At 47.5% G+C, this 429,701-nt stretch overlaps 1 protein-coding gene and 1 pseudogene across 3 annotated transcripts; one reads left to right on the top strand and one right to left on the bottom strand.

Annotated features, from left to right (window-relative positions):
• Positions 1–64,185: 64,185 nt before the first annotated feature.
• Positions 64,186–66,509, top strand: LOC114107193 (RNA-binding motif protein, X chromosome-like; annotated as a pseudogene).
• Positions 66,510–73,847: 7,338 nt separating this feature from the next.
• Positions 73,848–403,763, bottom strand: Prickle2 (prickle planar cell polarity protein 2). Of its 3 annotated transcripts, XM_027954550.2 has the most exons (9): positions 403,692–403,763; positions 402,892–402,977; positions 156,389–156,572; positions 126,238–126,351; positions 123,473–123,610; positions 121,833–122,036; positions 117,384–117,570; positions 109,356–110,246; positions 73,848–74,734 (listed from the first exon to the last, which is right to left on the bottom strand). In XM_027954550.2, the coding sequence occupies exons 1-9, from the start codon at positions 403,731–403,733 to the stop codon at positions 73,854–73,856; spliced, it is 2,727 nt and encodes a 908-aa protein (XP_027810351.1). In that variant the 5' UTR covers positions 403,734–403,763; the 3' UTR covers positions 73,848–73,853. The 3 variants fall into 3 exon arrangements, with proteins under 3 accessions (XP_027810351.1, XP_071465301.1, XP_071465304.1); XM_071609200.1 differs by lacking the exons at positions 402,892–402,977; positions 403,692–403,763 and adding an exon at positions 227,895–228,030; XM_071609203.1 differs by lacking the exons at positions 156,389–156,572; positions 403,692–403,763 and having other exon boundaries at positions 402,892–402,957.
• Positions 403,764–429,701: the final 25,938 nt, after the last annotated feature.

Genomic DNA, 429,701 nt, shown 5'->3' with positions numbered 1-429,701 from the left:
GTGGGCATGTGATCCACTAGGTCATGCAATAGCTTTGTAGCTTGGGCTACATAAAAACCCCTACCTAAGTCCTGCGCATTGGTGCGACCTGTAACCCCAGAGGCTCCGGAGGCCCAGGCAGGAGGATCGCGAGTTCAAAGCCAGCCTCAGCAACTCAGAGAGGTATATGTTGCATAAATTTCCATTCAGGAATAATAGACAAAGAAATAGTGATTTTTGAATCTTTACCATCAAATTATTTTCCAAAAGAGTTGAACCAGCCACTGAAATGACACATTCTCATAAGTAGTAGGTCTTGTACCTACTTCTATAAAAATGAAATAGGCTCTCTTCACCCCCCCCCGCCCTTTTTTTTTTTTTTTTTTTTTTTGTACCAGGGATTGAACCCACAGGCCCTTAACCCCTGAGCCACATCCCCAGCCCTATTTTGCATTTTATTTAGAGACAGGATCTCACTGAGTTGCTTAGGGCCTCACTAAGTCATTGAGGCTGGCTTTGAACTCATGATTCTCCTGCCTCGGCCTCCCAAAGGCCAGGATTACAGGTGTGTGTGCCACAACGCCCAGCAAAAAAAAAAAAAAAAAAAAGGCATTTTTAAGACAAAACGAATGGCAGAGAAAGTAGAACAGCAAAGCAAAAAAAAAAAAAAAAAAAACTACCAGCACTCAGCCACTGGTGAAGAGCTTTCTAAACATCTTTCACTTACTCATCCATCAAACATGATGGCAAAGTACCAGGCTGTGTTGTAGGAACCAGGGATACAGCAGTGAAAAGAACAAAGCCCCCCAGGATCGTTACACACATGCACTTTAAGAATTGTTCTGTTCATCCCACCATGTGCTGAGGCTGTCTTGCTGCATCAATAACTACAGACTGACCTATAGGAGCCTGTGATATTATGGGTCAACTTGTCCCCCATTAGTCCTTAGCTGATATCAGTTTGGGTCATTTCCATCTCTCCACCCTTGTAAACATGGATGGAGGTGGGGATTATGTGTGGACAGTATGCTTTGCATTACTTGTGTGATTATTTCTTAATCTAAACCCCTAGAAGTTTATTGCTACATAAAAGAGTGTGTACATTACACATCTGGATACATTCTGTAGGGATTATATCATTTATTTTTCCATTTACATTCCCAATACTGAACAGAAGCCCTGTGGGAGGAGAAAAAGTAATACCCTTCCCTTCCCCACAGCCAGCTTCATGACTGAGACACATGCCTGTCATCCCAGTGGCTCAGGAGGCTGAGGCAGGAGGATCGCGAGTTCAAAGCCAGCCTCAGCAACAGGGAAGCCCTAAGTTACTCAGTGAGACCCTGTCTCTAAGTAAAATACAAAATAGGGCTGGGGATGGGGCTCAGTGGTCGAGTGCCCCTGAATTCAATCCCGGGTACAAAAAAAAAAAAAAAAAAAGATTAACAGCCCAAAGCATGCAGATTTACTTAATGTAAGTTCTATGGGACAAGAGAACCTTCAGAAATGAAGACCCAAAGAAACAGGGAGCACGCGTGGTTCTGTGCTGAGCTGGATGAAGAGAGGACTCAGGTGCAAAGCATCCTGGGACCCAGGAGCTGTGGTCCTGCAGCAAAGAACTAGGCAAAGGAAGAGGCCCAGCTCAGACTCCTCTTGGTGTCACTGTTCAGAAGTGAGGACGTTTCTTTCTGTCAAGAACAGAGAGGGCATCAGAAAGGACCTGCTTTGAAAGAAGGACATAGATTTTGCTTATGGCCTGATTCAGGGGAGAAGGTGGGAGAAGATACAGTGATCTTTATTCTACTGTTTCCTCAGATCACAAGGTGCCCTATTTGGGGTATCAGGCCTCTCTTCCCTCTTTACCAATTTCTTTTTTCTTTCTTATTTATTTATTTGGTACCAGGGATTGAGCCTAGGGGCACTCGACCATTGAGCCCCATCCCCAGCCCTATTTTGTATTTTATTTAGAGACAGGGTCTCCTGAGTTGCTTAGGGCCTCACTAAGTTGCTGAGGCTGGGTTTGAACTCAGGATCCTCCTGCCTCAGCCTCCAGAGCCTTTGGGATTCCAGGTGCGCAAAAGCCTTTCCCCCATAAGCTCTGCTCACAACCACGACTTCCTTTCCTTGGCCTTTCTTTTATGGAGGTGAGGTTCTTCCCCATTTGTACTGACTGGGTGTCATTCCTGATCATGAGTCCCAGTGCTCTGGGGGACCTCTGTCCTCGGGTCCTGAGCAAGCCTCCTGCGTCTAGACTGTGATCTATGAGGTTTGCAGTTTCCCCTTGTCTATCTTTATGCCTTTCATGTTTTTTAAGCAATGTGACTTCACAATGTTCATATAGCTAAATCAATCACTCTCTTGGGATATGTGACCCAAATCCCCTGCGTGATCATAAACTCCTTTTTATGTGAATATCTCCATTAAGTCACCAGGAAGTTCCAGTGATCTGTAACTGGTTTGTTCTGGTTTCCAGTATGTCCTCGGGTTGATTCATAATCAAATGAAAGCTGCCACTGCCAGAGGACCTCATTGGTAGGCTTCTGTGACCTGTTCCAGGTACAGGTGACCTGGCAGGCAGGCGCCGGGGAAGGCAGGCTCGGGCGGGGCTGTCTCTCTTTGCTCTTTAGCATCTTTGCCATTAATGGCTGAGAGATCAATCGCACTCTGAACTGTTGCTGTGATTTGGTGGCTTGATTGATCAGAGCAGCTCCAGGCCCCGGATCGACAACTCATTATTGAACAGCAAATCACCTCTTCTTTGTAGCCATTAACTCGATTTGACTAGATTAACTCGTTTTACAAAGACCTCTCTTTAAGCTTGAAGTCTGGGGTCTTTGTGGTCACAGGGTGAAAATAAATAGGTAATTTTCTTTCTTCTTTCTTTTTTTTTTTTTTTGGTACCAGGGATTGAACCCAGGGGTGCTTAACCATTGAGCCCCATCCCCAGCCCTTTTTATTTATTTATTTATTTATTTTTGAAATAGGGTCTAGCTAAGTTGCTCAGGGCCTTGCCAAGTTGCTGAGGCCGGCCTCGAACGTGCAATCCTCCTGCCTCAGCCTCCTGAGCCCCTGGGTTTACATGCATGCACCACCGTGCCAGCCCCGTAGGGCCTATTTTTGAATCACTTGGTATTGAAGTCACAAAGCCTGATGGGCCTCTGGGGACTTGATTTCATTTAGAGCGACTCCCAAGCAGGGCCCCTCCTCCCTTCCAGCCTTTCTTCTTTCCCTTTATGTTAGGTCATTTGGCTCTGAAAGGACTCAGAGCGCAGCCAGCTCTGTACCAGCCCATGGGCTGCTGACTGCAATGACTGCCGTCCCTGCTGCATTAAAAAAAAGAAAGAAATGAGAAATGCTCCTCTGAGTGTGTAATTAACTTTATCTGCTTGCTCTGGCGAGGCTCCCTCTTAATTACATGCACTTTCTGTTTTTTTCTTTGAATTTCAAAGATGACAGCTTCTCTGCACGGGCCCAAGACAGTTTGTGCTGACAGTTGTCTCTGCTCCTAGGGCCTTCTTCCTAGAAGCAGGTTTTTTCTTCTTTTGGTACCAGGGATTGAACCTAGGGGCACTTGGCCACTGAGCCCCATCCCCAGCCCTTTTTTGTATTTTATTTAGAGACAGGGTCTCGCTGAGTTGCTTAGGGCCTCACTAAGTTGTTGAGGCTGGCTTTGAACTCACAATCCTCCTGCCTCAGCCTCCCGAGCCGCTGGGATGACAGATGTGCGCCACCGTGCACAGTTTGGAAGAATTATTGATGACACCGCATAGCTTGGGGACATGATGGGGAGCATCTGCTTGGATTGTACCAACGAGGAGCAGTACAGAGGCCCCGGAACCACCCAGCAGCACTCAGTGCTCCTCCTTGCCACCTCGTGGGGTCAGGAGTGAGGGGAGGTCAGGAGTGAGGGGAGGTCAGGAAGTTCTGCTGCTCTGGGGAGACCCTCCAGCTCAGGGGGTGCATGAAATCAACATGGGTTGGCTTTCTGTGCCACTAGAAGCCACCTGCACTGACCTCAGACCACCCCACTGCTGGCAGAGATCTATGATGTGCCAGACCTGCTCTTGGTGACATGGACACAGGACAAAGCAATGGTCACAAAATCCATGGTGTCAGACCAGAAAACGTCACAGCCGCAGGGAACATGATTCAGACGGTGGTGAGGAGGGGAGGACGTGCCAGCCCCATGGGACCGAGAGGGCAAAGAAAGGTTCTTTGATGAGGTGACATTTGGGACAGATGGACACAGCAGGTTTGGGTTAGGGCTGCCTCTAAAGGACGCACCTTGGGCCGGGTTTCTTCCTTCTGTTCGTATGGGTTTTTTTAATAGCTTGTTTTCTTCTTCATGATTAAAAACTTACACACACGATCATCTACATGGGCAGAAGGAATGATCCTGAGAAGGTGATCGGAAAAATTAAGATCCTGTCGGGTGCCACGGCCCACGCCTGTCATCCCAGCAGCTGGGGAGGCTGAGGCAGGAGGATCGTGAGTTGAAAGCCAGCCTCAGCAACTTAGTGAGGCCCTAAGCAACTCAGAGAGACCCTGTCTCTAAATAAAATACAAAATAGGGCTGGGGATGGGGCTCAGTGGTTGATGGACCCTGGATTCAATTCCCTGTACCAAAAAACAAAACAAAACAACACCAAAAACCTGAACCTGTGTCACCACTGAGAGGGGGTGGGACTCTATTTCCAGTAAATGGCCTAAGTCATACTTAAAAACCATACTATCATTGAGCCCCACCCACAGCCCCTCTGCAGGGGCCACCCTAGGGACACCCCTGATTCCCAGGGAAGCCATCTGAATGGCAGTTGAGCATCTCCCTGTGGCCTACAAGGGACTCTGTCCCAGATGGAGGTGTGGGCCTCACACATGGACTCCTGAGAATCTGAATCAGAAACCGTGATGAGCATCCTGGGCCAGAAGTGGGCACAGAGAGCAGGAGATCTGAACAGACAGGAGGCCGTGTGGGGAGGGGCCCTGGGGAGGGGCCAGAAGCCAGGAAGCCAATGGCAGGCTGCGACCACAGGCAGGAGGGGCCACCCCTTACCAAGCAAAGGAGCCAGGTGGGAGTCACCAAAACAGCCAGCACACAAATCATCCAGGAAACAGGCAGCCATAGGTGTTGGTGAGGATGTGAAGAAAAGGTAAGGCGCACTCAGACATTGCTGGTGGGACTGCAAATTAGTGCAACCACTATGGGAAGCAGTTTGGAGATTCCTCAGAAAACTGGGAATGGAACCACCATTTAACCCAGCTATCCCACTCCTTGGTTTACACCCAATGGACTTAAAATCAGCACACTGTAATGTCACAGCCACATCAGTGTCTATTGCAGCACAATTCACAATAGCTAAACTGTGGAACCAACCTAGATGCCCTTCAACAGATGAATGGAAAAAGAAAATGTGATCTATATACACAATGGAGTATTACTAAGCCATAAAGGAGAATGAAATGAGGGCATTTGCCAGTGAATGGATGGAATTGGAGACTCTCCTGCTGAGTGAAATAAGCCAATCCCCAAAAAACCAAAGGCTGGATGTTTTCTCTGATGTGTGGATGCTGATTCACAATAATGGCAGGGGGAGAATAGAGGTACTTTGGACCAGGCAGAGGGGAGTGAAGGAGGGGAGGGGTAGGGGGTAGGAAGGACAGTAGACTGAATCAGACATTATGACCCTATATGCATATATGACTACACAACAGGTGTGATTCTACATCAAGTACAACTGAAGAATGAGAAGTTATTCTCCATCTATGTATGATAGGACAAGATGCACTCTCCTGTCATGTATAACTAATTAGAACAAATTATATATACATATATATATATATATATATATATATATATATATATATATATATATCTCACAGGCCTGACTACCGGTCAACCTATGTAGCAGAGGGACTGGGTCAGCCTTAGATCCCGTGCCAGCCGTCACCCACCATCCCTCCAACCACCCAGTTCAGGCTCTCCTCGCTCAACATCACCCTAGATTCTTTTGCTTCCACATTTTTTAATTGGTGCATTGGGGTCGTACATAATGGGACCTCCCTATATTCTCGAGTAATCGTGAGGCATGACCCTGCAGCTAATATTCTGGGCTTCCGGTTGGTTAGAATCCCCATCTTATTCTCCTCACCATAAATATAAGGCACAATCTCGGAGTGAGTCTCTGCTCCTGGGAATAACAATTTGGTACAATTGAATGAAAATTCCTGAGCAATTGGCTCATCATTGGCCCAGCAATCGCACTTCTGGCAACTTGAACATAAACCTTCAGATCCCACAAAAGTGAACATGCACAAGGTTATTCCTTGCAGCACCGTTTCGAATTGCAAAACGTTGGAAGTAACATAAAGACTCAGACATAGGAAAGTGGGTGAATAAAGTATGTACCTAGTGTGGAGTGGAGTAGTATACAACTGTGGAAAAATAAGAGAGGAAATCTTTATGAGCGGATGTGTGGGGCAGTTTCCAGACATCAAAGGCTACCATTTCACCATTAAAATAGTAAAGGGGCCTGGACGCAGTGTCACATGCCTGTACTCTCAGTGGCTTGGGAGGATAAGACAGGAGAATCACAAGTTCAAAGCCAGCCTCAGCAACTTAGCCAGGCCCTAAGCAACTCAGTGAGGCCCTCTCTAAGTAAAATGCAAAATAGGGCTGGGGATGTGGCTCAGTGATTGAGCACCCCTGAGTTCCACCCCTGGTACCAAAAAAAAAAAAAAAAAAAGTATTTTGGTCACATTGATCTACCAGTCTGCTTGAACAGAAAGCACATAAATTGCAATTAAATTTTAAAAAGATCGTCCTGAAGAAAATCTCTGAAATCGCACTGCATCGACCAGCAGCGGATTCAGCCATCCGAGACCAGAGGAGGCGAAGGCACTGAGCAATTAGACACCTGCTGTAGGCCAGGGGCAGGTCGGAACCAGGTGGACTGCCTCATCCATGCCATTTAGACCCGTTTCATTTCGAATGTTCGCCGGCAGGGCTCGCGGAGGGCTGGTGGCGGCTGGGTTGGAGGCTTAGGGTGGCAGCCGTTCCGAACCCCGCTGGGACTTGGCCTGTCCACCCGCTGCTCCTTCTCTGCAAAGGCCACAGCGGGGTGGGTGCAGTACCGAGTCATGGCCAGCAGAGGGCAGCAGCGCCGCTGGGACCAGGATCCTGCTCCCAGGCTGGCCTGGCGACAGGGACTTGCAGGCAGGGTGGGCATGGCCGCGGGCAAAGGATGCGAGGCGCACTCCGGAGGGATGCACATGGAATTAAACAGCCATTCTGAGTGTTTTCTAAATATCTCAGGAGAAAAAAGATAGGAAGGAGTCAAATACAAAATCACACACCATCCCCACCTCCCGCCTCCCACCGTTATTCTAGTTCCAAGTGAAGCAAAAGATCTTAATTTTAGACCCTGATGTTCATGACTGTTATGGTGTGGATACAAGGTGTCCCCAAAACCTCCTGGGTGGGACCATGCGGGAATGGTCAGAAGTGGAATGGTCAGTTTAGGGTTAGCTTAATTTGAATGGATTGATAATGAGTGGCACCTGTGGGCAGGTAGAGCTGGCTGCAGGGTTAGGTCACTGGGGCTGCCCTTGGGGACAGTAGTTCACCCTCCTCTAAGTTGTTCTCCTTTTGGTCACATCCATGAAACCCTAACACAAGGACCACCTCCCCAAACACACAAATCACTGCTTCCTTCCATAGATGAGTCAACCACATATTGATTAAGGCCTAGTGTGTGTTCAAATCCATAAGTCCTGGGCAAAAAAAAAGTTGGAGATGTGGACCTTGGCCATCAAGACAAACAAATCTAAAACTTCCTTAGAGAAATTCCACGTCAATGAATTCTTAAAAGTTAGGATGATACCAATTAGGTGGGATTAGTCGAGGTTTTTTTTTGGGGGGGGTGGGGGAGAGAAAATCTTTTTTTTTTTTTTTTGTAAATGGACACAACACAATGCCTTTATTTTTATGTGGTGCTTAGAATCGAACCTGGGTCGCGCCCGTGCTAGGTGAGCGCTCTACTGATGAGCCACAATCCCAGCCCCAAGTCAAGGTTTTGTTTGCTTGGGTTTTGGTACCAGGGATTGAACCCAGGGGTACTTAACCACTGAGCCCCATCCCCAGCCCTATTTTGTATTTTATTCAGAGACAGGGTCTCACTGAGTTGCTTAGGGCCTCACTAATTTGCTGAGGCTGGCCTAGAACTTGCAATCTTCCTGTATCAGCCTCTCAAGTCATTGGGATTATAGGCATGTGTCACAGTGCCTGGCCCAGTTAGTTATTTTGAAGATAACACTTCTCATTAGTTTAAGCAATAAGCCAGTATTCTTGATTCAAGTCGAAACACAGAAAACACACATTTGAACCACGGCTACCTCTAAGACTTTGGGACTTCCTCATTTCTGATTTCCTTGCTCCAGCTTGCAGGAAAACCTTTCTTTTGCTTTATTTCTTAAACTAGCCTAAGAATAATGATAATGGCATCAAACTTGTGTATAGTACTAAGCATGTACCAGGTACTTGTTAAGAGTCCCAGGCCTAGGAAGCCATTTATTCCATATGACAAACCTATGAGAGAGATACTTTGTTTAGACTATTTTTATGTTGCTATAACAAAATACCACAGACTGGGAGATTTATAAAGAAGAAAAATCTCTTTCTCACATTTCTGCAGGCTGGGAAGTCTAGTATCAAGGTGCCTGCCTCTGGGGAGGACCCTCTGCCACATCATAAGATGGCAAATGGCATCGTCACATGGTGAGAGGGTACATATGCTTAGCTCTCCTGTCCTCCTTTATGAAACCACAAATGCCATCAGGGGACACCATACTTCTGACTGCATCTAACACTAATTATCTCTCCAAGGCCCCACCTCCAGACAGCATCAATTTATGAATTTGGGGATGAAGTTTCCCACAGATGAAATTTCACAGGACACAGTTAAACCACAGGACTGTAATTGTTAGAAGTTCAGCTTTGCTATTTGACTTGGGTCTTTTTCCCTCTCCCTAAGTTGCTGACTCACTTAGGACCCTGTTAAGTTGCTGACGCTGGCTTTGAGCTTGAGAGAGGTTAAGTATCCACCAAGGCCACACAGCTCATATGCAAAACAGTAGGATTTGAATTCAAAACGTCTGGATCCAGACTCCATGTTGCTAGTCATATCTCACTAATATCAAACATGGACAACACACTCGGCCACACAAAAATAAACATCCAGCTGGGCGTAGTGGTGCACGCCTGTCATCCCAATGGCTAGGGAGGCTGAGGCAGGAGGATGGTGAGTTCAAAGCCAGCCTCAGCAACTTAGCGAGGCCCTAAGCAACTCAGGGAGACCCTGTCTCTAAATAAAATAAAAAAAGGGCTGGGGATGGGGCTCAGTGGTTAAGTGCCCCTGAGTTCCATCCCTGGTACCAATAAACAAACAAACTTCCAGGTAGGATCAATTCACCCCCCTGCACCCCAAACTTCCGTCCCTCTCCGTGGATGGATGGCTGCCGCAGGCTTGGCTTCCTCTTTCCCTTTCTAAGAAAATGCCACCTCACCGTCACACCAACGAGACATCCAGCAGCCCTGTGAATCGCTTTGCCTTTTGACTTGGGTTCCCCCCCAAAAGAACATCCTTCCCATCCTGACCTTTCCCTTCTGTACTCTGTCAATGAAACACCACCTTCTGCTACTTTTTATAGAAACCCAGTTTAGAAATGCGGTTTAAAAATCGATCACCCAGCTCACCCAGACGGCCAACATCTGTCATCGCCCTCCCGTTATCCCCCAGGTGGTTCTGCCAGGACAGGTGACAGCCCCCTCCCTCCCCGGTCCCTACAGCATCTCCTGAATCTCTGACTCCATTTCTGTGGCAGCCCCAAGGCTGTGTGGCCCCCCGGCCTGCGGGTCTGCAGACCCCGACGGGTCCCCCCAATCACTGCCAGAGGCATGGCTGGGAGCCTGGCTCTGATGGCTGGCTCTCGGGCTCTTGCTGGCGGGGGATGCAGGCCTGGCGGGCCAGCCGCCGGTCAGCAGACTCCAGCTCCAGGTTACTCCCTGGTCCCCAGGGGTCCTTCATCCTGTAGGCAAATGGGAAGGACAGAAAATAGAACAGGGTGCCCAGGGGCCAGGGTCGGGGAGCGAGGGCTTGGCGCTTTGTGGGCACAGAGCTCCTGATGAGAGCAATGGCATCTTTTGGAAATAGATGGAAGGGAGGGTTGCCCGACATGGTGAGTGCGATCAAGGCCACTGAATGGCACTTAAAAACATTTCACCAGGCGTGGTGGCACATGCCTGCTGTCCCGGCTCCTTGGGAGGCTGAAGTAGGGGAGGTTGCATCAGCCTAGGAGTTTGGGACCAGCTGCAGAGCCAAACCCTATTTTCAAGGAAAACAAAAAGACCTTAAAGTATGAAATCGTTGAGTGTGGCTGGCCCACCCTGTCATCCCAGCGGCTCTGGAGGCTGAGGCAGGAGGATCGCGAGTTCAAGGCCAGCCTCAGCAATTCAGTGAGAGCCTGTCTCTAAATAGAATATAAAAAGGGGCTGGGGATGTGGCTCAGTGGTCAAGCACCCCTGTGCTCAATCCCTGGTACCAAAATAAATAAAGTGCCAAAATTTTGTTATGCATATTTTGATATGATAAAAAAGGTTCAAAAAAGTCTCCTTCATGTAAGTGCAACTGCACATATTGTTCTTTTCTCTCTGACTTATTTCTTCCTTTTTTTTTTTTTTAGCTTTTATAAAAGGAAGAAAAAATTGTTTTCTCCTTATTGCTGACAACTACTTTTTTAAAAAAAATATTTATTCTCAAGTTTTAGGTGGACACAATATCCTTATTTTACATTTATGTGGTGCTGAGGCTGGAACCCCGTGCCTGGTGCGTGCTAGGCGAGCCTCTACCTCTGAGCCACAACCCCGGCCCCAAACAACTACTTCTTGAACCTTGCAAAATTTCCTGCTTCTTCCTCCTCGTTGGTGAAGTACTAGAATAAAACATGTCCTAATGTCTCTGGTGGCTTTTATTGCTTTCCTGCCACAAGTCATAAACACCTTGTGTTTCTTCTCAGTGAGCATAGATAGGCCTTTTGAAACACACAGAAATAGCCAGACAAGTCCAGGCAAGTTTATTTATTTATTTAGTTTTTGGTACCAGGAATTGAACCCAGGGGTGCTTAACCCCTGAGCCATGTCCCCGGCCCTTTTTACACTTCATTTAGAGACAGGGTCTTGTTGAGTCACTTAGGGCCTCGCTAAGTTGCTGAGGCTGGCTTTGAACTTGGGATCCTCCTGCCTCAGCCTCCTGAGCTGCTGGGATGACAGGAGTGTACAAGTGTGCTCAGCCAAGACCTATAATTTTTTCATAATTTTCAAACAATAGCATATATATTTTAGAGACATTACAGACATTTGAAGATGCAGTATATAGTAAATAATACTTGGGAATTATTACTAACTTTCTTTGTTGTGACAGTGTTATGGGCCAGGCTATCTGGGCAATGACTAAATATTTTACCCTGAGACTCCATATCACCTAAGAAATGCTTCTCCCAAGGGAAAGCCCTGCCTCTGTACCCATTAATAGTTCCCTGGCATAACATACTTGGCAACACTAAATAGCAATTCTTATACAACGTAAAATTGTTCTCTTTGGTTTCCATTTTTCCTGGGCGATGTACCTTGTCAGAGATGGATTGTCCAGACCTTAGTAACCATTCTCTAATCTGTACTCAACTAGGGTCATTTTGACCCCCTTCCCTCTGCTTGCTTGCTCTATGCCAACCTAGAAAGTCCCCTGGGCAATACCAATGTACCCATCGCATCGTCTCGCTAGCTGCCCAGTCCAGCTTCTGCACCTGCTGGCTTGCAGCTACGTCAACCCAGATGTGGTTTTTGCCTTTAAGTATCCTCAAAGGCTCAGGCTCGGGGCTGTTTCTTGCAGAGACCACTTGGTCCTGTAGTGAGCAGTCCCGGCCCGCTGGCTAAATAGACTCTTCAATTTGGACAAATCTGGGACTTGGTGTGTTTTCTGAGCCACCTGCCCCACAACAACAGTATGATAAGACCTTTATTCTTCAAACTTTCATACTAGAAAATTTAGGGGTGGGATAGGATGGGTACGACTTTATACACTTACCTCTCCATATGACATTATTGTTGTAAAACTACCGTGATCAACACAGGCTGGTGTTGGTGTAGCGACAGACCCACTGGTTAATGGAGCTGGCTACAGAGTCCAGAAATCGGCTTTGAACAAAGGCAGAAATGATGCTGGACCCTGGCTTCAATCCCAGCACTGTTAAAAAAAAAAAAAAAAAAAGTAAAAATAAGGGCTGAGGTTATGGCTCAGTGGCAGAGCACTTGCCTAGCACGTGTGAGGCACTGGGTTCCATCCTCAGCACCACATAAAAATACATAGATAAAATAAAGGTATTGTGTCCATATCTAAAATAATAAATAAAATTAAAAATGGTCATGCAATTGGATCTCCATATGCAGGAAAAGAAGCAAATCTGTATCCCCATCTCTCATCCCACTAAAATATAACATGATAAACATCCTAGAAGAAAACAGAGAGGAAATTCGCAGGACCTTAGCAAAGATTTATCAGCTACAACACTGCAAAAGAATGGATTTATGTATTGAACTGCCTTTCCAATCCACATATTTTAAATTTGTACAGCGACCTACCTATGAAGGGATGTGTGGTTCAAACTTCATCAACAACAGCCGGGTGCATTCCCCAAGAGTGGCCCTGCAGGCCTGTTCTACAGTCATTGCAGTAACAGGGACGCTACGGTTGGAAGCCACAGAAATGGACTTGGGCCAAGTGAAGCAAAATGAAACCAGATTCAAGGAAGAGGTGGCCCAGCACAGGAAGCAAGTGAACCCACACAGGGATCTGTGAGGGACTTCCGCAATCTGGCCAACTGCTTCAGGAAGCCAAAACGGGATGAGGGAATTCTAGAATTGGTCCTTTTTTTGGTTTGTTCTTTTTAGTTATACATGATGGTAGAATGTGTGTGGGCAAGTTAGACATACATAGAGTCTAACTTATTCTATTTAGGGTCCCACTCTCGTGATTGCGCTTGATGTGAGTTTCCCTGGTCATGCATTCAATAAAGGAAAGGAAAGTCATGAGCAATTAGTTCTACTCTTTCCTGTTCCCACCTCCCTGACTTCCTTTTGTTTCACATTGTCTAATCCAAAGGATTTCTATTAGTCTCGTCCCCCACCTCCCTTGTTTTGTGTTAGCATCCACAAATCAAAGAGAACATTCAGCATTTGGTTGTTTTGGGATTGACTTATGTCACTTAGCATGAGAGTCTCCAGGTCCATCCATTTACAGGCAAATGCCATAATCTCATTCTTCTTTATGGCTGAGCAATATTCCACTGTGTATATAGACCACATTTTCTTTTTCCATTCATCTGTTGAAGGGCACCTAGGTTGGTTCCATAGTTTAGCTATTGTGAATTGAGCTGCTATAAACATTGACGTGGCTGCATCACTGTAGTATGCTGATTTTAAGTCTTTTGGGTATATACTGAGGAGTGGGCTAACTGGGTTAAATGGTGGTTCCATTCCAAGTTTTCTGAGGAATCTCCACACTGCTTTCCATATTGGCTGCACCAATTTGCAGTCCCACCAGCAATGTATGAGTGAACCTTTTCCCCACATCCTTGCCAACACATATTGTTTCTTATATTCTTGATAGCTGCCATTCTGACAGGAGTGAGATGGAATCTCAGTGTAGTATTTATTTGCATTTTTCTAATTGCTCAAGATATTGAACATTTTTTCATATATATTTTGACCATAGAATCAGTCTTTTTATCACAATACTGAAGAGTGGGAGAGAGAATCCATGTGGAGCACTTGGCAAGGTGCCCCCCCCCCCATTTCCCCAGGACCATGTACACTGAGGGGCAAAGGTATTCTTCATAGTCAGGGTGTGTCTATCACCAGGGAAAGAAGGGGTGATACTGGACAGGGCTGTGGTCACTGCCTGCAGTGCTGTGCCCAGGGCCTTTCCACGGTATGATTAGTGTGTTCACTTCAGGCCCAGGTGCCATTCTGTTCTGGCGGGTGTTAAAATGGTATCATCACTTTGAGAATTAATAGCAACAGTCAAACTGTAAAATAGCTCTCTTTGGCCAGTGCAGTGGCCCACACCTGTGATCCCAGCGGCTCAGGAGGCTGAGGCAGGAGGATCGTGAGTTCAAAGCCAGCCTCAGCAACTTAGTGAGGCCCTCAGTGACTCAGGGAGACCCTGTCTCTAAATAAAATACAAAATAGGGCTGGGGATGGGGCTCAGTGGCTGAGTGTCCCTGAGTTCAACCCCCAGCACCCCTCAAGAAATCTGCTTTTGAATCTTGACCTCAGTGGTCTGGGGGCTTCCCCTGTCACTAGGGGCATGCAGTCAGCAGGTCTCCTGTGGGGGATCAGCCTCCCAGCCCCTCTGGTCTTGCAGAATCTTCTCCACTCTCTTTTGCACTTCTGACTTCCTCCCCCATAAGAGACTCAACTTCTTTCCCTCTAACATAATTCCTTCAACAAACCTAAGCTTTTTTAGGGGAAAACCCAGGGAAAGAGGCTGTTTACAGGTGGTGTCTACTCAAGGTTTCAAGTATGAACCTCTTTGGTCAACGTGTTTGAGATAGTTCCAGGGGCCAGAGCAAAGCCCCGGGCAGTAGGCATCATAAGAATTTATTTTCCCACAACTCTGGAGACGGAGTCCAAGATTAAAGTCTCCGTAGTGTTAAGTCGGAGGCCTCTCTCCTTGGCTTCTAGAAGGTTCCCATGGTCTTCTGAATGTGTCTGTGTTCTAATCTCCTCTTATGTAGACGCCAATTGGATTGGATTAAGGTCCAACCCTATGACCTCACTTCACCTTAAATTAATCTTTAAAGGTCCTCTCTAGCTGGGCACCGACCATGGTGCCCGCGTGTAATCCCAGTGACTCAGGAGGCTGAGGCAGGAGGACTACAAGTTTGATGCCAACCTCAGTAACTTAGGGAGACCCTTAGCAATTTAGTGAGATCCTGTCTCAAAATAAAAAGGACAGGGGATATAGCTCAGTGGTAAAGCATCCTGGGCTCGATCCTCAGCACCAAAAAAAAAAAAAAAAAAAAAAAAAAAAGAATAAATAAAATAAAGGTCCTATCCACAAATACAGTCCCATTCTGAGGTACTGGGGGTTCGGGCTTCAACAAATGAACTGGGGAGGCTCAACAGATGTGATGATTTGAGATTCTGAGATGCTCTGTCATTGGGGGTTTTAATGGAATTGTTGATAATTACGTTCATGATTATGTTCTTGAATTCAAGAATTCAGAGGATGGGCTTGCACTTCAGGGTGGGGAACTTGGCCTGATTCTGGAAACTTCTCCAGGGGTGGCTGCATGGTATAGCACTTGCTTGGTCATGACAGCTGTTGGTCTTTGCATTTCTGTTGTTACCAAAATTTTCATGGAGATTCAGTAACAGGTGTCAAGGCTAAAATTAGAGGTAGTAGGCATGGTAAGGAGTACAGTGTAATTAGTCTTTTTTGATTAGAGGGGATGGTTTGAAAGTATTATTTGATTATGGAAAATGGATTTGGGGGCTGTTTTTTTTTCTACTCAAATTAGGTCTCCGAGTGGATGTGAGTACTGACTTACAGGGGGTTTGCGTGTGGGGGTGGGGTGGATAATTGTCGGGGAGGATTCTAGGAGATTTGGAAATTTAGAGGCAATAAGGGTAGCATTTGGTTCTGAGGTTAAAGGTCAGCAGGCTGAGTTCTGTGACAATGGCAAAAACTCAGGAGGGATGTTTTGGAGATAACGAAACCGGCAAAAATTCTGCCAATTGTGAGGCATTCAATTGAGTTAATTAATAAAGGGTTATTTTCATTACTACCGACGAATGCTAAAAAACGTGATTTTCTTATAGGGCAAAAAAAGTGACGCGTATACTGCAAACAGCTATAAGAGGAGTGCGATGAGTGTAATTAATGGGGCTCAGGAGTTGGTATTTGTTGATGTGATGATTAAGTCTTTGGAGCAGAAGCCTGATTAAAACCACCCTGAGATTCCATCTCACTCCAGCCAGAATGGCAATCGTCAAGAATATAGGCAACAATAAGTGTTGGTGAGGATGTGGGGAAAAGGTATGCTCCCACGTTCCTGGTGGGACTGCAAATTGGTGCAACCACTCTGGAAAGCAGTATGGAGATTCCTTGGAAAACTTGGAATGGAACCACTCTTTGACCCAGCTATCCCACTCCTTGGTCTATACCCAAAGGACTTAAAATAAGCATACTACAGTGACACAACCACATCAATGTTCATAGCAGCTCAATTCACAATTGCTAGACTATGGAACCAACTTAGGTGCCCTTCAACAGATGAGTGGAAAAGAAAATGTGATCCATATACACAATGGAGTATTACTCAGCCACAAAAAAATGAAATTATAGCATATTTCAGTAAATGGACAGAACTGGAGACTATCATGTTAAGTGAAATAAGCCAGTCCCAAAAAACCAAATGCCGAAGGTTCTCTCTGATATGTGGATGCTAACACACAATAAGGAGGGGAGGGAAAGAATAGAAGTTCACTGGATGAGACAAAGGGGAATGAAGGGAAGGGAGGGGGATGGGAAAGGGAAAGACAGTGGAGTGAATGGGACAGAACTTTCCTGTGTTCATATATGAACACACGACCAGGGAAACTCCACATCATGTCCAACCACAAGAATGGGGAGTTAGACTCCATGTGTGTGAGATATGTCAAAGTGCACTTTACTGCCATGGATATCTAAAAAGAACAAACTTTAAAAATTAAAAAAAAAGAAAAACTGAAAAGGCCCTGCTGCACGCTCAGCTGCCCATAGGTGCACAACAGTACACAGGGAAGACTCAGGGCAGAGCACAGATGTGGATGTGACTCCATGGGCAGCTCGGGCTCCTGCTGTCACTGTGGCACTGGCTGCCTGCACCCCCAGGTTTTTAACTCCACTCTGTCTCTGGGCTCTTCTGCATTATTAGCCAAGCCAGAGGACTCCCAATGGCCTCACGTGGTCAACCCGGGCAGGCTGTGACCTCAGAGGAAGGGAGGGTGGGCAGGTGAGCCGGGTGGTATCACTAACCAAGACAACCTTCCTGTCAGAAAGGCTGCCGAAGACAAGCTGCCGGTGTGTTCTGGACCTTGTTCAGTTATTTCTACCCAGAGGGATCACACCTTCGCTGCCACCACCCATGGTTCCCCTTCATGGAGCAACATAGCAAGGTGTTAAGAACACAGTCTCACAGGGCGTAATGGCGCACACCTGTAATCCCAGTGGCTCGGGAGGCTGAGGCAGGAGGATCGCGAGTTCAGAGCCAGCCTCAGCAAAAGTGAGGCCCCAAGCAACTCAGTGAGACCCTGTCTCTAAATAAAATACAAAATAGGGCTGGGGATATGGCTTTGGGGTCGGGTGCCCCTTGATTCAATCCCTGGTACCTCCCCTCCCCAAAACAAAAAACAGAGAGAAGAACAGTCTCTGGGGTCAGATGGTTCATGATTGCACCCCAGCCCTACTGCTTTTGGCCACTGTGTGGCCTTGGGAACATTGTCTCTGTGCCTCTGATTTCCTGTCTATGAAATGGGCACTGCCCAGTGCATGGGCTTCTGTGCCAGGATCAGGTGCCTTACTCCAAGTGCTCAGAATAGAACCTGACAAATACCAAGTGCCCGGTACACATCAGCTATTACTTTATTATGCAGAGATAAGAAAAACCCCATCTCCACGCTTCAGAACCACTGGATGGGAAGAGGAACTGCAGACCCCACACTTGCTATTCTAAATAGCAACCAGAACCTTCCCCGCTTTCCACGTGGGGGTCTCTGAAGACCTAACCCATCTGGCCAGAGCCCTGTGCCTCACAAGGTCCGACCCCCTTGGGCCACCCTGTGAGCCTTTGGACCCCTGCTGGACATAGGTTTCTAGCATCCTCGCTGCTCAGGGCTTCCAGAAGCAGGCACGGGGACAGTCCTGAACCGACAGCTCACAGCCTGTCTGTCACCAGGGAAGAAAATTAAAGAGCAGAGCGAACGGTCTGCCCCCCCACCCCCAGTAACTCCCAAGGGCTTCCCGCCAGGCACCGTGATTGATGTCCTTGAAGATGACCTTCAGACCTGCTCTGCTCCCCAAGGCCTCTCCATCCACTCTGCAGCTCAACCTCAGAACAGCACCTCCCAGAGCCACCGCCGCCCCGTCTCCTCTTGCCCCTGATTTCAGTCACCAAGTCCTGCAGCTCATCCCAAACACACCTGCAGGTTCTGGGGCTCGGGGCCTGAACCCTGGCATGCACTGCCCGACACACTGTTGTGACCAGCTTTTTTTTTTTTTTGCTGAACAATTGTGCAAGGGACACTTAGCTCATCTGCCTGCCTCCAGTCTCCTGGTGACCAGGAGGTCAGGGCCAGCAGGGCTGGGGCTGCAGTGGGGACACACAGGAAGGGTCGCTGAGCCTGGGGTTCAAGGTCACCATGGTTCTCCTGTTGACATGACTGTGACAGTTGCAACGGGAAGCATTAAAGTCGCTCTTGTCTTTTAGAAAATAAGGCTGAATATATACGTTCAGAGTCCAGGAAAGAAGGCGAGGTCATCAGCTCACTGACTCAGGTCCCAGGTCTCCCTTTGGTCCCTGCTCAGCCCTTCCTCCCTCCCCTGCAGGGATAATGGAGGGAACCCTAAGGGGCTGGGTTTCATGGGAAGTATCTCTGCATCGACGAACCTTGGATTGAGCAAGGTTTGGTCCTCTTTTTCTGATTCTGCGTCTCACTTTATTCTTCTGTTTCTAGGGCATCCTGAATCTGATTCACTTTGCTTCAGGTTTTGTTTTTCACACGTGGCTATCAAACAGCAAAAACAAACAAAAGAAACAACAACAACAAAAAAAAAAAAAAAACAGGAAAAGGCCAGGCGCACTGTCTCATGCCTGTCATCCCAGTGGCTCAGGAGGCTGAGGCAGGAGAATCGCAAGTTCAAAGCCAGCCTCAGCAACTTAGCGAGGCCCTAAGCAACTCAGTGAGACCCTGTCTCTAAATACAATACAAAATAAGGCTGGGGATGGGGCTCCGTGGTCAGGTGATCCTGGGTTCGTTCAATCTCCAGTACAAAAAAAAAAAAATGCCCCACTTCTGGTTTGCAACTCCCCGGGGCTCTAGGCAGGGCTGTGGCGGGCACCTCGCAGGTGGCTGGTTTGCCCAGGAGAGAAAGCTGCCATTCTCTGGGTCCCTGTGCAGCAGGATGCAATGTCCACGTCCAGACCCGGGGTTACTCTTTCTCCACTCACTTTATCCGAGGCTGAACTCCAGGAGGGCCATTAACACAGGGTGGGAAGGAACTTCAGATGCCGATCTTGAGAGAATTCTCCTTTTTTCCATTCCCTCCTAACTCTGAGCTGAATGTAAATGGGCCTCGCGTCTTTAATGCAGGCATGGCTAATAATCAGCGTCCTCACGATCATTAGGTTGATAAAATGTTTTCCAATTAGGAACCTTAAATGAAGCATTTTGCCTGCGCAGAAGCAATTTGCCATTTAGCAGGGAAACCTTTTAGGGAGGATATTAGTGGATGCATTAGGTGTGTTCTGCGGAGCACCCTTTATTAACAACTGCCAATCACGGGCAGATCTATGGCTGGCCACATGCACATCGACTCCACTGCCCTAGTTTTCCCTTGTCATCTGAACGCCCCATGTCATTTCCCCCATTCTTGCTCAGAATCTCCCTGACGTCTGGCGCACCAGGTCCTTAGATCAATAAACCCAGCGTTTGTGTTCTGACAAATCCCTCAACCACCAAGCAGCACCTCGGACCGCATGTTGCCTGGCCCCAGACAGACTGCCCTTCTGCGGTGACATTTTCCCTGAGATGTGTCACAGCATTGAGGCGTTTGTCACGGAATGTCACACAGCCAAGCCAGAGCACCACATCTCTGCCACAGAGATGCCGGGGATGGGCACAGACTCACAGACAATTCACGCAACCAAGCAGGGGAGATGTTTGTTCTTAGTATCTATTCACCCGCCGCCCACCCACCGCCTTCCTTGACGTCCTAACAAAACACTGTTTGAAAATTCAACATTATTCTGTTTTAGTTTAATGTATGATGGGCTCACATTCTGAGCAAGAGACAGAGCTTGTTTTTTTTTTTTGTTGTTGTTGTTGTTTTTGTTGTTTCAATACTTTATACCAATTCTATATTTATACAGAGTACGAATTAGTGTAAATAAAATACTTTAGTTTTTTTGAGGGGGGCGGGGTAGCAGGGATTGAACTCAGGAACACTGGACCACTGAGCCACACCCCCAGCCCTATTTTGTATTTTATTTAGAGACAGGGTCTCCCTGAGTTGCTTAGCGCCTCCCTTTGGCTGAGGCTGGCTTTGAACTCATGATCCTCCTGCCTCAGCCTCCCCAGCCACAGGGATTACAGGGTATCACCATGCGTGTCTAGTTTTTAAAATTTTGTTCTTTTTAGATACAGTTGACATAGAGGGATAAAATACATTTGTATGGAATTGTCAGGGGGAAAAAAATCTTTTTTTTAACTTGTGGTTTTAACCTAAATTGGTCAAGTAACCACACAGGCCCAGCTTAAGTCACCTTCAAACTTTTCAGAGACACTTACATAACCATTCTTTGTAGCTCTTCACGTATAATTTCTTTTTATCCTTGTCTTCTCTCTTTGTGTTGACTTTTCTCTGATCCTTTTATAAACATTCTAGAACACACATATAGCAGTGCCAGAAAAATAGGGCCTCCACCCCCTCTGAGAGCCTGGGGCCATGAAGAAAACTGTCTCTTCTTGTTCTTTATCAAAGAAAGTGTGTAAAAATAATATTTAATTTTGTTCTCATTAGATTTCTTGCCATTTCCCCCAGAGAAGGAATTAAAACAGTCTGTAATCCTACCTCTCAGAGACCATCGCTCTTAACCTAGTGGACAGCGAGTTAGACTCCTCAAAACAGGGAGAAGGTGGTAAGTGGCTTTGCAAATTTTATAAGTTGAATCTAATGGTAAAATGCAGTCAAGATTTGCTAGCAAGTATAAATTGCTCCAATGGTCAAATAATAAATTAAGTCAAAATGAACTCGGTCATCTGAGATAATCCAAAATACATAATTCCCAACTTCTAACTATAATGGTGATACTGTCTGTGTTCACTAATGGAAAGCTCAACCTCAAAAAAGAAATAAGCTTAGAGACCTGAAAAAAAGATAGGACTTTGCTGTGTACAGTGGGTGGTGCACAACTGTATCCCAGCAGCTTGGGAGGCTGAGGCAGGAGGATTGTAAGTTCAAAGCCAGCCTCAGCAAAATTGAGGCCCTAAGCAATTCAGGGAGACCCTGTCTCTAAATAAAAAATAAACAGGGCTGGGGATGGGGGCTCAGTGGTTAAGTGCCCCTGGGTTCAATCTCCAGTTCAAAAAAAAAAAAAAAAACAGGAAGAAAAAAAAAAGAACTGGATTTCTGTATCGGATGCAGAAATTGGTGTCCTCTAAGAAATGCTCAACCAGGGGATTTCTTTTTTTTTTTTCCTGATGCTGGGGATTGAACTTGGAGCCTCATGTGCCAGGTGCTACCACTGAGTCACAGCGCCAGCCCCTAAGGGCGATTATTATTAAGAATCCTTCCATATGATACCATAAAGCACTTTCTTCCCTATTTTCTGCTTCTGCTGACCTTAAATATAATCAGGGCTCCCACTGGGAGGGTGTATCCATCACCTTTCCTTTGAACAAGGGCACAAGGTCAGCTTCCCTTTCTCTGTACAATTAAGACAGCAGATCCAGCACATAGCCAAAATTCAATAAGGGAGCTCATCAGGTTACATGTGGGGGGACAGAGCGTGGTCCATATTCCTTTGTGATGAGGTTGGGCAGAGATTTCAGCAGAGCTTGGCTGACAGGAGATCTCACTCACCTGGGTATCTTCTTGGTAGGACTCCGTAACGCCCCCTGCAGCCAGATGCTGGCATTGCACACAGATTCTGTATCCCAGATAACATTCCCATCTTGTTTTATAGTGGGAAAAAGAATAGAGGGGGAAGAATGGCAAGCCATAGAATCCAAGTAGAGATGGGCTTGGGGACTGGCTTTATTGGGGAAGTGCTTTAGTCAGGCTTTTTAATTTTATTTTTTATTTTTTATTTTGTCACTGTGACTAAAAGACCTGACAAAAATAACTTAGAGGAGGAAAAGTTCATTTTGGCTCATGGTTCCAGAGGTTCAGTCCTTGGTTGGTTGACTCCATAGCTCTGGGCCGAGAGTGAGGCAGAACATCATGGCGGAAGGGCCTGGAGGAGGAAAAGGAAGAGGGACAGGGAGGGAGAGGAAGAGGGACAGGGAGGGGGAGGGAGAGGAAGAGGGAGGGGGAGGGGGAGGGGGAGGGGGAGAGGGAGGGGAGGGGGATGGGGAGGGGATGGGGAGGGGGAGGGGGAGAGGGAGAGGGCTCTCTGCTCACAAGGGACAAAATATAAACCCCAAAGTCACACTCCCAGTGAGCTACCTCCTCCAGCCACACCCTGCCTGCCCCAGTTACCACCCAGCTAATCCATGTCGGTAGATTAATCCACTGATTAGGCTGTAACTCTCACTACCCAGCCATTTCACCCCTGAGCACTCCTGCATTGTCTCACACAGGAGTTTGGGGGACACTCCCCCTAAAACAGTCTGCATTTGAACTCAGAGCACAGGCTAAGAGGCCTGCGGGTCACACTGAACTGCATCCAAACTTGCAGCTCACATCTAAACCCAGAACAGAGGAACATGAAACTTATCTTTGAACATTTGAAGGGTACACTCATGGAAGGCAGAGGAGACTTGGTCTGAGTCGTGTCTGGGATGTGAGAGGGGATAAATAGGCAGGAAGCCAACAAGCCAAACTTATTCCATCTGAAGAAGAAATTTCTCATACAGAGAGCAACCTGTGATAACAACAGCAAGTGTCTGTGCCACTTACTAAATTCCAAGCATTCATCGTTCCACGTGATACATGGGCTGAGTATCCGTTATCCTAAATGCTTGGGATCAGAAGTGTTTTAGGGATTTCTTTTTCAGATTTTGGAATGTTTGCAAAATAAGATGTTGAACATCAAATTCATGCATGTTTCCTGCACAACTTATACGCATAGCCTGAAGGTGACAGCATGCAGTATTTTTAGTGTGACTGTTTTTGGCTTCAACCTGTCCCATGAGGTCAGGTGTGGAATCTTCCACTTGCAACATCATGTCCCTGCTACAAAAGTTTTGGATTTTGGAGCATTTATGGATCTGAGGTTTTTGAGTCTGATGCTCAACTGTATATCTAAGGATATACGGTTGAGTTCTATAGCATATATAGAGAGAGACATATAGCATATGTATATAGATATAGCATAGATGCTCAACTCATATATAATTCATGAATAAATCAATATGCATGTGCATATATAATTTTTGCATAGAATTACATATTATCTATAAAGTAATTTTATGTGTATGTCTACATAAATATATATACAATGAAATCCCCTCACAACCTTGACTATTATTATCACCAAATTATAGGTATAGAAATGTAGGCCCAGAGATGTTAGGGGACATCTCCAACGTGCTGCAGTCAATCCCTGGTGGCCCTGCAGACTGGCTTTAGTATTTGTGTCCTTACCTATCCTTCTAATCTGCAGTGGGCCAGCACATCCCCTAGTAATGTTTCCAGGTAAAGTCAGGTGATCCTTCCTACGAGGGTCCCAAATGGGCTTTCTGCACTGAACTGAAGGCTGAGCCTTGTCCCTTGAACCTGAGAGGCTAGTCATTTTTCCAAAATTTCCCTTCTAGTTTCATAACTTGTGACTCATAACCACCCTTCTTCAAGTCTCCCTTTCTCTTTAAGAGCCCCAAACTTCACCAAACTAGCAAACTCGCTCAGTGCTAGCTGCTTGGTCTAACCTCCACACCTGTTCTTGCTGTTTCCTAAATCTCGGTCATATGCATCGATTTCAGCCTTCCTGCAAAAATCTCTCCACCTTCCCTCCCTGCCTCTCGGCTTCCTGCATTTGTATTCTCTCCCTGCCTCCCCCCACCTTCCTGCACCGCCCAGGTCTAGACTTAGTCTGGCAAAGACAGGATGGACCTCCAGGAATGCAGGGGAGAAACAGCGGGTCATGCACTAATTGGTCAGAGTCCCTTCTCTGTCTAACCCTTCGTGGTCGCTATTCTTCAACTAGAAACTCCTTGGGCTTCGAGAACAGAGGAAGTCTACAGAGAATGAGCCCTGCCTACCAGGCTCGCCCACTCAGGCCAAAGGATTTTTGCTGAGGGGGTCCCTCAGCCTTGGACATGGTGCGGGGATTTCTCCATCTCTGCAGGACTGGGAGATGCCAGACAGTTCTGTTTGTTTGATGAACAGCTGGGGTGACTTCTCCTTGAATCTAATTAAGCATCCTCCTGGCTGGAAACACTCCCAATTCTATTTTGAAGATTAAGAATGTTTGCCCCAACTGTATCTCTGAGAAGACTGGCTTTTGATATTTCATCCCCAATATGCCATTTCTGGTGCAGGCTAAATCTTGTTACAGAAATGACTCTAACCTGAAGCTTGGCCCGATCAATAATATTGATTGATGAACCCAGGATGTCAACTGTCTGAACAGAGTGCTTCAGACCTGACCTTGTTCTTTAACCTTGTCATATTTGTGGCTAATGCCCCTTCCCCAGCCAGTCCCTCCCTAATAAATAAATGTCAGGGAAAATGGAAACCGATGGCATTTGCTTCAGTCAAATGAAGCAAGGTGAAGCTGCGTCTCACTTTGGAGCCTGTGCTGACATCGATCCTGTCACTGGAACTTGGGTGGGCTTGGTTTTCACTTTCGACCTCTCCTGTGCAAACACTTCTAGGACCGCTCCATGTGTCCCTTCAGCCAAGACCTGCAGCAGGAATATCTTTGAGACAAAAGAGATGTGCAGATAACAAGATGTCCCATTTGGCAAATAGAAGTCAGAGTGACAGACAGCTACTGTGACGTAAACTCCAGGGCTCCTTTGGAATATGTCTTTAGATCATAAATGTGTGCATGGCTCCTTGAATCAGTGATAGGGGTGTGTCCTCATAAACCCACTGTAAATTGAACATATCCTAAGTCAAAATTGCACTTAAGACACTGTTATGGTTTGGATTGGAATGTTTCCCAAAGGCACGTGGGTTGAAGACCTTTTTGCCCAGAGTTCAGAGGCTGAGCTTTTGGAAATTGATTGGATCACAAGGGCTATGACGTCTTCAGTGGATTAATCCATTGATCAATTCTTGATTATTGAGAGGTGGTAGAAATGATGAGATGGATCTAATTAGAGGAAGTGAGTTGTGAGGAGCATGCCCTTGGGGACTATATCTTGTCCCTGGCTCCTCCTTTTCCTCTCTCTCTCTCTCTCTCTCTCTCTCTCTCTCTCCCCCCTACTTCCTGACTACCATGAGCTGAGTCACTTTTCTCTACCCCACCCTTCTGCCATGATGTTCAGGCCAAGAGCAATGGAGCTGGTCAACCAAGAACGGAAATATCTGAAACTATGAGCCCAAATCAATTTTTCCTCCTCAAAGTCGATTTTCTCAGGTATTTTGTTCCAGTGATGAAAAATTAACCCATACACCCGACCCACAGAACCTCCTACTTTTTAAAATTTGTTTTAATTAGTCATACAAGACAGCAGAATGCGTTTTGTTTCATTGTATACAAATGGGGCACAACTTTTCATTTCTCTGGTTGAACACCATGTAGAGTTGCACCCTTTCGCAATCATACATATACCTAGGGTAATGATGTCTTTCTCTTTCCACTATCTTTTCTACACCCCCGTAATCCTCCCCCTCCCCCCTCCCCTCTGCCAATCCAAAGTACCTTCATTATGGATCAGCATTCATTATTAGAGAGAACATTCAGCCTTTGGTTTTATGGGATTGGCTTAGTTCCCTTAGTATAATGTTCTCCACCTCCATCCATTTACCTGCAAATGCCATAATTTCATTATTCTTTAATGCTGAGTAATATTCTGTTATGTATATAGACCATGGTTTCTTTATCCATTCATCCATTGAAGGGCACCTAGGTTGGTTCCACAGTTTAGCTATTGTGAATTGAGCTGCTATGAACATTGACATGGCTGCATCACTGTAGGATGCTGATTTTTAATTCCTTTGGGTATAGACAGAGGAGTGGGATAGCTGGGTCAAATGGTGGTTCCATTCCAAGTTTTCTGAGGAACCTCCACACTGCTTTCCAGAGTGGTTGCACCAGTTTGCAGTCCCACCAGCAATGTAAGAGTGAGCCTTTTCCCCACATCCTCGCCGACACTTATTGTTGTTTGTGTTGCGTTCTTAATAGCTGCCATTCTGACTGGAGTGAGATGAAATCTTAGAGTAGTTTTGATTTGCATTTCTCTAGTTACTACAGATATTGAATGTTTTTTCATATATTTGTTGATTGATTGTATGTCATCTTCTGAGAAGTGTCTGTTCAGGTCCTTGGCCCATATGTTGATTGGGTTATTTGATTTTTTGGTGTTTTTGAGTTCTTTATATATCCTGGAGATCAGTGCTCTATCTGGTGTGCGTGTGGTAAAGATGCAGAACCTACCAATTTAGCCACCCTCATGGAGCACTATAGAGAACTGGTTTTCCCCTCACGGAGGTGTGGCTGACTGGGAGCTGTGGCTCGCTGTCACTCCCAGCACTGAGAGAGGACTGGCTCCAACATCTCTAGCCCAGGAAAAGGCCACAACTCTGACCACAAGTCTGAAGCCTGGTTTCTACTGAGTATCACTTTTACACCATTGTCAAGTCCAAAAATTATAGGTCCTATAACCATGGTAGTTTGGGGACCATCTGTCTCTGTAACTCAACTGGTCCTTCTAGAACTCTGCCTGAGCTCCCTGCTCTCTGTGCCACCGTCACTACAGGGTGTGATCAGGAGAGTGACCTCTGTAAAGGGAGCAGAACCACAAACCAGAGAGACTGTGCCTACCAATCTCTCTCTCCATTTTTAATCTTAAAAAAAAAAAAAGCACAAAGTAAAAGAGTAAAGCAAGGGCTATAAAGTAAAATATGTTTTTTTCTGACTAAATAAAAAGAGAAAAGAAGTTTTCCTCACTTCTGGGTGGAAGACTGCTCTCAAAGGGCCTCAGAATCATCCAAACAGAGGAGGCTGGGGTGAGAGGTCAGGGGTCAGGGGTCAGGGGTGGGCCCAGGGGAGAGAGGCACCACAGACATAGTAGAGAAGCAGCCCCAGGGCACAGAGCCCCCCTATAAAAGAGGGGAGGAAATCATAAAAGAACCTGAAAGGCTTCTTCAAGATTCCTTCCCAGCTGAATGGAGCAGGGTTTCCCGTGGTTACACTTTCATGGGGCTGGAGTGGTTATTAAGGGGGCTTCTCTTTGGAAAAGGGAAGGGGGTCTTGGGCTGTCTCTGGGTTCTGTCCCACGGGGTGACGATCTCTCTAGACCTCACTGGAGATCCCACTGTGACCCAGGCAGGCCGGCCTCGGGATACAGGGTTTAGATCCCTGCCAAGGCCCTTGACATTGGCAAAGGCTTCACGGGATCCTGGCTGTCCCCAAACCAGAAAGGCTCCAACGCCGTGCCAAGCCGTCCACCTCCAGTGGACACAGTGACGCGGCCTTCACGTCCCTCTTTTCCAAGTTTCTGTGCTTGCCTGTGAAAAGGGGCAGCCTTCCCCTGTAGAAGAAAGAACGGGAAACCGAGAAGAGCCCTGTCCAAGGCTAATGGACACAGACTCAGGAACAGGAGAGGACCGAGCCCAGAGGAGCCAAAGCAGGAGACCTTCCGCAAGGCCCAGAAGAGAGCAAGAAATACAGACATCCCTGGGAAACACGGCAGCCACCGAGAACCAAGGAAAGAGCAATCAGAGGGGAAAAGGGGTTTGGGATGTGGGAGAATCATTCCTGATATCCTGGAACTGATGATCTTGAAATCATGGCCAGCAGGCTTACACTCATATTTCCCTGTTTCCTCACAGGGGCATGGAAATCCCACACAGACCCTCTGACTACAAACCTGGGCATCAGCCTCCCTTCCTGCCAAGGAGGGGCACCCCTACTCAACACAGGCTCTCGGCCTCCCTTCCTCCTACTCCTCCTGTCGCTTGGCCAACTCTCTGCGCCCCTCTGTGGCCCCGCCTGGTACTGCATGTTCCCTCCTCTGGGAAACTGTGAGGGATAAAGTCTTCTGTCAAAGGAGTTGTCTCTGGGTCATCTCACCCTCCCTGATTAAATAAACCCCAAGTGCGTTTTAAAACAGCTATAAAGTTTCATTCTGGATCTTCAATGGTGCAGGCACTCCTAAACTGGGTTTTTATAAGTCAGATTCATAAGGCAGATTTTTTTTTCTCATAGCCTATGTGATTTTTTTTCTCATTTTAATTTGTTCTTTTTAGATAGACGTGATGTAGAGTGCATCTTGACATATTATACAGACAAAGAGTCCAACTTCCCATGCTTGTGGCTGTCCATGATGTGGAGTTTCACTGGTCGTGTGTTCATATATGAACAGAGGAATGTTATGTCAAATTCGTTCCACTGTCTTTCCTATTCCCATCCCCCTCCCTTCCCTGCATTCCCCTTTGTCTAATGCAGTGAACTTCTGTTCTTCCCTAGCTGCCTGCCTCCCATTGTGTGTTAGCATTCACATATTAGAGAGAACATTTGGCCTTTGTTTTTTTGGGATTGGCTTATTTCACTTAGCATGGTATCTCCCGTTCCATCCATTTACTGACAAATGCCATAATTTCACTCTTCTTTATGGCTGAGTAATATTCCATTATGTATATATGTATGCCTATGCAACTTTGAAAGTACGATTCACAAATTAATGATCAATGACTAATGTGGTTTGATTACATGCAAACAATGAGTGCTTAACCTGATCCAACTCGTTTTATCCTCACCCCAGCTCTATGTGGCAGTTCCGAACTGTCATTATTCCCTTTGAGAGGGGCTCAAAGAGGGTGAAGAAGGAGCTTGAAGTGACACAGCTGATCGGCAACAGCGCTCGAGGCAGCGTGGCTGTGGAGTAATATCATATCTAACACTGTAACTCATTCTTACTCCAAACCCACTGCTGTCTTTCCTCACTGTGATGTGTCACGTGGTTTCCAACATCAAGGACATTCACTAAGTGCCTCATTACTTTAGGGACCAAGGATCCTTGACTATCAAAAACATGCCCCCAATTACCTAAGGACCTCCCATGCCCCATCTCCTTTAAGGGCTACACTAAAGAACGAAGCCATCAATCTGGGTACCTTTGGTAACACATATTCAAACCGTGGCACAGGTATTACAAGAAACAGCAGGAAAACCACCGTTGAAGATCTTGCTCTCTGTCTGTACTTTAAGTCTCACCAGATGTATTTTGAAAGCTGGCATAGAGTGGATTTTGTTTTAGATGGGGAGGGGTACGGGGGACTGAACTCGGGGGCACTCAACCACTGAGCCACATCCCCAGCCCTGTTTTGTACTTTATTCAGAGTCAGGGTCTCCCTGAGTTGCTCAGGGCCTCGCCATGGCTGAGGCTGGCTTTGAACTCACGATCCTCCTGCCTCAGCCTGGATCACAGGTGTGCAGCACCACATCCAGCTTACAGTGGATTTTTGATAGCTTAGATTAGGAAGTCTCCACTTAGTATTACGCTTCTCAGAAAAGCATTTGCTTCAGGAAATTTTCTTTCAATGTTTATGTTCTTAGATTTAAAAACGAAATCATGAAAGAAAAGGGACTGTTTAGGTGTTGAAAAGGAATATTCTAAATCACACACAATCCTACAAGCTGCACATACTGACAGCACTCATTTGTATGAAGTAACCTTCTAGACTTTAGAAACGTTGTGTATACACGTGTGTGCGTAGATGCCCGTTTTATAAAGAATTGATCATAATTGTAAATTTTATAAATAATCATAATTGTGCATGCTGATCTGCCCTCACTCACTCACCAGCCTACCATTCCTTTATTTCTATGCCAATAATTTCATACAGTGTACTTGCATGTGTAAAAAATTTTTTTGGCGCACCAGTTCTATGACTGTGCCATAATTCGCATATTTACTTGCTTTCTTTGTTATGCATGACGCACAACATAATAATAAACGTCATTAGACGTATTTCTATTTAATTTTTTTTTTTAGTTGTAGGTGGACACAATATATTTATTTGTTTATTTTTATGCGGTGCTGAGGATGGAACCCAGTGCCTCACATGGGCTAGGCAAGTGCTGTGCCACTGAGCCCCAGCCCAATCCCTATTAGACATATTTCTAAGTACTTGTCTGATTGTTCAGGTGATTATCAAAAATAGATGAAAACAATTTTTTTTTCTCAGATTATTTTTTCTCCTTTGTTGGAGGAAAGAAAAAAAGACTTCCTCTGTATCTCTAAACATCTGTTAGCCATGATTTTTTTTCTCTCTGGCCCATTTCCCTTCACGTTGTCTCCCTTGAACAGTAACTACACAAATCTCTCATGACGAAGAATTCCAACTAATTTATGTAGACACTGTCTTCAGGAGGGGGACCATAAATCCTTATCCCCTAAATGTGGGCTAGGCAGAGTGACTTCCTTGCAAGGAGGAGAAGAGGAATGTGGTGGTGGAGACCTGTGGCCCTCTCACACCAGCCAGGTGAGGAAGGCCCCTCTCAGAGACCAGAAGACATCAGAAGTCATGTACCCTTGATAAGATGGGATCAAACCAGCATTCCACCTCCCCAGCCCTGAAATGCTGGCCTCATCACCAGAATTACATCAGACAGTTACATCAACAGTGAGGGACCCCACAAAACTCCTCATCAGCCTTGTTCTCAATAGAGCAGGCTATAGAAACAGGGACAGTCTGAGAAACTGTCATAGCTAAGAGGGTTCATCCTAGACAGGGCTCATAGAACACAAAAGGGACATAAGGCTAAAAACTCAGCAATCCAAGCCCAGTGAGGTGGCGCACGCCTGTGATCCCAGAGGCTGGGGAGGCTGGGGCAGGAGGATCTCGAGTTCAAAGCCAGCCTCAGCAAAAGCAAAGTACTAAGCAACTCAGGGAGACCCTGTCTCTAAATAGAATACAAAATAGGGCTGGGGATGGGGCTCAGTGGTGGAGTGCCCCTGAGTTCAGTCCCTGGTATCCCCCCTCCCAAAAAAACCCTCAGCAATTTAAATAAAGTATGTACTTAAACTAATATTCATGCATCAATATTGGTTTATTAGGTGGGTGCGGTGGTGCACACCTGAAATCCCAGCGATTTGGGAGGCTGAGGCAGGAGGATCGTGAGTTCAAAGCCAGCCTTAGCAATTTTCCTCTGGTTTCAATCCCTGGTACAAAAAAGGTGTGTGGAGGGGTCATTAATTACAACAAATGTACTATCATAGTGCTTGATGTTAGTAACTGGGAAATTTGCCACTAAGTATTCTGGAAACCCCTTGTCCCTGCTCCCTCCCATCTGCTATATCTTCCTGTAAATCTTAAACTGTTCTAAAAATAATGTCTGTTAACAAGTTATAAGAGCAAGGTGCACGTGGTTAGAGACCTCCCCCTCTACTCCCAGAATATTGGGGACCCAGGGGGTTGGCCTCCTCCCTACTGTGGGCGGAGTCTGGGCCTCCCCGAGGGAGGGAGGGTGGACAGTCTGGCCAGAGGGAGAGCTCAGAGGGTCAGGTTCTCCTCTCTCCCACTACAATCCGGCCCTTACCCTTTCCTGTGTTGAGGTTTCTTTAAAGGCAGGGGTTGAACTTCTCAGATGCTAATAATAAGCTGCACAGAGACTCTGCACGGTCATACCCACCACCCCTGGTCCTTGACTTGTAAAACAAGCAGGTCCACGAATCGTCTTCCTTCTCTGGCCCTTTTTGAAACTGTGACTGTGCCTGAGTATGTGTCCCCCTCTGAGGGACTGCACGTTCTCTCATTCCAGTAACACAGACCACAATAAAAAGGAGAATTCTCAACGTGGTGGTGCACGCCTATAATCCCCGGGGGCTTGGGAGGCTAAGGCAGGAGGATGGCAAGTTTACCCCAGCCTCAGCAACTTACCAAGGCCCTGTCTCAAAATAAAAGTAAAAGGGGCTGGGGATGTGGCTCAGTGGTTAAGAGCCCCTGGGGGGTTCGACCCTCAGTTAAAAAAAAAAAAGTGAATTCTCAAAAAAATGATACCACCACCAACAATGAGAGAAGCCACCCCAAAGCAGCAGGCTCTGGGCATTCACATAACTTGTGCCCTGACATCTGAAGCCTCCCGAGGGTAGAGGTCACAATTCCCCCAAGAAAGCCTTGGACCTGGTCCCTGTCCACACTTACAAAAGTGGAATGAGGCAACTGACTGCTACCATCCGTTCACACTCTCCAACAAGAGCAAATAACAGCAATTATGCTATTCCTATTCTTAATTGGCTCATGCTATAAAACGCACCAATAAAAGAATGTCTCAACTGCAGGCAATTTGATTTTTTAAAATATAGGCTATTTGGACTATTTCTCATAGAAAAAAAAATGGCTAGTGTTTACTGAGCTCCTCCTTTGTGCCAGATTCTGATTTAAGCACTAAATATATACTAATTTAATCATCATAACAACTGTATGAGGTTGTTACTAGTGTTCTTCCTATTTTACAGATAGAGAAACTGAGAGGCAGAGAGATCAGACAGGGGGCAGAATTCACATGAAAGTTTGATTACAGGACCCATACCCTCAACCTCTATACCCCATATGACATATGGATCCTGATATCCTGAGTGTGTACATATTTACATACACACGTATGTGCATTTATGAATACACATACATCTTTTTAAAAAATATTTTTAGTGGTAGATGGACACAATATCTTTATTTTATTCATTTATTTATTTTTTTTTTGTGGTGCCAAGGATTGAACCCAGGGCCTCACATGTGCTAGGCAAGCGCTCTGCCGCTGGGCCCCAGCCCCAGCCCTACACATACATCTTGATCATAAAACATTCTCAAATGATTTATGTAGACACTGTCTTCAGGAGGGGGACCATAAATCCTTATTCCTTAATATCATCCTGATGTCAAGTTCTATTTTAATTGAAACTCACAATAAAAGATCATTAACTTGTTTAAAGGTGCAGAACAACACTTGCCGATGGAACTGTGTGTAAATAATATAGGAAAAAGTAAGTTTGGTACTTAGAGAGGAATTCTGAAGTTAAATGACATTTTAGTATCAGGTTCAGCCGAGAGAAGCCTTTGAAGATTCTTGGAATGTCCTCGGGGAGAGAGGATTCTCTTAGGACAGTCATTACCAGAGATGCAATATTTAAGAACAATTGGAAAATCTGAAATCCCCAGGAGGTGGAGAGAAGTGGATTTCTCTAATGAAGGCTATTTCCAACTCTCCTAAGGAAAGTAATAAAGGCCAGATTGATTTTCTTTGGAAGAGACCGAGTAGGCATTTCTCGCACCTCACCCGCAGGTGGCTGCCCTCTGACATGGTATTTAGAGTCTGTCGGTCACAGAGAGTCATTTCCATGAATGCTTACATAAATAACCCAAGAAACCGACGCTGCTGGCCTTTGGAAACCTGGTTATCATTATTATTTTTAGAAAGATGGAGAATTTCAAATAACTTGAAGGTACAGGAGAATCCTTGGAGCTATTTCTGCAGCCCTGTCGCCCACGAAGGGGAAAGACCCCAGCCCAGGGACCAAAAGATGCCCGTGGACAAGTGTTTCTCATCAGCAATGACGGGGACGAGACATGGAGCTCCCTGGTCCTGGGGGATCGCTGATGGAAAGGCCGATAAAAGAAAATCAAGAAGCAGTGCACATCTGGGGGACCCAGGAGATAGTCCGAGCATCCTATGAGGTCATGGTTCACGTGGTGGCTAAAGTCCTCCCCAGGGGTGAGTGTGGCAAACCACAGGTTTTCCCTCTACAGGAGGGGGGGGGCTGCTTCTGCTCATGTTACCATGGCAACACAAGACCAGTTCAAGGGACCCTCTGACAACCTGTGGTTCCATGAGTGTGTATTCCTGATTGTACCTACTGCGGGGGTGACTCATGCACCAACTCGTGCGTGCTGAAGTCAAATCCAATTACTGACTCTTTTATTGGACTCGGGATTTGATGCCAGTATTTACTCCCGTTTAGATCTGACTCCTCCTAAGTGGGTCATCAGTGGGAGGTAGGAGGAGGTTCTGTTTCAGACATTGTCACTGTAGCTATGGGCGGCCCTGAGGCAAGGTTCCTCATTTTTTTTTTAAGACCAAAGGTGAAATATAGGGCAGAGAGAGACCACAGGTAAAATGGAAATATGCAGACTGGCTCAGGGGCTTGTTTTTTCTTTATGAAATCTATTGGAACTTTTGGGGCAAGTCAGAAGTATTTATGAATTCCTAAAATGAGATAGTGTGACGGGGTAACACAAATTTGTCCCTTTTTGGGAGGCAGGGACAAATTTGAATTGAACTCAGGGGCATTTGACCACTGAGCCACATTCCCAGCCCTATTTTGTATTTTATTTAGGGACAGGGTCTCACTGAGTTGCTTAGGGCCTCACTAATTTGCTGAGGCTGACTTTGAACTCATGATCCTCCTGCCTCAGCCTCCCAAGCCACTGGGATGACAGGCTTGTGCCACTGTGACCAGCCAAATTTATCCTCTCTTAATTTTAATTATTTCTAATTGGACCTGGTGGTCCAAGTCAAAGTCCTCAGTTACCCCCACCTAGGCATTTTTTCTCAAACTCTGGTGCAGTCTAAATCTGATGCAGTTCCTTCTCTCAGAGCCTCTTAAATCTTAAATAACTTAAATCTTAATAACTGGGAAATTTGCCACTGAGTATATTGGAAAGCTCCCCAGTCCCCGATGCCTCCCATCTGCTGTATCTTTCTGTAAATCTAAGACTCTTGCCATCCTCAAGGTTACAGGAGCCATTCAATCTCGCATCATCTTCACCAGGACCCCTGCAGTAGCCTCTTAACAAACTTCTCCTGTCTTGCTATTCCCTAAGCCATCACCCGCATGACCACCAGAAAAGCCTTTCTAAAACAGAATTGGTGGTATCACTGATTTAGTCCAAACCCCCTTGGAATAGCATTCAAGGCTATTCAAAATCACATTCCCAGGAATTGATCTCCAGCGGAAATTCAGAGGCCAACATGTCCCTTGAAATCTAAGCAAAATGAAGTTTGTGAACCTACCTTGGGTTCTAAGGAGGGTCTCACATTTTCCCCAAGATTTCTCTCTTTCTCTCTCTCTCTCTCTCTCTCTCTCTCTCTCTCGGTACCAGGCATTAAACCCAGGGTGCTTAACCACTGAGCCCCATTCCCAGCCCTTTTTATATTTTATTTAGAAACAGGGTCTCACTGAGTTGCTTAGGGCCTCACTAAGTCACTGAGGCTGGCTTTGAACCCGCGATCCTCCTGCCTCAGCCTCCTGAGCCACTGGGATGACAGGCCTGCACCACTGGAATTCTTTCAAATACTCTTACCTTTACTCCTGCCAACTCTATGCTCTTCTGGCCTTGTCTTGACCTTGGGAACCATGTCAAAGTGGTTTTCAGAGACTTTTTTCTTCCCAAGAGGAATTCTGGTCTTTTCTACAATGACTTTCTAAAACCCAGCCACATTTAAATTATTAACACCATCCATCCTAACCAGATCACTGGCATCTATGCCACTAACCATGGGTCCACCCTGGCCACTTGGTCGCATATGAGAATCCTCATAGTGGCTACTGCCTGACAAACCATATGTGACAGTTGCACATGTGGAATATGTAAGAATAACTAAATCTGTCTGGCAGTCGTTAAGGGAGGCAATGGTACATGAACCTGAAAACACACACATCTTCCTGGTAAATCGGAACCCAAGTCCAAGGTTTAAATTTGTCATCCATGTGCTCAAGAGGAAAGGTGCACGTATCACCATCGATCACTGTGCAACAAATGACCCCAAAACCAAGTAGTCAGATCACCAAGCATTTTGACATCACACAGTTTCTGACAGTCGGGAGCTTGAAGTGGGTCTACCTCAAGATCGGTCCTAAGGATGCAGTCGAGCTGCTGGCAGCCCTGCAGTCAGCTGAAGTCCTGACAGGGACCCGAGAGTGTGTGTCCAAGGCAGTTCACTTGTGTGGCTTGCTGGTTCTTGGCTCCTTGCCAGCCAGGATTCTGCACAAGACTGCTTGAGTGCTCTCCCAACATGGCGGCTGTCTTCCTGGAGACCGAGTGACCCAAGAGAGCAAAGAGGAAACCCCAAAGCATTTTACCACTTAGTTCTGGAAGTCTCCCGCTGTCACTTCTGCCATATTGTATTAGTGAGAAGTAAGACACTGATTTCAACCCACGCTGAAGAGAGTGGGGAATTAAGATCCATGTTCTAGAGGGAATGTCAGAGCATCTGGACATGTTTAAAACCATTGCTGCTCATACATCACTGGTGGGACTGCAAATGGGTGCAACCACTCTGGAAAGCAGTATAAAGATTCCTCAGAAAACTTGGAATGGAACCGCTTTTTGAGCCAGCTATCCCACGCCTCAGCATATACCTAAAGGACTTAAAAACAGCACACTACAGCGATGCAGCCACATCAATGTTATAGCAGCTCAATTCACAAGAGCTAAGCTATGGAATCAACCTAGATGCCCTTCAACAGATGAATGGATAAAGTAAATGTGATACACACACACACACACACACACACACACAGAGGAATATTACTCAGCCATAAAAAAAGATTGAAATGGGGGCTGGGGTTGTAGCTCAGTGGTACAGCACTTACCTAGCAGGTGTGAGGCCCTGGGTTCAATCCTCAGCACCACATAAAGAAAAATAAATAAAATATTGTATCCACCTATAACTACAAAAATATTTTTTAAAAATAAGATTGAAATGATGGCATGTGCAGGTAATTAGGTAGAACTGGAGACTCTCATGCTAAGTGAAATAAGCCAATCCCCAAAACCAAAGGCCGAATTGTCTCTCTGATATGCAGATGCTAACACATAATAACAGGGTGAGGATGCTTTTATTTTATTTTTTAGTTCTTTTTAGATATACATGACAGTAGAGTGTATTCTGAAATTCATGTACATTCTGTTCTTCCAGAATAGAAGAATAGAAGTTCACTGGATGAGACAAAGGGGAAGGGAGGGAAGGGAGGGGGTGGGAATGGGAAAGACAGTGGAATGAATGGGACAGAACTTTCCCATGTTCCTATATGAACACACGACCAGGGAAACTCCACATCATGTCCAACCACAAGAATGGGATCCTGATTAGAATAAGTTACACTCCATGTACATAAATTTCAGAATATACTCTACTGTCATGTAAATCTAAAAAGAATTAAAAAATAAAATAAAAGCATTGCTGCAGTAATACTTTGAATCTCAGAGCAGTTTTGAACTACAGGAGAAAATTAAATCGATCCTTTCCCAATTTAAGGAGGACACATGCTCTCCTTCTCTTTCTCCACAAATACCAGGGAAGTCCTGAGTCCATTCTACAGAGAAAGCCCTGCAGAGATGGATAGGGTCAGGGTGGAAGGGAAGACGTGGATGCAGGACAGGCCCACGTTGAATACTCTGTACCGTCCAGAATCATGTCAGGAGCAGAGTGAGATTAATTGGTGAGTTAACTCCCCTCTTTTCTGGGGCTACCCCCTTTCTCTCCCAAACTCTTCTCCTTCTCCAAGGGTGTTATCAAACAACACACAGAGTTCTTCCCTCCATTATTCTAGCGCTAAGGACCCATTAAGCAGCACCAATGTTTCCAAGGATCAAACAATCCATCATGTCTTTGAAACAGGCACAGAATGATCACACGTTTCTCTCTGCCTTTAAAGGCTACAGCTGGGGAGCTAGCGCACACAGGACAGAAATACCTTCCAAGTGATGCACGGCTATTATTAGAGCTGGTATTTACTTAAAGGGTCTGTGTCACATATTGTATTTACTGTATTGTGTCGGGGAAGGAATGTTTAGCTCCAGATTTCTGGTTTTGATCCCGCTAAGCTGCTCTGATTTACATCTGCAATCTCCAGTCTGTTTCTTCCTCTTAGAAAAAGGAGTCGTCTCCTTTTAAAATAAATAAATAAATAAACAAACAGTTTTCATTTAAAGCAAATCATTCCAGTTTGAAACCAAGACTAAAAATTCAGAAGGCTTTATAGAAGAAATCGATCTGGCACGAGAGGGTGAATTCATAGGTTTCCCAAAGAGCTTTACAGTGAGTACTTCCTGCAACAAGGCCCCACATTAGATGCATCTGGCCACAGGGATGTGCTCTTCCAGCAAGGACTGTGAGGGAGGTAAGCATCTGCCACGACTTCGGTGATAAACGGAGACGGCCCAGAGGGTGAAGGAGGGGACAGCCTTCATCAAGGTCTCTACCGGCACCTCCCACGTCTGTATTTGGTCCCCTTTGAAATGGAGCCTGGTGGAGCCTCGCCATGTCAGACCTTCATCGTATTGTCCCCGATGTGTCATCTCTTTAACGCTAATAGCAGCTGGCCCTGAAATGAGGCACTCCATCTCTGGGGCACATTATAGGAAAAGAGTAAAATGGACCCAAAGTGTGTCATGGTCACTGAGTCAGACCCACAGGGGATGGGTTTAGTCTCCTTTTTCATTGCTGTGACCAAATACCTGATAAAACAATGGAGAGGAGATAAAGGTTATGTCGGTTCACTCCATGGCCAGCCTACTGAAGTGCTCTGGGCCCAAGGTGAGGCAGACCATCATGGCCGGAGGGCGAGGCCAGACAGCTCAGGACAGGGCAACCAGGATGCGGGAGAGAGCTCTGCTCACCAGGGACAAAACATCACCCCCAAAGACACCCCCCCCACCCCAGTTACCTGTGTCCTCCAGTCATAGCTGACCTACAGAGAGTTACCACCGAGTTAATCCATATGGGTGGATTAATCCACTGATGAGGTTCAGGATGTCGTAATGGAATAATTTCTCCTGTCTGTTCTTGCATCATCTCACACAGGAGCTTTGGGGGGATACTTCATATCCAACCATAACAGGGTGGAAGGTGACTGGGGTCCTCCAAGGCAAGAAGGTCATCTGAGGAGGACCTTGTGCTCCAAAGAGCACCCAGCACAACGTCCCACACACTGGAGGGGTGCTTTAGATATTTTGTGAGTGAAATAACTTCTATCGGTTTTGGAGGAACTAGGGCATTTTAGGCCTTGGTTCTGAAAGATGCAGACATTTCTCCCTAAGGATCAATTGAGTCTTTAGGAGAAATCTCAGCTATTCTAGGAATCAGGGGAACGTCATTACCACAGGAATCTCAACAACATGTGGGAATTTTAATGGAATCTCCCCCCACCCCACGTTCCTCATCAATTTCAAGCCCTGGAAAAAACATGTTCATTACTTAAGTTTACAAATCCTCTATTGATGCTTCAGAAAACGTTTGCAAAATGCATAAAAATATACATTAAAAAAATCAAGCATAATGCTTTTTTTACCTAGGAAAAGACATTGGGTACAGTCTGGTTGATTTCTCCCCTGTAATTTTGTAGGGCTAGAGTAACAGTGCATCCTGCTTTTCACAACTGAAAACAATGACATTTTTTTCTGATTAAAAAGTGAATCCAAGCCAGCTGTGGTGGTGCACATATCTTTAATCTCAGGGGCTCAGGAGGCTGAGGCAGGAGGATCGCGAGTTCAAAACCAGCTTCAGCAACTAGTGAAGCCCTAAGCAACTCAGTGAGACCCTGTCTCTAAATAAAATATAAAGAGTTGGGATGTGGCTCAGTGGTTGAATGTCCTGAGTTCAATCCTTGGTATCAAAAAAAATTTTTAAAAGTAAATACATGTGCGTTGTGGAAAATCTAAAGAAAAAAATATCCCAGAAAGGTATGACACACACTTTTTTTTTTTCCCTGAAGCAAGAAATTAAAAAATCACTGGCAATCATTATTTCTCACAAGCATAGTGAATATTTTGATCCTCACCCCACAGTCATTAACAAAACTAGAGCCTTCCCTGGAGAGTTGATGTGTTAGAGTATGGCATGCAATTACCATTTAAGCCAGAATTTAAGTTAAAGATCCCTGGAAAAATCAAATTGTTTACTCCTTTGCTCTGTTGATTTTTTTGTTTTGTTTTGTTCTCTCTCTCTCTCTCTCTCTCTCTCTCTCTCTCTCTCTTTTTTTTTTTGTAGTTGTAGATGGACAGTATCCTGTAAGGTCAGGCGCCGGTGATCAAAAGGAGGCAGATTAAAAGCTGCTGAAGGAGGTTTATTGAGATTCGCTCCTGGCGAGACCCTCCAGTCCAACAGAGAAGTCCACAGGAATGGCACCCAGGCTCAGCCGGATTGGAATTTTATTGGGCTTGGGGCAGGAGAGGGAGGTTTTTAGGGTCCCTTGTCCTCCTGGGGTTGGTCGGGGATCTTGCTGAGCTCCATGCCCTCCAGGATGAGTCAGGAGACCCCGCTGATTGACAGGTGGTCATCACTGCTGGTCTGCAGGCGCCGGATCGTTTCTTTCCTGCGCACACGCAGGTCGCCTGGTGCTCGGTTCCCTTGTGCTTGGTTCCCTTAGCCACCTCAAACTGACCTAACGTGTGCCTTTATTTTGTTTGTTTCATTTTTAAGTGGAGTTGAGGATGGAACCCAGCACTTCACACATGCTACACAAGTGCTCCACTACTGAGCCCCAACCCAGTACCATCCCCCACGGTGTCCTTGTGAGGAGCTAAGTCACTAGGCGTCAAAGTGTTTTGCAAGCTGGGAAGCAAGACGGGGCACCATCTTGTACTCAGCTCTATCTGGAGAGGCACAGGGGAGAACCTAGCTCCCAGGAAGCAGCTAGGTTCAACTGTTTATCTATTAATATTGAAGGCCAATGCTCCGGCAAATTCAGTGATGAAAAATTCATCAGGACTTGCTCCACACCAGAGCTGCTTCCCTCGATAAGTTAGTTTGAGTCCATCTTACACTGACACAATTCCAGAGACTTCCATCCTCCTATTGCTTACCGTGGCCCATTGTTCCTTTAGGCAGAAGCCACTGGATACGGAGGGCTCGTCTCTAATCAGGAGGAAATGGCAGGAGGCTATCTCCCTCTCTGCCTCCTGAAGATAAAACGGAAATGGAGGTGGGGTCCCCTTCAGTGCCCTTCGGAGAGGTGGATTAGCTGTGTCTGGATGACTTCATAAGTGCTTCAGGCTGGTGAGCGGTGCAGACAAGATCCCTCAGGAGCGGTGACCCACAGGTCACATGAATAAGCCTGTCTGTCCCTCTCCTGCAGTACAGTGGGACTCACTTCTTATTAAGGTAAATCCACTCCATCCCCTTGACAGCAAGACAGGCCTGACCCCCCCCACACACCCCCTCAGGATGGCCAGCACCCCCGTGCCAGGTCATCAGCTCTTTTGCAAATGACACCAGCCGGTGCCATGTCAATGTTGCTTTCAACTTTCTCCTTGAAGCTAGGTGTGGTGGCACACACCTGTAATCCCAGCAGCTCTGGAGGCTGAGGCAGGAGGATTGTGAGTTCGAGGCCAGCCTCAGCAACTTACTGAGGCCCTAAAGCAACTTAGAGAGACCCTGACTTTTAATAAAATACAAAAACGGGCTGGGGATGTGGCTCAGTGGTTAAGTGCCCTTGGTTTCCATCCCCAGTAGAAACCAAAACTTTCTCTTTTGAATTTGTCATTTATAAAATGTCCTAGAAGCAAAATCAAAGCCTTTGAATTTTAGGGGGAAGAAAGGCACTGGGGTGGCTCTGTCACTAAGGAAAGACATCCCAGCAGTTCTGGGATGTCCCAAAAGGCTGTGGACTGAGACTGGGGCTGATACGGAGGCTTTGAGGACAGTGCAGAATCACCATCTCCATGACCCCCCCCTCAGGAGCCTCAAATGCAGGCCAAACCAAAGGCCAGGTTCAAGTTCACTTTGAGTTGAGCAGAAGGACTTGGTCATCAGAGACAAGGAGTGGTCACAATCTCCAGAGTTGTCCCCACAGTTCATTTAAGGATTTTTTAACTTCTTTGACTCTGCCCTGCATCATGAGTCTTATCACATAATTCACTAGCTTTTCATCAAGATACAGTCCATCATCCAAATGGCCCAGGCGATTTTTCCTAACCTGAAGTCCCTTTTCTCCTACGCTCTCTTTGACAGGTGTTAGATCTTCTTATGAGTTACTGACACGGGAGAAACACTTTGAAAATATACCTAAATGGGGATCAAAATGTGTGACCGTCCAGGGGGGCTGGGTGCATCGTCTGTGTTCAGCAAAGAACTGAAGCCCAGGACTCAGGCACAGCAAGCCAGCTGCAGGTTCATTGCAAAAGCAACAGGGATGCAGAGACAGACCCCTCCCCAGAGAAGGGGCCCAGGGCTGGGACTCCGGTGGGGGCGTTTGGGCCTGTTCTTTTTATGCATTCTAGAATGTTCTCCTTGGCTTATCAATTCCTCCCGTCCCTGCTCTCTCCTCGCTATTACTGACTGCTGCCCCCTCTGTCCACACATCTGTTTTAGTTTTTCTCTTGGGTCCCCTGCTTGGGAGCACGAGTACAGAGGTGTCTGTCTGATTGGGTCCCCGTGTGTGTCCAGGAGCACTTTGGTCAAGCAGGAGGCTGACCTCATCAGAAGCCGCTCCCCGTGCTCCTCTGTTCTGGTCCCGCCCCAACTTCCTCACTTACCATCTTGCCTTGGCCACCTAGTCCCTTCTACATCTCCCTCAAATGGATAAAAATAAGTCTTATGCACTTATGGATTTGTCAAAATGAACCCCACTCATGTGTATAAGTATAATGGATTACTTTTTTTTTTTTTTTTTGCTGGGCATGGTGGTGCACACCTATAATTCCAGCAGTTCGGGAGGCTGAGGCAGGAGGATCATGAGTTCAAAGCCAGCCTCAGCCAAAGCAAGGCCCTAAGCAACTCAGTGAGACCCTATCTCTAAATAAAATACCAAATAGGGCTGGGGATGGGGCTCAGTGGTGGAGTGCCCCTGAGTTCAATCCCTGGTTATCCCCCCAAAAATACACTAAAAAATATTTAAAAATAAAAATATATCTCTGTTTTCCACTGGGAAAACGCTTCTGTGAACAAAAACCAGATCTTTCCATTTTGTTAGAAGCAAAATCTCAGGGCCTAGCGTACCCCACTGTCATACGCCACTGTGAGCCAGAGCCTGGCTGCTCTCCACGTTTTAGTTTTTACAAACCAGGCAAGTTTCTCCTAAACCAGGAACTCTGCTCTTATCGCAAATTCCAAGACGCTCCTGCGCTTGTGTTCTCGGAAGCGACTTTCAGATCCATTGTTCAAGCTGCCAGGGAGTGAGGAAGACAAACCAGCCATCAAGTGCACAATAGTCTCCATCCAGAGGGAAAAGGCACATTGCCAACTTCAGTCTGCATGGTCCTCAGAGTGTCTGTGAAACTCTGTGCCCTGAGCAGTCTACGGTGAACCCCCCACAGGATGACCAGCAGACGCAGAGGAGCCGCGGACAGCAGAGCAAACTCATCAGTCATGAGACTGTCCCTCCACACCTGACCAGGCCCGGGTAAAGGCTGGGTCTCTAAGGAATGGAAAAGAAGGTGTCCTTTTGATTTAAATAAGGTGAGCAGGTCGTGTGGTGTGCGTATGGGAGAAAGAAGACATCTAGAGTCAGACTTGGGGTACAGCTGCCATTTCTCTGCTGTGAACTTACTTGCCAGTTCTCGGGAGATGGGTCAGTTTCTCAGGCTGCAGGTGGAGATGATATGAACACAGCCCTGGATCGAACTCATCCTGAAGCAGGGAGAAGCAATGAGATCTTCCATACACAACCAGGGCTCTACAAGTGTTTGCATTTCACAGGAGAACAGATGTCACCAGAAAGAGCAGGGGTGGCCATGACCTCACATCTCCAGAGAGGGATGAACAGAGACTTGGGGAAGGTCTGTCAGCCTTGGAGCTAACCAGGGCCCTGGAATGTCTCTCTCTTCTCACTCCCCTGATTGTTTCCAGGGGAAAATCAACTACATTCTATCTTTTTTTTTTTGGGGGGGGGGTAGGGAGGTGAGGGGTACCAGAGATGGAACTCAGGGGCACTTGACCCTTGAGCCACATCCCCAGCCCTATTTTGCATTTTATTTAGAGACAGGGTCTCACTGAGTTGCTTAGCACCTTGCTTTTGCTGAGGCTGGCTTTGAACTTGCAATCCTCCTGGCTCGGCCTCCTGAGCCGCTAGGATTACCGTTGTGCGTCCCTGCACCGGGTAAAACAAATATAATTTCATAAAAACTCTTCCCCTAAACACTCGGCCTCCAAAATGAAAATAAAATAAAACAAAACACACACACACACACACACACACACACACACACACACACACACCAAACCAACCCAGAAAAACAAAACCCCCAAAACAAAAAAGGACTTTTCAAAAGAGGACTCATGCAACTCTATGGAGGATGCAAACTGAAGATGAGCAGGATCCATCTGGGGATGTTCGCGGCCCGGGCAGCGGGAGGAGTCCCCGCTCTGGGTCCCCTCTGCACATGCGCGGTGCGTTCCCCGCTGTCTCTGAGGTATGCAGAGGAGGATGTTAGGATGCTCTCGCCGGTTGCAGGGCTGATGCTGATATTCTGCTCTCCGTTAGAGAGGGGCCTTGGGTTTAGGGTGCATCTTTTGTCCACATGAACTTTGGCTACCTGTTGGAGGATGGGAGGCGCAGTGGCCGTGCCCCCTCTGCAATGTCCACCCTGGGAAGGTTCCCTCGAGTGCAAGCTCACGCCTCTCGGCCTCCCTGGGAAACCTCGGGAGGCAGCATCTCTACGCCAGAGGCTAATCAGATTCTATCCAGATGCTGTATAAACAGGGCAGCGATTGAAAAGCCCTCCTCTGATTGGGACAAGATTGCATTTTCCAGTGCTGTAGGTAAAAATGCACAAGTAAAAATGCAACTCTGTGGTTGCCTAAATACACCCTGAGGGGCTTTATTTTTCTTTGGCACATGGAAAGCCCAGGTTGAACGAATATTGCGTACATTCCCAGGAAGTCTGCAGGAGAAAGCAGAGTGGACATGTGCTAAGTCCAGCGCCAGATCTGAACACTGTTCAGGTTCTAGTAAATTTCATTCATTTGTGCAGGTTGAGCTCCTGGTGTTCACAAGTACAACTTATTACATACTGAAGGATACCCCATTTTTTCCTAATCTGTGTGGGGCAGCACCATTGAAAAGTGGTGTGACCTTTGAGAGGCAGAGCCTCATGGGAGAAAGTCAACTCACTCCTTGAAGGGGACATGGGGACCCAGACTTTTCTTGTCTGTTTGCTTCCTGGCTGCAAGAGAGGAACAGGTCTCTTCCGCCATGACCTCCTGTCATGGTGTACTGTGCCACCCCAGAGGCAAATCAACAGTCAAGCAATCATAGACGGAAACCTCTCAAACTATGAGTCAAAATGAACCTTTCTTTTTTTTAAGGTGTCAACCTCAGGGATTTTATCACAGTGACGTAAAGATGACCATTATACACTGCCATCTGTTGAAGTCCTCCCTTATGCATTGGGCACTCAGAAAAATGTCAGGGAGCAATATGGTAGACAGCTGTGAGCTTTCCAGGAGCTTGGAGTGTCGGAGCGGAGACAGACAAGTAAACAGGAAATTATAACACACGTGGAAACACTCTACCAGAGGAAGCTTAAGATGCCGAGGGGGCAGAGGCAGCGCCCCAGATTTCTCCTGGCAACTGGGATGGCCTGAGAGAGCTGCCAGGAGGGAGGGACGGAGGGGAAGGGGCCACTGAGGCAGAGTAGAGGGAAGGGAACACTTAGGTTCCAGGAAGCACGCCATGCACCACGGTCAGTGGTTATAAACTACACGGATTCTGATCAGAAGATAAATAACTAAATTGTGTAAAAATATAATGGATTTTCCTAGAAAGCAGTAAGATGCATATGGAGGAGGGGGTGCAGAGTCCAGATGAACGTTCTGAGGAATCACAAAGGTAGACTCATCATCAGGTGTGAGGCTGGGTCGGTCCTTGGTTCTGAAGCCAGTCCCCACCCAGATCCTGAGCTAGAGCTTGGAACAGGTATTTGTTTAAAAGTCCCCTAGTGAGTCACAGGCAGATCACAACTGAGCAGAGGCTCCACTTCACTGCCTTGCGGGTGTGAGGCTAGAGTGTAAAAATGGAAAATAACAAGTGACCGCAGGTCAGCTTTTCGTCCCTGTGACCAAAGTACCTGACAAGAACAACTTAGAGGAGGAAAAGTTTACTTGGGGCTCATGGTTTCAGGGGTTTAATCCATGGTTGGCCAACTCCACTGCTCTAGGCCTGAGTGAGGCCGAGCATCATGGCGGAAGGGTGTGGTGGAGGGAGGAAGAGGGTCAGTTCCTGGCAGCCAGGAAGTAAAAAAAATAAAGGAGCCAGGAATCCGTATAGTTCAAGGGCACCCCCCTAGTGACCTACCTCCTCCAGCCATGCCCCACCACCTACAGTCACCACCCCGTAATCCATTCCGCCATCAATGGATTAATCCACTTTTGAGGTCAGAGCACTAATCATTGCCTCAAAAGCTCCGCCTCTGAATCTTGCTGCACTGGGGATCGTGCTTTCAAAACATGAGCTTTTGGGTGTATGGGGGACATTTCTAGATCCAAACCATAACAGTTGGGAAGGACTGGGAGAAATTGGAACTTCTGTGCATCACTGGTAGGAAAAGGAGAAGGTGCCGGTGCTGTGGAGACAGTGGTGTTTCCTCAAATGTATCCACAGAATTCCCACAGGACCCGGCAATTCTGCTTCTAGGAATATACCCAAGGCTGAAAGCAGGGATTCTAACATGTATTTGCATGCCCATGTTCAAAAAGCATCATTCACAGTGGCCGAAATGTGGAAGCCACCCGGATGTTTACCTAGAAATGGGTACAAAGGACATAGTTTATGACACAATGAAAAATATTCAGTCTCAAAAAGGAAGGAGATTCTAGCCGGGTGCGGTGGTGCACGTCTGTAACCCCAGGGCTCAGGAGGCTGAGGCAGGAGGTTCGCAAGTTCAAAGCCAGCCTCAGCAACTTAGTGAGGCCCTAAGCAACTCAGTGAGACCCTGTCTCTAAATAAAATATAAAACAGGTCGTGGGGACGTGGCTCAGTGGTTAAGTGCCCCTGGGTTCCATCCCCAGAACTACCTCCCCAAAAAGGAAGGAGATGCTCTCATACGCTACAACATGAATGAACCTTGAAACATTATGCTAAGTGGAGTGGAAGGTTACAAAAAGATAATAATGGCCTGATTCCACTTCCATGAGGGACCTCGACTGGGCAGAGGAGTAGGGCGGAGGCTTCCCGAGGTGAGGGCAGAGGGAACAATGGGAACTACTGACCAATGGTACAGTTTGTCTGGGGTAAATAAAAGGCTTGGAAATAGATCACAGTTATTCAACACTGAACGCACTTCATCTATTGAATCCCACACTTAAAAATGGGCCAGTGGTAAATTCCATGTTGTGTGTTTTGCCACAGTTTTAAAAGAATTTTTTTTTACTTGTAGATGGGCCCAAGATCTTTATTGATTGATTGATTGATTTTTATTTGGCCCTGACGATTGAACCCAGCACCCCACACATGGGAGGCAAAGCGCTCTACTACTGAGCTATAGCCCAGCCCGCGAGAGAATTTTTTTTTAAATATTTATTTTCTCAGTTTTCGGTGACACAGCATGTTTATTTTATTTTATGTGGTGCTGAGGATTGAACCCAGCGCCCCATGCATGCCAGGCGAGCGCACTACCACTTGAGCCACATCCCCAGCCCTTGTTTCTTTTTTTAAGGCAAAAACTCCCTCAATGATTTCGAACGAGTTGCACCAGAGTTTGGGGAACCTGTGAACCAGCTTACCCTGTGGCTATAGAAGTCCTAGAGCCTGAAGTCTTGTATGCCATCACCCGTGTGACTGCGGTGGGTATCACTGTCCCTCAAGAAGCCCCTGAGCTGGGGCACGGAGAGCTGTCCCTTCATATAGAACTCGGTGGACCTCTAGGACATAGCTACTTATGAGTACCCTAACTCCAAGCCCTCTGCTGTCCACCCGGGCCACACAGAGAATCCAAGGGCGTTGTCCCCCAGTGACATGGCAGAGGGGGCACTTGCATGAGTCACTGAGGAGTCACCTCAGTTCTTCCTGTCAGAGCTGTCCAGCAGAAGCCAGCCAGCGCCGCGTTCCCACCTGCAGACCCTCTGCAGACCCACTGGAATCTTTGGATTTGCATCCACTGCCCGGTAATGGGATTGCGGGATGGTGGTCCTGGCCAGTGTGTTAGCCTGTTTCCCAAAGCAGAGCCTGAGACAGAGGCGGGAGGGCAGGGAGGGTCATCTTGGAAGTTGTTAAGGTTTGGCTGTGAGGTGTCCCCCAAAAGCTCACGTGTGAGACGGTGCAGAAGGTCCAGAGGAGACATGACTGGGTGGTGAGAGCCTTAACCCAACCAGTGAATGGACCCCTGATGGGATTAACTGGGTGGTGGCTGGAGGCAGGTGGGTGTGGCTGGAGGAGGGGGCATTGGGGCGTGGCTTTGGGGTCTCTATTTGTCTCTGGAGAGTGGAGTCTCTCTCTGCTTCCTGATCACCATGTGAGCTGCTTCCCTCCACCACACTCTTCCTCCATGATGTCCTGCCTCCCCTCGAGCCCTGAGGGATGGAGCCTGCTGTCTATGGACTGGGACCTCGGAAACCCTGAGCCCTTAAGTAAACTCTTCCTCCTCTACAATTGTGCTGGTCGAGTCTTTTAGCTGCAGCAGTGATAAAGGGACTAAAACAGAAGTCATCCCAGGGAGCAAGAGTGAAGGAGGAGGGTGGAATAAACAGAGCAGGATCTAGACATGGAGTCTGAGCATCTCTGATAGGAAAATCTGGGAAGGCTCCGAGATGGGAAACTGTTTGAACACCCACATGATGTCATGAATGGGCAATTCTCCATTGGACCTCCTGTGATGGGATCACAGTCAAAACTGGCCCACACAGAATATTGTACAAAATCACCTTCAGGCGATGTATGTAAGATGTACATGAAATATAAATGAATTTTGTATATATAGCTGGGTCCCATATCCAGGATATCTCATGGTTCAGGTGGAAATAATCGAAACTTTGAAAGAAAAAGAAAACCCCACCCCAAATCTAAAATAACCCGAGCAACTCAGATAAGAGATACCCAACCTTTCCTAAGAGTTGTTACTTTGTTGGGCCTTTTATAGAATATTATAGCAAATCACGTCCTGAGAGGCCATAACTGTCCACTAGGAATTGAAGAGGGGGGTTTCGTCTCCTGTGGCCCATTCCCATGAGTCCCATGAGGATCCTTTATATAATTTCTTAGTGTCAAAGTTACCCAACAGGAGCCAGCAAGCTCCAGAAGTCTCAACACCCCACGTTTCATGCTGTGCACCCTGAATCTTTAATCTGCACTCATCTCCTCATCATGGAGAGGAGGAGTGGGCCGTTCTCTCTTGCCAACCGTGCTCTCCTGGGCATTAACACCTGCATTCCCCGCTCTGGGCTGGGTGTGTGAGGAGGAGTCCGAGGAGACCGAGGGCTGGAAGGGAGAGACAAGGGACCCGGAACAGAGACCCCAGGGGAAGGTGTCCACTTGTGCCTACAGGAGGCTGCGTGGAGCCGGAAATGACCTGGCATTGCAGGTGCAGGACGAGGCTGGGAAGAGGATGTAAAAGAGAAGTCGGTGGCGTAAGAAGTGATCCTGCTGTTCTCACCATGTCTGGGACTGCGCATGGAGCCTCCACGTCCCCAGGGGCCTCTGAAGGACCCACCAAGCACCAGTCCACAGACATGTCGCTGCTCAGGGGACACTGGTAGGCGTTCAGCTGGGAGAAGTGTCTACTTATACCAGGTGGGAATCTTCCCCAAAATTTGTTAGTTTCTAAAATGAAGGGAAGAATTGAAGGTTACTGGATGAGACAAAGGGGAATGAAGGGGAGAGGGGGATGGGAAAGGGAAAGACAGTGGAGTGAATGGGACAGAACTTTCCCATGTTCATATATGAACACACGACCAGGGAAACTCCACATCATGTCCAACCACAAGAATGGGCTTCCAATTAGAATAAGTTACACTCCATGTATGTATATCTTAAATGCACAAATTTTTTAAAAAATGAGAAGCTGGGTGTGGTGGCACATGCCTGTAATCCCAGCGGCTCAGGAGGCTGAGGCAGGAGGATCATGAGTCCAAAGCCAGCCTCAGCCACTTAGCAAAGTGCTAGGCAACAGTGAGACCCTGTCTCTAAATAAAATACAAAATAGGGCTGGGGATGGGGCTCAGTGGTTGAGTACCCCTGAGTTCAATCCCCAGTACCAAAAATAAAAAAAAATAAATAAATGAGAAGCACACCTAAGCTCCATGTTCTCAAAGTGTGGTCCCCAACTGGGTAGCATCAGCCACATGTAGGAACTTGCCAGAAATTCAGACCTCTATCCCAAACTTCCTGAATCAAAACTCTGGGTTGGGGCGGGGAGATACCAGGTTTAATGAGCACCCCCAGGTGATTCTGGTGCATGCTGAGAGGGAACTGTTGTCTGGAGACACTTAGTGAACATCACGTGCTCTGGACCTGAATCTCCCATCAGAAACAGCAGGTTGGGGGCTGGGGTTGGGGCTCCTTGGTGGAGCGCTTGCTTAGCAAGTGTGGGGCACTGGGTTCGATGATCAGCACCGCATATGAATAAATGAATAAAATAAAGGTCCATCAACGTCTGAAAAGAAAAATTAAAAATATAAAAAAGAAAGAGCAGGCTGACGTCAGGGATCAGTCTCCACTTTCACACCAGCAAACTATGCCCACATCCATATCCAAGGCTGCCATGACACATTACCCCAAAGCAGGTGGCTTCCAACCACAAACTTATTCTCTCACCATTTTGGAGGTCAGATATTTAAAACTGGGTGTCCATGGGCCACTGCTCCCTTCAAAGGCTCTAGGGGAGACTCCTTCCTGGGCTCTTCCAGCTCCTGGGGGTGTCTGGCCTTCCTTGGCTTGAGGTTCCAAAACCTGGTCTTCTCACAGCTTCCCCCTGGGTCTCCTCCACTCTCTCCTTTCTCTTATAATGCCAATCCCTGTCTTTAGGGCCGGCCTTAAATTCCAGAGGATCTCCATCTGCAGATTCTTAATGACGTGGGCAAAGAGAGGTGAAGACATGGGATGGATCTTTGATGGGGGATGTCAAAATCCAGCCCTTACAAAGTCCAACATGATGGAATCGTGTAAAATTCATCAGACTCTTCCACAGGTAGACAAACACAGAGGCCACAACTAGTTGACCGACTCCCCGCCCCCCCCCAGGCAGCAAGACAACGGAATCACGTGTCTCTGGGATGTTTCTTCATTAGCCTGATGTGCAGACATTAGCCCTCCCCAACACTGATGCTCCAAGGTGCCATTACTCATTATCCCTGACCACCCAGAGGGGCCCCTCTCCCTCCTTGATGCACCCCTAAGCTCTGTAGTTCTCAAAGTGTGGTCCCCAGCTGGTAGCACATCCCAAGTGGGATGTCCACTCCACATCCCAAGAAGACCATTAACCCATCGCTCCCAATGCTTGGTTGCTGATCTTGTGGCCCAGGGTTTGCTCCTGCGGTGGGCCCCAATATCCTGCAGTCAGCCTTCCCCCCCAGCATGGGGCAGGAGTAAGGTCTCTTTTCTACCCTGTCACCTAAGCATGGGCCACAGGCCCTCTCAAGCAGAAGCCCAAACCTGTTCGCCTACAGAGCTACTTCCTGTCTCTGCACTCATCTCCTCATCATGGGGAGGAGGAGTGGGCCGTTCCCTCTTGCCAACAGGGCTCTCGTGGGCATTAATGCCTGCATTCACCGCTCTGGGCTGGGTGTAAGAGAAGTCAGAGGAGACTCAGGACTACATAATGTATGATTCCAAATGGAACCGTTCACACTGGTTCCCTAAGAAAGGAGTCCCCGCGGCCCGTGCATGACCACAACCTGGACATGGCCTAGTCCACTCTTGAGACCACTCACCTGCAGCCTGTGAATGAAGTTCTCCCTTCCCCCAGGGGGGACTTAGGCCCATGTCCCTTGGCAATGGCACAACCCATTCCCTTTAGGAGAAGCTCCACACCAGTCACCTACCTTCAGGGATGGGGTCTAACACCGTGGCCCAGAAGATAATTCCCCCAAGCACGGACCTTCCAGCAGGTTCCAAAGGAAAGGCTAGTCCATCATACCCAGGCTATTTTATAAGTATGATAATAAGAGATGTTTGTGGGCATCCGACGCTACAGTGTTGAGAACAAATATAGTTCTTTTAAAAAAGGAAAGTAAACTTAACTCGGGCATTTGCCAAGTGTCAATCAAAAGGGGCCATCTGGAAGGGAGATAAATATGGCTTGGCCCCCAGCACTGGCTAACTTCGAATCTCCCTGGGGCTCACAGATGGGATGTCACATGGATCAGCTCCAAGGGCTTGATGATCCCGTCCCTTTCTAGGTGGTCCCTGTTGGAAGACAGTGAGGGGGAACAATATGGTGTTTTGCTGGAAAATAAATGGAGGCAGGTCCTGTCTGCAGTTCAACCAGCTGGTCAGAAATGCCTTCCTCTTCTCCCCCTGGCTGAGCCGGCCCCAGGCCTTGAAGTGGGGGGGGGGAATGAATGCCACCTGAAGGTAATGATCCATAATAGGAGGGAGGATGGGAGGAAGAACCGGAGCCAAACAAGCTGTTTGTCTTAGCTCTGCCTGCTTGGGCTTCCTTTGCACCCGCTCCACCTCTTCAGGAGTTTGTCTGTGCTTCTCACATGCTGGATCTTATGCTATCTGGGGCCCGGAGAGAGTGAGCACGGATCCAAGGCACACAGTTGGCAACCAGTGGAGCCAAGATATAAAATGTGAACCATCCGACTCTATGGCATAGTGCCCTTGAAAGTGATCCTGCGTCCCCAGAGGACCACAGCCACTGAAAGAAGCATCCAAACGGATGCCAGGAAAAATATTCCATCTTCTGGGTGGTTCCAGGTTGATCTGCTCGTCTTCATGAGCTCCGCCACACCCATCTTTCAGCTTGTGTTCCCACACGTTCTTCCAGACCTGTGCACCTCATTTGAGCATCCAGATTATTTCTCAGAAATAGTAGAGAAATTTTCATAAGACATCTTTGTAACAAGACCTGATATCAATCATATCTCGGGTGGACTTATTGCAGGACACTAAATCTATCTGCTTTGTTTGATTTATACAAGTCCTAAAAAAAAAAAGCAAAAACGTATCCCTATCAATTCGTAGTGTGTAGGCACACCCATACGTGTGGACAGGTTGTAGCACTGTTAGTGCATGCTAGTGCAGGCTCTCAGTCAAATTATAGTTCCAGGATCCAGGAGCTGCTGAACACAGACCCTCTATCCCACAAGGGTTACCCCCAACTCCACGGAAGCAGCCTCCACAGTCCCCCTACCACCAAAGAGACCTCCCAACCATGATCATAACATATAAGCTTCTCCTGCCTCCACAGGTCAGGAGAACATGTGTTTCTGGGGGGGTGTGTCTGGTGGGTGACACTGGGTCCCTGCACTCACTCAGAGGGCTGGGCTGGCTGCTGGGGAGCCCCCTCCATCCAGGGACCCCGCACCATGTAAGTTTCTCTCCTAGTCAAGAGACGTAACAAAGAATGTCAGCAAGATTGCTATAGAGAGCATTGTGGTTTAAAGCTGCTGCTGCTTCTTTTTTTTTTTTTTTGGTACCAGGGATTGAGCTCAGGGGCAATCGACCAATGAGCCCCATCCCCAGCCCTATTTTGTATTTTATTTAGAGACAGGGTCTCCCTGAGTTGCTTAGGGCCTTGCCATTGCTGAGGCTGGCTTTGAACTCACCATCCTCCTGCCTCAGCCTCCTAAGCCACTGAGATTACAGGCGATGGCCACCATGCCCAGCTGGTATGACTCATTCTTACCCCTGTTGTTAACCTGCAGGCCCAGCCAACAGCATGAAGAAGGTGTCGTTAGCTTTCACAGGTCACACACACACACACACACACACACACACACACACGGTCAAGGTTGGAGAGGAGACAGCGAGAAAGACCCCCTTGAAGATCCCTGATGTCCTCGCTTCCTGGGGAGTCCTCTCTTGCTGGGCTTTTCCTGTAGTTTGTCCTCTGCGGGCACTTGACTGCCTGCTCTCAGGGTTTATTTCGGCTGTCCTGCCCCAGACTGGAGGGGTTGTGTCCTGGGTTGGTGGGCCCCTTCCTGGACCCGGCCTTGTTCAGTCTTTCCAAATGGGATCCATCCGCAGGACAGTTTGCCTGGACCTGATTTGCAGAACAAAGAGCTGGAAGGAGGTTGGGGAGGTGGGGGGGCTGTCCTGTTGAGGTCTGTGTCATGGGCACACGTGTCTCTGGGGGTGTGCCTGGTGGGCGACGCTGGGTCTCTGCACTCCCTCAGAGGGCTGGGCTGGCTGCTGAGGAGTCCCCTTCACCCCAGCTCCTCCAGGGTGGCCAGCTTGTAGTCACAGCTGTTTGGTGACCCTGAGGGGGAGGGGCCGAGAGCCCTGGCAGGAGGGGGCATGAGCAGCTGTGCTTGTGCGTTTGTGCATGCCCTGGGAAACTGCTCTGTGTGGTCCCCAGCAGTCCTCTGAGGAAAGCAGGTGGGAGGAGACCGACTAGTTTAACATCGATTTCATTTAGGACTACTGGAAGCATTTCTGAGGAGATGCCATGATCCTTTAGAAAACACTTATTGTTCTGAGCTTCAGGCTGGGCGGAGGATGGTTAGCACAGGGTGGGACCGGCAAGCCGAGAGTTGACCAAAGGAAGTTTACCCAAGGAAGCACCCACCCTTTTTTCCTTCCTCCCTTCCTCCCTCCCTCCCTTCCTTCCTTCCTTCCTCCCTCCCTCCCTCCCTCCCTCCTTCCTTCCTTCCTTCCTTCTTTCCCAGGGATTAAACCCAGGCGCACTCAGTCACTGAGTCACATCCTCAGCCCTGGTTTTGCATCTTATTCAGGGTCTCACCAAGTTGCTGAGGCTGGTTTTGAACTCACAATCCTCCTGTCTCAGCCTCCGGAGCCTTTGAGATTGCAGGAGGACACCACCATACCTGGCTAGGAAGCACCTTTTCTGAATGAGGTTAGCAGCTCAGGAGGCTGGGGCAGGAGGATCACAAGTTGAAAGCCAGCCTCAGCAACTTAGTGAGGCCCTGTTTCTAAATACAATTTTTTTTTTTTTTAGAATTTCTTTTATATTTATTTATTTTTTTAGTTTTCGGCGGACACAACATCTTTGTTTGTATGTGGTGCTGAGGATCGAACCCGGGCTGCAAGCATGCCAGGTGAGCGCACTACGGCTTGAGCCACTTCCCCAGCCCTAAATACAATTTTTAAAATGTCTGGGGATGTAGTTCAATGCGGAAGCACCCCTGGGTTCAATCCCCAGTACCCTTCCCCCCCAAAAAAAAAAAAAAACAGAATGAGGTTAGGCTAGGGAAGAGGCTAGGAGCCAGATGTTCAGCTCAAACAAGAAATAGGGAGGTGGGAATCTCTAAGGAGACGTGGCAGAAGGGGAAATAGAGGCCTCCAAGAAGTGAAATTTGTTGGGTGCAAACATTACTGGGGCACTTGGACCTTCCCCAGGCCTCAATTTTTACACCAGCTAAGTAGATAACTGGAAAAAAACCTCTTGTTGTAAGCCAGACTCTGGATGGGAAAATAGACGTGAGAAAAGCTAAGCAGAGCTGCAGTAAGAGAGGACCTTTGTCTGACTCATTGTTTTATGGTGAAGGCGTTCCTTAGAATAGAGCGCTCAGGGGGTGCTCAACAATGTCAGAGAGATGAGCTGTGCTGTCCAGTGCATTCACCTCTGGGGTTTCCTTGCACCACCTGCTATTGCATCTCTAGGAAGTCGTCCCCTGTCCTTCACGAGGAGCAAGGGCTAGAGGGGCTAAGGACTCCACACAGTCTCCATAACCTCTGCAGGGGTCATTTAATCCCTTTATGAGTCCCTTATGCCTTTGATTCAGCAGATGTTTACTGAGCACTTACTCTGCGCGGGCACTGGACTTAGCCCACGTGACGACAGTGGCAAGCAACCCAGGTGTGCACCCTACTGCAGCCTGCAGTCCACAGGCTAGTGTCCTCCTTGGCCATTGTCATGGCTGCAGACTGGACTGAACCGATCATTTTAAACAAACCCAAGCAACCAACTGAATCAAGCAACAAAAACTCTACATCCAAAGCCTTGGTCCCCCTTGGCCCTTAGAACTTCTCGTGGTCATCCGATCACATACCTGACCAGATTCCAGAGTTTGGAGAGAACCATTGGAGCCTGGCCCCCATGCATTAGTCACAATAGCTTGGGTGATGTTGTGGTAAAAAATGAACCCTGACCTGTGGTCAGGTGAGCACAATGAAGGTCTGTCTTTTCCTTAAGGAAAGCCTATGGTGACTGGGCTCTTCCACACAGTGACTCAGGGATCTAACCTGTCTCTACCCAAGGGCTCCACACAGGGCATCCAGATCACCATGGCTTGGGATACGAGATTGCAGGCAGAGGCCACCTTATTCTCCCAGTCATCTGACCACACCCAACTGCAAAAGGGCTGGGAATCGGGTGAGAGCCCATGGGTATTGGGGAGCAGTGAACATCTTAGCCATGCCTGTTCCTTCCACACAGTTCTCCTGAATCACTGTTCTGTAGAATTGAGAAACCACCTTGAGAGTTGATGGATGAGATTTAGAGAACAGAATTTGCAGATAAGTGGGTCAATGTCTTTTCTGGGCTCTTTATCTGAGGCTCTCTTTGAAATGAGAGGAATATAGTTAGTTCCTCTTTATTCTAGGTCAGTGAAATTTACTACTAACTTGGGCGGATACCCATAGTTCTTTTCTCTCTTCCCTAGGACAGTCTTACAGGATTTGTTTTTCCACCTCGGCAAGGAGAGAAAAGAACGTTCTAGATTGCAGGACAAGTAGATAGATTTTTTTTTAAAAAAAATATATTTTAGCCGTCGATGGATGTTTCGTTTATTTATTGATATGCGATGCTGAGTATCGAACCCACGCTAGGCAAGCGCTCTACCACTGAGCCACGACCCCAGTCCCTAGGTTGATTTTAATAATCCAAAAATGTTATGGGCGGTAGCATCACTTGGTTTTCAAACGTTTGTCTTTGCAAACCTTTGTTTCCTGGATTCCTGTCCACAGTGAACGCTCAGCTGATTGAATCTGAACTATTAGAATAACATTCGCTTTCGCTAGAACTGCTTTTTTGTCACTGGATAGAAAGCATCACTCCTTTCCTTGTGTGAGTGTGTTTCCTTCCTGACATTGGGGTTTTCCTGAAATGAAGTGTGGTAGCACTCTATCTACTTCTAACTCAGAGCTGATTCCTATTACCCACCAAGGCTGCCCTGATTCTGTCCCTACTTGCCTAGGCACATTTTCCAATAAACAATGGCATTGCAATTAGCACTAGACCCATGAAAGAAGTATGTTGAAATATGATAATGTATTCCGTTTGTTAATGTGACGTTCATTGGTCGGGGCCTCTTCCCCATCCATGTGGATTTGGTTATTCTGAGTCTTCCCTTCCTAGCTGTGGTGCTTTCATTATATTATGAATCATCTGATTATAATTCGGTGGCAGGAACTCTTGACTTTTTTCTCTGTCTTTATAGTTGATAGTACTTGAAATGTTGGTAGCTTCATTAGGGAGTCCAAGGTCACGATGACTCTTTTAAATTGGAAAACACGGCTGCCTAGTTAGACTCTATTTTTTTAAGAAAACCAATTTGGGGGAAATTCAGCAATGCAAACCTGATCTCAGATGCAGCCATTAATGGGGAGCTCTGGGAAAATTTCACCTTGCAGCACCTTGGGATTCAGTGGAAAAAGGACCGCGGAACGTGGATCCTCTGGTTGTCAGATGGGGACGCACACTCACAGGTGTGGAAGGCTGAACCCATATTCCCTCCTCCGTTTTTTGTTGTTGTGGTGGTGGTGGTGCTGGGGATTGAACCCAGGGCTTTGTGCATGCAAGGCAAGCTCTCTCCCAACTGAGCTAGATCCCCAACTCCCATGTTCCTCCTTTGAGTTTGCTAAATGAAAAGTTTTTTATTTTATTGTTTTTATTTTTGGTACCAGGGATTGAACCGAGGGGTGCTTAACCTCTGGGGCACATCCCCAGCCCTTTTTTTGTATTTTACTTAGAGACAGGGTCTCACTGAGTTGATAAAGGCCTCGATAAGTTGCTGAGGCTGGCTTTGAACTCATGATCCTCCTGCCTCAGCCTCCGGAGTCCCTGGTATCACAGGCATGTGCCACCATGTCTGGTGAAAACTCACAATTGTAAAATAGTTATAGAGGAGGGGAGAAACTAAGTCCCACAGGAACCTGGGGCAGGGGTACCCATTTCCAACTTGCTGGGACTAGACTTCTGATCCTGGTGGAAGGGCATCTAAGCTGAGATGTGGAGAATAAGAACGAGTCAGCCAGGAAAAGAACAAATAGAAAGGGAAAGGTAGGAATGTCAGCATTTTAAGGGACTAGAACATTAAGTACTCTAAAGATCCAGGGACACGGTGGTGACCATGAGGAGGAGGAACTGGACAGTCCACCCGGATGGACTTTCCTGTTATTTATTTATCATTTGCACATCACACAATTCTTCCCAGCGGTTACAGTTTGTGTGAAAGGGTTGCAGAGGTGACAGGGAGAAGGTGTCAGACCTGAGTCGACCACAAAGGACACTAGTGGGCTTGGGGTCTTGGGCACAACAGTGGGCACAACCTTCCCATCGCTATAGTCTTACCTGTCATGTGGTCAGCAGCTGGGGGCGTTCACACAGGCTAGGAGTCAGGGGAGGAAGACCTGTTATGCTTTGGATCTGTGGTGTCCCCCCAAACGCAGGTTTTAGACCAGGAAAGGAAGTTTAGAGGTGAAATGGCCGGATTATGAGAGTTTTAACCTAATCAGTGCCGTGACCCCTAGATGGGTTAACTCAGGGGTAACCTAGGTAGGTAGTGTGGCTGGAGGAGGTGGCTCACCGGAGCTGTGGCTTTTTGTCCCTGGTGAGCAGAGCTCTCTCTGCCTTCCCTGTCCCGTGTGACCTGAGCTGCTTTCCTGGGTCAGGCCCTCCAGCCATGAGGTTCTGCCTCACCTGGGCCCAGAGTCACAGAGTCTAGTGGCCATAGACTGAGACCTCTGAAGCAGTGAGCCCCAGAAGAACTTTCTTTCCTTTAAAGTTGTTCTTGTCAGGTCTTTTGGTCCCAGAGGTTGGGAGGGAAGAAGCTCCTTCAGCATCTGAAACAAGAGAATCCTGAGGAAGTCTGGGGATGGAGCAGAGCAGAAGCCAAAGATAAAACAGGAGAGTGTTGAGCTTTATTTGCATAATAAAGAGCCGGGGACAAAAGAGTGACAGAAAAAGCCTGCGCTCTGGGAGTGAGAAACTGAGAGTAGGAGAGAGAGAGAGAGAGAGAGAGAGAGAGAGAGAGAGAGAGAGAGAGACTGGGGGTCAGGTTGGCATCCATATGCAGGACATTGATGGCAGCAGCAGCGGGGGAGACGTTGGAGACATCTGCTGTGTATGAAGAATGTACCTGCCAGGCAGGGTGGTGGCGCACACCTATTATCCCAGGGGCTCGGGAGGCTGAGGCAGGAGGATCGAGAGTTCAAAGCCAGCCTCAGCAACTTAGCAGGGCCCTAAGCAACTCAGTGAGACCCTGTCTCTAAATAAATACAAAATAGGGCTGGGGATGGGGCTCAGTGGTCGGGTGCCCCTGGTTTCAATCCCTGGTACCAAAAAAAAAAAAAAGAAAGAAAGAAAAAAAAGAAAGCACCTGCTCCCAGGGTGTAGTGGCACCACCTGTAATTTCTGCTCCTTGGGTAGCTGAGGCAGGAGGATTTCAAATTTGAAGCCAGCCTCAGCAACTTAGTGAGACCCTGTCTCAAAATAAAAAGAGAAAAAATAAATAAATAAAGGGCGTAGTTGTGTAGCTCAGAGGTAGAGTGTTCCTCCTAGAGTCCTTTCCCATTATCACATAAATAAACAAGTAAATAAATGAATAAAAGCTACCTGCTCCTTTGGGTTTTCCTTGATGGACAGTATAGATTGGAAATTCTAGATACTGACTGATACTTCTTGGTGGCTGAACTGTGTTTCTTTGAATGTCATCCATGTCGAGACGGAGCCACCTGCAGACTTAAAGTCTGGGAGATGATAGAAATTTTGCCATGTTCTTGTAGATTCAACTCAATTAAGCAGAGGGCAAACAGGTGTTTAGAAATACGCCCAATAGGGAAAAAAGTCTGTACCTCATGTTTGTATAAATATGTCAAAATATACTCTATTGTATGTATGACTAAAGAGAACAAATGAAAAAAAGAAAGAAAAGACTCTCCACCCTTCTCCTTGGATGGCCCTGGAATAGTTCTTACAGGGGATCCATGTGGGATGTCTGCCCAGCCCACAGCCGTGTCTGGACCCTGTTCCTCCACCAACAGGACTAGACCTCTGCCAGGCTGCCACTCTCCAGGACTCCATCCTAGCCTTCAAGTGTCCCTGGAATGAAGGCCTGATCCAAAGTGGGCCACTCAGAGTGTCTTTCAAGAATGTGACATTAGGCCAGGGTGTGGTGGCACCGCCTGTGACATTTCAAGAATGTGACATTAGGCATGGGCCTACAATCCCAGCAGCTCAGGAGGCTGAGGCAGGAGGATCATGAGTTCAAAGCCAGCCTCAGCAGCTTAGTAAGCCCTAAGCAACTCAGGGAGACCCTGTCTCTAAATAAAATACAACAAAAAGGACTGGGGATGGGGCTCAGTGGTCGAGTGCCCCTGCGTTCAATCCCTGGTGTGTGTGTGTGTGTGTATTAAAAAAAAGAATATGAGATTAAATAAAGGAGATGGTGAGAGCTGTGAAGAGTCATCCATGTCCATGGGCCGAAGCAGATTAACAGAAGGAGATGATTAAGGCAAAAGAGCTTGAAAAATTGGGGCTGAGACTTCTGTGTTCTTGGTGGCTTTCCTGTTTCAGGTCTCCACGAAGCCACTGCCTCGGGGTTCTTCCAGATGATAGTTTTTTCAGATAAACCACCCACCTTCCTTTTGTTTGTTTGTTTGGTTTTTTGCTCAAGTTAGAAGTAAGCTTTGGGGCTGGGGATGTGGGTCAAGCGGTAGTGCACTCGCCTGGCATGCGTGTGGCCCGGGTTCGATCCTCAGCACCATGTACAAACAAAGATGTTGTGTCCGCCGGAAACTAAAAAATAAATATTAAAAAATTCTCTAAAAAAAATTTAAAAAAAAGAAGTAAGCTTTGATTACTTAAAATCAAAAGAACCTGATCCAAGATGTGTTTCTTTTAAGATCCAAATTCCTCAGGTTATTGAGTTTACTTTCTAGTACTTTTGGTACTAGAAATCTGGACCAAATAATTGTTTGCTCAGGTTATGGTTTGGATGTGAGGTGTCTCCTAAAAGCTCACGTGTGAGACGGTGCAAGAAGGTCCAGAGGAGACATGACTGGGTTGTGAGAGCCTTAACCCAACCAGTGAATGGACCCCTGATGGGATTAACTGGGTGGTGGCTGGAGGCAGGTGGGTGTGGCTGGAGGAGGGGGCATTGGGGGCGTGGCTTTGGGGTCTCTATTTGTCTCTGGAGAGTGGAGTCTCTCTCTGCTTCCTGGTCACCATGTGAGCTGCTTCCCTCCACCACACTCTTCCTCCATGATGTCCTGCCTCCCCTAGAGCCCTGAGGAATGGAGCCTGCTGTCTATGGACTGAGACCTCTGAAACTGTGAGCCTCTGAATAAACTTTTCCTCCTCTACAGTTGTTCTGGTCAGGTCTTTTAATCACAGCAGCAAAAAAAGCTGACTAAATCAGATCACATGTATATTAAGGACACAAAGCTGTCCATCAACCCTGAAGATGTTTGATTCCAGAATCAGTCAGCCTTGCAGGGGGAACAAGCATCTTCTGGTATTTTTATTAAATCCTCTCATCCAATGCTGGGTGGGATGGTGTCATTTAGGAGCTTACCCACATCTGACTTCAGCCTGTGATTGCTTTTGATTATTTCTCTACACTATCTTCTGCTAAATTCTTCTTCTTGTGTGGACATCTGTCTCAGACAAAATCAACTGCATTCAGCAGTTATGCTGAGATGAATTTCCAAAAGTGTTGATGTTTCTTATTCCAGAGCAAACGTACTGATGTGTATTTTATGCATCAGGTAGTGAGGATCTGAGCTGCAGACCCTCCTTCCCAGACCTCTGTAGCACCATCTGGATACAGGGCTCACAGAAGATGCATGGTTTCCCCTGGTAACAGGCTCAGGGCAGGTTTTACTAAAAGATGGTCCCAGATTGCTGGATGCATATGAAAACTACAGTTTCCCAAGTCTTGTTCAGTTCCGCTGTCTAGGAATGGGGCCACGGACGTGGAATTTTAAATAACCTGCCCAGATAATTTTGATGTGTGAAAGCCTTTGACTATGAACAAGGAGTATCAATATTGAAACCCAAACATAATTGTAGACTATATTTCACAGTAAGCTCTTCTTCTTCTTCTCTTCCCCCTTCCCATCTGTACCAGGGATCGAACTCAGGGGAACTCAACCACTGAGCCACCTCCCCAGCTTATTTTGTATTTTATTTAGAGACAGGGTCTCACAGAGTTGCTTAGCACTTCACCTTTGCTGAGGCTGGCTTTGAACTTGTGATCCTCCTGCCTCAGCCTCCCGAGCCACTGGGTTTACAGGTGTGCGCCTCCACGCCCGACTCACCTTCTTCCTTAAGACAGTAGTGATATGTATCTATTAGGAAAATTATTTCAATCCCTTCTTGAAGACTGTCACTCCTGGGGAAAAGGGAACATATTCTACATCCTCCAAAGCTGGGTTATAAACCTCTGGTTTAGATCTCTCTGTCTAGATCCATGGGCCTTGTTACCAGACAGCTCTGAAGCCCATGGGACTGGAACTGAGTTTTTTGTTTGGTGTTTTATTTTTCCCAGAGACTTGAAACAAAACAAAAGTGAAGCTAGAACATCTTTACCTTATACCACCTAGGTCAGCGTGCCACGGAGGACCTTGATGACAGATTCTGGGACTCGAGTGAACGCGAGTTCACTGGCCAGAATCTCTGTGGGCAGGGCCACATTCTGCAGGCATTTCCTACACATTGTGAAGATCTCGGCCTTCTTTGGAAGTTTCTAATCCTACTTATTGCATAGACAAGAAGAAGGAATAACGAGCAATCTTAGGTATTTAGTTTCCACCGTCCTTTCTCATTGGGTAAAACCATCCTCATGTCAACAGCAGCAATAACTACAGTGCTGTGAGCTCTCACAGTGGCAGCCACAGCACTAAGAGCCTGATACACAGGACTCCAGGAAACCCACATGATCCCGATGAAGACTTCTCAGTGAAGGCCTGATGGGATAGATTGAAAACTGGGTCTGCTGAGTGTGGTGGTGCACACCAGTCATCCCAGAAACTTGGGAGGCTGAGGCAGGAGGATAGCAAGTTCAATGCCAGTCTCAAGGAGACCCTGTCTCTAAATAAAATATATTTACAAAAGGGCTGGAAATGTGGTTCAGTGATCAAGCCCCCTGGGTTCAATCCCTGGTACCCAAACAAGCAAACAACCCCTCCCCCTGTACAAAAGCACAGCAAGTATTTTGGGATCATCTGCTGGTTTCAGTTCTTAGTAATAACTGACAATTTACTGTCTGGCCTGGGTGGGGGCAGGGGGGATCTTTTTTGAGAATCTTCAGTGAGCAGTGATGCTAAAAGGCAAACCAAAATCCATTGGTTCTTACCTGGGATGGTTTTGCTCTCAGGGGATGTCGGCTAGTGGGTGGAAACTTTAAAAAAAAAAATTGGATTAAAATAGCCAGGCACAGTGGTGCTCACTTGTAATCCCAGCGCTTGGGAGGCTGAGGCAGGAGGATCCCAAGTTCAGAGCCAGCCTCAGCCACTTGGTGAGACCCTCAATGGTTAAGCATGCCTAGGGTTCAATCCCAGTATTAAAAAAAAAAAAAAGAAAGAAAAAAATTGGTAAAGACAAACATCATGTAACAATTTACCATCTTCACCATTTGAGCGTACAGTTCAGTAATAAGTTTGACATCACTCTGCAACTGTTCTCCAGAACTTTTTGTTTTGCAAAAACGGAAACTCACTCATTGCACAGCAGCCCCAGCAGCTTCTCTGTTCTGGTCCAGATCCGGCAGCTGCCATTCATGCTGAGCTGCTTGGAAGGCCCTCTCGGTGAGCTTGAGACTGTCACCTCCCCTCCGACACACCAGGGGGGAGAAACGGTGGGCGTAGATGGCCCCGGGAAGCTCTTCATTGGTGGGCTTAATATAGAAATAAATGAGAAAGCCCTTGAAGGAGTATGTGGCAAGTGTGGACGAACAGTGGAACCGCTCTTGATGAAAGACCGTGAAACCAACAAATCAAGAGGATTTGCCTTTGTCACCTTTGAAAGTCCAGCAGGTGTGGAGAGGGTGCAGCCAGAGACAGGAATGGAGAGTCCTTCCATGTAAGGGCCACCAAGGTGGAACAAGCCACCAAGCCATCATTTGAAAGGGGTAGAAGTGGCCCATCTCGGCCTCCAGGAAGCAGAGGCCCTCAGGGGTCTCAGAGGAGGAAGAAGAGGAAGCCAAGGACCTAGAGGACCCCTTCACGGGGAGGGCACAGGGACGATGGTGGTTATCCCATGCATTTTAACACGAGTCCTTCCAGGGGACCTCTTCCGGTAAAAAGAGGGCCACCACCAAGAAGTGGGGTCCTCCTTCTGGGAGGTCAGCCCCTTCAGGATCAGCTCACGGCCACAGGGGAAGGGGAGGAAGGGCTGCTGTACTATGTGGGAGAGAGGAATGGGGCCCACCTCCAAGGGACCCCCTGCCTCTCCTAGAGGTGTTTATTTGTCCCCGAGAGATGATGGATATCCCACTAAAGACAGTTGATCAGGCAGAGGTGACTCCAGTTCTCGTGACACAGGAGATTTTGCATCACCTCCAAGAGATCATACCCGCCCTGAGGATGGTCACCCCCGTTCACATGATGACCGTTCATCATGAGGCTGCAGTGATAGAGGTGGATGTGGTTGTGTGAGGATGGCCTTAGGCCTGAGCCTAAGCAACTCCATTTTAAAAACTCCAGTTTGAAACCTGCAGTCTCCCCAGGCAACACCCACAGAGCCCTCCAGTGTGGCCTCAAACAAGTCACTTCCCCTCACCCTGATAAACAGAGTGAAGCCCCTGGCAGGCTGTCCTCACCTGATTAGAGGGAAAGGCGAGAAGATCAGGGTGGAGACCACCAGACCAGATGTTTCTGACCCCAGGGTAAATGATGTCACAGAGAAATCCCGTGGTAGCTGTTAAGGATTGAAATGGGGGTCAAAAGACCCAAAATTTAGTGTAAATAATGGAACAAATGAACAGGGATTCAGCCAGCCAAAATAAGGATGCACTCGAGCTGGAGAGCCTGATGAGGACCTGACATCCCATCACTTGTCATCGTCACTTGTCATCGTTCCCAAGCCTCTGCATGATCCTCTTGGCTCTCAAACTCTACCGCCTCATCTGGACCCTGGTGAGAGCTACAACTCCTCCCTACGACCCTCTCCTCAAGGTCGTCCCCTCCACACCAGGAAAGGCCTGCCTTGGTTCCAGACCTGGTCACCGTGGTCTGAGTGAGTGTGCATCTGCTGGACATAAAGCCTAAGTCTTGAGACTTTGGAACTTAGGATGCAGAGGGAATGTCTGTCATTAGCCTGTCATGATTAAGTGTGTTTGCAGTGCTTAGAATTACTCTAGAATTGTTTGCTGTGAATTGATCATGTCTATTGCAGGGCCTAGCACTAAGGATCATCATTTTCTTGATTAAGAACCTACAGAGTAGGGCTGGGGATGTGGCTCAAGCGGTAGCGCGCTCGCCTGGCATGCGTGCGGCCCGGGTTTGATCCTCAGCACCACATATAAATAAAGATGTTGTGTCCGCTGAAAACTAAAAAAAATAAATAAATATTTTAAAAAAAAAGGAACCTACAGAGTAAAACTGTATTGAGTAACTTGAGTGAAGCATTAAAAGGGGCAGAGGCGCATGGACATTCTTTATTTTTCCCCTCGACTGCATACGACGCAATTTTGCCCCCTTGCAACAGTTTGGGATGGTATTATTCAGATCATCCAAGTGGAGGTTCCTCCAGAGAGTCATAAGAGAATCATGGGAACTCACGGACGGCCCACCTACAAGAGGCCCCGCCATCTTACCGTGGAAGCACTCACTATGGTGACGGCAGCAGCTAAGTGACAGATATGGTGGAAGTCAGGAGAGTTCCTCAAGCAGCCCGAGTGATCTCTACTCAAGTGGTCATGATCGAGTGGACAGACAAGAACGAGGGCTGCCCCCTTCTATGGGACGGGGTGCCCCCTCCACGTGATTCCTACAGCAGTTCAAGTCACCAGCACTTGAAGTCCCCAGGTGGTGGCCCTGGAGGAGCCGGTCGGATCGAGGGGGAGGCAGAGCAGAGCAGATCCTAGAAACAAACCAAACTTAGCACCAAAATTCTCCTTTCAAAGAAACAAACAAAAAGTGGAAACCATTCTGTCATATAACTACCCACAGATGACCAAAAGGAAAAAAAATGGTGTGACCTTTTGTACATTTCCTATTAAGTTCCCTTTGTAATTTTTTAAGTTCTTGGGGAAGAACCAAAGTCAAACATGTTTCATTTCATGTGATCTTGAGTTGCTTTTAACAAGCAAATGCCAAATGTCTAAGACTGGTTGTACTCGTGTTGTAATTTTACAAATAACAGTGTCCCTAAAGGCCACTTCCTATCCAGATCTTCCCAGTAAATGAGGCAAGCAATTCTAAGATCCCCCACAGACATCCAGCCATCTAGATGTCCACTGATCTCCACTGAGAGATGGATCCTTCCACCTACGCAAAGAAGCCAGCTCTGAGGGTGGCCGGGTGTGCGGCTCAGGACTGCAGGGTGTCTCCCGGCTGAAATCTCAGTTCTCAGTGTGCAAAACCCGGCATCAGATATCTGTGTAAGGAAAGTGGCATCCACCCAATCCCCCCCACAAAAAAACCCCCAAAACCCAATGGATAATACTGGCCATATTTTGCCTTTCTGACATTTCCTTGGGAATCTACAGGAACTTCCCCTTCCCCTCCCCCGATAAGACCTTTGAAGAGTGTGTTAAACCACAGAATCCGAAATAAAATGTTTGGCCCAAACCAAAACCAACCAACCAACCCAAACTGAAAACTCTTGCTCAATAAACAATAATTCTTCAGTGTTCTCTCCCCTCAGCCCTGATGATGGCTACCCTTTGACTTTTTGCCTCTATGACCGTAGCTCCAGATACCTCATTTTAGTGGGATCATACGGTATGTGTCTTTTGTGACTGGCTTGTCCCGCTAAGCATCATGTCCTCAAGGTACATCCTCATTGCAGCATGTGCCACAATTCCCTTCCTTCTCAAGGTTGGATAATATTCCACTGTGTGTATTCGCCCCACTGTGGTTTACCATTCATCCATTGGTATACATCTGGGCTGCTTCTACCTTTTTGCTATTATAAATAACACTTGTATGGACACAAATGCACAAATATCTCTGAGACTGATTTCAATTCTTTTGGGTATGTATCCAGAAGTAGAATTGCTGGGTCACACAGTCATTCTATCTTTAACTGGGGGTGAGGAAACTGCATACTGTTTTCCACAGTGGTGCGCCATCTTACATTCTTACCGACAGCACACATGGGTTCCATTTGCTCCATAGCTTCACCAACATCTCTTCTTTTTTTTTTTGGTACTGGGGATTGAACCCAGGGGCAATGGACCACTGAGCCCCATCCCCAGCCCTATTTTGTATTTTATTTAGAGACAGGGTCTCACTGAGTTGCTTAGGGCCTTGCCTTTGCTGAGGCTGGCTTTGAACTCATGATCCTCCTGCTTCCGTCTCCCAAGCTACTGGGATTAAAGGCATGTGCTACTCCACCCAGCTAAGATTTGTTATTTTCTTTTTCATTAATAGTAGCTGTCTTCGTGGGTGTGACATGTAGAGGAATTTTTACTTGGCATAACTTGGGTGGAGGGTGCTCCTGGCGTGTAGTGGGCAGAGGCCGATGATGTTAGCACTCTTCAATCTACGACACCCAGGACAAGCCTCTGCAACCAAGACTGAAGTGCCCCAAATGCAGATGGTGCCAAGACTGAGAAACTCGGATTTAAGCCAGGTGCTGTGGTGCTCGCCTATAATCCCAGCAACTTGGGAGGTTGAGATAGGAGGATCATGAGTTCAAAGCCAGCCTCAGCAAAAGCAAGGCCCTAAGCAACTCAGTGAGACCCTGTCTCTAAATAAAATATAAAATAGGGCTGGGGATGGAGCTCAGTGGTTGAACGCCCTGAGTTCAATCCCTGGTACCCCCCCACACACACCAAAGGAAAAAAAAAACCCTCAGATTTAAACAATCAGGTCCATCTTTCATAGTAAGTCTCCTGCTGACACATGTGGCCTTTCTCTTTTTATTGAGATGCTTGAAGGCCAAGACCACTTGAAAAATCTGCCAAGTGAGGAAGGATCGAGAAAGAGGGCAACACTTCTTTTATTCAAATTTTATTGGAAGTTTACAAATGTATTACAGACATCAGTAAAACATCATATCCATGGTACAGGGCACGGATCTCGAGCAAAGTGTTCAGAACAGTCTCTGGCAGAGCCCACACCCAAGGCCCGTGGTGGGCCTTCTTGACAAACAGCTGACGCTCAACACATAACAGACTCTGGCCTGCCTCACCTCCTCAGGCCCTTTGAGGTTGTTTACGCATGGGAAATTAAAGCAGGAGATGGGCAGAGCCATCCTGTGCAGGAAGAGATGAGTGTAGGCAAGGAAATCCTGACCAAGTCCTGATTTACTAGAGAAAATGGAGGATTCATGTTTTTGTTTGTTACTGGGGATTGAACCCAGGGGCACTTAACCACTGAGCCCCACCCACAGCCCCTTTTTTTATATTTTATTTAGAGACAGGGTCTCACTGAGTTGCTGAGGGCCTCGCTAAGTTCCTGAGGTTGGCTTTGAACTTGCGATCCTCCCGCCTCAGCCTCCCAACTTCAGAATGTTAAGTCAGGGTCCGTGAGAGAATCAGAATATTTAATGGGAAAATATGGAAATCAGGTTAGATAGGCTTGAGCACAGACTTTCTTGTAAGTAACAGAGTCTCTGAAAATTTTAGAAAAGCTTGATCAGCCTGTTGAACAGGAGTGGCCAAAGGTCTAGTCAGGTAAAGGGATGTCTCAGAAAACTCTCAGGATAGAGCAAGACAATTATTTTTCTCCCTTACCCAAGGGATTCATCATATCTAAATCACAGAAATGTCTCCTAACACGATGTGACTTTTCCCCCTGCTTTTTATTCTCTTAAAGAAAGCCAGTTTGGTCAGCAGGAAGTGAGCTTGTAAAATGGTCTATCTCCCAACGGTGTGTCACGATTTATGAGGGTTGTCAACGGGCTACTCGGTTGGAAGAAGGGGAAAAGAATCCCATCCTTTGGGGATTTTAACTTTGATGAGGACTTCCAGGTGGACACCTGGTCACTCTGGTGGCTGCTGAGGCCCCAGAGGATCCGACCCACTGGACATGAGGCCAAGGATCTTTCTACTTCCACTGCTCTTGTGCTTAAAGAAATGCACCTCAAATGTAGCTACCTGCAAATGCCATCAAAATCAGCAGGGGGGACTTAGGACACATGTCTGCAGGCTCCATCCTGAAGCCTTCCTGAAGGTGCCGGACAGTTGCTAGCAGCAACTGTTCTTGCATGAAATATCCAGATAACTGGCTCCACCTTCCACTTTCCTGGGCCATAGAAGGATCGCTCGAGCCCTCAGCATCTGGTTTCTGTTAGAAATACACAGAGAGAACACTTATCCTTGGAATTTAAATATTTGTTCTCTTTCTTGTCAGAAGGTGGGATCAGAAAAAAGAATAAGAAGGACTCTTACTGGACCCCTGAAAAATGAGCAGAAGGCTCTAATTGGTAAGGAACATGGGCCTGCAAAAGGAGGCCAGAGAGATCTGTCTTTGTTTGGCCTAAGAGGCCAGCTTCCTTTAGCCTCCACAATCTGGCGGACAGAGGAAATGCAATCTCCCGATTAGTTCTGACTGCTGCTTCTTTAATGTCAGGTATCCCATGGCAAGAGAGCCCAGGGCAGAAAGACAGATAAGAATCTGAGGTTGGTTTTGAACTTGCGATCCTTCTGCCTCAGCCTCCCAACTTCAGTTCATAAATATCTATTATCAAAGGACATCAGTCTTAATCAGTGGGTCCTCTGGCTGGTTGTTGAGGCTGTATCCACATTTCCTGGGAAAGCATAGAGTAACACATTGCTTACATCTGCTCAGGTTGCAGGGCAGGCAAAGCAGGTGTCGTGTGTGTGTGTGTGTGTGTGTGTGTGTGTGTGTGTGTATCACGGACTCAATGGCCAGCAGAACCCAAGAAGCAGACAGCAGGTGCAAGAAGAGAATCACAATCTTGCTACTGTACAGAAGATGGGAAAGGGCTCCCTCCTAGGCTCACACTGGGAAAACCCATCTGCTTCTTCCCTTAGCTGGCTGGACTAGGAAGGAAGGGTTAGAGAACAAAAGGGCAAGGTGGAGAGATGGCATCAATAACCAACCCCAGGAATTCTCCCTTGGATGTGTGCAAAATCAGGAAGCGTGGTCTGATTTCCCTAACGTCCTTCACCTTCATGCTTGGAAGAGATCCCAGAACTCTATGACAGAAGGAAGACTCCCGAATGCTATGCTCAAAGCCACCAGGTTGGCAAGAAGTCTTTTCACAGTTACAAAGGTCAGGTGTGCCCTGGCAGGACCGTGAAGGAACTGCAACTCAGTGACGTTCACTTCTTGGACCTGGAAAAAGAGCCAGTTCTGTGGCTGGATTTAGCAGCAGTAGGAAAGGGCTTGACCTCCAAAGTTGCAGTGTCCAAACGACAAGCCCAGAATTAGGAGAGGTAGTCGGGGGCAGGGGAAGAAAGCAACCAAGGCATCAGGGAGGAGAGCAAGCTGGGAAAAGCTTCCTCTTCTGAAAACCAGTCTATAGAAGATAAATGACCTTCTAAGAGGTGAGCACGGGCCCCACCCACCAGAGGAATGTGACCAGTAAGAGCTGATGGTTATGATGGCGGACTCAGAGGAGAACCCCGAATTCTTGCTCAGGGAAAGAATTCACAGAAGTTTGGGGAGTGAGATTCTGGGATGTTAACATGTAAGTTATCACTTATGGGTGGAAGTCCCAATGTGATGTCACCATCATGGTGAGGAACTGCTTCCTCCACTGACATTCCCTGACGGCGCCTGGCTGTGTTTAGCGTGGGAGGAAATCTGGAGTGGTGGAATTTATGGAGGTGATCTTGCTAGTAGACTTTGACCTTGACGCCTGAGTCTCATAATACATTAAGCTCTGGCCAGTGCGATCCCTAGATGAACTCGTGGTTCACCTCTCGGTGCCTTTGGGTACTGATTAGACATCAGTTTCTCGGCCACCTTCTTCTTTGTGCAGATGGTGGTTAAAGCCTTTTTTTGGGAAATGTAAGAGCTACCGCATTTACGGGAAGATTTCTTTCATGGGAATTGGGGCCACAGAGCACAGATATATTTTTGAACATTTGCTAAGTTATAAGTTAAGTGATCTGCTTTTCCTCTCTTCTTTTTATTTTCCCCCCAACAAATGCATTTTTATTCTGATCAATCAAGGAACTCCAAACTCCAAATGGGACTCACCCAATTTCTACCAGAAACCTACCACTTTAAGTAGTGTGGTATTGTACATTATTTCTTAATCAGTTTGCCAAGCAGTTTACAAACTTACTATACAAACGTTAATAGAGTTAATTCTCCAGAGGCTCGGATAATTAATGAAGCATTTAGATATGAAGATAGCATGCGGAAAAACAGCCACAACCAACATTTGCATTGCTCTTTTTTAAAAAAATCAGTGACAATGACAAATGTCTTATTAATACCTGAAAAGCAAATTATTTTTTAATCCATCCTGAATGGAGTGCCATGACCACGCCCTTTACAGCCTTCCTTCCCCCCCACCCCAGACCCACGTGGGATGGTGTCTGAGAAGCCACGGTGGTTCACATTCTCTCCATTAAAAATACTAGAAAATGTTAACTACGACAGCAAAGAGACCACCACGCTCACGTCACCATGGCAGATGGCCATGGAGACACACACACCAGGTACTAAATGGACAGTACGTCTCAGTAAAGGTGGGTCCTCCAATGGGTCACTTTGATGGCCACAATCCACTGAGTGGAGGAGAATGGACGAAAGAGCAAAAGTGCTTCATTTTTAACTGAAGCAAGGCAGGAAGTTTTATTTTACTATATAAACAGCACAACCGTGAAATGTCTTCTTGAAGCAAACTTACTTCTGAGCCCACTTTCTGTCTGACCCACAGCCCTCCAAGTTCAAAATGGGAATCTCTCTTTCAACAAAGTCTGTTTTTTTTTTTCCCCCCAAGTCATGACCCTGAAATCTCAGCAGCTGGACCTTCCTGGGGAACTCAGGTTACTACGCTTGGGAACCAGCTTCTCTCTGCAAGCACAAGGGGACTGTTCCTCCATTTCCTCTGCGGAAGTCCTTCTTTCATATACTTACTTCTTCTTCCCCTCCTACCTTAACCTTGACCTTGACCTTCCTGTCCTCAAACAGCTTTGTTCCTTCCTCCAGCATAACATCCAACACACCCTGGCTCCCAGAGCCCCTCAGAACCATCCCATCCCTCGAATCTAAACGCTTAAGTTTAAGTTCATTTGCTCTGAGGACAACCGGTTGTCAGGCGATGGCAGCAGCTCTGTCTGCCTTGGGAAAGGAAAGCAGATACAACGATCCAGGAAACAGGAGCACCAGAAAAATAATGCCACATTCAGAACAATGTCATGCTGACAGCACACAACGGCACCACCACTCACGGTCACTTTAATTTTTCCCGAGGGATAGATCAATATTAAGCAACTTCAATGTTCCCGGGTAAGGGATGACATTTCTCACGCAACTTGACTGACACTGGTTGATTAAATCGGCAAAAGTTACATTTGCAATTAAGAAAAAAAAATTACTATCACTTTGTAGAGAACAAATCCTACCAAGGTTGGGAGCGGGCTTACGGATGGCTCCTTAAGATGAAATGGAGCATAAAGTACTTTGGGTAAAATTTTTTTTTTCAGCCACAAAAAGCCAGATTGAATACACTCCTTTGAAAAAAGGTCTCACTGACATATAACAAATTTGTATAGGAAAAAAAAAAAAAAAGGGTGGTCCTGGGCCACCTTTTAATACTACTCAAAGACAAGGCCGGATGAGCATGCAAAGACCCCACGGAGTCCTACGATATAGAAATTCCTTTGATATTACAAAATACAAAAATATTTTATCAGAACTCTCATTTACAATGCATTTACAATGGACATGTAAATAACTTAGTCTTGGGTCTTGGCTAATAAACAAATTACTTACTGAAAAAGAAAAAAAGGCGGGGGGGGAGTCCTAAAAGTAAGAGTACCAGAGAGGAAATAAGCGAGCAGGAAAGGGTTTGTCACCTCGTAAGCAGCCACTGAACACATGACTGATGGGAAAGGGCCTCCATAGACTCTACTGTGTTTCCAACGTGAAATGGGCACATGATATTCAACATGCTAAGAACTGTGACTACCTATTGAGTCCATCTGTAACCTTGCCTCCAGCTGAGAACGCTCCCTTTTTCTCCCCCCACGAACCACCCCCACCCCCAAAGCGCTTTAAAATCGAAAACAGTGCAAGTTTCTGAATGTACATTCTTGGTTCCCATCGCCCCCCGTTCCCTCCGACCCCCATCCTATTACGAAATGATACAGTTTTTGCTCTTCTGTCTTTTCCTGCTATGCAGCTGTCCTCTGCCCCCCAACGTGGAGGAGGATTTGGGGACGCCGCCGTAGGAGCTGTATTTGTGCAGCAGCTCGTCACTGGTGACATACCGCAGGCGGGCTGGCTGGGGGATGGGTTCTCCTAGGAAGTAGCCCTCGTTGTCAGACTCGGAGGATGAGGAGCAGGTGGAACACCAGTCGTACTCGGTGAAGTAGGGTCCCCAGCGCTCCCCAAACGCATTCTGCAAAGCCAGGTCCGAGACAGTCCTCGGGCACTGGCCGTACAGGTCCCTCCGGGGCCCCTGCCCCAGGCTCTCCTGGAAGCTCCGCTGGCGCACGAACTGGTCGTAGTCCTCGCGGGCTCTCAGGGAGGGCCTTTCTTTCAATCGCGACATGGCCTCGCGGTCGCTGGCCAGGTGGAGGGCGTTGTCCGAGCGGGAGCGGCGGGATCGCCGGGAGCGGTGGGGACGGAAGCGCCGGTGGTCGTCGCGCGGGGTAGTCCTCCTGCGGGTGCGTTCGCTCAGGGGCTGCGCCCGCACCGCGTCCTGGCCCGCCAGCTTGCTGCCCGCGAGGCCGCCATCGAAGTCGAAGCTCTGGTGCATCCTCCCGTGGGACTGCAGGTCTCGGTACCCGATGGGGTTGCCGAGCTGGTGGAGGCTGCCCTCCATCTCCTGGTACTGCTGGGCGGACAGCAGGCTGCGCACCGACTCTGCGCTGCGGAACTGCATGGACGAGTTGAGCGTGCCCATGTTGCTCAGCTTCTCCGACACGTTCATGCCCGAGTCCTTGCTGAGGTCGGGCATGGAAAACCGGGACAGGTGCTCCTGGCGTTTGGCGCCACCTTCGGCAGAGAGGCCTGGCGGGGACAAAGCAGAGGACCTCGGGGTTAGTACAAGTGGGCGGCAATGGGGGCCGGCTGGCACTGTCACTGCCAGGGCACAGAGGACGCAGGGGGGATCTTGGGCCCTGGGCGCCTAGAGAGGATGCGCGCTTAAAACGCAAGACTAGTTGCTAATTATGTTGCTAATTCCTCCCCATCAGTTATTAAGAGCCCATTGTATATTGAACTCAGGGGGCACTTAACCACTGAGCTACATCCCCAACACCCCCACCCCATTTTTTTTTTTTTTTGGTATTTTATTAAGAGATAGGGTCTCACTAATTTGCTGAGGTTGGCTTTGAACTCACGATCCTCCTGCCTCAGCCTCCCCAGCAGCTGGGATGACAGGTGTGAGCCACTGGGCCTGGCCCACTGTGTATCTTATGTGTGATGTTTCCTGTTTCTAATTTCACTCTATAAAGCACTTCAATGAACTCCTCTAGTGATAGTTCCATAAGATATTTTGGATAAAGAAACTAAGCTATGGAAACCGGGCCAGACCCAAGTTGTTCTGGATAATGCCCAGCCTAGAATCCAGTTCCATGATACCGGACCAGTTCACTTCTTTCTTAGTGTGCCTGCTGTCCCTAAGTAGCAGGTAACCTCTGTCTCAAATGCACTGGACATTAAGTGACTCTGTAGTGTAGATAAAGAGATGTTTCCCCTCTTAGCCTGCTCAGTAAATTACTACTCCAGGGTGATAATGGGTCCCTAGGAGTCAGAAGATATGAATGGGACCCTGGGACATCTTTCTATCACTGGGGGGAGGCACTTTGCAGTGACAATAATCACTAAGAGCAGGTACTCCAAACAGTGGGCCTCTATATCCCAAGTGCTGTCACATGAGCTTCTGGCAGCCCTGAGATGAAGACCCGGGAATCACACCCAGAAGGACATGGCCCAGATGAACGTAGCTTCCTTTCAAACGGCACAGACATAAGTTGTGTGTGTGCACGTGTGCACTGGAACACAAAAGAACAAAGAAGTTATCTCAAGAAGGAGAGTATATTCTATCAAACGTTGTATTTTCTATCTTTTAAAAAATCTGTTATTCACTGGGATGTTGAACAAGAAGTTAACAGGTTAACAGGTGAAGTTAGGTAAAGAGTATAACATGGGCAGTGTTTGTTCTTTTTGCAACTCTTCAATGAATGTGAGGTTATTTCTTTAAAATTATAGTGTCTTCATTGGCCCCTCTATCCAACTTCTCAGCATATACCCAAAGGACTTAAAATCAATGCACTACAGTGACACAGCCACATCAATGTTGACGCAGTTCAGTTCACAATAGCTAAGCTATGGAACCAACCTAGGTGCCCTTCAACAGATGAATGGATAAAGAAAATGTGGTACATATACACTTTGGAATATTACTCAGCCTTACAGAAGTATGAATTTATGGCATTTGCTGGTAAATGGATGGAACCGGAGACTATCATGCTAAGTGAAATAAGCCAGTCCCAAAAAACCGAAGGCCCAATATTCTTTCTGATGTGTGGATGCTGACTCACAATAAAGGGGCGGGGGAGGGAAGAACAGAAGCTCACTGGATGAGACAAAGGGGAATGAAGGGAAGGGAGGGGGATGGGAAAAGGAAAGACAATGGAGTGAATGGGACAGAACTTTCCTCTGTTCATATATGAACACACGACCAGGGAAACTCCACATCATGGCCAGCCACAAGAATGGGAAGCTATCTATACTCCATGTGTACATAGTATTCAACGTACAGTTTACTGTCGTGTGTATCTAAAAGGAATAAATAAAAATAAATAAATCAAAAGGTAACAGTGTATCCATATGATGTAATTGTTTTAAATCTAGATAAAATTGGGAATTATCTGGAGAGACCTTGATATGATGGACTCCCACAGAACAATGAGAATGGGCTATTGCACCCAGCAACATGGATGCATTTCACAGAAAATGTAGAGGTCACAGGAAGAGTGCATGCTATGCTTCTCATCTATTAGAAGCTTAAGAACAAGTGAAAGCTGTCCATGGGGAAAGAAGTGAGGGAGAGGAGACACCAGGGAAGCTTCTAGAACACTAGAATTGTTCTAGAACTAGACCTGGAGGAAACAGAAGGATGGAAGTGTAAGACTACACTACACTAAGGTATAGTCTTGTTTGTCTGCTTCATTTTATGAAAGTTACACATCAACAAAATAGTATAAAAATAAAGCCATGTTTGTGAGAGTCGATTTTTCAATTTTGGATTTGCACCTGGAGAAACCTCAGTGGTCCCTCTGTATGCAGGATATCCTTGGATACCAAAGTTCCTTGTATAAAAGGAAATAGCATTTGCATATGACCTGTTATGGTTTGGATGTGAGGTGGACCCCAAAGGCTCATGTGTGAGACAGTGCAGGAAGGTCCAGAGGAGACATGACTGGGTTGTGACAGCCTTAACCCAACCAGTGAATGGACCCCTGATGGGATTAACTGGGTGGTGGCTGGAGGCAGGTGGGTGTGGCTGGAGGAGGGGGCATTGGGGGCGTGGCTTTGGGGTCTCTATTTGTCTCTGGAGAGTGGAGTCTCTCTGCTTCCTGGTCACCATGTGAGCTGCTTCCCTCCACCACACTCTTCCTCCATGATGTCCAGCCTCCCCTCGAGCCCTGAGGGATGCAGCCTGCTGTCTATGGACTGAGATCTAGGAAATAGTGAGTCCTGAAATAAACTTTTCCTCCCCTTCAATTGTTCTTTTTGTCACAGCAGTGAAAAAGCTGACTAAAACATAACCGGTGCTCGTCTCCCCACCTACATTATTTATAATTGTAAATGTCCTGTAAGTAATTGTCTTGTTGTGTTATGTAGAAAATAATGGCAAGAAAAAAGGGCATGCATTTTCCATACAGATACAAACAGTATAGGCCTGGCGACATTTTAAATCCAGGGCTAGTTGAACCCAAAAATATGAAACCTACACAGAAGGCTGACTGAATTCTACCAAAATGGTGTATTTTCTAGTAATTTCTATATTTTTGGTTTTTTGGTACCAGGATTCTTGAACCCATGGGTGCTTAACCACTGAGCCACATCCGCAGCCCTTTCTTACATTTTAGTTAGAGACAGGGTCTCACTGAATTCGGAGGCTGGCTGTGAACTCGCAATCTTCCTGACTGAGCCTCCCTAACCCCTAGGATTACAGGTGTGCACCATGGCTCCTGGTGATTTCTATTTTTTTTTTTTTAATTCATTATTCACTGGGTAATTGTCAGGGCAAGAGGAGTTAGGTCCTCCAGTCCTGCTTTCTTGCGGCTTATTTCTGACCTATAAATCCTAAGAGCTGATTTGCAACCACCTAATCACTTCCAGAGCCTCCCTGATCTGGAGGTGGAGAGGAGGGGGTGTCATGCTAAGACGATGAACAGTCCGAGCTGATGAACTCTAGTAAGGAAGGAAGAAAGCCAGGCATGGTGGTGCACACCTGTGATCCCAGCAGCTCGGGAGGCTGAGGCAGGAGGATCACCAAGTTCAAGGGCAGCCTCAGCAACTCAGCTAGACCCTAAGCAATTCACTGAGCCCTGTCTCTAAATAAATTATCAAAAGGGCTGGGGATGGGGCTCAGTAGTTAAGCACCCCTGGGTGCAATCCCTGCTACCAAAAAAAAAAAAGAAAAAATCTTCCAAATCACATTAAGAAACAAAAGCTATCCCGGTAGGCACCACGATCCCAGCAGGGATTTCTACCCAAGAGTAGAATTAGGGTTAGTCTCAACATCCTAGCAAATACTCTCAATTCCCAAACATGCTGTTTTCCTGAACCTGTCTTTTTTATGAGCCCTGCAGTGAAACCTGAGAACATTCTGCCTGTGAACAGATTCCTAAACCACACAGCAGCGGTAAACATGAAGAAGATCGGGTTCCATTCTGCTGGGGGTGGGGCAGTGATACACACTCTGATTATGCTCCTGCCTCCTGGAAACCCCTGGCCACCAGGGAAAAGGAAAGTATTCTGGCAAGAGCAAGAGGGCTCCTTGCTCCAATCCAGAATCTCCTACCAGTATTACCTAAACCTAAGCGATTCCCCTGGGGGACCTGTGGACGGGATCTCAATTGGGAGAGAAGTGTCTCCTCTGATTCATTCACTAACATGTTCCTCCAGGGGCTTCTGCAAGCAGGCACATGAACAGAAAGGCTAATCTTGCCCAAAGATGAGCAATATGTGTGTACTTGCCTCTGGAAAGGGTGGTTCTGTGGTTCGTTTCATTATTGGCAAGATGCGGAGTCTTTCTGCAGAACTCAAGACCCTACGTGACTTGGCTCCCTTAGGCTCAGCAAGGTCACCGGCTCAACACGCCCCCTTACTCTGCTTCAGCCCACAGTCCTCTCCCACCTCCTGCTGCAACACACCCACAGCACACTCCTCCCCCCTCCACCCCCGCCCCCCCCCCCCCCCCCCCCCGGAAAACTCTCCCCTCTGCATAGCTGACTTCCTTTTGTAAGTCCTCCCCATAAATGGCACCTTCTCAGTGATGCCCACCCTGATCACTCTTTGCAAAGTAGCACAGTCAGTTAGCCACCCACCCCACCAGCCGGCCACTATTGGGTACACTTGACTTTAAGGGATTTATGCCCCGCTGACTCATTAGGTGTATGTGTGTTTGAGGCTAAATGGATCCACGTGGAAGCCGGGGTCTTGTCCCCTGTTCTCTGCACTTTCACAGAACTAGCATATTTGTGGCATAAAGGCAAACAGATTCTCTTGCTGCCAACAGATTAGACAAAGACATCACTCTCTGACCTGGAGTGGGCCCGGGGTTGTAATTCAGATGAGCAGGAATCTAAACCTCAGGAACAATGATTGCACTTGCTAGTCTCATTGTCTCTGGCTGACCATTATATAGCTCACTTTGGGGGCTCTTCCAGTTCTAAAGTCAAAGAAAGTGTGATTTGGTGCTGGTGGGGGTACTAGGGATTGAACTCAGGGGCACTCAACCACTGATCCACATCCCCAGCCCTCTTTTGTATTTTATTTAGAGACAGGGTCTCACTGAGTTGTTTAGCGCCTTGCTTTTGCTGAGGTTGGCTTTGAACTCTTGATCCTCCTGCCTCAGCCTCCAGAGCCACTGATAATACAGGCATGTGCTACCCTGCCTGGCAAAGAAAGTGTGATTTACACTTATCCTCCTGAACTAAAAAAATGCTTTAACCTGATTAACCTCAACTCTGCAGATCAGTTTAAATTAGCAACTCTCATGTCCTCAAGATGATGTAGTACTAGCATAGCTTACCCTCCAACTTATGAAACACCCTCTCCTGAATTGTGCAAGAACTGGACAGCCACCTCCTGGCGGGTGACTTGTGGTCATTTTTAAACGCCTTGAGCTGTATCAATAAAGCAGGCATTGCTGAGCCTGGTAGTGCACACCTGTAATCCCAGCGGCTCAGGAAGCTGCAGCTGGAGGATCACAAATTCAAAGCCACCCTTACTCAGCAAAAACGAGTCCCTAAGCAACTCAGTGAGACCCCGTCTCTAAATAAATAAATAAATAAAAGGGCTGGGGATGTGGCTCAGTGATAAAGTGCCCCTGAGTTCAATTCCCAGCATCAATCAATCAATCAATCAATCAGGCACAGGAACAGTATCTGAGTATCACAGCTGGAAAGACTCTTCCTTTTTAAGATTCCTCACCACCGTAATGCATGTGTGATATTTTTGTTTCTTTTCTTTGGCTAGACATTTATTGCAAGAGGACAAATATGTGTTCCTATTTGCTAGCCCCATCTATCTGGTGTACAGGATGCAGGAAGAAAGTAGGCACTCCCTGAAAGTCCCCAATGAAAGAAAGTATGCCCCCAAAATCTGATACGCAGCTACTAGCCTTAAAGGCAAATAACTGTTGTCAAGTGCATGATTGATGAATGGATCCAAGAACAATGACCCACATAGAGTCCAGTGCATGGTAATAGTTTCTAGAATAAAAGCCACAGGTACAAATAATTTGTCTCTTCAAATTGCAGCTGGGGATTTCTTCCCTAGGCTGATGGAGTTCCATTCTCACTCTTCACTGTGTTTGTGCAGAAAGAGACTCCACATCAAAACATGGCCAATCAATACATTCCGACCCAATGGGGCTGCAAAATGTCCCTCTGCTGTCCTGCAAAGCTCTGCTTTTCTTGCTACCCAAGAATGGTGTGTGCACACAAGCACCCATGCACAAGCAGGCGTGTGTGTGTGTGTGTGTGTGAGAGAGAGAGAGAGAGAGAGACGGGGGTCCCTACCACATTCTGCAGAAAGCTCTGGCTGCAGCACACAGTCTGACCCCACATTTAAAACTGGCCTCATGGGGCTGGGGTTGTGGGTCTGTTGGTAGAGCGCTCATCTAGCATGCGTGAGGCACCGGGTTCAATCCTCAGCACCACATCAAAATAAAATAAAGGTGTTGTGTCCATCTACTATATATATATATATATATATATGCAAAACAAACAAACAAACAAACCTGGCCTCATGGGTGCGGAACACTGGCAGAGGAAGCCACCCAACCACCAGGAGACAAAGGTGCAGGCTCTCCCGTCTCCAGGGCAGCTGTGCTGTATTCACAGAGAGGGAATTCTCCTCTCCACGTAACGCAGCTCTGTGAGAGCGGCTCAGTGGTGACCAGGGAGCTAAGGGCCTTGATTTATCCTCGTCCCAAGGGTCAGTGTGGCGGGGAGGTACACAAATGTCCATGTACCACAGAGGCACGCTGTTTCCCTCAGGCCCCTTGGTCTTGCTGCATCAAGGAGAGGTCAGTATTGAATTTAACCTGCGGGTCCCCCTGGTTCAACTGTCAACACGACGGTGCAGCTGGGGGTGCTTTAAGTGACACCAGCATTTCTGCCTGAGCAGTGTCCCCCCTCTCTACAGATAGGAGTTCTCCTGGTTACTGGCAAAGGAGAGAAAAATCAATGGCCTTCAAAGAATGTTCTGGGTTGGAGGGAGGAGAAAGGCTAGTCTTGCCAGGCTCCCCTCCCCCACGGATGCTGGGAGCAGAAGGCAGGCGCTGGAGACAGCAGGGGAGGGAACGCAAACTGGAATTTAAAGGCAGCCCTATGGGCACGACTTTCTGTTCTTTATTTATTATCCTGTCTTGTCCTGCTCTTTGAGAAAAAAATAAGAATTGGTTTGGGAAGACAGGGAGCCGTGTTTCTGCCAACTTAAAAGATGTGTTCACATTTTGCATTTCTCTGCAGTAAAAGGCAGAATACCTGCTTCCTTTGCCCTCGGGCCATTTCCATCTGGCGCTGATGACGGAGCTGCCCTTTAAGGTTTCCCTGTGTGATTTTTTTTCCTCTGTGGAGGCAGGGACACGATGCAATAGTGATGATTTTAAAGAGAGATGGTGCACGAACACAGACACGAGGAGATGGAATGGTTCAGAACAGGGGGTTGGCCGACTTCCGCTCCCAGCTCCCAGGCCCATGCTTGCTGGTCGCTGCCCCATTTTACAAAAGAAGTTTCTCAGGTGCACGGCCACGCCCACTCATTTGCATATCTCCCACGACTGCTCTGAAGAGCTGAGTCATAGTGACAGAGATGATCTGCAAAGCCTATAAGGACTTTGTGGTACTGGACTGTCAGTGAGGGGCTTGGCACCCAGTGGAAAGCCTGAACATCCCCAAAGTCATGGGCTCCACATCGCTGGTCTCAGAGGAGGCCAGGGAGGTCCAAGGTGCAGGTCTGTCTGTTTGAAGCTGTTGGGGGAGACCGACTAGGTCCCTGGGGGTCTTTTATTCCAGTTAAGTCAGTTGATTTCATCAACACCCTGAACTTCAAATTGGCACCAGCTGGACAGAAACTAACCTGGGCAGTGGAGTTCAACTCCACGTTGCTTGGTGACAGGCAGGGAATGGCTCCAACCAAGACGACAGAGAAGGCTGGCGGGTGGGGGTGGACAGAGAGGGAGGGGCGAAGGTGCACAAAGAGGTTGCCCTGCCACTCAAGCAGGCCTGGGGACCAGCAGCCGTGGCAATGTCATGCGGGGAGCTGGCTGAAAGGGTGGGCTCCCAGGTAGGCACTGGACTTGCAGACTCTAAACCTGCACTTGAACAAGACCCCCTAGGGATGCCCATGCTCAGGAGAGTCACTATTCAGGGAAAACTGTCTTTGCAACTGAAGGTGATTCTGCTTCAGGACACTGGAACCTCTTGCCCTTGGAGATAGATTCCGGGTTTCTCGGCCCTGGTACCATGGACATCTTGGGTCCACCGATTCTTTGTCAGAGTGGCTGTGCTGTGCACTTTAGGATATCTGTCGATGTTCCTGGGCTCTACTGGCTACATGCCACTAGGCATCCCGGTTGTGAAACCCAAAATGTCTCTAGACATTGCCAAAGTCATTCTGAACTGTGAACCGGGGCTCTAAGGGAGCCTGGAGCTGCTATTGACCAGAGGTGAAGGGGACTCCGCTTCCAGATGCCCAAGAGGGGCAGTGGATAAGACAGATCCAATTGCAAACATGGTCCCGAGGACTCCAGGGTATCTGTCCTTACCCCCTACCGAAGGATTGGTATGTGCCACGAGGTTGGTGGTGGCATGTCACCTAAATCAGGGGGCGGCCTGGTTATTTTCTCTCTTAACTCCTCCCAACAAACCCACCTGACTCCTTCAGTGGGTTCAAGAATTCCCTGGGGTTGCTGGGTAGGTGATTCACATCTGTAATCCAGCGGCTCAGGAGGTTGAGGCAGGAGGATTGAGAGTTCAAAGCCAGCCTCAGCAACTTACCGAGGCCCTGAGCAACTTAGTGAGGCCCTAAGCAACTCAGGGAGACCCTGTCTCTAAAGAAAATATTTTTTAAAAAAAAGGGCTAGGATGGGGTTCAGTGGTTAAGTGCCCCTGGGTTCAATCCCCAGTACCAAAAAAAAAAAAAAAACCTCCCTGGAGTTAAGGCCTTCACTGTCTTATTTCTTGGGCCTGTTTGAAGCTTTTAAATCCTAAGTCCTTGATCACCAGCCTGTCTGGTGACTCCCCAGTGGCCAGAGATCCTAAATCAAGGGCAGTTATTCATGCACCATCTGCTCCTGAGGTCCAAGTGCTGGCAGACCATGGAGCACTTTCCTGTCAGCTGCTCCAGGGACAGCAGTAGGAGGTGGCTTCACAGCCTGTCCCTCCTCCAGCCTGTCCCCATCTCCCCCCATCTCCCCAAGGGCTGCTTCCTTGTCCCTGACTGCTCCAGAACACTAGCCCCAACTAAATAGCTTCTTGACAACCAGCTGGTGCCAGAGAGGGCCATAGGTTATTTCAGTTTTCCCAACAATCGGAGCTTTGTTTTTCTAGCAGCCTTCATTGGAGGGGTTTGCCTTGTACCAGCCCCCTGGGGAGGGACCAGCCTCCCAGTGGAACTAGAGATGCTGTGACGCTTCTGGTATAGACCCAGTATAGTTACAGGGACAAGCCTCGCTGGGCACAGTGGCTGCAAGTTTGAGGCCAGCCTCAGCAATTTAGAGAGACCCTGTCTAAAATACAAAAGGGCTGGGGACGTGACTCACTAATAAAGCCCTCTTGGGTTCAATCTCCAGTACCAACAGGACACCCTCACAACTTGGCCTTAAACCAGAGGTCTCCTCTTTCCTATCCCCCAGACTTATTCATTCCTTTATCACTTCCTGGTAAACCAGTTACTCCAATAAAGAGAGACTCAGCCAGGAAGGGTGGTGCACACCTGTAATCCCAGGTGCTCGGGAGGCTGAGGCAGGAGGATCTCAAGTTCAAAGCCAGCCTCAGCAACTTAGGAAGGCCCTGAGCAACTCAGTGAGACCCTGTCTCCAAGAAAATACAAAAAGGGCTGGGGATGGGGCTCAGTGGTCGAGTGTCCCTGAGTTCAATCCCTGGTACAAAAAACAAACAAATAAAGACAGACTCGGAAAAGTGAAGGTAGGGACCTCTTTTGGAAATATGTGGAGTCCATTTGAACTACATGGAGTTGATTTTAACTAGGACTGCTCAGCTCCTGGGGTGGAGGGATTCTGGCTGTGTTGTCACAGAGCCTATTGCTAATTGAAAGGATGCACAGGAAATTCAAAGCAGTTGAGGACCGTCTGACAGCGTTTGCTCTGGGCTCACACTGACCCATGCTGACTTCTAGAATCCATTAGCCCGAGTCAACAGGCACACGAGCACTGGAGTACTTGCTCAGGAGACACTTGACTACGTGGTGACAGAAGTAAATGGTCCCCCGGGGTAGAGAGCGGGGAGCCAAGGGCCCGAGACCATTCCGTTTCTTCAAAGACTGCTGAGGAAGCTGTGCTGTGGCCAGCCACCGGTGGACACAGCCCTTTGAGGTGACCCCTCACTGTGCAGGGAAGACGGCAGACTCAGCAGAGCACACCTCCCAGGCAGACAGAAGCCACCTGGAGGCCAACAGGAGCAAATCTATAGCACAGAACAGGCTGGATCTAGGCCCTAAGTTGTCTCTAAATAAAATACATACATAAAGGTCTGGGGATGTGGCTCAGTGGCCGACTGCCCCTGAGTTCAATCCCCAGGACCTGCCCCCCCCCCACACAAGTATCTATAAACTGTGGAATAAAAACTCTTAGGTAAGAATTAAGTTTCCAGGTAATCATTACTGCTTTTATTGTCCATTTGCATTTAGAGGGCTCTTCACACTTTCCCAGAATATAAAGCTCACTGCGCCTCCAGAAGCCTGGGGAGGCCAGCGGTGGTCCCTTCATCTGACAGAAGAAGAAATGAACACAGGACCAAGATGGGCCCTTTGCCCAGGGTGATGGGCGAGGCGGGGGTCAAATGACAGAGACAGGGACTGAATCCTGTCTCCAGGACTTTCTAAGCAGCCACTTTTCGACCTTCACTAGACATGCAAACCACCCAGGGATCTTCTTAAAACCCAGACTGGGGGCCCCTGAATCTAAGGGGGTCGCACCCAGGAGTGTGAATTTCTAATGAGCCCCCAGAAGGTGCTGAGACGGCTGTTGCATGCACCACTTTTGGAACTGCAAGAATTAGGGGGTGTTTTCCTTTATCTCGTGAGTTTGGAAGGAAAGTCTGGCACCCCTGGTTCCTCGCAGCACACTGAGAACGGTGTGTACCCTGTAGACCAGCCAGGGGTGGGGGGTGGGCTGTATCTGATCATGCAACAGTCCCCGCTTCTGCTCTGGAGCCAGAGAACCTAACATCCAGGGAGATGAGCTAGGCAGCTTGGTGGCACTGTGACCGAACACCCCACAGGAACAGCCTGGAGCAGGAAGGCTGGCTTTGGCTCACAGTTCAGAGGTTTATTCTGAGGTTGGCTACGTCCATTGCTCTGGGCCCAAGGTGAGGCAGGACATCATGGCGGAGGGAAGTGGGGGAAGAGGCCAGCCTCACTCATGGCAGCCAGGGAGCAGACAGAGGGAACCCAAGGGGCCACAGGAAGGTGCATTCCTCAGGGCACATCCCTGGTGACCCACCTCCCCCAGCCACCCCTGTGCCTGCAGTCACCACCCAGTCAGTCCATTCAAACTAGGATGGACCGGTTAGGTGAGCGCTCTCACCATCCAGTCACCTCACCTCTGAATGTTCCTGCATTGACACAGGAGCTCTGGGGACACCTCGCATGCAAACACTAACAGGAGACAAGGCCTGGCCAGGTTTCACCCTGTTTTTGTCTGTTCTCTTTCTCATCAGCAGAAGTGAAGCTGCCACCAACCGATCACCCTGCCTCTGCCAGGACACCAACAAGCCAGGACTGCGGAGTTCCCAGAAGGCAGGACATGTCGGACTGGGCCACAGAACTTCCTTTGCTGCTCTGAGTCTCCAGGGCCTGGCTGAGCCTGCCTTGCCCTTCCCCTGGCTTCCCAAGGCTGGCAGGTTTGGCTGGGCTCCCTCTCTTCCCAGATGGAGCAAGCAGCTGCTCACCCGCGGGGCGCTGCGCACCCAGAGTGTCCTGCAGACCTCTGCACTGACATGGTTAAGGGACTGACGCCTTTCCAAAGCATCTTCTCTGGAGTATGCAAAGAAGGATTGTGTAAGCAAGGAAGTCTGCAATTTCTGGAGAACTGCTCAGGAATCGGCTTAAATGGAGGAGGACTTTTCAGGAAGAAGACAGAAAATGGCTGGGTGCGGTGGCCCACGCCTATAATCCCAGTGGCTTGGGAGGCTGAGGTAGGAGAATCGTGAGTTGGAGGCCAGCCTCAGCAAAAGTGAGGCCCTAAGCAACTCAGGGAGACCCTGTCTCAAAATAAAATACAAAATAGGGCTGGGGATGTGGCTCAGGGGTCAAGTGCCCCTGGGTTCAATCACAGGTATGCCCCCTACCAAAAGAAAATGCACTGTTACTCATACTTTGAAAACAAGTATGAGTGAACCCCTCCCCGACCCAGCCCCACCCCAGAACTCTTAAAGATACATTTTGGGAAATAACTGGTTTACCAACACTATTTCCTGTGAAAATTCAAACATATCTGTTTAAAATTTGTGCCCCAATTTCTCTAAACAGTGCTATGCAGAGGCAAATTGGAGCCTAAACCTAAAAAAAAAAAAAAAAAAAAATCAGTAAAAGGCTCCTCATCTTTACTTGTGAATTGCATTATTTTGTTAATCATGGACTTTGCTTTATAGCATGAACTCTTTTTTGGTACCAGGAATAAAACCCAAGGGCACTTAACCATTGAGCCACATCCCCAGCCCTTATTCATATTTTACTTAGAGACAGGGTCTTGCTGAGTTGTTTAGGGCCTCCATAAGTTGCTGAGGCTGGCTTTGAACTCATGATCCTCCTGCCTCAGCCTCCCAAGCCACTGAGATGACAGGCATGCACCACGGCACCTGGCTTAGCACAGATTTGGCTTCTTAGCATATTTCCCTAAAATAGTCCTTGATTCCTGATTGATTTGTGCTCCTTTATTCTTTTGCTTGCTTATTCATTTACTAGGGATTGAACCCACGGGCACTCTGTCCCTGAGCTATATCCTTGGCTTTTTTTTTTTTAGACAGGCTCTCACTAAGTTGTCCAGGTTGGCTTCAAACTTGCCATCCTCCTGCCTCAGCTTCTCCACACCTGGGACTACAGGTATGCTATATACTTGCTTGAATGTCTTTAAATCATGTTGCTACAGGGGTGTCTGGGCGGCCTTCCCCTGGTCCTGCCTGGCCTGATGGGCCAGGGCTTTTTTCCTTGGTTGAGTTTTACATCCATTTGTGAAATTCCATGTGTCGTCTTATTCCCTTTCCATGGGGCTTACCAGGAAAGTGAAAAGGCACCTGGCCTGGAAAGCAGGTCATTCTGCTGCAAGGCACCAGGGAGTGGGGGGCCAAAAGCAGCCCTTTCCTCTCCCAGCTTCGCCTTCCTCCTCTTCTGGACTCTCACCAGCAAAGTCCCATAGCCTTTCAGCTGAGCTTGTGGTGTCCCATTTCCTGATGTTCTGGTTTGACTGCGAGATGATCCCAAAAGCTCACATGTGAGACGGTGCAGGAAGGTCCAGAGGAGACATGACTGGGTTGTGAGAGCCTTAACCCAACCAGTGAATGGACCCCTGATGGGATTAACTGGATGGTGGCTGGAGGCAGGTGGGTGTGGCTGGAGGAGGGGGCATTGGGGGCGTGGCTTTGGGGTCTCCATTTGTCTCTGGAGAGTGGAGTCTCTCTCTGCTTCCTGATCACCATGTGAGCTGCTTCCCTCCACCACACTCTTCCTCCATGATGTCCTGCCTCCCCTCGAGCCCCGAGGAATGGAGCCTGCTGTCTATGGACAGAGACCTCTGAAACCCTGAGCCCCCAGATAAACTCTTCCTCCTCTACAGTTGTTCTGATGGGGTCCTTTAGTCACAGCAGGGAAAAAGCTGACTAAGCATCTGCTCAAAGGCGTCCTCAGACCATGAGGATGACTTGCCAGGCATCTCTTCAGGGAATGGCCCAGGTAAGGCAGGTGGCAAAGTCAGGTCGGACAAACTTGAAGGGGGTGCAGGGAGAGAAAGGGGAGTTGGCAGGAAGTTGCCAGAGAGGTCAGAACCAGAAACACTGAGGAGGTTCCTGGACAGGAAACATGTTGAAGAGTTGTTGTGGACAGAAATAAAAGGAGAAAAAGAAGCCCAAATCCAAGATTCACCTACATCATTGTCTTTTATTACATGACCTGGACTCAAGAGCCTGCTAGCTGGCACTTGGCCTCCAGAAATTTCTGACTCAGTGGCCAAGGCTCAGTCTTGGCACCTTTTGGGTGCCAGAATCACTGGGCTGCTTGCTCCAGGGCAGGTTCCTTGGCTCCATCCTCAGACCCACGGAGTCAGAAGTTCTGGGCAAGGGGCTCAAGAATCTGGATTTTATCACTTCACAGTGGCCAAGCTATGGAACCAACCCAGGTGCCCTAACAGATGAATGGAAAAGGAAATGTGGGGCATATAGACAATGGAATATTACTCAGCCTTAAAGAAGAATGAAATGATGGCATTTGCCGGTAAATGGATGGAGCTGGAGACTCTCATGCTAAGTGAAATAAGCCAGTCCCCTAAAACCAGAGGCCAAATGTTCTCTCTGATATGCAGATGCTAACACACAATAAGGGAAATGAGAGGGAAGAATAGAAGTTCATTGGATGAGACAAAGGGGAAGGAAGGGAAGGGAGGGGATCGGGGAATGGGAAAGACAGTGGAGTGAATGGGACAGAACTTTCCTATGTTCATATATGAACACACGACCAGGGAAACTCCACATCATGTCCAACCACAAGAATGGGAATTTACACTCCATGTACCTATGATATGTCAAAATACACTCCACTGTCATATAAGCAAAAAGAACAAATTAAAAAAAAAATAAAGACTGCAATTTTAACAAGTTCTTCAGGAGATTTTGATCTCTTTGAAACTCTCCAAGTACTGCCTTGAAGTCACATGGGTATGAACACATAATCAGGTCCCTAGCACCAGGTCCTCTCCCTATGACGACCTTGGAATTCAGAGCCTGAAAAGCTCTCGGTTATGTCAATCTGCCGAGCTTGTGCCAAGCAAGGTGTGAGGATTCGGTGACCTGCCAAGGCCTGGGCCGCTGTCAGATGCAGGATTTCCAGGACGATTTGTGTTCCTCCTCCCAGCAGATCTTGGCTGGGGAAGACTGATGACTTAATTCCCAGGCTCCTGTCACTAAATGTGATGTCTGTGCCAACCTACACCAAGAGAGGTGAGACTTGTCCTCAGCCAGGGTGGACAGCAACCCAGCTCCCCCGGAGACTGTTCAGATGGCTGGCATTTGAGGAACCCAACGGGATGCAAGATCTTGAAGAGAGGGACTGGACTTGGTACGGCTCCAACTCTTGGGCCAACGAGCTCGCCTCTGTTCTGCGAATGCTTAAACCCCCCAAATATCAGAGCCTGTGGGTGACCACTCTGGGCAGGCTGTGGAGCCTTGTCCTCAGCAGGGCGTGGTTCTGACAACCGCACGACTCAGAGCTCCTACTACACTTGTGATCAGAATGCAGTTGATCCAGTCTGTAGGATTGACAGCTTCAGCAGCACCGACACCAATTCCCAACCTGTGGGCTCTCTGTTCGAGTGACCCCGAGTTGATGCTGTGGAAGCATGTGACCAAGCACTCTCACACAAGTAAAAAGCTGTCCACCAAAATGCAGGCTGTGATAGCCACAAATTGGGGAGAGGGACCGTTATGGCTTGCAACATGAAGTGTCCTCCAAAAGCTCATGTGTTGAAAGCACGATCCCCAGGATTCAGAAGGGGGGCTTTTAGGCCATGATTAGGGGTCTGACCCCATCAGTGCATTAATCCAGCAAATGGATTAATCCATGGACAGCTGAATGGACTACTGGGTGGTTTACTGTAGGTAGGTGGGGTGTGGCTCGAGGGAGGAGGTCACTGGGTGTAGCCTTACATTATTATAACTGTCCCTGGTCCCTCCCTCCCTCTCTGCTTTCCGGCTGCCAGGAGCTGACTTGCTTCTCTCCACCACGCCCTTCCGCCATGATGTTCTGCCTCATCTTGGGCCCAGAGCCATGGAGCTGGCCCACCATGAACGGAACCTCTGAAATCATGAGCCAAAATAAACTTTTCCTTCTCTGAGTTGTTCTTGTCACATATGTTGGTCACAATGACAAAAAAGTGACTAATAGTAGATGACTTGTAGCTTTACATTTCAACAGAGAATAATGAGCAAGGTACACTGTTAAGCAAAAGGCACTAAACAGTAAAAACAAAAACAAAAAAATTGTGACTTTTTTGGGGTACTAGGGATTGAACTGATTCCAGGGGTGCTTAACCATTGATCCACATCTCCTGCCCTTTTAAAATATTTTTTATTTAGAAACAGGGTCTCCTTAAGTCCTTAGGGTTTCACTGAGTGGCTGAGGCTGGCTTTGAACTGGCGATCCTCCTGCCTCAGCCTCCTGAGCCACTGGGATTACATGGGTGTGCCACCACACCCAGCATGACTTTTTGTTTTTGTTTTTAAAATATAATCGTTGGGGCTGGGGATGTGGCTCAAGCGGTAGCGCGTTCGCCTGGCATGTGTGCGGCGTTGTGTCCGCCGAAAACTAAAAAGAAATAAATATTTCAAATATAATGGTCAATAGATACCCACAGACAAAGGAAAAGATGATGGGGAGGGGGGGACAATTTTAATTTATATACATATATTTCTGCTGTTTTGCAATGTTTAGGAAATGACTTTTGTTTGTAATTAGAGAAAATAATAAATAATGGAAAAAGTTAGAGGTTCATTGTGTATACATTCCACATTTTCTTTATCCATTCTTTCACCATGTCTCCCTTGGCCTTCCCCAAGAGTGTTGGAAGCTGTCTCTTGGGCTGACACTGTGTCTGGGACAAGGATGTTTAGCACCAGGCCCATCACTTCTGGAGACCTTGAGGTGTGGCAAAGAAATAAAATTCATCACCAAGTCTCATGCTAAGTTATTCAGGGCAACGAGTTATTCTGTAATTTTGAACACCCGACACACGGGAGGTCGGGGAGGTCCAGAAGCCAGGGCAGGCGGCTGCAGATCTGGGAGGCATTTCAAATTATCCCATCTCTAACCACCCTTGACCTTGAAGCTCTGAACTCAAAGAAAGGACCTACTGCCCTTGAAGCCAGTTATAAGAAGACGATGCAAGGTGACTGCGATTGGCCAAGCAGAGCTGCAAAACAGGTCACTGTGGCCACCGGAGGCTCTGGAGCCCAGCCATCTCTCTCCTTAGCCATGTAATCTTGAGCAGATTTCTTATCTTCTCTGAGATTCATTTAAAAAAATTTGATCATTAGAGTGCATTTTGACATATCATATGTACATGGACTACAACTGAACTTCCCATTCTTGAGGTTGGACATGATGTGGAGTTTCCCTGGCTGTGTGTTCACATAGGAACACAGGAAAGTTCTGTCCCATTCACTCCACTGTCTTTCCTATTCCCATCCCCGTCTCTTCTCTTCATTCCCCTTTGTCTCATCCAGTTATAGTGGGTACTGTTACTTTTATATGTAATTAGAGGATTCTAGGTGTCTGCTCCAACATCCCAGTGGCTCAGAAGGAGGATTGCAAGCTCAAAGCCGGCTCAGCAACTCAGCGAGGCCCTAAGCAACTCAGTGGGACCCTGTCTCTAAATAAAATATTTTAAAAAGGGCTGGGGATAAGGCTTAGTGGTTAAGCACCCTTGGGTTCAATTCCCAGTACCAAAATAATAATGATAATATAAAAAGAGGATTCTGAGGGCCAGAGAGGCTGCAGAGCACCCAGATCACCCAGGGAACGTTCCAGTCCTGGTTGGCCCGACTGGAGGCCTAAGCCCTGAGCCAGAGCTTCTCTGCCTGCCCTCTGGCACCATTTCCTGCTGGGTGAGCCATGCCAGGCCACGGTGCTGATGGTGACTGCAAAGCCAACCCTGGAATCCTGATTTCTCTCCTGGTCCCATGTTGTGACTGTAGGTCTCCAAAACAGACTCCTAATAAGTGGCTGATCAGGAAGAGGGCAGCGTTATGACAGAACTGGAACTCTCCACAAGGGACAGGGGCTGAGGCAGGGGACATTAACAGAACGGCTGCCACCAAACGTCTGAACAGTTCCTCCAAAGAGCCCTGCCTCTTCCCTGTTCACAGCAGCTGGGCCACTCCCATGCAAAGAGCCCTCAGCCTTGTAGTGACGAGGTGGTTGGTGCTGGTGGTGGAGGAGGCTGGGCAGGACTGGGAGGAACACCATGCAGGCTGCAGGAAGGGCTGGCCTGGTCTCAGAGCACCCATGAAGGAGGAGCAGGACCAATGGCACCCACCTGCTTCATCCACCCCAGAGTGACTGGATTACTGCAGCTGGGACAGTGCAGAAACTGAACTTCTCCACGAGCCAAAGTCAACTTTTGAAGACAGACTCCACTTCTTCCACTAAGTGGATAAAGTCCAAAGCAGGGCTTCTCAAAGTGGGGAGTGGAATGGCCACGCTGTCCCCAATCAGAAGAACCGCAGAGGGAGGGAGGAATGCTTTAAAAAGTCTATTAAGCTGAGCTTTTTGGTGCACGCAGGTAATCCCAGTGGCTCAGGAGGCTGAGGCAGGAGGATTGTGAGCTCAAAGCCAGCCTCAGCAACTTAGCAAGGCCCCAAGCAACTCAGTGAGACCCTGTCTCTGGTACAAAAAAAAAAAAAAAAAAAAAAGAACCAGAAACTCAGGAGGGACAGAACCGGCAGAGTCTTGAGTGTGGCTTATTAAAAAGGATAGTGCACCTTGTTCATTCATTCATTTGTTCGTTCAATCATTCATTCATTCATAAAAAGGCTTCAGAAGCACTCAGCTGCTTCCTTGGGGTTGAAAGCAGAACTGTAGAGGCTCTTGCTCTTTAGACTTGGCCTCACACATGCCAGGCAGGAGGAAGAAGAGGGGAGACCCATCCAGCTGGGGACTCTAATCTTGCAATGGCAGCTGTGGAGGGAGCTGGGCTGAGCCTGGGCTGGTCCCTGGCTGCTGGGGTGCCCCAGGGCCTGGACAGCTGTGAGGAACAGAAGCCAACGTTGAAAGAAGCGTGCGCGCTCATTACTGCTTCCAGGCAGTTGGCAGACCTGGACCTTTTTAATTTTTTTTTTTTAATGATGTCTCTCTGGAGGACCTTCCCATCATAGAAAGGCTGGAGCTGTGTCAGCCCCCTCGATCAGCCAGTGTTGAAGGCTGTTGTCAACAAGAGCCTCCGCCTTGTAAAAGCTTTTCATTCACAGAGGGGAGTCAGGAGTAGAGGTTCAAGGTGGAGACTGACAAGACAGCCTTTCACCAGCTAGGTGACCTTGAACTCTCTGGTCCTCCCTTCCGTTCCCTATCTCCAAAATGAGGAGCATTGCTCTAACAGTGGTGGGTGCTCCCTTGACTTTTCCACTTCGGCCCTTGGCTACTGCAATGTCAAACAGACGGACAGACAGAACCAAACTGGGGCACTAGAAGCAAAATTACCCATCCATTATCCCAGGAGCTAGAAAAATGGACACCTGATGAGGAATATGCATTTGCATTCATTGGTGTTTCTCAGTCTTGTCCACCTGGTGGAATTATTCTTTTTTTGGGCAGGGGTGATGGTGGTGGTGGTGCTAATATGGTGCCTCACTTAGGCCAAATGCCAGACCAGCTAAACTGGAATCTTGGGGTATTGCTTTCTTTCTTTTTTAATCTTTAAATTGTCAGTGGATCTTTTACTATTTATTTTATGCAGTGCTGAGGATTAGACTTGGCCTCCTACATGCCAGGCAAGGCTCTACCACTGAGCCACAACCCCAGCCCACCTGGGGTGATTTCTCTTAAACTCCCCAGGTCATTCCATATGTGGCCACGTGTTTGAGCATTTATCTCACGTCTCTCCAGTGGCTGCCCCTCTCTTAGAAGAGGTGAAGAAGATCTGTCCACTCTAAAATCTAAAGTATTAAACGTTTATCCTGAACCCTGCCAGGCTGAGGGAAGAATTCTCAAAGGACACTGGCCCCCTTTGTCACCTTAAGCAGAACAAAACTGGGGCCTCAGACGTGTGATAGCTCTTCAAATCTGTAAGGCCCGGCACTGGCCGCTGGTCACTGGATCGGCCCTAAGTTATGAATTCCCTTGGTGTCCTGGTCTTTTCTACAACGTGAGGAGAGTCTTGGGTGACACATTACAGGAGGAACTTCCCCCCGAGTCACATGAAATCTTCCTGCTGGACGCTTGGACCTCAATCAAGAATTTGAAGAAGGACAGGAAGATCCAGATCTTTGAAAGATGGGGGAAAGCCTTTTGTAACCACGGCAACATCCACACAGGAAAAATGATAACTGCTCAATCTTTCTTCTTAAGGAGCAGCAGTTATATCCAGAGACCCTGGAGCTGGTCTGCCACAGCCAAACTGGCTGATTTGTGTAAGAAAAGAAGAAAAATAGGGGGATTTGTGAATCAGACCTTTGTTTAGCCATGTTCTTAAGGCTTACTCTCTCTTAAGGAAACGCTTTTGCTCTAATCAGATTTATATGTTAATTGCTTGGCTAAGCCACGGTGCCTGGAGTAAAATTCAAATAGACTATGTACATAAAATCCAGGATCTGAGCAGGGCAGAAATTAGCCCTGAAATTAAAAATAAGCTTTAGCAATAGAATCATCCGCAGAAGCTCACAGATATTGCTTCCCTCTTTCCATTTTAAGTGTGGGGTTCTCCACCCCCATTCTGCAGGACACATATCTCTGACCCACTGCTTCTCTGCAGTTCTGCATTTGCTTTCTCAGCCCCCCTCTGGAAGTCATCTGGCATTTTTCTACTTTAAGACACACCACTAAGAAAGGGGAGCAGGGCAGTGGTCTCACAGGGACACCAGGAGGCTGAGTTTGAGCCAGCAATCAAATGTGAGTGCTTCACTGTTCCAATTATAGTTCTCATCCCTTCTACAATGAGAATCTTATCACTTCAGCCTCTTTTTAAAGATGCTGGAACCAGACAGATTCTCCTTTGCCCCAGGGCCTTTGCATCTATTATTCCTGTTTTTATTTTTTTTTTGTACCAGGGATTGAACCCAGGGGCGCTTACCACTCAGCCACACCCCCAGCCCTTTTTCATATTTCATTTAGAGACAGGGTCTCGTTGAATTGCTGAAGGCCTCTCTGAGTTTCTTAAGGCCTTGCTAAGTGGCTGAGGTTGGCTTTGAACTCATGATCCTGCTGTCTTAGCCTCCTGACCGCTGGGATTCCTGGCATGTGCCACCGTGCCCAGTCGCATATGTTATTCTTAAGGCCAACAACCACCTTCTACCTCCCCTCACTTCCTTTGAAAAGTCCTTCTTATTCAAGTCTCACCTACAGGCCACTCTAGAGAGCTTCTCTGACCACACCTTTTATGTAGTTAGCCTTCAAGATTCCCTCTTTCCCTGGCTTCCTTTTTATCTTTCTTTGCACTTACCACGGTCTGCCCTTTGGTGTATTGGTACATCCCCAGCTAGAGAGTAAATCACTCTCCTCTCTTCTCTGCCCTGGAAGGAGCATCAATGGCTCCTCTGCCCTCTGGCTTCTAGTTGAGTTTGACCAGTGGGGGAAGCTCCAAGGTAACACAGATCAAGGTTTGATTGCTCTGGCTCAGCTTGACTGTGGCTCTCTTCCCAGCGCTGGGTTGCTATCCTCTCCGTCTTTGACCTTTCTGTAATTACCCCTTGAGTGCTAGATCTGTGTCCTGCTGGGGCCGTGACTCCCACAGGCACTGCATCTGATTTATTAACATATACTTGGTACCTAATAGAGTGCCTGGCACAAGGTAGGTGCTCAATAAATATCTGTTGCACAAAGTCATATGAAACTCAGAATCGAGATTTTTAAAAATATCTTTTTCTTCCCCATAACTTTCTGGTTCCAAAAATGATCTTGGATCCAACCGTGGTGGAGAAAACAGCTAAAACAGGGGCTGATGGGATTGTCGGTGGGTGGGGCAGACCCACCAGCACAGCCCCCTCTGGAAATGGCAACTCCAGAAACCCAACAGAACTGGAGACATATTTTTGGGGGGTGCTGTGTGGGAGGATGTGGCATTTTATGCAGTTTCTGCAAATGAGATACACAATATCAGAGGCTGGTGTGAGAGCAAATGGTATTTACAAATGGAGGCTCCCAGGAGGGGCTTTGGAGTTCAGCTGCTACAAGACTTGGGTAGATGGGTGGTGGGTGGGAGGGGGTGGTGCTCTAGGAACTCATTAAAAGTGTTAAAAATTCTTGTTTTGCAGTAGTCCTGGGGTTCAGTGGACAACAAGAATAAAATCTGTCCTCTGATCCGCTTCTTCCAACACTGCCAGATCAAAGGTACATGGGTGACACATGCCTGTAATCCCAGAGGCTCAGGAGGCTGAGGCAGGAGGATCTCGAGTTCAAAGCCAGCCTCAGCAACTTAGCAACTTCAAACCCAAAGCAACTCAGTGAATAAAATATTTAAAGGGCTGGGGATGGGGCTCAGTGGTTAAGCCCCCTGGGTTCAATCCTTAGTTAAAAAAAAAAAAAGTTCATCTCCTATTGTCCCCACAAATGCACCTACAATAAATAGCTTCAGAATATAAAAGTGACAGCAGAAAGCCTGGCCAGGTCCAGGGTCCCTGTGGGTCCTGGGTCCCTCTGAGGTGCTGGTGGGCTGCATCAAGGCAGCTGAGGAGAAGCTAAGGACAGTCGTTCCCTCTCCCTGCAGAGGGACAGAGCTGGAAAGAGATGCAACCAAGCAGAGGGTAGGGTTCATTCCTGGAGCTGAAACAATCTCGGTGGAAATGTCCATTGTTATGACTTCACCATTGTCTGTCTCTATCTGGCCCAAGGCTGGGCCTGTTTCTCATCCCAGACTCAAAGAACAAATTAATTCCTCTAAGCTGTGGCTAATGGGAATTTGCTGAGAAGTTAATTGATACTGGGGGAGGGAGGCTTGGCGCTGGAAAGCAGAGCTCTGTGAGGTGACAGTCCCCTCTCTCACCCGCTGAGGCTGGGTTCCATTAGCCTTAATAGGTGTTACACGGGCATAATTAGGCCACAGATTCCGATAGCCTTAATTAGCTCAGGCAAGATGGAGAATCAGATCCTGGGGGCCGGGGCTCGTCTTTCAGGTGGCGAGCATTCCCCAAAACCCCAAGCCACAGAGCTTCCTAGTTGTGTGGGGGTCAGCATGGGTCTGGGTCACTGACACTACCCAGATGGCCAAACCTCCCGCTCACCCGCTGATTCTTAACCCTTTTTATTATGATTCCTGAGCTCCATTCAATCTTCCTTCTCCCTGTTAAGTGAGCAATAGGCTGGGACAAAATTAAAGGACGGTGGCAGGAGGTCGGCACTCCAGGGTACCTAATAAGAGTAATAACAACTCCTACATCAAATGAGCAGGTGCCAGGAGGGGTGGGGGTGGGCTTCCTGCGTGATACCTCCCACTTCCCAGCAGCCCACACGCTGGTGTTACCTTTGCTCAGGAAGCTGAGGGCCTGGGAGAGTCAAGCCACGTGCTTGGGGTGGATTTCAACCAAGTCAGTTTGACTCTTCAACACTCAAGTGCTATAGCTGGGCTCAGATCAAGAAGCAAAAAGGGCTCTTTCTGGCTTAAAATCAGCATACTACAGTGACATAGCCACATCAATGTTACACCAGCTTAATTCACAATAGCTAAGCTATGGAAGCAACCTAGGTGCCCTTCAACAGATGAATGGATGAAGAAAATGTGGTCTATATACACAATGGAATATTATTGAGCCTTAAAGAAGAATGAAATGATGGCATTTCCAATGGATGGAACTGAAGACTATCATACTAAATGAAATAAGCCAGACTCAGGAAGGCAAAGTCCGAATGTTTTCTCTGATATGCAGATGCTAACACACAATAAGAGGAAAAGGGGAAAAATAGCAGTTCATTGGATGAGACAAAGGGGAATGAAGGGAAGGGAGAGGGATGGGAATGGGAAAGACAGTGGAATGAATAGGACAGAACTTTCCTATGTTCATTCCTATGAATTCATGACCATTGAAACTCCATGTCATGTTCAACCACAAGAATGAGATTCTAATTAGAATAAGTTATACTCCATGTATGTAGAATATGTTAAAATACATTCTACTATATATAACTAAAAAACCCAAAATTTTTAAGAAGGCTTCTTTCCACTGCAGAGTAATCTTCTGAGATGCTCAGTGGGGAGACCCCTTCCCATCATATCACATTCTCCTCTGATTTGGTCCAGAGTGACTTAGATGGGGACTAATGGTTTCCAAGGGGAATTCTCTGAGTCTAGGATGGGCTTCCTGTGTGGGCACTGCTGGCAATATAAGCCTACATAATTCTTTGTTGAGTGGGAAGGAGGACTGCTGATCTGTGCATTATAAGATGTTTAAGTCTAACTTCTCCTATGAGAAGCCAGTAGCACCTGCACCCACATGTTTTTGGGTACAAGGGATTGAACCCAGGGGTACTTAACCACTGAGCCACATCCCCAGCCCCCCTTTTTAATATATATTTTATTGACAGAATCTCCCTGAGTTGCTTAGGGTCTCCCTAAGTTGCTGAGTCTGGATTTGAACTCGTGATCTTCCTGTTGAGCTGCTGGGATTACAGGTGTGAGTTACCATGCCCAGCTGCATTCATAGTTTTGACACCCAAATATGTCTCCCAACTTCCCAATATCATCTGAGTGGCAAAACCCATCCCCTCTCACCATCCCTACCCCCTCTGATCCAGATTGCCCGGCTCCCACTGATCAGAGCTTGTGAAGCGTGTGGAGGAGATTCCCCCCTCCCTTGACTTTGTACCTGGAACTCATACTCAAATATAAAGAAATAAATAAAAAGGATGAATTATTCTAGTCTGTTCTCTTCTTTCACTTGCAGCTATGAGCTCATTCTGTGCCCAAGGAAAAGACACAAGTAAAGTCAGAACTGGACTTTTCTGTCTTCAAATTGGCTCTTCTGATTTTAAAAGGCACCGTGGAGGAGTCTGCTCCTGCCAGGACAAGAGATCTTGGCAAGGTAATGCCCACTCACCGCTAGGCAGTACAGAGTTAGTGCCAGGGACTTTCTCAGCAAAGAGCACAATGTCAAAATCCAGAAGCAAATCCCCACAGGTGTCTTGGGACCAATAACAGACAGGCAGGCATCTTGGATGGGGCTGGACAACTGACTCCAAAAAGTAAGGATCCCTTAGACTCAGCACAGCTGAGAAGCAAAGATTTGTCCCAAAGAAAGACCCAGAAAATGGAAAGGCACAGTCCCTGTTCCACTGGGCAAGAAGCAAAATGGACAAGTTTTTGTCTCCATTCCTCATACACAGGGGGGAAAAAAGAGAGAGAAGACCAGAGCTGGATAATCTGCAAACTGGATCAAGGAACCCTTGGCAGGGAGGAGTCGAGAAGGGCTATCTTCTGGAAACAAGGAAAGATGGCGGAACCATGTTAGCTTCGGCCAAGCGGGTGGGGATTCCGTGTGACACTTTAAGCTGTTGCACGTTTCTTTAGTAAAAGAAAAACACTAGGATTTTTCTTAATGACGTTGTAGTGGAAGACACAGACTTGGTCTTCTGAACGGTGTCCTATATGTTGGCTCGGCCCGATTTGTGCCAGCAGTCTCCCAAAAATGTGTCCGGGTGTGGTCTTGAGCTGGGGAGGGTAGGCTGTAAGGGACGCCTGGCTGAACGAGTTAGAAACACAGGAATACGCCTGGGCATATGTGCACCTATGCGCAGACGCAGCACATATGCACATGCGCACATACGCACTCGCACATGCGCACACAGCCGCCGGGATCCCAAGGGTGAGGCTGGTAGCAGGTTCAGGGTGAAAATTCCTTGTGGGTGAAACAAGCAACCCACCAACCCACCAACCTCACATTTCTGAGGCTTTGCTCTCACTGTCTTTTGATTTTCCTATTGAGCTGAAATCTGAAATACGAAATGTGCAGTTTGATTTCGCACTGAGCACTATGAGCATCCTGTTGTCCCCTGTCTCTCATGCAGTCATCAAAGGCATGATCTTGGCCACTGTTGTCATCTTATATATCTAATCCTTGCTGCATCCTTAAGGAAGATACCACCGCATGCATCAGAGAAGGTGCTCTTCACTAACTGAGATGCTGTGTGCTATGCTGAGGGCTAGCTGAGCCCAGGACAGCTCCAGAACTTTTGAGATGAAGCCTAATCTAATTTTTCTTTAGTCTCAACAGGAGGCTGGGCCCAGGGCTAAGAGAGGATGTAAAGGGGTAGGAGCACATAGATGCAAACTCTGTTTTTGGGGTTTTTTTTTTTTTTTTTTTTTTGGTTACTAGGGATTGAAACCAGGGACACTCAACTCCCGAGCCACATCCCCAGCCCTTTTAATATTTTATTTAGAGACAGGGTCTCACTGAGTTGCTTAGGACCTCACTAAGTTCCTGAGACTGGCTTTGAATTTGCAATCCTCCTGCCTCAGCCCGGGAGCTGCTGGGATTACAGGCGTGCTCCACCTTCCTGGCTAGACAAGTTCTAAGCATGGGTAAGCTGCTCAGTGGTGTTGACTGCCCTACAGGACACAAGGAATCTGGTTTCTGTGGCTCAGTGGTCTCAAAAGGGGCATTTGTTGAAAAGGCTGATTCCTTGGTACAAAATAGAAGACAACAGAGACAGTCATCTCATACTAGATAAAGGTTCCAAAAACATACAGTGGCGAAAAGAGGCCTCTTCAACAAATGGTGCTGGGAAAACTGGAAATCCATATGCAACAAAATGAAATTAAACCGCTATCTCTCAAAGCTCAACTCAAAGTGGATCAGGGACCTAGGAATTAGACCAGAGACCCTACACATAATAGAAGAAAAAGTAGGCCCATATCTTCATCATGTCAGGATTAGGTCCTGACTTCCTTAGCCAGACTCCTACGGTGCAAGAAATAAAATCAAGAATTAATAAATGGGATGGATTCAAACTAAAACACTTCTTCTTAGCAAAGGAAACAATCAATAATTTGAAGAGAGAGCCTACAGAATGGGAGAACATCTTTACTACATGCACATCAGAGATAGCACTAATCTCCAGGATATATAAAGAACTCAAAAAACTTAACACCCCAAAAATAAATAGCCCAATCAATAATTGGGCTAAGGAACTGAACGGACATTTGAGAAGAAGATATACAATCGATCAACAAATATATGAAAAAATGTTCAACTTCTCTAGAAATTAGAGAAATGCAAATCAAAGCTACTCTAAGATATCATCTCACTCCAGTCAGAATGGCAGTTATCAAGAACACAACAGATAATAAGTGTTGGCGAGGATGTGGGGAGAAAGACACACTCATACATTGCTGGTGGGACTGCAAATTGGTGTAGCCAATATGGAAAGCAGTGTGGAGATTCCTTAGAAAACTTGGAATGGAATCACTCAGCTATTCCCCTCCTTAGTCTATACCTAAAGGACTTAAAATCAGCATACTATATTGATGTAGTCAGGTCAATGTTCATAGCAGCTCAATTCCTCCTGCCTCAGCCTCCAGAGCCACTGGGATCACAGGTGTGCTCCACTGCGCCCAGCTTATATTTAATACGTTTACAACCCAGGTAGGAAAAAAAGAAGGCACCAGTTATGAAAGCCTAAAAAATGCACCAAAATATTAACACCAAACTATGTCTTAATTTTTCTCTTCTACTTTTCCTACTGTTCATATATTAAAAATAAATCATAAAAACCCGAATTTCAAAGCCATTTTCAAGTGGAAAAGAGCAATTTCTTTCACTTCCCTTTGTGAGCTTCCCAGATGCAAATGCTCCAAAAGAATTGTATGCATATTCTTGAAAAATTCCCTTCAGGCGCGATTTTTGCACCATTCCGAAGCGCAGTTGCCGCCTGGCTCCCCCCGTCAGCCCCACAGTCTGCATCCCCACACCCCGACCCCCCACCCTGAACCCCGGCCCTGCAGCCACTGTGGAATCAATTTTCTAGTGTTGCCTTTTCGTTATAAGATGAATAAAATCAGTCACCTCTTCTGCCCTGTCAGCAGCGCGGACGACTCTGGTCACAGGTGACTGCCCCTGTCCAGGAAGGTTAAAAATATACCTCCCCAAGAGCCAGCAAAAATCAGGACACTGGAAAAATTTCTATGGACCCAGAAAATGTCCATCAGACCAAGGCATGTGGCAGGAATGGGCCACTCCGGGGCAGGGCTCTGTCCCTCTGTCCCCTGCTGCCCTCCTCTGGCACCTACTGTGGGAATGTCCTCTGCTTCCCTCCCCCACCCAGGAAATCCACCCAGAGAGCCCAGTGAGAGGCTGCTTGGCCCATGGCTTTCACTCTGTGGGTTTCTATCCAGGCTCTGTTCTGTGGCCAGGAGTGGAATTCACAGCTTTTCTTTGGGGGTGGAGGGGGGTACTGGGGATTGAACTCAGGGGCACTCGACCACTGAGCCCCAGCCCCAGCCCTATTTTGTATTTATTTAGAGACAGGGTCTTGCTGAGTTGCTTAGGGCCTCACTTTTGCTGAGGCTGGCTTTGAACTCACGATCCTCCTGCCTCAGCCTCCCGAACTGCTGGGATGACAGATGTGCACCACCACGGCCGGCCTGGAGCTGGAATTTTGATCCTCGTAAACAGAAGAGTTGTGTGGTATCAAGGGATAAAGACAGTCTCTAACCCTTTCCCAAGCACATCCTAGGCTGGACCTGGAGCTGACTGATGGGTGAATTTCAAGGGCTTTCAAGCCTGCAATTCCAGGCTGAGCCCCACATCTTCCCCAGCAAAGGCAATGGACGGAAAGATCTGGACCCTGAAACTCATGAACATGTCTGAGGTGCTGTCACTCAAGTGATGGGCGCCGCTGGTTATGAGGCTTTACCCAACTATTCAGATAAAGCACATGGGTAAGGGGATGGCCACCCCAGCTCTGCAGAACAGAGGAATTTTCCTCCCCCAAACTAAATGCGGAGCTGTTTTGCATTATGAGGATTAAAAAGCATTTCAGACATTCTTGGTAGAGTGAGCTGTTCCAATCGTTGCTTCAGATCCTCACGTGGCCGTTTTGAAATTCTCCTCCACTTTGCCAAGGGTGCTGGAAAAACCACCCACCCACCCCAGCCACCCGTCCCCCTGGGTGCTGCTCAACTTGGCTTCCCTTCTGAGGCGCAGGGGTGATGCCGTTGGGGTTGTACCTCAGTAATGCTGATGGGGGTGGGGGGTCGATCTCTGTCCCTGCTGTGTCAACTCACACCCACGCCAACGACGCACAGGCCTTCAGCTGAAGCTGGCCAGGGTCAGAGGTCATAGGGCAGCAAGGCTTGACGTTTCTAGTATTTTCCGACTTGCCTTTCCTCTGACTCCTGGGACCTCCCCACACCAGGAGGGAACCCCGGCAACTTCTCCTCTCAGCTGCTGGCATCCTGCACCCTGCTCACACCTGGAAGATGTGACCTTCACCTCCTACCTGGGCTGCACCGTCCTGCTTCCTGGCCCTCTCTGCATTAGCACCTGCAGAGAGGTGTACCTCCCTCCCTTCTTGCCCTGACATTTTAAGAAGTCTCCTTGGCCCTTAGTAAGAAGGCCTAAGCCCTCGGGCCCTTAAACGGATTGGAACTCTCTTCCTTCCCAGAAGTCTTTTGACCCTCTGCACCATCCAGCCATGGATCTTCTCCCAGCTCCTCATACTTCCCATACAGTCCCACCACAGGACCTTTGCACAAGCTGCTCTTGCAGCCTAGAATGTCCCCTCCTTTATCTCTAAGTACCGCTTTTTCAGGATGCCCTCTCTGGCTTACCTGACTTAGCCAATATCCCCTTTGCCTCCCTTTCTAGCCCCATGCGTATCCCAGATGCAATTTTAGATCACACAACTGGTTGGTGACTGTCAACTCCCGTAGGCTAGGAGGGAGAAGAAGGAAAGACCCAGGTCCACTTTTCCTCAGCACTGCCCCCTCCACACCCGGCCTGGGCTGTCATGCCAACTGATCCAGATGACAGCTACTATTGGGGAACCCTGTTCTCAATTCTTTATGGGAATGAACTCATTTATTTCCCACAGCGTCCCCACAGGGCTGGGCACTGCTGTCACTCCATTCCAAAGATGAGGACACCGAGGCACCAGAAGAGATGTCAGCTGCCCAAAGTCACACAGCTGTTAAACTGCAAAGTCCAGATTCCAGTGTCTGTGGGTCATGGTCTCCAACTGCTGGAATCACCTGGCAGGCGCTCACGTCAGATTTGCTGAATGAGAGCATGAGTGGAAGTCACCGCTCCTCTTCTCTTACCCCATCCACAGCCAGACTTCCTTCCCATGTGCCCCAGACTTTGCTGGTCCTGTCACCCCTTGCAGAAAGGAACAGTCTCATAATCCTCCCCCAGAGTCCTTCACCAGGGACCAGCTCACAGTCTGCAGCTGTCCAGGGCTGTGGCCTCTGTCCCCAGACCCAACTCTTTTTTTGCGGCAAGGGGTACCAGGGGTTGAACTCAGGGGCACTCCACCACAGAGCCACATCCTCAGCTCTATTTTGCATTTTATTTAGAGACAGGGTCTCACTGAGTTGCTTAGCGCCTTGCTTTTGCTAAGGCTGGCTTTGAACTTAAGATCCTCCTGCCTCAGCCTCCCAAGCGGCTAGGATTATAGGCAAGCGCCACTGCAATGGGTTACTTTATTTTTAAGACCAGGATCATCCAGGTTCTGAGCTGCTTGAGACGCTCCTTCAGGGAACAGCAGGGTTAAAGAGCTTTTGCAAAGCCCCCAGGCGGAGGTGGAGGTGGGGTGAATGGGGGCTGAGCCTGCCTTCACGCTGGGCGAGCATAAGGGATGGCTGTGTTTTGGAAGAAGAAAGGACTGTATGCTCCCAGTTCTAAACAAACAGAGAGGGGCCAAGGCCCAGATGGGAGTCTGGCCAGCCACTGGAGTTATCTGCTTCTCCAGATATGTTCTAAGGAAAAAGGCTGCCCACAGAAAGGTCACGCTTCATGCCAGATTAAACACAACAGGCTGAGTAACAGTCACTGTCTATGGAAGGAAAAAAAAGAAAAAACGTCCATTATCCTGAAGCCTCAGTCAGAGGAAGGACGGAGGAGTTTGGCCTAAGCTTCTGGGGCACATACGGTTACTCACATTTTTGTGGTGTTGGGGATTAGAACCCAGGGCCTTATGTGTGCAAGGCAAGCACTCTACCAACTGTGCTATATCCTAGCCCCCCCTCCCAATTTTTTTAAAGATATTTCTTCAATTCTCTGCTTCTCATGTTCTTGTAGAGCTTGTTTAGGAGAAAGAGGAGCCTTTAGGAATATATATGTTGTAGATGGACACAATACCTTTATTTTATTTATATATTTTTACATGGTGCTGAGGATCGAACCCAGTGCCTCACACATGCTAGGTGAGCCCTTTACCACTGAGCTCCAGCCCCAGCCCTGCAGGACTATTTTAAATTCAAAATGAAAAACTGCACAGCTCTGGACACTGGGAGAATTCTGTAGCTAAAATCATGAGCAACATCTTTGGAAAGAGAAGGAATTAACAATGGAGAGAATCAGGTAGCCAGTACAGAAAGTCAGGTATGTCAAAGACTGGAGCAATAAAATTGAATGCATTTATGATTTAATTCCCACCAAGTCCCTTCAAAGGAAGCGTCATTAGTCACCAAATTGCAGGCACGAGGAAACAGGAGTCCTAGAGAACTTGGGCGACCTGTTTAAGGCCACACTATTCCCTATTGACAAAGGTAGAATGAACCTAGGGAGTGGCTCCAGGACTCACTTGAGAATGTCCCCAGAGACTGAAGATGGGATTAATATTGTGCCCACCCATCAGCTCAATTATGTCATGTGTGAGGTCCAAAAGGGCTGCCATTAACCCCCGGGGGCTCATTAAACTAATGACAATTAAGTGAAATTCGAATTTCAGCCCTTTGCTATTGAACACCTGAAATGTTGCTAGTATAATTGATGGCCTAAAACGTTCATTTCACTTAATTTTAATTTCAGTAGCCTCATGTTGCTAGTGGATCCCTACCTTGAAGTTAAGAATATTTTTTCTTTCTTTTCTTCTTTTTTTTTTTTTTTTTTTGTGGCACTGGGGATTGAACGCAGGGAGCTACACCCTCCTACACCCTCAGTCCCTTTTATTTTGACCCAGGGTCTCATTAAGTTGTTGAGGCTGTCCTCCAACTTGTGATCCTCCTGCCTTGGCCTCCCAAGTAGCTGGGATTACAGATGTGCACCACCACGCCTGACTTGTATCCTCAAGTTTTTTTCAGACATGATTCAGGGTTGTCCCAAAAATCTGAGGTGAAGAGGGGCTTTAGTTACTTTGCCCAAGCATCCACAGAAAATCATGAGGATAAGTAGTTCGTGATCTCAAGAGCTCAGAAGGACAGCCTGGACATTCTTTCTCACTTGGGTTTTCCAAGATTTCCCAACCTTGAACTCTCCTGGTTTCCTTCCTCACGAAGCCCAATGTGAGGCAATACCAGACAGACCTAGGCACAGCGGTCCTCAGAGGAGGGTGCACATTGGCACCAGCAGGGAGCTGGTTTGAATGCAGATTCCGGAGCCCACCTCTGAGTCCTGCTGCAGGGGCTCTCTGGGAGGCCAGGGAGGCCACGTTTTCACCCAGAAGCCTGATGGTTCTAACGCAGGTGGTTGAGCTCCGAGAAACTCAGACACTCTGCTTCAGAGCTGAAGGACATATTTATCTGCTGGCCTCTTAAATAATTATAGCACATAAATCTTTCGAGAATAACACAGGCGGGCTGGAAGCCAGGCAGTTATCACTCTGCATTGATGGCTGGCCTCTACGATGTCAGGGAGACCTGCCACCAGGGCCTCTTTTTTTTTTAATCTGAAACACAAGGGTAAAGAGATTTACTCTGTGTGTGTGTGTGTGTGTGTGTGTGTGTGTGTGTTTTGGTGCTGGGGATTGAACCCAGGGGCACTCAACCACTGAGCCCCTCCCTAGCCCTTTTTCTATTTTATTTGGAGACAGGGTCTCACTGAGTTGCTTAGGGCCTCGCTAAGTTGCTGAGGCTGGCTTTGAACTCGAGATCCTCCTGCCTCAGCCTCCTGAGCTGCTGGGATTACAAGTGTGTGCCACCGCACCTGGCGGATATCTGCTTTTTATCCTTGGGGACAGATGGGAACACAGATGTGAAAGCATCTGAGGGGAGATAAAAGGTAAACACACTGTATAGACATCCTATGACTCAGAAATAGGTTCTGTCTAGCAGAAGGTTTAAGTAGGTTACACATTTTTAAAAAATCCATGTTTTTAACCATGCTTAGAAAAACTGGAAGATCTGAGAAGATGTGGCTCATGTTAGGTTAGTGGCCTGAGGTGGCTAAGAGCTGGGCTCTCGAGTCTTATGTGCAGCCTTATCCGCTCCAGTACTGAAAAGCTGGGTGACTGGGCAAACCCCTTGACCTCTCTGTTTTTCAGTTTCTTCAACTTCAAAATGAGAATTGTAACACACTCCCCTTATAATGTAGTAACAATTTAATAAAAGGAACTAATATTTCTAGTGTGCCTAGAGTAATATTAGGCATGTAGTAAGAGTGATGTACATGTTCGCTAAATAAAAAAGATTCCTGCACTTGGAAACCGGCAGCAGGTGGAGCTAAGCAGTCACTATCCCCTTCAGATGCGGTTGACACACAAACTATCGCAATCACAGGCCGACACCTTTGCCTATGGGGTCCCTAGTGTAAGAAGTCCATGTGTGGCCCTGGTTCCCCACCCTTAAAGGGACAGACAGACTTAGTGCATCTTAGAACAGTTCCTGTCAAACTTTCGTGATGAGGGACCGGTTGGTTTTATTTTCCATCCACTGTGGACCAGTGCATGGCCCTGCCCATGGCAGATACACCGCCCTCCCCACCTGTGACTGGTGGTCTACTGCCTGCTGGAGAGGATGAGCCCTTGACCGTGAACTTGACTATGGCAGCAGTGGCGAGCTGAGCCTACTGTACAGCGATCGCTCCCATCTCACCCAACATCTAATCCGCAAGCCTGCTGGACGACCGTGCTGTGGGCAGCATGCAGGAGGGCCTCTCCCTCTCTCCACTTGGGCCATTCCCGCCCCCCAGCCTTTCCTCGTCTCTCTCTGAACACTGCTGCGTCTTTATCTGCAGTGGGACTCACGACAGCCTCAGCCTCTGTGCTGCGAGCCTTGAGGTCCCAAGCACCCCCAGGCTGGGACACTAGGTATTGCATACACTGCCATTGGCTTCCAGCAGCCCCTTCTCCTGAAATTTGTCTTTGGCCAGTGGGAGGTGCCTCGCCCAGGCCACGCCCATGGCCTTGCCTAAACCACGCCCACGGTCTCACCCAGGCCACGCCCACGGCCTCACCTAAACCTCGCCCACAGCCTCACCCAGGCCACACCCATGGCCTCACCTAAGCCACGCCCATGGCCTCGTCTCCCAGCCACTCCCCAGCAGCCCAAAGCCAAGGACCAACGGGCAGGGTGGCCCGAGATGTCAGCGCCTGAAATGACTCTCTGGTCCCATTCACCCTGCAGAGGAGGTGTCCACACTCACTCGGCTCCTCGTCTGGTCCTGTCCTGTTCCTAGAGTCCCTCCATCATCAGGCCACCTACAGGGAACCTCAGTAAGGACAGAAGCCACCTGGAACCCGGGCTGATGATCCTTGGGGCAGCAGGCAGGTGGCGGGAAAGACCCTGAGATCCCGAGGACCAGCGCCCAGCCACCCAGCGCTCAGCCCCCAGCGCTCCCCCGCTGTTTCGAGGCCGGGAACCTACCTGTGGCGTTGGACAGGGCTAGGGACTCCATGGAGCCGCGGGGGGTCTGCTCGGTGGGCGTCATGTCCTCCGTGTACTTCAGGGAGCTGATGGGATGGCGGGGCCGACACTGCTGCGCCGACAGGCCGCCGCCGCCCTCCTCCTCCTCCTCCTCCTCTTCCTCCTCCTCGTACTTGGGGACTTGGATGCTGCCTCGGGGCTCACTGAAGCTTTGACTGGACATGTCACTGTAGCTCTCCTGGGACCTGAGCCTCCCTGGGTAATAGTCCTCCCGGCAGTCCTTGATGAAGCTGCCGCCGTGTCCCTTCATGGCCATGGACGAGCTCCTCTTGGGGTTGTTGAAGTGCTTGGGCCACATGTCGGGCTGGGCGCCGGCCGCCTGTCCCCCCGGACTGTAGGAAGTCCTGATGTTGCACTGGCTCAGCAGCTGCAAGGGGCTCTGGGCCTGGTTCTGCTCCATCTTGTTCCCGTAATGGTAGGGCTCATCTCGGCTCCTCCAAATGGGGTCCCGGTTGAGGCTGGGCGTCTGGCTGGACAGGCTGAGCAGGTCCATCTGCAGCGACAGGGGGTCCACGTCGGCCGACAGCCGGTTGGAGCTCACCTGCAGCTGGCTGTGCTGGTTCAGCATGGCCTCCTCCGTCTTGCCCTTATTCTTGCCGATCTTGGCGCTGCGCCGGGACTCCTTCGCTCGGGCGTTCTGGAAGGCGGAATCCGACGAGTCGGAGCCGTTGGGGTCCTCCCCGGCGCTGCAGGCCCTGGAGCAGAAGATCTGGCCCTGCTTCGGGAGGAATGGCCGCCCCAGGAGGGACTTCTTGCAGTGAGCACAGCAGAAACAGGTCTCGGTGGCGTGCCAGTGCTGCCCGTCGTAGGTCATCTGACCTTGGTCGATCCCTGCAGAAGTAAGAGACAGGGAGGAGGCTGAGCGGCTTTGAGCATCGCATCACCACAGGATAAACGTCCCTGGGCTGCCTCAGGATGCAGAAGAATAATGTAGCAAAAAACAGCCGGCACGATGGCACAGACCTGTCATCCCAGCAGCTCGGGAGGCTGAGGCAAGAGGATAGCAAGTTCAAAGCCAGCCTCAGCAAAAGTGAGGTGCTAAGCAACTCAGTGAGACCCTGTCTCTAAATAAATACAAAATAGGGCTGGGGTTGTGGCTCAGTGGTTGAGTGCCCCTGAGTTCAATCACTGGTACTAGGGGAGGGGGGTGGAAATCAATGACCAGTCCCCATATTCTCTTAGAGTTTATCCTACTAGCTTCTCCTAACTTGTTTGCTCCCAACACAGAGACTCTAGATTAAGTGTTCCTGAATCCAATTCCCTGTACCAAAAAGAAAAAAAAAAAAAGCCCATCCATGCATTCTTCCTGGGATACATTTTCCCCAAACAAACAGTAATACAGGTTGCACATCTCTAATCCCCAAATCCAAAATCCAAACGCTCTAAAGCCAAAGCCTGAGACTTCCTGAGTGTCAACTTGGCACCACCATGGGCAGAAAACTCCATATAATGAAACTTGGCTTTGTGCACAAATAATTAAAAATAATATATAAAGTTATCTTCAGGCTACGTGTGTAAGGTGTATAGGAAACCCAAGTGAATTCTGTGGTTAGAATTGGGTCCCATCCCCCAAAGAATCTCATTATATATATGAACATTCCAAACTCTGAAAAATCTAAACTCTGAAACACTTCTGGGATCAAGAATTTCAGAGAAGGGGTCCTCAACCTGTAAAAATACTAATATGAAAAAGCAATGATTTAGGCATTTTGCTTTAGGCATTTTGTACGAATGTGTGTGTGTGTGTGTGTGTGTGTGTGTGCAAACTCATTTAATCATTAACTGTTTGGTAATTGTTTGATGTAGGTTTATAGTATTATTTATTATTATTATCATCATCATCATCATCATCATCAATATCATCATCATCATTTTGGTACTAGGGATTGAACCCAGGCATGCTCTACCTCTAAACTACACCCCCAGTCTTTTTTATTTCTATTTTGAGTTAGAGTCTAAGTTGTTGAGGGTCTCACTAAGCTGCAGAAGCTGGTCTCTAACTTGTGATCCTCCTGCATTGGCCTCCTGAGTTTCTGAGTATTACAGGCATGCACTGCTGTGCTGAGCAGATTTGTGTTACTTATCCCATTTTTCAGATGAGGAAAACAAAGGCACAGATGCCTAAAGTAATATAATGGAATCAGAGATGAGCTGTACCCAGAAGTCTTACTCCTAACCATGATAGGAATCCTGTTCCCTTCACTCAACTTAGGTGTCAGTTCAAATGCCAACTCCTTGGAGAGGTCTATGTGCCCGCCACAATAGCAGCTCTCCTCACTCTCCACCCTTCCCTGATGTCTTTTTCCTCATAGCATTAATACTGCCAGATGCATTATTGTAGGTCCGCATTGGTTTATTATTTCTCTTTGTCCCTAAAAGTGATGCTTTATGGAGACAGGGTCATTAAGTTTCCTGTGGTATCTCCAGGACTCAGAACATGGCCTGGTGCATGATAGGGTTCCTCCCATATTAAACGAATGGATGAACTGAACCCCATAACCAGTGTAAGTCATCCCAATGAGTAAGCCACAGGAGTAGCTATGGTCTAAATGTACATCTCCCCTCCAAATTCCTACGTTGAAACCCTAACCCCCCCAGGGGACTAGATTAGGAGGACTTTTGAGAGGGAATTAGGTCAGGAGAGTTCTGCCCTCATGAATGGGATTAGCGCCCTTATAAAAGAGGCCCAAAGGGATCTGCTTGTCTCTCCTGCTCTGTGAGGACACAGCAAGAAGGCATCATCTAAGAAGCAGAAATGGGCCCCTACCAGACACCAAATTTGCCAGTGCATTGACCTCAGACTTTCCCATCTCCAGAAACCTGAGAAATACACGTCTGTTGTATTACTTTGGAGGATGGGTGCTGAGGATTTGAACCATGTCCTATCTTACACTATTTCAGCACACCAAAGAGACCGAGGCAGTGTGTCATGGTTTGGATATGTAATGTCCCCCCCAAAGCTTATGTTAGGCAATGCAGGAATGTTCAGAGGTGAAATGATTAGGTCAGCCATGAATTAGCTGTGAATCCACTAATCAGTGGATTAATCCACTTGCTGGGTTAATTTGAAAGGACAACTGTATTGGGCAGTAACTTGGGTAGGTGGGTGTGACTGGAGGAAATGGGTCACTGGGGGCCTGTTTGGGGGATTGTATCTTGTTCCCTTGGCTCCATACTACCCCTCTCTGGCCATGTCCTGAACTGCTTTCCTTCACCACGCCCTTCCACCATGATGTTCTGCCACACTTGGGCCCACTGCAATAGATGTAGCCAACCATGAACTGAACCTCTGAAACTGTGAGCCCAAATAAATCTTTCTTCCTTTATGTTTTGCTTGTCGGCTATTTTGGTCAGTGACAAAATGCTGACTAATGAACAGTGGAATAGAAAAAAACTGTGGACTTTAATTCTTGGTAAGAAACATGCTGCTCCAGGTAAGGAAAACGTTGGGCCCAGTTTGTGAAAGACATGATCCTCCATGGGCATGCACACCCGTCCCTTAAGAACACCAGGAAAGGGAGAAGGAGCTGCCCTGCGGGTGGGAGTCGGCCTGGTTTATACATTCTGAGCACTGGAGAGCTTCTCTCAGCCCCGAAGGTCCTTCCTCTCACCAGCTCTCCTGCCTCTTCTGGTGTGCAACTTAATCTCCCTGCCATTCTCATGCCATGATCTTGGGGTGGGGCTAAAGCCACTGTAGGACCCAACCCTGGCCAGTAACAACCTGTCTGTCCCTATCTCCAAGCCCCAGGGGCAGGCTGGGATCAGGCACATGACCTGCACTAGGCCAGTGGGCTTTGGAGTTACATAGTACAGTGTTTTCATTTACTTCTTTTTTTGCAGCAGCTGATGAACTGGCAGAATGGCAGCTGGAGATGTTGGATTATGTCAGTGCACAATGACAAGCCTCCCCAGGAAGGCAGAGTCCACGGGGTCCATCTCCAGTGGCCACACCTCCTGAGCCTGGCCTTTGAAGGGATGACTTCTAGAGACTTGCCTAGAGAGGCAGTGACAAGAAACTGGGGGGAAACAGGCAGGAGAAGTGGTGCCTGCAAAGCAGCCTCTTCCCTCCGGGCCACCCCAAGTGACAGGCCCACTGTGAAACCAAATCCATCCCCATAAGCACCAGGTTCCCAGGGGAAATGAGCTGAGGAGTTGGCTCTGAGGCTCCACCCACACGTCCTCAGCTCTGCGGCTCCGCCCACACTTCTTCTATTCTGTGACTCCACCCACACTTCCTCAGTTCTGTGGCTCCACCCACACTTCCTCAGCTCTGCGGCTCCGCCCACACTTCCTCAGGGCCAAGACTCCGCCCCCACTTCCTCAGGGCTGAGGCTCCGCCCACACTTCCTCAGGGCTGAGGCTCCGCCCACACTTCCTCAGGGCTGAGGCTCCGCCCACACTTCCTCAGTGCTGCGGCTCCGCCCACACTTCCTCAGGGCCGAGGCCCCGCCCACACTTCCTCAGAGCCGAAGCTCCACCCACAAGTCCTTAGCTCTGTGGCTCCACCCACACTTCCTCACAAAGGCGGGTTCAAATCCCCAGTTCCACCCCATTCCAGTGGCTTCTCAAGCTGCCCAGCCCATCTGCTTGGGTTCAGATTTGAGCTCTCATTCTTTCCAGCTGTATGACCCTAGGCAAGTGGCTTCAGTCTCTGTGCCTGGGTCTCCTCAGCGGTACAACGGGGATGATTGCAGTTCTTACTTTGGAGGATGGGTGCTGAGGATTTGAACCACGTCCACAGACCTGGACCTGTTACCTGTTCTTTTTAATTAATTAATTAAGTTCACAGTAGAGCGCATTTTGACATAGTACACACACGGAGCCAGACTTGTCATTGCTCTGGCTGTGCGTGGTGCAGTCCCTCCAGCAGTGTAGCCCTACGCGTCCACAGGGTAACAAGGCCTGTCTCTTACCGTCCTTCCCCACACCCCACCCCTCCTTCCCTCTACACAAACCACAGCTCCTTCATTCTTCCCATCCCCCAGCCCCACTGTGGATCAGCATCCGCTTATCAGAGAAAACATGCGGCTTTTGGCTTTGGGGGACTGGCTTATTTCACCTAGATGTCACCTTATTCTAACTGTTCTTTTCTTTTTATTAGGAGTGAAAGCCTGGCTCCCTCTTCGCCAAGGGCCACTGCCTCCTGAAGCGCAAGAACAAACCCTGAGGTCACGTGGTCGCCTTCCCTCTCCTCCTTTTCCCTTCCCCTCGCTGAGCCAAGGGTCCCAAGGGCTCATGCTGACAACCCCCACTGCCCTGAGCCCTTGGCTGTGAGCAGCTCCTCAGTCGGGGACACCCTTGGGGGTGTGGCCCCACCCACGCCCTGCCAGAGGTGCGGGGAAGCGCAGGGCAGGTCTCCTGGGCTCCACCGACTGTTCTCTTAGAAATCAGCAGGGGCATCTCTGAGATGCAGCAGCAGGGGCCTGGGAGAAGGATGGGCTCTGGTGGACCAGCTGTCAGAAGCAGCCTGGGAGGCAGCGCACGGAAACTGGTAAACCGCAGCACCGTCAGCGGGCCCTCTGCACAGCCCCTGAACTCCAGACAGCTGGAAAAGGGCTCTGCGTTCGTCTGGGCGCTCCTTTTTTTATTCCCTCTCTAAGCCCTTCAAACACTTCTCAGAGGGCGGACGTGTCTAGGCTGCCGCAACCCCGGTCTGTTTATAGGACTGTTTACTCTGCTGTGCGCAGGCAGGAGTACTGTTGCCCTGGCAACGGCTGCCTGAAGCAGGGTCTGCTCGGAGCGGCTGGATAAATATGGAATATTTGTACAAGTATGGTCAGAGGTACAGCACTGGAGACCGAGGTATGCATGATACACAGCACAAGGAGGCTTTGCAGGAAAGTGCATTTGAAAAGGAACACCAGGGAGAGCCATTTAGCGACAGCAGCAAGCGCACCGCAGGCCACAGCGGTCCCCTTTTTCTGGTCAAATATGGATGCTTTTATGGATTTGAGAGGAAGGGAAAAAAGAAAAGACCAGCAAAAGCCCTGAACTGCTGATAGACGAAGAGGCAGACATGACCAAGTGGCAAAGCCATCTTCTCTCCCCTGATCATGACCCGGAGCTACAGGGTGGAAATCCTAAGTGGCAGCTTCAGGCTTGGAGCCTCCATGGAAAGGGAGGGGAGATGGAGATCCTAATGGGAGGTGCTGCTGCTGTGGATTGGTTCTCTGTCGCTCAGCCCCTCTCCTTTGAGACTGGAGAGTTCCTGGGTATATGATGAGCTGTCAGGCTATGAGGGGAGACTGAGGGGTTTAGGACACAGGGCACTTGCATCACCCAAGTCCCCCAAAGGCAAAGCAGCCAGATGACGGTCTCCCAGCAGTGCCGATCCCCGGGTTGATACCCTGCAGCAGGGCAGGCCTCAGGGGACCAGGGCAGGGTCTGTGGGAAAGGGCTGGCCACCCACGCATGCCCACTGAGCATGCAGCAGCCACCCTGTGCACAAAGTGGGTGCTTCTGTCTGCACAGGAATCTCCCCAAACACTAGCTAAATTTTCATATGACTGCATTATTATGATGAACCAGGACACAAACCACTTCTTTTTCAGTCCTAATAAAGCCTGTTAAGAGGGTCAAAATGGGCTCACAAATACATCATCTCCCCATCTCTCTGTAGGTAAGTTCCCCGCAGCTCCTGAACAGACCGGGGCTGCTGCATAAGCCTCAGGAAGATCAGGCTGTGGCCTCACCCACAGTCATCCATGGCCAATTTGTTTTTTGCTCCTCCAAAGGGTAGCTCCTTCCCAAGTTTCCAGAAAAGGCAAACTGAAAGAAGCAGCCACATGCAGCCTGAACTGGAACAGGGCTGAACAAATCGGTTATTTTGCAAAGGGAAAATGCTTCCCACCATGTCGGTGGACCTGACTGCAGGTTGGGGGTTTACAGTTGATGAGCCATGTGAGTTCTCACTGCTGACTTTTGAAAGAAGACATACTTGCCAAGAGCCATTGGCTTCCTCGACTCTCCTTCCCTACCTCACTAAATTGCTGAGACTGGCTTTGAATTCTCAATCCACGTTGGTTCCTCCCTCTGCTGATTCCCGAGGAGGATAAGGAAGACATCTGTTTATCTTTCCTCCTGAGGCTTCTCCCTTTCCTCTGGTACTGAGGCTTGAAGCACATGGACCCACCTCAGAGGTGGACCTATGGCCAAGTCAGGACCTAACGATGCTTATTATTATTATTATTATTGAATCCAGCGCTTGGATAAGTGTTCTACGACTGAGCTACATCTCCAGAACCTTCTTTCCTTTTTATAGATGTCAGATCTTATGATTTTTTTTTTTTTCGGTACTAGGGGCTGAATCCATAAGGGCTCTACCACTGAGCTACACCTACACAGGGTCTAAGATGCCCAGGCCGGCCTCAAACTTAAGATCCTCCTGCCTCAGATTCCTGACTCACTGGAATTACAGGTGCATACCCCTGCACCTGGCATAGAAAAGAATATCTGGAGGAACTGACTTAAAACTCGAAGATACACAGTCCCTATGATGTGAAAATGGCTTATTCTCAAGTGATCCCAACAGAGATCAAGCACTTGAGACATAGAGGAAAAAAAAAAAAGACATTGTTTGAACCCTTGATCTATCCTTACCTGAAGCTAAACTATTCCTTTTTTTTTTTCAATGCTAGGGATTGAACCCACTGAGCCATATCCCCAGCTCTTTTTTTGTATTAATTTAGAGACAGGTTGTCACTGAGTTGCTTTGGGCCTCACTAAGTTGCTGAGGCTGGCTCTGAACTCTTGATCCTCCTGCCTCAGCCTCCCCAGCCACTGGGATTCCAGGTGTGCACCACCATGCCTGACTACTCCTTGGCTTTTTTAGTAACATGAACCAAGAAATTTCCTTTTCCACTTAAGCTAGTGCACGCTGGGCTTCTATTATCAGCAACCTAAGGGATTCTGAATATGACAGACACAGAGGAGGTCCCACCCAGAAGTGAGTGCCAAGCACCGCCTTACCTATATGTTGGGCACAGGTGTCACAATATTCCGCATACAAGGACTCGAAGCAGTGGCAACAGTAGGGCCTCCCCTCCTTCATGATGTAGCGCTGGCCGCCCAGCACCGTCTCGCACTCGAAGCAGCAAAAGTGTTTCATGTGCCAGTGCCGCCCCTCTGCTTCCGTGCATTCATCTGCAAAGATGATCTGGAGATGGGGAAGCCAAATGGTCAGCGTTTGAGACCCGGCCATAAGAGCACACTTGGTTTCTTGTATGAGGGATTGAACCCAGAGGTGCTTAACCACTGAGCCACATCCCTGACCCCTTTTATGTATTTTATTTAGAGACAGGGTCTCACTAAGTTGCTGAGGCTGGCTTTGAACTTATGATCCTCCCACCTCGGCCTCCCAAGCACACTTCTAAGCAGGAAAGTTACAGGGGCCCTAAACTGGAAGGGCAAGGAAGCAGGTCTCACCCATAAATCATTAAACAAAACCAGTCTATGTGTGTGTGTTCTGTGTCTGTATCAGTTCCTACATTTGGGTTTGCCTGAAGCACAGTTAAATATGGTGCCTGGCCTGACCAGTGATTAACTTAGCCACATTTAAATAAGAGAGAGAATGTTTTACCCTGAAGAATATAAAGAAGAATGAAAAACAGCTCTTGGGCACACTGGACATACGTATGTTTCATTTAGCTGCTACACAGTATGTTTAGGAATGGAAAATATCATGCAAACACCTGGAATCCTGGTTTGTCCTCTGAAACCTAATACTGACCGAGGCTCACTATCCATTCCTGCACGGTGGTAAAAGGTGGAACTAGGCAGCGAGAGTGCTGCTTTCAGAGGAGAGGCATGTTGTCCAGTTTGTCACAGTCCTCACTACTCCCTAGTGCCTTAAGATGGGGCAGTAGCTTCATTTACGACACCTACCCAGCCTGCTAAAGCAGTTGTGTTTTGTGTACTGATGGACAACTATGCTACATTTCAAAGCACTCTTATGAAAACTTAACACCAAGCTACAGTCACCAAGCCAGCATGATACCGACCTTAGGATGGACGTGGGACTAAATAGAAGAGAGTCCAGGAATAATCAGTCAATGGCCCACAGATTGTCAAAAAGGGTGCCAAGAGCATTCCACGGGGAAAGAATGGTCTCTTCCATAAATGGGGCTGGGACCACTAGGAAAGAATCGATTCAAATCCTTACCTCAAACCACACGTGCAAGGGATCAAAGACCTAACCCTAAGAGCAAAAACTGACAAGGGATCAAAGACCTAACCATAAGAGCAAGAACTGATAAAACACGTAGAAGAAAACACAGGTGTAAATGTTTTTGCCCTTGGGCAAGGCAATGATTTTTTAGATATGACACTAAACATATAAATAAAAAAAGAAAAAAGCAGATAAAGTGGACCCCATCAAAATGCAAAACTTTTATGCTCCAAAGGACATCATCAAGAAAAGGAAAAGTACAACAAATAATAATAAATGCTAGAAAGGATGTGGAAAAAGGAACACTTTTACACTATTGGTGGGACTGTAAATTGGTATGATCGCTATGGAAATCAGCATGGCAGTTTCACAAAAGACTAGGCATGGAACCACCATACGACCCAGCTATACCACTTCTAAGTATTTATCTTGAAGAATTAAAGTCATCTTACTACAATGACACATGCATACCCGTGTTTACAGCAGCACCATTCACAATAGCCAAACTATGGACCTAGGCTAGGTGTCTACCAATGGAAGAATGGATAAAGAAAATGTGGTGTATATACACAGTGGAATATTACTCAGCCTTAAAGAAGAATGAAATTAGGGCAATTTGCAGGAAAATGGGTGGAACTAGAGATCATCATGTTAAGCAAAATAAGTCAAACTCAGAAGGCTAAGGGCTGTATGTTTTCTCTCATATGTGGGAGCTAAAGCGGAAAAAGGAAATGAAAGGTGAGGATGGATCTCCTAAAAATCAAAGGAAAGAGACCCAGGGGTGAGAGGCAGGGGAGGAGGGGGGATATGCTGGGGAGTAATACTAACCAAAATATATTATTATATTGTGTGCATGTACAAATATATAATCATAAATCCCACCAGTATGTACAACATAATGTACCAATAAAAATTGTAGGAAAAAAGAAAATGAAAATAACACCATAAAATTGGAGAACATATTTCAAAATTATATATTGCATAAAGGACTAGTACCCATATTATTAGAACTCAGTAAAGAAAAATAACATATTGGAAAAAAATGGCAAAGGATTTACACAGACATTTCTCCAAAAGAGAATATACAAATAGATGATAAGCATTACTAGTAACTCGACATTACTAGTAGTTGTGAAAACATGAATCAAAACCTCCATGGGATATCACTTCACAGATACTGGAGGACTATACCAAAAGACATGGATGAGACAAAAGCAGACATTAATGAGAATATGAAGAGACAGAATCCTCATTCATTGAGAGCAGGAATGCAAAATGGTGTAACTGTTTTTGAAAATAGCTTTGCATTTTCTCAAAAAGTCAAACTTAGGATTACCATATGACCCAGCAATGCCACTCCTAGATAGATACACATGCAAGAGGGTAAAATATACCTAGAATCTATTCACAAGCAACTTCGTTCATAATAGCTAAAAACAGAAACAATTTCAATGTTCATCAATTGCTTAAAGGTTAAGCAAAATACATATAACTCAGCCATGAAAAGGAATGAAATACTCGTATACACTCTGACATGGATTAACTTTGAAAACATCCTGCTAAGTGAAAGAATCCAGATGCTTTTATTTCATTAATAAGAAATGTCTAGAATATATAAATCCGGAGAGACAGAGAATTTAAGCAGTGGCTGTCAGGGCCTGGAAAGAGAAGAATGATTGCTAATAGAGACAGTCTTTTTGGTTGATGAAAATGATCTGGCATAAAACAGGAGTGATGATCTCACAACTCTTTGAATACACTAAAAACCACTGAGTTGTCTATTTTCAAAGGGTAACTTGAGCTATGCACATTATATCTCAATAAACACAAATTTCAAAGTACAATTCCTTCCATCATTGCATTCTCTTTGGCATTAGTGAACCCAAAGTTGCCTTAAGGGCATGGATTTCCAGATGTGGAAACTGAGGCAGGATGGTAAAGAGATGACATAGAATCGCAGAGCTGGATCTGAGTTCAGTTCCCCAGTGTATGCTCACAGAGTCTCTCTGGTGCATTGCTATTGGCATTAGAACCCAAATTATTATAATTATTTTTTGGTACCATGGTGATTGAACCCAGGGGTGCTAAACCACTGAGCCACATCTCCAGCCCTATTTATTTTATTTTTTTTTATTTTGAGACAGGGTCTCGCTAAGTTGCTTAGGCCCTCACTAAGTTGCTGGGGCTGGCCTTCAACTTGTGGTCCTCCTGCCTCAGCCTCCTGAATTGCTGGGATTACAGGTGCCCTCCTGACATTGAGAATCCCTTTTAGGCCATTTTATAAGAGAAACACCCATGTGATTGTGGGTTCCAGCTGGAAAAGGGCAGTGTTCTCTCCCAGATTGCTTGCTTATAAGGTCAGGTGGACCCCAAAACACCTCTATGCAGAAGGAAGCCTGGGTCTAAGGCCTTACCCCACAGGATTCTCATAAAAGTGGTCAGGTTTGGACCGTTCCTCTCTCTGCTCCCAGTCTTTCATTCTTAATCAGGTCTTCTCTCCTGCAGCCCACATATCAAACATGAGCTTACTTCTGGCTCAGGGGAGGGATGGGCCAGGTAGGGGCCTTACGTTCTATTCTGACTTCTTACTTGTGTAACACATTTGGACACCGCCTAGAGTTAGGTGCCCTGGCAGAATAGCCATCTGCCCCCTGAATTTTCACTGAGAACTTGTTTAAACAATGGGTAAATCAAATAGCACTACCCAGTCTCTTCTTTTCTCTAATCAACCTGTCCCGTCAAATCTTGGGCAAGTGGCACCTCATATCATTCCCTAGGATTTAGGCTGAAATCTAAAGCTTCACAATGCTTTTTTTTTTTTTTTTTTTAAGTTCTGAGCTGATCTAGTGCCAACCGTATCCCCTTGGGAATTTCCCTGGCCACACTCAGTAAATTGGGCCATAAACCCAGCCATGTAGCGACCTCATTTTTGCAGGGATTGGGGGTGTGGTTCCTGGAGATTGAACCCTGAGTCTATACCACTGAGTTATATCCCCAGACCTTTTCCTTTCTTTCTTAAGTTTTGAGACAGGATGTCGCCAAGCTGCCCAGGCTGGCCTGGAACTTGCCACCCTCCTGCCTCTACTTCCTGAATCACTGGGATTACAGTGGGCTGTCACCACACCCAGCGAAGGTTCTTGAAAGGGTTAAGGTTTGCCTATAGTTCTCTGCTGTACAGGAAGCTACAGAAGGAGGAGGCTGTGGCTGTGACGCAGCCCAGGGGGTGACAGGGAACAGGTGCGGGCTCTGACCTCATCGCAGGCTGCACAGCGTGGCTTCAGGCACTCGGCATGGTGCCGGCCGCAGTAGATCTTCCCGTCTTGGTAGAAGTAGATCAGATCCACCAGGAGCTCGTTGCAGACGGTGCAGATGAAGCATGGCGGGTGCCAGCAAACCCCGTGGCCGGCGCGCGAGGCGAACACGGCGATGTCCCCGCCATTAATCTGGCCTCCGCACTGTGAGCCAAAGAGACACATCAGCACCCAGACACCAGCCCCATCTCCTAGTGCTGTGCACAAATGACAAAAGGCCACCACCACCAGCTGGTGACCAGCCCCACTGTGTTCCTTCCTTTACGTTCCTTGGCGGGGCAGGTCTTGCGGGTCCTTCTCCTGCCCTTGCCTAGGGTCTCCATGAGATGACAATAAAGAGACCTGGAGAAGGAGGTCTCTTTATTGTCATTAGGAAGGGGGGACGGGAAGAAAAAAACCTCAGCATAACACCAGGCAAGGGGCCGTGCATATCTTCTAGAAATTCCAAGCTGCACTCAGAGGGTCACCTGCTCAACACCAGCACGAGCAGGCTGGGGAGGAAGGAGGGCAGGCGAGGGGCGTGGCCGAGGGCTGGGGCTTGCACCATTGGATGGAACAGGGAGTGGGCGGGCCTACCAGAGCCTACCGCTTTAACTACCTTTTCAAGGTATCATTCAAGTTTGCTTCTACTCTCTTCTGACATCCTTTTACATAGTCTTGATCGAAATGTACCACTTCCCCCCTCCCAGTACTGGGGTGATCTACCACTGAGCTACCTCCCCACCCCTTTTAATTTTGAGACAGAGTCTCCCTAAGTCACTGAGGCTGGCCTCAAACTGTGATCCTCTTGCCTCTGCCTCTGAAGTCGCTGGGATTACAGGTGTGCATCACCAGACTCAGTGGCCAAGTCCTACCCCTTTTTTTCTTTTTTAAATTCAGATCCCACCCTTTAAAGGGCACTGGTACTGGGAAGATCCTGGGAGAGGGGCTGGATCATGGTCCAGGCCATCTCCATTAGTAAATGCACACATTTCAAATATGAATCCCTCATGTCAGTCCTCTGCCAGGTACTTCCAGGGGCTCACATGACCCTCCACGAACTCTCACTTTATTTGCTAACTGTCTTCCTTCACCCGCTCTGCCCCAGCCACAAGCTGTTGTTTCTGGTGCCCCAACTCCTGCATGACTCCCTCCCTCTTGCAAGTCTTTGCCGAGATGCCTCCTTCTAAGTGGAGTCTTCTCTCCCATCTAAGCCTACAGCTTCTCTAGCCTCCCACTCCTTCCCGGTCCCCTTCTCTGACATATTTTTTGTTGTTTTTGGTTGAATGTATTGTCTTCTTTCTCCAGAGAGCGCTTCCTTACAAAGGCAACATTACGTTTTCATGTCTTATATACTACTGCATTCTCGAGTCTAGAAAAGTGCCAGGCGCACAGTAGGTACTCAACAAAAACAACTGTAAAATGAATGAATGGGCAGATGAAAAAATGAATGAATGAGTGGGTGAATGGATGGATGGATGAATGAATGAATAAACAGATGAATGAATGAATGAATAAACAGATGAATGAACAAATGAATGAATGGACAGTTGAATGAATGAACGAACAATTCCTCTTCCGACCCAGGAGTCCACACTCACCTGCTCACAAATGGCCCCTGTCATAGTGACAGGGAAGGGCCTGACATTCCCTCTGCCCAGGTTTTCACGTTTCCTCTGGTTGCTGAACAACTTAAGCTCCCTCTTCTCCTCCTCATCCAGGGAGTTGCAGTATCGAACCTGAGCACACACACAGAAGGCAGACGCCCCGTGAGAGTCCTGAAGCCCAGGCCCCAGAGTTTCCTGCTGCTGCTTGGTTTTCCAGTCCCTGCCTGGTCGACAGCAGTCTCGGGCTTGGAGCGACTTAAGATGAGCTGCTCCTAAGATCACCGACAACCCGAGGGGCTAACGGAGGGCTCTGAACTCCGGAGCCCAGGCCCCAGGCAGCCCATGGATTCTGCAAGTGCTTCTTTCTCCCTGACTTCCCTCACTCTGTGGACCACCCTCAGGCCCAAGTCACATGGACAGACGGAGCTGGCAAAGCTCTGGGATGTGTCTTTCCTCCCAATTGTAGGTACCTGATACTTTCTCCTGCAGCTACCTAGGTAAAGGGTCCTTGGCACCAAGAATGGTCCCAGGCCACTGAGCCAGGGCCACTGTCAATGTGCACATGGCTTCTGTCCCCATCTCACTTGGGAGAGTGGGAACGTGGAGGCTGGAGCCTGTGAAGCTGCAGCACAGGTGTGCTCAGGGTTGCAGGATGGGAAGGCTGGTTTGTCTGGGAGCAGGAGGAAAAGGGCCGCCTGCTGGGCTTCGGCTAAGTGTGACAATGTGCAACAGAGATTGTTCTTCTTGTTGAACACAGAATTAAGGGAAGGACACTCAAATTCAGCATTTGCCATTTTCTCCCTTATTTCTGCAGATCTGGTCATTGCAACATATCTCTGAACTATTATCTATTAATGCTGGTTTTAAAAGTGAGTCATTTAGCTGGGTGCGGTGGCACACGCCTGTAATTTCAGCAGCTCTGGAGGCTGAGGCAGGAGGATCATGAGTTGGAGGCCAGTCTCAGCAATTTAGTGAGGCCCTAAGCAACTCAGTGAGACCCTGTCTCTAAGTAAAATACAAAATAGGGCTGGGGATGTGGCTCAGTGGTCAAGTGCCTGCCTTGCACATGTGAGGCAACTGACTGGGTTCAATCCTCAGCACCACATAAAAACAAATAAATAAAGATATTGTGCCTATCTACAACTAGAAAAAATATTAAAATAAAATATAAAAAAGGGTTGGGGATGTGGCTCAGTGGTTAAGTGCCCCTGGGTTCAATCCCTGGTACCAAAAAAGGAAAAGGAAAAAAAAATCCCCCAAACCAAAAAACGTCCTCATGGAATGTTTCAGAAAGAGAACTGCAGTGACCTGAGCTGCCCGGAACAGATGGTTCCACTACTGACATTTTATGAGCACATTTTTAAAGGCAGACACGCCCCTCCTGCTTGTGAAAACCCGCATTTTCACTTCAAAATTAGTTTAATTGGACAACAGGTTACAACATTTGCTCTCAGATTTAAAGGAGAAAGCATGATTTGTGTTTGTTTCATGAAGTGTGAAGGAAGCAGCAGAAAGAGAATTGCAGCTCTCTTTCTAGAAAGGTTATGACAGATTTAAGCTTTGGTTCTGCTGACCCAAATTCATTTATTTATTTTTTTGTGGTCCTGGGGATTGGAACCCAGGGTCTTGAGCAGCCAGTCAGGCTCTACCACAGAGATACACCCCCGCCTAGGCCCTGACATTTTTTAACATTTTGGGGGGGAGGGAGGTAACTGGGGTTGAACCCAGGGGCACTCGACTACTGACCCACATCCCCAGCCCTATTTTGTATTTTATTTAGAGACAGGGCCTCACTGAGTTGCTTAGGGTCTCGCTTTTGCTGAGGCTGGCTTTGAACTCACGATCCTCCTGCCTCAGCCTCCCGAGCCACTGAGATTCTAGGTGTGTGCCTCTGTACATTTGTTCTTGAGGTTCTCAAATGGTCCCCTTTTATTCCAATATGGGAAGACAAAACTAAAAAGCACTCATTCACTTCCTGTTGGGGTGGGGGGAGTCGGAAGAAATCGGCTGTCCATTTTTGTAAAATGGGTTGTTTTTTCCTTTCTATCTAAAACCATGCTTTGTTTTAAATGCCAAGTTAAATCGCAGGATTTCACAGGAGTCCTATTTTTCAAAAGCAGATACCTAAAAATTAATTTCTAGCTGGCAAACCTAATCCCTTCCAGCAAGATCTTTTGCCACAAAGTCCACAAAGTCCCTCTATGATCAATGTGATCTCAAGGATGAGGAGGATGTGGCTTAGCGCACGGCGTTCCTGCATTCAGAAAAAAAGTGCAGTTGGTGAGCCACACTTTCAAAAGGGCAGAGGATGACCCTAAGAATCCGGACTTCATTGTGACAAAAGCCCCTGAGGTTGAGACCCGTGGAACGTGGAGGACGTGCTCACCCATTCAACAGGAAATGGGGCTGGACAAGTCCCAGAGACTCGCCAAGTCTCATCAGGGCTTCAGAGGACCCAGGGACTCAGTCATCGCTGCAACCCACGCAGGCACTCAGAGGACCCAGACCTGAGCTTTCTTACTTTATTGCTCCCTGGTTCCTTCCCCCAGCGAGCAGTGCCTGCCACAGAGGCTAACCCAGTCCATGATGACACTCTGTTTTTGTTTTGGAGGGGGTGACACTTTTTGGAAAGTACTGGTCACTGTCCTTTGCCCCTCCTTAAAGAAGCAAAAACCTCAAGCAAATTGCCAGAGTTTTCTTCAGCCACCGGCTGATCACAGACAATTCACAGAGGTCCTCCGGAGCCTGGACCCTCTTACCTCGTTGTCATGTGGCGGGAGCTGGTGCAGCAGCTGCTTGATTCGCAGTTTCTCTCCGGGGCTGTTGACATAGGGGACTTTCTCTTCTGGCAGGCAGCTGTAATATTGGTGCACCTGAAGGAGAAAAAAGAACACGTGTCCTCACTCACGTCCACTGCCCACTGCCCGGTAAGGGGACCAGGATTCCCCGCCCCCCACGTAGGGCGCAACCCAACTCGATGGCCCCCACCCAGCGGGACACAGCCCACAGCCTGCACTTCTTACTGCAAGCGGAAAAACACATCCTTAAAGAGAGAGCCAAGCAAATCGCCCCTCACTTGGGGCTTCCCCTCTCTGCAAGGGAAAAATAAAGCCAAGGAGCTTGGATAGCAAAGGAGAGATCAGTGATCACGCTGGGGAGGCCGCAGGGTAGGGCTTTGTCGCTGGAGTCCCCCGTGTCCCACTGGCTTTACCATTTTTCTGAGCGTCTCTGGCGTGTGGGGTGCCTCCCTAGCCAAGGGATATGTCTGCGCCTGCCTGGGTGCTGCAGTCCAAGCCTGTCTCTGGCACGGGGTGAACTCCTGGGTACCTCAGCCTCCACCTATGTGAAAAGCCTTCCAGGTCTGGAGCCACTTGTGAGGCGGGCTGTAGCTGCCAGCCATCAGAAAGAGGCTCACCAAACTTGGGGCGCACAGCTCGTAACTTTGCATCGCCAGGAGTGTGAAGATTTTTGCATATCTTACAGTGCTCCTGTTTATGACCCGTAGGGTCTATTCCTGCACTTTCTGAAGCTCCTTCAATCTGATGTATGCGGAAAGCACCAAGAACCTCATTTTGCCGAGAAAAGAAAACAGAAGTTGGGAATCAGGCGTGGTGGCGCAAGCCTATAATCCCAGCGGCTTGGGAGGCTGAGGCAGGAGGACTGGGAGTTCAAAGCCAGCCTCAGCAAAAGCAAGGCCCTAAGCAACTCATGATACCCTGTCTCTAAATAAAATATATAAATGGGTTGGGGATGTGGCTCAGTGGTCGAGTGCTCCTGAATCTAATCCCCGGAACCAAAAAAAAAAAAAAGAAGTTGGTATGTTGGTATAATCTGTAATTCCAGTGACTCAGGAGGCTGAGGCAGGAGGATGGCCTGTTCAAAGCCAGCCTCAGCACCTTAGTGATACTCTCAGCAACTTACAAAACCCTGCCTTTAAATAAAATATAAAAAGGGCTGGTGTATGGCTTGGTGGTTAAGTGCCCTGGTTCAATCCTTGGTACGGGGGGAAAAAAGACATTCTACCATCCAGCCATGTGTATAACAAGGGAGAGAAAAGACAAGATATGCTGTCATAGAGGAGGAGCAGAAAAAAATCCTACAGGTTCACATCACGTCATGGAAAATGCTCCCCAGTGTCTCTGAGCATCATGAGCAGCCCTCACTGAACAAGCTCATTCAAGAAAACGAAAGGACAGAGCCCAAGGCTCCAACTCCCTCCTCGGGTCCCCTCCACACACTGGTCTAATCCCTTGTGTCTGGGGAGTCTTGGATCTGAACACATGGGTTGGGCTTGCTGGGGTGAAGAGCAGCGAAGTCTCCTCCACCTTGATCTCTAGAAGCCAAGCCATGAGCTTTAGCAGGGGAGAGGCTTGCGCTGGTGAGTTAGAAACATGTGGAAAGCGTCTTTAGTTCCTTAACCAGTGATCAGAACCATCCTCCATCAGGTGCCCATCCGTGTCCAAATCCAACCCCCAAAGCAACCATAGGCAGAGCTCTGACCCAGCCCAGCTGGCTTCTGGGAGGCAGTGGACCTCTGCAGGATGATTCCCACCTGCATCAGCCTCCGGCAGCAGTCCCACGGGCTCCTTCAAGGTGCAGACCCAGAAGGACTCCCCGAGATGGCGATGCTGTGCGGGAACTGGGGGCTGTGGAGAGGAGGGTTGGGCAGCTCCCATGGTCATGCACCCAGCAATAGAGAGGCACCTGGCAGGGAGACTGGCAGGTTCTGGGTTTTGAAGGAGCCAGCAGCCCTGAGAAGGAACAGTCCCATCCTAAATGAGTGTGGTGGCGGTGGTGGCTCATGGGAGACTGGCACACGATTAGGGACTTCTTCAGGAGAGTCCTGTAGCACGTGGCTCATGGACAAGGGCCAGGTTTAAGGAGACACGCCTAGGGGTGTATCTTGCATGAAATGTATTGCCAGGTGCATGGCCACCAGAGCCTGCCCAACCTCCTCTCCAGGGCCCCCAGGTACTGCACAACATCACCATCCCGGGGAGCCCCTCCTGATCAGCACCTGGAAGGATCCCTCTGGCCTACTGTGTGAGGCTGACGCAGGCGGGAATCTTCTCTGCATCTTATACCACAAGGCAGTAGACCTGGACCTCCAGCCACCGACTATCATTTCCCATCTCTAGGTTCCCAAGCAAGTCACATAACTGCTCACAACAGGCACCCCAAATATCATGACGGTTAAATAAGAGTGGAGGTGAAGCATGTGGCCCTCAAGTTCAACAGATAGCACGAACACAAAACCAAATTTAGAGTATGGCCTTGCTGCGGGACTGCAAATTGGTGCAACCACTCTGGAAAGCAGTGTGGAGATTCCTCAAAACACATGGAGTGGAACCACCATTTGACCCAGACATCCCACTCCTTGGCATATATCTAAAGGACTTAAAATCAGCATCAGTAATATAGCTACATCAATGGTTACAGCAGCTTAATTCACAATAGCTAAGCTATGGGACCAACCTAGGTGCCCTTCAACAAATGAATGGATAAAGAAAATGTGGTATATATACTATGGAATATTACTCAGCCTTAAAGAAGATTGAAATGATGGCATTTGCTGGTAAATGGATGGAACTGGAGACTATCATGCTAAATGAAATAAGCCAGTCCCAAAAAACCAGAGGCCAAATGTTCTTTCTGATATGCAAATTCTAAGACACAATCTGGGTAGGGGAGGTAATAAGAGAAGTCTACTGGGTTAGACAAAGGGGAATGAAGGGAAGGGAGGGGGATGGGAATAGGAAAGACAGTGGAGTGAATGGGACAGAACTTTCCACACGTTCATATATGCATGAACACACGACCAGGGAAACTCCACATCAAGTCCAACCACAAGAATGGGAAGTTAGACGCCATGTATGTATAATATATTGAAATACATTCTACTGCCCTGTATAACTAAAAAGAACAAATAAAAATTCTTTGAAAAATTAGAATATGGAATGGAACGATCCAGATACTTCCTGGCTTTTCTTCCGTATTCAGATACGACGCCACACTGGTGGCGCAGAGGGTGATACCGAGCCCTGGAGCCACCTACCTTAGCCTAAGCAAGAAACACAGGTTGTAAGGAATGTCATGACAGAAAACTAGCCTGATGTCCCAGGGGGAAAGTCACATGGTGATAAAGGCGTGGTGCTCTCCCAAGAGACCCGGCAGCCAGTAGGGCAACAGGAGGAATCAGAAGCTGTCGCTGGAGGGTGCCTGGGGCTGGATTTCCGCCTTTGGGATCCCAGCGTCCTCTCCTCCTCCCTGCACAGATCTGTGGTGGCTTTCCCAAAGCGTCTCTTCGCCCTCAGCAGCTGAGTCGGCAGGGCTTCAGCTCAGGAATCTGTCCCAGACCTAGGAGCTTCTCCCAGTTCCCCAGAGACGGCCCTGACGACCTTGCTCTGGGTTGACGTCGGGAGGTGGGATCAGAGAAGTTCCAGGTGGTGAAGACGGAGGTGGGACCCCAACTTGGTGTGACCAGCTGAGGTGGAGCCGTGTGCTGCAGATCTCTGGGGTGGCAAGGTCCCTCCTGAGGACTGTGTTCTGAAGTCACCAAAGGCTTGGCGTGACTCTGTAGAGCCTAGACACGTCCTTTATAACTCCAGCCTTCAGTCCACCGGTGACATTTCTTCTTTCTACCAGTACTCCAACAATGTGTGTGGAGTGCATAAAAATATGTTTTCCCAAGACAATCAACAATTCGATGGATGACTTGAAGGCCCATTACTGATCAGGGTGCCCCATTATGGAAACATTTGTAAGTCTATGTTAAATAGCAGCCTCCCAAAGCGTCCCCTACCACAGGGCAGGTGATCTGGCAGGCTCTGCCGAAAAGGAGTGAGTCCCTTGTGACCTTCAATCCTCTTCAAAGCCTGTTCAGGTTCACAGGGATCCTGCTCATGTTGACTTTTATCTCCTCCTTTTTTTTTGGTACTGGGGATTGAGCCACCATCTCACCACTGAGCCCCATCCCCAGCCCTTTTTTATATTTTATTTAGAGACAGGGTCTCACTGAGTTGCTTAGGGCCTCACTAAGTTGCTGAGGCTGGCTTTGGACTTGCGATCCTCCTGCCTCAGCCTCCCAAGCTGCTGGGATCACAGCTGTGCACCACCATGCCTGGCTTCTTGCAGTGTTTTGACCCTGGACTCTCCCAGTTTTTCATCCAGCCGAGGGGACTCGCGGGTGGAGGGCAGGGGGAGAGAAACAGCTCCCCTGAATACCCAGCCTAGCTACGGGGATGCTGCCCGCACTCTCCTCCGCCACGGTCCATAATGAAAGAGCCGTATGGCTCAAAAACAAACACCATCTAAGCCAATGCAATGAGAAAACACTGAGTCTACTTTTTGGCACCACAAAGATTAAATTTGGCATTGCCCCTGAGACACCAGCAGATGGCTCGTGTTGGCCCCAACACGCCGCATTCTTAGGAGTAAATAAGCAATCCCAACAGAGCTCACTCAAGGAGGATCATTCCCAAGATAGGACCTGGTATGCTGAGAACTTAGGTGTCTTCAAACACAGGCCTCTGGAATGTGCCAGAAGCTTTGCTCCCCGTCGACATTCTTGGGTAAAGGTGTCCTGGGATTCTGCCTTGGGTGAAGTCATAGGAGGCTCGTTTTCTCCCCCAACAAAAGCCTTTTGGACACAGTACACCATCTTATGAAAACAAAATAGCTGAAGGCCTTTATTTAAGGTGTTGCTCCCCAACAGGAGGGTTGGCAGCAACTCCAGTCTGTCAGACGGGTTCTAAGAACTTTAGTCAGCATGTAGATAACTCCACAAAGCTAGCCTCGCCCAGTGGGAAAGACTGGGCTTGTTAGAAGGAACTGCACATTTGACAGCATCTCTGTCTGAGCGAAGAGGTGGAAGGAAGCGAGAGAGTCGAAACCTCTGTATTTGGGAGAAAAGCATTTTTTTTTCTAAAGAAGTTTGTTAATGAAAAATAAAGTGGGCAAAGCACTTTGGGTTTTTTTGGTACCAAGGGTTGAACCCAGGGATGTTTAACCACCGAGCCACATCTCCAGCCCTTTTGATGGTTTTATTTTGAGACAGGGTTTTGCTGAGTTGCTTAGGGCCTTGTTAAGTTGCTGAGGCTGGCCTCGAACTCTCAATTCTCCTGCCTCAGCCTCCCGAGCAGCTGGGATTCCAGGCATGCACCACGGTACCCAGCACAAAGCACTTGGTTGCCTGCCAGGGTTCTCCAACTTGAGCTTGCATCAGAATCACCTGCAAGGTTTGTTCAAATCCAGATTTCTAATTCAGCCTAGGGTGGGGGCCTTGTAATCTGCATTTCTAACCACTTCTCAGGGTCTGCCAGGGGTGTGGGGGACCACACTTTGGGAGTTTTGGAGTTATCCAACTGTTTTCCCTCAACAACCCACTCCATGCGGCTCCAGGCAGGCTCATGTACCCCCAAGCCCTCAAGAAACCCAGGGACTTCCGAAGAGGGGAACAATCTATTGGTCCTCGCCCAATTTTTCAGGGGCCTCGTTCCACACCTGGATGTATGATTAAGCAGGAAGATTCTAGAAGCTCTGGCAAAGAGAAGAGATCCTAAGGCAAAGATTCGCATTAGGAAGTGGGATCCCAGCACTGGGTTCAATCCCCAGGCCCCCCCAAAAGTATCCTTATTTTGTTACAGCAGGAGTCCAACAGAAGCCACTTTAGATTTGGCCGGGTTGATTGATTTTTTTAAGGGGGGGTACCAGGGATTGAACCCAGAGGCACTTAACCACTGAGCCACATCCCCAGCCCTTTTTCTATTTTAGAAAGAGACAGGGTCTCACTGAGTTGCTTAGGGCCTCACTAAGTTGCTGAGGCTGGCTTTGAACTCCAGATCCTCGTGCCTCAGCCTCCAGAGCTGCTGGGATTACAGGTGTGTGCCATCATGCCTGTGCGTTGATTGATCAACTGTTTTTCACTATCTATGTGAGAACAAGATCAATGAGTGATTTATTTACTGAGTGGATCTCAGGCTTCAGTGTTCTTATATATGATATTTTGTGAGCTCTTCCAGGACCAGGGATGATTTTTTTTTTTTTTTTTTTTTTTTAGGTGCTGGGGATTGAACCCAGGGCCTTGTGCATGGAAGGCAGGCACTCTACCAACTGAGCTGTGTCCCCAGCCCAGGGCCAGAGATTTTATGTGCATCCAAGTACAAAACGGTAGAGCCACCTTGAACTTGGTATTCTTTTCCTCTGCTCCTGCTCTTTGTGGATTCTTGGCATTTATTAAAAAAAAAAAAAATGAGACTGGCAGATGGAACAATAGAGGGAAAGGAAAACCAGGCCTAGGTACTGTAGACCCTTGGTCTGTCCGAATGGCCAGGGCAGCAATGATGAGCACGTTGCTCCTTTGTTCTCTAAGACAATCAACATATGGCCCCAGATCCAAGAGGAGCTGAGAGTAGGTGAAAATGGTCTTTCTCTTACTCGGTGCTTTTACAACACTGTGTCGTGACGGTGCAGGAGCTGTGCAATCATCTTGTACCATGAAGTAACCTCAAGAATGGAAGTTGTGGTGGGCATGGTGGCACACGCCTATCATCCCAGCGGCTTGGGAGGCTGAAGCAGGAGGATCGCAAGTTCAAAGCCAGATTCAGCAACTTATGAGGCCCTAAGCAACTTGGCGAGATCCTGTCTCTAAATGAAAAATAAAAAGGACTGGGGATGGGGCTCAGTTGATTAAGGGCCCTGGGTTCCATTTCCAATATTAAAAAAAAAAAAAAAGAATACAGAGTCCCAGGCTCCTTTTCAGACCCTGTGAAAATAACAACAGCGTTCTTTGTTTTTTGGAGGATGGGACCTGGGGCTTTGCACATGCTAAGCAAATGTCCTATCCCTGAAGCACAACTCCACTCCAACAGCAGTGTTCAGTAAGGGCCTCAGATGGCTCTGGAGCATGCCAGCATTTGAAGTCTAGCACCACATCACTTAGAAATGGCATCGGCTTCCTATAAATAAAGATTGTAAAAAAAGAAAAAAAAAAAAGAACTTGTGTCTTTTTTTAACTGGTAACAGAAGTTCAGAAATAGGCGACCTAGAGGATGGTGGCTCCATGGTGTGATCAAGCCCAGGCTCCCTTCTGTCCTTGGCCTTCCTTTCTTCTCTCTCTCTCTCTCTCTCTCTTTCTTTCTGTTTTTTTTTTTTTTTTTGGCACTGGGGATTGCAGCCAGGGGAGCTTTACCTTTATCTGAGCTACACCTCCAGCTCCTGTTATATTTTATTTAGAGATAGGGTTTTGCTAAGTTGCTGAGGCCTCTCTAAATAGCTGAGGCTGGCCTCAAACTTTTAATTCTCCTGCCTCAGCCTCCCGAGCCACTGGGATTACAGGCATGGGCCACCGCGCCCAGCCTGGAACTCTGTGTTCTTAATAAACACCTCAGCGCACACCAGGACTAGCACAGGTTTAAGGGGAAGGCCAACCTGACTGTACAAGGCAAAGAGTCCTTCAGCGTGAACCTCAAAGTGAGCTGCGCTTCTGGAAGGTTCTATAAAAGGCACCTAAACTCAGGAATTAGTTAGAAGACGGGGCCTTCATTTCCTGTTCCCCGTCACCTGCAGGATGCTGGCTACGTCAGCCAGCCTGGGTCAGCAGGTCCTCGTGCACCCTGAGCCGCAGGCCATGCAGAGGTCGGGGAGGGTCGGCCTGAATGGGTGGCCCCAGTGGGTTTAAGGAAAGTGCACACTGGTTCCCAAACAGGGACCTGGAGGACAACCAGTGGTGTCACAGGTAAGAGCAAGGGGCTGCGCTGTCTGGGGACCCACAGGCTGGCTGAATGTCACCTGTTGGAATGTCATTAACCAAGCAGCCTGCAGGAGCGGGTGGTTCCATGTTGGCTCCTTGGCTTTTCCTCCCAGGGACCCACATTATCATTCTAACTGGCCTCCTCAGGAAGTCATCAGGAAACAACAGTCTAATGCTGCATGCGCGACCATGTCCCCATCATGCTTGGACTCCCACAGGACAGGGATCAAAATCATAAATAAAAACCCACTGGAGGTATTCATTTTCAAATACCTCGCAGACTGTTTTGTTTTGCTTGCACCAATGCTTAATTCAACAGCCAGTTTTTGTTGTTCTGTTTGTTTGGATTGAACCCAGGGGTGCTTAACCACTGAGCCACATCCTCAGCCCTTTTTTTTTTTAGAGACAGGCTCTTGCTATTTGCTTAGGGCCTCGATAAGTTGCTGAGGCTGGCCTCGAACTTAATCCCTACTGCTGCTCAGGATAAAATCAGGACCTGTCTCGAAGAGAGGAGGTGACCTCTCTGAATGTCCTCTCTGTGTCCTCTCCGAATGTCTGAGTTTTGGGGCTACCTCTTTTCTCGGTGGCCTCCTTAGGAGTACCCCACCCGGCTTTTGCGTTTTGTATATGGCTTCACATACACCGTAACTAGCTCGTCTGTCCCCTGGCAAAGATACAGAGAGATTAGAACATCTGCATGCTACTGGTGGGAATATAAAATGGCACAGCCACTGTGGAACCGTCTGGAAGGTCCTCAAAAAGCTTATTACTTAGTGCGCTTATTACTAAGTGCCGTGTCACAACGTCATGCCAACCCTGCTTGAGTACGAAAGCAACAGCGGACGTCCTGGGACTCATCCAAAGTTTCACTGTCCAACATGATTCACAAAGACACACGCTACAATCCAAGGAGGGAATTCTTTCTCCAAGGGACGATGAACTATTGCTGATCCCAGGACATTCATGGAAACTCTTTTTAAATGACACCCGCAGTTACAGTGACCTTTGTTTGCAGGTAGCTCATTGAAGGAGGCTTCGTGTCTACCCATTAAAGGAAAGGAAGGCTGTGAGTCCACAAGAAAGTGGGCCACTTATACACGAGGAACTAGGGATTCCTGACTATGGCGGTACCTTTGGCCCCAGTAACTGGCCCTGCCCCACTAAACTTCAAAGAATCATGGATAAAATCTCAGGGGATCAGGAGGCTGAGGCAGGAGCATTGCAAGGTAGAGGCCAGACTCAGCAACTTAGCAAAGCCCTAAGCAACTCAGCAAGACCCTGTTTCAAAATAAAATAAAAAGGGCTGGGGATGTGACTCAGTGGTTAAGTGCCCCTGAGTTCAATCCCCAGTACCAAATAATAATAATAATAAATAAAAATAATAATAATAAATAAAATTTAAAAATTAAAAAGAAAAAGAATATGGATACAGTGGCAAAAAATTTTGTCTGTCCTATTCTGAAAGATCAGAAGATCAAGGAAGAGTTCAAGGGTACAGACTGTCGGGAAACCCTAAACGCCCTATTTTATGCCATTTTAGAGAGAAACAGACAGGAAAATTCTGGTTAGAATGAGCTGCATTATGCGGAAATAACACATTCCATCAAGGTATTTCTGGCTTCACAGGACATTTTACTTTAATTAAAATGCTTTTATTGTGGTAAATAGATTTTAGTAACATATTATTAATGTTTATATTATTAAAATGTCATTTAACATAATACATAAATATATATTTTATATTCATGTCTATTTCACATGTTTATATGTAAATTTATATTTTAGAATATATGTATAATATGTATATATGTACTGTGTGTATATGTAAATATATGCACATTACAAATGTATATATTCATATAAAATATATGTATACATAGTACTTATAAACATATTAGTTAAATAACATTATTAAAATTTCCTATTTTAATTATGTTTAAGTCAATTCAGAATCCAGTGGTTACTAGTAGATTCTAGTAACCTGGAATCTACTGCCTGTCTCCCTCAACTTGCGGGGCTTAGCTATTTCATGTAAGTGAGATCACAGGTGTATCTGTTGGGTTTGGCTTTTTCCCCTAAGCATGATGCTTTCTAGGTGAGCTTGTGTGGTGCTATGTCTCACAACTTCCCTTTCCTGGCTGACTCAATATTCCATTGTTCCTGTATTTATGTATTTACAAATTCGCACCTTGATTCATTCATTTGCTGATGAAACCTGGGTCGCTTTTACCTTCTGACCATTGTGAATAGTGCTTCAGGGAACTTGGTGTAGACAACTGCTAAATCTCTGCTTCCAGTTTATTTATCTATTTGTTTGCTATGTACCTAGGAGTGGAATTGCTGCATCATATGGTGATTCTGTTAAGCTTTTTGAGGACCTTCCAGACTGTCCCACAGTGGCTGTGCCATTTTACATTCCCACCAGTAGCATGCAGAAGTTCTAATCTCTCTGTATCTTTGCCATTTAAAAAAAAATTCACAGTCCTTTGGTTGGGTGTGTTGAGATATCTCATTGGGGTTTTATTTGCACACTCCTGACAGCTAGTCCTGAGTCTCTTTTCATGTGCTTTTTTTTAATATTTATTTTTTAGTTGTAGTTGGTCTCAACATCTTTGTTTTATTTATTTATTTTTATGTGGTGCTGAGGATTGAACCCAGGGCCTTTCACATGCTGGGTGAGTGCTCTGCTGCTAAGCCACAACCCCAGCCCCTCATGTGCTTACTGACAACGTATAGATCTTCTTTGAGAGGTGTTTGTCTAAGTCCTCTACTCACTTTTTAACTGAGTTGTCTTTCAGTTGTTGAGTTGTAGGTGTTCTTCTGACACTTCACAGAAGAAGAAATACAGTCAACAAATACATAAAAAACTGTCCAACATCTCTAGCAATTAGAGAGACGCAAGTTAAACTACACTGAGATTCCATCTCATTCCAGTCAGAATGGCAATTATCAAGAACACAAGTAACAATAAGTGTTGTCGAGGATGTGGAGGAAAGGCACACTCATACATTGCTATTGGGACTGCAAATTGGTGCAGCCACTGTGGAAAGCAGTATGGAGATTCCTCAAAAAATTTGGAATGGAACCACCATTGGACCCAGCTACCCACTCCTTGGTTTGTACCCAAAGGACTGAAAATCAGCATACTACACTGACTCAGCCACATCAAGGTTTATAGCAGCTCAACTCACAATGGAGCCAACCTAGGTGTCCTTCAACAGATGAATGGATAAAGAAAATGTGGTCTATATACACAACGGAATATTGCTCAGCCATAAAGAAGAATGTAATGATGGCATTTGCCAGTAAAGGGATGGAACTGGAGACTATCATGCCAAGTGAAGTAAGCCAATCCCCCAAACCAAAGGCTAAATGTTCTCTCTGATGTGCAGACACTAACTCAAAATAAGGGGAAGGGAGGGAAGAATAGAAGTTCATTGGATTAGACAAAGGGGAATAGGGGGGAATGGAGGGGGATGGGAACAGGTAAGACGGTGGGATGAACCCGACATAACTTTCCTCTGTCCATATATGAACACACGACCAGTGAAACTCCACATCGTGTACAACCACAAGACTGGAAAGCTAGACTCGATTTGTATATAATATGTAAAAACATACTCTACTGTCATATCTATCTAAAAAGAGTCATAGGGGTTCTTTATATACGCTGGCTATTAAACCATTACCTGCTCCCCAGTTTTCTCACTCATAGTTGGACTCTCAGATGGGCAGGCAGAGGCCCAGGTGATGGGTGCGCCATATTGACGTGTCTCCACCATGCTGGGGACAGAGCAGAGCAAGACTGGGACGGACCCTGACAGCTCTCTGCTTCTACCTGGATGTGACACATGTGAATTCTGTTAGCATGTCACTAGTTCAGGCAAGTCACGTGGCCACGCCTACTTTATGGGTGTAAAAAGGTGCAGCCCTCCCCTGTTTGTGGAATTAGAGGGAGCCCATCATTTTTAAAGAGTCCTGACCCCTGCCACAGTGGGGGAAGGATAGAGTGCTGGGTGAGCAAGACATGACCTTGTGCAAAGGTCGGCACACTTGACTTTCCTTATCTGTGCAATCTGAGTTCTGTAAAGTCATAGCAAATACTGAATTAGTGACTCCTGAGCTGCTGCTCCTAGTTCATAACCATGTTTCATATGCATGTCTCTTAAGAATAATTTATTTAATATATATTATTGAAGCCGATCAGGCACCCTCCCCCAAAAGACCCTTGCCATAATTAAGCTTCTCAACAGAAAGATTTTTACAAAGAGTGTCAACAAGATTTCACAAGAATTCTGCAGAAAGTTCAGTGTGGTTTGAAGCTTTCTCTGTTTTGTAAATGCCAGGTTTGCAGAAAAAAATGTGTGACACCTCTGTTGAGCTGGGGACAAAGAGTGACTATGAGGTACCCACCCACTGACATGTAACCACCCCACTGAGAATAAAGTTTTGAGAATTCCCAGACTTGGGGTCCAGACATTTTTAGGCATCAGCCCCTCTGGACCACTGCAGCTCAAATAAACCTGCTTCCTGAAAATTCCTCAGGTGCCCAACCTCACTTGTCCTCCATCATTACTGATTTACTAACACCGAACTCGTGAGCAGCAGCACTATAATTCATGCCCCAGAGAAGGTCATCTAACACACACGCCCATGGTGTCCATGAGGTACACCTCAGCCTTCTCACCCTTGGGAAATGGCACTTCGTTATGATGGGGACACTCCAAACAGTGGACTCAGCAACCAAAAGCACAAAATGCAAAACTCAGGACACCAAACAGACCATTTGGTGTGAGACGGAATTAAGAAGCCAGAACACTGCTTTGTGGGACCTCAGCTGGTGAAATGCACATTGGGCAACTCAAAATTGTTTTTGCCCCTTTGTGACCATGAAGATGCTGTCGTCATCGATTTGGGGGTTACAAACCAACATTGGTGTGCAGGTGGATTTGTCAATACAGAGTCCTGGATGATGAGGATCAGATAAATGATAAGCTATCTGACCTGCTCAGGGATGAAGAGTGGAGCCTGGATTTAAATCCCGGGCTCCTGTCAAAGCTCGATCTCTGTCCCCTTCACCTCACTGTCTCTGTAGATAGTCAGGCTCACACTCGGCCCTATGTATTCATGAATCAGTGGATAGCGGAGTCACAGTTTGTCACAGTCCTCTCAACTCTGTTCTGAGCCCTGCTGTTAATTCAGAAACCGGACAAGGGGTGACGGGGGAATGAAGAAAGGACAAACAGACACGAACAGAGAGTAAAAGGTGGGCCAGGTGTTTCCGCCAACTGATGGGGGAAGACAGACCCACAGCTAGCTCAGCAAGTTTATCACATAGGTTTCATCAAAAGGTCATTGGTGGGAAAGTGTCAGCCAAGCAGGCCACCTGAAGGATGCAGAACTGGCAAGACATCAGGGTCATCCTGTTTTGCTCAAATTCTCTGTCCCTGGGAGTTGGTGTCTGAACCCAAGGTCTCAACTGATAACTATGGCCTTTGCTCAGAGTCTTCTCCCACAGGCGTCGCCATAGCAACCAGGCCGTCTTGATCTGCACTTCTGTACAGGCAGCTCCCTGTGCCAAGGCAGCAATCAGAGAGTCAGAGGTCAGATTTATACCACTGCTCTCCACGACAGTGTGTTCTTTAAACTTGAAATTCCTGCTAAAACCTAAAGCAGGCTACAGTAATGTGGAGTCTTCATCCCTAGAAGAAACCATGTAGCCTTCCAGGAGATTGATTCAATTCTTTTTTTTTTTTTTTTTCTTTTGGTACTGGGGATTGAACCCAGGGGTGCTTAACCATTTGAGCCACATCCCCAGCCCTTTTCATTTTTTATTTTGAGATAAGGTCTCTCTGAGTTGCTTAGGTCCTAGATAAGTTGCTGGGGCTGGCCTCAAACTTTCAATCCTCCTGCCTCAGCCTTCCAAACTGCTCATATTACAGACGTATGCCATCATGCCCAGTTCTCTTTCCATTTCTACGGATTTCACAACTCAAGAATGGTTTTTATTACATGTTGGGATTAAATGTTCTTCTTTGGTAACATTTCCCTGAACTTGTGATGAAAGTCAGTGGGGGAAAAATGAGTCAGTATATCAACAATGAATTTAAGTCCCACTATGAGAAATTTTCCTCCTTTTCCTCCTCCTTCTTCTTCCTTTTTTTTTTTTTTAAACCAGGGATTGAACCCAGGGGGCTCTTAACCCCTGAGCCACATCCCCAACCCTTTTGAACATTTTATTTAGAGACAGGGTCTGCTGAGTTCCTTGGGCCTCCCTAAATTGCTGAGGCTGGCTTTGAACTCACATCCTCCTACCTCGGCCTCCAGAGCCTCAGGGATCAAGGCCTGCCCACCACACCCGATGCCGCCTGTTCTTACTAAGACTTACATTGAGGACTGTGGGAAAGTCGCTGACCCCAACCCTTAGGCCTGTAACAGAGGGAGGGGACTGGGAGCTCAGCAGTTATCCCCGTCTTCTGCTGAGAGGACCCAGCAGAGAATCATCACTGACACTGGCCAGCGATCTCTTCTGAGTTTTCTGCCGGGACCACAGGCTCTATGCTACAGATCACAGAACTGCCACCGCAGAGCACCTCCCGCTGGGAGAGGGGTGGGGCATCGAGAGGGCGGGGCTGAGGGCGTCGGGAGGGGGGGCTGGGGCGTCCCGAGCCCCAGGAGGCCGAGCTCCCTGCCCCCCTAGCTTCTGAACCCACCGCGGTCACTCCCAGCGCCTTCTGATGGTGGGAGGGCGGGGCCGGTGCGTCAGGAGGGCGGGGCCTGGGATCGGGAGGGCGGGGCTCGATGCCCTGGCCCCGCCCTCCCGACGAGCTCCGGCTCCGCCCTCCCGCCCCGCCCCAGCCCCGCCTTCCTGACACCACGGCCCCGCCCTTCCGCCCTCCGGCCCCGCCCTCTCGATGCCCCAGCCCTGCCCTCTAGACGTCCAAAGTCCCACCCTCCCAACGCCCAAGCCCCGCCTTCCAGATGAGCCCCAGCCCCGCCCTCCAGCCCCGCCCAGCCACGACCTCCCAACCCCGGCCCCGCCTTCCTGACGCCATGGACCCGCCCTCCCAACCCCCGGCCCCGCCCTCTCAATGCCCCAGCCCTGCCCTCTAAACGCCCAAAGTCCCGCCCTCCTGACGCACCGGCCCCGCCCTCCCACGCCGCAGCCGGGCTCTCCCAAAGGCCCCAACCCCGCCTTCCCGAAGCCCACCCGACTTTCCTGGCCCCAACCCTGCACTCTGAGGTCCGCGGCTGTCTCAGCACATTGGTCCCGTTTCTGTGGTAACCATGTCCCTCCCAGTGTCCCTCCAGCCTCGTCCCTGGGTTTGGTCACCCACTGAAAGCCCCAGGCTGCCCTTCTGGAAACGGGAAGGGAGTGGATGAAACCCAAGTCTCCACTTGGCTCCAACGTCTGTAGGAAGTTTGCCTAAAACGCGGGAAGTTTCAGGGTCACTTCTCACCCGTGGTGAGTATGGGGACAGATGCGAAAGACACAAAGAGAAAGGACCCCAAAATACGAGTATTTTTAAAGGAGAAACTCTCCAAAATTATGTTTTGTTTTTGGCACCAAGGATCCGACCCGGGGCGCTCAACCACTGAGCCACATCCCAAGCCGCGACCCTCTTTTAAAAAATATATTTCTTTTTAGTTGTCAATGTACCTTTATTTTATTTATTTATTTGCAACGCTGAGAATTGAACCCAGTGCCTCACACAGGCTACGCAAACGGAGCCACAACCCCAGCCCTTTTTAAAATATTTTATTTAGAGACAGGGTCTCACCGAGTTGCTTAGGGCCTTGCTAAGTTGCTGAGGCTGGCTTTGAACTCCCCATCCTCCTGCCTCAGCCTCCCAAGCCTCTGGGACTATAGACATTCACCACTGCGCCTGGCTCCAAAATGATATTTAATGTAGGATTGAACAAGAACTCAGAGCCAGGCAAGGTGGCTCAGAAGCACAAAGTCAGGCAGGCTATTCAAGATGAATAGGAAAAATATTCACATGAATTCTAAAAGATCATACTAAGAAGTTCCCGAGGTAAGACCCCTACCATATTTAGAAGGAAGACAGAAATTCTGAGTGACATTTTGTTAAATTAAATGCAAAATGTATTTAAAAGGGATGTGGCAAGTATCCTGTTACATGGAATAACAGAATATTTGTTAAAAACAAACGAAGCAGACAGTTATGGTGGTGCACACCTGTAACTCCAGCAGCTTGGGAGGCTGAGGCAGGAGGATCTAGAGTTCAAAGCCAGCCTCAGCAACTTAGCAAGGTGCTAAGCGACTCACTGAGACCCTATCTCTAAATGAACTATGAAAAAAAAAGGACTGGGGATGTGGCTCCGTGGTTAAGCACCCCTGGGTTCAATCCCCAGTACCAAAAAAAAAAAATCTAACACCATGAAGCAAAATGTAAAGCCGGGCAAGTGGGAGCCCTGGAATTGCACTGAACCTGGAAAACGGCCTCACTGAAATCCTACCTAGACTCCTGATCTGCACACAGCAGGTCGTTAATAACTAAAGAACAAACACATGGCTGAACACGCCAATGAATGATGGGCAGACAGATGGATGGGTGGAAAGATGGAGGAAGGAAGGAATTAACTGTGGATTCGATGGTGGATGCATCATCCAACCATCTCAAGGCACGACTCAAAGTATCTCATGAGTCCTCAGCAGAGAAGATCACATCAACTCAACTCCACCAGCCCGCAGTGTAGACTGCTCTGTGAGACAGAAAGGAGTGTGTAGCTGTGAATTCCCACAGGAGTCCACGCAGAGGCCCCCTCGAGGTCTGTAGGATCCCAGACAGCGGTGACTTTAAGGGTTGCGGCCATCTGTCGGGAGAGCGGGGACCCGGCTGCAGGCCTCCTTCCTGAGCTTGCCAACGAGCCTCAAGCTTAGGCAGGTCCTGCTGGGGGAACCTGGCCACGCGGCTGCTGGTGTCATGTGGCACAAGCCCTAAAGCCTGGAAACCCAAGTTTCCAGCCCCATCTCTGACAGCTGGCTGGAAACGAGTTTGTGAACAGGCACTTTTACTGCATGCTGCAGACACGGGCTGTTTCCCACTCCTACCGCGTGACATCATGCACTTCTGGGGCCAAGATCAACACAGCATGATTCGTGTGACTGGCTGCCCGAGGACCCTGAGGCATGATGCAGTGGGGACTCCTCATCCTCCCTCTCCTGATCATCTTTTGCATTGCACTGCAATCATTGCATTGCATTGCACTGAAAACCCTGGGGTGAGTGAAAGGGAAAGCTCACCAGGAGACCAGGCTTAGGGGAAACGGAACCCTGTTGGGTCGGGAAGACACGCATCTCGCTGCAGCCCTGAAATTCCCTTCTGAGCTCAGCGTGCACTAATGGAGTCATGAAGCCAAGACAACCAACGCTCTGCAATCGCTGTGAGCCTGATGATGGTTTTTACGGGGTTTCTAAAGGGGCTATTACATGGTGCATTCCCTCTCGAGGAGCCCAACCACCCAGCAGGCTTTGAGAGAGGAGCCACTTTGTCATTCCGCTCTCTCTACACTCCCTACCCCAGCATCTGCCAACCTCTGTCCCTCCTGGCATAGCTTCTCACATAAAGAGAACAGATGTCAACATCTGAAAATATAGGGTTACGCTGGATGCCTGGCTCTGTGGCCCCAGCCAAGTGGTGGCGGGTCACAGATATATAATTCATGGCAAGCTGGGTGCAGTGACACATGCCTATAATCCCAGCAGCTCGGGAGGCTGAGGCAGGAGGATCGCCAGCCTCAGCAACTTAGCAAGGCCCTAAGCAACTCTGTGAGACCCTGTCTTTAAATAAAATATCTTTAAAAGGCTGGGGATGTGGCTCAGAGGTTAAGAGACCCTGGATTCAATCCCCGGTACAAAAAAAAAAAAAAAAGATTCATGGTGGAACAATCATGGGGATTGGAGCATCTTCTGGGACACCAGCCAAGGAGGGAGTGAGGAAAGTAGGACCTGGGAAAGGATTTAGAAGGATCTCGAGTGTTCCTTTCACCAAGAGCCTGTATAGAGATGCTATCTAGGATGCTGTCTATCATGTCAGCTGTGGGGGCAGGAAGCTAGGGGTGGAGTGGGGCATCTCCTGGGCTCATCCACTGTTACCTCCTGCATGTGAGTTGCTGGCACATCTTGAAGCCCCAGATCATGAGGGCGGTCATGACAGCAGCTACCATTAACTGAGCACCAACTCTGTGTCAACATGCTCCTTGGATCTTTTCAGACTTTAACCCACTTATTCTTCAGAGTTACTCTCAGACATGGACATCGGCCTCCCCATTTGGCAAATAAGAAAACTGAAGTTCAGGATGTCTAAGGTTACACAGGTAAGAAATGACAGAGCCAAAACGTGGCCCCCATATTTTTTTAGGGTGGTCTTTTCCCATCACAGTGGTTCTGCAACCTCAGCCGAGGACAAAGACTCCCCAAGTCTTTGTTCAACAGACTGCTGGGCCGCACCCCCAGAGTTTCAGATCACAGGTGAGGACAAGGCCTGGGAATCTGGATTTTCGGGAAACTTCCCAGGGGATCCTAATGCTGTGGAGGGCAGGGAGGTACATTTCAAAACACACTGAGCAAGGCCGACTCATTCTGGGTCCTCTGACCACAGCGCCATGTAAGGACTCAGCTCAAATGTCAGGGCTCCAAGGGGGCTTGTCTTGTGATCCAATCTAAAGCAGGTTTTCTCCAACGCAGGGGCCAGCGAACCTCAGCCTGCGGTCAGCTGAGGCCACAGCCTGCTTTTGGAAATGAGGGTTTACAGTTACACGGCCACATCCATTCTCTGTTTGACGCAGTGCCTGTGACTGCGTTTGTGCTAGACACCGGAGCTGCCTGCTGTCGGAGAAGCGTCAAGTATTTACTCCTGGCTCTTTGCAGAACTAGTATCTCAAGCCTGTGCTCGAAATCAAGGGTTTTAGATGTGCGTTGCTTGTTCAGTTGTGATTTTTTTTTTTTTTTTTTTTTTGTGCCAAGGATTGAACCTGCAGGCTCTTAACCACTGAGCCCCACCCCCAGCCCTTTTTTTGTATTTTATTTAGAAACAGGGTCTCACTGAGTTGCTTAGGGCCTCACTAAGTTGCTGAGGCTGGCCTTGAACTTGAAATCCTCCTGCCTCAGCCTCCAGAGCCTCTGGGATTATAGGCCTGCACCACCATGCCCGGCTTCAGGTGTGAATCTGTTTGCACCCTTATGATCAGGAACACTTGTGTCCCCCAGTTCCTAGGAAAGCGCCTGGCAGGTGGTTGGCAGCCACTCCGTATTTTCTGGATGTACAGGTATCACTATTGATCACCCAGGAGTGTGACACTGAGCCAGGATCCTACACACAAGTCCCCGGAAGAAGCAAAGGCTGGAGCAGGGAGGGTGAGGAGCCCAGCACCAACAGGAATTGCCACCAGGGAAAGCCAGCCTTGAAGGTAGGGCTAAGTGACTTCCTCCAGGGGTAGGGAAACCAGGGGTGGGCAGAAGACAGAATCCTGAGTCACCAAGTCAACCTGAGATGAGGAGAGATTCCAGACCCTCAGCATGAAAGCGCCTGCTGTGACCCACGCTATATCCTCCTCCCACAGGCCGGCCGGTGTCCTAGGTGCTGATCCTGGTGGAGCACCATGGAAGAGGCAGAGAGGGGAGGACGAGCCCGGGGACTCTGGAGTCAGACAGATGGCTGGCGCTGGCACCTCAGTTTCTGATCATCTCTGAGCTTCGATATATTCATGGGAGGTTTGTTTATTATTTTTTATTAATATAGTTTTTTCTTTGATCTTTTTAGTTAAACATGACGGGAGAGTGTATTCTGACCTATCACACACACATGGAGTCTAACTTTCCATTCTTGTGGTTGGACATGATGTGGAGTTTCCCTGGTCGTGTATTCATATATGAACATGGGAAAGTTCTGTCCCATTCACTCCACTGTCTTTCCCATTCCCATCCCCCTCCCTTCCCTTCATTCCCTTTGTCTAATCCAGTGAACTTCTAGTCTTCTCTACTCCCCCTTATTGTGGGTTAGCATCCACACATCAGAAAGAACATTTCATCTTTGGTCTTTTGGGCATTGGCTTATTTCATTTGGCATGATAGTCTCCAGTTCCATCTATTTACTGGCAAATGCCATCATTTCTTTCTTCTTTAAGACTGAGTAATATCCCATTGTGTATATACCACATTTCCTTTATCCATTCATCTGTTGAAGGAGACCTAAGTTGGTTCCATAGCTTAGCTATTGCGAGTTGAGCTGCTAGAAACATTGATATGGCTGTGTCACTGTAGTGTTCCGATTTTTAGTCCTTTGGGTATATGCTGAGGAATGGCTAACTGGGTCAAATGGTGTTCCATTCCCAGTTTTCTGAGGAATCTCCACCCTGCTTTCCAGAGTGGTTGCCAATTTGCAGTCCCACCAGCAATGTGTGAGTGAGCCTTTTCCCCACATCCTCGCCAACATTCATTGTTACTTGTGTTTTTGATAATTGCCATTCTGACTGGAGTGAGAGGGAATCTCAGTGTAGTTTCAATTTTCATTTCTCTAATTGCTGGAGATGTTGAACATTTCTTCATATATTTGTTGATCCTTTGTATTTTTTCTTCTGTGTGGTGCCCGTTCGTTTCATGGAGGATTTAAACCCTGGATTCAACGTGACTGTTCACACAACATCTGTGTTCCACAGCTAAGGAGAAGTGCCTTGTGTTATTTTAGGCTCTGAGTGTCACAGTGGTGAACGTTCGCCTCCCTCCAAAGGATTCGCCTTTTTAGAAGGCACGCAGACGATATCAAGGGGCAGACGGAGGTAAATACATGCCAAGTGCCAGCTACGGCAAAACCCAAAGCAAAGCTCTCCCGGGTGCTTCCTGGCCCACTCTGCACAGGGATCTTGGTCACCCCATCTCCGCTTGCTGCACAGGGTTGACTGGACTCCCAGAGCCAAGCATGGCAGTGGGACTTCCCAGCCTTCAGGGCCATGGACATCCTGGCCAAAGTGGGACATTTCAAAGGCTCCAATTGCTCTTCTCAAAATCACGCTCTGACACTCTTCCAACACTCTTTTTTTTGGGGGTGGGGTGGGGTGGGTGGGTACCAGGGATTGAACTCAGGGGCACTTGACCACTGAGCCCCATCCCCAGCCCTGTTTTGTACTTTATTTAGAGACAGGGTCTCACTGAGTTGCTTAGGGCCTCACTAAGATGCTGAGGCTGGCTTTGAACTCGCAATCATCCTGCCTCAGCCTCCCAAGCCTCTGGGATTACAGGCTTGCACCACCACACCTGGCTGCTATCATCATTATTGATGTCATTGTACTTAAAAACATTTGGAATTATCTTGATCCCTATTTGTGTTTTGACTGATTTGCATCTCTGCCCTTAGGACTGCAGAGTGGTAGAAACCATGATTATGTTGTTTACTGTTTTATCCCCAGTGCCAGACAGCACCTGGCACACAGTAGGTACCTGAGGAATATCTGCTGAGTAAGTGAATTTAAAAAAAAAAAAACATTAAAAAGCCCAATGGCCATTCCTTTTTCATAAATTTTCTAGCATGTGCTTCAACTCATTCATTCCGCTCTTCCTTAGGGAGAAAAACCCAGTGCATGCTGCCAAGAAGCCCAGAGAGCAGCCATTAGAGACAAGCAACGAACAGGCTCTGAGTTTGAGGGGGCATCGAGGAGTCTCCTGCTGGCCTGTTAATCCCCCAGGAGAGACGTGCATGGAGAGCCTTCTTCTTGGTGGCAAGGTTGTTTGATGACGGAGGCAGTCTACAGAAAACGCCCCAGGGACTTGTTCTTCCCAGGCCTGGGGTCTGTGATGTTGCAGCAAATCTCAGGCCCCAAGAAAAGTGGGTGGCAGGGTTCCGTTCTTCGGCAGATGGCCCTGAAGCCTGCTTGGGGCACTGGAGAATTCAAGATCAGGTGCTCTGTCTGGGCCTCTGTCCAAGTCACTCAGGCTCAGTGAAGCCGAGCACTTCATTAGAATGAAGTCACACCTTCCTGACAACCCGGATCAGGGATCCAGAGACAGAAAGACTCCTGTGTTGGCAGAATTTGAAATGATTTTAATGAAAGCCTTTGAGAAGGTCGGGCAGGAATCTGAGGTTCCTGTAAACCCTTCTCCCACGTCTCCACCCGAGCCTCCTCTTTCCTGTCTATCTGCCCCTCTGGACCATCCCAGGGCAAGAGGATATGAATATATCACTTGATATATTCCTTCCCAACAAGGGAGGGGAAGAATCAACTGTTTTATTAAGCAACTTCTACGTGCTTTATTAGCACTTTCTCACCTGGGGCCAGATCTCTCCTGAGACCCACAGGTCTGTGAGAGCTAGTTCCAGGGTCTAGTTATCAGAGATTAAATATATCTCTGCTACCGATGAGCTGTGTGGTCTGGGCAAGTTATTTAATTGCAGAGCCTTGGTTTACCCACCTATATAATGGAAGACAGGAATAACGATCACCAGATCAGGCTGCTATGAGGATCAAGTATGGTATATGACAAGGGTTAAAAGGGCGGTGGACACATGGCTCGTATTCAGTGAAAGCTGAACAGCCTACTACATCATTGCTGTCATCTTCAGGATCACAGGGAAACTGAGGCTTCTGGAAGCTGAACCCCTTTCCTGGGCTCAGAAATTGACGGGGTGGTCAGTGGTCAGATTTGCTTGACGCCAGACACCAGGCTGTGTGCCCTCGGGGGTCTGCTGCTTCCTTGACAGGCTGTGGCTCCCCAGGAGCTCTGCACACTTCAATGATGACACAAATGGCACCCTCCTTTGAAAACACAGCATGCTTCTGCCAGGCCCCAACTCCTCCCCACAGGGCTCTAGATCCTGAGTCTTTGGAGTCACCGGTGCAGAAGCAGATTCGCCCAGAAGCGCGGTCCTTGCCAACGTGCCCCTGTCTCCCTCCAGTTTACAATCCAGGGAAACGGCCGTGCTCAGGGAGCCCTGCTTAGAACACATATTTTCACCAGCAGCTCGGGAGGCTGAGGCAGGAGGATCGCAAGTTCAAAGCCAGCCTCTCAGCCACTTAGCGAGGCCCTCAGCAACTCAGCGAGACCCTGTCTCTAAATAAAATATAAAAAGGGCTGGGGATGGGGCTTAGTGCTTAAACGCCCCTGGGTTCAATCCCTGGTCCCCAAACAAAAATAGATATTTTCAGAAGTAGAGGGAATGGGAATCATTGATACAGAATGGTCATTTATGGGAAACAATCTAACAGACTTTTCACCTCTGCAATGTGAAGTAAACCTGAACACTTGGGGTTCTGCGGGGGACACCTGCCACTCGCCTGTCTCTTAGCCAGTACTTGCCGGGTGCCTCCCATATAGCAGGCACTTGGCTCAATGCTGTAGGATTTCCTCAAGTACCAAGCAGGCAAGACTCCTGTCCTCCTGGGTCTTCAAGAAAACAGGCTGAGCCAAATATTAAACAAATAATCACACCAATAGGTCTCTAATTATGAGGTGGATAAGCATTAATAAGGAAAATTGCAGGGTCTGTCACAAAAGCATGCAACTGGAGACCTGCTTTTGAATCAGGGGGCTGGTCAGAGAAGCTCTTTGAAGAGATTTAAATGATACTGATGGATGAGTAATGGTCACTAAAATAGCAGCCCAATAAAGAATCTGATGTATTCCCAGGAGAAATATGTTAGTTAGTCTTGCAGGACTCAAAACCAAGTAATTCACCCCCATCTCTGGGTGGTGTGGGGTGTTCTGTTTTACCTCATATGGAAGAAGGCTTTAGCCCAAACTGGGCAAGGACTTGTGGTATCTATTCTTTGTTCTTCCCCTAACAATTTAAATGAAGCAAAAAGCAGAGTGGTCTGGACAAATGACCTAATTACCACTTTTTGTGTATAAAAGCAGTTAAGCCAGGCACAGTGGCGCACACCTGTAATCCCAGCAACCTGGGAGGCTGAAGCAGGAGGATCGCAAGTTTGAGTCCAGCCTCAGTGACTTAGCAAGGCCCTATGCAACTCGGCAAGACCCTGTCTCAAAAATAAACATTAAAAAAAAAAGCTGGGGATGTGTTTCAGTGGTTAAGCCCCCCAGGGTTCAATCCCTAGTACCAATTAATCAACAAACCACAGTTAAGGCCAAGTTAAAAATCAGGTTTCATTTTTTGTATGATTATTTCAAAATGTGTCCTAATGTGTGTGTGTGTGTGTGTGTGTGTGTGTGTGTGTGTATGTATATATATATATATATATATATATATATATATATATATATATATTTATAACTAAAAAGAATTTTTTAAAAAAATGACTAACCTTCAGAGACAAAGAATTGGAGATAATCACATTGAGGATGCTCCATGGGTATTTGGAGAATCCAAAATGTCAGTAAAAAGGACGTTCACTCATCAGAAGCAATATAAAGGTCTCTTAGATTGTCACGGAGCAGAATAGAAAACCCATGGCTATGTGGACCCAATGAAGACTCTACCCAGAGGACCCGCCAGTTACTACGTTACTGGAGGGCAGCTTGACATAATGAATCAAAAGCCTTAGAGAGGGCTCCATATGACCCCTGGACTCTAGGTAGAGGAGCAGGCAGCCATTCAGGGTCCCCAGAGGCAGCTGCTGCGGCCCTGTGCAAAGAGGATCTATCAGTAATGCAAATGACTAGAACAGACATTCATCTTGGTGGCACTCCTGGCACCTGGGATGGTCAACTCTCCTTCCTGTGGAATCATCTGACACTTGTGAGACTATTGGGCATCTCAAGTCTCCACTCCTGGGCTCCTGGAGTCCGCCCATCATTCAGACAACCGGCCCCTCCCAAAGGGACGTGTTCGAGTGCCCCCTGGTGCCGGGCGGTGGCATTGCAGTTAGAAACCACCCGTGACATCTGGCTGTCACTCAGGACCATCGACTGAGACACACCGCGCAGGAAAATGCTCCAACAAGCGAGGAGCGAAGAACCAGCCGGGCAGGTAGAGAACACGTCGCATAACTGTGCAAAACAAAACTGACCTGCTTGTCTGCATGTGGACCCAGAAAGGTTGGCAAACATTTTCCCTTGTTTGGTGCAAATACCAGGGATTTTTATTCTTCTCTAGATGCCTCGTGGTTGTTTTGTTTTTCTTTCTTTATTTCCCTCTCTCTCTTGTCTTTCATTACCAGGGATTGAACTCAGGGGCACTGAACCGCTGAGCCCCATCCCCAGCCCTATTTTGTAGTTTATTTAGAGCCAGGGTCTCACTGAGTTGCTTAGGGCCTCACTTTTGCTGAGACTGGCTTTGAACTCGAGATCCTCCTGCCTCAGTCTCCCAAGCTGCTGGGATTACAGGAGTGCACCACGGCGCTTGGCTTACATGTTTCAGGTTTTAACATTTTTTATTTTTTAAGGGGAAAGTCTTTCCTTTATAAAAGGACAAGAAAGGACTGGGGCTGGGGCTCAGTACTTGCTAGCATATGTGAGGCACTGAGTTTGGTCCTCAGCACCACATAAAAATAAACAAATAAAATAAAGGTATATAAAAAAAAAAAAGCCAGGTGTGGTGGTTGTACACCTGTCATCCCAGCAGCTTTGAAGGCTGAGGCAGGAGGATCATGAGTTCAAATCCAGCTTCAGCAACAGCAATGCCCTAAGCAACTCAGTGAGACCCTGTCTCTAAATAAAACACAAAATAGGGCTGGGGATGGGGCTCAGTGGTCCAGTGCCCCTGAGTTCGATCCCCGGTACCAAAAGAAAAAAAAATTCTTATGTTTTGGAGAATGAACGGATGTCCCACCCACAGACGGGTCCTTCTGCCACTCCAATTCTTGCTTGGATGTAGTGAAGATGGCAGGGTTGGCCTCAGAGAGCACAGCCCCTGCTCCAGCAGCAAGAACTGCACCTCTTCACTCTGCTGAAGACCTGAATGTGTTACATGGTGCAGTTGTTATGCAGAAGGTAGAAAATAGTAGGTGCTAAATAAACATGTACCAAGTAGTCATTCTCTTTTGTCTTGACTCGGGCAGAATTTTGCAGAGATACCTGGGGTTTTCAGGATCCCTTTCACCCAGTGGTTCTTCCTTCTCCCAGGAACGCAAGGCCACCTTTGGAGATATATTTGGTGTCGCACCTAGCACCTAGTGGGCGGGGTCAGGGATGCCACTAAGCATCTTGGGATCTGCAGGACAGTTCCTGCACCAAATGACTTTCCAGCTGGAAAGGTCAGCGGTATTGCAGGTCAGAAATCCTGCTGACCATAGAAGGATTTCTGCCATAGCTTGTCAACAGTTCTCCAGATTCTTACTGAAGTATTACATACTGTAAATTTCTCACCATAGAATCTGTAGGAGACAGGGTATAGACCTCAGTTCTGCTAGTCTCTGGATGGCATTATGTTCCTTATTTGGAGATGGCGTGGTGGTGCACGCCTATAATCCCAGCAGCTGGGGAGGCTGAGGCAGGAGGATCTCAAGTTTGAGGCCAGCCTCAGCAATTCAGTGAGGCCCTAAGCAACTCAATGAGACCCTGTCTCTGAATGAAATATAAAGCAGGCTAGGGATATGGCTCAGTGGTAAGTGCCCCTGGGTTCAGTCCCTGGTAGAAAAAATTTTTTTTTCTTATTTGGGATGAGCAGAAGCAAAGGACATTAACAGCATCTCTGATTAGTTTTTGGTCCAGTCATTTGAAATCACAAGATAAATGTCTTTCCTTTCTAGCATCATCTGTTATATTTATCATTTTCCACACTATTTTAAGAAGGCTGGGTTTTGCAGCTAGTGGAGCTTGTGAAACTAAACGCTTGTCTTCAAAATACTTCTCTTAAATGGGAGGTGGCTTTTCGTTTGCATTACATTAAATTGAAGGCATTTCTCAGAAGAAATAGAATAACAAAGAGCATCACCTGAATGGACCTTAGCAACCCCGAGATCAGCAAGATCAGCGGGGAAGATGAAAGGTTCCCAGCTCCAACGGAAGCAGGTCCCTCAGCCCTAACTAGCCTTTAGCATCCCCCTCCGGCTCAGAGCAGGTGAACGGTCACTGTGATTTCTCTTGATAGAAAAACGGGTTTAATCCAGTCGCAGACAACTAATACCCCGTGAAACATCAGAATTTTTATTAGGAAAAGATATTTAGGGCTCCAATTTTTCTAATCTTACAGTATATTGAACAGCTTTTCAAAGTCACAAATAGCTTTGCAAATAACAGACTTGCAAAGACCTCATAATTTGAAATTTGAAACCCATTTCTTCCAAGCAGCAGGATCCTTTTAAACACCTTTAATAGCCATTCACCTTTTATTGGGCAAATAGAGACCCTTCAAATAACTTGAAAAGATATTCCCTCCCTGGGGAGCACTTCTCCTCTCCTTTTTTTTTTTCCTTTTTGTTATTGGGGTCAGGAGCACTTAACCACTGAGCCACATCCCCAGCCCTTTTTGTATTTTATTTAGAGACAGGGTCTCACTGAGTTGCTGAGGGACTCGCTAAGTTGCTGAGGCTGCCCTTGAACTTGAGATCCTCCTGCCTCAGCCTCCCAAGCCACTGGGATTATGGGCTTGTGTCACCACGCTTGGCAAGTTTACCTCTTAACCCTTGGCATTCTGTAGGTTAGTGTCAGCTAGAGAACAGAGAAAAACTTCAGAGGAAGAGAGAATAACACGAGATGGGGACGCCCTTCCATTTGCAAATTGGAACCATTTGTTTAACAGCGTTAATCATTTTTCTTTCAAAACAAATCACAGCAATTTCAGGTTAATGCTTCCCGGAGAAGTTCACTGTGGATGAGTCAAGTGACCTTCAAAAATGCCACGGGCCCTCCCACCCCTCCCTTCTGGAATTGGGGGGTTGAATCAGATCCTAGCATCAGCCACTGCCATGGTTGGTGGAAAGCCTTCCCGGGCCTCGGTGCCATCCAGGACGCTTAATGGTGCCAGAGAACAATCGGCTTCAGTAGAAAATTGCAAACAGGTTAACTTTGGAAAGCCCAGGGCCAGATTTAGCAGGAAGCAGGCCCTTCAGGTGTCACAAGAAACAGAATAAGCTCCTGGCTCTGCCTTGGTGTGGGGACGCCATGCTCAGGTGCTGGGGGCAGAAGGCCAACCCCTGCTGGAGTTTTCTGACAAACTCAAACACGTGTGCTTTTTTTCTTAAACTGATTATTTAAACTCAATATTTCATTTTTATTTTATTTTATTTTTTTTGGTACTAGAGATTGAAGCCAGGGATGCTTAACCCCTGAGCCACATCCCCAGCCCTTTTAAATTTATTTTTATTTTGAGACAGGGTCTCCCTGAGTTGCTTTGGGCCTTGCTAAATTGTTGAGGCTGGCCTCAAACTTGTGATCCTCCTGCCTCAGCCTCCTAAGCGGCTGGGATAATTGGTGTGCGCCACTGAAATCTTTACTGAAACAAGAAATGAAAGATACAGCCACAACCCACAGGCTGCTGGAAAGAGCTTATTTCCTGCCAATATCCCAACACAAAACTATCTTTGATGCTCATGCACAAGTTTTCAGTGACTATTTCTAGTCTAAGAAAGATTATTTTCTTCTATGTAGTAAGAATCATAAAACCCAAGTGCCTGTAGGGCCTAGGAAAATAACATGAAATACATTTAGTGAGGACTCAGGTGATTTAGGGACATCAACTTTTATCTATAAATTAAAGCCTGCTCTCAATTCCCACCAGTTAGGTCTTTGCAGAAATAAGATCATAGATTCGCAAAATCTGATATAAATACAAACACACACATCATCAGATATTTCTACTTTCCAAGTACCATTAATTAATTAACTAAAATTAATCAGCACCTAATTACTTTTAAATAATAGTTTGCTGGCTAGATAAATCCCACCTGTATGTCCAAGTTCATCTGCCAGTTTGCGAAGTTCAATAGAGAGGAAGAAAATGAGAAATAAGCAATAGAAAGAGATGCTAGACGTTTCCCTCTGTTGACATGATGAGTGAATTCTGGGGTCTTTCATGATTATAAAGGACTCTGTGAAAGCATCACCATATCTGAAATTCCTTTTTATTTTTGGTACCAGGGATTGAGCCCAGGGGCACTTAACCACTGAGCCCTATCCCCAGCCCTTTTTATTTTTTTATTTTGAGACAGGGTCTCATTGAGCTGCTGAGGGCTTCTCTGAGTTGCTGAGGCTGGCCTCAAATCTGTGATCCTCCTGCCTCAGCCTCTCCCACTCAAATCCCTGGGGTTACAGGCATGCGCCACCACACCAGGCAGACCTAAAGTTCCTGATTCATAATTTCAAAGCTGTTTAAACTTTAAAAGAGTCTGACATAAAGAGCCCCAGAGAATGAGGTTTAATGGGTCAGAAGAAGGTAACGGTCAAATACTTGAGCTTCTGGCAAAGCTCACAAAGAAAATGGAGAAGACACTCAGGGTACGGACCTGCTTTTAAGCCAGCCTGGGGCTGTTAGCTGAGAAAATTCCAAGAACCGGAAAAAAAAAAAAAAGTGCAAAGCAAACTCTATATATTACTGAGAAAAATGCAGCAGGGCAGAGAGAAACCAAATTCTTCTCATCAAGCCAATAATATTTACCGCCTCTGGGTAGTGCCCAAATATTTCAGGAAATGTCGATGTCTTTCTTTGTCAAGTAAGGCCAGACTGAATATTGAAACACAGCATATAGCACCAGGAAGAATAACCAAATCAACACCTCCGCCTCCTCTTGTGCAAAGAATCTGAACAGGAAGATTCCTGGCCAGGCCCCAGAGAGATGGTGCATGCCCATAATTTGAGCGGCTCTGGAGGCTGAGGCAGGAGGATCGTGAGTTCAAAGCCAGCCTAGCAAAAGTGAGGCCCTAAGCAACTCAGTGAGACCCTGTCTCTAAATAAAATACAAAATAGGGCTGGGGGTGGGGCTCAGTGGTTGAGAGCCCCTGAGTCAATCCCAGGGAGGAAGGGAGGAAGCAAGATGCATGGCCAGTGTCCCTTCTCTTTTCCCCACTGACAGTGACTGTTTCAAAGCGGTGTGTCCCAGAGTCTCTAGATGATCTGGGAACGATACAGAAGGAATCTGCAGTGGACCCCTGGGGCTCCACGTCACTTCCCTCCCTGTTTCCCTCTGACACCCCGACTCTTCTGGCCCCAAACCCTGGTCTGATGGATGAAGTCCACTCTCGCTCTGAACCGCGGTCAGGAAGGAAGGCAGGACAGTGGCCAGGGCCACCCTCCCTCCGGGCACAGTACCTGCTCGGGCTTCAGCCCCGGGGGCACCCAGGCGTACTCCTCCAGGGCGCAGCCCGAGTCGTCGTCCGACGTGGAGTTCCTCTGGAAGTCGAACATGAGTTTGCTGATGGTCTTCTCCATCTCCAGGGGCATCACCGTCACCATGTGCTCCTCCTGGGGACACTTGCAGTGCAGGCAGATCTTCCTGTGGGTGGTAAAAACAGGGTGGGTAAGAGGGAGGACTAAGAAACCACCTGGTCAAGGGCCTGCCAGCCACCAGCCCTTGGATCCCACACAGCCCTGGGTGACAGGCTTCTGAGCACACCTGAGGGTGTGGAGGGTGTGGCACACGCGTGTCATAGGAAAACAGCAAGAAAGGTCAGGGTTCACAAGGCACCCATGTTGAGGAAGTTGATGCTTGGACCACAGACTTCTCTTCTAAATCAATAACCCAAGCTGGCCGCAGTGGTGCACACTGGTAATTGCAGTGTCTCAGGAGGCTGAAGCAGGAGGATCACAAGCTGGAGGCCAGCCTCAACAACTTAGTAAGACCCTGTTTCAATAAAAAATAAAAAGGGGGGCTTGTGGTGGCAGCTCAGTGGCAGAGCGCTTGCTTAGCAAGTGTGAGGCACTGGGTTCCATTCTTAGCACCACATAAGATAAATAAAATAAAGGTATTATGTTCATCTACAATTAAAAAATAAAAATAAGTACATAAAAAGGGCTGGGGATGTATCTCAGAGGTAGGGTGCTCTTGGGTTCAATCCCCAGCACTGCCAAAAAAAAATAATAATAAAAATAAATAAAATAAAAATAAATTAATATCCCAAGAAGAACAGTAATATAATTCTCACTTTACTAACTCAACCGCTAGATATTGATCATGATCACAATTTCCTCCACTGTTATACCAATTAAATATTCGAAATAAATACACTGACCAGAAACTACCAGTAGATTCAACAAACATTGACAACATACTGTTTTTATATTTATTTATTTATGTATATATTTTTGGTACCACGGATTGAACCTAGGGGCCCTTGACTACTGAGCCACATCCCCAGCCCTATTTTACATTTTATTTAGAGACAGGGTCTCACTCATTTGCTTAAGGCCTCACGGGAGTTGCTGAGGCTGGCTTTAAACTCTCGATCCTCCTGCCTCAGCCTCCCGAGCTGCTGGGATTACAGGCGTGTAACACCAAGCCTAGCGATATACCCGTTTAATAAAAGGTTCCTAAAGCCACACACAAAAAATAGGAAGAAATGGTTTTAAAAAGATCCATGGATGATATTTTCTTCAAGAAGAAGAGCAAATGTATTTTTCCCCCACTAGACAAGCCTGGCCCTGAGATCTCATGAGAAAAGCATTTTTACCTCTATTAAAGGTCCCTGGTTTGAAATTCTAATTGGAATCCCAGATTTTCCTGTATGTTGGAAGTTTTTTATATATACAAGAAGATCATGCATCTGAATTATTTCAAAAGGTAGCAGCCAAAGATAAAAATCTCTCCCCCAAACTGAACATTTCTGTTTTAAGGTTACCATCTGTTCCCTTATCCATGGCTGCAGAAACGAAGAAGCAATCAAAACACCAAAGTCAGCGCCACAACAGCATTTCTATTCCATGTGTCCTCTGATCCTTCCTCCTGGTTCCCTTAGCAATCTTCGTTTATAAAGGCAATGAGAGAGCTCAGGATTCTGGACCCCAACCAAGACTGAATTGTTTGACAACAGCTTTGTTAAGATTAACACTTTGCTAACATGCACAGTTCATTAGCTCCTATTATATTCATGAAATCCTACGATCATTACCCACCCCTCAAAAAGCCATGATCTTTAACAGTGACTTCCCAAACCCCCCACGACCATGTTCTCTGATAGACACTAATCTATTTTCTGTCTCTATTGCTCTTTCGATTCTTCGTGTAAATGAAACCACACAATATTGCATCCTTGGAAACTGGTTTCTTTCACCTAAAATGATGCTAAGGTGAATCCAAGTTGTAGCATGACTCAATCCCTCATTCCTCTTGATGGCTTAATAATATTCTGTTGTATGGACATACCACAATTCGTGTTCACCAGCTGACGAATATTTGCACTCTTTTGACTTTTGTGAATAATGCTGCTCTGAAAAATTAGATATAAGTTTTTTTTGTGTGTGTGGCTACATGTTTTCATTCCCCATGAGATGCTATGTAGGGATGAGATGCTGGGTCATACCTCAGTTTACGTTTAATATTTTGAGGGACTGTCAAACTGTATTACAAAATATCTGCAACACTGCCTTTATCAACATCAGTGAAGGAGGGTTCCATTTCCCCTACATCCTTGACAAACTTGTTACTGTCTATCTTTTTGACTGTAGCCATCCTAGTGGGTATGAAGGTGTCTAATTGTAGTTTTGATTTGCATTTCCTTAAAGGCTAATCAAGATGAGCACCTTTTTATGTGCTTCTTATATATCTTTTTATGGAAAAATATATCTATTTTTCCCCATTGGGTTGGGTTCTGATTGTTGTATTTTAAGTGGTCTTTAATATGGTTTCCAGATACATGATTTACCAGATATACAATTTGCAAAACTTGTTTCCTCATTCTGTGGATTGGTCTTTTACTTTCTGGATTATATTCACTGAAGCATGAAAAATTTGAATTTTGATGAAGTCCAGTATTATGGTTGGATGGGAGGTGTCCCCCAGAAGCTCACGGGTGAGATGGTGCAAGAAGGTCCAGAGGAGACATGACTGGGTTGTAAGAGCCTTAACCCAACCAGTGAATGACTCCCTGATGGGATTAACTGGGTGGTGGCTGGAGGCAGGTGGGTGTGGCTGGAGGAGGGGGCATTGGGGGCGTGGCTTTGGGGGTCTCTATTTGTCTCTGGAGAGTGGAGTCTCTCTCTGCTTCCTGATCACCATGTGAGCTGCTTCCCTCCACCACACTCTTCCTCCATGATGTCCTGCCTCCCCTTGAGCCCCGAGGGATGGAGCCTGCTGTCTGTGGACTGAGACCTCTGAATCTGTGAGCCATTAAATAAACTCTTCCTCCTCTGCAGTTGTTCTGGTGGGTCTTTTAGTCACAGCAGTGAAAAAGCTGCCTAAAATATCAAGTTCAGTGTTTTTCTATTGCTCATACTTTGGTTTCATATCTAAGAAACCACTTTCTGGGGCTGGGCTTGTAGCTCAGTGGTAGAGCACTCACCTTGCATGTGGAAGGCACTGGGTTCGATACCCGGCACCAAATTTAAAAAAAAAATGGGGGCATTGAATCCATCTACAACTAAAAAATAAATTAAAAAAGAAACCACTTTCTAACCCAGGGTTATATTTTCACTGAGGAGTCTCATGCTGTTAGCTGTTACACTGAGGCTGATGAGCACCTTTGGGCTAATTTGTGCTGTGGTATGAAGCCCAACTTCATTCCCACATAGCTACCCTGGTGTCACAGTGCCATCTGTTGCAAAGACTATAGTCTTTCCCCAGTGAACTAGCTTGGCCCCTTCATCAAAAGTCAATTTGACAAAGGGTTTCTTTCTGGATTCTCAATTCTATTCCACTGACCCCACATCAGTACCTCCCTGTCTTGATTATTGGAGTTTTGTAGTAAGTTTTGAAATCATGAAGTCTGTGTTCTGCAACTTGTTTTACTGGAAAAAATGTTCTATCTCTTCTGGGTCCCTTGCATATGCACTCATAAAATGTGAATTTCAGAATTAGTTTGCCAGTTTCTACAGAAACTCTAGCTGGGACTGTCATGGAGACTGCAGTGACTCTGTAGGTGAATTAAGGGTCACTGCCACTTTAACAATGCCATCTCTCAATCCATAAAGACAGGATGCCTTTCCATTTATTTATGTCTGTTTTAATTTCTTTCCATGATATTTGGTATTTTGTAGGCACAAGCTTTACCCTTCTTCAGTTTAGTTTATTCCTAAGTATTTTATTCTTTTTTGACGTTCTTGTAATTGGAATTTTTTCCCTGATTTCATTTGCAGATGGTCAGTGCTTAGAACCAGATATGATTTTCTGTATAGATGGTGTCTCTACAATTCTTTCTAACAGTGTGTGTGTTCTTTAGGATTTTTTATACACAAGACCATGTCAAATGTGAAGAGAGAGAGTTCTACTCCTTTCTTTCTAATCCGGTGTCTTTTTTTTTCCTTATCTTATTACCTTGGCTGGAACCTACACAATATTGAACAGAAGTGGAGAGACTGCATACCCCCATGTCTTGTTCCTGATCTTAAAGGAAACTTTCCAATCCTTGACAAATCCTATGTCAGCTGTAGGGTTTTTCTGTAGAAGCCTTTTATCAGGCTGAGTGTTTTTATCAGGAAAGGATGTTGGATTTTGTTAAGTACTTTTTTTTTTTTGAGATGATCAATCGCTTTTTGTCCTTTCTCTAATACATGTGTTATGCCTGAATTTTGACACAGAAATGTACTTAAAGAAACAGCATCAGTTTAACCCAGTCAAGTTAAGCTGTCCAATTCTCCCACCACGTGGGTCTCACCATACTGAAAAATATACAGACGGTACACAACCCCCAGGTCTGGTTTGCATCTCCAAACTCAAAGAAGTTCCATCCAAACTCTGGATGTTGCTTTTAAAAATAGTCAGAGCTCATTTTAGCAGAAAAATCTTTAATCAATCAGCTACTGAAGAGGTCAAGGGTGTTGTAAAGCATCAGGAACTCACCCCCTCCCTCCCCAGGAAATTTAAAGCTAGTTTCTGTCATTGGGGGGGGGGGGAATTTTAGTGTCTTCAATCAAATTTAGCAAGTTTTGTGGTGATGACCACTTTTTTCTAGAAACTCATAATTCAAAAACAAAACATAGGAACATTTTGTAAAAACCAAATTCAGATCCCAGAATCTCCATTGACGAAACTCATTTATTCGGCGGCAATCCAGGGGAGAGAGTGACATTTAATCCTCGGTGGACATGACCCAGTGAATATAAGATGCAGAAGGGGTGGGGGGAACATGAACAAAACCATGAACAAACCAGATTCAGAATGTGCCTTGTTGTGTAAATGGGGAGAGTGCTAAGGTCTCCATTTGGTCCCTCAACAAATAACTATCAACTCTAGGCACCTGAGATTTCTAACAAAAACAAAGATCTCTGCCTCACGGCACCTGAATTGATGGGGAGACGCCACTAACAACAAATGTGACCAATCATTCCATCACATAATACATTAAGGGTGCTAAGTACTGTGGGGAAATGAAATGGTGACCAAGTAAGGTCATCTGGCTGGAGTGGGGCAGATGCTGGGCTCCATGCACAGCAATTGACTTATTTATACCTTACACACATGACCCCAGATGTTATGGTGTGGATGTGAGGTGTCCCCTAAAGCCCACGTGTGAGACGGTGCAGGAAGGTCCAGAGGAGACATGACTGGGTGGTGAGAGCCTTAACCCAACCAGTGAATGGATCCCTGATGGGATTAACTGGGTGGTGGCTGGAGGCAGGTGGGTGTGGCTGGAGGAGGGGGCATTGGGGGCGTGGCTTTGGGGGTCTCTATTTGTCTCTGGGGAGTGGAGTCTCTCTCTGCTTCCTGATCACCATGTGAGCTGCTTCCCTCCACCACACTCTTCCTCCATGATGTCCTGCCTCCCCTCGAGCCCCGAGGAATGGAGCCTGCTGTCTGTGGACGGAGACCTCTGAAACTGTGAGTCCCCAAATAAGCTTTTCCTCTCCTAAAATTGTTATTGTCAGGTCTTTTAGTCACAGCAGAAAAAAAAAAAGCTGACTAAAACACCAGACTCGCTCATCAGCTCTCCAAACAAGGAAATATCATCCTTACTGTCTAGAGAACAAACCAAAGGTTCCGAGTGGTTGAGTAACTTGGTTCAAGAGCTTCCCTAGGTACTGAGTGAAGGGAAAGAGGATCCATTGGAGCCATGAATAAAAAATTGACTAAAAGAAACACCCGATTCCAACCTTGGAGGATTCTTTTGCCACCACCACCCCCCCCCCGCCCTCCCCCAATAACAAAGTCAGAAAAAGACAAAGCAAGGACAAGAAAAGGAAAGAAAACAGAAATGGCAAATGGGAAGGCCACCAGGGCCCCATTCAGCTTCCCCGCTAGCTGCTGCCTCTGCTCCTCATTTATAATTAACAGGCTCTCCTGCGGCAAGGCGTTTTTATTTGCAGAGAATTTGCAACCTGTGAGTGATTCCATGTCAGCCTCTGGAAAGGCTAATTTAATAAGCTCCCACCACAAACCGGGAACCCAGGGCCCAGACCCTCGGAAAGGAGCCGAAGGTCAGAGGCCAAGCTGGGAGGATTTCTGGGGATCCTTAACGTGGGCTTCTCCCTGGGGCAAAATCACACAGCCCCACCCCACAGCTGTGTCTTTCAACATCCTGATCAAAGCTTTTCTCCTGAATGAAGCCTATTCCAGAGTGTGGGGGGAAATATCTGATTTGGCCTTTTTTTTTTTTTTTTAAATAGACATTTTGAAAATAGAACCTGCTAGTAAAGCAGGATTTCATTTAAAAAAATAAATAAAAGAAGAGTCTTCAGTTTCATTCTGTCAGGGTTGACATTCTCCCTGCACCTAATTGGCTGTGTGAATGACAGGGAGAGACCATGATTCAGGGTGGAGATTCCGCCTACCCCGCAGACAACCTCTGCGAAGGCCCGACTCCAAAGGTGCAGCTATTGATCCCTTTCCTTCCACAGCTCGGAAGCCAAGGTTGGCTCCTCCATGGGGCTGTTCAATATGGCGGGTGGAGGCCACTGCCCCATCTCAGCCTGGCTCCGTCATCTGCACCAGTGGCCACAGCATTCGGAGGAAGACTAACAACGTACACCAATCAAGGCTGCAGTGGGGAAGGATTCATGATAAATAGATCAGGGTCGGGGTGGGAAGGTTGATCCTTGAGAAGTTGACAGGTTATTTACAACCCTCAACCCTGAACCCCCAGGTCTTGCTTTGTGAGAACACTGATAGGGTGAAGGCAAAAAGATTTTTCTTGATAACGTGATTTCTGACCAGCACAAGTCAGAAACCGTAATGAATGAGATTTGAATGAGTTGTATTTTTTGTACCAAGGATTGAACTCAGAGGCACTTCACCACTGAGCCACATCCCCAGCCCTATTTTATATTTTATTTAGAGACAGGGTCTCGCTGAGTTGCTTAGGGCCTCGCTAAGTTGCTGAGGCTGGCTTTGAACTCACGATCCTCCTGCCTCAGCCTCCCCAGCCACATGGATTATGGGCACGTGCCACTACGCCTGGTCTGGATGAGACTGTAAACATCATTAGGTCCCCCCACTTCTTCTTTTACCCTTTCCCCCTTTTAACAAGGAGAAAATATATAATATATATATAATATATATATAATATATATATATATATATTATATATATATACACACACACACACACACACACACATATTGTTTTTTTTGTAAAATAACTCACATGCAGACACTCAGTATCTAAAATAGAGCTGCCTGTGTTGATGTTAGAGTGGGAGAATGCAAACCCAAGTTCTCTCATGAGCAAGCTCTACCCAAACTCCAGCCAGGTTCATGGTCCTCAGGATTCCAAAGACACAAGACCACCACAGTCCCTGGAATCAACATCTGATCTGGGTGCTTGGTGATCTGAGAGATGGATAGAAGGAAAACAGAGGCTATGGACAGTTTTTTTTTTTTTTTTGGTGGGTGGGGGATGGGGGTGGGTACAGGGGATTGAACTCAGGGGCACTCGACCACTGAGCCCCATCCCCAGCCCTATTTGTATTTTATTTAGAGACAGGGTCTCCCTGAGTTGCTTGGGGCCTCTTAAAATTGCTGAGGCTGGCTTTGAACTCCGGATTCTCCTGCCTCAGCCTCCCAAGGTGCTGGGATTACAGGCGTGTGCCACTGCACCTGGCTTTTAAGAGAGAGTTCCTAGTCATGAAACTCTGCAAGTAAATAGTGATTCTAGTCACAGGAAATTGTACGCCTGGTTCGCAAGGCACAGCACAGGGGTGCTTGGAGAGTAGCGGGGCCCCAGGGGTGGATTAGATGGGTTTGAGCCAGCACCCGAGAAAGGCATTTTCAGAAGGGTTCCTGGGTGACCTTGGAGCATGCTCTTTAGTATCCAGTCTCCAGATGTGCTCTGAGATGCTCCTTCCAGAGTGTCTTCTGAAAACTGGTGTTGTTTCTGAACCAGAAAGACCCGATGATCTTGGCAACTCTGTGCAGTGCACAGTGTTCAGGCTGTTCAGAGGATCTACACCCGTCCGACCCTAGTGCCGCGTCTGAAGCTCCTGCTTGAGTCCACCCGTCCGTCATCTGGTGGGCACCTCCTGGGGCAGGGACTTAGGAAGGTACTTGGGAGAGGCCAGGTGACGTCGGCACAGAACAGTGTGCAGCCCTGCAGGCTGTCCCCCAGCCTCCACCTTCCCTGGGCTCTGGGCTCTTTCATCCCAGGTCCATGCCAGATCAGGTTCTTCAAGAGTGGCTCAGCCCTAGTACAAACCAGGTGACCGAGCTGGACTTCACAGACCTGGACTTCACTTGGCAATGCCTTGGGCAGCTGAGCTCAGGTGTGGGAAAATAAATGTTCATTAAAGACAAAGGATGAACATGATCCAGGGTCCTCCCTGGCTGGGTGCAGAGGTGCATGCATGTGACCTCAGCAACTGGGGAGGCTGAGGCAGGAGGATTGTGAGTTCAAAGCCAGCTTTGGCAACCCAGTGAGGCCCTGAGCAACTCAGTCAGACCCTGTCTCTAATAAAATTCAAAAAAGGGCTGGGGATGGGGCTCAGTGGTTGCGCCCCTGGGTTCAATCCCTGGTACTAAACAAACAAAAATAACACAAAGTCCTCCTTTGCTTTTTTCCCTAAATAATGGATGTGTCCTAGTTATTTAAATTCTCCTTTTGTTGGGTGCCAGGATGCAGGCCTATGATCTCAGTGGCTCAGAAGGTTGAGGCAGGAGGATTGCAAGTTCGAAGCCAGCCTCAGCAACTCAGTGAGACCCTGTCTCTAAATAAAATACAAATAGGGCTGGGGATGGGGCTCAGTGGTCGAGTACCCCTGGGCTCAGTCCTTGGTACCAAAAACAAAACCAAAAAATTCTCCCAAGATTCTAGCTGGCTAAAAGTAAAAGAATCTCTTTTTATTTGTAATAGTAAAGCCAAAAAGGGAAGACATTTTCCTCCTCATTATACTTATCATAATTTAAAAAGTTACTGCTTCCTCGTTCTATAAAGAAAAAAAAAAAAAGCAGCAACATACAATGAATGTACAAAGAAATCGGGAATCACAGACAAGCGAGACCGACAAGAAACTGCCACACACTCACAGTCCCAAAGATGATGACTGTTAAGGAGAAACAGCTGCTGGCCGGCTTGTCCCTCGGTGCTCAGAAAACTGGCGAGCAAATTTCATTCTGTGTGCTTCCTTTCAGCGAGAGCCAGGGGACAAGACTTGGGCCTGGAGTGAGCAGACGCAGCCAGAGCCACCCACACAGGCCCAGCCGGCCTCCTCAGCAAAGAGTCTGCGGGACTCAGGCCCATAAGTGGCTCCTTCTGATCCAGTGCCCTGTGGCAGGATCAAGAATTTGCTGATGTCGTGTGGAAGATAAGCTGAACGTGGCAATGATGTACGTACCTAGGGTATGGCGGAGCTTAAAAAGGTCCCTCGGATCAAAACACATCTGCAAACCTGATTTCCATAGCTATCAGCTTGGCATGTTGTGTGCGAGTGGAGAGAGACGGGGCGTGGATCATTTCAACCCTCCAAGACTTGGCTCTGAACCGTGTCTTTGTGTGTCCGTCACATATCCGCCAAGGGAGCAGTGACTTATCCCACTTTAAATCACCTCATGGATCTGCCCTGGGAAAGTCCGACTCTGGGGTTGCTGGGAAGCATCTCCGTGCTCTCTGGGCTCAGCTGCCCAGCTCCCCTGAGTTTTCCAGAGAGCACCAACTTTTCCCACGCACCAAAGCGCCAGCATAAAATGAGCTGAACGTTCCTTTTACCTTTCCTGGTCTTTGGTTGTTAATACCCTTCCCTGGGTTCAGGCTCACTCAGGTGTTATGGGCAAAGAGAATTTTTATGGGACCACAGGATGCCCAGAAGAAGCAAGCAAAAAAAAAAAAAAGCCAGTGGGTTTGCCCAAAGACCCCCTGCTGGGTGTGGTGGGCACACCTATAGTCCTAGTTGCTTGGGAGGCTGAGGCTGGAGGATCGCAGGTCTAAAGCCAGCCTCAGCAAATGAGCGAGGCTGTAAGTGACCTTGTGAGAACCTGTCTCAAGATAAAAAAAATAAAAAGGGCTGGGGCTCAGTGGTAGAGCACTTGCCCAGCATATGTAAGACATTGGGTTCCATCCTCAGCACCACATATAAATAAATAAAAGATGTGTCCATCTACAACTAAAAAAAAAAAAAAAAGTGGGTGGGGGTGTGGCTCAGTGGTTAAGCACCCATGGATTCAATCCCTGGGACCAAAAAATAAATAAAACAAAAGACAGGCCCTTTTGTGCCCCAGGGAGTCAGTAAGGACTAGAAGCAAGATCTGGTGGTTCGGAGGCCAGAGCCAGGACGACTGAGCTGTCACAAAGAACATGACCCGTCCTCCTCCTCATGAGGATCCACACAGGGTTTCGGCTCTTGCCTTACACAGGCCTCATGAAGTTCAAGTGGAAGATCGGAGGGTCAGGAAGGAAGAAGGAAGGAAATGCGTCCGCAGAGGCTGGCCGGAATGTTCCAGAGGGATCCCAGGGCAGGCGTGACCTGCAGGGCCCTCCCTCCAAGCCGGAGGCCTGCAGGGAAGGATGGGTCCAAGGCTAAGTTCTAGTCATACGATCACGTACACCTAGGGAGGACTGACAGTACTCATACTTTTTCCCTGTAGTTAACTTGATTTATTCTCTCTCAGCAATCCTGTGAACGTGGCTGCTTTTCCTTTTTTCTTTCTTTTTTTGGTACCAAGGATTGAACCCAGGAGTGCTTACCACTGAGCCCCATCCCCAGCTCTTTTTGTATTTTATTTAGAAACAGGTTCTCACTGAGTTGCTTAGGGCCTCACTAGTTGCTGAGGCTGGCTTTCAACTCCTGATCCTCCTGCCTCAGCCACCTGAGCGGCTGGGATGACAGGTGTGGGCCACCAAACCCGGCAAGCTGGCATTTTTTTTATGCATTTCACATAGAGAATAATTGAGGCTTAAACTCATAAGTGACTTGACTGAAGTTATAGATTAGAACCTGTGTTGTTCCAAGAGCAGTGCTTTCTGCAATCTTGCTTTAGATAGTCAAATATTCCTTCCTTCTTTTCTTCCATGCACGCATAGATCCATCCACCTGTCCCTTTATCCTTCCTTCCTTATCTACCCACCCACCTACCAACCTACTCACCCACCCAACCAAACAATATTAATTGAGCATCTACTGTAATAAGATGCTGGGCAGAGACAGATGAGGTGGTGCAGGCCTGTAATCCCAGAGGCTCTGGAGGCTGAGGCAGGAGGATCCCAAGTTTAAAGCCAGCCTCAGCAACTTAGCAAGGCCCTAAGCAACTCAGCGAGACCCTGACTCAAAATACAAAAAGGGATGGGGACATGGCTCAGTGGTTGAGTCCTGGCACCAAAAATATGAATTCTGGGCACAGAACAATAATTAAGCCAGACATTTTATCCATATCCTCATGGAGCTCGGAGCCAAGTGAGGAAGACAGATAAGAGTCAAGTGAACAGAGATAAACTTCCCTTCATAGATAGGGATAAAGTGTCCCTACAGACAGACCGAGGGTGGGCCAGACGGCTGTCCCCGCTGACGTGACATGGGAGTCCCAGGGAGCAGATGACCGCCAGGCAGCCAGAGAAACACGGGGGTAAGAGTTTTCCAAGCGGAGAGAAAGTGAGCCTCCAAGCCCTGGGCAGGGAGGGTGACTCAGGCAGGTGACCTGGTGGCCACCCTCCTCCCCCAGCACCACCTGCACGGTTGACAGTGGCCAAACTGGCTGAGCCACTGCCTGTCCCAGAGCCCAGGCACAGATGTGAAATTCAGGGGACCGTGCCATTTTAGTGGGCGTTGGAAAGTCCTGGCCTTCTCCCTAATTGGCTTCTCTGTCCCATACCCAGGCTTCAGTCAGCACATCCTGTTTTGTGGGGTCTCACTGGCTCCCCCTGAACTCCCCACCTGTCACCAGGGACCCAGGCATGAACCTTGACACTTGGCTCGTCTGGAAGGAGATTTCTATCTCTGTGAGAGAAGAGAAAAAAAAGAGGTTTCCTAATCAGCACAGACGCTGAAGGGCGGAGACCGTGCCAGGGCCAGCTGCGCATGAGGCTGGTGGCAGCTTGGTGCCAGAACAATTCTGCCTGGTCCTGTCGCGCTCCCTCCCTCCCACCCGGGCTCCAGCGGCTCCAGCCATCTGCACAGAGGAACGCCTCTGCCCCGGGGCCGCAGGAGGCTGTAGGGGGAGTCTCTCGGGGCAGGTGTTTCTTGACACTCTGCCCATCCAGGTTTCAATGAAGAAAGACGCAGGGCATTTAATTTATCTTTTTTTTTTTTTTGGTGTGGGGGGTGCTGGAGATTGAACCCAGGGGCATTCGGCCACTGAGCCCCCTCCCCAGCCCTATTTTGCATTTTATTTAGAGACAGGGTCTCACTGAGTTGCTTAGGGCCTCGCTTTTGCTGAGGCTGGCTTTGAACTCACGATCCTCCTGCCTCAGCCTCCTGAGCTGCTGGGATTACAGGTGTGTGCCACCACAATTGCTTGGCCATCTTGTCATTGTTGAGCAGTGGGAACATACTCCCTTTTGAACCTCCTGGATGATGGCTCAGGAACATGCATTTTTAAAGATGTGTGACTACACCCTGACTGGCAAGTAGGACAGCATTGGGTTCCCCCTGAATTGACCCTCAGGAGGTACTTGAACATCAAGACCTGTGGGAGGTGATCCCCCCAAAGCTGACAGGCAGCTGGGGAAGGGAGGTGGGGAAAGGTGCATGCTCATACAGGATGGGTCAAGGACATGGTTATAGTTTTGGGGGCAATCAGTACAGAATATTCCTCAGATAAGATCCACGGAGAGGGCCCAGGGCTGGGGCTCAGTGGCAGGGCGCTGGCCTAGCACATGTGAGGCCCTGGGTTCCATCCTCAGCACCACATAGAAATGAATAAAATAAAGGTGTTGGGTCCACCTGCATCATATATATATGTCTCCATGGAGAGTCGCGGAGGTAGCGGTGCTTGTCCACCAATTCCAGTACTCACTTCAGGGGCCCTTGGAGAAGGTCCTACTGCACTGGGAACCATGGGCCAGAGCACAATGGGGTGCTGCGTGCCAGGAGAGAAGACGGGCAATGACAGGACGTTTGTGACAAGTTTCCATTCACTAACAATAATTCACTGAAAGTCCACTATGTGCCAGCGATTGTGGTTTGGTACTGGGAGGGGTTCACGTGGACCAAAAGAAACAGTAAGGGGGCTGGGGCTCAGTGGTAGAGCACTTGTCTAGCATGTGTGAGGCACTGGGTTCGATTCTCAGCACCACGTACAAATAAATAAAATAAAGGTCTATCAACAACTAAAAAATATTAAAAAAAAAAAAAAAGTAAGGAAGGCTGGGAGGGGTGGGGCAGGCCTGTCATCCCAGCGGCTCAGGAGGCTGAGGCAGGAGGATCACAAGTTCAAGGCCAGCCTTAGCAACTTAGCAAGTCCCTAAGCCATTCAGTGAGACCCTGTCTCTAAATAAATTATATAAAAGGGCTGGGGATGTGGCTCAGTGGTTAAGCACCCCTGGGTTCAAATCTTGGTACCAAAAAAAAAAAAAAAAAAAGGAAAAGAAACAATAAGGAGTCCCAATCTGGGACACAAGAGAGAGCCACAAGGACTAGGCCGTGAATTTCAAAGCAGAGCATACATGTGGGGGATATTGAAAATAAGGTTCTTATTTTGAGGTAGATGCTGTTTGTTTGTCTATATATAGATAAGGGATGATGTCTGTGATTTATTCTTAGATTGTTCATCAAAAATAATATGTGGGCCAGGCATACGCATGCCTGTAATCCCAGCGGCTCAGGAGGCTGAGGCAGGAGAATCGTGAGTTCAAAGCCAGCCTTAGCAACTCAGCGAGGCCCTAAGCAACTCAGTGAGACCCTGTCTCTAAATAAAATACAAAATAGGGCTGGGGTGGGGCTCCCTGATCTAGTGCCCCTGAGTTCAATCCCTGGTACAAAATAATCCATGTGTCCGTGTGGGTAAAGGGGGAGTCGGAGGTGAAGAGGTGAAATAGCACTTGGGCATGCAGTACAATATGGCAAAATGTTAACAGTAGAAAAATCTGGAAGGGTCACGGGAGTTCGTCACACTATTCTGGTGACTTCTATATAACACTGAGAATTTTCAGAAGAAAACCTGTTCAGCAGAAGGGTGGAGCACTGGGACTGTTCTTTGGTGGTTGGCAACGTCACGAGCATCGTGTGTCAGGGGGTGGCCGGGTCAGGAGATGTCGGGGAGGGGTCCCCGGGAGGCAGCTGGATGGAAAGGTTGCCGAGAGGGAGGACTCCAGGCAGGAGAGTAAAGGAAGGCGTATTCCTGACAGGTGAGGGAAGGCATGGAGGAGGGAGGGGACAGGGTGCCCTCGTGATACTGAGGGGAGTCTCTGTGGTGACAGGGTGGCGGCTGGGGAAGGATCCGTGCGACCCATCAGGAGGAGTCTGGCTTTGTCGTAGACGCCGGTGCCAGCCCTGAGGAACCTGCCTATCAAGCGCACGGAGGGCTAATTCAGCATGGTGACGAGTAGACAGAGCCTCTGCGGAGCTTGGCCACGGATGGCGTCTCCATGGCAACCCCGCTACCTGCATCACCGCATCCCTGCGCAGGGCCCTGGGTATCCAGAGCAGCTCCGAGTTCCTGAGCTGTCAGACCCACGGCTCAGCTAGCCATGAGCCAAGGCGGACGGCCCAGGGGGCTGCCTCAGGGTGGGTCCCTCCAAGTCCCTGTGTCCACATGCCAAGTGGGATTTTATGGCGTGGAAGGTTGTGCTTCATTCGCAGAGCTAAGTGGCCAGAGATGAGTCATTCCGGGGAACAGCTTCTGAGGAGATGGCTGTAAACAGAATCCCAAGACTCCTCAGGCCCAGACCTCAGGGCAAAGGAGGGCAGAATCTACAAAGTAACCTTTTCTGCTTTTCTTCTCGGGCCATCTGTCAAAGTACGTGGTCGGCTTCCATCTCCTTAGTGGAAATGACTGGCTAAAGCCACGTACCCAAGATCTGAGGTATTAAATATCCCTTAGAAACTCCAAGATGGCATGATGCCATGGGTTTTAAGAGCTCAGATTCTGAGCAGGGCGCAGTCGTGCACACCTGCAATCCCAGAGGCTCGGGAGGCAGAGGCAGGAGGATCCCAAGTTGAAGGCCAGCCTCAGAAATTTAGCAAGGTTCTAAGCAACTTAGCAAGACCTTGTCTCCAAATAAAATATAAAAAGGGCTGGTATGCAGCTTAGTGGTTAAGCACAGCCCTGGGTTCAATCCCTGATACAAAAAAAAAAAAAGAAAAGAAAAGAAAAAGAAAAATATCTCAGATTCTGTAGTCACAGTGACCTGGGTTCAAATCATGACTCTGCCTTTAGGATTTGCAGAATAGGTGTTAGGATTTAAAAACTGAATAGATAAACATGCTTCACATTTAGCAAAACTCGACTATGTGCCAAGTGCTGGGTCCTATGCTGTGCCTAGAGATACAGAAGAAATTAATTAATACATTCAGGGTCCTCGTGCTCTAAAAGTCAATCTAGACCCTCCTAATGTATTGCAGTTAGGATGGAAAACCAAGTGGCCAACAGTTCCTTTATGGAAATCTTTATTCAACGTTAAGCTTACCTGAGCCAGGTAATCTGATCCCTATCTTTACTTTGATTTTTCAAAGTCACACAAATGACATACAATAAAGCAGACAGGTTAGATATTAAATAAGCAATGATCAAGCACATTGGAGTTTACCAGTCACTTTTCACTCCAAGTAACATGAACTGCCAATGACTGACTCTCTCTGAAGTGAGTCAGAGGAGCAGGGTTGTCTGCAGACAGGGCTCAGGGAAGGCAAGGGCTGTGGGTGCTGGAGGCATTTGGAGCGACACACCTCTTGTTCCCCTGAGTCAGGGGAAGTCATGTCACTCTCTCTGGATTCATGCCCAAGGTAGTAGGATTTCCTCAACTTTTTTTTTTTTTTTTTTTTTTTTTGTTACTAGGGATTGAACCCAGGGGTGCTTAACCACTGAGCCCCATCCCCAGCCCTTTTTATATTTTATTTAGAGACAGGGTCTCTCTGAGTTGCTTAGGGCCTTGATAAGGTGCTAAGGCTGGCTTTGAACTTGTGATCCTCCTGCCTCAGCCTCCTGAGCCACTGGGATTACAGATGTGCGCCCCATGCCTGGCTTTAACTTTTCTTTTTAAGAATATATTTTTTTTTTACTCTGTTGAGCACTTCCTGTTTATCCTCAAGCCACACCACGAGCTGAAAATCATCACTTTATTGATGGGACAACCAAGGCTCAGAGAGTTTACAGAACTTCCCTAAAGTCCTTCACCAAGCCTCTAAGGGTGTTTTGGGAGGGCCCTGCAGATGGGCTGCCCAGGTCCCTTAATCTGTGTCAAACAAGCTGTGCCTTCCCCCTGTTCACACGGAGGCCCCACACCACTGGCGAGTCATGGGGAATTCTTAAGTGGCTGCTTATTCATAACATTTTTAGTTTATGTCAGGCCGCCTTTCATCCAGGGGGATCAGCCAGCTCTCGACAGAGAACCCCAGAAAGCAGCCATCGCTGGGTGGACGCGGGCCAGCTGGCAAGGACATCCTGCAGGGGCCGGGCTTGTGGGGATTCTGGCAATGGTCACAGCCTCCAGACTTGACAGGGCACTTGGACATCTGCGCTGAAGGGCTGGAGGCAGAAACTTCCCAGAAACCCCAAGATGCAGGCTGACCCCGGCAGACTTGCGAAACCAAAGGATGCAGGATCTGGGTGCTCAGCAAGATTTGTGAGCCTGATCAAACCCCCGGGTTGGGCTGGAGTGAGACACCCCGGGGAGCCGCAGGGAGCATCAGAGCCACCTCACCTTGGCCAAGTCCAAGGGGAAAGCAAAACTAAACAAGTTCTCAGGGGTTCCCACAGGAGGAGGCCCAGGGAGCAAGAGGCTCCCTCCCCTTGACAGGCTTCTGTGGTTTTGTCCCCAGCCACAGCAGCCGGAAGGGAAGGGGAAGGATGTGCAATGAAGAGAACATTTCCTGGTCCCTGCTGTAGTGGAAAGAAGCCCCTGAGGAACTGAATCTGCCTGCTCGAGGGCAGGAAGGTTCTAGAACTCTTTAAAAAGCCTTTTTAAACTTTTCATCAACCTTCTTATTATTGCACTTGTATTTGGATCTCACAGGGAGCTGGAGGGAGGACGGATGTCTCTTTGACCCTCTCCCCCCCAAGCCTACACCGTGCAGAGACGCCCAGGCTGTTGGCCCAGTTGACATCATGAACCGCCGACCCATGGAGCTCCCTGTAACCGGGGTGAGGCTCCATCCTTTATTCACCGTCTGTCCCCATCTCCAGCTTTCTCCTTGTCTAAGTCACCATCGGCTCCTGCTGTGCAGGCTGCAGAAGCATAGTCTTTAATTTCCTGCATCTTCCTACTCCTGCCTTCTAGAAGAATCTAACTTCCACCACTATGCGTTTTTTAAAGCAGAGGTGATGACATTCGAGTCTCCTGCTTGAAATGCTCCCATTGGCTCCCCACTGCCACTGTTTGTCACCACAACAAACAAGACCTGTGGCACCTGGACCTCTCCTGTTGCCCTTCACAACTTCATTTTATGCCACCACCCATACCCCCATCTTGTCCAATGCTTCAGCCACAGTGGCCTTTATCTGTCCCTTGCCCTCTTTTAGGATCTTTGCAATGTCAGTGTTGCCTACGATATCCTTGCAACTTTTCATGGTCTGGCCTAGGGTTCGTTACTCACATCATCAAAGGTACAGCCTACAAAAATTGGCTCACCTCCTCGTTCACTCTCCACAGTATTATTATTATACTAGGGATTTAATCTAGGGACATTCTATCATCCCTAGGTTTTTATTTATTTATTTTTTTTATTTTGAGACAGGGTCTTGTGAAGTTGGTGAGGTTGGCCTTGAACTTGCAATCCTCCTGCCTCAGCCTCCTGGTCACTGGCATTACAGGTGTGTGCCACTGTACCCAGCTATTTTATTCTCTAACATTGTTCATTACCAGAAGTTATTTTACTTATTGATGTGTCTTTCCTATGTCCCCACTATAATGTGAATTCATAAAATCAAGGATCTTATATCTATAACAATAAACATTTGATAATTGGCTCTTAAACATTTGAGTCTCTGATCCCTGACCCAAAATCGAGCTTGGGAGTTCTCAACCAGTGGGCTATGAATCCTTCATGGGCATGATTACAGGTATGAGCAACGTGCCTATTTTATTTTACATTTATATTTACTTTTGAAACTATAACCGTGAATATATATTACTATAATAATGTCAAAAATGATGTTGGCGAGGATGTGGGGGAAAAGGTACACTCACACATTGCTGGTGGGACTGCAGATTGGTGAAACCACTCTGGAAAGCAGTGTGGAGATTCCTCAGAAAACTGGGAATGGAACCACCATTTGACCCAGCTACCCGAAGGGCAGTTTATACCTAAAGGACTAAAAGTCACCATATGATGGTGACGCAGCCACATCAATATTTGCAGCAGCTCAATTCACAAGAGCTAGACTATGGAACCAATCTAGGTGCCCTTCACTAGATGAATGAATAAAGAAAATGTGGTAAATACACTCAATGGAACATTACTCAGCTTTAAAGAAGAGTAAGTTATGGCATTTGCCAGTAAATGGCTGGAGTTGGGGAATATCAGAGTAAGCAAAATAAGCCAATCCCAAGAAACCAAAGGCCAAATGTTTTCTCTAATATGCAGATGCTGATTCACAGTAAGGTGGAGGGGCAGTAGGGATGAATAGCGTTACCTTAGATTAAGTAGGAAGTGATGGGAGGGAGGGGAGGGGATGTGGGGATAGGAAAGTTAGTAGAATGAAACAGACATTATTACTGTATGTGTATATGTGACTGCATGACCAGTAGGATTCTGCAACATGTGCACTCAGAAAAATGAGAAGTTATATCCCATCTCTGTGTGGTACATCAAAGTGCATAAATGTATTCTACTGTCATGTATAACTAATTAAAACAAATAGATAAACTTATTAAAAAATAATGTCAAAAATGTAGAGTGCGATTCAACTGTGTGATATCTGGAATAGGAGCAACCCAGAGAAGAAACATGCTTTGCCCTTAGTTAATGAAAGGGTACAAAAGAGTAAGGTTAGAGTAGAAGAGGATCACTGCTGAGAATGTTCCAGAACATCAGTGTGATTTAACTGTTATGTAAACTACAAAATGTCCAATATCGAAAAGTAAGTCTGGCTGGGCTCAGTGGTGCCTGCCTGTAATCCGAGTGGCTCAGGAGGCTGAGGCAGGAGGTTCACAAGTTGGAGGCCAGCCTCAGAAATTTACCAAGGCCCTAAAGAACTTAGCAAGAGCCTGTCTCAAAATTAAAAGGGCTGGGGATGTGGCTCAGTGGTTAAGTGTCCCTGGGTTCAATCCATAGTACCAAGAAAGAAAGAATAGAAAAGCAAGACTTGAGACAAGAAAAATAAAAAACCCCTGACCTAACCCAAAGTAAATGCTCAAAAAAATCTGTTGATTTATTCAGCAAACAATAGAGACAGAAGAAACAAGAACCCTTACGGCCTCGGCATCTGAGACCTCAGCCCTCAACCCACTCCTTATAGAGCAGAAGAAAATCAGTGGTTCTCCTTGGACCTCGCGGGGGCGAGCAGGAGATCCTGGGCAGTTGGGCAGGAAAGGGCTGTACTTTCACAGGGCAGAGTATTCTTTTTCTAGTCTTCTGTTAACCTACGGAGATTTCTCCAGATGAGAAGTGAATGATCCCACCACCCAATCAACCCGTTCTGTTTTTAGGTAGGGGGATTGAACCCAGGGGCGCCTAGCCCCTGAGCCACATCCCCAGCATCCCCCCTCCCCCACCTTTTTTTTTTTTTAACATATTTTGATTCCTGAGTCCCTGGGATTACAGGCAGGTGCCACCAGGCCTGGGTCTAGCACTTCTTAACTTCTGGGGGTGACTTGATGCCTTCAAGAATCCAATGAAAGCTGGAATCCCTCCCCTTAAAAAAACAACAACAACAAAAAACTGAACATTTGCAGATTCATGGAAACTTCTGAGTTGAATTTCAACCAGGGTCCCCAGTGCCGTCAGTCACTTGGCACGCAGGGATCCCAAGCTCCAAGCGCCTGGTTTGTAGAAGGGATTCAGAGGGAAAGGCCTTCTCTGGTGTTGAAGGGACCCCCGGGGCCTTGGAGCTGGCAGATGCTTTGCTACTATTTCTCTCTCTCTCCTCTCTGGCTCTGCAACACTCCTTTAAAAATTCAAAATAGCTCATGATATCATAGCTGCCATTTAGGATGCTGCCTCTCCGCAACTCTGTGGTGCAGGATGAGAAAGGATTTTAAAGCAAGGCAAGGGCAGAGCAGGCTGGTGTGTGGGAAGCCAGGCTGGCCAAGCGCAAGGGCGGTGGCAGGTGCCTGGTTCTGACCGGCCACGCCCTGGGAAGGTGTTGCTGTCTACCTCTCGGAAGCCATTCTGGCCAGAACAGAAGCCTCTGCTGTTAAGAGGAGCCCAGCGCAGTGACTGGTTCTTTTGGAGCCATGGATTGAACCCAGGGGCACTCGACCACAGAGCCCCATCCCCAGCCTTATTTTCCATTTTATTTAGAGACAGGGTCTCGCTGATTTGCTTAGGGCCTCCCTAAGTTGCTGAGGCTGGCTTTGAACTCACGATCCTCCTGCCTCAGCCTCCAGAGCCACTGGGATGACAGGCATGCACCACAGTACCTGGCAGCACGATGAATCTTGGTGCTGCATTTCCCGGGTGCTTCCTAATGAGGCAGGGGCTTCAGGGGGCCCAACCTGCAGCAGGAAACAGGGGGCTCATGGCTCCCCTCCAAGGAAGGCTTCTTAGACTGACAGGCTCTCCTGGCACCTTCTGAGATGATAAATTCAAATGCAAGTAACGGACTCAGGCGGAGACTTAAATGTCTGGACTCCTGATGGATAGGCAGGCAGGAGGAGGGCTGCAGCTGAGCGCTGTCACTGCTGAGCCAGGGGCAGCCACTCATGTGCACTGGCTCCAAGACCAAAGGCCACTGCCCAGAGGACACCTAGAGAAGGACCCATCACCAAGGAGGCGTTCCTCAGAGGCCCTCACGCAGGAAGACCAGAGAAGGATCCGGCATCACTGGTAATGACAAGTGGCAGGATTAAAACCTTAACTAGCCAAAAATTCAACTAAGACATTGAGTAAGTCCCACAGACCCCCCCCCCATTTGGGAGAAAGAACAAAGTGCAGAATAAGTAGAACTCAGAATTTCTTTTCGCCACACCTAGGCAGCTGGAAGGTATTCCATACCTATTTACTAAAATGGTCAGGACAGCATGTAGGTTGGAAATCTCTTGGTGGCTGGGTTGTGCCGTGGCACATGTTTGTAATCCCAGCGGCTCAGGAGGCGGAGGCAGGAGGATCGCCAGTTCAAAGCCAGCCTCAGCAACAGTGAGGCGATGAGCAACTCAGTGAGACCCTGTCTCTAAATAAAATACAAAATAGGGCTGGGGGTGTGGTTCAGTGGTCGAGTGTCCCTGGGTGGTATCAAAAAAAAAAAGAAAAAAGAAAAAGAAAACTCACTTTATTATCCAATTAACAATTTCTGGGAGAATAATGAGGAAGAGTGAGGGAAAAAGTACACATCTGACATCCTGCCAGGTCATCGCCTGGTGTCCAGTGAGGTGACACGTCAAACTCAGATGTTCACAATCACCTCCTCCAACTTCCACAGAGAAGTCAGGTTCACGGGAACTCACTTTCAGGATCCTCATTCACAGGGTCTCCACGTCCTAACCCACGAGACACACTCAGCTGGGCGAACCCTGTGTCTCCTACCAAGGCAGAAAAGTGATCTGATCTGTGGTTCAAATTTGCAAAAGCAAGACTGAAAATGAATGGGAAGCTGATTTCAAATAACCAGAAACTCGGTTGACAAGAATGGCCCTCCTGAGTGAGCCCCCCTAGGCAAAGGAGCACCTGTGTTCTGCAGAAATTTCCAAAGCCTCCAACTGCACATAAGTTGGAACAATGTAAAAACAATATCATCTTGTCTGGCTGTGATCCCGGCTTGGGAGGCCGAAGCAGGAGGATCACGTGTTCAAGGCAGCCTCAGCAAAGTAGTGAGGCCCTAAGCAACTCGGTGAGACCTCGGCTCAAAATAAAAAATAAAGAGGGCTGGGGATGTGGTTCAATGATAAAGCACCTCTGGGTTCAATCCTTGGAACCAACACACGCACGTGGTAAGTCCCCACATCTATCGACTTTTAAGTTGTGAAGGCTTCAGAATCAGATGGATTCTGATGGACTATTTACCAGCTGTGTGATCTTGGGCAAGTTATTCAACCTCTCTGTGCTTAGTTATTGTAGAATGGAGATGATAACAGAACCCACCACAAAAGGTGAGGGTGAATTAAGAGATAGCGTCTCCAACAGGGAGTCCAGCACACCTTCAGCCGTCATTTAATGTCAGCTACTCATTATTTTCATTATTCTGGGCAGAAGAAACCAAGTCATGGAGCAACAAAGTGATTTCTATGAGTTGCACTCAAATGAGACAAATGACGTGGACAACAACCTGGGGTTTCTGAATTGAGTCAAATTGTCTTTCCTGTGGAAAACAGCAGGAGCAGCAGCAGAGAGCTGGGTAAGGATGCAGAATCTGCATTTCAACAACTCCAGGTGCTGGCTCAGAGCTCAGACGTGTGGACCCTGGACCCGGGCACTCTGTAGGGTGCCTCTGCATGACACAGCCTCACAGAGCTTCCGGAGAGAAGGAGAAACACCCCACCCCCCCACCCCCCACCCACAGGGTGATGCATCCAAAGGCCAGATGTTCTGCAGGCAGCTCCTGGTCGTTCTCTGGAGGGCCCTGGGCTCTGCACACTTTCACAAGACAAGTGGGTCCTGGTGTGAATCCTGACCTTTCAGTTCCCCTCAAGAGCAGCCAACAGCCCCTGTTAGAGCTCTTTGCTGACAAGATTGGATTCAGCCCTTTTTTTTGGTAGGAGGGATGGAACTCAGGAGCACTTGACCACTGAGCCCCATCCCCAGCCCTATTTTGTATTTATTTAGAGACAGGGTCTCACTGAGTTGCTTAGGGCCTCGCCAAGTTGCTGAGGCTGGCTTTGAACTGGCGATCCTCCTGCCTCGGCCTCCCCAGTCACTGGGAGGACAGGCGTGCGCCATCACGCCCAGCTGGTTTCTTGATTCTAAATAAAGCTAACAGCATCCCGCTGTAAAGTGCTGCAGGAATTAACAAGTAGTGTCAGGCACGCTGCCTACACCACACGGTAGGTGCCCAGTCCACGGCAGTATTTCTTCTGTCCACACAAACACTAACACACAGGCGGCCTGCAGCCACATGGACACCCCAAACATCCATTTCCATCCACAGCCGCTACCCTGAGGCCACTCCCGACGTGGTGAGCACAGAGTATCACCGTTTCTCTGATGAGTTCTGGAACCTTCACCAACAAGTATCTCCGAGGACTCATAACTGATGAATCGAAGCCAAGGAAAGAGCTGGAGAAATGGCAGGGTGCCCAGATGAAACGAAATGCTAAGAATTTTTGTCCCAGTTATTCTTAACCCTGGATGGGGCTGGGTAATATTTATAAAGTTTGATTTTCAAGGAGCCAAGAGGGAGGATGGAGTCGAGGCCAACGGTGTACCAGGGTGAGAATAGCAGAGGTAAATGAAAGTTGCTTAGGGCCTCACTTTTGCTGAGGCTGGCTTTGAACTCGTGATCCTCCTGCCTCAGCCTCCACCTGTGCTCCACACCCTCCATGCTCAAGGTCCACCCGTACTCTACACCTTCGGAGAGGACCGGCTGCTGTGGCCTCCAGTGCCCCAGAACAGCAGGAAGAAGGGAGGGCCACAAATTGCCAGCACTTTTTTTTTCCCCCTTTGGTACCAGGGATTGAACCCAGGAGACTGAGGCAGGAGGCTCATGTGTTCAAAATGTTCAGAGCCAGCCTCAGCCATTTAGCAAGGTGTAAGCAACCTAGGGAGACCCTGTCTCCAAATAAAAAAATAAATAACGGACTGTGGATGTGGCTCGGTGGTTAAGCACCTCTGGGTTCAGTCCCTGATATAACAAACAAAACCCCCCTACTGCCCCCTGTTGCTCACAGGTTGAGACTAAATGGGAAATATGGGGATCAACAGCACTAAAAATGAAGCCCGGCCTCGGTCTTCACAGCAATACTGTGTGTTCAGGGAAATTCACAGATGAGGAAGCCAAGTTCAGAGAGGTCAGGCCACTGTCCCAAGATGACACAGTGCTGATCAGGAGGCAACAGAGGTGGGCTAGCATCAGGTCTAAAGCTTGTTCTCCGTGTGAAACAGCTCTACTAAGATCAATAACAACCAGCAACTATCAACTCCAATTCTAATTTTCTTAAGAAAGCATTATAAGCCAGAGTCCTCTGGCTCCTTCAATTCACTCTATCTCCTCCAAAGGCACTCAGCCACCGAGCCCCATCCCCAGCCCTATTTTATATTTTATTTAGAGACAGGGTCTCGCTGAGTTGCTGAGGGCCTCACTTTGGCTGAGGCTGGCTTTGAACTCGCGATCCTCCTGCCTCAGCCTCCAGAGCCGCTGGGATGATAGGCGTGGGCCAGCTCACTAGCATGAAGCAGGAAGATCCCAAGTCTGGAAAGATCTAGCATGGCAGGGACACAAGACAGAGCCAGAAAGCAGGGCCACAGGCAGGTGGCCAGGGGAGGCCATTCCTTTCCCTTAGAGCCAACCCTTACGCTCCAGTTCAGCCACCACAAGTAACACACATATCCAACAGCCTCCCTGGGAGGAGGAGAAAATGTTAAGTGTCTGTGCTGAAAAGAATAAAAAAAAAAAAAAAAAGAAAAGAAAAGATCACAAGCCTCTCGCATGCAGAGTTGGAGCAGAAGAGAAATCCAGAAATGCAACGGTTCCAATTTGGACCCTGCAACTCTGTCCACGTGACTCGTCAGCTGCCGAGCCGGGAGGCCTACTCCAAGGATGCGGGGCCCAGCTAGCCCTAAATGATTTTCCTGATCCCATCCGGTCACTTTGCATCCTGCAAAATGCAAGAGGGTAGAAGTCCCTGGGAGTGGGGACTGTAAGGAGCGGGGGGCATCTTTTCTGGGGCACCCTCTCTGCAGGAGACTCATGGGAACAGACTGCCTCCAACCACTGTTCCGTTCTTACCAGCTACCCTCCCGGTGAGAACCACGGGAAGGTAACAAGGAATTAACAAGGTTGACCAAGCCCTGGCTCAGTGGCTGGGACTGTGCCAGGTGCTTTTCATGTCTCCTCATCAAATCCTGACGTCCTTTCCCTGGCCTATAGGTGTGACTGCTCCCCCCCCCCGCCCTTTTTGGTACTAGGGATTGAACCCAGGGGTGCTTACCCACTGAGCCCCACATCCCCAGCCCTTTCTATATTTTATTTTGAGACAGGGTCTCACTGAGTCGCTTAGGGCCTCGCTTTTTGCTGAGGCTGGCTTTGAACTCGTGATCCTCCTGCCTCAGCCTCCTGAGCTGCTGGGATCACTGGCTGGGCTGCTCACCCCATTTTACAGATAGGGCTCAACCCTTGAAAGGGCAGCTCTAGGTCCCTTCAGCTCTTACAGTGGGAGCCCTGGATAAATGCATCTTCTGCTGTTTAACCGCTTAGTCCCCAGACCACCCCTTCTGCTTCCACAAGGCATCCCCCTCCCTCTATGTCCCCTCTTTACCCCACGCTGTAAAACACGCTACTTCAAACATGCTATTTGGCCATTTCTAGCCACTCCATGACTCTGTGCAGGCTGCGATGCCTGGTGGAGCCAAGGGATTTTCGTTTTCACATTAGAAAAGAAACAGCATTCCCGAGGGGGTGGGCAGAGCATTTGACGGAGGGGCAAAACCTTCACGGGCACTCAGGGAGGCACTAAATAGCTAAATTTCCAGAATATGGTAATTCTGTCAAAGTGGCGACCGACTGACTCTGGAGCCTGCGGGGACAGTCACCCTGACCCATCTGTGACAGCCAGGCCTCCTTCCCCAGGAGCAGGAGAGCAGTCGATCTGGCCTCTAGCACAGAGGCCAGGCTGCTTCCTGCAGTGAGTCTCACTGAGGTGGTTTCAGGCACCCTTTGGGAAGACATGCAGAGGGGCGAACCTCACCCCGCCGCACAAGGTGCAGGCCCTGCCCAGACAGCAGCCGGGCCCGTGTGTTCAGGGCGCACGGGGCCCTCCAGACTGCAAGCACCACTCGGTCGTCGCTGGAGAGGTAACCTGAGTCACATCCAGATCATTACATCTGGCGCGGATCATGCCCGGTGTGATTCAGCCCCAGCCTGGATTATTTATAGCTCCTAAAAGTCTCCCTGGACCTCAGCAGAGTCTAAGATCCTCTAATGAAAAGGAACCGGATTTTAAAAATCTGCATTTCTTCCCAAGAGCTCTCGTGGCAGATGAGTGATGCTGTCACTGGCTTTTGAGAAACCCAGAGCCAGGAGGAGAACCAAGCAAGAATGGTTCCCGAGGAGCCCAGGGCAGGGAACGGACCGAATCACACTTCAGCAGGGCTGAAGTTCTGTCACCATTCCTCATGTGACTATCGGCTTAAAACTAAACGGTAATCATTCGGGAGCCATTTCCTTACCTAGAAATCAGAGCCACCTCAAGCCTGGGCACCTCTCATGTTCTGACACCCTTTACTGAAATAACAGCCGTCGAGAAAAATGGGACCAGGGACTGTCCTTTTAAACCCTTTCCCCCCGGATCACCCTTTGTAAGGAAGGTGCCATCCAGACAAATGCTACTTCGGAAGCACCCTGAGCCTGTGACTCACCAACCTTGCAACTGAAGTTTCTCACAAACCAAAGGCACAAGGTGCCAGACCCCCCAAGGCTAGCTGGCCAAGGTAGCATCCTAGAGACCCTAGATCTCTGCCCGGAGACCGTCCCTAGAACACACACTCGCTGATCATCTGTGAATCAGAGCAGATCTCTTACCCACCTCCAGGGAAGCCGAGATGCTCCAGTCTCCAAGGAAGCTTCCGACCCGATCCCCGGCGCTCCTCAATTGAGCCAGTTCACTTTCTGCCTGGATCTGGTTTCTAGGAAGGCAGGCAGGACCTCAGCAAGCCAAAGCATCTTCTTCTCCTCCAAAGCCTTGGCCCATCTGAGCCCTTCCCGAGCCAAGCCGGCAGCGGGCTCAAGCCAGAGCCCTTCTATGTGTATGCACTCCCTTGGAGAAAAACACCGTCACCATGTCACCATCGCTGGCTGCAGACCCTGCTGGGGGACCCACCAAGCAGGGGGCAAAGTGTGCCTTCTGCCTTTCCTCCGGGTCCCCCCACCCCCTGGAGCTCTCTGATCGCCTGAGATCCTCAGATTGCTCTGAACTTCCCCTTCTTCAGGAGGAGCTGAAGGAAGTCACAGACCCTGGCCGCGGCTGTCACCCACAGATCCCGAGCCAGACCCTGGAGACCAGTCAGCTGCTCGCGCAAAGCCCCAGGCACTGAACCAGGAAATGTGCAGCTCAGGCCAAAAGAATAATAATAACTGTCGGCAGAGTGGCTGGCGAGAGCCCGAGAAGTCGCTGTGGCCGAGCCAGCATCCTCCGCATGCTAATGAGGCCGTGATGTCAGCAAGTCAGTCATGGCATCTGGCCGTCCCAGCCCCGCTGCTGCCCAGGGCTGAGATTTATTTACATGTAAATTAGCCTCGCCTTCCAAATCAATAATCCCCCTGCCGCCGCGGGGAGGGGGGGACGGCTGTGCAGAGGCCCAGCTTTGCAGCCTCCAAAGGAGCACGGAAAAAATCACATTTAAAAAGGAGAGGCTTTAAAGACACACGCCTGTTTTTTTTCTTTCTTTCTTTTTTTTTTTTTTTCCTCTCAAAAGCAGTTCTCTGATGTGCCAGGGATCAGAGCTGGGCACAGTTATCAGCCCGGGCGCCTGTTTCAGATTATAAACTGCACCAGCCCGAGAGAGGAATCCGAGCCCTCTGTCTCTTTAAGAATCAAAGCTGTGTGAGACCTTCCAATGCTGCACTTTGGTCTTCTCTCTTCTACTTTCGCTTCAGGGTTTGGGGACCTGGCACCACAGCACCTATGAGTTAGGGGTCCCTGCTTTCCTCCCGTGCACGTGTGAGTGGGTCACCATCCTCCAAGCCCCTTGCCCCAATTCCAAGCCACTGGGGAGATGAAGACCATCAGCCTGCCCAGGGGCCAGGGGGGACCCTCAGACTCCCAGATGGCACTCATTTGAAAGACCTGACGGATCAGAAAACAGGTTGGGTGGAGAAGGGACTTTTTTCCAACTTTACACCAGGATTTTAGCACTAAGTGGCTTAGGGCCTCGCTAAATTGCTGAGGCCGGCCTTGAATCTGTGGTCCTCCTGCCTCAGCCTCCTGAGTTACTGGGATTACAGGCGTGCACCACGGTGCCTGGCCAGCCCCGGGTCTGGATGCTGACTTTATTCAGCAGGCAAACTGACCTTGGGCAAGTAAGTTAACTTGTGACGCCTTCCATGACCTTATCTGTCCCATTCCCTCCCCCAAATAAATACTTAGTAAACACACACCATATGTCACACACAGATCGAGAACTGGGTGTTTCCCATAGCCTCTGCTTTAGCTGAGCTTACCTACTACAAATATAAGAGAAAGCACAAATATCAAATGGCACTATGGCGACAAACGACACAATGTCACATGCCCAATAAATAAGCAGCTGTTTCTGATCATTTTGAATGAAGTGAGAGAAGTTCACTAGGATGGCCATCACTGCTCTGCTCTCCCCTGAATATTTCCCTGGTCACTTTTATTGCCTATAATTGATGGTTCTTTTATCTATTATTTCTTATTTGTTCTTTTTAGATATATATATAACAGTAGAGTGTATGTTGACCTGTTACACATACATGGAGTCTAACTCCCCATTCTTGTGGTTGGACATGATGTGGAGTTTCCCTAGTTGTGTGTTCATATATGAACATGGGAAGGTTCTGTCCCATTCATTCCACTGTCTTTCCCATTCCCATCTCCCTCCCTTCCCTTCATTCCTCTTTGTCTATTGCAGTGAACGTCTACCCTCCTCTTATTGGGTGTTAGTATCTGCATATCAGAGAGAACATTTGGTCTTTGCATTTTGGGGATTAGCTTATTTCTCTCAGCAGGATAGTCTCCAGTTCCATCCATTTACCAGAAAGTGCTATAAAGTCATTCTTCTTTATGGCTGAGTAATATTCCATTGTGTATATAGACCCCATTTTCTTTATCTGTTCATCTGTTGAAGGGCATCTAGGTTGGCTCCATAGCTTAGCTATTGTGAATTGAGCTGCTAGAAACATTGATGTGGCTGTGTCCCTGTAGTGTGCCGATTTTCAGTTCCTTTGAGTATATGCCAAGGAGTGGCTAACTGGGTCAAATAGTGGTTCCTTTCCAAGTTTTCTGAGGAATCTCCACACTACTTTCTATACTAGTTACACCAATTTGCAGTCCCACCAGCAATGTATACATGTATCATTTCCTTCATATCCTCGCCAAAATTCATTGTTACTTGAATTCTTGATGATTGCCATTCTGGCTGGAGTGAGATGGAATCTCAGTGTAGTTTTAATTTGCATTTCCCTAATGGCTAGAGAAGTTGAACAAAGTATACGAAAAATATATATGATACGTCAAGAGCTATGTAATGTTTTGAACAACTAATAATATATATATATCTGGTTCCCTCAGTGTGGCCTGCCGTCTCCTGGGCCAGGTGAGCCCTGCCAGTGCTGGGGAAGCTCTGTGGGCGGGAGGGGAGGGCAGGGAGGGGCCTGGCGGGGACAGAGGTGTGGTCCAGCCTGCACAGAAGCGCCCCAGTGCCCCGGGACAAAGCAGTCAGCTCAGCTGTCGCCCACACTCCCTGCCTGCAGCACCCACTCGGATGAGCTCTCCCCGGGCAGCTGGAGTTCCTGCCGCCTCCCATGAATGTCTTTGTCGGATGTGGGGAATTTAAATTATGTCTTTTGTTATATGTAATTGTGTTAATAATGCTTCATAACTTCTTTCAGAATGCTTCTCTCTGGGACACAGAGGGCCTTTCATGGTGAAAATCATGAGACCTGGAATAACTTTTCACCAGGAGAAATGGGAGATAAGCCCATGAGTAACGCTTTGCCTCAGGTCTCCACGGCACAGAATTCGGAGAGGGTGGGGAAGCAGAGGACGTCCCCAGGCTTCAAGAGCCACCAAAAAGTCATTTAAGAACTGGGCAGGGGCTTGGGCTGGGGCTCAGCAGTAGCGCACTTGCCTGGCAGGTGTGGGGCGATGGGTTCTATTCTCAGCAGCACATATAAATGAATAAAATAAAGGTCTATCAACAACTAAAAACTATATATATATATATATATATATATATATATATATATATATATATATATATATATATATATCGGGCACAGTGACCCACACCTGCAATCCCAGTGGCTTGGGAGGCTGAGGCACGAGGATTGCAAGTTCAAAGCCAGACTCAGCAACTTAGTGAGGCCCTAAGCGACTCAGCAAGACCCTGTCTCTAAATAAAATTTGACAAAGAGCTGGGGATGTGTCTCAGTGGTTAAGCAACCCTGGGTTCAATGCATGGTACCAAAAAAAAAAAAAAAAAAAAAAGAATAGTGCCCCTCCTCATAGGGCTCTTGGGGGAAATCAAAGGAGATGCACTCAGCTGATGTCAGCTGTTGGTAAAGAAAGGAGGCTTCCAAGGTTATCTTTGGCACCACTTAGTTGTCTGGGTAAAGTTGAACAGGAAGTGAGTAGAGACCTGGGCAAAATCAGCCCCTGTCCCAGGGCATGTCTCCAAGTTCACGCATCCAATGGCGGGAGGTGGGGGGGAGCCCTTGACCTGCCCTTTGCTATAAGATTCAACAAACCCCCTGAAACCAGGAAAGAAGGCTATTAAAACAACCAAGAGGCACAGGGGGCCTCTTCCTCTGAAGCTGTAAACCAGGGCAAGACAACTGCAGATGCTCCTTGACGTGGAGGGGTGACATTGAGAAAAACCTCTGCAAGTTGAAAGCATCATGGAGAGTGCATTTGACACAGCTCACCTAACCAGCATCGCGGCTTGGCAGCCCAGCACCTGGGAGGGTGTGGGCTTGATCGCAGGGCCGGCTGGGAGCTCACTGCTGCTGCCCGGGATTGCAAGAGAGCATCAAACTACTTATCAGTAATGGGAGAAAATATCAAAGTGCAAAATTTAAAGTGCACTTTTTACTGGGTGCATATGGCTTTTGTGCCACTGAAAAGTCGAAAAAATTGTTAAGCCAATCCATTTCTTTTTTTTCCCAGATACCAAGGATTGAACCTAGGGGCACTCAACCACTGAGCCACATCTCCAGCCCTTTTCTGTATTTTATTTAGAGACAGGGTCTCACTGAGTTGCTCAGGCCCTTGCTCAATTGTTGAGGCTGGCCTCTAACTTGAATCCTTCTGCATTAGCCTCCCAAGTTGCGGGGATGACAGGTATGTGCCACCATGCCCAGCAAATCAATCCACTTTTACTCAGGAACCATCTATATATTTCTGGGAAGGATGGATGCTTCATCTATGCATTCAAGTATTCATTTACACATTAAATGGGCTGCTACCATTTGTCGGTCACTATGTGAGGCCTTGAGGACTTTACTGTAACCAAGACAGATATGGGCAGGCTTCAAGGATTTTGGCTATGAGATGAGAAGGTCATCAAGCAAGCAATTAAGAGTAAAATGTGCTGTGTGCTGGGATGGTTGTGGAGCAGAGCCCTTGAAGGTGTACTTGCCACAGGGAGGCAGACATGCAAAACCCGTCGTACCTAGGAAACTAGGTTCCTACGCAATCATTCCTGTACAGGTTAGCAGCAAAAGCTACAGACTGATAATTCTTTGGGATAGTTGTTTTTTTTTTTTCAATACCAGGTATTGAATTCAAGGGCCATTAACCACTGAGCCATGTCCACAGCCCTTTTTATGTTTTTCTTTTCTTTTTTTTTTTTAATTTTGAGACAGGATCTTCCCAAGTTGCTGAGGCTGGCTTTGAACTCTCAATCCTTCTGCCTCAGCCTCCCGAGGGGCTGGGATTACAGGCATATTCCACCACGCCATGTGGGACACGTATTTCCATTCTGGAGACCATTTTATTGAGGACTTGTGCAAGCTATGCTGTTAGGTTTTCGACAAAGGGACGAAATTGGAAATTCTGGAGACCAAGTGAATGGGGGACAGAACCCGTATTGTACCTCGAAAGCAGCAGAACTGTGCGTAGGTGAAAGCCAACTTGTGGGGGTGGGGATGGGGAGGGACAGGCAATGCACACACATGGGTACTGTGCTGAGCACTTGTTGGAGATCTGTGAGCACAGACCTGCTGACCAGCTGGGAGGACGGGCATTCACGTAACTGCCCCTAACTCCGAGGGTCCACAGGAGGGACAAGGAGACACAGGGGAGAGCGACTGTGGACGTGATAGAGGATCAGGAGCTGTGGCTTGAGCTGGGCACCAGGTGGGTATGAGAAAACAGTTATCTATGGGGACGGCCTTGCCAAGTGTGCCACAAAACCCAGAAGCCATAAGACAGAGCTGAAAGCGCCAAGGTCAGATTTTAGCAGCTAGAGAAAGTGACCTGGGGGAGGAGGGAGGGCACCAAGATGTGGGGAAAGTGCGAGCACAAATGTGGAATCGAAGGTGGTGCAATGAGACGAGGCGCGGGGGCCCACGCCTGTCATCCCAGCGGCTCTGGAGGCTGAGGCAGGAGGATCGCCAGTTCAAAGGCAGCCTCAGCAATTTAGCAAGGCCTCAGTGACACCCTGTCTCTAAATAAAATACATAAACAGGCTGGGGATGTGACTGATGGGAACATGAAGATTCTATATTCATCCTTCTTTTTATTCTTGCAGATGTTTAAAATTTCCCAAAGTAAAAAGGTTTTGTTATTCTTCTTTAACTTGTTACTGTTATGGTTGCCTGTTCTTAGTCCCTTTATACTGATCTGTCTTTTCCAAATTTTTCACAGTGGTAATAATGATTTACTTTATTTAATTGATTAATTTATTTAGGTGGCTTTGTTTTGTTTTTGTACCAGGGATTGAACTCAGGGGCACTTACCCACTGAGCCCCATCCCCAGCCCTATTTCATGTTTTATTTAGAGACAGGGTCTCACTGAGTTGCTTAGGGCCTCGCTAAGGGCTTTGAACTCGCCATCCTCCTGCCTCAGCCTCCCCAGCCGCTGTTGATTTCCTTTCCATTATGAGAAAGCATACTTTCTGGCAAGGAATACAGCAAAATATTTAGTCGGTGCCTGGTTTCCAAGTAGCTCATTTTGTGAAGTTCAGTAATACCAGTGGTCACTGAGTGTGTTCCGTAGGTGACAGGTATATTCTAAGTACATATGTAGGTTAATTTATTTACTAAAAATTTTTTTTAAATAAAAAAAGAAAGAAAATAGAAAGCCATGTCTGCATGGGCACAAGACAGATCAACAGCTTCCACAGGACAAGGGCGGGAGTGACAGGCAGGCAGCTCCCCAGGAGCTAGAAAATCAGATCATCTTCCCATCCCAGCCGGCACTGGGTAGGATCTTGTTAGAGGATTAGGAGGAAGGTTAAGTGAGTCTCTGCTGGTTAGCTTACAGAGAAGGGTGAGTGGTGACAAGGACAGTGACCTCCCAGGGGAGGGGCTTCCAGCAAGGATGTAAGAGGCCATTTCCAATCTCTGTTTCCGTAGGCAGATGGTAAGAAGGAACGAATTCCTTTTATTTGTTCTTTATAGTTATCCATGACAGCAGAGTGCATTTGACATATGGCACATGTATGGATAATGACTTATTCTAATTAGGACCCCATTCTTGTGGTTGGACATGATGTGGAGTTTCCCTGGTCGTGTGTTCATATATGAGCATAGGAAAGTTCTGTCCCATTCACTCCACTGTCTTTCCCATTCCCATCCCCAACCTTCCCTTCATTCCCTTTGTCTCATCCAATGAACTTCTATTCTCCCCCCCTCCCCCTATTGTGAGTCAGCAACCGCATATCAGAGAGAACATTGGGCCTTTGGTTTTTTGGGATTGGCTTTTTTCACTTAGCATGGTAGTCTCCAGATCAGAAGGAATGAATTTTAAGATTTCACTTGGACCTAAGGAAGACATTTGGATACTGAGATGACATGAATGGTGTAGTCACTCAAAGAAGTGACAGTATTTTGGTTTTGGAGAGCATGAAAAAAAAGTAAAAGCAGCCCGAGTCCTAGCTGGCTTAGATTGCTACCTGCGGGCCTGGCTATGGTGAGATCCTACTGACACGTTTCAACCGCTCATCCAATCAGGTTCACAGAAGTTTATTTTCATCTTAAAAAGTACATAGTGTTGAGTTTTGTGTGCACTTTCAAATAATCTGCTCAAGAGTGGTTCTCTGACATGATTTCAAAATCCAGTAAAGGAAAGGTGGGAAGGAGGCTGACAAAGAACTGTCACATTAGCCAGACAGGACTAGGTTGTGCTGCAATAACAACCAATCCCAGGTCTCAGCGGTGTAACAAAAGCACTGTTGATTTCTCACTCAAGGCTTTCTCAGCAGTGACTCAGTAATGCACTCAGCTTCCTCCTTATAGTCACAAGATCCTCCTATGATAGCAACCCCTAATTTCCAAGTTATAGCAACAGAAGAAGAGAGGACTGCGTAGGTTTTGATGTGACTCAGCTTAGAGATGAAAACATCACTTTGATCCATCAAATCCCTCGTGGGCCAAGGAGGCCAGAAGTGGACACCCAGGAAGAAGAGGAAAAACATCCCGAGGGACTCCCCCGAGGTCTATGACAGCTGTCAATTTTTATTTTTGTTATGTCAAGATATTAAAAATCAAAATGAGGGCTGGGGTTATAGCTCAGTGGTAGAGTGCCTGCCTTGCATGTGTGAGGCACTGGCTTCAATCCTCTGCATCACATAAAATAAATATATAAGCAAAATAAAGTATATATTTAAAAAAAAAGAGTACTGCAGGTAGCATTTTTTTAAAAAATCAAAATGAAACACAATCTATTAAACTTAGAGTGTCTTAAATCAAAGGAACTTTTTTTATTTTTATTTTTTGGTATTGGGGATTGAACCCAGAGGCACTTAACCCCTGAGCCACATCCCCAGCTCTTTTTCAAATTTTTTATTTGGAGACAGGGCCTCACTGAGTTGCTTAGGGCCTCGCTACATTGCTGAGGCTGGCTTGGAACTCGAGATCCTCCTGCCTCAGCCTCCTGAGCCACTAGGATTACAAGCGTATGCCACCACACCTGGCTTCAAAGGAATGTTTAATATTCAACACCCCCCTCCCAAAAAAAAAAAAAAACTCCTGATGATTGTTTTGAATGAAAACCAGAAATCAAAGCTGCATCCATTTCATCCCAGCAGAGAGAAGACAACATTCTCTATTTTTATTATCTTTCAAGCAAAAACAGCCAACCCAACAAACCCAGTAGAAAATAAATACTGGAGATGCATGAAACTTCTAAATCTCAGGTAGAGAAGCAGCAGACGGGGGAGCTACCTTTGCAGAAAAGAGATGCTCCAGAGAGATACCCCAGTGGTTCCTGCCTACTTCTCCATTCAGATTTAAGATCTACCCGCATCAACAGGCAGGGCATTGCATCAAAATAGCCCTACCAAAAGCCGTGAATGTAAATGCGACACAAATGTCCTGCAGCTGGGAGGTAATGGCTCCTCTAAGCCTGAGTCTCCCCATCAATGACATGTAGACACCTCTCTAGCAAAAGATCAGGGAAGATCAGGTGAACGAAGGGAAGGATATAAAGTTCTTTGTAGATAACGTGGCATACAGTAGGTGCCAAATCAATGTTACTTCCCACTTGGTTTTCAAAGAAGAGAGCAAGAGGAGGTTGGTGCTCCCATAAATGATAAAATCATTTCTGATTTGAAATAAAAGAATGAGTCTCCCGGTACCAAAGGATAAAGAAATCTTTCTTGTCTGTATGTAAAGATTATGAATCATTATGAAATATTATGAATGCTTCTCCGACCATGGACATTTCTAAATCTTGCAGGAAAAAAAAAAAAAAAAAAAAACCATCTGGCCTCCTTGAAATCCCAAAAAGGGGCCTGTTCTTGTTTCCTATCATCTTAGGAATCTGCCACCTTTCATACATTTTAATTATTCTTGATCCCAATAATCAAATGCACAAATTTTCAACACAGCCTTTTTATCCCCCTTTAATTACATTAATTAAAATGAGAAATATGGGCAAGCTCGACTCTGCCTATCAAAATGAAAGGCTGCTGAAGGGCTGGCTTCCCCCACCCTGAAAAGATTAAAAATTACATCAATGATTTAAAAAGGCTCGCCACTGCACATTTCCATGGAAATATTAAACGGGCACCGATGTGCTACCAACAGTTTTTCCTTAGATAAAGAAAACCACACTTATTATGGGAGCTTTGGGCAACGAATCGTTTTCATGAAGCTGCTGAGTAAAATCTGGCTTTCCTCTGGGTACAGAGTTGGGAGCCCCAGCAAGCCCTGCACGGGGAGGATTCACTTTTCCAGTAATTTCCAGATGTAGGACCACAGGCGCCTACAATGCTTCTCTTGAATGAACACTGGCAAGATGAAAGATTTCCTAGAAAAAAAAAAATGACTGAAAACTCACTTGGAAAGTAGCAAATGGACAGCCAAATTGTGCCCTGGGTCCTGGAAGAACCCATGTTCCAGATGCACAAATGGACACATTGTTTTTCTCAAGGAATAAGAACAACCTGGGGGTCAGGAGTTCTGCACACTTGGTCGCACTGAGTCCTACTATGATTCCAAGTGCAGCTTTTCTTATCTACTATCATCCAGAAGGAAAGCAATGAGGTTCAAAGAGGAGGAAAGAATGAAACGGAGATCCAGATCTGAGATCGGGTGCTGGGTCTGACTGCAAATCCCACACTCCCCCCTCTAATTCAGAGGTTCTCCACCTCTCAAAACTCAGGTGTGCGCACCAATCCAGAGGTGAAATGTTAGAAGTAATTTCTTATTAAAAACAGAGGAGCTGGGTGCAGTGGCACGCTCTTGTAATCCCAGCAGCTTGGGAGGCTGAGGCAGGAGGATCTCGAGTTCAAAGCCAGCCTCTAGCAACTCGGCAAGACCCCTGTCTCTAAATAAAATATAAAATAGGGCTGGGGATGTGGCTCAGTGTTCAAGTGTCCCTGAGTTCAATCCCTGGTAATCTCCCCACCCCTGAGGGAGGTGGGGGGACAGCTGTCTAGATTAAACAGATTCCTTTGTACATAAAGAAAGAGGACACCGTGGTGCATGCCTGTAATCCCAGCAAGTTGGGAGGCTGAGGCAGGAGAATTACAAATTGGAGGCCAGCCTCAACAACTTAACAAGTCTCAATCTTGTAACTCTGTTGTGACCCCTGAGTTGAATGCCTAGTACCCCAAACTAAACTGAACTAAAATAAAATTAAATCAAATCAAAAGAAAGGAAGAAACAGAGCATCCTGTTTCCCCTGGGGGAGGTGTGCTCTCCTTCTGGTTCACAGTTCTATATCCTGGGTCAGTGATGGAGATTCAACCTTGGTTAACTATTACTTGATTGATGTCTCTCTAACTAAACTCTGCTGAGGGCAAGCCATCCTAAACACCTGTGCCTAGTGGCCTGACAGCTATTGAACATTTGTTGCGTGAGTAACAAGTTTGACTTTTCCTGCCTAGAAAACTCAAGGGCAGGCTGCCTTCTTCCCTTAAGAGCCTCTCACTTGATGTATTTCTAACACCTGCTTTGAAGTCTTCATCTGCAAAGTCCAACATCTGGACCTCCTCCCAGGCAGTTTTTCTCCCCCTCCCCCACCACGTATAGGTTACAATTTTCTGTTTGCTTTCATGGCTCAGAACTGTGGTTTTTCAAAAAACGGATATGTTATATAAAATATTGGAGAAACTGTCAATACTGAGTGCCCCCTTCCTTTCTCGAGCTCATAGATTGCTTATTTAGTGACTTAGGTAGATGTATCAAGGGGAACTGCAGCACGCAACCTCTGGAGCATGCAACCTCTGGAGCATGCAATCTCTGGAGCACAGTCTCTGGAGCAACTGGGCTGGTCCCCTTTTACCAGTATCACACCCAGCTGTTAGTCTGCACTAATTGCCAGCTGATTGTTCTATTGTTTTTGATGCTATCCTTTGAAATAAATTGCTCAAAAAATCTGAGCTGATGAAAGCAGGGTTCCTTGGAAAGGGCAGGGTGTGGCCAGCCTTTGAGGCTGCCCCTCCCAAGGTGAAACAATAGCCCTAGCCTAGGAGCTAGTGGGAAAAGAATCCCAGAGTTTTTCCATCACCCTGATCTGGGTTGGGAGGGAAGAGGGTGGGGAATGGGTCCTGGCTCAGAATGTCACAGACTCTCTCCAACCAAGACTGAGTAGATTTTCTGGTCTAGATGTTTCCCCAGGCAGAATCTTGGGACAATTGTTCAGAAAGCTTAAATGGTTGTTTGTCAAATATATATTAATATGATTTTCAGCAAATGATTATTTGCTGAAATGATTATAATAATCATTTCAGCAAATGATTATTTGATTGAAGGATCTACCACGTTCCTCACGCTGCTATCCTGGAAGCTGATCCCCAAGACCTCTTAAACTACCATGAATTTTGTTTATGTTGCTTTATATTTTCACCGTGGAGCTAGGATGCCAGCTTTACTCAGCCTGCTATTCCCAGAGCTTAGAAAAATGCCTGGCACACAGTAGTCCCTTAATAAAAATAGTGTGAAAGAAAGAGAGAGTGGTCCTGAGCCAGGGCCTAGCCTCGCCGCTATGCCAAGGCCATAAACTGCTACAGCTGATGATGTATCTATGGTTATGACAATTATGAATGACCACAGGTCTTTAGTTCCACCTAATTCTTTTGCAATTTCCTCTGAAGCTGATCATAGTCCTGGGAGACTGTCCTGCCTGTAAAGGGCACCAGGCAGGTGATTGATGGAGATGACGAGAACTACAGCTATGACGTGTACCTCTCAATCTGCTCTCCTGGATTCTGCCTTTGTTCCTTGAATCTTCAATATTCCTTAACTTCTATAAATAGCTTGTTTCAGAGAGTATCTAATTTATCTTTGTTTGAAAGAAAGTCCTGCTAAACTGGAACTAGCCCTGGTATTAAAATTCAGAAGTCTGTGCTTGATCCTGAGCTGTGGGCTCTTGCCACAGTTACTCAACCTCTCTGCTCTTCAGAAGATTTTCTTTTCTTTCCTTAAAAATGTAAGCAACATATTAAGGCAATAGCACAGCGATAATTTAGTATTTTCACAAAGGACTCCGTAACGGGTCTGACACATCAGGTGAAGTATCAGGTATGAGCATTATTGTCTGCAAAACAGCGACCACAGACCTTGTTAGTAGGAGTTCAGAGACACCCAGATGGCGGAGACAGGGTATAAGAAAGAAGCCGCTGGAGGACAAGACACCGAGACAGTCCTGTTCCTATTTACAATAAAACCCATCACCATGACGACTCCCACTGCTGAGGACTTATCCCCATGGCAACTCCAACCACAGGTTGGAACTTTAAAATAACCAATGGGGGCAAAGTGGGAAATATTCTAATGAGGTTTTCTGAAATAACCAATGGGGGCCGGGGAATTGGAAAATATTCTAATTAGGTATCATAAGGTAACCAGTGGGAACAGCTGGGGTGAGTAAGGTCTTCAATCTGGTCCACAGAGGGAAGAGGACACCCCACAGCTCAGGATATAAGGCCCTAATTTTGAGGCCTTGATTCATTCTCTCTCTCTCTCTCTCTCTCTCTCTCTCTTCCCCCCCCCCTCCCTCTCCCTCTCCCCACTCTGCTCTACCTCTGCACTTCACTGGTACTTCTATGTGTCCTATTCAATTCTTTGTTCAGGATTCCAAGGACCTGGACTTCAACTGGACATCCAGTGGTAACATCCTGTCCCCCCATCATGCTGGAGCGATTTGTGCATTTAACAGAGCGACTCTTCAGGTGGATTTCCTTGTGAACTATAGAACTAAGTATTTAGAACTGCAGAGCTAAGTACCCCTGGCCTGCTGGGCTAAGAGCCAGTCCCCTCCTTGGCTGTTCCTTTCCTGGTCCCTCATTCTCCTCCTCCAGGTCTGTGTACACACTGGCCAACCCCAAGGCTCAACTGAACCCTGCATGAGATGCCTGGGAATTCTGCATGGAAATCGCCATCTCCCCTGCGCAGGGCTGGATCCCTCCAACAAGGCCCTCATTTTGAAGATGGCCTCCCAGCCACCCCTTTGATGAGCAGATATCAGGCCAAAGCAAGGTTCAAATGATTTTAAAAATGAGCTTCAGAACTTGAAACAGGAGAAATGAGCAGCAGAAGAGGCTTAATTAAGCACCATGTGTTTCCTTCCAGAGGTTTAGGAGTAACAGGGCTGAGGTGGAAGGGGATGAACTGCGGAGAGGGCTAGTGTCTGAGTCAGGGGACAGACAGTAAGGATGGGGGACTCGAGGTAAGAGAGTAATTCCCTAAAGTGGGCCCACGGTGCTGACCCCCGTGCTTTCTTTTCTAAGAAGCAATTCGCCTGCAGCGCTGCCTGGCCTCAGGGGACAGGACATGTCACTTTCCTCAGCCAGCTACCTGTTCCCTGCAGGAGAAACGCAGGCCTGTGGTAACGTTGATAAGAGACCCAAGTGACCCTGCAGGGGAGGCTTCTGTGACCAGATCCAGAAACTCTGGGAGATAAAATCTGTAAGAATGCATGGTTAAGAATCCTATTAGAACCGGTCAGTAGAAGCCCAGGTGACCTAGAGTTGCCCTGACAGTGGGGACTTGAAAGTCTGATGTTACCCTGCTGTCCGTCAAAAGTCGAGAGGTGGACCTGGGCGGGACTCTCTGGAAACTTCTCTGGGATCCCCAGTAAAACCGGAGTGCAGAAGAGACACCTGGTCCCTCTCCTCACTGAGAGGACCCACTGTTCCCTTCAATAAACTTGTCCCTGTTACTTTGAATGACACGTCTGAGACCTTTCTGACTTGATCGAAAGAATCAGGGTTTGAAGGGAGATTTTCATGGTGCCTCAGTTTCTCTGAAGTCCCTATTACAGGGCTCTCTGTGTCACCTCTGTGTCGGGTGGCAAGTGGCTTAAGGGCAAATTCTGACTCTGCTCTAATTATTAGCTGTGTGAATTGGGACAAATCACGTTTTTCCCCTCTGAGACTCACCTAACAGTCTCTGCCTCATGGACTTTCTGGATTATAAGAGATAACTCAGGTAAAATTGCCAAGCACACAGCTGGTGCTCAATAAATGTTTAAGAACTCTGAATGCAGCTGGGTGTGGCACACGCCTGTCATCCCAGCAGCTCAGGAGGCTGAGGCAGGAGAATCACAAGTTCAAAGCCAGCCTCAGTAACTCAGTGAGGCCCTTAGGGAAATCAGCAAGACCCTGTCTCAAAATTAAAAATAAATTTTAAAAAAGAGACAGGGGATGTGGGTCAGTGGTTAGGCACCCCTGGATTCAATCCCTAATATCCCCCACCCAAAAAGAGTCTTGAGTACAAACGCACCACCAATCTGTATACAGTCAGGGGGTCCCCAGATCCTTAGATGTGAGCAGCTGCCAGCACACACCTGCCTGACTCTGGGGACCCAGGAAGCCTTGACAGACAGGGTGGGTCTTATGGGGCCTATTTATTCTTCCTGAGATGCCACAGCACTCCAAGTGGGTACCCTGCTGCTGTGTCCTTAGGGGCCCCAGGGGCCGGGGCCAGGTGGATGTCAGAGCAGGCTGCTGTGGGGAATTATTAAGGCCCCTTCCCTGAGGGGACAGGGTGCACTTTGAGAAGGCTCCCCACACCCAGGTAGCAGCCTGTGACTCATTCTCAGGACCACATTCCTCTTCCTTGAATGGCACACAGAGAGGCCTGCTGGGGGGTGGGGGTGGCAGATTCTGTGCTCAGTTGACCACAGCTCAGGGGGCTGTAGGGGAAGGGCTGCTCAGAGCCTGGCCACAGAGGACATAAACAGGGGATAAGAGGAGACCACCCAGGGGCCATGAAAACCGCCAGGAATGAGAGGAAGTGAACCAGGGGAGGCAGGGATGCTCCCTGATGGCAAGGCCAAATCACAGCCACCAGGTGGTGTCTACAGATAATCCAAAGGCCACTGTCCTCTGGGAATTTCTGTCTAGCTAAGGTGATTGCTATCAGGTGCTCCAGCCATTGGGGGGGGGGGGGGGGAGACTGATAAGCCAGCAACCCTCCCAACCACTCTCCAAGGTTGTACCCATCGTCCCCATCACAGGGGAGGAGACTGAACTGGGAGAAAGAACCATCTAGTGGAAGGCTCCAGCTCCTGTCTGAATCCATTTCCTTTTTCTTCTGTTTATTCCTGTTTTTAAAATCTCCACTGAACCTGCTGCATGAGTTCTTCCACCTCCTAGGTTTGGGTTGGCACTTATAAGGGACACTTAGTGTGGCCAGTTAGTTGGGGAGGACATCACAGCACCAAGAGATTGACCAGGCAAACCAACAAACCAACAACACTGGGAAAACAAAATCTTCTAGGACTGACCACGGGCTTCACCATGGTCACCAATTCATGAATTAACCAGCCACAGCCCCTGTTTTCTAGAACTGTTTCACTGTTGTAACTTATAGATCTTATTTGAACAACTGTAGAGGAGGAAAAGTTTACTTAAAGGCTCACAGTTTCAGAAGCCTCCACTCCTCAGGGCTCGAGGGGAGGCAGGACATCATGGAGGAAGAGTGTGGTGGAGGGAAGCAGCTCACATGGTGACCAGGAAGCAGAGAGAGACTCCACTCTCCAGAGACAAATAGAGACCCCAAAGCCACGCCCCCAATGCCCCCTCCTCCAGCCATACCCACCTGCCTCCAGTCACCACCCAGTTAATCCCATCAGGGGTTCATTCACTGGTTGGGTTGAGGCTCTCACCACCCAGTCATGTCTCGTCTGGACCTTCTTGCATGTCTCACACGTGAGCTTTTGGGGGACACCTCACATCCACACCAGAACAGCCCCTCTCCACAGCAATGACAATGACAGGCAATTCCACACACCAACAGCTCTCTGCAGGCCAAACCTGGGGGGCTTTGATGGAGCCCCCGGGCTACTCTTCAAATTGAGAACTGTGTAGGACTCTGGGAACCCCTGATTCTTCACTTAAAGTCCCCCTATGAGCTGTGAGAGGTCTCAGAGTGTCTGTCCCACACGTTCCACGGCCTGCACTCATCCCCGTGGCCACCTTCTCTTCTGGCTCCACAGGCCAGGTGCTTTGACAGCTCCCCACAGCATGGAGTGTCGGAGCCAGTGACTCTCCAAGTATGACCTGGGCCTGCAGCGCCCCCTGGGGTTTTGTTGGAATCTGAAAGATGTTCAGACCCCACCGAGAACTACAGGATCAGCACCTCCCGTGGGCAGCCTGGTCACCTGAAGCCCCCAGGGGACTCCGCGTGCACTTCTGTCTGACAGACAGTGGTTAAAGTGATCCCAAGATGGCTGCTGGGAGCCCAAAAGATGGAGGGGTGAGTGATGGCAGAGGATGGAGGAGCCTCCTCAGGGCCCAGGATGGCGGCAGGTGGGCTGCAGCTGAAATTCCGCCCACGTGTGTGTTTTATTGTGTTTCCACCAGAAATCAAGGAACTTTGCCTGTAAGTGGTCACAGTGTGTAAGTTTTAGGTTCTGAAGGCCACAGGGTCTAGGTGATGTGGTCTGTGTCACAACCACTCCATTCTGCCACTGTGGGGCAAAGGCAGTCATGGGTGGCTATGTTCCAATAAAACTTTATCAACACAGGTGCCAGGCTGAATTTGGCCTCCAGGTTGTGGTCTGTGGACTCCACGTTTATATGATTTTTTTTTTGTTATTATTTTTGTTGGTACCAGGGATTGAACCCAGGGGTGCTTAGCCACTGAGCCACATCCCCAGCCCTTTCTTAATACTTTATTTAGAGACAGGGTCTCACTGAGTTGCTCAGAGCCTTGCTAAGTTGCTGAGGCTGCCTTTGAACTTGAGATTCTTCTGCCTCAGCCTCCCGAGCCACTGGGATTACAGGTGTGCGCCACCACATAGGTTGCATAACTTCCTTTAAAAACAAAGCAAAATACCATGATATCTGGCCACCCTGACCTCAGTTTCCCAAGAGGCAGCCTGCATCTCATTGACCCATGTAGCTTTCTGTTAGTCGGGGGGACACACGCTCCCCAGATTTCCACTGCCCCACTTCTTCACTCCTAAATACCAGGGCTGAGCCCACTGTTTTTTCTCATGCTTGTTTTTCTTATTTACTATAAATGCATGTATGTGCATGTGAGTGTGTGTGTGTGAGAGAGAGAGTATCCGTGTATTTTAACAACGACCAACTTCCAGCACTTTGAGTCATGTGCACCTCCACCCCCTCCTCCATTATCTCTGAAGTGGCCTCACACCACCCAGAAATCCAGGAAATAACATCCCAAACACGCCGCATGGCTGTGGTGTTGACCTCAAGCTGAGGGCATCTGGGAAGCAACGAAGCCACACAGGGGCTTTTCTAGACTTTTCCTTATTTGACTACATGCCGATTCTCCAGAAGGACTCTAACTGCCATAAAAACCCTTTTTTATCTATCAAAGAGGATTAACATACATGGGGGAGAAAGCAGGAGACGGCACCTCCATCAGGCAGGTCTGACCTATTTTTCTGAGGGCCCACCTGGTTTCCCCTCTATTCACCACTCTCTGGGTTGCCTACCTGGCCACCTCCCTCTGCCACACACAGAGGCATACGAACTCCTCCTCTCATGGGCCCCTGGGTCCTCGCTTTCCTTTAATGTCTCCACGCACGTGATACGTTTGTGGGACTCTTGGCCTGCTGATCTGTCTGCTGCCAGTTTTCTTCTTAGACTCAAATATACTGACCTCAGGGGGAGAGATGGACTCTGTCCCAACCCAACCACCACATTTGGATGAAGGCTGGTTTCAGGGCTGGGCCTCCAGCACCTGATCTGCCTCTGGCTTTCTGAGCAAGACCGTGACCCCCTTGGTGTCTGCTCCCCCCTCATCCAACTGCAGAAACTATCCCCCACACTTTTTTTTGGTACCAGGGATTGAACCCAGGGGCACTTAACCACTGAGCCCCATCCCCAGTCCTATTCTGTATTTTATTTAGAGACAGGGTCTCACTGAGTTTCTTAGGACCTCACTAAATTGCTGAGGCTGGCTCTGAACTCACGATCCTCCTGCCTCAGCCTCCTAAGTCACTGGGATCACAGGCATGAGCCACTGTGCCCAGCGAAACTGTGGTCTTCTGCATCCTTCACAGGGTGGCCGTGAGGGCCTCTGGCAGTGCTGAGAAGCAGCCCGGAGGACAGAGGATGCTCACAGGGCGGGACAGAGAGGGAAAGGAAAAGGTCCCCTCCCCCAACATCAGGCATCTAACAACTTCCTTATATTAAAAAAGGTGACAAAAAATCCACTACATCAGCCTCCCACTAGCACCTGGCTCCAATGCATGAGAGACCCTGGACAGAAAGCTGGCCACCTCCACCTACGTGACTTAGGTGAGATTAGCTGCCAGTGCTGGGGACAGCCGGGGCTGTGAGGGATACCCCCTAATCATCTCTCCTCTTTCCTGTCACCATCTTTAGAGCAGAGATCTTTAGAGCACTCTGCCTTCATTCAATTTGCTTCCCTCCTCTCCCATCTCCACACTGACCCAAATAAATAAATAATGCGCTCCTAATGATGCTGATCTTTTCCTAGAGAAGCAAGAGGCATACTTAATGTCACTTTCTTACAGTTGCTTTCCAACTTCAGATGCCTGACTGAGTGCAGCTTCTCCAACTGCAGGGGTCTCCTTGGGCTCCTCTTCCTGCAATCCCTTCACCTGACCATCCCCTCCCCTTCTGTATTCAACTTACACCCCGCCCCCTCCCCCCCCAACCACCACCAGGAAAGGTCTTTCCAAAGAAAACGCATAAATCTTCAGCTTATCTGGGTGGTACGGGCCACAAAGATTCCTGGAGTGGTTACACAAGTTAATTTTCCATTTACATTACAGAGCAACAATTTATTCTACAATAAAACTAGCCAACCCTGAGAGGCCACTTCAGAGGATGCCTTGGCCAGGAGCCGAGATTCCTAGATTCTTTGGCTTCTCCCATCCCCCTCCTGCACTCACGCTGGACCGGCTGCCTTTCTTGGAGTATGTTCACCTACCCTAGTTCATGTGTGCCCCAGTTACCCCAAGATAGAGACCGATCATCTCTGTTTGCAGACTGAGAAACACGAGGCTTCAGAGTTTAAGTGTTGCCAGGTGAGGTGGTGCAGACCTATAATCCCAGCAGCTCGGGAGGCTGAGGCAGGAGGATCACGAGTTCAAAGCCAGCCTCAGCAATTTAACGAGGCCCAAAGCAACTCAGTAAGACCCTAAATAAAATACAGAATAGGGCTGGGGATGGGGCTCAGTGGTTAAGCACCCCTGAGTTCAATTCTAGGTACCTCCCCCCAAAAATAGAGATAATATCTCTTGAGGACAGAACTCCTCCCCCTTTTAATCATCATTTGTAGACATGGTGAATAGGGGGTTTCAATGAGTCACCCACTTCTAATCTAGGCCCAGAACAGAATTTCTAGACCTTAGCACTATAGGCCAATTTGTGTTGGATAATTCTTTGTTGTGTCTGTGCCAAGTGGAGTCACACACAGCATGAGAAGCTACCTGTATGATGGTGGTCCCATTAAACTACATGGCCTAGTGATGTCGTAGCCTAGTTAGGGTGAGTATACTCTATGATGTTTGCACGATGACAAAATTGCCTGACAGTGTTATTTCTTAGCCCCATTGATAAGTGACACTTGCCTGTGCTGTTCAGTACTCCCCAGCCTCCACCCATCAAGTGCCACTGACCACCTGTTCTCTGGTCTTCTCAATTAAAGGTGTCTCCAGGAGATTCTTCAGAAAACTTGGAATGGAACCACAATTTGATCCAGCTATCCCACTCCTTAGCATTCACCCAAAGGACTTAAAATCAACATACTACAGTGACAAGGACACATCCATTTTTATAGCAGCTCAATTCACAATAGCTAAGCTGTGGGACCAACCTAGGGGACCTTCAACAGATGAATGAATAAAGAAAATGTGGTCTCTATACACAATGGAATATTACTCAACCATAAAGAAGAATGAAATTATGACATTTGCAGGTAAATGGATCAAGCTGGAGACTCTCATGCTAAGTGAAATAAGCCAGTCCCAAAAAACCAAAGGCCAAATGTTCTCTCTGATATGTGGATGCTAACCCACAATCAGCAGAGGGAGATAGAATACAAGTTTACTGGATTAGACAAAGGGGAAGGAAGGGAAGGGAGGGGGAATGGGAATGGGAAAGACAGTGGAATGAATGGGACAGAACTTTCCTGTGCTCATGTATGAACACACAAACAGGGAAACTCCACATCAAGATACACTCTACTGCTTAATTTCAAATATGCTTAATCAAATATGTCCCAAATATGCTTAATCATTTTCTACATAAAACTCTACATTTGAAGCTGGGTGCAGTGGTGCATACCTGTCATCCCAGTGGCTCTGGAGGCTAAGGCAGGAGGATTGCGAGTTCAAAGCCAGCCTCAGCAACTTGGTGAGGCCCTAAGCCACTAAGTGAGAATCTATCTTAAAATAAAAAATAAAAAGGGCTTTGGATGTGGGTCAGTGGATAAGGACCCCTGGGTTCAATCCCTGGTACCAAAAAAAAAAAAAAAAAAAAAAGCCTCTACCTTTGAGCCTCCTGGCGTATTATTCCTATTATTACCCATGTTTCCCATCTCACAATTGTTAGTGCTCCACTTTGTGCTGGTGCTATGGAATGGGAAAGTCACATCTTTTCAGAAGAACCTAGCACCTGTTTGCTGTGGTGCTGAATTAGACAGGGGGCAGAGGACAGGTGACCTCCCTGGCCCCACAGCAGTGCTTCAGAGCAAACTTCTCAGCGCTGGGAGGTCAGGGAATTTTGCTCCCCATGTTTCGCCCACATGGGCCACTGTCCTCACCTGCTGGTGATGCATGATTTTGCTCAGGGAAGATAATGGTGCCTGCCCCTGGCAGCCAAGATTAGAAACCCTGGGATTTGAGTCCCAGAGGAAAGCCACCATCTCATGTGCTCCAGCTTGTAATACTTATTTGTGCCTTGTCACTTGCAAGGAAGAGTTGAGATGCACTGGCTGGCCGAGGGAGTCATGTAGTTACTGATGCAGAAATTAGTCTCTCCCTGGAAAATGTCGGGGTTAATGACCAAGTCATCTGGAGACGGGGGTGCTCCCTGGCTAGGGCTGATGTTCAATTACCCTAGATTTAGTGGACATGTGCCGCACATTCTGATGTCCACTAGTGCTGGCCACCAGGTAAGGGCAATAAATGGCAAAAGCAGTGATTAATAAAAAAGAGATTGAGGGCTGGGGCTGGGGCTCAGTGGTAGAGCGCTTGCCCCGTGGTGTGAGGCCCTGGGTTCGATTCTGAGCACTGCATAAAAACAAATGAACAAACAAACAAACAAACAAATGTATTATGTCCATCTACAAGTAAAAAAATAATTCTTTAATGAGATTAAAAAGGGGGAAAAAGTATGTGTGTGTGTGTGTATGTGTGTGTGTGAGAGAGAGAGAGAGAGAGAGAGAGAGAGAAAATGAGTGTGGGTCTACCCACACCTGCCTTCCACACACCACAACATAACTGATCAAGGCTTTATTTGGTCAGCAAGATGCAGCTGGACTAAAGCACAGTCCTTGGATCCAGTGGCTCACAGCTCCAAAAAGAAAGATATAATCATGTACGTACTATACAGGTATGATTATATTGGGGTGTGGGTAGACCCACAATTCTCAATCAGTATGTCACAGCACACAAGAATGGACCCTGAATCCTTCAAAACCGGGCCACCCAATTTTGATCCACGCATACGTGTTATTTTTGTGATCCAAGATGTACACACGGTCGCATGGACATCCAGTCTGAGAAGGTGGAGTTAAGTGATCCGGCCGCACGGTGTCAGTGGGTCGATTAGTGGTAGGAGGAGATAGGAAGCAGAGCACAATTCTGAGCCAATTTTTCTAAAAGAAAAATGGTTCACTGGATATTGTTGGGAATTATTTTCCCATTTTCCAAGTCTTTCCTTAACAGAAAAAAGAAATGTCAACTCTAATCCCTTAAGATGTCCTGCCCCAAATTCAAGTGTCCGATAGCCTGCTACGTTTTCAGAGGGTGGATGAGGAAGGAGGGGAAGCTGACCCTGGGGGTGTACGGGGTCTCTCAAACCTGGGAAAACTGGGAGCCAACCCATAGGAAGTCTTTCTCGTAGCCAAGCTCTGTATATACAAATGGTCCTCAGGCCCAGCTTCGTCCTCCCACTTGTATAGAATTCCAATGATTCAGAAATCCACGTGCCCTGTGCACACTGCGCCTCTGTCTAGCGTCAGGGCCTCTCCTTATGAGAACAGAGGATCTCCGAGGAAAAGGAGACAGGGAAGAGGTGACTGTGTTCAGAGAGACGTCTGGAGGCTCCCGACCAGGCAGCGGGACCACTCTGTCCAGGCCGGTCACTCCAATCCAGAGAGGCTTGGGGGAGAGTCTTCTTTGGATATCAATAAAAGATTCCTGGAAAAGATGGAGATGCAGCCTCAGTGGGAACTGAGCAACCCTGACCTAGGGTTTGAAATCCGAGTCTGGGCTCAGAGCTCTCAGGGTGAAGAGAAGACACTTAGGTTTCAGAAAGGTCCAGGAATCTCAGAACACGTGAGCTCCCCAATGTGCCACCTACCCATGGAGTTCCCTCTTGTTAAGTGACACTTCGCTGAGACTGTTCCTATTGGTTGGTGCTTTTCTGAATCTCACTAAAGAATAAAATTCTTCCCATACACACCCCTCTTTAATGGAAACCCTCACTGGTATAATTGTCATTTCAAAACTTTGTTCGAGGGATCTTGGCGATGCTCTTAATAACAGCTGAGGCCTGGGATGGTGGCACACGGCTGTCATCCCAGCAGCTCTGGAGGCTGAGGCAGGAGGACCTGGAGTTCAAAGCCAGCCTCAGCAATAGCCAGGCCCTAAGCAACTCAGGGAGACCCTGTCTCTAAATAAAATACAAAATAGGGCTGGGGATGGGGCTCAGTGGTTGAGTGTCCCCTGAGTTCAATCCCTGGTACTAGCCCCTCACCCTCCCCAAAACACAGCTGAGTTGGAAAAAGACTTAAGTGATCTTCACAGAAAACTCTGACCCAACCCACAGCTGCCCCACACCCCTCAATTTAACATGGGAATAAAATCCTCTCTTTTCCCTCTGAGATCTTCTATTCTCTTCCCATGATAAGCCCTGTAGTCTAGGTTCAGTTAGATCACTGGTTCTAAAAATTGAAAGTGCATCAGAATCACCTGGAAGTTTTGTTGAACACACACCCTGCTGGACGTGGTGGCGCACCCTGTAATCCCAGAGGAAAGGGAGGCTGAGGCAGGAGGATCATGAGTTCAAAGCCAGCCTCAGCAACTCAGCAACTCAGGGAGGCTGTAAGCAACCTAGTGAGACCCCATCTCTAAAAACAAGATTTTAAAAGGGGGAGCAGGGCTGGGGATGTGGCTCAGGGGTTAAGTGCCTCTGGGTTCAATCTCCAGTCCAAAAAAAAGAAAAGAAAAAAGAAAACAAATCCTCACAGACCGCTGGGCCTCGCTCAGCCTCACAGTTTGTGTGCTTTGGTGGGCCTCCAGGGGGTGCAGTCTGAGAAGGTCCATTTCTTACCAGTTTCCAGGAGCTGGTGAAGCTGAGGCTGCTGATCTGAGGGTTACGCTTGCAGAACTCACATCCCTTGGGGAAAGTCTCCTCCTAAAGGTCTCTGGCTACCCGGGACCATCCTGCCTTCCATTAGGGCAAGGGATCCCAGAGAAGGAGGGTGTGTGAAGGAGCCTACGTAACTCATTTCAGGGCTCAGCAGCTGCAGTCACAGGAAGCTCACAGCCCTCACAGTGCAACCTGAAGACAGCGTTGTCAGAACCACACATCTGAGAGGGTGTGTTGGAGCATCTTATTTTATAGATGCAAATCCTGAAACTCCATCAGGTCACATGATCAGCCCCAAGCTGCCGTGCTAGCAGCAGAGACCAGGGCTCTCTGACCACTCAGCTTTCCACACAGATGCTTCTCCAACAGGTCAGGCTCCCTGATCAGGGGACACATTTGACTTATCTCTACCAAAGTTTTTCCTTTAGATAACTTTAGATAACTCCTAAAATAGACTTTGATCATGGTAGCTATTATTAGACACGCATTTTAATGTACACAAAAGATACAGGTGAGGCTTGAAGATGTCTTTTGAGCGGCACTATTCTATTTATATTCCCTTTCCCTGCATTTATAGGCTTCAGACTACCTTTAAGCATTCTGATGTGAAGCGAGTCACTAATACTCTAAAATGACTATTATTCTCAAGGGATAGAGGTACTTTATTTTGCAATCTTTTTGTCTTGCATCACACATAACCCCCACCCCCTGCATCTTCCTGAATCAGGCTTTAATTGTGGGTGGATTCCTTAAAATCCATTGTTTAGCTGTGCAAAATTCTGCAGCAATTAGGAGCAAGGCAAAGAGTCCTTCCCTTTACTTCATAAAATACCATTTCAAAGGAAGATCACAGCTGGGTGTGGTGGTGCATGCCCAAAGTCCTGGGGACTCAGGAGGCTGAGGCAGGAGGATTGCAAGTTCAAAGCCAGCCTGGCTTTGAACTTGTAATCCTCCTGCCTCAGCCTCCTGAACCCCTGGGATTATAGGCATGTGCCACTGCGCCTGGCTAGATTGATTCTTAATGAATAAAATTACCAGAGTTAGGAGTTACAGCATGGAATTTTCATTCTGAAATGGACTTCCAACTGTAAAGTCATTTTAAGATCAAAGCGACTTCAGGTCTTGATTTGTTTTCACCAGCCTGTCACCAATGGAGACATCAGCCATCCATCCATTCCTTAAAACCAAGTCTCCCCAAGCTGGCCACACCCAAGTCTCTACAACCTTAAAACCCATCTATAAACTTATGTAACTGAAACTTTACTCACCAAAAAGTTTTACAGTAGAAAGTTGAGCACATAATGCTTCTCTTAAAAGAAAAAAAAGCAGCCCACTATCTTACCAGATGAAAATTAAAATACCCATTAGAAGTAATTCACTTAACATCAGTTAATTTCCATGAGTCATTCCCACTAACTTCTTGCTAATGATCTGTCTTAGCAGGAAAAAAAAAAAAAAAAAACGGTCTCACCTCCCTCCTCTTCCACCTCCCTGGTGCATTTCAAGGATAGCGTTTAATAATGGGCAAATGGCAAATAATGAGGCAAAGAACAAAACCAAAAACTCGCCCGGTCAACTCTAAAAAGGGGAATCTCCTTCCTTCCCAATAAGTTTCTAATCAGAAAGAACCAGGGGGTTAATGAATGTGCAACCACAGCGTATGGACGCAAGCCACCCACACATTCATCAAGTTGCAGGCTGATAATTAACATCCACCACATCCACCCAGGAAGGTCAACCTCTCCAGCTGTCCAGGAAGGGTGACAAACCAGGGATCAATCACCCTTCACATCAAAGCCAGCAAGGGGTGATGATCATCAGCCAAACCCAGCTGGGAAAGTTTGTCCCTTCATCTGCCAAGGTGTCACCTCCTGCAGAACACATCTCTGTCCCCGCCTCCCCGGCATGCCCCACTGCAAAACAGGGCACATCTTTTCTCCTAATGAACTCTCTTAGGAAACAGTCAAACAGCAATACTCCAACGGTCACCTGTGGGGACCACGATGATGTGACTGATGTGACCTTGGCTAGCAATGGAACTCACGTGAAGTTGAAAGACAAGTCGAGAGCTGAACTCGGAGGGGGAATTCTTTTCTGACCCCTGTAACTGAAAGCGATGCTTCTCTGATTGACTGATTTACCTAATTTTTTTTTTTTGCACTACGATTTCCCACCTTCAAAAACTCTGACAATCTCTTCCCTTTCCAGAAAGTAAGATAAAGACATTAACAACCCAAGAAAAAAAAAAGGGGGGGGGTGTTAGTTGACTGCAGGGGACTCGGGGGATGTGGCAGCAGAGCTCTTGTCCTAGGGAGACTCTGTGCAGATTATGATGATGCACCAACAGGCCACACCCAATTCGCTCCTGGGAATGGAGCCAAACCATACAGTAAAGGCCTTGAAGACCACACGGCTCTCCCTGAACCCCATGGATGATTCGATCCATTCCACTTGCACAATGTTCTGTTGCCCAGGTCTGAATTTCTCCCAGCTTCTCTCCGTGTCTCATAGATCAGGTACGTTCCTATCTACCAAACTACAACGGACACTCCACAAGGTGGAGACTGCCTCGGGGGACAGCTCTCACACAACGGGTTGTTCACCAGAAAGCCTTCCTTGGGTAGTGGATCCTGTTTGTAAGTTGTTTTCATAGAGAGCTTCTAATTCACTCTCCCAGGGACTTGGTGAGAGGGTTAAACTGAAGCTTAATGTCTGGCTCACGTCCTTAAAACTCTTAAAAATCAGCTGGGCATGGTGGTACAGTCCTGTCATCCCAGCAGCTCAGGAGGCTGAGGCAGGAGGATTGCGAGTTCAAAGCCAGCCTCAGCAACTTAGTGAGGCCCTAAGCAACTCAGGGAGACCCTGTCTCTAAATAAAATACAAAATAGGGCTGGGGATGGGGCTCAGTGGTCGAGTGCCCCCGAGTTCAATCCCCGGTATCCCCCCCCACCAAAAACAAAAACAAAACTCTTAAAAAGCACCAGTAGAACTGAACCCAGGAATTCCAATGCACATCTGCTTTCCTTCCCATACCCAGCCCTGGTTTACTGTCCACCACAGTGTCACCAATCGCCAAGTGTCACAGAAGTTGTGAGAGTCAACCTCGGTTACTGAGTATGTACCACAAGTTCTCCGTGTAGAGGTATAAGTCATCATGGGGTATAATGATTTGGATGTGAAGTGTCCCCAGTGACTCATGTGTTGAAGGCTTGGTCCCCAGTGCAGCAATAAACAGAGGTGGGGTTTTAGGGAATGATTGGATCGTGAAGGCTCTGACCTCATCGCTGGACTAATCCACTTGATGGATTGATAATGTGAATGGGCTGCTGGGAGCTATTGGAAACCTCAGGAGGTGAGACCTTGTTGGAGGAGTAGGTCATGGGGGTTGTGCCATGAAGGGTATTTCTGTTTTGGGGGGTTGTACCAGGATTGAACCCAAGGGTGCTTAACCACGGAGCCCCATTCCCAACCCTTTTTGTATTTTATTTAGAGACAGGATCTCTCCGAGGTGCTCAGGGCCTCACTAAGTTGCTGAGGCTGGCTTTGTACTTGAGATCCTCCTGCCTCAGCCTCCTGAGCTGCTGGGATTACAGCATCACTGCGTCTGGCAATTTCAGACATTTTAAATGACTAGGAACCATCTCAGCCCTGGGGGATCCTTTGAGACACACAGAATGACCATAGTGCACTGTGAGTCAGGAGTGCATCCAAGACGGTCAGAAACAACCCCAAGAGCTGGCAGCTGCTGGCCTGTCACCATTTCTACAGGCCCCTGTCCCCCACTGCATTAAGCCCTGCACTGGTTCTTTATAAATGGGAGGTAAGGAAACAAAGTTCCCACTAAGCAACCCGTGACACCGAATCAGTGTGTACTATTGACAAACCCCAATACAACAGACTTTGACAGAAAAGAAGAAATTTCAGGGTGGTGGAGAGACAGTCTTCCAATTCCCCCTTCACATAGCTGAGAAGCCGAGTGGATTTTTTTGTACAGGGCAGGGGAGAAGGAACTCTTTATTTGTTTGGTTTTATTTTTGTTTGTTTGTTTTGTACCAGGGATTGAACCCAGAGGGGATTAACCTAGCCACATCTCCAGCCTTTTTAATTTTTTATTTTGAGAAAGGGTCTCACTAAGTTACTTAGGGCCTCACTAGATTGCTGAGGCTGTCCTCCAACTTGTGATCCTCCTGCCTCAGCCTCCCCAGTCACTGGGATTACAGGGGTGCACCGTTACGACTGGCTAGGGAACTCTTATCCGCTGCCTTTCATCCTGATTTGCAAGTCCGGACTGAGTTTACTATTTCTGAGTCCAACTCGGGGGCTCTGTTCATTTGGATTGGCTTTCCCTGGCTGCACAGCCATCCTATGACCTTTGGTGACTTGAGCCAGTAACATTCACATCTGAATTCTAGTTCATCAAACATTCAACAAATATTTACTAAGCTCCTACTACAGGCCAGTATGGGTTCCAGACTTTGGAGACACATCAGTGAACATAAGAGTCAGAACCTCTGCCCCCATGCACCATCTAAAGATGGGGGGGCTCCTACCCCTGTGCCCACAGACTTGATTTGTCTGCTCAGACCTCCCAATAGGTGAACACCTATTGATATTTCCTACTGGTTCCTTTTATGGGTTCCTTTTAACAGAACACATTAGACATTAGAGAAACGTAATTAAGAGTGCATTTCTAACCACCTAAGATGGTCCAGAAAAAATTAAGTAATAGGCATAACCTGCACCCTCAGTTTTCTACCTTACATAAGCGTGTTGGAAGGGATTAAATGAGGTGCTTCAAATAGGAACTTGAACAAAAGGAAAAATTGGAGGCAATCAGCATGATTAGATATTTGGAAGCAAAAAAAAAGTCTAAGCAAATCATCTCTCTGCCAGCCCGAGCTTGCTCTCAGTCTCCCAGGACCTCCAAACCTGATCCCCATTAAATGAGCCCACCCAGGTCAACCACATGCTAGAAGGGAAGCAACCCACCCACCCCTCACTGGGTGACTGGCTGGAGAAACTGAGCTCAGGACTGGAGGCCCTTGGTGTGCGGATCCCGGATCCCTGATCTCCGAGCAGGGGTCTACTGCTGGTTGGGAGCAGAGCTGCTCTGGTTTTCACACACAGAGCAGGAGCCCTTCCTGGGCTCTGCAGAGCTCTTCCCTGCAACCAGCAGGCAGCAGTCTGCACAGTCGGGACGTGGTCATGGCAGGCAGGAAGCTCTCAGGGAAAACTTGGCTGTGTTTCTTGGCAGATTATCTTCCTCCTCCTGAGTCTCGGGTTTGCTCAAGGGTAAAACCTCACCAGATGGAATCAGGGCTCAAGAAACTTTCTGTAAAGGTTTTAGGCATCTTGGGTCCTACTGCTTCCGTCACAAGGGTTCAACTCTTCCCTGGCAGTGGGACAATTGTCACAGATGACACACAGAGCAATGGGGTGCTGATGTCATTCAGTAACAGTTTATTTACAGAAAACAGGCTGCAGGCAGGACTCTCTCGGCCAGAGATGGCAGACCCTGGAGCAGACCATCTCTTGGGCTGAATTTCATAACTGGATCATTTATTTACTTCCCATCATGTCTTACAGAAAGTCTTCCATTTTTTTTTTTTTCTTGAAAGAACATCTTAAAGGCTCGAAAGTTCAAGGTTGAAATTAAAAGTGCAGGAAATAAACCAGGCGCAGTGGCACATGCCTGTAATCCCAGGGGCTCCAGAGGCTGGGACAGGAGGATCGCAAGTTCAAAGCCAGCCTCAGCAATTTAGAGAGACACTAAGCAACTTAGGGAGACCCTGTCTCTAAATAAAATACAAAACAGGGCTGGGGATGGGGCTCAGTGGTCAGGTACCCCTGAGTTCAATCCCCAAAATAAAAAATAAAAATAAGTGCTGCAAATAATAGTAACAGCATTCGATCATTCATTCATTCACTCACTCATTCATTCATAATGCTGGGGATGGAACCCAAGGCTTCCCATATGTGAGGCAAGTGGTGAACCACGAGCTAGATCCCCTCCATCATTTCTTAAAGGACAGCTGTATACCAAATATGGTGCTAAAGGCTTCATGTGCATTTTAACCTGGGAGCAACGTGTTAAGGTGGACACCATCCTTACTCCATTCCCCAGAATAAAGAAACAAGACTGTAGCAGCCTCACTCACTCAGGGGCAGAGTGCGGAATCGCACTGCTGAATGACTCCAGAGCTCCTGTTCAAATTTGCTAAATATGTGACCATCTCAAAGTCCTTCAGACACCTACCCCCACCCCCGGCCGTCCCACCCCCTTACCCTGTCCCTCTCCCATGAACCCTCTTGGAGTTCACGTGAGAAACCCAGTTCTCGCATGCCACATAAATTAAAAAGTTGGCCTAAAAATAACACAGGAGTTCACCACTCCAGATGATGAATTGCTTTTTAATGCATAATAATTGATTCCTTGGCCTGCTCAGGACCTCACGGCGGCTGCAATACCTACGCCATGCCTTATTTGGAGGTGACCGGGGGACAAGTGCTGGATCTGCTAATGCCATCTGCAGTCGCTCATCCAGCCCGGCACAGCCCCATTTAAAGAATTCCTTCCACTAAGAAGGAGAAAGGAAAAAAAAAAAAAAGTCGAGGCTCCACATCTCCCCACAGTTGATCACAGTTAAGCCCATCATAAACAAAGCTCTCAGAAACCGCGACCTTGGAAAGAATCAAAGGGCGGACTGGAGCACCCAGGGATCTGCCTCTCATCTCAGGCAGCTGCAGGGTGAGGTCCCTGTGGGTGCTCCATCGCCCGCTGCAGACGGTGCTGCCCTCTCAAACCTCCTGGGGCTGGGGGTGACTGACACCGTGTCCTGGGGCCATCGGAGGGACAGAGGTTCCTGACCATGGGGGTGAATTTCGTTCCCACCACGGCTCCCTTTTCTGGCTTGGTAGACAGCTACATCCCAGTGGCCACAGCCAGCCCAGCGGAAATGTTCCTGCAACAATCAGATAAATATTTAATGGCTCTTGCCTTGGCTTGCCGATGCGATTAAGCAGGCCCCTCATTACTAAAACCCACTTTCACCTTCTCTCTTATTGATGAGCTTTATTCCTGTACGCGAGCACACAGCCCGGCTTAAACAAACCCAGTCACAAGTACAGCAGGGAGGGGACCCACGACTTAATACCAGACCACTGAAGCCCACGGGGAGGGGTCTTCCAGCACCAGGTCTGCTCCTGTACCCCGGGGACAGGCAAGAATGAAATGTCACTAGACAACAAGGCTTGGGAACAGGGATCAACCATATTTTTTTTTTTTTGTACTAGGTATTGAACACAGGGGCAGTTAACCACTGAGCCACATCCCCAGCCCTTTTCTTAAAATATTTTATTTAGAGACAGGGTCTCCCTGAGTTGTTGAGGGCCTGGCTAAATTGCTGAGGCTGGCCTTGACCTTGTGATCCTCCTGCCTCAGCCTCCCGAGTCTCTGGGATTACAGGTATGTGTCATCAAGCCCAGTTAAGGGATCTACTGTCTTAATGGTAATGGTGACATTCTGAAGAAAGGGAGCAGAATCAAAGAGCCCCTGAATCCATGTCTCACCTCCTAACTGACCAGAGCAAGTTATTTATTATTCTAATGTGTTATATGAGACATTGGATGAACCACAATTTGTCTCAGTGGAATTTTTTTAGGGGGTGGGTGGGTACCAGGGATTGAACCCAGGGGTGCTTTACCACTGAGCCCCATCCCCAGCCCTATTTTGTATTTTATTTAGAGACAGGGACTCACTGAGTTGCTTAGGGCCTCACTAAGTCGCTGAGGCTGGCTTTGAACTCGAGATCCTCCTGCCTCAGCCTCTGAGCCGCGGATATCACAGGTGTGTGTCATCAGGCCTGGTGTCTCAATGGATTTTAATTGTTCCCACCCAAACGGCCCCCTCCCTCTTTGAGCCCATCTCAGACATCACCGCTTCTTGGGAGCATCCTCCATCCCTTCTCCGCGTCAAAAGGAAGCCCTGTGTTGCCTTGGGTCTGGATAATGCTATAAGAGCTTAATACCCAAGTCACCTCACAGGGTGACTTGGGTATTTGAGTCCCAAATAGCACAGCTGAAACAAAGCTGGAGTTGGATTTGTCAGCGGGGTGGCCGTGAACAGGTTGTGTCCACACTCAACAGCATATTCACTAATCCTTGAAATGGGATGAAGATGGTCCCCGAAAGGACTGTGTTGAGGTGACGGGAGAGGCAGAGCTCGATTTTTGGCCAATGCCCCCAGGCTCCCGCTAAGTGCTGGCTGTCCATACCTCCGTATCATGTCCCATGTGAATGGAAAGAAGGTTATGACGGGATCTCAAGAGCCCCAAGTGTTTAGATGGGAGCAGGGGGCCCCAGTCAGGCTCATCCTCAGCATGGACCCCAATCCGGCTTTACAGGGCTCTCTGCTGAGGGTTGACAGTTTTCAACATCTTTGGAGGGAGCCAAGGTGTACACAAAGCAAGGTGACGCCTCACTCCTGACCTTATACACACATGCCTCCCTACAATGTGGAGGGCAGACCAGGGAGAGGGAGAAGGGAGAGGAGGCAGAGCTGAGGAGACCTTGGCTCAATGCTACCCCGATAGCATAAGGCCTTGAGGAAGATGGTAATCTTCCTGGGGGCCTGTTGTGACCTTGTTACACATGGCAAAGAAGTCTACTTACAGTAGACACTGTGATAAGTGAACAGTGTATATGAGAACCAAGATGGCACTGAGTGACTAATGGGAGGGTTCCATATACAGAGTGGACACATAGGACGAAGGGATTATCCATGCCCCAGGCAAGAAGTCATGAATCAAGGTTAGCATGAGATTTTACCATGCTATTCAGAACTGGGCACAGTTTAAAAACTATGTTTACTTCTGGAATATTCCCTTTCATAGTTGACTACAGGTCAATGAAACCTTGGAGAGTGAAAGTGCAGAAAAGAGGAGACTACTGCAAGTATCCCAGCATCTCCTCTTCCTACCCAGTTACAGGATTCTGATTTAATCCTTAGGACACTAAAAACCAGGGCACTCATTCACGCCACTGTTGAGTTTCCAATCTTCTGTGCACCCCAACTGAAGCACTACTGTACACAAGGGTCGGCCATAATGTAAATAAAACCACGGCCGGCGGGCCAATTCCAGCCCCCTACCTGCTCTGCATGGCCCATGAGCTGATTTTTACAGAGGAACACTTGCAACCCACTCACATGATAAGGGACAGTGACTCTATGCCCTTTGACCCCCCCAAACAAGAATCCCACTCTTCTCATTAGTAAATCCTTGTTATAAAAACTTATGATCAATTTCCATCACTATATTTGAATTCTGTCTAAGAAAAACTTGGTGAAAGTCTATTTTCTCATTATCCATATTGTTCTTGATTTTTCCCTTTTCACTTGCAAAAAAATGTAAAATATCTATTATCTGGCCCTTGTCAGAAAAAGTTTGTGGACCCATGATGTAGGAAAGTCCCTAATACAACATTTGTCATAAAGAAATGACAACTATTATTATAATCATCTCTCCAAAACAGAGTTACTCAATTACTTATTCATTTTGTGTGTGAGAAAGAGGGAGCCGAATCCCACAGGGAAGCCTGGCTGCACTCTTTGTTGACTGGGAAAGATAAAGATTTGCCAGAATCAACATCACCCTTCCCAGACACTTCTGCTCTTGTTTCTTGGTCATCAGGCAAGGGCAAAAATGATAAATAAATGAAAATAAATTCTAGGACATACCAACGATATTTACTGTGGATTGTCCCTCTCGCCTCCCTTTCTACCCCATCTGGCACAGATACATGTTTAAGATCACTTATTTTTTTTGATAGTGGGGATTGAACTCAGGGGCACTTAACCACTGAGCTACATCCCCAGCCCTATTTTATATTTTATTTAGAGACAGGGTCTCTAAATAATGAGTTGCTTAGGGTCTTGGTAAGTTTCTGAGGCTGGATTTGAACTCGAGATCCTCCTGCCTCAGCCTCCCAAGCTGCTGAGATCACAGGCATGTGCCACCGCACCCAGCTAAAGCCACCTAATTAAAAATATATATATATATTTTTAGTTGTGGATGGGCACAATACTTTTCTTTATCTATTTATTTTTATGTGGGGCTGAGGATCAAACCCAGTGCCTCACATGTACTAGGCAAGTGCTCTACCACGGAGCCACCACCCCAGCCCCTAAGACCATATATATATATATATTTTTTTTTTTTTTTTAAGGGACAAATGACAACCCTTTTAGGCACCAAGACTGATTTCCCTGAGATCTTGCTGGAGTGATGTGGTCCTGGGTCTGATGCCTCCCAGAGACTTCCCCAGCTAATTCCAAATGGACCTGTACCCACTGCCACCCAGGCACCCACTCCTGGAACCCTGGGGGAAGTCCCCTTTGTCCTTCTACTCGTCACCGCATCCCAGCAGGGCTTCCCCCTGACCAACTCAACCTCAGGATCCAGGAAGATGTCACGCAGGCCCCCAGCAGGTGAGGCGTGAACTTGAGCCTCCTCGGGGAAGAAGAGTGACGGCTGAGCCAAGCCAACCGCTCCAGAACTTTCTAGGCAGCGCTGCCAGGTTTCCGGCTCACGCCCACGCCATTCTGCCAGTCTGTGCCAGCCCCTCCTCCACCTGTGCCCCCAGCCTCAGCGCCACACCCTCTCCTAAGGCTGCCTGGGATCAGGAAAGGGGAGCGCTGGGGCGCGTCCCTGGAGGAGAAGGTGGTCCTCGGGGTCCGCTGTGTCTGTCCCTCCCTCGAGCAGCCCGGGAGGGCCGGGCCACTTGGCACTGTCCCTAGAGGGATGAGGAGGTGAATAGCAGTGTCCAGGGGACACGGGAGGTGTGGCTGCATCCCGGGCTGGGAATCGACTCCTTCAGAATGAACACATCCAGGTCCAGTTGCACCGGAAGGCAGGCCAAGGGGAGAGTGTTCTGGAAAGAGTGGCGGCGTGAAGGATCTCAGCACATCAAGGAGAGGCAGGCATGGCCAACGGCGTGGGAGGGGCGAGGGACAGGCCAGGAAGCAAGAAGAGTTCCTGGGAATCAGTCATAGGCCTTTGCTGGCCTCTGAAGGCACAGCCCCAAAGTCCCATGATGACATCTAACCCGCCCCCGCCCCCCCCCCCCCCCCCCCACACACACAGGGAGGCAAGGTGAGAGCCAGTGGGGCTTCAGGAGGTGATTAGGCCATCAGATGGCGCCCTCATCACTGGGATGAGTAACTGTCATGGTGTGGATGGGAGGTGTCCCCCAGAAGCTCACCTGTGAGACGGTGCAGGAAGGTCCAGACGAGACATGACTGGGTGGTGAGAGCCTTAACCCAACCAGTGAATGGATCCCTGATGGGATTAACTGGGTGGTGGCTGGAGGCAGGTGGGTGTGGCTGGAGGAGGGGGCATTGGGGGCGTGGCTTTGGGGTCTCTATTTGTCTCTGGAGAGTGGAGTCTCTCTCTGCTTCCTGATCACCATGTGAGCTGCTTCCCTCCACCACACTCTTCCTCCATGATGTCCTGCCTCCCCTTGAGACCTGAGGAATGGAGCCTGCTGTCTGTGGACTGGGACCTCTGAAACCCTGAGCCCTAAAAATAAACTTTTCCTCCTCTACAGTTGTTTTGGTCGGGTCTTTCAGTCACAGCAAGGAAAAAAGCTGACTAATAGAGTAACCTTATAAGAAGAGGCCCAGGGAGACAGTTGTCCCCTTCCACCTTGTGAGGACACAGAGAGAAGGGGCCCTTGTGTGTGAGGAAGAGGCCCCACCCAACACGGATCTGCAGGGCTGCCTGGACTTCCTCGCCTCCAGAACCGTGAGAAATCCGTTGTTCCTAGGCAACTCCATTTATGACACTTTGTGACCACAACCTGAACAAACCAAAAATTTGACTATAAGAAGTCCTCCATGTTGTAAAGCATTTGAAACAAGACACTGGGGGGGGGGGGGAGAGCAGAGACAGCACCAGATAAAAATGGACTGTGCACCGTGTCCCTGCATCTCATGTTCCCCAAGAAGTGAGGAAGAATGTCTGCAGCAGTGCTGTTTGTCATAGCTTCTAACCGGAAATCATGCAAACTAACGACCATTGACAATGGAATGGACAGACTGTGGTAAATGCTACAAACCATATGACAATCAAAATGCATTAAATCTGACAGAATGATGAGCAAAATATGTAAGAAAACACAGTGTGATTCCACCAATGTCAAGTACAAGACATCATGCATGACGTTAGAAACAGGGACAGTGATTAGCAGCATTAAAGGAGTGGGAGAGGGCACCAAGAGGCTCCTGGGGCACTGGTAATATTTTATTGCTTGACCTGTATGCTGGTCAAGAAACTGAACATGAGTCTGTCCACAGAATGTATCAAGAATTTATGTCCCAGGGCTCGGGAGGCTGAGGCAGGAGGATTGCAAGTTTGAGGCCAGCCTCAGCAACTTAGCGAGGCCTTAAGCAACTCAGTGAGACCCTGTCTCGAAATAGAAAATAGAAAGCACTGGAGATGTGGCTCAGTGGTTAAGTGTCCCTGGGTTTGATCCCTAGTACCAAATAAATAAATAAAAGAATTGGACCTGATGACTCTGTGGAATCTTCCAGCTCTATAACATTCTCTAATTCTTTAAGGCACAATAATGAATCCTGCCCACGGCAGCCATTGCTAATCAATCGCAGCACTGGCCCCCCTGAGATCTGAAAGGACCCTCTTCTCTTTAAACCCCAATTCCAGGCAAACAAAATCCCTGCACTTTTCCTGTTTTTAGTCACCAGAAGAACAGTTCAAATAAATAAGCTCTGGCTTGTGGCTTTGCAGAAATACCTATCTGAGTCTCCTCTTCCCCAGGGAAGAACATTCTCATCCCTGACAGTATCTGCTCGTTTTATTCCCCCAAACAAAATGGACGTGCACCCTGTGCTTGGGTGCTTTAAGCAAGGCCTCCAGCCCTAACAAGAGGTGGGAGGGGGAGAGAGCCTCAGGGGTCACAGAGGACAGGAAGCCCGGGGTACCTGGCGTACCATTCCACTTTTGTTCTCTGGGAAGGATTTTCAGCAACAGATTAAAACAAACATATGTTTACTGCCCTCCCGTTTGAGAGAGTTGTCGTTGATCTTTAAAAACCCTTGGATCCCAAGTCATTTCCCCGAACAGCTGCGTCTGATCAGACTTCCTAAGAAGGAGAGTTCAGAAGCTCGGGGTCTTCAAAGAAAACCATTATCCAGGGGTGCAATTTTATAAAGGTGATGAAATACTGGTGCATGCTGTGCAAATACCACCTTCCCCCGAGGGTTGCAGACCTCCACGTGGGGCAGCCAGCAATGACCTCGTTGGGCAATAAAAAAAAAAAATTGAGGCTCAGAAATGTTAAGTACAAGGGATTAGCAGGGTCAAAAAGCACATTAGTTCTACCATCCCCCAGGAAGGAAACAGGAGATCAGCAAAGGAGGGAACTAAATTGCAAAAAAATAATAATTTAAACATTTTTTAATTAGCTCACCATTTTCTTGCCGTTGCTATGTCAGATGCTGGGTCAGGTAATAGTCCATCAAAATCTATTTAGGGAGTCCCTACCAGGTGACAAGTACTGTCACTGAAGATGAGACACAGAGGACACTGTCCCTGACATTAAAGGACTAGGAAGGACAAGCCGAGAGTGTTATCAGATTGAAAACAAGTATTTTGGATTTGGAGAAGAGCTTAGAAGAAAATTCAATAAGGTAACGTAGCCAAGAAGAATGTTGGCTTGGGAGACAAAATGGTGACAGGCTAAGCCCTAAGTCCTGTTCTCAGAATGGTGTTTTAGTTAAGAGCTGAGAGGAGAAATCGTAAACCAGGCAAAGTTCGAGAGGAAGAAGCATCCCAAGCAGAAAGAATGGCAAGTTTAGCCAGTCGTGATGGTGCATGCCTGGAGTCCTTGAGCCTCGGGAGGCTGAGGCAGGAGGCTCATGAGTTCAAAGCCAGCCTCAGCAATTTAGCCAGGACCCAAGCAACTCAGTGAGACCCTGTCTCTAAATAAAATATAAAAAGGGCTGGAGATGAGGCTCAGTGGTTAAGCACCCCTGGGTTCAATCCCTGGTATCAAATAATTAAATAAATATTAAAAAAAAAACAAATAGAATGACAAGTTCAAAGGCCCAGAGGTAGGCAGGATAAAGGGCATTGACAAGCTAGTGTGCCAGAACTTAGGCACTGCTGGTAGGGCAGGGAGAGGCTCCGAGGGAAGATCTTGTTGGAGCTGAGGTCTCAATATCACAGGGCAGCTTATCAAGTAATAAAGGTGAAAAATGAGGATGGTGGTGTGGACGAAAGTTGCACCTGCAGAGGTGGTGAGAAGGGGTCCTATTTGAGGAACATATTTTTTTCTATCATCTCTTTTTGTGGGAAGCGGGTACCAGGGATTGGACTCAGGGGCACTCAACCACTAAGCCACATCCCTAGCCCTATTTTGTATTTTATTTAGAGACAGAGTCTCATTGAGTTGCTTAGTGCCTCGCTTTTGCTAAGACTAGCTTTGAACTCACCATCCTCCTGCCTCAGCCTCCCAAGCTGCTGGGATTACAGGAGTGCACCACTGTGCCCAGCCAGACATTTGTCTTTCTGAGCGATTATCGCATTAGGTATTTATGATAAGGCATCTAGAGATGATCTGAAGTATAGAAGAAGATCTGTGTAGGTTATATGCAAAGACTCTGCCATTTTATATAAAGGACTTGAGCATCTTTGGATTTCTGGTTACCATGGATACTAAGGGATGATGCTGGGAGTCTGGAGCTCAGGAAGGAGGTCCAGGATGAAGACAGAAATGTGCTGGTCATCACTGAATGATAACAAGAAGCCATGCGTCCAGTGATGTCACCAGGGGGCCACAGGAAGTGAAAAGAGATGAGCCAGGAGGGAGGGGCAGGGCAGCCCAACTTCTAAGAAAGAAGACCGAGCAGCAAAACAAATCTAAGTCAAGATCAAGCAGGACACAGAAGCCCACAGAGGGTGCAAGGAGAAGTGCCAGGTCCACGTGGGCCACCACCGCGGACAGCTGGAGGGGGGCCAGCTCTCCTGTCTCTGAACTTATTTTCCCCTCCCAACAACTCTGTAGGGCAAGTGTTACCATTATGTTTGCTTTACAGAAAAGGAAACCGAGGTTCAGACAAGTGACCTATCACAATGATAATAAGGGGTGGAGCCAACATTTTGAAGCTTAGCCATTTCCTCCTAAGTTTGTTCTGCAAAATATTAAAAGGTACTTGCCCAGCCGGCATGGTGGCGCACTCCTGTAATCCCAGAGGCTCAGGGGGCTGAGGCAGGAGGATCGTGAGTTCAAAGCCAGCCTCAGCAACTCAGTGAGGCCCTAAGTAACTCAGTGAGACCCTGTATCTAAATAAAATATAAAAAAGGCTGGGGATGGGGCTCAGTGGTTAAGTGTCCCTGGGTTAGATCCTTGGTACCCCCCCAAAAATTTACAAGGTGAGATTGAAAAGGGGGTTTTTAAATCAGGCTAGACAGGTTTCTGCACCCCACGGCTTCTCAGACTTATTAGGTGACCTGCAATTCTTCAAGAAGATGTAGCACGTTCCGAATGCACCAGAACCTTTTTAGTTTTCTTTTGTAGAAGAGCAAGTCACCAACATGTAAGGAAACCATGGCGACAGGCAACGTCAGCCATCCTCAGAATGGATCTGAGCAAAGTCCAAAGTGCTCCCCCCAGCTCCCATCCCCTGGACCCCCGGGGGGAAGGGCTGACAGGGGCCTTCCGCTGCACAGATAACAGGGGCCAAGCCCACAGGTTCAGTGGTTTGTCCTGTATCACGTTCCTGCAGCAATTAAGCAAGACAAATCAGCCTGGCCCATGTGCAAGAGTGTGAGAGAAATCAGGTCAAGTGGAGCAGAAGCAGCCAAGGGCCCAGACGTCCCTGCCCGTGTCCCTGCCCGCGTCCCTGCCCGGGTCTTTCCCGGGCTCCCTTTCTGTGTGGTTTCCATGGGATCGACCCAGAGTTAGGGTGCAGAGTGGAGGCAGAGGGCACGGGTGGGCTTGGGTGGGCTTCAGGAGGAGCTTCCATGGCCTTGGGCTTGCGGAGGGCCCTGTGGGAGCGGTGGTGGATCCCGGGAGGGGATGTACGTAGCAAAGGGAACTGAGGAAGAAAACTCCCCAGCCCCTAGGGAGAGATCTGTCTAAAGACTTCCAAAAGCTGGGGGCTTAGGCACCTTGCAAGCCTATCCTCCTTACCTCTGGTGGTCTGCACTCAGCACTTACAGACCCCAAGGCACCCAGTGGCTCAGGAGGCTGAGGCAGGAGGATCGCAAGTTCAAAGCCAGCCTCAGCCACTTAGCAAGGCCCTAAGCAACTCAGCGAGACCCTGACTCAAAATAAAATGCAAAATAGGGCTGGGGATGGGGCTCAGTGAGTAAGTGACCCTGGGGTTCAATTCCTGGCACCAAGAAAAAACAAATTTTAAAAAGATCCCACAGCAAATGGGTGGGACACCTGTCCAGTATCAGCACTAGGCCTTTCCCCCAATGTAGTCTCCCTAAATTCCACAACAGGCACCACTACACAGAAGGGCCCGTGCATCACTGCCTCCTGATGAGGAGCTGTGCCTCAGCAGAGAGGGGCGTTCCCCTGTGGGAGGGGGTATTGCCAGAAGCAAACTGTGAAGCAAAGACCCCCAAACCACCAAAGGCATATGCTTGAGAGCAGGGATTCTAGAGTTGGGATAGTCACAGGTCCCAGGACCCTCCGTGACCCTTTAGTAACCTGTGACCCAGACTCATAGAGAAGTGGGTCTGAAGTGTGTTCTAATGCACAGAAATGTCAGAGAAAGATGGATAGGACACCAGTCTGTGTGGAGCAAAGCTCATTCCTTTTACTACTATTATCATTTATAATGTTCCACAGTGAGACGTCTCAGATGGCTGGCTGACCTACTCCTCAAAAGTAGAATTTACCTGAACTTCAATACAGCAGATATTCACTCATCTCCAGAGGCCTGAACAGTCTCCATTATTAAAAAAAGTAAAATAAAATGAAGAGCTGGGCATGGTAGCACATGCCTGTAATCCCAGCGGCTCAGGAGGCTGAGGCAGGAGGATCGTGAATTCAAAGCCAGCCTCAGAAACTTAGTGAAGCTCTAAGCAACTCAGTGAGACCCTGTCTCTAAATAAAATACAAAATAGGGCTGGGGATGGGGCTCAGAGGTTAAGTGCCCCCTGGGTTCAATCCCTGGCGCCAAAAATAAAAATAAAAAGGTAAAATGAAGTGAACCCATGACTAAGTGCATCGGCCTCGTGAATGCAGCATAACCTTCTACAAATGTTCCCAAGAAGCCGGGTCGTTGTTCTTTCTAAGATGTGATAAGCAACGTCAGGTGCGACACTCCCTGTAGGTGGGCACCGTGCCCAGGAAGGTACCTTGTAAAAAGAGAGCCCCTCCTGTGATAGATTCTGTGATTTCTATACCCGGGACGGCTCCTTCGAGTCCAAGGAGAGCGATTCTCAAAGGCCCCTGGGCCTCTCTTGCAGGGAAAATCATTCAAGAGCTTTCCCAGCCACCGAGTCCCACGGTACCTGTGTGTTCCCTCCGCCATCATTGAGACTGAAGTCTTTGCAAAAAAGGAAAAAAAGTCTTCCTCAGCTTGTCACATAGCAGCAGGATGTTTAAAAAAAAATGTCACACACACACACACACACACACACACACACACAAGACCTGTATCGTAATCAAATGTTAAGTATCCCAGAAAAGAATCCCTTGCCATTTAGATTTTGAGAAAAAAAAATGATTTATATATATGAAACTTTTGGGGGACATTACACTTAAACTCTCCAGATGACTTCTTCCATCGAGATTCATTATATTCCACTAGGATTGCCACTGTGTGACTTGGTGGCTAAAAACATTATTCTGTCTGCGGCTTTCACTGACATCAGAATGTCGCACGGTGTGGGTCCCCTCTCGGAGTGCCTCTATTTTATTACACAGCTAGGAAGGGCTTAATGGGACTGGATCTCTTTCAGGAAAGATTAGGAAAACACATTCTCAGGGAACACAGCAACACTGACATCGAGTTCTCCAAATTATTAAAAACCACAGCTCTCTGCACACACGGCTGCACAAAGCCCACGCTATAGTCCTCGGTGGTCCTTTAGAGACTTTTAAGTGCCCACTCTTCATGGGGTGCATGGACTTGAGGGTAAACCCAGCCAAGGAGTGCTCCCCCTTCCCTGCAAATGGCTCTACCAAGACCATCAATGTCACCACCAAATTGGCAAGCACTGAGTTCAAACCGCAGCCCAGGCTCCCCCTTCCTCCAGACATCTGTATCCCTGAGGACAACAAGCCCAGCTTAGAGGAAATCGGGGGAAAGGGAGCCAAGAGTTTTTCCTGCTGGAGCTAGGAGGAGGAGGCTGCAGGGGAACAGGCTCCACAGAATAAGTTCTAGCTTAAAGAGCTCTGGAGGGGAAGGAGAGCTGGCTCAGCATCTTCTACGAAAGTGCAGTCCCCCAAAAACATTTAAAAAAAAAATAGAACACTCGTTGATGGAGTTGCTTGCACAACCGAGTGAGGCTCAAGGTATCACAGAAAAAACAGAGTTTTCTTGTATTCCACCCCAAGCTGTGTACCATCTGAGGCTGATTCAGGAAAACACTCAAATCTCCTGGTAATTTCCTGCAGACAGGAGGTTTAATCATCTCCAAGCCTCCACCGCAAAAGAAAAAGCAAAAACCTAAACCCAATGATTCACACTCTCAAAATGAATCTGTCTTCGGAACAGAACAGTTTTTTTTTTTTTTTTTCCTTTTGCTCTTGAAAAGCAGCCACGATATGTTATTCTAACAAAGTGTTCCTTGCCTTCAAACAGAAATAAAAAAAAGCCACTCAAGGAGGGTTTGTTCTGATGTCTGTTCTGTGTTTTTTTTTTTTTTTTTTTAACTTCTATCCAGTCAACAGTTTTCTTCTGGCAGGTTCTCAGCAATCCAGGGAGACCTGGGTAGTCGGTGACTCAGAACACAGGGTCATCTTTATGAGCCTCCCCATTCCCTCACTCCTTGGCCCCCATGCGAAGATGTTTTATTGTGGGACCAGCAGAATTAGCTGCACATACAAATTCTTCAGCTCACTTGACACCTTTATCTGAATTGCCCAATGGCTGGGAAGACTTGGCAATTGATTTGAAAAAAGGAAAGGCCCCCATCCGCCCCAAGTGGTATTTGTTCTGTCTGCACAGACAGGGACGTGTCCACCTCTCTAATTACTCAACGAGTTGCACAGATAAAAACATCTGTGTGCAGAAAGCAGGGAACCCAAAGTATACAAATGATTCACACCACCTAAACAACCGAAAATAAAAGCCAGCCCAGCGCAACCAGGGCCTGCTAAAAGCCAAAATAATTTAATATGGGCGGAAATGGAATTTGGCAATGCATGCATCAGACGTTGCTCCAATTTGGGAAGGTATGTCTTCCAGCTGCCTCATCTTAAAGGGGAGGGGGGAACGACATTAAACTCTGACCCTCTGCATTACCTCCCAACTTCTTGCTTAGGTACAAACAAGCGAACAGATGGGGGTGGGGGTGGGGGTGGGGACTGAAACTGCATCTTTTAAAACCTCAGCCACCCACCCACCCACTCTCACGATTATTTTGGTTTTAAATCTTCCCTGGGCACAGCTGCCCAAGCATCCCAGATTTCCAAGATTGCAGTCTTTCCCCAAGTCCTGACACGAGGGGCAGATGAAAGGGTGCATGTAGCACCCCCCCCCCACCCGGGAGCAGGCAGGGGGCACCGAGCTCCCCCCCCCCCCAACCCCACCAGCTTCTCCAATCAGATTTCCCAATAGAGAGAGAGAGAGAGAGAGAGAAGGGAAGACCAGGAGAGGGGGACCTCATGCCCCTTCCTCCAACTCAGAGCAAATGAATTAACGAATCCAGAGTTGCTTATTTACCAAAGTCCACACCAAGGAGAAAAGATATGAATGTTTAAAGTCTTAGCAAAATGAGCGACACTTCCATTTTTAGGGACTGTAAACACACCAGAAAGGGTGCAGGTCCACCCAAAGGATGTTTTGAGATAGCTCTTCCTAGACACAGACGTTAAGCAGTGTCTTCTGAGTTCAGCGGAAATAAGTAGGTCGCAGCAGTAAACACACTTTCAATATTTACGGGAATGGAAAGATAAGAAAGCCATTTGAAAAGGCTGTTGAAAAAGCAAATCCTTATGAGTTTAATCCCCCAACCCCCCCACCCCCGCAATGGATCCCGACGCAGGGACAACATCTCCCTCTCCTCGTGATGTCATGATGAACCACTGTGGGTTGGGAAAGTGGTTGCGCTCTGACCCGAGCGCCCAAGGTCCCCTGGGCAGAGCTGCCCTCCCAGCCAAGGGTGACTGGGCGCATCTGTCACACAGGTCCCTTTCCCGGTACCGGGCCGGCCCTCCAGGGAGGATCGCGCGCTGGGGCCACCCGCCCTGCGCCCCGCTCTGTGCGCCCCGCGCCCCGCTCCGTGCGCCCTGCCCGGGGGCCACTTACCCGGCTCAGCCCTGCATCGCTCGGCGCGGCGGCGCCTCGGAGGCCGGGAAGCTGCGGGCGGCAGGAACGGGGCCGCGGGCCGGAGCGGGGTGCAGCTACGCAGCCCGGTGGGCGGTGGGCCACCAGCTGCTCGGGGCCCGGGGGCGCCCTGCCGGGGCTCCGCGCGAGGAGCGTACCATGCCCCGCGCGGCCGCCGCTGCACACGCAGCTGCGACCCAGGAGAAGCTCTCGGGTCCCGGGGAGCAGCTCGGACCTCCCCAGGCTGCCTCCGGGCTGCTTTAAGGGACGCCGCCCCACCTCCCGCCCCGCTGATTGGAGAAAATTCCGAGCCACAGGCCAATCGCAGGCCTGTTCCCAAATTGGGATCTCAATCAAGGGAGCTAAGGCTTTAAAATTAGAAAGGGCTGCTGGGGGGCTCAGCCATCTTCCAGAAGCAGGACACAGGCTCTCCGGTCCTTGGAGAGCGCACAGAGGCGGGAGGAGCCAGGTCAGAGCCGGCAGAGCATCCCAGGCACGGGGTTCTGCTGGACCGTCGGTGCTGCTCACCCTCCCGGCAGCCGCCCCAACTGGCTCTGGAGAAGGCCATACTCCTAAAGCCTCTGCTGTGGGGGCCACTCAAGACACGTCTCACTGATTGGCTTAACGTGACCCTCGCCTTGCATCTTAAGTTCCACCTGGTGGAACGTTTTCATCTGTCATCAAGATGGATCACTCCCTGCCTGGGACATTGTGAACTCCCAGTAAATATTTGCCGATTGATTGAATGAATAGATGAAGGAATGAACAATTAAACATTGGCTGTGCCAATACAATTGTTAATTAAGAAGCAGCAGTCAAGAGGCCAGGTGTGGATTTCAGACAAGCCCTGTTCAAATCTGCCCTCCGTCTCTTACTGGTGGGTCACCTGCGCCTCAGTTCCCTTGTCCGCGCGAGGAAGGATCCTGAAATCCTTCATCTCCCAAGGTGGTTGTAAAGCCTGCATTAGCTCATGTCTAGACTGGAGGAGGCCTCAGCTGATAGCTACACACTACTCAAAGAGTCAATGGCTGTCCTTATTCCTGGGATTAACATTTGCTGGAAGTCAGGACTGAGTTTGCTGGTTTGATACTCTGGGGAGGCAGTTATTCACCAAAGGAAGATGAAGTAAGTTCCCACCCAGGGCCAGGCCCATGCCAGGTGCCAGTGTCCTCAGTAAAAGATAAAGTCCTTGACCATGAGGCACTCATGGGCTAGGGTGGGAAATAGATAAATAATGAGAATTATATTAAGTGAGACATAAGGGAAGACATGGAGAGGAATATTCACTATAACATGAAAAGAAATGAAGCCGGGCACAGTGGCTCAGGCCAGTAATCCCAGAAGCTTGGGAGGCTGAGGTAGGAGGATTGCGAGTTCAAAGCCAGCCTCAGCAAAAGTGGGCACTACATAACTCAGTGAGATCCTAAATAAAATACAAGTAGGGCTGAGGATGTTGCTCAGTGGTCAAGTGCTCCTGAGTTTCAATCCCCAGTACCCCCTCCCCCCAAAAAGGAAAAAGAAATGAAAACATAACTATTCAGTAATAGGCAACTTGGTTAACTAAATCATGGCACATATAATGGAATACTATACAGTCATGATAAAATAGAGGCAGCGCCAACCCTAAGCCCACCAATGTGCAATGAACTGCAAAGTACATTAAGTACAGAGCCGAGAGTAAAGGATATTCCTGCTTATATCAGCAAATCCGCATGTTGTATGTACACATACATATGCTGGCTAAGAAAAACAGACTTCTAGAAAGAGGCCAAAGAAAAAGGTAAAAGTTATTACTACCAGCAAGGCGGTTTGAGGATCAGGCTGATTTCAGATGAGGAGACTAATCTTTCAACACATGTCCTTATATATTTTTTGAATATTTTGCCACGAGCCTGTAATAAGCCCCTCATTTTGGCAATATGGCAAGTGATGACAAACACTTTCAAACACCTGGACATGCTAGTAATAAAAAGAAATCCTCCTCAGTGCTTAGCTGACTTCCAAGGAAGAAAGGGAAATACCGAGGCGGTAAGAGAAAGTGGTAACTGAAAATAAGATTAAGACGATCTCCTCCAGGCACAGTGGCCCAAACGGGTAATCCCAGCATCCTGGAAGGCTGAGGCAGGAGGACTGCAGGTTCAAGGCCAGCCTCAGCCACTTAGCGAGGCCCTAAGCAATTTAGCAAGACCCTGTCTCAAAATAAAACATAAAAGGGGCTGGGGATGTGGCTCAGCGGTAAAGCACCTCTGGCTTCAATCCCCAGTACAAAATCAAAAACAAACACCTGCCCACCAACCCAGTGACACTCTGTCCCTCCCTGCGAGCTGGGTGGAAGGGAACATTTCAATTGAGTCTATTAGAGACCTGAGGCCTCTGATTTTCTGGAGATTAAAATGCAAAGAGCAAAAAGAATGAAGATTAACATAAAAATTGCTCTCCTTCATGACGGGTCAGCCGTGACTCCCAGAAACAAATTGAAAATTTCTCTGAAGAGCCAGTTCCCACAACCAGCCTTTCAAACAAAGCATTAGTTTCCAAGAGTGAATCAGGCACATCAGGGAGACTGGTAAGTCACATGAGAGAATCAGAGACTCAAGAATTATTGGTCTTAAAACAACATTGTGAAATAGAACCCAAAAGAAGCTGGGTGAGGTGGCACATACCTGTAATCCCAGCAGCTTGGGAGGCTGAGGCAGGAGGATCTCGAGTTCAAAGCCAGCCTCAGCCACTTAGCAAAGCCCTAAGTAACTCAGTGAGACCCTGTCTCTAAATAAAAAATTAAAAGGGCTGGGGATTGGGCTCAGGGGTTAAGTACCGCTGGGATGATCCCAGTACCCCTCCACACCCCCCCAAAAGACGTGAAGTATGGAATGAGAAGGCCCAACACTCATCTAATAGGACTCCTATAGGGCAAGGCAGAGGAAATGGGGAGAGGTAATAACTGAAGATAGAAAGGCTACGGATTTCCTGGCGTTTATAAAGCTCATGAATCATCCCACTCAAGGAGCAGGAGGCTTTTCGAGAAGGATCAATACACATAAGAACATTTGCATCTCTTAATTGTCTATAAAAATACAGTTAATAAGGAAAGCAGGGAGAAATGACACAGCTTCACAATGTCATGATTTTATGACATTAGGAAGTGAGGGGAAGGCCAGGATGGCCCAGAAGAGGCAGCTTCTGCCATGCCATGATTGGAATTTGCCCATCGTCCCCAAATCTATCATCTGAAAATGAACTGAATGGAAGGTTCTAGAAGACACAGCTGCACATCCTATAGGGTTCCTAGGTATCAGGGCAAAGTGACTGTGATCTCCTAGGAAAAGTGAATGCACTTGGTCACCAGATATAAGCAGTTGAAAAGCAGGAAAAAAATAAAAGGTAAAAATCCAGAGGACTACCTTTGCAAATTACTCTGGCGGTGCAGACAGCAGGGAATCTAGCCCATCACAGAATGGAAAGGACCACAGGGGACATAAATTGCTATAGAAACACATGGGAAGCCGGGCAAGGTGGCAAATGCATGTCATCCCAGCAGCTCAGGAGGCTGAGGCAGGAGGATTTCGAATTCAAAGCCAGCCTCAGCAACAGTGAGGCCCTAAGCAACTCAGTGAGACCCTGTCTCTAAATAAAATACAAAAAAGGGCTGGGGAAGGGGCTCAGTGGTTAAGTGCCCCTGAGTTCAATCCCTGGTACCTAAAAAAAAAAAAAAAAGAAAAGAAAGAAACACACGGGAAGAACATGTCATAGGGAGAAGTGGCACTTCCCGGAAGGGACAGCTTTCCTGCAGCAGGAGCTGGGATCTCCCAGGGAAAGGACATCAGAGCCAGTCTGGCCTTAATCTCCAGTGTTGCCACTTCACATCTTGTGACTGGCCAGGCTGACTCTGAGCACTTCACTTATCTCCTCTATAAAATGGAATTCCTACCACTGATCTCGGGGTTGCTTGGAGGTTTATGAGACCCTAAAGCATTTCGCAGAACGCCGGGCCTCGTCACTGATTTCATGAGATGGGCATTTAATCTCCTGATGAAAATCCAGAGCTTGAGGAGAAAAGAGGAGTCCTTCTCTTTGCAAAGACAATATTCTTCAAAGAGTTAAAAAGGACAGAGGCTGCAGCCTATTTTCCCAAGAAATACCAAACGCTTACTAAGTGTCTACCCTATAGAAGGCGTATCATCAGGCCATCAAAATGCAGAGATGAAAATATGCTGCCCTCAAAATAACGAACAGAGGCTGCATATGTTCTGCGTCGAGTTGGTGATTCTCCGCAGCGTTACAAGCTGAAATTGTGACAGCGTCCCCATCCGTATCATTAAAGCTTCAGATTCCCAGCCACGTGTTAAGTTGCCAGAATTCAGACTCGGGCAGGGGGAAGGACGCAGAGGACCGTCCTTGGCATTGCTGGATAGGTCTGTAAATGACTGGACCCAAGGAGGGAGGGGAAACTTGTAAAGTCCCACCAGCAGGCCAAGTTGCCAGGGCTTTGGGTGGGTGGATAAGCACATCCAGCAATCTAGCCCATCTGGAGGAATGGCCTGAATTAAAGCGGAGGAAATTCAATAATGTCAAGGCTTGTGCCTGCCTTTTGGAGGAAGCAGTGGACTATAAAGTCATAGAGGGGAAAGAATTGGCCGGGGATACGTTCTTTCATTGACTGCTTCATGCACCATTAAATGAACATTTACAGTGTCTACTGTGAGACAGGGTCTGCCCCGTAGGCTAGATACTCCCAGAAAAACATGACTAAAACCTACTGCCTGTCGGGTGGGGTGGCGCACGCCTGTGATCCCAGCACCTCGGGAGGCTGAGGCAGGAGGATCTCGAGTTCAAAGCCAGCCTCAGCAATTTAGCGAGGCCCTCAGCAACTCAGTGAGACCCTGTCTCTAAATAAAAACTAAAAAGGGCTGGGGAGGGGGCTTTCTTTCCTTCTGTCATGCAATGACCCTCTAACTTTGGTAAACAAACCCAGCCATACTTTAGGGATTAAATACCACTGTTTTGAGAAAGGCAAATGAATTTCATCTCTTGAGCTAACATTGATTGATTAGCAGTGCCTTCCTGGAGGGCGGACTTGACAGGAAGTCTGAGGCTACCTTTGGCAGGAAGGCGGGCTGTAATTGATTAGTGATGTCTGTCATGTCACTAGATCCGGAGTGACAGCACTAGGGACATCGCCCAGTGGGTCCTATCGCCTGAATTCACAGATGAGAAACAGATCTTTTTTTTTTTTTTCCTGGAGCTTTTAAAATTCAGCAACTCAAACAGAGGCAACCAAGGAGAACCTTCCGTATCAGAAATGTTGCTGAGAGAGAGAGAAAAAATCTATAGCTTGGAATTTTTCTGAGGAGCTCTTCAGATAGGAACGGCAATCCTTTAGCTGCAAAGGATTGTTATTTGTATTCTGATGCAAACTGAAATGAGGGAACGCGCCCACCTTTGATCTCCTGTTCCTCTCTACGCCTAAGTTTATATTAAATAGATAAAATTTGAAGATGTCCAAGGATTTAAAAATGCATCCTCGGGTTGAAGTGTCTATCAAGTGAATATATTTCAGAACCCGACAAATGAAACACTGCAGAGAAGTGCAATTAACATGTTATTTAAGAAAGGGGAAAGATGTGTATCACTTTATTCTCGTAAGTGATACAGATATCATCAGCCCAACAAAGGAGAAGAAAGGCCCTTATTTATTTCCACAGCGACACTTTATATTCTGGGGACTCTGTAACACTAACTCAGGAGATAGGGTCTGTCCCTGTTACGCAGTTCTGCACCCAAACAGCACTCAGAACCATCACCCACCCAATCCAAAGAGGCCAGGCTCACTCTAGGCCGAGGACAGGAGGGTACAAATGGAGGAGAGATAAGCAGGAGGCCCAGCCACAGCCGGATTCAGACACAAAGAGCAAATTGTAGCATTGGGTTCATTAGCCAGCTCTTCTGTCCTGCCAACTGCACAGTGGATTTTATGGAACACACCTTGAGAAACACATCGAACCATTCAGTTACAGAAGCTCTGATGAAATATCGGGAAAAAGGGACCAGAGAGAGAAAAGGAAAGGGAGCCATCGAGGATGAGAATAACAAGGAAGAGAGGGAAGGAGGGAGGAGGGAAGGGGATGGATAAAACAAAGGAATGAGAAAGGATGGGAAGCCAGGCACGGTGGCTCGCTCCTGTAATCCCAGAGGCTCAGGAGGCTGAGGCAGGAAGATTGAAAGTTTGAGGCCAGCCTCAGAAATTTAGTGAGGCCCTAAGCAACTCAGAGAGATCCTGTCTCTAAATAAAAAATATAAAGGTCTGGCGATGGGGCTCAGTGGTTAAGCACCCCTGGGTTCAATCCCTGGTACCAAAAAAAAAGTGAAAAGGATGCTCTAGAGACCACTGAGTTTACCTTAAGACTCCAAAAGGTATGTTGTGACTTAAGATGACATTAATGGGACACATTTACGTGTTGACCAAATTCACCACTGAAGAGGGGGATATGAAATTGGTTAAACCAGTTTATTTCCCTCCCCGCCCACTGAAACCTGGTCATTTGTATATTCCTTTCAGAGTTTCTAAAAAATCTGCTGTTTTAAAAATATTTTGTGTTGTTGATGGATTTTTATTTATTTTATTTATTTATAGGTGGTGTGGAGACTCAAACCCAGTGTCTCACACGTGCTAGGCAAGCACACTGAGCTACAACCCCAGTTCAAAAAATTTGCTTTTACTAAGTATCATGCTCATGACAGATGATACAAATCTATCTTATTATCTGTAACATTGAGCAAATTATGATACATCCATACAACAGAAAAGTATTCAGTAGTTAAAAGGAACAAATAAATGCGAAATCGGGTGAATTTCAAATGCACTACACCAAGTGAAAGAAGACAGTCTGAGAAGGTACACACTAGACGGTATGGCATTCCAAAAAGGCAAAATTATAAGAGCAAAGAGCAGATCAACAGTGGCCAAGGGTCAGGCACATGGGTGCAAGTCTGTAATACCAGCAGCTTGGGAGGCTGAGGCAGGAGGACTGCAAGTTGGAGGCCAGCCTCAGCAACTTAGGAAGGCCATTAAGCAACTCCGTGAGACCCTGTCTCTAGATATAATAGAAAAAAAGGCTGGGGATGTAGCTCAGTGGTAGAGTACCCCTGGGTTCAATCCCCAGGACCAAAAATAAATAAGTATACATATGCAGATGAATACAGGAAAGTCATGTCTGATTTATTCTGCTGTCTTTCCTATTACCATCCTTCCTCCCTTCCCTTCATTCCTCTTTGGCCAATCCAATAAACTTCTATTCTTCCCTCTCTCACCCCCTTATTGTGTGTTAGCATCTGCATAGCAGAGAGATCATTCGGCCTTCGGTTTTTTGAGATTGGTTTATTTCACTTAGCATGACAGTCTCCAGTTCCATCCATTAACCAGCAAATACTATAATTTCATTCTTCTTTATGGCTGAGTAATATTCCATGGTGTATACACCTCCACATTTTCTTTATCCTTTCATCTGTTGAAGGGCACCTAGGTTAGTTCCATAGCTTAGCTATTGTGAGTTGAGCTGCTAGAAACATTGATGTGGTACATCACCACAGTATGCTGATTTTAAGTGCTTTGGGTATATGTTGAAGAGTGGGATAACTGGACCAAATTCTAAGTGGTTCCATTTCAAGTTTTCTGAGGAATCTCCATACTGGTTTCCAAAGTAGTTGTACCAATTTGCAGTCCCACCAGCAATGTATTAGTGCACCTTTTCCCCCATGTCTGTGCTAACATCTATGGTTATTTATATTCTCGAAAATTGCCATTCTGACTGGATTGAGATGGAATTTCAGTGTACTTTTCGTTTGCATGAAGTGTTCTTTAAAATGCAAAACATTCAAGTATATTTTTGACCGGGGTTGGGTACAGTAGGGTTTGGGTACAATAGGTCTATACCCTCCTCATTCCTGAGACTGTGATTCAAAGATCACATTAACTGGATTCACACTGAACTGTTAACCAAAATCTGTGCACATTTAGGGTTGCTTCTTCTTCTTTTCAATTGTTTTTCTTTTTCTTTGCCTCCACCTTGTCTCCCTGGATTCTGCCTACTTTATTATTGAGCTGGGTAGCTGGGTTTCTGGCTTCAATGCACGTTTACTCATTTAAAAATTTTTGCATTCAACCTGTCACCCCTACTTGTGCAGATATTTGGGATCAACCCATCTCCCAATGCCACATCTAGTAGTTTTTAAAGGTCTATGCATATCTACATAGGAACCACCCAGGAATCTGTTGATTCTTTATAGGTTCCTAGCCTCAGCTCAGGAATGCAAATTCATTATGTTTGGGACAGGGCAGAAAGCTCGTATTTTCAATTCTCAAAACAAAAGTAATATACTCATTATTTCTCCATCATATCATCAAGTAGATTAAAAAACTGATAATGATACCAAAGATTGAATAGAGTCTCTTAGGTACATTTTGGGGAGGAAGACAAGGGATGGAAATCTTTGTGTTATCTCATACTGACCACATCTAAATTGAAAAAGCAGACTTCTGGGGCTGGGGTGGTGGCTCAGCGGTGGAGTGCTTGCCTAGCACATGTGAGGCACTGGGTTTGATCCTCAGCACCACATAAAAATAAATAAATAAAATAATAAGGGCATTATGTCCAACTACAACTAAAACAATATATAATTTTAAAAAAGAGAAAAATTCCTATTTCACAGGGGAAACTGATGCTTCTCCACCTCTTGTGGGAATTTCTAGGGAAAAAATGATTTGTATAGAGAGATCTGGGGGTCAGCATGTTTGATTTGTAGACATAAATCTTTCTTTTTTGAAGGAGGGATTTAAACACAGAGGAACTTAACCACTGAGCCCCATCCCCAGCCCTCTGTGCATTTTATGTAGAGACAGGGTCTCCCTGAGTTCCTTAGGGCCTCTCACTACGTGGCTGAGGCTGGCTTTGAACTCGAGATCCTCCTGCCTCAGCCTCCTGAGCTGCTGGGATTGCAGGCCTGTGCCACGGCGCCCATCTTGGACCTAAATCTTACCAGCTCTTTTCCTGGTGGGGGCAGTTTTGGGCCCTGTATTCCCAGGCACATTCCTCTGGAGGTGTGGCCCACCTGTGGCCATGCTGACCTGCGCCCTTCCGTGGGAAGCTCACTGATCCTGTATTTGTTTTAAAAAATAAGGAAGCATTATGTAAACGGACACTCCCTCTCTGCCTCTTCCTGAGCGCTGTTCTGAAGGAACCCTTCCAACAGCCCTTTGAAGTAGACTCTAGGAGGATGACCCCGTTTCTGAGAGGAGAACACTGAGACCCAGGCACATTAATAACCTGCCCACAGGAACAAAGCCTATAACTGGCAGGGATGGGATTCAGAACTGGGCAGTCCTGTTTCCAAGTCCCTGGGAGCCACTTCCTCATGTCCTCCTAGGCAGTGGCCCTTGGGCCAAGATGTCCATCAGCTGCTGGATCCCAGGCATGGAAGACATTCAGAAGAAAGGCCAAGTGGAAACAAGGGCGAACCCTCATCTGCCTCTCCAGACACTCCCTGTCCTCCTGCATCTGTCTGTCCATCCGCAGTTACTACTGAGTCTGCAAGGCATCATGGTCGTAAGTCCAGGGACACAGAGATTTTCCTTCACATGTTTTACTGGTGCATCATAGTTGAACATGCTGATGAGATTTGTTAAAATATTCATACAGGCACATTCATAATTTGGCCAACATCCCTCCCCAGCAACCCCCCTCCCCCTCCCATCCCTGGGTCTCTTTCCTCGACTGATCTCCCTTGAATTTTTGGGGATCCACCCCCACCTTTGTCATCCTGTCCAGCTTCTGCATAGGAAGAGAGAACACACAACCCTTGGCCTTCTGAGTTTGACTCATTTCACTTAACATGATGGACTCCAGTTCTATCCATTTTCCTGCAAATGACATCATTTCATTTTTCTTTGTGGCTGAATAAAACTCCCTGGTGCACACGTATCACGTTTCCTTTGGCCGCTCATCCACTGGTGGACACCCCGGCTGGTTCCCTAGTTTGGCTGTTGTGAATTGGGTTGCTATACACATGTGTGCATGGGTCACTGAGGTATGAGGACAAAGTCTTTAGGATACAGACCAAGGAGTGGTCTAGGGGGGACTCTGGTGGGTCCACACCTAGTCTTTGAGGAGCCTCCATGCTGATTTCCCCAGCAGCTGTGCTAATTTACAGTCCATCCACAGTATAAAAGTGTTCCTTTTCCTCCACGTCCTCCCCGGCATTTATTATTTTTTGTATTCTTGCTGCCTGCCATTCGCACTGGTGTGAGAGGAAGCCTCAGTGTAGTTTTGACTTGCATTTTCCTCATTGCTAACGATGCTGAACATCTTTTTGTGCATTTTTTGGCCATTTATACTCCTTCTTTTGAAAGGGGACATGGATTTTTTAAAAGATGAAAAGATACTAGGCCAGGCATGGGGGTGCATGTCTGTAATCCCAGCAGCTGGGGAGGCTGAGGCAGGAGGATCGCAAGTTCAAAGCCAGCCTCCGCAAAAGCGAGGCCCTAAGCAATTCAGTGAGACCCTGTCTCCAAATAAAATACAGAATAGGGCTGGGGATGGGGTTCAGTGGTTGAGTGCCCCTGAGTTCAATCCCCAGTACCAGAAAAAAGACAAGACACCATTTGTACTCAAGAGCATCTCACAGATGGATGGAGGGAGGGGGAGAGAGAGGAAAGAGAGAGAGAGATCTGTTATATAATAAACAAAGCACAGAGTGACAGAGCATAGGTGTGAAGGACCTGGAGCAGCAGGAGGCAGTGTGGACAGCAGACTCTTGAGGAAGAGGCAGAAATCCCTGAGATGGAAAAGAGAGATGTTCCCTCAGGCAGGTGCAATCGTAATGGAAAAAAATCAAAAGAGCCAGAAAGAGACTCCGGAGCAGCAGGAAAGAGGGACTGGTGCCACGCTGATCACCCTTGGCACCCTGACGTGTGGGTCTGGGTGGTCCCGACTGCAGGACACTCTGGTGTTTGTGTCGCCATGTCCCTGAGCCCTCAGCGTGGAGCAGGCAGAATCCTGAGATGGGTCCTTCAGGTCTCCAGCCACTGGGTGCATCCACCCTCACCCAGGATTTCAGTCCAACATGAACGGACGGGAAACCAGGAGGGAACTCTGCAGCGGAGGGCCACCCTGGGCCTTCTGGGCTTTAGATAAGGAGATCATCCTCAGAGAGCTGGTCTAACGGGGACGACTTTTTAAAGAGATTAGGTTCTTCCTGGAGGCAGATTCAAAGTGTCAAGGGCATGTGACCTGAAGGAGGCTCTCCATCCTGGCTTTGAGGGTGGAGGGGGCACATGGGCGTGGCCTGTTGGAGCCGAGTGGTCCCCAATTAGCAACCAGCAGCAATGGGGGCTCAGGTTCCATCACAAGGCCTGACTTCTGCCAATGACCTAAATGACCTTGGAGGGGGTCCAGATGACGATGCAGAGTGACCTTCTCCTTGCTTTAAGCTTTGAGAAGACTTGAGCGGAGCAGCGAGCCACACCGGTTAGATTTTCCAGTCTACAGAACTCTGAGATAGTAGACAGGTGTTTGAAGCTGCTGAATTTGTGGGAATTTGTTTTGGAGCAACAGAAAACCAATATAACAACGCCCCAATCCCCCAAGGTCAGCTTAAGTCCTTCTCTCTCCGTGAAGACTCTCCTGCTGTGGGCAGGGAGCCAGCTAGAATCGCTCATTGCTCACTGGCTGGTCCTGCTGCCCAGGCCCTCTCCTTCTGATGACGCCCCATGCTAATAGTCCACTATCCTGTCTACCATTGTGCATTTCCTAAGTGACTGCACGGTGTGTTAGTCAGATTTGCATTGCCGTGACCAAAACACCTGACAAGAACAACCAGGAGGTGGAAAAGTTTACCTTGGCTCACGGTCTCAGAGGTATCATCCACGGCTGGCTGACTCCATGGCTCTGGGCCCAAGGGGAGGCAGAGCATCATGGCGGAAGGGCGTGGCAGAGGGAAGCTGCTCAGCTCAGGGCGGCCGGGGAGCAGAGAGAGGAAGGAGATGGGACCCTGGGGAAGACGTGTCCTTCCAGTGACTCACCTCCTCCAGCCACACCCCACCTGCCTACAGCCACCACCTGGTTAGTCCACTCAAAGTCGGATAAGTGAGTAGGCTACAGCTCTCATAATCTCATCTTTCCACCTCCTACGCGAACACTGAGCTGTTGGGGGGACACCTTATAGCCAGGACACGGCACCTGGTTTTCTGTCTTGGGGAGGTTTCTATTAGTATTTTTTTTTTTTTACCTATAGCTTCCCTCCCTTGCCCCTATCAAAATCAGCCCTGGGAAAGACAGTGATCCTATCTAGGATTCCCCACAATGTAGACACTCAGAAAACCGTGACTGATTTATGGCTAGGACTCCTCCACTTCCTACCTCTGGATGAATGGAGAGGACAGAGTGCATGCTGCTGCCGAAATTCACATTCTGAGTGGGTCGACTGGGAGCCCCATGCTAGCATGCAAACAGCCATTTACACACCACCCACGCTCCCTGAGGCCCTAAGGGTTAAGCAATGGATCCTACCCTGTGAGCTGTCAATCAAGCACTTTCCACATTCCTTGGGGTTTAGGCTGGTTTTTGGCTTCATCTCTCTGGATATAAAGTGGAAGTTTCCAGGTACTGGCTTAGAGTTTGGTTTCTAATCACAAGATCCAATTGAGGAGGTTTCCAAAGTGCCACTGAATATTCTGCCTTCCTTAAAATAAGTTAAATCCAAAGGTTTCCTAACTGACCCGATCATTCTTTACCATGGAACTGGAAATCTGTAATAACTGAACACCTCAGAAAAATCAGCTGATCGTAAGAAGCTTTCACCTTGACATTTTTTTTTTCTCCAGGATAGAGTCTAGAATTAGATCTCCTAGGACAGTAATTTACTAGCCAGCTTATACACAGTTTTCTTTTACTTCTGTAATTACCAGCAGGTCAATTAATATGACTCCGATAATTATAGCGCTTGGGGTTGATTATGTCTCGAAATTATTTATGCTAAGGCAAAAATAATTACAAACAAAATTGAAAGACTGAACTTATAAGCTATGGAGTCACCGCTTTCCTGGCTAGCATTAAAATTACCAGGCTGTAAAATGTCAACCTGAGCGTTGGCCTGATTTAACACCCTGGTGACTCAATGGCAATGAGACCAAAGAGGACCACAGGTGACCAAGAAGCTCCAGGGGAACTTGGGAAAGCAGAATTCACATGTAGTGGACATACACTGTGTGAGAGAGAATGTGCTTCTGGAAAATCACTACTTGGAGTCATTGATTCTCTCAAAGAGAGTGGGGAATGACCGTCAGTTGTGACATTACCAGGCTCAGCTCCCACAGCAGTGATGGCCACTAACTGAAACTGCTTCAGAGTCCCTCTTACCACGTCTCTCCTGGATAGGAAGCCCTGCATGATTGATTCAGTTGGGCTGAAAAATTAAATCCCTCTACTTCCTGCTGAATCCCGCGGAGCGACAGTCACCATTTTTTATACCTGTGCTCCAAAGCCATGCATGCAAGCTGAAAACTTTTTAAAAGCAGAAAAGAAAAAAAGAAGGGTGGATGGATAGAAGGAAGAAACTGGAGAGTGTGTATTGAAAATTCTGTGTCCACTGTTTTCAGAAATCACCAGGTAGCCAAGAATGGCTCTGTTTGAGTCCTTGAAAGGTTTTTTTTTTTGGTACCAAGGATTGAAGACAGGGGCTCTTAATCATTGAGCCATATCCCCACCCCTTTTTATATATATTTTTTACAGACAGGGTGTCACTTAATTGCCCAGGGCCTTGCTAAGTTGCTGAGGCTGGCTTTGAACTCGTGATCCTCCTGCCACAGCCTCCCGAGCCGCTGGGATGACAGGTGTGCGCTACCGCACCTGGTGGTGTCTCTGCTGCTTGTCTTTAAGTTCCCTTCCTCAATAGAACCACTGAGCCTGAGTCCCGAGTCACAGCCCTGTCTCCTTTCACTCCCTCTATATCCAAACAGCCTCATCACTCCCTTCAACACCCTTCGCATCTCTCTTCCTGCCTCCAAGCCCCGGGCCAGGCACCAGCCTCAGTCCTGGCCTGCTGCAGGAGGCTCACTGACTACCCGAGGGATCTCGGCTGTCCTCCCTCTGCCCTTATCCCAGTCCCATTCTCTGTCCCGTGGCTGGGTGGTCCTGCTGAATGTATCATCTGAGGACACCATGACCTGCTCAAAACTTGTATGGCTCCCCAGTGCCCTGCGATGCGGGAGCTAGACTCACGAAGCCCTTCGAGATGTGACTTTCTTCATCAAAACTGTCCTTGCGGTCTCCACACTTGAGCTACACTGGCCGGCATGCAGGTCTTCTGGGTTCCTGCTCTGAGTGCAACAGCTACCTGAAACCCGAGGTCCCCTGAGTCAGACCTTCCTCTCCTCCAAGTCTCTTCTCCTCAAGGGTCACGTGGGAAGCCGACCCTGACTCCAAGAAGCCCTCTCAGGGGTCCTCTCTCTGGACTAACACAGCCGTTAGCAAGCTCTCTGGCACGCAGCAGGCACCCAAGAATTATTTTTGTGTCAACTGACAAAAGCAATGAAAATGTCCAAAGAACAGAACCTTCTGGAAACCAAACCAACTTGTGCAATAGTGGCCAATTTCTTTGAGGGCTCATGCGTCCCCAGTGATCTCAGCCTTCGAGAGAAGAAACTCCCACACATGAGCCAGGTCATTTATTCTCTCAGAGCCTCAGTATCCTCACTCCTGTTTGCAGGAGGTGTTAGGAAAAGAAACCCAAAGACCTGGCAGACAGCCTGGTACCAAGTGTCACCAGGTCTACATAATAGTAACTCTGGTTATTTAAAAAAAAAAAATTCTGATGGCAATGGAGAACAGAAATGCTCCCTGAGAGTGGTGACATTTCCCCGGGGTCATAACACTGAGGAGAAAAGGGAATCTTCCTTATCAAACGCTCTCCTTTCTCTGGGCCGGCTCCCTAGCACTTCGGACTTTGCTATTCTGTGTTCACTCTGAGTTCATTTCGCTTTAAGATCACAGTCTTTATTTTAATACACACTGCATTTTAACAAGTAGGTCAAAGCCATTTTATACTTGCAATATGATTACCATAGTAATCGCTGTATTTTATAACCTGCAAAATGCTCCCAGGGAGACCAGTAGGGACAGCTACAGTTTGTAACAAAAAATAATAATTTTCAGCCCTGCAGAATAAGCTCCTCTTAAAAACTCTCTGGTTGCAAGTATTAATTTTTGAGGCTCCCACAATATTTGAAAACAGTGAATGCTAATGACTGACAGAAGACCAACTCTGAGCAGTTAATTTCAGTAGCTTTATGTTTGGAGAGATGATAACAATAATAATGACAATAATAATAGCAGCTATTGCTTTGCGTCCTGTTTGGTATAGACTGTCTGAAAAAAATGGTTTGCACCTGTATCCACGCTCCCTCTCACAGTGGCTCTGGACTTGGCTGTGAGATTTGCTTTGACCAATGGGGGGATTATTAGCAAATGTGACAGAGAAGAGGCTTGGAAAAAAAATTGTGCATTGGAGGTTCTCTCTCTTGCTGCAGTAGACAATGATGTAAACACAATCACGCTGGTATTGTCCCACCTGCCATCGTACTAGACCTGCAAAGAAAGCCACCCTGGATTCCAGACAATCAAATCATGAGAAATAATAAACACGTGTTGATTTAAGCTACTAAATTTCAAGGTGCTTTGTTACGCAGCACAAACTGACTGATAATAGTAGTTACGTCATGTCAGACAATCCTCGAAGGACTTTATCTAAATTAACTCATTGACAATAAGCCTTTGGGGTCAGAACTATTATTTAGTTCATAGATGAGGGAATAAAGCCGCACAGATACCTGGTAACCCTGCCTGAAGTCCACAGCTAGAATGTGAAAGAGCCAGAATTTGAACCCAGGCAGTCCAGCTCCGGAGTTCCTCCTTTTGAACTGTACAATAGTGACTCTCATCTCTGTTTATTTTTGTTCTACAGAAATCTTTATTTTATATGATACTTATGAAAACACTGTTTAATATTGCTTATATCAATAAGCAAGAGTACAAAATATGATTTCCCTAAGGAAATACTGGAGTACATTTTGGATCCTAAAAAGAGTAAATTAAAAGTATCTCCACCCATCCAAAAACAAAATTCTATTAATAGATACTGATTGATATATACAATTTATAGAACAAATTTTGATTTTCCCCCCTTTGGGCACAAGGGATTGAACCCAGGGGTACTTAACCACTGAGCCCCATCCCCAGCCCTATTTTGTATTTTATTTAGAGACAGGGTCTCACTGAGTTGCTTAGGGCCTCACTAAGTTACTGAGGCTGTCTTTGAACTTGCGATCCTCATACCTCAGGCTCTCGAGCAGCTAGGATTACAGGCAGGTGTCACTTCACCTGGCTAGAATAAATTTTGAAAACAATAGTGATTAAGAAGGTTCAAGTGGACCTGACTGATTTCAAATTTTGAGGTCATGCACTCCCTCAATCCGTTATATATTTTAGTACAGTCCATTAAATCACAAAAGCAATATGGGCTTTTAAAAATTGAAGTCTATAGTATAAAAAGTGAAAGTGTGTCTCTCCCTCACCCATCCTTCAACTTTACCTTGCAAATATAACAAATTGCTGATAATGTAATGTGCATCTCTTCATATTTTCCCTTTAATTATGCAAATAGAGTTATTAAAGGCCTAGCAAGTTTCTGTTCTTTCAAATTGAGAATGAGGGAAAAAAATCAGTTGACTGTAAACTCAAGAGCATATTTTAACAGTTTTGTCATTCAAAGAAAAGCTTTCGTTCATTATAATGAAGTATATTAATGGTACTTCAACTCTCAAAAGTGATAATTATTCCTTTACCTTACACAATCAACAGAAAGGTTAGCTTCTCCAACATATTTAAGGAAGCCAGTTTTCTGTTCCTTTTGATTTAAAATAGAGTTCTTCTCTATTCTTCTTCTAACTCTTATCTATGGTAAAGGTATTATCATACTGTTCAAAACTGAAGATAGGAGGCCTAGGCAGAAGGATCATGAGTTCAAAACCAGCCTCAGCAAAAGCAAGGTGCTGAGCAACTCAGTGAGACCCTGTCTCTAAATAAAATACAAAACAGGGCTGGAGATGGGGCTCAGTGGATGAGTGCCCCTAAATTCAATCCCTAGTACCCCAAACAAACAAACAACTGAAGTCAGATTCTCAGATTGGTCATGCTGGATTGCAGTTCAGAAGGTCTAAAGCAAGTTTTGTTGTTTGTGGGGTTTTTTTTTTGTTGTTGTTATTTTAGATTTTTTTTGGGGGGAGGGTTGCTGCTGAGAATTGAAATCCAACCCAGGGCCTCATGCATGTGAGACCAGCACTCTACCACTGAGCTACATCCCCAGCCCCTAAAACAAATTTTTAAAATCATAAATCAATTAAGCTCTCTAAGTCTAGCACTTGCATAACTAACAAAACAAGAGGCCATTCTTCTCTGGGATCAGAGTGCAGCAAAATGGAAAAAATTTTCTGGTAAGACAAGAGTGTCAGTTGGAAAGTTCTGAGTGAAAATTAAGAAATTAATCACAGAACCATGGAGTGTCAATGTCTATTCAAATGACAGACTCATGGCAGAACAATTCACTTTCCCTAAACCCCAAATATTGGCTGGGTGTGGAGGTGCACACCTGCATTCCCAGTGGCCCTGGGAGGCTGAGGCAGGAGGATAGAGAGTTCAAAGCCAGCCTCAGCGACTTAGTGAGGCCCTCAGCAACTCCGTGAGACCCTGTCTCTAAATAAAATACAAAATAGGGCTGGAGATGGGGCTCAGTGGTAAAGCACCCCTGGGTTCCTTCCACAGTACCCCCCCCAAAAAAAAAAAATTGTCCATTTATGACTTAAAAAAAATCCAACTGAAAATATTTTTATTTGGATCCAAAGTTTTGCCCTGCTGACAGTGGGGCTTTGCATGAAACATATAAAACTGAACACTAACCCAGAAAACATCACACCCTGCTCGGTGCCACTGATCCTCCTCTCTGTCTATATGCTTTTTTGGAGAAGATAATGGATAAGGAGCGTAAGGGTGCAATTTGGATTCCACAAGGGACAGCTGTTCAATGTTGGCATTGAGGAGGAGGTTCCCCTGACCACCCTCCGTGGATGAGATGTGCACCCCAGCCTTCCCATCAAGGAATACGCGCTATGTCTTTCAGGGCGCTAGACCCCCAGCAAAACGCAGGGTAGTGCTGGTGAACAGCATGCAAATACATAAGTGTCATCCGCACACTCTACACACATATATGCACAAGCAAAAGCGTTTTTCTTTGAGTCCGTGATTCAGTCCTGAGTGTTTCATTCGGGTAGGTCTTTAAGGGAGGAGAAGCATTCATCTCGCCCCACCCAGCCACCATGGAGACCTTTGCTTCCAATAGTTCATCTAGTCAATGCATCTTTATTGAGCATCTACTACCTGTCAGGCCATGGGCCAGGTCTGAGACACAGAGATGGCAAAATTGTGAGGGTTCCTCTTTCTAACAAGTCTAATTAGACCTCATGCAATGTCTGATCATTGAGGTTGTGAGACTTCCCTGAATGTGCTCATGATTGAACACTTCTGTCACAGTCCTGTCCCCAAAGGCTCATGTGTCAGAGGCTTGGTCCCCAATGCAGCAGTGTCCAGAGGAGGGGCTTTTTTTGAGGGGGAGGTACCAGGGATTGAACTCAGGGGCACTTGACCACTGAGCCACATCCCCAGCCCTATTTTGTATTTTATTTAGAGACAGGGTCTCACGGAGTTGCTTAGGGCCTCCCTAAGTTGCTGAGGCTGGCTTTGAACTCATGATCTTCCTGCTTCAACCTCCCAAGCTGCTGGGATTACAGGCATGCGCCACCATTCCTGGCCCAGAGGTGGGGCTTTGGAGAAGTGATTAGATCATAAGGACTCTGACCTCATTAGTGGATTAATCCATGGATGAATTATTAATTTGATGGCATTTTCAGAGACAGTGGGGCCCAACTAGAGCAAGTAGTTCACTGGGGAGGGTCCTTGAAGCATAGGTCATGTCCAAAGTCCCTTCTTCATGCTCTCTCTCTCTGCTTTCTGTTTGGAAAGTGAGCAGATTTCCTCTGCCATACCCTTCCTCCGTGATAATTCTGCCTTAGGGCCAGCTGACCATAGAATAAATGAAATCGTGAGCCAAAATAAAGTTTTCCTTCTTTAATTGTTTTTCTCAGGTAATTTGTCACAGTGACAGAAAGCTGACTAATACAACCAGTATGTGCTAGGTTCTGTGACAATGCTAGAAATACAAAGGCACTGTATTTCCAAGAAGACGTGGCCCTTGCCTTCATGGGCCCTCAATCAATATCCAAGTACAGGCTGGGCAGGGTGTGTACGCCGGTAATCCCAGCAACTTGGAGGCTGAGGCAGGAGCATCTCAAGTTTGAGGCCAGCCTCAGCAACTTAGTGAAGCCCTGTCTCAAACAAAATAAAAAGGGCTGGAGATGTGGCTCAGTGGTCAATGTCCCTGGGTTCAAACCCTGGTACAAAAAAACAAACAAACCAGGCAAGTAAAAATGATGATGTGATAAGGAGTCCCATATATACAACACCTGACATGGTTTGGGGACAAGGTCTTTCCAGAGAAGTCACATTCAAGCCAATACTTCAAGGAGAAGGTTGCCTTCTGGACTAAAAGAAATGGAAGTTCTTCCCAAATATTTCTATCAACAAAAAGCTTTCTATCAGCAATTTCTATTATTTACTCTTTCATTTGTGACTGATCACCTGAAAGAGATCCCTGGCCTAGTAATTCACAAATTTTACTGTGCATAGAAATTACCTGGGACCTTGTTAATCAGGTGATGGTGAGGCTGCTGATCTGGGGACACCCTCGGAACAGCCAGGCCCTTTGGCCAACTGATGTATTACGTTTGGCTCCTGAGATATTCCAAAACAGTCTCTGTATGTTGACAGCTTTGGAAAACCATGAGATTATAGCTATCTAAAAGAGGATTCCAGCTTTTTTTGAGAAATTGAAGGTCAAACGGAGCCCTAAGTTTCCTCAAGGTGGCGGTCAGCAGGGCAGGTCCACTCCCACCTCTACTGCTTTCACCCTACTCCCCTGTAGACATCTGTATTTGTTACTCTGGTTCTAGTAGCTGGAAAGGGTTAACAACCCACCAAACCACCCAACTTTTCCAGGAGTAGCATGCTCACCCAGCTGGAATTAATGCCATTCATTTATATTAAGAAAGACCTGTCATCCCAGCAGCTCAGGAGGCTGAGGCAGGAGGATCTCGAGTTCAAAGCCAGTCTCAGCAACTTAGCAAGGACCTAAGCAACTCAGTGAGACCCTGTCTCTAAATAAAATATAAAATAGGGCTGGGGAGGGGCTCAGTGGTCGAGTGCCCCTGGGTTCAATCCCTGGAAGGGAGGAGGAGGGGGAGGAGGAGGGGGAGGGGGAGGAGGAGGAGGAGGAGGGGGAGGGGGAGGGGGAAAGCTAAGGAAGCTGGTGGTGTAGCGTAGTGGGAGAGTGCTTGCCTGGCCTGTGTGAGACCCTGGGTTCCCTTTCCACAGCAAGAGGAAAACAAGCAGCCTTTATGGAAGCAGCACAGGTCTCTTGCCCAGTTTGCCCGGCTTGACAAATGCCTGCCCTGCTTCAAGGTGGCATTTTTGTGTACCCGGTAAAGGAGATAACAGGCATTATGGAAGGACCAGCACGGACCTACTGTGTACATGTCTGGGAAGTACCTGCAGCCAACCTGGGTGCAGCCCAGGGGCTCCCAGTTGGCTGACGTTCCCAGGAGCCCATCCTTTCCGATGTCAGACCCTGGAAGCATCTGGAACCACCTCTCCACCGTGAGTGTCGGCCAGGCGTGGGGAGGGACTCCACCTGATTGGCAAGCGTGTGGTGGAGCGAGGACAGGTGGTGGGATATTAAGGTGCACCGGGCTCCCAGCTATCTCTACATCTGAAGGACGTCTCTGTGACTGGAGGAGAGAGCAAGCCGTTCTGCTGCATGGCTGGGGCTTCTGCAATGTCCCTAGCCCGCCCCCCTACATGTCCCTGCAACACGCATAGGAACACACCCATGCGGGATGTGCTGATGGGATTCTTAGCAGCCAGGGATGAAAGTCTGCCTGAAGCCACTCACTCCCTGGTGCCTCTGCTGCCTGAGGTGCCTGTCACTTCTCAGGGCCAGGAAGAGCTACCCCGGAAGGACTGGAATCGGGGCTCCTGGAAAAGAAAATCAGCTGCTGGCCACTGTTGGTGACAGGCAGCGAACATCTCGTGGTCATCACTTCTTTTTGCTAAGACCGCGTGGATGGGAGACCCCGAGGATTTGCATTGACTTTCACCTGTCGCAGCTGACTTGTGAGACCCAGGCCAGCCTTTTTCAGAGTCAGGGATATGGAAGGGAGTAACGATTTTTTTTTCTTTAAATAAAAATCATGATCAAGGAATAAATGTTTAAAGCAACCTGTGGCAAACAGTGGCACATAGAACCCAGGCACAATCATGTTCCATGTCACACAGACACATATTAATTTTGTGATAATGAGAACAGAGAAAATCTGCATGTCCTTTATATAAACATGATTGGGGAGTAGGAGAATAACTTGCTTTTCCATTGACCTCTACTATTTAAATCCCAATTTTTAGAAATTTTAATTATTGCAGTAGTGGGGATTGAACCTAGGGATGTGCTTCCACTGAGGTACATCCCCAGCCCTTTGAAAGTTTTTTATTTGGAAACTTGCTAAGTTGCTGAGACTGGCCTCTAACTTATGATCCTCCTGCCTCAGCCTCCCAAGTGGTTAAATCCCAATTTTGGAAACTTTCCAGATAGCAGATCTTAACACAAATGACAACACACGCAAAACTGCATTAAAAATCTATCCAACACTGCAGGGAAGCCCAAGTTGAACTAAGCACATCTTCAAAATTTTGTCTCTAATTATTAGCAACAGTTCTGAATCCTGTGATCTCTGAGCGAATGTCAGTGTGTCAAACACGATGTGGAATGGTCTATGCACATCCTGTAGCACTGCCCTCATTTCCTACTGCCTGGGTGAACTAGCTGAATTCCCACCCCACTCCAATCCTTCCACCTTTGAAGACAGGACACTTTCCAAGTTGCTCTTGAGGCGAACCAGCTAAAACTGACCGGCTCTAGAGTGGCTGTCAGGAGGACCACCAGACAACCTCCAACTTCATGAACATCCCACCAGCAAGCTGAAGAAGCACCCGCTCCCCCAGAGCATGGTGGTTGCCATGACAGCAGCGATCAGAAAGAATCATGAAAGGAGCCAAAAGAGGTGGTGCCCAAATTTCTGGAAAATCTCAGCGCAGTCCCAGAAAAGCCACGCCCGCTCCTCCCTTTCATCAACCATCCCTTCCCCTCATCTCTTTCAAGCTTCCTCTCAGTTGGATAATCCTCTTCTCCGGGGAAGGAAATTGATTGGCAAATCTCTCTCTCTCTTTTCCTTATTCTTTGCGGAGAATCAAAGTCCCCTCCAGGGCTCCACAGATGCCCTTGTAACTGTTTCCACGATTGCAAGAGGAGAAAAGGCCCCAGTCTTTGGGGTTAGGAATTCCGAACAATCCCAGCTGTGACTAAATGACCCCTCATCAGATGGTCACGTGGGTTTTCTGGGCTAGAATATAAGTCACACCCCAGGAGGAGCCAGGCTCAGGCGTCAGTGTGATCCCAGATTCAGCACAATGCCCGACCTGCGGAGGGCCAATATTGATTGATTATTGAGATAATCACAATCTCCTGCCCAGGCTGCTCACCAACCAGAGTCAAGTAACTTGCCTCACAGGACAGAGGACTGGAGGTTGGCGCCATGCCCCGCCCACAGACTGCGGATCTCCAACATTAGCTCTCAGCACCGTGCCCACATTCCCAGGGGACTCGCCCCTATGAAGAAGGCACACAGGCTTCTAGCTCCTGTGGGTCTCTGGGGACTCACTTTTCTTTCGCGGGATGCTCCTAGGCATGTAATAAATGTGGATGCCTTTTCTTCTGCTGATCCACCTGTTGGTGGTGGTTGATTTCAGAGACTGTTATTGCCCACTCAGGGGGAAGAGGGGAGGTCTTCCTTACCCTACACTGTCCTTAATGCAACAGAGCTCACAATGAGAATCTAGGGCCAGGTGCAGTGGTGCACACCTGGAATCCCAGCGGCTCAGGAGGCTGAGGCAGGAGGATCGTGAGTTCAAAGCCAGCCTCCGCAATTTAGTGAGTGTCCAAGCAACTCAGTGAGACTCTGTCTCTAAATAAAACACAAAATTGGGCTGGGGATGTGGCTCAGTAACTGAGTGCCCCTGAGTTCAATCCCTGATACCAAAAAAAAAAAAAAAAAAGAACTTAAAGAAATAGTGTTATGGTTTACCTACCCCAAAAGCTCATGTATGGGACAACACAAGGACTTTCAGAGGTGAAATGACTAGATTATGAGAGCTGTAACCTAGTCAGTGGATTAATCCACTAATATGGATTCAATGGGCAGTAACTATAGGCGGTTAGGAGGTAGGTCACTGGGGATGTGCCTTTGGGGTTTATATCTTGTCCCTGATGAATGGAGCTCCCGTCTGCTTCCTGGGTGCCGTGTCCTGAGCTGCTTTCCTCCTCCAGGACCTTCGGCCATGATGATCTGCCTCACCTTGGGCCTAGAGCTATGGAGTCAGCTGACCATGCACTGAACCTCAGAAACCAGGAACCAATACAGACTTTTCCTCCTTTACCTTGCTCTCGTCAGGTCTCTTGGTTACAGTGACAAAAAGCTGACTAACACACACGGATTCACTAGTCCGACATATAAAAATGGCACTGCCAGGCTGAGTGGATTACATCCTGACGCTTAGCAGGAAAACGTGTAGAAGCAAATGAGTCAGGTGGGATTCTAGGGGCTCTGGCTGACCAGGGACACATTCCTAGTCTGGGAGATCAGACAAGAGTCAGGTCCTAATTATCAGCACTGGGCTTTGCAAACACCAAACACTAACTTAGGAACTTGAATTTTGAGCTCAATTCAAAATAAACAGGTTGACTTTTTTTCCCCCAAGATTCAGTAAATAATTTATCTCCCTTTCTCAACAGCCCTTCAATAATCTTTTAAAGCTCCCAGATCTATAGAGTATTCAAATATTCTGGGTGCAATGCCTATATTGAAAACCTTAACCAACTGGGCATGGTGGCACATGCCTGTAATCCCAGCAGCTCGGGAGGCTGAGGTAGGAGGATCTCTAGTTCAAAGCCAGCCTCAGCAATTTAGGGAGGCCCTCAACAACTCAGTGAGACCCTGTCTCAAAATAAATAGAAAAAAAATGGTGGGGGGTAGTGGTGGTGGTCTGGGGATATGACTCAGAGGTTAAGCATCTCTGGGTTCAATCTGTGGTACCAAAAAAATAAAATGAAATAAACCCTAATGAACATTTTAAAGGTTACATTTACTCTCAAGTGCTTAGATAATGACACAACAAAAATGGAGACAAAGAACTCAGGAAGACAAACATGAGATTCAAATGCAATTCAAATACAAGGTGGATGGATTCCTGAGAAATAGAGAGAGAATCAAGTGCTTGATGAGCTACAAAAATTTACAAGATGTGCCAAAAAAAAAAAAAAAAAGGAATGACTCTCAACTCTGCATATATCACTTGAAAAAAAAAATCATTGCTCAAAACTGTCAAATTTGAACAAAGGTATTTCAAGATGACAGAAAGAGATTAGCTAAACCATAGCAGTTTTAATCCTAACAGAGGTAATGGCTTAATTTTTTAAAGTTCTTTTAAGGGCATAGGACCATATTCGGTAACTTTTTTTTTCTTTTCTTTCTTTCTTTTTTTTTGGGGGGGTACTGGGGATTGAACCCAGGGGTGCTCAACCACTGAGCCCTTTGTGTATTTTATTTAGAGACAGATACTCGCTGAGTTGCTGAGGCTGGCTTTGAACTCGAGATCCTCCTGCCTCAGCCTCCCACGTTGTGCACCACTGATATTTAGTATCGTTAATGCCACTGACAGGCTTAACTTCCGGCACCCACAAGCATAAATGGCTAAAAGTTTTCTTTTATCCTTAGCTACAAAATAAGTGCATACCCAGCAGTGAAAGCCCCATCAGGCAAGAGACTCCTGAGCACAAATTCCATACAAAATCCCACTTCCTTTAGTGTTCAGAGATTGGCCCCCACCTTCACTGACTAGATTGGCCAGACATATCTAGAATATTCTCTTCCAGGAGACCTATCTTCCAGGATACCTTTTCTAGTTCATAAAATTATATAACAACCAAGAAAATGTTTGAAAACATGTAAAGAAATGTTTCAGTGTGTACCTGCAGTCAAAATACAATCCCAGGAGATGATTTTTTCTGTTGGTAACATCTACAACAGATACCCAACCCAGGCATTTACCCAACAACCAACGCTACAGCAATGCTACTGCTTATACAAAAGCCTTTCAAAAGCATTTCAGTGATCGAATCCAAGACCTGCTCACATTTTTAAATAATAAAATGTAGGAGAGAATTAAAATAAGTATCTGACATAATTTCTCTCATAGAAATTATGGGAACCTTCTATGAAAAATATCGGTATAAAAGACGGCGACTGTGAGTAGCACTGGTCTCCCTGGCAGGACTCCAGCACGGTGGGCCAGCGCATAGCCTCTCTCCTACTGAGACCGAACTGAATGTGAGTGTCTCTCTTTTTCTCTTCTTTAAAATGAAAGAATTGGACTACATCCTCTTGATGGTCTCAGCCAACTTTAACTATCATATATTCCCCCTGGGATTAGTCTGGCCAAAGACACCACAAAGATGATATTTAACTGCTGTGACAGCATTTAGCCCCAAAGCAGTTTAATGACCTGGGCTAACCCCACTGGCAGAAAGAACATAGAAGTTGTGGTCACATGTCAGTCTAAGATACCAAAATTAAATAGGTTTTTTTTCTCTCTTTTGGTATAGGGGACTGAACTCAGGGGCACTCAACCACTGGGCCACATCCCCAGCCCTATTTTGTATTTTATTTAGAGACAGGATCTCACTGAGTTGCTTAGGGCCTCACCATTGCTGGCTTTGAACTCACGATCCTCTTGCCTCAGCCTCCTGAGCCACTGGGATCACAGATGTGCACCACCACGCCTGGTTAGGTTCTCTTTTTAATAGCTAGAAAATTGTGATCCTAGGAAGGTATTTTAAAAGGTGCCCTTGTCCAACAGTCTCAAAGGTCAAGTCGGCAGGCCAGACTTTAGATACCATAAGAGACAAAGGCAAACCCTACTTTAGTAAACTGGGACTTAGGAGCATCACAGTAACTATAGACAGCTCTTGGGGCATCCTCATGTCAAAGTCAAGAATCCATCCACATCCCAGCATGCAGTCTTAATTCGTTGACCAACTACCCCAGAAATCATTAGATTGACAAGGGTTTCCTTAGTGGATAAGCATCTTTTACCCCTGGTAGGGCAGACAGTGAGACACAGAACCATTGAAAAGGAATAAATCTAATAAAAAAATGTTCATGTTGTTTGTATTTTTAATCTGTAAATATTTGCTACTTGAATCATTTTAACATTTAAGAGAATTTGGCCTGTCAGAATAACAGATTGTGCTTGCAACTCCAATGTAGAACATGTAATTAATTGCTATAGGTTTATCATTTAAAATGAAGATCTTGCGAAACTTACAGTTTTAGGATGTTTAAATCAATAATGTTTACCATATTTATAAGTGTGATTTATGAGAATTACAAGAATTATTAAAAGGGAAGGGAGAGGATGTTTTTCTCGGGGAAGGAGGGGGAAAATCAGAGGACTCAAAAACCAGTTCGTATTTATGACTGCATTTTAAAATGTAATGAGTTTAATTATTTAAATTTGTACACAGGGACTGAAGGTTTGTCAACATGATTGAATAATAAGCCCTAATGCTGAACTTGTGGAAGAGTTAGGTTAATTAATTGAATATTAAAATTTAAAATCAAAGCAAGCTCTAAGTAAAACTCTTTCCTTTAAATAAAAACTTCCTTCTAAGGCCTCAAAAAACTCAGACTCCCTCCTCTAAGGTGGCCTCCCCGGGCTGAATTGAAGGCCACGAGAGGGACTCTAGCTAATTCCTAGTTGGTGGAATGTCATGGGGCACCCAGTCCAAGGGTTTGCTAATAAGTACTGAATCCGCACTCTATGCCCAGCCCTATGCTAAGCACTCTAGAGACAGCACATCTCTGTTTTAGGGAGCAACAATCTGAAGTCTAGGGACATTAGGCATCTAGCCAAGATGATAGGAATGGGAACTGAACCCAGTGCTCTCAACACCAAACAACCTGCCTCCTGTGACAGCACTATCCCATCAAGCTAATCAGCTCCTGGAACCTCACTGTTCAGAGTGTGGTCCAGGGACCATCAGGACTGGCACTGCCTGGGAGCTTGTTAGAAATGCAAATTCTCAGGTGATTTCTGAGAGTTTGAGGAGCTCTCCTTAAGAGCAAAGATCACGTAACTTTTTCTGCAAAAGGCCAGAAAGAAAGTATTTGGGGCTTTCTGGGTTATGTGGTCTCTGTTGCAACCTCTCAACTTCCATGAAAGCAGCCATTGATAATATACAAATGACTAAGCATTACTGTGTGTGTGTTGTTTTTTTTTAAATCTGTATTTATAGAAACAGGCTGTGGGCCAGATTCGACCCATGAGCCACAGTTTACCAACCCATGGTCTGCAGAAAAGTAACCAAACCACTGAGATGGATCCACTCTCTGATCAGCTGGGCCCTAGCTGAACACATTCCCACCCTGGAAAGCGTACTCAGCCCGACTCCTTTCTCACTGGTAGCAAGAAACAGATCCCCAATAACACCATTCTGTCAACCGTGACAAACACTTCTTTGACCGTGCAGTCAGACAGTTCTGTCTCAATCTAACCATTATTTTACAGAGGGCTCAGTGTTTAAGAGGCCAATGGGAATTTTCTCCAAAAGCATTTTCCTTCTGGTATAAAGAAATCAAATTAAATGGTGTGAGCCCATTAAGTTCTTTGGGGAGTTAAAAAAAAAAAATTGGCCTTTTTTTTTTTTTTTTTTTTTGGTAAACACGATTGCATAAATATGACCAGCTTTAGCACATGAACAGAGCAAGATGCCTCAAATTCTGAAGCATTTCTGAGCCAATGACTACAGGATGACTAAATGCATTGGACAGTGGTTCTGCCACTGGACTATTTTGCTCCACAGGCGAGCCCGGTCTTGTGTTAGGGAGCACCCCATTTATTGCTCAACTGTGAGCAATAAGGTTGAGCGTCCGGTTTCAAAATCTCAACTTTTCCATCAGATGTTCCCACACAAATCTGAACCTGGCAGTGAAGAGAGTCATTGCAGTATTTCCTTCTCTCTCACTTTTCCTGCCATGAGTAGGAAAGAGGCCACTCACGCTGGCCTGGCCAATTCAGCAAAGGAGGCTGAGGAATTGGGTTCCTGAGGGTCTTGGTGGGGGACAGTCCAAGAAAATGTGGAGGCAATGAAAATGTAGCAAACCAGGCAAAGGGTATTTCCCGGGGCCACTTCCTGAGGGATGGCCACATGGGCCATGGGCACAAGTTTTACCAGGAGGGTCTCCCTTAACCTCACTGCAGTGTTATGAAGAGAGAACCAAAATGGAGACGAGAAACCCGTGAGGCCATGGTGAGGTTAAAGGTCAGGCAGCAGATAGCGATAAGGACGTGGATCTGAACCTTTAGACATGAGAGCCCACTGTCTCAACACTTCAATTTAATCTCCAGTGCAACTGTCCTGCTGCAGCTCGGGAGGCTGGGGCAGGAGGACCGTGAGTTCAAAGCCAGCCTCAGAAAATTAGCGAGGCCCTGAGCAACTCAGGGAGACCCTGTCTCTAAATAAAATAGAAAAAAGGGCTGGGGATGTGGCTCAGTGGTTGAGTGCCCCTGGGTTCAATCCCTAGCACAAAGAAAAAAAAATATCTGAATTCGACAGAATTTAAGTACTGTCCAGTGCGTCCTGCAGCCTAAGATGAGGGCAGAAACGGCCGTGGTGTTCTCCCTCACCCACCAAGAGGGTCAGTGAACAGCTCCCACGGTGCCCTGCCCTTGATCTCGCTGCGCTGCATCATCCACAGCCCTCTGATTCCCTTCCACGGTGTAAACCACGGCTCCCCGACCTCCACACTATGGGCATTTCCCAGAACCCTCTCTGGTGACCCCTTCTCCTGTCCTGCTCAAGATATTAGACAGCTCTTTTCAAAATTCAGACCTCTTCACCCTGCTCTCTTGCTTGGGCTCTCCGCTGGCTTTCCATGGCTGTTTTACAGACGTCTTCCTAACCCGACGCATGGCGTCCTCCATGGCCTGCCAGAGCCAACCTCAGCCTCCACACCACTCACCACTACGCCTGCTCCAGGAGGCCCTAGCCTGGGCATATGCAGATCCACGTGCATGCAGCACTTCTTCCTGTCCTTCCTGGGGACCCCAGCTGTAATAGTTCAGATGAGGTGTCCCACAAAAGCTCACGTGTGAGTGCAGGAAGGTCCAGAGGAGACCTGGCTGGGTGGTGAGAGCCTTAACCCAACCAGTGAATGGATCCCTGATGGGATTAACTGGGTGGTGGCTGGAGGCAGGTGGGTGTGGCTGGAGGAGGGGGCATTGGGGGCGTGGCTTTGGGGTCTCTATTTGTCTCTGGAGAGTGGAGTCTCTCTCTGCTTCCTGATCACCATGTGAGCTGCTTCCCTACACCACACTCTTCCTCCATGATGTCCTGCCTCCCCTCGAGCCCCGAGGGATGGAGCCTGCTGTCTGTGGACCGAGACCTCTAAAACCGCGAGCCCCCAGATAAACTTTTGGTCCTCTACAGTTTTGGTCAGATCCTTTAGTCACGGCAGTGAAAAAGCTGACTGAAACGGCCACCATGAATGTTGGCTGCATACACCTGCATGACCAGTTGCTCAGCAGAGACTCCGTCTCAAAACACAGAGGTTTTGCAGATGAGGTGAAGGGAAGTAGGGAAATGGATCATCATGGAGTTAAATTGCCTGGATTCATTCTAGCTCTGAGATGTTAACAGCTGTGAGACTGTAGATGAAGCACTTAGCCTCTCTGTACCTCAGTTTTCTTGTTTGTAAAGTGGGAAAAGGTGTACTTACTCTCATGGAACCCTTGCCTAGAAAGTATAAGAAAATAGCTGGGTATGGTGGTGCATGCATGAAATCCCAGTGCTTGGGAGGCCGAGGCAGGAGGATCATGAGTTTGAGGCCAGCTTCAGCAAATCAGCAAGGCCTAGGCAACTTATCAAGACTGTATCTCAAGATAAATAGGGATGGGTGTATAGCCCAGTGATAAAGCATCCCTGGGTTCAATCCCTAGTACCAAAAAAATAATAAATAAGTTACACATAAGAAAATATATGAAGTATTACCTCAGAGGCTGGGTATAAAAATGTGCCACTTAAGAATTTGCTGCTATCTTTATTATTGTTGTTAATATTCATATTACCAGTAGTGTTTTGATTTCTGTATGATGATTGTGGTAATGGGTCATTTTCCCCTCCCCCAACCTCAGCACAGGAGACCATGGCCGTCACAAAGGAAGGAGGAGGACCACCTCGTAACCAACCCCTGAGTACACAACCATAGTGCCATTTCTGTGCCTCTGCAGTCCATGGCTGACGCTCAGGGGTAACCAGAAACTTGGCCATCGGACTAATAAAAGACGAGATTTGCTTGCAATGGTGATTAAAACCCAGCCACTCTGGAAAGCCCAGTTCACCTTGTGGACCTATTCCATTGAGAATCTCTGGAGACACCAGTCAGAGATGTGCTTAGTCTACTCTTCATCCAACAGATAGCTTCCAAATGCAACCCAGGTGCCAGCGGCAGGGACTCGAAACCTGTTCTAGGAGCCTGAGCCCCTGAGCACATTTCAATGAGCAGCTTTTGCTAATCTCCAGGATGCTTACAAGGATTCCTCTTGTTATTAGAGGGCTGCTCCGGTTCGCTGAGAGCATACTTCAGAGAAACACAAATGAGGTTCTTTCCCTCCTTGCATCCGGGCAGAGAATCACCATTCCCCAAGCATCTTTCTAATTCCAACCATGACTGCAGGTCAAATCCCATTATGAGAAACTCCTCATGCATTGGGACCTGGCTGCCTGGACGGGCAGGCCATTGTTTGGCTGAGATCTGGAAATGCTACCGTCATGCAACGGTTCTGCTGCACTGGAATTTGTTGTGCTAGGAGTTGGCCTGTAACTCACCTCCAAATTAGCAAAGGGCCACTTTTATTTCCTGAATCCAACTGCCAGAGGGTATTGGCGCAAGAACCCGATTTCTCCTAATGAGGCAATTAATACCTCAACATGGTCTGCCTAAAACAGATCTCACTGCTCTGCTCATCAGAAGGATGAGTAATGAAATATCAAAAGACAGCCAGATAAACATGAAGGTATAGGGCAGAAAGGCTGTCAGCAGGAGGGCATTTACATTCTCACTTTAGGCATTGAAATATGGGAAAGCATAACTTGAAATAATTTTTTTTTGTGTGCGCTGCGGATTGAACCTCATGTATATACGTGTTATGGTTTGGATGTGAGGTGTCCCCCAAAAGCTCATGTGTGAGACCATGCAAGAAGGTTCAGAGGAGAAATAATTGGGTCATGAGAGTCTTGTGAATGAATCCCTGATGGGATTAACTGAGTCTAAATAAAATAAAATACATCTAAAATAAAACATCGGCTTGCTGATCTCCAGGATGTTCAACAAGTTTGGATAACTAGGGGAAAACAGTATATTTACTGTCTTCCTTTCAGATTAGCAACTGGCCTCATTGTTTTAAATGTAAAGATATTTCACATATAAAGATGTCAGGTGTGGCATTGCACGCCCGTGATCCCAGCGGCTCAGGAGGCAGAAGCAGGAGGATTGCCAGCCTCAATCCAGAGGCTGGGTAGAGGTTCAAATCTCTTACCTCTGGTTGACCTTGAAGCTCTGGATTAATAAGAAGTGAATCTAATGCAGAGTTATACATTGCCAGACAGTTGAGGGTCTGTACTCCCCCCCCACACACACACAAAGTTGACTGGTAAAAGGGTTTGGTGTGTCCTATATATCATATGTTTAAGAACCTCTCTGTTCCATTATTAGCTGAACCCTAAGTTAACTAAACAGAAACCTCAGTGGATACATATAACAAAGATTAACGATATAATAGTGCACTCAAGAAATTCACAAAACAATCAAACACAGCACAAAAAACTCTCAGATGGGGAGATATGGTTTCCAGAATTGGAACATGATATTATTTCAAGTGTCCAATCCCGTTTCACATTGCAAGATCTGAAAAGAGATGAGTAAGGGGCCAACAGACAACGAAAAAGCTTTGAATTTAAGCTGTACCAGAGGAAACGCAAATGCTGGATTTACGAGACAAAAACTTTACTACATCAACTACTATAAACATGTTAAAAAAAAAGCTAAAGAAAATCACATATAAACAACTTTCGCTTATGAGAACAATATTTATTACATAAAAACATCCATGAAAAGATTTAAAGTATTTTAAAAAGGAAAACAAGCAAGGAGAAAAACACAGGAGTTCTTGAGCATAATAATAGAAGTAAAAAGTTTTACTGGAGGAATCGAAGAACACATCTGAGTTGACAGAAGACAGAATCAGAAAGCTGAGAACTAAAGGAGTTCCTCAAACCACCATCTAGGCAAGGAACAAAAACAGAAGTAAAATGCAGAAAAATGAACAAATTCTGAGACTACTAGGACACCATCAGGTACACTAATACACACATAATGCAAACATCATAGCTTTTTGTCACTGTGACCAATGTATCTGATAAGAATAATTAGAAGAGACAAAGGTTATTTTATGTTATGGTTGAAATATGAGGTTCCCATCCCCACTCAAAAAAATTCATATGTGAAATGATGAACGAAAGTTGTTTAGAGGTGAAATGATTGGACTAGGAGAACCTTAGCCTAATCCACACATTGATCCACTGGAATGGATTAGCTGGTGGGAACTGCAGGCAGGTGGGAAATGGCTGGAGGAAGTGGGTCCTTGGGAGCGTGGCTGAAGGAAGTAAGTCAATTGGGGACGTGGCTGAGGTGGGTCCTTGGGGGCGTGGCTGAGGTGGATCCTTGGGGGCGTGGCTGAGGTGGGTCCTTGGGGGCGTGGCTCTGGGGTCTATATTTTATCCCCCCTGAGCAGAGCCATCTTCCTCTGCTTCTGATTGTCATGTCCTGAGCTCTTTTCACCTGCCTTGCCCTTCCGCCATGATATCCTGCCTCAATGGAGGTGGCCCACGATGGACTGACCATGAACCATGAGCCAGAATCAACTCCTCCTCTGCCAATTTGTTCTTGTTAGTTATTTTAGTCAAGAGCAGAAAAAAAAAAAAAAAGCTGACTAAAATATTTTGACTCATGGTTTCAGAAGTTTAGTCCGTGGTCAGCTGAGACCATTGGTCTGGGCCCCCGGTGGGGCAGGACACCCTGGAAGACAGGTGTGGAGGAGACTGCGGCTCCCTTCATGGGGCCACGTGGCAGGGAGAGAAAGGGGAGGCGACAGGGGGAGGATGCCCCCTTCCAGGCCACGCCCCCAGGCCCCCTCCTCCAGCCACACCCCACCTCCCTGCAGTTCCCACCAGTCCGTCCAGATTGGATGGGTTCGTGTCTCACAGTCCACTCATTTCACCTTCAACATCCTGCGTTCACTCGGAAGCTCTGGGGGAACAGCTCACATCCAGACCATAACGGATTCAGAAATATTTACATCTGAGCACAACAGGAATCCTCAAAACGCAAAGGCAAGGGGAAAAGCTGGAACGACTCACGATGAAAGCAACCCCTTTACGCACGAGTATCCTCAGATCATTAAGAGCTGACTTCTCACTAGACACCCCGGAGGCCAGGAGGCAGTAGGATCGTGTGTTTCAGAAATAAGGAAAGATCATCCACCAAGCTAGGAAAACCAACCTTACCAAGAAAGAGTAAATTAATACATTCTAAGATTGGAGAGAGAGAGAGAGAGAGAGAGAGAGAGAGAGAGAGAGAGAGAGAGAGAGAGAGAGAGAGAGAGAGAGAGAGAGAGAGAGAGAGAGAGAGAGAGAGTTTGTTTCTAGCAGACCAGCAATATAAGATGTAATAATAGGAGTTCTTTAGACTGATATTCACATGCAAAAGAATGAAATTAGATCCTTTCCTTACATGTCATATAAAAATTAATTCAAGATTAAGCACAAGCAACAACAGAAAAAAAAAGTTGATAAATTGGATTTCATCAAAATTAAAATGACTTTTGTGCTTTAAAGGAGTAAGAAAGGCAATTCATGGAATGAAAAGAAATTCACAAATCATGTATGATAAAGAACTTGTATCCAACAAATACAAAGAGCTCTTACAACAATTAAAAATCCAATTTAAATATGTTGAAAGATTTTAAATGTCTATTTCTCAGAAAAGATAGTTAATAAACATATGAAAAGATGCTGAACGTCATTCATCACTGGGAAAATGACTGCAATGAAACCCCACTTTACATACTCCAGGATGGCTATAATCAGAAGTTGGGTGTTGCTGAGGATATGGAAATGTTCAGGTCCTCATACAGTCATGGTGTGACTGCAAAATGGCGAGTTTCTTTGGAAATTGCCAGCAGGTTCTCAAAAATGTTAAACAGGTACCTACCTGTGATCTGTACCCAAGAGAAATAAAAAAAACATGAACACACAAAATATTGTGTATGAATATTAACAGCAGTATATTCACAATATACAAAAATAAAGGCAATCCAAATTTCCACAAACTGACAACTGCATTAAAATACTGTGGTAGGTCCATAAAATGGAATACTAGGCAGCAACAGAAAGGAATGAATGCTGACACATGCTATGACATGGATCAACAATGAAAACATTAACATAAATGAAGAAAGCCAGGCATTTAAAAAAAGCATAGTCTGTATGATCTCATTTTTATAAAATGCCTACAACAGGTTAATCCAGAGTTACTAAACTAGTGATTAGAAGGAGCTAGGGGTGGGGATAATTGGGGAATGACTGCTAATAGGCACCAGGTTTGTTTTGGGATGATGAAAATATTCTGAAATTAATGTTGTTGGTTGCACAACTCTGGGAATATTCTAGAACCCATGATATTTGTATTTTTTTTTTACACAATGCCTTTATTTTTATGTGGTGCTGAGGATCGAACCCGCATCCTGCCGGTGCTAGGCGATTGCTCTACCGCTGAGCCACAATCCCAGCCCCAACATTTGTATATCTTAAAAAGGGGAATTTTATAATGGATGAATCTTAGCTCAAAATAATTCTTTTTTAAAAATTTAATATGGCAGGAATACATAGGGGAAGGAAACGGTGGTGACAAAGAAGTATGTCCAGTATTGAAAGAGACTAGGTGGTGCTCACGAGCATCTCTGCATCTGGGCCCTATGATAATGGGTGTGGTTGGAGAAAAGGACCCTTGGAAGAGTCGCCATGGTAAAGCTGACAAGCAGAAGAAAGGACTGGCCAAAGTAGGAAACCGTGTGTGTAGACACATCACCCACATAGCCATGAGAGGCTTCCCTTGGGAAACATGGAACCCAGGATCGAGGGCATAAACACGATGGCGATGTCCCCGGGACTGTTGATTGGCTGGGGTGGAGGCAAAGAAAACCGGAGCAAACCTAGGTACTCAACAGATGAGTGGTCTGTATACATAATGGAATATTACTCAGCCACAAAGAAGAATGAACTTATGGCACTTGCCAGTAAATGGGTGGAACTGGAGACTACCATACTAAGTGAAATACGCCAATCCCAAAAAAGGCCGGATGTTGTCTAATATGCAAATGTTAATGCACAATAAAGTGGATGGGGGAAGAATAGAAGTTCACTGCAGTAGACAAAGGGGAATGAAGGGAAGGAAGGGGGATTGGAATAGGAAAGGCAGTGGAATGAATCATGCATGACTTTCCTATATACACATATGAACACACCACAGTGAAACTCCACATCATGTCCAACCACAAGAATGGGATCCTAATTAGAATAAGCTACACTCCATGTATGTATGATATGTCAGAAGATGCTCTGCTGTCATGGATATCTAAAAAGAACAAATATAATTAAAAAAATAAAATCTAGATGTATTTTTTTATTTAAAAAAAAGCAGTTTTGTTTGGATGAAAAATTACCATGTGATATCTATTATTATTGTTCATAGATTCACAGTTTGCAACAAAGACTAATATATATATATATATATATATATATATATATATATATATATAATATTCTATTTGCAATATTCATTAAAAAAAGAAAAGAAAACTGGAGTCAGAGAAAATGAGGATGCTCACAACCTTCACTGAGGTGTTGGCCACGGAGGTTTGGCAGAGAAGAGAGGAAGGTGCTCCTCTTTTGTTTTTCTTTCCTTAAAAATTCGTTCTTTTTGGATATCCATGCAGTCGAGTGCACTTTGACACATCACACATACATGGAGTCTACCTTCCCATTCTTGTGGTTGGACATGATGTGGAGTTTCCCTGGTCGTGTGCTCACATATGAACACAGGAAAAGTTCTGTCCCATTCACTCCACTGTCTTTCCCATTCCCATCCCCAAGGATGTTCTGCTAAGGAAACAATTGCATTAAATTTCTCAAAAGAGACGGCCAGCCTGAAACACAACTACAGAGTCAGAATAAGAGAACTGTATTATTTTATTTTTTTAACCAGAACAGAGAAAAACCAGGGATAATGTGTCTTGATTGTCCTATTGATTCCATTTCTTTCAGTATTTTACCCCTGAGCTCTGTTTCCCTCAGACTTCACCAAAATCAAGAGCCTCGTGCTGAACACTGATTTTTGAACCAGGCTTACAGGATGATGCAGATTTTAGTGGAGGTGATCAGTTCGAAAACAGCAGATCAAAGAGACCTCATTAATTAAAAAAAAAAATGAAGAAGAAAATACACCATGAATTTCAGTAGCACTTTTCTCTAAAATCAAAAGTAATTTAACACAATTTATCCTACATATCCTCCAAGGCAGCGTTTCAGGTCTAGTATTCCTTGAAAAAAGCATTCTTTAGTTAAAGTGATATTTTATTTACTTTGGGGGGTGTGGGGATTCAACCCAGGGGCACTCCATCACTGAGCCCCATCCCCAGCCCTATTTTGTATTTTATTTAGAGACATTGCTGAGGCTGGCTTTGAACTCACAATCCTCCCACCTCAGCCTCCTGAGCTCCTGGGATGACAGACATGCACCACCACTGCACCCGGCCAAAGTGACACTTTAAACATCAACACAAACTATTCCCTTACCACGAACATTACCATATTAAAAGGCTCTGAAAATATCTGCAGTGAAGAAAACTCCCGGTCTGTTTCCCAGCTACACCTGATCACAGAAGCCTGTCTTCTCATAGAACCTTTCCTAGCCTGATTCAAATCTAGGGACCTGGGAAACACGTACCCTGCGAACTATTAGTCTATGCAAATGATCTACAATGAACAGACCAGCAACTAGAATCCCAAAGAGGGAAAGCAGCCCCTTATAGAAGAGTGAGGGAAAGATTCCAAAGAGACAATCTGTTCTGTTCTTCCTCGTTCTGCTAAGTCAATTTCCCCAGCCTGGATCTTGTGAAATGCACTCCTTCCAGCTAACCACCAGACCAGGGATCTACAAAGGCAGTGCCCTCCATGACATCAAAGCAAGGCCACGTGATGGATTCCCAGGGCGTCTCAGGACACTGAGGTATAAACAGGACCATGGTATCATGCTCACAATCTCAGTGCTCCACTCTGCTGGGGCAGGCTTCCCTTCCCTGTTGGTACATGGCTTCCCAACAAACATCTGAATCCAATGCATGATTCTTCAGCAACCTTGAATTACAGGAAGCATCTTATTTCAATTGTCTTAAGTTTTTCTTTTTTCTTTCTTTCTTTTTTTTTTTTTTTTTAGTTACCAGGATTGAACCTAGAGGCACTTTACCATTGAGCCCCATCCCCAGCCCTATTTATATTTTATTTAGAGACAGGGTCTCACTGAGTTGCTTAGGGCCTTGCTAAATTGCTGAGTCTGGCTTTGAACTGGGGATCCTCCTGCCTCAGCCTCCTGAGCCGCTGGGATGACAGGCATGCACCACCATGCCTGGCTGGACCACAGCTTTCTAACATGTGTGCCTCCTGCCCTCTGCGTTTCCCCAGAGTCTACAGCTGCATCTCAATCCTAACTCTGTCCTTCAACTCCAGCGCCTGTGGGCAAAGGTGGGAGAAGCATCTATTTTCTCCAGAACTGGAGGCTCCCTGACACAACTGCTTCTCACTTCTCATCAGCCTTTTCGCTAAGGTCACATTATTGCAGTGGCTCCCCAATCGGCAGACCAGAGATCACCAGGTTCTGTTCTGGTTGCACAATAGAGACGAGATGATTGGCAGCTAGGACATGTCCAGACTTTACAACCCATTCTCTTTCCAAACTTTGAGAAGGTGCTGTACTATTGTGTCTATAATTTACTTTTAAATATATCTGTATAATCACCACAATACTATATGGGCCAGTTAGGCTAGCCTTCATTTTATAGGTTGTCAGCTAATGTGCTACCAAGAACACACAGACTCAGCAAGGTCAGCGGCCACCGTACTGGGAAGGACCAGGACAGGGCTGATACATGCATCCTTCTCTCAGCCCATCCTAGTCAACAATCGGCAACTGCTAATCAGCTTCCAGGAGAATGTCCTTCCTGGTCCATTTTCTTTTGCTATAACTGAACATCACAGATTAAGTAAGTTATAAAGAACAAAGGTTTATCTGCCACATAGTTACAGAGACTGGGAAGTTCAACATGGGGCAGCCACATCTGGGGAGGCCTTTCTTGCTGGTGGAGACTCTCTGTGAGAGTCCCAAGGCAGCACAGAGCATCCCAATTCAGGGGTCTCCTGCTCTTCTTATGAAGCCACAGTGACATGGGTTTATGGCACCATGTCACTATACCCCTCCCAAGGGCCGGCCCCTACGTACCATAGTGGGGTTAAGTTTCCACCCTCTAACGCCTCACAGAGGGGGTTAAATTTCAACATGACTTTGGGCAGACACATTCAGACCATGGGACATGTCAAAATAAACTCTGTGTGTGTGTGTGTGTGTGTGTGTGTTGGGGGGGGGTACCAGGGATGGAACCCGAGGGCACTTAACCACTGAGCCACATCCCCAGCCCTTATATATTGTATAGTTTATTTAGAGACAGGGTCTCATTGAGTTTCTCAGGGCCTTGCTAAATTGCTGAGGCTGGCTTTGAACTCATGATCCTCCTGCCTCAGCCTCCTGAGCCATTGGGAACCTCTTACAGCCATTACAGGCGTGAGCCACCACACCTGGCCCAAAATAGATTTTGTGAGTTTTTCTTGTTGTTATTGTTGTGTGTGTGTGTGTGTGTGTGCCCGTGTGTGCGTGCGCACCAGGGATCTAACTCAGGGACACTTAACCACTGAGCCACATCCCCAGCCCTTTGTGTATTTTATTTAGAGACAGGGTCTCACTGAGTTGCTCAGTGCCTCGCTTTTGCTAAGGCTGGCTTTGAACTCGGGATCCTCCTGCCTCAGCCTCCTGAGCTGCTGGGATCAAAGGCATGTGCCACCGTGCCTGGCTCAAAGTAAATTCTTAATGGTGAAACTGGTGACTTGTTAGCCTGATGGACGTTAGAAATAGGGTCTCTCTGATAAAATGGGAGATGTTACGATGTGTGGGGTGGCTGAAGGAGACAGTTCCTACTCCTGAAACGCATGGACAGAACCCACCTGGGCCTGTACCCTGCACACCTTAGAAGGATGCCCAGGCCTTAATCCCCCATGCAAGGCTCAGCCCCTGGCTGAAGAAGAGGTTCCCAACTGAGGAGTCCTGAGGAAGAGACAGCACCCTGGCTGCTTCTGGGTTGGCCTTCAATTCAACTTTCAACCCAGCTACGGCTGGAGATGCTGGTTCTCCACCTTGGCTGAACTTTGGATGCAGAGCTTTTAAATAAACAGCCCAGCCTCACCCAGACGGAGCAACGTGGGCCTGTCTGGAGGGAGGACTGGCACCCACATCTTTTTACAGCTCCCTGGGGGTTGCAGCGTGCGGGGCCAGGGATGAGGCTGGCTACCTGGCAGGACAGCAAGCCCGGACGGCAGTGGGCACGCAGAGTGGGCTGGGCGCTGTTCTGAGCCTGCTCTGCTGATCCATATTCATTGAGTCAGTGTCTGCGTGTGTGGGAGAACTTGGTCCGAGGCCCGCTTTCGTTAAAATCAGAGCAGGTTAGAGAAGAACGGCTGACACTCACTGACTCTCACCTCATCAGCAGCCTCCAGAGGCACTAAGTGGCTTCAGATAGCTCCCAACCAGGGACAACCCACTCGCCTCTCTCACGGGAGGAAAGGGGCACAGCAGATTTCAGTCCATATTCTTCTCCCTCAAAGAGCACCTCTTGCCAGGGCTCAGTGGCACATCTGTAATCCCAACGGCTTGGGAGGCTGAGGCCGGAGGACTGTGAGTTCAAGGTCAGCCTCAGCAACTTAGCAAGACCCTCAACAACTCAGACCCTGTCTCTAAATAAAGCATTAAAAAGGACTGGGGTTGGGGCTCAGTGGTAAAGCGCCTCTGGACAGGGTCTCACTGAGTTGCTTAGGGCCTCCCTAAGTTGCTGAGGCTGGCTTTGAACTCGTGATCCTCCTGCCTCAGCCTCCCGAGTCACTGAGATTACAGGTGTGTGCCACTGTGCCTGGCTGAGTGGGCTCAACTTCTGAACTTAGAATGTGGGGTCCTTGTGCCCTCTGTCCCCACCTTAGATCTTGGCCACAATTCTGGAATAATAGGGGCTAACCTCCCCCAAGTCCCTAATACCACTCTGTTTCAAACGCATAAACCAGTGGGCACCTACTGCATAGGATTAGAGGCCAAGGCCAGTTATGTAGGGAACCACCTTGATACACTTGAACCTAATGTAAAACCATAATGAAGGGCCGTCCCTGGCCTCGACAAAGACAGGATTGGCGCCCACAGTCCTCATCTCCATGCTAAGCAAAGCTCCCAGCCTGGGGAAATCGCCTCTCTTATTGCCACTTGAGGGCCTGGTTCACTTTAATTACACACATCCATCAGAAGAGGGCTAGGAAATCCACAGGCATGACAGATAGGACCAGCGACATTTATAGGAAAGGAGAAAAAGAGACCAGGTGAAATTGGTCTGTGCCTTGCATCGCCCATGTCACTTTCACCGGCTGAAACAGTTTACGGTGTCCTTTTTCCACCCACCACAAGCTGGCTGAGTTCTCCTAGCAGAGATTCTGGTAGATAAGAACACCGTGTGGATTGGAAGCCCACAGAAGACCTCACATTAGGCTTCTTGTTTGGGGATTGAACTCAGGAGCGCTTAACCACTGAGCCCCATCCCCAGCCCTATTGTGTATTTTATTTAGAGACAGGGTCTCTCGGAGTTGCTTAGGGCCTCACTGTTGCTGAGGCTGGCTTTGAACTTTCGATCCTCCTGCCTCAGCCTCCCAAGCCCCTGAGATGACAAGTGTGTGCCACTGTGCCCGGCTGTCTTAGGCTTCTTGAAGGGGCAGATACCCCATAATGATTATTCTCTCCAAACTCACACCTTAAAGTAACAACTCCCAATGGAACAATGTTTGAAACTGGGGACCTCTTAAGGTAAGAAAGGTTAAATGAGGTCACAGGGTAGACCTTAAATGTGATAGGACTTTTTATATGGAGACACCAGAGACTTCTCTTTTTTCCTTGGGCATGAATACAGAAAAAAGTCATGTGAGGACCCAAAAAAAAGAGGTGGCTGTTCCCTGAGCCAGGACAAGAGGCCTAACCAGAAACCAACCCTGCTGGCACCTTGATCTTTGACTTCTGACCTACAGAAGTGTGAAAAAATAAATTCACCCATGCTGTGGTATTTTATTATGGCAGCACACGCTAACTCATACAGGAGAGTGAAAGAGCTTTCTGAATAATGAAAAAAAATAAATCCCCATTGTATCACCCTGTTAGCTACAGTGTGACAGAGGAAAAATTTTCTCTATCAAAATCTGGGGAAGTATGGAGGCTGGAAACAATAAAGCCCCTACCTGTTGTCCTCCAGAGGCGGAGGGTGGATGAGAAGTCCAAACTGGTTAGCTGGTTAGCTGCTTTTGCCAACCATTCAGGACTCAGAATGAAAGCAAAGCACAAGCCAGTGCATGCAGTACAGTTTTAAGCAGCAAACCTAAAAACTTGGAGATAAAAGCTTCCAACTGGTTGTAGAAATGCCAAGTTCAAGTTCCTCCAGATTTTTTTTTTTTTTTTTTTTTGCACTGGAGCAAGCAGGCATTGCAACGTGGGAGCAAGACATTGAGAGCTGTGTCTGCTTTGATTGGGAAAGGGAGGCTCAAGGCACCAGTCCCTGAAAATTTCCAAGCAAAATCTTCCAGGAGAGACTAATTCACAGTGAGCTGGTTTTGATTCTTGGAATAAATGTAACAACATCTGAATTCCCGAAGCTGGATTAACAGCTACACAGGCTTCTCTAAGTACAGGCCACATTCTTCCTTTTCTCTTTAAATAGATGCTTCCCAGCAGTTAATAATTGTGCTAGGCTACAACATAGGAAGTGCTTGAAATATATTTTTTAAATACCCTTGAAATAGAAATCCTATGTTGCAGGGCTGGCAGGAGTAGAGCACTCTCCTAGTATGCGTAAGGTCCTGGGTTTGATCCCCAGTGCTGCAGAAACAAATGAAAGAAAGAAAAGGAAAAGCCGGGCACAGTGGCCCATGCCTGTGATCCCAGCAGTTCGGGAGGCTGAGGCAGGAGGATCATAAGTTCAAAGCCAGCCTCAGCAAAAGTGAGGCCCTAAGCAACTCAGAGAGACCCTGTCTCTAAATAAAATACAAAATAGGGCTGGGGATGGGGCTCAGTGGTTGAATGACCTTGAGTTTAATTCCAGGTACCCCCAAAAAAAGGAAAGAAAAAGAGGAAGAAATCCTATGTTGCCAATTGCATCATGGTTAAATATGAGTTTTTATTTTTATTTTTTTTAAATGTTGCTTTTCTTGCAATTTATCTGCATCCAGAAACAAAATTGAGCCTGCGGCAGTTTGTCGGTGTAAGTATCGCTGAGTTTTCTGATTCTGATAATCACACACTCCTCTGAAGTGCCCCTCTTTCCAGTGAAAATAACCACCATGACAAACTGCTCTTGCTCCCCATCTGTCAGGACACAGTGTCTTAATGGTGACCTGGACACCAATTTCTGAGAAACGGACATGCCCAGAGTGTGAGGGCACAATTTGCCAACTGTCTGGAGAGCATGCTTCTCAAACCTGGGCCAGAAAGCAATCCCCGGCCCCGGGGGAGGTGGGCTGCAGGGGGGAGCCAGGCTTGGTCGGGGCCCTGACTGCCATCTCAGCCTGGATCAACTTCTGCATGTTCCCCCCAGGAAGGAGGAAAAGGACTTCCTTTGCAGGAGGTGGAGGCACGTGTGTGTCACAGATGTCAAAGACGCCGCTCTGTCCCTGATTTCTGTCTGTCGTGACTCTGTGCAGAGCCTTCAACCTGTACTATGATCTCACTTGCATATGCTCATTTACAGCTTGGTAACTATTTTTTTTTTGGAGCATTCTGCGTGTCTGTCTGATTTGTCTCTAAGACAACAAACACTGTCAACTCCTTAGGAGCAGGCAACCAAGGAACATTTGGCTAGGACCACAGTATCCTATACGACAACTCTATGGGATGAGAAAAGGGAAGAAATGACATCAGGGAACCCCATTTAGGATGTGGGCTTCATAGTCAACATGAGGAAAAGGAGACCTACTGTGGACATTTGTGGTGTTTTCTTGCCCATCTTAGTGGTAGAGCATGTGTTTAGCATGCACCAAGCCCTGGGATCCACACTCAGCAGCAACAACAAAAAAGGTGCAGGTCTTTAAGAGGTGATGAGGTTAGTGGGGACCCTCCCCTGGGAATGGGATTAAATGCTCATCAAAGAGGCTGTGGAAGTGTCAGTTTAACTTGCCATTCTGCCTTCTGCCATGTGAGCATGGTGTTCCTCTCCCCTCTCCTGTTATGGTTTGGATATGCGGAGTCCTCCCAAAATTCATGTGTGAGACAGTGTAACCGAATTCAGAGGTGACAGGGTGAGATTATGAGAGCTATAACCCAATCAATAAACTTATTGATTTGCTGGATTAATAATTTGAAAAGACTTCTGTACTGTAGGCAGGTAGGGTATGCTTAGAGAAAGTCAGTCACTGGGGACATGCCTTGGGGTTGATATTTTATCCCTGGTGAACGGGGCTATTTCTCTCTGTCTGCTTCTCGGTTTCTATGCCCTTCCCCCAGGATGTCCTGCCTCACCTTGGGCCCAGAACTATGGAGCTGGCCCACCATGGAATGAGCCTCTGAAACCATGAACCAAAGTAAACTTTTCTTTCTCTACATTGCTCTTGTCAGTTCTTTTGGTGACAGTGACGCAAAACTGACTACCACACCTCCATACAAGGCTCCATCCTGCAAGCACAAACAGCTCATAAAAGGCAATGTCACCTGCCAGTACCTCCAGAAGGGCTCCCAGCCTCCAGAAGGAAGAACAGCCAGTCTGTTCTTTATAAATTGCCCAGTCTTGGATATTTTTGTTAAAGCAGCACAAATCGACTAAGACATCGGAGGTGCCAAGCTGGTTAGATATAGACTAGAGTGATCAGGGTCACATCCTGCCTAAGAGTGATGCCAACTGAGAGGGAAGCCAAGCCCAAGGGACGTAGAGGGAAAAATCTAAGCTCTGATTTCATTGGTTCAATGCCTAGATCTTGTCACATCCGAACTTGACCCACCATTTGCTTTTGCTGGCAAGAAATGATCTTTTGTTGCGGTTGCTTAAACAAAAGAAGCTGGAGTTCTGTCAATTAAAACCCAAAGTCCCAAATAATACCAGCCTGAACTCATTTACATAACAATGTAGTACCTCAGCTACTCACTGCAAAATGGCAGGACAGAATCAACAGGCAACTTCAAACCCAGTGACATGGGTTCCGATCCTGGCTCTCCTGAGTATTTTCAAGAAAAGTTCAATCATTTAATCTCCATGTTCTTGACTACAAAATGGATTTAAAATGTTTATCCCTGGGGCCAATCACATAATTTAAATTAAAAGCTGTGATAGAATTTCTCCACCAACTGAGCCACCTCTGGAGTGTATTTGATGGGTTGGAAACAGCCCCAACACCCCTTCCCTGCCCTGTTTAACTGGATCATAAACTTCGTACCAGAAAAGTGGGGGAACACAAGGTAAGTAGTGGTCCACAAAGTGCAGTGTGGACACTCCCAGTGACCCCCAAAGTACCCTCCAGGCTTCTGTAAAATAGGAAATACTTTCACAACACTGGGGCATTCTCCGCTCACTCTTTTTCTCTAGTGAAGGTACAGTGGCATTTTCCAGGGGCTAAATGTCACAATAAATTAAATGCAGAGGAAGCTATGGTTACCCCTCTGCCTTTTATTAATCCAGACACTGAGTTTTTGACAACATTATGCCACTGTTTACACTAATTTTTTTTTTGTCCTTTAGAAAATATGAAACGTATGTTCACAAGTAATAGGTGTCCTATTCTTATTAAGTAAATTAATAACTATTTTTTAAATTGGCAGTGTAAGTAATTATGGTCAACATTGATAGACAGAACTCACATAAATAAAATCCTCTTTCAAGTGAATACATGGAACCTGAGAACAAAATCTTTTCAGAACCCATGAAGCTCAAAGCATAGACCGTGGAGGTGGGTTCAGGTTTCAGTTGTGCTAATTCCTGACGACAGGAAGTCACCTACCTTCTCTTTACATGAGTTGGTTTCCTCCTCTGTAAGATGAGCCCAAGTATAATACCGATCTCCTAAGGTGGTTGTAATGATTTAGTGAATTAATACATGTCAAGTGACTAACTCAATGAATGGTATATAGTGACTGTTCAATAAATCTTAGTTGCTATGATTATTGTTATAATTCAAAATACAGCATAGAAAAAAATGATTATTTATTTTTATTTTATTTAAATTTTTTTGGCACATGGGGGTTGAACCCAGGGATGCTTAACCACTGAGCCACATCTCCAGCCCTTGGTATGTTTTATTTAAAGACAGGGTCTAGCTGAGTTGCTTAGGGCCTCACTAAGTTGCTGAGGCTGGCTTTGAACTTGCAATCCTCCTGCCTCAGCCTCCCGAGCTGCTGGAATTATAGACATGTACCAGTGTGCCCAGCAAAAAACAAAACAAAACAAAACTAATTATTTAGAACAACACCTTAGGAACATGGGTTCTGCTGTAGCAATTCCCTACAGCAGATGATTTCCGAATACTTACTACCTATTAATAGACTATGTGCATTCAAGATGAAGAGAACTTGGTTTTGCCTTCAAGGACATCTTAATAAGAAGAAATAGTGTTTAGCTTATATTTTGTACCAGGCACTGTTCCTATACTGTTCAGTCCCACTCTGCCTTGTGCAGGCACAGTATCTGGGACTGACGGAGATGGAATAATTTGCCCAAGATCTCACAGTCAATCAGCAGGCCAACTGGAACCCTGGTGTGCCAGGCCAGGACCCCCCTGCCCTATACCAGTACTCTGAAGATCTACTCGGAGGGGTGGCCAGATCCTGAAAAGTTCTGAACTCACTCTGATCTTCACGGAAGATGGACATACATCCTCACCCTGAAAAGGTTTGGTGAAATCCTGGTCCATCCACTGGTGTGGATTTCCTGCTACTACCGAAGCCCACAGAGAAATGAAGAGAAGAAATGCACCTGATTTTGGTGTGGGCTAAAGAACAGGACTGTTAATGTGAGAGGTAAGGCCATTAATCTCAATCTTTAAAAAAAACACCGAAATGAGCCAGGCACCAAGGCACACGCCTATCATCCCAGCAGCTCAGGAGGCTGAGGTAGGAGGATTGTGAGTTCAAAGCCAGCCTCAGCAACTTAGTGAGGCCCTAAGCCACTCAGTGAGACCCTGTCTCTAAATAAAATGCAAAATAGGGCTGGGGAAGGGGCTCAGTGACCAAGTGCCCCTGAGTTCAATCCCCAGTACCACTAACAACATAAAAAGAAAAAAAAAAAAAAAAAACACCAAAATGAGCCACATTAAACTCTATTACAGGACGGGTGGGGGGCATGCATGTTTCGGGGAGCGCTCTGGGCTTTCAGGCAATGCCAACAAAAGCAAGAGCTCTCCTTCCGCCACAATAGAGATCACCTCCAAATGAGACACGGAAATGTCACACACAATTTGTAGCCCAAATTACCAGCTATTCCCCTTACTGTACGATCTTTCAGAGAAAACGAAATGTGCCCCAGGGGCATGAAGCATATAGCTGAAGCCAGCCAAAAATATGGCCTTTAGGAAGAGCGACAATAAAGCGGCTATTATTTTTAGCAATTTCTCATTGTTTGTCTTGGGAGGGTGCTTTTTCTTTTTCTTTTCCCCCCTCCTTCTTTTTCTCAAAAGATTCATTTTCGGATTAGTCATAAGGGCTGGGGAGGGGAAGGCGTTTCAGAGACGTCTTTTGGGGCAACGCTTCAAAGCTTTTCAGGGAAAAGAAGGATGCCAGGCGAGACCCAAAATCTGCAGGGGGACAGCGTGAAGGCCCAGCGGAGGCCGGGACCTGGCCGGCCCGCCCTGCCCTGCAGCTGGACTTGGACGAGACCCCCACACTCTGGGGAGCAGCTTCCCTAGGAACTATGGGAGCCGGATACAGGCTCCCCAGGAGCATCAGTGCCAAGGGAAACACTGAGGAACACGTCCTGCAAAGAGAGGGGAAGGAAAAAATTGTCCAGAAAGCAAAGTTCAAAAGGAATTCCTCATAAAAGGTTGACACAAGCTACGTGGGGTATCACGGTTTGGATCTGGACTGTCCCCAAAGGCTCACGTGTTGAAGGCTTGGTCCCAAGCCAGCAGTGTTCAGCGCTGGGGCGTTTGGGAAATGATTGGACCATGAGGGCTCTGACCTCATCCGTGGATTAATCCATGGAGGGATTCATGGCTGAATGGACCATTATGGGCTGTTACAGAAACGGCAGGAGGTGGAGCCAAGTTTGATGGAGTAGGTTCTTGGGGGCATGCCCTGGGAGATGATCTCTTTTCGTCAGCCGATTCCTCTCTGCCCCCATCTCTGTCTCTCTGTGCTTGGGAGCCACCATGACACAAGCATCTCTGCTCCACCATGCCTCATCCGCCATGATGTTTGATGTCACTGCAAACCCTCTGCCATGGAGCCAGCCAACTATGGGCTGAAACCACAAGCCAAGATAAATCTTTCCTCCTTTAAGTTGTTTGTTTCAGGTATTTTGTCACAGCAATGAAAAGTTAACACACTGCGGTATTATGGGTTGTTTAAAGAGAGCTTCCTCTCTCTAATATATATATATATATATATATATATATATATATATATATATATATATTTAAATATATGTACACACACACACACACACATACACACATGGCTGTGGAATATAAAATATCAAACAGAAAATGACCAGATGATCCAACAACTCCACTTTGTGCACACACCCAGAGGAACTGAAAGCAGGAAAGTGAACAAAAATTTGCAGACCCAGCTGGGCATGGTAGCACATACCTATAGTCCCAGCAGCTCGGGAGGCTGAAGCTGGAGGATCTGGAGTTCAAAGCCAGCCTCAGCAACTTAGGGAGGCCCTAAGCAACTCAGTGAGACCCTGTCTCTAAAGAAAATATAAAAAGGTCTGGGGATAGGCTCAGTGGTTAAGCACCCCTGGGTTCAATCCCCGGGACAAAAAAAAAATTTGCAAACCCATGTTCATGTTCACAGAAGCACTATTTCCAATAGCCAAAAGGTGGAGGTACACGGGAGGATGAATGGATGAGTAGAATGTAGCATATACATCCACTGAAGTATTATTCATCCTTAAAAAGGCAGGGAATGCTGGCACGTGCTACATCATTAATAGATTTTGAAAATATTATTATGCTAAATGAATTGAGCCAGTCACAAAAAGAGTGACCCTGCAAGATTCCACACAGATGAGGCATCTCGCTAGGTCATTCCCAGAGGAATAAAATCCACAGGTAGGAAATAGCATGAGGGTTCCCAGGGGATGATGGGAAAGGGACAGGGGAATGGGAAGCCATCGTCCAATCAGGATGGAGTTCTGATTTCAGGGGAAGAAACAAGATGCAGAGATGGATGGTGGTGATGGTTGCACGACCCTATCAACAGAGGACCCTACAGAGGTCCCTCAGTGTCTGTGGCTCCAGAGTCCCCTGCAGATACCAACATCTGAGGGTGCTCCAGTGCCTTACACAGATGATCAGTATGTCGTCCAACTATGCACGTCCTCTGGTAGACTGTGAATCACCTCCAAGTTACTCGGATTACTTATGATACCTTAATACAAATTGAGTGACCCTTATCCAAAATGCTTCAGACCAGAAGTATTTTGGATTTCTGATTGTTTCAGATTTTGGCCCATCTGCATATACAATGAAATTGTCTTGGGGAGAGGACATAAGTGTAATCCGCTTGTGTTTCCTATATACCCTACACACGGCCAGAAGGTAATTTTAGACATTTTTTGTGTACCTGCGTTTTGACCATAACTTGTCACATAAGATCAGGTGTGGAATTCTCTACTTGTATCATGTCAGCACTCAGAAAGCTTTGGATTTGTTTTTTTTTTTTTTTTTTTTTTTTTTTTGTACCAGGGGCCCTTAACCACAGAGCCCCATCCCCAGCCCTATTTTGTATTTTATTTAGAGACAGAGTCTCACTGAGTTGCTGAGGGCCTTGCTAAGTGGCTGAGGCTGGCTTTGAACTTGTGATCCTCCTGCTTCAGCCTCCCGAGCCACTGGGATTACAGGCCTGCACCACTGGCCCAAAGTTTTGGATTTTTAAGCATTCCACATTTTGTATTTTCAGAAAAGCAACATTCAACCTGATCAAGGAACTGCTAAGTAAATCCTTGTTATGCTGGAGTGCTTAGGGAACAAGGACAAGGGTAAAAGGTCAATGTCTTCAGGACAACGCAGTTTCTTCCTGAATATCTTCCACCTGTGGTTGCTGAAATCCACGGATGCAGCGGGCTGACTACCTAATGCCACTGAACCGCATACTTGACAGTCGTGAAGGTAGCCGATTTTGTTATTTACCACTCTGAAAAAGGTAAACTGAAGCATATACACAAATGTGCATGCACACACACACACACACGCACACATACACACACGCACACACACACACACAAACCCCAGCCCCTTTGCTCTTTCTAGCCCCTGTGTTCAAACCCTCTTTGCAATAAGATATTCCTGACCTTCCCACTCAAAGCCAAGGTCTATCTCCCAGCCCCTGTGTCTGAGTTGGCTCTGGGACTGCCTTTGACCCACAGAATGTTCTGGAAGTGACATTCTGGGAGCTGGAAGTCGAGGTCCTGTGAGGCCTTTGGAGCTTCCATTTTCACTCTGGGAACCCGGCCATCGTGAAAAGAAGTCCGACTATCTGGCTGAAGTGAGAGGCCACAGGGAGAGACAGGCCCCGGCCGGGTGAGAGGCCATGCACGGAGGGAGGCCACCAAGGTTTTCCCAGCCACCACCAGCACCAAGAGCCCAGTGAGTAAGGACAACTGGATCCCCCAGAAGCAGCTGAGGTGCCCCAGCCAGCACCATGTGGAGCAGAGACCAGTTACCAAGCCCAGCCTGGCCCAGGTGTTGTTCTAAGCCACCACACTTGAGGAGTCTGGTGTCCCACAGGTTCCTGAGGCAATTGTGCAAATACACACCACAGGCTCAGGAAATTTCCTCTCACTAGTATTTATTAGTAGTATTGATTATTAGCATTAATCACCCAGTGGTTCACAGATATTTATTGATCACCTACTACACAGCACAGATCTTCCCTGGCACTCAAGATGTCATAGAAACGAAACAAAGACCCCTGTCCTGCAGAACCTCACGTGTTCAAAAGACCAGGTCATGTCAGATAAACGCAACTGGTAATCAATCACTATGAGGGGTGAGTTACAAAGTGTGATCCAAAAGGAAAGGATGGACCCGGGTCAGAGACACCAGCCGAAGGGCTAGGGAGACAGGCATTTCTTCTTTGGGGGTCCGTCCAAACTCGTTCCTGTGAGAAAAATCATTCATCTTTTCTGTCCCATGTTTTTTTCCTTTCTTTTCTTGTCATCTGACCTTTCCTGATGATGCCGTGGTTTTAATTATACGTAATCACTGTGCTAATGGAAGTAAATATAGGCAATTCAGTTCATTATGTTGATTACAGAAAAAAAAAATCACATGTTCTCTCGCACCCGCTACAACTATTTTAAAGAAACTTCATCTACAGGCCAAACCTTGAGAAAAGACCTGGGGATCTAAGATGTTCCAGAATTCCCACCCGGATCTAAAAGGGCACCTGTGGATCGTCTGTAAGTCTTTATGCAAAACTTGTACAGAAGCGTAACTCCACAGCCTGTCCAACCACGAGAATGGGATCAAAATTGGACTGGGTTGCACCCCATGTGTGTCTATGTCAAAATACACCCCACCTGTATATCTAAAAATAACAAATAAAAAATAAAATAAAACAAACAAAAACCCCGAACCCCAAAACAACAACCACCACAACAAAACTTGCACGGATCCCTGACCCTTTATAACGCTTAAAATGATGAACAGCACAGCCTTCTCCGCAAAGGCTTCTAAATGCTCCCCTTCACCTCTGCTTTATATGAATTTGTGGTCGAGACAACAGCTGTGGTATCTGACACACCGTGGCTGGAATCCAAGTTCCACCACCTCAGTTTTCTGGATTTGCAAATGGGATAATTGCCCCAAGCTCTGCCGAGGGAAGGATTCAAGGAGACGGTGGGCAACATAAAGCTTTAGCCCGTGGCCAGAATGTAAGCAGTACATAAATGTTTCCTATTATGGTGTGATTACTTTTAGAAGGTAATCTAAGGCATTAAAAAAAAAAAAAAAACACAGGAAAAAAAAAAATAACCGTGGATACAAGCCTATGTAACCACGGAATTATTTATGACTGGACGTTTCACGGGTGTCTGCAGGTCTCACTGGGAGTGTAAAGGAAAGAGCTCTGGGTTCCAGGTACCTCCCTGGTCTGAAGCTACATATAAGTGACCTTTGAACCATGCCTGACCACGTGTGGAATCAATCAGAAGGGGTCAAGCTGAAAGACAGGGTCAGATTGGCGCCATGGTTAGCTATTGTGAATTGAGCTGCTATAAATATTGAACTGGGGCTCAGGAGGCTGAGGCAGGAGGATCGTGAGTTCAAAGCCAGCCTCAGCAACTTAGCGGGGCCCTAAGCAACTCAGGGAGACCCTGTCTCTAAATAAAATAGAATAAAGGGCTGGGGATGGGGTCAGTGGTTAAGTGCCCTTGGGGTCAATCCCTGGTACCAAAGAAAAAGAGCCTAGACCAGCAACGGCATATACGTTACGGCAACCATGAAGTCACTACCAGTGCTCCTCCTGCACCCCAGGGCCCATGTGCCGTCCCAGAATCCCCTTCACAGAGCCCCGTGGGGGGACAATCCTGAAAGCTCAAGTCTTCTGCAGAGAAGCCCTCTCTTTGCCATCTCTGTTAGGGTTCCTTGGCTGCACAACCAACGGCCACAAGTTTAGCAACTCAACAACCTCATTTTCTCATGACTCAGTCCACTGGACGTCCACGGGGCCTGCCTGAGCTCTGAGATCTCTTGAGGGGGACGGCAAGGATCCGCCAGCTGTCCTCTGGTCGGATGCTCTGGGGAAGGATCTGCTTCCAAGCGGGGAGGCTCCTGGCAGAATTCTGTAGCTGAGCTTCTCAGGCTGTTTCCCTGAGAGTCAGTGGTCACTCTGGAACTGTGTAGGCCATCCCCAGGCCACCACGTGGGGCCTCTCCATCTGCACAGCCAGCAGCTGTGTTAAACCCTCCTCACGTGTCTACACCCTTTTAACCCTTTGCTAGTGTGACCGGGTCAGGCGGATCTCCATCATGCCCTGGCCCTCTGTCACGCTCGGAACACAAACAGAACCAACACCAGGAACCAGGTGGCAGAGCCAGCTCACGATTCTCGCCAGGCCCCTGAGCCGGGCCGGCTGCAGCTGTGATGTGGATAGTTTGAACACAGTCAGTCTCCCTGAGTGAGGTTTTTTGAGTTGACTGAAGAGCAGGACTACTTTTAAGGTGACAGGAGAGAAATGACTTCAAGGACATGAGCTAACTTCAAGGACCAAAGAGGTCTAGGGGAAGGGACTGAGACAAAATCCCTAAAGTCACCACTGGAGTTCCAAATGACGGGTTTCCACGGGGCCCCACCAGGTTCTTGTAGGTTGCTGCAGTCAGATTTGCATCTCTGTGACCAAAACACCTGACAAGGACAACTTAGAGGAGGAAAGCTTGCTTGGCTCGGGTTCCAGAGGCTCACTCCATGTCAGTGGACGGCATGCTCTTGGCCCAGGTGAGGCCACCGTCATGGTGGAGGGCTGTGGTGGGGGAGAGCAGCTCAGGACCCAGAAACCAGGAAGCCAAGGGAGTTCTGCACACCAGGGACAAAACCCCAGCTGCAAAGGCGTGACCCAGTGGCCTGCTTCCTCCACGCCCCCCATCTACAGCTACCGCCAGGAAATCCATACCAGGGATCCATCCACAGATAAGGTTACAGTCCTCATAGTCCAATCACTTCACCTATGAACACCCTTTAAAAAAAAAAAAAATATATATATATATATATATATATAGTTGTAGTTGGACATAATACCTTTGTTTTATTTATTTTTATGTGGTATTGAGGATCGAACCCAGGGACTTGCACGTGCTAAGTGAGTGCTGTACCGCTGAGCCACAATCCCAGCCCCACCTATGAACATTCTTGCATCACCTCACACATGAGATTTGAGGGTACCCCTCATATCTAAGCCATAACAGGAGTCCAGGTAAGGAATTTGGCTTTAACGCTGGGCAAAATGGTAGCCTCTACGTGACTGTGTTCTAACTCACAATTGAAAAACATCATTCTTATGTTATGGTTGGGTGTGAGGTGTCCCCCAAAAGCTCACGTGTGAGACGGTGCAAGAAGGTCCAGAGGAGACATGACTGGGCTGTGAGAGCCTTAACCCAACCAGTGAATGGATCCCTGATGGGATTAACTGGGTGGTGGCTGGAGGCAGGTGGGTGTGGCTAGAGGAGAGGGCATTGGGGGCGTGGCTTTGGGGTCTCTATTTGTCTCTGGAGAGTGGAGTCTCTCTCTGCTTCCTGATCACCATGTGAGCTGCTTCCCTCCACCACACTCTTCCTCCATGATGCCCTGCCTCCCCTCGAGCCCCGAGGAATGGAGCCTGCCATCTGTGGACGGAGACCTCTGAAACCGTGAGCCCCCAAATAAACTTTCCTCCTCTACAGTTGTTCTGGTCAGATCCTTTAGTCCAAGCAGCAAGAAAGCTAACCAAAGCACTCTTCTCACCATGTTGAAGAGCGTAGATAGCAAATGTGATTGTTGAGAGACCAGCTATGGGGCTGTGCAATAATCCAGAGAAGAAATGATGGTGGCTTAGATCAGGATGGGTGACAGAGAAGCTGACAAAGTGGTCAGATTCTGAACATATTCTGAAGGAGAGGCGCCCAGGGTGAGAGAAAAAAGACAAGACAAGAACGAGAAGGCTTTTGGAGTTGGTCAGACCTGTTTTTAGTTCTGGCCCTAGCTTTAGCAAGCTGTGTGTCTTCAGGCAAACCAACAAAACTCTCCATGCTTAGTTTACGGGGTTGTAAAAATAAAACAGGGCATTACATATATTTCATGGGATTTTGTGAGAAGTAAAAATGGTCATGTGTTCCGGAGTCCTACAGCACTCCAAATGGCCAGTTTTTCTTATTTGTTATTAGTTGTTTTTGAGTACATGCCTGCTATAGAACCCCAGAGCCTATATTTCCTTTATTTATTTATTTATTTATTTTTATTTCTAAATTTTTGGTTTTTAGATATGCATGACAGCAGAGTGTATTTCGACATGTTATACATACATGGAGTATAACGTCCGATTCTTGTGGCTGTCCATGATGTGGAGTTCTGTCCCATTCACTCCACTGTCTTTCTTGTTCCCATCCCCCTCCCTTCCCTTCATTCCCCTTTGTCTAACCCAGTGAACTTCTATTCTCCTCCTGTCCTTATTATACGGTAGCATCTGCATATCAGAGAGAATATTCGGCCTTTGGTTATTTGAGATTGGCTTATTTTACTAAGCATCATAGTCTCCTGCCATATTTCATTCTTCTTCATGGCTGAGTAATATTCCATCAGATCATTCATTGCTTGTTGTAACCTCCTTTTCTTCTTCCCCAGCCCTGCTCCTAAGTAAAAGTTAAAAAAAAAAAAGAACCCAACTCAGGTTGGCACTATAAATGGGGGAGGGCATGGGCACTGGTGCAGTCTGTCACCCTACAATTTAATCAAGGAAACTCAACATGAAGTCTCCAGACAGCAGAAGCACCTTACAATCCTCTCACTAGTGGGTATAAAAATGAGCAATAAGATGCTGATCTTCCCAGGGGACACCCATACGCCCCTCTGACTGTCAGAGTGTCTCTCTGCTGTGGGGGAACAGCTCAGGAATAATTTGTTAAATGAAAAGAAAGTGGTCTCTGTACTGGGGATGGCATCCAGGGCCTCCCGTGTGCTGGGCAAGCACTCTACCATGGAGCCCCCCAACCCACAACGAGATCCTGAGGACGTGACATCTCAGGTGTGAAGCTCTGACGTGGGTCTCCACGACAAAACTTCCAGGTTCCAGCAAAAGAACCCCTAGTAGGGCAGCAGGTGGCATTCGGATATCAAGCACCTGTTATTGATGTGGTGGAAATGTCACCATCCTTACGGTCCAGTCCTTCCCTTGTCACTTAATGAGGTGTGGCACCCTGGACAATTAGCCTGAGGAACAGTTTTGTCACGGGCATTTCCTCAGGCACAGGATGATCTAGGTATAATGTACTTACATATTCTTTGTATATTTTATACATTACATATCTATATTGTATATTTACATGAAATATATGTGTATTTTATATGTAGTATAATAATATCATATCAATATATAATATTTATATTTTACAAATAACAGAATGTATGCTATAGCATATATTTATATAACATATATTACATGTATATTTTATATATTTATGTTTTATATATTATATATATTTATTTGTTACATATAGAGAATTCACGTGCCCAGTGGCTGCCTGAGGAATTGCATATATGTAGATACACATTACATATATATGTGTATATTCATGCTGAATGTCAATGCCCAGGGCCTGGTGAGTAATCAATAAATGGCTAACGGTCATCACCACCCACAGTCCTATGGGAACAGTGGTCTCGGGCCGGCAGCAGGCCGTTTCATAAGCCTGCCGCCCTACAGCCCTACGTCTCTCCTCCTGCGGAGAAGCCTGCGGGTTCCTCTCTGTCCCTTCCCCTGCCACCCAGCCAGCAGACCCCCCCTTGACCTGTGCGAGTGACTCCCACCGTGTTCCAAGGTGCATTGGGATCTTTACCCCAAAGCAGTGCCGATATGTCATCAGCAAATTCCACCAGCCTGCCTGGGAGAGGGCTGGCATTTACACAGCTCCCGGCCGGGTGACCACGCGGGGAATTTCTAATGAGCGAGGCATCGTGTCTAAGGAAATGACTATTTGGCAACTGGAAATTTCCAGAAGAGCATTGATCATTTTAAACAGCCATTTCTTCTCCCCCCTGGCCTGGAAGCCATGTTTATTACCTACCCAGGTGTCTAGAGAGATGGGCAGAAAAGGCCCAGAAAGGGAAGAGGTGAGTGGGTTATCATCAGACAAGGTTTGCTGAGGTCAGTGGCTGTTTGTGGTGGGGAAGTGGCAGGATGCCTTGCCCTCCAAAATACAGAGCGTCCCAGACAGTGCCTGACCACAGGCGAGATGCTGCTGGACAGACGGCAATATGACTTATGTTTTCCAAACCTCCTTTGCCTCTTCTTGGAGAAAGAGCAGAGCCATTTTCCCTTGGGAACATGTTCTTTCCTCAGTTTGGGTGGGAATGTCCATCGAATTCCTTCCTCCCCCAAACCAGACACAGGACCCCAAGCCATGCAGAATTTTAAGCAGAGACAGAACAGTTTAGGCCTGCTCTCTTGATCCGGAGGCCCCGTTCTGAGGTGAGCTCTGCTTGGCCTGGGAATCTATGGGGCACTCTGTGGATTTCCTTTCTACGGAAGGTTCATAGAATCAGTTTCTGTTGCTTGCAATCAAAGAATCCAAAATGACACAATCTCTGAATCCAGCCTTTGCAAAGAGAGCCTATCGTTTTAGAAAAGCAATCAAGGGAACTGAATGTATTTGTGGGTGCTATTATTTATTGCAGGTGAGAAACTACTTTTCAAGACAGTAAGAAAATCACCACTTAGGTCATCTTATGGTCAGTTACTCCCTCTCCTCCTGCCAGGCACCGGGGAGAAGTGGGGGTGCGTGGGAGGCTGAAGGGCACAGGTATGACTGATAGACCAGAACTCTGGTGGAATTAATTAAATGAGGCTGGTGACTTTTATCAGCATACAAAAAAGGAAATGGTGTGAAAGGAAAAGAGATGTATGTCAAAACACTCACGGAGAGAAAGTAGAAATAACAGAGACATCTTAGAAGCTAGGTTCTAAAGTCAAGACACAAGGTGAAACTAATGTAGAGTCAAAACTAACCTGTACACCGGGCACAGTGGGGCACGCCTGAGGCAGGAGGATCACGAGTTCAAAGCCAGCCTCAGCAACAGTGAGGCCCTGAGCAACTCAGTGAGACCCTGTCTCTAAAGAAAATACAAGACAGGGATGGGGATATGGCTCCGTGGTCAAGTGCCCGAGTTCGGTCCCTGGCACCAAAAAAGGAAAGTGTTAGTAGCCAAAAAAAAAAAAAGAATACATACAACTGAATATCAAACAGTCAATCAACCCAATTTAAAAATTGGCATAAAGTATTTCTCCAATTTGGAAAAACAAAGACCAAATGTTTTCTCTAATCTGCGGATGCTAATTCACAATAAGGCAGGGGGCACTAGGGAAGAATAGCATTAGGTTAGATTAGGTAGAGGGAAGTGATGGGAGAGGAGGGGAGGGGATGTGGGGATAGGAAAGATAGTAGAATGAAACAGACATATTACTTATGTATATATGTGACTGCATGATTCTACAACATGTACACTCAGAAAAATGAGAAATTATACCCCATCTATGTATGATAATCAAAGTGTATAAATGCATTCTACTGTCATGAATGACTAATTAGAACAAATAAAAAAATTTAAAAAGAAGATTTAAAAAGATACAATGGCCAATGAGCACATGAGTGGATTGGATGTTCAATATCACTAGTCTTTAGACAGTAACAAGGCTGATGATGTGGGGAAATCGAACCCTTACCCATTGAAGCTGGCGCTATTCCTTTGGAAAATAAATGCACAGTTTCCCAAAAGTTAAGCGTTGACTTACTGCATGATCCAGCAATTACACTCCTGGTCCACAGCTAAAGGAAAAAATAAAATACGTCCACACAAAAATTTGTCCTCAAATGCTTACAGCAGCATTTATTGATAGCCACCAAAACACAGAAGCAATCCAAATGTCTCCCGGTGGCAACATATTTATACAACGGAAGACTATTTGGCTTTGGCCATGAAAAAGGAATGCTGTGCATTCAAGAACCTCTCCTGAAAGACTATGGATTGCTGGATCTACATAGGCGAACCGGCCAGATCCACAGATCTACGGGAACAGAAAGTAATTCAGTGGCTACCAGGGGTTGGGGGGTCAGAAGACAGTGGAGAAGGACTGCGAATAGGAATGGAGTTTCTTCTTGGAATAATGAGCATGTTCTAAACCTAGATTTTGGTCATTTCACAACCCTGTGAATATGTCTACCAAGCAGAACTATAGGCTGGGCCCAGTGGCCCATACCTGTGATCCCAGCTACTTGGGAGGCCGAGGCAGGAGGATGCCAAGTTCAAGGTCAGCCTGGGAATCTAAGTGAGACCCTGTCTCAAAACAAAATTTGAAAAGGGCTCGAGGCATGGCTCAGTGGTAGAACACTTGCCTAGCATGTGCAAGGCCCTGGGAACCATCCTTAGTAACACACACACACACACACACACACACGCACGCACATGAAACTATACAATTTAAATGAGTGAGTAGTAAGTGAGTTACATCTCAATAAAGCTGCCTTAAACATACACAGACACAATTATGGCCTCTAAAGGTGTTTACAGGCAGCTCTTCCTCTAGTCTGAAGGTACCCTCCTAGCATCAGAGTTCTTGTCTCTGCTACAAACTCAGTCGTTTTTCCTTCCCAACTCCCTGCTGTAGCCCCTGACTTAGGTGCCAGAGAAAAGTCACCAGCAGCAGAACCCGCCTTCCTCCCCAGCAGGGGTGAGTGCTCAGGCACTCCAAGTTCCTTCCTCCCACATGGAACAGCAGCCCGTACCAGACTGTCCCCGGGCAATGATCACGGTACAGATCAGCCCGGAAACTGCTCTCTGATGCAGTCTGCTGCAGGAGCATCTGTTCTCTTAGCCGAACTGGGAATTTCAAAATGAAGAAAGAAGGAACCAGGTTTTTAAAGGGATAGAAAGCACTTTATGCACCACTGAGGGGAAGGAAAAGAGGAAAGGGAGATGGGGACAGGGGACTGGAATCGTCCAGGAGTTTCTGCGCGTCCACCACCCTGTCCTGGTCCAGGACAGAGCCCAGTTTCCAAGGGGAAAGGCTTCCCGCCCCTGGGTCTGGTGGGGCTGAAGCTCAGCTCCAGAGGAGCTCCCAGGACCCTGGCCTCAGCCAATCAGAGCATGGGTCCCATCAGACCCAGTGACTGATTGGTTCAGGGGAGATCCAAATGGGCCAATGAGATTCAGCCCTGGATTCCCATCAAAAGCGGGAGGAAGAAAAAGACTCTGTGCAGATTTCAAGCCAAGGCCCGGGGTGGGGGTGGGGGGTGTTGTATTGAGAATGCAGAGGGGACAGGGAGGTCGTCGCGACATCACATGGGGCTTGGATCTAGAACCCCTGGACAGTGTGAGAGCAGAGTTAGATCTTCCTCCATGCTCCTGCCCCACCCTTTCTCCTTAAGCCACCTTGTCTTAGAGGCTTTATTGTAATATAAAGAGCCTGTCATTGCAATATAAAAATTCTGCTTGACACAGAAGATGACCAATAGAATTCCACCAGTCATCCCTTAGTAGCCTCCCAATGACAGAAACACAACCCGTGATGGTGCTAAGCCACCGTATCCAGATACTTGATCCAGCATTCAATATTTTTAGTGGTGTTTTTTAGATTGATGTTTAAGTCAGAAGAAGGTTTTGAGTACAGCAGCTTACCTTTGGTGGTATGGGTGGGCCTCTTCTAATCAGATGAAAACCTTCATTAAAAAAGACTGAGCTCCCCAGAGAAGAGAGAATTTTACCAAGGGACCACCTATGGACTCCAACTAAAATTCTTCCCTGGATGTTATGGTTTGGATGTAAGGTGTCCCCAAAAAGCTCACGTGTGAGACAATGCTAGAGGGTTTAAGACGGGAATGACTAGGTTGTGAGAGCCTTAACCCAGTCAGTGAATGGACCCCTGATGGGATTAACTGGGTGGTGGCTGGAGGCAGGTGGGTGGTGGCTGGAGGAGGGGGCATTGGGGGCGTGGCTTTGGGGTCTCTATTTGTCTCTGGAGAGTGGAGTCTCTCTCTGCTTCCTGATCACCATGTGAGCTGCTTCCCTCCACCACACTCTTCCTCCATGATGTCCTGCCTCCCCTCGAGCCCTGAGGAATGGAGCCTGCTGTCTGTGGACTGAGACCTCTGTGACCCTGAGCCCCCAAATAAACTTTTCCCTCTACAATTGTTCTGGTGGGGTCTTTTGTCACAGCAGGAAAAAAAAAAAAAAACCCTAATAACACTGGCTCTCCATCCTCTGGCTAACTCTGCAGATTTGGGACTTAACCAGTTGAAGGAGACAATTCCCTAGAACAGATCTCTCTCTTTATGAACTGTATGCACCTCCCATTCGTTGTTTCCGGTTCTCTGGGCGCCTTAGTACATACTCCAAGATGGTCCCAGGGCAACACGTGGGCTTCCGGAGCTTTTGTTGGGAGGTACACAATGTAGGCCTCCCTTCACCTGCTTCACCTCTGCCTTCAAGGAGACCACAGCCACTCACACCTGGATCCCCGCCCCACCCCTGCCTCTACCAGCCTCATTCACAGGAACACCCCATTTCCATTTTACAGATAACAAGAGTGGAGTAAGACCAGGATGCCAGTGCACGGTGACCAGGATTCTGTACAGGTCTCCCTTCATCCACCCCAAACCGCAACCACTAGGCAAGGGGCCCAGTTTTCTGGGAGGAGATCCCTGAGGATTCTCTTTTCCTTCTCAAAAACTCGGAGCAGCAGATTTAAAGTTACAGGAAGAAGCAAGGCCACACCCATAACTCCTCCCCATTCAGCTGTGATTTAAACACCTCCTTGTGGGTGGCCTTGTCTGGACTGAGTCCCTGAATCTCAAGGCCATGGTCTCTGCTTCTGGAGATGCCAATGCCCCCAAAGTTGATCTGGCTGGCTGCCTCGAATTAACAGATGCCACATCCCCAGCCATTTTTTTTTTAATACTTTATTTAGAGACAGGGTCTCGCTGAGTTGCTTAGAGCCTCGCTAAGTTGCTGAGGCTGGCTTTGAACTCGCCATCCTCCTGCCTTAGCCTCCCAAGATGCTGGGACTACAGGCATGTGCCAGGGCGCAGGCAGGACTTGACTTTCCACCAGATCCGGCATCCTTGGGGATGCCTTGGGGGTCACATAACCCTTGGGGGTCACGTGGATGCCAAGCTACCCAAGACAGCTCCCCTCTGTGCTTAAGGAAGGACCGTAGGAACTCTGCTGGGACAGAGTGGCAGACCGTCCTTCTTAGGATAGAAGAGCAGCTGTTTCCATATGTGGGTCATTTAAATCCCACCTGCATGACAGATGCCATACTGGGGCTCAGAAACTGATACCCTAACGCCTGGCGTTTCTGTGTGCCCATGACTTTACATTGAAAGCACTTGCTTGGGAACTTCTTCCCACACCTGCTTAAAGACTGGATCCTCCAGGAGCCTTTCAATGGACAAGAATCCCTCCCCCAGACAGTGCACCAGCCTGGACAGACCAACCCCTGTCCCAGGACCAGAGGTGGACGTCCAGCAGAGCCCAGGGAGACTTGGGCACAGCCGGTCACCCACCCTTCTGAGGAATGTTACCTGGGAGATCTTTATATTTTTTCCACGGATGTACAGTGATGATACAGATTTATGGGAGACAATGTGACATTTCCCTATATGTGACCACTGTGTCGTCATCCAATCAGGATAAATGACACACCCATCACCGTAACATTGATGGTTCCTTTGTGCTGGGAGTGCCCAAACCTGGCAACTTTGAAATAGACAGTTAACTTTTGGGTTGTTTCTTTTAGATCACATGTCAGCGGAGTGCATTTTGACTATCCTACAAACATGGAGTACACCTTCCCATTCCTGTGGTTGCCCATGGTTGTGTGTTCACAGATGAACAGAGGAAAGTTCTGTCCACCATGCCTATCTGACTGTGCCAGAGAACACTTATCACCCCAAGCTGTCTCTCTCACCCTCCTGTCCCCTCCACACAGAAGCCCCGAACCCCTGTTTCCTTCTGGAGTTCAGGGCACTACATTAACTTCAGTCCTCTGGCCCTTCTCGGAGTCTTGGATGTTGAGAGGCTCTCATGCATATCTCATGCATATGTGATTAATTTGCATGTCGTTTCTCCTGTTGATCTGTCCACTGTCAGTTTATTCCAGAGACTCAAGTGATCAAACCTCTAGAGAACCCAGAGAAAGGCTGAACTCCCCTCCAGCCAAAGCAGAAGATCGCCTTTAATAATATGCATTGAGCATTGGTATAACTAGATCCCTGTTTTACTCCAAAAAAAAATCCATTTAAAAGCAAGTTTTATATGATCATTACATATGAAAACCATTTTCACTCGTAGTATATAGAAAATAAGTAAATTTTAACAAGTTGTCCAACTTTACTAAATACTTCCTTCTCCTTCAAGGGCTCCAGAGTCTCACACTAACACGTGTGGAAAGAGAGAGAGAGAGAGAGAGAGAGAGAGAGACTGGATGTAATAGGAATAATTAAAGACCTGGAGACTTTGAATCCCTGGGATCAGAGACTAAATTATAAATTACTTGAAGAGGCTCCAGATATTATATTTTTAAGATAATTTTTTTGTGTGGGCAAACACCCAAAATGGGAGTTCAGCGGACCTTAACTGAGCATCTATTTTGTGACAAATTCTGGACCAGTTACCCCTGACTGAACATTTCAGTAACAGTTCTCCAAGAAATGGTTATATAAGAAGATCTGGTTTTTAATTCAATTACGTTCTAAAATAAAGAAAAACATATTTTTAGATGCTCCTGTGTTTAGGTGCCAATACACACTCAGAATTCCCTGCTTTGCATGCCAGTCTTTGAAACAGTCTTCCACTAAGGTAATTGAAACCTGAAATCTTTTTTGGCGGGGAGGACTAGGGATTGCACCCAGGGGCACTCGACCCCTGAGCCCCATCCCCAGCCCTATTTTGTATTTTATTTAGAGAGGGTCTCACTGAGTTGTTTAGGGCCTCGGTTTTGCTGAGGCTGGCCTCAAACTTGGTGATCCTTCTGCCTCAGCCTCCCAAGCTGCTGGGATTATAGGTGTGCACCACTGTGCCCGGCTGAAACAATCTTAAACATGATGACACCAGAATTCATTTAAAAGGAAAAAGACCCGTTAGTTGGATTCATCTTTTCCTTCAGCACACAATACATGTTACCACTCTTCAGTGGGAAGGTGCAGGAGTCCCTGGGGACACTGGCTGTGTCCCTTCTTGTCAGGGATGACCACCTAAGGGACCGCAGGGGCCAGGCAGGTACTATGAGAAGGAAGGAGGTGGGTGGCATTCTAATGAAGAAGTAATGCAGCCCAGGTTCTGTCTATAGAGGCACAAGAGTCTTCCGTCATGTCACCAGCAGGGAGCATCTGTTCACCTGTTTAAGGGTCCACGGGCTTCATATCTGCTCACCTGTGTGACCCTTCAACCCCAGGAGGAAGGCCTTGCTCTCATCCCCTGTTACACAGGGCAGTGGGGTCATAGGGAGATAGACTGTCGCACGGCACAGCTCACAAGTGCCAGCCCGGTTTAAAACCCAGGCACCCGTCATTCAGAGCCAGTGACCACGGCCTTGGCGGTGGTTCTCCAACATCAGGGTGGATCAGATGCCCACAGAAGCTCTGCTAAGGTAACCCTGCCAGCCAGGTGAGCCGAGGTCAGGAGACTCAGGGGCGAGGGCCTTCCTGGCCTTCCTCTCCACTGCTGAGACTTTCTGGCTGAATGGAGAGAATCCTGCACATCCTGTCAGGTCACCAGGGAAGGAAACGAAGAACCCACAGCAAGAAAAAGAATGGAAACCACGTAGATGCGTGAAGACGGAACAACACTCCTTTAAAGGAAGAGTGGATCATAGAAATGAGAGAAGAAATTCTTAGAAACAAATGAGAACAACCTATCAAAATCTCTGGGTCAGTATGCAAGCAGTTCTAAGAGGAAAATGTGCAGCACAGAGTGCCTACATCTAAAAAATAGATCCCACTGGGCGCGGTGGAGCACGCCTGTCATCCCAGCAGCTCAGGAAGCTGAGGCAGGAGGATCCTGAGTTCAAAGCCAGCCTCAGCAACTTAGTGAGGCCCTAAGCAAATCAGAGAGACCCTGTCTCTAAATAAAATACAAAATAGGGCTGGGGATGGGGCTCAGTGGTTAAGTGCCCCTGGGTTCAATCCCTGGCACCAAAATAAATAAATAGACAAATAAATAAATTAGATCCCAAAATAAATAAGCTTATAAGTAAATATCTTGACATATAAAAACTTTCAATGTTATATTTTAACAGTTTTTGTGCAAGACCCCCCCACCCCAAAAAATAAGTTAGCAAAACAAATTCAGTTCTGTTAGTTTGTGATTTGTGCATCTCTAATACATTTTAAAAAACATTTGTGCAACAGATGTTTATTAAGCACATGCTACATGTCAAGGAACTGGGCATACAGAATAAATGCAGTACAAACAAAAATGTCGCTCTTCATGGATGTTACATTCTGGGTGAGAGAGTGTGAAGACAGTGGAAAAAAATAATTTAATTGGCATATGCCTATAATCCCAGTGATTTGGGCGGCTGAGGTAGGAGGATTGTCAAATTTGAGGCCAGCCTTGGCAACATTTTTTTATTTTAGTTTTTGGTACCAGGGATTGAATTCAGGGGTACTCCACCACTGAGCCCCATTCCCAGCCCTTTTTTATATTTTATTTAGAGGTAGGGTTTCACTGAGTGGCTTAGCACCTTGCTTTTGCTGAGGCTGGCTTTGAACGCTCGATCCTCCTGCCTCAGCCTCCTCAGCTCCTGGGATAACAGGCGTGGGCCACTGTGTCCCAGCTCAGCCTCAATGACTTAGTGGAGCCCTAAGCAACTTAGTGAGACCCTGTCTCTAAATAAAAATAAGTCAATAAATAAATGGGGCTGGGAATGGGCATGGCTGGGTTCCATCCCCGGGGATGGGAGAGACTGTTTCCCTAGCTACGGGAGGCTGTCTAAAGGAAAAACCACGGGGTAGGAGGCTAGATGGCTGCCGTGCTCACTTAGCCCTCTAGAAGGGGGAGGGCAAGTGTGTAATCGTGTAATGCGCCTCTCCAGGAGATGAGAAGCAGGCACACATGCACACAAAAATTCAATTACGCATTACCTCCTCTGTCCCCAGGGCCTGGAGGCCAGCACTACTCCGCAGCAGACTTCCCGGTAAATGCTGATCCTATGACATCACCCACCTCCCAGGGAGGGTGGACTCCCCCTGAGTGTGGAAGGTCAGACCTCCTGTCCTGCAGCCTGTCTCTGCGGGTGAAATGGGGCTTTAATTGTCTAATTGCTGCTCTGGCAGCGGCTGCCAGGTTCCTTGGAGCCCCAGGCACAGGTGCACGGGGTGGCTCCTGTTCTGTTTTCAAGGAGGAAAGGAAGGAGAGAGGGAGCCTGATTTGTTCTGCTTCAGGAGTTAAGATGAGGTTATTTTTCCCCCCCAATCAACGCGTGTTATCTCATTTCAATTTTCCAGAGTGTCTTCTCATAAATTAAACTGGGCTGCCAAATCCCAGAGCAGGGGACATGGAAGGGTAGACGGGAGATGGAGAAGAAAAAGTTGGGGAGCTCACTGCAGAAAAAGGCTTCTGTCTTTGAAGTCGAGTCATGACAGAAAGGAGCTGCATGCGATGATAATGATGCTAATGAGGAGGAGGACATCATAATGGTGATGTTGATGATATAACCAAAAGGTGAGCTTGGTGTGGGGGCTCATGCCTGTAATCCCAGCGGCTCAGGAGGCTGAGGCAGGAGGATAGAAAGTTTGAGGCCAGCCTGGGCGACTTGGCAAGGCCCTGAGCAATTTAGCAAACCCTGTCTCTAAATAAAATATTAAAAAGGGCTGGGGATGGGACTTAGTGGTTAAGCACCCCTGGGTTCAATCCCCAGTACCAAAAAATTCAAAAACCACCACAAGGTGATAATGCTGCTACCGAGGCTGCCCAGGTCTGGCACTAACGCGTATTCACTCATTAAAGCCAGAGGATCGCAGTCTGAGGGAGGTAAGCAGCCCGAGGCCTATCATGCATTTTTACAAAACACATTTTAAAAGCTCAATGTGAAATTCTTAAAATAGTTCCTGCATTCTCGATTCCAGTAGTTAACTCCATTTTAACAAGACAGTTTTCTCCCCCCTTCAAATACTTGGAAGACGGATGCGCTGACGTTACGTGTACTTTAATTATTTTCAAGTCAGCACAGAGGAGATGAGCTGTAGCCAGTGGTATGCGCTTTCACAAACTTGACATGGGATGGAATTAAGAATGCCACAGCAGACAGCGTTCACAAGGAGAATGCCAGTTAGTAAGTTCCAGAGCCTTCTACAACCTCACAGTCACTCCAGAAACCAGCCCGGGGTCAGACCCGGACCGTGGAAACATCATGCAAAATGCTGGTGGAAAGATGTCATTTCCCGAAGCCCCAGGGCACACACCTGCCCATCGGGGACACAGGCTTGTGTGCTCTGACTATGTCATGTCCTGGGTAGATGAGGCAGTGTGCCAAGGGGTCAGGGTTTGCAGGGGTCAAGCTGGGAGCCCTCTGGAGTCAACATGCTCACCTGCAGTAGGGAGGAAAGCATGAAACGCACAGGGGCCCTGGCTACCCTCCTTGAGCTGCCGAGGGGACCAAACAGAAGAGAAGCCCACCTTGGAAATTGAAAAGTCACAGTACAACAAAGCAAAGAGGTTACCGTGTGGGTCCTCTCTCCAGCTGGACTTGAGAGCTACTCCTGTAAAAAGAAAACGTCTTGGGCTTTTTTTTTTTTTTCTTTTTGAACTCAGGGACACTGGACCACTGAGCCACATCCCAGCCCTTTTTTATATTTTATTTAGAGACAGGGTCTCACGGAGTTGCTCAGGGCCTCGCTAAGTGGCTGAGGCTGGCCTTGAACTCACCATCCTGCTGCCTCAGCCTCCTGAGCTGTTGGGATGACAGGTGTGCTGCACCACTGTGCCCAGCTATCTCAAGCTTCTTTATACCTCTTTCTGCACTGTCACCACACAGAAATGTCAGACAGACGAGAGGCTTTGTCAGGGCTGTTGATTTACAAAACTCTTTGTCCCTCTACAAAACCACACACCTGAGGTCATTTTTAGTCAACTCAGCCAACACATTTAAAATATGGTCTGATAATCCAGGAAATAGACAAACAGTACTGGCTAAGCTCAGTCCTCTCTATCAATACTTCTTGGGCCACTGTTCCCATTACAAAGACACATATAGAACACTAGAGATTCTTCCCATTGATTCTTTAAATTCCAGAACTTGGACAGGGGGGAAGCAAGCAGGGGTAGAAATTTATTGCATTTTGGTGGCTCAAGCCCTAAGCATGATTGGCCAACTTTAGTCTGCCTTATCCAGCAGAGACCCAGGGAGGCCGGTTAAAAACTCAGATCTGAAGCCAGGTGCAGTGGCTTGTAATCCCAGCGGCTTGGGAGGCTGAGGCAGGAGGATCGTGAGTTCAAAACCAGCCAACAGCAAGGTACTGAGCAACTCAGTGAGACCCTGTCTCTAAATAAAATATAAAAAGCAGCTGGGGATGAGGCTCAGTGGTTAAGTGCCCCTCAGTTCAATCCCCAGTACAAAAATAAAAACAAAACAAAACAAAAAAACACACAAAACACAAGTTCCCCAAGTGAATCTATTATGCAAGAAGAATTATGAGGTCCAAAGACCTCAAAAGCTGCCCGCCATGCTGGCTCAAGGAGGCACAGACTCCCGCCTCTTCTTGCAGAACACCCACTCCCCTCCTGGAGAGCAGGCCAAGTGGACCACAGGTTCAGGGGAGTGGTCTCCAAAGAGGATTAAGTGGAAGCATTTGAGTTTAATTTCATTCTTTCCTAAATTAAGAAATTAAATGTTACAAATACTTGACACCAGGGTCCCCACTTGATTTTGCCATCAGACTGTGGTAGAGCAAAATGGGAACTTCAGCAGTGTAAGAGGTGACAGGCTGTGGCTTTGCACGCTCACACACACAGCAGCTCTGCTGACTGTCATTTAACCATAGAGGCCTGCAGTGGCTGACAGGTACCTGTAAGAGATAACTTCAGTGGTGGAAGCAGGAAACACAGCAGTGGGACAGAACAGTCCCCATTTAGGCTTAGGGCAGTGGAAGTCCCTAAGCCATATGAACTGAAAATCCCTAGGCTGTTGACAAGCTTATATCATATAAGCAATGTCCAATGCACCCTTCCACAGAATTGCACCAACTTGCCTTGATGTGCCCAGAACTTGCTTATGTAAAAGTAAAGCCCTGCTGCGCTCGGGGCTCAGACTTTGGGAATGATCCCTCTGGGCCATGGGGCCACTAATAAAGTGTTGCTTCCAGATCTTGGTGTCCTGACCCTCATTTCCTGCAACAAGACAGATGTGCCACCTGTGTGGTGCTGACTGGGACCCCATGGAAGGGAAGGAGGGTTTCAAGGGGAGACAGGTAACAGCAGGGACGTCAGGGTTCGATTTTAGAGTACGGCAACATAAGACTGATGTTACCAGGTTATGGATTTGGGACATCTGGTGTGGCTTGAACTAACTTCTACCAATGACCTAACCAGATGGCTATAAAAAATGCAGAGTGCCACTGTGATAATGCAAGCTCAAGAAAGTCAGAGAACTGCTGAGGAGATGCACCTCCTACCCTTGATACGAGCTCTTCGAATGCCCCGTTATAAAGTAAAAACAATACTGAGAACTAGGAACTGTAGCCAAGGGTCTAATGTTTTCTATCATATGCAGAAGCTAGAGAAGAATACGAAATTTTAAAAAAAAAAGGAAATTCCAAGAAAAGAGGAAGGAAAACAGCAGAGTAGAGGAAGGGGAGCCGCGGGGCAGGAGGGAAGGGAAAGGGGAGGAAGTGCAGAGGAAATTGACCAAATTATGCTCAGTGCATGTATGCTCATATCACAGGGAATTCCACTTTGATGTGTACCTACATTGTACTAATTACCAGTGTGATAAAGAAGTGAGGTGCAGTGGCGCAGGCCTGTCATCCCAGCGGCTCGGGAGGTTGAGACTGGAGGACTGTGAGTCCAAAGCCAGCCTCAGCAATTTAGGGAGGCCCTTGTATTTTATTTAGACACAGGGTCTCCTGTGTCTAAATAAAATACAAAATAGGGCTGGGGGTGTGACTCAGTGGTTGAGTGCCCCTGAGTTCAATCCCTGGTACCAAAAAAAAAAAAAAAAAAAGATAAAGAATTAGAAGAGCCGGGTACAGGGGCACATGCCTGTAATCCCAGTGGTTCAGGAGGCTGAGACAGGAGGATTGTGAATCCAGCCTCAGCAACCTAGTGAGGCCCCAAGCAACTCAGAAAGACCTTGTCTCTAAAAAAACAAAAACAAAACAAACAAACAGACAAAAAACATATATAAAAAGGGCTGGGGATGTAGCTCTGTGGTTAAGTGCCCCTGTGTTCAATCCCCAGTAGCCCCCCCCCCAAAAAAAAAAAAATTAGAAAGAAGACCAATAGCATAGAGGAATGAGATTCCGGAGAGGGAGGGGGGAAGGGAATGGGGACATACTGGAGATTGAAATGGAGCAAATTCTGTCTTATGCAATAATGAACATGTTGAAATGAACTCCCTTAGTCTACAAAACTTCAATGCACTACTAAAAACATTAACAAAATGCTGATAACCATGAAAAATATCAAAATGATGAAGATAACTGAAGCATGGATTTTATATACTGATATTAACGATGAGCCTTGTCTTAGTTACGCATCAGGCTTTGGAGTGGGGAGACCTCATTCTGCACAGTCGCTGTCTATGCACACTTCAGTTACCCGGCTTTAAATAACACCACTTCCCCACCGTATTCCAACTCAGTTGCCACAGTACATTCACTTCCAGCCGCATAAACTACAGACTTCACGGTGGTCTCAGTCCACCAATCACCGTGTTCATAAGAAACGCGCATCCCTCATCCATGACCAATCACATCCCTCCTTTCAAAGTCTGCCAGTGATTGGTTACTGTGTATCTGTGAGTCAAGTCGCTCCCAGACAGCAAAGCTGGTAGGTGTGCTGCTTCCTTGTCTCCCAGGGATGCATGTACGTGACCTTTTCCAAAAAACGAGGGGTTGGCCACCAAAATTAAAAGGGCAGCCAAGAATCCAAATAAGTGATAATGCCCAGAGTGAAATTCAAATAGAGCATAAATGGAATGATCAAGAAAAAAAAAAATAGGTGACCACAGAGTGATGAGATTTCATTCATTCAGCCAGACGAATCTGATAAAGGCAAAGTTACTGGCGTTCCCAGGGAAGTGGCTGTGGCAAAGAGAAGGAATGTTCTAGAAGGAGTGATGGAGACCAAAAAACAAACAAACACAAAAACTCCCCTCTAAACAAATTCTCGGAGATTTTTCACCAGACCAAAATCACAAAGCATGAAATGCTAGAAACTGATCCCTGCTACGAGTGGAGGACAGCCATCCGCCAGTCTGTAGCAGACGTGCTTGCTCTGTATGGTAGCTACATACTGGGGAAGGGCACTGCTCAAACCCCACTTGGTACATTTTTTTACACAGAAATACAATATTTTAATTCTCAATGTTTCTAATTTTAAGTTGCACTGTACTAAATAAATATCCCTTTTGCTATTCTTATTTCCCTGTGCACGCATAACCAACAGTAAGAGAGTTTCTTCTTCTTTTTTTTATTTTATTTTTTTTAATTTTTAAAGGTCACATTACAATTGTAACTTCTCCCACTGCTTATTAAGATGGCCTTGCCAAAGTTTGGCTTGTGTGGTTATTTTAATGGTCCCATACTGCCTTGCAAAGCAAGTACTGCTTGCTTGAGCTCGTCCCAGTATATGTGAATAATTTATGGCTGTGTAAATATACATGATTGTCAGCTTATGTTTGAACATTTTCTATAGAGCAGGTATGATTAAGAAAGTCTGCAGCTTTCTGACGTAGCCAGTGTTAATTGGAGAATACAGGATGGCCAAAAGGAACGGTCTAGAATCCCAAAGAACTAGAAAACCCAGGACTCCTGGTGGTACCTCCTCATTTCCTGCTTCTTCCCCCTGCCCCCCAGCCTGCCCCCAGTGACAGAGGCCAGCTTGAACACCTCTACCTGGGCTTGCCTGGGAGGACTCCCCACCTCTGAGGTGGTACTCAGAAGCATGTCACCCAAGAACATGTTAGAAATGTAGGCGCCTGGGCTCCACTCCAGAACTTCTGAATTAGAATGTGCATTTTAATACAATTTCCCCAAGTGACTCGTGTAGTCTAACATTTGAGAAGGGCTACTATAGACTTCTTCGTGTCTGGCCTAAGAGAGAACTTAAGAGCCAGGCAGAGAGAGGGATTTCCCATGTCTTATAAACAAGGACTACATACTGAAGTCTTTGTTTTGTAGTCAGACATCATCATAATCAAAAATTCCTGTTTCACCGGGCACAGTGGTAAACACCTGTAGACCCACTGGCTCAGGAGGTTGAGGCAGGAGGATCGAGAGTTGAAAGCCAGCTTCAGCAACTTAGTGAGGCCCAAAGCAACTCAGCAAGATGCTGTCTCTAAATAAAATATAAAGAAGGGCTGGGGATGTGCTTAGTGGTAAAGCACCCCTGGGTTCAATCCCTGGTACCTATAAATAAAAAATGTTAAACAAATTCCTATGTTCCAAAGGATACTATCAAGAAAGTGAAAAGATAATCCACAGGCTGGAGGAAATATTTAGAAATGGAAACCATGTATTTGATTTGTATCCAGAATGCACAGAAAACTTTTAAAACTCAGCAATACAGAGATTAATCATTCAAAAACAGGCAAAGGACCTGAATACACATTTTTCTGGGCCAATAAGCACATGAAATGATGCTCCATGTCATTAGCCATCAGGGAAACACAGATCAAACTCACAGTTAGCCAGACACAGTGGTGCACGCCTGTAATCCCAGCGGCTTGGAGGCTGAGGCAGGAGGATCACGTGTTCAAAGCCAGCCTCAGCAACTTAGGGAAGCCCTAAGCAACTCAGTGAGACCCTGTCTCTAAATAAAACATAAAAAGGTCTGGGGAGGTGGCTCAGTGGTTAAAGTGCCCCTGGGTTCAATCGCCAGTACCAAAAAACAACACACAGTGAAATCCCATTCATCCTCACTAGGGTGATGATAACCACAAGAAAGAAAATCAGTACCGGTGACATTGAGGAGGAATGGTGACCTTCATGCATTTCTGGTGGGCATGTGCCATTTCTATAGTAATTCATATAGTGATTCTAAGGAATTCTCTGGAACTACTATATAACCCAGCAATGCCACCTCTGGCTATGTATCCAAGAGAAAACACATACCCACACAAAACCTGTACTTATATGTTGAGAGTAGCATTATTCACAATAGTTAACAAGTGGGAAAACCAAATGCACTTCACCATTGGTGTAATCAGAATGCGGTAGAGCCACACACTGCAAGATTACCCAGTAATAAAAAGAAAAGAAGTACTGATCCATGCTACCACACGGATGAACCCTGAAGACTGTGCTGGATTTTTTAAAGGAACAAATCAAAAATGACCTGATACTGCATGATTCCATCTGTGCAAAATGTCCAGAAGAGCAGATCCACAGAGACGGAAAAGTGGGGATGGTCTCCGGCTGGGGGAGGCTGGGCTGGAGGGGAAACAAGGAATGCCCACCATCAGCAGAGACGTCTCCTTCTGGAGTGTGCTGGGGATGGGGCTCGGTGGCAGAGCGCTTGCCTAGCACATGTGAGGCACTGGGTTTGATCCTCAGCACCACATAAAATAAAGGTATTGTGTGCTTCTACAACTAAACATATTTTTAAAAAAAGAAAAGAAAAGCTTCTGGAGTTAGAGCTGTCTTACCCTGTGAATATGCTAAGAAGCACTGAATTGCATAGGTGAGTTATAGGATAAGTAAGTTATATCTCAATAAAACGGTTGAAAAAATTAGGGGCCAGGGTCACCTCTCTCATTTACCTACCCTAAGGACACTCCTGATGACTCAGGTCAGGGGCTGAAGGCCACCTCTCCCCTTCACCCCGGCCAGTCCCACTTCTATATTCACCTGCTGCTGAAAAGATAATTTTTTAAAAATTCTTGAGGCATAATGAACATGACGGGTGGTAGGTAGCGAGGTCCTTCCAGGCTTGGGGTTATTTTAAGAGACACAGCGAAAAGCTCACAGGCCAAGCCTCCTGGGCATTTTCACTACCTTCATGTAGCACTCAAGTTCCTGGTTTGAGAACCCTCTCTGGGGGCTAGAGAAGCCAACAGGGTGACTGAGTTCATGTCATGGTCTCTAAATAAGAATAATACAGGGCCAGGTTGAGTGGCCCACACCTGTAATCCCAACGGCTCGGGAGACTGAGGCAGGAGGATCTCGAGTTCAAAGCCAGCCTCAGCAACTTAGTGAGGCCCTAAGCAACTCAGTGAGACCCTGTCTCTAAATAAGACACAAAATAGGGCTGGGGATGTGGCTCAGTGATTAAGCACCCCTGGGTTCAGTCCCTGGTACCAAAAAAAAAGAAAGAAAGAAAGAAAAAGAATAACCCAGCCTAAGGAAGAGGGCTCGGGAGAAATACTGTCAATGTGCTACAAATGCAATCCTGAATTTCTCTTTTTTCTCAACTAATTAGACTTTCCTCCTAATTAGGCTAACTCCATCTGCCGTCCCTTCTTCAATCCACATACTAAAAGATCACGAGAATGTATCAGAATCCAAACTTTCTACCCGGATGGCTTTGAAACAGCAAAGAATTAAGAGAAGCCTGAATAATGGGAACAAGGCTTGTCTAATTAATAATTCAAAGAGCTCGGATACTATGGGTAATTTACATTTCATTTCTGATCTCCCTACCCCCTGCCCGTCCCCCATGCACGCATTAACCCAAGAGAAGAGGGCCTCCTCAAAATGCTAGAAAGACCTTCCCATATACCTCGGAGGTTCCCAGGACATCAGGAAAAACCAGACAGAAACCTGCAGGCATGACTCAAAAGAGCTGAATTCCCACTGGTAGTTACTCATGCTGCTTGGGAGGAAAGAAGACTCTCCAGTATCAAGTTGAACACAAATACGTCTGTTCCCTGCACATTTTCCAAACGTCAAATGCTGGGGTTCCTTCCAGACTCCCATTAAATGGAAAACAAGGTTAATTGCTCTGACCTACACCCCCCCACAAGAGCGGTGCAGATTAGCAAACTGGTGCATCTCACCAACATACACGCATGTGCACCTTCCTCTAGGTCTTATTGACTAACATACATTGCTGTAATTCCAGTGGTTTGGGAGGCTGAGGCAGGAGGATCCTGAGTTCAAAGCCAGCCTCGGCAACTTAGCAAGGCCCTGAGCAACTCAGCGAGACCCTGTCTCTAAATAAAATACAAAACAGGGCTGGGGATGGGGCTCAGTGGTGAAGGCCCCTGGGTTCAATCCCCCATACCCCTTCCCCCCAATAAAAACAATCTGGCAAGCACACCTGCTGTTTCCTGTGGTCACTTCCAAGCGCACGGCTGTCCCCTCAGTATGTCACTTAGACCTATAAAGATTTTAGCTGCAGTGGTCAGTGTATCAACAGCCGGGGTTTCTGAGGGGGTCACTCATTTCAACTCTAGGGACACTGCCCATCAACTATGAAATAAAAGGCCCTCATTCGTTATAATGTGTTTTCTCTTTTTTTGTTGTTGGGCAGTTCTAAATTTTCATGGCTCCTACCAGTTAAGTGAAGTTGTAGTAAATACCTTAAAATGAAGCCTGTAAAGGAAAAAAAAAACAGAAAGAAAGAAAGAAAAGAAATAGTCCTCCCCCTCCGATCCAGCTGGAGTTCCGAGTGACTTCCTAGCCTGCTGTTCCTGACCGCCCCCACCCTCCCCTCTTCCCCTGCCTGAGAACCAACTGCATCCCAGCCTGTTCACACTGGGCCCCGCCAGAAGGGAGCCCTCCTCGGTGCGGGGACCACCCACAGCCTGCAGCTCTGTTTGGACAGGAGGACCCAACGGCAAACAGGGAACATCCTGCCTGCTTCCAAGAGGGGGCTGAGTCACCTTGCTTCAAGTAGCCAGCTCTCGGGAGCAGTCACACCCTGCCCGCACCTGGGCCACTTACAGGGCCAGAGAAGGGTCGCATCTAGAGTCAAGGTGACCTGTGCTTTGCAAGGCAGAGCACAGGACCTGCAGAGGTTTATAACACATCCGGAATCCAGGGCCCATCCCCAGAGGTTCAGACACAGCAGGTCCTGGCCTGGTACTGAGAACCTGCCTTCTGTGAAGTCCCCACACGGTGGGTGGGGTGGGGATGGACAGCCAGGCTGGGGGATTACTGGTCTGGAGCTAAAGGAAAGGCCTTCAAAGAAGTGAGATGAGGTAGAACTAGGGGTGGAGAACGACATGTTTCTTAACACCAACACGATGGGACTTTTTCTGGGTGCCTTCCAAAAAAAAAAGACCCACATGGTGGGTTTAAAAAACGTGAACCTACCTGGGCACAGTGGTGTACACCTATAATTCCAGCAGCTTGGGAGGCTGAGGCAGGAGGATCTCAAGTTCTAGGCCAGCCTCAGCCACTTAGTGAGGCCCTAAACAACTCAGTGAGACCCTGTCTCTAAATAAAATACAAAAAGGGCTGGGGATGGGGCTCAGTGGTGAAGCACCCCTGGTTCAATCCCCAGTACGCCAAAAAATTTTTTAAAAAGTGACATCTTTGCAAGTGAAGAAGACATGGCTTCCGGTATCTCTGAGATTGACAGACCAACTTCCAGGCCCCCTTTATTACGTAGGAGGAGGGAAATCCTCCAGCGATAAGTGGGGATGGTAAGGCCAATGGTGATCAGGATTGTCATGAACAATCATACTCCCTGCTCTCTGCTCCAACATTATAGACATCTGTCCCCCGGGGTGTTGAGAGTCTGAAGTCAGATATTTCCTCTAATGTGCTCAGCATACTGCTGCAGACACTGTTCAAAAGAAGCCATTGTTAGAGCCTTAGGGCCTTGGCCAGGAAGATAACTGCCCCTACTGTCTCTTTGAAAAGGATGAGGAAATTCCACTTGCCTCCAGCCAAGGGCTGGCGGTTCCTGGCCCTGCACCCCTGTCTCCTCCTGCCCTTGACCTCGTTTATGATGTCACCACTGGACACAGACCTTTAGGCTCTGGCATGACAGGTCCTGGCTCAAACAAAACTGTTCTCATGGGATAAAACACTTTCCTGTTAGACATGAGAGAGATCATACTTCAGGTATAATTTGGTTTTCCAACCAATTACTTAGCAGGATCCTAAAGAGTTCAGGATAAAAAAAGAAGACGGGGAAATCAGAAGTCAAAGTGTAAACCAGGGTAAAATTTGCATATCCTTTCAAGTTACAGATCTTCATCTGGGGAGCACAGATACCTTGGAAGAGCTCTCAGGAGCCATGCACTCTCTCTCCAGAGAATCCTAGGTGGGTGTGCGCATACACATGTGCACATACACACACACACACATACACACACACAGAAAATATTCTACATGTAACTTCAGGGGATTCATTCCTCAGTCTACAGAAGGACATCAATAAATGCCCTTGGAAAATTGTGGCCTCTAAGTTAAAAAAAAAAAATGGACTTTTTAGGCCAGGCACAGTGGCTCACACTTGTAATCCTAGTGACTTAGGAGGCTGAGGCAGGAGGATTTCGAGTTCAAGGCCAGCCTCAGCAACTTAGTGAGACCTTGTCATAGAATAAAAAAATAAGAAGGGCTGGGGGATGTAGCTCGGTGGTAAAGCACCCCTGGGTTCAACTCTGTGTGTGTGTGTGTGTGTGTGTGTAAATAAAATAAAATAAAGAAAAAGGCCTGAGCATGTAGCTTGGTGATAAAGTGCTCCTAAATTCAATCCCCAGCACCAGAAACAAAACAAAACAAAACTTTAGATCAAGGCATGGTCACCTCTTTCTGTAATGACCCAGATAGCAAATGTTTTCTGGCCTTGTAGGTCGTAGGATCTCTGTCCCCATTACTCGGCTGTGCCTGTGTAGGAAACATAGCAACAGATGATGTCTAACAAATCCTATGGCTGGGTTCCAATAAAACTTTATTTATAAAACGGCAGTGGGCTGCATCTGGCCCTATGGCTGCCATTTATGGACCCTTGCTTTTGAGTTCCAGAGTGCCATCATGAGCCAGAACCCAGTCAGCACCTGTGAGGACCTAAGGCCTCCACAAGGTGAGCTGGACAGGTGAGATTACCTGCTGCCCAGGAAGTGTGCCCAGTCTTGGTTGAGACCCTTCACAGTGTAGTATTCTGGCTCAGGATGTAGCTCAGGGCTACAGCACTCTCATAGGATGCAGGGGACCCTGGGTTCAGTCCCCAGCACCCCAGAAAATAATCCTAATCATAACCATCCACAAGGTTTAGTATTCTGGATTTGTGGGATCATGGTGGCTCTGAGAAGGTCTTGCCTATATCACAACCAATAGGGTCCCCAGGAACTTAGAGCCCCCTAAGCTGTTTGCATTAAACTGTCTTCTATCTAAACAAAACCAACTATCAAACAGAATATTTTCATTCCTGGAAGGTGCACTTCCAAATACATTTACAAGATTGGATGGAATCCAGGCATGGGGGTGCACCCCTACACTCCCAGAGGCTCGGGAGGCTGAGGCAAGAGGATCGTGAATTCAAAGCCAGCCTCAGCAACTTAGCAGGGGCTAAAGCAATTCATAGAGACCCTGTCTCTAAATAAAATACAAAATAGGGCTGGGGGCGGGGCTCAGTGGGCAAGCACCTCTGGGTTCAATGCCTGGTACAAAAAAAAAGAAAAGAAAGAAAAGAAAAGAAAAGAAAAGATTGCATTGAGAGATTGGCCAAGTGGTACCAGTTCATTTCAAGGGCCTGGAAGGGGGGTGGAAAAAGAAAAGAAATGAAAACCAAAGCACACGGCCTAGAACAGGCTGGGCTGTCCCTGGCAATTACCAGATTTCCCCAAGTGAAGCTGGCACAGGTTAGAAAATCGCCTTATTAGATTTGACAAATTCCATCGGAAAACGCAGCATCTGAACGTGAGACGTAATTAGAACATTATCCGCAGACAGCAGGAAGAGACAGCCACTCCATCTTCCCCTGGGTCATGTTTTTTTCAAGGACCTTTTAAATAATACACAGGGCTGTAATCAGCTGCTACCCAGAGAGAGAGAGGACGCTATTCCCCATGGAGAGGGGCCCGATCCTCGTCCCTCCGGCTGCCACTGCCCCGTCCCAGGCCCACGCGGGGTGGCACATTGGGGCTGGTGCTGAGGGAGCCTTCTGCTGGGTGGTTGTCGCAGGCTGCCTTCCCTGTCCCCAGCCTGGACTCACCCACCCACAGCAAGACAAGGCCCTGGATTCCAACACCCTGTGGTCCCAATTCCCTTTCTTCATTTCTGAGGAAACTCTTCTTCTTCATGTAAATGTCACCCTCGTTGACATGAGTGGGGGAGGGAGGACAAGTCGGTTTGCATCCAGAGAAAACCTTGAGCTCAAGGACCCAATGCGCAGGAAAGGTGCCTGGACCCGAGACCCCACATGCCACAGGATGAGTGCATTTAGTATCCTCAGGGTCTGACCCTGGAGTCCTCCTGCAGGCAGCCTCCGGGCCACATCTTTCTTTTTTCCTCCCTCCCTCCCTCCCTCCCTCCCTCCCTCCTTCCTTCCTTCCTTCCTTCCTTCCTTCCTTTCTTTCTTTCTTTCCCAGGGATTGAACCCAGGGTCCCTTAACCACTGAGCCCCATCCCCAGCCCTATTTGGTATTTTCTTTAGAGACAGGGTCTCACTGAGTTGCTTAGGGCCTCGCTATTGCTGAGGCTGGCTTTGAACTCATGATCCTCCTTCCTCAGCCTCCTGAGCCACTGGGATGCCACCACCCCCAGCTTTACATCATAAAATTCGAAAAGCCCCACGATGATCCCTCAATTCTTGAGCTAACTCTATTTGAAAACACGCAGAGCTTGGGAACAATGCATCCTGCCTGGGACGGTTTCCCTTCACAGCCTTGGCGACCTTGCCATCTTAAAGGGTGCATTTCTCTGTCCTAAGAGCGTTCCCACTGACTTGCTGACGCTGTCCCAAGAACGCAAGGAGCGGGCCTGTTACTAGGTACAGATTGGGTTTTGGAAGAGAGGTTTTCTTTTCCTAATGAAATCGATCCAGAGTGCCACCCGGACAGCTTTCCCTTGGAGATGAGCTGAGACGACTCCAGGTCACCAGCGGCCCCGGGGGCTGCGGGCTCAGGTATTTCACCCAAAGCAGGTGCTCTGCGCACTGGTGTGTGGCCGTGTCCTTGGAGAGCTCTCTGGGCTCCTAACCGGGAAGGCCTGGAGAACCTCAGAGGTGGAGGATTATGCACTTGCTGCGCTGATGCGCTCTCCCCAGGCGCAGGTGACTCTCCCACAGGCAGCCAGAAGGGCAAGCTGTAGCGTCCACAAGGCTGCCGACCTCCGGGCGCAGGCCTCCTTCCTGAGCATGCGCACAGCCCGACTCTCCAGGCCTCCTGGTGGCTCAGCGCAGCCAAGGGCACAACTCAGGCTCCGTGGGAGGTCAGCTCCCTTCCTGCCGGTGCAAGCCCAGTTGGCCCCCAAACGTTGTTACCTGGAGGAATGCAGAGTGGAGTCGACAGACACCCTGTTTCCTTGGTTCTTCCAGAACTTTCTTCCATCACCCACAATCTGCTCCTTTTCTATTCTCTGCCTCTCTTTCCCGCTTCCTCCCCACCCCACCCCTGCACCTTTACATCAACCCTCTGCGTTCCCTGGAATAAAGCGCTCCATCGCCTTTCTTTCTTGGTCTTGAATCTGTCACTAATTGGGATCCGAATCTTTTAGTTACATAAAGGAGCCTGGGTGGCTTCACAACATATGCTGACAGATCATTGGAAAACCGCTTTCTCTTGTAGCAGCCAGGCGCTGTGGAGGCCCGCAGCATTGGCCACCACCGACCTCCACCCCTAAGGAAGCAGCAGAGATAAAGAATTCATCTCCTGCAGACGGTGGGCTCTGGGGAGCCAGAGTCGTATTCAAAAGGAAAACAGTGATCTATGACGTAGGATGGATGTTTGCTTGCAATGCTTTCCAGATGGATCCAGGAGCCTCTGGGAGAGAGGTTACTAGAGAATTATGCAAGGGTCACTTGAAGAGCGCTGGCAAGTCACAATTTGCTTTGGAAGGATCTGCTCCCAGCTTTATCAATGTAATTAAGCCCCTAAAGAGGGCTGCTTCAGGCTGGACGGTGCACAGGTTAAACGACAGTAAAGAATTAAAATTGCTCTCACTCCAGAAGGCAGAAGGCTGCACTCAGTAATTCAATAAAGGCAACCAAGAGGCCACTATGCACTGATCTAGGCCCTTCAGACACATCTCTGCCTAGGACAAATATTCCTGTCCTTACATTCAGCAGGAGACATGAGGGCCTGCATTTAGCAATGGCTGACACAGAAAAAAACAGGCTAAATAAATAAATTACTTGCTGTGTTAGAAACTGGCAAGTGCTTTGCATGAAAGAAAAACAGTATACTTAAGGGGACAGAGAGTCCCAGAGGAAGAAAGTTGAAATTTAAACAGACTGTCAAGGGAGATCAAAGTCAGATTGGAAGGAAGTGAAGGCAAATGAAAGGAATGGCTGGTACAAAGGTCCTGGGGCAGGGGTAGACCTAGCATGTTCAGCAAACTACACACAGCCCGTCTGGCTGCTACAGAACAGGCCTGAGAAAGTGTAGTGGTGGGTGAGAAATGAGCAGAACAGTGGTGAAGGCTTGGGGCTGAGGATCACATGGTGACTCAGAGGCCATAAAGGATTTGCGGTTCTTGACTGAGAGAGAGGGGGAGCCATTGCAGGGTTTTGATTAGAATCCTGACTTATGCTTTCACAGGACCTGGGAGAGGGGGCGGTGCTGGATGGAAGGGTGTGGTTGCTAGAATCCAGGCAGGAGATGGCAGTGACTAGGAGTGGGGTGGTAGCAGTGAGGTGCATTGGTCAGAGAATGAATCTATTATTTTTTTTCGGGGGGGGGGGTACTGAACTCAAGGGCACTCGGCCACTGAGCCCCAGCCCCAGCCCTATTTTGAATTTTATTTAGAGACAGGGTCTCACTGAGTTGTTGAGGACTTCATTGCTGAGGCTGGCTTTGTACCCATAATCCTCCTGCCTCAGCCTCCCAAGCTGCTGGGGTTACAGGCCTGAGCCACCGCGCATGATGAATTTGAAGGTAGAACCCACAAGCCACCCAGGAGACACTGAGATGGCCACCCAATATGCTGGTCTGAGTTCAGGGCCAGGTCTAGATTTGAGACAAGAATCTGGAAGTAGAGTCGAGGGAAAGGTGGATATCTTTTTTTTTTTTTGCAGGGGGTGGGCATTTTCAGAAGATTGAACTCAGTGCTTAACCACTGAGCCACATCCCCTGCCCTTGATAGGGTCTCACTGAGTTGCTTAGGGCCTAACTAAGTTGCTGAGGCTGGCCTCAAACTTGTGATCCTCCTGCTTCAGCCTCCTGAGCCACTGGGATTACAGGCATGTGCCACCTCACCTGGTAGGAGAGGTGGATCTTATCTCCATTGCTGGCATTTAGTGCACAAAGCCCTCAGAATCCAGAAAAGGTGTCCGAGTCCCTCACTGTCCAGTTCTGAGTCAGAATGCTCCACTGACCAACCTATCAATGGACAGACGTGGAGAAGCAGTCAACCCTTGCACCCCCACATCTGAGCAGGTCAGCCGGGAATTCAGAGACAGAGTTACCTGGAAGTGGGTGGGAGCCTGGCAGAGAGAGCAGGGTGGGTGACTCCTGATTATTCTGAAAATTATACAGCACTTCCAGAGGAGGAAGATAATGGGAAAACCTAGCAGGAAGTCTAAGTCCCAGTGTGCAGCCCATACAGGCAAAACAACCAGTTACGGGAATGAAAGGCGCCTGACTAATCCCCATTGAATTCCCATTTCCTGTGCCTCAAAGGTGCTGGGGTCTCCCCTGGAGACCTCTTAGACCTCCTCCTGCTCCCTGGAGGCCTCAGAAGTCACCTGGGAAACAGCGACTCCGTGAATGCACTTTATTTCAGACTCTCCTGACTCTCCACATCTCCACATCTTTCATGCTGATGGATGGATACTTCGTCTTGCTTCAGAGAGAAGTTCGGGCGGTTTAGGAGGATGCATGAATACAAGATGGCATCGATTAAAAATAGGAACAAAGAGAAAAGAAAAATGAGGACACGGACGTGAAATGGATCCAAGAATGAGGCTAAATTGCATCCCGAAAAGACGTATGGGCTACAAATTTGGCTCTGAGTTTGTTGCAGTCGGTGTGGAAAAAGAAAAAATTATACAATTACACAACTCACTGTGTCCAAAAAGTAAAACTCAGTCCAGGAGCTCTGGAAAAATTAAAACACTTGCATGCATCCTAAATAACATCACTGCATCCCTGTCCTGCTTTGGGGGCCCAGCTGCGTCCTGCCTATAGTGTCTGTGGACAGGTGAGAAGCCAATCCATTCACCCATTTATTTATTGTGATTATTGGTTCTCTCAGACTGTAAATACTTCCTGTGTATAAAGGAGGTGGCAGGCACCAAACCAGGAGCTGGAGATAGGAGCTAGGATGGCCTCTGCCCACCTGGTTCTTATGCCACAGTGAAGGGGTGAGTGACAATACAAGTAAAACAATTATAAAGTGCATCATGCCACAAAGGAAGGTTTGGATAAGGAGGGGTATGATGCAGACTTTGGATAGGTGTGCTCAGGTAAGGTCTCTCTGAAGAGGTGAAGATGGATAAGGCCTAAAGAGAGAGGGAATGGGCTACATGAAGGGCCAGGGATTTCCAGAAGTCCCGTGCAAAGGTCCTGAGGCAGGAAAGAAACCAGCCCAGCGTAGCCACAGTTTGCTGCAGCTCAGGCACAGTCAGCAGAAAGTGGCATGAGGTGACGCCTGTCCGTTCAGATCGGGTATGGCTGCTGTGGAAACTGTGGGAAGAAGTTGGTTTTTATCTAACATGCAATAAAGGGCTTTATACCAGAGGGGTACCACTGTGTATTTGAAAGATGGTTCTGATTGCATCTCAGAGCACAGACAGGGAGGAGAGAAGGAGGAGGATCAGGTAACAGATTGCTGTTGGCATGAACTAGAGAGAGGAAGAGTGGGGGAGAGGGAGGGGGCAGCTGATTACAGATGCCACGGTTGGGATCTAAAATCGCCCCACTAAGAGCACATGTGTAAGGAAATGCAGCCATGTTCAGAGGGTAAAAAAAAAAAAATGAGGATTCACCCATTGATGGATTAATTTGAATGGCCCACTGGATGGGAACTGAAGACTGGTGGGCGTGGCTGGGGGCGTGGCCTTGGACTATATCTGTGCCTGTCCGCTCCCCCACCCCACCGCCCTTGCAGAGGCTGGGAGCTGGCCAGCTTGCCCACCAGCCCTTCACCCTCCCTGCCTCACCCGGGGCCCAGAGCTAGGGAGCTGGCCAACGGTGGACAGAACCTCTGGAACCACCATGAGCCCCAAACGACTGCTCTGAGTTTTCTTGCCAGGGATTTTGGTCCCAGCGACAGAGAGCTGACAAGTAAACTGGAGGGGCTCGGAAGGCACGCGGATGTGCAAGCAGATTGGACAGTCAGGACACAGACAGAGGGAGGAGCCGAGACACCCCAGGAGTGGTGAGGACCCTGAGCACAGCGGCCTCCCTGACGAGGGGAAACTGAGGCTGCATCTGTGCTGGGCTCTGTGCCAAGCATCAGAACCGAGGGACCGTGTGCTGTCTCTGTGCGGCTGTGCACAGAGGAGGAGAGGTGGGACACAGGAGATCACAGACACCAGGCCTCTAGTATAGGTCTGGGATGAGAGCACATGTCAGCCGGGCGCGGTAGCCCACAACCATCATCCCAGCAGCTGGGGAGGCTGAGGCAGGAGGAGCGCAAGTTAAGAGCCAGCCTCAGCATCTTAGTGAGGCCCTGAGCAACTCAGGGAGACCCTGTCTCTAAATAAAATATAAAAAGGGCTGGGGATGGGGTAGTGGTTAAGCACCCCCGGGTTCAATCCCTGGTACCAAAAGAAAAAAGAGGAAGCATATGTGCGTTTAATACAGTTACCTGGGTACCACCAACCTCCTGAGTTGGAAATCCAGAGGTGGAGCGAAGCATTCGAACTTTTAGGACAGTGTGGGGGTGAGCCCATGCAGGGTCACACAGATGGGCTCTACAGTTTAAGAACTATAGATCTCTGCTTGGCTTACAAAGTTATGTTCAAAATACACATTACTGCTGACCACATGTGAATGATTATTTCTTCTTTTTGTAAATTGTGACTGTCTCCAGATCTTGTGTGTGTGTGTGTGTGTGTGTGTGTGTGTGTGTGTGTGTGTATGGTACTGGGGACTGAACCCAGGGCCTTGTGCATGCAAGGCAAGCACTTTACCAACTGAGCTATGTCCCCAGCCTCTTGGGTATTAAATTTTAGCAACAAAACCCACTCACCAAAGGTTCCAGAATCTTTTCTTTTCGTTTTTGGTACCAGGGATTGAACCCAGGGGTGCCTAACCACTGAGAAACACCCCCAGCCCTTTTTATTTAGAGATGGGGTCTCACTGAGTTGTTTAGGGCCTAAATTTCAGAGACTGGCTTTGAACTTATGATCCTCCTGCCTCAGCCTCCTGAGTGCTGGAATTATAGGTGTGTACCACTGTGACCAGCTTCTAGAATCTTTCTTTTTTGTTGTTTTTTGTTTTAATTAGTCATACAAGACAGTAGAATGCATTTATGCACTTTGATATATCATACATAGATGGGATATAATTTCTCATTTTTCTGATTGTACATGTTGCAGAATCATATTGGTCATGCAGTCACATATACATAAGTAATAATGTCTGTTTCATTCTACTATCTTTCCTACACCCACATCCCCTCCCCTCCCCTCCCATCACTTCCCTCTACCTAATCTAAGGTAATGCTATTCTTCCTTAGTGCCCCCCACCTTATTGTGAATTAGCATCTGCATATTAGAGAAAACATTTGGCCTTTGGCTTTGTGGGATTGGCTTATTTCACTTAGCATGATATTCTCCAACTGCATCCATTTATCAGCAAATGCCATACTTTCATCCTTCTTTAAAGTTGAGCAATATTCCACTGAATACCACATTTTCTTTATCCATTCATCTATTGAAGAACACCTAGGTTGGTTCCATAGTTGGCCTATTGTGAATTGAGCTGCTATAAACATTGGCTGCGTCACTGGGGTATGCTGATTTTAACTTCTTTGGGGTAAACCGAGGAGTGGGGTAGATGGGTCAAATGGTGGTTCCATTCCTAGTTTTCTGAGGAATCTCCACACTGCTTTCCAGAGTGGTTGCACCAATGTGCAGTCCCACCAGCAATGTATGAGTGTAAGTTTTCCCCACATCCTCACCAGCATTTATTGTTGCCTGTACTCTTGATAATTGCCATTCTGACAGGAGAGAGATGAAAACTTAGTTTTGACTTGCATTTCTCTATTTGCTAGAGATTTTGAACACTTTTTAATATATCTGTTGATCGACTGTATTTCTTCCGTGAAGTGTCTGTTCAGTTCCTTAGCCCATTTATTGAGTGGGTTATTTGGTTTTGTTTGTTTGTTTGTTTTTGTGTTAAGTTTTTGAGTTCTTTATATATCCTTGAGATTAATACTTTATCGGAAGTGCATGTGGTAAAGCTTTTCTCCCAATCTGTAGGCTCTCTCTTCATGTTATTGTTTCCTTTGCTGAGAAGAAGATTTTTAATTTGAATCCATCCCATTTATTGATTCTTAATTTTACTTCTTGCGCTTTAGGAGTCTTGTTAAGGAAGTCAGATCCTAGGCCGACATGGTGAAGATTTGGGGCTATTTTTTCTTCTATTAGGTGCAGGGTCTTCTGTTCTAGTGCCTAAGTTTTTGATGCACTTTTACCTGATTTTTGTGCAGTGTGTGAGAGAGAGAGGTTTGATTTCATTGTGTTACATATGGATTTCCAGTTTTCCCAGCACCATTTACTGAATAGGCTATCTTTTCTCCACTGAATGTTTTTGGCACCTTTGTCTGGTATGACATAACTGTATTTATGTGCTTTTGTCTCTGTGTCTTCTATTCTGTACCACTGGTCTACAAGTCCATTTTGGTGCCAATACCATGCCGTTTTTGTTACTGTAGCTTTGTAGTATAGTTTAAGGTCTGGTATTGTGATGCCTCCTGCTTCACTCTTCTTGCTAAGGACTGCTTTGGTTATTCTGGGTCTCTTATTTTTCCAAAGAAGTTTCATGATTGCTTTTGCTATGTCAATGAAGAATGTCATTGGGATTTTAACAGGAATTGCAATAAATCTGTGTAATGCTTTTGGTAGTATCACCATTTTGTCAATATTAATTCTGCCTATCAGGAGCATGGAAGATCTTTCCATCTTCTGAGGTTTTCTTCAATTTCTTTCTTTAATGTTCTGTAGTTTCCATTGTAGATGTCTTTCACCATTTTTGTTAAATTGATTCCCAAAATAGAAGCTACTCTAATAAATTGGGACTAAATAATTTTTTTAAAAAAATATTTTTTAGTTGTAAATGGATCTTTTATTTATTTATTTATTTATATGTGATGCTGAGGATCGAACCCAGAGCCTCACACATGCCAGGCAAGTGCTCTACACTGAGCCACAACTCCAGCCCCTAAATAATACACTATTGAATGATGAATTTATAATAGAAGAAATCAAGGATGAAATAAAAAATTCTTAGAGGTAAATCGGAACACTGATACAACATATCAAAATCTCTGGGACATGGGGCTGGGGATCTAGCTCAGTTGGTAGAGTGCTTGCCTCACATGCACAAGGCCCTGGGTTTAATCCCCAGCACCACACACACACACAAAAAAAAAAAAAAAAAAAGAGAGAGAGAGCGAAGCAAAGAAAGAAAGAAAAAAAGAATCTCTGGGACACTAATAAGACAGTACTAAGAGGAAAATTTATTGCATTGAGTGCATTCATTAAAAGAATAAAAAGTCAACAAATAAATGATCTAATACTATATCTCAAAGTCCTAGAAAAAGAACAAATAAATACCAAAAGCAGTAGAATACTGCTTTAATAATTAAAATCAGAGCTGAAATCAAAACAAAAGAAACAATTGAAAAAACTGACAAAACAAAAAGTTGGTTCTTTGAAAAAACAAATAAAAGAGATAAACCTCTGGCCATACTAAAGAAGAGAAGGAAAGAGAAAACTCAAACTACCATAATACAAGATGAAGAAGGAAATATCACAACAGTCATGTCTGAAATACAGAGGATAATTAGAAACTATTTTGAAAATTTATACTCCAATAAAATAAAAAATATCCAAAACATAGACAAATTTCTAGAGACATATGACCTACCCAAAGTGAATGAGGTGGTCATACACAACATAAATAAATCAACTTCAAGTAATGAAATAGAAAACGCCATCAAAAGCCTACCAACCAAGAAAACCCCAGGACCAGATGGATTCTCAGCCGAGTTCTATAAGACTTTCAAAGGAGAATTAACACCAATACTCCTCAAAGTAGTCTATGACCTAGAAAAGGAGGAACCCTTTCTAAATTCATTCTATGAGGCTAATATCACCCTGATACCAAAACCAGACAAAGACACATCAAGGAAAGAAAACTTCAGACCAGTATCCCTGATAAGCGTAGATGCAAATTCTCAATAAAATTCTGGCAAATCACATACAAAAACATATTAAAAAGATAGTGCACCACGATCAAGTGAGGTTCATCCCAGGGATGCAGAGTTGGTTCAACATACAGAAATCAATAAACGTACTTCACGGTATTAATAGACTTAAAACCAAGAATCACATGATCACCTCAATAGATGTAGAAAAAGCATTTGACAAAATACAGCACACCTTCATGTTCAAAACACTAGAAAAACTAGGGTTAGTAGGAACATACCTCAACATTGTAAAAGCTATCTATGCTAAACCCAAGGCCAACATCATTCTAAGTGGAGAAAAATTGAAAGCATTCCCACTAAAAACTAGAACAAGACAAGGATGTCCTCTTTCACTACTTCTATTCAACATCATCCTTGAAACTCTAGCCAGAGCAATTAGAAGAAAGAAATTAAAGGGATACAAATAGGAAAAGAAGAACTCAAACGATCACTATTGGCTGATGACATGATTCTATATCTAGAAGATCCAAAAAATTCCACCAGAAAACTTCTAGAACCAATAAGTGAATTCAGCAAAGTAGCAGGATAGGAAATCAACACCCATAAATCAAACACATTCCTATACATCAGCGATGAATCCACAGAAAGAGAAACTAGGAAAACTACCCCATTCACAATAGCCTCAAAAACAAACAAACAAACAAACAGAAAAGCCCAGAAACTTTCTCAGCAGCTCAGACCAGAACTGAGCCGGAAAAGCATTAATAGGGAATGTACAAGATGTGGAATGACCTCCCAATTTAGAAGCCTTACTGCAGGCTGTTCCAGATCATGGCTTCTCAGGTTTCACCAGAACCCAAGAAAGGCCACTTTACCCCTTGCCCTAGCTATGAACTCCCAGTTTGGTAACTTTGTCTGAAAGTTCCTTCTTATATCTAACTTAAGTCCCAAGGGCTGTTATTTAAACTCATTCCTCCTTAACTGCTGATGGAAATTCAAAAGAGTTGGCCTTGATCTTCTTTGAAGCAATCCTTCACATTGAATAATAATGCGAAGGACTTTTCTAAAGTCCTTAGAAGAAAAAGAAAGGGATACATAAAGTTAGAGGAAAAAAGATAAAGGAGAAAAATCGCTCTCGACTTCCATTCCCAAGAGTTGCCCTCCATGGAAATATAAATTGATTTATCGCAAGCATCTGGCATGAAGCTAAGGCCTGCGCTTATGGTGAGCACGGCTGAATCTCAGAGGCAGAAAGAAGAGAACGGTTAAAGGAGAACAACACCTAGAGAATAGTAACTGTAACTCCCAGGAGCTCAGGTTTCTCATTTCATCCTCTCAGCCTCCTACAGGAAGAAATTAGCAGGCCTTCATTTCAGGGCCAGAAAATCATAGCTGACGCATTATAAGATCCCAAGGTCACAGTGGCCCCCTGCAGAAGTGTCAGAACCCCAAAGTCAAGACTGATCTGGTGGCAGCTCTCAACCAGGGTGACTTTGCACTCCAAGGAACATTCAAGGCCATGTGGAGGTATTTTGAGTTTTTGCACCAGGAAGGGAGGTGAAATTGCTACTGACATCTAAACTATTATGGTTTGAATGTGAAGTGTTCCTCAAAGGCTCACATGTGAGACACTGCAAGAAGGTTCAGAGGAGACATGACTGGTTGGTGGGAGCCTCAACCCAACCAGTGAATGACTCCCTGATGGGATTAACTGGGTGGTGACTGGAGGGAGGTGGGTGTGGCTGGAGGAGGGGACATTGGGGGCGTGGCTTTGGGGTCTCTATTTGTCTCTGGAGAGTGGAGTCTCTCTCTGCTTCCTGATCACCATGTGAGCTGCTTCCCTCCACCACACTCTTCCTCCATGATGTCCTGCCTCCCCTCCAGCCCTGAGGAATGGAGCCTGCTGTCTATGGACTGGGACCTCTGAAACCCTGAGCCCCCAAATAAACTTTTCTTCCTCTACAATTGTTCTGGTCAGGTCTTTTAGTCACAGCAGTGGAAAGGATGACTAAAACATAGACATTAAAAGCCGGGATATTGTTAAACATCCTACAATGCCCAGAACAGCCCTGCACCAGAGAATTATATGACCCTATATGCCAGAAGTACCCAGGTGAAGAAACCCTGCCTTAGCAAATTCTCCAGTGAAAGCCTTCTCTGTCTCTCCCCCTTTAGTACGGGGGGATCAAATTCCGAGGTACCCTGCACCTCATGCCCAGCCCTTTGGATGTTATTTTGACACAAGGTCTCACAAGTTGCTTGGGGTCTTGTTAAATTGCTGAGGCTGGCTTCACACTTGCAATCCTCCTGCCTCAGTCTCCTGAGTGGCCAGGATTACAGATGTGTACCACCTATAATCTCAGTAGCTTGGGAGGCTGAGGCAGGAGGATCATGAGTTCAAAGCCAGCCTCAGCAAAAGCGAGGTGCTAAGCAACTCAGTGAGACCCTGTCTCTAAGTAAAATACAAAATAGGGCTGGGGATGGGGCTCAGTGGTCGAGTGCCCCTGAGTTCAATCCCTGGTACCAATAGATAGATAAATAAATAAATAAATAAATAAAGCCAGGTGTGCACCCCCCACCCTGGAGAAAGCCTTCATTTTTGTCAGATTCAGAAATAGAAGCACAAAGATTTAAATACAGAAAGATTTATTCACCTCAAGTTAATAGCTTGTTTAATTATCTGGGAGGTACCTGGAAAGAGTTCACCTCCTCACATACAGCAGGATACATCTGATTGATTTTGTTTTTCATTTCAAAGATCTGGTGAAATAAAAAAAAAAATAAGCATGGGAACAGGCATGGCTCATTTCCTTCCAAGGCCAGACTGAAACCTGCTAAGAACAGGCTCAAATATTACTACCTGGTCCTTAAAGGAGTAGGCCAGGTTCTAAGTATTGCTCCCTGGGGACTTTTGGACTTTTTATTTTGTTTTGTTTTGTTTGTTTGTTTGTATTGGGGGTTGAACCCAGAGGGGTGCATAACCACTGAGCCACATCCCCAGCCCTTTCTATTTCATTTTGACACAGGGTCTCCCTACGTTGCTTAGGGCCTCACTAAGTTGTTGGGCTGACCTTGAACTTGCGATCCTCCTGCCTCAGCCTCCCAAACTGCTGGGATTATTGGCGTGGGCCACAGTGCTTGGCAAGAAACATTTTACCACCAAATAGAAATACAGAGGATGTAAACTGCCCCCCAATTCCCCTTTGGGCTCTACTGTTTCCTGATCTTAGAAAGCAAATCATACTGAGATAACAGACAAAAGCACACCCTGCACTATTCTTTTTTAGGGATGAAAGTGCCAAAGGATGTCTGAACAGATAGACACCTGAACTCCCGAACCTTTACCAGGTGCCACACACCGGGCTGAGCACCACACCGCACACCTCATTTCCCATCCCAACGCCACGACACAGGTACCTTTCAGACCCTCCTGTTACCAACTGAGGAGGCCAAAAGTGCTGGAGATGAGGGAGGATGCCCAGGGGCACGCAGCCAGTGCCTGGCAGTGCAAGCCTGGAACACAGGTGCCCTCGATGCCAAGCTGGTGACAACTACTGAGCAACACTGCCTCTGTTCGGACTGTGTCCTGGCAACAGAAATGCAGTGTCAACGGAGAATGTGCCTTGCTGAGTCCATTTTGATCACCCATGTTACTGCCTCCTCGATGTTCAAAGTCAAAGGTGGCAGGGATCTGGCAAGCCTGGCCATGAGCCCTAGATGGGTGCTCTTAAGAAAGAACTGGGGCTGGGTGTGGTGGTGCACACCTGTCATCCCAGCGGCTCGGGAGGCTGAGGAAGGAGGATTGCAAGTTCAAAGCCAGACTCAACTTAGTGAGGCCCTCGGCAACTCAGCGAGACCCTGTGTCTAAATAAAATACAAAATAGGGCTGGGGATGGGGCTCAGTGGTTGAGGACCTCTTGGTTCAATCCCTAGTATCAAAAATAAAGAAAAGAAGATTTAAGTATATGTGTGTGTGTGTTTCCCCCCAGGAAAAACAAAAAGCAGTTTCAAATGGCATCTTCTGATAGAGACTTGGCTTGGCCTCAGTTGGTAACTTTTTGGGGGGCCGGGGGTACTAGGGATAGAACCAGAGGTCCTCAAGCAATGAGCCCCATCTCTAGCCCTTCTTTATTTTATTTAGAGACAGGGTCTCTCTGACTTGCTTAGGACCTCACTAAGTTGCTGAGGCTGGTTTCAAACTTGGGATCCTCCTGCCTCAGCCTCCCAAGCTGCTGCGATGACAAGCATGTACCACCGAATCCGGTTTCTGTAGACTCCTCTTCCTCTGTACATACTCATGCATACAGTTACCTTATGGCCGTAACATCGTCCCCTGACACATACAGGTTAGGAAATTGAGACCAAGAGGGAAAGTACATGAACAGGGAAAAAGGCCAGGCTGGTGGTCAAGCTACGACCAGACTCATGTTCCCATAGTAAATGCTTCTTTCATTTCCCAAGAACCAGGGTCGGCAACCTTCCCATCAAAGGGCCAGGAGGAAAGGAGTTTCCCTCCAGACAGTGTCCATCACTGCTGGGCCAACTGTGCCGTGGCAACAGAACGGAAGCCACAGACTGTACAGAAACAAAGAAAAGTGGCTGCGTGTGGGTGAGACCTCCTTTATGGACCACAGTTTGAATTTCATATAATTTTAATGAGTCACAAAATATGGCCTGGTTTTGATTTTTTCCTGACCATTGACCACTGTAAAGCCCACTCCTGGCTTGCAGATCGGACCAAGGCAGACAGCACACGGGATCTGGCTCTGAGATCAGTGGGTACAACTGACCGAGGACACTGGGGTCGATTTGGTTTATTTTGTACAACTTTGGGGTTATTTTATTCCTGAATGACAGGAACAAACTATCTAATGACATTTCATGTCTTAGTGTAGCAACAGTAAAAGATTAGGGAGACTTAAAAAAATTAGCCAACCATTAGGGCCAGTAATCGAGAAAGTACAAAGCAAATATTAGACAATTATATAAACGTTTTTGGTACTGGGGATTAAATCCAGGGGCACTTAACCACTGAGTCCCATCCACCGCCCTTTTTATATTTTATTTAGAGACAGGGTCTCACTGAGTTGCTTAGGGCCTCACCAAATTGCTGAGGCTGGCTTTGAACTCACAATCCTCCTGCCTCAGCCTCCCGAGTTGCTGAGATTACAGGCACGTGCCACAGTGCCCTGCTAACTTAATGTTGGTTGAACATTTACTACATTCCAGGCACTAGGCTAAGGTTTGGACATTTCATCCATGTAAGCAGTAAATAAATATTAACTGAATTAAGTAAGGACAGGAGAAGTCATGTCATGACAAGCTCATTGCTTGAACCACAAGGGTTTAGTATGCTCTAAACTATGTCCTTGCCCGTGGTCTCTGATTTCTTCTCAAGAATCTATGGTGATGGAGCCACCTGTACCCAGCACAGAGCTTGGCAGGGAGAAGGGAAAATGATCCGAGTGAAGAAGTGACCCCTTGCATCTGATCTTGAATCCTTAGCTAAAGCCCATGAAATGATCATGCCGACATCAATGGGCATAAACCCCAAGCTCTCCTGGGGGTTGGGCTGTGGAGGCCAACACTTGTGAAATTAGCAGAGACCACAACAAGCACCTAGTTTATCCTCATTGCAATGCCTGACATGTGAATTATTTCTCCATTTTACAGGCCTAGGGAGTTAAAAAAAAATTGCTGAGTGTTCTGGTTGGATGTGAGGTGTCCCCCAAGAGCTCATGGGTGAGACGGTGCAGGAAGGTCCAGAGGAGACATGACTGGGTGGTGAGAGCCTTAACCCAATCAGTGAATGGACCCCTGATGGGATTAACTGGGTGGTGGCTGGAGGCAGGTGGGTGTGGCTGGAGGAGGGGGCATCGGGAGCGTGGCTTTGGGGTCTCTATTTGTCTCTGGAGAGTGGAGTCTCTCTCTGCTTCCTGGTCACCATGTGAGCTGCTTCCCTCCACCACACTCTTCCTCCATGATGTCCTGCCTCCCCTCGAGCCCCGAGGAATGGAGCCTGCTGTCTGTGGACCCAGATCTCTGAAACTGCGAGCTCCCAAGTAAACTTTTCCTCCCTCCAGTTGTCTGGTCAGGTCTTTTAGTCACAGCAGTGAAAAAGCCGAACAAAACACTGAGGTCACAAAGCTAGCAGGCACAGATCTGAGATGTGACCCTCCAAGGTCTAACTTCCAAATTTATACTCACAGCCCCAACCTCCCCCCGCTTTCTGCAAACACCAGAGAGACACACTAACCTGAAAGTCATCTGCTAAAGGTCTTTATATCTACCACCATGTTGCCCCAAATATTGGCTCTATGACCCCAGTTCATCAGACATTATGACCAAGGTACGTCAGTCATGCCCCCAAGACACGGGGAGCGTGCTGGGTAGACAAGCTCCTTCTAAAAGGGAAAATGTTTAACTCACCTCAACAAATAAGATTCAAACAAGCATCATTTTACAAAGCAAAATCAATGAGCTAAAACTCAAATGTGTCTGCAGTTATTCCATATCAAACTAGGCTGGCTGTCCTAGTGACACCAAAGAGCTTTGATGTGACCAAGAGGATGTGTCGAGAATGAGCAGTCCTCTGTACCAGCTCTGGGCTGAGCTCTGCAGGAAGCAAAGATTGGATGAAAGAAGGATCAAGAGTGGGTGGAGGGGCTGGGGATGTGGCTCAAGCGGTAGCGCGCTCGCCTGGCATGCACGGGGCGCTGGGTTGGATCCTCAGCCCCACATAAAAATAAAATAAAGATGTTGTGCCCACCGAAAACTGAAAAATAAAATATTAAAAAATTCTGTCTCTCTTCTCTCTATCTCTTTAAAAAAATAAATAAATAAAAAATGCCTGGTCTCATTACCGTGGCTGATTTCTTATGGTCCTGCAGAGGCCATCTCTGGACGCTCCACTACGGTGAGCCCCCTCCAATGCACACTCCCACCCCTTTACTGAGCAGTCACACATGCTAAAATCAGCTCAGTGCTTTACAGAAGTGCTCGTGACAACTCTATGAGAGAGTTGTTGTCCCCCCATTTTACAGATGAGGACACGGAAGCTTAGTGGGGGTGATTTGCTAAGGCCACACAGCTCAAATGTCACAGAGCCCAATCTCAGATTCAGATTTCTTCTCTTACTCTAAAGTTTGTCTCTCACGGCACTCTAAGAATCAATCCAGATGTGCCCCCAAAGCTCTCGGGGTACCCTTTTAGGCGCACATAAGTCATAGGTCTAACAAAATCTTTAGTCATAAGGGCTGGCATTTTCTCTCTCTGTGTGTGTGTGTGTGTGTGTGTGTGTGTGTCCCGAGAGAGATGACCTAGATCATGGGTTATTACAAAGACCAGAGTAACAGTAGCTTAAAGAACAGAAAATTTGGCTGGGCACAGTGGTGCACACCTGTAATCCCAGGGGCTGGGGAGGCTGAGGCAGGAGGATCACAAGGTCAAGGCCATCTTCAGCAAAAGAGAGGCCCTAAGCAACTCAGTGAGACCCTGGCTCTAAATAAAATACAAAAAAGGGCTGGGATGTGGCTCAGTGGTCGAGGGCCCCAGAGCTCAATCCCTGGTACCCGCCCCACCCCAAAAAACCCTTTCTTTCTTCCCGTGCAGTCTGAGCATGTGCAGAGCAGGGGTGACGTGCAGATTACCTGCTCTCAGGGCTAGGACGCCTCCTTCCCTGTGGCATCTCAACCTGCACAGGGCTCTCCTGGTTCACAGCTCAGGGATGGCTCCTGATTGCCACAGCCACGCCCCACCTGCCGGGGAGGCAGGGGGAACAGGGGTGGGAGGGCCCACTGCTCCCAGGAGAGCACGGCCAAGACCCTGGCTCAACCTCGGGTCAGCACTGAAGGAGCCGCTGTGCCCAGCTGCAAAACGCAGCTCTTCTCCCTGATCCTCCTGATCTTCAGAATCAGTGGCCAGGGGAAGGACACTGGGAAAAGTCAGGCAGCGTCCAGGACAAGGCGGCCAGGGGCACAACCCTCATCCTGCCGTGACCGTCGGAGGAGAACCAGCACCGCCCCCTGCTGCCTGGCCGTCCTTTCCTTGCAGGTGACAGCCTTGCCCAGGAGGAAGAGAGGAGAAGGGACACAGGGCTGCACAGGGACAGAATGAGGTCCCACTGCTTCTCCGCCATCTCAAGCCAACAAAGCTGGGGGCCAGCCCTGGGTGCTTGTGGCACGTGGCTAGGTCCTGGGGGAAGCAAGCCCATTCCGAGAAGGCTGTCCCCAGAGCATCCCGAGCCTTGAAACTGAGCCACGCCTGGTGCCAGGGCCAGACTCTGCACAGACTTCACCCAAGCAACCTCACAGGGACAGTGTGACTTCCAAACACCCATCACTGGGGAGTTGCTCCTAAGTGAGTCCTTCTTTTGGTATTTGTTTTGGTACCAGGGACTGAACCCAGGGGCACTCGACCACTGAGCCCCATCCCCAGCCCTATGTTGTATTTTATTTAGAGACAGGATCTCACTGAGTTGCTTAGGGCCTCACTAAGTTGCTGAGGCTGGCTTTGAACTCATGATCCTCCTGCCTCAGCCTCCCGAGCTGCCAGGATTACAGGCCTGTGCCATCACACCCAGTGGGAGTCCTTCTTTTTGAACACAGGTGTGGTAGGACAGGATGGGAACTTCAGCAGTGTAAGAGGTGACGGGCTGTGGCTTTGCATGCTCACACACAGCAGCGCTGCTGACTTACATTTAACCATAGAGGCCTGCAGTGGCTGACAGGTACCTGTGACAGATAACTGCTGTGGCAGAAGCAGGAAACACAGCAACGGGACAGAACAGTCTCCCTTTAGGCTTAGGGCAGTGAAAGTCCCCAAGCTGTATGAGCTCAGAGTCCCAAGACTGTTGATGAGCTAGGACCCAAATAAGGAATGTAGAATGCACCCTCCAATAGAATGGTACCAACCCCCTTGTCTTGATGTGCCCAAAACTTGCTTATGTATAAAAGTAAAAGCCCTGCTGTGCTCAGGGCTCAGACTTTGGGAATTATCCCTCTAGGTCATGGCGCCACTAATAAAGTGCTGCTTCCAGATCTCAGTGTCCTGACCCACGTTTCCTGCTACACAGGCAATTACTCCTGCTCTTGCTTTTATCACAAGGAAAGGTCACCCATCAGGGGACACTGGCCTCTCGAAAGTTGTGAAACTTTTCAAGAAATATTAGAAATTGGTCAGGTCAGGAGTGAGAAGAATTTGAAAAAGAGTTTCTTCGGGATTAATATGCAGAGCAAAACAGTGGCAGCTGTAATAGGGTGTGTGAATTCAATGTGGCAGGCAGTAAGTGATATGGATAAAATAAAGAAATAATAATGTCTATGTGTGTGCCTTTCTATACACTTTCCCCCTTAAGCAACTCCAATTTGCAGAAAAAGAAACTGAGGCTTAAAGATAGGTGCACGTGTCCCAAACGTGCACTGCTAGTACATGTGACAGTCAGGGTTGGCACCCAAGCTTCTCATACTTGGAAACCATGAATCAATGTTCCCAGGCCCACACACTGTTACCACCCCTTCTCCTGCCCTGCCACATCAGACAAGGTACCTTGAGTACTAAAAGCTACTTAAATACAGGAAGACCACACTCTGTGTTGGAGTAATTTCTAAGAACTTGCAGGAAATTCAAAGTCTGTTCCGAAGAATCGTCCCTGAAATGAGCTCATCGTTTTAGTGAATGTTCTGCTAAAGGCTTTTGTCAACAGGAGAATCCTTCTGCACAGCGTGTACCTGAAAATGTTTTGCATGATTTTGTTTTCAGACACGGCATTCAGTTGGTTTGAAAGGGGGACAGGGGGAGGTGTTTACATCTGCATTGCTTTCAATTCTACTGTTGCACTGGGTACATTAGAACCCTTCAGGAACTGACGGTCTTCCTTTGCATTATCCAAAACATCCAATTTTCCTTTCAACCTGAGAAATAATGAAAGGAAGAGGGGCAGGTCAGATGGAGGAGGTGGCTGTACTGGCAAAAGCCCCACGTGAAAGGGGTGGCAGACAGTGAGCACCAGCCAGCCGTGCCGTGCTGTGGGCCCAGTGCCAGGTCACCAGTTCTGAAACCATAGCAATGGATTCCATTCTTTAAGGAAATCTGCACTCGTGATCCTCCTGACTCAGCCTCCTGAATCGCTGGGATTAAAGGCGTACACCACCGTGTCTGGCAGCCTCCGAACTTTCAAGGTGCCTCTAGCACTATTTGTTAAGGCCCCATTGAAGGTGTCGCAGGACCATAACACGGATAATAAATCAGGGCTGATAAGTAATTGGCATCTAATCAATGATACCTGGTTGAAAACTGCTGAATGGAGCAAAGTGAAACAAGTAAGCATTCAGAGAAGGGAAAAAAAAAATGTTTGGGTGGGTTGGCCTGTCATCCCAGCCACTCAGGAGGCTGAGGCAGGAGGATCATAAGTTCAAGGCCAGCCTCAGCAACATATGGAGGCCCTCAGCAAGTCCGCGAGACCAGGTCTCTGAATAAAGTATTAAAAAATGGCTGGGGATGGGGCTCAGGGGTTAAGAGCCCCTGGGTTCAATCTGCAGTACTCGAGGGAAAATAGGAGAGTGAGTGAAAATTCCACAAGACAGATGATCAACCACCATAAACATTTTAGCATATTTCCTTCCTGTTTCTTTATACATTAAAAAAAAATGAATAAATCACAGGGCACAAACTGAATATACAACACTCATTTTCAACAGAGCACAAGCTTTCCCCAAGTCATAAAGATCTTTAAAAGCATCCCTTTTAATGACTACATTATTCCAATATATTAATATTCCTGTTGCTATTGCTAGACTGTTCCATAGCCTTCCTGCTAGTTATATTGTTTCCAATTTGCAGTTATGAAAACATAACATTGTTCTAAATACCTGAGCAAGACCATTTTTTCTTCTTTTTATAATATTATTTCCTCAGGAAGGATTCCTTAAAGTGACATTATTGAATAAACAAAATTAATAGCTTTTAGGCTTTTTTTTTTTTTGTACCAGGGATTGAACCCAGGGGCACGTAACTGCTGAGCCACATCCTCAGCCTTTTTTATATATATTTTATTTAGAGACAGGATCTCACTGAGTTGCTAAGGGCCTCACTAAGTTGCTGAGGCTGGCTTTGAACTTGAGATCCTCCTGCCTCAGCCTCCCAAACCACTGGGATTACAGGTGTGCACCACCTTATCCAGCCATTTGGAGCCTTTTGAGAACGTCTTGGCATTAGCTTTGTTCCTACAGCATATGTCCCTAACAGCGCTGTAAAAAATGCCCAGCTCCCAGCACCGAGCATTACCACTGACGACCTGAAAACCAGCGAGTGCCCTCCTCCCTCCATAAACCCTTGCTCATTGAACAGGCGAAGTGGTGTGGAGACCTGCTTTCATTTGCAGAGTGTTGGGAGTCAAGGGGCTCCAAAGACTAACTTCCCCATCCCCCCAAGAGCCGTCCAATGGTGAGCCCTGCTGGCTCACATGATCCTTACCCACCAATCAGAAAGCACCCCATGCCAACTGTCAAACCCTTCAACCCTTAATCTTTCATGACTGTCAAACACCACCCCCCACTATAAATATGCAGAGCTGTTCCTCAATAAACCGGCATTTTCTCCAACGGCGAGCCTTGTTCCTTCTTTCACAGAGCACACGGTGCTTACGGGCTAAACCTTCCCAACTTGCCACGTGGGTTTGGCTTCTCCAGACTCTCTGTATCCTTTGCCCATCGGAAGGCACTGTGGAAGCCAACAGTCACCATGCAAGAAAAAGAGAACAGGTTCCCCCCTGCCCTTTAATAATAATAATGATAATAATAATACTAATATTATTATTATCATTATTATCATCATCATCATCATCATCATTATTATTTTAATGCATCTTCCCGCTGCTGATCTAGCACTGCGAAGTGAAGGTGGAAGCCAGCTAATCCCTTCCCACCTCCCGAGGAGAGACTGGCCTCTCCTTCCCCACGTTGGAGTCCAATTTCTGCGTGTCTTCGACCTTCTCATCCCTGGAAGAAGGAGGCTGCTGGCCTCCGAGGGGGACTGGAGCCAGATTCACAGGGAGGCCCACCCTCCAAGAAGAGCTTTCAATGAGAGAGGAAATTAGACACCTATCAAAACCCATCTCAGCAGCCATCCTTGCCCCTAATCTGCCTCCTAAGACCCAGGGAACCCGGTGCTGACCCGTGCTGGCCCTCACCACAGGGACAGCCGCTGAGCAGAAGGCTCCGGAAAGCCTTCGGGAGGCAGGATGGAAACTCAGCTCACGGGAGCTGGTGGCCTGAGGAAATGGCTCAGGAAAGGCGCACCTGCGACAGAGCCGGGCAGGCGGCCTTTGGAAAGATCTTTACTGGGGCGTGAGGGCGGCACAGATTGTGGGCTTGGGCTGCAGTGCAGCGCTGCAGGAGTGCGGGGTATTCGGTGGAGAGTGAGTGAACGACTCCATCCTTAACCCACCGAGGAGACCAGAGCCCCACCAGCATCACACAGGCCGCTAGCACAGCTCAGAAGCAGCTTGACTGCGAAAGACAAAGGAGGAGCCCTGGGTTCTACCACACAGCATGGCCAGGATGAACTGCAGCTCCCGGACAACAGAGCTAGGCTAATTTGCAGGAAGGGCCCACTGTCCTCTGGAATAAAATCAATAGGGAGCAGGACTTGTGGTGCAGGCCTATCATCCCAGTGGCTCAGGAGGCTGAGGCAGGAGGATCGAAAGTTCAAGGCCAGCCTGAGCAATTTATTGAGGCCCTAAGCAACTCAGCGAGACCCTGCTTCTAAATGAAGTGCAAAATAGGGCTGGGAATGGGGCTCAGTGGTTAAGCTCCCCCTGGGCTTAAAATAAAAAATAAAAAGGGACCTTCATTCACTTTGGTAAACTTTATAAACAAAAGACTGTTGTATTTGTTCTCTTTGTTCATAAACCTAACTTCACAAAGGCCTGAGCTTACCCTACCTTCCAGGCACTGTACCATGAAGTGACCAGTATGCCCTGGACCAGGGACCAACAACTGCTCCTGTCACCCCTCTACTCCTAGGTGCTGCCCAGCCACTCAATCAGCTAGGGGCTGGGCTGACCAGGCCTCACCAAGGCAGAACCTCCCCCTGTCTCTGCATCTGAACACTTAGCTTTTCAGCAGAGTGATCAAATCAATAATTAAGCAAACTGACCTTGACCTCAGACTGTCTGTGACTTAATTCCCAGCTCTGCTTTTACAGGTTGTACCGCAGCAGACACGTTACTGATCCTCTCTCAGAGCAAACAAGCTGAGAGTCAATGAGTTCAAATGAGACTATTCAAACAGTGCCTGGGACCTGGTGAAAACGGAATAAACTGCTCTTATGACATTTCCTCACCTCTAAGATGAACACTTATTTCAAACCCAAACTACCTTTTGAGGATTAAATGGTGGGAATTAAATAAAAGCAGTAAAATGTTCAGCATAAATGCTAATGCTCCATAGGGTCAGCTATTATTTGTAATTAATGGAGAGCTTTGGGATTTAAAAAGAGTTGTACCTAGCATACTTCTGTGATGCAGGCACATCAATGTTTATAGCAGCTCAGTTCACAGTAGCTAAGCTGTGGAACCCACCTAGGTGCCCTTCAACAGATGAATGGATTATGAAAATGTGGTATAGATACACAATAGAATATTACTCAGCCTTAAAGAAGAATGAAATGATGGCATTTGCTGGTAAATGGATAGATCTGGAGACTATTATGCTAAATGAAATCAGCCAATCTCAAAAACTCAAATGGCAAATGTCCTCTCTGATATGTGGAGGCTAACCCACAAAGGGGGAAAGGGAAGAATAGAAGTTCATTGGATGAGACAAAGAGGAATGAGGGGAAGGGAGGGGGATGGGAATAGGAAAGACACTGGAATGAATAGGACAGAACTTTCCTGTGTTCATATGTGAGCACACGACCAGGGAAACTCCACATCATGTCCAACCACAAGAATGGGGAGTTAGACTCCATGTATGTATGATAGGTCAAAATGCACTCTACTGCCATGGATATCTAAAAGGAACAAATAAAAAAGATGGGGCTGGGTATGTGGCTCAGTGTATAAGCACCCTTAGTTCAATCCCAATCCCTGGTACAAAACACCACACACACACACACACACACACACACACATCAGGCTGTGCCACAGACATGACACCTTTCACTTCACCGACAGCATGCTACAGTGACACAGCCAAATCAATGTTTATAGCAGCTCAATTCACAATAGCTAAGCTATGGAACCAACCTAGGTGTCCTTCAACAGATGACTGGATAAAGAAACTGTGGTCTATATACACAGTGGAATATTACTCAGCCATAAAAAAAGAATAAAACTTTGGCACTTGCTGGTAAACGAATGGAACTGGAGACTATCATGCTAAATGAAATAAGCCAGTCCCCATCCCCCCCAAAAAACACATGTCAAATGTTTTCACTGGTAGTTGGAAACTAATCCAAAATAAGGGGTAAGGGGAGAAAAGGAGAAAGAAAAAAAAGGGAGAGGAATTTTATCAGGATAGAGGAAAGATCAGTAAAGTAGATGAAGGAGATTGAGGAGGAGGAAGGGGGAAGAGAAGAGGAAAGAAGAGTGGAATGAATCTGCCCCAACTTTTGTGAGTACATACATAAATAGTCCACAGTGAATCCCAGCGTGAAGTATATCACAAGACACTAATTTAAAAAAACTATAAATAAATTACAGAAAGAACAGTACAATAGAGGGAAGTGGGGAGGGGGAGGGAGAGGGGGAGGGAGCAGCACTGGGCACTGAATCAGAGCAAAATATATTCCATGCTTTTGTGACTATGTCAGGATGTAGCCTCATGTTCCATGTAAACTAAAAGGGATTTTTAAAAAGAGTCACATCCAATGTTGAGACAACTCAGTTCTAATCCTGGCTTTATCAATTCCCTCACTCACTCTGTGACGTAAACCCATTCCAATTGTCACCTGGGAATGTAGCATTGGTGAGCCAATACTCAGGATGTGATATGCATAACTCAGATCACAGGATCAGGTGTGCGAGGCCAAGTCCCCAACAGAGGTGAAGTTAAATGAGAGGGAACACAAATTCAAACAAGACCACTAGTAAGGAATCCAGCCTGCACTGCGTAGCTAGAGGGGCCAGCTCCCAGGGACAAGAGAAGGTCCTTGTCCTTCCATGCTCCCTCTCCAGCCCAAACTTGGAGAACCATTACAAAGATGGGTACTGGGATTGAACCCAGGGCACTCAACCACTGAGCCACACCCGCAGCCCCATTTTGTATTTAGAGACAGGGTCTCACTGAGTTGCTTAGGGCCTCGCTTTTGCTGAGGCTGGCTTTGAACTCGTGATCCTCCTGTCTCAGCCTTGCAAGGATTATAGGTGTGAGCCACTGCACCCGACTCCTGTGAGATTTTTTTTTAATAAGATATTTATAAAATTGTTCACGAAGTATTATTGTAAATGGGTAAAAATAAGCACACAACAAAGAGAAACAAGAAAATGGGAAAATGTATTTGAAATAAGTTTAGATTTATAGATAGTTGCAAAAATATCTCCCGGCTTCTCTATCACTTTTATCTTACCAAATCATTATACAGTGATCGACATTATATATAGACACACACATATATAACATGACATCTGAGCAAGAGAACATATGTATATATACATCTATAACTATATGTGCACTATAAACAGTACATATATGTATACAACTGTACAAGTATCTATATGTCCGTACAAGTGTATCTATGAATGAAAATTTCAGTTAAGTTTATTAGGCAAACAGCACAGTGATAATTGTTGAAAGCAAAAATCACCCATGGAGGCTCAGATGGGGAGAGTGGATGGAAAAGTCTGGAGTAAACGAGGATATGTGCAGGCCTGGGAAGTCTCCCTAGGAGCTATGTGTTTACCACAAAGTGAAAAGAGGATCTTCACCTAGGAGCAGCGGGCAGGCGGCACTTTAAGCTGATGGTTATGATCAGCCACATCCATAACCTGGCCTGTCAATCAATCAGCCTCATCCATAACCAGACACGTCCGGGTCCCAGGCCCCCTGATGCGGTGCACTGAGAAGGTTCCAGCATCCTTCACCTCAACTCAATCGTGCAAACAAACCAGAAAACTGCAAACAGAAGGACACTCTGCTAACCGTGGACCAGCTCTCTTCCACCGTGTCAAGGAAGACAAGGACTGAGGCAGAGTCCCAGATGGGGGGAGAGACCGTAAGGAGATGTGACAACCAAATGCAGCGTGAGACCCTGGATGGGATCCAGGAGCAGAGAAAAGGGTGTGAGTGGGGGGGCTGCTGTCACTGCGTTAGCGGTGCTGTCCCCTCGTCAGGTCCCTAGTGTTGACCATGTACAAGGACTTGGGACAGGAACCACAGAGAGGGAAGCTGGAGATGGTACACAGAACTCCCGACTAGTTTTGCAACTGACTGCAAATCTAGACTTATTTCAAAAGAAAACGTTTTTAAAATCACTGCATGAGCAGGACAGAACTTCCTATGTTCCTATATGAACACACAACCCGGGAAACTCCCCACCAGGGACAAGCACAAGACTGGGACCCTCAGTGGAATAAGTTAGACTCCGTGTAGGTACCATATGTCAAAACGTACCCTAGTGACATGTGTATCTTAAAGGAACAAATAAAAAAAGATTACTGAAATTTAGTACGGTAAAAATAAATATGAATGGGTTTTTGTTTTGTGGGTTTTTTTTTTTTAGTATTTTCTTCCCTTCTCAACTGTGTCACCATGTGAATGTGCTCCAGAGATTCTGAAAGAAGGGTTCGAGGATGGCCGAGGAGGATGGACAGGGACCCCCATGGATAGAGGCCGGCTGACCCTTGAATGTGGAATTTCCATTCTAAAGCTCACGCTGATGGGCATGTGAATCAGTGCGACACTTTGATAAGTGAGACGTATTGGGCAAGTAATGAGGGGATGATGGGAAAGTCCCAGATTGGGGTCCAAGGGACGGTCCAGTGTCGGTCCCAACTCAGTCAAGCTTTGAGACCTTGACTGGGTCTCTGTATCACTGGGGATAAACAGACTTCCCTGCAGATGACCCTTGTGAGGTTCAAGTGAACAGAGGCTTCTGAGAGCATTGGGTAAGTGGCCAAGATCAGCCATACCCTCCTGGCCAGCAGGATTCCGCAGCTTTACTCCTAAGTCCCGGCACCCCAGCATCTCATGGTCCCCACCCCATATGGAAGCAAATCTGTCTTACCTTCTGCCTGACCCTGGAGCCTGGGGCCACCAGTCTTCACCATCTGTCCTGAGTTAACACAACTCCTCCTTCCTTGAACCGAGACACTCGGGCTGAGCTGGCTGAAGTCTAAATCCATGCAAGATGAAGGCTTCCCTGTTCTGCTTGTAACTCTGGGCAAGTGGCAGTCACCCCCTAGGTGCCTACCCATCTGAATGGTGGGATAAAATGTTTTTCTGAACATTTTTTACAAGCAGATAGATGCATTTGGTTCTCTTTTTGCTCACGACTCCTTAGCAAATAAGATATTAACAATGATAACAAGAAATAAAAATCAGTGAGAGGCTGGACTTCACTGCAAATCTGTTTGCCTGCTGCCCATATATTCCCTGTGGCCACCCTCCCCTTCCCTCCATGAAAAGCCCTAAGAATTGCTAGGCTCACTGTTCCTAGGTCATTTTTCTCATTGCTTAACAGTATCATACTATGGCACCAAAAGCAAGCTTAGACATTTTGTTCATCCTGGTTTTTTTTTGTTTGTTTGTTTGTTTTGGGTACCAGGGATTGAACTCAGGGTCCCTTAACCACTGAGCCCCATTCTCAACCCTTTTTTATATTTTATTTAGAGACAGGGTCTTGCTGAGTTGCTTAGGGCCTCGCTAAGTTGCTGAGGCTGGCTTTGAACTCAATCCTCCTGCCTCAGCCTCCCGAGCCTCTGTGATGACAGGCCTGCACCACCGCACCTGGCTATGCGTCTGTTCTTTAAGTTGCCTCCAGATTCACTCACATTCATGCTAACAGCACCCAAGTTTTCCTTTGGGGACCCACCTTCCCTTGGCTCTCAGCCTGAGGTTTGAGGAGATTGGGCACCTTCCATGCCAGACTGAGAAGTCACAACCGGACAATCTGCATTGTCTGTCCTCCTGGCTGGGGAGCTCAGATGGGGGACCTGGCGTGAGGCCTACAGGAAGGAGTGGAGGAGCCCTCCCTCGCCCTGGGGTGCCAAGGGCTCTTCTTCTCTACAAGGCCTTTCTGAGCAAGGACACACCAAGAGGAGAAGACAGAGTCAGGGAAAGAGAGAGACGGGCAGACCCTCAGACAGGGGAGACCCCGCTGATGTCACCACACTTCTGTGCTCCAGCCTGAAGCCAGCACCACCCCCCTACACCCCCCCCACGGATTGCTCAGCTACACACCCAATATCCCGAGGTGTCCCCCCCCCAGCAGCCCAAAACGGTCTGACCGAGAAACCAGGTACAGACACACTAAGCGCTCCCCTTTCTGAGCACAGAAGGCACTACCAGCATAAATCAGGGGACGGGGATGGGGACTGAGGGGGACCCACAGATCTCACACCCTCCCTTTACAGTCAAGGGAACAACTATCTGCCAAGGAATCAGCAGGTGTGTCCGGCACCTGAGGTTTTCCATGAGAAAATCCCCAGACCACCTGTCCAGCCTCGTCAGCCAGGAGACTCTGATACTCCGGACACACAGGACGTCCTTCTCTTTCCTAATTCACAGCCAGCGGCTTCACGCTACCGTACTAATGCACTGGTTCTCAGAGGCTTCCCAGGTCTTCATCAGGTGGAGCTGGTGGCCCTTCTCATGGATTCCTCTAGCACTGAGGAGGACTGAACTACAGCATGGGGCCTCAGTCAATGATGCTCTAAAGTGTGGGGCTGGCTTCTTTCACTAGCATGAGAGTCTCCAGCTCCATCCATTTACCAGCAAATGCCATCATTTCATTCTTCTTTATGGCTGAGTAATAGCCCATTATGTACCACATTTTCTTCATCCATTCATCTGTTGAAGGGCACCTAGGTTGGCTTTGTAGCTTAGCTATTGTAAATTGAGCTGCGATACAAAAACCCGAATGTTTTGTCTGATATGTGCAGGCTAACACACAATAAGGGGAGGAGGAAAGAAGGGAAGGTCACCAATTAGACAAAGGGGAATGAGGGGAAGGGAGGGGATGGGAATAGGAAAGACAGTGGAGTGAATGGGACAGAACTTTCCCATGTTCATACATGAACACACGACCAGGGACACTCCACATCATGTCCCACCACAGGAATGGGGAGTTAGACTCCATGTTTGTGTGATAGGTCAGAATACACTCCTTTCTCCCCAGCAGTAGCCCCACGTAGAGGTGACCATGGGACAAGACAAGGACTGACGTCCTCCCTCGCCTCACCGACCCGTGTTCCAGCTCTGCCGAGCGGTTTCTCCATCAGCTCCCTGCACCCCGTCTCTGAGGTCTGGGGCGGGAAGAGGACCTGTGTTCTCTGGGGGTTGGATGATGAACCTTGGAGGAGGTGAACTGACGGACAGTGACAACAGAGGAGAAGGAACCAGAAGGACGTGGGGGTGAAGGCCAGGGAACACGTGTCCTCTGAGGAACTCTGGGGGCAGTCTGCAAGAAGAGGGTGGACAGGACCACAGCGCTGAGCGGACGGGGTGGTGGGGAGTGGGAGAATTCTACAGAAGTCCCTCCAAATAGAGCTCTGTGATGTCCTCGAAGATCGAGGGGAGGGCTACGAGTTTGGCGATCCCTTGTGTTGTCTAAGGGGCCTCCTGGAGGACAACATCTGACTTAAACACCCTGACTGGACACACAGGCACCATCAGGCACACACGGCTGCAGAGACCCAGCGCGCGTCCATTTCCCTCCTGAGGAGGGGACAGAACTAAGATCGGGGGCATTAGAACATGGCCCCCAGGCTCAGCACACGGTGCCTCCGGGCAAGTTCTCTGGGTGGTCATGATTTCCCCTGATCCTTGCACAATCGTGTGAAGAAAAGGAGTTTCCGGGTGAGGGAACAAGGACTCTAAAAGACTAAGAACCGACAAAGGGTCAGAGAGCCAGGAAACAGACGAGACTACCCAGAGTCTAAGTCATCTTCCCCCTAAACTGTTCTGTGCCTTCTACAGATGCTCCTAGAGGCCACTCAACGCCCACACGTGGACCCCAGGAGGGTCTCATCCAGGACTCTCTCAGGTGCTATGGCTGGGAAATCCTTGATACATTAACTAGAGAGGAAAATTTTGTTTCCTTTCTGGGTTCTAAAATAGAACCTGGTGCCCCTTTTCACAAAGGAGAGAGACTCTCTTTTTTTGTTCTTTCTGGTAGCACAGCAAGAATATGGGCCAGGTGCGGTGGAAGTCGCCTGTAATCCTAGCAGCTCGGGAGGCTAAGGCAGGAGGATCACAAGTGTAAGGCCAGCCTCAGCAACTTAGCAAGGTCCTAAGCAACTCAGAGAGACCCTGACTGAAAATCAAAAATAAAAACGGTTGGGGATGTGGCTCACTGGTTAAGCACTCCTGGGTTCAAGCCCTATTACCACCCCCCCCCCAAAATAATAATAATATGGACTGGCATTACCCTTAAAAACCTACTATGTGCCAATCCAATTAGTGGCACATAGTAGGTCTCCCAAAAATAGACTGAGTCATTCAAGTCCAAGGTGAACCTATGTCCTGGTCTGTTCTGTATAAGAAGTCCCCAAGCTTCTGAGTGTCCTCCTGGGAATGTCTGGCTGGATTTCCTTCCTGCCACCCCTCCACCAGGGCAGGGCCATCCTTGAACAGTGTGGCGAAAACCCAAAGAATCAAGCCCTAAGCTTCCCACATGCAAAGTTGCAAGACAGACTCATGAATCTGGGCTGGGAGGAGACCCAGAGCTCCCTAGGGGACCGGCTGTTGTGTCCATTGGCTCCTGGCCAACCCCTCACCAAATCCAACCCCATGGCTGACTACCTCTGGTTTGTTGGATTTCAAAACACACACTCAGACAAAAAGCCAAGAGAGGGTGGCTGGGTTCTGTGGGCCACAGTCCAAGCAGCAGCCAGTCGGCTGGTGGCCTCCATCAGGAGCCGGGCAGCACGGCCTGCCCATCTGCAGTGCTCTGGACCTGGATCTATACCTTTGCACGGAGCAGATCCAGGATCCCACAGCTTCTGCCCCCATATAGTCCACAAGGACCAGGGCTGCCTGGCATGCAAACAGCCACCCAAGACCACCGGGGAAGAGCAGACCAGAATATGCCCCAGCAGGTCCAAGCAACCACAGTATTTTATTTTACTTTCTGTAGCAGCCAGTGTTTCCCCGAGAAACCGAACCAATAGGAGACAGAGAAAGAGGTTTATCTAAAGCATTGGCCCCTGCGTTCCTCAGGGCTGGCAAGTCTGAAGTCTGTAGGGCCCTCGAGGAGGCTGAAGGTGAGGTCTGAGTCCTTATGGCAGCCTGGAGGCTCAGGCAGGGATTATGCTACAGTCCAGAGACAGAACTCCTTCCTCCTTGGGAGACCCTCTGTCTTTTCCCTTCTGATCTTCACCTGATTGCAATAAGGCATACCCATGCTGGGAGCCATTAGCCAAGTAGGTATGACAATTTCCTTGCCAGCGTACCCCATGTTGCAGTGACATTGAATGTAGGTGACCTTGCTCAAGGACCAAGGCGGATTAGGGTGTTCCCGGTTTAAGATAATCGTGTTTAGGGCGTTCCCAGTTTAGGTTCCAGGTTTAAGGTTTAAGATTATTCCTGCTGGGAATAGGGCGTATCCTGCTGCCTGAGTTCCCCTTGAGTTCTCACGGGATTCAGACAGTATGTTTTGGAGATAGAAGCCCAGTGGATGTGGATTTGGGCAGAGAACGTGGATTTCCCCAGAACGTGATTGTAGACGGCTGGTGTGAGTTCGGGAATAAAGAGTTGCAGTTTGAATCTACAAGCTGTGTGGTGGCTCGTGATTTTGTGCCCAGCCAGACTGCGGCAACCCACATTGCAGAGGGAAATATGTTCTACTTAAACCTGACTAATGATAAACGTCAATCATATCTAAAAATACCCTCACAGCTGGGCACGGTAGTGCACACCTGGAATCCCAGCATCTCAGGAGGCTGAGGCAGGAGGATGGTGAGTTCAAAGCCAGCCTCGGCAAAAGCAAGGCTCTAAGCAACTCAGTGAGACCCTTTCTCTAAATAAAATAGAAAATAGATCTGGGGATGTGGTCAAGTGCCCCTGAGTTCAATTTCCGGTACCCACCCCCCCCCAAAAAAAAAGAATACCCTCATAGAAACATCTAGACAAACCTTTAACTATTAAAACAAGTGGGTACCACAGCCTAACCATGAAATCAATGGCCATACCTTAATCTAACACATAGAATGAACACATAGATGGTTTTCAATCATCTTTGGACTGTGGGGACCCCCACTGAGGCACATGCTATTTGCATATCATAAAATTCACCCCCATTCTAAGGGTACAAATTCACCATTTTCAATAAGTTTACTGAGTTATGGAACCATCACCACACTCCAGTTCTAGAAGATTTTGATCATGTCAGTAAAATCGCTCACATCTATGGCAATCTTTTTTTTTAATTTTCAAAGGACACATAATGATCACACACATTTATAGGTCATAGCGGGACATTTCAATACATGTGTACAGTTTGTCATGACCAGACAGGGGTAACTGGTACCCATCACCTTCGATCTTTACCATCTGTCTGGGGGTGAACATCCCCTCTGCTAGCCACTGGGAAATCAACACTTCACTTGTCTACCAGAGATCCTCCTGGGCTGCGGAACTCCTGTTCCCCATCCTCGGTCCACCTCGCCCTCCCCAACGCCCTTCCCAAGCCCTGGTGACCTCTATTCGACACTCTCCCTTTATGAGATCAGTTTTCTAGCTTCCACACGTACATGAAGACATGTATCTGTGTTTCAGTGCCTGACTCCTTTGACGTAACCTAACATTCCAGCCGTGTGATAAAGTAATCTGATTACTTCACTTGGAAGAAACAGGTAGAATCCTAAGGCTGTTTCCACCCAACACCCAAGTCCCACCACTGTGAATCCTGTCAATCACCCTTTGCACACCTGCAGTTGGGTGAGGAATTTTAGGGGTCACGCACTCCGGTGGCTTTAGCTGTGCATCTGGGCTGACGCCCCTGGCCTAAGTGTTCTCTAACCCTCCACTCCCTCTATTTCTCTGACCACTCTGTGCGACTAAACCCCCATCAGTCATACTGGAAACTGCAGGCTCCTTCCATGTCTCCATCTCAGATCCTGTCCCAAACAACCATCCTTCATCCCTTGGCCAAAAGGGGTCTTCTTCTCCTCCTCCTCCTCCTTCTTCTTTTTTTTTTAATTTGTTGGTTTTAGTTATACATGGCAGTAGAGTGCATTTTGACCTATCATACATACATGGAGTCTAGCTTCCCATTCTTGTGGTTGGACATGATGTGGGGTTTCCCTGGTCGTGTGTTCATATATGAACACGGAAAGTTCTGTCCCATTCACTCCACTGTCTTTCCCATTCCCATCCCCCTCCCTTCCCTTCATGCCCCTTGTCTCATCCAGTGAACTTCTATTCTTCCCTCTCCCATCTGCCCATTTATTATGAGTTAGCATCTGCACATCAGAGACAACATTCAGCCTTTGGTTTGGGGGATTGGCTTATTTCACTTAGCATTAGAGTCACTAGTTCCATTCACTTACTGGCAAATGCCATAGTTTTATTTTTCTTTATGGCTAAGTAATATTCCATTGTGTATATAGACCACATTTTCTTTATCCATTCATCTGTTGAAGGGCACCTAGGTTGGTTCCATAGCTTAGCTATTGTGAATGGGGCTGCTATAAACATTGATGTGGCTGCTTCACTGTAGTATGCTGATTTTAAGTCCTTTGGGTTCATGCCAAGGAGTGGGATAGCTGGGTCAAATGGTGGTTCCATTCCTAGTTTTCTGAGGAATCTCCATACTGCTTTCCAGAGTGGTTGCACCAATTTGCAGTCCTACCAGCAGTGTAGGAGTGTGTCTCTTCCCCCACATCCTCACCAACACTTATTGTTCCCTGTATTCCTGGTAATTGCCCCTTTGACTGGAGGGAGACAGTCTTCTAAAGTGCCATCACCCTTTGCTTAGAGCCCTTCCAGGACCCTCACCCTCCACTGTCCACTACAGAGGTGGCATCCACACTCTCCATAACACACCCCAGACTTGCTCCAGCGCAGCTCCTGGCCGTGCTCTGGCTCCGTCCCCGGCCACTCCCACTTTATAAGCCCCGACTGCTTTTCCTAAGCCCAGCTGCTCCCACCGGTGCTGTGCATGCTGTGAAGGTGGGGCGGCCATTGCCAAAACATCCACCTTCCCTTGGGATTCTCAGCTGCACCAGGATCTGTTCTGGAAGCTTGTAGGATACTGCAGGGAAGTCTGGGCTCGGCCAAGCACGTGGCCCAGGGCTACCATGTTCTTCCTTCCCCCCAGAGGGTCCTGTTCTCACTTAGGGGCCTTGGCAGTTGGCCGTCCAGGAGACCCAAGGCCCCTGTGTGGCTTCAGATGTGGGAGGGTCATCCCTACTCACTGGGGAAGAGGCAGCAGAGAGGAATGAGCCGTGGGGCATGGAGAGAACTGAGCGTCTCCTAACAGTGGGAAGAGGAGAGGAATTAACTGTGCACTTAGAGATGTGGATCCCCCCACCCGGGGCCAGCAATGGAGGGGGAAGGAATGTGGGGTAAGGGCCATCCATCTGCTCTGCATGACAAACTCAGGAAACCACGTTCACTTTTGTTTACAGAATTCAGTCATTTGGTGGGGGTGGGAGTGGGGTACCAGGGATTGAACTCAGGGGCACTTGAGCACTGAGCCCCTTCCCCAGCCCTATTTTGTATTTTATTTAGAGACAGGGTCTCACTGAAGTTGCTTAGGGTCTCGCTAGATTGCTGAGGCTGGCTTTGAACTCACAATCCTCCTGCCTCAGCCTCCCTAGCCGCTAGGATCATACAGGCGCGTGCCACCGCAACGCCAGGATCAGTCTTTTATTTTGATCACAGAAATCCCAGTGTTTCTCTATTTTTTCCTCCATGGCATTTATTTTAATAAGCTAACAACAAGGATATTTATTAGATTACTCTTGATCTCTCTTTCCAATAATTTGAGGGTAAGTAGAAACAAAGCAGCCTGGGTCTCTTGACAAGCATGCCCTAGGGGGACTTGTTCCCCCTTCAATGACCGCCATTGGAGGCCCTGTGAAATTGTCATGGTAACCATTCAACTATTAATCAGTTGAAAAGATGATGACAAAGTCCATCCATCCCTCTGCATGGACATCTGCCATGAAAACCGATCCTCTGATCTCAGCCACTTCTGATCCCTTCCATCATTAGGCACTGTCTTCCTCAGTCTTCCTCCAGAAGGCTCCAAGGTGGCTCAGGGGAAAATGGGGCAGAAGAAACACGGCAAGCCCAGCACGCAAAGCGTGGGCAGGTTCAGGCGACCTTCCCAGCTTAAGACTCACTCTGAAGCATCTGTCCCAGCCCCACCCAAGAAACTGCATTTGAGGCCCAAGCTACACATCAAAATCTAACAGAGAGTCAAGAAGTGCCGACCACGTGGTAGGCCCTGAGCTAGGTGGCGACCCCAGGACCTTGAACACGACCCATAAGGACTGTCCCTTCAGGGAGCTTACAGTCCAGTGGGGAAGATGGACCACAGACGAGGAATCAAATGAGGGAACGGGATGAGTTAGACGGGGCCCCGGAGGAAACAGAGAGATTGACAGCACACCAGAGACAGGGAGGGTCACGAGTGGAAGACCCTGAGGTTCACAGAGAGCTGCCCTGTGGGGAACAGGGACAACCACAGGCTGGGCAGGAGGGTCAGCCAATGCCAGGAAGCTGAGGCTGGACCGAGCCGGGTGTTCCAGAAGCAGAGGAGGCTGCCATGGCCCAGCTCGGTGCAGTGAACCGGATCAGAGCCTGAGGGCCCTCGGGATCCACCCAATGGAACCAGACCCATCATTGGCTCTGGAAAGAGGGCAAGCAGCCGTAAGAGTGCCATCCACAATGGCGGATGAGGTGGCTTGAGGGCAAGCATCACAGGTGAACTTCACACGCCAACTCACACTTGGCCAGCAACACTCGCTCGATGTGACACGGGTGGCACCAAGGCCACCGTCTTTCAGAAAAGCAGTCTAAGCAGGGAGGGGTCCCCTCTCAGGGTTTTCCTGCAGCTGTTGAGCGGTGGTAGGGCTGGGATTGGGACCCAGGCAGCCCATCCTGGACCCTCACCTCTCCGCCCCTGCCCAATCCAGGGGTCAGCTCCAGAGCCTCGCTTAGGTCTTGCAGTAATGGGGACTCAGGTCGGCGCACCACCACCCAGGCAAAAAACCAAGCCATCTTAGATAACGAGGCAGGAAGACAAAAGCCATTAGTCCCAATTTTCTAGTGGAGCTGCACAAGATTCTGCCTGCCGCCCACACCCTCTTTTATTAAGCTATAATAAGCCTCAGATGAAAACTGTTGCCATAGGTGAAACTCACTTTAACATATGGTTGATCCAAGCAAAGAAAAACATGCTCAAAGTGCGTTTTGAAATTTCATTTTACTTGTAAAAAATTGTTTTTTCAGATCATTTATCGTGTCTCTGGTCTGCTGACGCATTCCAAACACCAGGGTTTGGACACGTGTCAGGGTCCTGGAGTTGCCTGGTAAACTGACACCAAAGGTCCTCTGCCCCACCACCTGCTCCGACCTGGCTGAATGTGGCTTTCACTGTCTGATCGGGTGCGTTTGGGTTTGGTAAACTTGGTGAAGGACAACGTGTTTCTAACTTGAAGCTGGCTGGGATGTGTAAGCAGGATAAGTGCAGCTACTCGGATGCCCTGAGCTGAGGAAGGTTTTCCTCTCTGCAAGGGGCACAGGTATCCTGCTCCCTGGGAGGTGAGCGAAGGGGCAGGGAGCAGGGACCGAATTGGGAAAGGGTGGAAGATGGGAAGGATCCGAGCTTCCTCTTGGCTATCATTGAACTTGGCCAGCGGCTGACGCCTCATGAGCATTTAGTACCAGGCGGGGTCCCAGACGCTTCTCAGGTGTCAACCGCCTTTTCCTTACCGCAGGTCCATGAAGCAGACCTCATTAGCCATGCCCATTTGACTCGCTTAGCAAAACAGTCACTGATGTGCAAGGTCCCCAGCACCAAGAGGTAGATAGATGCTCTTGGATGATGCACATGTGTGGCCCCGGGAGACCCTCAAGGCCTGCATGGTTCTGGATCAGAGGGGAAGCTTCTTCCTGACCCATCTAGACCAACAACACCCCACCCCCACCCACCGGACGCCAGTTCCCAAACCTGGTCCACTTGCATTTAACCGTGAGGATGTCGAGTCTCTGGCCCGCCACCCATCTCCGAGGCCATTTCTACATTTTCTGTACACATCACGTCTACTCTTTTAATCTAGTGTTATGCAAGCTTACTAAGTTTTTGTTTGAATATATTTATTTTAAAGGGGAACTTGATAATCTCATAGAAAAAACCAATATACTCTGCTATAAATAGAAACCAACCATGATTTTAAAATCCATGAAATGTCCTGAACAAATATATAAAGACAGAAAGTAAATTAATGGTTGCCCAGAGCTGGGCCCGGGAGGGGAACTGGAGGATGGTGGCTAAGGGTCACAAGTTTTCCTCTTGAGGTAGTAAAAATATTTGAAAAATTTCATGACAGATACACGACTCTATACTAAAAGCCATTGAATTGTATACTTTCAAAGGGTGAATGGTGTAGCATGTAAATTATATCCCACTAAAAGCTGGTTTTTTTCAAGTCACTATTAATGACTTCACTTTAAAAGAGAAATAAAAGGAAAGTATCGTTTTTTTTTTTAAAAAAAAGCACACACACACACACAAAAAGGCAAAATCCTACTTAGACCCTACAGTTTCCCAGCTGACAGCTCCGAGGATCTACTTTCTCTGTTAAAAAAAGGAAAGGCAAAAATAAATCCACTTCCACACACACTGAAAGATAATAATAAAAAAGGCACACAATAACAAGTGCTGGCAAGATGTGGAGAAATAGTGAGCCGCACACGCGGCTGGTGGGAATGGGAAATGGTGAGATCAACTTGGAAAACCAGCGCGCGATGCCTTGAATGTTAAATCACAGAAATCCCTGCCAGGTACGGTGGGGCACACCTGCAATCCCAGCAGCTTGGGAGGCTGAGGCAGGAGGATCTCGAGTTCAAAGCCAGCCTCAGCAACTTAGCAAGGCCCTAAGCAACTCAGTGAGACCCTGTCTCTAAACAGAACATAAAAAAGGGCTGAGGATGTGGCTCAGTGGTTAAACACCCACTGGGTTCAATCCCTGGGACCAAAAAAAAAAAAAAAAACCCTTGAAAAACTAAAACAAGACAAAACAAAAAAAACCCCAGAAATACCATTATGATTTAGCAATTCCACTCCTAGAAACATAAATCCAAGAGAACTGAGAACATGTGCAAAAGCACATATGCAAATACGTACGGTAGCATTACTCGTAACAGCCCCAATGGGAAACAGCCCGAATGTCCAGCCAGGTGGAGTGTCACACAGCAAAGCCTGAGTCGGCCTAGCCAGGAGTGAAGCACTGACCCTCGCTACAACATAGAACAACCCGAGAGTGTAACGCTGAAGTCAAAGAAGTCTGACACAGAAGGCCACACATGGAAGGATGACGTTCGTATGACATGCCCAGAATAGACAGAAAGTAAATTAGGGGCTGCCTGGGAGGGGCTCGGGGAGGGTGTCGGTGGAAATGCAGCGGCTTGTGACATATATGAGGCTTCTTTTCCGGATGGAGAAAGTGTTCCAAAACAGAAGATGGTTACAGTTGCAGAACTCGATGAATAGACTTCAAAACACCAAATCATACCATTTGAACAGGTGAAAGGCATAAAATGAGAACACTACCAATAAATCTGTTAATAAAATAAAAATGTACCACACACAACTTCCAAAATTTAGAAAAAGTCAGTTCACACTGTGATTTTGGGGTGGGGGTGGGGGTGGGGGTACCAGGGACTGAACTCAGGGGCACTTGACCACTAAGCCCCATCCCCAGCCCTGTTTGGTGTTTTATTTAAAGACGGGTCTCACTGAGTGGCTTAGTGCCTTGCTTTTGCTGAGGCTGGTTTTGAACTCAAGATCCTCCTGCCTCAGCCTCCAGAGCTGCTGGGATTACAGGTGTGTGCCACCAAGCCCGGCTCACATTGTGATTTAATAGTAACTGCTCTGCTTGAACATGAGTCCCCATCCCACCCCACCGCCCCAAAACGTGCTGAACCTAATCTCCAATGCAACAGGGGTGACACGTAGGGCCTAACGAGAGGTGACGTGGTGAGTCAACGCCATGATATCAGGAATAGGTCCATAAAAGGGGAGGACTCGTCCCTTCACACTGAGTCACAGAAGCTCTTTTGCCCTCTGGTCCTCCGCCATGGGACATGCAGGGAGAAGCTCTCAACATGTCACAGCCTCTCCACACTGGACTTGCCGGCCTCCTGTAACAGGGACCGGTACATTTCTGCTCATTATAATTAACCAGTCTCAGCTAGTCCATTAGAGGAGCACAGACGGATTAAGGCAGTCCCCTGTCCGGGAGCGTCCGAGGAGGCACCCACAACCAACGCTGAGCATTGCACGTCGGGCCAGATCTCACGGGAGCCCTGCCAGAATGAGAAGTTCAAATGAGTCGCAGATCCAAGACCCCAAACCAATTTCCTAGGACAAGGAAGTGCTCAGCTTTTCTCGGAGAAGCCTCCTGGATCGTTTCTCTCTGTTGGCTTGGATTCGTCCTCTGTCAGGAGGAAACTCTCACTGTCAGGATTATTTTTTATTGCACAAGCTTCTCACTGGTTAATGCTGTCGACCAGGACTCCCGGCGTCCCTAACACGAGGCCAGCAGTGTCCTAGACCTAAGTGCACAGAGTTAAGGAATTCCAGAGGTCCCTGTCCTGATGGAGTTGACATTCTAGACAGGAAAATCTCCCACCAGATCTACTATTAAAACCTATGACATATGATGATAGACGGTGAAGTGCTATGGGGTCCAGGGGGGGTGGACGTGAGGGATGGCTGCTTACTCCACAGGGGAGGGCCAGCAAGGGCTCCCTAAGGAGTTGAGATGAAGGAGGCCGGAGGGAAAGTCGGCAAGAAGGTGGGCGGGGCCAACAGGACGGGGACAGGGGCCTGGGGAATCCTTGGTGCACTTGGTAAGCAACAGGCCGATGTGGGTGATAGAACATGGAGACTGAGGGGTTAATGATACAGTCTGAGCCTCGGGGCAACCTTTAACCCATTTTTAAAGAAACAACTGAGACAAAGTTGTCCTGGCCCTGCTCTGACCTAAGAGTCCAGGACAAACAGCCCATTTATTATTCTCAGGGCTGAGGGGTGTCTGTCCGAGACCCCCTCCTTTTGACAAGAGAAATGTGGTTTTCCTAATTGGAGGCTGCAGAGCTCAAAGCCTCAAGGTCCAGGAAAAGAAAAAAAAAAAAAAAAAAAAACAGGCCAGTGTGGGCCAGGGTAACCAAAAGCTGCCTTGGGTCCTTAACAGGATGTCACTATAATTATAAAATGTTTCACCCAGTGGGTTTCACTTAGATACTTATGGGGTAAAAACATGTGCAGGAGAGACTTAAAAATCTGATACAGTCCTACTGTCATTCAAAAGAGAGAGGGGGCGTGGTGGCCAGGCCTGTGATCCCAGTGGCTCAGGAGGCTGAGGCAGGAGGATCGCAAGTTCAAAGCCAGCCTCGGCAAAAGGGAGGCCCTAAGCAACTCAGTGAGACCCTGTCTCTAAATAAAATACAAAATAGGGCTGGGGATGGGGCTCAGGGGTTGAGTGCCCCTGAGTTCAATCTCTGGAATCAAAAAAAAAAAGATAAAGGCCTGAATAGACATTTCTCAAAAGAAAGATATACACATGGCTAACAAAGATATGAAAAATGTCCACCATCTCTAATCATCAGAGAAATGTAAACTCAAACCACAATGAAATATCCCGTCACACCTGTTGGACTGGCTATTATTTTTTTTTAAAGGATGTGGAGAGAAGAGAACTCTTACCCACTACTGGTGGTTTGTAAATCAGAAGAGACATTTTGGAAAACAGCATGGGGTTTCTTCAAAAAAAAAAAACCCTAAAAATAGAGCTTTCATATGAACAAACTCCCTCCTGCGTATATGCCCAAAGGAATGGAAATCAGTATGTCAGAGAGACACACTCCCATGTTCCTTGCCAAGAGAAAGAGGCAACTGGAGTCCCCACCAGGGCACCGGTGGAGGCTTTAAATGTGGCATAGACGTGATGGAAAGCTATTCAGCATTAAAAAGGAAGGAAATGGGGCTGGGCTGGGGCTCAGTGGCAGAGCACTTGCCTAGCATGTGTGAGGCCCTGGGCTCCATCCTCAGCAGCACATGGAAATAAATAAGCAAAATAAAGATCTTGTGTCCACCTACTATATATATATATATATATATATATATATATATATATATATAGAGAGAGAGAGAGAGAGAGAGAGAGAGAGAGAGAGAGGGAGAGTGTGTGTGAGAGAGAGAGGTGGGGGGAGCAGGAAATTCCCCCTCCAATCTGGGTGCACTTGGAAGCTGAACTCCTAGGAAGCAGAGAAGAGGATGGTGGTTACCATACCAGAAGCCGCGAAGGAGACAGAAGAGAAGCTGGCCAAACAGCACAAGGTCTCAGTGAAACAGGGGGCACGGGCTCTGGGTCTGTCCCACAGGAGGGACTCAGGAGTTGATCATAACGTATTAAAATAGCTGAGGGGGGATTCTTACATGTTCTCACCACAAAGAACTGATCAGTGTTTGAAGTGACAGGTGTCAGTCTGATCGTGTCATTGCACAAGGCATCCCTATCATACCCCATAAATGGCCACAAAATATTAGCTGCTATTATGGCTTGGATATGGGGGTCCCCCCGAAACCTCCTGTGTTCATGCAGGAATATCCAGAGGTGAAATGGTTAAGTGGGGAGAGCTCTAACCTAACCCGTCCACGTCTACCCGAGGAGAATGGACTATGCTGCTGGAGATGGGTCACTGGGGCCGTGCACTGAAGGGTGCATCTTCTGGTGGCCAATTCTTCTCTCTGACTCTGCCCCAACCACCATGCTCTTCCTCCATGATGCTCAGCCTCACCTGGGGCCCAGAGCAAGGGAGCCTGCTGTCTGCGGACTGAGGCCTCCGAAACCCTGAGCCCCCAGATAAACATTTCTTCCTCTCGGTCATTCTTCTTGGGTATTTTGGTCACAGCACCAAAAAGTTGAGTAAAAATGTTGTCGATTAAAAATAAAATGAGGGCTGGGTGTGGTGGCCCACGCCTGTTATCCCAGTGGCTCAGGAGGCTGAGGCAGGAGGATCCCAAGTTCAAAGCCAGCCTCAGCAACTTAAGTGAGGCCCTCAGCAACTCAGTGAGACCCTGTCTCTAAATAAAATATAAAAAGGCTGGGGATGGGGCTCAGTGGTTAAGCACCCAGGTTTAATCCCTGGTACCAAATAAAATTACATTTAAATTAAAGAAAAAGCAGGGGAGAAGGGACATGAAGAGCTGAGGAAGGACAAGCAAAGACAACTGTCACCCAGATCAAGAGCTCTGCTCTGAACAACATGAAATAAACATTTACCCAGGGGCTGTCACCAGGTCCCAGGGCCTCACTGATTTCCACCCCACTCCTTGTTCAACCCATCCCCCACACATGCAAACACATTTCTTTTGGTGTTTCCAGTTTCCTCAGGGACCCCAGTCTTCACAGACTTGTGCCTTCCCTGTCCCTGTTTGATCCAACTGGGAAACGTGACCCGGCCCCAGCCGACAGAGCCTGAAGACCTCCCCCATTCCCGACATGTGTGCGGGTCATTCACATCTCCACTGAGCACTTCCCGCCAACACAGGGGAAGCCATGTGTCCAACAGTGGCGCTGACCTGCAGCTGCTGCGTCTATAAATGGAATCCCCCCAAAATATATGAACTGCACTTGCAAAATCTTTAAGCCCCAAGGAATCTCATACCCAAAATACGTCCACGACTCTTACTCCTCAAAACCATTTAGCTTTTGATCAGCTCCCAGGGGGCGGGCTACCTCTCCAGGACGGAGGAAAAGAATCTCCCCTCGGGGACACATTGGCACTGTGGGCAGTAAACAGTCGGCAAGTTCAAGGAGATGGGGGCATGCACGAGAAGGCTCTCTGTCTGAGCCCTGATGAGATAGAACTAGTCTTCATCCGAGCAAACCTCCAACACACATCAAACTACCAGTTAGCTCTTGGAACACACACTTGAGCATTTTTTTCTCCAATGAAAGGTTACATAATAGGATTGATCTTAGAAAGCCAGTATAAGATCCTAGACCAGCACCGGGTGCGTGGCTCATGCGGGTCATTCCAGTGGCTCTGGAGGCTGAGGCAGGAGGATCGCAAGTTCAAAGCCAGCCTCAGCAACTCAGCAAGGCCCTCAGCAACTCAGGGAGACCCTGTCTCTAAATAAAATACAAAATAGGGCTGGGGATGGGGCTCAGTGGTTAAGTGCCCCTGGGTTCAATCCCTGGTACCCGCCCCCCCCCAAAAAAAAAAAATCCTAGCCCAGGGGGTTCCCAGAGATAGAATAGACCTTACCATGGGGTAGAGTCTAATCTACCCTTCTACCCCCAGGCAAAAGAGAAAGTGTGGCTGCCTCACAGTAGGATAGATCAGGATACGTCAGTTCCTGTGAACTTTATTTTAAAACACTAATTTCTTCTTGCTAAATGCTCATCAGTTCTTTGCAAGCAGAAGGCAAGCTGTGGATGTGACTTCTCCGAGCTCTGGCCAGCTCCCCTGGCCCTCTGTCCTAGATTGGCCGGTCAATACGCCTGGGCTTGTTTTTAAGAAAGAGAGTGAATCCCTTTATCCAGGGCCAAATCCATGCCAATATTTTGGGGACCTGTCTGAGCGTGGGGAGGAAAGAGAAATGATGACTTTTTATCCAGTGAACAAAAACTCCTTATAATTAGGTTGGTGGTTTCTATGGTAACGAGGAGCTGACTCTTATTTGAAATAAAAAATAGCAACACTCCAGCTGTCCTTGCCGTCCGGACGCTCCAAAGCAAACGAGAGAGATTTCTATTTCACATTTGCTATGGCTGCTGACGGCTTGAAACCACGGATTTTACTTGGTCGTGAAGTTTGGGCGAGACCCAGAGTTCCGTGCCTCCGAGAAAACAGGTGTGAACAACAAAGCAGAAAACAACCACAACCAAATAACCTTCCCTCGCTGCAACCAATGTGCTGTCTGTTCCTGTTTTCCTAATTATCCTTTTTTTCCCTTTTTTTCTTTTTTTTTTTTTTAAATCAAGCAGCTTCTTGATGAAACTACTGGGGCCTGTACCCAGAAGAAAAGAGAGTCGTGGAGCAAGGACAAGACCAGCAAGGCTCTCGGAGAAGGTGACAGGCGAAGGGTATGCGTTACCCGGGTTATGGAGACAGAGAAGGAGAAGAAGGTGGCCAAAGGGATGGCACCTTGAGGAGCCTGGCACCTGGGCCTGGGGCAGGGCTGGAAGTCCAGCCAGTCAGACGGGCAGTGAGCAGCCTGCCTCCCTGCCCAGAGGGGGCAATGAGAGGGGGGAGGGGGCCCGCTGGCCTTCCACGGAGTTCTAGAAGGCGCAGATGGCGTGGCCTTCCTTCTGGGTGGAACAGCTCTCGGTCTGAACCCTACAGCGAGAGGTTCTAAGCGGTGCCAAGATGGTCAGGGCACAGGAACACCCACCCCCCACCCCTCGGGGATACCAGAGCCCTTCACACAGGAGTTTATCTTTGTCATCTTTATGCCACACCCAGGGGCCTCGCCTACAGCAGAAATGTCACAACCCTGAAAGGAAGGAACCTAAATGACCGTGTTAGTTTGAAGATATAAATTAATGCATGTCAGCCCCGACGATTAGCCAGCTGCCCCGCAGAGCACGGTGGACACGGCGTCTCATGCACTCGCCACACTGGCCGTCTGTGGCAGACCCCCGAGAAGCCTCCTTGGTAAATTAAGGAACTGAGGCTCGGGAGACCCAGAAACTCACTGGAATCCACCAGGATGACAAATGGCAGAGTCCCAGTTCCGTCATCCCAACGTTCAGGCTCTTAACAGACTATGGAGTGAAAATCAATTTGAATGACCACCGCAAAAATCCATGGCTGGCTGGGTACAGTGGCGCACACTTGTAATCCCAGCGGCTCGGGAGGCTGAGGCATGAGGATCTCGAGTTCAAAGCCAGCCTCAGCAACTTAGTGAGGCTCTAAGCAACTCAGTGAGACCCTGTCTCTAAATAAAATATAAAAAAGGGCTGGGGATAGGGCTCAGTGGTCGAGGGCCCCTGAGTTCAATCCCTGGTACAAAAAAAAAAAAAAGAAAAAACATGGAGGGTTTCAAGATGGCAGAACAGAGAAGGTCTCTTTCCTGGCTGCTCCATGGTGTGAAACCAAGAAAACAGACAGGTAGCTTCTCAGCAAGGTGAGTGGGAAACAAAAAAAAAAAAAAAAAAGAACACATGGCTTCATTAATCCAACAATCCCAGCACACAGTAGGTGCACAATGGCATTATATGGAATGGAGCCGTTATTGAAAAGCTGGTGTGTGCCATGTACTGGGCCATGCTCAGAAACGTGTGTGCCCCCTCCTTGAAGAAACTCCCAGGCTGTGGATGAGCAGGGGATCCTGGGGCCACGGCTTTGGAGGTAGGGGGGCTGCGGCTTCTCTGGCAAGATTCAATCCCATGGAGACACTGAAAAATGACCCCCTGGAGATTTCTACAGTGACCTTTTCATCTGCTTTACCAACTGCACACCTCCCTTCCTGTCCAGGATAAATTAACTTTAGCCTTGAGACATCCGAGTTTTCCTTTCTCTCTACTCAAGCGGTCCAGGAGAGGCTGACCTCACACCCTGATCCAAGGTGGGGCTGCCCAGACCCCGCAAATCAGTCTGCTCGGCCTCAGCCCAGGAGGAGGAACAGAACCGCGGGTTATTTCTCCTGGAGCAAACTGGAATCTCGGGTCCCCTGGGGTGCTGAGCCGAGGTTGGACATCGGATTGACATCTGATTGACAAGGGTGCAGACAGCCTCAGAGCACTGCAGCCGTGTGACACGAGTGTCCGCCTCCCGACGCAGCCTTGCTGGGTATTCAATAAGGTCAACCAGTGACTTCTCATTGTTTTTAAACTAAATCCCTTTGAGATTGGTTTGTTGCTTCCAAATCACAGTCCAGTAAACACAGTTCTAAAGAGATATTGAACCAACAGATGTGCTGGGCCGAGAGAGGTTGAGGAAGATAAAGAGGGAGGGCGGTGTGTGCAGTTACTCCTTTTTTCTTGTTGTTGGTTTGGGTGACAGGGATTGAACCCAGGGCCCCTTAGCGACTGAGCCCCATCCCCAGCCCTATTTTGTATTTTATTTAGAGACAGGGTCTCACTGAGTTGCTTAGGGCCTCACTAAGTTGCTGAAGCTAGCTTTGAACTTGCCATCCTCCTGCCTCAGCCTCCTGAGCTGATGGGACTGCAGGTGTGCCCCACTGCCCCTGGCTATTCAGTTACTCTTGATGGGCCTTTTTATTTGATGCCTTAAAGCACGATCCACAATACAGTACAAAAGTGCTCACTCCACTCCTCAGCATTTACCTAATTACTGCCTCAACGCATACAGAATTAGTCCCCTGGTGACCAGGAGGGGTCTATACAATTTCCAAGAGAACAGAAGGCAGTAATGGAAAGTCCTTTCAGATAACACAGCTCCAGGGCACAGTCCCCAGGAGGCTCTCCATCAGGGTCACCCGCCAGCTCAAGTGGAGAGCTACTGTGGTCTGAGTGTTGGTCCCCTCAAAATCCACATGTTGGAAGTTAATTCCCAACGTATTAATGGGGAAGGGCTGCAAAGTGATTAAATTACAAGGACTCCCGCCTCATGGATGGAATTGATGCCTTTATAAATACCGAAAGGCACGCACATGAAGATGCAGCAAGAAGGAAACACTTTTTTCTGGTACTGGGAATGAACCCAGGGGTGCTTGACCACTGAGACACATTCCCAGCCCTTCAAAAAAATCATTATTATTTTTAATTTTTAGACAGGGTTCACTATGTTGCTGAGGCTGGCCTCAAACTCACAATCCTCCTGCCTTGGCCTCCCGAGTTACTGGGGTTACAGGCGTGCACGGCCAAGCTCAGCTAAGAGGAGCTATCTCTGAGGCAGAGAAGGAGGTCTCGGCAGACACTGGGCACCTTGGGTGCTGGACTTTGCAGTGTAGGGAGATGAAGTGTCATCTCTTCCCTTCTGAAGATTGGGTCTATGAAATAAACTGGCAGTAGAGACATTAACAGGGAAAAATTTCATACCAATTTATTAACAGGCAGAAACGCAGGAGCCATTCCTAGAGTGGGAGAGCCTACGGAAGGGCCAGCTAGGTGTCAGACCCTAATCCATTCTTCCTCCAGGCAGACAGCGAGATGCCGGAGGAAACCCACGTCCACTGCCCACCGATGACCACACACACACACACAAACCTTCTTATCAAAGTTCAGCTCTGCAGAGCCTTGCCTGTGGCTGCCGAGGTCCCCAGTTTCTCTGATCAGCCATCTCGATGACATCACAGAATACATCTGGGGCGGGGCCTTTTGCTCTCCCGTACCACCCTCCAGAAGTGTAAGAAATAAATTCTGCCTGCGATGGAAGTGGAATGTGTCCTTGTGATGCCCAGTGGAAGGGGTCTTTGTGACAACATCACAAGCAGACCTAAGACCAGAGCCCAGACACCAGGCCCCAGGGCACAGAAATCTATTCTGCAGCCCAACACAGAGGAGGAGGCTGCCCGGCCTTGACCTTGGCCAGCACAGGCCTCCATCAATACCAGGGCTTAACTGAGCATCAGTGCAGAGCAGTTAGAGCCCCTTGAAGTCCTTGAAAAGCAGCTGCTCTGCTTTGAAAAACAGGCCCGGCTGCTCAGGACCCTCCATGGATTGAAAGCAGCCCTGCTGCCCAGAGAGAATCCAAATGTCTGTGGGGGAGGCAGAATCAGCTGTCTGTTGGCTGTGGGTCTGAAGCTCCAAAAATCACGTTTTCTTTTCTTGTTCTTTTTTTTTTTTTGACAAATTTTACTTGTTCTTGCAACAGTCACAAACAAAATATAACACGTCACCCTCCCGCCTCATAAATGGAGCATCTGAGAGGCCTTCGAGTCCTGCTGTCCAACAGAAGTGAGACGAGGCATGTGGATGGTTTTAAATATCTACGAGCCACACTGAAAACAAAAACAGGTGGAAAATTTGTTTTCTTCTTTCTACATTTAAAAATATATATATTATTTATTTATATTTTGTACCAGGGATTGCACTCAGGGGCACTTCACCACTGAGCCCCATCCCCAGCCCTATTTTGTATTTTATTTAGAGACAGGGTCTCCCTGAGTTGTTTAGGGCCTTTCTAAGTTGCTGAGGCTGGCTTTGAAGTCATGATCCTCCTGCCTCAGCCTCCCAAGCCACTGGGATTACAGGTGTGGGCCACTGTGCCCAGTTCCACATTTTTTTCTTGGTGCATGACAGTCATACATAGTGGTGGGATTTGTTGTTACATATTCGCACGTGCACACAAATACAACAATATAAATTGGCCGATATCCCTCCCAGCACCTCCTCTCCCTTGGTCCCTTTCCCCTACTGATCTCCCTGTGATGTTCAAGATCCCCACCCCTCCGCCTTTCCCTTTTCTTTTCTCCCCCTGCCTTCTACATGTGAAAGAGAACATATGACCCTTGAACTTCTCAAGTTTGGCTTATGTCGCTTAACATGATGGTCTCCAGTTCCATCCATTTTACCTTCAGATAACAAAGCTTCATTTTTCTTTATGGCTGAATAAAACCCCATTTGGGTCCATATACCGCAGATTCTTTATCCGATCATCTGTTGACGGACACGGAGGCTGATTCCATAGTTTACTGTTCCATCGTGAATTGCTCTGCTGTAAACATGGGTAGGCGGGTATCACCGCAGTAAGATGACTTCAGCTCTTCAGGATAAATACCAAGGAGTGGTAGAGCTGGGTCCTAGGGTGGTTCCATCCTAGTCTTTTGAGGAACCTCCACACTGATTTCCACAGCAGTTGTACCAACACACAGTTCTATCAATAGTTGTAAAAATGTTTCTTTTTCTCCAAACCTTCCCCAGCGTTTATTATTATTTGTATTTTTGATGACTGCCATTCTAAGATGAAATCTTAGTGTAGTTTTGATTTGCATTTCATGAATTGCTAACGAAATTCAACACATTTTCATACATTTGTTGGCCATTTGTATTATTATTTATTCATTTAGTGCCAGGGATGGAACTCAGGGTGTGCTTAACCACTGAGCCACATCCCCAGCCCTTTTTAGTTTTTATTTTGGGACAGGGTCTTGCTGAGTTGCTTTGGGCCTCACTATATTCCTGAGGCTGGCTTTGAACTCTCTATCCTCAGCCTCCTGAGCCACTGGGATTACAGACGTACACCACGGTGCCCGGCCTATATTACATTCTTTAAAAACAACTATAAAAAGTTACTGTAAAAAAAACACCTCCGTTACAAGTGGAAAGAAATTGGATGAACTGTCCCCATCTGCCCCTTTCCCATGGATGAGGAGAATCAAGGACTTTCACATGGCTCTCCTTATACCCTGTCATCTAGTACCACTTGAATTTGATGTGTCCTCTCTCCTGAGCAGAAATCAATATGACACATTCCCTCCGTGGAAAACATCCGGTCCCTCCGAGACAGCCCAGTTCAGGAGAAGGGATTCCGAGCTGGACCCAGGGGCCTGGAATCCTGCCGGCCTGTCTGCCTGCCTGGCTGCTGATTGGAGGCAGATCCTTCTCAGTGCCCCCATTCCTTCACATCTAGAGCAGAGAGAGCCTCTGTACCTACCCCTGGCCGATTTCATGAGTCAGTGCTTGCAATGTTTCCTGTGTGCCTAGCACAGGAGCTCAATAGAGGGCAAACAGCGTCGCCAGCATTATTAGGATGATTTTATTAAAAGCATCCATGTAGAACTTATTACCAGGGCGGGGACCGGGTGGGGGGCGGGGGGAGCGCACGAGACAGTCACCTGGGGCACACAATTTAAGAGCACCAAAAAAAAAAAAAAAAACTCAGTGATCAAGAGAATAATATGTTCATGCACTATTTATTTTTTTGCCAAAAAAATCAACAATGAACAAAATATCCAACATTTTAAATAAAAATATGGTTGACGCAACTGCTTTCTTATAGTCTTCAGGCTCTAGTATAGCACTGTGTGACCCTGTCAATGTAGTTTTTATTTTAAATTAACTGAATTTATTTATTTAAGCTTTTGATATTTTATTCTTCCACCAGGAGGGTAGGGAGAGATCCCTAAGCCCAGGTCCTTGGCTCATGGGAGACCAGGCAGCTCTTGGTCACCCAGCTCCTCTTGTCACCTTGAGACTTCACAAAGGAGACCAGAGACCTAGGACAAGGGGAACTGAATGGGAGGCCCAGCTGTGAGGGAAACAGGGTGCTGTGTATGTCCCCTGGTAAGAACAGTCGTGAGGCGTCCGTCCATCAGCCCCCAGGAGGAGCGAGGGGCACCAGGCAGATAAAGGCCCCAGGGACAGCCACCACCCTGGGTCATTCTGAATTTCACTTTCCATCTTATTCCCAGGGGATCTCCTCACAGCAGTCCCCTCTCCGGGGACGGCTGCCCCTTCGCCCTTCCTCACTTAAAACCCCAGCAATCAGAAGACTGTCCTCCAGGCCAAGATGATCTCAATGGCAAATGAACACAGTTTGTGGGGTTCAGCAAAATCAAGAAAGATGCAAGTCCCACTTCAGGCTCGGATTATTTCAATGCATGAGCAGAATTGTCAATGAACTGTAAAAGGAAGATCAGTAAGTAAAAGAGAGAGAGGGGAGGAAGCCACCATCAGCCTGGCATTGCTGGATGGAAAGATGTCTTGCATCTTCTTCTACCCAGGGCTACATCTTTGGCCCAGGGAGGCGGCAGCCGGGTCCCCAGGGCCTTCTGTGCTGTCTTGAGTTCCAGCAACCAAACTTTGCTCCCCTGGTGCTCTGGAGGTCAGGCCTGGTCAAAGAGCTGCTAAACACAGGGCCCTGAGGAGGAGAAATGCATCCTGCTCACCGCAGACCTGTCCCTTTTATAGTTCTTTTCAACAGCCTCAACTGAGTTTTCTTTCTTTCTTTCTTTCTCTCTCTCTCTCTCTTTCTTTCTTTCTTTCTTTCTTTCTTTCATTTGGTGTCAGGGGAGCATCTTCTTTTAACAAGTTCCGTCTCTGATGCAAAAAAAAGAAAGGAAAAGAAAAATCCATACCGCACACCAGGCACAGGGCTGGTCCCAGCTACTTTGGTTTTCTAAATGTTTTTCCAGTTTTAGATGGACACGAGACCTTTATTTTATTTATTTGTTAATTTCCTATGTGGTGCTGAGGATGGCACCCAGTGCCTCACCCGTACTGGGCAAGCCTCTACCACAGGGCCCCAGCCCAGCCCCTGGCCCCTGCTTTCCTTCCCTACCCTTGACTCCAACCTCCCTCTGCGGAATCTTACCTGCTTCTCCATCTAGTACCATGTTCTGTGCATAAATCCTCCAGCAATCCCTACTTTCCCTTTAACTCTGCTCCTCAAAAGCCTTCAGTAGGGACTTTGGAAATAGAAAGCAACAAATGGAAGCCAGACATGGTGGCCCCTGCCTGCAATCCCAGCTGCTGGCTCAGGAGGCTGAGGCAGGAGGATCGCAAGTTCAAGGCCAGCCTCAGCCACTTAGTGAGGCCCTAAGCAACTCAGTGAGACCCTTTCTCTAAATAAAATATTTTAAAGGGCTGGGGATGGGGCTCAGTAGTTGAGTGCCCCTGGGTTCTATCCCCCATACCAGAAAAAAGAAAAAAAAAAAGCGAGAAATGGCTCAGAACCCCAGGAGACCAGGAGAGATCCAAATGGGCTTGGCCTAGTGACTTTGAAGGAACAAACCAAGCTGCGTTTGACAACCCAGGGAGGGCTCCCCGTTTGCTCAGTGACACATTCCTTTTGCTGAGGTTTTGATTGGTGACTAAATAATTATCTGTTTAAAAATTATTCCTGGGCAGAGTTTCAGCAATACAAGTCGATACAGATCTGATTTGACTACAATTAACCATGTCCTCTATGGAGGCCCGACTTTCTTTTCTGGAAGGCAGTTGACAAATTAAGTCCTTTCACCTAAAGCCAAGGACAAACCAGGACTTAATGACTTAGGACCCCACAAATGTTGGCTAAACAGTCCTTTGCTACTCCCCGGCTCAGGCACATTTTGCTTTCAAATGCTAATACCCACTCAGGGGTTATGATTGGGGATAAATACCCCCTTTTTCAAATTCTCATTGGGGTTGTTGATCATTATCAAATAGATTCAAAGGCATCCATTTCCTCTGCGCTGTGCTGAAAGAGCCATCTTAAAATAAACCAGGGAGCTGAAATCAAACACATTTATAGACGTAGGATCCTTTGTGCAAATACAAGGCACTGGGGGGAAACCACTCCTACCACGTTGAGGGTAAGAGCAGATAGCAAAGCAATTATAATATTAACACACCAAAGCCAAACACACATCTATGGCCAAGATCCTTCAGAGGAAGACGTTATCTTGCCAAAGAAAACCAAGAGAAAAATCTCAAAAGGTAGCAATTTGTAAAACAAGGACGCCAATCAACTTCAGTGAGCTCCACAGGCACTATGTGACCGCAAGCCACCACATGGAACAAATGTTAGGGGCTTGTCTTGAAAACCACAAATGCGACAACACAAGCTACAGGACCCAGCTGGGATTCCCAGAGAACCGGCAGGCTGTCAGCCATCCGGATTAAAGGAGGGTGGAGCCACCTTTAGAAAGAACCACAGAGTAGAGCAGAACTGGTACAGGGTCCGGGAGAAGCCACTGGATCCTGGCTATAGAAAATCATTACATTCTCAGCCAGGCACGGTAGCACTCACCTGTCATCCCAGCAGCTTGGGGAGGCTGAGGCAGGAGGACCATGAGTTGAAGGCCAGCCTCAGCAACTTAGCGAGGCCCTAAGCAACTCAGTGAGACCCTGTCTCTAAGTAAAATATAAAAATGGGCTGGGGATGTGGCTCCGTGGTTAAGTGCCCCTGGGTTCAATTTCTGGTACAAAAAAAAAAAAAAATCCATTTCCTTCCAGTGAGATGGGATGGAAGGCAAATGGAAATTCCTTGCCTGGGCTTCTGTTGCCCAGTGCTCTCAAGACAGAGGTGTGGACCCATTCTGTCCCACTGTCCCAGATCCACTGTCCCAGATGTTAAGCAGCTACAAAAACCTGAGTATCCAATATAGCACCTAATTACATAATGACAAGTATATAAAAACCTAACTATAGTACAATAATATTATTGTACTATATAATATATATAATATTATTGTAAATATTATATACAATAATATTTATCACCTATGATAATACCTAAGCTTTAGACTGTGATTTCCGACCGACTGTAATGCACTTAGGTCAGCTTCTCTGCAGACCTCCCAGAACCCATAACTTGGGACTCACTGGGTTAATGCACTTCTGCTCAGCTCACAAATGTGAGTCCCTCAAGGACAGGAATGACATCCGATTCCCCACTGTGTCTCTGGCCCGGAGCCCAGTCCCTGGGACAGCGGGATGGCTGCATGGGGCTACATGAAAGATCTCCGATCCGCTACCTGTCACTCTCGAAAGGCAAAGGTCAGCTCTGGGTGGCGAGGGAAAGGTTCAACAGCTATTTTTATCCACTCAGCCTTTGTACCTTTTATATCCCCAACATATTTATAAAACACAGCGAGATATTTCTCTTTGGCAAATCACACACTGGTTCTCCACCAAGGACATTCCTGGGGAGCCCTGCGTGACCCACCCTCCTACCAGGAACATCTAGAAATATTTGGGGACAATTTTGGATGCTCTATTTTCTCAGTGAAGGACAAGGATGTTACTTATGTGATTCAGTCCTATGCCACAAAGAATCCACCCCACCCAAGATGCCTGCAGCTCTCTCACCTTGAGAAACCCAGATTCTATAAGTGAACTTGACTTTTCTTAGAAAATGAAAGATTTAATAAAAATGCCCTCAAACTCCCTCCCTCTGTTACCTGTGCCTGGATATTTGGGACATTTGGTCACAGACCAGGTGTCTCCAGACTTGAAGTTACAGTTCTCATGGACAGGTGTCGGTAAGTCACCTCTGAGTCATTGATCTTGCAAATCTGTGCCTGTAAAGTCAGCAGCCAGGGGCAAACACTAAAATATTTAGTCTACTTCACTAACCAGTCAGGATGGAGGTGGGTGTCATTAAGGGGTAGATCCTGCTCCTCAGCCCTGGAGGTCAGCTCTGACAGTGGCCTCCAGCTGAGAAGCAGGCTGTGGGTCAGGAGCTACCAGCAGCAGGGAAGGGTTTAGGGAGATATGCACAGATCTTATTTTTGGTGGGAGGTAGGGATTGAACTCAGGGGCACTAGACCACTGAGCCCCATCCCCAGCCCTTTTAATATTTTATTTAGACACAAGGTCTCACTGAGTTGCTTTGGGCCTCGCTGAGTTTCTGAGGCTGGCTTTGAACTCACCATCCTCCTGCCTCAGCCTCCTGAGCCGCTGGGATTACAGGTGTGCACCACCGTGCCCAGCTGTGTCCTCCTTTTGACGCCTTCTAGGACAGTGTCTTTCTTATAGTTCCACTTAAATATTTGCATATGGATTCTCTTTAGGGGGACATATATCTGTAAGCATAACTTAACTGTATTAAAGTGTAAATTCCATCAGCATCGTCAGCAATAACGAAGTATCTGCTGTGTATATAGCGTGCCAGGCACTGTGCCAAATCCCGTAGGTCTGATGGGACGATTCTCACCCCAATCCTACAAAGCAGGGACTATTCCTAGTGCCTTGTATGTGAAAACTGAGGATCCAAAACATGACATAACCTGTGCACGATCACACATGCCTCTAACTCTTTTTGTAGTCTTCAAAAGTACATGTACCCACAGAGGGCTTAGCAGCAACCTATAGAGACATAACGGTACATCATCCATTCATTGGTTCATTTATCCCTCCACTCATTCACTCTTGAGTTCAAACTATATTCTGGACAGTTCATGTACAAAACAAGAATAAGCCCCACTTTCTACCCCTAGAGGAATCAAGTCAACCAGGAGATGCTCCTTGCTTTAAAAAGGCGAGTAATCCGGGCACGGTGGTGCACACCTGTCATCCCAGCTCGGGAGGCTGAGGCAGGAGGATGGCAAGTTCAAAGCCAGCCTCAGCAACTTAGGGAGGCCCTTAGCAACTCAGTGAGACCCTGTCTCTAAATAAAATGGGGATGGGGCTCAGTGGTTAAGTGCTCCTGAGTTCAATCCCTGGTACAATAAAATAAAAGACAATTAAAGCCTCATGAAGTGACAGTAGATGCTCAGATTCCTAAACTGCTGTGGAAGCAGGCATGCGGAAGGAGGTAGATCCAGGTGGTCCTGGGCATGGATTTCTGCCCAAGTCCCTGCCAGCGGGTCCTTCTGGAGAGCACCCCCAGTTTGTAAACACTTAGGGCACGTCACACTTGCCCTTCGGTGCCCTCCTCGGCAACAGTCCGTACACAGTCCAGACTTGCATAGCAGCTGCGATCACCTCTGAAGTCTTGCTTGGTAGTGACCCAAAGACCTGGGATGTCACCCCTCTAAGTCCTCATCAGTAGAATTCTGCAGAGAGAGGAAGTCCCCTTCTTGTTTTTACAGATGATGGTCTGTGGCATTTACAAGCAGCTTCAAATGAGTACACAGGTTTTATTTCCCTGCAGACCTTCAATGACAACGTCCTGCCACCCACTGGCAATCTGGCTGGCACTCCTGAGGACACGCTGACTTGCAGTCACCGTCCCTTTGAGGCATCGAACATAGTTGGAAAATTAAAATTTCAAAAGGCAAAAAAAAAATCCAACACTGTCCCCATGGAAAAACCGGCTATGGGAACGTGGAGCTTCCTCCGCCGCATGTGTCCTTACGTGTGGCAACGATAATGCAGGCCTTTTTGGCATATATTTCCCATGAACCTTTGGGGCTCACCCCAACTCGGCTGGGCTCCCTCATACATCTGGGTGACTGACTCAGGTGGAGTCAACTGGTCTACCCAGCTCTCCTTCACAGGCTGCTCATCGTCCTGGACCCAAAGGCCACTACAGGGCACATGTTCCTTGAGAACAGAATCATACGATGCTGTTGGGAGTTTCTGCTCGCCACTGTGGTCCCTAAACTGGGCTCACAGTCAGAGAGGAAGGGCACCGTAAGCAGTGGGAACAAGAGCAAGGAGAAGAATGAGGGCCACCGATGTCCTCCAGATCCACACCAGGGACAGGGAGGCAGCTCAGTGGTAGAGCATATGCTTTTATATCTGCAGGGCCCTGGGTTCAATCCCCACTAACCCCTATAAAAAAATAAGCAAATAAAACTCCACATGGGTCCTGGTCACTTCTAGAGAGAGAAGCCATATTTTCTGAACCCCACATCACCCTTGACTAGAATTCTCGTGCTCTTTCAAGGGGAAAACTATATCCTGGAAAGAGAGTTATGTATGGAAAAAATGGATATTTCCAGGACTTCTTTCATTTTGGGGGGTGGGGAGTGGGGAGTGGAGAATGAATGCAGGGTTGATTAGCCATGGAGCCACATCCCCAGCCCTTTTTTTTTTTTATTTTCTATTTTGAGACAAGGTCTCCCGAAATTGATGAGGCTGGCCTCTAACTTACGATCCTCTTGCCTCAGCCTCCCGAGCTGCTGGGATTTTGATGATATATTCCAAGTAGTAAACGAATCACCTGGAAGGACATTTCAATAACTGGGACTGTAGTGAAAACCAGGAGGGATATCAACAGCAGACGCAAATACCAACGCACCTCTGAGCAAAGGTTGAGAGTTTCTGACAAAGATGGAGAAGGGTCTGTTTCCTGCCTGCGACTACTTAACAATAGAAACAGCAACAGAAACTGCAAACATTGGCTCAGCAATCACCTCGTCTCAGGCACTATGCTAACTCAGCACCTTCAGCACATTTGATCTTTATAACCGGCCTATGGGATACAAATGTATGTTTGGAATGTCCATTTTAAAGATGAGAAAACTGAGGCCAGAGGCTAAACATGTGGGCAGGATTAATTCCTTCTACCTGAGTAGAAGGAAGAGGCAGGATTTGAACCCCGGACTGTCTGGTCACAGCCTTACGTTATCCTCCCTTGATTCCCATGAGCCCCCACGGCTGTTCACATTATGCTCTTTCTTTATAAAAAACCCTCCGAGCTTCAGAATGCTCCGCGTTTACTGACAGAAAGCCTATTCCCTCTACATTTCACCCAACTTGGCTTGACTAGGCGAGTTTAGTGTTTTGTCCTTTTGCACATTTTTTTTTTTAAATTTTTTATTGTGGGTTGTTCAAAACATTACAAATTTCTTGACATATCATATTCCACACTTTGATTCAAGTGGGTTATGAACTCCCACCTTCACCCCATACACAGATTGCAGAATCACATCAGTTACACATCCATTGATTTACAAATTGCCATACTAGTGTCTGTTGTGCTCCACTGCCTTTCCCATCCTCCACCCTCCCCCCTCCCCTCCCCTCCTCTCTCTCTACCTCCTCCACTGTATAACCCTGAGGGTTGCCTTCCATTACCATGCAAATTTCCTTCTCTCTCCCTTTCCCTCCCACCTCTCATCCCTGTTAAATGTTAATCTTCTTCTCCTGTTCTTCGTCCCTACACTGTTCTTAGTTACTCTCCTTATATCAAAGAAGACATTTGGCATTTGTTTTTTAGGGATTGGCTAGCTTCACTTAGCATAATCTGCTCTAATGCCATCCATTTCCCTGTAAATTCTATGATTTTGTCATTTTTTAATGCAGAGTAATACTCCATTGTGTATAAATGCCACATTTTTTTAATCCATTCGTCTATTGAAGGGCATCTAGGTTGGTTCCACAGTCTTGCTATTGTGAACTGTGCTGCTATGAACATCGATGTAGCAGTGTCCCTGTAGCATGCTCTTTTTAGGTCTTTAGGGAATAGACCAAGAAGGGGAATAGCTGGGTCAAATGGTGGCTCCATTCCCAGCTTTCCAAGAAATCTCCATACTGCTTTCCAAATTGGCTGCACCAATTTGCAGTCCCACCAGCAATGTACAAGTGTACCCTTTTCCCCACATCCTCGCCAGCACTTGTTGTTGTTTGACTTCCTAATGGCTGCCAATCTTACTGGAGTGAGATGGTATCTTAGGGTGGTTTTGATTTGCATTTCTCTGACAGCTAGAGATGTTGAGCATTTTTTCATGTACTTGTTGATTGACTGTATGTCCTCCTCTGAGAAGTGTCTGTTCAGGTCCTTGGCCCATTTGTTGATTGGGTTGTTTGTTCTCTTCTTGTCTAATTTTTTGAGTTCTTTGTATACTCTGGATATTAGGGCTCTATCTGAAGTGTGAGGAGTAAAGATTTGTTCCCAGGATGTAGGCTCCCTGTTTACCTCTCTTATTGTTTCTTTTGCTGAGAAAAAACTTTTTAGTTTGAGTAAGTCCCATTTGTTGATTCTAGTTATTAACTTTTGTGCTATGGGTGTCCTATTGAGGAATTTGGAGCCCGACCCCACCGACTGTAGATCGTAGCCAACTTTTTCTTCTATCAGACGGCGCGTCTCTGATTTGATATCAAGCTCCTTGATCCAATTTGAATTCACTTTTGTGCATGGCGAGAGAAAGGGATTCAGTTTCATTTTGTTGCATATGGATTTCCAGTTTTCCCAGAGCAATAGTAACAAAAACAGCATGGTACTGGTACCAAAACAGGCGGGTGGACCAATGGTACAGAATAGAGGACACAGAAACCAATCCACAAAACTACAACTATATTATATTTGATAATGGGGCTAAAAGCATGCAATGGAGGAAGGATAGCATCTTCAACAAATGTCCTTTTGCACATTAACTGAGACAGGTTCTGTGGAGCAGTCGGAGAGGACTGAAGACACAAGGTCGCATGGGCCGCCCGCAGACCTACGAATACACATCCCACAGAGAGGAGATCAATACAGCTCCCCGGAGCAGAGGAGGGGGAAAGCCCAGCGTTTTGGTGTCAGACACCCCTCGGTGGCTCTTGTGTAAAATGAGACTTCTCATTGATCACATTCAACCTAGTAAACGTGGTAACATTGATCTGCAAACACAAGCCCAAATTTCAGAACCCGATTCCCTTTGTTCTCTCCATGACACACACGTATGTGCATCAAAGTGAGTTCTTACCAAGACCTGCCCTGGTCTACGCCATGCCACGTCCGTCGGATGCATCAAATTATTCTATAATTTGTTGGTCTGGGGCTTTGTGGGCACACTCTTGTCTGATGCGGTGGTCACTAGTAAATGATGCCCCTGTCTGAACTGTGGTTGGCATAGGGGACCGTGCTAAGCTCCTTCAAGGACATTCCATGAACAGTCACCAGGAGCCCAGCCCCTAGCACTTTGCTGTCACCATAAGGAGGCCAGGTGCCACCCGTGCACCTTGGCCAGCAACCAGGCGTCAGCTCTCCCCACATGACCTACATGAAGAGACCCAATCTTGGCCTCTGCTGACAATGTCACTAGTATCCCTGCTCTGTGTGTTTCTCTGAGGTCCTGCCCGGTGCCATCCACTCTGCAACTGTGGGTCCATCTCAGTCCACTCTACTGCCCCAAGACCTCCCAGCCTTTCCGCGGGCACTGCTCCCTGGCTCTCTCCACCACCATGCTGTTTAATATCCGTGTCAATCAATATTGGAACCACGGTACAGCTATTCTAGGGCCTTATGACTAAATTTCAATGCTGAGAAATACTTATTTCTGTATCCGCCAGGGAATCCTGTGTTGTTTAAATTAGTTAATGCATGAGAAGATGTCTTCCAAAACAAACAGTAAATATTGCTTAAAATATGCTTTGGGACACCTTTTTAGCGACGGAATGTGCACTTGGAAAAGCAAAGAAAATCCAAGCATTAGTCTTCCGTTCTTCATTTGCTCTCTGTTTACTAATTCTAAGAAACAATCTGCAAAGCATGTCAAAGAAACTATTTTAGTCAGCTGTTTCACTGCTGTGACTAAAGGACCCGACCGGAACAACTGGAGAGGAGGAAAAGTTTATTTGGGGCTCACGGTTTCAGAGGTCCCAGTCCACAGACAGCAGGCTCCATTCCTCAGGGCTCGAGGGGAGGCAGGACATCATGGAGGAAGAGTGTGGTGGAGGGAAGCAGCTCCCATGGTTTCTGAGGTCCAGTCCATGGTGGGCCAACCCCACAGTGCTGGGCCAAGGGGAGGCAGAACATCACATCACGGTGAGGGCACGGCAGAGGAGGGCAGCTCAGGACATGGTACCAGGAAGCAGAGAGAGCTCTGCTCATTAGGGACAAAATATAAACCCCAAAGGCATGTCCCCAGGGACCCACCTCCTCCAGCCACATGCTGCCTGCCTACAGTTGCCACCCAGTTCATCCCTTTCTGGGGATAAATGCACTGATTATGTTCAGGCTCTCATCATCCAATCACTGTGTCACATGTGAGTTTGGGGGGACACCTCATGTCTAAACCATAACATGTCCACTAATGCTACATCACACCCAGCGTCCATAGCCAGGTCAGAGGTGTCCGGCCCAGTGAAAAGGATTAGAAACACTCCTGTGAGTCTTGTGAGAGCGGTTGATGCCTCGTAGAATAAAACTTCCATCTAATAAGATGGCCACCAAGCCCAGCCCGATGCACGCCTGTCATCCCAGAGACTCGGGAGGCTGAGGCAGGAGGATCGTGAGTTCAGTCTCAGCAACAGTGAGGCCCTGAGCAACTCAGTGAGACCCTGTCTCTAAATAAGATACAAAATAGGGCTGGGGGTGTGGCTCAGGGGTAAAGTGCCCCTGGGTTCAATCCCTGGTACCCAACACCCAGAAAAAAGAAAAAAAAAATGTAAAAAAAAATAAAATAAAGAAAAAAGTCTACTTTAAAATGAACTCCCTTCTCTCCTTGAAGAACAAAAGGGCTCCTCCTCCAGGTGACAGACGGATGGCCTGTGGGGTGGCAGGGGAGCTGCCTCCCCATGAAGCCTCCTGGTAAACCCCAGGGCCCTTTGGTTCAGGAGACCTGGCGGCGGCGCAGGCCTGACCGCGGGACACACTGCCCTCTGCTGTGCGTTGGCGTTAGTGCAGGCGGTGTGCATCTTCTGCAGGGCCTGGGCCAGGCAGCTGGCCTGACGCTCCGCCCTCCACGACCAGACAGGGTGCGCTACCCAGTGAGGAACCCTAGGGAGGTGTAAGCGTCCCAGACCCAGAGGACGATGCCCCAAGCTGACCCCCGACGAGGCAGACCTGAAGCCACTAAGGGCTCACAGGTAGAGTCCAGGCCAGGTGCCTCTGGAAGCATCCCTAAGGTAACGCTTGGCAAACTGTGACACGGTGCCAAAGTGAGGGCAGATGAAAGATGGCACGCTCCTCTTTCTGTTAGTTTAAAAAAAAAAACACAAAACTTAGACTATCCTAAAGGTGTCTGTGCCCATCAGATGTCTCTTATGGTATTGTGACTGGCTGAAAAATGTCACACACTTTAAGAACGATCCAACAGGGCTGGGGATGTAGCTTAGAGGTAAAATTTCCCCAGGGTAAGGATGCTTGTGTGATGCCCTGGATTCAATCCCTGTACTAAAAAAAAAAAAAAAAAAAAAAAAAAAAAAAAAACCAGGTAAGAAAACGATCCAATGGTCACAGCTGACCAGTGATGGCAGCTTCCACCTCTTGGGGGTAATCAGGGTGTGGATGGCTCCTTGGGGATGGGGAGAAATCTCAAGACTCCAGCTTCAGAAGAGCAGCGAATTGACCTCAGTGCTTTTCAGAGTTTGAGATGTTGCAGGAAAGAAAAATGAACAAAACCATCTTAAGGAGCTACGCAGGATTTAAGGACATTTATTAAAGCTACTATTTAACATCACCATGATTTCTCAGAAGAAGAAATGGCTTTAAACAGATTTAAATATCAAAGGAGAAACATCAGGAGAGAAAGAACTATTCTTTGAACGGATCAAAGTGCGTTCAATGCACTTCACAACACAGTCTACATATTTTGATGTGAGCGGGTGATGGATACTCATCAAACACTACTGCTGACCCTTAGCATGGGAGAAACACTTTTGAAATCCAAAGAGTCAGACAGAACCATTTTCACTTTGAAAAAAATGAGAAAAGGTCCCACCCAACCCAAGTGTTTGCATTTGACAGTTTTTAGGCACTTGAAACAATCAGAGGGGAAGGTCTTGGGAGTTCTATTTTTCTTGAATTGTGGTGCTAAGAATCAAACCCAGGGCCTTTTGCATGCTTTTTTGGTACTAGGGATTGAACTCAGGGACACTTAACCACTGAGCCCCATCCCCAGCCCTATTTTGAATTTTATTTAGAGACAGGGTCTCACTGAGTTGCTTAGGGTCTCACTTTGGCTGAGGCTGGCTTTGAACTTGTGATCCTCCTGCCTTAGCCTCCTGAGCCTCTGGGATAACAGGCATGTGCTACCATGGCTATTTTTAACTGGAGATTTCCCTACTCCTTACCCAAGGCTTGTCTTGGACAATGGCAACCAGGTAGAAATGGTAATGTGCCACTTCCAAACACAGGCCTTAAGAGACCCTGTGTTGGCTGGCTTGTTCTTTCACATCTCTGTCCCTGCCAGGAGAGAACGCCCAGGCTAGCCCACTGGTCCCAGGAAAAGAATAAAAGAAGGAGCAGAGCCAGGCATGGTGAGGCACACCTGTAACCACAGCAGCTCAGGAGGCTGAGGCAGGAGGATCACAAGTTTGAGGCCAAACTGGACAACTTAGCGAGGTCCTGCTCAAAATTAATAAAAGAAGCTGGGTGTGTGGCTCAGTGGTTAAGCACCCATGAGTTCACTTTCCAGTTCCAAAAAAGGAAGGAGGAAAAGAAAGGAGGGAGGGAGGGAGGGAGAAGGGGAGGGAGGAAGGAAGGAAGGGGAAAGGAAGGAGCAGAGGACCCTGCCAATCCTAAGGGAGAAATGGACACTCCGTGTCACATGCTGCTGAGATTCTGAGGTTAGCTGTTACCCATTGCTGTGGTGGCAAGAGCTAACTAATGTAAGATCCAGATTCCAGAAATTCTCCTAGCATGAAAGAGAGCAACTGATGCCCACAGGACCCAGTGCGAGACAGTGACATGAGGCACAGTACAGTGTTCCCCTCCACCTCACCCACTCCCAGCTTCTGTGAAAGCCCTGGAGTCCTTGCCTATCGGGCTCCAGTGACTGGGTAAGACGTCAAGAGTGCACTGCCCTTGAGCAATGACCTCTAAGAGCTGTGAGGTTCTATTTCAGCAAAGAAAAACCAATGACACATTGGAATATTACTCTGCCTTAAAGAAGAATGAAATGATGGCATTTGCTGGTAAATGGATGGAGCTGGAGCCTCTCATGCTAAGTGAAATGAGTCAATCCCATCTGCAACACGGGGGGCTGTAAGGAGGAGTGACTGAAGTCACGTCTGCCGTCCTTGGTTGTGGAAGGCACTCCTGACACCCCAGGTTGACCTGCTGATCAGTCTGGACCGCATTTGGAGATTGGGGAGACCACTTGGGGATGGGAAGAGGGCTCGGGTCTCACAGTCAGAACTGCATTCTCTTCATTCTCTTCCTGGCTCTGTCCCATGCCTGAGCTGAACAAGCCACCTTTCAGGCCCTTGGCAAACACAAACGTAAGGGCTGGGGCTGGGGCTCAGCAGTAGCACATTTGCCTGGCATGTGTGAGGCCCTGGGTTCGGTTCTCAGCATCACATAAAAATAAATAAAGGTCTATCAACAGCTAAAAAAAAAAAAAAAGTAAAAGCAAAAAAAAAATGCTCAGGATGCTGGCTGGTGTCATAGATATATGCAAAAAGGTTTTAAAACTTAAACAAAAAAGAGTAAAGAAAGGAAGAAGGAAAGAGAACTAGGGTTGTGGCTCAGTGTAGAGCACTTGCCTAGCAGGTGTGAGGCACAGAGTTCGATTCTCAGCACCACATAGAAATAAATAATCATCAACTGACAACTAAAAAATGTATGTATAAAAAAGAAAAGACATGCAGAATATGAGGTGATTCTTATCCCTGGACAAATCACAATGACATATTCAAGGGCACTTCTGTTTTAAGTGCTTAACAAGGAGAACTTAACTAATGTGCTTACTAATGGATACCTGGCAATTCTGTGCTATAGTTTATTATAAACTGTAGGTGTGCGGTGGCACATACCCTAATCCCAGCAGCTCGGGGGGCTGAGGCAGGAGGATTGTGAGTTCAGCGCCAGCCTCAGCAACTTAGCGAGACCCTGAGCAACTCATCAAGATCCTGTCTCTAAATAAAATACAAAATAGGGCTGGGGATGTGGCTCAGGGGTTGAGTGCCCCTGGATTCAATCCCTGGTGCTGATAAAAAAGAGAAAAACTGTATGAATCTAAATAGGATCCATTTATTAATTTATCTCAGCAGGATGTGACACAGAGTGTCCATTTCTCATTAAAGATAAAAATGGAACTTAACAGGAGTCTGGGTGGAAAACTTGCAGCTCTTTTTACCTCCAATATTATGATGAATGTTCCCTTCTCCCTGGGGAGAGGATGCTCATGAGATCATATCCCAGGACCCAAAAGAGGGACTGCAGGATGTAGAGTGTCCTCATTTTATGGGCGCACAGGACAGGGAAACAGCGGCAGGAAGAGGTCTGCTGCCACTCAAAGAATCCAGCTCAGAAAATCCAGCCCCTGAAAACCGAGAACCACAATCGAAGTGGAGCTTTTACGTGGCTCGTGATCCAACCTGACTCGGGTTCACATGCCAGAATGTATTCAACAGATGGGTCATCTTTCAAAAAAAATCTTCAACTTTATTGTTTTTGCATAGCTCTGAGCTGATGTCGCCGGCTGTCAACGGGGCATTGGTGGAGGGGGATTCCAAGCATCCCTTCAGCATGGCGGTGAGGTCTGTGTGCAGGAACTGGCCCCGGGGTGAATGTTGCAATGAGTTCCATGTGTGAGAAGGGGTGAGACGGAATACATCTCCACATTGTTCCTGCAAGATTTCTTTTTCTTTTCTTTTCTTTTTTTTTTCATCACATAGTTTTAAAGAGAACTTTTGTAACCCTGCTGTGGGACTCAGATTCCCAAAGATAAACGAAGGGGCCAAAAAACAAAATATGTAGATACACTGGGTCTGTCAGGACCCTGGTAATAAATCCCCTAAAATCAGGGGATGCATCTGAGTAGGGACACGGGAGACCCGAGGAGGAGAAAAAAGTTAGCACCCAATTAACAAATACCACCTTTTTCTGGTATGAATGGTTGGATTCAGTCTGGCTAAGAGGGATCACCAATCCCAGCCAGTGGAAGAAGCTCTTCATTCTTACAGGGAAATTGAGGGGGCCTTCCTCGTTGGCATGGCCTCAAGTTCAAGAGTAGAAATCAGCTACTCGAAGCCGGGCACGGTGGCACAGCCCTGTGATTCCAGTGGCTTGGGAGGCTGAGGCAGGAGGATCTCCAGTTCAAAGCCAGCCTCCGCAACTTAGTGAGGTGCTCAGCAACTCAGGGAGACTCTGTAGCTAAATTAAATAGCAAAAAGGGCTGGGGATGGGGCTCAGTGGTTCAGCACCTGTGGGTTCAATCCCTGGTACAAAAAAGAAATCAGCTATTTGTCATAATATTTAATAACAGCTTTCAGCTAGTGCCGGGCACTGTATGAAATCTTGACACGCACAGTTGGCCCTTCCTATCCGCAGGCTGTACATGGGGTGGAGGGTAGAGACTTCCTCTCCTTGTCATTGCTCCCTGAACAATAATGTCTTGACTGTTAACAGGGCATTGATGTTGCATGAGGCTTTATAAGCCATCTAGAGACAACAGCAAAGCAGGAGAGGATGTGCCTCTGTTATCTGCAAAAGCTTCGCCATTTTATACACAGAACATGAACATCCTCAGAAACTGAACCAGGCCTGTCTGCACCTGAGGCCACCCCCAAAGGAATGTCCACAGAGACGTGTATAGCACCATGCACACATTTTGATCTTCTGGAATCAGATGTCACAAAGTCACTTTAGGTGACAGGACAACTTTCAGAGGAGAAAGGGGTCACACAGCATCCCTGCTCATGCCAACCTGCCATCTCCATGAGTTACGGCTTACCCAGACAGAAATTGCAGCACCCAAGTCTTGTGCCATTAAAGCATTTATGGGCTCTAAATGATCCATTATAAGATAGGAGTTTTATGTTATAATAAATAAAATAATTTTTACAGAAATATTTTAAGCCATTTCTTTAAACTTTCAGAGATTGTTTGCAAAGGACCACACAGAGACGCAGATGCTGGCCTCAGCCATGCCACCAAGTAGGGTCCCCTTAGGGAAGGTCTCTGGTTTTTCGCCCTATAAACCAGTTTTCTCAAGTGGATGTACCAAATACTCTGCAGGGGTCCTTGTAGGTCTAAGATTCTGTAAGTCAAAGAAAGAAGGTAGTTCCTACTTAGATTGCTTAAGAAAATTCTGTTCATCAGGAATTGAAGAGTAGAAGCTGGATGATATGGCACAGGCCTGTCCTCCCAGCAGCTCGGGAGGCTGAGACAGGAGGATTGGGAGTTCAAAGCCAGCCTCAGCAATTTAGCAAGGCCCTAAGCAACTCAGCGAGACCCTGTCTCTAAATAAAATACCAAATAGGGCTGGGGATGTGGCTCAGTGGTAAAGTGCCCCTGGGTTCAATCCCGGGTACTGACCCCCCACCCAAAAAAAAAAGAAACAAGAATTGCACATAGGGTGTAGGAAGACAGCAAGTCCCATGTTCAAGAAATTTCTCAAGGTCCTGATATGGACGTATATTGAAAAAAGATTTTAATGAGCCAAATGATAGTGTAAAGGTAACAGCGGCAACTCCAACTCAAAGACTAATGACTGAACAATGAGATCCTGTCTCAAAAGAAAAAAACAACAAAAAAAGAATCATTAGATTTCTTCATGGAAAGAACTCCCTGTTGAGGACTGCCTCTGGTGTACTGAGTTTTCAGATCTCAAAGGGCACATCTGTGCCTGGTTCCCTCAGCTTCCTCCACTATCTTAAGATCAACCTTAACAAAAACTCAGCAAGAGGTGGGGGACTGGCATTTACGGAGTACCCATTAGGCATCAGAGGTCCGTTATTTCCTTTTGACTAGTGCTCTCTAATCAAGCACACGGAGGTCCATGGGAAAATTCTAGAAGGACCAAACTCTTTTTTATTTTCCATACCGGTGATTAAACCCAGGGGCACTTGATCACTGAGCCTCATCCCCAGCCCTTTTCATATTTTATTCAGAAACAGGGTCTCCCTGAGTTGCTCAGGGCCTCGCTAAGTTGCTGAGGCTGGCTTTGAACTCATGATCCTCCTGCCTCAGCCTCCCAGCCGCGGGGATTACAGGCCTGTGCCACTGCACCCAGCCAGCACAAATCTCTTGATTGCCAACCTCATGATTCTGACTGATTGCCAGGTCCTAAACTACCTCGTTTGAGGACATCAACCCAAGAGAATAACAACGGAAGATAAGTCAGGCCCAGCATCAGTTATGAATTCTTTTTATACAGTGAGTTCCGGAGGCCAAAGGAGACGGCCCGCCCTGCTGGGAGAAGGATATTGCATGCAGGAAATCCTCTGGCTTTCTATCACACACAGAGATCCCGGAGAAGAAGCCCTGCTATCTGGTGACCCAGGAAAGGGCTGAGCATGAAAAGTTGCCAGCAGCTGGTTCGACTTACGCAATACATTTCTCAACCGAGTTTCCAGCATTTTGGAAACGAGGACCTACATCTCGGATCTGCCTGAACTTCGTATTTCCTTTCTCAGCTTTCCTGTTGAGCCTCTCCCAGTGGCCTGGCCAAATTCCAAATGCAAACACCATACTCGTGGGTTCCTGCCTCCTTATGAACATCAGTAAGCAGGAACTTCCCATTCGTGATCTTGCCTACGTGCCAATAAAATCCCTTCATCAGGAGAAACCCGGACCAGCAGCCCAGGTGTGCCCCGGGCCCATCCCCCAAAGAGACACTGAATCAGAAATCCAACTTCCCCCCCCAAAAAAAGTCCTGATGTTTATGACAGACGGTTTCCAAAGGGGAATTATATGTTTCTGGAAGAATTTGGAGCATCTCTCTGAAAGGACCTAAAAGATGGCTCATTACCAAGAGCCAAGTGGAAGGGAAAGAGATGAGAACCACTCTTGGGCGTCTCAGAAACAGAAACCATCCATCTTTGCACATGTCAGGCAGGAGGCACACCGTCCTGTCCCCTGACCTGGGAAGAAACAAGAGGCCAGGAAAGAACCCTGGGCTCTCGCCTCCTGAATCCGCATCCACTTGATCTCCTCCAGGGAGGAACTGAAAAAGGGGTCTCACAAGGTCACCTCTTCTGGCCCTCCCCAGACGAGCCAGCCTTTGGTCCTTAAGCCTCCTTAGAGTACAGGTGAGAAAGATCTAGAAGGGCCGAGGCGGCCAGGGCAAGATGGTGAGTGAGGAGGTCAGGGCAGGGCCAGAACAGAGGAGCACGGGGAGCGGCTTCTGATGAGGTCAGCCTCCTGCTTGACCAAAGTGCTCGTGGACACACGCGGGGACCCAATCAGACAGACACCTCTGTATGCGTGCTCCCAAGCGGTGGACCCAAGAGAAAAACTAAAACAGATGTGTGGACAGGGGGCAGCAATCAGTAACAGCGAGGAGAGCGGGGACGGGAGGAATTGATAAGCCAAGGAGAACATTCTAGAATGCATAAAAAAGAACAGGCCCAAACGCCCCCACCGGAGTCCCAGCCCTGGGCCCCTTCTCTGGGGAGGGGTCTGTCTCTGCATCCCTGTTGCTTTTGCAATGAACCTGCAGCTGGCTTGCTGTGTCTGCATCCTGGGCTTCAGTTCTTTGCTGAACACAGACGACGCACCCAGCCCCGCTGGACGGTCACACAGGAGAAGGGAAAGGCATGTCACCTCCAGGCACTGGGACGATGAGGAGATCCGTGGGGGCCCCGCATTTCTACTCACCCAGTCGGGAGGGAAGGGGGTGCGGTGGGAGGGGAGCGTGGGCTGCAGGCCAGGTTTCCCATGGTTACAGCTGCTATGGAAATCGCGCTCTCCTCTGGGGTCTCGAAGACCATGCGGCTGGCTCCCATCACCCGTTAGAGAAGGAGAACAAAAGGTAGAGCTCGGGCAGGAATGGCTTCTTTGATTTAAAGTTTTAAAAAGGTTCCTAACCGGGGTGGGTGGAGGACAGGCACAGGCGCCCAGGGCGGCCGGGATGTCAAGACACTCTCTACCTGAGTCCAGCAGGGGACGAGGCCGACCCCTCGTGGTCTGGAGAGCAGCCTGTGCTCCCCGGGCCCAGACAGGGACACAGGGATGTCTTGGAAGACAAATGGATCAGGTCACTCCTGGGAGGAAAGTCCTTCAACAGCTTCCCGGTCACCACACTCAGGATGGAACCCTGGTGTCCGCCACGCTCTGGCCTGGGCGCTCCTGTCCTGCTTTATGTCCCTCTTGCTCCCTGGGGTCCCAGGTATCCACCTCCCCTGGGTGTTAACCCATCACATGGTTAATCTCCTTCCAGCTTTGGGGACACTGTGCACCCAAGTCACTGCCTCTACCAAAGACTCTGTCCCCCAGTACTTCCCTCCTTCCACTCAGTTACCTTTCAGTTCTCACACTCATGCCACCTTCTTGGGTCCCCCTATAGCTTGGTCAGTCCCTCCCTTCCTTCCCGACAAGGCACTTCCTGCAATTTAAGTAAATATAAAAAATGCACCTTTTTAATTAATTAATATTAATGTACTAGAGATTAGGCCCAAGGTTGCTTTGCCACTGAGTCACACCCCCAGCCCTTTTTAATTTTTTTAAATTTTAAGTCAAGATCTCACTAAGTTGCTTAGGGTCTCACTAAGTTGCTGAGGCTGGGGATCCTCCTGCCTCAGCCTCCCAAGTCGCTGGAGTTTAATGACCTCTATCATTTGATGTCTCAGGCTTTCTGGGTTCAGGGAATCAGAGCCTCCTGAGCACAAGGGAACGTCAATCCTTGACCTGGCTGCTCCCAGGCCTTGGTTCATGGATAAATGATTTAAGGGAAGGTAAAGGTAGATTCTGCTTGTCTGTCTCCCCAAATCTCACCCTTGGAAGCTTCCCAGATGCCTCATGGATACGGACATCTTAGGTAGGACTGAGGTTTTGCAATCAACACCCAAGGTCAGGTCAAGGACAGCAGTGATTCTCAACCAGGGGATTTGCTTCCCAGGGGACACACGCATCATCCAAGATCTGGGAATCCTTTGGGTTATTACAATTTGGCTGTTACAACACACAGGACAGCCCCAACAATGAAAGATGATGCAGCCTAACATGTTAATAGTGCCAAGGTTGAGAAGCCCTGTTGAACAGTGAAACAACTTCTTCAGCAACCAATGGACAAGGGGTTTGTGACCGTTTTTCCTCACAGTTCATTTGGGCCACTTTAGAAAGTGATTACCAGCTCTTCTGGGCCATTCCAGCCAGTTCCCCCAGCTTGGGTATCCACTCTGCTTCCACTTGAGTACCAGAGAAGTTACCCGCTGAATTAGAGGGCCATTAAAAAACGAAACAGAGCCAGGCGAGGCGCACACCTGTGATCCCAGCAGCTCGGGAGGCTGAGGCAGGAGGGTTACGGGTTCCAAGCCAGCCTCAGCCACTTAGCAAGGCTGTAAGCAACCTAGTAAGACCCTGTCTCGACATAAAAAATAGAAAGGGCTGGGGATGCTGCTCGGGGCTAAGGGCCCCTGGGTTCAATCCCCAGTACCTGCTGTGTGTGTGTGTGTGTGTGTGTGTGTGTTTTTTTCTCAGCTTTTTCCCTGCTGTGACTAAAAGACCTGACCAGAACAACTGTAGAGGAGGAAAAGTTTATTTGGGGGCTCACAGTTTCAGAGGTCCCAGTCCACAGACAGCAGGCTCCACTCCTCGGGGCTCTAGGGGAGGCAGGACATCATGGAGGAAGAGTGTGGTGGAGGGAAGCAGCTCACATGGTGATCAGGAAGCAGAGAGAGACTCCACTCTCCAGAGACAAATAGAGACCCCAAAGCCACGCCCCCAGTACCCCCTCCTCCAGCCACACCCACCTGCCTCCAGCCACCACCCAGTTAATCCCATCAGGGATCCATTCACTGGTTGGGTTAAGGCTCTCACAACCCAGTCATGTCTCCTCTGGACCTTCTTGCACTGTCTCACACGTGGGCTTCTGGGGGACACCTCACATGCACCCCAGAGCAGGTGGGTGGCTGAAGCCAGGGGGAACAGCATGGCGAGTGGAGGGTGCAGACACTGCACGCTAAGAAGAGTCCAGGACTAGTCACAGGCTCCAGTGACACAGACCCTCTCTCCTCAGGATGAGAGAGAGTGGAAATGAACTAGGAATATTTTTCGTGTGTGTGTGTGTGTCCAGCATGGTGAGCTCCCCCCTGCAGGAGGGCTGTGTCACCTTGGCCCTCTCCTCTGGGACCCATGCTTCCCTCCCTTACCATCCCTCCTCAGCACCCCCTCCCCCATCCTGAAGGGGACAGGTGGCAGCTTCTTCCGTCCCCACCCCCACCCTGCACAGTCTCCATGTCTGAGACAGGCAGGGGAAAGGAGAGCACTGTTTCCATGAACTGATCCTCCTTTCCTGCAAGACCCACTTGTGACGTCTGTGATGATCCCATTGGCCAGGATGGGGTCACATGACCACCCCACCTTCCTGGGAGAGGGAAATGTCACTGTTGAACTGGACTCTGCCATCTTGAGCTCCACATCAGGGTTCTGTTTGCAAGACTCTAGGGCCAAAGGGATGAAGGCCTTCATGAGTTAACAGTCAGCAAATATGTATTGAGCACCACCTGTATGCAAAGCATGTGAGTATCGCCCCTCTAAGGGCTCTGCTCTCACTCTTTTTTTTTTTGGGGGGGGGGTACTAGGGATTGAACTCTGGGGCACACGACCACTGAGCCCGCTCCCCAGCCCTATTTTGCATTTTATTTAGAGACAGGGTCTCACTGAGTGGCTTAGGGCCTTGCTAAGTTGCTGAGGCTGGCTTTGAACTCACGATCCTCCTGCTTCAGCCTCCCCAGCCGCTGGGATTACAGGCCTGTGCCACTGTGCCCGGTGGCTCTCCTCTCTTTATTGGACAGTCTTCTTTCAGATGGATCATGGCCAGCCCCAAGTCAATTGTAAACCATATGTTGAGTACTTACATGTCAAGAAGGGGTCTAAGTGCTTCACATTTGTTATTGCATTTGATCTTCACCTAGAATCTTCTGAGCTGGCACAGTTATATCCATTTCACAGGGATGGAAACTGAGTCACAGAGAGGTTCAGTCACTTGCCTGCTGTCACACAGCTGGTGGCACTGTTTTCTGTATTCTTTATGAACCATTCCAAAAATGGCTCCAGATACTGTTATGGTGTGGATGTGAGGTGTCTCCCAAAAGTTCACACGTGAGACAGTGCAAGAAGGCTCAGAGAGGACATCCCGGGGTTGTGAGAGCCTCAACCCAACCAGTGAATGACTCCCTGATGGGATTAACTGGGTGGTGGCTGGAGGCAGGTGGGTGTGGCTGGAGGAGGGGGCATTGGGGGCGTGGCTTTGGGGTCTCTATTTGTCTCTGGAGAGTGGAGTCTCTCTCTGCTTCCTGATCACCATGTGAGCTGCTTCCCTCCACCACACTCTTCCTCCATGATGTCCTGCCTCCCCTCGAGCCCCGAGGAGTGGAGTCTGCTGTCTAGGGACTGAGACCTCGGAAACCCTGAGCCCCCAGATATACTTTTCCTCCTCTACAGTTGTGCTGGTCGGGTCTTTTAGTCTCAGCAGAGAAAAAGCAAGACTCTCCCCTCGACCACCTTGGTCTGTTGTGTGCTGTGGCAGCAGGACTCGGAAGTGGCTCAGACCCAAGCCCCACCCTGCCCTGGTCAGGCCACGAGGGCACTCAGAGGGTCCCGGGGGGAAGGGCAGATATTGACAAAGGCCTTCTGGACGCTCTACCCTCTGTCAAGAGCTCCAGGACCATCAGTTTCTGGAGCTGACGTGGCGCCTCAGCCGGGCCCTTGAATAAAGAGCAATGTGACCTCCATGTCTTATGACATCTGGCCTCTGTGGTCAAAACAAAGCAGGCAGTGAGGACAAACGGCCAGCGCAATGAGTCCGACAGATATTGCTATCCTGAATCCCGTGGGCACTTGATGGTGGCACTCAGGTAGGTTCATGTGGAGTGGACGATTTTGCAGGGGTCTAAATCCCATCCCCTCTTACTTAGAAGCATTCCCATAACTAGCCAATCAACTCTGTAGTTTAACAGGACAGTTTTTCCCTTTCCTAATTCATACTGCACCCCACCAGGACGAAATAAAAATTCAAAAGCCTTGCCAGGCGCAGGGTGCACACCTGTCACCCCAGCAACTTGGGAAGCCGAGGCAGGAGGATGGCAAGTTCCGATGCCAGCCTCAGAAATTTAGCGAGGCCATAAGCAACTTAGCAAGACCCTCTAAAAAAAAAAAAAATTAAAAGGCTGGGGATGTGTCTGTGTGGGTCAGCACCCCTGGTTCAATCCCCAGTATCAAGAAAACCACAGAAGCCTTCTAAAGGGCCCAGGAGGATTGGACACCGAGATGAGCATGATGCATGCAGCTTAATACACAATGAGGAGAAGCATCGGGCCATGCAGACCCCAGTGCTCCCACTGCCCGCTTTGGAAAGACCAGCGGCTTTCTGCTGCCACACAGGCATTTGGGAATAACATCAATCCATCTTAGCTGATCTCCTCTGTGATAACTTCATGATTATTTATGGGCAGCTTCAAAAGCTCAGAAATGCTAAACAAACAGAGAGATAAGTTGCCAGGGATGTTCAACATTTGCCCTGAACGACCTCACAAGATTTTGCTAAGGGGAATTCTTCTCAAGCCATGGAAATTATCACTGGAAACCAAATGCCTTGATAACATCTTTAAAAAAAAAAAAAAAAGATTTATCCTAGGCCAGACTGAGGAAGCTCCCAAACAACACAAGGTTATTTTTAGAAGGTTGGCTCCTGAGAAAAAGAAATAAGATGGGAATACGATTATAAAGCTTGGGTTGCTTTTTCTTCACAAACTGTTTTGACCTTTACCAAGCCTGGAAACTTCAGGAGTTTAGATTAAAAAAAAAAAAAAAAGAAAGCCTAATTAAAAATCACTGCTGTTCTTTCGGTTCAAGTCAAGGTAATACGCCTTTAAAATTGTCAGGCGAATACATTTCATTTTTCAGAGCTCATCTTTCAGAATATTCTAAATTGGATATCTGTGAATTTTTTCCTTTCCTTTTTAAGCGGGTGATGTTAAAATGATTTTCTCAAATGCCTTTTTTTTTCTTTTTCTTTTCATTTTTAAAGAGCGTGGACAGATGTGAACACAAGGACAAGGGGAAAAAAAATGTGCACTCTTGAAGAAACAAAAGAGGCAGCACTCTTTTTACAGAATCCGTATCCACATGGCAGAAAACAAAAATTAAAAGTGAACTAATTGGCTGGGCGCGGTGGAGCACACCTGTAATCCGAGCTGCTCGGGAGGCTGAGGCAGGAAGATCACAAGTTCAAAGCCAGCCTCAGCAACTTATCGAGGCCCTCAGCAACTCGTGAGACCATGTAAATGAAAGGGCTAGGGACATGGCTCAGTGGTTAAGCACCCCTGGGTTGAATCCCTAGTACCAAAAAAAAAAAAAAAAAAGCCAATAAGGAACCAAGATTTGAAGCTCACTTCATCCTCCTAGCAACTCCCAGGCAGGCAGAGTTCTAATTCCCACTCTATAGACAAGGGAACCAACCCTGAGGGCAAGGGAGGTCAAGTAACTTACCTGAAGTCACACAGCAACTAAGAAGCAGGAGAACCCAGGCAGTCTGACCCCGAGCCAGAGCTGTTAACAGACTCACAGAGCAAAACTGCTTCTTGGTGACAGGGAAGGTCCTCGGATGTGGCAAAAGGTGTGGAGGGGACACACGAATGGGCTCTGGGAAGAACTGTTCTATACACGCTGCCAGGCCCGGTCCCTTCCCAAGAGGCACATGGCATTTTCCCACAGTGACGCTGGCGGGTCCTGGCCACTCCTGAGTCTGGGCCTTCCTCTCTTGTCAAGTGCTGGCTAGGAGGAGCACTGGGGAGCAAGTGTTCAGCACGCAGTGAGTCGGAGGGAGGGAGCCCAGAGGGGCCTGTGTGTACAAGTCAGTGTACAGGAGGGACGAACCCACGAGCCAAAGAGACATGCACATGACCCTTTTCTTTTGTTACCAGGATTGAACCCAGGGGCAGTGGACCACGGAGCCCCATCCCCAGCCCTGTTTTATATTTTATTTAGAGACAGGGTCTCACTGAGTTGCTTAGGGCCTCACTATGTTGCGGAGGCTGCTTTGAACTCAGGATCCTCCTGCCTCAGCCTCCCCAGCCGCTGGGATTACAGGGGTGCAGCACCATGCCCAGCTTCCAACTTGCCTCTAAGAGAATCAGAGAAAAAGACACTTCACAAAACACTTGAGTGGAAACACCCTCCCTGCAGAACAAGCCCGCGCGTTCTTGGTTCCCTCTGCACCTCACATGCCTGGACACCTGGTGGGGTCCACGCGCCCCTCCCTACTCAAAGGAAAAGGAGTAATGCCGGACTGAGCAGAAGGCTGATTCCATTAAACAGCTGGAAAGTTCTTCAAAATATGATGTCGTAAAGTATACAGGGTACACATGCACACACACATATGTGCACACACAGTCTATATAACTTGGCATATAGCATATATTAGAGAGCTGCTGTCTTACATATGCATATGCAAAATACACACATACATATATGTAATAAGTGTAATACATGTATCATACGTAACAGCTCATATAACACAATATATGGTGATAGAATAAGGTACTATATAAATAGTATATCTAGCAACATATGTCATACATCTCAGTTTTGACTTAGTGTCTATGGCTATATTTATTATGCATATATAATACATGATGCCCAAAGATCTAGCAGCAAGTGTCATAACCGCCATCATCTCCTAGCGGTGATGAGCATCAATGATATTTCAAGATGACTGACGTGATTGTTAAGTGACAAGGAAACATCTGGGACTCTGGTTGGCCACACAGCCACAGGGCGGGCTAATGCAACTCCTGCCATTTGTTGCCTTGGCTCCTAATCGGGGGACATGCTGACGTTCACACAGGGGTTAACAGCTGTAAGGGTAAAGACCTTTCCAGCCAAGCTGGGGCTTGTCCTCAACTACATTCCCAGGTGCTCAGGCTGAGGGCTCTTCTGGAAGGATGTTGGGAAGGGCGGGGTTGAGGCGGGAGGGTGGTGGGCTGGGGCGAGCCGCCTCCGAGGGGGCTTCACAGCTTCGCTGGGTCACTAGCAGGAGCTGGTCTGCACACTAAGTTCACTTCTCCCAAAGAAAGCACTTCCTCTCGGCCCTGGCTTGCCAGCGAGAAGGGTCACCAAGAGCCTCCAGGAGCCACCCTCCCTCACAGGCTTGCAATGTGACAGACAAAGCCACTTTTACTATCTTGCTGCTTTTTTATTTTTGGGGTACCAGGGATTGAACTCAGGGGTACTCAACCACTGAGCCACACCTACAGCCCTATTTGGTGCTGAGTTGCTTAGGGCCTCGCTAAGTTGCGGAGGCTGGCTTTGATCCTCCTGCCTCAGCCTCCCAAGCTGCTGGAATTACAAGTATGTGCCACGTTCTTGGTTCATTTTTCTTTTGGGCCAGTGCTGGGGATTGAACCCAGGGCTTGTGGGTGCGAGGCAAGTGCTCTACCAATTGAGCTAGATCCCCAGCTCTTTCTTGGTTCATTTTTAACAAAACTTCCAAGTCATCTGCCATTACTGTCTGCTTCCAGTGCCACCAATTTCATTGTCCCATGTTAAATCTTAAGTGACTCGGATTGAATTGAAACAAGGAGTAAGATTTGAGAGAATTCGTAAGAATTTTTAAGAATAAGCACAGCCCCTTCGCAGAAGGAGCATAATTAAGAAAGGCTGCATGTGTTGGCGCAGTAAAAAGCAATGAGTCTCCAGGACAGAGGCCAGGAGGCCTTACTTCTAGGTTCTGGCCTCCAGCGAGGGCCACTTCATTTTTTTTCTTGCAAATCACTATGTGATTCAAAGAAATCCAAGCTCCTCTGTATATCCCCTGCTCCCTCATGTAAAAATAAGAAAAATCCTATGAAATACACGTATCTAGCCGCATACATATGAAGCCCCCACGTGCCGGTCAGTCACCATGCCAACTACATTCACCACTGTGACGCCACCATCCCTCGCAGAGAACTTGTTAGGTTCCGATGTGCCCGTTGGTTTCACAGATGAGGAAACTGAGGCACTGAGCTGCTTGTCCAAGCTTCCAGAGCTGGTCAGCGGGGCAACTAGGACCTGCTTGAGCCTAGGAGATGCCCCACCACGTGCAACCCCGCTGCTGGGGTTTCACAGGAACACCTGGGCACCAGCCACTCTCCCCCCACCTTCAGTGTGACCAGGTCATGAGAAAGCGCTCTGCTGGCTTCCGGGGACTCTGTGTCACGGACGTCATTGCTTATGGCCAGCATCTGGGTATGTCCTTGCCTCCTTCAATGATGGCGCCCAGCCCCCATGGCCATCTCCCCAGGACCGCAGTTGTTACGACCCAGCTCTAAACACACTTGACTCTCCATGTGCCCTCCCTAAGGACTGCGAGAGCCCAGTCCCCACTGTGCAGGAAGGACCACAGAAATGCCCAGAAGCAAATTTGAATGTCTACAATGAGAATGTGTATGGCTAAGCCAAACACCCCAGGCCTCCAGCAAGGGCCACTTAATTTTTTTTCTTGCAATGCTGGCTCAAATATAAGTTGATTCTTTTTGAAAAAAAAATTTTTTTTGTTCTTTTTAGTTATATGTGACACTAGAGTATATTTTGACATATTTATACAAACACAAAGTATGTCTTATTCTAATATGGATCCCAGGCTTGTGGTTGTACATGATGTGGAGTTTCACTGTGGGGTAGAGTCATTCCACTGTCTTTCCTTTTCCCATCCCCCCTTCCCTTCATTCCCATTTGTCTAACCCAATGAACCTCTATTCTTCCCTCCTCGCTCCCCCTCCAGTTGTGTGTTAGCATCTGCATATCTGCAGAGAACATTCCACCTTCGGTTTTTTGGGATTGACTTATTTCACTTAGCAAGACAGTCTCCAGTTTCATCCATTTACTAGCAAAGGTCATAAAGTCATTCTTTCTTTATGGCTGAGTAATATTCCATTGTGTATATATACCACACTTTCTTTATCCACTCATCTGTTGAAGGGCACCTAGCTTGGTCCCATACCTTAGCTATTGTGAATTGAGCTGCTATAAACATGGATGTGTCCGTGTCACTGTAGTATGCTGATTTTAAGTCCTTTGGGTATATACTGAGAAGTGGGATAGCTGGGTCAAATGGTGGTTCCATTCCCAGTTTTCTGAGGAATACTGCTTTCCAGATGGAGTCCCACCAACTTGCAGTCCCACCAGCAATGTCTGAGTGTGCCTTTCCCCCACATTCTTGCCAACACTTACTGTTGCTTGTATTCTTGATGATTGCCATCCTGACTGGAGTATCCAACTAAGAAGCTTCTTCACAGCAAAGGAAACTATCAAAAGCATGAAGAATGGAACAAAGTCTCTGCTACCTGCACCTGAGCTAGAGCATTAATCTCCAGGACATATAAAGAACTCAAAACCACACACACACACACACACACACACACACACACACAAACCCAATCAATTAACAAGCAAAGGAACTGAACAAGCACTTCACAGAAGAAGAAACATGAATGACCAGATATATGAAAAAAATGTTAGACTTCTCAAGCAGTTAGAGAAACGCAAATCAGAACTGCACTGGGTCTCCATCTCCCTCCAGCCCGAAAGGAATCTGGGTTAATTCTGCACCTCAGAGGCGTCCCTGCTCCTCCTTTCTTCGAAGACAACCAGAGAAACGACTCCTGCTTATTTAGAACCTGTTGGCTCATTTATTTCATCTAGAGACGACTCTTAGCATCCAGCTTAGAAACATCCTGTTGTGAAGACTTTTCAGCACTGCGGCCTGAAGTGGAGCAAATTATATTCCACGCATTTCCAATTAGGTCAAAAGGAATCCTAATGATTAATATGAACCAACAAAAAATGAAGGAAAAAGAAATATCCTGTCCCACCCAAGGCTAAGATCCATGCTTCTCCCAAGAAGCCTCAGGTGGTAACTTTGTCATGGAACTTGCCTTGAAGTCGGAGGCACCCGTGGGGTGAGTCTCCCTGAACTTCCTCCCGTCCTGTTTCATGTCCTTGCACCAGAGGACATCAGATGGACAGCTCTCCCAGCCACTCATTCCCTTCACCAACCAAGACTCCAGCACCCACCACGGGCCAGGCTCAGTGCTGGGTCCCAGGACTCAGTCCTCCCAGAGTTCACTGTCTTAGGGCAGGGAAGAGACAGGGTCCGAGAGGAGACAGGGTCAGAGAAGCGTTCTGAGAAGGAGACAATCAAACTGAGCAGTAGACGATGAGACCAGGAAGCCATAGCTAGAAACAGACATCCCAAGGTGGATGGAGAAAGGACACTCCAGGAAGAGGAAGCCACACCCGCAGAGAGCTGCAGAAACGTGACAGAATTAAACATAGACAGTAAGTGCGGTGGCCCATGCCTGTCATCCCAGCAGCTCTGGAGGCTGAGGCAGGAGGATCAGGAGTTCAAAGCCAGCCTCAGCAACTTAGTGAGGCCCTGAGCAACTCAGTGAGACCCTGTCTCTAAATAAAATATTAAATGCGGCTGGGGATGGGGTTCAGTGGTTAAGCACCCCTGGGTTCAATCCTAAGTGCCCAAGAAATAAAAAATAAACATAAGCAAGAATGAGAGGCAAACAGCAGGTCACCGGCTGGTGGGAGCACAAGCTGCCCCAGCCCTTTGTAAGGCAATGCGCCCTAACTCATGGGCACACACTGCATGCCTGGCACCAGAGTCCCCCAAACAACACATGCAGACCCACCAAAAGACACACAGTGGGCAATACTTCAGGAAGAGAGAGAAAGAGAGATGATGATAATTCCAGAGAGTGGTACCTGCGAGGGGGAGAGGATGGAGAGGGAACAGATAATTACAAGGCTCTATTTCCTGAAGCCAGGTGGCAGGCTGGGGGCGCCCACGGTGTGACTCCTGCTTATACATATTTAATGGATACTTTTGTATTTTGTATCTGCTCAATATTTCATAAGAGCTGCTGCTTTTTTTCCCCTTCATTTTATTTTTAGTGGTGCGCAGGATGGGACCCAGGGCCTCTCCACGCTCAGCCAGCGCCCTGCACTGAGCTGGCCCGGCCTGAGTTGCCTCCCCCTGCAGTCGGGAAATGGGTGGAGGGAGAAGGTGGAGCAGAGGCTGGGGGGCAGGCGGGGGTCGGTGCTGGGGGTGGCAGGAGTGGGTGGGTGCTGGGTGCTGGGTGCTGGGGAGCAGGTGGGTGTGGGCGCTCAGGGGGTCAGTGCTCGCCCCTTAGGGATGCTGTGTATTGGTGATGGTTTGCAGCAGAGCTGGGTGGGGGTGGGGGAGAAGCAGCACCGCCCCGGACCGTGGTCCCCACCTGGCTCCGGGGTAAGTACAAACTGGGGACTCTAGCCGGGCGCGGTGGCCCACGCCTCCAGTCCCAGCGGCTCAGGAGGCTGAGGCAGGAGGATCGCAAGTTCAAAGCCACTACGGGGACCCTGAGCAGCTCAGTGAGACCGTGTTTCTAAATAAAAAATGAAAAGGGCTGGGATGGGGCTCAGGGGTTAGGCACCCCCAGGTTCCATCCCGGTTTAAAAACAAAACAACAACAACAACAACAAAAAAAAAAAAACAGTTTTTTCAGCAAAGGAGACCTCTGGGTGGCGATTTGCGTTTAGAGGCTGCCAGGGCATGGGCCTCCTGCAATCACAGCAGCCCTGCAGCTATTTCTGCACCTCTGTCTGCCAACGCGACGCCTGCCCAGTCTGGAGGAAACACGCAGGGGCCACCAAGAGAACTGACCGCCTGCCTTCACCTGCACCTTTTAATCCTACAAGCAGTGCGAAATGCACTCCCCAACAGCACAGGCGCTTCCTCGGATGACATTCCTGAAATGTCCCTGGTTATTCCTCCATAGATAAAGGTGCAAGTTTGCAGAGCAGCTGGATTCCTGGAGGGGGGTGGGGATTCCTGGGGGGGGGGGGGGCTCCAATTGATCAAATGTCCTCCAGTACCCTATGGAAAGTCAAGGTTTCAGATGAAGTCATCCCAGCTCAAAACGGAACACGTGTCCTTCGCCTGCACTTCAAAACCTGAAAGAAGTTAGGGTGTGGCGCACATGCCTATGATCCCAGCAGCTGGGGAGGCTGAGGCAGGAAGACAGCAAGTTCAAAGTCAGTCTCAGCAACTTAGCAAGGCTGTAAGCCACCTAGTGAGACACTGTCTCAAAATAAAAAGGGCTGGGGATGTGGCCCAGTGGTTAAGTGCCCTTGGGTTCAATTCCCAGTCCAAAAAAAAAAAAAAAACTAAAAGAATGATTCTGGAGTCTCCACCATGGAGAACATAATGTTGTTAGAAAAGAAAGTTCTAGCATTCTGTTGAAATAATCTAATTTAATTCTTGGCCTGAAGGCAGTACCTGGTATAAGAGAACTTTTATCGAAAATAATCAACATCTAGAGTTGGTCAGTTAATTTTTTTTAATGCAATTGGTATAAACTTCCATTGAAAACCCCCCAAATAACAGTGTCTTAAATAAGTCGGAAAGTCATTTCTCTCCCTTATAAATATAGCGCAGCCTGGAGTTATGCAGTTCAGGCTACCAGAGCATCTCTCTGGCCATCAGAGACCTGGACACTGCCTCTCTTTCTGTTTTCCTCCATACCAGGCTTCCAACTCACTGTTGAATGTAGCTGCCTGAGCTCCAACTATCACATCCATATTCCAATGGAGAGGAAGCAGGGAAAGATAGGCACATTCCTTCCCTTGAAAAGCACATTCCTTCCTAGGTTGAGCAACCCTGGGATAAAAACTTCCAGGAGTTGTGCACAGTACCTTCCCTTGTCCCTCTGACTAGAACTTACTTAAATAGCAATCCTTACGAGAAATGAGGGCTGAAAAATTTTGTCTTCCCTCTTAGGTTTTTATGTCAGACAGTAATTGGAAAGTTGTGTTTCCAAGGAAGAAATAAACAATGGCTATAGGGACAGCTTTATATAATTCTCACACTAATAAGTCACTATGTAATCTTAAATCTTTACACCTTTTTTTTTTTGATACTGGAGATTGAACCCAGGGGCACTCAATCCCTGAGCCACATCCCCAGCCCTATTTTGTATTTTATTTAGAGACAGGGTCTCACTGAGTTGCTTAGGGCCTCGCTGAGTTGCGGAGGCTGGTTTTGAACTGGCCATCCTCCTGCCTCAGCCCCCTGAGCCACTGGGATGACAGGTGCACGTCACCATGCCCATGGAGACTGAATGAAGAACTTCTGTTCTCTTCAATTTCTTCTTCACAAAACGCTCTCTGTTGGCTACTCCCACAGCCATGCCCAGCCACGCTATGGCCTGGTGTTCACCACGGTGGGTCTGCCCCTTCCAGACTCTACAATCTCTCTCGACTTCCAGAGAAGGAAACTGAGATCCAGAGAAAGTGAGCGGGTTTCCAAGCCTGAGAAGCACAGTGCACCTTCCCAAGGCCTCCACGCTTTCCAGCCCCCTCCCACTGCTCCCTAGGTCAGAGGCTCCAAAAGCACTAGACAGGGCTACCTCACAGACTACACCTTAACACCCCCGACCCCAGCCCCCCTGAAGGCCAGGGGCACACCCCCAAGTCAGGGTGACAAGAAGAGACACGTTCACGTGGCTGTTCATGGGCACATGTCTCAAGACTCAGGAGTGAGTTTTTTGAGGTTGTAGGTGATGGGGTTTTATAATTGCTTTCTTGTGGTCTGTTCAATCACACTATTACAAATGTTTGTCTTGCTTATATCCATGGGCAAGTCTAAGGAAACAATTAAGAATGTAAGAGAGCCGGGCAAGGTGGCACACATCTATAATCCTAGTGACTTGGGAGGCTGAGGCCGGAGGATCACAGATTGGAGGCCAGCCTCAGCAACTTAGTGAGGCCCTAAGCAACTCAGCAAGAACCTGTCTCAAAATAGAAAATAAAGGAGGCCAGGGATGTGGTTTAGTGGTTAGACAACCCTGGGATAAATCCGGATACAACAAAGAAAGAGAGGGAAGAATCATCAAGTTAAGTGCATTCCTCAAAAAGCTGCCTCCAAGTGCAGGCCCAGCAATCCTGTGTCACCGCAGTCTTACAAATAGCACATCTGGAAAGCCATTATCGGGCACAACACTTAAGGAACAAAACTGCGTATATTTTATTATCATTATTGCTATTGTGGGTTGAATATAGTGTCCCATACCCCCAAAACATGCGGGAAGGAAAGATGTATTCCCTCCCCGCTAAAAAGGATGCATCTCCCTGGACCCTCTAAATGCGATCTTGTTTGGAAAAAAGGTCTTGGAGATGTTATGAAGGCTCTTGAGATGAGATCATCCTGGGCTAGGGGTGGCCTAAGTCCAATGCCAAGACTTTACAGAGGAAGACAGGAGCCTGGGGTGAATGTCATGTGACCGGAGGCTGAAATCCACCAGCCTGAGACACCAAGAGCTACCAGCAGCCATAGAAGCTCAAAGGGAGGCACAGGGCAGATTGGGCCTCGGGCCCTCTAGGGGGAGCTTGCTGACGCCTTGAGTTTGGACTTTTAACCTCCAGAAATCAGAGTAGATAGATTCCTGTTCTTTTTTGAAAAAGTCACTCAATTGCTAGTAATTTGTTATAGCAGCTCCAAAAACCTAAGACATCTATGTGAAACTATATGGAAAGCAAAGACTACAAAGAAATCACACCTTGCTGGGTGCAGTGGCCCATGCCTGTAACCCCAGCGGCTCAGGAGGCTGAGGCAGGAGGATTTCAAGTTCAAAGCCAGCCTCAGCAAAAGCAAGGTGCTAAGCAACACAGTGAGACCCTGTCTCATAATAAAATACATATTAAAGAACAAGGTCTGGGGATGTGGCTCAGAGGTTAAGAGCCCCTGAGTTCAATCCCTAGTAACAAGAAATAAGGAATCACACCTGAAAACTAGGAGGACTCATCTTTGGGGAATGGAGTTTTTTATTTCCTAATCACTTAACTTTGCTGATTTTTTTTTTCACTGTGTATACATTTATGATCTAACAACTTGATCAAAACTGATATAAAATCAGAAATGAACGTGCCTTAAAATTCTGTTAGCACCAGGATTGAGAAAATAATTTTTTCCATTACCCTAAATCCCTAACGGTTGGACACATCCATTAGTTGTTCTACACCTAGAACCCAAGGAACATACTGATGTGCCCTTCCCCGTGGCTACAAAGGGTCGAGGTCCAAGGGGAAGCCGACATTCCCCAGTAATCTACTGTCTCCAAATGTGGGGCTTCACAAAGATCAAAGGAACCTGTCACTGCGATTTCCAAATGATTCAATAAGTCACTGGAGAGGTGCCAAAGGCCCAGTCATCAAGGATGCAAATGACAAGGAGCACCCCCGGGTGCCTGGTGGAAGAACAAAAGACTCAGAGAAATCATCTCATTGAAGTAATTTCATAGAGAAGAAAGAGAGCCCCTGCCTTCTCTTAATAAATCCCCTGGAGGCCTGATCTCTCCGCCCTGCAAGTGGGGACGTCCATGGTGGGTGTTCTACGCACACGTAATATCGAGCCTGCTTTTAAGAACCGTAAACAGCAGATTCTGCATCACCAAGTAGTTTACCAAACATAAAATCAAATAAGGGCACTCATTAAATGCCTTCCACGGGCAAACGTGCTTGCGTCTGTTTGGTCACCTTGACACCCAGATGGCCCAAGTGGCGGGAAGCCCAGGTTCCAAAGCACAGGGCCACTGGCTGGCCGAGGGCCACCTCGTTCATCTTGATGCATGTTGATTCTAGCTGGCTGCAGAGGGGCTGCCGGGAACTCCCTCCCTCGGCCGATCCCTTTTGTGGAGATTTCTTCTAGAAAACATGATGCAAATGGCATTTATAAGATGTCCTGATGCCGCCCAAATGGAACCCCAGGGATATTCACTGGCTGAAGGGGGCTTCCCTGGAATAGAGGGAGATCTGATTAGAAAACCAGGAGCGACCCCCCCAGAACAGGAAATCTTGTTGGGCTTGGGTCCCCTTGTCCCAAAGTGGCACCTGCCAGACACCTCAATGTCACCCCGGCTGCTTTGACAGGAGTCTCACCTTAAAGATTGCAGCCCCCAGAAAAATCAGCTCACCCAAGAATTTATGTCCACAGCAGACACTCATCAGATCCCACCCCCCAGGCCCCTGAGAACACAAGATGGTGTCCCCCAACACACAGTTTTATCTTTAGACTCAGAGACTCAATTTGCCAGAACTAAACACCCTCTTTTGGTTAAAGACTTAACATCATTTTTTTTTCTTAGCTGTAGATGGACACAATACATTTATTTTATTTATTTATTTTTATGTGGTTCTGGGGATTGAACCCAGTGCCTCACATGTGCCAGGCAAGCGCTCTGCCACTGAGCCCCAACCCCAGCCCAGGACAAGCCATCTTGAGCCCCAAAGATCTGGGTTCCAATTCTAACTCCACCACCTGCTACCTGTGTGAACGATGGCTCCTAATTTTCTTATATTTAAAAAGTAGAAAATAAAAGACATACCACAGAAGATGGTTTTCAATATAACAGGAAGTAGTTGGAGCATGCAGGAAGTCAGGCGCAGAGTAGGGATGCAGGGATGCAGTAGCATTAGCTCCTTCCTCACACCATCTCCCAGACAGGGAGGATTCTGCTGCTTAGATGACCTGCCCTGCACAGCGGTCCCTGCCCAGCAGGGACTTTGTTCCAGTCTGCCACTCACATCATCCTTCCAGGCATATACATTATTCACTCACTAGTTACTTTCAAAACAACAAATAATGTCAATAAGCAAGGCAGGCCCCGGGGTAGGACTATAGAGAAGGGTGAGGACTGTGGAAAAGTTGAACACACGTATTTCATCTAAACGCAAAGAAGAAACCGTAAGAAGAGAGTTGCTAGATATTTTCAATTTCCCAGAGGCAGCCCAAATCTGCACTTGGACACACACTCAGATGTTCACAACCAACTGAACATTTCAATCTTGTGCAAAGCTAAGAAAATCCACACGCAGGCCAGATCTAGCCTCAGGAGTTGCCAGAATGTGACCTCACGTTCACATACTGTAGAAAGACCCTTGTTTCTCATGCCTCAGGAGACAGAAAACTTGGGCTTGAAGACTTGTGTTGGGGTCAATGGAGAAGTGTAGCCGGGTGCACACTCACAAGAACTCACATGTTCTAGGTGGGCTAGAGGGAGGCATGATACGTAGAATCAATCCCATGTCAATGACGTGGATTCTCATCTTGGACTTGAGATTTCAAGATCCAGTTGGTAAGGATTCGGGGCCCAAAAGAGTCCCCTTCTTGAATACTGACTCCAGGGCTGCAGTTGGAAGTGATCTTCCTCTTACTGTTAGCAGACTGTCTTTAAGATCCTCCTCTGTCCTCAGCCAAACAGATGGTGAGAGGCCAATTCCACCTACTCCGTTTCACCTGAAGTCTATGTGCCCCTAAATGAGGGCGTGACATGCCATGTATACTACTCCATCAGGAAGTCTCATTCCCTCAAAAACGGATGCCCCACGTGAGGGCAGGGGGTAACTCTACTATATTTTATTGCATAATTGCTGCCCCTGATTCTTTTCAGTCCAAAATTTGGCTTATAACCTTGTACTGCATCATCTCACCTAGTACATGTCTGTTGTCAGTCCATTTAAAAGGTTAACAGCAGCGCCAGGCACAGTGGTGCACGCCTGTAATCCCAGCGGCTCAGGAGGCTGAGGCAGGAGGATCACGAGTTTGAGGCCAGCCTCAGCAGTTTAGCAAGGCCCTGAGCAACTCAGTGAGACCCTGTCTCTAAATAAAATACAAAAAAAATGCTGGGGATGTGGCTCAGTGGTTGAGGGACCCTGAGCTCAATCCCTGGTGCCAAAAAAAAAAAAAAAAAAAAAAAAAAATTCACGTTATAGTTGCATCCCATATTTTTGCAAAAAAAAAGGCATAAAATCTGCAACAGTTATGCAGTAAAATATCTCCTCTCTTCAGAGCTCAGTCCATGAGCCAAGAATTGTCACTGCCATTTATCCAAGGAAGGGCTTCCGCTCACGGTGCAGAAGTGGCTTTTTATCTGTCACAGGATCTACCATTTCTAGGGTCCTAAATGAGCATCTTCTTGTTCCTCATTCATCCCTGTTTCCACTGAACCTTCTGAAACCAGAGCACCCGTCAAGCCAGGCCACTTGCGGTGTACAGAAGGACACACATGGCAGGCATCGTCCCTCTTAATCCTCAAAACCACCGCAGCAGACAAGTAACGGCATCCCCATTGTACTGAGGAGTAAAACAAGGCTCAGAGAGGTTAAGTCATTGGCCCATGACAGTCAGCCAGTAAGAAGCAGAACCAAGGCTGTATCCCAACAATCCGTCCCTTTGGCCACGTCCCTTTGGCCACTCAGCGTCATGCCCCACATAAGCTCTTAAAAGCTTCAAAGCGGTTTTTCTAACACTAGCTAGAAACACATTTCTCCCCAGAGATCATCCCCCAGGATACTCCATATATAGGCAGGTAGAGTCCCTCTGACCTCAAAAGATCAGAACTCTAGGAATCCATTCTCGCCAGGGAATGCTCCCTCACTCCACAGGGAGAGCCCTCAGGGCCCTCATTAATGGCAGGGGTGAAGGATAACCTTTGAGCCTTCTTGAACCAAAAAAAACAACAACAACAACAAAAAAAAAACAAACAAACCAAAAATACCCAGCATTTTCATTAGGTCTTCCTTCCTCCCACTACCCTCAAACTATGGAGGCATTAGGATGAATGATCACCTCTCAACAAAATGTGGGTATTACTTTCAGGATTTAAGATAAAGAAATGTATTTCTGGGGGGTAAAAATGAGATTGACAGCTGGGCACAGGGTGCACACCTGTAATCCTAGCCATTCGAGAGGCTGGGGCAAGAGGATGGCAAGTTGGAGGCCAGCCTCGACAATTTAGTGAGACCCCATCTCAATTAAAAATATAAACAGGCCAGGCACAATTTTGCATGCCTGTAATCCCAACAGCTTGTGAGACTGGGACAGGAGGACTGCAAATTCAAAGCCAGCCTCAGCAACTTAGCGAGGCCCTGTCTCTAAATAAAAATACAAAATAGGGCTGGGGATGTGGCTCAGTGGTCAAGTGTCCCAGAGTTCAATCCCGATACCCAAAAAATAAAAAATAAAAATAAATAAAACGGGTTGGAGATGTCGCTCAGTGATAGAGCACCCCTAGGTTCAAATCCTAGTACCCCCCCCCCAAAAAAAAGATGGCTGATCTCCATGCGGCCATGACTCCTCACTTTTCATCAGGCACAAGTTGTCACTAGGGGTGATTAAACAAGGATTAATTACCAGCTTGCTACAAGAGCTGAGATGTTTTAACAGTGCTGCCCAGAGAGCACACAAATATACTCATACTTTTGAAGGACTGAGGGTGGAATTTGGCACCATTTCTTTGGAGGACAATTTGGCAAAGAGCTCTTAAAATAGTAAATGTTCATATCCTCTGACCTGGAGATTCCAATTATGCCACAGAAACATAATTGGGGAAATAAACACAGGCATGTTTTAGCACAAGAAAAGTGGTTGTTACAGTACACAAACAGCAGATCCCATCAATGTGGCTGTCGACAGAGAAATTTTTAGCTCTATAAAAAATCCATGTAATGGATTCTAAAAGCTAATAAAGGTATTAGACTTTTATAGACTGATAGGGAAAGATGTCCAGAAAGTATTCCTAGGTTTCATGAAAAGAGAAAATGAGGTAAGACAATCCATGGAATGCTCATTTTCTGTCATGTTAATAAATACTAATTTCAATGAATCAGAGGAAATAAATACCAATCTGTACACACTATATCGTTCTAGCTTCAGGGTCAGCAAACTGATTCAAAACCCTGTCAAGTAGTAAATACTTAGTTTTTCCAGCTGCAAGTTAGTTTTAACTAAGCAACTTGGTCATTGAAAACGCAGCCCAAGACGCCACTAAATGAATGGGTGTGGCTGTGTTCCAATAAAACTTTATTCATGGACTTTAAAAATGAAATTTCATGTGCTACAAAATGTTCTTTTTTTTTTTTTTACTCCCCCCCCCCCCCCGCAAATATGGAAAAATATAAGCTAGATGTGGTGGTGCATTCCTGGAATCCCAGAGAAACTGGAGGCTGAGGCAGAAGGATCATCAAGTTCGAGCCAGCCTGGGCAACTTAGCAAGACCCTGTCTCAAAACTAAAAAATAAACAAAAAGGGCTGGGGACGTGGCTCAGTGGTGGGGCACAATTTCAGCTACCAAGAAGAAAAAAAAAAGGGGGGGGAAGAAATAGAAAGAGAGGCTGGGGGTGGAGCAAAAGGGTAGAACACCTCTGGGTTCTATCCCCAGTACTAAATAAAATAAAAACACAAAACCAAATAAAAAGGTAAAAGCCATTCTGATTTTGTCCCACCAGCTACAGTTTGCTAACTCCAGACCTCAAAGGTGCAATTAAGAAAGGTTTTCTCTTTTATGAAAGGTATGCTTTATATGTGCATGTGATTTTACTATCTGTAACAACAGTAATAGCTATTGCAAAATCAGAGATAATAATACAGATATCTCAGACTGAGTTGATTTTGTTTTCCAAGAGAAAACCCCTATCAAGATACTTCAGCTTCTGCCAAATACGGTGGTGCACACGCCTGTACTCCCAGCAACTCGGGAGGCTGAGGCAGGAGGAGCAAGTTTGAGGCCAGCCTTAGCAACTTATTGAGACTCTGATTCAAAATAAAAAGGGCTGGGAAATGGCTCAGTGGTAGAGCTTCCCTGGGGTCCAATCCCTAGAACCAATAAAAAACAAAACACAACAAGGGACCTCACCTTCTCTCAGACATGTTCAAATAGGTGGGCCAACCAGCAGCCTTAGCTGCTAAGCATCTTCCCTGGCTGGAAGGTTCCAAAAACCAACTGTGTCTGTCTGTCTGTCTGTCTGTCTGTCTCTCATACACACACTTTCCTTGTTTGGCCTACCCATCATGGGCTGAGAGTGTTTTTCCTTCCAGAGCAAAATCATCAGCGGGAACCCACTTCTAATCCAATTTGCAATCCTCTGCAGGAAACCAGGACTGCGTCACCCCCCAAATTGCGGGCCCCCGTCATCCATCCCCAGAATCGCCAGGGCAACCGGGGAGGGGCACTGCTTTGCAGGCGCAGGCTTGGCTGGCCCAGCCCCAGCCCCAGCCCCAGCCCCAGCCCCAGCGCTGCTTCTGGAGCAACGGCGACGCGGCCAAAGCATGCGCCTGGAAGGGCCTTGTCCAAAGACAAACCGCGCCGCACAATCACGCCGACCTCAGGGGCCAGCCCCGCCCCCGGCTGGGGCCAGCCCCGCTTGGCTTCCCAGGTCAGCTGCGCCCAGCCGGGGCTGCAGGGGACCCGCTGACTGCCCGCCTTCTGATGCTCCAGCCAATCTACAGTCATCAGCAAGTGGCGACATTGAGGGGATTACAAGGGGCTTAGAAGCCACTGGAGATTCATTGATGTGGTGTCACAAGCCTCATGGCCACATGCCCTTTAGGAAGGGCTTTGGTCTGTCCAGGGTTCTCGGTGGCCTTTGATCTTACCACCCCTCTCTCCACGTGGTGGGGACGTTGCCTCCACCCCGACTCCACGCCACTTTGTTCTCAGCTACTTTTATTCTTAAACCTAAAAGAGTGCCGTGCATATTCTTCCAGCGGGACAGAGCAGGGGCCACCCACTGCCTGGAAGGAGCCAGGCACTGAAGAGTCGTGGGGGTGCGCACGGGACCCTCGGCCGCAGCTACCCCGCTTTGCGGTCCACGAAAGATCCCACTGCGGAGGGTCAGCATTCGGACCACCTGCTCAGCTACGCTTTATTTGTGAGCGCTGAAATTTGAATTTCATATAATTTTTTGCAAAAACAAGAATGCTCCTTCAGGATCTGCAAACTCCAGTGACTTCCAGTACCTGGGAGGGGACCGAAATATTCAAACAAGTCCTTGAAGTAATTGGCACACTGGGAGACCGGGGTGAGTCAACAAAACACCCATCTAAAGGGAAACCACTCATGTCCTGCCAGTTATTGGAGGTGCAGGACCGCTCGCCAGATGTGACATCTCTGGTGGTGGCTGTGTTTTAATGGTACTGGGATGGATCCTGGGGCCTTGTGCATGCTGGAAAAGTGCTCTCTCACTGAGCTGAACCCCACAAAGAAAGTTAAAAATCTGAATATTAGAAAAAGTTCTCTTAGCCAAGTTCAAAGCCAGCCTCAGCAACGGACTGAGGCCTAAGCAACTCAGTGAGACTCTGTCTCCAAATAAACTATTAAAAAGGGCTGGGGATGGGGCTCAGTGGTCCAGTGCCCCTGAGTTCAATCCCTGGTACAAAAAAAAAAACACTACTCTCTTACTTAATATGTTCTACAGACCAAACAACACCCATCTGCAGAGTGGATGTGACGTGGGAGCCTCTGGTTTGTGACCACCGCCTAAGTCACAAGAAGCGTCCAGCCACAGGAAATGAGCCTCGGTTCTGGAACTGAATCACTGCCCCAGCCTGGTGACCCTGGCTACGTTATTTAACAATCAAGAGCCTCAGTTTCATTAACAGGAAAATAATCACTTTGATCTCACAGGGCTTGGTAAGGATTAAAAGAAAATGTGTGTTAAACAGGGGGACATGACACCTTCATGGGATAAATCCTCATTGATTGCCAATGTTTTTTTTTTTTTTTTTTTGGTACCGAGGATTGAACCCCAGGGGTGCTTAACCACTGAGCCACATCCCCAGCTCTTTTTATATTTTATCTAGAGACAGGGTCTCATTGAGTTGCTTAGGGCCTCCCTGAGTTGCTGAGGCTGGCTTTGAACTCACGATCCTCCTGCCTCAGCCTCCTGAGCCGCTGGGATTATAGGCATGCCCCAGGGCGCCGGCTTTGATTGCCAATGTCACTTAAGTACTATTATTACTGTAATTCTTCTTCAGTTTTGGACACTCATGGAACAATTCTACACTGTAAAAATGGCTCTTTTTCTCTCCCTTCTCAAACTGGTTGCAAATAAGCAAGCCCACTGGCCCCCCTTGGAGAGGCCTCTTGTAGCAGATACACCAAGTGCCTAGTTTTTAATGACTTGGTTCCAGCCACAGTCCATGGCGCTGCCATCCTCTTCCTGTTAATGGACATTCTTCTGCAGCCTGGCAACCTGGGGCTTCCCCTAGGCGACAGGGAGGTGATGGTTCTTCCAGGCTGGGCCACCTGTAGAGAGCAGAGGCCAGGTTTGCTCTCCAGCTGCCTTACCTTACATCAGTGGAGGGGAAAGGCCAGGCATCTGATCTCCAAGACACACAAACCCTTGATCAGTTTTGTTTTTAGAATTTCTAAAAATTCCCAAATTTGCCACCTAAAGGTATGCATCACAATGAAAACACAGAGATTAGGGTCACCCAGGAAAAATCCCCATAAAATGGAACAGATTTGAATAAGAACATGGGCATCTTTACTCCCCCCAAGGAAGACCCAAGGTGGGGAAAGCTGTCTGCCATCCATGGTGCTTTGACCTGGTGCCTCTCCATCTTCAGGGGCACCTGAATCAGCCAGGGCTCTTGTTCCAGCTCAGATTCTGGTTTAGTGGGTCTGGGTCAAGGCCAAAGCCCATGCATTTAAAAAAAAAAAAAAATTTTTTTAATTATAGATAAATAATACCTTTATTTTATTTTATTTTATTTTTATATGGCACTGAAGATTGAACCCAGTGCCTCACACGTGTTAGGAAAGCACTCTACCACTGAGCCACATCCCCAGCCCTTTTTTATAGTTTATTTAGAGCCAGGGTCTCACTGAGTTGCTTAGCACCTCACCATTGTTGAGGCTGGCTTTGAATTTGCAATCCTCCTGCCTCAGCCGCCCCAGCCGCTGGGATTACAGGGGTTTGCCACTGCACTCGACTGAGATGACGCATTTTTAAGAGGCTCCCCCAAGACAAATCAAGGATGCTACCTGCCCCTGCACCTGCATGCATCAGCACGGCCTTGGCTTCATTTAGGTCTCTGCTCAAAAAAACACCTCCTGAGAGGGTCCTTTCCTGATGGCCTTATCTAAAGTGTCACTGCTTGTGGAATGGGGTCCTGGATCCCATCTGTTTTGTTCTTTGCTGAATCCCCAGCATCAGTGGAACACCTGGTACCAAGCAAGCACTCAAATATTTGTCCAGTGCACAGATCCCAGTGTGACAAGCAAGCAAAATGAAATTCGGGGAGCCGAAGCCATGTGTCCAAGGTCACACAGCTAATCAAAGCCAGAACAGAGGCTGGGCCTGCTCTGTCTGTACTTCAAAGCCCTAGGTCTCTCCACCAGGCCAAAGGGAAACAAGGTCTGTTTACAGCAGGCTTCCTCCGGAGAACTCGGAGAACTCGAGGGTCTTCCTGCTGTGAGGCAGTAACACAGTTCTGCATGCTGTTTTTTAAGAGCTGCCTGGTTATGTGGACAATGACTGGAGAGGACCAGAGTGGAAGCAAAGAGATCTGTTCAGAGGATGCCACAGTGGTCCAGGACGATGCATGGCAGTCCCAGGGTTCCTCTATATTTATTTATTTATGTATTTGGTACCAGAGATTGAACCCGGGGGTGCTTACCCACTGAGTCACATCCTCAGCTCTTTGCATATTTTATTTAGAGACAGGGTCTCACTGAGTTGCTTAGGGCCTCGCTAAGTCGCTGAGGCGGGCTTTGAACTCACGATCTTCCTGCCTCAGCCTCCAGATTCCCTGGGATTAGAAGCATGCCCCTCCACACTCGGTTGGTTCCTTGAGACTTGGGGTAAGAGGAGTTCTACTCTCCTAGGGTCAGAGCCAAGGCAGCCTTCCTGTTAGGTCTCTATCAGGCCTATGGGGGCCCAACCCTCCCTCCAGGGGGTTCATGGTCTCCCAAGGCAGAGGAGAGTAACATGGATTTCAAACTGCCAAGAAGAAAATTGTGGTATAACACAAAAGGTCACCCAGCAGTACACCCGTGGGGGAAAAGGAGGAGTGGCTTCCTTTCCAGCAATGGGTGGAAATGCTATGAAAAACCCTCTTTATGGGTCAAAACGAGGCCCTTCTGCTGCTAGCAGGGAAATGGCTTCAACAAGAAAATCCTTCCCACCCCGATGAGAGGGTCTCTCTCCAAACGAAAAGCTCCAGAGTCGGCTGAAAATCAAGCACTGTCTTTCCATCGCAAAATGAGTTGGGTTAAATGTCTTAAAATTCTCATCGCAAGTTCAAAGCCAGCCTCAGCAACTTAGAGGCCCTAAGCAACTTAGCAAGACCCGGTGTCTAAATAACACACAAAAAGGGCTGGGGATGGGGCTCAGTGGTTAAGCGCCCCTGGGTTCAATCTGAGGCTTAAAATCCTCCAAGAAGCTGTGGTCATGAGGTCTCAAGGGACCCCAGACACCTAGCATCCTCAAAGACCCTATAAGTCCTCCTGAGCAACAGTTGGGAGGAAGCTCAAAATAGTTAACAAAATGAGTGAATATTTCCTGCATACCTGGGAGTAGGCAATGTTAACCACATCTCCCCTCATCCCTGCAATAAGCGTGTAAGGGAAGTGCCCTTGTTCTTCCCACTGAACAGCTAGGGAAACTGAGAACCCGGGAGTGTTAGTGACTGACCAGGGGTCAGAGGTCAAGCAGGAGGGGAGGACAGGCACCAAGCTACACGCCCACACTGCAGCACTACCCACAGGCCTCTGGTGGGAGCTGAGCCACAGGCAAGGGAGGGGAGGAAAGGGAAAAGTTGGAACCCACCTACCCTGCCCTGCCTCATCCTAGTTAGAAAGCAAATGGATCAAAAAGGAGGCAACAGAACCAGGCACAGTGGCACAACCCTGTAACCCCAGCGGCTCGGGGAGCTGAGGCAGGAGGATCCCCAGTTCAAAGCCAGCCTCAGCCACAGTGAGGCCCTAAGCAACTCAGTGAGATGCTGTCTCTAAATAAAACACAAAATAGAGCTGGGGATGTGGCTCAGTGGCCAAGTGCCCTGAGGTCAATCCCTGGTACCCAAAAAGAAAAAAAAAAAGGGAAACCATCAGTCTTCTCTCTTACATTGGGTTTGTAAAATAAGCCTTCTACACCCAGTCCCATGTATGACCTGTGATCACACAGGAGCCCAGCACAGCCCACACAGGAGCCCACCTACTAGGGTATAGCATTGGCACTATTGATGGACACCAACGTCTGCCAATTACATATTTATAAGGTCGCCTGGCTGGACTGTGACACAGGAGTTATTAAATGCTCCAGAGCATCAGGGTTGCGCTCAGTGCCCTGAGACAAAGGCAGAAGGGCTGCCAGACCCATCCAAGCTGGAACAAAAGCATTTAATTTCTGAAGAAACTGGCGGGTTTCCATAGAACTGGGTGCTGGGCACACATGACCCACGAGACCCAGGAAGAAAACCAAAGTAGACTTTCCTCCCTGGCACCCAGAAACAGCAGCGCCCTTGCCAGCAGCGTAGGACAGTAGGAAAGGCGTACACATCCAGACAGAATGCTACCAGGCAGCAGTCTGCGCTCACTGTCTCCTTCCTTTGAATGAAGACACCGAGGAGAATTGACCTCTTCTCTTTCCATCGCCAAACGGACAGCCCGTTCGCCTGCACCCCAACTTTTTTCCCAAGCAGTGCCCCAGCAGCCAGATGCACTGGAAGGACACTCAGACTCCCAAACAAAACCATTCCGCTCCAGGCTGACTCTGCCTGGAAGTCAACATGCAAGGCACATTAATAAGAAACATCTGGCCACCGAAGACGGTTGACACAGCACAGGCGGGCAGTGGTGGATTTGTGGTCGGGACCCAGAGTTACAGGGACTGAATTGAAAACACCAGCCAGTCCAGGCAGTGCTCCACACTGCTGTGCTGTGGCACTTGGTGACGCTACCATGCCGGGGTTGAGTTGTTTGGGGCCTAGTTACCTAGGCACAGCGTGGTGCCAAGCTTCTCAAGCTCTCCCATCAGGGAAATGCAGCCTGAACGGGGCTCTCCTGCGTCCTCCCATGTCTGGCCACCACTTCCACCTTGAATATTTGTAGCAGATGTAGCCCGGCTTTTAAAGGCACAGACTTTGCATTCTTTCCATGTGACTTACAAGTCAGATTGAAAAGGGGAGAATTTTATTTACTTTTCTCCCTGCAGTGTTGTGCGGGTTTTAAAGAATCCTACCTCCATTTATGCAAGGCGAACCCAGGACACTGGTCACCGCAGGCGTTACATGGCTGGCCTCTCTCTATCCGCCCCAGTCCGGTCAACTTCAAAACAAAAAGATAACACAGGCCACGTGTGAAGATGAGGGCTTCCTCCAAAACCCCACTGTGCCCCAGATAGGATGGCCTGCCTCTTCCACCCCACCTCCTGGGATCTGAGTCAGGGTTCCTCTGCTATGTGGGGGCCTGGGTTGGGGGGCTGCCAGTGCCCCAAGGGTGGTCTCCTGCCTAAGACAAGGCTGCAGACCCAGGTGGGCTGTCTCCAGTATCAAAGCACCAAGAAATGGCTTTGGCTGGGGCTTTGTCTCCCCCCAGACACATTGGTCACAGGTTTCTAAGAAACAAAAGCAAGATCCTTCGGTTCCCCCAGAGAGTGCCCGAAAAGGGACTCTCAGGCGCCTGCCCGTGGTCCAGGCTGCTGCTCCTGGGAAAGGGGTAGCAAAGGACACCCCCAAAGACAGCCCCAAAGTGCAAGCTCCAGGCTGGAGCTCCACACGCTGGACGCTGCATGGTGCTGTGGCTTCCGATCTGCTTTCCCTGGGCGCCCCAAACTGGGACACTTGGGGCCATGGTTCCTGGTGGCACTGTGGCCCGGCTGGCGGGGGTCGGGACTTAGCCCCTCGCGCGCTCCCCGGTGAGCTCATGGGCGCCCCAACTGGTTACCTGGGGCCACAGGTGCGCGACCGAGGGGCGGAGGGGGCTGGGCACTGGCGCCGGTGGCGACTGCAGGTACCCGGTGGGCGGGTGGGGGACACTCACCGAGCGGCTGGACAGTCTTTTCCGCGAGCTGCGGCTGAACATGGCCTGGCGCCTCCGGCACGCAGCGCCGTCCGTCGATCTGTCCGTCTGTGCCGCGGCGGGGAGGGCGGGTCGCCTGGGCGGGCCCCCTCGGCGGCCACCGGCTGCTGTCTCCGTACGGCCCCGGCTCGCGCTCGAGCGCACGCCTCCCTCCTCCCGGCCACCGCCTCCCCGCCCCGCCCCGCCCTCGGCCCCGCCCCGCCCTCGGCCCCGCCCCCTCATGAGACCCCGCCCTCCAGAGACCCGCCCCGTCTGCGGCCCCGCCCCGCCCGCGCTGCGCCCGCGCTCTCCCTTTCCCAGCCTCCGGGGCCCCGAGGTCCAGCTACCCAGGGCTGAGCTCTGGTGGGTCACCTGATCCCGCTCCAAAAGATCCTTCCCTCACCCTGTCCCCGAAGTTCGGGGCGGGGACCCCTTCACGGCCCCTTGCTGATGTAGCCGGGGTGGCGGGTGGAGATGGAAGATGAGGGTTTTTTACGCGATGGTGTCATTCACAGAGAGTTGAAGTCAACCTGTGCGGTGCACAGTGCTGCCTACTGGGACAAATTCACACAGCCTTGGAACCGCCACTACGTGGAGTCTTGTCACTCTGTGAGATGAACTATTTTTAAAGTTTGCCTGGAATCTAGTTAGGATTGGATGTTGGAGGAGGAGGAGGGGGCTGGGAGAATGAATTACGCCTCTCATGGTGCAGAGCCTGGGATGCAGTAGATGCTCATTATGTCATTCTCAATCATTTCATGCAATTGTCGATCTTTGAAGCCACCGGGCCTATCTATGTTCCTTGAATTTCCCCGCCATTTACTAGCTAGTGATCTACAAATTAGTTAACTTCCTGTGCCTCTTCTGCCTGCCTGTCAACTTCATTTACACACACACACACACACACACACACACACACTAGTCTTAATCTCACAGTGTTCTTGAGAGATGAGTTCAGACATGTATAGTTGTTAAGATAGGCACAAACTCAGGATTCATTAAAGATTAGCTGTCAGAAAAGAAAATATTGTAATTTCCAGAGGTATGGCCATGATGTCCACTTATCATCAATGTTTCAGCTCAGATATCCTCTCCTCTGAGAACTTTCCTGACCTCATACTGTACCATCTCTCTCATACATTCTTAGCCCACATAGCTTTTTTATTTTTCTTCATACCTGGAATTAAACCCAGGGGTGCTCTAACACTGAGCTCATCCCCAGCCCATTTTATTTTTATTTTGAGAAAGGGTCTCACTTATGCTGGCTTCAACTTGCCATCCTCCTGCCTCAGCATCCCGAGGCACTGGGATGACAGGTGTGCACCACCATGCCTGGCTTGTAGCATACATTGAAATGATCCTGTTTACTTCTTTGTCTGTCCTCACCCAAACCCAAGTTGCATGACAGAAAGATGTTCACATTAGTTTTACTAGAGCCTGTCACAGAGCTTGCACGTAGTAGGTCCTCCATGAATATTTGTCAAAAGTGGACATTCTTGTCAAGGTTGAAAAAGATGGCTGTCCTGCTTGGCATTTTACAGAACAGACACGGAACTTGAATGAAGAAAAGCTGTTGGGCTGGAATCACTGCAAATTAGAGCAAGATCAGTCTACCTATCCCTTGGATTCTAAAGATCAGAGCGCCAGGACCCAGACACCCTGAGTCAGCTGACTGCCTTCATTGCCCAGACAGTAAAGTTCAGTTTTGTTTCTGTGCTAGAACTAGGGTAAGGCACACAAGGCCTTTCCCTCCGGAGCAAAACTAACTGCAGTTCCAACAAACTCAGTAACCACAATAAACAATATTTATATGCAGTATTCCAAAGAGTCAAAAAAAAAATCATTGAGGACCACATATGGCACTGCACACCTGTAAACTCAGACTCAGGAGGTCCCTGTAGGGCAGGAGAATCACAAGTTCAAGGTCAGCCTCAGCAACTTAGATTTTTTTAAATCTCAGAATTAAAAAAAAAAAATCATCGATTTAAAAAAAATTCTTGCCACGCATCGTGGCATATGCCTGTAATCCCAACACTCCAAGGAGGCTGAGCAGAAGGATTGCAAGTTCAAAGCCAGCCTCAGCAATTTATTGAGTCCCTAAGCAACCTAGTGAGACCCTGTCTCTAAATTTAAAAAATAAAATAAATTTAAAATATATATATATAAAGGGGGCTGGGGATGTGGCTCAGTGGTTAAATTCCCCTCCACTTAATCCTTGGTACCAGAAAAAAAATTCCTGGTGAGCAGACATTAATATTTTAAATAAAAGAGGATCCTAGCCCATACTTATACTTCTCTGTCTCATTCACCTCACCCTAATCCTATTCCTGGTTTATATATATATATATATATATATATATATATATATATATATATATATATATATATATATTCCCAAACTCAGACACTGAGAATGGAATCCCTTATATTGTATTTATCTCTATAGTTACTACCCACTGTCACATTCAATGGTACCTTGGCAGAGGCTTATTCATCTCTCTGTCCAGGTCTAGCATAGGGGCTGGATCACTTGAAATGCTCAACAAACATTAAGTGACAAAGTAAAAGGCAGACAGGAGGCTCCCCTACACTCTCAACAGGGCTACTGCATACCCAGCACTACTGCACCGTGGCCTCATACCTGGAGGAAGGGGCAGGTGGGGTGAGAGGGCGGTGGGGATCCTGCAGAGTGGCCCATGTTGTCTATTTGTATTTTAATCACAAAAATACCTTTCCTAGCAAAGGTCAGTAACTGCATAATTAATGCATTACAAATTCCTAACAGATGGAAGACAGGTGTCTTCGGTGCATTTTTTCCAAATCCTGTCAAAGGAAGGACAGAAGCTCTTGGCAGTTGCCCTGCCCCACATCTTGCTTCAGGATAGATGTGGCTGGTAAAGCATGCGGTGATCATAAGCTCCTTGGGAGCATGGCTCTTTTTTTTTTTAACTTTAGTTGTTTTCCCCAAGTGGAAATGTGGAGAAGAGGTACCATGGACGTCACAGGTGGTCCATTAAGCCACAAGCACAAGGCCTGATCCCAGCCTGCAGAGGGGGCTCCCAAAGCACTCCTGACATGTATCATGAAGGAACCTCCCCAAGGTCTGTTTCCTCTCAATGGGAGCCAGTATCCTACAGGTTATTTGCACCTGAGTCTCTAGTAGCAGGAGCATCTCCTGATCTATTCAACAACCACTTGATCTTGCTTAGGAAGACACAGTTTAGAAACCCAGGGAGGACAAAGGATCCTACTGTCAGGCGTAGGTGAACAGTAAGTGATTTCCTCGTGCTTCACCATTGCCCTGGCTATTCATAGACATCATCTTGGTGATGTCTTTTCTTTGCTCATCTCTCGAGGCAATAAATTACTAACAGAACTTGAAATTCCTCGAGAACAGTTGCCAACATGGCAACGCTCCTTTGTCAGGATGTAAAGTGGAAATCCCAAACCAGGAAAGGCTGTTGGGCTTCAATTAGTCTTCCAGTGTGTATTCAGAAACTGGAAAGACATCCACAACCTATTAAAAGTGGATTGATGGGGAAATTTTCAGGTTTTCCTCTTTCTGGCTTTTGAATGCATGTGCTCTAAGGAACATGTGTTCATGTTATAATTAGAAATCTAAATATAAAGTTATCCAAAATGAAAAAGTGTGCCCCACCTGACTGAGGTCTTCTAACATCAGATCTGAATGCAGTAAAGCAAAACTGTGTGTCATTGCCAAGGGCAGTGGCACACGCCTGCGGCCCCACGGAGGCAGGAGGATGGAAAGTTTGAGGCCAGCCTAGGCAACTTAGCGAGGCCCTAAGCAATGTAGTGAGGCCCTATTTCAAATTAAAGAGTAAAAAGGGTTGGGGGTGTAGCTCATTGGTAAAGCACCCATGTTCAACCCCGAGTGCCAAAAAAATAAAAAATAAAAAAGACCTGTGTGTCATCCTTTTTTAGGTGCCTGGCTTCTGTACTTTGGCTTTCCTGTTTTTTCTTATACAAATCTGTGATTTTGTTAAAGCCAGATGAAGCTTCCGGACTGCTCTTCCTACTTAATGGGCATTCAAAGATGAGTTCATAAGGACTTTCTAAAATGGGGAAGAAAAGTCAGATGCAGTGGCTCATGCCTGTAATCTCAGCGGCTATAATCTCAGGATCAAAAGTTCAAAGCCAGCCTCAGCAATTTAGCAGGGCCCTAAGCAACTTAGGGAGACCTTGACTCAAAATAAAAAATAAAAAGGAACTGGGGATGTTGCTCAGTGCTTAAGCACCCCTGGGTTCAAGCCCCATCCTACCCTATATATATATATATATATATATATATATATATATATATATATATATATATGAGCCAGGGGTCTCAGCACAGCCTCACCTAGGTGCACACTAATTTCTGCTACCTACTGTGATAGTAGGAGCAAATGTGACTCCATTTTGTTTTATGACTTCATCCTGTAAAACAACCATGCCAAGTAGAAGAGCGATGACTGGGGTAAGATGTTCTTTTCCTTTTGCTATAGAAATCTTTAAGAACATAAAACTACCTAATGGGGTATTGTTTCTGTAACTAGGGTAACGGGGCTCTGTTTCTGTAACTGGGGTGACTGGGCTAACTGTGACTGGTTAGTCTTCCCTCCGCTTGACTGCACTCTCCCACTTCTGTAACCTGGCTTGCTTGCATTGCCTAGACCCCCTGAACATCCCTTTTGCGGTTTTCAGGCTTATAAGGAGTGCCCTTGCAATTGGGGCTGATCAGGGGAACAGCTTTATGTTCTGGTCAGCCACCACCGGTGTGCTTCAATAAAGGCTTGATTCGATTATACGTGAGTGGTCTGGAAGTCGGTTTATGAAACCCTGGGACGAAGCTTTAACTTATAACACTACCAGAAACACATCCGAATGAGGCATCAGGAAAAAAATCTCCCTGAACAGCATATAGAAGCATCATCAACGTGGCCTCTGAATCAGAAGTCTACCAATGGTATTTTGAAAAAGAGTCTTTAAAACCAAGAGTGATGGAGAAGTGGAGGAGGATGGCCAGAGAGAGATTTCTCTTAGTAGTGGGATTATAAGTATTCCTTCTTCCCCATGAGTACTTTTAATGTAGTCTACAAGTTTTCTTGTCTGGCCATGAATTAGATAGATATATTTAAGGAAAAAAATGTATGAAAATTAAATCAGGCTGGGTGCAGGGGCACATGCCTGTAATCTCGGCAGCTTGGGAGGCTGAGGCAGGAGGATGGACAATTCAAAGCCAGCCTCAGCAAAAGCTGTTGCTAAGCAACCCAGTGAGACCTTATCTCTAAATAAAATACAAAATAGGGCTGGGGATGTGGCTCCGTGATTGAGTGCTCCTGAGTTCAATCCCTGGTATAAAAACAAATTAGATCAGAAAAGAACTGGAATAAAGACACTGTGCTGGTAGGCTAAATATCTCAGAGTGGGGCTGGGGTTGTGGTTCAGAGGTAGAGCCCTTGCCTAGCAAGTGTGAGATGCTGGGTTCCATCCTTAGCACCATATAAAAATAAATAAATAAACAAATAAACAAACAAACAAATAAATAAATAAAAATTTCAGAAGGCATTAAAACATCTGAAATTTGTAAATGCATTTTAATCTATTTAAAGCAAAAATACTTGAAAAGATAAAACGTATTGCACTAAACGACTTGTATCCTTTTTCCTGAAAAGTCTTACAGCTTGCAAAGCCATTAGCCTAGTGTATCCTAGATTTTCCTAATGTATGGTTGATAGGCATCAAGAAACCCAGGCTATTGGTTTGACATAGAAAGTTGATATTCCTCCTCAATCCAAATTCAAAATGCAAGGAAGGACAAATATGTGGATAAGGAATAGGTCAGCATTGTTTCTAAGACAAAAAGGAAAATACACAAGGGATCTAAATGCCTAACAACAGAGGACACACTAAATAAAAATAAATAAGGGTATGTTCTTTGAATGATTAAACATTAAAAATGATATCGAGGGACAGGAGAAAATCTGCAACAATATTGGTCCCTTTGTAAAACACGTTACAAAATAACAATACAAATTCACATTTGGCTATCTATATACTTCCAAAAAATATACAAATATTTGAAAAAAAAAGTCCAGAGATTATAGTGAAAAAAACTTTTATTGTTTTTTGTTCATTTGTTTTGGGGGTGGAATTTCAAGTGATTCAATAGTTTCTCTTTTGTTATATCTAATTTTTCTAAAATGAAATCTGTATTTCTTGTATAATAATTAAAGGTGAAAATATAAAATAATAAAGAATTATTTGACTTTAAAATTCTTGAATTTTAGTGGTAGAATACTGATTTTTTCCCCTAGTCTTTTAACTACATATCTCAATTTTTTATAAGAAATAAGCATTATTTTGAGTTAAGAAACCTTTCAAACTGAACTTTAAATATGTGTAAATAATTATAAGACAAATACTAATTTCTTTGGAAGAAGAAATTGCAACTTGTATCTGTTTGCAATATTGTATATTTTTCAAGGGTTGTTTTTCCCATGAACAGAAATACATAATAACAGAAAAATGGTTTTAATGTGTTTTGTTGGTGGTGGTGGTTATTTTTGTTTTGTTTTGTTTTGTACCAGAGATTGGACCCAGGATGCTCTTAGCCAGTGAGCCTCACTTAGTTGCTGAGGCTGGCTTTAAACTAGCGATCCTCCTGCCTCAGCCTCCAGAGCCGCTAGGATTACAGGCATGTGCCATGGCACGGGGCTCAGGTTTGTCCCTTCAACCAGGCATTTGAGAGCATATTTATCATGTTTCACTCCTTCTTTTCCTAATACCTGTGCAAAAGCTCAAAGATGCGGGACTGGCTTGTTGATCATCTATTCTTGCGTCAGGCTCCATTCTTCGTATTCTTAAGTTGCATCTTGGAAACGGGAGACTCAAAATAAGGTCGGAAGCAAAAGCTTGTTGAGGTGGGTGACTTGCCTGAACTGTGGGGGCGTGCTGCTAAGAGGTGGTCTGGTCCCCAGTTTCCAGGATCCTTATTGCCTTTGGGGACAGCTTTCTATCAAAGTGCTCCCTGGAGAGCGCGCGCACACACACACCCAGGACTGTCCCCACGTGTGGGAGCTGGGTACCTCGAGAAGAGGGAGCGCCTCCTAATTTACACAAAGCTGTACTTAAACCACTAGAGTCGTTTATGGGATGTGCATATTTGGGGGAGTTCGGTGGATATTCACTCCCCGCCCCCCACCCGTGTATCTACATTTCATTTTTATTTTTTTTATTTTTTTTTTTCTCCCTTCTTTCGTTACTGAGGATTGAACCCAGGGGCACTGTACCACCCAGCTACATCTCCACCTCTTTTTATTTTTCACTTTGAGAAAGGGCCTCGCTAATCTTCCCAAACTGGCCTCAAACTTGAGATCCTTCTGCCTCAGCCTCCAGATTCCCAGGGATTACAGGGTGCGCCTCGGAGTTGGCGCCAGGCTGCCTCTGCGCGGGAGCGCTCCCTGCGTGCTGGCGCGGTTCCTCGGCTTCCGTCAAATGCATGGAAACCATGCCATGGGCAGAGAAAAGACCTTCCATGCACAATGCCCCCCTGAATTTCCCAATCTGTGGTTGATAGGCATCAAGAGACCCAGGCTACTGGTTTAACACAAGAAGCTGATATTCCTCTTCAATTGTATTTCAAAAATAAGTCATTTCTTCCTTCTGCCCCCGCCCCCTCCCCTCTGAGCCTGTGTTTCTGGAGAGCTTTGTATTTGCCATGCTCGGGTGCAGGCAGCCACCTGCAGGGTGCTTAGGAGAGAGCCATTTATTGGCCTCTTGGTCTTACTGAGATTCAGAATTTCTGAGTGATTCTGGAGCTTTCTGTGCTTCTGCTCATGGAAGGGATTAAACAGGCCAGCTCAGAACCCAGGCAGCGCAGCTACAATGTACCCACCAGGGCTCCTTTCTACTTGCCCTTTAGCACAAAGTAGCTTAGGTAGAAGGCTTCTCTAAAATTTGGCTACACATTAGGAAGGGCATGGGGAACTTGGAAACCCTAATGCCCAGCCCACGTCCCAGGTCAATTAAATCAGAATCTCCAGGGCATGTGGCCCAGTCACCGGCGTTTTAAGCACTCCTGGTGTGGTTCCAAGGAGCATTATGCCACAGGACTCACTATGTCCGCTTGACCTTTAGATCCAGGCTTCCCGTGACCAGCCTCTTTGGCGGGAGTTTTCTTCTTACTGGAAGCTGTATTCCGCCACTCGGACTGGAAGGACCCTGTCAACATCCAGGTAACCGACTACAGTGTCTGTCTAAAAGGCTGAGTCTGCATTTCTGGAGAGCTTTGTATTTGCCATGCTTGGGTGCAGGCAGCCACCTGCAGGGTGCTTAGGAGAGCTGAGGCTGGCTTTGTCTTCTTAGTACCAGGAAATGAACCCAGGGGTGCTTAACCACTGAGCCCCATCCCCAGCCCTTTTTAAATATTTTATTAGAGACAAGGTCTCACTGAGTTGCTTAGGGCCTCACTAAGTTGCTGAGGCTGGCTTTGAACTCGTGATCCTCCTGCCTCAGCCTCCCGAGCCACTGGGATGAGAGGTGTGCCCCACCACGCCCAGCTTGGGCTTTGTCATTTTTAAAAGGAACAAAAGAATTGGCAAGAGCTGGGAGAGGGTGATGGAGGAGAATCCCCACATGGGCTACGTGGACAGGGATTCTGGAAGGTGCTTCTAATGGGGATGGCTCAAATAAATGCTCAGTGTCTGAGTCGAGCCCACCCCAGGACAGAAGGAATCTTCCACAAAAGCATAACATTCCCAGATGCTTCCCAGGCCTAGATCTTAAGGATTCCTGAAAGTGGGCTGAGATTTGTGTCTGGTTAGCAAAGGCCATCTCTAAGCTGGCTTCTGGTCACAGGGAGCCGCCTACACCTGGGCCTCAAGAGTATGAACTCAGTTGCAGCAAAATTCACGATGCTCCCTGGCCAGAATGTAGGAACCCCTGTGCTGGGCTGGGTGGCGCCATGAAACAGCCCCAGTGAATGGGGCCTCGTTCGTTAATGCTACACGAACAGGCGGGCTCTGCACTCAGGAGACATCATTCCACTGTCTCCTGAGTGTAGAGGACCAACAGACCCACATGTTAATGACAGAAAAGAAAGTCCCAACTCTAAGAAGTGGCATAGATCGCTCTTTTTCCATTTGCTCCTGAACTGCCCAACAGACAAATCACTTTAAGCACCTAGAGTTAACTTGTTGTTTGAGTTAGGGAGAGTTTTCCTTTTTTCTGGGGGGTGGGTACTGGGGATTGAACCCAGGGGCACTCAACCCCTGAGCCCCATCCCCAGCCCTATTTTGTATTTTATTTAGAGACAGGGTCTCACTGAGTTGCTTAGGGCCTCACTATTGCTGAGGCTGGCTTTGAACTCAGGATCCTCCTCCCTTAGCCTCCCAAGTCACTGGGATGACAGGTGTGTGCCACTGTGCCAGGCTAGTGTTTTTTCTAACTTGATCAAATGAACCTGATTGTTCAAACTTTCACCCAATTGCCTGTGATTTCCATGAAGTTTTTTTTTTTTTTTTTTTCCTGACCTAACTAGCAGCTCTCCCCAAACCAAACCTGACATGATATCTTGATAAGGTCATTTCAAGCTGGAAAAGGCTGCCTCTTGTGTCTAGTGCAGCACGTCTCAACCCTGACTACACACAGAATAACCTGGGGAGTTATTTTCTTTAATATGTTACATCTGGCTCCATCCCAATCAATTAAATCAGTATTCCTGAGGCGGGACCACAAAATGGATAGTTTCCAAAGCCCTCCGGGTGAGCTTGAAGTCCAGTCAGAGTTGAGACTCTCTCTTTTCCCAAGCTTGCTTTACTCCTCTGTTCAGGATTTCCTTTGGTGTGTTTATTCTACGTTATCCTCCTTCTCAATGTCTTCCCACCCTGGCTACTCAAAGTAGACCATACTTCTCTTTTATGTAGGTAACAGAAGAGGAAGGCACAGGACAAGACCTTTAATTCCTTGCTCCTCAAAAGTGAGGTCAGCTGGGCGTGATGGTGCCCACCTGTCATCCCAGCGGCTAGGGAGGCTGAGACAGGAGGATCACAAGTTCAGAGCCAGCCTCAGCAACCTAGTGAGGCCCTAAGCGACTCAGTGCAACCCTGTCTCTCAAAAAGGACTGGGGATGTGGCTCAGTGGTCAAGTGCCCCCGAGTTCAATACCTGGTACCCCCTCCCCCCCAAAAAAGAAAGAAACAAAACAGGTGTCACCGCACAGTGTTCAGAAACAGGGATACAGAGTCGGTCATATGCTGCTGTCACCCCAGCTCTTCTTGCTTTGGACTGAAACTTAGAAGACTCTTTCTCTGCTGCTACCAAAGAAGCGGAGGCCTATTGTCCTGCTCCAGTGGCCAGTCAGCGCCTCACTTTGGCAATGACCAGAAGAAACGTTAGTGTGGAGTCCACAGCCCGGCTGAGACCTCCTCCCAAGGCAGCTCTGTCCTCTGTCCTCTGGGAAGATCCCCCCCTGGACCCAAATTCATTTAGGAAAGCTTTTCTCCATGTGCTCTTCTTTCAAGTGAAAAAAATTGTCAAACCAGATGGCCTTTTTCTGTCATGAATGGGATCTGTACAGTTTTATAAGGGTCGTTAAAAAAAATGCTTTTGTTTTCGTCACAGTGGACTCGGGGGTGAGGGGGGACAGCAGCAGGAGGTAGAAGAGGGTAGGGGGCTGGGCTACTCTGCTACACCTAGATCTTTGGGGACTGTACTTCTTTTTTTTTTTTTTTCGGTACTAGAGATTGAACCCAGGGGTGCTTAACTGAGCCACGTCCCCAGCCCTTTTTATATTTTATTTAGAGACAGGGTCTCACTGAGTTGCTCAGGGCCTCGCTAAGTTGCTCAGGCTGGCCTTGAACTTGCGATCCTCCTGCCTCGGCCTCCAGAGCTGCTGGGATCACAGGCACCTGCCACCGCCCGCTGCAGCCTATGTTCTTCTGACAGTTGCATCTGTCACCTTCCAGAACTGTGCTGTAGAGGGCAGTCATGAGTCATTTGACTACTGACATTTAAATGAAGTGAAAGTCAAAGTAGACTTCCTCAGTGGCATGAGCCTGATTTCCAGTGTTTCCCAGCCACATGTGACCAGGTGACATTCTACCAGACAGCGCAGAACAGAAGCAGCCCACTCTTCCAGAAAGCTCCATTGTTCCGCTTGCGCTACACTTAGACCCTCCATGAGGTGGAGTCTGGCTTGCAGTCAACAGAGAGGAGAAGAGTGCAGGGCTCTGAGGAGGGGCACTTATTTCATCCCCGTTTTCAATGGTGAAAACTTGACAGCTGATCTCCCATCCTGGAAGAGGATCAAATGTACGCTTACAAAGAGGCAGAGAAGCACCCGTACCCGTGAGCCCTTGGGTGCCCCTGTTCTGGTGGCCGTATGAGAATCGCAATCCCATGTCTTACTCTGTTCCCTGTTTTCCTAGTAGAACTCGCCGAGCTTTTAAAGGACATTCTCTTCCTTGGGGTGGTGGTCAGTACTGGGGAGGGGACCCAGGTTTTTGAGTGTGCTGGGCAAGTTTCTACCATTGAGCTCCCTCCTCGGTGCCAACACCTTTGTATTGCAAAGGTAGCCACAGAGGGGCCACACGGCTGTGTGCCATTACCTCAGCCAGGCAGCATTCCAATACACTGTGTGAAAACTGGTGGTGTTTGATTTCAATTATTTATTTTTCTTTTTTTTTTTAACTCGTTCTGATTAGTTGTACATGACAGTGGAATGCATTTTGACACATCCTACATAAATGGAGGATAACTGCTCATGCTCCTAGTTGTACACCATGTAGAGTTCCTCAGGTTTTGTGATCACATATGCACACAGGATGATAATGTCCAGTTCATTCTACTATCCTTCCTACCCCCAAACCCCCTCCCCTCCCTTCATTCCCCTGTGTTTAATCCAAAATACCACTATTCCCCACCCAACCCCCACTTATTGTGAATCAGCATCCACATATCAAAGGAAACATTCAGCCTTTGGCTTTTGGGGACTGGCTTATTTCACTTAGCATGATAGTCTCCAGCACCATCCATTTACCCATAAATGCCATCATTTCATTATTCTTTAAGGCTGAGTAATATTCCATGGTGTGTGTGTGTGTGTGTGTGTGTGTGTGTGTGTGTGTGTATCACATTTTCTTTATCCATTCATCTGTTGAAGGGCACCTAGGTTGGTTCCATAGCTCAGCTATCGTGAGTTGAGCTGCTGTAAACACTGAAGTGGCTGTGTCACTGTAGTGTGCTGACTTTACGTACTTTGCGTATAGACCTAGAAGTGGGAGAGCTGGTCAAATGGCAGCTCCATTCCAAGTTTTCTTAGGAATCTTGGTGGGGGGTTCTTGATTGGGCTGCATAGATGTAACATTTTGCTGGGGAAAAAGGGTTGACAACTCCACTTGACGGAGAAGATCTACTATGACATTCAGCGGGAAAAGACCATGAAGACAGCTATTCTGTTTTATACTCTAGGCCAAGACTTGACAAACTCGTAAAGAGCCAGATAGGGCATACTTTATGCTTTGGGGGCTGTAGCCTTTATAGCAGTAACTCAACTCTGTGACTGCAGGGCAAAGGTAGCCACAGATGAGGAAATGGGGGTGCACTTTATCAAACAGGTGGTGAGTCCAATTTGACTCTTGGGTATGGATCACTGATTCCTTCCTCCAAGTCATTCACCAGATCCTCCTCCTCTCCTGAACAAAATCACACTTGTCTTCTTTCTATCTACTTCAAAGCAGAAAAATGGAAATAGTGGTGTAGGAATAGAGTCAGTTCTTCACTGTGCTGAAGAAGTGAAACTTAATTTCATTTTCTCAACTCTTTGGATTAGATTTTATGGTTGCACACTCACAGATGAAGAAACGGAGGCCCCATCAGATTAAATGACTCACTCAGTGTCACACAATAGGCGAGAGGTAATGCTGGGTCCAAAAGCCAGGTGTAGTTCATGCAGAAACCAGGGTTCAATGTTCAGGGGTGTAGACTTCTCTATAAGTCACTGGTATGTGTGCAAAACAGTGTGGCTTAAAATCCCCCCGCAAGGCCATCAGGGAAGAACTTGTCATAGACACTCCCAGAGGGACAACACCAGATCAGGGAGGGGGTGGGGGGAAATCACTGACAGCAGTTGAGAGTTGTTGGGATTTGATCGTGAACACCTGTGTGCTAGGATGAACCGAAGAGGAACCATATTAACCACACAGGGTGGGTGGTCTCGGGATAGTAGACGGCGAAGGCATTACCAGGATGAGCAGGAGACTCACCGACATGCAAGGAGCCGACTCCAACCCTCCCCCATCCTTTTCACTAAAGGGAAATTTGACCTTGACATCAACTTCTCCTTTCCTTTGTTCTTGGCTTTAAAAATACAGTAACTCGGGCTGGGGCTGGGGCTCAGTGGTAGAGCGCTTGCCTAGCATGTTCGAGGCCCTGAGTTCAATTCTCAACACTACATAAAAATAAATTAAGGTGCTGTGTCAACTACAACTAAAAAAATAATTTTAAAAAAATACAGTAACTCATTCCCCTCGGTCTAATCCAAAGAACTTCTGTTCTCCCCCAGCCCTTATTGTGAGTCAGTATCTGCACATCAGAGAATATTTGCCTTTGGATTTTTGGGGATTGGTTTATTTCACTTAGCATGAGAGTCTCCGGTTCCATCCATTTACCCGCAAATGCCATCATTTCATTCTTTTTTATGGCTGAGTAATATTCTATTCCAAAGTCAGTGGAATGAATGGAACAGAACTTTCCTGTGTTCATATATGAACACACGACCAGGGAAACTCCACATCAGGTACAACCACAGAATGGGGAGTTAGACTCCATGTTTGCATATATGTCAAAATGCACTCTACTGCCATGTAGAGTATCTAAAAACAACAATAATGACAACAAAAACCCACTAAATCAGAATGTTGGGTATCAAGAAACAGGTCCAGGTGGAATGGGTGGAAGGGGGAAGATTTCATCAGGTGGATAACTGGCGGGCTTTCCTTTGTGGTGGAGTCTGGGTGGTAGGGAAGACAAGAGAGAAAGATGAACAACAGGCAGAGAGTAAAAATTAATCTAAATACTATATTACCGAGAGAGAAAGGAGGCAGAAGGAAATGGCCTGACGAGGCCCGTGGATGGCTCTTGGAGAGCTTGGGGCCAGGGGATCAGGGGTGTAGACTTCTCTATAAGTCTATAAAAAGGAAGTGGTCACAGGATCATCTCTGATGCATCTAAGAGAGTGAAGGGAAAAGGATTTTGAGAACCGCCGCTGGGGATTATTAATGGACCGCTTACATCTTTCTTTGGGCGTTGAAAGTCAAGTTTCCTTTATAATGAATTTTTTGCTTTTGAAGATGTGATTCTAGGCAGAGATTAGACCACACAGGGCATGGTGATTTATCTGGGTTACATTAGCAAAGTGACTCCATTTTACATTTTATGGGGGGTGCCAGGGATTGAACCCAGGGGCACTCGACCACTGAGCCCCATCCCCAGCCCTATTTTGCATTTTATTCAGAGACAGGGTCTCCCTGAGTTGCTTAGCACTTTGCTTTTGCTGAGGCTGGCTTTGAACTCGAGATCCTCCTGCCTCAGCCTCCCCAGCCACTGGGACCACAGACCTGGGCCACCACGGAACCTGGCTAAGTGACTCCATTTAAAATCTTTGAGCTGGTCGAAGACATTCAAATTAACAGCAAAAGGAAGATTGGTAATAGGTACAGCTGTCTGAGAATGGAGCAGGCCAGCTCAGGAGGTAGAAGACTCTCAGTCTGTTTGGTAACCACTGGTGGTGACCTTGAGGAGGGGGATGGATGTTCTGTGTAGAAAAGGGACCTTCCACCTGGCCGATGGTGGAAAGAATCTGAGCTTTTCACCATCTCTCACCCCAGCCCCTTCTATTTTGGGGACGTTGTGAAGCCCTGACATTGACTAAAGCTCTCCAGGGGATTCAGAGGGTTGGGGACCACGGATGGCAAGAGCCGGGCAAGGTGTCCTCTGATGCCTCCTCTGACAGAATGATCCTCGTGAACCTCTCCTTTGTGAGGGCACATCAGAGTTAGCAACGCACCTCCTATAAAAAGGCAGCGGCCACAGGATCACTCAGACGACACAAAGGCAAAGAACAAAGCCCAGGAGGCAGCATCCGCCTCCTTTGGGGCTCTCCTTGGATGATATTTTGGACCCATTGGACGAGTCCACTGACTTATTTTTAGTGCTCTTTCTCCTGGTCTGTGGGATGCTACTGTGTCTCTGAATTCACTCCCCAAATAACTTTTCATAGGAAAAGAGAGCCCGACAGAAAGAAAAAAAAAATAAGATAAAAGAGAGAGAGAGAATTGGTTCTCAGGTCTGCCGTAACAACCACCACTGTTCTAGAACCCAAGTAATTGTGCTAAGAATTGTACCTGGAAAAAATGGTTGACAAACTAAATTTTTAGAATTACAGTCTTATGGGAAAAGCCCCCAAAGTGCTCCTTATCAAGAGTCCATAAACGGGATGGTATCAGACTAAAAAGCTTCTTCACAGAAAACGAAATGATCAAGACCGTGAAGAGAGAGAGCCTACAGCATGGGAGAAAATATGTGCCACTTGTATCTCAGGGAGAGCATTAATCTCCAGGATAAAAAAAACAAACAAACAGCAACAACAATAACAAAAAAACCCTTAACATCCAAAAAGCAAATAACCCAATCAACAAATGGACAAAGGAAGTGAACAGGCACTTCACAGAAGAAGAAATATGATCAGTCAACAAATATATGAAAAAATGTTTAACAACTCTACAAATTAGAGAAATACAAATCAAAACTACACGGAGAACTCATCTCACTCCAGTCAGAATGGCAATTGCAAAGAATACAAGTGACAATAAATGTTGACGAGGATGTGGGGGAAAGGCACACTCAGGCATTGCTGGTGGGACTGCACATTAATGCAAACACTCTGGAAAGCAGTACGGAGATTCCTCAGAAAACAAGGAATGGATCCACCATTTGATCCAGCTATCCCACTCCTCAGTCTATACCAAAGGACTTACAATCAGCATAGTACAGTGACACAGCCACTTCAATGTTTAGAGCAGCTCAATTCACAGTAGCTAACCTATGGAACCAACCTAGATGCCCTTCAACAGATAAATGAATGAAGAAAATGTGGTGTACATAAACAATGGAATATTACTTGGCCATTAAAAAAAGAATGACTCTGACATTTGCCAATAAATGGATGGATCTAGAGACAATCATGCTAAGTGAAATAAGCCAATCCCCCAAAACAAAACCTGAATGTTCTCTCTGATATGTGGATGATGACACACAATAAAAAGGGCACAGAGAAGAGAAGTTCACTGGATGAGACAAAGGGGAATGAAGGGAATGTAGGGGGGATGGGAATAGGAAAGACAGTGGAATGAATGGGACAGAACTTTGCCATGTTCATATATGAACACACGACCAGGGAAACTCCACATCATGTCCAACCACAAGAATGGGCAGTTAGTCTCCATGTGTGTATACGATGTCAAAATGCACTCTACTGCCATGGATATCTAAAAGGAACAAATTTTAAAAAAGAAAAATACTAAGTTAGAGGAAACTTACTATAAGCCGAGAGTATACCACTAAGGTATTTATTTTCAGTGTTTTCCTGGATCTCAGAAGCAATATATTTTTAGAAAACAGAACATTTAGAAAAACAGAAGAATTTAAAGTATGTGTAATTCCATCATTGAGAGAGAGGTATTTTGAATATTTTGAAGATGAACATAGGTGCGTGCCTGTGTGTGCATGCACACACACATACACACACACACACAAACACACATTTGTATGACTAAATATGTACATGCCATACATTTTTCCAAAAAATAGGATCAAACTATTTGCATATCTCAGTAGCCTTTCCCCCCAATTCATCTCTCCTAAATATTTTCTCACATCACAAATATTTTTTTTCACAGTCACATGCTGTACATGCAGCATGAAATCCTATCATTTTAATCAGTATTTTTTGGGCATTGAGGTTGTTTCCAATTTTTTACCTTATCAATAATGCTGCTTGCCAACATCAGTATTGTTTGAAGTCAAAAGGGCACTGCTACATGAAATGGTGACATTTCTAAACATCATCTCTTGTTTTATGCATTCTGAAATATTGAAGCTGAGTTTTGGGAACTGACTAACTGTGGTGCATGTGAATTCATCACTCTCTCCCTGAGTGAACGGTGGCTGCTGACCGGCTGGGTCAGCATGTCTAGGGGTTAGGTGAGATCAGTCTGTCCCCTCAGGTGCTCCAGTACCTGCCTCCTGCTTCCCTGGGCTCCAACCCACAAGACCTTCCTCAGTCACTCCAGGAATAATAATGTGAAAGGGATAGAAAAGAGAGGACAGATGGCTTCTGTCATGGGCTGCATGGTGCTCCCTGCAAATTTGAATGTTCAAATCCTAATCCCTCGTATCTCAGAATGTGACTACATTTGGAAAAAGGACCTTTAAATGATCATTAAGGGCTGGGCACGGAGGTGCACGCCTGTCATCCCAGCAGCTTGGGAGGCTGAGGCAGGAGGATCACAAGTTCAAAGCCAGCCTCAGCAACTTAGTGAGGTCCTAAGCAACTCAGGGAGACCCTGTCTCTAATTAAAATACAAAATAGGGCTGGGGATGTGGCTCAGTGGTTGAGTGCCCCTGGTATTTAATCACTGGTACCAGAGTGGGGGTCGGGGGAGACAGAATTGTTTTGTTTAGCCCAGAAAGTGCTTTTTTAAAATCTTCAAATTCATTGCTGATATTTTAAAAACAAGAAAACCTACTCCAATCCTGGATTTCTGGCTTTTTGGTAAAAGAATCACAAGATCTGACAGTGCTGGGTCCCTATTCTCTGGCTCATTATGGTTCCTGGGTGTCACGTTCCTCACGACTGAAACACTCAGGGTCACTCCAGGGGAACTGGGCTGCATGAAATAACCACACAGAGACTGAGAGACCTTTTTCTTTGGGTCCTGTGACGGCTCCTCTGACCTTAAAGGTCCATGGAAAGAGAGAGAGAGAGCGTGCTGACCCCTTTTATTGGGGAGAAGTCATTCAGATGAGGCAAGGGGTCAGGTTTTGGGGGGCTAAGTCTAGCTTCGTGATGTCTGCTGTCAGCAGGTTGATTGACATCTAGGAAGGCCACACCCAGGGGCAGAGCAAGAGAAGGGGACACACAAAGGGCGTTTCCATGGAACATTCTATCCCAACCAGGGCAAAGGGGTAGGATTACAAAGGAGCAGGTGAGCGTAGCTCAACCCCACGGTGACACACCTACACCTGAAGTCACGCCTTCTACTTCCCGTGCTGGGACAATGCCCAAGTCACCAGGAAATATAGTGATTGATCAGAGCTGGAAGGCCATTCAGAGGGGCTCCCACGCCTGGGTATGAAGCCTATCTGTGCACCTGCCAGCCCTGTTCACTGAATTCGTCTGCCAAACCTTAATGTTAAACTAATTTTATAACCGATCACACACGCACATGTATTCATGGATCTGTGTCTATGTTAGCTTGTGTTATGTGTATTCCATAAGTCATATGGAAATTATTATTATTATTATTATCATTATTATTATTATTATTTTAGTACATGAAATTGAATCCAAGGGTGCTTAACCACTGAGCCACATCCCCAGATTTTTTTTTTTTTTAATTTCAATACAGAGTCTCACTGAGTTGCTTAGGGCCTTGTTTTGCTAAGGCTGGCTTTGAACTTGTGATCCTCCTGCCTCAGCCTCCCGAGTCGCTGGGATGACAGGTGTGCTCCACCACGCCCAGCGTGGCTACTTATTTTACACAAGATCACACAGCTAATTGAGGGCCCCAGTTTTAGTTTTGAAAGCGGCCTCAGGAATTACCCAGCCTTCATATAAAACCCTCACCGTCGCCAGACACCTCATAAATTTAGGAAACATTTCTGTTATCTGATGTGATTTTTACTAAAATAAAAACCAAACCAAACAGGAAGTTGGAACATATAATTAGCCATGTTAATTTTCTTCCTTTCCCTTCCAACAATCTCCAAGGATCATTAAAATACTCCAGGTATTCCTAAAACAGGCTCACCTCTGCCCAGCCCGTGAGCCTCAGTTGTCTTGTATCAGTTGCTAGGTAACGGAGGAAGATTTATGCACATCTATTGTTAATTTCAAAGACAGTTTTCAGCTCTGCTATAAACATCACTGAAAGCAGACACCACACTTGTGCAGAAGTACTCCTCCAGCCTGCCCTGAGGTGGGGCATTTCAGGGCACATCTACAAAGTCCAAAACATTCTGGTACAAAAAGAGAAGGAGAAGGAGGAGGAGGAGGAGGAGGAGGAGGAGGAGGAGGAGGAGGAGGAGGAGGAGGAGGAAGAGCCAGGCTCAGTGGTGCACACCTGTAATCCCAGGGGCTCAGGAGGCTGAAATAGGAGGATCACAAGTTCAAAGACAGCCTTAGCAAAGTTAAGGTCCTAAGCAACTCAGTGAGACCCTGTCTCTAAATAAAATACAAAATAGGGCTGGGGATGGGGCTCAGTGGTTGAGTGCCCCTGTGTTCCGGTACCAAAAAATAGAAAAAAAAAAAAAAGAAGAAGAAGAAGAAGAATGATGGTGAATTCACAAATATCTGCAAAAGCAGTTGAGCAAATCTGAGACATTCGGCCCATCTGCAGGGCCCTCTCATGCCAGATCCATTAGAAGTTTTATTCACAGAATATCATCTGCCCTCCTAGTTTGCCTGCATGAAATTTAATACGGTGCTTCTCTCCCTACTCTTTCTAGCAGTGCCAAAATTCCCAGAAGCATCTGCAAAATGATTTCTCAGGCCAGTGGCTTCATTGCCTTCATAAAGGCTAGTGTTACGGACAAGTACCATTTTTACTGGTTTAGACCATGTGCACGAATGTTATGGCCACAGCTTGGGTAAGTGATGAGGAGACCCAATTTTCATAATGGGCCCCCAAACCAAAGATTTATAGAGTGATCATCATCCTAATGACCCTTTGTGTGGGGAAGCTGTTCCTCTTTCAGTCCACGCTTTCCTGCCTCAGATTTACACCATGACCCACTAAGAAGCTTGGCTTGCGGCCTCATCTCTTCTGGCTAAAATGACTTCCTGACTTTCAGGGTCCACCAACAGGTGGCTGGCTGCACCTCTTCCTAATTCATCCTCCAGAAGGGTCTTTCCAAAATGCAAACATGAATGTGGCACTCTCCTGCTTAAGATCAGCCATTGAGCTGGGCCATGTGCGGTGGTGCACACCTGTCATCCCAGCAGCTGGGGAGCTGAGGTAGGAGGACCAAGAGTTCAAAGCCAGCCTCAGCAACTCAGCGAGGCCCTAAGCAACTCAGTGAGACCCTGTGTCTAAATAAAATACAAAATAGGGCTGGGGATGGGGCTCAGGGGTCAAGCGCCCTGGGTTCAAGCCCCAATACAAAAAAAATATATATGTATATATATATATATATATATATATATATATATATATATATATATATATATCCATTGATATTTTCCTGATTGTCAGGATTTCAATTCATGTTCCTTGGCCTCTTCAGCCTCCTCTCCCAACATCCTCCCCTGGCATTCTACCTTCCAGCTGACTGCTTTTTAAAATATCCCCTGCACACTATTTTTTCTTTCCCCTCGGTCTTTGTTCATACAGTTTTTCTTTCTTTCTTTCTTTCTTTCCTTCCTTCCTTCCTTCTTTCTTTCTTTCTTTTTTCTTGGTACCAGGGATTGAATCCAGGGGTGCTTAACCACTGAGCCACATCCCAGCCCTATTTTATATTTTATTTAGAGACAGGCTCTCACTTTTGCTGAGGCTGGCTTTGAACTCACGATCCTCCTCCCTCAGCCTCCCGAGCCAGTGGGATTACAGGTGGGTGCCAACACGCATGGCTGTTCATTCAGCTTTCTCTAATGGAAATACTTCCATCTCCCAATTACTCCAAAACCTTCAGGGCTGACACATCCTGCTTCCCCTGCCTGGCCCCTCCCTTCTGTGTTCCCAGCCTGGCCTACGCCTACCTCCTCCTCCACCAGTGCCTCTGCAGAATGGCTTTATCATTACCTGTTCATTTGTCTGTTTCTCCAGGGCGGGGCCTGCCCATCATTTCACTCTGTTAGAATCCCCAGAGCCCAGCACCTCAGGGGCACCTGTTTGCTGGAGGGAGGGATCAAAGGGAAAAGGAGCCGAATTATAAGGAGGAAGCCCAAGAGCACCATCATCCTGGGGCACAGAGGAAGCACCCAGCCTCCAAGAGATTTAAAGACCCCAACCACATGTTTGTCTCTAGGAAGAACCAGGGAGCAGGAACCTTAGAAATAACCAAACTCATTCTTTATTTTTCCTTTTAATTTTTTCCCTTTATTTTATTGATTTTTATGTGGTGCTGTGGATGGAACCCAGGGCCTCACAGGGCTAGGCAAGCGCTCTACCACGGAGCCCCAGCCTCATTCTTTCACAGAGAAGGGCTCCTGTTTACCAGCTTTCAGGGGTGGGGTGCTCCCTGCCCCTCCAAACAGCCAGAGTGCATCAGCTCTTGGGGCGGGGGGGCTCTTCTTTCTTGGGCAGTGCCCAAATCAGCTCTTCCCCCATTTGCACCAGGCTGATTCCACTTGGGTCCTCCACGGTTAGACATTTCCTCTCGTCAGAGGGGAAACCTCATATTTCCTGTGTTCTCTGCAAATCACCCTCAAACTGCCTCCTTCCATCCCTATCAAATCTGCAAAAAAATAACCAGATTGAGCCTGAATGGAAGGGCTTTCTCTGCACCATCTAATCCCAAACGCCCTGAAGCACAAGTCAAAAAAAAAAAATATATATATATATGCCTGCCCCAAATCACAAAACTTGCAAGTCCCCAGTCAGGCCCAGACCCCCAGGGGTCTAACTCCAAGTTCACGAACTTAGCCACCTCACAATGCTCTTGCCTGTCTGAGCCCTTCAGCTATTCGGCAGTGAAAAGCTAAGCAGATTAAAGGCTCATAATTCTCTCTCTCTCTCTCTCTCTCTCTCTCTCTCTCTCTCTCTCTCTCTCTCTCTCCTTTTCCCTTTGCTCTAATACCAGCTTTATGGAGATACCTAGACGCTCTCTTCCTCCAAGGATTATTTTTTTTAAAAAATGAGTTTCTTTATCATTCCTGCCCCCCTCCCGAGGCTGCTGGGGGACCCCCCATCTCCGGGGTGCTGCCTTCGCCTGCAGCAGGACAAGCCGACTCATTAGTTTCAAAGCCTCGAATTAATCTTACATGCCGGCCCCTGGAGGTGAAAGGTCATGTTTTATCTTCTTAGCTTTATCCACCACTCGGGAGGAAATTGGATCTTGAGGCAGGAGGGACCCTCTCTCCCCTAGAATCCCTTGATGCCTCCCCTTTCTGTTGTGAGTCAAATCAGACCCAGAGAGCAGGGGTCCATGCTTTAAAACCAGGGATTCTTTTTTTTTTTTTTTTTAAGTAGGAGCATTTTGCAAAACCCAGGGCACAGAGATGAATAGAGGCTGCTACTAGGAGTGTTGAGAAAGCTCCAAATAAAACAAAGTGCTGTTGTCAGAGGGAGGCTCTAGGGAACGCAGAGGTGGAAATCCCTGCTCTGCCCTCCAGCGTTGAGGCCACTCTCTGGTGCCTCCTAGTGGCGGAGTCGAACATGGCACCAGCCGGCTGGGAGAGACCCGTGTTCCAGGCACGGAAAGGTGGCTGGGCTTCGGGGTGGAGAGACAGCGGCTTCCTCATGGAGCATACATGGAGCATATGGGTGCACTAACAGCAGTTGGGTCGGTGTGTGGAGGCTCTGGTGGGGTGGTAGTCTGTGATCATGGAACTTGGCAAGCTGGGTCCTGACCATCTCCCAAATGGTGACAGAGGAGGCATGGCCACAGCTTGGGGGACTCCAGTTGGACTGCAATTCCTCCTGGGTAGCTGGGGCTGGATCAAAGTTGCTTTGAGGACTAAAGAAAGCTGCATTGATATGCACTGAACTCTGCCTGCTTGTGTTCACAGTAACCATTGTCTGGACCTCAGGGTGTAATCAGAGCCAACACCTCACCAGGGTTTGCTTTCCCCAGGCCGGCCCTCTCCCAACGCTGCTCCCAGCTCCACGGGGAGGTTGGGCATTGAGAGCGGGGGAGGGCCACCCCTGGGGAACAGAGAAAGTAAAGCCCTCTCTTTTAAAAAAATTGTTTTATTTGTTCTGTTTAGATATACATGACAGTAGAGCGTATTCTGACATATTACACGTACATGGAGTATTATTCTAATTAGGATCCCAGTCTTGAGGTTGGACATGATGTGGAGTTTCCCTGGTCGTGTGTTCATATATGAGCATAGGAAAGTTCTGTCCCATTCACTCCACTGTCCTTCCTCTTCCCCTCCCCCCTGCCTTCCTCTAATCCAGGGAACTCCTATTCTTCCCTCCTCCCACCCTTATAGTGTGTTAGCATCCCCATATCAGAGAGAGCAAAAAAACCTTTGGTTTTTTGATATTGGGTAATGTCCTCTCTTTACAGCTCTGTTTTGACATCACAGATGCCCCTCGAGAAAGGACAGATGCCGGGCAGCTTTGGGATACCCTCAGAAGGAGACAGGAAGTTGCCCGGCCCAACTCAGTGCCCATCAGAAAAGCCCCATGATGACCACGGAGCCGAGTGACCTTCCTTAAAGACAGTAGCCACTAAATGGAACAAGCAGAAAAGGTCAGACAGGTGGGATTTGGGAGAAGAAAGCCAAACAGAGCCACTGCGGGTTTTAAATCAGCCTCATTGTAAGTCGTATTCAGCAGGAAGTATAATGACCCCAGAGAGCAGGGCAAAAGGGTTAACTTTATTGCACATCGTGCTTCCAAGTCAGAGCTATTCTCTGTCAAGGACGGATGCAGAGGAGCACCAGCTGCACTGGAGATTACAGCCCCCGGAGAGCCATTGAGGCCCAGGACTGGCACAGGGGCACTTGGCCAAATCAGGGCCAGGCATGGACCTGCAACCATTCTGGCCATTAGTTTTCTCGTCTGAGCTGAGCTGGCTCTGCAGGGAACGAGTCAGGTGCCAAGTGGCAGTGGATTAGCCGGCCAATTCCACCTTCCCCCATTCTGGCCTGGAAAGGGAGCCAAGTAAAGGTTAGGTCTTGGTGGTCCGAGTGGACCCCACACACCACCCATTGCCCTCTACCTGGCCAGCTGATGGCTGGTAGCAAGGTAGTCAGTTTTTGTTGTTGTTGTTGTTTGCCCTTGTGACCTAAAGACCTGACAAGAGCAATTTCAGGGGAGGACAATTTTATTGAGTGCTCATGGTTTTTGACAGCCATGGCTCTGGGCCTGAGGCAAGGCGGAGCATCATGGTGGAAGAGCTCAGAGACAGCGCCACTCATCAGGTTCAAAATATAAACCCCAAGGGCAGGTCCCCAGGGCCATCTCTCCAGCCACACCCCACCTGCCTCCAGTTACCCTCCAGTTAACCTGATCACTAATGCACTGATTGGGTTGAGGCTGTAACTCAATCCTTTCTCCTCTGACCCTTCCTGCATTACCTCCTACATGAGCTTTAGGGGGCACCTCACATCCAAACCCTAGCACTGCCCTCTGCAGGTAGATGTAGGTGAGGCAGGTTCCTGGCTTCACAGGGAGCTATGGGACCCGGTTTCTATAGCCCCCAGTGGTGACACAATAAGAATCAGTCATTCTGGCTGCTCGGTAGCCTCCATATTTCTTTCTTCAGAAGCACGAGAAAACAAAAATGGCCAGATGTGGTGGAGCACACCTTAGTCTCAGGAGGCTAAGGCAGGAGGATCGTGAGTTCAAAGCCAGCCTCAGCAACTTATCGAGGCCCTAAGCAACTCAGTGAGACCCTGTCTCTAAATAAAATGCAAAATAGGGCTGGGGATGGGGCTCAGTGGTCGAATGCCCCTGAATTCAATCCCTGGAACCAATAAAATAAAATAAAAGGCTACACAATTTCTCTTAAGACCCAGACTTAGAGTGGACACACTGTCACATACAACCATATGCCTTGGGCCAAAGTAAATCACATGACTGTACCCAGCATCCGTGAGATGGCAGATGTCCTCCACCTCTGCAAAGTCACCCACACAAGGCCAGCACACAGGAGCAGCCATGCCTGGGAACGGTTTCCATTGGGTTTTTGTCATTTGCGACAAGGAGACACCTGGCCCATTGGTGTCCCAGGAAGCAGGGGAGTCCACAGTGTTAAGTATACAAAGCTGGAATCCAGGGAAGTGGGGTCTGGAGGTGAGCCCCAAAGTCCACCAGCGTCACTGGACGTGGGTAACAGGGTGGAGATGTGCAGGAGCTCATGGGTGCAGACAGAACACTGAAGGCACATTGTGCCCTTGGAACCCTCCAGCCCAAAGGAACAGAGGGCTTTTGTTCCTCCGGCATCTGATAGAAATCAGACACACCCTGGAGGGGTCCACACTGACGCCAGCCACTTTGCCAAGCCCAGGGTGAGAACGTGCGCTCAGAAAAGTGCCATCGGGGTAGGGAGTGCAGGCTTCTCCAACCTTGATCTTGTGATCCTAAAAATGGAATCAAAGATTCCAGAAGAGCAGCTGGGGAGGCTGAGGCAGGAGGATCTCGAGTTCAAAGCCAGCCTCAGCCACTTAGCGAGGCCCTCAGCCACTCAGTGAGGCCCTGTCTCTAAATAAAATATAAAAAGGGCTGGGGATGGGGCTCAGTGCCCCTGAGTTCAATCCCTGGTACCAAAGAGAGAGTGGGGGGTGGGGAGGAAGACCCTAGAAGAACAGAAGACTGTGGCCCTAGAGGCAGAGTCCCCAGAACGCTCACATTTCAGCAGCAAAGTTCCCTGTCACTGTTGTCCTGTAGGAGACCAAGCCGCGCCACGCCCCAGGGGAAGGGTTTGCCTGCAGGGCATCTGCACTCCTGGCAGTGGGTTGGCGAGGTGGGTGTTTTATCTCCACTTGAGGAGGGACAGAAATGAAGTGAGCGTTTCCATCCACCTAATGTCCCAGGGCCCA

This window comes from Marmota flaviventris, chromosome 1 (genome assembly GCF_047511675.1).
Source record: "Marmota flaviventris isolate mMarFla1 chromosome 1, mMarFla1.hap1, whole genome shotgun sequence".
Classification (NCBI taxonomy): domain Eukaryota; kingdom Metazoa; phylum Chordata; class Mammalia; order Rodentia; family Sciuridae; genus Marmota; species Marmota flaviventris.
The sequence above is the reverse complement of the archived record's forward strand: the minus strand, read 5'-3'. Positions and strand labels throughout refer to the sequence as shown.

What these genes read in the sequence shown, in the direction of transcription:
- Prickle2 (XM_027954550.2), bottom strand. Translation starts at nt 403,733, where the DNA reads ATGTTCAGCCGCAGCTCGCGGAAAAGACTGTCCAGCCGCTCG. An exon ending in TCCCGCCACATGACAACGAG is followed by an intron (nt 123,611 to 126,237) that starts GTAAGAGGGTCC and finishes GTGTGTGCTCAG; the next exon opens with GTTCGATACTGCAACTCCCT. An exon ending in AGCCCTGTCCAACGCCACAG is followed by an intron (nt 74,735 to 109,355) that starts GTAGGTTCCCGG and finishes TGTCCCCGCCAG; the next exon opens with GCCTCTCTGCCGAAGGTGGC.